This window comes from Morchella sextelata (genome assembly GCF_020137385.1).
Source record: "Morchella sextelata strain SCLS chromosome Unknown scls_24, whole genome shotgun sequence".
Taxonomy (NCBI): domain Eukaryota; kingdom Fungi; phylum Ascomycota; class Pezizomycetes; order Pezizales; family Morchellaceae; genus Morchella; species Morchella sextelata.
The window spans coordinates 736271-1284909 of NW_025408639.1; the positions used below are offsets into that span (position 1 = coordinate 736271).

At 47.9% G+C, this 548639-nt stretch overlaps 153 protein-coding genes across 153 annotated transcripts in view; 80 read left to right on the top strand and 73 right to left on the bottom strand.

The window, feature by feature from the left end:
* Positions 1 to 1469, top strand: part of H6S33_007745 (uncharacterized protein) — a gene marked incomplete at both ends in the record, with an annotated part of 2424 nt that extends 955 nt beyond the window's left edge. Inside the window, 5 exons of the mRNA XM_044839091.1 lie at positions 1 to 339; positions 395 to 568; positions 718 to 943; positions 1049 to 1143; positions 1209 to 1469. The exon at positions 1 to 339 is cut by the window's left edge and continues 330 nt beyond it. Of these exons, the coding sequence (XP_044688618.1) occupies positions 1 to 339; positions 395 to 568; positions 718 to 943; positions 1049 to 1143; positions 1209 to 1469 (1095 nt within the window). The remainder of the gene's footprint in view (positions 340 to 394; positions 569 to 717; positions 944 to 1048; positions 1144 to 1208) is intronic.
* A 494-nt stretch (positions 1470 to 1963) lies between these two features.
* Positions 1964 to 2143, bottom strand: H6S33_007746 (uncharacterized protein; the record flags this gene model as incomplete). The annotated part of the gene is made up of 1 exon (XM_044839092.1): positions 1964 to 2143. The coding sequence occupies one exon, from the start codon at positions 2141 to 2143 to the stop codon at positions 1964 to 1966; it is 180 nt and encodes a 59-aa protein (XP_044688619.1).
* Positions 2144 to 3288: 1145 nt separating this feature from the next.
* Positions 3289 to 5040, top strand: H6S33_007747 (uncharacterized protein; the record flags this gene model as incomplete). The annotated part of the gene is made up of 1 exon (XM_044839094.1): positions 3289 to 5040. The coding sequence occupies one exon, from the start codon at positions 3289 to 3291 to the stop codon at positions 5038 to 5040; it is 1752 nt and encodes a 583-aa protein (XP_044688620.1).
* A 74-nt stretch (positions 5041 to 5114) lies between these two features.
* H6S33_007748 (uncharacterized protein) lies at positions 5115 to 8672 on the top strand (the record flags this gene model as incomplete). Its single annotated transcript, XM_044839095.1, has 1 exon — positions 5115 to 8672. The coding sequence occupies one exon, from the start codon at positions 5115 to 5117 to the stop codon at positions 8670 to 8672; it is 3558 nt and encodes a 1185-aa protein (XP_044688621.1).
* A 12705-nt stretch (positions 8673 to 21377) lies between these two features.
* On the top strand, positions 21378 to 23414 carry H6S33_007749 (uncharacterized protein; the record flags this gene model as incomplete). The annotated part of the gene is made up of 1 exon (XM_044839096.1): positions 21378 to 23414. The coding sequence occupies one exon, from the start codon at positions 21378 to 21380 to the stop codon at positions 23412 to 23414; it is 2037 nt and encodes a 678-aa protein (XP_044688622.1).
* Positions 23415 to 24251: 837 nt separating this feature from the next.
* H6S33_007750 (uncharacterized protein) lies at positions 24252 to 26261 on the top strand (the record flags this gene model as incomplete). Its single annotated transcript, XM_044839097.1, has 1 exon — positions 24252 to 26261. One exon carries the CDS (start codon positions 24252 to 24254, stop codon positions 26259 to 26261), a length of 2010 nt encoding a protein of 669 aa, XP_044688623.1.
* Positions 26262 to 26338: 77 nt separating this feature from the next.
* H6S33_007751 (uncharacterized protein) lies at positions 26339 to 29896 on the top strand (the record flags this gene model as incomplete). The annotated part of the gene is made up of 1 exon (XM_044839098.1): positions 26339 to 29896. The coding sequence occupies one exon, from the start codon at positions 26339 to 26341 to the stop codon at positions 29894 to 29896; it is 3558 nt and encodes a 1185-aa protein (XP_044688624.1).
* Positions 29897 to 32714: 2818 nt separating this feature from the next.
* Positions 32715 to 36272, top strand: H6S33_007752 (uncharacterized protein; the record flags this gene model as incomplete). The annotated part of the gene is made up of 1 exon (XM_044839099.1): positions 32715 to 36272. The coding sequence occupies one exon, from the start codon at positions 32715 to 32717 to the stop codon at positions 36270 to 36272; it is 3558 nt and encodes a 1185-aa protein (XP_044688625.1).
* Positions 36273 to 37461: 1189 nt separating this feature from the next.
* H6S33_007753 (uncharacterized protein) lies at positions 37462 to 39471 on the top strand (the record flags this gene model as incomplete). Its single annotated transcript, XM_044839100.1, has 1 exon — positions 37462 to 39471. The coding sequence occupies one exon, from the start codon at positions 37462 to 37464 to the stop codon at positions 39469 to 39471; it is 2010 nt and encodes a 669-aa protein (XP_044688626.1).
* A 77-nt stretch (positions 39472 to 39548) lies between these two features.
* On the top strand, positions 39549 to 43106 carry H6S33_007754 (uncharacterized protein; the record flags this gene model as incomplete). The annotated part of the gene is made up of 1 exon (XM_044839101.1): positions 39549 to 43106. The coding sequence occupies one exon, from the start codon at positions 39549 to 39551 to the stop codon at positions 43104 to 43106; it is 3558 nt and encodes a 1185-aa protein (XP_044688627.1).
* Positions 43107 to 44914: 1808 nt separating this feature from the next.
* H6S33_007755 (uncharacterized protein) lies at positions 44915 to 45586 on the top strand (the record flags this gene model as incomplete). Its single annotated transcript, XM_044839102.1, has 1 exon — positions 44915 to 45586. The coding sequence occupies one exon, from the start codon at positions 44915 to 44917 to the stop codon at positions 45584 to 45586; it is 672 nt and encodes a 223-aa protein (XP_044688628.1).
* An 850-nt stretch (positions 45587 to 46436) lies between these two features.
* On the top strand, positions 46437 to 49484 carry H6S33_007756 (uncharacterized protein; the record flags this gene model as incomplete). The annotated part of the gene is made up of 1 exon (XM_044839103.1): positions 46437 to 49484. One exon carries the CDS (start codon positions 46437 to 46439, stop codon positions 49482 to 49484), a length of 3048 nt encoding a protein of 1015 aa, XP_044688629.1.
* Positions 49485 to 50423: 939 nt separating this feature from the next.
* Positions 50424 to 51044, top strand: H6S33_007757 (uncharacterized protein; the record flags this gene model as incomplete). Its single annotated transcript, XM_044839105.1, has 1 exon — positions 50424 to 51044. One exon carries the CDS (start codon positions 50424 to 50426, stop codon positions 51042 to 51044), a length of 621 nt encoding a protein of 206 aa, XP_044688630.1.
* Positions 51045 to 51886: 842 nt separating this feature from the next.
* On the top strand, positions 51887 to 53917 carry H6S33_007758 (uncharacterized protein; the record flags this gene model as incomplete). Its single annotated transcript, XM_044839106.1, has 1 exon — positions 51887 to 53917. One exon carries the CDS (start codon positions 51887 to 51889, stop codon positions 53915 to 53917), a length of 2031 nt encoding a protein of 676 aa, XP_044688631.1.
* A 1065-nt stretch (positions 53918 to 54982) lies between these two features.
* Positions 54983 to 58540, top strand: H6S33_007759 (uncharacterized protein; the record flags this gene model as incomplete). Its single annotated transcript, XM_044839107.1, has 1 exon — positions 54983 to 58540. One exon carries the CDS (start codon positions 54983 to 54985, stop codon positions 58538 to 58540), a length of 3558 nt encoding a protein of 1185 aa, XP_044688632.1.
* Positions 58541 to 63162: 4622 nt separating this feature from the next.
* On the bottom strand, positions 63163 to 63405 carry H6S33_007760 (uncharacterized protein; the record flags this gene model as incomplete). The annotated part of the gene is made up of 1 exon (XM_044839108.1): positions 63163 to 63405. One exon carries the CDS (start codon positions 63403 to 63405, stop codon positions 63163 to 63165), a length of 243 nt encoding a protein of 80 aa, XP_044688633.1.
* Positions 63406 to 66279: 2874 nt separating this feature from the next.
* On the bottom strand, positions 66280 to 67525 carry H6S33_007761 (uncharacterized protein; the record flags this gene model as incomplete). The annotated part of the gene is made up of 7 exons (XM_044839109.1): positions 66280 to 66314; positions 66376 to 66528; positions 66587 to 66646; positions 66704 to 66829; positions 66969 to 66984; positions 67080 to 67136; positions 67217 to 67525. The coding sequence occupies 7 exons, from the start codon at positions 67523 to 67525 to the stop codon at positions 66280 to 66282; spliced, it is 756 nt and encodes a 251-aa protein (XP_044688634.1).
* Positions 67526 to 69147: 1622 nt separating this feature from the next.
* H6S33_007762 (uncharacterized protein) lies at positions 69148 to 70501 on the top strand (the record flags this gene model as incomplete). The annotated part of the gene is made up of 4 exons (XM_044839110.1): positions 69148 to 69170; positions 69231 to 69760; positions 69836 to 70161; positions 70223 to 70501. The coding sequence occupies 4 exons, from the start codon at positions 69148 to 69150 to the stop codon at positions 70499 to 70501; spliced, it is 1158 nt and encodes a 385-aa protein (XP_044688635.1).
* A 2290-nt stretch (positions 70502 to 72791) lies between these two features.
* H6S33_007763 (uncharacterized protein) lies at positions 72792 to 75006 on the bottom strand (the record flags this gene model as incomplete). The annotated part of the gene is made up of 5 exons (XM_044839111.1): positions 72792 to 73917; positions 73997 to 74323; positions 74426 to 74583; positions 74649 to 74725; positions 74814 to 75006. 5 exons carry the CDS (start codon positions 75004 to 75006, stop codon positions 72792 to 72794), a joined length of 1881 nt encoding a protein of 626 aa, XP_044688636.1.
* Positions 75007 to 76165: 1159 nt separating this feature from the next.
* On the bottom strand, positions 76166 to 79069 carry H6S33_007764 (uncharacterized protein; the record flags this gene model as incomplete). Its single annotated transcript, XM_044839112.1, has 8 exons — positions 76166 to 76914; positions 76987 to 77154; positions 77320 to 77447; positions 77498 to 77601; positions 77696 to 78238; positions 78294 to 78396; positions 78457 to 78505; positions 78565 to 79069. The coding sequence occupies 8 exons, from the start codon at positions 79067 to 79069 to the stop codon at positions 76166 to 76168; spliced, it is 2349 nt and encodes a 782-aa protein (XP_044688637.1).
* Positions 79070 to 79786: 717 nt separating this feature from the next.
* H6S33_007765 (uncharacterized protein) lies at positions 79787 to 81615 on the top strand (the record flags this gene model as incomplete). Its single annotated transcript, XM_044839113.1, has 5 exons — positions 79787 to 79815; positions 79945 to 79982; positions 80042 to 80954; positions 81010 to 81358; positions 81409 to 81615. The coding sequence occupies 5 exons, from the start codon at positions 79787 to 79789 to the stop codon at positions 81613 to 81615; spliced, it is 1536 nt and encodes a 511-aa protein (XP_044688638.1).
* A 3273-nt stretch (positions 81616 to 84888) lies between these two features.
* On the bottom strand, positions 84889 to 86028 carry H6S33_007766 (uncharacterized protein; the record flags this gene model as incomplete). Its single annotated transcript, XM_044839114.1, has 1 exon — positions 84889 to 86028. One exon carries the CDS (start codon positions 86026 to 86028, stop codon positions 84889 to 84891), a length of 1140 nt encoding a protein of 379 aa, XP_044688639.1.
* A 3214-nt stretch (positions 86029 to 89242) lies between these two features.
* On the top strand, positions 89243 to 90754 carry H6S33_007767 (uncharacterized protein; the record flags this gene model as incomplete). The annotated part of the gene is made up of 4 exons (XM_044839116.1): positions 89243 to 89343; positions 89445 to 89536; positions 89602 to 89802; positions 89853 to 90754. 4 exons carry the CDS (start codon positions 89243 to 89245, stop codon positions 90752 to 90754), a joined length of 1296 nt encoding a protein of 431 aa, XP_044688640.1.
* A 2936-nt stretch (positions 90755 to 93690) lies between these two features.
* Positions 93691 to 94674, top strand: H6S33_007768 (uncharacterized protein; the record flags this gene model as incomplete). Its single annotated transcript, XM_044839117.1, has 3 exons — positions 93691 to 94048; positions 94114 to 94613; positions 94666 to 94674. The coding sequence occupies 3 exons, from the start codon at positions 93691 to 93693 to the stop codon at positions 94672 to 94674; spliced, it is 867 nt and encodes a 288-aa protein (XP_044688641.1).
* A 67-nt stretch (positions 94675 to 94741) lies between these two features.
* Positions 94742 to 95756, top strand: H6S33_007769 (uncharacterized protein; the record flags this gene model as incomplete). The annotated part of the gene is made up of 3 exons (XM_044839118.1): positions 94742 to 94785; positions 94856 to 94878; positions 94930 to 95756. The coding sequence occupies 3 exons, from the start codon at positions 94742 to 94744 to the stop codon at positions 95754 to 95756; spliced, it is 894 nt and encodes a 297-aa protein (XP_044688642.1).
* Positions 95757 to 98798: 3042 nt separating this feature from the next.
* H6S33_007770 (uncharacterized protein) lies at positions 98799 to 100102 on the bottom strand (the record flags this gene model as incomplete). Its single annotated transcript, XM_044839119.1, has 7 exons — positions 98799 to 98882; positions 98937 to 99085; positions 99138 to 99509; positions 99572 to 99812; positions 99875 to 99885; positions 99939 to 99986; positions 100051 to 100102. 7 exons carry the CDS (start codon positions 100100 to 100102, stop codon positions 98799 to 98801), a joined length of 957 nt encoding a protein of 318 aa, XP_044688643.1.
* Positions 100103 to 101593: 1491 nt separating this feature from the next.
* On the top strand, positions 101594 to 103732 carry H6S33_007771 (uncharacterized protein; the record flags this gene model as incomplete). The annotated part of the gene is made up of 7 exons (XM_044839120.1): positions 101594 to 101627; positions 101691 to 101719; positions 101783 to 101802; positions 101879 to 102682; positions 102738 to 102852; positions 102906 to 103006; positions 103063 to 103732. 7 exons carry the CDS (start codon positions 101594 to 101596, stop codon positions 103730 to 103732), a joined length of 1773 nt encoding a protein of 590 aa, XP_044688644.1.
* Positions 103733 to 104430: 698 nt separating this feature from the next.
* On the bottom strand, positions 104431 to 105168 carry H6S33_007772 (uncharacterized protein; the record flags this gene model as incomplete). The annotated part of the gene is made up of 2 exons (XM_044839121.1): positions 104431 to 104911; positions 104975 to 105168. The coding sequence occupies 2 exons, from the start codon at positions 105166 to 105168 to the stop codon at positions 104431 to 104433; spliced, it is 675 nt and encodes a 224-aa protein (XP_044688645.1).
* A 5220-nt stretch (positions 105169 to 110388) lies between these two features.
* H6S33_007773 (uncharacterized protein) lies at positions 110389 to 111923 on the bottom strand (the record flags this gene model as incomplete). The annotated part of the gene is made up of 3 exons (XM_044839122.1): positions 110389 to 111052; positions 111111 to 111368; positions 111424 to 111923. The coding sequence occupies 3 exons, from the start codon at positions 111921 to 111923 to the stop codon at positions 110389 to 110391; spliced, it is 1422 nt and encodes a 473-aa protein (XP_044688646.1).
* Positions 111924 to 114570: 2647 nt separating this feature from the next.
* Positions 114571 to 114792, bottom strand: H6S33_007774 (uncharacterized protein; the record flags this gene model as incomplete). The annotated part of the gene is made up of 1 exon (XM_044839123.1): positions 114571 to 114792. One exon carries the CDS (start codon positions 114790 to 114792, stop codon positions 114571 to 114573), a length of 222 nt encoding a protein of 73 aa, XP_044688647.1.
* A 4617-nt stretch (positions 114793 to 119409) lies between these two features.
* Positions 119410 to 120498, top strand: H6S33_007775 (uncharacterized protein; the record flags this gene model as incomplete). Its single annotated transcript, XM_044839124.1, has 5 exons — positions 119410 to 119434; positions 119545 to 119700; positions 119802 to 120152; positions 120251 to 120273; positions 120352 to 120498. The coding sequence occupies 5 exons, from the start codon at positions 119410 to 119412 to the stop codon at positions 120496 to 120498; spliced, it is 702 nt and encodes a 233-aa protein (XP_044688648.1).
* A 315-nt stretch (positions 120499 to 120813) lies between these two features.
* On the bottom strand, positions 120814 to 123831 carry H6S33_007776 (uncharacterized protein; the record flags this gene model as incomplete). The annotated part of the gene is made up of 8 exons (XM_044839125.1): positions 120814 to 121111; positions 121210 to 121273; positions 121341 to 121849; positions 121910 to 122828; positions 122896 to 123160; positions 123214 to 123539; positions 123614 to 123723; positions 123794 to 123831. The coding sequence occupies 8 exons, from the start codon at positions 123829 to 123831 to the stop codon at positions 120814 to 120816; spliced, it is 2529 nt and encodes an 842-aa protein (XP_044688649.1).
* Positions 123832 to 124650: 819 nt separating this feature from the next.
* Positions 124651 to 125933, top strand: H6S33_007777 (uncharacterized protein; the record flags this gene model as incomplete). The annotated part of the gene is made up of 3 exons (XM_044839127.1): positions 124651 to 124777; positions 124835 to 125091; positions 125151 to 125933. 3 exons carry the CDS (start codon positions 124651 to 124653, stop codon positions 125931 to 125933), a joined length of 1167 nt encoding a protein of 388 aa, XP_044688650.1.
* A 1125-nt stretch (positions 125934 to 127058) lies between these two features.
* H6S33_007778 (uncharacterized protein) lies at positions 127059 to 130435 on the top strand (the record flags this gene model as incomplete). Its single annotated transcript, XM_044839128.1, has 9 exons — positions 127059 to 127135; positions 127211 to 127400; positions 127459 to 127524; positions 127582 to 129459; positions 129520 to 129654; positions 129704 to 129845; positions 129899 to 130063; positions 130129 to 130334; positions 130397 to 130435. 9 exons carry the CDS (start codon positions 127059 to 127061, stop codon positions 130433 to 130435), a joined length of 2898 nt encoding a protein of 965 aa, XP_044688651.1.
* A 2168-nt stretch (positions 130436 to 132603) lies between these two features.
* On the bottom strand, positions 132604 to 132981 carry H6S33_007779 (uncharacterized protein; the record flags this gene model as incomplete). Its single annotated transcript, XM_044839129.1, has 1 exon — positions 132604 to 132981. The coding sequence occupies one exon, from the start codon at positions 132979 to 132981 to the stop codon at positions 132604 to 132606; it is 378 nt and encodes a 125-aa protein (XP_044688652.1).
* Positions 132982 to 134876: 1895 nt separating this feature from the next.
* Positions 134877 to 135837, top strand: H6S33_007780 (uncharacterized protein; the record flags this gene model as incomplete). Its single annotated transcript, XM_044839130.1, has 2 exons — positions 134877 to 134953; positions 135078 to 135837. The coding sequence occupies 2 exons, from the start codon at positions 134877 to 134879 to the stop codon at positions 135835 to 135837; spliced, it is 837 nt and encodes a 278-aa protein (XP_044688653.1).
* Positions 135838 to 138365: 2528 nt separating this feature from the next.
* H6S33_007781 (uncharacterized protein) lies at positions 138366 to 139574 on the bottom strand (the record flags this gene model as incomplete). The annotated part of the gene is made up of 1 exon (XM_044839131.1): positions 138366 to 139574. The coding sequence occupies one exon, from the start codon at positions 139572 to 139574 to the stop codon at positions 138366 to 138368; it is 1209 nt and encodes a 402-aa protein (XP_044688654.1).
* A 3495-nt stretch (positions 139575 to 143069) lies between these two features.
* H6S33_007782 (uncharacterized protein) lies at positions 143070 to 144896 on the top strand (the record flags this gene model as incomplete). Its single annotated transcript, XM_044839132.1, has 3 exons — positions 143070 to 143956; positions 144050 to 144496; positions 144560 to 144896. The coding sequence occupies 3 exons, from the start codon at positions 143070 to 143072 to the stop codon at positions 144894 to 144896; spliced, it is 1671 nt and encodes a 556-aa protein (XP_044688655.1).
* Positions 144897 to 150506: 5610 nt separating this feature from the next.
* H6S33_007783 (uncharacterized protein) lies at positions 150507 to 152121 on the top strand (the record flags this gene model as incomplete). Its single annotated transcript, XM_044839133.1, has 3 exons — positions 150507 to 150576; positions 150663 to 150806; positions 150866 to 152121. The coding sequence occupies 3 exons, from the start codon at positions 150507 to 150509 to the stop codon at positions 152119 to 152121; spliced, it is 1470 nt and encodes a 489-aa protein (XP_044688656.1).
* A 1827-nt stretch (positions 152122 to 153948) lies between these two features.
* Positions 153949 to 155750, bottom strand: H6S33_007784 (uncharacterized protein; the record flags this gene model as incomplete). The annotated part of the gene is made up of 3 exons (XM_044839134.1): positions 153949 to 155356; positions 155409 to 155603; positions 155680 to 155750. The coding sequence occupies 3 exons, from the start codon at positions 155748 to 155750 to the stop codon at positions 153949 to 153951; spliced, it is 1674 nt and encodes a 557-aa protein (XP_044688657.1).
* Positions 155751 to 160877: 5127 nt separating this feature from the next.
* H6S33_007785 (uncharacterized protein) lies at positions 160878 to 162002 on the bottom strand (the record flags this gene model as incomplete). The annotated part of the gene is made up of 2 exons (XM_044839135.1): positions 160878 to 161840; positions 161892 to 162002. 2 exons carry the CDS (start codon positions 162000 to 162002, stop codon positions 160878 to 160880), a joined length of 1074 nt encoding a protein of 357 aa, XP_044688658.1.
* Positions 162003 to 164217: 2215 nt separating this feature from the next.
* Positions 164218 to 166468, bottom strand: H6S33_007786 (uncharacterized protein; the record flags this gene model as incomplete). The annotated part of the gene is made up of 2 exons (XM_044839136.1): positions 164218 to 164795; positions 164863 to 166468. The coding sequence occupies 2 exons, from the start codon at positions 166466 to 166468 to the stop codon at positions 164218 to 164220; spliced, it is 2184 nt and encodes a 727-aa protein (XP_044688659.1).
* A 2788-nt stretch (positions 166469 to 169256) lies between these two features.
* Positions 169257 to 172428, top strand: H6S33_007787 (uncharacterized protein; the record flags this gene model as incomplete). The annotated part of the gene is made up of 7 exons (XM_044839139.1): positions 169257 to 169265; positions 169390 to 169528; positions 169567 to 170060; positions 170157 to 170353; positions 170413 to 170652; positions 170703 to 172287; positions 172357 to 172428. The coding sequence occupies 7 exons, from the start codon at positions 169257 to 169259 to the stop codon at positions 172426 to 172428; spliced, it is 2736 nt and encodes a 911-aa protein (XP_044688660.1).
* Positions 172429 to 173194: 766 nt separating this feature from the next.
* On the bottom strand, positions 173195 to 175150 carry H6S33_007788 (uncharacterized protein; the record flags this gene model as incomplete). The annotated part of the gene is made up of 3 exons (XM_044839140.1): positions 173195 to 173237; positions 173322 to 175007; positions 175071 to 175150. 3 exons carry the CDS (start codon positions 175148 to 175150, stop codon positions 173195 to 173197), a joined length of 1809 nt encoding a protein of 602 aa, XP_044688661.1.
* Positions 175151 to 177012: 1862 nt separating this feature from the next.
* On the top strand, positions 177013 to 177711 carry H6S33_007789 (uncharacterized protein; the record flags this gene model as incomplete). Its single annotated transcript, XM_044839141.1, has 1 exon — positions 177013 to 177711. One exon carries the CDS (start codon positions 177013 to 177015, stop codon positions 177709 to 177711), a length of 699 nt encoding a protein of 232 aa, XP_044688662.1.
* Positions 177712 to 180674: 2963 nt separating this feature from the next.
* Positions 180675 to 183747, bottom strand: H6S33_007790 (uncharacterized protein; the record flags this gene model as incomplete). The annotated part of the gene is made up of 4 exons (XM_044839142.1): positions 180675 to 180848; positions 180912 to 181485; positions 181552 to 183668; positions 183727 to 183747. 4 exons carry the CDS (start codon positions 183745 to 183747, stop codon positions 180675 to 180677), a joined length of 2886 nt encoding a protein of 961 aa, XP_044688663.1.
* A 1831-nt stretch (positions 183748 to 185578) lies between these two features.
* Positions 185579 to 185869, bottom strand: H6S33_007791 (uncharacterized protein; the record flags this gene model as incomplete). The annotated part of the gene is made up of 2 exons (XM_044839143.1): positions 185579 to 185776; positions 185837 to 185869. The coding sequence occupies 2 exons, from the start codon at positions 185867 to 185869 to the stop codon at positions 185579 to 185581; spliced, it is 231 nt and encodes a 76-aa protein (XP_044688664.1).
* Positions 185870 to 187255: 1386 nt separating this feature from the next.
* H6S33_007792 (uncharacterized protein) lies at positions 187256 to 188595 on the top strand (the record flags this gene model as incomplete). Its single annotated transcript, XM_044839144.1, has 4 exons — positions 187256 to 187296; positions 187368 to 187935; positions 188003 to 188267; positions 188324 to 188595. 4 exons carry the CDS (start codon positions 187256 to 187258, stop codon positions 188593 to 188595), a joined length of 1146 nt encoding a protein of 381 aa, XP_044688665.1.
* Positions 188596 to 191352: 2757 nt separating this feature from the next.
* On the top strand, positions 191353 to 192168 carry H6S33_007793 (uncharacterized protein; the record flags this gene model as incomplete). Its single annotated transcript, XM_044839145.1, has 2 exons — positions 191353 to 191706; positions 191836 to 192168. 2 exons carry the CDS (start codon positions 191353 to 191355, stop codon positions 192166 to 192168), a joined length of 687 nt encoding a protein of 228 aa, XP_044688666.1.
* Positions 192169 to 193749: 1581 nt separating this feature from the next.
* H6S33_007794 (uncharacterized protein) lies at positions 193750 to 195119 on the bottom strand (the record flags this gene model as incomplete). The annotated part of the gene is made up of 3 exons (XM_044839146.1): positions 193750 to 194019; positions 194076 to 195030; positions 195100 to 195119. 3 exons carry the CDS (start codon positions 195117 to 195119, stop codon positions 193750 to 193752), a joined length of 1245 nt encoding a protein of 414 aa, XP_044688667.1.
* Positions 195120 to 203497: 8378 nt separating this feature from the next.
* H6S33_007795 (uncharacterized protein) lies at positions 203498 to 204960 on the bottom strand (the record flags this gene model as incomplete). Its single annotated transcript, XM_044839147.1, has 3 exons — positions 203498 to 204278; positions 204346 to 204726; positions 204794 to 204960. 3 exons carry the CDS (start codon positions 204958 to 204960, stop codon positions 203498 to 203500), a joined length of 1329 nt encoding a protein of 442 aa, XP_044688668.1.
* Positions 204961 to 206013: 1053 nt separating this feature from the next.
* On the top strand, positions 206014 to 208397 carry H6S33_007796 (uncharacterized protein; the record flags this gene model as incomplete). The annotated part of the gene is made up of 2 exons (XM_044839148.1): positions 206014 to 207798; positions 207876 to 208397. The coding sequence occupies 2 exons, from the start codon at positions 206014 to 206016 to the stop codon at positions 208395 to 208397; spliced, it is 2307 nt and encodes a 768-aa protein (XP_044688669.1).
* A 976-nt stretch (positions 208398 to 209373) lies between these two features.
* Positions 209374 to 214063, bottom strand: H6S33_007797 (uncharacterized protein; the record flags this gene model as incomplete). Its single annotated transcript, XM_044839150.1, has 5 exons — positions 209374 to 211523; positions 211617 to 212028; positions 212555 to 213402; positions 213479 to 214005; positions 214035 to 214063. The coding sequence occupies 5 exons, from the start codon at positions 214061 to 214063 to the stop codon at positions 209374 to 209376; spliced, it is 3966 nt and encodes a 1321-aa protein (XP_044688670.1).
* Positions 214064 to 215259: 1196 nt separating this feature from the next.
* On the bottom strand, positions 215260 to 218841 carry H6S33_007798 (uncharacterized protein; the record flags this gene model as incomplete). The annotated part of the gene is made up of 1 exon (XM_044839151.1): positions 215260 to 218841. One exon carries the CDS (start codon positions 218839 to 218841, stop codon positions 215260 to 215262), a length of 3582 nt encoding a protein of 1193 aa, XP_044688671.1.
* A 300-nt stretch (positions 218842 to 219141) lies between these two features.
* On the bottom strand, positions 219142 to 221309 carry H6S33_007799 (uncharacterized protein; the record flags this gene model as incomplete). Its single annotated transcript, XM_044839152.1, has 2 exons — positions 219142 to 219375; positions 219432 to 221309. The coding sequence occupies 2 exons, from the start codon at positions 221307 to 221309 to the stop codon at positions 219142 to 219144; spliced, it is 2112 nt and encodes a 703-aa protein (XP_044688672.1).
* A 951-nt stretch (positions 221310 to 222260) lies between these two features.
* On the bottom strand, positions 222261 to 225842 carry H6S33_007800 (uncharacterized protein; the record flags this gene model as incomplete). Its single annotated transcript, XM_044839153.1, has 1 exon — positions 222261 to 225842. The coding sequence occupies one exon, from the start codon at positions 225840 to 225842 to the stop codon at positions 222261 to 222263; it is 3582 nt and encodes a 1193-aa protein (XP_044688673.1).
* A 3381-nt stretch (positions 225843 to 229223) lies between these two features.
* On the bottom strand, positions 229224 to 229822 carry H6S33_007801 (uncharacterized protein; the record flags this gene model as incomplete). Its single annotated transcript, XM_044839154.1, has 2 exons — positions 229224 to 229326; positions 229407 to 229822. 2 exons carry the CDS (start codon positions 229820 to 229822, stop codon positions 229224 to 229226), a joined length of 519 nt encoding a protein of 172 aa, XP_044688674.1.
* Positions 229823 to 231015: 1193 nt separating this feature from the next.
* On the bottom strand, positions 231016 to 232148 carry H6S33_007802 (uncharacterized protein; the record flags this gene model as incomplete). The annotated part of the gene is made up of 2 exons (XM_044839155.1): positions 231016 to 232036; positions 232096 to 232148. The coding sequence occupies 2 exons, from the start codon at positions 232146 to 232148 to the stop codon at positions 231016 to 231018; spliced, it is 1074 nt and encodes a 357-aa protein (XP_044688675.1).
* An 802-nt stretch (positions 232149 to 232950) lies between these two features.
* H6S33_007803 (uncharacterized protein) lies at positions 232951 to 234280 on the top strand (the record flags this gene model as incomplete). Its single annotated transcript, XM_044839156.1, has 2 exons — positions 232951 to 233239; positions 233298 to 234280. The coding sequence occupies 2 exons, from the start codon at positions 232951 to 232953 to the stop codon at positions 234278 to 234280; spliced, it is 1272 nt and encodes a 423-aa protein (XP_044688676.1).
* A 1574-nt stretch (positions 234281 to 235854) lies between these two features.
* On the top strand, positions 235855 to 236333 carry H6S33_007804 (uncharacterized protein; the record flags this gene model as incomplete). The annotated part of the gene is made up of 3 exons (XM_044839157.1): positions 235855 to 235894; positions 235960 to 236024; positions 236094 to 236333. 3 exons carry the CDS (start codon positions 235855 to 235857, stop codon positions 236331 to 236333), a joined length of 345 nt encoding a protein of 114 aa, XP_044688677.1.
* A 941-nt stretch (positions 236334 to 237274) lies between these two features.
* On the top strand, positions 237275 to 237874 carry H6S33_007805 (uncharacterized protein; the record flags this gene model as incomplete). The annotated part of the gene is made up of 1 exon (XM_044839158.1): positions 237275 to 237874. The coding sequence occupies one exon, from the start codon at positions 237275 to 237277 to the stop codon at positions 237872 to 237874; it is 600 nt and encodes a 199-aa protein (XP_044688678.1).
* Positions 237875 to 238366: 492 nt separating this feature from the next.
* On the bottom strand, positions 238367 to 240125 carry H6S33_007806 (uncharacterized protein; the record flags this gene model as incomplete). The annotated part of the gene is made up of 4 exons (XM_044839159.1): positions 238367 to 238755; positions 238809 to 238934; positions 238992 to 239628; positions 239691 to 240125. The coding sequence occupies 4 exons, from the start codon at positions 240123 to 240125 to the stop codon at positions 238367 to 238369; spliced, it is 1587 nt and encodes a 528-aa protein (XP_044688679.1).
* A 3852-nt stretch (positions 240126 to 243977) lies between these two features.
* Positions 243978 to 245038, top strand: H6S33_007807 (uncharacterized protein; the record flags this gene model as incomplete). The annotated part of the gene is made up of 2 exons (XM_044839161.1): positions 243978 to 244769; positions 244853 to 245038. 2 exons carry the CDS (start codon positions 243978 to 243980, stop codon positions 245036 to 245038), a joined length of 978 nt encoding a protein of 325 aa, XP_044688680.1.
* A 229-nt stretch (positions 245039 to 245267) lies between these two features.
* H6S33_007808 (uncharacterized protein) lies at positions 245268 to 248176 on the top strand (the record flags this gene model as incomplete). The annotated part of the gene is made up of 4 exons (XM_044839162.1): positions 245268 to 245416; positions 245466 to 245578; positions 245648 to 247687; positions 247761 to 248176. The coding sequence occupies 4 exons, from the start codon at positions 245268 to 245270 to the stop codon at positions 248174 to 248176; spliced, it is 2718 nt and encodes a 905-aa protein (XP_044688681.1).
* Positions 248177 to 249367: 1191 nt separating this feature from the next.
* On the bottom strand, positions 249368 to 249595 carry H6S33_007809 (uncharacterized protein; the record flags this gene model as incomplete). The annotated part of the gene is made up of 2 exons (XM_044839163.1): positions 249368 to 249512; positions 249579 to 249595. The coding sequence occupies 2 exons, from the start codon at positions 249593 to 249595 to the stop codon at positions 249368 to 249370; spliced, it is 162 nt and encodes a 53-aa protein (XP_044688682.1).
* A 301-nt stretch (positions 249596 to 249896) lies between these two features.
* On the top strand, positions 249897 to 251158 carry H6S33_007810 (uncharacterized protein; the record flags this gene model as incomplete). Its single annotated transcript, XM_044839164.1, has 4 exons — positions 249897 to 249916; positions 250016 to 250559; positions 250626 to 250694; positions 250772 to 251158. 4 exons carry the CDS (start codon positions 249897 to 249899, stop codon positions 251156 to 251158), a joined length of 1020 nt encoding a protein of 339 aa, XP_044688683.1.
* A 1030-nt stretch (positions 251159 to 252188) lies between these two features.
* On the top strand, positions 252189 to 253594 carry H6S33_007811 (uncharacterized protein; the record flags this gene model as incomplete). The annotated part of the gene is made up of 7 exons (XM_044839165.1): positions 252189 to 252267; positions 252330 to 252379; positions 252459 to 252483; positions 252554 to 253089; positions 253152 to 253200; positions 253265 to 253310; positions 253369 to 253594. 7 exons carry the CDS (start codon positions 252189 to 252191, stop codon positions 253592 to 253594), a joined length of 1011 nt encoding a protein of 336 aa, XP_044688684.1.
* A 1688-nt stretch (positions 253595 to 255282) lies between these two features.
* On the top strand, positions 255283 to 256453 carry H6S33_007812 (uncharacterized protein; the record flags this gene model as incomplete). The annotated part of the gene is made up of 4 exons (XM_044839166.1): positions 255283 to 255428; positions 255499 to 255508; positions 255565 to 255672; positions 255743 to 256453. The coding sequence occupies 4 exons, from the start codon at positions 255283 to 255285 to the stop codon at positions 256451 to 256453; spliced, it is 975 nt and encodes a 324-aa protein (XP_044688685.1).
* A 186-nt stretch (positions 256454 to 256639) lies between these two features.
* H6S33_007813 (uncharacterized protein) lies at positions 256640 to 258156 on the bottom strand (the record flags this gene model as incomplete). The annotated part of the gene is made up of 4 exons (XM_044839167.1): positions 256640 to 256982; positions 257035 to 257516; positions 257631 to 257854; positions 257928 to 258156. The coding sequence occupies 4 exons, from the start codon at positions 258154 to 258156 to the stop codon at positions 256640 to 256642; spliced, it is 1278 nt and encodes a 425-aa protein (XP_044688686.1).
* Positions 258157 to 258716: 560 nt separating this feature from the next.
* H6S33_007814 (uncharacterized protein) lies at positions 258717 to 259719 on the top strand (the record flags this gene model as incomplete). The annotated part of the gene is made up of 2 exons (XM_044839168.1): positions 258717 to 259066; positions 259140 to 259719. The coding sequence occupies 2 exons, from the start codon at positions 258717 to 258719 to the stop codon at positions 259717 to 259719; spliced, it is 930 nt and encodes a 309-aa protein (XP_044688687.1).
* Positions 259720 to 260269: 550 nt separating this feature from the next.
* Positions 260270 to 260740, bottom strand: H6S33_007815 (uncharacterized protein; the record flags this gene model as incomplete). The annotated part of the gene is made up of 1 exon (XM_044839169.1): positions 260270 to 260740. The coding sequence occupies one exon, from the start codon at positions 260738 to 260740 to the stop codon at positions 260270 to 260272; it is 471 nt and encodes a 156-aa protein (XP_044688688.1).
* A 32-nt stretch (positions 260741 to 260772) lies between these two features.
* Positions 260773 to 263096, bottom strand: H6S33_007816 (uncharacterized protein; the record flags this gene model as incomplete). Its single annotated transcript, XM_044839170.1, has 8 exons — positions 260773 to 261525; positions 261620 to 261650; positions 261730 to 262194; positions 262275 to 262299; positions 262361 to 262540; positions 262598 to 262618; positions 262767 to 262867; positions 262936 to 263096. The coding sequence occupies 8 exons, from the start codon at positions 263094 to 263096 to the stop codon at positions 260773 to 260775; spliced, it is 1737 nt and encodes a 578-aa protein (XP_044688689.1).
* Positions 263097 to 265228: 2132 nt separating this feature from the next.
* On the bottom strand, positions 265229 to 266157 carry H6S33_007817 (uncharacterized protein; the record flags this gene model as incomplete). Its single annotated transcript, XM_044839172.1, has 4 exons — positions 265229 to 265246; positions 265308 to 265523; positions 265581 to 266067; positions 266141 to 266157. The coding sequence occupies 4 exons, from the start codon at positions 266155 to 266157 to the stop codon at positions 265229 to 265231; spliced, it is 738 nt and encodes a 245-aa protein (XP_044688690.1).
* A 206-nt stretch (positions 266158 to 266363) lies between these two features.
* On the top strand, positions 266364 to 266990 carry H6S33_007818 (uncharacterized protein; the record flags this gene model as incomplete). The annotated part of the gene is made up of 4 exons (XM_044839173.1): positions 266364 to 266527; positions 266598 to 266717; positions 266809 to 266920; positions 266985 to 266990. 4 exons carry the CDS (start codon positions 266364 to 266366, stop codon positions 266988 to 266990), a joined length of 402 nt encoding a protein of 133 aa, XP_044688691.1.
* A 197-nt stretch (positions 266991 to 267187) lies between these two features.
* H6S33_007819 (uncharacterized protein) lies at positions 267188 to 267403 on the top strand (the record flags this gene model as incomplete). The annotated part of the gene is made up of 1 exon (XM_044839174.1): positions 267188 to 267403. The coding sequence occupies one exon, from the start codon at positions 267188 to 267190 to the stop codon at positions 267401 to 267403; it is 216 nt and encodes a 71-aa protein (XP_044688692.1).
* A 1001-nt stretch (positions 267404 to 268404) lies between these two features.
* On the bottom strand, positions 268405 to 270932 carry H6S33_007820 (uncharacterized protein; the record flags this gene model as incomplete). The annotated part of the gene is made up of 13 exons (XM_044839175.1): positions 268405 to 268464; positions 268519 to 268629; positions 268694 to 269080; positions 269130 to 269291; positions 269352 to 269436; positions 269494 to 269566; positions 269621 to 269655; positions 269712 to 270136; positions 270188 to 270236; positions 270301 to 270400; positions 270450 to 270523; positions 270582 to 270667; positions 270732 to 270932. 13 exons carry the CDS (start codon positions 270930 to 270932, stop codon positions 268405 to 268407), a joined length of 1848 nt encoding a protein of 615 aa, XP_044688693.1.
* A 434-nt stretch (positions 270933 to 271366) lies between these two features.
* On the top strand, positions 271367 to 273192 carry H6S33_007821 (uncharacterized protein; the record flags this gene model as incomplete). Its single annotated transcript, XM_044839176.1, has 5 exons — positions 271367 to 271461; positions 271541 to 271596; positions 271672 to 271866; positions 272355 to 272898; positions 272964 to 273192. 5 exons carry the CDS (start codon positions 271367 to 271369, stop codon positions 273190 to 273192), a joined length of 1119 nt encoding a protein of 372 aa, XP_044688694.1.
* Positions 273193 to 273569: 377 nt separating this feature from the next.
* On the bottom strand, positions 273570 to 274610 carry H6S33_007822 (uncharacterized protein; the record flags this gene model as incomplete). The annotated part of the gene is made up of 1 exon (XM_044839177.1): positions 273570 to 274610. The coding sequence occupies one exon, from the start codon at positions 274608 to 274610 to the stop codon at positions 273570 to 273572; it is 1041 nt and encodes a 346-aa protein (XP_044688695.1).
* A 660-nt stretch (positions 274611 to 275270) lies between these two features.
* Positions 275271 to 276793, top strand: H6S33_007823 (uncharacterized protein; the record flags this gene model as incomplete). Its single annotated transcript, XM_044839178.1, has 3 exons — positions 275271 to 275984; positions 276039 to 276403; positions 276454 to 276793. 3 exons carry the CDS (start codon positions 275271 to 275273, stop codon positions 276791 to 276793), a joined length of 1419 nt encoding a protein of 472 aa, XP_044688696.1.
* Positions 276794 to 277349: 556 nt separating this feature from the next.
* Positions 277350 to 278859, bottom strand: H6S33_007824 (uncharacterized protein; the record flags this gene model as incomplete). The annotated part of the gene is made up of 4 exons (XM_044839179.1): positions 277350 to 277356; positions 277422 to 277572; positions 277637 to 278204; positions 278263 to 278859. 4 exons carry the CDS (start codon positions 278857 to 278859, stop codon positions 277350 to 277352), a joined length of 1323 nt encoding a protein of 440 aa, XP_044688697.1.
* A 7584-nt stretch (positions 278860 to 286443) lies between these two features.
* Positions 286444 to 288584, top strand: H6S33_007825 (uncharacterized protein; the record flags this gene model as incomplete). Its single annotated transcript, XM_044839180.1, has 2 exons — positions 286444 to 286666; positions 286765 to 288584. The coding sequence occupies 2 exons, from the start codon at positions 286444 to 286446 to the stop codon at positions 288582 to 288584; spliced, it is 2043 nt and encodes a 680-aa protein (XP_044688698.1).
* Positions 288585 to 289088: 504 nt separating this feature from the next.
* On the bottom strand, positions 289089 to 290080 carry H6S33_007826 (uncharacterized protein; the record flags this gene model as incomplete). Its single annotated transcript, XM_044839181.1, has 7 exons — positions 289089 to 289161; positions 289239 to 289404; positions 289470 to 289688; positions 289758 to 289789; positions 289856 to 289909; positions 289969 to 289984; positions 290059 to 290080. The coding sequence occupies 7 exons, from the start codon at positions 290078 to 290080 to the stop codon at positions 289089 to 289091; spliced, it is 582 nt and encodes a 193-aa protein (XP_044688699.1).
* Positions 290081 to 291174: 1094 nt separating this feature from the next.
* Positions 291175 to 291705, top strand: H6S33_007827 (uncharacterized protein; the record flags this gene model as incomplete). Its single annotated transcript, XM_044839183.1, has 2 exons — positions 291175 to 291365; positions 291423 to 291705. The coding sequence occupies 2 exons, from the start codon at positions 291175 to 291177 to the stop codon at positions 291703 to 291705; spliced, it is 474 nt and encodes a 157-aa protein (XP_044688700.1).
* A 569-nt stretch (positions 291706 to 292274) lies between these two features.
* Positions 292275 to 293664, top strand: H6S33_007828 (uncharacterized protein; the record flags this gene model as incomplete). Its single annotated transcript, XM_044839184.1, has 4 exons — positions 292275 to 292354; positions 292409 to 292629; positions 292681 to 292860; positions 292913 to 293664. 4 exons carry the CDS (start codon positions 292275 to 292277, stop codon positions 293662 to 293664), a joined length of 1233 nt encoding a protein of 410 aa, XP_044688701.1.
* A 503-nt stretch (positions 293665 to 294167) lies between these two features.
* On the top strand, positions 294168 to 295042 carry H6S33_007829 (uncharacterized protein; the record flags this gene model as incomplete). Its single annotated transcript, XM_044839185.1, has 2 exons — positions 294168 to 294486; positions 294570 to 295042. 2 exons carry the CDS (start codon positions 294168 to 294170, stop codon positions 295040 to 295042), a joined length of 792 nt encoding a protein of 263 aa, XP_044688702.1.
* A 1127-nt stretch (positions 295043 to 296169) lies between these two features.
* H6S33_007830 (uncharacterized protein) lies at positions 296170 to 297622 on the bottom strand (the record flags this gene model as incomplete). The annotated part of the gene is made up of 3 exons (XM_044839186.1): positions 296170 to 296871; positions 296958 to 297258; positions 297342 to 297622. 3 exons carry the CDS (start codon positions 297620 to 297622, stop codon positions 296170 to 296172), a joined length of 1284 nt encoding a protein of 427 aa, XP_044688703.1.
* A 1199-nt stretch (positions 297623 to 298821) lies between these two features.
* On the top strand, positions 298822 to 299940 carry H6S33_007831 (uncharacterized protein; the record flags this gene model as incomplete). The annotated part of the gene is made up of 1 exon (XM_044839187.1): positions 298822 to 299940. One exon carries the CDS (start codon positions 298822 to 298824, stop codon positions 299938 to 299940), a length of 1119 nt encoding a protein of 372 aa, XP_044688704.1.
* An 825-nt stretch (positions 299941 to 300765) lies between these two features.
* Positions 300766 to 301872, top strand: H6S33_007832 (uncharacterized protein; the record flags this gene model as incomplete). The annotated part of the gene is made up of 1 exon (XM_044839188.1): positions 300766 to 301872. One exon carries the CDS (start codon positions 300766 to 300768, stop codon positions 301870 to 301872), a length of 1107 nt encoding a protein of 368 aa, XP_044688705.1.
* Positions 301873 to 304112: 2240 nt separating this feature from the next.
* On the top strand, positions 304113 to 304575 carry H6S33_007833 (uncharacterized protein; the record flags this gene model as incomplete). Its single annotated transcript, XM_044839189.1, has 3 exons — positions 304113 to 304175; positions 304265 to 304324; positions 304411 to 304575. The coding sequence occupies 3 exons, from the start codon at positions 304113 to 304115 to the stop codon at positions 304573 to 304575; spliced, it is 288 nt and encodes a 95-aa protein (XP_044688706.1).
* A 3148-nt stretch (positions 304576 to 307723) lies between these two features.
* On the bottom strand, positions 307724 to 308044 carry H6S33_007834 (uncharacterized protein; the record flags this gene model as incomplete). Its single annotated transcript, XM_044839190.1, has 1 exon — positions 307724 to 308044. One exon carries the CDS (start codon positions 308042 to 308044, stop codon positions 307724 to 307726), a length of 321 nt encoding a protein of 106 aa, XP_044688707.1.
* A 1474-nt stretch (positions 308045 to 309518) lies between these two features.
* Positions 309519 to 310650, bottom strand: H6S33_007835 (uncharacterized protein; the record flags this gene model as incomplete). The annotated part of the gene is made up of 3 exons (XM_044839191.1): positions 309519 to 310199; positions 310281 to 310363; positions 310440 to 310650. The coding sequence occupies 3 exons, from the start codon at positions 310648 to 310650 to the stop codon at positions 309519 to 309521; spliced, it is 975 nt and encodes a 324-aa protein (XP_044688708.1).
* A 1151-nt stretch (positions 310651 to 311801) lies between these two features.
* H6S33_007836 (uncharacterized protein) lies at positions 311802 to 313265 on the top strand (the record flags this gene model as incomplete). The annotated part of the gene is made up of 3 exons (XM_044839192.1): positions 311802 to 311862; positions 311948 to 312072; positions 312180 to 313265. 3 exons carry the CDS (start codon positions 311802 to 311804, stop codon positions 313263 to 313265), a joined length of 1272 nt encoding a protein of 423 aa, XP_044688709.1.
* Positions 313266 to 315046: 1781 nt separating this feature from the next.
* On the top strand, positions 315047 to 316498 carry H6S33_007837 (uncharacterized protein; the record flags this gene model as incomplete). The annotated part of the gene is made up of 1 exon (XM_044839194.1): positions 315047 to 316498. The coding sequence occupies one exon, from the start codon at positions 315047 to 315049 to the stop codon at positions 316496 to 316498; it is 1452 nt and encodes a 483-aa protein (XP_044688710.1).
* A 1289-nt stretch (positions 316499 to 317787) lies between these two features.
* Positions 317788 to 321470, bottom strand: H6S33_007838 (uncharacterized protein; the record flags this gene model as incomplete). The annotated part of the gene is made up of 9 exons (XM_044839195.1): positions 317788 to 318306; positions 318372 to 318401; positions 318448 to 319330; positions 319883 to 319894; positions 319955 to 320509; positions 320570 to 320594; positions 320662 to 320841; positions 320895 to 320986; positions 321064 to 321470. The coding sequence occupies 9 exons, from the start codon at positions 321468 to 321470 to the stop codon at positions 317788 to 317790; spliced, it is 2703 nt and encodes a 900-aa protein (XP_044688711.1).
* Positions 321471 to 322907: 1437 nt separating this feature from the next.
* H6S33_007839 (uncharacterized protein) lies at positions 322908 to 324242 on the bottom strand (the record flags this gene model as incomplete). Its single annotated transcript, XM_044839196.1, has 6 exons — positions 322908 to 323140; positions 323204 to 323455; positions 323532 to 323727; positions 323800 to 323881; positions 323955 to 324025; positions 324090 to 324242. The coding sequence occupies 6 exons, from the start codon at positions 324240 to 324242 to the stop codon at positions 322908 to 322910; spliced, it is 987 nt and encodes a 328-aa protein (XP_044688712.1).
* Positions 324243 to 325903: 1661 nt separating this feature from the next.
* Positions 325904 to 327856, bottom strand: H6S33_007840 (uncharacterized protein; the record flags this gene model as incomplete). The annotated part of the gene is made up of 2 exons (XM_044839197.1): positions 325904 to 326434; positions 326486 to 327856. The coding sequence occupies 2 exons, from the start codon at positions 327854 to 327856 to the stop codon at positions 325904 to 325906; spliced, it is 1902 nt and encodes a 633-aa protein (XP_044688713.1).
* Positions 327857 to 327987: 131 nt separating this feature from the next.
* On the bottom strand, positions 327988 to 329405 carry H6S33_007841 (uncharacterized protein; the record flags this gene model as incomplete). Its single annotated transcript, XM_044839198.1, has 2 exons — positions 327988 to 329039; positions 329228 to 329405. 2 exons carry the CDS (start codon positions 329403 to 329405, stop codon positions 327988 to 327990), a joined length of 1230 nt encoding a protein of 409 aa, XP_044688714.1.
* Positions 329406 to 330988: 1583 nt separating this feature from the next.
* Positions 330989 to 333840, top strand: H6S33_007842 (uncharacterized protein; the record flags this gene model as incomplete). The annotated part of the gene is made up of 4 exons (XM_044839199.1): positions 330989 to 331285; positions 331363 to 332308; positions 332368 to 333291; positions 333350 to 333840. 4 exons carry the CDS (start codon positions 330989 to 330991, stop codon positions 333838 to 333840), a joined length of 2658 nt encoding a protein of 885 aa, XP_044688715.1.
* A 1354-nt stretch (positions 333841 to 335194) lies between these two features.
* On the bottom strand, positions 335195 to 335440 carry H6S33_007843 (uncharacterized protein; the record flags this gene model as incomplete). The annotated part of the gene is made up of 1 exon (XM_044839200.1): positions 335195 to 335440. One exon carries the CDS (start codon positions 335438 to 335440, stop codon positions 335195 to 335197), a length of 246 nt encoding a protein of 81 aa, XP_044688716.1.
* Positions 335441 to 337198: 1758 nt separating this feature from the next.
* On the bottom strand, positions 337199 to 338023 carry H6S33_007844 (uncharacterized protein; the record flags this gene model as incomplete). Its single annotated transcript, XM_044839201.1, has 1 exon — positions 337199 to 338023. One exon carries the CDS (start codon positions 338021 to 338023, stop codon positions 337199 to 337201), a length of 825 nt encoding a protein of 274 aa, XP_044688717.1.
* A 3457-nt stretch (positions 338024 to 341480) lies between these two features.
* H6S33_007845 (uncharacterized protein) lies at positions 341481 to 344687 on the bottom strand (the record flags this gene model as incomplete). Its single annotated transcript, XM_044839202.1, has 5 exons — positions 341481 to 341765; positions 341905 to 343028; positions 343080 to 343568; positions 343958 to 344578; positions 344636 to 344687. The coding sequence occupies 5 exons, from the start codon at positions 344685 to 344687 to the stop codon at positions 341481 to 341483; spliced, it is 2571 nt and encodes an 856-aa protein (XP_044688718.1).
* Positions 344688 to 346227: 1540 nt separating this feature from the next.
* On the top strand, positions 346228 to 347685 carry H6S33_007846 (uncharacterized protein; the record flags this gene model as incomplete). The annotated part of the gene is made up of 3 exons (XM_044839203.1): positions 346228 to 346925; positions 346987 to 347502; positions 347574 to 347685. 3 exons carry the CDS (start codon positions 346228 to 346230, stop codon positions 347683 to 347685), a joined length of 1326 nt encoding a protein of 441 aa, XP_044688719.1.
* A 1424-nt stretch (positions 347686 to 349109) lies between these two features.
* On the bottom strand, positions 349110 to 350786 carry H6S33_007847 (uncharacterized protein; the record flags this gene model as incomplete). Its single annotated transcript, XM_044839205.1, has 2 exons — positions 349110 to 350284; positions 350351 to 350786. The coding sequence occupies 2 exons, from the start codon at positions 350784 to 350786 to the stop codon at positions 349110 to 349112; spliced, it is 1611 nt and encodes a 536-aa protein (XP_044688720.1).
* Positions 350787 to 354950: 4164 nt separating this feature from the next.
* On the top strand, positions 354951 to 355843 carry H6S33_007848 (uncharacterized protein; the record flags this gene model as incomplete). Its single annotated transcript, XM_044839206.1, has 2 exons — positions 354951 to 355441; positions 355498 to 355843. The coding sequence occupies 2 exons, from the start codon at positions 354951 to 354953 to the stop codon at positions 355841 to 355843; spliced, it is 837 nt and encodes a 278-aa protein (XP_044688721.1).
* A 1458-nt stretch (positions 355844 to 357301) lies between these two features.
* On the bottom strand, positions 357302 to 359016 carry H6S33_007849 (uncharacterized protein; the record flags this gene model as incomplete). Its single annotated transcript, XM_044839207.1, has 3 exons — positions 357302 to 358149; positions 358329 to 358685; positions 358755 to 359016. The coding sequence occupies 3 exons, from the start codon at positions 359014 to 359016 to the stop codon at positions 357302 to 357304; spliced, it is 1467 nt and encodes a 488-aa protein (XP_044688722.1).
* A 1332-nt stretch (positions 359017 to 360348) lies between these two features.
* On the bottom strand, positions 360349 to 362010 carry H6S33_007850 (uncharacterized protein; the record flags this gene model as incomplete). The annotated part of the gene is made up of 1 exon (XM_044839208.1): positions 360349 to 362010. One exon carries the CDS (start codon positions 362008 to 362010, stop codon positions 360349 to 360351), a length of 1662 nt encoding a protein of 553 aa, XP_044688723.1.
* A 310-nt stretch (positions 362011 to 362320) lies between these two features.
* On the top strand, positions 362321 to 364313 carry H6S33_007851 (uncharacterized protein; the record flags this gene model as incomplete). The annotated part of the gene is made up of 2 exons (XM_044839209.1): positions 362321 to 363034; positions 363096 to 364313. 2 exons carry the CDS (start codon positions 362321 to 362323, stop codon positions 364311 to 364313), a joined length of 1932 nt encoding a protein of 643 aa, XP_044688724.1.
* A 2991-nt stretch (positions 364314 to 367304) lies between these two features.
* H6S33_007852 (uncharacterized protein) lies at positions 367305 to 368418 on the top strand (the record flags this gene model as incomplete). The annotated part of the gene is made up of 2 exons (XM_044839210.1): positions 367305 to 367725; positions 367844 to 368418. The coding sequence occupies 2 exons, from the start codon at positions 367305 to 367307 to the stop codon at positions 368416 to 368418; spliced, it is 996 nt and encodes a 331-aa protein (XP_044688725.1).
* A 2869-nt stretch (positions 368419 to 371287) lies between these two features.
* Positions 371288 to 371704, top strand: H6S33_007853 (uncharacterized protein; the record flags this gene model as incomplete). Its single annotated transcript, XM_044839211.1, has 1 exon — positions 371288 to 371704. The coding sequence occupies one exon, from the start codon at positions 371288 to 371290 to the stop codon at positions 371702 to 371704; it is 417 nt and encodes a 138-aa protein (XP_044688726.1).
* Positions 371705 to 372936: 1232 nt separating this feature from the next.
* On the bottom strand, positions 372937 to 375925 carry H6S33_007854 (uncharacterized protein; the record flags this gene model as incomplete). Its single annotated transcript, XM_044839212.1, has 2 exons — positions 372937 to 375691; positions 375753 to 375925. 2 exons carry the CDS (start codon positions 375923 to 375925, stop codon positions 372937 to 372939), a joined length of 2928 nt encoding a protein of 975 aa, XP_044688727.1.
* Positions 375926 to 377012: 1087 nt separating this feature from the next.
* On the top strand, positions 377013 to 379496 carry H6S33_007855 (uncharacterized protein; the record flags this gene model as incomplete). Its single annotated transcript, XM_044839213.1, has 5 exons — positions 377013 to 377031; positions 377291 to 377414; positions 377516 to 377684; positions 377746 to 379178; positions 379232 to 379496. The coding sequence occupies 5 exons, from the start codon at positions 377013 to 377015 to the stop codon at positions 379494 to 379496; spliced, it is 2010 nt and encodes a 669-aa protein (XP_044688728.1).
* Positions 379497 to 382561: 3065 nt separating this feature from the next.
* H6S33_007856 (uncharacterized protein) lies at positions 382562 to 385309 on the bottom strand (the record flags this gene model as incomplete). Its single annotated transcript, XM_044839214.1, has 5 exons — positions 382562 to 382654; positions 382715 to 384782; positions 384838 to 385026; positions 385095 to 385218; positions 385300 to 385309. The coding sequence occupies 5 exons, from the start codon at positions 385307 to 385309 to the stop codon at positions 382562 to 382564; spliced, it is 2484 nt and encodes an 827-aa protein (XP_044688729.1).
* Positions 385310 to 385868: 559 nt separating this feature from the next.
* Positions 385869 to 387556, top strand: H6S33_007857 (uncharacterized protein; the record flags this gene model as incomplete). Its single annotated transcript, XM_044839216.1, has 2 exons — positions 385869 to 386181; positions 386238 to 387556. The coding sequence occupies 2 exons, from the start codon at positions 385869 to 385871 to the stop codon at positions 387554 to 387556; spliced, it is 1632 nt and encodes a 543-aa protein (XP_044688730.1).
* A 2087-nt stretch (positions 387557 to 389643) lies between these two features.
* Positions 389644 to 390087, top strand: H6S33_007858 (uncharacterized protein; the record flags this gene model as incomplete). The annotated part of the gene is made up of 1 exon (XM_044839217.1): positions 389644 to 390087. One exon carries the CDS (start codon positions 389644 to 389646, stop codon positions 390085 to 390087), a length of 444 nt encoding a protein of 147 aa, XP_044688731.1.
* A 4620-nt stretch (positions 390088 to 394707) lies between these two features.
* Positions 394708 to 397492, top strand: H6S33_007859 (uncharacterized protein; the record flags this gene model as incomplete). Its single annotated transcript, XM_044839218.1, has 4 exons — positions 394708 to 395521; positions 395597 to 395653; positions 395712 to 395783; positions 395844 to 397492. The coding sequence occupies 4 exons, from the start codon at positions 394708 to 394710 to the stop codon at positions 397490 to 397492; spliced, it is 2592 nt and encodes an 863-aa protein (XP_044688732.1).
* Positions 397493 to 401224: 3732 nt separating this feature from the next.
* On the top strand, positions 401225 to 404221 carry H6S33_007860 (uncharacterized protein; the record flags this gene model as incomplete). The annotated part of the gene is made up of 6 exons (XM_044839219.1): positions 401225 to 401443; positions 401504 to 401584; positions 401638 to 401745; positions 401819 to 402086; positions 402152 to 402283; positions 402336 to 404221. 6 exons carry the CDS (start codon positions 401225 to 401227, stop codon positions 404219 to 404221), a joined length of 2694 nt encoding a protein of 897 aa, XP_044688733.1.
* Positions 404222 to 408954: 4733 nt separating this feature from the next.
* Positions 408955 to 409224, bottom strand: H6S33_007861 (uncharacterized protein; the record flags this gene model as incomplete). Its single annotated transcript, XM_044839220.1, has 1 exon — positions 408955 to 409224. One exon carries the CDS (start codon positions 409222 to 409224, stop codon positions 408955 to 408957), a length of 270 nt encoding a protein of 89 aa, XP_044688734.1.
* Positions 409225 to 410196: 972 nt separating this feature from the next.
* Positions 410197 to 411645, bottom strand: H6S33_007862 (uncharacterized protein; the record flags this gene model as incomplete). Its single annotated transcript, XM_044839221.1, has 6 exons — positions 410197 to 410597; positions 410666 to 410739; positions 410805 to 411181; positions 411241 to 411311; positions 411368 to 411430; positions 411486 to 411645. The coding sequence occupies 6 exons, from the start codon at positions 411643 to 411645 to the stop codon at positions 410197 to 410199; spliced, it is 1146 nt and encodes a 381-aa protein (XP_044688735.1).
* A 2588-nt stretch (positions 411646 to 414233) lies between these two features.
* On the top strand, positions 414234 to 416250 carry H6S33_007863 (uncharacterized protein; the record flags this gene model as incomplete). Its single annotated transcript, XM_044839222.1, has 3 exons — positions 414234 to 414679; positions 414744 to 414937; positions 415001 to 416250. 3 exons carry the CDS (start codon positions 414234 to 414236, stop codon positions 416248 to 416250), a joined length of 1890 nt encoding a protein of 629 aa, XP_044688736.1.
* A 3425-nt stretch (positions 416251 to 419675) lies between these two features.
* H6S33_007864 (uncharacterized protein) lies at positions 419676 to 420842 on the bottom strand (the record flags this gene model as incomplete). The annotated part of the gene is made up of 6 exons (XM_044839223.1): positions 419676 to 419828; positions 419888 to 420332; positions 420401 to 420516; positions 420569 to 420626; positions 420693 to 420703; positions 420768 to 420842. The coding sequence occupies 6 exons, from the start codon at positions 420840 to 420842 to the stop codon at positions 419676 to 419678; spliced, it is 858 nt and encodes a 285-aa protein (XP_044688737.1).
* Positions 420843 to 421755: 913 nt separating this feature from the next.
* H6S33_007865 (uncharacterized protein) lies at positions 421756 to 422698 on the top strand (the record flags this gene model as incomplete). The annotated part of the gene is made up of 3 exons (XM_044839224.1): positions 421756 to 422015; positions 422073 to 422359; positions 422448 to 422698. The coding sequence occupies 3 exons, from the start codon at positions 421756 to 421758 to the stop codon at positions 422696 to 422698; spliced, it is 798 nt and encodes a 265-aa protein (XP_044688738.1).
* Positions 422699 to 424353: 1655 nt separating this feature from the next.
* Positions 424354 to 425379, bottom strand: H6S33_007866 (uncharacterized protein; the record flags this gene model as incomplete). The annotated part of the gene is made up of 1 exon (XM_044839225.1): positions 424354 to 425379. One exon carries the CDS (start codon positions 425377 to 425379, stop codon positions 424354 to 424356), a length of 1026 nt encoding a protein of 341 aa, XP_044688739.1.
* A 580-nt stretch (positions 425380 to 425959) lies between these two features.
* Positions 425960 to 427668, bottom strand: H6S33_007867 (uncharacterized protein; the record flags this gene model as incomplete). The annotated part of the gene is made up of 6 exons (XM_044839227.1): positions 425960 to 426342; positions 426399 to 426629; positions 426688 to 427111; positions 427174 to 427315; positions 427380 to 427480; positions 427543 to 427668. 6 exons carry the CDS (start codon positions 427666 to 427668, stop codon positions 425960 to 425962), a joined length of 1407 nt encoding a protein of 468 aa, XP_044688740.1.
* Positions 427669 to 430282: 2614 nt separating this feature from the next.
* H6S33_007868 (uncharacterized protein) lies at positions 430283 to 431632 on the top strand (the record flags this gene model as incomplete). The annotated part of the gene is made up of 2 exons (XM_044839228.1): positions 430283 to 430916; positions 431169 to 431632. The coding sequence occupies 2 exons, from the start codon at positions 430283 to 430285 to the stop codon at positions 431630 to 431632; spliced, it is 1098 nt and encodes a 365-aa protein (XP_044688741.1).
* Positions 431633 to 437974: 6342 nt separating this feature from the next.
* Positions 437975 to 439762, top strand: H6S33_007869 (uncharacterized protein; the record flags this gene model as incomplete). The annotated part of the gene is made up of 5 exons (XM_044839229.1): positions 437975 to 438124; positions 438183 to 438313; positions 438365 to 438530; positions 438586 to 439572; positions 439625 to 439762. 5 exons carry the CDS (start codon positions 437975 to 437977, stop codon positions 439760 to 439762), a joined length of 1572 nt encoding a protein of 523 aa, XP_044688742.1.
* A 1642-nt stretch (positions 439763 to 441404) lies between these two features.
* H6S33_007870 (uncharacterized protein) lies at positions 441405 to 442785 on the bottom strand (the record flags this gene model as incomplete). Its single annotated transcript, XM_044839230.1, has 6 exons — positions 441405 to 441621; positions 441680 to 441797; positions 441853 to 442076; positions 442129 to 442171; positions 442230 to 442266; positions 442324 to 442785. The coding sequence occupies 6 exons, from the start codon at positions 442783 to 442785 to the stop codon at positions 441405 to 441407; spliced, it is 1101 nt and encodes a 366-aa protein (XP_044688743.1).
* A 1991-nt stretch (positions 442786 to 444776) lies between these two features.
* Positions 444777 to 447146, bottom strand: H6S33_007871 (uncharacterized protein; the record flags this gene model as incomplete). The annotated part of the gene is made up of 4 exons (XM_044839231.1): positions 444777 to 445551; positions 445611 to 446369; positions 446448 to 446945; positions 446998 to 447146. 4 exons carry the CDS (start codon positions 447144 to 447146, stop codon positions 444777 to 444779), a joined length of 2181 nt encoding a protein of 726 aa, XP_044688744.1.
* Positions 447147 to 449537: 2391 nt separating this feature from the next.
* Positions 449538 to 450737, top strand: H6S33_007872 (uncharacterized protein; the record flags this gene model as incomplete). The annotated part of the gene is made up of 4 exons (XM_044839232.1): positions 449538 to 449654; positions 449721 to 450298; positions 450356 to 450596; positions 450660 to 450737. The coding sequence occupies 4 exons, from the start codon at positions 449538 to 449540 to the stop codon at positions 450735 to 450737; spliced, it is 1014 nt and encodes a 337-aa protein (XP_044688745.1).
* A 1130-nt stretch (positions 450738 to 451867) lies between these two features.
* Positions 451868 to 452080, bottom strand: H6S33_007873 (uncharacterized protein; the record flags this gene model as incomplete). The annotated part of the gene is made up of 1 exon (XM_044839233.1): positions 451868 to 452080. The coding sequence occupies one exon, from the start codon at positions 452078 to 452080 to the stop codon at positions 451868 to 451870; it is 213 nt and encodes a 70-aa protein (XP_044688746.1).
* Positions 452081 to 454409: 2329 nt separating this feature from the next.
* H6S33_007874 (uncharacterized protein) lies at positions 454410 to 456207 on the bottom strand (the record flags this gene model as incomplete). Its single annotated transcript, XM_044839234.1, has 2 exons — positions 454410 to 455259; positions 455315 to 456207. 2 exons carry the CDS (start codon positions 456205 to 456207, stop codon positions 454410 to 454412), a joined length of 1743 nt encoding a protein of 580 aa, XP_044688747.1.
* A 2433-nt stretch (positions 456208 to 458640) lies between these two features.
* H6S33_007875 (uncharacterized protein) lies at positions 458641 to 459382 on the bottom strand (the record flags this gene model as incomplete). Its single annotated transcript, XM_044839235.1, has 2 exons — positions 458641 to 459189; positions 459254 to 459382. 2 exons carry the CDS (start codon positions 459380 to 459382, stop codon positions 458641 to 458643), a joined length of 678 nt encoding a protein of 225 aa, XP_044688748.1.
* A 1360-nt stretch (positions 459383 to 460742) lies between these two features.
* H6S33_007876 (uncharacterized protein) lies at positions 460743 to 463534 on the bottom strand (the record flags this gene model as incomplete). The annotated part of the gene is made up of 4 exons (XM_044839236.1): positions 460743 to 461994; positions 462127 to 462631; positions 462689 to 463062; positions 463122 to 463534. 4 exons carry the CDS (start codon positions 463532 to 463534, stop codon positions 460743 to 460745), a joined length of 2544 nt encoding a protein of 847 aa, XP_044688749.1.
* A 3985-nt stretch (positions 463535 to 467519) lies between these two features.
* Positions 467520 to 470197, top strand: H6S33_007877 (uncharacterized protein; the record flags this gene model as incomplete). The annotated part of the gene is made up of 3 exons (XM_044839238.1): positions 467520 to 468497; positions 468809 to 468911; positions 468981 to 470197. The coding sequence occupies 3 exons, from the start codon at positions 467520 to 467522 to the stop codon at positions 470195 to 470197; spliced, it is 2298 nt and encodes a 765-aa protein (XP_044688750.1).
* A 1763-nt stretch (positions 470198 to 471960) lies between these two features.
* Positions 471961 to 473418, top strand: H6S33_007878 (uncharacterized protein; the record flags this gene model as incomplete). Its single annotated transcript, XM_044839239.1, has 2 exons — positions 471961 to 472230; positions 472291 to 473418. 2 exons carry the CDS (start codon positions 471961 to 471963, stop codon positions 473416 to 473418), a joined length of 1398 nt encoding a protein of 465 aa, XP_044688751.1.
* A 542-nt stretch (positions 473419 to 473960) lies between these two features.
* Positions 473961 to 475860, bottom strand: H6S33_007879 (uncharacterized protein; the record flags this gene model as incomplete). The annotated part of the gene is made up of 7 exons (XM_044839240.1): positions 473961 to 474267; positions 474329 to 474906; positions 474964 to 475080; positions 475128 to 475200; positions 475252 to 475436; positions 475490 to 475689; positions 475755 to 475860. 7 exons carry the CDS (start codon positions 475858 to 475860, stop codon positions 473961 to 473963), a joined length of 1566 nt encoding a protein of 521 aa, XP_044688752.1.
* Positions 475861 to 477118: 1258 nt separating this feature from the next.
* Positions 477119 to 478201, bottom strand: H6S33_007880 (uncharacterized protein; the record flags this gene model as incomplete). The annotated part of the gene is made up of 3 exons (XM_044839241.1): positions 477119 to 477146; positions 477196 to 478008; positions 478074 to 478201. 3 exons carry the CDS (start codon positions 478199 to 478201, stop codon positions 477119 to 477121), a joined length of 969 nt encoding a protein of 322 aa, XP_044688753.1.
* A 1380-nt stretch (positions 478202 to 479581) lies between these two features.
* On the bottom strand, positions 479582 to 479908 carry H6S33_007881 (uncharacterized protein; the record flags this gene model as incomplete). The annotated part of the gene is made up of 1 exon (XM_044839242.1): positions 479582 to 479908. One exon carries the CDS (start codon positions 479906 to 479908, stop codon positions 479582 to 479584), a length of 327 nt encoding a protein of 108 aa, XP_044688754.1.
* Positions 479909 to 480952: 1044 nt separating this feature from the next.
* H6S33_007882 (uncharacterized protein) lies at positions 480953 to 481384 on the bottom strand (the record flags this gene model as incomplete). The annotated part of the gene is made up of 1 exon (XM_044839243.1): positions 480953 to 481384. The coding sequence occupies one exon, from the start codon at positions 481382 to 481384 to the stop codon at positions 480953 to 480955; it is 432 nt and encodes a 143-aa protein (XP_044688755.1).
* Positions 481385 to 483009: 1625 nt separating this feature from the next.
* On the top strand, positions 483010 to 483739 carry H6S33_007883 (uncharacterized protein; the record flags this gene model as incomplete). The annotated part of the gene is made up of 4 exons (XM_044839244.1): positions 483010 to 483080; positions 483145 to 483280; positions 483338 to 483395; positions 483456 to 483739. 4 exons carry the CDS (start codon positions 483010 to 483012, stop codon positions 483737 to 483739), a joined length of 549 nt encoding a protein of 182 aa, XP_044688756.1.
* Positions 483740 to 484652: 913 nt separating this feature from the next.
* H6S33_007884 (uncharacterized protein) lies at positions 484653 to 485480 on the bottom strand (the record flags this gene model as incomplete). Its single annotated transcript, XM_044839245.1, has 1 exon — positions 484653 to 485480. One exon carries the CDS (start codon positions 485478 to 485480, stop codon positions 484653 to 484655), a length of 828 nt encoding a protein of 275 aa, XP_044688757.1.
* Positions 485481 to 491498: 6018 nt separating this feature from the next.
* On the top strand, positions 491499 to 492717 carry H6S33_007885 (uncharacterized protein; the record flags this gene model as incomplete). Its single annotated transcript, XM_044839246.1, has 2 exons — positions 491499 to 492019; positions 492084 to 492717. The coding sequence occupies 2 exons, from the start codon at positions 491499 to 491501 to the stop codon at positions 492715 to 492717; spliced, it is 1155 nt and encodes a 384-aa protein (XP_044688758.1).
* Positions 492718 to 496171: 3454 nt separating this feature from the next.
* Positions 496172 to 499083, top strand: H6S33_007886 (uncharacterized protein; the record flags this gene model as incomplete). The annotated part of the gene is made up of 3 exons (XM_044839247.1): positions 496172 to 496372; positions 496475 to 497544; positions 497595 to 499083. 3 exons carry the CDS (start codon positions 496172 to 496174, stop codon positions 499081 to 499083), a joined length of 2760 nt encoding a protein of 919 aa, XP_044688759.1.
* A 3298-nt stretch (positions 499084 to 502381) lies between these two features.
* Positions 502382 to 504467, top strand: H6S33_007887 (uncharacterized protein; the record flags this gene model as incomplete). The annotated part of the gene is made up of 3 exons (XM_044839250.1): positions 502382 to 502528; positions 502587 to 502655; positions 502710 to 504467. The coding sequence occupies 3 exons, from the start codon at positions 502382 to 502384 to the stop codon at positions 504465 to 504467; spliced, it is 1974 nt and encodes a 657-aa protein (XP_044688760.1).
* A 1107-nt stretch (positions 504468 to 505574) lies between these two features.
* H6S33_007888 (uncharacterized protein) lies at positions 505575 to 507762 on the top strand (the record flags this gene model as incomplete). Its single annotated transcript, XM_044839251.1, has 5 exons — positions 505575 to 505838; positions 505894 to 505994; positions 506053 to 506392; positions 506466 to 506978; positions 507040 to 507762. The coding sequence occupies 5 exons, from the start codon at positions 505575 to 505577 to the stop codon at positions 507760 to 507762; spliced, it is 1941 nt and encodes a 646-aa protein (XP_044688761.1).
* A 2067-nt stretch (positions 507763 to 509829) lies between these two features.
* On the top strand, positions 509830 to 511059 carry H6S33_007889 (uncharacterized protein; the record flags this gene model as incomplete). Its single annotated transcript, XM_044839252.1, has 1 exon — positions 509830 to 511059. One exon carries the CDS (start codon positions 509830 to 509832, stop codon positions 511057 to 511059), a length of 1230 nt encoding a protein of 409 aa, XP_044688762.1.
* Positions 511060 to 511133: 74 nt separating this feature from the next.
* H6S33_007890 (uncharacterized protein) lies at positions 511134 to 514616 on the top strand (the record flags this gene model as incomplete). Its single annotated transcript, XM_044839253.1, has 1 exon — positions 511134 to 514616. One exon carries the CDS (start codon positions 511134 to 511136, stop codon positions 514614 to 514616), a length of 3483 nt encoding a protein of 1160 aa, XP_044688763.1.
* A 4988-nt stretch (positions 514617 to 519604) lies between these two features.
* Positions 519605 to 520378, bottom strand: H6S33_007891 (uncharacterized protein; the record flags this gene model as incomplete). The annotated part of the gene is made up of 1 exon (XM_044839254.1): positions 519605 to 520378. One exon carries the CDS (start codon positions 520376 to 520378, stop codon positions 519605 to 519607), a length of 774 nt encoding a protein of 257 aa, XP_044688764.1.
* Positions 520379 to 524312: 3934 nt separating this feature from the next.
* Positions 524313 to 525289, top strand: H6S33_007892 (uncharacterized protein; the record flags this gene model as incomplete). The annotated part of the gene is made up of 4 exons (XM_044839255.1): positions 524313 to 524333; positions 524389 to 524644; positions 524728 to 525179; positions 525242 to 525289. The coding sequence occupies 4 exons, from the start codon at positions 524313 to 524315 to the stop codon at positions 525287 to 525289; spliced, it is 777 nt and encodes a 258-aa protein (XP_044688765.1).
* Positions 525290 to 526515: 1226 nt separating this feature from the next.
* Positions 526516 to 527172, bottom strand: H6S33_007893 (uncharacterized protein; the record flags this gene model as incomplete). The annotated part of the gene is made up of 1 exon (XM_044839256.1): positions 526516 to 527172. The coding sequence occupies one exon, from the start codon at positions 527170 to 527172 to the stop codon at positions 526516 to 526518; it is 657 nt and encodes a 218-aa protein (XP_044688766.1).
* Positions 527173 to 530910: 3738 nt separating this feature from the next.
* H6S33_007894 (uncharacterized protein) lies at positions 530911 to 533924 on the top strand (the record flags this gene model as incomplete). Its single annotated transcript, XM_044839257.1, has 5 exons — positions 530911 to 531032; positions 531118 to 531201; positions 531255 to 533333; positions 533400 to 533549; positions 533609 to 533924. The coding sequence occupies 5 exons, from the start codon at positions 530911 to 530913 to the stop codon at positions 533922 to 533924; spliced, it is 2751 nt and encodes a 916-aa protein (XP_044688767.1).
* Positions 533925 to 536336: 2412 nt separating this feature from the next.
* H6S33_007895 (uncharacterized protein) lies at positions 536337 to 538404 on the bottom strand (the record flags this gene model as incomplete). Its single annotated transcript, XM_044839258.1, has 6 exons — positions 536337 to 537442; positions 537505 to 537582; positions 537646 to 537779; positions 537830 to 538035; positions 538096 to 538263; positions 538297 to 538404. 6 exons carry the CDS (start codon positions 538402 to 538404, stop codon positions 536337 to 536339), a joined length of 1800 nt encoding a protein of 599 aa, XP_044688768.1.
* Positions 538405 to 538801: 397 nt separating this feature from the next.
* On the bottom strand, positions 538802 to 539122 carry H6S33_007896 (uncharacterized protein; the record flags this gene model as incomplete). Its single annotated transcript, XM_044839259.1, has 1 exon — positions 538802 to 539122. The coding sequence occupies one exon, from the start codon at positions 539120 to 539122 to the stop codon at positions 538802 to 538804; it is 321 nt and encodes a 106-aa protein (XP_044688769.1).
* Positions 539123 to 541725: 2603 nt separating this feature from the next.
* Positions 541726 to 548639, bottom strand: part of H6S33_007897 (uncharacterized protein) — a gene marked incomplete at both ends in the record, with an annotated part of 8478 nt that continues 1564 nt past the window's right edge. Inside the window, 3 exons of the mRNA XM_044839261.1 lie at positions 541726 to 543608; positions 543665 to 545926; positions 545992 to 548639. The exon at positions 545992 to 548639 is cut by the window's right edge and continues 677 nt beyond it. Coding sequence (XP_044688770.1) covers positions 541726 to 543608; positions 543665 to 545926; positions 545992 to 548639 — 6793 coding nt within the window. The remainder of the gene's footprint in view (positions 543609 to 543664; positions 545927 to 545991) is intronic.

Genomic DNA, 548639 nt, shown 5'->3' on the forward strand with positions numbered 1-548639 from the left:
CTTTCGTCGTCCATTAGGGAAGGAAATGCTCCTATAGCAGAAAGCGAGGTTAGTAGTATTCCCGATAGCACTGACGACCGCTTTGAGAGCACTGTTAACATTCATGCGAGCAACCTATCTCAGAGATCCTTGTTACCTAGCTCGAGGAGTGCAAACGTTCTCTCAATGCAGGCTCAGAGGATTGAGAAGGAGTGCAGCACGCTAATCGGGGACCACACTCTTCTACATGAGCCTTTTCCACCTGCAGCGAGGCTTTCGGTACTGGTAGTGAACATGTGGGCAGCTGCCAGTCGCAGGGTGGGATGTGCGGTAGATCTGGACGAGGTCGTTATCAAACAGGTGAATGCCCTTGAAACGTTGACGAGTGCTCTGGAAGCGTAATTGACAACGATAGGTCAGAAGTCTACACTCCCGAGTCCGTTCGCACTTGATGCACGAGGTTAAAGGGCGCCTGGCGGATTCGACCATCTATGGGCTTGGAAAGCTCTCGAGTCCTGAGGCGAGGGCTGCTCAAGTAGAGTATCTTTTAAAGAATGATCGCTTCTTGAGCGCTGCGCAGCATTACGAGGTATGATCAATCCCTAGAGAGCACCCGGGGGTGCTAAGAGAGCACTCGGGTGTCAATGACCAGAGAGCACTCGGGTGTCAATGCTCGGAGAGCACCCGGACACCCGGAATGCTTGGAGAGCACTCGCGAACGCTGCTAACAGATACTAGACCTACCGTCTACGGTTTCTTGCGCCAGAGATTATCGACATATTGTACTATAAATACTTTGATGGGGTCAGGATGCGAGGGGTAAAAGACCCCGAGTTCCTAGAGCGGATTACCCCTACATATATTTGCCTGATATCCACTGCAATTTGGCATGGCATTCGGGCATGGTCAACGGGAACATATGTGAAGCCTGACCATTTCCAGTCACAGAATGAGAGTGTTGTCAGTAAGCATCCCTGATCCCCTTACAGCTATAGCGAGTGCTTTGAGAGCAGTAACAGATGCTCCCAGAGCTATAGTGGATTCGCGCGCTGACATTGCACACGAGTAGAAACGTTCAACAGGATGAGCAACACATGGAAGGGGAGGAGTAGGCAGAATCGGGAGGCAACGTTGGAGGTGATCAAGGATAACCTCCGGGAGAAGGTATGCTATAGATGGGTGCTACAATGGCGGAGCGCTCTTCTGCATACGGAGGCTAACCTTGATAGATACGAGAGAAGAAGGGTATCACTATTGAGGTGATACCGGAAGATGGATTTAGCGAGGACGACGAAGCGTTAGCGGCGGATCTTGCGGCATTCCGGAATGCTCGGAGAGCACCCCCGAGTGCTCCAGGGGATATCTCCGACAACGGTGGCGGCCAGGAAGAGGTGGTTCAGGCTCAACTTCAGGGCATTGAAGCGGAAGAGGAAGGCGAGGAGGATGAAGATGAGGATCGCGAGGGAGGGGAGGAGGAAAAGGATTTGTAGGGCACCGGCGAGTGCTTTGGAGCGCAATGGCGAGTGCTTTGGAGAGCAGCGGCGAGTGCTTTGGAGAGATACCTATATACCTGTATTATATTCGATTGGCGATTTCAAGACGCTTGTAGTGTTAGTATTTAGTAATAGAATCACGGTTTTGGATGCTCTGCAAAGCAGTGCCTACTAAAGCAAAGAGTAGTATGCCTGGTAAAAACATGGCGCTGAAAGGTAAAATGCGGTGCGTCGGGCGCGGCTGGAGCAGTCGGGAGTGCTCCAGAAGCATTAGTGATATGCCCAGGAGTCGTCAGAGAGGTTCAGGAGCGGACAAAACGCTTCCTGAGGCGTCGCGAGAGCTCCAGGAGCGTCCAGGAGATAGGTAGTAGTCTCAGGCGAGAGAACATTCCGTCGAGAGAGCGTCAGGCGAGAGAGCATTGCGTCGGGGTAAGCGTATCACTGTCGGGGCGCGTTGGGAGGGCTAGTGCGCGCCAGGGCACGCGAGTAGCCTAGTGGGCTCCAGGGCGGAATGCTAAGCGCCAGGGAGCGCCAGGAACCCTCTGCTGCTTCTCTGGAGAGGCAGTTTGTCTACCGAGCGCCCTGGGCGCCTCGAGCGTCCAGAGCGTCTGGCGGAGGTTGCGGGTTTGCTGATGCGGGCCGGTCGCCGAGTGCGCTGGTGTTACGGGCATGCCAAGTATTTATGAGAGAAAGGCTAGTAGATACCCCAATACCCTCTGCACGCTAACGTCAACTCTGGACGACACCCGCGGGGTGTGGTGCTGTTACGGGCATGCCAAGCATTTACGAAAAGGCTAGTAGATACCCCAATACCCTCTGTACGCTAACGTCAACTCTGGACCACACCCGCGGGGTGTGGTGCGACCAATATACGACCAAAACACCGAGTTATAAAAAACACGTTTTCGACCCCAATAATAACCCCCGGAGCGTCAAACCGCCGGAGGGGAGTGCTTTGGTACTGGTGGATATATGAGGGACAGCTGGAAGCAATGGGATCGAAGATCGGATCACTCGGAGCGAATCGGCGCAAGCTACCAGCCGACCGAGTACCTATCGGCGGTACCTATGGGCATGAGAGAACTCTGCTATGTGGGAAAGCGATGTGGGAAGAGGCCTGAGTAGGTAGCTTTGTCGTCCGAGACCTACGACTAGCCCAAGCTGACGATTATCCACCAGACGGCCGATGGAGAGGAAACATCGACAGGGAAACGTGCATTAGAGTGGGTAAATAGGTTGAGGGGTTTTAGCGGGTTTAGGAGTTTGGGTTATGGACTTAGGAGTTAAAAGTTCTTGGTTGTTTTTCAGGGTCTCGGGCAGGCCCCGAGTGTATTCTGTATTATTAGTAGACTGGGTCCTCGAGACATAAGCGAGGGATATAAATACCGTGTCATTCACTGACTAGCCAAACCATTATCGGCGAAATCAGAGTCTTAACAATATAAATCGTTGATACGCGAGTTACAACTTTATTTGACTATACTTTTGGAAATACTTTATTCTATCGTGACTTCGAACTCTACCTGAACTATTACGTTGAAGACGGTCGAATACCATCCGCTAACTCTAGTGAATCTTTGTTGATAACGTAGCTCGCGGGGCCCGTATCGGATCAAGGAGAATCATACTCGACGTTGACTGAAGAGACCTCGGAGACTTCTACCTTTGTAGCTGTTAGCCGAACTCTGAGCTCTGCGTAGTGTACTCTTGTGGTCTGGTACGCATCCCTCACAGTATATTGTTACTCACAAGTTCACTTGGAGTAACGAAGTCACCTCAAAGAAAAAAAAAACTATCATCATTATCCCCTATTACAATGACTACCCGAAGGGATAATTATTTCATAGATAACTCGGCCGTAACTGAGGAGGCCGGGGAAGATTCTATGGTAATATCGAGGGCTGCTAGCCCAGATCCCCTACTTACGGGAGGACCCTCTACACAAACTAGGCAATCGAGCAAACGCTCTGCTCAAGCCCAGTTTACGAGGAATATGCAGGAGTTTTTGGATACCCATGAGGCACAAATGAGGTATCTTGGTACAGCTGGACAGGCCATGTGGCAGCAGCTACAAAACCTCCAGGAACAAGTGAAAGGGGGCGGGCAAGTCCTGGACAAGAAAGTACGGCAAGAAGCCATCGCCCACAAGCAACATCTCGAATCGCTCTTTGAGCTCGTCGAAAATGTTCGGCAAGTACAGGAAGCCGCACGAGCCGCCGACCACGAGGTTCTGGATCGCAACCATCGGATTACCCAGAACCAACTACTGGAGGCGGAACGACAGCTGAGAGTTGCAAGAGAAGAGCGAGAGCAGGAGAAGAGGGAACAGCGGGAACTGTTGGCGCAATTTAAGCAGTCCGATGACATAAGAAACCCACCGAGAGGTAATATTGGGGGAGACCCAGAACCTTCCGACGACGATGACGATGATAATAGCGAATGGTCGCATGGTCGGAAGAATTGGAGAATGAATCGAGGCGGGAACCGGAATTCGGCGCCGTCTGAAGACGAGGATATGGTAGATTCACTCGCCAAAATACCATTCGAGTTCGATAATGCCAGGAAGCATAACCTGCGGCATTGGCTCATGGAATGCGAGATCTACTTCGAGCAGAAGCCCAAGAAGTTCCGAACGGACAGGAACAAGGTACTCTTCGCTGGGACGTATACGTGTGGGTTGGCAAAGGAATGGTTTATGGAATATATCGAGACCAAGATGCTAGGACCGGCAGCCGCGGACTACGCTACTTGGACTCGTTTCCGTCAGGAGATCAGGAAACGCTTCTTAAGCACTCAGGAGGCTATGGAAAACGCGATGAAGATGCAGCAGTTTAAGTACTCTGCTAACATCGGAGACTACCTGACGAGAATGGAGATCATGAACCAGCATGCTCAGATGAAAGGAGCATCCTATCGCGCCGCCCTGCTCCAAGGGCTACCAAACGAAATCCGGGAGCGCCACTCACGCTTCGATCCAACCGATGACGACTCCGAGTACATCCAACAGTTGGAACGAGCCGGCAAGGCTCACGAGGCTTATCAAGAGCAGATGAAGATGTTGGGGAAAGCGGAGTCGAGAGGAAGAGAGTCGAACAATGGTGGAAACTCGCGGCAGAAGGAGAAGGGGTTTAAGATCAAGGGGAGGGCTCAGACTGAGGAGAAAGAAAAGGGGCAAGATAAGAAGAGCACCAGCAAGAACAAGTCGGGGAATAAGCCAATATACCACGACTACGACGAAGCCACCAAAGGAGTTCCACAGCCGGTCCGAGAACAGCGAAAGACCGATGGCGTTTGCGTGCGATGTGGCCGAAAGGGTCATCTTTGGAAATGGTGTCGTTCAGATGTTAATAGCAGTGCATCTATCTCCTCTTTCTCCCGAAAGCGTACCCGCGATGACGATGGTGACCACGATATGGAACCACCGGAACCCCAACCTCAGAAAAAGCGTATGAGGCATCGTGCTAGAAAGCCGGCTGCTACGGCTGCTGCGGAGTACACCACTGGGCAAGCGTTTGTACGAGAACGCGGATCGGAATCGGAAATGGATTTCGATATGGATTTTCAATAGGGGACTCTGATGAGTCAGGTCAGGAGTATCCCCAGATTGCTATGTTATCACTGACGGAAAACAACAAAAAAAATATGAAAAGAAAAAGGCAGGAAGGGAGAGCGTCCCAACCGGAGAAAAAACAGAAAATTTTGGAGGAACCTATTCACGGTCCTCGACCTATCGTTAATCAGTTTCTTTGTTTTGCGGAAAAATGTTTACCTTGTAAGGTGTTGTTGGATACTGGTGCAACTGGTCCTGTTTTGTCTGCTGTTTTTGTTGATAGTTTTGAGGTCCCGAAGGTGAAACGAGACGTCCCGGCCCGGGTATTTGGATTTACGGGAGAAGTTATGAAGGGCACGGGACATGCCTTTACACAACCATTAATTATAATGTCAAGGGGGCATCAAACACAGTTGTCATTCGAAATCGCCCCTCTCCCACTTGGTATCGATGCGATACTACCGAACTGGTGGTTGAAAGAACACAAACCGGTTATAGGGGCAAATGGGGAAGTTTCCTACGATGGTGAGAACTGCAAGAGTCGATGCTTCACTGACAAGGAACCTCAAATAGAAATGGACGAGAGTGTACTGGACGATCCGGAGGCCCAATTCATCGGTAGCATTTGCCTTTTGGAAGATGAATCGGTCAACCTCCGCGAAACTCTTCCCTCTTGGCTCCATGGGTTCCTTAAAGTCTTCCTACCATCGGAAGCAGACAAATTACCACCGCATCGATCTTACGACCATGCGATAGATCTCGAACCAGGGAAGCAGCCACCATGGGGACCCGTTTACTCCCTATCCGAAGTCGAGCTGAAGGTGCTTCGGGAGTACCTGGATAAAATGTTGAGATTGGGAAAGATTAGGCCGAGCATATCCCCGGCAGGAGCCCCAATCCTATTTGTGAAGAAGAAGGACGGTAGCCTCCGACTTTGCGTTGACTACCGTGGACTTAACCGTGTGTCCATCAAGAACAGGTATCCCTTACCGCTTATGGACGAACTGCGAGATCGAGTAGCAGGCGCGGTTATCTTCTCGAAGATTGACCTGAAGGAAGGTTACAACCTCATCAGGATCAAAGACGGCGACGAGTGGAAGACAGCCTTCCGTACGCGGTATGGGCATTTTGAGTACCTCGTCATGCCTTTTGGGCTGGCAAATGCGCCGGCGACCTTCCAGAACATGATGAATGATGCGCTGAGGGAATTCTTGGATCAAGGTGTAGTAGTATACCTTGATGATATCCTGATATATAGCAAATCTCGAGAGGAGCACAGAGACCTGGTCGGCAAAGTACTTAGTAGGTTACAAGAATACAACCTAGTCGCCAACCCGAAGAAATCGTTCTTCGAGCTCACCGAAATCGAGTTCCTTGGATACATCCTTGCCCCAGCAGGCGTCACCATGGCACTGGATAAGGTTATGTCTGTTACGAATTGGCAAGCCCCGCGCAGCGTTAAAGAAGTACAGATCTTCATGGGCTTTGCCAATTTCTACAGAAGGTTTATCCACAATTTCTCCGGGGTCTGTAAACCCATTACCGATTGTCTCAGGGGTGATGCTAAGAACTTTGTCTGGTCTATGACGGCCCAAGCAGCCTTCGAAAAACTCAAAACCCTATTTACGTCTGCGCCGATCTTGGTACATTTCTCTCCAGATCGCCAGACTATCGTGGAAACGGACGCAAGTGATTTTGCTATCGCCGCAATTCTATCCCAGGTTATTGACGGAAAGACTCACCCTGTTGCCTTTTATTCTCGAAAGCTTAACCCAGCGGAACTCAACTACGACGTCTGGGATAAGGAAATGCTAGGAATTGTGTCAGCCTTCAAGCAATGGCGTCACTACCTCGGAGGACCTAGCCGAACGGTCCTCGTCTATACGGATCACAAGAACTTGGAATATTTCTCAACAACCAAGGTTCTTAACCGACGACAGGCAAGGTGGGCTGAGTCTTTGGCGGAATTTGACTTTAAGATTATTTACCGCCCGGGAACCAAAAATGGGAAGGCAGATGCACTATCGCGACGGCCGGAGTACCGTCCTGAAGGGGGAGGTACGCTTGGGAAACAGCCGATAGACAGGTTCTTTAAGCCCGGACAGTTGGCGGAGGAAGAGTTTGTGGTATCAGCGGTGTCGCTTGCCTCCAAGGGGGTGATTGACTGGTCTAAGAACTTTCTGGATCATGTCAGGCAGGCGGCATCGGGAGACCCGATATGGGTAGGATTGAAAGAGAGAGTTGAGCAGGGAGAGAAGCTGGGGGAAATGAAGGATATTGCTGAGAAAGACGGGCTACTCTTCTATAAAAACCGACTCTACATTCCGGCAGACGACCGCATTAAAATCCGAATCGCACAGGCAGAACACGACTCGAAGGTGGCAGGACATTTTGGACAAGATAAAACTTTGGAACTCATCACGCGTAACTTCTATTGGCCAAAAATGAACGAGTGGATTGATGATTACGTTCGGTCATGTGACGAGTGCCAGCGCAACAAACCCAGCCGCCATAAGAAATACGGTGCGCTTCTACCACTGTCCACGCCACATTCTGTCTGGCAATCGATATCAATGGACTTCGTCGTGCAGTTACCGGAATCAAAGGGATATAACCAAATTTGGGTAGTAGTCGATAGGTTCTCGAAGATGTCGCACTTTATTCCCCTAGTAGCAGAAACGACCGCTCAGGATTTAGCGAAGATATTCCTCGGTCAAATCTGGCGACTCCATGGGCTGCCTCTTGATATAGTTTCCGACAGGGACGCCAAGTTTACTTCAAGCTTTTGGGCATCCCTTATGGAATTATTGGACGTGAGGATAAGAATGAGTACGGCTTTCCACCCTCAGACCGATGGGCAAACAGAGCGAGTCAACGAAACCCTCGAGCATTATCTACGAGCATTCTGCAACTACGAGCAAGATGATTGGGCAGAGCTACTCCCATTGGCGGAGTATGCTTACAATAACTCGGTTCCCACCGCCACGGGCCAATCTCCGTTCTATACCAATTACGGTTATAACCCAAGAACCAACTGGCCGACGGAAGCCGAAGTGGTCAACCCAACCAGTGACCTGTATGCCCACTTCATCCGAGGAGTCCACGATTCTGCTCTCGCTCGTTTGACAGACACCAGGGAAAAGATGGGAAAATACTATGATCGGAAAAGGGACGAACCGCCTAACTTCAAGGTGGGAGGTATGGTTATGCTCAACGCGACCAATATTAAGACACGTCGCTCTACCAAGAAACTCGATCATAAGAAACTCGGCCAGTTTAAAATCATCCGACTAGCCGGAAAACGAGCCTGCGAATTGGAACTGCCACCACAAGTTAAAATCTACAACGTCTTCCACATTGAACTCTTGGAACGTTACCGACAGAGCAGTATCCCAGGCCGTGAACAACGTCCCCCAACTCCCGAAGATGTCGATAAGGAAGGAGAGGTCCTGTACGAAGTGGAAAGTATTGTGGGAAGTCGGAAAAGTAGAAGAGGATTAGTGGAATACCTGGTGAAATGGCGGGGCTATTCGATGAGCGACTGTATGTACCAAGTCATGGACGCTATGAATGAGGAGGTACTTGACCTAGTCCGCGACTTTCATCGAAGGAACCCCAAGGCCGTGAAGGACCAACGCCTGAGACTATAGAGGTACCCTACGGGGCTAAGTCCTTCCCCTCCACAGACACCGCGGGTGATATGTGGAGCAGGTTTACTGGAACCATAGTCTGTCAGAAGATGTCCCGAGACGTGACACCCTGGAAGGGGGGTAAGCTGTTACGGGCATGCCAAGCATTTACGAAAAGGCTAGTAGATACCCCAATACCCTCTGTACGCTAACGTCAACTCTGGACCACACCCGCGGGGTGTGGTGCGACCAATATACGACCAAAACACCGAGTTATAAAAAACATGTTTTCGACCCCAATAATAACCCCCGGAGCGTCAAACCGCCGGAGGGGAGTGCTTTGGTACTGGTGGATATGTGAGGGACAGCTGGAAGCAATGGGATCGAAGATCGGATCACTCGGAGCGAATCGGCGCAAGCTACCAGCCGACCGAGTACCTATCGGCGGTACCTATGGGCATGAGAGAACTCTGCTATGTGGGAAAGCGATGTGGGAAGAGGCCTGAGTAGGTAGCCTTGTCGTCCGAGACCTACGAGTAGCCCATGCTGACGATTATCCACCAGACGGCCGATGGAGAGGAAACATCGACAGGGAAACGTGCATTAGAGTGGGTAAATAGGTTGAGGGGTTTTAGCGGGTTTAGGAGTTTGGGTTATGGACTTAGGAGTTAAAAGTTCTTGGTTGTTTTTCAGGGTCTCGGGCAGGCCCCGAGTGTATTCTGTATTATTAGTAGACTGGGTCCTCGAGACATAAGCGAGGGATATAAATACCGTGTCATTCACTGACTAGCCAAACCATTATCGGCGAAATCAGAGTCTTAACAATATAAATCGTTGATACGCGAGTTACAACTTTATTTGACTATACTTTTGGAAATACTTTATTCTATCGTGACTTCGAACTCTACCTGAACTATTACGTCGAAGACGGTCGAATACCATCCGCTAACTCTAGTGAATCTTTGTTGATAACGTAGCTCGCGGGGCCCGTATCGGATCAAGGAGAATCATACTCGACGTTGACTGAAGAGACCTTGGAGACTTCTACCTTTGTAGCTGTTAGCCGAACTCTGAGCTCTGCGTAGTGTACCCTTGTGGTCTGGTACGCATCCCTCACAGGTGCGACCAATATACGACCAAAACACGGAGTCATAAGAAACACGTTTTCGACCCCAATAATAACCCCCGGAGCGTCAAACCGCCGGAGGGGAGTGCTTTGGTACCGGTGGATATATGAGGGACAGCTGGAAGCAATCGGATCGAAGATCGGATCATTCGGAGGGAATCGGCGCAAGCCACCAGCCGACCGAGTACCTATCGGCGGTACCTATGGGCATGAGAGGACTCTGCTATGTGGGAAAGCGATGTGGGAAGAGGCCTGAGTAGGTAGCTTTGCCGTCCGAGACCTACGAGTAGCCGACGCTGACGATTATCCACCAGACGGCCGATGGAGAGGAAACATCGACAGGGAAACGTGCATTAGAGTGGGTAAATAGGTTGAGGGGTTTCAGCGGGTTTAGGAGTTTGGGTTACGGACTTAGGAGTTAAATGTTCTTGGTTGTTTTTCAGGGTCTCGGGTAGGCCCCGAGTGTATTCTGTATTATTAGTAGACTGGGTCCTCGAGACATACGCGAGGGATATAAATACGGTGTCATTCACTGACTAGCCAAACTATCATCGGCGAAATCAGAGTCTTAACAATATAAATCGTTGATACGCGAGTTACAACTTTTATTTAACTATACTTTTGGAAATACTTTACTCTATCGTGACTTCGAACTCTACCTGAACTATTACGTCGAAGACGGTCGAAGCATCCTACGCTAACTCTAGTGAATCTTTGTTGATAACGTAGCTCGCAGGGCCCGTATCGGATCAAGGAGATTCATACTCGACCTTGACTGAAGAGACCTTGGAGACTTCTACCTTTGTAGCTGTTAGCCGAACTCTGAGCTCTTCGTAGCATACTCTTGTGGTCTGGTACGCATCCCTCACAGCTGGACAGGAGTCGATTGCTTTATTAAGTTCTTCGGGGGTGACTATGTCGAAGGTGTTGCTAAGGTCAAAAGAGGGGGGTCTAATGTTTAGGGGGGGATGGTCGGGGGACGTCCGTTTCGAGGGGAAAAGTTGGGCTCTTAGAGCTTGACACTTCCCCGCAAACGTTTCTTCACCTTGTATGGTTGGTATGATTGTATCTCTTCTCCTTCCTACGTTTAGGATTCTCCAGACTTCACTACCTTTCGCCTCGTTCATCGTCTTTTCCCGCTGGTCCGCTTTTGCTTTCCGGATCATAACTGTCCATTCTCTGCAAACCTTCCGGTGTTCTTCCACGTGATTGGGTTTCCTTGTGTTTCTCGCTTTCCTTTCTGCTGCGTTTACCCTTGCCTTCATTTGTTTCATTTCCTCTGACCACCAGGAGTTGGCTCTTACCCCCTCCTTCGAGAGTGGTGTTACTATGCTGACTGTTGACCTGACCAGTTCTAGGAAGAAATCGACAGTTTGTTCCGTATGTTCCTTGGTTTCCCATGCCTCTGCAGGGATGGAAATGTTTGACATGTGGTTTTCCAATAGCTTCCAGTCTGTTTGTCGCCACATTCGTCTAGGTACAAAAGGTGGTTTTTCCAAGTGTAAGTGAACGGAGGTTCTCCCGTGATCTGAGCCTGCTCCATAGGGTTCGGTGCTCCATCGTAGGTTGTGGTCGAGTGTTGGTCCTTTTACAAATGTAAGGTCGATGATTGTGGGCCTTTTCCCTCTGTCTCTGGGGAAATGCGTGAAGACGCCTGGTTCGTTCAGGAGGGTCAGTTTCTGTCGGGTTATCCATCGTTTTAGCCGTACACCATTGACGCGGTCCGCTCGAATATTGTTTCTGTATTCATGTGAATTTACTGTGAGGGATGCGTACCAGATCACAAGAGTACACTACGCAGAGCTCAGAGTTCGGCTAACAGCTACAAAGGTAGAAGTCCCCAAGGTCTCTTCAGTCAACGTCGAGTATAATTCTCCTTGATCCGATACGGGCCCCGCGAGCTACGTTATCAACAAAGATTCACTAGAGTTAGCGTATGATGCTTCGACCGTCTTCGACGTAATAGTTCAGGTAGAGTTCGAAGTCACGATAGAATAAAGTATTTCCCAAAGTATAGTCAAATAAAGTTGTAACTCGCGTATCAACGATTTATATTGTTAAGACTCTGATTTCGCCGATAATGGTTTTGGCTAGTCAGTGAATGACACGGTATTTATATCCCTCGCTTATGTCTCGAGGACCCAGTCTACTAATAATACAGAATACACTCGGGGCCTGCCCGAGACCCTGAAAAACAACCAAGAACATTTAACTCCTAAGTCCGTAACCCAAACTCCTAAACCCGCTAGAACCCCTCAACCTATTTACCCACTCTAATGCACGTTTCCCTGTCGATGTTTCCTCTCCATCGGCCGTCTGGTGGATAATCGTCAGCGCCGGCTACTTGTAGGTCTCGGACGACAAGGCTACCTACTCAGGCCTCTTCCCACATCGCTTTCCCACATAGCAGAGTCCTCTCATGCCCATAGGTACCGCCGATAGGTACTCGGTCGGCTGGTAGCTTGCGCCGATTCGCTCCGAGTGATCCGATCTTCGATCCGATTGCTTCCAGCTGTCCCTCATATATCCACCGGTACCAAAGCACTCCCCTCCGGCGGTTTGACGCTCCGGGGGTTATTATTGGGGTCGAAAACGTGTTTTTTATGACTCCGTGTTTTGGTCGTATTTTGGTCGCACCACACCCCGCGGGTGCGGTCCAGAGTTGACGTTAACATGCAGAGAGTAATGGGGTATCTACTAGCCTTTTCTCGTAAATGCTTGGCATGCCCGTAACATTTACTCCGTACCACATTTGGTGGTGGCAATTGAAGTCTCCCATTACTAGGCAATTGTCAAGGGTTTGGATTGTACTTGCTACTTGGGCGAAGGGGCCGCTTCGGCCTGGGGAGTATATATTTAGAATTTGGGTTTTCTTATTCTGGATTTCTACCGTAATCGATACTATGAAATTATCGTGTGTGTAGTGGTGTTTTGGTTTGAGGTTGGCATGTTTGCGGACATATGTTGCACATTTTGTATTGGTGTTGCTGGCTGTAAAAATATAAAAGAGATTTGATTCTGGTGGGTATCCCTCTGCTGAGGTCCATGGTTCTTGTAATAATAAAAAATAAATACTAGCGTCTGTTTCCGCTTCTTCTACCGCCGCCTTGGTAATAAGTTCGCTCCGTGCACAATTGAGTTGGTGTGCGAGCGCGGTAGTTCGAGGCATAAGCATTATTTGTCATGTGTTGGTCGTCTTCGGGAACGAGTGTGGCTCCAACCGGGGCGGTAGCTGGTACTTGGACTATTGGAAGCAACTCTTGAACGGGTGCGGCCGGTGGGTCTTGAGCGGGTGGGGCATTTTCCTTCCCTTTGTTGAGGAATCGGCGTTTGACTCTTTCGGGGCATGCTGGATCGGAGGCCTTATGGATTCCTTTACAGTTCAGACATCTGATTGGGATGTGGATGCATCTATATCCTCCCTGGCATTGATTGCATGGGTGGAAGCTAGTGAGATGATCTCCGGCACAGTGACCGCATCTTCCATTGTTTTTGCATTTCTCCTGGCGGTGACCGTATTCGAGGCACTTCGCACACTGGGTGTCTGGGAAGGTCGGGAGGAAGGCCTCGATGTGGCAGCTTCGGTTGAAGAGAGATAGAAATTTAACTCCTAGTGTTTCCATTGTAATTTGTCCTGGGAGCGCGATGACCATTGATGAGTGGGTTTTTTCCATTCGAGTTTCTGCCCTGGAGATCCAACGGGGAACCTGGGCAAGTTGGAAGTTCTCTCCATAGTTGCTTCTGATTTCTGATGCTACCAATTGTCCCGCCTCAATGCCCTCCCCGACCGTTGTGGGGATTCCATGGAGGAGAAACTTTGACCATTTAGAGTTAGCGCGGATGACAGCGACTGGTACCTGTAGGGTGAGGAGGGCCTCCTCAATTTCTTTGGCATATTCCATTGCCTTTGTTGCAGGGGTAACGAATTTTGTTTCCAAGATGAAGTTGTCCTTGGGTGTTCTTCTTGCTGAGATGAAGTGGCAGGACTCGTCTTGGATTCTTGCATTGACGAGGGTCCTGATCTCGGAGGGGTTAACATCGGATGGGGCAGTGGTTTCAACAATGATCTCCCTGTTGATTTTGGTGTACTCTGGTTTGAAGAGGGGGTCCGCTTTTGGCTTTGCGGACTTTTTCTTTCTCTCGACAACCTGGAAGTTTCCTTGGGCAGGACCGGGTGCCGAGGCCACGGCGGCCCAGGTGCCTGCCTTCCATCCACGGGGTGGGGCTTGTTGGGGGGGTGCGGGTGGGGGGGCCTGAGGAGCTGCCTGTGGCGCTGCTTGGGGAACTGTTTGTGGGACCGCTGGAGGGGGCATTCTCTGTCCTTGCGGTTGTTGTGGTTTTCGCTGTTGTTGCTGTTGTTGCTGTTGTTGCGGTTGTTGCGGTTGCTGCGGTTGTGGTTGTTTATTGAGGAGCGCGTGGATCGCCGAATGCATATTGGTGATCATGTTTGTCTGCGCCTCGATTTGATGTTTCAGTGTATCCACTGTTCTCCGGAGTGTAGTTGTTTGCTCTTCGAGGATTTCAATCCTGTCGGAGGGCGGGCAGATCCGGCTGGTGGCATGTCTGATGGCCCAGGTAATGTAGTTCAGGTCCGTCTGGGTGTGAGTGTCCTGGGGAACAATGCTCGGGTAGAGGTAGTCAACTCTTGGTTGATAGGGGTCGTTGTAGTCGGATTCTGTTGCAAAGGTCGAGGAGAATTCCTGTTCCTGAGCTCCGGATGGGGTTGGGTCAGGAACCTGAGTATTCCTCTTCTGCGAGGGGGCTGTCCCTTGCTGGGAAGACTGAGTGAAAAAGGACTGGAGCGAAGCTTGCTGCGACATAACTGAGTGTCCAGTTCTTCTGGCGGCGTAAAGTGATGTTTCAGAAAGGTTTCTTTTCCTTCCCTTTGGGAGGTCAAGGCTGGAGAATTCTTCGCTAGAAGCCAGTTTTCGTAGTGTTTCTTTCGCTAGGAACAACAGACGCGACCGTACGATCGGGGACGAAGTGGCTCAGCCTGGTATGGTATACCAGGGTAAACCAAGAGGAATAATAAGATGTTTTTGAAGCGAGGTTTATTGTCAGGAAGTTTTGCGAGCCTTAGCGAGCAAGGAGAATACAGAAGAAGAAGAAGAAACTTATATTGCTTTGAAGTACAAGACTTATCGCACGCCGACCCAACCGCCTAAAACACGAACCGAACCGAACAAAAGAAAGAAAAGAAAGAAAGAAAAAAACAACAAACACAAACGCAAACAAACAAGAACAAAAACAAAACAAGCACAAGCGAGCACGAACAATAACAAGGAAAATCCAGACCGACACTTCGACCAGAAAACCCAACGACAAGGAGAAATAACATATCTCAGCGGACTCGAGCGCTGGATCCATCAAATCAAAGAATAAAAACAATTTTTAAAGAGTAAAAGAAAACTCCCCTTCCTAATCCCGTTCCCGGTCATTTTCTTCCATCCCCTCTTCCAAGTCCGCCTCCGCCTCCGCCGACTCGTACCATTTCGAGAGTTGAGATTGTTTCGCAAATTGTAGGATGAGGTCCGTTCTCAGGTTTGTAAACATCCAGTTTTCCCAGGTCATCGCTCCGGGGATCTTCTCTATCAGAGGGGCGCGGATTCGAGCCCATGCTGGGCATTCCATAAGTATATGTTTCGCTGAGTTTTCCATCCCACACTGGCATGGTTCGGGGTCTGTGTATACTGCGTGTTTGTCGACTCGGGTGGTTTGGCACCGGATCCGAAATACTTTCTTTGCTTCCGTAAGGGTGAGTTTCGCTATCTTGGGAGGGGGGCGGAGTTCCCCCCGATGATGGTAGTTCGGTATTGATTGTGTGTTCCATTCTTCCAACAGGTGGTCGCGTAGTAGTTTGTTTTGGTTCCACTTATCTCTCGCATTTCCGGGGGTCTGGTATGGGAGTAGAAGGGAGGCGATTCGGTGTAGACCTGTCCCTTTGATGTTTGCTTCTCTGTATGGGAGGAGCTCGATCAGGGACTCATTGTTGGGGTGGGTTGCCTCGGTGCAGAGTATTCTGGTTCCGTACTTTCTTGAGCGATATGTTAGGAGGTGTTCTAGGGGGGGTAGTCCTGCTTCTCGAAGGAGTTTAGCTCTCTTGGTCCATCGAGGTAGGCCCGTGATGATCCGGGCGGCTTCGTTGTATAGTGGTTCGAGCGATCTAATGATGTGGTCTGCGCCAGTCCACCACGCCTCAGATCCGTAGAGTAGGCTTGGAAGGAAGCCTTGTGTTATTAGGTGATGAATTGTCTTGACTGTTATCCCTGACAGACGGGCGGTGTTTCGGATTTGGTGAAGGGCTTTTAGGCCTTTTGCAATTGCTGCTTCAACATGGGGCCGGAAGGAGAGGGTCGGATCTATCCAGACTCCTACGTATTTCAGCCTCTCCTTGGGATATATATTGATGTTATTAACTTTGACTGGAAGTCGTGGTTGTTGTGTGGATGATGTAGTGGGCCGGAAGAAGATCAGATCGGATTTATCCGGGTCGTATTTAATTTGGAGTGGCTCAGCTTTAATTAGTCTTTCTCCCATTCGTTCCTCCATTCTCTTAATTGTAAAGCCTGGTGTTTTGGATATTTGCACCAGCGCATCGTCATCAATGTAAGTTGTGTCCATCTCCTTTGGGCTGCTAGTTGGGTCCAGAATTACTCCGGCATAGATCATGAATAGTACCGGAGACATGGGGCTACCTTGCGGCACTCCGGAATCATAGGGCTGTGGTTCCTCTAGTTCATGGTTGAATTGGAACTGTAGTTTTCTGCCGGTATTAAATTCCTTGCACCATTCTGTCAGATAGGTGGGGAATTTTTGTTGATACATGATTTCCGCGAGGAGTAGGTGGTCGACACAATTAAATGCTCCTTGGATGTCGTTGGTTAGGATCGCTGGTCTATCTTGCCGGGCGATTCCGGTGCTGTTTTTCAGTAGTAGGTTTTGTTGTATTGGTGTCAAGGTTCTCAGGAGGGCGTCGATTGCCGAAATGGTTGGTCTTCCTCCGAATTGGTTTGCTGAGAGTGTGCCTAGGATTTCTCCAGCGGTGCAGAGTCTTTGGGCCACTATCTTCTCCAGGATTTTGCTAAAGCATTGTAGAAGGGAAATGGGCCGGTAGGCTTTTGCTTCATGATAATTTGCTTTACCGGGTTTCGGGATCGGGATACACTTAGCTACTTTCCATGCCGCTGGGTGTACGCCGTGCCGGAGCATAGCGGAGAACATGTCTTGGATTAGAGTTGTGTTTGCTTTGACTATTGCTTTAATAAAGGTATAAGGGATGCCATCCGGGCCGGTCGCCGAATGCGCTGGACAGGAGTCGATTGCTTTGTTAAGTTCTTCGGGGGTAACTATGTCGAAGGTGTTGCTGAGGTCAAAAGAGGGGGGTCTAATGTTCAAGGGGGGGTGGTCGGGGGACGTCCGTTTCGAGGGGAAAAGTTGGGCTCTTAGAGCTTGACACTTCCCCGCGAACGTTTCTTCACCTTGTATGGTTGGTATGATTGTGTCTCGTCTCCTTCCCGCGCTTAGGATTCTCCAGACTTCACTACCTTTCGCCTCGTTCATCGTCTTTTCCCTCTGGTCCGCTTTTGCTTTCCGGATCATGACTGTCCATTCTCTGCAAGCCTTCCGGTGTTCCTCCACGTGATTGGGTTTCCCTGTATTTCTCGCCTTTCTTTCTGCTGCATTTACCCTTGCCTTCATTTGTTTCATCTCATCCGACCACCAGGAGTTGGCTCTTATCCCTTCCTTCGAGAGTGGTGTTACTATACTGATTGTAGCCCTGACCAGTTCTAGGAAGAAGTCGACAGTTTGTTCCGTATGTTCCTTGGTTTCCCATGCCTCTGCAGGGAGAGAAATGTTTGACATGTGGTTCTCCAAGAGCTTCCAGTCTGTTTGTCGCCACATCCGTCTTGGTACGAATGGTGGTTTTTCCAGGTGTAAGTGGACGGAGGTTCTCCCGTGGTCTGAGCCCGCTCCGTAGGGTTCAGTGCTCCATCGTAGGTTGTGGTCAAGTATTGGGCCTTTTACAAATGCAAGGTCGATGGTTGTGGGCCTCTTCCCTCTGTCTCTGGGGAAGTGCGTGAAGACGCCTGGTTCGTTCAGGAGGGTCAGTTTCTGTCGGGTTATCCATCGTTTTAACCGTGCGCCGTTGACGCGGTCTGCTCGAATGTTGTTTCTGTATTCATGTGAATTTACTCCGTACCACATTTGATGGTGGCAGTTGAAGTCTCCCATTACTAGACAGTTATCAAGGGTTTGGATTGTACTTGCTATTTGAGCGAAGGGGCCGCTTCGGCCTGGGGAGTATATGTTTAGGATTTGGGTTTTCTTGGTCTGGATTTCTACCGTAATCGATACTATAAAGTTATCATGTGTATAGTGGTGTTTTGGTTTAAGGTTGGCATGTTTGCGGACGTATGTTGCGCATTTCGTGTTGGTATTGCTGGCTGTAAAAAGGTAAAAGAGATTTGATTCTGGTGGATATCCTTCTGTTGAGGTCCATGGTTCTTGTAATAGTAGGAAATAAATGCTCGAGTCTGTTTCTGCTTCTTCCACCGCCGCCTTGGTGATTAGTTCGCTCCGTGCACAATTAAGTTGGTGTGCGAGCGCGGTTGTTCGCAGCCTAGGCATTATTCGTCATGGGTTGGTCGTCTTCGGGAACGGGTGTGGCTCCGACCGGGGCGGTGGCTGGTACTTGGATTATTGAGATTGGCTCCTGGGCGGGTGCGGCAGGTGGGTCTTGGGCGGGTGGGGCGTTTTCCTTTCCTTTGTTAAGGAATCGGCGTTTAACTCTTTCAGGGCATGCTGGGTCGGAGGCCTTATGGATTCCTTTACAGTTCAGACATCTGATTGGGGTGTGGGTGCATCTATATCCTCCCTGGCATTGATTGCATGGGTGGAAACTGGTGAGGTGATCTCCGGCACAGTGGCCGCATTTTCCATTGTTCTTACATTTCTCCTGGCGGTGGCCGTATTCGAGGCACTTCGCACACTGGGTATCCGGGAAGGTTGGGAGGAAGGCCTCGATATGGCAGCTTCGGTTGAAGAGAGATAGGAATTTAACCCCTAATGTTTCCATTGTAATTTGTCCTGGGAGTGCGATGACCATTGATGAGTGGGTTTTCTCCATTCGAGTCTCTGCTCTGGAGATCCAGCGGGGAACCTGGGCAAGTTGGAAGTTCTCTCCATAGTTGCTTCTGATTTCTGATGCTACCAATTGTCCCGCCTCAATGCCTTCCCCGACCGTTGTGGGGATTCCATGGAGGAGAAACTTTGACCATTTAGAGTTTGCGCGGATGACAGCGACCGGTACCTGTAGGGTGAGGAGGGCCTCCTCGATTTCTTTAGCATATTCCATTGCCTTTGTTGCAGGGGTAACGAATTTTGTTTCCAGGATGAAGTTGTCCTTAGGTGTTCTTCTTGCCGAAATGAAATGGCAGGACTCGTCTTGGATTCTTGCATTGACGAGGGTTCTGATCTCGGAGGGGTTAACGTCGGATGGGGCAGTAGTTTCCACGATGATCTCCCTGTTGATCTTGGTGTATTCTGGTTTGAAGAGGGGATCCGCTTTTGGCTTTGCGGACTTCTTTTTCCTCTCGATGACCTGGAAGTTACCTTGGGCAGGACCGGGTGCCGAGGCCACGGCGGCCCAGGTGCCTGCCTTCCATCCACGGGGTGGGGCTTGTTGGGGGGGTGCGGGTGGGGGGGCCTGAGGGGCTGCCTGAGGCGCTGCTTGGGGAATTATTTGAGGGACCGCTGGAGGGGGCATTCTCTGTCCCTGCGGTTGTTGTTTTCGCTGTTGTTGCTGTTGTTGCTGTTGTTGCTGTTGTTGGTTTTGTTGTGGTTGTTGCGGTTGTGGTTGTTTGTTGAGGAGAAGATGGATCGCCGAGTGCATACTGGTGATCATAGTTGTCTGCGCTTCGATTTGGTGCCTCAGTGTATCCACTGTTCTCCGGAGTGTGGACGTTTGCTCTTCGAGGATTTCAATCCTGTCAGTGGGTGGGCAGATTCGGCTGGTGGCATGTCTAATGGCCCAGGTAATATAGTTCAGGTCCGTCTGGGTGTGAGTATCCTGGGGGACAATGCTCGGGTAGAGGTAGTCGACTCTCGGTTGGTAGGGGTCGTTGTAGTCGGATTCTGTTGCAAAGGTCGAGGAGAATTCCTGTTCCTGAGCTCCGGATGGGGTTGGGTCGGGAACCTGAGTGTTCCTGATCTGCGAGGGGGCTGTCCCTTGCTGTAAAGACTGGGTAAAAAAGGACTGGAGCGAAGCTTGCTGCGACATAACTGAGTGTCCAGTTCTTCTGGCGGCGTAGAGTGAAGTTTCGGATAGGTTTCTTTTCCTTCCCTTCGGGAGGTCAAGGCTGGAGAATTCTTCGCTAGAAGCCAGTTTTCGTAGGTTTTCTTTCGCTTGGAACAACAAAACACGACCGTACGATCGGGGACAAAGTGGCTCAGCCTAGTATGGTATACCAGGGTAAACCAAGAGGAGTAAAATAAAGTGTTTTTGAAGCGAGATTGATTATCAGGAAGTTTTGCGAGCCTTAGCGAGCAAGGAGAATACAGAGGTTGCGTAAAGAAAGAAGGAAAGAGAGAAAACAGGTAAAAACACAAGACAACGCCCCCTTATATATCCAACCATAGCCCAATGATGACTAATACCTTCGCGTAATAGAAACTAAAAGAACATAACAGAAATCCCAATTACAAATCCTAATCCCACTGCACAATACCTCCTATTCCGATTCCAACTTATAACATAACCGAAATCCTGTAACGGAGCCATTTCAACTGTCTGGTGTATGAGTACACACAGGGCCCGGTTACATGCTGAGAGTTATTGTTAGAAGCCAGTAGCACGGTGATATGCAAGTACCGGCAGTGTGGTTAGCTACCAGCTGTTAGAGTAACTACATTCCGGGCGCTAGGAAGGGGATCTATTCACGGGAGCAATGACTGACGAGTCTATGCCTCGCCAGTGACTAGAAGACCGGCCAGAGTGAAGCTCTGATTGCCCGGTGATCCTCTGTATCCTCTGAGCATTGTATGTCCGCCAAAGAGGCAGGGGCTATGCTAGGGAAGTCTACAATAAGCGAAAGCTCTACAGCAATCATTAAGCTTACACCTGAGCGGCAGCTCATTCATGCAGGCTCCGGTTGTGTGGCAACCAAGGCTGCAGGTGTTACAAAGGCTTTGACTAAGGGTGGTTGCCTTGGGTATCGGAAAACACCTGCTGACGCTTAGAGAAAAAGCGGGGTAGCGGTGGTATTGTTTCCGGTACTGAGGGAAGGCCCACCGGAACTTAGTAAAGGAGTTAGGAGCAGAGAACAGAGGCCTTTGGAGTATAAGTACTCAGGTTCATTCTCGCCCTTCAGTCCGATTCTCTCCAGTCTTGATCAGGAAGAAAAACCAAGTTCTTATCGGTAGCAGAGCCCTTAAAGATTATTGAGTTCTAGCGATAGTATCTTTGAATAATCTGCAACCTGATTGTCTATCTTGCACGGCCGTCTCTATTCTATCCGATTCTATTTCTCTTAGAAAGGACCCCCGTTACAGATAATCTTTAAGGCTCCAATCACCTTCAGATTATTCTTCCTCTATATAAAATGTCCACCCTATCAGCTCCGGAAGTGCCCCTTCAGATTGAATGGCAGCCGGTGCCCCTCCAGCTTGATGCCAACGGGCAGACACAGCTTGTCAGGAAACCCAGGACCGCTCTACAGACCTACATTCCTGGTTGTGAGCCTGCCTGGCAGGATACCGACGAGGTTTCCATCCAACAGTTTTTCATGGAGCTTCAGACCTACCTCCAGCATAGCCTGCAGAATCAATTGACCCGAGGCGGTCAGGCACTGCTCCTTGTGCAAGAGCGCCAGGCAGCACAGAATGCTCTGATGGCAGAAGCTCTTGAATACATGAGGCATGAAGTCAACTCTGTCCAGGAAGAACTCCGAAAGTATGCGGAGAAAGATGAACTGGAAGCCGATGCCATGGAAATCGAGTGGACAAACCCGGCAACTCCACCAGACTTTGTAGCTGAGATACAGAAAGCCCTTGATGAAGGAAGGCTAGTGGTTGGGAGACCAGCAACACCGGCACCAAATCCAGGCTCCAGGTCCTCGTCCAGAGCAGCCACCAGGACAATGCAGCGGAAGACCAGTCCCTTCGCAGCATTTCCGGTCAGATCTACTAGGAGAGTTGTTCCTATTGTCCAGCCAGCGGTGGGAGCATCTCCCTTACCTCCTAGCCGCTTTGCGGGAGTAAATCCATTCCTCGGATTAGCCGACCGATCCTTCGACTATGAGGGAGAACTTTACCCAGGTGCAGGCCGAGGACCTCCCAGCCCGCTAGCCAGGAACCCAGGAAGGTTCACCATGTCTGGGGCCGCTCAACCAGCAGCAACCTCACCACTGGCCAGCAATCTAGCGCCGGTAGCACCTGTGGCCCCTCCTGCTGCGGCCGCCGTTCCCCCTCCAGCTCAGGCACAGGGTGGAAGTGGTGGGAACCAGGACCCTCCGGCCAATGCACAGGGTGGAAGTGGTGGGAACCAGAACCCTCCACCTCCTGTGGCCCCTGCTCCTGCTCCTGGAGACTCAGACAGTTCTGACAGCTCTGATTCGGAACCAGAAGTTGGTGATAGAAGAGGCTGGCGGAGATATCTTAAGAAGAAGTTGGAGAAGCAGCAGAAGAATCTGTTGGCTATGATGTCTCAGCAGTTCCGACCTCCGGCCGCCTCTCCCTCTTCCTCAACCACCAGGGCCCGAGAACCAAAGGCACCACCACCCTCCAAGTTCCAGGGCAAGGCTGAGCAAGTGGAGACCTTCATCCGGCAATGTGAGAATGTGTTCTCCATTGAGAGCCTGTCATTCACCTCTGAGGAGGTTAAGATCCGATATGCAGGCAACTTGATGGAAGGAGAGGCAGCGATCCGATGGTATGAGGCATACCACAATTCAATTGATCAAACCTCCGCCAACCGCCTTGCTGGAATGACGGTGACTTTGGATCAGAGATGGAAGCGCTGGGATTCCTTTGTGGATGCTTTCAGAGCAGCCTTCGGCGAAGCCATCTCCAGAGATGATGCGGTGGCCCATTGGAATACCCTCACCCACACAGCTCGAGGAGGAATTGATCTCTTCCTGAATACTATTATTCAGCTGATGTGGAAGACTGGCTATGAGGGTCAGTTAGTGGATGATAAGATCAATAATTCCCTCCTTCCGGACCTAGGCATGAGTTGGGCTCTTTTTAATCCCAAGCCAAAGTCTTTGATGGAGCGGATAGCTGCTCTAAGAGAGTTAGGGCACACCCACGAGAGGTACCAAGGGATGGCAGCTGAGAAAGCGCCCCCTCGGACCAAGAAAGATCCTTCCGCTCAAAAGGACCAGCCGCCTAAGAGGAAAAGAGAAGCTGCGAGTGTTACGGGCATGCCAAGCATTTACGGGAGTGAGAGAAAGGCTAGTAGATACCCCAATACCCTCTGTACGCTAATATCAACTCTTGACCACACTCGCGGAGTGTGGTGCGACCAAATTACGACCAAAAAATCCAGAGTCATAAAAAAAAACGTTTTCGACCCCAATAATAACCCCCGGAGCGTCAAACCGCCGGAGGGGAGTGTTTTGGTACCGGTGGATATATGAGGGACAGCTGGAATCAATCGGATCGAAGATCGGACCGCTCGGAGCGAATCGGCGCAAGCTGCCAGCCGACCGAGTACCTATCGGCGGTACCTGTGGGCATGAGAGGACTCTGCTATGTGGGAAAGCGATGTGGGAAGAGGCCTGAGTAGGTAGCCTTGCCGTCCGAGACCTCCGAATAGCCGACGCTGACGATTATCCACCAGACGGCCGATGGAGAAGAAACATCGACAAGGAAACGTGCATTAGAGTGGATAAATAGGTTGAGGGGTTTCAGCGGGTTTAGGAGTTTGGGTTACGGACTTAGGAGTTAAATGTTCTTGGTTGTTTTTCAGGGTCTCGGGCATGCCCCGAGTGTATTCTGTATTATTAGTAGACTGGGTCCTCGAGACATAAGCGAGGGATATAAATACTGTGTCATTCACTGACTAGCCAAACCATCATCGGCGAAATCAGAGTCTTAACAATATAAATCGTTGATACGCGAGTTACAACTTTATTTGACTATACTTTTGGAAACACTTTACTCTATCGTGACTTCGAACTCTACCTGAACTATTACGTCGAAGACGGTCGATCATCATAGGCTAACTCTAGTGAATCTTTGTTGATAACGTAGCTCGCGGGGCCCGTATCGGATCAAGGAGAATCATACTCGACGTTGACTGAAGAGACCTTGGAGACTTCTACCTTTGTAGCTGTTAGCCGAACTCTGAGCTCTGCGTAGTGTACTCTTGTGGTCTGGTACGCATCCCTCACAGTATATTGTTACTCACAAGTTCACTTGGAGTAACGAAGTCACCTCGAAAGGAAGAACTATCATCATTATCCCCTATTACAATGACTGCCCGAAGGGATAATTATTTCATAGATACCTCGGCCGCAACCGAGGAGGCCGGGGGGGAAGATTCTATGGTAATATCGAGGGCTGCTAGCCCAGATCCCCTACTTACGGGAGGACCCTCCACAACAACTAGGCAATCGAGTAAACGCTCTGCTCATGCCCAGTTCGTGAGGAATATGCAGGAGTTTTTGGACACCCATGAGGCACAAATGAGGTATCTTGGCGTAGCTGGACAGGCCGTTTGGCAGCAGCTACAAGATCTCCAGGAGCAAGTCCAAGGGAGTGGACAAATCCTGGATAAGAAGGTACGGCAAGAAGCCATTGCCCAAAAACAACATCTGGAATCGCTCTTTGAGCTCGTCTCCAGTGTCCAACAGGTACACGAAGCTGCACGAGCCGCCGACCACAAGGTTCTGGAGCAAAGTCATCTGCAAACCCAGAACCAGCTACAGGAAGCGGAGCGACAGCTGAGAATGGTACGAGAAGAGCGGGAGCAGGAGAAAGGGGAACAACGGGCCATGTTTGCGCAGTTCAAGCAGTCCGATGAGATAAGAAATCAACGGATAGCCGAGATGGAGGAACTACTGCGACAACATCTGTCAGTAGCACCTTCCGTGGCTAGTGCTCCCTTAGACCCCAACGCGCCCCGGACGGTTCCTGTTGGCAATGGCAAGAACCCCCAAAATGCTGGCCCCCAAACATCAGGGAATGGCAAGCAACCGGAAGACGCAGGCCCAATACAGGGGAACAGTGGCAGGCGTCCAGTAGGAAATGCTCCGGTAGGAGGGAATGGGGGAAATCAACCTCCCCGAATCCCACCAAGAGGGAACGTTGGGGGAGATCCAGAACCTTCCGATGACGATGACGACGATAACAGCGAATGGTCGCACGGTCGGAAGAATTGGAGAATGAACCGAGGCGGGAACCGGAATTCGGCGCCGCCCGAAGACGAGGATATGGTAGATTCGCTCGCCAAAATTCCCTTCGAGTTCGATAATGCCCGGAAGCATAACCTGCGGCATTGGCTCATGGAGTGTGAGATCTACTTTGAGCAGAAGCCAAAGAAGTTCCGAACGGACAGAAACAAAGTACTGTTCGCTGGAACGTATACGTGTGGGTTGGCGAAGGAATGGTTTATGGAGTATATCGAGACCAAGATGCTAGGCCCGGCAGCCGCGGACTATGCTACTTGGACTCGGTTCCGTCAGGAGATTAGAAAACGTTTCCTAAGCACTCAGGAAGCTATGGAAAACGCGATGAAGATGCAGCAGTTCAAGTACTCGGCTAACATCGGGGACTACCTGACGAGGATGGAGATCATGAACCAGCATGCTCAGATGAAAGGAGCATCCTATCGCGCCGCCTTGCTCCAAGGGTTACCAAATGAAATCCGGGAGCGCCACTCACGTTTCGATCCAACCGATGACGACTCCGAGTACATCCAACAGTTGGAACGAGCCGGCAAGGCTCACGAGGCTTATCAAGAGCAGATGAAAATGTTGGGGAAAGCGGAGTCGAGGGGAAGGGAGTCGAGCAACGGTGGGAACTCGCGGCAGAAGGAGAAGGGGTTTAAGATCAAGGGGAGGGCTCAGACGGAGGAGAAAGAAAAGGGGCAAGATAAGAAGAGCACCAGCAAGAACAAGTCGGGAAACAAGCCAATATACCACGACTATGACGAAGCCACCAAAGGAGTTCCACAGCCGGTCCGAGAACAGCGAAAGACCGATGGTGTCTGTGTACGATGTGGCCGAAAGGGTCATCTTTGGAAATGGTGTCGTTCAGATGCTAATAGTAGTGCATCTATCTCCTCTTTCTCCCGAAAGCGTACCCGCGATGATGATGGCGACCACGATATGGAACCACCGGAACCCCAACCTCAGAGAAAGCGTATGAGGCACCGTGCTAGAAAGCCGGCTGCTACGGCTGCTGCGGAGTACACCAGTGGGCAAGCGTTTGTGCGAGAGCGCGGATCGGAATCTGAGATGGATTTCGACGAGGATTTTTAAAAGGGGACTCTGATGAGTCAGGTCAGGAGTATCCCCAGATTGCTATGTTATCACTGACGGAAAACAACAAAAAAAATATGAAAAGAAAAAGGCAGGAAGGGAGAGCGTCCCAACCGGAGAAAAAACAGAAAATTTTGGAGGAACCAATTCACGGTCCTCGACCTATCGTTAATCAGTTCCTTTGTTTTGCGGAAAAATGTTTACCTTGTAAGGTGTTGTTGGATACTGGTGCAACTGGTCCTGTTTTGTCTGCAATTTTTGTTGATAGTTTTGAGGTCCCGAAGGTGAAACGAGACGTCCCGGCCCGGGTATTTGGATTTACGGGAGAAGTTATGAAGGGCACGGGACACGCCTTTACACAACCATTAATTATAATGTCAAGGGGGCATCAAACACAGTTGTCATTCGAGATCGCCCCTCTCCCGGTTGGCATCGATGCCATATTACCGAACTGGTGGTTGAAAGAACATAAGCCGGTTATAGGGTCAAATGGGGAAGTTTCCTACGATGGTGAGAACTGCAAAAGTCGATGCTTCACTGACAAGGAACCTCAAATAGAAATGGACGAGGGAGTATTGGACGATCCGGAGGCCCAATTCATCGGTAGTATTTGTCTTTTGGAAGACGAATCGGTTAACCTCCGCGAAACCCTTCCCTCTTGGCTCCATGGGTTCCTTAAAGTCTTCCTACCGTCGGAAGCAGACAAATTACCACCGCATCGATCTTACGACCATGCGATAGATCTTGAACCAGGTAAACAGCCACCATGGGGACCCGTCTACTCCCTATCCGAAGTCGAGCTGAAGGTGCTTCGGGAGTACCTGGACAAAATGTTGCGATTGGGAAAGATTAGGCCGAGCAAATCCCCGGCAGGAGCCCCAATCCTATTTGTGAAGAAGAAGGACGGTAGTCTACGACTTTGCGTTGACTACCGTGGACTTAACCGCGTGTCCATTAAGAACAGGTATCCGTTACCACTTATGGACGAACTACGAGATCGAGTGGCAGGCGCGGTTATCTTCTCGAAGATTGACCTGAAGGAAGGTTACAACCTCATCAGGATCAAAGACGGCGACGAGTGGAAGACAGCATTCCGTACGCGGTACGGACATTTTGAGTACCTCGTCATGCCTTTTGGGCTGGCAAATGCGCCGGCGACCTTCCAGAACATGATGAATGATGCGCTGAGGGAATTCTTGGATCAAGGGGTAGTAGTATACCTTGATGATATCCTAATATATAGCAAGTCTCGAGAGGAACACAGGGAGCTGGTCGGCAAAGTACTTAGCAGGCTACAAGAATACAACCTGGTCGCCAACCCGAAGAAATCGTTCTTCGAGCTCACCGAAATCGAGTTCCTCGGATACATCCTTGCCCCAGCAGGCGTCACCATGGCACTGGATAAGGTTATGTCTGTTACGAATTGGCAAGCCCCGCGTAGCGTTAAGGAAGTACAGATCTTCATGGGCTTTGCCAACTTCTACAGAAGGTTTATCCACAATTTCTCCGGGGTCTGTAAACCCATTACCGATTGTCTCAGGGGTGATGCTAAGAACTTTGTCTGGTCTATGACGGCCCAAGCAGCCTTCGAAAAACTCAAAACCCTATTTACGTCTGCGCCGATCTTGGTACACTTCTCTCCAGATCGCCAGACTATCGTGGAAACGGACGCAAGCGATTTTGCTATCGCCGCAATTCTATCCCAGGTTATTGACGGAAAGACTCACCCTGTTGCCTTTTATTCTCGAAAGCTTAACCCAGCGGAACTCAACTACGACGTCTGGGATAAGGAAATGCTAGGAATTGTGTCGGCCTTCAAGCAATGGCGTCACTACCTCGAAGGACCTAGCCGAACGGTTCTCGTCTACACAGATCATAAGAACTTGGAATATTTCTCAACAACCAAGGTTCTTAACCGACGACAGGCAAGGTGGGCTGAGTCTTTGGCGGAATTTGATTTTAAGATTATTTACCGCCCGGGAACCAAAAATGGGAAGGCAGATGCACTATCGCGACGGCCGGAGTACCGTCCTGAAGGGGGAGGCACGCTTGGGAAACAGCCGATAGACAGGTTCTTTAAGCCCGGACAGTTGGCGGAGGAAGAGTTTGTGGTATCAGCGGTGTCGCTTGCCTCCAAGGGGGTGATTGACTGGTCTAAGAATTTTCTGGACCATGTCAGGCAGGCGGCATCGGGAGACCCGACATGGGTAGGATTGAAAGAGAGAGTTGAGCAAGGGGAGAAGCTGGGGGAATTAAAGGATATCGCTGAGAAAGACGGGCTACTCTTCTATAAGAACCGACTCTACATCCCGGCAGACGACCGTATCAAGATCCGAATCGCACAGGCAGAACACGACTCGAAAGTGGCAGGACACTTTGGACAAGACAAGACACTGGAACTCATCACGCGTAACTTCTATTGGCCAAAAATGAACGAGTGGATTGATGACTACGTTCGGTCATGTGACGAGTGCCAGCGCAATAAACCCAGCCGCCACAAGAAATACGGCGCGCTTCTACCACTGTCCACGCCACACTCTGTCTGGCAATCGATATCAATGGACTTCGTCGTGCAGTTACCGGAATCAAAGGGATATAACCAAATCTGGGTAGTAGTCGATAGGTTCTCGAAGATGTCGCACTTCATCCCCTTAGTAGCAGAAACGACCGCGCAGGATTTAGCGAAGATATTCCTCGGTCAAATCTGGCGACTCCATGGGCTGCCTCTTGATATAGTTTCCGACAGGGACGCCAAGTTTACTTCGAGTTTTTGGGCATCCCTTATGGAATTATTGGACGTGAGGATAAGAATGAGTACGGCTTTCCACCCTCAGACCGATGGGCAAACAGAGCGGGTCAACCAAACCCTCGAACACTACTTACGAGCGTTCTGCAACTACGAGCAAGATGATTGGGCAGAGCTACTCCCTTTGGCGGAGTATGCTTACAACAACTCGGTTACCACCGCCACGGGTCAATCTCCGTTCTATACCAACTACGGTTACAACCCAAGAACCAACTGGCCGACGGAAGCCGAAGTGGTCAACCCAACCAGTGACCTGTACGCTCACTTCATCCGGGGAGTTCATGATTCTGCTCTCGCTCGCTTAATAGATACCAGGGAGAAGATGGGGAAATACTATGATCGAAAAAGGGACGAACCGCCTAACTTCAAGGTGGGAGATATGGTTATGCTCAATGCGACCAATATTAAGACACGTCGCTCCACCAAGAAACTCGATCACAAGAAACTCGGCCCGTTCAAAATCATCCGACTAGCCGGGAAACGAGCCTGCGAACTGGAACTGCCGCCACAAGTCAAAATCCATAATGTGTTCCATATTGAACTCTTGGAACGGTATCGACAGAGCAGTATCCCAGGCCGAGAACAACGTCCCCCAACTCCCGAAGAGGTCGATAAGGAAGGAGAGGTGCTGTACGAAGTGGAAAGTATCGTGGGGAGCCGGAAAAGTAGAAGAGGATTAGTGGAATACCTGGTGAAATGGCGGGGCTATTCGATGAGTGACTGTACGTATCAAGTCATGGACGCTATGGATGAGGAAGTACTTGACCTTGTCCGCGACTTCCATCGAAGGAACCCCAAGGCCGTGAAGGACCAACGCCTGAGACTATAGAGGTACCCTACGGGGCTAAGTCCTTCCCCTCCACAGACACCGCAGGTGATATGTGGAGCAGGTTTACTGGAACCATAGTCTGTCAGAAGATGTCCCGAGACGTGACACCCTGGAAGGGGGGTAAGCTGTTACGGGCATGCCAAGCATTTACGGGAGTGAGAGAAAGGCTAGTAGATACCCCAATACCCTCTGTACGCTAATATCAACTCTTGACCACACTCGCGGAGTGTGGTGCGACCAAATTACGACCAAAAAATCCAGAGTCATAAAAAAAAACGTTTTCGACCCCAATAATAACCCCCGGAGCGTCAAACCGCCGGAGGGGAGTGTTTTGGTACCGGTGGATATATGAGGGACAGCTGGAATCAATCGGATCGAAGATCGGACCGCTCGGAGCGAATCGGCGCAAGCTGCCAGCCGACCGAGTACCTATCGGCGGTACCTGTGGGCATGAGAGGACTCTGCTATGTGGGAAAGCGATGTGGGAAGAGGCCTGAGTAGGTAGCCTTGCCGTCCGAGACCTCCGAATAGCCGACGCTGACGATTATCCACCAGACGGCCGATGGAGAAGAAACATCGACAGGGAAACGTGCATTAGAGTGGATAAATAGGTTGAGGGGTTTCAGCGGGTTTAGGAGTTTGGGTTACGGACTTAGGAGTTAAATGTTCTTGGTTGTTTTTCAGGGTCTCGGGCATGCCCCGAGTGTATTCTGTATTATTAGTAGACTGGGTCCTCGAGACATAAGCGAGGGATATAAATACTGTGTCATTCACTGACTAGCCAAACCATCATCGGCGAAATCAGAGTCTTAACAATATAAATCGTTGATACGCGAGTTACAACTTTATTTGACTATACTTTTGGAAACACTTTACTCTATCGTGACTTCGAACTCTACCTGAACTATTACGTCGAAGACGGTCGATCATCATAGGCTAACTCTAGTGAATCTTTGTTGATAACGTAGCTCGCGGGGCCCGTATCGGATCAAGGAGAATCATACTCGACGTTGACTGAAGAGACCTTGGAGACTTCTACCTTTGTAGCTGTTAGCCGAACTCTGAGCTCTGCGTAGTGTACTCTTGTGGTCTGGTACGCATCCCTCACAGTATATTGTTACTCACAAGTTCACTTGGAGTAACGAAGTCACCTCGAAAGGAAGAACTATCATCATTATCCCCTATTACAATGACTGCCCGAAGGGATAATTATTTCATAGATACCTCGGCCGCAACCGAGGAGGCCGGGGGGGAAGATTCTATGGTAATATCGAGGGCTGCTAGCCCAGATCCCCTACTTACGGGAGGACCCTCCACAACAACTAGGCAATCGAGTAAACGCTCTGCTCATGCCCAGTTCGTGAGGAATATGCAGGAGTTTTTGGACACCCATGAGGCACAAATGAGGTATCTTGGCGTAGCTGGACAGGCCGTTTGGCAGCAGCTACAAGATCTCCAGGAGCAAGTCCAAGGGAGTGGACAAATCCTGGATAAGAAGGTACGGCAAGAAGCCATTGCCCAAAAACAACATCTGGAATCGCTCTTTGAGCTCGTCTCCAGTGTCCAACAGGTACACGAAGCTGCACGAGCCGCCGACCACAAGGTTCTGGAGCAAAGTCATCTGCAAACCCAGAACCAGCTACAGGAACCGAGGCGGGAACCGGAATTCGGCGCCGCCCGAAGACGAGGATATGGTAGATTCGCTCGCCAAAATTCCCTTCGAGTTCGATAATGCCCGGAAGCATAACCTGCGGCATTGGCTCATGGAGTGTGAGATCTACTTTGAGCAGAAGCCAAAGAAGTTCCGAACGGACAGAAACAAAGTACTGTTCGCTGGAACGTATACGTGTGGGTTGGCGAAGGAATGGTTTATGGAGTATATCGAGACCAAGATGCTAGGCCCGGCAGCCGCGGACTATGCTACTTGGACTCGGTTCCGTCAGGAGATTAGAAAACGTTTCCTAAGCACTCAGGAAGCTATGGAAAACGCGATGAAGATGCAGCAGTTCAAGTACTCGGCTAACATCGGGGACTACCTGACGAGGATGGAGATCATGAACCAGCATGCTCAGATGAAAGGAGCATCCTATCGCGCCGCCTTGCTCCAAGGGTTACCAAATGAAATCCGGGAGCGCCACTCACGTTTCGATCCAACCGATGACGACTCCGAGTACATCCAACAGTTGGAACGAGCCGGCAAGGCTCACGAGGCTTATCAAGAGCAGATGAAAATGTTGGGGAAAGCGGAGTCGAGGGGAAGGGAGTCGAGCAACGGTGGGAACTCGCGGCAGAAGGAGAAGGGGTTTAAGATCAAGGGGAGGGCTCAGACGGAGGAGAAAGAAAAGGGGCAAGATAAGAAGAGCACCAGCAAGAACAAGTCGGGAAACAAGCCAATATACCACGACTATGACGAAGCCACCAAAGGAGTTCCACAGCCGGTCCGAGAACAGCGAAAGACCGATGGTGTCTGTGTACGATGTGGCCGAAAGGGTCATCTTTGGAAATGGTGTCGTTCAGATGCTAATAGTAGTGCATCTATCTCCTCTTTCTCCCGAAAGCGTACCCGCGATGATGATGGCGACCACGATATGGAACCACCGGAACCCCAACCTCAGAGAAAGCGTATGAGGCACCGTGCTAGAAAGCCGGCTGCTACGGCTGCTGCGGAGTACACCAGTGGGCAAGCGTTTGTGCGAGAGCGCGGATCGGAATCTGAGATGGATTTCGACGAGGATTTTTAAAAGGGGACTCTGATGAGTCAGGTCAGGAGTATCCCCAGATTGCTATGTTATCACTGACGGAAAACAACAAAAAAAATATGAAAAGAAAAAGGCAGGAAGGGAGAGCGTCCCAACCGGAGAAAAAACAGAAAATTTTGGAGGAACCAATTCACGGTCCTCGACCTATCGTTAATCAGTTCCTTTGTTTTGCGGAAAAATGTTTACCTTGTAAGGTGTTGTTGGATACTGGTGCAACTGGTCCTGTTTTGTCTGCAATTTTTGTTGATAGTTTTGAGGTCCCGAAGGTGAAACGAGACGTCCCGGCCCGGGTATTTGGATTTACGGGAGAAGTTATGAAGGGCACGGGACACGCCTTTACACAACCATTAATTATAATGTCAAGGGGGCATCAAACACAGTTGTCATTCGAGATCGCCCCTCTCCCGGTTGGCATCGATGCCATATTACCGAACTGGTGGTTGAAAGAACATAAGCCGGTTATAGGGTCAAATGGGGAAGTTTCCTACGATGGTGAGAACTGCAAAAGTCGATGCTTCACTGACAAGGAACCTCAAATAGAAATGGACGAGGGAGTATTGGACGATCCGGAGGCCCAATTCATCGGTAGTATTTGTCTTTTGGAAGACGAATCGGTTAACCTCCGCGAAACCCTTCCCTCTTGGCTCCATGGGTTCCTTAAAGTCTTCCTACCGTCGGAAGCAGACAAATTACCACCGCATCGATCTTACGACCATGCGATAGATCTTGAACCAGGTAAACAGCCACCATGGGGACCCGTCTACTCCCTATCCGAAGTCGAGCTGAAGGTGCTTCGGGAGTACCTGGACAAAATGTTGCGATTGGGAAAGATTAGGCCGAGCAAATCCCCGGCAGGAGCCCCAATCCTATTTGTGAAGAAGAAGGACGGTAGTCTACGACTTTGCGTTGACTACCGTGGACTTAACCGCGTGTCCATTAAGAACAGGTATCCGTTACCACTTATGGACGAACTACGAGATCGAGTGGCAGGCGCGGTTATCTTCTCGAAGATTGACCTGAAGGAAGGTTACAACCTCATCAGGATCAAAGACGGCGACGAGTGGAAGACAGCATTCCGTACGCGGTACGGACATTTTGAGTACCTCGTCATGCCTTTTGGGCTGGCAAATGCGCCGGCGACCTTCCAGAACATGATGAATGATGCGCTGAGGGAATTCTTGGATCAAGGGGTAGTAGTATACCTTGATGATATCCTAATATATAGCAAGTCTCGAGAGGAACACAGGGAGCTGGTCGGCAAAGTACTTAGCAGGCTACAAGAATACAACCTGGTCGCCAACCCGAAGAAATCGTTCTTCGAGCTCACCGAAATCGAGTTCCTCGGATACATCCTTGCCCCAGCAGGCGTCACCATGGCACTGGATAAGGTTATGTCTGTTACGAATTGGCAAGCCCCGCGTAGCGTTAAGGAAGTACAGATCTTCATGGGCTTTGCCAACTTCTACAGAAGGTTTATCCACAATTTCTCCGGGGTCTGTAAACCCATTACCGATTGTCTCAGGGGTGATGCTAAGAACTTTGTCTGGTCTATGACGGCCCAAGCAGCCTTCGAAAAACTCAAAACCCTATTTACGTCTGCGCCGATCTTGGTACACTTCTCTCCAGATCGCCAGACTATCGTGGAAACGGACGCAAGCGATTTTGCTATCGCCGCAATTCTATCCCAGGTTATTGACGGAAAGACTCACCCTGTTGCCTTTTATTCTCGAAAGCTTAACCCAGCGGAACTCAACTACGACGTCTGGGATAAGGAAATGCTAGGAATTGTGTCGGCCTTCAAGCAATGGCGTCACTACCTCGAAGGACCTAGCCGAACGGTTCTCGTCTACACAGATCATAAGAACTTGGAATATTTCTCAACAACCAAGGTTCTTAACCGACGACAGGCAAGGTGGGCTGAGTCTTTGGCGGAATTTGATTTTAAGATTATTTACCGCCCGGGAACCAAAAATGGGAAGGCAGATGCACTATCGCGACGGCCGGAGTACCGTCCTGAAGGGGGAGGCACGCTTGGGAAACAGCCGATAGACAGGTTCTTTAAGCCCGGACAGTTGGCGGAGGAAGAGTTTGTGGTATCAGCGGTGTCGCTTGCCTCCAAGGGGGTGATTGACTGGTCTAAGAATTTTCTGGACCATGTCAGGCAGGCGGCATCGGGAGACCCGACATGGGTAGGATTGAAAGAGAGAGTTGAGCAAGGGGAGAAGCTGGGGGAATTAAAGGATATCGCTGAGAAAGACGGGCTACTCTTCTATAAGAACCGACTCTACATCCCGGCAGACGACCGTATCAAGATCCGAATCGCACAGGCAGAACACGACTCGAAAGTGGCAGGACACTTTGGACAAGACAAGACACTGGAACTCATCACGCGTAACTTCTATTGGCCAAAAATGAACGAGTGGATTGATGACTACGTTCGGTCATGTGACGAGTGCCAGCGCAATAAACCCAGCCGCCACAAGAAATACGGCGCGCTTCTACCACTGTCCACGCCACACTCTGTCTGGCAATCGATATCAATGGACTTCGTCGTGCAGTTACCGGAATCAAAGGGATATAACCAAATCTGGGTAGTAGTCGATAGGTTCTCGAAGATGTCGCACTTCATCCCCTTAGTAGCAGAAACGACCGCGCAGGATTTAGCGAAGATATTCCTCGGTCAAATCTGGCGACTCCATGGGCTGCCTCTTGATATAGTTTCCGACAGGGACGCCAAGTTTACTTCGAGTTTTTGGGCATCCCTTATGGAATTATTGGACGTGAGGATAAGAATGAGTACGGCTTTCCACCCTCAGACCGATGGGCAAACAGAGCGGGTCAACCAAACCCTCGAACACTACTTACGAGCGTTCTGCAACTACGAGCAAGATGATTGGGCAGAGCTACTCCCTTTGGCGGAGTATGCTTACAACAACTCGGTTACCACCGCCACGGGTCAATCTCCGTTCTATACCAACTACGGTTACAACCCAAGAACCAACTGGCCGACGGAAGCCGAAGTGGTCAACCCAACCAGTGACCTGTACGCTCACTTCATCCGGGGAGTTCATGATTCTGCTCTCGCTCGCTTAATAGATACCAGGGAGAAGATGGGGAAATACTATGATCGAAAAAGGGACGAACCGCCTAACTTCAAGGTGGGAGATATGGTTATGCTCAATGCGACCAATATTAAGACACGTCGCTCCACCAAGAAACTCGATCACAAGAAACTCGGCCCGTTCAAAATCATCCGACTAGCCGGGAAACGAGCCTGCGAACTGGAACTGCCGCCACAAGTCAAAATCCATAATGTGTTCCATATTGAACTCTTGGAACGGTATCGACAGAGCAGTATCCCAGGCCGAGAACAACGTCCCCCAACTCCCGAAGAGGTCGATAAGGAAGGAGAGGTGCTGTACGAAGTGGAAAGTATCGTGGGGAGCCGGAAAAGTAGAAGAGGATTAGTGGAATACCTGGTGAAATGGCGGGGCTATTCGATGAGTGACTGTACGTATCAAGTCATGGACGCTATGGATGAGGAAGTACTTGACCTTGTCCGCGACTTCCATCGAAGGAACCCCAAGGCCGTGAAGGACCAACGCCTGAGACTATAGAGGTACCCTACGGGGCTAAGTCCTTCCCCTCCACAGACACCGCAGGTGATATGTGGAGCAGGTTTACTGGAACCATAGTCTGTCAGAAGATGTCCCGAGACGTGACACCCTGGAAGGGGGGTAAGCTGTTACGGGCATGCCAAGCATTTACGGGAGTGAGAGAAAGGCTAGTAGATACCCCAATACCCTCTGTACGCTAATATCAACTCTTGACCACACTCGCGGAGTGTGGTGCGACCAAATTACGACCAAAAAATCCAGAGTCATAAAAAAAAACGTTTTCGACCCCAATAATAACCCCCGGAGCGTCAAACCGCCGGAGGGGAGTGTTTTGGTACCGGTGGATATATGAGGGACAGCTGGAATCAATCGGATCGAAGATCGGACCGCTCGGAGCGAATCGGCGCAAGCTGCCAGCCGACCGAGTACCTATCGGCGGTACCTGTGGGCATGAGAGGACTCTGCTATGTGGGAAAGCGATGTGGGAAGAGGCCTGAGTAGGTAGCCTTGCCGTCCGAGACCTCCGAATAGCCGACGCTGACGATTATCCACCAGACGGCCGATGGAGAAGAAACATCGACAGGGAAACGTGCATTAGAGTGGATAAATAGGTTGAGGGGTTTCAGCGGGTTTAGGAGTTTGGGTTACGGACTTAGGAGTTAAATGTTCTTGGTTGTTTTTCAGGGTCTCGGGCATGCCCCGAGTGTATTCTGTATTATTAGTAGACTGGGTCCTCGAGACATAAGCGAGGGATATAAATACTGTGTCATTCACTGACTAGCCAAACCATCATCGGCGAAATCAGAGTCTTAACAATATAAATCGTTGATACGCGAGTTACAACTTTATTTGACTATACTTTTGGAAACACTTTACTCTATCGTGACTTCGAACTCTACCTGAACTATTACGTCGAAGACGGTCGATCATCATAGGCTAACTCTAGTGAATCTTTGTTGATAACGTAGCTCGCGGGGCCCGTATCGGATCAAGGAGAATCATACTCGACGTTGACTGAAGAGACCTTGGAGACTTCTACCTTTGTAGCTGTTAGCCGAACTCTGAGCTCTGCGTAGTGTACTCTTGTGGTCTGGTACGCATCCCTCACAGTATATTGTTACTCACAAGTTCACTTGGAGTAACGAAGTCACCTCGAAAGGAAGAACTATCATCATTATCCCCTATTACAATGACTGCCCGAAGGGATAATTATTTCATAGATACCTCGGCCGCAACCGAGGAGGCCGGGGGGGAAGATTCTATGGTAATATCGAGGGCTGCTAGCCCAGATCCCCTACTTACGGGAGGACCCTCCACAACAACTAGGCAATCGAGTAAACGCTCTGCTCATGCCCAGTTCGTGAGGAATATGCAGGAGTTTTTGGACACCCATGAGGCACAAATGAGGTATCTTGGCGTAGCTGGACAGGCCGTTTGGCAGCAGCTACAAGATCTCCAGGAGCAAGTCCAAGGGAGTGGACAAATCCTGGATAAGAAGGTACGGCAAGAAGCCATTGCCCAAAAACAACATCTGGAATCGCTCTTTGAGCTCGTCTCCAGTGTCCAACAGGTACACGAAGCTGCACGAGCCGCCGACCACAAGGTTCTGGAGCAAAGTCATCTGCAAACCCAGAACCAGCTACAGGAAGCGGAGCGACAGCTGAGAATGGTACGAGAAGAGCGGGAGCAGGAGAAAGGGGAACAACGGGCCATGTTTGCGCAGTTCAAGCAGTCCGATGAGATAAGAAATCAACGGATAGCCGAGATGGAGGAACTACTGCGACAACATCTGTCAGTAGCACCTTCCGTGGCTAGTGCTCCCTTAGACCCCAACGCGCCCCGGACGGTTCCTGTTGGCAATGGCAAGAACCCCCAAAATGCTGGCCCCCAAACATCAGGGAATGGCAAGCAACCGGAAGACGCAGGCCCAATACAGGGGAACAGTGGCAGGCGTCCAGTAGGAAATGCTCCGGTAGGAGGGAATGGGGGAAATCAACCTCCCCGAATCCCACCAAGAGGGAACGTTGGGGGAGATCCAGAACCTTCCGATGACGATGACGACGATAACAGCGAATGGTCGCACGGTCGGAAGAATTGGAGAATGAACCGAGGCGGGAACCGGAATTCGGCGCCGCCCGAAGACGAGGATATGGTAGATTCGCTCGCCAAAATTCCCTTCGAGTTCGATAATGCCCGGAAGCATAACCTGCGGCATTGGCTCATGGAGTGTGAGATCTACTTTGAGCAGAAGCCAAAGAAGTTCCGAACGGACAGAAACAAAGTACTGTTCGCTGGAACGTATACGTGTGGGTTGGCGAAGGAATGGTTTATGGAGTATATCGAGACCAAGATGCTAGGCCCGGCAGCCGCGGACTATGCTACTTGGACTCGGTTCCGTCAGGAGATTAGAAAACGTTTCCTAAGCACTCAGGAAGCTATGGAAAACGCGATGAAGATGCAGCAGTTCAAGTACTCGGCTAACATCGGGGACTACCTGACGAGGATGGAGATCATGAACCAGCATGCTCAGATGAAAGGAGCATCCTATCGCGCCGCCTTGCTCCAAGGGTTACCAAATGAAATCCGGGAGCGCCACTCACGTTTCGATCCAACCGATGACGACTCCGAGTACATCCAACAGTTGGAACGAGCCGGCAAGGCTCACGAGGCTTATCAAGAGCAGATGAAAATGTTGGGGAAAGCGGAGTCGAGGGGAAGGGAGTCGAGCAACGGTGGGAACTCGCGGCAGAAGGAGAAGGGGTTTAAGATCAAGGGGAGGGCTCAGACGGAGGAGAAAGAAAAGGGGCAAGATAAGAAGAGCACCAGCAAGAACAAGTCGGGAAACAAGCCAATATACCACGACTATGACGAAGCCACCAAAGGAGTTCCACAGCCGGTCCGAGAACAGCGAAAGACCGATGGTGTCTGTGTACGATGTGGCCGAAAGGGTCATCTTTGGAAATGGTGTCGTTCAGATGCTAATAGTAGTGCATCTATCTCCTCTTTCTCCCGAAAGCGTACCCGCGATGATGATGGCGACCACGATATGGAACCACCGGAACCCCAACCTCAGAGAAAGCGTATGAGGCACCGTGCTAGAAAGCCGGCTGCTACGGCTGCTGCGGAGTACACCAGTGGGCAAGCGTTTGTGCGAGAGCGCGGATCGGAATCTGAGATGGATTTCGACGAGGATTTTTAAAAGGGGACTCTGATGAGTCAGGTCAGGAGTATCCCCAGATTGCTATGTTATCACTGACGGAAAACAACAAAAAAAATATGAAAAGAAAAAGGCAGGAAGGGAGAGCGTCCCAACCGGAGAAAAAACAGAAAATTTTGGAGGAACCAATTCACGGTCCTCGACCTATCGTTAATCAGTTCCTTTGTTTTGCGGAAAAATGTTTACCTTGTAAGGTGTTGTTGGATACTGGTGCAACTGGTCCTGTTTTGTCTGCAATTTTTGTTGATAGTTTTGAGGTCCCGAAGGTGAAACGAGACGTCCCGGCCCGGGTATTTGGATTTACGGGAGAAGTTATGAAGGGCACGGGACACGCCTTTACACAACCATTAATTATAATGTCAAGGGGGCATCAAACACAGTTGTCATTCGAGATCGCCCCTCTCCCGGTTGGCATCGATGCCATATTACCGAACTGGTGGTTGAAAGAACATAAGCCGGTTATAGGGTCAAATGGGGAAGTTTCCTACGATGGTGAGAACTGCAAAAGTCGATGCTTCACTGACAAGGAACCTCAAATAGAAATGGACGAGGGAGTATTGGACGATCCGGAGGCCCAATTCATCGGTAGTATTTGTCTTTTGGAAGACGAATCGGTTAACCTCCGCGAAACCCTTCCCTCTTGGCTCCATGGGTTCCTTAAAGTCTTCCTACCGTCGGAAGCAGACAAATTACCACCGCATCGATCTTACGACCATGCGATAGATCTTGAACCAGGTAAACAGCCACCATGGGGACCCGTCTACTCCCTATCCGAAGTCGAGCTGAAGGTGCTTCGGGAGTACCTGGACAAAATGTTGCGATTGGGAAAGATTAGGCCGAGCAAATCCCCGGCAGGAGCCCCAATCCTATTTGTGAAGAAGAAGGACGGTAGTCTACGACTTTGCGTTGACTACCGTGGACTTAACCGCGTGTCCATTAAGAACAGGTATCCGTTACCACTTATGGACGAACTACGAGATCGAGTGGCAGGCGCGGTTATCTTCTCGAAGATTGACCTGAAGGAAGGTTACAACCTCATCAGGATCAAAGACGGCGACGAGTGGAAGACAGCATTCCGTACGCGGTACGGACATTTTGAGTACCTCGTCATGCCTTTTGGGCTGGCAAATGCGCCGGCGACCTTCCAGAACATGATGAATGATGCGCTGAGGGAATTCTTGGATCAAGGGGTAGTAGTATACCTTGATGATATCCTAATATATAGCAAGTCTCGAGAGGAACACAGGGAGCTGGTCGGCAAAGTACTTAGCAGGCTACAAGAATACAACCTGGTCGCCAACCCGAAGAAATCGTTCTTCGAGCTCACCGAAATCGAGTTCCTCGGATACATCCTTGCCCCAGCAGGCGTCACCATGGCACTGGATAAGGTTATGTCTGTTACGAATTGGCAAGCCCCGCGTAGCGTTAAGGAAGTACAGATCTTCATGGGCTTTGCCAACTTCTACAGAAGGTTTATCCACAATTTCTCCGGGGTCTGTAAACCCATTACCGATTGTCTCAGGGGTGATGCTAAGAACTTTGTCTGGTCTATGACGGCCCAAGCAGCCTTCGAAAAACTCAAAACCCTATTTACGTCTGCGCCGATCTTGGTACACTTCTCTCCAGATCGCCAGACTATCGTGGAAACGGACGCAAGCGATTTTGCTATCGCCGCAATTCTATCCCAGGTTATTGACGGAAAGACTCACCCTGTTGCCTTTTATTCTCGAAAGCTTAACCCAGCGGAACTCAACTACGACGTCTGGGATAAGGAAATGCTAGGAATTGTGTCGGCCTTCAAGCAATGGCGTCACTACCTCGAAGGACCTAGCCGAACGGTTCTCGTCTACACAGATCATAAGAACTTGGAATATTTCTCAACAACCAAGGTTCTTAACCGACGACAGGCAAGGTGGGCTGAGTCTTTGGCGGAATTTGATTTTAAGATTATTTACCGCCCGGGAACCAAAAATGGGAAGGCAGATGCACTATCGCGACGGCCGGAGTACCGTCCTGAAGGGGGAGGCACGCTTGGGAAACAGCCGATAGACAGGTTCTTTAAGCCCGGACAGTTGGCGGAGGAAGAGTTTGTGGTATCAGCGGTGTCGCTTGCCTCCAAGGGGGTGATTGACTGGTCTAAGAATTTTCTGGACCATGTCAGGCAGGCGGCATCGGGAGACCCGACATGGGTAGGATTGAAAGAGAGAGTTGAGCAAGGGGAGAAGCTGGGGGAATTAAAGGATATCGCTGAGAAAGACGGGCTACTCTTCTATAAGAACCGACTCTACATCCCGGCAGACGACCGTATCAAGATCCGAATCGCACAGGCAGAACACGACTCGAAAGTGGCAGGACACTTTGGACAAGACAAGACACTGGAACTCATCACGCGTAACTTCTATTGGCCAAAAATGAACGAGTGGATTGATGACTACGTTCGGTCATGTGACGAGTGCCAGCGCAATAAACCCAGCCGCCACAAGAAATACGGCGCGCTTCTACCACTGTCCACGCCACACTCTGTCTGGCAATCGATATCAATGGACTTCGTCGTGCAGTTACCGGAATCAAAGGGATATAACCAAATCTGGGTAGTAGTCGATAGGTTCTCGAAGATGTCGCACTTCATCCCCTTAGTAGCAGAAACGACCGCGCAGGATTTAGCGAAGATATTCCTCGGTCAAATCTGGCGACTCCATGGGCTGCCTCTTGATATAGTTTCCGACAGGGACGCCAAGTTTACTTCGAGTTTTTGGGCATCCCTTATGGAATTATTGGACGTGAGGATAAGAATGAGTACGGCTTTCCACCCTCAGACCGATGGGCAAACAGAGCGGGTCAACCAAACCCTCGAACACTACTTACGAGCGTTCTGCAACTACGAGCAAGATGATTGGGCAGAGCTACTCCCTTTGGCGGAGTATGCTTACAACAACTCGGTTACCACCGCCACGGGTCAATCTCCGTTCTATACCAACTACGGTTACAACCCAAGAACCAACTGGCCGACGGAAGCCGAAGTGGTCAACCCAACCAGTGACCTGTACGCTCACTTCATCCGGGGAGTTCATGATTCTGCTCTCGCTCGCTTAATAGATACCAGGGAGAAGATGGGGAAATACTATGATCGAAAAAGGGACGAACCGCCTAACTTCAAGGTGGGAGATATGGTTATGCTCAATGCGACCAATATTAAGACACGTCGCTCCACCAAGAAACTCGATCACAAGAAACTCGGCCCGTTCAAAATCATCCGACTAGCCGGGAAACGAGCCTGCGAACTGGAACTGCCGCCACAAGTCAAAATCCATAATGTGTTCCATATTGAACTCTTGGAACGGTATCGACAGAGCAGTATCCCAGGCCGAGAACAACGTCCCCCAACTCCCGAAGAGGTCGATAAGGAAGGAGAGGTGCTGTACGAAGTGGAAAGTATCGTGGGGAGCCGGAAAAGTAGAAGAGGATTAGTGGAATACCTGGTGAAATGGCGGGGCTATTCGATGAGTGACTGTACGTATCAAGTCATGGACGCTATGGATGAGGAAGTACTTGACCTTGTCCGCGACTTCCATCGAAGGAACCCCAAGGCCGTGAAGGACCAACGCCTGAGACTATAGAGGTACCCTACGGGGCTAAGTCCTTCCCCTCCACAGACACCGCAGGTGATATGTGGAGCAGGTTTACTGGAACCATAGTCTGTCAGAAGATGTCCCGAGACGTGACACCCTGGAAGGGGGGTAAGCTGTTACGGGCATGCCAAGCATTTACGGGAGTGAGAGAAAGGCTAGTAGATACCCCAATACCCTCTGTACGCTAATATCAACTCTTGACCACACTCGCGGAGTGTGGTGCGACCAAATTACGACCAAAAAATCCAGAGTCATAAAAAAAAACGTTTTCGACCCCAATAATAACCCCCGGAGCGTCAAACCGCCGGAGGGGAGTGTTTTGGTACCGGTGGATATATGAGGGACAGCTGGAATCAATCGGATCGAAGATCGGACCGCTCGGAGCGAATCGGCGCAAGCTGCCAGCCGACCGAGTACCTATCGGCGGTACCTGTGGGCATGAGAGGACTCTGCTATGTGGGAAAGCGATGTGGGAAGAGGCCTGAGTAGGTAGCCTTGCCATCCGAGACCTCCGAATAGCCGACGCTGACGATTATCCACCAGACGGCCGATGGAGAAGAAACATCGACAGGGAAACGTGCATTAGAGTGGATAAATAGGTTGAGGGGTTTCAGCGGGTTTAGGAGTTTGGGTTACGGACTTAGGAGTTAAATGTTCTTGGTTGTTTTTCAGGGTCTCGGGCATGCCCCGAGTGTATTCTGTATTATTAGTAGACTGGGTCCTCGAGACATAAGCGAGGGATATAAATACTGTGTCATTCACTGACTAGCCAAACCATCATCGGCGAAATCAGAGTCTTAACAATATAAATCGTTGATACGCGAGTTACAACTTTATTTGACTATACTTTTGGAAACACTTTACTCTATCGTGACTTCGAACTCTACCTGAACTATTACGTCGAAGACGGTCGATCATCATAGGCTAACTCTAGTGAATCTTTGTTGATAACGTAGCTCGCGGGGCCCGTATCGGATCAAGGAGAATCATACTCGACGTTGACTGAAGAGACCTTGGAGACTTCTACCTTTGTAGCTGTTAGCCGAACTCTGAGCTCTGCGTAGTGTACTCTTGTGGTCTGGTACGCATCCCTCACAGCGAGCTCCTCCAGACCTCAGAAGACCCCTGGACCTAAGGACAAAGCGGTGGAACTAAAGGGTATCCCGGGGGATATTCTAGAAGAAAGAAGGAAAGCAGAAGTATGCTTGAAGGTATGACCTTCCGGTACTCCCTATTGGTAGAGTGCATAGACTGACTTGTGCAATAGTGCGGCAAGTCCAGACACAAATGGACCGATTGTTGGTCGAAGGAACCTACTGTTGTCCGAGTGGCAGCAGTGAGAGTACAAAAGCGGAAAAGAGGGAATGGCAAGTCCAGCTCTCAGAAGAAGGCTAAAGTGGCTGCCGTTGTAGCAGAAGATCCACTTGTTGTACTCCCGGAGGTTACAGAAGATTTTATATTGCAGCCTGAGCAAGACTCGGACAATGAAATCCTCTGGTAGAAAAGTGTCTGTTTTAGTCTATGTTTACTAGTTTTCTTTTATGGGTTTTTTCGGTTTCTATGTTTTTTCGAATAAATTATGATTGTGTTTCCGCCTATTTGATTGCTCCAAGCACTCTGAGGATGGGTTTAAGACCCGAAACAGCTGGTCTGTCAGTGCTCTACCAAAGTTACATTTGCTACGAAGACACTCCCGAAACCACTACTAAGACTACTACACATCATACCTGCTATATTATTGCTTGGGAATAGAACCAAAGGATCTTTGATCTTAGTAGTGCCCGAAGCTATTAGCTATGTTGAAAAGACAGAGAGAAATGAGTGCAGAACCCGCTGTTAAGCAAAGAAAGTTGGAACAGAGGCTTCCTTCTTTACCAGTGCATGGAAAAAGACCTATACTGAAGGCAGGACTGTCATGGACGGTCAAAGGAAAGGATGAAGGCGCCCAAGGGTCATTCCTGTTTGACACCGGTTGTACAGGAGCTATCCTCAACCAGAGTTTTGTCAAGAAACATGGAATTCCCTTAGTGCGGCGGGATCAACCACTGACAATGTTTGATGCTCAAGGAGATGTCATGATGGGAGGAGGCGAGTATTACACTCACCCGGTCCGTATGACTATGGGAGATCATAAGGAGACACTCCGATGGGAGGTGGCTACACTGGAAGAAGGAATGACCGGTTACCTGCCAATTAGTTGGGCTAGGAAGCATAACCCGGACATCAATTGGGAACTCAACACCATGAGCTGGAGGAGTGACTACTGCAAGCAGAATTGTCTCCCAGCGGCCACCAAGATTGAACTGATCTCTCCATACCAAATGTTGGAAGAAGAAGAGACAGTCTATGTGAGGGATGCGTACCAGACCACAAGAGTACCCTACGCAGAGCTCAGAGTTCGGCTAACAGCTACAAAGGTAGAAGTCTCCAAGGTCTCTTCAGTCAACGTCGAGTATAATTCTCCTTGATCCGATACGGGCCCCGCGAGCTACGTTATCAACAAAGATTCACTAGAGTTAGCGTATGATGCTTCGACCGTCTTCGACGTAATAGTTCAGGTAGAGTTCGAAGCCACGATAGAGTAAAGTAATTTCAAAGGTATAGTCAAATAAAGTTATAACTCGCGTATCAACGATTTATATTGTTAAGACTCTGATTTCGCCAATGATGGTTTGGCTAGTCAGTGAATGACACAGTATTTATATCCCTCGCTTATGTCTCGAGGACCCAGTCTACTAATAATACAGAATACACTCGGGGCATGCCCGAGACCCTGAAAAACAACCAAGAACATTTAACTCCTAAGTCCGCAACCCAAACTCCTAAATCCGCTGAAACCCCTCAACCTATTTATCCACTCTAATGCACATTTCCCTGTCGATGTTTCTTCTCCATCGGCCGTCTGGTGGATAATCGTCAGCGTCGCCTATTCGGAGGTCTCGGACGGCAAGGCTACCTACTCAGGCCTCTTCCCACATCGCTTTCCCACATAGCAGAGTCCTCTCATGCCCACAGGTACCGCCGATAGGTACTCGGTCGGCTGGCAGCTTGCGCCGATTCGCTCCGAGCGGTCCGATCTTCAATCCGATTGATTCCAGCTGTCCCTCATATATCCACCGGTACCAAAACACTCCCCTCCGGCGGTTTGACGCTCCGGGGGTTATTATTGGGGTCGAAAACGTGTTTTTTATGACTCTGGGTTTTTTGGTCGTAATTTGGTCGCACCACACTCCGCGAGTGTGGTCAAGAGTTGATATTAGCGTACAGAGGGTATTGGGGTATCTACTAGCCTTTCTCTCACTCCCGTAAATGCTTGGCATGCCCGTAACAGTCTATCAATTGGTCGGTTCAGTATGGCATGATGAGGACGGAGGTGATATTGCTGAGAAAATACACCGCCTATACCGGAATTGGGCTGATGTGTTCAGTCAAGAGAAGATTGAGGAAATGCCGTCGCATTCCCATAATGATTTGAAAATCAAACTCTTGCCTGGCACCGCTCCCCCATTTGGCCCGCTTTACCCATGTTCTGCTCCAGAGTTGAAGGCCCTCCGAGAGTACCTGGACAAAGAGTTGTCTTCAGGAAAGATCTCTAGATCGAATAGCCCTGCTGCGGCACCCATACTGTTCATTCCTAAGAAGGACGGGACTTTGCGGATTTGTGTGGATTATAGAGGTTTGAACAAGGTCACTGTCAAGGACAAGTACCCGCTGCCTATCATGAGTGAGCTCAGAGACAGGTTGTTCAAGGCCAAGATCTTCACAAAGATAGACCTGAAGAATGGCTTCAATTTGATCAGGATAGCCGAAGGTGATGAGTGGAAAACCGCTTTCAGAACCCGCTATGGACTGTATCAGTACAATGTGATGCCATTTGGCCTATGCAATGCTCCCTCCGCTTTCCAGGCAATGATCAATGATGTGCTAAAGGAACTACTGGATGAAGGAGTAGTTGTCTATATCGATGACATCCTCATCTACTCGGAGACTGAGAAAGAGCATGAGCTATTGGTCAAGAAGGTACTACAGAAGCTTAGGGAAGCTAAGCTCTGTGCCTCGATCAATAAGACATCCTTCCATGTCCGAGAAGTAGAATACCTAGGCTATCATATCTCGGAACAAGGAGTATCTATGTCAGAAGACAAGGTGGAGGCAGTTAAGGAATGGCCGGTCCCTGAGAATATCAAGGCAGTACAGGCATTCCTCGGATTTGCAAACTTCTATCGCCGCTTTATTGAAGGCTTCAGTAAGGTTTGCAAACCACTAACTGACCTCCTGCAAAAAGACAAGAAATGGTATTGGACAGCAGCACATGAGCAGGCCTTTGAAGAACTCAAGAGGCTGTTTACAAGCGCTCCAATCCTCCTTCATTTTGACCCTAGTAGGAGAACGGTGGTCGAGACAGATGCCAGTGATTTTGCCAAGGGAGCGGTGCTCTCTCAGTATGGGGATGATGGGAAGCTACATCCGGTGGCATTCTATTCTAAGAAGTTCTCCCCTGCTGAGATCAACTATGACATTCATGATAAGGAAATGGGAGCTATTGTAGCCTCTTTCCGGGAATGGGAACACATGCTCAAATCTTGTGAGCAAGAGATCACGGTTTTTACAGACCACAAGAACTTGGAGTACTTTAATTCTACCAAGGTTCTCACTAGGCGGCAAGCTAGATGGTCTGAGGACCTCGCAGGCTACAATTTTAAAGTTGTCTACAGACCGGGAGAAAAGAATGGCAAGACTGATGTGCTATCTAGGCGCTGGGATCACCGCCTTGGAGAGGGAGGTGAAACTCTGCAGCCGGAGCCACAGATCTTTTTTAGGCCAGGTCAATTGGTTTTGGATCCTGCAAAGCTAGGGGCTGTCAGGGTGAATCAATTGCAGAATACATTCTTAGAGCGCCTATACACGGCTGCTAAAGAGGATAGTTTCTGGCAGGAATTGCACCGCTCCCTGGTTGAAAGGAAACCAAATTTGGACCAGAACTTGTCGGTCAAGAACGGTCTCATCTTCTACAAGAATAGATGGTACATACCCAAGGACAAGAAGCTTCAGATGGAAATACTGTCCGATACCCATGACTCTAAGGTGGCTGGTCATTTTGGCCAATTTAAGACACTAGAGCGGGTGAAAAATAACTTCTTTTGGCCCAACATGGATAAGGATGTTGAGGAATATGTCCGGAGCTGTGACAGCTGCCAGAGGAATAAGACCTCAAGACACAAGAAGTTTGGTATGCTCCAACCGTTGGAGATACCCTATCGGCCATGGACTTCCATCTCTATGGACTTCATTGTGGGACTACCGGAATCTAGTGGGTTTACAAAGATCTGGGTAATAGTGGACCGCTTTTCGAAGATGGCACACTACATCCCTCTTCCTACCCTCAATAAAACGGAAGATTTGGCTAAATTGTTCTTGAAGGAAGTTTGGAGACTCCATGGTTTGCCTGATGACATAGTCTCGGACAGAGATAGCAGGTTCATTTCTCACTTTTGGCAATCTCTCATGAGCCTCCTCAATGTGAAGCTGAAGATGTCCACATCTTTCCACCCCCAGACGGACGGTCAAACAGAAAGAGTTAATCAGACCCTGGAACATTACTTGCGGAGTTATTGTTCATATCAACAGGATGACTGGGCAGAACTCTTGCCTTTGGCAGAGTATGCTTATAACTCGGCGGTCTCTGAGTCTACCAAAGTATCGGCTTTTTATGCCAACTATGGATATGAACCCAGGACCAACTGGCCGGCCCCAAAGGAAGGAGTAGAATGGAACAATCCAGCAAGTGAGGTCATGATTTCTCAATGGGAATCTATCTGGCAGGCTATGAACGCCAGCTTGGGTAAAGCTAGATTAAGGATGGCCCGGTGGTATGATGTTCATGCCCTGGCACCACCTGAAATCAAGCCCGGAGATGAAGTTATGTTGGACCGGCGCAATGTGCAAACAAAGCGGCCTTTGGGAAAATTGGATCAGAAGAAGATGGGACCCTTTAAGGTCTTAGAAGCTATTGGTACCCGTGCCTACAAGCTCTCTCTTCCCCCCCAGATGGGAATCCACCCGGTCTTTCATGTTTCTCTCCTAGAACCCTACAGAGCACCGGTAGATCCTGAGAGAAGAGTTCCCCCACCGGAACCCGAAGAGGTTGAGGGAGAACAGAACTGGGTTGTCCGAGAGGTAGCTGATAGCCGGGTCAATAAGAAGAGAAGACGAGTGGAATATCTAGTGCTGTGGGAAGGTTATGAAAACGAGGATGCTACATGGGAACCTTGGGAGCATCTCAAGAAGAGTGCTGAAGAAGCCCTTCGGGATTTCCATATGAGGTATCCTAAGAAACCCAAGGACAAGCGAATTGTTGGGGTGTAGATTATTTCCTTTGGGTTTTCATTTCCTTGCATATCACGGAGTTTCTTGTCATATAGAATGGTAATAGAATGGTTATAGATCTCGGAGACCAAGATCCTGGAAGAGGGGAGTGGTGTAACGGAGCCATTTCAACTGTCTGGTGTATGAGTACACACAGGGCCCGGTTACATGCTGAGAGCTATTGTTAGAAGCCAGTTGCACGGTGATATGCAAGTACCGGCAGTGTGGTTAGCTACCAGCTGTTAGAGTAACTACATTCCGGGCGCTAGGAAGAGGATCTATTCATGGGAGCAATGACTGACGAGTCTATGCCTCGCCAGTGACTAGAAGACCGGCCAGAGTGAAGCTCTGATTGACCGGTGATCCTCTGTATCCTCGGTGCATTGTAAGTCCGCCGAAGGGCAGGGACTATGCTAGGGAAGTCTACAATAAGCGAAAGCTCTACAGCAATGATTAAGCTTACACCTGAGCGGCAGCTCATTCATGCAGGTCCTCAGTTGTGTGGCAACCAAGGCTGCAGGTGTTACAAAGGCTTTGACTAAGGGTGGTTGCCTTGGGTATCGGAAACACCTGCTGACGCTTAGAGAAAAGCGGGGTAGCGGTGGTATTGTTTCCGGTACTGAGGGAAGGCCCACCGGAACTTAGTAAAGGAGTTAGGAGCAGAGAACAGAGGCCTTCGGAGTATAAGTACTCAGGTTCATTCCCGCCCTTCAGTCCTATTCTCTCCAGTCTTCATCGGAAAGAAAAACCAAGTTCTCATCGGTAGCAGAGCCCTTAAAGATTATTGAGTTCTAGCGATAGTATCTTTGAATAATCTGCAACCTGATTGTCTATCTTGCACGGCCGTCTTTATTCTATACAAATCTATTTCTCTTAGAAAGGACCCCCGTTACAAAAACCGCTTTCAGAACTCGCTATGGACTGTATCAATATAATGTAATGCCGTTTGGACTATGCAACGCTCCCTCCGCTTTTCAGGCAATGATCAATGATGTGCTAAAGGAACTACTGGATGAAGGAGTAGTTGTCTATATTGATGATATCCTCATCTACTCGGAGACTGAGAAAGAGCATGAGCTATTGGTCAAGAAGGTACTACAGAAGCTTAGGGAAGCTAAGCTCTGTGCCTCGATCAGTAAGACATCCTTCCATGTCCGAGAAGTAGAATATCTAGGCTATCATATCTCGGAAGAAGGAGTATCTATGTCAGAAGACAAGGTGGAGGCAGTTAAGGAATGGCCGGTCCCTGAGAATATCAAGGCAGTACAGGCATTCCTCGGATTTGCAAACTTCTATCGCCGCTTCATTGAAGGCTTCAGTAAGGTTTGCAAACCATTAACTGACTGTTACGGGCATGCCAAGCATTTACGAGAAAAGGCTAGTAGATACCCCATTACCCTCTGCACGCTAACGTCAACTCTGGACCGCACCCGCGGGGTGTGGTGCGACCAAAATACGACCAAAACACGGAGTCATAAAAAACACGTTTTCGACCCTAATAATAACCCCTGGAGCGTCAAACCGCCGGAGGGGAGTGCTTTGGTACCGGTGGATATATGAGAGACAGCTGGAAGCAATCGGATCGAAGATCGGATCACTCGGAGCGAATCGGCGCAAGCCACCAGCCGACCGAGTACCTATCGGCGGTACCTATGGGCATGAGAGGACTCTGCTATGTGGGAAAGCGATGTGGGAAGAGGCCTGAGTAGGTAGCCTTGCCGTCCGAGACCTACGAGTAGCCGACGCTGACGATTATCCACCAGACGGCCGATGGAGAAAAAACATCGACAGGGAAACGTGCATTAGAGTGGGTAAATAGGTTGAGGGGTTTTAGCGGGTTTAGGAGTTTGGGTTATGGACTTAGGAGTTAAATGTTCTTGGTTGTTTTTCAGGGTCTCGGGCAGGCCCCGAGTGTATTCTGTATTATTAGTAGACTGGGTCCTCGAGACATAAGCGAGGGATATAAATACTGTGTCATTCACTGACTAGCCAGACCATCATCGGCGAAATCAGAGTCTTAACAATATAAATCGTTGATACGCGAGTTACAACTTTATTTGACTATACTTTTGGAAATACTTTACTCTATCGTGACTTCGAACTCTACCTGAACTATTACGTCGAAGACGGTCGAAGCATCATACGCTAACTCTAGTGAATCTTTGTTGATAACGTAGCTCGCGGGGCCCGTATCGGATCAAGGAGATTTATACTCGACGTTGACTGAAGAGACCTTGGAGACTTCTACCTTTGTAGCTGTTAGCCGAACTCTGAGCTCTGCGTAGTGTACTCTTGTGATCTGGTACGCATCCCTCACAGTATATTGTTACTCACAAGTTCACTTGGAGTAACGAAGTCACCTCAAAAAAAAAAAAGAACTATCATCATTATCCCCTATTACAATGACTACCCGAAGGGATAATTATTTCATAGATACCTCGGCCGTAACCGAGGAGGCCGGGGGGGAAGATTCTATGGTAATATCGAGGGCTGCTAGCCCAGATCCCCTACTTACGGGAGGACCCTCCACACAAACTAGGCAATCGAGTAAACGCTCTGCTCAAGCCCAGTTCGTGAGAAATATGCAGGAGTTTTTGGATACCCATGAGGCACAAATGAGGTATCTTGGTGCAGCTGGACAGGCCGTTTGGCAGCAGCTACAAAACCTCCAGGAGCAAGTCCAAGGGAGTGGACAAATCCTGGATAAGAAAGCACGGCAGGAAGCCATTGCCCAAAAACAACATCTCGAGTCGCTCTTTGAGCTCGTCACTCATGTCCAACAAATGCAAGAAACCGCACGAGCCGCCGACCACGAGGTTCTGGACCGCAACCATCGGATTACCCAGAACCAACTGTTGGAAGCGGAGCGACAACTGAGGATGGTACGAGAAGAGCGGGAGCAGGAGAAAGGGGAACAACGGGCTATGTTTGCGCAATTCAAGCAGTCCGATGAGATAAGAAACCAACGAATAGCCGAGATGGAGGAACTACTGCGACAACACCTGTCAGTAGCACCTTCCGTGGCTAGTGCTCCCTTAGACCCTAATGCGCCCCGAACGGTTCCTGTTGATAATGGCAAGAAACCTGAAAATGCGGGCCCAATAGGAGGAAATGCTGGTCCCGTAGGAGGAAATGGAGGCAGGCGACCGGAGGATGCCGGCCCAGTGCATGGCAATAGTGGCAGAGGACCGGTGGAAGCTGCTCCAGTTGGTGGGAATGGTGGAAATCAACCTCCCCAGAACCCACCAAGAGGAAACGTTGGGGGAGACCCAGAACCTTCCGACGACGATGACGACGATAATAGTGAATGGTCGCATGGTCGGAAGAATTGGAGAAGGAACCGAGGCGGGAACCGGAATTCGGCGCCGCCTGAAGACGACGATATGGTAGATTCGCTCGCCAAAATACCCTTTGAGTTCGATAATGCCAGGAAGCATAACCTGCGGCATTGGCTCATGGAGTGCGAGATCTACTTCGAGCAGAAGCCCAAGAAGTTCCGAACGGACAGGAACAAAGTACTGTTCGCTGGAACATATACGTGTGGGTTGGCGAAGGAATGGTTTATGGAGTATATCGAGACAAAGATGCTAGGACCGGCAGCCGCGGACTATGCTACTTGGACTCGGTTCCGTCAGGAGATTAGGAAGCGTTTCTTAAGCACTCAGGAGGCTATGGAGAACGCGATGAAAATGCAGCAGTTTAAGTACTCTGCTAACATCGGGGACTACCTGACGAGAATGGAGATCATGAACCAGCATGCTCAAATGAAAGGAGCATCCTATCGTGCCGCCTTGCTCCAAGGGCTACCAAATGAAATCCGGGAGCGCCACTCGCGCTTCGATCCAACCGATGACGACTCCGAATACATCCAACAGTTGGAACGAGCCGGCAAGGCTCACGAGGCTTATCAGGAGCAGATGAAAATGTTGGGGAAAGCGGAGTCGAGAGGAAAGGAGTCGAATCATGGTGGGAACTCGCGGCAGAAGGAGAAGGGGTTTAAGATCAAGGGAAGGGCTCAGACAGAGGAGAAAGAAAAAGGGCAAGATAAGAAGAGCACCAGCAAGAACAAGTCGGGGAATAAGCCAATATACCACGACTACGACGAAGCCACCAAGGGAGTTCCACAGCCGGTCCGAGAACAGCGAAAGACCGATGGAGCCTGTGTGCGATGTGGCCGAAAGGGTCATCTTTGGAAGTGGTGTCGTTCGGATGCTAACAGCAGTGCATCTATCTCCTCTTTCTCCCGAAAGCGTACCCGCGATGACGATGGCGACCACGATATGGAACCACCGGAACCCCAACCTCAGAGAAAGCGAATGAGGCACCGTGCTAAGAAGCCGGCTGCAACGGCTGCTGCGGAGTATACCAGTGGGCAAGCGTTTGTGCGAGAACGCGGATCGGAATCTGAGATGGATTTCGACGAGGATTTTTGAAAGGGGACTCTGATGAGTCAGGTCAGGAGTTGTTACGGGCATGCCAAGCATTTACGGGAGTGAGAGAAAAGGCTAGTAGATACCCCAATACCCTCTGTACGCTAATATCAACTCTTGACCACACTCGCGGAGTGTGGTGCGACCAAATTACGACCAAAAAACCCAGAGTCATAAAAAACACGTTTTCGACCCCAATAATAACCCCCGGAGCGTCAAACCGCCGGAGGGGAGTGTTTTGGTACCGGTGGATATATGAGGGACAGCTGGAATCGATCGGATCGAAGATCGGACCGCTCGGAGCGAATCGGCGCAAGCTGCCAGCCGACCGAGTACCTATCGGCGGTACCTGTGGGCATGAGAGGACTCTGCTATGTGGGAAAGCGATGTGGGAAGAGGCCTGAGTAGGTAGCCTTGCCGTCCGAGACCTCCGAATAGCCGACGCTGACGATTATCCACCAGACGGCCGATGGAGAAGAAACATCGACAGGGAAACGTGCATTAGAGTGGATAAATAGGTTAAGGGGTTTTAGTGGATTTAGGAGTTTGGGTTACGGACTTAGGAGTTAAATGTTCTTGGTTGTTTTTCAGGGTCTCGGGCATGCCCCGAGTGTATTCTGTTTTATTAGTAGACTGGGTCCTCGAGACATAAGCGAGGGATATAAATACTGTGTCATTCACTGACTAGCCAAACCATCATCGGCGAAATCAGAGTCTTAACAATATAAATCGTTGATACGCGAGTTACAACTTTATTTGACTATACTTTCGGAATTACTTTACTCTATCGTGACTTCGAACTCTACCTGAACTATTACGTCGAAGACGGTCGAATCCTATAAGCTAACTCTAGTGAATCTTTGTTGATAACGTAGCTCGCGGGGCCCGTATCGGATCAAGGAGAATCATACTCGACGTTGACTGAAGAGACCTTGGAGACTTCTACCTTTGTAGCTGTTAGCCGAACTCTGAGCTCTGCGTAGTGTACTCTTGTGGTCTGGTACGCATCCCTCACAGGAGTATCCCCAGATTGCTATGTTATCACTGACGGAAAACAATAAAAAAAATATGAAAAGAAAAAGGCAGGAAGGGAGAGCGTCCCAACCGGAGAAAAAACAGAAAATTTTGGAGGAACCTATTCATGGTCCTCGACCTATCGTTAATCAGTTCCTTTGTTTTGCGGAAAAATGTTTACCTTGTAAGGTGTTGTTGGATACTGGTGCAACTGGTCCTGTTTTGTCTGCCGTTTTTGTTGATAGTTTTGAGGTCCCGAAGGTGAAACGAGACGTCCCGGCCCGAGTATTTGGATTTACGGGAGAAGTTATGAAGGGCACGGGACACGCCTTTACACAACCATTAATTATAATGTCAAGGGGGCATCAAACACAGTTGTCATTCGAAATCGCCCCTCTCCCACTTGGCATCGATGCGATACTACCGAACTGGTGGTTGAAAGAACACAAACCAGTTATAGGGGCAAATGGGGAAGTTTCCTATGATGGTGAGAACTGCAAGAGTCGATGCTTCACTGACAAGGAACCCCAAATAGAAATGGACGAGGGTGTATTGGACGATCCGGAGGCCCAATTCATCGGTAGCATTTGTCTTTTGGAAGATGAATCGGTCAACCTCCGCGAAACTCTTCCCTCTTGGCTCCATGGGTTCCTTAAAGTCTTCCTACCATCGGAAGCAGACAAATTACCACCGCATCGATCTTACGACCATGCGATAGATCTCGAACCAGGAAAGCAGCCACCATGGGGACCCGTTTACTCCCTATCCGAAGTCGAGCTGAAGGTGCTTCGGGAGTATCTGGAGAAAATGTTGCGATTGGGAAAGATTAGGCCGAGCAAATCCCCGGCAGGAGCCCCAATCCTATTTGTGAAGAAGAAGGACGGTAGTCTCCGACTTTGCGTTGACTACCGTGGACTTAACCGTGTGTCCATTAAGAACAGGTATCCCTTACCGCTTATGGACGAACTACGAGATCGAGTAGCAGGCGCGGTTATCTTCTCAAAGATTGACCTGAAGGAAGGTTATAACCTCATCAGGATCAAAGACGGCGACGAGTGGAAGACAGCCTTCCGTACGCGGTATGGGCATTTTGAGTACCTCGTCATGCCTTTTGGGCTGGCAAATGCGCCGGCGACCTTCCAGAATATGATGAATGATGCGCTGAGGGAATTCTTGGATCAAGGTGTAGTAGTATACCTTGATGATATCCTGATATATAGCAAATCTCGAGAGGAGCACAGAGACCTGGTCGGCAAAGTACTTAGTAGGTTACAAGAATACAACCTAGTCGCCAACCCGAAGAAATCGTTCTTCGAGCTCACCGAAATCGAGTTCCTCGGATACATCCTTGCCCCAGCAGGCGTCACCATGGCACTGGATAAGGTTATGTCTGTTACGAATTGGCAAGCCCCGCGCAGTGTTAAAGAAGTACAGATCTTCATGGGCTTTGCCAATTTCTACAGAAGGTTTATCCACAATTTCTCCGGGGTCTGTAAACCCATTACCGATTGTCTCAGGGGTGATGCTAAGAACTTTGTCTGGTCTGTGACGGCCCAAGCAGCCTTCGAAAAACTCAAAACCCTATTTACGTCTGCGCCGATCTTGGTACATTTCTCTCCAGATCGCCAGACTATCGTGGAAACGGACGCAAGTGATTTTGCTATCGCCGCAATTCTATCCCAGGTTATTGACGGAAAGACTCACCCTGTTGCCTTTTATTCTCGAAAGCTTAACCCAGCGGAACTCAACTACGACGTCTGGGATAAGGAGATGCTAGGAATTGTGTCAGCCTTCAAGCAATGGCGTCACTACCTCGAAGGACCTAGCCGAACGGTCCTCGTCTATACGGATCACAAGAACTTAGAGTACTTCTCTACAACCAAGGTTCTTAACCGACGACAGGCAAGGTGGGCTGAGTCTTTGGCGGAATTTGATTTCAAAATTATTTACCGCCCGGGAACCAAAAATGGGAAGGCAGATGCACTATCGCGACGGCCGGAGTACCGTCCTGAAGGGGGAGGCACGCTTGGGAAACAGCCGATAGACAGGTTCTTTAAGCCCGGACAGTTGGCGGAGGAAGAGTTTGTGGTATCAGCGGTGTCGCTTGCCTCCAAGGGGGTGATTGACTGGTCTAAGAACTTTCTGGATCATGTCAGGCAGGCGGCATCGGGAGACCCGACATGGGTAGGATTGAAAGAGAGAATTGAGCAGGGAGAGAAGCTGGGGGAAATGAAGGATATCGCTGAGAAAGACGGGCTACTCTTCTATAAAAACCGACTCTACATTCCGGCAGATGACCGTATTAAGATCCGAATCGCGCAGGCAGAACACGACTCGAAGGTGGCAGGACACTTTGGACAAGACAAAACTTGGGAACTCATCACGCGAAACTTCTATTGGCCAAAAATGAACGAGTGGATTGATGATTACGTTCGGTCATGTGACGAGTGCCAGCGCAACAAACCCAGCCGCCACAAGAAATACGGTGCGCTTCTACCACTGTCCACGCCACATTCTGTCTGGCAATCGATATCAATGGACTTCGTCGTGCAGTTACCGGAATCAAAGGGTTATAATCAAATTTGGGTAGTAGTCGATAGGTTCTCGAAGATGTCGCATTTCATTCCCCTAGTAGCAGAAACGACCGCGCAGGATTTAGCGAAGATATTCCTCGGTCAAATCTGGCGACTCCATGGGCTGCCTCTTGATATAGTTTCCGACAGGGACGCCAAGTTTACTTCAAGCTTTTGGGCATCCCTTATGGAATTATTGGACGTGAGGATAAGAATGAGTACGGCTTTCCACCCTCAGACCGATGGGCAAACAGAGCGAGTCAACCAAACCCTCGAGCATTATCTACGAGCATTCTGCAACTACGAGCAAGATGATTGGGCAGAGCTACTCCCATTGGCGGAGTATGCTTACAACAACTCGGTTACCACCGCCACGGGTCAATCTCCGTTCTATACCAATTACGGTTACAACCCAAGAACCAACTGGCCGACAGAAGCCGAAGTGGTCAACCCAACCAGTGACCTGTACGCTCACTTCATTCGAGGAGTTCATGATTCTGCTCTCGCTCGCTTAACAGACACCAGGGAGAAGATGGGGAAATACTATGATCGGAAAAGGGACGAACCGCCTAACTTCAAGGTGGGAGATATGGTTATGCTCAACGCGACCAACATCAAGACACGACGTTCTACCAAGAAACTCGATCATAAGAAACTCGGCCCATTTAAAATTGTCCGACTAGCCGGTAAACGAGCCTGCGAATTGGAACTGCCACCGCAAGTCAAAATCCATAACGTTTTCCATATTGAACTCTTGGAACGTTACCGACAGAGCAGTATCCCAGGCCGTGAACAACGTCCCCCAACTCCCGAAGATGTCGATAAGGAAGGAGAGGTCCTGTACGAAGTGGAAAGTATTGTGGGAAGCCGGAAAAGTAGAAGAGGATTAGTGGAATACCTGGTGAAATGGCGGGGCTATTCGATGAGCGACTGCACGTACCAAGTCATGGACGCTATGAATGAGGAGGTACTTGACCTAGTCCGCGATTTTCATCGAAGGAACCCCAAGGCCGTGAAGGACCAACGCCTGAGACTATAGAGGTACCCTACGGGGCTAAGTCCTTCCCCTCCACAGACACCGCGGGTGATATGTGGAGCAGGTTTACTGGAACCATAGTCTGTCAGAAGATGTCCCGAGACGTGACACCCTGGAAGGGGGGTAAGCTGTTACGGGCATGCCAAGCATTTACGAGAAAAGGCTAGTAGATACCCCATTACCCTCTGCACGCTAACGTCAACTCTGGACCGCACCCGCGGGGTGTGGTGCGACCAAAATACGACCAAAACACGGAGTCATAAAAAACACGTTTTCGACCCTAATAATAACCCCTGGAGCGTCAAACCGCCGGAGGGGAGTGCTTTGGTACCGGTGGATATATGAGAGACAGCTGGAAGCAATCGGATCGAAGATCGGATCACTCGGAGCGAATCGGCGCAAGCCACCAGCCGACCGAGTACCTATCGGCGGTACCTATGGGCATGAGAGGACTCTGCTATGTGGGAAAGCGATGTGGGAAGAGGCCTGAGTAGGTAGCCTTGCCGTCCGAGACCTACGAGTAGCCGACGCTGACGATTATCCACCAGACGGCCGATGGAGAAAAAACATCGACAGGGAAACGTGCATTAGAGTGGGTAAATAGGTTGAGGGGTTTTAGCGGGTTTAGGAGTTTGGGTTATGGACTTAGGAGTTAAATGTTCTTGGTTGTTTTTCAGGGTCTCGGGCAGGCCCCGAGTGTATTCTGTATTATTAGTAGACTGGGTCCTCGAGACATAAGCGAGGGATATAAATACTGTGTCATTCACTGACTAGCCAGACCATCATCGGCGAAATCAGAGTCTTAACAATATAAATCGTTGATACGCGAGTTACAACTTTATTTGACTATACTTTTGGAAATACTTTACTCTATCGTGACTTCGAACTCTACCTGAACTATTACGTCGAAGACGGTCGAAGCATCATACGCTAACTCTAGTGAATCTTTGTTGATAACGTAGCTCGCGGGGCCCGTATCGGATCAAGGAGATTTATACTCGACGTTGACTGAAGAGACCTTGGAGACTTCTACCTTTGTAGCTGTTAGCCGAACTCTGAGCTCTGCGTAGTGTACTCTTGTGATCTGGTACGCATCCCTCACACTGACCTCCTGCAAAAAGACAAGAAATGGTATTGGACGGCAGCACATGAGCAGGCCTTTGAAGAACTCAAGAGGCTGTTCACAAGCGCGCCAATTCTTCTTCATTTTGACCCTAGTAGGAGAACAGTGGTCGAGACAGATGCCAGTGATTTTGCCAAGGGAGCGGTGCTCTCTCAGTATGGGGATGATGGAAAGCTACATCCGGTGGCATTCTACTCTAAGAAGTTCTCCCCTGCTGAGATCAACTATGACATTCATGATAAGGAAATGGGAGCTATTGTAGCCTCTTTCCGGGAATGGGAACACATGCTCAAATCTTGCGAGCAGGAAATCACGGTTTTTACAGACCACAAGAACTTGGAGTATTTTAATTCTACCAAGGTTCTCACTAGGCGGCAAGCTAGATGGTCTGAAGACCTCGCAGGCTACAATTTTAAAGTTGTCTACAGACCGGGAGAAAAGAATGGCAAGACTGATGTGCTATCTAGGCGCTGGGATCACCGCCTTGGAGAGGGAGGTGAAACTCTGCAGCCGGAGCCACAGATCTTTTTTAGGCCAGGTCAATTGGTTTTGGATCCTGCAAAGCTAGCGGCTGTCAGGGTGAATCAATTGCAGAATACATTCTTAGAGCGCCTATATGTGGCTGCTAAAGAGGATAGTTTCTGGCAGGAACTGCACCGCTCCCTGGTTGAAAGGAAACCAAATTTGGACCAGAACTTGTCGGTCAAGAACGGTCTCATCTTCTACAAGAATAGATGGTATATACCCAAAGACAAGAAGCTACAGATGGAAATACTGTCCGATACCCATGACTCTAAAGTGGCTGGTCATTTTGGCCAATTTAAGACACTAGAGCGGGTGAAAAATAACTTCTTTTGGCCCAACATGGATAAGGATGTTGAGGAATATGTCCGGAGCTGCGACAGCTGCCAGAGGAATAAGACCTCAAGACACAAGAAGTTTGGTATGCTCCAACCGTTGGAGATACCCTATCGGCCATGGACTTCCATCTCTATGGACTTCATTGTGGGATTACCGGAATCTAGTGGGTTTACAAAGATCTGGGTAATAGTGGACCGTTTTTCGAAGATGGCACACTACATCCCTCTTCCTACCCTCAATAAAACGGAAGATTTGGCTAAGTTGTTCTTGAAGGAAGTTTGGAGACTCCATGGTTTACCTGATGACATAGTCTCGGACAGAGATAGCAGGTTCATCTCTCACTTTTGGCAATCTCTCATGAGCCTCCTCAATGTGAAGCTGAAGATGTCCAATTCTTTCCACCCCCAAACGGACGGTCAAACAGAAAGAGTTAACCAGACCCTGGAACATTACTTGCGGAGTTATTGTTCGTATCAACAGGATGACTGGGCAGAACTCTTGCCTTTGGCAGAGTATGCTTATAACTCGGCGGTTTCTGAGTCTACCAAAGTATCGGCTTTTTATGCCAACTATGGTTATGAACCCAGGACCAACTGGCCGGCCCCAAAGGAAGGAGTAGAATGGAACAACCCAGCGAGCGAGGTCATGATATCTCAATGGGAATCTATCTGGCAGGCTATGAATGCCAGCCTGGGTAAAGCTAGATTAAGGATGGCCCGGTGGTATGATGCTCATGCCCTGGCACCGCCTGAAATCAAGCCCGGAGATGAAGTTATGTTGGACCGGCGCAATGTGCAAACAAAGCGGCCTTTGGGAAAATTGGATCAGAAGAAGATGGGACCTTTTAAGGTCTTAGAAGCTATTGGTACCCGTGCCTACAAGCTCTCTCTTCCCCCTCAAATGGGAATCCACCCGGTCTTCCATGTCTCTCTCCTAGAACCCTATAGAGCACCGATAGATCCTGAGAGGAGAGTTCCACTACCGGAACCCGAAGAGATTGAAGGAGAACAGAACTGGGTTGTCCGAGAGGTAGCTGATAGCCGGGTCAATAAGAAGAGGAGACGAGTGGAATACCTAGTGCTGTGGGAAGGTTATGAGAACGAGGATGCTACATGGGAACCTTGGGAGCATCTTAAGAAGAATGCTGAAGAAGCCCTTCAAGACTTCCATATGAGGTATCCTAAGAAACCCAAGGACAAGCGGATCGTTGGGGTGTAGAATTTTTCCTTTGTGTTTTCATTCCTTGCATATCATGGAGTTTCTTGTCATATAGAATGGATGGTAATAGAATGGTTATAGATCTCGGAGACTAAGATCCTGGAAGAGGGGAGTGGTGTAACGGAGCAATTTCAACTGTCTGGTGTATGAGTACACACAGGGCCCGGTTACATGCTGAGAGTTATTGTTAGAAGCCAGTAGCACGGTGATATGCAAGTACCGGCAGTGTGGTTAGCTACCAGCTGTTAGAGTAACTACATTCCGGGCGCTAGGAAGGGGATCTATTCACGGGAGCAATGACTGACGAGTCTATGCCTCGCCAGTGACTAGAAGACCGGCCAGAGTGAAGCTCTGATTGCCCGGTGATCCTCTGTATCCTCTGAGCATTGTATGTCCGCCAAAGAGGCAGGGGCTATGCTAGGGAAGTCTACAATAAGCGAAAGCTCTACAGCAATCATTAAGCTTACACCTGAGCGGCAGCTCATTCATGCAGGCTCCGGTTGTGTGGCAACCAAGGCTGCAGGTGTTACAAAGGCTTTGACTAAGGGTGGTTGCCTTGGGTATCGGAAAACACCTGCTGACGCTTAGAGAAAAAGCGGGGTAGCGGTGGTATTGTTTCCGGTACTGAGGGAAGGCCCACCGGAACTTAGTAAAGGAGTTAGGAGCAGAGAACAGAGGCCTTTGGAGTATAAGTACTCAGGTTCATTCTCGCCCTTCAGTCCGATTCTCTCCAGTCTTGATCAGGAAGAAAAACCAAGTTCTTATCGGTAGCAGAGCCCTTAAAGATTATTGAGTTCTAGCGATAGTATCTTTGAATAATCTGCAACCTGATTGTCTATCTTGCACGGCCGTCTCTATTCTATCCGATTCTATTTCTCTTAGAAAGGACCCCCGTTACAAATCCATAGTTGCCGTTATAGTTTTTTTCTTTGTATACCATACCCTGGTTTGGGTGCAAGCCTTATGAATTATAAACAAATAAATTAACAAATATATCCCCTGTCACAACTAGTCTGCTTCTAAGAGAATTGAACATCATCATGTCTCTGCTTCGTTTCTAAACCTGGAGAGACGAATCAAAACACAGGAGCAGCCGACAACTTGAGCTCATATTTTCATTTCTTATACACATCACAATATTTATACTAAACTCATTTTGGCCATTTTGTAGTCCTGGTCCTGGTCCTGGATACTACAGAAGGTGGTAAAATTATTGCGAAAATATGGGTAAGCGAGTGCGCTAAAAAAAGCCCAACGAGTATCAAATTCTGAGTGGCGAGTGGTGAATTTTCTACAGTACAGTATCTAACAAGAGTTCTAGCAACGAACACCCAGTTATTCCAACGAACGCCTGCACCAACGATCACTCGGCCTTGTTCTAGCGACGAACACCTGTTCCAGACGATAAACACCTACCTTCAAGTTACCACCTGGTATGACCCCTATTGGCAGCAATGACTGCCTCTATCCGCTCTGGCATATTGTTGATACATCTGATGATGTCCTCCTCAGTAATAAGATCCCATTCGTCAAGTATTGCCTCTCTAATCTCTGCTCTTCCTCTAGGTCTCGGTCTTCTATCATGCAGGCGCATTTTGAGAATACTCCAGATATTCTCAATTGGATTGAGATTAGGAGATGAGGCAGGCCAATTAAGAGACAGCATTCCAAATTGATTTCAGATATTCTGTATATAATTAGTAAATGATCATTAGCAATCCGTTGAAATGTCCAACCTGCATGCCGAAGAGCTTGGATATAACATCTCTTTCTGTAGCTGACATCCTCTGTACGAATAAATACCATAGCGATCAGCTGAGGGAATCAATACAGGCAAGAAGACATAGGTGAACTGATTGCTTTTTAAACCTCTATTATTATTCTATATACTATAACACGACAAAAAAAATTTTCACTCCATAAACCATTGAGGTCCTCTACCCACCAATCACAGCACTCGCCACCTTCCGGCCCCACAGCACTCGTTAAACCCCTGTTTTCGCAATAATTTTACCATCCTCTGTACATACTTAGTCTCGTACTCCGTCCCCTGTTTGGACGGGCTGGCTTGGCAGAGGCATACGGTTGTTGACTGCAGGCGGACTACTGGTGGCCGAAATCTCATTGAGGTACTAGGGTGTTGAGGGTAAGTGATCAGAATCTGATAAGTGAATGCTGCGGTGAATACGTGTATTTGTCTTATCACAGAATCTGATAAGTGAATGCTGCGGTGAATACGTGTATTTGTCTTATCAGATTCTGATCACTTTTCGCTACACCCGGTACATGTAGTGATATTCCTGCGCAGTTAACATACCCAGCGTTTATCTTATGTTCGCTAACCTCGCTCGATTTGGTGTTCTACACTGCTTATGAGAGTTATGGCTTCGCATAATATCAAGGTCGTGAAGAATGCATCCTTCTTTGCCGACCTCTTGCTGATGATGAGCTTTCTAGCTCGATGGCACTGCTACTTACTACTCATACCATATCTTAGAGTAAGCGCGACGCAGGGTCTACGTGATCATTATTTCAACCGACCGAATCGATCTTGACCTGCTGTGTGTGATAAGACTTTTGCGAATATTGAAGTCCAGTAATAGATAAGGCTTATGAGATCCTGGGGTTAATATGCGCCGGAACAAGCACAATACCTGGGCTGCCACGCAGACGGATAGATAGATAATCTCTCTTAACTCATAAGAAACGTGAAAGGCTTTTCCATCCCACCGCTTCTTTTGCCAACGGCCGAATCGGCCTGATCAGGGAGAATCGGTCATTTCGTTCATCGCCGCAATACATTTTGTGGTAAGGCTTGCCAAATAAGTGACAAGTTCACCAGGCACCGATCAATGTGGATATGAAACCAGTCAAATGCACGGTTTCTACTGGATTTATGACCCTACCTCCCCCTCATGGTGCTCTACCTGTATAGATATGTTCATTCTCCTCTGCGGCACCTGGGTGTTTTTACATTATTTGTTAGGTGCTTGCATTGATTGACATGCTAGCACATCAGACCGCTCGGTGATCAAGATCGCGGATCGAAGACACAGTGACAGATGAAACAGAAGGGGGGTTTGGTCATGTCGTCGCTGGTGATCTGATAATTATAAGACTCTTCCTACTATCATCCGTGGCTACTTATTTCAGTTTTTGCCCTGCAAGATTTCGAATTTGTTTTTGATCATTAAAAACTGAGCGTACAACAGCCTCTCTAAATCTACCTCTGGTTTTACTTCCATTGTAAACTTCCAACATACCTAAGTTCTCACCAAAGCGACCGAAATAATTCAACTTTCGTGTTTTGTGTTGCAACGTCGGAGAACTGTCTAAAACTTCTACGTTTCTCACTCTCATCCGAGTAAATTGCATCCACACGCTGAAACCAACGGTCCGATCAATCGACCTATCGGCTGAACAAAAATACTGGGAAAAAGCAAAGGGAAAAAAAATGCCTGCTTCTTGCTCGCGATCTCGGTCGGTACAACCGGTTCCTCGTCATCCTGCTGGAAACGCAACCCACCTCGCCCTCGAAAAAGTGATTCAGGATCATATACCAACGGTCACAAACATATTACGCTGCTTATTATCTTTGCTGACATCCTCGGATCAACCTCCTTCAAATACTCGTCGTTCGCTCCAATCATTTGAAAGTGATCTCCGGAGATTATGTGTTCAAGCTCAGGAGGGAGTTCAGAAGATGGATCTAGAGCTTCGCGTTATCGAGAATACCTGGGATTGCGTAGATAAGCAGCGGTGGGAAATATGTCGAGGTGATTACAAGGTAGTCATGGCCCTGGTGAAGGAGGTGTTTGAGGCAGGGAAGATGAGGATGGAGGAGATTGGAGTTATTGCAGCAGGTATAGGGATAAGAGGAAGAACAATGGCTGGATGGGGTTCTAGGTGAAATCGAGACAAATGGTACCCAAGAGATTCATCTGTATAATATAATTGTATTTTCTTTCTTTAATTTCTTTCTCAGAGACTCTGGTAGACGGACCTCCCATCTAGAGAACTGAAATGATTGCTACAACTTTTGATTATCAAGAACCGGTAATGCCTTTTGGCGCATGGATGGGTCATATATATCATCGGTTTTCATTTAGATTTTTTCTTCACATAGCTTAAGTTTATGCTCCATGGAGATCTTGCTTTATTATGAAAAGTGAGAGTGTAGGTACAACGGACGTTCTGGAAAAATCAATAATGCTAAAAGTGAAGTAAAATCAAGAGCCGATCAATAGACAAAAACAATATGTAACGGGCACAAAGAGAAAATCGAGGCAATAAGTTAAAAAGAAGTAAAAGGAATACTCCATGTTGGAAATAACCCTTCAAAACGGCGTTACGGAGGCACTGATCGGTACTCTAGGGCTCTTTCAAAGTGCATGTTGGGATAAAAGATATGAGAGAAAAATTAAAGACGATTCATTGTACGAGTATTCCAACTCTCAATTTCCTAAATTATTCCTGTGGTTTTAGCCTGGTTGTGCAGCCCAGATGATTACAACTGTTTCCTTCCGCGTGCATGTTCAGTTTATTTCTGCATCATAAGCTGTACAAATTCGTTGTCTGCAATGATTGTATTAGTATCAGTGGGCTGAGCTGGGAGGGAGGAATAGTTTGGACATACAATCGATTCTTCCATCACCGTCTTGATCTGCTTCCCTGATCATCTCATCGACCTCATCGTCGGTGAGCTTCTCCCCAATGGAAGTCATTACGTGTCTTAGTTCGGCGGCAGAAATGAATCCGTTGTTGTCACGGTCAAAGACTTTGAAGGCCTCTTTAAAGAAAGGAACAAGTCAGTTATATCTCTTAGGGTTGGACTGAGAAATTCATACCTCTAATTTCCTCTTCACTGTCTGTGTCCTTCATCTTACGAGCCATCATGGTCAAGAATTCTAGATTCATAATATTAGGACATGTGCCAGCTAGTTGTGGTCAGTGAGACAAATTACCAGGAAAATCGATAGTTCCATTGTTGTCGGCATCAACCTCATTGATCATGTCCTGGAGTTCAGACTCGGAAGGGTTCTGTCCTAAGCTTCTCATGACGGTTCCTAACTCCTTAGTGGTGATTTGGCCTGCCAAGTTGAACCCCCAATTAGCCCTGTTTCTCGGCGGGATATCGATCATCAGAAGCTTTATCGGAGCTATTCGCATCCGTCACAAGCACCGCATGCTTTGCAAAGGTAGACATGTGAGTATCTATAGATTACTAACCATCACCATCTTTGTCCTGCACATTAACAGTTAAGTTAGTAAATTCTCAAGAGTAAAAAGTACTACTGACGTGATACTTAGATTAGGGATAAAATCGGAGATGGAACTTACAAACAAGGAGAACGCTTCCTTGAACTCGGAGACCTGGTCTTCAGAAAGTGAATCGGCCTATTATGATACACCATTATCAGCTTTAATATTTCTTTACTAGAGCAAGTGATGTTGTGAACGAAAGGCGGGGCAGCTACAGCCATGCAGTGCCCAGGCCAAGGAAAGCTGAGGACATACCATATTGGATTATGCTCGTGGTGATGAAATTGTGGGGGTGAAAGATTCGTGAAGGCGTGGATGGTTGATGGAAGTCTCTTTGTGATGAAGAGGGTGCGGGAGGAGAAGAGGAGTTGAAGAAACAGGAGACAAACTAAGAGCTGGCTTGTGGAGGGGAAGAGGGGGAAGGAAGTGCCAAGAACTCTTTCAGGGCTGAAGCATGGTGCCCCGCGCTCCCCTTTCTGGAACCCATGCTGCTGACCTCCATTGGTGAGCATAGAGCTCAGCATACTAAATAGTCTTAGTTTAGTGAGGAACCAGCCCAACTATAGTTACACCAACTTCACATTAGCATGCCAAGACGCAAGGTGATTTTTAGGCAGACGCTTGCAGTATGCCAAGCAAGAGAGGTCCTAGAGCAGATAAACAGAAATACTCTATGTAGTGCTAAAGTGAAGCCTCAATACATGTAGCCACTTAATTTACTATTGAGGACTACACATGCATACCTACTTGCATCGAACACCAGTCTGCCATATTCCTGTGTTTTGTAGTTGACCAAAGATCTAGATACGCAACCTATAGATCCAGAATATGCTACTATCCACGTAAACATGCGACTTCATGTATCGTGGCTCCGCTGTATGTACATGTATAACCGCAAGTAAATGTAAATGCAGTATGTACATGTAGTAGTGGTAATCTTTCCGAAAACTACATGTACCTACATGTAGTATTGACTCCTGACGAAATTTGAGTGGGTGCAGGCTAGTAAACTCATGACTACATAAATATAGCTACTCGCACGGCTTTGCTGGTTTCTGCTGTATTGAAATTACAAGGCTATATTTGTAAATGAGTATATATCTACACAACGTGGATACATGTAGATCCATATGTTAGGCTTCTAGTTTTTGTAGTTGTAGAAAGCGGAATGGAACTGATATGACATTGAGACTAATAGATGCTGGCATGCCAGTACTCTAATACCGGTAAAGACTGTTCTAACTCAGTGGTATATTTAAACTACAAAGGTACGTTATACATGGAAACATATGATTTAACTATATGCGATTTCAGACCCAGGCATTAATAACCTCTCAACCACTACGACAAAAGTTATCTTGATCGGCTCTACATATTGGATGATTCTCCTACTCCTCCTCTCTGCTTTAACAGAACCGGGCTACTTCTAATCATACTACATGTATCTAGTTGTGTACGTATAAGTGTACATGTTTTAAATGCATCTTGATCACTAGGTCAAGATACGTTTAGCCGTTCTATAGCTTTACATTCCAATTGTACCCAATACATGTAGCTGTACATACCACTCTCGATTCAACTAAAACGGGTTACATGGTTACGTACGAGGAGAGTAAATTATGTACGTATTTTTAGTACCTAGCCCTATCATACATGTACCCATATATTTAAGCTCATATTGGTGTACGATGCCGGGAACGATAACTTGAGTGCAAGGCTCTTGACTAATCGAAGATTAAGTCAGGTGCGAATTCTTGGCGAAGACGCATGAGTACATGTATGTAGTAGATACCAAGATACCAACGCCCTAATGGATCCCAGCTGAGCCTCTTTCACTCTTCCCACACTAAGAAGATCCACGAATAGAGTAGACTTCAATTGTTAACCCCCCGCAAACTTCCTGCTAGAACCAAACAACAAATCCCCTAGAGGCAAGCAAGGAAGGACCCTCGCCTACAGCTGTATTCATCGTAACTGCCTTTAAAGAGGTGTTGCACTTTCCATACCTGCAGACCAAAACCCGGCCGTAGATACATAGCATCGTCATCGCAACTTTCCTAAACCCACCACCCTCCTGAAATAGCAGTTGACAGAACCCTCTGTCTTGTGTTAACCTAAATATCACCACTGGCGCACCTACAAGCCAATGTGGCGGGATAGAACCAACCTGTGAGATGAGTTTCGTGTCTTTTTACTCCACTTATTATCTAACTACCTACTCTACCAAAGATACATCTCCTATCGCCAGTCTTACTCCCACCATCCAGCTAAACGTCCTCGTTTCGGCCCCTCTGCGGGTGCATTCTCCCCCAGCTTCCACACGGACGAAGAGCGTCGTGGTCTCATCTCATCTAATGACGCTGAAGACACATTCTCCAATAATGGAGACACAATCATTGAGATGGATTTACTCCCCCCACGGTGGGCCGATGTTTCCGACGACGTCAACGAAATTTTGGTGGATATAGCACGCAAGTCTGCCAAGCTGGACAAGCTGCACCAAAAACACGTTCTTCCTGGATTCGATGACAATCGATCAGCGGAAGAGGGGGAAATTGAAAGGCTGACAACGGAAATCACGAGCGCATTTCACCAGTGTCAAAATAAGATACGCAAAGTGCAAGTCATGGTGAACAGTGCGGCCGGCGAGGTGTCCAGAGCAGAAGAGGCCATGAGTAAGAATATTCAGATAAATCTAGCGACCAAGGTCCAAGAAGCAAGCACGTCATTTAGAAAGAAGCAATCAGCTTATCTTAAAAGTATGTTTCCATTTGCACGCCGGGATGTCGGGAATGTCAGGAAATAGAAGAGGAGTACTAATTTTAAAATCTAAGAACTCCGCGGCCTCTCCGGAATGACGACGCCACTGGATCGCGCTGGTTCACCATCTCAACTTTACCAAGACTCGGATCCTTCCGCAGATATCTCATTCTCGCAGTCAGCGCTGCAGCAGTCAGCTACACTGACCTCGAACGATGCTGCTATCATGCAACGGGAGCGAGAGATCACGGACATAGCAAAAGGGATTATAGAGCTCGCCGATATATTTAAGGAGTTGCAGACCATGGTAATAGATCAAGGTACATTACTTGACAGGATAGACTACAATGTCGAACAGATGAGCGTACATATTAAAGCGGCAGACAAAGAAATGACAGTGGTTTGTTTCCTGTCTACATTTTGGTCATCAGAGATCTGTAGAACTCATAAATGCACAACAGGCCTCTGGTTATCAGCGCAGAACAACTAAACGAAAAGCAATATTGCTTTTACTGCTCTTAGTAGTCGGCATGATTATTCTTCTCGTCATCAAACCGAAAAAGCATACACCTCTCCCCCCTCCTGACCCGAACATGCCTCGTCCGCCTCCAATCCCTGTGAAAGACGAGCCCCCGGCATACCGCCGATTCGTTCCTGCATTGGAGGATAACCTAGCGAAGACGAAGGGTAGACGTCGGGTGCGGGAACGTGCAATGGTGGTAGTGAAAATTGAACGTTAATAGGATGATTTAGACTATCTTTGACAGTAGGTCATGACGCCTCACACCTTGATATGCTTTTTGTAAACTATGGGTTTTCTTCTTTGCTTCTTTTCTTCCTGCCTCACCCACTCCTCCATTCCCTGCCCAAATCTTGAAGACAAGGGAAAATATAATTATAGGCTAGGCGATTATTCTTGCGGGGAGTTCAGTGAAGTAGGTCGTTAGAGTTTGGTTGAATTCAAACCGTAAAACGTCTTTAAAGACGGAGCTACATAAAGTATATAATTTTCACTCATTTTGCCGCAGTGTTATCGTCTCGCAGTGTTACATTTAAGTAAGTAATTAGTATACAGTAGATATAGAAAGGGGCTAAAAAAAAAGGCTAGGCAATCATAGTAACACGAGTGGTCGCCCGCCTGGTATAGGTAAGATCTAAGGTAACCCTCGTATATCATAACTAAGTGCTCGCGTTACTGGTATACCAGCCGGTACCGTATTGGTGGCAGTCATGTATTGATTGCTCAAGCAGAATATCAATATTCTGGAAGAGGAGATTGGTGGTGAATAGAGAAGGCCAGGGAATCTCTTTCTTGTACTTATAATCTTAGTAGGTTAAAAGACAGACATAATCAGTCAACCCAGCTTCTTCTCTTTAAAGCTGTCCCCATAGGCTCTGTTCTTCCCTCTCCTGTTTGTACCAATCAGTACGTAGCCGTTCTTTGCTAACTTCCACTCGTCCTGGCAATTTAAACTATAGTTGACCATGATATATACAGGAGAAATACAGAGTGCCCGATTTCGCTAGCTTACTTCAACCAGGTTTGCGGAGTTTCAGACACATTCCCCACTCAACTCTAATTCGCATGCTCGAAAACTTTGAATTAACCTAGGAAGAATTCATTACTTGAAATGCGCTAGAACCTATTCATACTTGAGGTGTACGCATGAAGGAGAACAAATCAATGCCGCACTTAAAGATTTATGGACGGGCTCTCAAGCTTTATAAATTTGATGATGGCGACGCTCCACCATTAATAGCACACATTGCTCCTTTTTACGCATGAGAAACCGGTGATCATGAACCGAGATCCCTCAGACAGACCGAGTGTGCTGAGTAATGATAGAAAAGGAAACCCTTTTTCGGCGGGGGGTACTTACTTCAGTTCCATGGATCTGGCATTCCCGGCAGAATGGGTATCGAGTGAGAACTGATGATTACATAGTGTTATGAGTTCTAAATTTTCTCATGTAATATATGTTCCGTCCCAGTCACAAATGCTCATTATTGGCCAATGGACCATAATTGGTGAACAAGCTCTTATTTTTCGCTTACAGGCCATTCTGCTATATAGTTCTCAGCTTTTCCCGCGGAAAGCCATTGGCCCTGGTTAATTAGCTATTTGCTAAAGAAATATTTATTTGCATTACTTATGTAGCTATAGCCCCAGGGCAGTGGTATATCAGGGGCAAGGGCATATACGTCATGTAGGTAGAATGTGTCCCTTGAGTTTCTTAGTTGTTAGGCGATGGGGTTTGGGAGTCAATTAGTCGAGTTTGGTCAAATTCTGGTAGGAATTGGCCATCTGGACAGAAGATCAGTGACCGTTTGTCAATCTCAGGAAGCATTGGTCCATAGGCAAGATTTGTCAACAGGACGGCTAGTTGGGCAATGGGCCGGCCTGTTGGCCAATGTGATATACTCGTGACTGGGACGGAACATATATATAAACGAAGTTGGCTGTGAATAAGAAGTATATAAAAGACGCATCCTGTCGGATGAATATAACAGTTAATATATCCTTTTTGTCATTTTCAAGGAACGGCCGTTTTTACCATACGAGGAGGCGTTGCTGCTAAATTAGTATTTCTAGTCCATCAAGCTTCTTCGATCTGGTCGGCTGCAGCTGGCATAAAAACCTGTGAAAACTAGGGAGGAATTGTATGGTACAAATCAATACCAAAAAGCCCTGGATAAAATCAAGCCTCCCACCTACATAATTTGCATACTTGATAGGCAGGGTTTAGTTGGCGAAGAAGAAAATTTATAAAGGCCTACAATACCTCCACCACAAATAGATAACACATAGCTTATCATCTCCGATATCGTATTTAATTCCAACACTACCTTCGCATTCAATCATCAATAACTTCTCAACTCAGCTTTCAGTACTCTGTAATCCATATCCGAAGTTAAGAATTAGGTGGTTTGAAATATGTTGAGAAATTCGATTAAATCGCCTTTGAATTAACTCAACTTTCCTACAGCGACTTCACTAGCTCATGTATACACCCAAGTTACCCACTATCACTACTTTTTCCCACCTCTAAACATTTTTAATGGATCCCTGCCCCCAGCTCCAGCACTTTTCCTTCCGGCCTTGCCTGTTTTCTTCATCCTGGCCTTCCTGATTCTGTTGTCGCTGCTCTTCCTGATACCCACAAATCCTCCTCTACCGGTGGAATCCAAAGATCCAGAAGAGAGAACAGCCTTCCCAGTTGTTGGAAGAAGGTAATCAGGGACGTGCTTCAAGTGTGGCTGAATCCTTGCAGCTCTCAGCTCGCCATCGTGCCTCAAGTGGATTAAATCTTCTGGATTTTCCTCGAAATGACGCTTCAATTTCTCGCTAGCCAAAAGCTCTTGACGAATCTCCCGTGTACGAGCCTCGCGGATAGCAACACGGGTCACGGCACGGAGTGCATCGTCCATACGATACCTGAATGCATCGACTTGCTTCATATCGAAGTGATAAGGTTTCACCTCTTTCCCACGCTTTTTCTGGTGTCTGGTAATCTTTGCAAGTACTTTCTCATCGTTCCCACAGGTTGGGAAGCTGGTAGGTTTGTGTTTTCGGAAAAGCTCCGCAGGGATAGCGAAAGAAAGCGCCATGCCAGTCTTTCCTGCGCGTGCGGTACGGCCAATACGATGTGTATAAGACTTGGAGGTCGTTGGAAGATCGAAATTGAGGACGCAGGCGACGTTTTGAAAGTCGATACCACGGGAAACGCCGTATTCCTTGTCCCGGCGAACCTTCCTTCGTTTTTTCTTCAGAGACATTTTGGATACTGCTACTTCTACTCCCTTTACTTCATCAGGACTGACATTAAGGGCCTTTGAGCTTTTGTGTGGTTTTGTTGCTTCATTCTCATCTACTTCTCTCCCTTCATCTTCCTCATCTTCGTCTCCTAATATTTCGTTTTCGTCCGTGGCGATGATTATCTCGTAAACATTCTTATTGAATTCATCCACGATATGAAGACGAGAATTGACGGGTAGCTCTGAGTTGAGGACGCAACTCCGTATCCCAAACTGTTCCAAGAAGAGCTTGAGACGGTAGCACCGATCTATATCGCCAACAAAGATGATGCATTTCCCCTTTATGAGCTTAAGCTTGAAAATCACGTAGGCCAGCAGAAACTTCTCATCTTCCCCACACCTATTTCCCTCACAATTGGTTGGTTAGTTAGTCAATCATTATATGTCTATAAATCAGAGATTGATGCTGTAGGACGTACTTGACCACAAATTGACTTACGCCTTCTCCGTCTTCTGCTTCATTCTCCTCCAACCGTAGTATTACTGGATTTCGACAAAAAAGCGCTTTTAATGTTTCGACTTCCGCAGTTAATGTAGCACTCATAAGAAACGTCTGAAGGCCCTTTGGCAGTGCTTTTGCCACAGCTTGTAAATCATCCTCGTATCCATAAGATAACACTAAATCAGCCTCGTCAATTACAAGGTGGGTAACCTTTGATGTAAGGACATGCGTTGAAAGATTGCTGTGGACGAGGGCACGGGAAGGTGTAGCAATGACTATATCCGGTCTTTCGGCGAGCAGGGACCTGGATATTTCAAGAAGACGGCCATGTTAGCTCTACTTCTTTGTAGTTCTGTACAACACTCGTGATATCGGAAATCTGGTAATTTTTTAAAAAGGTCCTTACTGTTGAACCTGTTCCGACACATTCTGGGCTATGTTTACAGCTCTGATTTCTTTCGCGCAGTAAGCTGCAAGTTTCTCGGCGGTCCTGTGAACCTGTTGTGCAAGTTCCCTCGTCGGAACGAGGATCAGGGCACTTGTGAACTTTTCGTCCGGAGAACTCTATAGTCCCACAAATTTTAAGTTAGCCTATTATAGAGATAGATTTGTCGCATCGACAAGAATACCTCTTTCCGTTTGAGTATTGTTTGGAGTATTGGTAATAAATATGCTGCTGTCTTCCCGGAACCGGTTTTTGCTCTAGCTAGACACAAATTATTGTCAGTCTTCACTCTAGCTTTCGGAGTACTCTCAAGCCGCTCCTTTTACTGGGGACTTGAAATGACCAGTACCTAAAATATCCTTTCCTTCCAATGCCAGAGGAATAGCTTTCGCCTGTACCAATGTAGGATGCGCAAAGTTCAATTTTGCGATACCTTGTAATAATCTAGCATCTAGGCCTAGACTGGAAAAGGAGGAATTTGAGTCAACTGTTGACTCGTCAGCTATCGCCGTGGTTTCGTCTTCACCATGTTTTCGCTTCATTGTTAAATTGTGGGTTGCATGAATTCTCGAATAAGGTTCAGGGTATATTTTTTTTTGAGGATTAATAGGCAGAAGACTTGGCGAGTCTGTGAAACAGCCTGTTACCCTGCTGCTCAAAAACCGTGTATGCGCTTGGAGAACCAGACCCGTCCGTAGCTGTGTTTGACCTGGTAGCTGAGCCTTGGCGTCCCCAAAGTGAACTCCAATCCCTGACTACATACCATTAACTACTGTACCTACATGTACATGTAGGTACTCTACTCTAGACCGATTCGCCTAGTACAGATGCGCTAGACTGTATGTAGTCTATAACAGTATAGCTACAATATAACTAACCAGAACAAGTATAGCTTGATCCAAAGTTGGCCTCAAGCGCTAGGCTCTCGTGAATTTTGCAGAGGGTTAGGTTTGTTTCCCTTCCATGGCCACACCGGAGGTGTCACCGTGAAGCATACTACATGTAGGTACATAGCAGAATGTATATTTAACAATGTGGATTAAGGAATCTACTCTGGCAATGTTGTTCAGATGGTTATGCATACAATTCTATCAGAACCAATTGTTTTCTACTCTAGAGGAGGCTTTTGAATTTCGTTCTCACAAAAACTGTTTGCTTCCAACGCCGGTGTGGGTTTATGGCTTTTCGGGCCATAGTATATTGCTCTCACTGGACAATTGAAGGCTAGGGGAGTTTCCAATTTTGTCCAATTTCGGTGTGCTTTCATATGTGATGGTGATTTATACAAAAAACTAAACCTAACCCTGGTGGCCGGTATATATTGGATGTTCACTAAACGGTGGGAATATAACCTTGAGCGGAGTATTACTCTATAATACATCGAATAACAAACTTTCCTGTATGTACATATGTACAAACAACCCCCAAAGTATAGGTGATCTTCCCTGGCAAAATTATGTTCGGTATAGTTATAAGTGAAAACGGGGGGAAATTAACACGGCCAGCTACTTGCTACTGATTTTACACTACCCCCCCCCCCCCCCCTTTTCCCAACTCCAAATTCGTTGTAAAATTAACCTTTATAGCCCAACCAGTCTATGTATATATGTGTGTATGTGTGTATGTGCCGGCGTGTATGTGCGTGTGTACGCATACCTCACTCTTAAATTTCACGACCGTCCAAAAATAAAGTCAAGATCATCAACGTTGATGTGAATCCTTATCCGATAAACCCTTGGCCTTCAGAGATTCTTCCTCGTCATCCTCAACTACCGCCTCCTCCTCTGTTTCCTCCGCCTCCTCCATCAATGCCTCAGCTTCAATTGGTAGACCGTGTGGTGGTCTTGGGGAGATTTCCCCTCCGTGAAGTTGCCATTCCATAAGCTTACTAAAAGGGCCATCTCTCGAACTCAATTCCTTGAATGTTCCTTGTTCCGCAACTCGTCCATCAGAACCCAGCACAATGATTCGATCGCTTCTCTTGATGGTCGAAAGCCTATGGGCGATACTAATAGTTGTACAGGACGAACGCATGAGTTTCGTCAGGGCTTCGTTTACAGCGGTTTCAGACTCAGCATCTAGGGCTGAAGTAGCTTCGTCGAGAATGAGGATATCGGGATCTTTAACAAGAGCGCGAGCAATAGCAATGCGCTGCTTCTGTCCCCCGGAAAGCATGGCACCGCGAGCACCTACAGAGGTTTCTAAGCCATCCGGAAAATCAGAGATAAACTGGCAGTTCGCCTTCCTTGCAGCAGCAATGATCTCCGCCTTTGTTGCATTGGGCTTCCCATAAGCGATGTTTTCGGCAATCGTTCCGGAAAAGAGGACGGGTTCCTGGGCAACGACACCAATTCTTCGACGTAGTGACTTAAGGTTGAATGTCGAAATGTCTACGTCATTGATTCTGATTGAACCAGATGCAGGTGCGTAAAATCTGAGAAGTAGAGAGCCTATAAACTGGGGTTAGAATCCACCAACCGAGAAAAAAAAGAAAGAAGAAAAGAAGCAAATTAATCGTTTACTAATTGTAGATTTTCCGCCCCCAGAGGAACCGACGATAGCAACATTTGTGCCGGGAGGAATTTCAAAATTCAATCCATCGAAAATATTGACTGCCGGGCGGGTCGGATAGCTAAAAACAATATCTTCAAATTTTATGGTTCCACGGGCCGATGTGACAGGATTTCCAGCTAGCATAGAAGTCAGTCATGAATGTAACTCCAGCGATATTACCAACGTCCTCCAAAGGTACCTGGGCACCGTGGTTCATCGCTAGAGAGAGATTTTATCTCCTCGATCAGATAAACCACGGGACCCGAAAGCATTCAAATACCGCTAAGACTAAAGGAGCTGACCTGTAGGAGAAATTGATGGCTTTCTGTCTTGCAGCTCAAACAAACGGCTAGCAGCACCCACTCCTTTCATGAGTTCGGAGTAAAAGCTTGACAGCCCAAAAAGACTTGATCCAGCGTATGCGGTGTACCTAATTTTCGCTTAGCAAAATCTCTTGAAGGGGCGTTGATAAGGGTTTACATCAAAAACGAAGACAATTCACCGATGCTAATCGCACCTGACTTCACTTGTTCGCCACCAATGTAAAGGATTGCAAGAATAGTCATATTTCCAATCAATCCTGTCTAAACACCACATCTGTTAGTAGGAAATTAGGGAAGAAAGCACCACGAATAATCATCTGTCCATTTTCTTTCATCCATAGAGAGGCTTGCTTACGCTACTGAAAAAGGTTGCACTGATCAAAGCCTCTCGTTTTCCGAGCTCGAAGATCTTTTTAACTTGGCGATTATACCTCGCAACTTCCAATATCTCCCCAGCAAATGCTTGACTGGTCCTGACGTTGCCGAGACGCTCTTCGGCAATTTTTGTCAAGGTTCCGACATTTCGTTGAATCTTTCTACTCAAATTTCGAATACTCCTTCCGTAAAAGAAAGCGCCGATAGCGATTGGGGGGAACATGATAGTCATAACCGCGGTCAACTTTAAGCTCACGTACGCCATTAATCCTAAGCCAGCACCACCAGTGACAAGGGCTCGGAGACCATCAGAGATATTTTGAGTGATGCTTTTACCAACGACCACAGTATCGGAAGAAAGACGTGAAATCAAATCTCCTACACGATTTGCATCGAAAAATTCGGCGTTCTGGACGTAGGTTCGACGAAATAGTTGAGACCGGAGACGGGCAACAATACGTTCACCAACAATACGGAGGAGAATTATGCGCGCATAGTTGGCCCCAGCACCCATGATTAAAACCTGGAGCAGTATTAACCCGCCGTTCACGCCTAAAAATATGTGGAATGTGGTATACCCCTGCGAGAGCCATGTAAAATTGTGGAAGTGCCAATCCAAACAATGTTCCAGCTTCTCCTTCAGGCTTTGTTGCCATATCCAATATTTTTCCAATAGAGAAGCTTGTTTGAACATTTTTAGTATGACTACATATCCTCATGCGCTTTTCGGTGAGTACTTACGGAATAGACATCGTAATGGTAGAACTAACCAATAGAAAGACAAAGGCAACTGCAATTGGCTTTTAGAATTCAAATGTACTGCCAAACCTAACATAATCAAACACTCACCTCCAAGCCATTTCGCCTCTGGACGGGCAATTTTTAAGAGTCGAACAATTTCCCCCATTCCTGGTTTAGTTGAGTTTGGTGATCCATCTTTATTGAGCCTTGCCGAAAGATTAACTTGAGCTGCGCGAGTTGCTTTCTCGGAGCGCCCAAAACCTTCAACTTCTGCCGGTGTTATATCCTGTTTCTTGACCTTATTATCTGGTTGCTGAGTTGGGTTCGATTTTCGTGATGTGGAGAATGGGTAATGTTGTTCTCTTGGGGCCCAGCTATTCCAAGGGACACGGCTCTGTGTACAGAACCTCGGAAAAGGTTTCAGAGCGCTTTGGGGGCGCAATTGAGCAATATGAAATGAAATAGACTCCTTGGGGCGGGATCTAAGGGCATTAAATTGAGTCGAAGTAGTATATGAATGGCATTGTGAAGCTGGTAGTGGAAGGAGTACTCTTGGGGGCGAGACTAGGGAACCTCGGAGCCCTGAGCGTAGAGGAGGGATCAACGAGCGCATGACATGGAAATTGATCGCAAGAAGCGAACACTCGAGTGCCTTTGAAGCCTCGATAGCTCAACGTTTGAAAAGAGCAATATATCGTCTCGAGAATTTTCGATAGTGATGCTTCTGTTTGTCGGGCAAATGGTAGTGGGTTGAAAGCACCAGTACAGTATTATTGATGGTGGGGGTGGTGAATGCCGAACTGCGCCAAGACCTACGGTTGGATGGAGAACATGCATGGAAGTGCCTAGACGACTCAAGATCTCACGATACACTGTGCCATGGCCTATTTCACATAAATTACCTCCTCTGCATAAAGCTTTGCAGTCGAGCGCTGCAGGTCTTCCTTCAATCCACAGCCTTAGTATTTAAACATTGATCAATATCAGTTACCTCCTCTCACGCACTCCATCCTTATCTCTCTGATCAGTTGATCACTGCCATCCTGTAGTGTGACCAATTGCGTATGTAACTAACTGCACGACCCCTCCTCCTCAAATACCTACTTTATACACTGTCTAAGCACTCCCCACGAACAATCAGCACCATATCGTTTTCAACACGATCACCACCCCTCTTTTGTCCGTTTCTACCACTGTGTCATCCAAGTTCCATCCATCCATCTACGCTTACGTTGTAGCGATCCGTATTCGATAATCGGTAGCTACTATTTAAACACACCGCCTTCACCTCATTGTTATCCATCTCGGTAGTCAGTAACAAAGATCAGCCATGGTTCTTGATTACTCCAAGTGGGATAAGTAGGTGCTCCAACTTGTTCATTCATTTAGTATCTTCCCTTTCTCTTCTGTACTCCTCTCATTTTACAATCTACCCCTCTGTTCGGAAGAACGCAAGTTCCCTAAAGCTAACGAAACCGCAAATAACAGGATCGAATTATCCGATGACTCTGATATTGAGGTCCACCGTAAGCATAAAGGCTTTCCCCTCTTTTCTTTAAATTTTAGCTGACAGGAACGTCCGCAGCTAATGTCGACAAACGTTCTTTTATCAACGCCAAGAGGCGTCAGATACATGAGACGCGCGCTGTACGCAAACAAAACATTACTAACATACGCATGGAACTTTCTATGAATGATGTTCTTCTCAAACGCTTAACGAAACTTATTTCCACTTTGGAATCTAGTTCTACGTCTAAGTCCCCAGAGGATGTGGTACTCCAAGCTCTTGTCGATATTTCGTCTGAGGAAGGAGAGCAAAAGACACCACCTCTCCCTCCAAACACCCCCACATATGCACAAATGATGGCATCACTAGTCGACTCAATAAAGAAAGAAATCGATCAAGAATCCCCGGTAGACCGCGCAAAGGCGTTCTTAGATAAGCTTAAAGGGCATAAGGTGAAACTTACAGAAGTTTATGCCCAGTCTAGTAAAAGATTGGCGGAGTTGGAAAAGGAGGAAAGTTCAAAGATCACAAGTGATCAACTCCATGACGGATTTTCTGCTGGCCATGTCAATAAGTCTGTACAATTTCCAGCTGCTTCGGAAAAGAAGAAGACTTCTCAAAAAGTACACGCCGTGGAACAGTTAAACCCGGGTGCTAAACCCCTAGAATCTCGTAATGATTCTACATCTTCGGGCGCCGAGGCAGATTTAGAGGAATCGGCGGAGGATGATAACGAAGATCATATTGAGCCGACAAGATTGGGTCGAGAATTTGCAAAGATTAAGATTGGCGATTATAGGCAGTGCATGGAATATGTCTCACGAAACCCAGCAGTAGTAGCTGAGAGAGAAACAGATGGGCTCTTGATCGAGGCATTCAATGCTCAGATTGAGGGTAAAGATGAGTATGCAAAGCAATGCGTACACCAGGCGCTATTGTTACAATACTGCCGCCAATTGGGAAGGGACGGTGTCGCATTATTTTTCAAGCGGTATATATTCTACGAGAACCCATGCGTGTATCCTTGCTGATAACCATGCGTCCAGTATAACAACACCAAATCACCAAGCACAGAAGGTCTTTCACGAAGATGTCTCGACAACCTACCTACGAATTCGTGAACGTGCAAGGACCATGGCTGAAGAACGCAATAACCAAGCAGCCGGAGTGGAACAAATCCAGTTGCACGCTGTCGATCCTAACACTCAAATCACCATTGCCGTTCCATCAGCTGACTCGGAAGACCCGGAAATACAAGGCTCACGGAAGATATTTGAGTCCTTTCCGCCAGGCCTACAAAGAGCACTCGAGAGTGGGAGTCTAGACGAAGTCAATAAGGTACTTGGAAAAATGAGCGTTGAGGAAGCGGAAGAAATTGTTGGGCTTCTTGGAGAGGTAAATCCCTACGCCAGTAATAATTGGACGTAATACTCACCAATTTCTAGGGGGGCATGTTATCGCTTGAAAGCCAGATCATTGACGCTACCACGGAAGAAGGCAAAGAGAAGCTAAAGCAAATCGAAGAGGATGAGAGGCAAGCAAGGGCAAATAACTCTGATAGCACTGATGGCACTACCACTGCTACAGAAGCTGATATAAAGGGGAAAGGTAAAGCAAAGGCAGAGTCTTCGTATATCGAAGAGATCGATTGATCGAAAATATGCTCTGATTTTGGTTTAGCTATTGCTGTACATGTATTGCATCCACTCAGTAAATATTGTATTCAGTTACGAGCTTGCGCATGGAAGGAAAGAATACATGTGACCCCTCTGGAATAAACCAGTATATGCTTTTGCTATTTGCTAGTTACGTTTCTTACATCGAGATTTCCAGCCTATGTCTACCTCTCTCTTCTGATCTTCCCCTTCTACTACTGTTCGTATTACAGCAAATTCAATTACCAAGCTGATATCAATGTAAATTCTTACTCACTTAATCACTTAATTAATTAATCGGTAGTATGGTGCGCACACTCTTAAAGGCGATACGGTGGCACCCGGAAGTAGAACAATTGTGGCTGCAATATGAACTCATGGGCCAATTAGAGAGCTCATTTCTAGCCATTTTGCTGCATTACTTCCACAACTCGGTCAGGTTTGCTTTTCGGGGGTATATCTAATAAGTATATAGATATACCGATATGCAATGTGTTATTTAAAGGTTTTGATTGGCCAGGTTTGAGGGGTTTTCTTTTTCTCTATCAAATATGTTTGAGTCAGCCAGTAGATATTGGTTCCAACATACCTTGAGTCAACCAAATAGTATATCAGATATGTGCACAGGGCATCTTGGGGTTTCAGTGATCTTAAGCGTTGGTAAACTGATATTGTTTAAGCCATAACAGTTCCTACTCCGGCCAAAGGCCGGAAAATGCTTGTATGGGATAATACTGTTCCACTTTGTTCAGTCTTGGCGCTTTTTACAAAAACAGCCAATTTCAATCTCTTATAACTTCATGACCATGATAGATATCAAAAATCTGTAAGGTAAAAATCATGTTCATTATTATGGGGCGGTAAATGTGTCAAAAGTAATTTTACCAACGGTAGTAAATTATCTTACCACTGGTGGTGAAAATAATACCAGTATTTATACCCTATAATGCTAATTTTTATGATAAAAGCACAGACCTTTTGACACATTTACCGCTCCATACACTATTACTATACTTCTTACCAATTTTTTCTATCTTTTTTGGTGAGGAAGTTATAAGCGATTGATCTTTCGTCACCCTTGGTTACCTTTAGAGTGGGCGCACCATACATTATCAGAGAACAAGCGAGTGATAGCCTGTGATTGTGGTAACCCACCGAGTGATATTCGGTGATGCATACACTTTCAGATCAGATATATTTTCAATAGCATAAAAATAGCAGATTTAAACTCGCTCTCTTTAAGGGCCAGTGTGGTCCACGATGACGAGTGTCCTTGTGTTCTTGCCTCGAGGATATGTTCTCGATGACAAACGAGGACAGTGGTCCAAAAGGACAAGGGGCCTCGAGGACAATGACTGTCCTTGCCTCGAGGACTTCCAAGGACAATTCTTAGCTATAATACACACATTATATATACTAATAGAATGAGGTCATTAATAAAATATACCTTTCATTTTAAGATTTTTGTTCTACCGGGTCGTTTTTTATCGTTCTCGAGGTTCCTCAAGGATAGACAAGGACAGAGGTTAACGAGGATGAGGTACCTTGAGGACACCCCCAAACCTCGCCTAGAGTATCCTCGTGGGCTCCACTGTTAAGACTTCCTTAAGATAATGCTAAGAAAACGAATTTTCATGGGAAATCGAGGTATTGGCGCACGGCAATATCCCTCAACTTCCAGCGGATACCACAGCACACACAATCAAAATTATCAAGCTTCAAGATATTGTAATATAGACACTACTTCAGTATTATTATAAGTTCCAAGGGTTATCAACTAGCGTTGATTGCTGGCGAGAGCTTTAAAAAGTCAATTTTGGTACGTTTTGGCCAATTGGGCGTTATATCCTAGGGCTTTTAGTTTTAACATAGAAGGGGTATTCAATTTTAGAAATATATAAATATACCTTTATAACGCTGCAATATTACAATGTTGCTTATATGGCACTGAATTTTTCAAACATTTAAATACTTCTGGATGCACATGCCATGTTGTAGGAGGAAATATGTTACTATATTAATTTAAGATTTGTGCTTAGTGTACTCTACTAGTCAATCATCTTTATATGATACACATATATGGTCTATACTTTGGAAAATAAGGTAGGTTGGTGATGCTTATTTTTCTCGTTCATATTTCAGAACACACGACCGCTGACTGTTCTAAGCGGTCAATATGTCGAGCACATGCCAAGTATATAGCTATAAAAGCGCTAGCACGTATTTAAAGAAGTGAATACCCCGAGAGTTATATATATATATATATAATCCACACTATACAATTCTTTCTGAACAGCAGAACTCATTGGATGGGTTGTAACTCAATGGAGATGGAGAAACCACTAAGCCAATATTGGTTAAAATATCACGATCCCGCCTCCATCTCATGAAAAGATGTAGCGAGCATTATAGTACGTAGGGCGCCTAGCTGGTGTACGTCTCAAACCCAATATGATATTACAATAAATGACCAGATACTTTGCACACTCATGATGTCACCTTGTAAATTTAGTCAAACCTCTTAAGATTTTGATTTGGCGCAATCACCATATAGAGCTGCATACCTACTCACTAACGGGGTGACGATAGATAAATAAATCAATGAACTCAGGCACTGGTCACGATGAAATATGCTCTATGGCAATCCAAGACTTGAGGCACATATCCCGTCCAATTAATTGACACCTCTTATTCAGTACAATTATTGCCTGACCTAGAATGTACACATCTCAGATCAGAATATGTGATTGCCAACCATTTTAGGCGGTCAATATACGGAGGTGTTTATGAAAACCTTTGCAGATGGCCTCTACTTATACACCCTAAGCACTTCCGCGGTATCCCTACGAACTTCCAACTTACAAAACTATGAGAAGGTATACGTATGTATTACCCCCAATGCATCATTATAGTGGCAACAAAAAACCCCGCAACAGTAACCTACCGCGTCAATAACTACATAAGCCAGTGAGTGAGCCAAGGGGTAACGAGATCAGACTGCTATAGGCACCCAGACCTAGTGATTTGTTTTGCTATGTAGAGGTCAGGTGGCCCTACCCTATTCCCACGTCGCCTTGTTCATTATTTTCCAGCCCTTTAATGTAAAGTCATCGGTTCTCTGTGTTCTCTGCCTTTTGTTGATATTGACCCATTGAGCCTTTAAAACGTCCAGTGTATTTGTAGACGTGAATACACGATTCTATATTGTAGATCTCATTATCAACCAATACAATCTTTGACAATCACAGGTTTCTCAGGCGATTTGGGTATTCAATATTTCTCAGAACGGATTACTTTGCACAAGCAGTGTTCTAGATCAGAATACCAAAATCCCTGTTCACGAAAGATATTCTCCTGCGTTTTTAAACCTTCTCTGACGCCATGGTAAATCCGCTCCAGATGATCGGTGAGAACATCTTCAGTGACCTCTGGCCAGTGATGCTCTTCTATATCCTTAATCAGTCCATCCCAAGTTCCCGAACCACCCTTCTTCTCCTTCACTGATCGTTCAACCCTCTTAGCCAAATCTCTAGCTGTCGGCGGCGCCACGATCCCGTCAAGCTCTGCAAGATCGCATGCGAGTAACCACTGAAATATTGACCCGGGACTGTGAAAAGGAATGCCCGCCTCCCCGATTAGTTCAATCATCCGCTTGAATAAAATGACACTGCCCCCCATCTTCTTTTCTTCACATATTCTTGCAAACAACTCTGGAACTATGTTGAATATCTTTTCGATGTGCCCTGGGATGTGTTTCGGATTAAATCTCACATTTCCGTAAGCTGGTAATGAGTTGACCCCAAAACCAGTAGATTTTTTGTAGGCTACTCTAGCCTCAAGGACATCTTTGGGGGTCTTTACGGTTCCTAGGGAGATGATTAAGTCCGGGTGCCCAAAGGCGTATAGACGCATGATCACCCAGCGAATTAAAAATACTGCATTGACCTCTGTATCTACAGAAGGCAAAAGAGTATTTCTGATTGCAATGAAGCTAGGTCCTGACGTCCGGAATGCGAGTAGTTTATCGGCGAGGAGGGTAGAACGTGAGATTGCAGAAGCGTAAGCCTGAAAATCAGGGTGGACTCGCCGCAGCAATAACTGGTTTTGACGCAGACGGAGGCCAGAAAGAGATTTGGAGATGACAGTAAGGATATTGATTTTGGTGATTTGTCGAGAAGTTAAAGAGTTTCCAGATGGTTCTACAAGACACTCTGGAGAGGGAGATGATGCTGTGTTTGATGTGTCTAGAACAACTGGAGGTATCTCTGAGATTTTCTTGGGGGTTGACGACTGTTCATCTTTTCTTTTCGAAAGTCCTGCTGACCCCACCCCTCTGGAACGTGGTCGAAGTATCCGGCCGCCTTTATCCTCTTCGTGAGTAGAGTCGGGATACGCTTTTCTTTTCCCCATTACTGAGGTGAGATGTAGATAGGAGAGGAAGATCAGTTCAGCGAGGTTAGCTGGTCAGAAGACTGGAGAAGATGCGGAACAGAGGCACGCACCGCAGCTCAAATAGAAAGTTATCGTGGCCACGTCATATTCCTCAGGAGCAAAGGCCCAAATCACACTCATGTGTACAACTTTCAGAAGTTCTATTATATACATATTACATGTGCTAGGCCTGTTCAAGATTACCTGAACGCAAAATGCGATTTGCCGTACTACATGTAGTTAGCAAAAAACTCTAAAGAATAACATGCATGGGCGTATGCTGTACCGATAAATAATGCACATAGATGTACACCCCCCCCCCAAAAAAAAAAAAACACACATGGACATCTACTTAGTAAATGTATATATCCCCTAGAAGTTGCGTCTTCTCGAGCTCATACCTGACGACATGTGAAAACACCCAGGACACCACGCAACGAGCAATGGAAAGTTAATATTATGAAGGCACTTTTACTGCTTTACGGTCGAGCTCGTGGATTAAAGGGAAAGAATTTCTTTATCCTTATCTAAGATATACACTTGCACACGTACGTAAGGGGTACTCTGATCTAAGAACCCATAAATCCCCTCCAATCTCGACATACATCCCATGCTTCAGGTAACGTTTCTGCAAGGCTAATTATGTACAGCCGCATTCGAAGAGTTTTGGCACCTCCAGGCCAAACTAACGAGGCAGTCCTTTCTGCTTTGCAATTCTCATATTCGAGACCGTTGTCAGAGAGATTTAGAGCTGCAATGTCTCTATTGCGGTCATACCTGTCAATAAGTTGAGTATGCGCGAGTGCCATGGTTGTTGGTGGGCTGCAATTCATGAACGACTCAATATAGCAGGGTGCCAGTACTTTTCGAATGCGGCTGTACATGTAATTATTTGATTACAAGTAGCTGTCCTGGCGTTAAATTATATAGCAGCTCTAAAAGACCGTTCAAGACAAAAAAAGTAAGCCTAGACTCCTCTCACGGTGAGGAGAGGATATGGGAGGGCCAGGCTCGCCCCGTCTCACGTGATTACCGTCCGTGAGGAAAATCGAGTGAGAAGTCGTGAGTCAAGATTTAATACAGATCCTCGGAAAAAGCAATCTTAGGGCCATCTTGGAGAATTAACTGCGTTAAGCAATGGTCCCGCTAGCAACCTGCGAACTGAGAAATCTTTAAATGGAGTTTTGGCGCGCTAGATACAGATACCGTTTGTACAAGTTTTGTTGAAAAGTAGCTCAGAGTTTTACCTGCTAACCTTCGTTTAGGCGTTCCAAACACACCCATAAATACATACATACATATATCTGCACTGAATGGAATACTGTATCATCACAGCACTCTGGCCGTATGTGTAACAGAAGTGCGCGTGATACTGCAGCTGTACCATTGCATCCACTTTCTCGGTTATACTGTAATTATAGTATACGCACCCATATCTAACTTGTAAGTTATATACATGTACTTGTATCTACATATACTACATGTGCTATATGCTTAGTACGTACTTGCAGCGAGAATAAGTTTCCGCTAAATTTGTACGTGAAAATGCGGTTGCAACACAAAAGTGATGGCGGAAACTTATTCTCGAAGCAAGCACATGTACATATATGTACATATGCTCTTTTAGAGCCCTTTTATAATTATCACATCATCATATTTTTATAATATAATAGTACCGGCGGCCGGCCAGATCAATGGCACAGTCATTTGTATGGATGAGGACGAGCGCTAGGCCTAAAGAAGGCAGAAAGATAAAATATCAATTGGCTGTTTCTTGATATATCAAGAATCCGTACAATTCGAATCCGTTATAACACATGTACTCTACACCCGTAGGTGGCTGTAGTGCAGTATTAATTCATATCGCCCAGGCCATATATTGAGCTAGTACGTACTGTAGTACTGCGGTATTGTCATAAATTCGGCAAAATAACGTTATATATAACGCCAATTAGTTCGTTATCGAAATAAGCAGCAGCGCCTGTAGTGATACACTCCCTGTCACGTGCACTGGTCACGTTACTCTCTTTGCTGGCCACCAATCACGGTTACCCGACCCCGTCCCATACATGTTGCTCGTCGGGCTCACCTCCGGCTCGGCCCTGATAATTATCACCATGGTAATAATCATCATGACTACATGTACGGGGGTTAACATTAAATACCGAGAATCTGATAAGATAAACACACCTATTTCACAGCAAGATTCTCTTATCAGATTCTTCGTATTTACCGTCAACGCCCGGTACATGTCCATGTATCGTGATCGTCAGCTTTGAGTAGGGTTAGTACGTACGGGTACATTTCAATAGATTGAATACAAAGAATTTATAGAAGATAAAGATCGAAATTATTCTCCAAATTAAACCTTTATCATATCCCAAACTGACAAGAGATGGAGATGTTGACGGATCCATGTAAAGTTTGATCATGATATTGTTTTACCATGAAATAGAGTCTATACATAAACATTTTTGCGTGCAGGTATGTACATCCCAATTAATACCACATGTACCTACATAAGATGTACGTATTTGTACCTCTACACCTTGAAAGCTGCAATGTAATAGGTGTATAATTGAGATGATGCGTGTACCCCTATATAAGTACATGTATGTACATACATGGTAAACAGGTGTGAGTGATATAAGTACAACATTTCATTCAAGCAATGCCATAGCAATACCGCAAGAGTAATTCGTAACCCCCGAAAAGCGAATGTGGTAGATTTATCCCATTTCCCGGTACTGTACCGGAGTAGGCACATGTATGTCTGTGTATGCAAGCCTGTCAATGGCGAGGTCATGCCAAGGGATAGCTTGGCACATCCATAAATACGCGCAGCAAACACCACAACCTTTGTTCATCATCAACAACCAGTGAAAGAGAGAAGGAAAGGGACTGTTTACATTCTTGTGTACGGAAGACTCATTACAGGGTCTAGGATTGAAAGCCTGTACTTCACTGAGTATCAACCACAAAACTCCCCTTCCCCTTTCTGCCCGCCCTCATTACCATCTTTCAAGTCCCCGCGCTTCACCCACTTCTTCGTAAACTATATTCCATAGCTGGCCCCATCAGTTCAACTTCTTTCCAGCACAACGCGACAAAAATCCAGATCCAGTTACCCAGTCCAATCTTGTAAAAAAAAAACCCCTAAAAAATTCGGAGCTTCCCCGCAACACTAGCAGAAATGGCATCATACAATGATGAACAAGTCCTTTCAAAGCTCAGCGCTTTGAATGAGACGCAGGAAGGTATTATGACAGCGGCACAATGGATCATGTTCCACAGGTATGCGAAAACTTTCAAAGACCGGTTGATGTGTTGAATCATCAACTCCGAGATCGCCGGTTGGGTGGAAATCGAACGTGGCTAACATTGCGTTAATGTAGACGAAGCGCGAAACGCACCGCTGAGCTCTGGTTGCAACGTTTGAAGGAGTCCACGGCTCACAAGAAGCTAAACTTGATTTATCTTGCAAATGGTGAGAACATCCATCCAGTCATTTCCTTGGAGTACTGACAGGTTTTTTTTCTTCTTTCCTCATAGAAGTTGTTCAACAATCGAAGGCTCGACGTAAAACAGACTTTGTCGTTGCTTTCTCTCCGATTATCCCTGAGGCGTGTGAAATCGCGTACAAGGGGGCACCTCCGGAGATCCAAAACAAGATCAAGCGCGTCATACAAGTCTGGCGTGAACGTTCAATTTTTGAGGTTGTTACTCAGGGTACAATCGAGAAGCGTTTAGACGGTACTTTCGACTCTTATTCCTTTAATGCGGATTTAGCTAAACATTCTTAGACGTCGATCATGGCAAGTCCGGTCCTTCTTCTGGCGCAGGAGCTCGTAAGTTTGGTGGCGGCGGACTCTTCGGTGGCTCTCTTGGCGGCGGCAGCCTTGGTGGTAGCGGTACATCAAACGTCCCATTAGAATTTACACCTATAATCAACAGTCACAAGGGCCTCCAGACCAAGCTTTCTTCATCTACAATAGCAGTTGGTATGGCAAACACCGAATACCAAAAACAGTTCGACACCGATACTCTCCCAGTACCCCCGGTATATGCAGCACGTCTTTCTTCCCTACTCAAAACTTTAGACAATGCCCATATAGCTGTGAAAGGGGCTATCGAGGCTCGTGAAGCACATATCCGAAATCTTGAAAAACTCTTACAGGCTAGCAAAAAAGCTTTGGAAATTGAAAAGGACAAATTCAACGATATTACCGAAAAACGACAAAAGACTGAGTCGACCAAGGTGGAGGTTGAAATGATGATTTTACGAGACATGGAAGAATCCAAAAATAATGGCGGCGACGGAATGGATATTAGCCATGGAAATCATACCTCAACTTCACCAGACGACCTTAAATCTCCTGAAATCGAGGCTTTAACACCACCTCATCAAATCAGCTTTGAACCTCCTCCACCACCATCCGCTAGTGAGGCCCACCATCAACATTCGATAGCTCCGGCAGTACCACCCGAACCTCATGTCTTTCACCAGGGTGCCTCTGAATTACTCGCCAGTTTATCTGCCCCTTTAAATGGTGGTGGACTGAAGAGAGAGAAAAGAGAGGATGTGAATATGTTTGAAGGTCTCGATGACGACGTGGCAGACATGTTCAGAAATGATGCGCAGATGAGTGGGCAGTCCACAAACAAGAGGATGAAGATTGAGGACGACGACGAATATCATCCATAAACTTCATGTGGACCTCCTTAAAGACACTGGATATGTTTATCGGGTCTCATTGGATTCTGGTCAGCTATGACCTTTCTTTGTATTCGATTTTTCCACTTTACTTTCAAGCTAGAGACAAATACATCGAGAATTGGATCCGCATTACCTATTGTTTATGACAATTCATGCCGAATATGGCTAGTGTTCGTCATTTTTTTCTTTTATTGACTGGCTTTCTGTATATATTTTGGTATCTAATATCTCTTATCTCTTATGAAATTAATTCATCTTTGTAATAGGGGCTTAAGCTTACTGTGTAAGATAAGTACATGTGTGTATGTAACAAACATACACCGAGTGACTTTTCATGAATTGAAGTAATCCCCAGAAATGCCACGATCATCAGGTTTACATTTATCGCGATTGACAGAATATCTAGTGCTTTGAAACTGTAATCTCTGCTTGCACTGTAGATACTCTTTCAAGGTTTTGATTCGTTTTTTCCGAGGATTTATGCTTCATTTTATATAAATTATAGACTGTTAACACCTTCCTTGCATGCAAAAACTGGCCTCGGTGGCCGGTCGCATAAGACGTTAGAATTCCTCTATTGGGTTATTTGTCTCGAATACGACCCTAACCTCCTCCCCCCATACTGGCCTACAAAGGAAGCTTCGACGTCCTGTGTGACCGGCCACTGAGGCCAGTTTTTGTGGTATGGGGTGGGGGGGGGGGGGGGGGCGCTGCCTGGTATCGTCAGAATTCCGACAGGAGGGGCTAAGCTAGAGGAAATGCTGCGCAGCAACTTCCACCGACCAGGATATTAATTAATATTTTTGAATTAATACATATTACACATGAGATATGTGGTGGGCTTCTCTACCACAAAAGTCTTACGTGCCTCCCTGTGTGGACACTGCTCCGGTAAAACTGATTCTACGCACGTGGCGGGGGATTGTAAGGCCATGGTATATTATACATGTAGTATGTCCATGTGTATATGTAACTACATGTACATTTACACAAGTGGACGCTGGCCTTCGGCCAGGTGTTATACATGTATACATAGTAGGACGTAGATGAAAGCCGCTGCGCTGCGCGGCTTATTCTTCGACTTTGTCCGCCCGTCGGGCTCAGCTTTCGCCCCTCCGGATCCTGCTGGGTAAAGTACTCGATTAAATGAACCCTACGATTATTCCTAAGCATATATATATCATTAATATGATTCAAAAGATCAAATATTAGATATATACGAAGGTATGTCTATCCCATAATTACCTGATTTAGTAATAGAAAAAACCTGTTCTATCAATACCAGCCTTTGCTTTTTTACTCCAGAGCTGACAATACCTAGTACATGACACCTAAGGCTTTCTTCAATTATCAAACAAACCTCTAGAATCAACTAATTAAAAGCGTTAAAGAGTATATATATGCGTATTAGGCACCGACCGTTATAGCTATATACATATGCAGGTGCTTATTAGATATTGAGAGAGAGCTACTATATTTTGATAGATCTAGAGGTGAATAGTACATTATATGAAACTCAAGTAGCTTCACTACTATTTGACGTCCTTAAAATAGAGTATTTATGCGTTATTATCTGGATATATATCAAAAGGCTTAGGTGTAAAAGTTGCGTGACTGTACATACTACAGTACGAAAAACAGGGTGAAATCACTACCATGGTACTGCGGAAACTGGTGAAGAACACAGATTTTTAGCACTGTACATGTAGTTTAAGGTATACGTATGTCCATTGAGAACAACTTGAACTCGCCATTTATTGATTTTTAAACCTCTTAAAAGCTCCAATTGTGGGTAAATACATGTAATTGATCACTACATGCGATGTATGCATGTGTAACTGAACATTAATATTTGTAAGCTAGCCTCAAAGGTTTTCGCACGTTACATGTACACTATTGCAGAATTCCTTAATTCCTAGCTGTCAAAATTTGTCAAATGTATAGAAATATGATGTAGACCTTCATGTCCTTCGAATTCAGGTGTAGGGGAAAGGCTGGAGAACCGCTACGAATACAGATTTTACGGAAACAATTTTACCTCGCCGGAGCAGGAACTCTAGACTAATTTCCAGGAATGGTTCAGTCTGATCTTTAGGGCCTAGGGGCTAATTGATACCTCTACCACGTGCACACCGTAGTAGTATACTCCAAATAGCTCGAATCCCGGCAACCCGATAATCGCGAAAGAGCTTTAAGCTGATCATTTATTTGTAGTACAATAGAGCGTATTTGCCAACCGTCAATTTCAAGAATTTACAAATTGTGGGGCTCCGAAATGGCAACCGGGGCTGTTAATTTTGAATTTCGGTGGGCGGCGTGCTGTGAGATATACCAGGAGGATCACAAGTACCCAGTTTTGTTACTACCGAAGCTAGTATCATGGGTATGAATTTTCAGTTCCAACAGCGTACTTCACAGGTAGTGTGATGGGTTGTCTGGTTTCGGGGTTTATTCTGTCATACCGTTAACCAGATCGATTTTGGCCACTGCGGGGAACTGTCAATTTTGCCTCCCGAAACTGTCAAGTTTGAAGTGTCAATAGTTGAAATTGACGGTTGGCAAATACGCTCTAATGAAGACGTTGGTACAGGGTAGAAGCCGATGGCGAGGGCCGGGGAGGGGGTGCAGCGAAGTCTGTGTCTACCCAAAGACGGACGCGCCGTTCCACACCACTATAATCGCGGAAAATGATCCTCATTGGACAATCAAAACAACCAATAAAGACTTTGCTTGGCATTGAGCTACTTAAAGAGGCGGGCATCCCACCTCCAAATGAAGCTCTTCTTCTTCATGAACTCTCGATAGTTAGATGAAGAACACGTCATCCCTTGTTCGTCGTTATTGCTACCCTATACCCAACAAAGCCTCTACGGCCAGCATTCGCCCTATTGTCCCAGCGACCTGCTGCCTGTCTTGCTGCCAACATGAGCGAGTCCCTTGGGACCTCTCCCCCCAGTCCTGAGCCAGGCCCAAGTACGCCACAACAACATCAGTCGACGCCACACCTCAGGGTACAACATTTGAGTCCCCCCACATCTTATTCCCTGACAGCCACAGATCTACGTCAGGAGTCCGATGATGCTGTGACTTGCATTGTATGCCTCAGCGACCTTCCACAGGACTCTATCCCTGTTACTGGAGAGTACGATCCTGTGGCTAGATTGGTTCCTTGCAATCATGCCATGCATAACAGCTGTCTGGTACCTTGGATGGAGAGGGCCAATAGTTGCCCTATCTGCCGCGCAACTTTTAATGAGGTCTCGGTTTCAGCCACACTTTCTGGTATTTGCTCTTCCCCCTATAAGAATGCGGGGATCATTATACATTTTCTAATATTTTCTCACTAGGTCATATTCTCGAAACTTACCCGGTTGAAGATAGAATACAGGTCACCGAGTACGAGAGTCAGACTTTGAATCACGACGAGGAAGACGAGGAAGTAGAGGGGGCATGTGAAGTTTGCATCCGTGATAACAACGAAGACGTCCTCTTGGTTTGTGATGACTGCAGCAGATCTTATCACACTTACTGCCTCGGGCTCGATGCTATCCCTCAGCAAAACAGCTGGTACTGCTCAAGATGTTCCGAGAGGCACATAGCGGCTCAGCTCGCTGGCTTTCAACGCTCCGGAAGGAGGAGAGGTGTGAGGACTGTCGGTGAAATTCGCCGTGTGCGACGGCAAGACCAGCGTGATATGGCATCGCGTGAAGACCGAGCTTGGCAAAACGCCTGGCAGCGTTTAGACTCAGACCTTGGGGAGCGTGCATTGTCGGCTGCCGTGGCCGCCGAGCAACGCATAACAAATCAGCGCGATGCCCAAGTGGAACGTATGATACGTCGGCGTGAGGTGGCAGCTGCTCAAATTGGCGAGGGACGTAATGGATTTAACGAACAACTAGCGTGGATGATACCAACCTCGCGGCCTAGAACATTCCCGGATCACCAACAGCCGATCAGTGAGGAAGAGCAATCAGCATGGAGAATGTTCGATATAGCGGAAGGAATAGAAAAATCACCCTGTAAGAGAAGCAGAAGAAACAGCCAAGAGATAACTAGGTCACCCGGATCAGATAATGACGAGAAACCTAGGCGGAAAAGACCGAGAACCAGACGTGATTCCCAATTGATTGATGGGAGCACCATGAATACTGAGGCGTCTTCAGGCAGTTCTACAGTTCCAGCAATACCCACAGTCCCGTCCACAGCCCCAGCTACATCCATGGGCGATAGAGAACAGTCAGGCTTTGTTCCTATGGCTTCAGGAAGTTATCTAGGGCATATATTGGAAAGCATTGCAAAATCCGCCGAGACAGCAGCGCCGGATCCCCCTCAGGTAGGACTTTGGGGAATTGATCTCAGTAAAATGCGACCTTTATCCCCAGAACCATCCAATGCTGCTAGTCCCCGTAGTCGACCAACTTCCCCAGTTGCTCAATCCCCATACATAATTCCATCCCTCTTGAGAAGTAGGCCTCATTCACCTATCGAGACAAGTCAAATGCCACTTTCTCCGTCATCCCCTACTCGAAGAATACCAATCACTTCGCACTTACAGCCAGCTCCTACCCGAGCGTGGGAGTCATCGTCATCACCACCCACTAGCCGGGCAAACTCGCCGATACAGCGACAACAGCAACGTACATTCTTAGACGAAGACCCTGGGTCTGATGATGCTCGAGGCGGGGCATCATCTTCTTCTGATACAGATTCAATTAGCAAAAAGCACCGGCATCATCGTAAGCATGGGGGAATACGCTCAGCAATTACACCCCAGGTCAAGGCAGACATAGCAAATATGGTCCGCTCGGTTCTAAGGCCTTACTATCCTGAAAAGCTATCGAAGGACGATTTTACTCAAATTAACAAGAGTGTGTCTCGTAAGCTATATCAGCTTGTGGAAGCCGATGAGGACTCGGATGTAGCAGGTGATAAGGAAAAGTGGATCAAGGTCGCGGAGGAGGAGGTAATGTTGGCTGTTGAATGCCTGTAACCTTTGCATGAATGTTTTTTGCATTCCTTCTATTATCTTCTGAGTGCTATCTAGCTAGTTTTTATCACGTCCTCTATTTTCGTTTGTCTATTCCTTGGTTTCCCTCTTTTGGGGGTCATTTGGCGCGGAGTTTAGAGATTTTTCTGTTTGTTCATAATTTCTACATTTTTTACTCTGGGTAGCTGTTTGGGTGATTTCTCTTGAGAATTTTTTTTTTCTTAAAAGTGTACTGCTTCCATTTTCATGGGAGAGATGGAAATTGGCGTATTGCGAGACAAGGGAAGATATTTGGGATCGATCTGCGAAATCCTACCTTTAACGATAACTAACTCTCCAACGAGCTTTAAGTCAATACCTAATCGATCCAAAAGGTATTTATTCGCACCCACTAGTGCAGTTATTTGTGTTGACCAATTTATCAATATCGCAGATCCCAAATTATAACGGATATACTATTGCTAGAAATACTTTGCGTAGTAAATATCTAGGACAACTAGGAGAATCGGAATACAATTCCGATATCCTCCTCGGTGGAATATCTTGACTCCGTCCCTGAATGCTCAGTAATCATCTAGCTGATTAATGTTTTCAGACTTGTTCACGAGTATATCCAACACCTTGAACAGGAAATACAAATACATGTGGGTACCTGGAATGGGGAATATTCATGAATTATCACTCGCCAGAATACCCAATGTGTGCTAGTCGCATTACTTCGTAACGTGATCCATGATACACAGTCTTAGACATATATTATTACTCCGAGCCCTATAACTTCTTTAACATCGGCTAACTAAAGCAAAGACCTTAGGATAATTTCCCCCCTTAATAATAATCATAATTAACTCTACTAGTCCTTCTTAGGGAAACCCCAACACTCAAAGACCAATGTTTAGCCAATGTTATTAGGTTATCTTAAGGGTGTCTCTGAGTTTTGCTAGTTATTAACACTACGAGTCCACTAGGCGGAGAGGCGATTGTGTGGCCTTAACTTGAATGGTTTCCAGCTTTGTAACCGAAAAGAATACTTTTGGAATCTTTTTACTAGCACGAGGTTGCTCATAATGATTAACCTTAGTAGCTATCAAGCTCGACAACGCTACTTCTATCCCCCCCCCCCTAGCTCCAAACATAGCATACCGCAACTAGTTCTCTTTCGTCCGTCCTACGCTCTGTTTTTCCCTTATCTATTTTTGGATCGACTCTTTTCCGAGGGGTCTCCCCGTCTCCCTCCCACATTGACTTATTGGATGAGATCGAGAGTTTGAAAGTTTGAGAAAGAAACGGTTGAAGTATATGGGGTTTTCTTTCTTTTCTTTTGCTTTTATTATTGATTGGTTTCCAATTAGTCTACATCAGCTTCTTTATCCTCCTTTTGCATTCCTCGAGATTTGGATTTTTAATGAGTGGGGTTCTGTTTTCGAATTAATAATACGAGTGGTCCTTGGGCCTGCTCACGTCGAGCCAAAACTTGTACTTAAGATCGAAATGATGGTTTAACTTTCCTATCCTGATCTCGAAATTTGCGAAGAGGTGGGGTGACTTAATAGTCAGTGGCCTAGTATAAGGCCTTCCTTAGAGGGCTTTGAAGGAGTTCGATAGAGGATTTCGAGAAGTTCCACAATTGTAGAGTTAAGGCATACGATTAATTTCTTCCTCCTCTATATAGCTACGTGAATCCCGAAGCAAATAGATATAAAAGTACTCAAGATTGTTAATCCTTCTTATTTAACTGTGATCAACGAGATACTAACAGCAACTAGGAAAGGTTGGATTTGTCCCAAATAAACCAGAATTTATATGTCACTTAGTACTAGCTACTATCCCCTAATCGATAGATTCTGCGACTGATATTTTGGTGATGAGGGGCATGATTTTGTTAGTACAAAGTACAATCGACTCGCCCTATAGCTGCTTTATATAAGGGGTACAGAATTGTCGCAAACTCGTCTCTTCATAGAGCGGGTGTCTTTATAGACAGGGCGAGCTTGTACCTAGGCCTATGATGCCTAACATAGGCCGAGAACTCGGACCATTATAATGTAGTTACAAGCGTAGTGCAGTGAGGAAACGGGGGTATTGTGATAGTATTTTCGGGCTATTACATAATATCGGGTTGTCGAAACGTATAGGTACTCATCTCTCCTCGAGGGTAATCTGTGATATTAACTCAAGTATGTACGTACTAAGAACTATATGCTAAAGAAATGCAAATGCATTCACTATAAGTTAGTTCTTTCAATGTATATAAGTACATGTAGGTGCCGCTGCGCGGCACACCGACCCCTCCTTGCTCGCCGACCTGTGGTATGTAGTTCATGATAAAAAGCTATCGGGGAAATTCGAAGTTGATATAAGAATATAGCTTATGTAGAGTGGTTCTTTGTCTAATGATATGCATGCAATTGCAATCGATATTAGAAATAATACGCAACCAATAGAAAACGTTCCTGGTGACGATGAGGAAGACTATATAGTTTAGTTTATTATATAATAGTTTATTAAAAAAGATATACTTTTTCACCCCACGAAGAAGGGTCGGCAATATTGAGACAGTAAAAAGGGGCTTCTATCCTTGTCTAGGAATTATATTATAATCAAGTGCGAGCCTACATGTATAGACCTGTCTACCCAGGCTACTATCATAGATCAAAAATGTGGTTTAAATCCCCCGGCCCCGTATGCAATAAAATGAAGGGTAGTTAAGTCCTCTGTTGCCGCCTAACTTTGATCATATACTATCTGTTGCTTTAGTAGGTACTTTATCTGCGTCTTGGAAATATACGCTATGATTCTCCGAGTGACCTTCTATGATGGTACATAAATGCCCAAACACGAAACCTATGCTACAAGCATACAATAACTTCAAGGAGAAATAGGGAAAGCTAAACGCCAATAATTTATGCCACCTCCGATTCTTTTACTGCTTTTCCAGCTACCAATCTTGACATGGACCACCGCCCTACCAATAATAAAAATAAACAAAAAATAAAAAAGCACTCGCCCAATTTACAATGATAATTGTCTACTATGTGCTGTGATTTATTCCGAATACTCATGCTCTTTGGGGGCCTGCCATCTCTCAATATGGCCACGAATGAACTCGTAGACCATAAATGTCACAGCCTAATGATTCAGTTTTAGATACTAGCTTAGAAAAGGATAAAGATCTGGATTTACCTGTCCTGGGGCCACCCGCATGATTCTAGGAGTAATTCCCTGGTAAAACGCCCGGAATCCTTCATGTTTGAACATGTCTTTCGAAATGGCGATAATTCTTGATGCCGCGCTCTCGCCCGGAATGGCTGTCGACCGCTGAAGACGGGTCTCTGCATATGGTATAAGTATCCGCCAGTATACTGCTAGCTTAGGTCCACTCACTAATGGTATCAATTGGCGCATTCGATAGAGGTCCCATAGCTCCGGAAATGAGACCCAATACCAGATGTTGGTAACTGGGCAGCTCTTTCAGGTCTGGTTGAAATTCCTGTGCAAATTTCTTCATGTATGTGTAGGCCGTAAAGTTCACGGCCTGATTAGTTGCCTGCCTAACTGCAGTAAGTGTAACTCCACGGTAAAGTGTGAGAAACCCTTCCTCGCGGACAACAGTGTAAGCGGCATGTGCAGCATTACGATACTTTGGAACATCAAGAGGGTCTGCCATGGAGTGATGTTGCGCTTGTAATCGGATCTTAACAACTTCCATGGGGGTTACGACGGCGACGGCTTCCGTTGCTCCTGCCATGAGACCGGCTATAGGCAGCTTTCGTTAACATATATATCCGATATATCTGAGGTGCAAAGATTTTGCATACAGAGAAACACAGCCTTCGCCGATATAGCGCCAGTATCGGGATTAATCTTGGCCAAACTTTTGTAGAACTCGAAACTCGAGAACCGGATGGCCATTTTAGGCACAATTCCTGTAACAACGGCTCCAAGACCTTTGTAAAGACCTAATGGTGTTTCCTTCTTGACAATATCCTTCCCAACAGCAAAGAATCCTTTCCGTTTTACTCCTGGAGCACGGTTACGCCGAGACAGCTGCATCCGCACCTGTGATTTGATTATATGTTAGTCGGGAACGTCTCCATTTCCATAAATAAGATTTGATGGACCTTGATGGTATCTAGAAAAGATCGTCAGCGATATTTTATCGTAAAATGACTTAGAAATTCTTACCCAGCGGGTGGCATGCGAGCGCCTCACAGAGACCCGCTCCTCCACCAGCTACAAGAACCTCATGTCAGCACATAATGGTAAGGGTCACGGATTTATCATTATGGGTAATAACCAATCAAAGTGACTGCCATCGTAGGTCTTTTTTTCTGTTCTGCAGGAGGCATGACTGTTGATATCTACTAAACAGATTGAAATATCAGGATGTACTGGACTCAAGTTGGCCACTGCTCAAAGAACTTAATGAGGACTAAAAATTGTTGACGGTAAGGTACTGAATTATAGAGGGGACAAGGCAGAGAATAAGAGGTGTGACAGGCTTGTTGGGGGATTATAAGACTTGAGTGAGAACGGGTGAATGTGAGTAACGAACTAGAGGAAGGCTGGAGGAAAGGCTTGCTATTGTAGATTCAGATCCGCCTTCCAGAGCCGAGGATGAACCGAGAGAGATCGTTCACTCTCCCTCTCTTTCCGGGGAATGGAAAGCACGGGCCAATAATTTCACATTGCCCTGCATCAGTTGCAGCAATGATCTTTTCTTTTCCCGCGCACCTCGTGGTTATATTCCTCAATGCGATCCCCTCTTCTCTTTCAGCTCCCCTTCCTCACCTCCGGAATCTGAGACTGAGACGGCTTGACCAAGTTGCTTCGGGCCAGCGGGGTTGGGGGGGGGGGGGGGGGGCGTGATCGTAATAGCAACTAACAATGGTATAAAGCACCCCGAGACGTCACTGTAGTTCTCCAAAAACAAAGTCAAGATATCCAACCCAAAAGAGGTTGTTTCTACGGCCCGAGGTTGGGTCCGGACGGGCGCAATCGGAATTTACCATGTTCATGCACGCGCTATCACATGGTGGGAAGGATTTTCGGCGAAACCAGGAACGAAGAAACGCGAACAAAGAACAAACAAATGCATGTGCCTGTCTACTCTCCTCTACCTAGCGGAAGTGATTTGTGGGGTATTTAGGATATACAAGTATTCGGGAGAGTTCACAAGCGAGATCGGAATATTTATGAAGGTGCCAATCCAATGTCACGCGAGTTCAGACAGGTACTTGGGTTTTTCCCCAGAGGGAGTCTTTTCTTTGAGCCTCATAATAACTTTACATGGAACAGACCGTTTGAGTGATCTCAAGATCCGTAACCCTTACCCTCCACCCTACACCCCGCACTTGTAGCAACATGCCAATAGTGGCTTACGAGAAACAACCTAGCAACAAATAGCTTCTAACGACGTGCTGCACAGCGAACCGTTGTGGTGGTAGCAATAATAGAGTAAGTTCCCCTAACTAGCCTTAATCCATACCACTGGATAATAAACATGACCGACCATACTCCACCATCAAAATGGCCGTTTTGGGTCTGTCTGGACTAGAGAGTTGGGACGAAGCTGAGACAAGTTTACTCAGGGCTCTCCTGGCGGATAACGATGGTGGAGGCTGAGACTCGCGGGGAGGATTCGAATTGTGGCGGTGCTGTTGCCAAGAGCCACAGAACACCCCCCTTCAGTCTCTCGCTCCCCCGTTCATTTCCACCAGCCCGTTTTGACTTCTACCTCCTATTCCAGCTCTCATCAACAATCATCAACTTATTTCAACTCTCACCTCTATCATTATTATTCTTCTTGGAATCATTAAAGCCACTTTTTGTCTGCTATAATGGCTGGCCGTTTTGTAAGGTCTTCGAAGTTCCGTAAGTTAACTTAGTAAATACCACAGGTATCTCCGTGTAAACAAAGCTAACGCACGTGGCCAGGACACGTCTACGGAAAACCAACTCGAAAGGTATGATCCTCCATCTTGATATCTCTATAAAAATTGATATATAACTAACATAATGCTCATCAGGAACAATGCTACGATAACCTGTAATGCACCCTGCTCCTCCCTTGCTTTCACCCAAATCGGCATACTCCTCTGACACCTCTCTTTGTTCTGAAACAGCCACATATCAAAGAATGCTTGGGACTCCAACATAATCAAAGCAAATCCACAGTATCTTTCCGTCAACTGGGAATCCGGTGGTGGTGGGGCCTTCGCAGTCATCCCGCTTTCCCACCGCGGACGACTTCCGGAACAAATCCCTCTCTTCCGTGGCCACACTGCCCCTGTGCTCGACACGGATTGGTCCCCATTTAACGACTCGTTGATCGCCTCTGGTTCCGATGATGGCAAAGTGTTCATATGGGCTGTCCCGGAGAATTTCTCTCTTCTCACGGATGACGAGGATGGTCCGAAGGACGTAGAGCCTATTTCCAAGCTTTCCGGTCATCAAAGGAAGGTTGGGCATGTCCTCTTTCACCCCACTGCTGAGAACGTGCTAGCAACCTCCTCGGGTGATTACACCGTGAAGTTATGGGATATCTCCACAGGAACCCCTCATTACACCCTAAAGCACAGCGAAGTCGTTCAATCTATGTCCTGGTCTACTAATGGCTCTATGCTTGTCACCACGTGCCGTGACAAGAAGCTTCGTATCTGGGATCCACGACAGGAAACTGCCGTCCACGAGGTTACTGGTCATACGGGCGCAAAGAACAGTCGTGCTGTATGGATGACAGGTATTGGGGAAGACAAGATCGCCACCACTGGTTTCAGTAAAATGAGTGATCGCCAGCTAGGACTGTGGGATTTGAGATCCCTTTCGGATGGCCCCTTGAATGGGTTTGAGATGCTGGATACCATTTCGGGGGTGTGCATGCCATTCTGGGATGAGGGTACCAAGTGTATCTACTTAGCCGGGAAAGGGTGAGAAACACGCAAAGAATCATGAGGAGTAAAAAAAATGCTGATTTTGGAGCAGCGACGGAAATATTCGCTACTTCGAGTACTCGAACGACGAGTTCATTTTCTTGTCAGAATACAAGAGTGGAGACCCTCAGCGTGGTGTTGCCTTTCTGCCTAAGCGTGGTGTTGCTGTAAGTTCCGAAAATCTCTGAAAATACCGAGTACTCATGCTAAATTTGAATAGGTCCACGAGAACGAGGTTATGCGAGCATTCAAGACCGTCAACGATAGTTACATTGAACCAATTTCTTTTGTTGTTCCTCGTAGAGCCGAGACATTCCAAAGGTATTATGCCACAGTTTGGGGGCGCACACATTAGACATACTGACAGCTGTTGGTAGCGATATCTATCCTGAAACATATAGTGGGGAATCGGCTCTTACGGCCGAGGCATGGTATGGAGGAGCCGATGCCGAGCCCAAGATGTTTGACATGGAGACGCTTTACACACCTGAAAGTCTTCCCTCCTCGGCTCCTAAAACACCTATCTCCGTTGTTGCAACAACCCCGGCACCGGCCAAAACAGCTGTGGCACCCCCGAAGCCCACTGTTGTCGAATCGGCAAACCCTAAACCTGCGTCGCCTAAGGAAACACCTACTCCTACAGAGAAGCGCGTCCCTAGCCCAATTCTCGTTGAGACCACGGCCAAGGTAGCCGATAAGAACCCTGAGATACCCAATCCGGGTATCTCGCCTACAAAGCCCAGCATTACCCCTGCCCCGGCTCGACAGCAGATTCAGAGCCCTGTGAGTGTGCCCCAATCAGCAACGCTTCAGGCGCCTCCTCCGACGCCTATGGATACAAACATCGTAGAGCAACTTGCACGTATCACAGCATTGTTGGAAACCCAAAATAAGACGCTCGCCAGCCAAGACAGGCACATTTCTGACCTAACCAAAGAACTGGATGCACTGAAGAACAAAGTCGACGCCAGAGGTAGCGAAGAAAGTAGCAGAAAGGACGAAATCATCAGAAAGCTTGAATTGGAACTAGAAGAGGCTAGATCCTAGTATATAGCCATAAGGTGTCTTTTTGCTTGCACTGAGGGGGAAATATCAGGGGGCAAGTGTGGCTGTGAAAGAGGGAAGTCACCGAGTGATGGATTGTGACCGCAATAAACAAAGAAACTCCAATCAAGTATCCGGGGTTACTTGTTGACATGTGAGCGTTGCAATAAGCTAATGATAAAAAAGAAAGCGTAGGCGAGATGATTATATGTTTTCTCTTTTTCTCTTTTTTTTTTCCTTCTGCTCTATATCACGACTGTTCAAGTATGTATCCTCACAAATCCTGTTCGTTTTTATGTTTATGTTTTCATGAGCGCATTGGCGAGCGATGGAGGGAGGTTTGCGTTGTATTTCAGATCGGAAAGATTTTATTTCATTTTATAGTTTAGAAAAAAATATCAAGATCTTATTCACAAGATTTCCTGGGTGTTTCTCTGTGAGATTAGTGAATATATGGCCTTTTTGCCGCTAACAATATCTGTAACATCTGCAAAGGAAATATATGGGTCTAGCGGGCTATAGTTCTGGAAAGAGCAAGGCCTATTATTCCACACGGGCCAGGCACAATGTCATCCGAATAGCAACAAATGCCATTCCTATCCACAAAAAAAAAGCAAGAAAGAAAGAAAGAAGAAAACAAACCTCCCAAACACCCCCAGACAAGAACAACCTACCCACCACCACCACCCCCTAAAACCCCCTCACCTCCACCCCCCAACCCTCCCCTCATCCCACCTCTCCCTCCTCTCCCTCCTCAAATGATACGCCTTCCGCAACGCCCTATACTCCCTCACAAACTCCCCCACATCCCTGCCATCGCCGCCCCCCTCCTCCAAAAACGACTCCGCCATCGCCTCGGCCACCGCCTCGGCGTCCGCCACCGCGTTCACGAGACGGCTGTACAGCGCGGGCGACGAGAACGGCTGCAGCGCCTGGTACATCTCCTTCTCGCGCGCGCGCCACTCGCGCTCCTTCATGCGCGCGTCGAGCAGCGCGCGCTCGGCGCCGTCGCGCGCGGTGTGCAGCCGCGGTTCGAGCGCAGACAGGCGCGCGGCGAGGTCGGCGTTGCGGTGCAGGGCGGCGGTGAGCGTGGATTCGTGCTGGTGCGCGTGCGGGTGCGTGCTGGCGAAGAGGGCGTCGAGGAGGTGCGGGGAGGAGAGCAGGTGGGCGAGGTCGTCGCGGCTGTGCGGCGGTGGTTAGTAAGGTAAGGTGTGCTTGGAGCCCGGGGGGGGGGGGTGGTGTTACGATTTGGTCTGGAGGATGGAAGGGATGAAGGGGTCGGATGAAGGGGGAGGCGGCGGCGGGGGTGCCGGGCTGGAGGACCAGACGGGGGGGAGGGGGGAGGCGGTGCGGGAGTGCGTGGCGGAGGTGGTGGGTTTGGGCGGGGGTGCTGGCGGGAGCTGGTCAGGGGGGTAGGAGCTGGTGGTGGGTGTCGACATGGTGCACGTGAGGTCGTTTCCGGGGAAGTGGGAAGTTGCTGGTGGCTGGCTGGCTGGCTGGTGGTGTTTGAAACCCGGGGTGAGATCAGATGACGAGATGAACGGGTGTGGTGGATGTGTTGGTGGATGAGCTGTGTGGATGAGCTGTGTGGATGAGCTGTGTGCTGTGTGTGGGTGTGGATGTGTGGATGTGTGGATGTGTGGATGTGTGGATGTGTGGGTGTGGATGAATGATGGGGATGGATGGCCGAGGTGTGGTTGTGGTTGTGGTTGTGGCCGAGGTGTGGTTGTGGTTGTGGTTGTGGTGGGGGGTTCGGGGGTGATGATCGCTCGTGCAGGTTTTCGTGCTGCGTGTCGCTCCCGGGCGGGGCGATCGAGTGAGGTCGTGATAAGGTGTGGCTGTAGCTGGGGCCAAGGGTGCGATGACGAGCATTAAGCTTATCGCCTGTTGCCCTGGCAACGTGTCTGGCTGTAGCTCTGCCTGTGTGTCTGTCTGTCTCTCTGTCTGTCTGTCGGGTAGCACAGGGACGGACATGTGCACTAGAGCACATGTGTATGTAGGTCCACTTACCCTCCCACCACGCCCACGACCACCACCGCAACCACCGACCGCTACGTGCTACATCCCACCCACCCTCGCCCTCTACATGTACCACTCACTCACTACACTACCAACCCCCGGTACCTACGCCTACACCCCAGCTCAAACCACCCTTGACATTCTTTTTCCCACCTCCCCACCCTTTCATTTTTCGCCCCCAACAAACGAACGAGCGCTGGTCATTTCTCCCGGTGGAGTACATACACTAACAGCGGTTGTCTGTTTCTTTCTGTCTGCCTCTGTCTGTCTCTCGTTTCTCGTTTTCTCGCGACCCAGGTCAGCGATTCCCTGCTGCCCCCGGCAAATTTAGGTGGACAGCAGCGCTAGAAAGGGTGCTTCCCCGCCTTGTTCATCCGATGCTGTAGCACGCGCTGCCTGTGAGTCTCCGCAATTTGGGGAATGGGCCATGGGACGTGTGAATGTGCGCTTCTTGCAGTATGTATGTAGATCAGGACAACAACAGCAGAAAAGTAAACAAATAATAAAAATAAAAAAAGAGAGAGAACCAACAGGAAAAAACTAAACAAGGAGGTGGACAGATCCAATCCAGCCGCCTTTCCTCTCACCTCCGGATCCCACCTCCCCCCCCCGCCCCCTTGCCTAATAGCTAGAGTAGCTAGAGTATGTAGTTTCTCAACAATCCACCCCCCCACCCCGGTTCATGATAATCCAGCACACTCACTCACTCACCTCTCTCTCTCTCCCGGTAGGTACAATACCATTTGCCCATACTGTATCTACTGTAGCTACATACATACATGCCACACCCGTTACACACAACGCAGCGGCCATATATTACAACCACGAGTAAATACTCACGTCTACTCTATTTTTTCGCGACGTTTCGGGCACCGCCGCTCGCTCGCTCGCTCGCCGGGGTAAATGCCGGGGGCAAGGAGCGCAGCGCGCTAGGTAGTTCCCGGTGCCCCGGAAAATCTGTGGAACGGTACTTGCCATTTCAACATTCATGATTCAAAACTCAGCCTCTACTTCTGAGGCAGGGGTAGTAATGTGGGTTCCGGGTACTGCTGTTGTCAGTTGATGAGGAACCACGAAACACATGTAGCAGACCAACGGTTCGGGGTGAGAATCTTCCGGCGGAGGTCGCGTCGGCGATGTGCACTCGGATTCCGGGTCTGGTTCGTGGAAATCAGATCACGGGATGTGGATGTCTTACCTGCGAGTGAGTGGATGAGTGAGCGAGCGTGGTGAATGGGTAAGGGTTTGTTTCTCCGTTGCTTGGTTGGGTTGACTAAGCGGGGGGTCAAATCGGTCATTGATACTCATGTCCCGGGGGCCAAGCCAAGACGGATTGCAGGATTCCACGATTTTTTGCGCCCGCGGGGATTTGGCGGGAGGTTTGAGTTAAGGGGAGCATAACTAGACTTCTGTGATTGATTTTTTTTCTTTCTTTTCGCTTAGATTTAACGAAACCGGTCAATCAATCAATCAATCTACGACGACGACTGTAAAGTTCGATCCGTGCTTTTGGTCCGGCCGGGCTATTGCGCATCTGGATTCTCCCTACTGACTAACCAGGCATTTTGTCTAGGTATTATTACATATTGCAAGTACCGAAAGCACTATACTTCCTTCAGGAACGAAACAATCAGGAGAAAAAAAACTCCACAGATTGCAAATGCATTATCGACCGTACCTGCCGCGCCGGTGGTCTTTCTTGTTACAAGGCACCACCTGTACAGCCAAAAACCACGGTTCTAGACAAGATCAGCACCGTAAAAGATCTTTATTGACTGTACCTGCCGGTGGTCCTTTTTTTTTTTTTTTATTTTTACAAAAAACTACCGTTCTAGACAAGATCGGCACAGCAGTGGAATCTCTAAGCAGACCGCGGCCGCGCCGGTCAAGCTTTTAATCGACATTGACATTCGCCTGCTGAAACGTCGCAGCTGACAGAAGAAGGGGGGTGTTGTCTCAGGGGATTATCTCTGCAGTTGCGGGGGGGGAGGGGGGGGAATACGGGTTCAGACGAAAGTATTAGGCATTGCATTCCTTTGAGTTTAGGCAACAGGGCCATCTGGTACCTGGAATGTCATCAGTTGCAAAAGCCCTGGCCTAGTGCCACAAAGGCCACGTTGTCCATGCTATCTAAGCTTATTACCACATCTGCCTATCTACAAAACCATCCATCCAGGGATCTGTCTATCGACGCCGAATTCGAAGGGAAGGAAAAAGCGGCGCCTGGTCAATGATCGGAGACCAATAAATGACGTCATCTAGATCCTTATGCCCCCTAACCTCAACCTTAATATTTCCTCAACGGAGTGGAAGGGCTGAGACTATGTAGTTCGGTATTGTGGCAGTGGGCGGTGGTTGTGGTAGTTGTGGTGGTTGTGGTGGTTGTGGTGGTTGTGGTGGTTTAAAGCTTAATTAATTGTTTGACCTTCCTACTTGGTTGGGTAGATGGATTGGATGGAAACCCTTCCCTTCCATGGCAGACGGTGCAAGCATTGCAATGGAAGCTTAAGCCAGCAGCAGCAATAATAGCGGCGGCTCCATATTGGATTTGACATATATTAGTTTTCTTTTTTTAATAAAAAGCTACACGTATACCTACCTACACGTAGGTAAGGTACGGATGGTACCTATCTATACCCACCCGCCGCCTGCTAGCTGTCTGGTTTGGCTGGCTGGGCCGTTTTTTTTATATTATACTCATGGAGCTAAGGATCCGAAACATCCCCAGGGGAAATTTCCTGGGGGAGGGAGGGAGGGAGGGGGGGGGGGGGAATAGAGATAGAGGGAAAGGCAAAGAAGAAAAAAAGAAACTTTAAGCATGTGAATTATAAAAAAGAAAGCAAAAAGGGAAGAAAAAAGAAAAAAGGAGGAGGGAGGAGGGAGAGGGAGAGGGAGAGGAGGAGCCCAGTAAAGTGAAGTGAGTGCTGCTGCTTCCGTCTATACTTACACCGCATCAGGAAAGCTGTCGGAAATAAAGTGCATACATACATACAACTGCTACTCTACTCATACTCTACTATACCTACTCTGCTTCCCCGCAGTCGGCCGGCATTCACAGTACCTACATGTAGGTAGGTAAAAGTACCTAGGCCTACTGTATTCTACCCCTAAACAACCAAACCAACCAAACCAACCAGGCTACAGCAGAGCAGGGCATGACAGGGCAAGGGTAGGGTCATGTTTCCCTTCCTTGCTGCTGATCGTTCGAAAAAACCTACATTGAATATATATCATTTTAGCCGCCGCGCCGGCACCGGGGGGTGGTAGGCCAGGCAAATTATACTCTAAACTACATGTAGCTGTCTACATATTATATATGTGTATGCAGCTACATTTGAAGAAACCTGGGCCGTCCACAAATGCCCGGGGCGGAGCTACCCCAGATATTTGTGTTCACGATCGGATTGGTGGGAGGGGAGTAGCGTGGCTGGCTAGGCTGGGCTGGGCTGGGCTGGGGCCAGTGTATTTTTTTATTTTTTATTTTTTTTTATTTTTTTGCTCACCCCTTCCGCGCGTGTGTGGTGTGAGTGTGTGTGCGTGTAGGTGTGGGTGTGGGTGTGATCTTTACCTGTTTGTAAACAACTATAATGTAGCTTTTGAGGGTTGAGGTTGAGGTCGCCGGCCGCCGGCCGACGTCGCTATCATCTTCACTATCACCACCACCACCACCAACACTACCACCACCCCACTACCTCCTCTAACAAGGCCGGTGTCTAGTTAGCTAGCTGATTGATAGGCAGCAGCTGGCACCGGTACATCTTTGTTCCTCCGGTGAGATAGATGCACGCGCATACATCCATACTGTATACTACTATAGAATACACGCAGTACCGGGGGTTCCTTATATGACACAGATATGGGCCAGCAGTAGTGGCTAGCTAGTAGCAGATCAGAGTAGAGCAGGAGCAGGGGCGACGGCGGCATCAACACAAAACAATAAACAATAACGTACTAAACCTAAAGAATAAGATAAGAAGCAATAAAAGAATCGGAAATGGAAAAAAAGGAAAAAAAGACCCGATAAAAATTTCCCCTGTATTGCTAAAGAAGAAGGAATATGATGGCGATGATGATGTGATGAGGAAGCAAGAGTTACAAGAATGAAGAAGAAAGGGAAAAAATGAAGGAAAAAAAGAAGCCCCAAAAATATACCAGTGTCCTTTCCCCAAGAAAAAGAAAAAGAAAGAAAAATGCATTCGCCCATATGCGCCCATGACCACTGAATAACTAAGTTCTGTAAAACAAAAATAAAAACAAAAAGCATGATACCAATTCGTTTCCCCATCGTCCTCCCTTCCTTCATAGGTTCCGTGAATGTCATCTTCGCAGCAGTGCGGAAAACACAAGTGAGGGCGTAACTATATACGTACAAAAGCGGATGTGTCTTTTCCCCTTCAACCCGGGAATAGGTATCGTTTGCTCAGATATTGCTTTTCTTTTTTTCCTATCTTGTGATTTTTTTTTGTTCCCCTGCCTAATTATCTAGACAGACCAAAAGAAGTAAGAAAGAAAAGAGGAAGAAGATAGGGAAGAGTCTGTACTGCAGAAGGAAAAAGGACTTCAAACAAATGGCACATTTTGTTTGAGATCATAAAAAATACAAATCACTCGCGCTCTCCCGGCGCCTGTCCAAAATAAAATCACATTTTCCTTCTCCGTTTCGGCTTCCCGGCCGCTGTTGAAGGCGAAGCGTCATCATCGCCGCTCCCCTCATCTTTCCCGCTGCCACCTGGCGCCCCAATCGCCTTCTCGTTGCCCTTCTTGACCGATATGGCACACCCCTGTAGTTTGAGAGCCTTGGTCAATTCCGTGCTCGGCCGCATCCCGGGGAATTCCTTCGCCGTGTAAACGGTAAACACCTCGCTCATGGCCTCTGTTATTATTGGTGTATAGCCCTCCGGCCGTAGATCACTAGGCTCCAACCGCATGAGAACAAATCTCAGTCGGTATTTACCGTGCGTTCTACATGACAAATCGGGGAAGCAGAAAAAGCAGCCCTCCTTCCCTTCCTCGTCCTGACCCACGAACGGCGATGAGACCAGTGTACCCATCAGCCGTCGCGTCAGCCGCTTGTCCACGCCTATTAGCGCGGTTTCGTCCTGGTTTCCGTCTGGGCTCCACAGCGTGCAGTGTACAACATTGAATGGATACCGCATCTCGTTGGGGTCTGAGTGGCCTGTAGGGTCGTTTACGATAAGCTGGACGATTGGTGGGGGATCTATGACTCGTCGATCCCGTTCGCCAAAACCACATGCCCGTGCCGCTACGGGCTGCTGCCGTACCTCAATTGAATAACGCCCATGACTGTATATGCGTTAATAAGACAATTAAGGGCGCCACCTACCAGGGCCTAAAGACTGACCTTGACTGTGGGCGACTAGGCCGTCGGCTCACAACTGCATCTTCCACTGAGGTGGGCGTGTACCTCGATGGGTAGTTTTGCTGTTGCTGGTGTTGGTGCTGCTGGTGCTGCTGGTGCTGGTGCTGTTGCTGGTGCTGCTGGTGCTGGTGCTGTTGCTGCTGGTGCTGCTGTTGCTGTTGCTGATCCCCCACAAAATTGTGCTCTACCGACCGTTTCACGTTGTAAGTTGGAGAAGGGACCATAGTGCTTAAACTTGATCTAAAGTCCATGTCAGCCCAGCACCACGAGATATTCAGGTTAGAAATTGGCGTACCTTCGTCGTTCCCGGTCTGAGTCTTGACTATACCTTCTATCATCGTACCTAATGTCGAAGTTGTAGGAAGCCGGCGACGAGAGCCCGGAATTGGCGGGGGAGTTGTATGTCGTCTGCGATGTTATGACGCTCCCATATGGGGCCGTTGAAACTTGTCGAACCTCACGTTTGTGGGGAGTTTGCGAGGAGGTAGATATGTGCTGCTGTTGCGAATGTTGCGGTTGAGGAATGTGTGAGGGCTGCTTGGATTGCTGAACAAGGGGCTGCGGTAATGTAGATCCAACGGGACTTGAAATTGCGAGAGGCGGTAGTATCGGACCAGGGCCTGAAAATCGTGCGGCTTGACCCGAAGTGTCGTTGAATATAGGCGGCGGAAGTTGGTGGTGGTGAGGTTGAAATGCCGCAGAGGGCATGGGTCGAGGCGACTCGGCCATTGTAGAAGATGATGGAGGCAATGTGGACCGTGGATAGATGATGGGAGGGGGTCTAGGCGACATCATTCAGGCTCGAATCTCCGACCTTTCAAGTCGGTGACCGAAAACAGCGTATGTGAGATGCCGTAGCAAGCAGGAGAGGTGTGATTTAGGCAGTGGCTAACGGCAGCGGGGGTAGTGGGTAGGAAGCTGATGTTAGAAATGTCAAGCAGTAAAGCTCAACGGCGCGCGTGTGCGCCTCCTTTGATAGAGGCGATCCTATATCCTATATCCAGAGGATAAGTTCTCACTAAGAGGTAACGGGCAGGCAGGCAAACGTTGCGTCGCGCAAAGGGCAAGAAGTACACTGGTCTATGTGAGCGACCGGGTTCGCCAGACGCGACAAAAATATTTATATAAAAAGACCGTGCTTTTTCTTTCTCATTGGTCTTTTCTCACCAACGCAGCAGCAGCAGACAGACGATTATTGCTGGGGGGACGGCCGAGAGGTTCCGAGATCGTTTTGTAACAATAGTGAGACGGCAAGTATGGAAACCGGGGAGCAATGGAGGCAAGCGAGCGAATCGAATGCGATCGAGATCGAAGTAAAGTTGACCAGGGGGGAAAAAAGGAAATAATAATAAGTGGGAATATAACAAAATGCTTGCAGATGGACTGGTCTGATAAGTCGTGTGCACCGTAATCTTGTGTTGTACTTTTTGTGTTTATGTACGGGGGAAACAAATATTATCCACGAGAGCAGCGAAGCTTAAGGAACGAGATTCGAAGGTACCCGGAGAGGGAACTACTATCCTGCAGAAACAGTGTCGGCGTGACAAGAAGAGAACGAGATTTTGGGAAGGAACGAGAGGAAGGGGGTGGGAGGGGAAGGGAAATGGAAGAGGAGGGGGGGTAGAGAGAACGGAAGTGATACACCTGCACTCCTGCTGGAGGGGTGGGAGGAGATGTGGAAAGAAGAGAGGAGAAGGGGGGGGGAGGGGGAAGAGGGGAGAGAAAGTCGAGAGAGAGAATATGATGAGAGAGGGACAGGATATGCGTATTGAACGAGTGTCACGGTAGTAGATATCCCTTCCTCCTCTTTTTTTTTTTTTTTTTTAATTTTTTTAATTTTTTTAATTTTTTTTTACTACCTTCCCTTCCTAGTCTTATTCCTCAAGGTTGATCTTCTCTTGTTCCTACTCTCCTCCTGCTCCTACCTCTTCTCGTCTTCCACCTTTTTCCCTTTTTTCTAAGCCTTCCCGCAGGGGGGTGGAGAAGACGAGTGAGAGGGTGGGTGACGGAGTGAGAATGAGAGGTTCGTCTGCACTGCACAGCAGCGATGTGACAGGAAACGACGACGAAAGAAAGACTGGTAGAGAAGGCCGCTCTAGCGGAGCTGGCAAAGTGTAGGAAATCGGGTGGCCCCCTCGCTATTTTTGGGCCAATATTTTGACGGGGAAGGGCTATGTGGATTTGAGGCTTGTGATAGAGCGAAGTAATTGATTTGATAGTTGGAACTGCTCAATACGTACCTCGTACCTTGTCGTACCTTAATCCTTTTGTTTTCTTTTGGCTTGACTGACCGACGGGCTGGACCGACTACCTGACTGGTTGACAGATTGATTGTATCGACCGAACGACTGACTGATTGACTGGTTGACTGATTGACTGACCGACTGACCGACTGACCGACTGACCGACTGACCGCCAACTAACTGACTGATTTTGAGTGGGGCTCGACACTGTTTGTCTGAGGAAAGAGAGAAGATCAAGACTCCGAAATCTCCCCACGATCGAAAGGCAATAATATCTCGGGGGGAAATCTCAATGATTCAACTAGCAGGAAAAGAAAAGAAAATAAACACCCCACAACTGGTCCGAAGCTTGTACGTACAGTTACCAAGTTGGCTTAGTTGGAGGGATGTGCGGTGATGTGCTGCAACCAATTCGGTATATGTGTATGTATGTATGTAAGTAGGGTTCGCAAGTTAGTATGCCGCCGCTCCTTCCATCTTTCACCTCCTTTCGTTCTTTCTCTGGCTCGTTCAGCAGATTTCCGGATCAGAATCTGATCCACACTCTTCCACGGGGTCGGGTTACGCCGTAAGACGAAAATGATCAGAAACGGAACCGGCGAAGCTCAAAAATAACGGCTAGGATGAGTGGGAGATATGTACTGTCGAAAAGATCGAAACGAAACCCTTCTCATCACCACAAAGCAAGTACCGAGGAGGTCATATAAAAAGGAAACCCTCAGCATATACTGTTGAGCTCCAGCAAAACAAAACAAATTCAAAAATTAACAACTAAATAAACTAGTTGTTGGAATAAATAAAAATAAGCTGTGATGGTTTGGGGAAATCCAATATATCCGCTCTGTTCCACAGGGTCACTTCTAACGCTTGATCCGCGGTCTTCCTGCACTCCATAACTTCCCATTTGTGGTACCTAATACTGCGGTGCATACCGCTGTGCTCCCTCAAGCCAGGGTATAAAAACCAAGAAATATGTATGTGGACAACTCGTCGGTGCCTTTATTCCAGGGTCTATCTTACATCTTACATCGTGCCTATTCTAATGATGTATTATAGCTACATTTATATCATCCCCCACGCATCCCAAGACAAAAGAACCATGGGGGGAACGTCATGTTTCACTTTCACACGAGCTCTATCTTAGAGAAACGGTGTGGAGACGGGAAATAGACTGTCGAAACCCGGGACGGACAACCACTCTACGCAGATTGCTCACGCTTCATCCCGCTAAGACCCGCCTCAAGATTATTGGCAACTTCGCTTCGGCGGGGATCCTTGATCCAAGGAAATTGATTCCACTGCTGTTCCCCGGACACCTCATCATTGGCAGATGACTCCAATGAATCTCCTCCTCCACCCCCCTCCACCCCCTCCTTCTCACCTCTCCCCTCCACACTATTCAGAAATGTCTTTCTCCTCATAATATCTATGGGATGCAGCTGCAAATGAGACAGACGCTCGTACAAAATGGAACCGAGAACTGGAAAATGTAGACCCTTTCCCCTCATTTCAACTCGTATGTATGTATGCAGTTGTCACTCGCCCAGGACTTCTGTTGCTGCTAGCTGTCGGTTGGCGGCCACTAATAGTATTGTATGTATCAGTGATCAAATAAACAAAACGCACATGGATTTCCCCATAATACAGCAACACAACGAACAATATAATAGCAATAACAAAAACATTATTATTAATAATAACGACAATATCACTATTCTTATTAGCGAAGTTTAGAGTAGGAACGGTATGGGTGTTTTGCAAGGCGGCCTGACGAACTCTAACAGATTGGTCCGGGTCATGCCCAGGATTTCACACGCTTCGGCTCTTGTTCCGCTTACCCTATCCCAACGTTTATTGATAAAACGGATCCTTCCTTTCGATATTTGCAAAGCCCCATAAACAGGGGAGAGAAAGAGGGGGGGGGGGTCTTTGATGGGCACATACTGTAGCTTTAGAAGATGATAGAAAGCTCTCCACGTATAGCGAAACACCGATTTCAAAAAGGACGTCGATGGTAGAGGGTACTTACTACGGACCCTAAAGGCCGATCAACAAAACTTCCCACAGACCAGGATATAGAGACTCTGTTGAGCCTGAAGAATTTGCTTTTTCACGTTGCAAGGACCAGTCCGTGGCTCTTGTTTTAGTTTTGCTTTTTCTACTAAATATCCTCAGTGAGTATTTCTTTCACTTATGGCTAGTGTGACTCGCAAGCCTTTACGTATGCTGTCCCATTTAAATGTTTCATACAGCCAAATCCCCAGCATTGGCATGTACTTCTAGTTAGTTAGCATAGGAAGGGGGCGACTTTTGGGGTCCCCAATGTTTTTACTACAGTAGTGCTGGGGGTGTCTAATGAGGGTAGATCGGTCGACACATAGCACGAGGATCGGAGCAAGCAAGGAAAGCTACATGTACTCTTTCAAAAGACAGAAAGGGTCCTAGTGTCACCACTGCTAGCTACTTTCTTTCGGCTGTCAGATTTCTTTTCTCTATCCCTGAGCTCAGAATTACAGGGCTTTTAACAAGTTCCAGGTATTTAGATCGCTAGGGCCGGGGTTTTTTCCTTCCTCGAAGCTTCCCCCCGTCAAATGACCATATTGGGCCGATGTAATATATGTTAGAGCTTAATAGTGTGACATTATGAGCTTGAGAACAGCGGGGTCGTTGTCCCTCAATAAGTAATTGACGGGGAGGGAGCTGCACATCTATTATTCCATGTAAAAATTGCTTGGTACTGGGGCAGCCAAATAATAGTTCGTGACATGTCTCCTTTGGGGGGCTCAATATTAACCTCGAGACAGTCATTCTGAGAATATAGTCAGCTGCTGATGTCTAGAAGCTCTGCTTACTGACAAAGGCCCCTCCCATAAGATCAAACATGTTCAGTCCTTTTTTTTAACCCGGCTAATAACATGTACTCGTGGAAACACGGACCGGCGGTCCTTGTGCCTAATAGAGGAGGAGGGCCAGTACCAGTGCTACATGTACTGCTGAGGTACATACATGTACTTACATAATTGGTATTCCCCAGATGATGAGAAAGAAGCTAAGCGACTCTCTTGGCGATTGGGGCTTCTCCAGGAAAACACCCATAAACAGTTATACAGGGAGAGTTGAGGGAGCTCACGGACACAGGCCAATGTGGTTGGTGGTGGTGGTGGTGCAGGTTCGTTTTCAGTTACACGAAAGGATCTCAGCCTAATGATGCCGCCCGACTGACGCCATCCTCGTACATATGTATTTCGGATATAGGTTTATGCGGGTCTTAGTCGGTTAGGAACGTTGTACGCAACTCCCGGGTCCGCTATGGATAGATTTTCAAGCCGGTGTCGTAAGATCGCGAGGTCTGTGTGTTTCGCCGTGTTCGGAACGTTCCGAACCGGAAACTACGGGCTTTCACATGGTCTTGGCTTTCTGGGCGCATAGTGGTCTGTACTTTGTAAAGTCCCTTCAGCCTTTCCTTGCATATAATTTGCCTTGTATTATGATCAATATTCAATAAATATCTGATCTTCAGTCCACCATCTATGCGATTTTAAGGGGGAGCAAATAACGAAAGTGAAAGATGGAAAAGTACATGTATGTACTTAGCCTCCATAAGAGCTCATGTTAACTTGGATATATGCAGGTACAACGGCCCGCTCCCCAATAACAGCTGTAATACTCCTTACTGTTGCATATATCCAATTTTAAGAGCCAGGACTTGTGACTTTATCCCGAGTTATTTGTGGCCATGGGCAGCTCAAGATAATAAAGACTCACACTCTAATTCCATGAGGCTTATCTTGACAGGCTCAACTCACTTACGTTACTTCGCACCAACGGTCCGAAATATCGGACTTCAGCTGTGGTGTGGGTGTGGAATGACCTCTTTGGAGCCATAAGACTCAGTAAGGCAGCAGCTCGATTCCCTATCTGAAATAGTAAGCTCGGTTATCGATCGTGAAATTGTGAAATATCGAGTCGATAGGTATAAACCTTCCACAGGGGTTCGCCCATAGTTGTTCGCCCATAGTTGGCTTGAGAAGCACCCTTGGACAAAAAAAAGAAACCTTCCCCCTACCTCAACCTGCATGTGATTCCTTGATTATAACACCTAATCTTAAGGATCTGTCTGAACCCTAAAGATCCAAGGCTTCCACATACTTAGGGAGGAACTTGCAGCTATCTGCCACTCTTCGCTAGTTATAGGGTAACCAGTAATGAACTATGTTCACCTGACCGTGACAGAGTTATCTGGATAGACAGCGATAGCTCTTTCCAAAAGCAGCAAAGAACTCCGCCTTGGCCTAGAAGCTTCGAGTGGTGAGCTTTGCTTCAACTGTGATTCACCTGCAGATAGTAGCAGCATCTGCGGCTCAGATATCATGCTTCACAAGCTTAAGCCCTATACCGGCCAGGCCACATATCAACGCCGCTTCTGGAGGATTTCCAGGTGTAGCAATGACGAATGATGAGGACGAAACCCAGGTTTAGGCGATGGAGGGCTTGTCTTACCCGTGTCTAGCGCTGCAGCAATAAGGGGAAATGGCCTCTTTCCCGGTAATGGGAATGGCAGCGTGCGCATCTAGCCCTGTTCCACGTCGAGTAAAAAGTGCCGTCCGTATCTTTCTGAGAATAATCGGAAAATCCCTCACCTCGCAGCATCGGCAGTTCCCCTGAACTCCGCGAAGGGGGATGATGCCAGGGTGTTGGTGGTTCGTCCTCCACTAGACCCGACTTGAATCTCAATGTTGTTGTCGGCTCTGACCGACGGTATCATTGACCCATAACAGTACCCGCAACGAGCTGGCTAGCCAAGACTGACAGCTCAACATCATTAAGAGTTTCGAACAAAGCCAATTAAACAGCATTGGAGATCTTAGGAGCTTGAAGGGCATCCTCTCAAAAGCGCACGGGTAAGCGAAACTCAAAGATCAGACCACAATTTGGTTTTTTCTTTTGATATATGTGAGAGCCACGTCTGTAATCCCTTTTTTACCTTCGCTTTCAAAATTACGTTCCTGTCGATCACTTCAGGAGTTCACTCCGGATCCGAGCTTCTTTTCTGCAATTCAATTTCTTTTTTCGGTTACAAATGTCCCGCCCCGCCTGTCTCGAATGGAGCCGGGATTCGGCCGACAGCAACAACAAAAGCAGCAACGGAAACCTGCGTCGGAGAAATCCATGACAGGCCGCAGTTTTCCAGTGGGGCAGGTTTTTCCGCTGTCTCTTGTGCCACGTGTGGAGGTGGCGGCGGCAGAGAGAAAGCAGTGCCCGACATGCAACGAACAGAATCATGATCAGTGAACTCTTGTGCACTGAGTCTTTTTTGAAGATTCTGTTGATATTGTAACCGCCTGCTGGGTACATGTATGTCGTTTATTTGAAGGTCCGATTTCCTGTAATTGATTCAGATCTACTTATTAGTATGTGAAGTGATGGACCAGGTTGAGGAGGGGCAGCAAAGACCACATACATATGCATCAGAGACAAGATAAGAATATCGAACGAGTGATCATGCATCCCACAAGCGTTCGAATCGGGGTTTTATTGTTTTGTAGCTATGAACTTAATTAAATGAGTTGTCATAGGTGCGATTCAAGGAACATCCTCGCTTGTGGAATCTGTGCAGGAGAGTCTAAGCTTTCCGTCCAATCACAACATTGTGATGACTTGAATGAAGGGCTCATAATCAAGTACTTTTTTTATTTTGTTTTTTTGTTTCTTCGTTGCGGTGAGTTCGAGTCTATGGCGTTGGATGTCTCACCGTCCCTCACGTCCCACAACGTTTTAGTGTATCATTCTGGATTGGACATGGAGGGTCCTCTAGCGCTCCGGTGGCCGGAGCCGCTCCGTGCCAAGGTTGCGGGGAAGAAGCCGCCAAAAAACAAGCATTTCAGACTGGACCAGCCTGACGCTAGCTATCCGAACCCTAACCCATTCGCTTGTTGCTTCTTCGGACGTCGCTGGACTTTTAGCGTGGAGATAGACAACAACAGAGCTACGATTACTTCAAACAGGTGGGCAGCAGCAGCAGAAGCAGAAACGAAACAATGGCTCAGTATGGGAACTACAAAGGTATGCCATTATCATCGCCACAAGAGCATTGCCCTCATGTGAACCCTTAATTCTCCACATGCGCCATACCCTGACCTAGACGCTGACAAATATTTACTTTACACTGCTAGGCTACCAAGGTGCCAGTCGACACGATGGTCTCAATCGTGCCCCGCACGTTATCGATTACCGCCTGCAAGCCCTCGCCAACTCTTCTCCAGATCTGTTTACTGGCAAGGACATCCTGGATATAGGGTGCAACAATGGGGCGATAGCTGTGCATCTGGGTACCACAACCTCCCCCCAAACCCAAGCCCTCCATGCTAGCCAGCGGCAAAGCTAAAAGTCATGGGAACTGACGATTATGCATGGGAGTGAAAACGAAAAGGCATTTCGTTCTCTCCGGCAAGTGTAACCGGTGTCGATATCGATCCAGAACTGGTTCAAAAGGCGATATCGCATCTATCATTGCGATATTCCAGGACTGCCCCAGTAGATGGAGAGTCTGCCCCAGCCGAACCTAGCCAGGTCGAGCGGAATAATTATTTTCCGATCTCGTCGGTACTGCAGCATGGGCACCGGAATTACCATCAGGATCTCGACCCCGCAAAGTTCCCCCTTAACGTGGCCTTCCGCTGTGAAAACTGGGCTACGAGCCCTCCTTTGGAACCGGGGTTTTACGATGTGATCCTCGCTCTAAGCATGGTTAAATGGGTTCACCTGCAGGGCTTGGATGAAGGTAAGCGATAAAGGAACATTGCCCCCCCCCCCCCCCCCCCGGATTTTCCCTGCGTAACTCTTCCGGGCTGTACCTACTAATTATGCTCACGATTAAAGGATTACGAGCATTCTTTGCCAAGGTATACTTGTCTCTGCGTCCATCTGGATACTTTATCCTTGAACCCCAGGAGTGGGAGTCTTACAAGCGGGCGGTAAAGAAGAATAAGATCCTCGAAGGGAACTATAAAAAACTCGAAATTCGCCCAGATGACTTTCAATCGATCTTGGAAGCAATCGGGTTTAGTCTTTTGCAAAAATTAGATACCAGTCTCAAACGGGTCATTTTTATTTATCAGAAGAACTAAGTACTAGATGCATGCATGCGTTTCCTTCTGTTCTATTCCTACAAACCAGCCCTTTCTCCTACCGGGGTTTGTTTACGCGCTGGTTACCGCCAAAAATAGGAAAATATGAATCTAACCACCCATCTAAAGAGAATATCTTGACTTGGAAAGCAATTTAATTCCAAGTTTGTATGAAAAGGGGACGAGAATACAATAAAGCGATTGAGTGGAGACAACCGCAGTGTATGAGAGGAAAGGATGGAGAGATATTAATGTTCAACCAAAAGGTTAGAGAAAGATGGTGAAAACATTGAAAACACATGAATACTTTTTTTTTTACTTTTTGACCCCTCCCCATCTTTCTGCCTCGCGGTCTCTCTCCGCTCTCCGCTCGAGGTCTTCCTCGTCCTCGTATTTGTATGATGGCTTTCTTCTAGACCGTGAATCTTTCGTTGTCTTTCGGTCCGCATCTTTTTCTGAGTGTCGTTCTTTCTCAACCTTTTTCTCCGTGGCAGCCTCCGGTTCAGTCTTTTCGTGCTTTTCTCTTCGGTCATATTTCTCGTCTTTATCGTATTTCTCATCTCGGTCATATTTATCATCTTTGTTGTCGTATTTATCGTAGCGATCGTGTTTGCTAGACTTGTGACGATGAGAACGATGCCGACTATCTTCTCTCTTACTCCTTCGCTTGTGCCTTCTTTCTCGGGAGTCTCTCCTGCTCCTGCTGTCTACTCCATCGGCATCCCGTGAAGCGGTAGTTTTTTCATCAATTGGGTAGTCGTCCTTCTTTGGAGATCTGGAACGTGAGCGGGAACGATGTTTTCTACTGCCCCTATGCTTATGGCTTCGGCGGTGGTGCCTACTACTGTCCTTATCCCTACCATCTCTATCTCGGGGCTCTTTGTCCCTGTTATCTCTGTCTCTCTCTGTGACGGGGCTAGATCTTCTGTGTCTGCGGCTGCGCTTGTGATGCCCGCTTGGCGACTTGCTCCGAGACCTTGAGGTAGATCGTAATCTTTCTCTGCTAGCAGACTCTTCGCGTGACCTCTTTACCCTGCCAGTGGAGCTTTGTTGAGTACTATCTATATTGTCCTGTTCAGCGGTAGAAACATCGGTGAGCGTCTTAACTAGAATAGGCGAGATTGGTTCTTCAGTGTCAGGGTTTAACGTTCGTCCGCGGCGGTCACATTCAGATTCAACACTTTGAGATTGGCGCTTCCGGTGTCGACTACGGTCCCGGTTCCGGGATCTGGATCTTCTACGACGATCGCGACTAGGGTCTCTACTTCTATCACGGCCTGTAGCACTCGATCGACGCCTCCCTTCTCTAGATCTAGATCTAGAAAATGGTCCCGCACGCCCTGGTGACATACTGTTTCACACCCCATATTATCAGAACGTTTCCGGAATATTGGTGGGAAATGATACAAACCTTCTATTCCATGATGATCCAGCGTAAGCACCTCTTCCGCGACCGAATGCTCCTCCCCTAATAGGTATTCCGGCCCGAACTGGGGGGATACCTTCTCGGAGGGCTTTGGGGCCAGTAGGCGCACCTTCAACACCTAATCCTACACCAGGTATTTTATCGGGTTCTGCATCTCCAATAACCGGTGGGGACGGTGCAACGCTATAAAATCCACCTCTGCCTGTCGGATATGATCCTCTAAAATTTCCCCTAGGGCCCCCACGAGGACCCACGGGGAAATGCGGTTGAAAGCCTGGTGGACCTCTAAATTCATTTGGGGTAAAATACTGAGCCATATCAGGATTCACAGGGACTGCTAAATTTTGTGAGTCTGCAAGTTCCTCAGGAGCAAGATCCGCCCCGGCCAAAACAGTAGAAGCAGTATCAGTAGGCACATCGTTGGGATCAGTTATATTCTCAGGATCTCCAGACACAACAGGAATCTTTTCTCCTTTTTTCTCATCAACGGACGTGCCAACAACAGCAGCGCGAACTTCATCAATACCTTGTAACTGTTGTTGAAATTGATCCTGAAAATCCTGCTGTTGCTGGCGTTCAAGAAAAGGGCGTGACCCATTACCAAAACCACCACGACCCCGTTGATAAGGCTGTTGCCGCTGGAAATGAGGATTTTGATATTGCTGTGTGGGCATCTGAAGATTCCCGTGAGATTGGTGATTATATCCACCAGCAGTTGCAGCAGAATAATATCCACCATTACGAGTACCATCCATTCCGGGATTGTATCCCACATTATTTTGTCCATTCCAGCCCCATCCCATTCCATCATGCCCGTTATGAAACCCTCCTCCATTCATTCCCATGCCCCCAAAGTTTCCTCCACCATATCCTCCTCCCTGTGCGACCGAATTCATACCATAACCTTAAAAGAAAGGAAAAGAAAATATTAGTGCCCGTTAACGATTACGGGAGTAAGTAGCTTGACGTACCCATCATGGAATTCCCATATCCGTTCATCCAACCTTCATGATGCATTCCTTGCATCATTTGGTTATACATGTTCCATCCATTGGGACCTGAAAAGTCCTGCCCGGGGAACATCTGTTGCATCTGTTGCTCCATCTGATTGGGGTCCTGTTGACCGAACCAAGCGTTCTGCTGGCCAACAAAGCCATTTGCTGCTTGGACTTCAGGTGGATTTGTCTCGGTAAGACTCTTCACCACCCCCGTCTCATTCACTGCCTCCGTGGATTCCTGGAAGCGGTTAGTCATATCGGACATTTTGGTAAGAAACAGTTTTAACCAACCTGCGAAACATGCGGAAGCACTGGTGTACCTTCTGCCCGAGCAGTCTCCTCAGCCTCTTGCGGAGGTGTTAATGGATTCTGCATGGGAGACACGTGCGCCTGTACAGCCTTTGCTGGCTCTGGCTCTGCATCCTTAATCTCGACCTTGGGCTCTACGGGTTTAGTCTTCTCTTTTTGTTCTTTCTGTAACATCAGATTATGCTTCTTCTCCTGAGTCCGTAGGAAAACTGCCACCGTCGTTCGCAGGGCAATATTTGCTTTGCAGTCGTCTGGGCTAAGCGGAGTGTGGTCACAAACGGGACACTCAGTCGGGAGATTCGCATGGCCTATGTACGTAAAGCGAAAAACGTCAGCGATGAAAATTTCTTCTAAAACAATTCCGAGAAAAAAGATTACCCACAGTTTTCACAAATCGGCTGTTCACAGCATGGTAGACGAGAGGCGCCACGTGCAAGCTCGCTGCAAATAGTGCACCGGAGTTTGACAGGTATCTCAGGCAGCGGAATCGAGCTAGTCACAGTCAGAGAGAAAGTCTCAGCCAGAGACACCGATATTACACGTCTATGTAGTGAGTTCTTACCTTAACCCGTTCGCTGACTGCTCTTGTGTCGTTGCCATGTCTATGTGAGCCGCACGTGCGCTTGGGGGTGAATGTAGAGGAGGATGACGTGAAAGAGGCGCTCAGGGGAGAGCAAATAGTGCTTTTTGAGATCCTGAAGCACTCGAAGAAAAATTGACTGTGTGCTGGTGATGTGCTGGGTAGGTTGGTGAATTTTGATAAAGTTGTCGTGGTGGTGAGGTGCGGAGCATGGAGGCTGGGGGAAAACGGATGAGCTTGCACCGAATCGGAGTAAACCACTAGATGCACGAACAGCAAGTCCCCAAAGTATGAAGCCGGCAGTTCTTCAAGGTGGTGGCTTCTCTTCTCTTCACCTACTCCTAATATTTGAATCTACCCGCCGTAAACAGTAGTGCCATATATGATTCAATTACTTCAATTGTTACTCACACGTCCTCGGCTAGGGCTCAGGGTTCGTGGCTAGGGCCACATTGTAGAAATGATAGAAACTACCAGGTTCCGTGGCTCAACTTTCTTACCATCAGGTAGTAAGGTTCCTGTAGGTTCATATTTCACGACATGCCTATGCGAGGGGGTTCTTGTTGATATTGCAATTCACACTGCCCAATCCCTTACATACAGCCAATGGCTCTATGGATGAAGTATCACCCTCGTTCAATAAAGGTACACTGACTCTGCGTGCTATATGGGCTCATTCACCCAGGTAGCTATTCTTAAAAGAAACTTAGGTCAATAATTTTTCGGTCTGTAGCACCTACACACTGTTGAAGATATCAAAATTTGGCTGGGCGGCAATCATCGCCAGATCGTATGTCGTCGGCATCCACAACCCCAGTGCCACAGAATTACGTACCAACATGCTCCTAGGATCCGTTTCGTGGTTAGATATCATTGTTTTTTTAGGCTTCGCAGCTATATATCTACTGCGAGACATCGGGCTTCTGGATACACTTATTTGTGCAATCCAAGCACTTCCGTTCCTTGGTGAGTTGCGGCCGCGGATCTTCGTGAACACCGCAGAACGAAGCTAACGTCTACCAGTACTTCAACTACCGGTGGATATTGTACGGGAACGGTACCTGACCGCTAAAAAACATCAGTTGCCATTCACACAGCGAACGACACTATTCCAGGACCTAGTTGTCCGTTGCATGCGCTATGCTTTCTCCAACATACCAAGCAGAATCACCCGGGTTTTCTTCACGAGGGGTGTTACACTACCGTTCCTAAGATTCAGGATGTTTCGCCATGGATACTTTAAGCAACTTGCGCGTCCAATATGGAGCGAGGTTCATCGCGTAAGCCGAGACCATCTGTAGACATAATTCGAATAATTAGTGCTGACGTCTGATATCAGGCTGAAGATGGGTTGAAGGGACTATGGATTGTTGAAGACCGAGACAAGAAACCTGATCTCTTTATCTATTATTCTCATGGCGGAGGTTTTGCGATGGGTTCGTCTTACTTTTACCTCGAATTCTTGATTACTTGGATATCAATCCTTAAGGAATCCGGATTCGTGAATCCCGCAATATTTGCCCTGGAATATACGCTTGTTCCAGAGCAAACATATCCGCACCAGCTTGGGGAAATGCTTGTTGGCTATAATTACGTTCTTTCAATCGCCGGCGATCCTAGTCAAATAGTTGTAAGTGGGGACAGTGCTGGAGGAACTCTTACTCTCAGTCTCTTGCTCAGTCTGGCAAGTCAACATCCAAACAAAAAGCCAGCTTTGGCTACACTTATATCGCCATGGACTAATTTGGTTTCTGAACTAAATCGTAACACTTCTACGGATTATCTTAACGTTGAAAAGCTCCATGATCTCGCAAGGCAATATGCTGGTCTTCACAGAGTGTATGATCCACTTATATCTCCCGGGTGCTGTATGGATACGCTGTGGTGGGAGAGGGCCATGCCTACCAAAGGGATGCATTACTATTACGGTTCCGAAGAAGTTTTCTGTGAGAGTATTCGAACAATGGCCAAAAGGTTGGAGAGAATAGGGCCAGTAACCTGTCATGAGGATGAAAGTCTTCATGCATGGCCTTTTGCTGTTTTGTTTCTCGGAGGACACAAGGAGGAGAGGGCCGCAGGATTGTGGACAGTTTCCAGAGACATTGCGCAAGCTTTATTGTGATTACAACGGATATCAATTTGAAAAAGGTAGCACTTATATAGAGAAGTACCTACTTGAGTGCATGCACTTTATGCATGCACTTGCAGCCAGGACTTCAGTGTCGTAGAAGTACGCGGCTAGGGGAGGCCTATAAAGTAGCTATTAATTTATTAAATTAATTGCAATCTTGTTTCTAGAATCAAACCAATTCATAAAGTACTTAAGCTGTTACCATGGACGGACCCTAATCATTATTCTTCCTCCAAAAGTTTACTACTGGCACCATCCATGTTGCTTAAAAATGCACCCTTCCTTCTTTTACTCCAAATGTCCCAAAATACGGCCATAAATCAACGCCAAGGATGGGTGGAGCCTCATACATATCACCACGGCCATGGGTCAAGTTTAGAGTTCGAGGGAACACCTAGGATCGGTTCTCGGCTCAAGGAAATTCAGAAAAAAGGAAAGAGCAGTATAACACAACAACCCTTTAGGCGCCGCGGCCGAGGCATCAGCTTCTGAGCAGGCGATAGGTACTTACATGCTGTGAAATGCCACCTTCATTCTTTCCCTGTTAACAAGGCCAGGGTTCTATTAGTAAAGGTTCTTCATGATGATCTTCTCTAGGAGGAAAATTCCACTCGTAGAAGGATGAGTTGATGGAAATTTAGATTTCGGAAGAAGCCTATTTCAGTAACCCATGCCTTGTGGAAACACAATATGACTTCAGACATACAATGCAGCCAGCCAAGTACTAGTTGGCGTTCGGATGTGGTTGCAACTCTCCATAGCATCAACTTCAACTCCAGCCTCGAGCCAGAGTAGGCTTCTCCAACGTTCAACGTTCAACGCTGCTCAACGCTCGTTCCCAAGAGACCCTGGAGGTTGACACATAGCCACCACCCCTCTCTATCTTACAACTCCAATTGACGACCCCCTCACCCCCGTCATCCGTCGGCCTCTACAAATAAGAAACCTTTCGCCTTCTGAGGCTCTTTGCTCCGTCCACTCCCCCGGTTCCTGCATCTTCTGTGCTCTCAGCCGACAATCTTCTCGATCTTCTCAGACGGTCTTCCCCGTTTATTTTGAATCGTTATTTACAAACAAATTCAAAAAGAACGGTTGTAGATACTACTCTCGTTGAAGATGTCGCAATTGCTGTACCGACTGATCACCTCTGATCACTTTAGCGATAACCCCTTTCTCGCTGTGGCATATCTGGCGTACGGATGCACCCCTCCTTCACCGAGCGAATCATATTCGCATCACTTAGCTGACTCCACTACGTCCTGAGATAGTCGATATTCTGGTCACATAGGAATACACCATTTTCTCTGTACAAAGCTTCGGGAGTTCAGCTATGAAGAGATCGAGTTCTTCCTTCCGCAACTGTGCCATCTGCTTGTTAGCATAGAGAATACGGAATCTGTGGCGCTGGAGGAGTTTATTTTTGAGCTATGCGAGAAATCAGCGCATGGGGCTCTTCTGGTATTGACCTTCCAAAGAGAAGATAAATGCACGTCATAGCTCTAACCGCGGCACATAGACATTTTGGCTGTTTCAGACGCATCTACACGATCTATCGGGGGATCCGACGTCGAGTGCGTTTAAGGTATATTTCCAGTATGAATGTCTTTGGGACATAGTATTCTGACGTAAAACTTTACAGACATGTAGAAGAATCTATAATAAGGTGCAGCATATAGTGTTTGGTGCAGAAGAAAGTAAGAAAAAAGAAAGATTAAAGGAGAATGTTCTGCCAGTTACCTTGCTGGCAAGTTTGGTTATAGGAAGCGTTGCAGCTCCATTTTTACCGAAGTTCGCGGGACCTTTAGCTGTTGCGCAGGCACGGAAACCGCATGTTTATCAATCAATAACAGATCTCCCTGGAAAACTCACTCGAAGCAAAACCATTGCGACCGGGCAGCCAAGTCGACCAAAGAAAGAGCGGCCACGAGTCAAGACCTCAGACTCCACCTCAGCCGTCTCTACTAATCAGCCTTCACATACCAAATCGCCAAGATCCCCCCACAGCACACCAACTTCGCCAGCCACCAGACCTGAGAGAAGGTCATTTTCACTAACACGGCGGTCATCCTTCAAATCGGATTCTCTCAATGTCCCACTTATGTCACCCACCGCTTCCTCTTCTTTGCCGGATCTTCGAATGCAACGAAGTGTTACACTCGGTTCATCATCTGGGACCAATAACATTCGTCGCCGAAAGGAAAGGCCTTTAGCTCCAGCACAGCTATCTACTTCTAAGAAAATTCATATGCTAAGAGCAAATTACTTCCGCAACCAAACTCAGTTTCTATCGGCATTGGAAGATATATCAAACAAGATGGTTTTGGTGCCAAAGCCGATCCGGCTCAGTGCTCTACGAACAGAATTGGCTTTACTCAACAACTATTTGCCCGCTGAAGTTGATATTCCAGTGATTTGCCCTGCCACTGCTGGTCAAGATAGTTGGCAACCTGGCCACCATCGAGTTGTTCGCATAAATCCAGCTGAGGCCACTGTTCTAAATAGTGCTGAAAGAGTACCTTATCTGCTCATGGTAGAGGTTTTGAGAGACGATTTTGATTTCGACCCAGAGAAGCCGGATAACCAACAGCTACTTTCCACACTGCTTTCAGAAGAAGGTGCTGAAGGTTCGCGGCGGAGGATGTTTGATTTGTCGGAAGTTCCGCCAGCTGCGTACCGTAATGATAATGGTGAAACTGAGGTAGATAGCGTCTTCGAGCCCTCCACAGGGGATATCGGAACAACCCCGGTAGCCAACGGGAATTTAGTTGAGGACGTGGATCAAAATTGTGATCCGGAAGTACCTGTGGCAAAGGCTGTGGTACCAATACCACGGCTTTCTAGCGGGGCATCATCCAGAACATCTGAGCGTTCCGTCACTAGATCTGGTAGTCCAGGGCCAAGGAAGCCCTACGGTTCTTCGAGACCAATTAGTGAAGCGCCTGATCTATCGGCTCTTGCGACTCATATGAGGATGGCATCTGCTATGCTAGCCCAGTTAGACGCTAGCAGCTCAAAGCGACCAAAGAACGAAGTCGCAGCCATAAAAGAGAAAATTATTGCTAGTATGCAGACTTTAGAGGAACAAAACTTCTTTGAAACTGCCCCCCTACAATCGTTTGACACAATTATAGCAAGTGCGGCAGTGGCAGCTCCGTTATCGTCAACAGGAACAGAAGGCAGTGAAACGACAGCTCCATCTAACTTGAATGCTGAAGCTGGAGCGGCTCGCATGGAAAATGATCAAAAAACCTCAGGTGTGGAGCGGAAAGCAGACCGGGATGACCCCAGTGCAGCGACATTTGGGGAAGAATGGACCGTCAAGAGAGAACGCATAAGGAAGTCTTCGCCCTATGGCTGGTGCAAAAATTGGGATCTTCTAAGTGTAATTGTCAAGACTGGTGCGGATTTGAGGCAAGAAGCCTTTGCATGTCAGCTCATACACGTTTGTGACAAGATATGGAAGAAGGCTGGCATACCAGTATGGGTCAAGAGGATGCAGATCCTTGTTACTGGAGAGGTAGGTGTAAAATCTCTTCGTAGCTACGTTGTGCATCTCATTTTGTTGACACAAAGTTAGTCAGCGGGGTTGATTGAGACTATCACGAATGGCACATCTCTGCACTCTCTGAAACGAAGTCTCACAATTGCGTCAATAGCTTCAGGAAAGAACCCTAAGGGTCGAATCGCCTCGCTCAAGGAGCATTTTGTCAAGGTATTCCCTGATATCCACCCTGTATGCATCAAAACTGATGGCAGAGTAGACTTTTGGAGAACCCGATTCGGAGACGTACAAAGCTGCTGTAGATGCGTTTACCAGATCCTTAGCAGCATATAGCGTGATCTGTTACATACTACAGCTAAAAGATCGACACAACGGTAACGTGTTGATCGATAACCAAGGGCGTAAGTCAATTTATACTCTTCCAGCGCATTGCCTCACGCTAAGAATTTCAAAGATATCATACACATTGACTTCGGCTTTATGCTTTCAAACTCTCCCGGTTCTGTAGGGTTTGAATCTGCACCCTTTAAACTCACACAAGAATATGTGGACGTGCTTGGGGGTGCTCTATCACCGGAATTCGAAAAGTTCCGAGCATTGTTTAAGCAAGCATTTCAAGGTAAATATTTAAAGACTTTCCCGGGTATTCTGGTATCAAATCTTAATTTAACAATTCTTTATTAGCATTACGAAAGTCGGCAGACAACTTGGTGGACCTGGTAGAATTAATGGGCAAGGAATCTCGAATGCCGTGTTTCTCGTCTGGGGTTGCGTATGCCACCACTCAGTTACGGCAACGTTTCCAACTACACCTCAGTGAGGCAGAAGCGGGGACATTTGTGGACGATGTTTTAATCCGGGGATCCCTGGGAAGTTATTCCACGAGAATGGTAGGATATCTTTTTTCCGATATTAAGTTAGTTTCGGATACTGACCAATTTTCCCCTAATAGTACGACCAATTTCAGTACTTATCACAGGGAATTTATTAAAGTAGCAAGTTATTGGTATTTCTTTGTTTATTGTAACGCGTTTCTGCGTCCATTTTTCATTTTGGTTTAATACGGAATTTTGGACGTATTATCAGCGAGCAAGATATCAGCTATTTTCTCGGTATCCCCAGCGTTTTTAATATTTTGCGATGTGCATATGAACAGACACCTTTATTTATCCTTCCGTCTCTTGTGTCGTTTTTCTTTTTCACTCCTCTTTATGGTGTCTTCGCTCGTTAGTTTGGAATTGTGTGTACAAGGCTCTCCGTCTTGGGATGTAGGGTTTTTGGGAGGGTTAGAAAGATCTCGTTTCGGTTTTCGTGAGAAAGCATTAATGTCTAGATATTGGCGTTGTCGGTTGATTTGATGCTTCTTTGGTTCATCATGCATAGCATTCTCTATTTCTATTTTCTGTCCTCTCGGGTAGATTTATCTCCTCGCTTACCAAGTGGGTATCTGAGCGAGGCAGTCCTGTATACCCCGGATTTTCGAGAAGGTTTCTAGTCAATCAAGTTCATGAACCACATAGTTGAATTGACTAAACCGTGTGATTCATAAATACAATGCCCGCGCTCTATCTTGTCAACACCATCCCGACAGACAATCAAGAATGCTAGCTAAGGAGACCCTTTTATAGCACTAGTATGCGAGTACATTGCATGCTCTCTTACTACAATACCAATTTGAGCTATCTTCACAAACAATCACTCGGTCTGCATGTTACCCGGGATGCAGCTTTATGTGCTTAACCCCTTTTACTCGTAAACCAAGAGGTAAAAATTGTAAGTGCTCTGATATATTAATTAATACTAGCCTTTATGATCTACCAGTTCTTCTACTAGCTAGGTATGATCAAGCCCACTGTAACCATTCAGGAACGAACGCGTGAATATACAAATCCAGGTGCATCAAGTGATTATATAATCATGAACGGTCACTCGTTCAAGTTGATTTGCGGCTATGAATATTCTAACTACATGTACCGTGTTAGACACTAGAATTTGACAGGATTAATAGACAAAGGGATCAATTACGTGAGTAAATATATTCCTACACTCATCTTCCCTCCTCACGATCATTACCCGCCGACGATCCTCGTGTACATAAAAGAACCGAGGCCATTGAACATTTTAGGCTGAACATCTACTGGAGATCTTGGCATCTATCTTAAGTTACGTTAAGTACGTACCAGAAGTTTTTTCCGTTCATTGCGGGCTTTATCTGAGGCTGCTGGGGGTAGGGTCGCGCGCCAGGTGGACTGCACGTTTGTGAGTTTCTTGCTTCCTCCCTTGCAGAGTAAAATCGTTCTTCCATCGTATTCTCTAAACCTGCATAAACAAAGGAGTCCAAGATACGGACAGTAGTGTTTTTTTTATCTGAATATAAGCCGATATATGAGGTCCAATAAACTCTGTAGTACCAATATCACTTGCGAGAATAAAGGTTTTACAAGCTCTTAATGATGCAGTCAATGCGTGGAACAGCAACAACAGGGAACAGTACACACTTGCGGGGTGGGCATGGTTCCGGCACAGCGAAAAGGAGGTATTTGTATTTCTGGATAGACAAGGAAGGCGCGAGTACAATTTGGGAACTATGAGAGACAGGCCAGGCACCATTGAGCTTCCAGTCGCATCCAATACGTTAGACAGATACCCAGGGTACGAAGGGTTTATTTTTGGTTACAGGAGGAAAAACGGAAGGAGAGACAGGACCAAAATTGTTCACAAGTAGTTATTTTCTTTCTTTATTGTTGAGATGGTGGATGGAGGGGCGTTCTGGGGGGAAAACATTGTATTGATTTAGGCTGGGGCGGAGACCAGCGAGTGTCATAGCCTCCGCGCTGCATACACGAATGAATTCTCAATCAATCAATCAATCAATCAATCAATCAATCAATTTTACAAGCTCTCGCAAAGTTTCCCGAAGGTCCATGGAAGTAAAGACATAGGACAATGTGTCATGATCTATGGGTCGTGAGCATAGAACACACCACAATGGAATTGATTCAGCAGAATGAACACAGACTGCCATTGCGGGCTGAAACTTTTGTTGTATGGGCACCTACGGCAGTGATAGACAGTAGCAACAAACATTTTAAGTCTCGCCACAAAGCTTAAGGGAAATTCCACACAGTTTTTATCTTCTTATTTTATGCATGAGAACATCTATGTATCCTTCTCCCACGTTCCATCTGCCAGCTTCCCTTCCCTCATGCCCATCCCTTGAAGCCTATATGTTTCTACCTTACCGGCACCTTCGTCCTCCTCGAGAAATCCAACTCTTCTCCTCAGTTTTGCAACCTCCTCTCTTACCCTTCCCGTCGTCTCGATTCTTAACTCTACAACCTTTTCCCCAGTCTTTAGGTATTCTTCGTCATCGCGGTATTGGTGTTTAAGGTCATGCCACTTGCTTCTCAAGTCTAAGAATCTAGAATCCGGGACAACCTCACCAATATGTAGAGTTACATTTTTCCCCACACGCGGAAGAAAACGCGGAAAGCTACGAGACTCGTGCATTATGTCGGAAAAGCCGGTAATGAACATGGGAACCAGCGAAGGTTGGATAGCGGGTTCCAGAAGCAGACGAGAAACACCCCACCTAAAATATCGCATTTCATATTTTGGGTTTTGGTGGACCTGTGGGAGATATCAATACTTGGGGGCAAAGACAGCTGGAGGACTAAGAACTGACGCGGCCTTCGGGGAATATGTGCATCCAATGATGTTGAGGAGCGTTGAGCAGAGAAATCGCCTCTGATATACTAGGCTGAAAGAGGCCTCCCCGAGGGTCTTTATGGAGACGAAAGGTGGGAAGTACTTGGCCAGCTGCAAAGAAGCTGCCCAGTGCTCTGGGTATTTGAGTCATGATCAGTCACTCGATGTTATTACAATGGAATTTTTGATGAGATGAAAGCACAATTTGCATTAGAAGAAAGACAGATGGATATCAAAAACAAAATTAAAAGGAATTAGAGACCATAAGTTCTGCTAATACTAGTCCAATTATCTCTACCATTTGCGAGCCGCGATCATGTAGATACCCATATCCAAATGCGAAAGACATACGCAGAATACAGAACAATATTAAGAACTATAGGACTTACTTGTTCTTGAAGCAGATATCATGACTGCCTAGCCCATATCTCAAATCCCGTGGCGAGAACATATATGAACAGGGTAAAAGCCCCCATATTAATGGATCATCCAGCCTGTGAAACGCGCACAGCCAAATGGCCTCATACAATCGTGACGTAAGTCCTCATATCGAATCGTTTTAGAGAGATCCGCAGTAAGCACGGATACCTACACACTTAAATGGTTCGAGACTTGCAATGAAGCTGTCAGCACTAAAGACCACTTTTTCCCGGTGAGACCATTCTGTGGTTTAGAGAGCGAACCTGTCAGCAGCCCCGCATTCCGCTCATTTCGCCTTGCTTTGAGTAACTCCAAAAATTTATCCATTCCATCCACTTTAACGCGCTGTGTTCCGTAAAGAAATAAACGACTAAGAATTCCTGTGGTCGCCATTGCGGCAGTCGATGCAGCAGTACGCCATAACGAAACCGGAGATGCTTTGACTGACATGTTTATATGTGTGTAGGTATTCTTGGTTGTTCTTTTCTTTGCCTTCCAGTTTGGAGATTTCTGTGTAACGCTAGAGGAGCCAATCTTGGAGCTACAAAGAATTCCAGGACTCTGGAGCATCGAAAGCCGGGTAATGCGACGTACCGGGTCAATGGCGAACCTGGGAAGATCATGCTGTCTCACCCGGATAGAATGACTCATCTCTGCATTTCTGTTCTCTCAAGCAGAACGGCTAGACATTTTCCTTATTTAGTATTTAACTATTTATTTTCTTTATCCTGTATTGATCAAAGGCTCTAGGAGTTTATGATTCTCCTGGTTTATTTTTCTACATTTATACTTGCAAATTCAATGGGCCAGTGAGGTCTTGTGCGTATTCGTCATTGAACCAGGTTCGTCATTGACTCAGAAAAGACTGTAGGTACATGTACCTACATGATATCATACTGTAACATACCCTACATACAGTACTTTACGCGCATGGAATTTGAATTGCACATGCCACATATGAGAACTGCCAAGCACCCAAAAGTTCCTGAACCACACGTCAACCCAGCCCTCCCTCAGACCATGCTCTTGTAACTCCATAGCACACCCTCGTATCACCCCTTTATCATCGCTACTTTGAGTCCCTGAGCCATCTACCTCGCCTTTTCAAGAATGGAGAAATTCTCAAAATTTCGTGATCGGGGTGAGTTGCCTTCCCCTTGTCAAGCTGTGAACGGGCGAGAGGTCGCTAAATTCCCATGAATAGGCACTCAAATTGCGCCCTTTCTGCCTATCAATAACACCAACTCCATCTTTCAGAGCGCCATAGGCTTGTTTTTATTCGCTTTCCGACTATCGTTCTTTCTATGTCTGAGCATATCGTACTTCCTGGTATTCCAGTGGTTACCGATAGGGAGCTTTATCCGGAAGGCGTGGCTATGGAGTATACTGCTCTCCTCGGGGGTGTGGTGGATTGATTTGCAAGTTGAAGGAGTCAGGAAAGGGTATTGTGTCCTCTTTCTCCCTCGCACCTCAAAGGCAAGATGTCTAATCAACAACCAAACTAGATCATTATTTAAAAAATCCAACAAGCTTCCCAGACCAAACACTGTAATTCTCTCATCTTTTAACTCCCCACTTGACGCGATCTACCTTGCCGCCATTTTCGACCCAGTATTTACGGCCTCTTACCCCACCACTCGCAAAGTCGAACATATTTCACTTTTCACGGCCATACTACGGGCTTTCTCTAAACCTTGCCTCTCTCCTCCGAAAGGCGCGACACTTCATACCGTCGCATCCCTTCTGAAGTCCAATCCCACTCGAACGGTAATTGTTTTCCCCGAAACGACAACTACCAATGGCCGCGGTATCCTACGTTTCGCCCCATCACTTGACACGACTCCAGCGCAAATCGCCATATTCCCAATTTCACTCCGTTATACCCCCGCCGATGTGACTACGCCAATTCCAGAGACGTATTTCGCAACCATGTACAATCTCTTGAGCAGACCAACTCACTGTATACGTGTACGCATTGCAGAAGCAATTTATAACAGATTAGAGAAGGAAACACCCGACTATGGCCAGCTCGAAGATTATCACTCGGAAGGCTCTGAAACCGACGAGGAAACAAGACTTTTGTCAAGTTCCTCTAGCGATACAGTGACGGATGAGAAATCACCCCTCGATGGCGGAGAACAGCAAAGCAGGCTTTCCGAGAAGGGCGGCGAGGCGCTGGCAAGGATAAGCAGGAGTAAAAGGTTGAACTTGGGTGTAAAGGAAAAGATTGCATTCGTGGAGGCCTGGGGAAAAAATAAAAGGTGATTTTGAGAAGTATATCTTTAATGCGTATTTGTTGTTAGGCCTTTAGTTGTTTTAGGTTGAATATGGTTTCTTATGAATAATAATGCGATCCCCTCCTCAAACTTTGTGTATAACTACATGTACTTTTGAGACCAAACGCGCAAAACTGGTCTTTCGGTTTAATGTAACCCTATCATAACCCTTACCCACAATTTCAGGACACTTCAACGGGTCTGCAACAAGGATTGATTATATATCATGTGAACCCCAAAGGGATCATCCTCGGCAATCGGTGAAAACCGGGCATCGTCTAAGGCTCCTGACAACCCTTATGAGGTACCACCACTCTAAGTAGGTTCTTCAAGAGATATGTATGTAAGCAGAGTGTGCCTATATAGACCCATCATCAATTCACAAACAATCTGACTTCTCCTGCCCTCTTTGAAGCCTTCAATGCTCCTTTTCTGAGCTCCTTCAATTATAAAGCCATGTAGTATATTTCGCCCGACTCAATCCCCCCCCCCCATGGCGGCATCAAGCTAATGGAGTTTTTCGAGGTGAAGACCAACCGGAAAGTAGGAAAGGATGATCTCAACGCTTGGATGGAGATAATGATAGCCGCGATTGTAGCTATGAACATTACCATACATACATTACTCTCGATTATCTACTCCGTCTGTTGTGAACGTACTCATGAGGATAGTGGAATCGCGATCGGTGCGTGCCCACTCGGTAGTGAGAAGCGCCGCTGTATGCCCTGAAGGGCCATATATGCAAGAATAGAAACAGTCCCCCACTGCTGCCACTCGCGTTTACACGTAAAGCTCAAGATGTGCAAGATGTCAAGCACAGCGAGAGCTAACAGCTGTTAGAAGATCAAACACCTAAAGTTACAATAGTTAGACCAAGATTCGGTATAAGCACCCCAGCGAGAGAAGGTGAGACTACATGTAGTAGCTCTGGGTAAGATGGTGGATACATATTGTGTATCGAGTAGGCTTGGGGTTATACTTGATTACATGTGGCCTTATATCATCATGTAGGACATATCTACAACAATGGAGCTTGGCTATAACTAAGAGCCGGCCACGTCTCGTTCGCTGGGAAGCAAAAAATGGACCAACGGAGGACCATGGCAATTGTATGTTCTCTTCTGTTCTCCCCTTCTCGGGATTCTTGACTGGTGGGGCTCTCAATGTTTTTTTCGTACACGCGCGGTCCGTAGAGCTAGAGTGCCGCCCCAATCTGCTCAAATCAATGAATTATCAATCGATCAATTCCGGCCCGTGTCGGTTCATGAATTATCACTCGCACGCGACGCCGATGCTGATAAAGTTAGCTAGCTAGATAACTGCACATGTACATGTAGTGTTGCCGGCAATAGAGCTTGGACACGTGTAGACAATCTGCGGTATATTTCTCAGGCCTTCAGGTAGTGTGGCACAGCGCAAAGAGGTAGGATAGGACTTGTAAGAAAAGATGGGTACTAAAGACGGGCTAGGGAAACCCCGGGGGTAAGCTCTCCTTAAAATTGGGCCATGCGTTCTATGGACTGAGCCATAGCCTGGCATCAACAAAGACCTCCGCACCCCCATCTAGGCTACCAAGATCGTAAGCACATACTGCAATTTGGAGAATAGATCTGGATAACACTCTCAGATATGTATTTCTTGGACACTTCAATATACTGATGCATGACGTTTCTACTAGCCAGCCCCCATATCCAGAATTGACGAGACGGTAGTTCAACTATAATATGTACGAGCAAAAGAGTAAGTTAGGTTGGCCCTTAATTAGGATGGGCTAACAGTTCATGATTCGAAGGGAATTGTGGTGAAGGTGAATGAGTGACCCGAGATTGCGTGGCAAGAGGAGGGCAGGTGGTAGGCGAGACAAGGACAGGTCACAGCTGAGACACAATGGCCTTAGTTAGCTTAGTAGTTTTTATCTTCATCTATTTCTTTCTGTCTCTCTGTTCCATCCTTTCTTTCATCGTCATCATTATCATCATCACCACCATCACCTTCATCATCATCATCATCATCATCATCATCATCTTCTTCATCATCATCATCTTCTTCATCATCATCTTCTTCATCATCATCTTCTTCATTATCTTCTTCATCCTCATAATCTTCAATCAAGACACTAGATTTTAGCTCCTATCGTGACCGAGCCTGAGCCCTCTCACCTAACTTACGTAGGGCCAAATCTACACTGAAATCCTGCTTCGCTACAAAGCATGGATGTTACGTTAAGAGTCTGTTCATGCTATATAAGGCTGTTTATGGATAATATTCGCTTATGAATAGGTTAGAACACTAATTTCGAAACGGGCTAATTTACTATCCGGAATTGTCATAGGTAGCAAAGAGTCCCCATATACACTAAGATGTATGTACAGCGACCCAACAATATCTAGCTTCTTACCGGTCACCTCATATTGCGAAAAACGGACTGCTAAATAACTCTCCGGCCATGCCATGAAGGAATCTTACTATAAACTACTAAAATACAGTCAATTTAGATCATACAATCTCACTCGGCACTCACTCGACAATCCTACACCACCTCCCGCCCACCTCCGCCCTCACCCCTCTGATATGCTCCCGCAATGCCGCTACCGCACGTCCCCTCTCCTCCCTGATTCCCTGCGGCGTGCCCTCCCCCGCTTGCACACACACCACCGTCTCCACACCTCTCCACGCCCGGTCCCACTCAACCTCCTCCCGTAGGGAATCATAGATCCCCGCCGGACAATCCGACACATCCAACCACTTTAGACACAGCAGCGACCTCGCAAACCGCCGCAGCACTCCCGCAGCACCGGGATGCGCCCACCCCGCAAGAGACAGATGCGTGATCGTCGGCACACACTGCCCCACAAACGTCATCAGCCGTGCCCACGACGCCTCCGACGCCGCCGGCCACGCAAGTGATATATGCGTCACTGCTGCAAACCGCGCGCGGCCCACCACCGCCGTATCTGCCGCCGCATCCCAGTCGTCGCTAACCGACGACGCCTCCACCGCCGTGACCCCTGGTTTCCCGCCATGGAAGAGGCTGCGTAGGTCCTTAAATGCCAGGCTAGGCCCAACCGCCCGCGAAAGATCAAGATGCGTAAAGTCCTCGTCATCGCCGTCACGGAACAGCAGGCGGAGATCATCGGCCTGAAGGGCGCCAGCGTTATGGGCGGCAATATACGACAGCAGCAGCGCCTTCAGCCCCGGGCGGAGCGTATACAGGTAGTGCTGATCATACACTGTATGAAAGCGCCAGTTCCTTGCGACCGCGACCAGCGCAGAATGTGCCAGGCGGTGGCGCGCAATCTGCGGTAGGTCCGGGAGGCGGTTTATGTCGCCGCCGACGCCGGCGCCCGCGCGGAATGCTGCCTCCTCTTCGTTCGATGTCTCTTCGGGTGCGGCGAGCCACGAGGCGGGTGGCGGGGGGCCGGGAATTCGATTCCGGCGGCCTCGGAGGACGCCAATTTGTGGGCGGGGGCGCGGGGGCGGCGGAGGTTCGGCGTTTGCGAGGATGAGTTGGAGGGAGGGGGGGACGGAAGGGATTGTGCTGATTTGGCGTCTGGGGGCGTCTGGGTTTGGTTGGGAGGTACGGAGGTGTGCGAGTAGGTCGTTCACGCTTTGGTCTCGGGCGGCGGGGGTGGTGGAGACATTTTGGGAGGATGAGGAGGAGGATGTGTGAGGGGTGTGGAGACTGGGTTGCGACTTTAGGAACTTTGGAAGATGTTTCTTGGGCATAGAGTGAGGGAGGGGGGGATAAGAGGGGAGTTGAGAGGGGGAAGGGGAGTTGGTGATGTTGTGGAGTGAGGTCGATATCGATAGCTACTGTACTAAGGTAAGCTCTTCGCGATATCTCTGACTCGCTGACTCGATTCACGGGGCTCATCCGTGGCTGAGAGATCACACCGCAGCCACAGCAGACAGACACCGCCCAATCACTGAGCATCACTCGATCTTGGCGGACATTAAATCAGCACTGGACGGCAGCTGAGTACTTGTATGATGCAAATGGTACAAGTCATTTTGTACAAGTCAGTTTGTGACCGTAAGTTCACGATCCACAAATCTTATGTCTATGTAAGTTTTGGCGCTCTTTATCACCTGTCACGTTTCGTTCCAGGGAAAGAAAAAAAGTGGGAGCGTTTTTCTGCTGAGCTGTGTATCGGCCCATTATGTTATGGTGCCTGTTGCGCTTTACCTCACGCCGCAATGGCTCATCTCCTTTTCCCCCAACACTCTCCCAACTTACATATCCCAACCACTAGAGTAAATACTTAGCTACCCACAAAAGCACCTATCCTACCCTACCTCCTAATACTTACCTGAGTAGCTATGCAAGTTGTGTGAATAACTGCGCACCTCACTCGACTGTGCACGGCCTCCAATGGCCCGAGAAATCGTTCCAGCCGGCGCTCTCACCTCCTTTTTCCGACGCCGTGGCCCTGCCTGCCCTCTTGTACTCCAAAAGTGGAGGTGGAGTGAGTATCCTTACCTACTACCGGGTACCCGGGGACATCCCAACAAGAAGTTGTGGTGCATTGCAGTGCATCACAGCATATGTACTCTACTCTATTATGAGTACAGGATGGATATTGGCAATTTACATGCATAAAGATTTCCGTCTGGTTCTTGCTCCTGATTGACATTAGGGATACGTATGTTCCCGCATACCCTATATACCGCGGAGTAGGGTAGGGCAGGGTAGGTAGGAGGGTATCTGGTCACTCCACAAGTAGATGCACCTCCGATTGAGTTGACTTCAAAGTACCTCGGATCAATGGAGGTCCTGGGTATAGTGCGTGTAGGCATGATATCTAGCTGGATACATGTCTGATCTCTAGAGTAGGTAGAGCACCAAGACGCGTACACTTTTGCTTGGCGGCTGTATATCTGATGCGAACCCTTCGATATCGACAATACTGGCCCAGCAAGGGGAAGAATTGAGTGATGTATACAAAGTATACTCCACTCTGCTCTACTCTATCATATATTATGGTGGGGAAAATCAAGGCACAGCATTGAAATGTTTCGGTATAGTACCATGGTTGTTGTTTCTGCTCTAAGCGAATAAGTTGTGACCTTTTTGCATCGGTCCGGACCCCAGTGAAGGTACGTACCCTGTCCGCGTCACCCACGTGAGAGAGTTAGAGATCAGAAGAAGAAACAGATTGAAACAAATGAGTGGATGGATGCTGCCGCTGTCCGATATCGCGGTCGGCCGGTCGATTGGTGTTGCAGATACAGTAGGTAGAGTATTGCTTATTCTCCAGAGGAGGGGTTTTGCACAATGCACACAGCAGAATAGAGTTTGCCCATATGAACAGCACCCCACCACCACCTTCCCCCTCCTCTCATCGCTCCTCCCTCTGGCTGGCTGGATGGATGGAAAGAAACAGAACCAGTGTGAAGTCTGAACCGCACATGCCATGCAAGGAACCGAGCGACCTGCCTGCGTTGCCTTGCCGTAGCCGGTGCAAGTAAGGTTTTTCTCACCTCGGGAAAAATAGGAAGTCCGGGACGATACAAATAAAGTTATCAGATCATGCTGGCAGGTCTTGGCCCCTTGGCGGGGGGTGTTTTTCGTTGGCAATTCCCCGCGGAAAGCCGGAGAATGGGATGTGGATGGGGACTAGTGGGACTAGTGGGGGGTGGGTTGGATCTGATAGGCAGGAAGGCAGATTATCTTTAAAAGGGTTTGCTATGTAAAGATGTAAAGATGTAGGGACGCCTTCTTTTTTTTTTTTTTTCGTGGTGGGGGGATCCGGAGGCTGACGGTTGGATATTAGATCAGGTGAGATCATACTTACATGATGATTTGCTTCTACTGCTGTTGTTTTACCGGTTCGATACGGATCCGGGTTTGTGGTGGATGGGATGAGCGTTCATGTTCAGGAAGGAAACGATATTCAAGCGTCCATTTCTAAGCCATTGATCATTCCGCCGTAATCTCGCACATTCTTGAATGCAGGTCAGAGTCAGACTACCTACTGTACTTCTCGATAAGGATAAGAAAGCACTGGTGAGTGAGCCGAGACGAGACGAGCCGAGAGGAGATGGAGAGAGTTATAAGCATGAATAATGGAGCGAATAATTGCCAACCGAGTGTCCACAACAACTGAGTGACCTGGAGGAAGAAAAAAAAAGAAAAAAAGGGGGGGGGGGGGGGGGGGGGGGAGAAGGAAAAAAAGGGACAAAGAAATGATGCGATATGTATACGATGAGGAAGTTTGTTTTTTCTACATCTTGGGATTTTGGGATTTGGCATGTAATATAGACATGGTAATTATGTAGCTAGAATCTCGAATCTACATACATATCTAGAGTGGTTTCGGGAGAGACTTTCTTGCTTGTCCTTGCAGGAGTGCTAGTAGAGAGATATCGAAACAAAAAGGGGAGGGGTGGTGGTGTTTCTCCGTCAGTTGAGGGTTTCGGTTTCTGATAAGCTCGGTAGGCTATTATTTTTTCCCTTCCCTTACCTGATTGTGGAGGTGGCAACAACAAGAGGGAGCAGGAGGGAGGTGGAGGAGAGGATCAGCGCTAGAATAAAGAGACGCATCCATCCAATCCATGACCCTCGACCAAGAGTTCCTGTCCTGAATTTCTCTCCCCTTACTTCCTTTCCGGCTTCTCTTTTTTCCTTCTCTGTCTTCCATACATATACATACGATTTTTTCACAACTTGCATATATACTATTGTACCCCCCGTGTGGTCGAGCACCAATTTCAAAGTCACTCAGATATCATCCATACATACACAGTGTCGACAAAAATCAACACACAACTACTCTGTTCACTCAGTCGTGTCGCAGCCATGGGTAAGTGGTCTAATTAACTCCTTATGAGCCCTTTCCAAGATCCTGCCCGCCTGTCTGCCCAGAAGGAGAAGAAGCCCTTAATCTCCAATTAGTGTCGTTGACGTTGAAATTCGCTCTACCACCGTTCATACCGTTCCCGCTTGCTTGAACGTGACTAATTCTTTTTTCCCTCTTCCCCTACCAACCTACAGCCGATGTACTTTCTCCCCAAGTTTCCCACCATCACGTCCACCTCCCATCCTCACCCTCGCTTGCCCGACCTTCAATGGCGAATTCAAAATATTCCAGCGGCACCGTAACGGCCGTTCAAAAATCAATCCCAGAGGAGCCCCACAACCTCCCGACAACGTCCGTCGACGCCCCCTCGGTAAATGGCAAAGACGAAACGGACCTACAGGTCGACAACCTCATCAAGAAGATGAAGAGTCCTATCCTAGGAATTGACTTTACACGCTCGTCGAAGCCCCGCCGCCCGTCGTTTACGCTCGTCTCGGCGAAGGAGTCGCATGATCTGCTCAGTGATTCCTCTGCAACGAACCTTGCGAATGGTGGGTGCTGTGGTGGCGGGTGTTGCAGATTGCCTGGGAATCAGGTCGTAGCCAAATCTGTACCGCTCTTACGTCCAACGATTGCTGCACCAGATAATAGGGCGTTCAAGAGCCTCAATCTCAATCTTGCACCCCTCACCTCGCGGGCCCGTTTGACTGGTACTACCGCACTCCCCCCACAGACGATCTCACTGGCCCCCATTGAGGCTCCGAAGAACGGTGCCACTGCCAGTGCCGCTACTTCTGTTCACGAATCCACCGCGTACACCCATCCGCCCAAATTCGTCTCTCCGCATCCCCCGTACAGCGTTTTCTCGGCTAAGATTGATGGGACGCGCGAGTTGACTAAGCCTGGTGCCGAGAAGAGGACATACCACTTTGATCTTGACGTTACCGACTACCCGGAAGAGGCTCCAGGAGTTGATTTCCGTGTGGGTGGCGCAATCGGGATCTGTGCGCCCAACAACTTCGACACCGTTGATGAGATCTTTGACATGCTCGGTATCGACGCCGCGGAGCGAGATGCACCCGTCACCCTGCATACGCAAGGCGGGCGTTGGCCGACGATCTGGGGCCAGGAGGAAGAGAGATCCCTGGTGACAACCAGACGTGAGCTCTTGACCTGGACGGTCGATATCCAGTCGTACCCGCCGACGAAGAACATCCTCCGCCTGATGGCTGAGTATGCGACTGACGAGAACGAGAAGACAATTCTCCTCTACCTGTGCTCCAAGCAGGGGCAAGCCGCGTTTTGCGAGTGAGTTCCCCCTGATTGGCCCACACCCCTTTTTTTTTTTTGTTGCCATTGATCTTTCTTATCAGATCCTTTGATTAACACTTTTTCGCTTAGGCTCCGGACCGGGCCCTATGTATCATTGATCCAATTACTCAACGCCTTCCCGTCCTCGAAGCCTAACTTGGAGCACCTGCTATGCAATCTCAAGACGCTGATGCCGCGCTTCTACTCGCTCTCAAATGACCCGCATGAATCGCGCTTCGAGCACCGCCGCATCGTCGAGATCGCCGTCTCCGTGCACGAGTCCCCCGAGAACTGGCGCGACGGTAACCGCACCGGTGTCGGCTCAGGCTTCTTTGAGCGCTGTGCACGCCGCATGCTTGACGGCGGCGAGACCGAGGTCCGCATCCCGATGTTCCGTGGACTCATGGCGAACCCGCTGGCGAAGGAGTTTGTCACCGATGGACCGATGCTCTTGATTGGTGCTGGTGTGGGCATTGCGCCGTTTAGAGGCTTCGTGCAGAGGAGACTTCAGAGCGCCAACTGCGCGAATAAAGTCTGGTGAGTAGCCATGATGGTTGTTGTATATGGTGTATGGATCTGGTCTAATGCGCTCGGTATCAGGGTCCTGCAAGGCGTCCGCGACTCGCTCCTGGACGAGCTGTACTCGGGTGAATGGGGCGCCCACGAAGACAAGATTCGCAAGGTTGTCGAGTCTCGCGTCGGCACTGGGCGTTACGTTCAAGAGGAAGTAATCGCGCAGGCGGACCTGGTATGGTCCATCGTCAACGCACTCGATGGGCGTGTATTCGTGTGCGGCTCCTCCAAGGGTATGGGTGAGGGCGTTGAAGACGCGCTCGTCAAGATTGCGATGGAGAAGGGCCGTCTGTCAAATGAGGGGGCCAAGGAGTTCTGGAAGAAGAAGAAGGAGGGGGGGCAGTACATTGCGGAGACTTGGTAGAGGGTGGGGCAGCGGAGAAGTGCAGACTTGATAGATGGATGGGTTTATTCTTACTATTTCAGTTATGGTTCTTTTGTTCGCATCTTGTGAGAGTTTGTGGTATGGGAAGGTTTATACCTTACTTTTACTTTTTTCTTTCCCAGTTTCTTGTTACTCTTTTTTTCTAACACTCTTCATCATTGGCCCCCCCTTGAAATGGGACGTTAATTCGGGACCCCCCCCCCTCGGTCCCTTCACTTACACTTACACTAACAGTTACTTACTGGCTTCTTTCTTTTCTTCTTGTCGACAACCATACAGAGGGAAACCGCAAGGTTCTTTTTTAGATTAGAGATCTACTTTTCTTTTCATCGTTTCCTTTTTGTTGAGAGCTTTCGTTTCTGGCTGTTTATACTTACCCTTCTTTTCTTTTTTACAATATGCTAGCTTCTTCTTCCTTTTGGGTTGGTTGGTTGGTTGGGATACTTTTTTTTGCATGCATGTTTTTAGAAAAAACAAAAAGGTGTATGGGTGTGTGGGGGTGGTGTGGATGTCTATAACTATTTTTTTTTTCTTTCACTACCGTTTCATTTACAGAGATAGTACTCTACACTGTGGCCGGAGGAGTTGGTCTATCGCGCGCGAGTATCTAGAGGCTTGGGAGGAAGCTGTGAAGCATGTGTATGTATGTACATGTATCTATCTACAGATCTACAAAGCTGTTGTGTTGGTGTTTTGGCTATTTTGTGAGTTTGTGATCATGGGGTTGTGTGGCGGGTGCGTAATATCGGTAGCAAGACACTGTAATTACCATCTAGTGAGGTTTGATACATACGAAGCCAGCTCACTGCGCCGGAAATCCCATTTGAGGGTATTCTATCCAGTAAAAGTGTCAGCATCGTAAGGACAATCATTGACCTCCAACAGTACTGTACCAAAAGGGCGTGGCAGTGAACCATTGTACCAAACACGTACCCGGGGGTGCCGGAAATTGATGCAACGATCAAATAGTCCATGTTCCTCAACAACCAAACTAGCTAACAGAATTTGGAGAGAATCTATGGTACTTTAGAAGCTGGAGGTTGTAGTTATGGTAAGAGGTAATATGAATAGCTATTGCTTCGCCTTTTATTATTGTCTCTTGTCATAAGTTTTCCTTTTGTAGGCTAAAAACCCTAAATTAATCAATTGAAAGAATGCAGACTCTATTCTAGAAACTCGTGTATCATGGGTATGACTAAAACATCCATCCTGTTCAAGCATTGTGTTCTGCTAAAAATTGAAATTCTGAGTGTCTTTCCGCGTTGCTAAGTCAAACGTTGCATCACTTTCCGGCACCCCTGGGTACACAGTATTGGTCGGAATTGATCTGTACTAATACAAAAGTGTCCGAGGATGCAAGTTGATAACCTCGACGGTATACATGGCCGCCTTGTTTTACTGGTGTTTTGTTGACGCCGTACTTCTTGGCGTTATATATATCACGGGCATGAATCACGGTTACTACTACCACTGTATTTTCTAGATACGCATGGTATACTAGATAAAATTAGGTTTTTCAAGGCCGACCCCCTGAATGGTGCGATTTATTTGGATGAGGTTACTTGGGTTGGGGTAATGATCGGTATGAGGCTGGGTGTCTCGAGATACACGAGTGATAGTACATGATGGCAAATCTTTCAAAAACAATTTTGACAACGCCCTTCAATTTGGCCAAAACATTTATTCTGGTCAGAAAGTAAGAGCGTCGGATAAATACTTTATCAGGTTATGTCTAGCCTACTACGTGCCCAAGTCTCGAGACTTTCCAGACGATGGACACGACAGACAAGACAAGCTGACGAGATCCAGGTCCAAGCCAGCCCCATCTTGTCTCACGCCCACCATTAACCTGTCCCCTGGGGCATAAAGTGTCTCCCTCAGGTCCTCACTCACAGATCTCTAATCCTACCCCACTTCTACTATCTCGGATGAGCGTCATGAGCGCTCACTCGAGCCTTGGCACTGGCTCGCGGAGCTGGAACTACAGCGAAAACCTACGCTCGGGACCGGAATTTGGTACACCAGCAACATGCCTTTACCTATCGATTAACTACCAGCTATATACATTGATATAGTTCCTCTGCTCGTGTCAGACTCTCGGTATTACCCAGAGTCCCACAGCGGCGAGAAGAACCATACGCGAGAAAGCCCCCTCCCTTCATGATCGTGGAGAGATAACCTAACGTAAAAGAGCCCCATCCCTCTCCATATCAGGAGAGTGGAGGGCCAAAAGGGAAAAAAGAAAACAAATGGTCGGCTACCATCCCCTTCGTATGAAGAAAAGGGGGCCGACCCCAAAAACGCCACTGGGCCGAAGCCCCACCCAAACCGCCGCCTCCCGGAGGCGGGTGTTAATGTGACCCGGGCGGCCCACTGGCCATGGTGGTGTTCCCGCCCGGGGGTGTTCCGGCCAACAACACCCACCCCGGGCCGAAGCGCCTACCTAGCCGCTAGATCTACAAACCCTCCCCCTTCGGGGAGGGCCGGAAGTACGCTGGCAACCGTCTCTGCTCCAAGAGAGAGCAGAGAGATCCTATGATGCTGGAGAAGGTACGAGGATTGATGGTTTTACAAGTGCCGGTGCCAAAGATAAGTTTTCCCCTTTGGCCGCTGTTTGCCCTAAGTGGTTGGGCAGCCTTGGCGGTTAAAAAAGTAGGTGCTTGGCGCAATTGCGTTAGAGAGGAGGATAATGGGAAAGGTCAATGATAATTTTTACCATAATAAGATTACTCAACACGGCCATATCAGATCAGTATACGGCGAGGGACTTGTGGGTTTTTCTGGGCTGATAGAGAATTTTGGACTTGTGGGCAAAATCGGCGTTTGAAACATAAGAGTGTAGAGAAAATTTTAATTCCACCACACCAGCGTACGTCGTATTCATCCCTCCTATGCATAATCTATGTACTCAAGCCTAATGGAAGGCTCAATCAATCAACGACGATATTGTAATTTAAAAACTGCTAGCTAATAAAGATTAAAGACATCTATCTCGATCCCGCTTGATTGACGCTGTACCCTAATTGTGGTCGATCGATCGTGGGACTAAATTATAAACCGAGTCTGACGTCCCAACCCCATTGATACTTACAGAATGGATAATCGCACCGGGGATATCATTTTGTCTTATCAGATTCTGATCACTTTTCGCTACATCCTAGTACATGTAGTCCTCAGTTTACTAAATCACCTTATTTCCAGGACGGCCAGCAGAGAAAGATATTTAATTCTCTCAATGTAATCATATATGGAGAGAAGCTCTACACACTGACATTGCCAGACATCTTTCCATCTATTTGTTCACTTTTTTTGTAGGGTTGTTCCTACTGTAAGAATATCATTACCATTATCATGATTATTATATATAGCTCGCTCTAGGTATGGCTCAAGAAGCGGTTAAGGGTAGGTGTGTATCCTGTGGCGTATAGAATTCATTGGCCAGAATACACAAAAGTTCCTCATTAGAGTCGTCTTTAGAGTAGAATTGGTAGAGATCCACCCAATATTTTGCTACAGGATACACAGCCACCCACCCAGGATCGAGTCTCGAACCATATTTTTTTTTTATTGATTCTTATTATCCCATAGTCCGTTGAAGCTGCCTATTGATTCGGGTGACGTATTTTCAGCTTGGCTTGTGTCTGGATCACACACCTATTCGGCTGCCACCCTTCCTCTTTTAGTAATTATTCTGTCAAAATAGGCAGCATCTAATTCCCGGATTATGGGATAACGCGCCATTAGTCGCTGTTCACCGCTGTACACATAGCTCATCCGCCGCTTTCAATTGAACTCATCTACATGCTGGTCGCGTCGTCACGGAACGCGTCACAATAGACCCTTTGCGCTGAGGGATCCGGAGTCTTTTTTGACAAACTTGGCATTAAGATAGATGCCAAGAAACAAGAGATCTGGCTTCCCAGATCTGAGAGGCTAATCGCGAAATTAGACCTCCACTACTTCTAACATTTGTAGAATCACCAAATGGAGATCATTTTTTCATGGGAACTAAAATTCAGATGCAACTACACCTTACATCAAACCCTTAGGAATTTAGCAACAGTGTTAATGATAAATATAATCGATTTACTTTGGGGTTGAGTTTCTTCTCTCACCAAAAACTGGGTAATACCGATCAGTGGCAATTAGCAGCTACATGCATCCAGCGCAAAGTGTCTGGCCCTTTACCAAATACAGTCGTTCACCGTCGCTTGACGAACACTGCCAGTTGACGAACAGGGGACTTTGGGCCAATAGGAAGGAGATCTCGCAGCTTGGCTGTTGCTTGCCATACTTGGAACCCCTGTTCGTCAATTGGCAGTATTCGTCAATAGACGGCGAACGACTGTAGTTATACGGGTTAAAAGGCTCTCTTATCAACCCCAATCCCTCTACACTCCTGTCTCACAGCTCTTAGCCAATTAAAGTTTCATTCTAACCTAACCCGAGAGCTCCCAACACACGGATAGTTTGCCTGACTATCAAGGCATGCGCTACCCCGAGTAGAGTTTCCTTCTAAAGACATCTGAATCCGCGATCTGTTGGAGAGCATGCTGTTCAATATGTTGATCTATGAGCCGAGCCCTATCTATATATCCGTTCAGCTGAATCGCTTCCAAGATCAACCTTCGATCTCGATACGATACAAGATCAAATGTCTTCAAAGCCACCCTTGGGCTCAATTGAACGGGCCTGAAGATAACAGTGGCCAACATACATGTATATTTACAACCCTTCCTAGAGGGACACTTCAAGACCAGAGGGGCTAGACGAGGATGGCATCAAGCGATTGTAACAATGTCTAAGGCAGCAATCCCGTGCGGGCCGTGCCGCTACATTGTACGTTTATTCTCTGATCGAGTTGACTAGATATCACACGTTAAGGAGCTGTACGACTGAATGAACAATACCAGAGTTCAGTACCAATTAAAGTTAATTTTGTGCTTGTGAGTTGGACTGATCGTCTAAGGGATTGCTACCTAGAAAAAGAAAACAAGACAGGAAGCGGCGGGGCTGGCGAAGCCAAGGCGTTCAATGCGGTTTAGCTTATTTTGATTCGCCCGGAAAAAGCACTCGCGGGCGTTCACAACCTGTCACTCGCACCTGGAACCAGCGCCTTCCAGACCAATCGTCTTAGTACAGCTCAATAAATTTATCTTCTCTATCCCCCATTATAGCGATTAATGCTGATTATCTACATGGATTGCTTCTTGGAGCGTCTTCGGCGGTATGTACACGCATGCATGCAGTTTTCCGCAAAGTGCGCTTTCGATCATTATCACTTTTTCAGGCAACCAGCAAACGGACTTATGCGGTTGGAACTTAGGTGTTTTTACCCCCCCCACGGACCACTCTCCGTTTTGGGAAATGAATATTGGGTGCCTTACCAGCACAATTATTTCAGCCTCATATATGTAGATCATGAGCTGTCGTATCTGAATATAAGAGGGGCCGGGTCCGTGGTGTACAGTACTCCCAACAACAACATCATCTTCAGACATTCCTATTACTCTAGAGAACTACTCTAAAGCTCTATACATCACCTATCTCTTTTTTTTTACCAGCTTAACATCCTCCACCGAGCTCGAAATGAAGGGAGACAGAAACGGTACCGGTGAATCTCAGGACGCAGGGATCGGATCCCGTTATGCAGCACAACGTAAGATGGCTCTATCACTATTGAATACATATATTATCGCGTGCAAAAGCTCCGTGTGCTTTCAGGTGCTAACCCATCAGGCTTAGGCTCAATGATTTTCTCGTCAGGCCCCATAGCCGCCATCATGCTCGCCGGAAAGACCGGCGCCGGCAAGAGCAGCCTCATCAAGCTGCTTGGTGGCCGCGACGCCGAGGGAAACGAGCCAGTTTCCGATGGCGGGCTCGAATCCTGTACCTACTGCCCCCTCCAGTCATAGTCAGGATGGAGCTTTCCGCTAACGCATGTATAGGCACGAAGAAAACCACAACCTACATAACCAAGCACAACGGCCGCACCGTGCTGCTCCTCGACACGCCGGGCTTTGACGACTCGGCCGTCGACAATCTCGTGATTCTCAACGACATCGTGTCGAACCTCTACATGTGGGCGCTGCAGGACAAGGATGTACACACGCATGGCGTGCTCTTCCTTCACGACATCAGCGAGACGCGCTTCGGCGGCAGCCAGCAGAAGACGCTGCAGCTACTCAAAAGTATGTGCGGGCCGGAGGCGATGGGGAATGTCATCATCGGGACGACAATGTGGTTCGATAAGGGGGCGAAGTACGAGAGCCAGGTGAAAAGGGAGAGCGAATTCCTAATGAAATATTGGGAGGGCATCCACAAGACGGTCAGAGTGCCAGAGGGTGATGAGGAGGTGGCGAACGCGATTATAGGGGACTTGTTGGCGAGGCCACCGACAAAGTTGTTGGTGCAGACAGAGCTGCTGAGGCCGCCACATACGTGTGAGGCGACGACGGTGGGGAGGATTGCGATACCCGAGGGGAAGCGGGAGGCTGAGAGGTTGGCGAAGGAGATGGAGGAGCAGAAGGAGGAGTTTGTGAGAATTGAGAAGGAAAAGGAGAGGGAGAGGGAGAAGGAGAGACAAGAGGAACACAGGAGGTATTTGGAGGAACAAGAGAGAAATAGGAAGGAAATGGTGGAGGAGCAGGAGAGAAATAGGAGGGAAATTGAGGAGCGTCTTATGGAAGAGCAAAAAAAAAACGCTAAAGAGCAAAAAGAGAGAGAGGAGGCGCAACAGAAACACCTTAAGGAGCTCGAACAGAAACAAAAGAAGGAAATGGAGGACCGCCTTAAGGAAGAGCAAAAAAAAAACGCTAAAGAGCAAAAAGAGAGAGAGGAGGCGCAACAGAAACACCTTAAGGAGCTCGAACAGAAACAAAAGAAGGAAATGGAGGACCGCCTTAAGGAAGAGCAAAAAAAAAACGCTAAAGAGCAGAAAGAGAGAGAGGAGGCGCAACGGAAAAAACTTGAGGAGCTCGCAGAGAAGCAAAGGAAGGAAATGGAGGAGTACGCAGAGAAGCAAAGGAAGAAAATGGAGGATTTCGAAAGGGAGCAGGAGAAAGAAAGAAAAAGGGTGGAGAAAGAAAGAGCTGATGCGATAAGGAGAAAAGAGGAGGAGATTGCAGAGATACAAAGAAAGGCCGATGAAGCGGTAAAGAATGCCCAGAATGAGAGCTCAGGGTGGTGGTGCTCAATTATGTAAGCCTTTCAATTACAGACCTTTCAATTACAGTCCTTTATATATTCGTAAGGCCGAAAGCAACGTTATTCACTGTGAAATTGCCATTAGTATCCCCTTCGTGATGCAGATTATAGGGAAGACGTTTGGGATACGTTGAGCCCTGATCCTCACATGGTAACACTCCTGCGCCCTGATCATATATGTGATGTAATATGCGATCTGGATAACAGATGGTATTTGAATATAGGCGCTGGCGCTTGAACCCATACGATAGCCCTAATAACGGAAGGGAACTGATGGTTTGGACGAAATGGATCCGGGGCGAGGCTAGCTTATATAGTTGTGTGGTAATAACCTCAAGGACATGTTTTAGCAGCGAATGCTTTTCAATTTGATATTCTATCTATAAATTTTACCCTCTGTAGCTGTCCTATCCGTGATGTACAGTAACCTGCATGATGTTTATGGGTGCTTAGCTTATTAAGCCCTTACACGCTAAACTTTAAACTTTAACTTTAGCTTGCACCTGCATGCATGTGGTGGAACCTTATTTGCAGTCCCGCTCCCGTCCCGGCTTCCCGCTAGCTGTAGGCGTTTGCTACATGTAGTCTCGTTCCCAGACTGTTTTGTTGTCGCACTGCGTGCAGACACAAATCAGAGCAAACACAGGCTGGACACGAGACTAGTACACCCGCAGGAAAAAAGTGAGGAAACAACGAGTAGCGTGACAACGAGTGCGTCTAACTTGACATCCCCGCACCCGCAATACAGCCCCGCGAGTATTCCCTAGCCATGCCTTTTGACAAGTCCGGAAAGCGAAGGGAGGCTACTCTGAATGAAAACATAAAAGTTATTGAAGCCCAAGCTAGGGAAGAGTGGGAAAGGCTAGATTGGGAAAATGTATATAAAATCATTGACAGCATACCAAAGAGAATTGCAGCAGTAGTAAAGAACAAGGGAAGTCATAAAAAGTGGTAAATATAGTTCAGAGGCCATAGTATCTATTCTGTATCTCATTGTGTAGTCATATTACTTCTATTAATTTCCATTTTCACTTTTTCATTGGGTTCGGATTGGTTGCACTCGTTGTTTCCTCACTTTTTTCCTGCGGGTGTACATGTATATACAAGTGCATATAGTAGAGACGTCCCTCCTCCATCCTCCCCTCCGCTGCTTTCCCAAAATCATTACATCTCTACTATCAATAATCCTCTAGATTCGGTGCTCGAGATATTAGCATATACCGCTAATCCGTCAATATCGATTGGAGCCCCTACTTCCTGAACCCGCATCGGGGATTTGGTGCCTAGCTTTCTTACTCGGGGTAACAGCAACAGCGAGACAGCGCAGCCTCTAACTGCCTGGAACCTGATAAGACAATACTCTACGACATAACTATTGCCCACCCTAATATGGAGGTTGGATCTAGATCTCTGGATATGGACGCTCTAGAGCTGTATAGTAGTACTGGCGGGAAATATATACGAGAATTCAACACCAACCTTGCTGCTGGAAAAGACGGGATGCTGCGGTGGTATGAGATCTTTGTTCTCTGCTGCTGCTACTGCTATTCGGTATACTCGAGGCTTGAAGCTGGAAGTAGTGTCTGGCTGGGGTAGTTGCGAGTACCTTATTATGCCTTGCGATTGGACCTAGCATTTCAACAGCATCCCAGCAAGTTATCCCAATCAGCGGTCCATCACCGCACAGCCTCGACCTCATAGTGGACACAAAAACCTACATACATCGAGACCCAATATACCTGAGCTCAATTGATCAAGCTAAACACACACCACCAGATACGCAGCCGGCAGAATAAACATTATATAACTACGACTAACTACCCATCTACACAATAGTCTCTACACCCTCCCAGTCGCTCTCTGGCACAACTAATTCCGCTTTCGACTTCCTCACCCTCTTGACCTTCGCCGCACCCGGCTCGTCGGGCGGTTGTGCGGTCATCCGTGGCCGCCCTCTGGGCTTCTTGATCGCTGCCACGTCCTCTACAAGCTCAGGCACGGGATCAGCAACTTTCTTCGGCCTTCCCCTGGCCTTCTTTGCCACTCCCCCGTTCTCTACAGCAGGAACTACAGGCTCAGTCTCGGACTCGGGATCAGCGACCTTCTTCGGCCTGCCTTTGGCCTTCTTAACCGGCTTACTCTCCTCCACCTCTTCCACCTTCACCTCTACCTCTTCTTCGACTACAGCCTGAAGCGCCTTCTTCGTCGCCCGTTTCTTCTTGGCGCCTTTCGCTCCATCACTTCTCTCTGCTGCTACTACCTTTTTAGTGCGCGCGGTTTTACGCCCCTTGCTGGCCTTCTCGCTCTCGGCCTCGCTGACGAGGTCGCTGCCGGGGTCGCCGTCGCTGTCTTCGATTACGCTGGGAAGCCGCTGCGTCCGGGGCGGTTTGGCGGGCTTTTTCGTGATTCGCTTCTTCTTCGCTGCTGGTTCTGGATCGTCGCTCATGATGGAGTCTGTGTCGGTGTCGAGGTCGAGGTCAGCTATTTCCTCGTCTGTGAGGTCTTGCTCCTCTTCTTCCTCGTCTTGGTCGTCTTCTCCTGCTGCGGCGCCTTTTTTCGTTTTTTTAGGCTTCGCCTTGGTCCGTGTCCGGACGCTGAGCTCCTTCACTAGGTCCACCCACGGCGTCATGCCTCCGCACCCCGGACACGCCCCCTCCACCGGTAGCACCTCCGCCTTCATCTCAGCCCCCACCTCGCGGTCCAAAAACACCCCCGCCAAACACCCCACATGCGCCACATGCGCGCACTCCCCATGCGGGCACACGACCGCCGTCTCCTGCCTGGCCTCCCCCTTACACACCGCACACACCACCGCTGCCCCCTCGCCCCCCAGAACCTCCCGCGCCTTCACCAAATGCGCGCCCAACCCCCCCTCGAAATCCAGCCCCTGCAGCCCCCCCACCCCGCCCGCGCCCCACTGCCGCTTCACGGGCCCATCCCCCTCCCGCACGCGCACGTCCAGCGCAACGCCAATGCCCCGCCGCAGTGGCGTGCTCTCGCGCGAGCACCACAGCTCCCAGGAGCGGTGCACGTCGGCCGCGAAGAAGCGCACGGAGAGGGGCCAGCGCGCGAAGGCGCGCACGCGGAGGAGGAGGTGCAGGCTCTGTAGGCGCGAGGTGAGGCTCTTTGGGGCGCAGAGCTTTGGGCGGCTGCTGGAGGTGCGGCGCTTGGTTGTTGCGAGGCGGAGGGGCGCGGGGATCTTCTTGCTGATGTGCGGGTGCTGCCAGGCCCACCTGTCGTGCGTTAGCGGGGGTCGGGGGTTTGTGGGGGAGGGGGGGGGGTTACTCGAACTGCAGTGCGGCAAGACTGGACGGGAAGCCGGCGACAATGCATACCATCTCCCAGGGCTGGTAGTTTCCGTAGCTTGTGCGCTTTGCGCCGCCGCGGTTCTCGCCGTTGTGTTGGGCGAGGCGGCGGCGCGGGTGGGGGGTGGAGCCGATGTAGAGGGCCTTCGTGGAGACGGTGGAGCGCAGGAGGTAGCTGTTGGTGGGAGGGGGTTGGGGTGGTGAGTATTGATTGCCCCGTGGAGAAGGAAGGGGGAGGGAGAAGTGCTTACGCGCAGTAGAAGGTCTGGATGGGCTTTAGGTCTTTCTGCGGCATTGTGGACGGTGTATGTGGGGGTGGCATGAGGGGGTGGTGGTGGTGGTGGTGGGTATGAGTTGGGTGAGGTTTGGGGTGTTGTGGTCGAGGTTGTCAGGGGATCTGCACAGGGCTGTGTGGCGTGGCGGGATCTGATCTGATCTGATTTGATCTGGTCAGATCTTGGTTTGGTCTTGGGTCTTGGGTCTTGGGTCTTGGGTCTTGGGTCTTGGTCTTGGGTCTTGGCCGCTGTCCGGCCTGTACCTGCACAGCCGAGCACGAGGAATCGAGTAATCGTGGGACGGTAGCTTTTTTGGCACACACCCTATAGCAGCGTCGGCAAATTAGAAACTCCGATTCTGCAGGTCTGGGGTGATTCGCGCATCACATATATCTAACATATATCTAACCATATATGTATACAACTACTGGTGATATAAACCAAGTATATATGGCTATGGCGCCATAATAATATTGAGCGCACTGTGGGGTTGGTTGTCTGAATTAAAGGATGGTCGGTAATCAACCTACCGGCCGGCCCAGTTGTAACAATTTTTGCGGTCGCTGAGGATATTTGTCTGGCCAGCTGGTAACCCGGACGGGTTGGGTAATCATGTTAGGGAGTTACTTGGCCGAGTGATAGTTCATGACCGGAAGACTAAGTATCCAAGCCTCTCCTTTTGGCTTGGCCGCCCCGATTAGGGACGCAATGATAGAGATTATTTCACCTACTAGGAGAACACTGATAAGCGGGAATAAGACTGTCAGAAATTTAGCAAGCTCATATGGCAGCGCTGATTTGCCAGGGGTATGTATGATTCACAGTGTCTGCCTGCGGCGGTATCCATAGCAATGGGGTTAGTAGCGTCGGATGCTTTTAATCATTAAATATCACTCGACACATTTGTCCTGGCTGCATGCTTTTTTTTTTTTTTTTTTCTTTTGGTTTAATTCATTAATTACATACAACCTTACAGCTATGGCAATTCCTGGCTGCATACTCGTGGGCGGGCTATTTGCCAGGTAAGGTCTGTGGGCGCGGTATGATGTGTGGATATGGGCTTGGTGGCATGCTTTTGGGCGTGGGGGGTTGCTGGCAGTGCGGATCTCCGCTTTGGCGTCTCATCTAGCTAGCCTCGTGTTTTCTGTGGGGAGGAAATTTTCCGGGTGGTACTTGGCATGTGCCTATGGGCACTCAGCAGCGAGGGAGTGGAGATTTCTGTAAGAGACTATGTGCATAACTTATGCCTCATCCTCGCCGAGATCCAGGGCTTGATCTTACAGCCCGCCCAGAATTAAGGTTATTGTTGCATTCGTTGCGCAACTCTAGGAGAAGCACCCCCGAAGAGTGTGCCACCACACCCCACGTTCTTGATATAGAGTAGGAGAGTGGTGGTGGAAGACCAAGCGAGACGATCTACATATGTAGGTGGCCTGCTACCCTAAACTACATATGCATGTGTCTTCCCTCCGCCTGTCACACGTACTCTATTCTCCCCTCCCGTTGGCTTCTGTGCTTGGTGCATATTGCACCGTGCGCACATGCACCGTGCTGCACATAAACCTCCGAATATTTCCCGAGCATCGCAAAGATTTCGGAGACAAATAAAGTCTCCGATAGCGTGTTCTGGTCCCTCTGTGAATTCGGTCCATGTAGTAACGAGAGGACCAGTCCATTCACTACCAGTTCGTTTTCAAATGGACTTGTAAGTCAACGAGTTACGAGTAGTCACGTCAGTGCTCACGGCTCTCCCGTTCTTTGGTGATTGGGCTGCACATATGTGGTACGGGTGCTTATCCATCACCAAAGCCACTTCGAATAAATATATCATACGAAGAACAAAAAAATACAACACATATTGCGGAAGCTATGATAGAATGCTGAAAGCGAGACTATAAAGAAGTGAATTCTTGTCATAGTTAATATGCAAAGTTGGTTACTCGGGTAAGGCATATTTATTTCTTCTTTCACAGGAGAAAAGAACAAAAAGTACTGCAAATTCGCCGGACCGATATCTGCTACTCCCACCCCTGGATTGAACCTGCGACATTAGGAAGACCAGGCACAACCTCTCGGTGTCCAGTAGGCAAGTGGTGCAGAGAACCGCTAGACCACTCGCCTATGAGTGCTCTTGGCTAGAAATGATACTTGGACGCCAAGACCGGTTACAGGCGCTAGTGCCTCGGGGGTCTCCGTCCAGCACCACCGCCGTTTCGGCTGGCCTGAGTTCGCGATGTCTCGGAAAAACTCATAGTCAGACTTCACCCGTCTATATACAAAGTAGTAGAATTCGATTTAAAGAACACAGCTGAAACTCGATTGTGCTGTGAGCAGTACAGTGAGTTAATTGGGCGGATTGAATTCGAATAGAAGCAGAACTCAATTGATCAATCAATCAACAGAAGCAGAAGGCTTCGGTGAACACATGGTGTGTTTAGTTAGGGTGCAGATTGTGTCTGTTCCGATTAACTTCATGAAGAATCTCGTATCCCCATATACCAACATGTGATCACTCTACTCCGCCTGGAGGTATGAATACGACAAGAGCGAGTGAGGAGAATAATAGTAGTTGGTAGTCAAAACTATCATGTTTATGTGAAGTGGATATACTGTGAGGCCTAGGGTTAATCATCCGTCTAGCCATTAGTAGAGCGGACGGGCGAAGCACAAACATAAATTACGGCTCAACTACAAACCCATAAGTTAATTTGAAAATGGACTACTGCACTCAAGACCTTCAAAGATGGACAACGTTCCTGACAGGACCAGAACAGCGTGCTCTAGCCCGGAGTGTTTTCGCAGTGATTTCGTAGAGTTTTCGCGGTATTTCTGGGGTATTTTCCTGGTGTTCTGCATGAAATACCCTCCGAAAACCCTCCGTTTCAAGCAAAATACTCCCCGTAAAGCCTCCATTCTAAACAAAATACACTCCGGAAACTCTCCGTTCCAATCAAAACTCTCCGTTATCTAGTCTCCGTTCGACGATAATTAATTTATGTCTCCGAATAATAAGTCGCCGACCCTTTCTCCAAGATCCCAATTGAGTGGGGCCACGCTCCTAGACTCACTAAACCCCAGCACTGGTGCCGTATTCTGCCAGGTAAGTGGTAGCCCCACCAGTGTTGAGACCAGCTAGAACGAAAGGCGGGGGTTATAATACCAGCCTTTTTGCCCTTATTTCAGCGCCATTGCAAGCTGGCAGTATCAACGGCTCATTAAATGTGGCGCTAGAATAAACACTCTAAAGCCACTGTTGCTACATAGTGCGGTAGGACGAGGCGGGGCGGGTGCTGAGTCGACACATCAGCATCGAGGAGAGAATATCCTCGGACTTGACACAAAGCGCTTCGACTTCATATACCATACTGAAAATGCCTCAATGGGTGCATGTATTCCGAGAGATGGGGTACTTTTATCTGGAGGTCTCGAGGTATGAAGATAAACTTCGTTAATTGATTGTTAAGTAAAGGAAGATAGAGATATAAGGCCTGTATTTATAAAGAAAGATAGTTGTTCCGTCAATAGTAATATGGTCTAAACAAGAAAGTAAGAAAGTAAGAAAGATAGAAATAAGTCATTAGAACGAATGAAAATTGCACCGGCCCCGTCGGGCCAACAGTTCCTCCGCAGGATAGAAAGTAGTACCACGCCGGGTGTGAATAAGACGACAATCGCATTGTGGCGACTGCCACTGCAAGTGTACTGACACCCAGTTTGTTTCATTCACAAGGTATCACTCGCTTTTATTTCCCTTTATTTCTAGGTCCCTATGCTTCTCTTAGTCTTCGTCATGCATGCATGGCCTTGGTGCAGAAATACACCTCGGTGACATTAGCACATGGCTGGTTGGGATGAGGCTAGCGGCTTTGAGCTTACAGAAAGAAATAAGCTTAATATATAATTAAGACCAACCGCAGGGGTATTCAGGGCCGAGGAATGTTGAGATGAATACTGCCTAATAAGACCGCGATGGGTTTGTTTGAGTAGAGTTACTAGAGTAGAGTGGGGCACATGTAGATGCGAAGCAGATGGAGGTTAGAATAAATTTTATAGGCTGGAGAAGATGTACGTTATTGTCCGGCGCGCGCCGGCGGGCTCAAAACCAGGGAAACTTCTACGCCACATTACCGCAGTCAAGCACTAGTTCAACCCCACTCCTGTCTCATCCCATCCCATCCCACACATCCACCTTTATCCCACCTTCATCCCACCTTCATCCCACCTCTCAACACCATAACATACCCCATCTCCCGTCTACATAATTCATATCGACTACAACACATAGGAATAGAATCTAACACCGGAGAAGGAACCGACACATCCCGCGCACGACAGGAAAGCGACCTCGCCGAACCGTCTAGATTTATTTATTATAGAGAATAAGTCACAACAGCGTAGCTGTCAAGATAGAAGGATCGATCATACTTGAGTCGGGTTGAGATGCATGCCCACCTGGGCTGCTGTGTGGAGATTCTGGTTTTTGCGTGCTCGCTACAACGCGAGTGATATTTTATGCACGAAATACCAACCCATAAACACCGAGCAGCAAAAAACGCTGCGCCTTGTCTAACAGCAGCCTCTCTTCATAAGACAAGAAACAAAAGCATAAACAGCAACTGTAAAGAAATACTCAGCAGCGGGGGACCTGTGATGAGTATCATCCTCATCAGTGCACTGTTAAACCGGCGATGTCAGACAGCCGGCGACATGTGTGCTGCATGTTACAATTATCTTACTAAAATCATTACCAACCACCTCTAATGATTAAAATTCAAAGGTAACCTTTCTTCCATACAAAGGCAAACTCTACGGCGTATTAAGGATATCTCGAGAATCGTGACAAGATACGAGAACTCGGTGGCACTTAAGCGCAGATTCTTATGGTGTTAATGAGAAGGGGCCTGATTCACGTTTGACACCTCCACTAACCCGTCGCTCTGAGCATTTTCTATCTTAAAACGAGAAGCTCCCCGAGAGCTCCTTATCTCGTCGCTCACACTACAAGCAACCATATCTACCACTTTTAACTCCCGCAGATGCCAATCCTACGAAGAATTTGTCATCGATTAATTCGTTTACTGTATATTAATTACAAGCGCACAGATCTTATAAAGAAAAACATCACCCTCTGAGTATATACAGCTCTCCCACCAATTAAACCTAGCTCTACATCTCTAAACTACCATTGCACCATTTTTGAAATCGATAACTTCAGTCGAGCCAAACGCCTCCACTACCTCCCCTTCAAATTTGCCCTTCACAGTAATATACCCCGTGTAAGTAGATACCAGTCCGACAGACCCAACCATCTCCTGGTCCTTTCTAACACTCTCGATCCTCAATGCCTCTTCACCAAACTTCACCGTCCATGCAGTAGCATAAACCACATTATTGAGCCTTGTCGACTTATAACCGCCATTGCTATAATCCGGCTCAAACTCAATCCCCCTCACATCCAGCGCCCCATCCTCCCTCCTAATCGTCGCGAACCTAGTCCTCTGATACGGGATCTCGCTATCCGCCGCCCAAATACTCAACTTGACCCCTCCATCGAGGTGAACATGGAACCACGTGAAGTTACCCGTGAGAGGAAGGCCGGCTCCCCATTGGCGGTCGAACCAAGTGAAAGAGTTGTCCTCGTCAATCGTGAGCTCCTCGCCATCACCAATCTGGAGAGTTCCCGTTGTGAACGCGGAGGGCACACTGTACTGGTATGTAGCGGCGAGGCCGAGCACGAAACCTCCCGCGCCGGCATTATAAATGATTGGAGAGGTGGGGTGGAAGGTGATGTTGTACGAGAATTGAGGGTCCTTGGCCCACGTGTGGAAAGCGGGGAGGCCGTCGGACCCAATGGCTTTGAAGCCGTACTGCGTTGGGATGTCGATATTTAGGAGCCCGCCAACACTGATGGCGGGGACATTCCCGATGGGGATGTAGAATTGTTTGTAGAGTGATAGTGTGTCTAGGTCGAGAAGGGAGGCTCGGATTAGACCTGGGGCAGTCATGAGGTGGGAGATTAGGAGGTAGTTTGTGTTGTTGGAGGATTTGAGATAGGTAGCAGCCCACCAAGAGCCAGTTCCAGTATCAGTGGATGAAGCGAGAGGCTGGCGGAGGTCATAAAGCGCCGGGAAGCTGATCTATTGGGACGTCAGTATATTTTTCAAGGCTCATTGTTTGGAAATACGTACTCCGAGTGGTGTATCGAGAGAACTAGTTCTTTCCGGGATGAAGGCAGGAACTGACTCCCCATAGGCAATGGCTAGGGAGGTGAGGAGTATCGAGCTGGGGAGAAACTTCATCTTTTCTTGATGTCTTTCTTGATTATATCTCCCACGGTGATATCGTTCTAGAGATAATATATCTGGATGGAACCACGGTCAAGTTGGGAGGGGGCACTACACGCTATTTATAGTCAAATCCTAATACGGGTCGATGTCCTTGCCATGCCGGAAGCTTTCTGGCCCGTGGGTAGTTCCAGCCACGAAAGAACTCAATTGGCCAGGTCTTTGAAAGATGAGATAGCGCAAACTCTCACACACATAGACAGGAGAACCCTTACAGAACAGTTTGACCAATTGGCTAAGCATGACAGCAACCGTCCTAAATACTTAGGCAGATAGTTGGATATGCACCTCGAGTCAGGCAGTTGTTCTTTCAGTCGAGGATCGAGCTCGAGACATATATGGGCTTCCTCTAATAAAGTAAACACCTTCTAAACTTGAGCATTCGGGGGGACTATAATTGAGTTAGGTAGTAGCCAACCCCTGATCGATCTGCTGATAGATCCTAAAAGACTCGAATCAATTGGTGCGGCCATGCACAATCAATGCTGACCATGGCGTGATATGGATCAATATGCTACATATAGAGTATGTAGATGTACTCTACATGTAGAGTAGGCCACAGAAGTAGCTTTTGGGTAATGTATGTACATGTAGTTTAAACGGCAGCGCTGCTAAGCTTAATCAGGAACCCACAAGACATGTCAACACCTGCCAACTGCGGTATGTAATCACCAGGTTGTAGTTAGTAAGTCATAATCAAAACCTCCGGTTGTAATAAGATCCCAGGTGCACTTTTTGGGTGGCCGGTGCCATCCCGATAGGCTGCCCCAGATATTCGTGATTTAAGCCTTTCTTGAGCTTGGCAAAAAGAAGATCACCCCACCAGCTGCTGTACTCGCAATTTCACAGCGTTTCCGGACGCAACTGCTATTGCATACACAGAAAAAACCCGCCAAGGCTATCTTTTGTATGGCATGCAATAGTGGTCGCGTCCGGAAACGTCAAAAAACTACGAGTAGTTGGCGTAGAAAATGGGGGCCAGCGTAATTAAGGTTTCCTTGGTAATTTATTTGCCCCTTGGCGTGCTTATTATTCACTTGAAATCTACAATCCACGCTACAACCTTCTGACACGAAAAGATCCCCTCTCAGGTCGGTCGGTATTTGGGGTGTCTTAGTGGACGGATGTGGTTCAATGTCCTCCTGGTTTCTGATCGGCTACAGACCCTACTACAAATGTAGAAGAGTAATCCCAGTAGGTACATATACTGATGCACACCCCAGCATCCAGCTTGAAACCGGTACTTCTCGGATGTACCGTGACGTGACGTCCAAATCCACTTTAAGGTGTCAATTATTCCAATCGGGCTCACGGCGGCCGGTATTCTACCAGCACTACAAATCATACGGCATATGTCTTTCCGGTCAATCAAAGTTCTTCTTCTCGTCCAATCCATAAAATTTATTTTTTTGGTTCGTACTCGAGGAGGTGGTATGTAGTTAGACAGAAGAAGAAAAGAAAAAAACAAAAAGAAACGCACGGCGAGGACCAACTGGCTAGATAGATAAATTGAGGAATCACAGAAGTGGCTCCCCGCCGCTCGTAGGTATGCTTATTTTCTCGGAAAGGAAAAGGGTAAATGAAAAGAGAAAGCTAGGGAAAAACAGATATGAAACAAAAAAATAGCGGGAAAGGAAGAAAGTAAGGAGGAGGAGATACTGAAGCCAGAGTCAGAGCCAGTTAAATAACTAACCAGATTCCTGCCCAGCCTACCTAGCTACTACATACTTGCCTACTTACCTGCCTGTCATTGACATCCCAAACCCGCACACGACCCAAACGAATGTACTCCTCTACCCGTGTTAACCCAATGCACGTTAGCAGAACCAGAAAATGAAAGAAAGGGAAAAACCTGAACAGATGAAAAGGAAAAGAATAGGAAAAGAAAAGGAGATCGAAAAGCTACTACGGCCATGAATAAGAATAACTCTGGAAAGAAATAAAAAGGAGTTGAAAAATGAAGAGATTCCCTTGAAGTTTATCCCAGTTGACCCGTATCCCCGCCCAACCGCCCCGCCATCGTTAACACCGCCCCGCAGCCATAGAACCAATGGCCTGCCACATAAAAGAGATAAAAGAAAAAGAGAAAAGAGAAAAGAAAAAGAAATACCCTCAGCCCTCACAATGACATACATGTGGAAAACGTAGGAAAGGTCCTTCGGTCCGATAATTATAACTCCTCTTCCTCCCAGGAGTCCTTCAGATCCACGGTTATTGCTCCCTTGATCCAGTCTTCGTTCTCTACAGCATCCAACTTCCATCTCTTGGACACCCGCTTCAATAAGCCTTCAACGATCCTCTTGCCCCCTTCCATTCTTTCGTCGTATCCAGGACCATGGCCGTCTAGAACAATCCCCGAGTCACCAGAGTCGTGCAATTCCATCGTTTTTGGTGCCAGCTTAACCCACTTCCACTCGCACCTAGCGATTCTATGCGCCGTCTTACTTCTCATCTTCTGCTCCGAAGACCCTGGAAGCGGGTCGAAAGGAAGTCGACCTTCCATCAAGGCAAACAATAAGACACCCAATGCCCATGCGTCTGTCATTCGCCCATCATACGGCTGCGCCATAATCAACTCCGGGCTGGCATAGTCGTCGCTGCCACAGCGGGTGGTCAGTAAGTCATCATTTTCGAAGTCAACCCTACGGGATAGTCCGACGTCTGTGAGTGTAGTAATCGGGTACCGTTCTCCGTAAGGGTCGTCGGCAATTTCACGTAACCGTGATCTCGAAAAGTTGATGAGGACGTCTAGCGCGAGTATGTCAACAATCAAAGTAGGGAAAGATCAGATGAAAGGTCAACTACGAAAACATACTTTCTAACTTGACATCGCGATGAACGATGTTGTTTTTATGGAGATATCGGATGGCGCTGACAATCTCAGCGGCCATCCGTCTGATCAATGGGGCCTCCATAGTGAACGAAGTGTCTGAGGCCAGATCAAACAAATCCCCCCCGGGGCAGTATGGGAGTATCAACAAAGCTCTGGTAGGCTCTATGCTATAAGCTCTGAGCCTTACCAGGGCTGGGTGGTTGACACTGTTGAGGATATCCAGCTCCCGTTTTAATGAGCTTTCAACTCTTTCCTTGGAAGCTCCCCCAGCAGCTCCATGCTCAACAATCTTGACAGCTACAAGCTTTTTCGGATCCAGCGAAACAGGCTCTCTTTCTATCGTAATCCCGTCTTCATCCTCGTTGACCTCATCCACCTCCTCGGGCAATTCTTCGGAGGTTGCCAGAATGACCCTGCTGAAAGTGCCGTGCCCCAACAACCTTATTCCGCGCCATCGCTGTACTTTTTTGTCCGGCACCGTCTTTGCCTCAAAACTTTCCAGCTTTTGCTTCTTAATAAGTCGGGCATTGGCTTCTGCGGGGTCTGTCGCAGTATCTACACTGGAGATGGACGATAATGATGTCGCACTTCCGCTCAGTGCAGGGCTCGATTCAGCCGATGAAATGGTCCACCTTCGCTGCGCCAAGAAGTCCTCGCGTCGCAGACGCGTTCCACCAGTTGCGTCTGCGTCAAGATTTGCTACTGCTCCCTCGTCACCTGCATTCGCACCGCTCAATGCAGTCCTAAAGAGGTCTCGGTTGCGCCCATGCGGAACTGCCAAAGACGACGAAGTTGGGTCGTACTCGCCGCCGTTGCGGGACACATTGTTGCTATATGTGAACTCGGCACCAGGCGGGGTAGGGCCTAAGCCTTGGTATATCTTCCTCTGGTTCTGCGCTGCGAGCGCTGTCGAGAGCGACTCGCCTGTCGAGGTGACAAGAGCTGACTCTCCGCTTCCATTGATGCTCCTGGGCATTGATCGCGACGTCTGCGAGGGGTGTCGCGAGAGAGAACGGCTCCTGTATTTATTCCATGGACCTGGCGAGTCGCTTGTAATTATGGGAGAGGGGAGAGGAGTCATTCTAGCCAGGCAGTCGAGGCCACCTGGTGAGTAAGCGGATGTCGCGGAGGCGGGGGACAACGAATCGACGAATGACGTCGACCGCGATCTCCCGGTGTGACTAGATCGTGTGGACGCCACGATTAAGTTTGATGTTTCTAAGCGGAGACCCGGCAATGGAGTAGAAGATGTAGGCGATTTGTGGGGTTGAAAAGAGTTGCGGGGAAGTGGGGTTTGTGCGGGGAAGTGTAAAGATATGTGCTGTTGGAGCAAGGCAGCATCCTGCTGCTGGTGGTTACTGTCTGGCGCAGACAAGGTGGTCGACGGAATGGAGGCAGGCAGCCAGGAGTTGGGAATGTGAGAAGCAGGGGAGGAAGAGGAAGAGGAAGGGGGTGTAGCAGGAGAGGTAGGAGGTGGCAGAGAAGTCTTAGGAGGCGTAGCAGAATGGGAAGAGCGACTAGAGAGGTGATTATGCCCCGAGGAGCTCTTCTTCTGGTAGTTGTAGTTTTGGGGTTGTTGTGAGGACATAATTACTGTACGTTAACTGATTGATTGAGTGACTGATTGATATGACCCGAGTCCACCGTCAGAGGCAGCAAAAGTGGAAGGCAAATGTATACGTATGTACCGCTGCAATACTGACTGGCCTTGTGTACAAAGTCAGGAATTATCGATATAGATAGATCTGAAGAATGTTGCACAACAATGTGCAGATTGCTAAGTATGGAAATGTGGGCAGTGAGGAGGATAGTTTTTGATTCGCTTCGTAAGAGTGACTGATTGTGAGATCCGTTTTGCAATGAACTCGGGGTTTTGTTCCTCTGGTAGACAACGTTCGTATAATGCAAACTCGTAATTAGAGCGTTTCAAGTATTCCTTGCTTTGGCTAGAAACGAGGAGCAGCGACGGGTGGTGGCAGTGGGCGTCCAACGTATGCAGCAAGAATTACATGTAGGTGAGGGCATACAACCTATCTACTACATACATTTTACATTTGCCTACCTCTGGTGGGCTGTACACTCATACCCTCTGATATGAACTGCGTACAATTCGCCCAGTAGTCTATTCATCTGTGTCTAACAGCTGTGTGTGTAGGGATAGATACATGTATCTATGATCGATGGCTTGATTAACTTACTCCCTCTCTCTCAACGAACGGCAAAGCCGTCCACAATCAACCCATGTGGTTCGTCGTGCGGCGTGCGTGGGCCCTCGATGTGGTTGGCTACGGAGATAAACATGGAGGGAATACTGCTTTGTCAAATTGGTGATCTCTCTTGGGGAAATTACTTGATGGACCGGTCTCTCTCTAAATACAGGGTGTGAGTGAGGATCAGGGTTCTCCAGGATACTGCAGATTACCCGTGATGGTGATAGCTGCTCGTGATGGTGTCCGAAACACTGGAACGACCGCGGTTCATCGGGTCACAACGTGGAATGCCTATTCTACCCTATCTACGCTGCATAAGAGGAAGGCATTTGTGTAACTTTTTAAGAAGCAGAGCAGAGTACCGACTCCACAATAGAGTACTCTAGACGATGCCCACACGCATGTAACCATATGGCCATGCATTCAATCGGTTCACTGCGCTTTCCTGCGTTAATATTACCATCAAATTCACCGGTTTTTTTGGACGTCTTGGCCTCAAGAACTTAAGACAATAACCGCTGGCCCTCGACCAATTAAACTGATGAGCTACTTGTTAAGCAGGGGGAAGGCAAATCATCTTACCTGCTCTGGAATATGTACTGATTGCTTAACTGCTTACTTGCATCTGCATTGAATGTCTGCGCCTAATATTGGCACAGTACCTACAGTACGGAGATGAAGGCCCCACGTAAGTACTTTAACTCTTGTTCCTGCCTCGAACCCACCACGCTTACTGTAGTAGCAGTAGGCACATACGTTATATCACCACCTGATCAGTCCCTCAGGGTAAACTTCACGAGACTGGGACATTAAAATTTGTAATAACTGTTGGGCGAGGCTTATGGTTGAATTGAATATCCCCTCAAATGTTGAAAATCGAATTACAGTTTCACTACCCGATCCCCTTCAGGTTTCCACCCCCGGCTCTGTTGTCAGTGCTCCCGTCACGTTGACCTTTCAAGCCCGTGTGACTGACGGAAAAAATAAAGGAAACGCCATCTGGTGCCCCGAGTGTTTCGCCTCATTCGGACGCGTTTCCCCGTAGCCGCGCGCGCGGCTCTTGGCACGTGACCACTGTTTTTTCCATAAATCATTCCATTTACGACAATCCCCGGGGCGCACGTGGTGGATGATCGATATGTGGGCGCAGTAGCCATCGTCCCGATCGAAGGCATTGATTTTGTGCGCAACCAGCGCTGAGAGGATTATATTGCCGATATCACAACGAGAAATGAGGGTGACCACCTCAAAAAGAATGCGAGTTTTTTATCCACTGCGCTAGTAAGATTAGAGATTGTAATTTCATGCCTTTGCCTGTTCAAAATTGGTTATCTGGTAGCTCCAGGGGTTGCCAATTGAACGACTTACCGGGATCTGGTTTGCGGAAATTGAGCTCAAGGATCACTGCCGAACAGAAACAGCTGTCTCTCTTTCTCTCTCTCTCGATGTCACGCTAGCAAAGTACCGACCTCAAGCCATCACCTTTCCATCAAGTTCGGATAAACCTTAAGATTCGTTTCGCCGAGTGACGTATTGTGAAAGAAAAAAGAAACCCTCTTTATCATGGGCGTCGATTATATAATACCTTGTGCAGCTTAGTACTTATGCCGGGGATTAGAGGAGCATATGTCAGTCAGTCGATTCTCTATTCTATCTCACCACTCTCAATATTCACACTAGATACATGTATTCATTAATTCTACAATCCTGTTTTTGGGTTCCTCCTTGAATAATACATACATATGGCCTTAAATGATTCACTGTCGGAAGAAGCACGTCTATCCATGAGAGACATATCGTACTGATTTACATGAAACCAACGAAATTACGATCAGATCATCGGATATCACTCGACGCCACAATGAATATCTGCAAATCATTAATTTCCCCAACATTCCGGAACCTTTCTCGAACTCGGCTGGTCGCTACGAATCTCATAGCCCTTGGATGACACCCGACTTGTAGCCGGTGGCCCTGGGAGCGGGATAAATCTACATAGATCTAACTACTCACGTGACATCAATGAGGCTCTGTTTCGAGTCCTTACTAAGCCGAGACAAAGCTTGGCAGGACGTCGAGCTTTGGCCCGCACGCCAAACACAGGAATGGCCAGCATCACAAACACGTACACCAGCAGCTTCACTGTGTCCATAGAGTACCTCGAATATGGATTTCGTATGTAACCCTTACTTTTCATACGGATTTCCTTACCCATAACACGGGCTGAGACACTTCGTACAAGAGGACGATCCTGGAGCTAGCCACATAGTAGTGTACAGCTAACAGTTGACAATTGTAGTGGAACCGTCTCATCGGAGGATCTGGCTCCTCAAGCGTGGCCAGCAAGCAGCCCCTTCCTGCTACACCTCAGCAGCGACTAGCAAAGTTCAAGAAAGTTTGGCAATCGTTAATGGCATGGAATCCAATTGTTCCTATTGGTACTTTTCATGAGAAAGGGTACCAGCTGACCGTGTAGCTTCCACGATCCAGCATACATGGCGCAACTCGCGTGAAAACGACCCAAACTCGCAGGAACAGCTTCGGGGCTACGTAAAACGCCTGACGGACCTCCTGATCGAGGAGGAAAAACGGTCCGCGAGGCTGTGTATGAACTTCTGCTATGAGAACCAGGTTTTCATATTCCTGTCACAAATTGGACAGTCGGGTACTGCGCCAGTGATAAGGGAGTGCATCACAGCCTTTGCAACGTTGATTGATAACGAGGAGGAAGACTTTTTGGCCCAGGAGAGTTTCGCCCAGAGCTTAATTGCGTTTCTGAGGAGGACAAGTCAGCATAGTGAAACAATATTTGAGGGCGAGTTTGTGGAGCTGCTATTCAGTATCTCGGCGAAGATTCGGCTGAGCCCGGGAATCCTACAAGCTTGGTTTATCACGAGAGGAGACGAGGAAGGTGGTCGGGAGTTTGAAAATTTGGGACCTCAGCAGAAGTTTGCGGGTATTACAAACAAGGTGCGGCAAGACTTTTTTCATATATAGCACGTCATTAATGGGGAATGGGTTTGAGGTTACGGGAGGCGTTTTGGGTCTAACAGGCATCTTTCACAGGATGATTTCCCGCTTTTTTATCTATTGATAGATTATGTCCACCACGAAGGAAGAGTTGGTGATTTTGCGAGAACTGGGCTGCTCTATATCATTGAGGCAGCGTCAACGTCTGGTGATCTAGAGAAATGGATTGTCGAGAGCGATCTTGCAACTTTGATGGCTTCTGGACTAGGGGCGCTTTACAGCCAGCTTAGCAGGTTGTTCTCTCTGCAACCCATAATTTTGCTGGGCGAACCTGGTTGACGAAAGTTTCCAGAAAACTAGTCGTGACGTATCCCACAGATGATCCACCGACAATTCTTGTGCTTTCCGACTACTCCTCCGCCCCACCAACCTTTGGCGCAGAGAGTTCTAATTCACCAGAATTTCAGACACATCTCGAAACCTTCCTTTCTTATCTGATATTCTGGCAGGATGTGTTGGAGCATTGCAGGTCTGCCGATGTTAAGCAGACTCTTCTCGACCACTTTCAAGTTCTGTTCTTACAACAGCTATTGTGCGTTAATCTTGCCGGCCCAACTGTGTTCAAATTGCTGAATTGCGTAGATATCCATCTCTTCTCGAGTCCTCGGACATAGACGGTGGCTCGTCTGTGGCCGTCTTAACATATGTCCGTGTTGTTCTCGATACTCTTGAGCATCCTGATCTCATACACCTTATACTATCCTATCTAATGGCTCTCCCCGACAAGCCAAAATCCGAGACCGAGTCAATTCAATCACCGTCAATGGAAAGGCGTCGAAGATCACTCGATCTTTTGTCCAAAGTTGCAGCCATGGATGACACACCAACTCCAGACTTGTTTAACCTTGTAGACTTAGTATTAACCAGTCTGAAATCCAAATCTCAGCAAACAGTTTCAGCCACTCTGCGTTTGGTGTCCACGATATTAAGAAAACACCACCCATATTCAGTATCTACCCTTTTAAAGGTTATCCCATATCCCGAGGGAGCACATATGCGAACTATTGGTGCCCACAACAAAGAGATGGAACTGCTGTTTACCCTTGTAGGCGATATATCCGAGGACAGAGATGTTTCAGAGAGTTATAGCCAACATCTCAAGGATAACCTCGTCCTGCTTGAATCTCACCCTTGTTCTGCAAAGCACCTTAACCTGAAGAACGGGCCTAGCCGGGGAGTACAGGATGATGCAAACCCTCGATGGGCCAAGCTGAATGAAATGTACACCCACACCATTCATCCAAACGACCCACTGCTCAAGAATGTAATCGAGCTGCTAAACACGTTCTTTGCAAACACCGTCGAGACAAACTTGATACTCACCGCGGTCATTGTAGACCTCGCAACATGCTCATGGATGCGGCCCGAAGGATGGCTCCTATTCGACCCCACCAGCTACGAATTCGACAACAGCGACGAGTCCGACGGCGAAGAAGCCTGGGACGAGCTCGACGACGTCGAAAACGAGCTCGCCGAAATCATGGGCGAAAACACCACCACCAACCAAGACATCTCCCTGCGCAAAGAGCGCAAACGCATCATCGAGCTCAAAAAAGCAAACAGGACCCCAAGGTTCACCAGCACGCCCCCCATCCTAGCAGCCCTCCAGGGCCTCGTCTGCCAGATCAGAACATACCGCCGCGAGATCCCAGACCTCAACGACAAGCTCGCAGAGCGGAAACGCGCATTCCAGTTCACCGACGAACTCAACGAGGCTCTCCTCTCCAGCCCCCTCGTCTCACCACCCATGTCCTCCCCCGTCCGCAACTCAAAGCTCGAGGCCATCACGCCCCGCAACCTCGTGCGGCCATCGTCGTCGAATACAGGACGCCAGCGGAAATACTCGGGCGGCTCCCAGCAAATGCAGCCCTCCCGTTCATCGCGGGGGCTGGCAATCACGCCCTCGCAGGTACGCGCGCTGTCGCCCGCCGCGGCAGTCATAACGGGCGGGAGCCCCAGCAGCCCGTTTAACTCGCACGTGACGGACACGACGATGCGGCGGATTAAGGTGCTGCAGCCGGGGCAGGCGGGGCTGCATCTGCCGCCGCCGCCGGAGGGCGAGAGTAGGGAGGGGAGTGTGTGGAGTGATGCGGGGACCGCGCCGTTTGAGGAGGGGGCGGCGGATTTTACGCTGAGCCATTTGTTGACTAATATTATGATTCTTCAGGTATTTCTTTCCCCTTTCTGTGATGTGTGGGTTGGTGGTTGGTGCGGGGCTAATACGTGGGTGGTGTAGGAGTTTGTGCTGGAGTTGGCGGCGCTCGTGCAGGTGAGGGCGTCGTTGTTTGGGGATCTGAAGTTTGCATAGCGGAAGGGGGGCGGTTTCATACGGGTGGTTCTTTTCCTTCTTTTTCCTTCTTGTTTTTCCTACTAGCTGCCAACGATATTGTTCTCCATGTCCGTCCCATTGGCTCCTTCTTGTCAGTCAAACTCTCGTTTTTTATTTTATGTTTCTTTGCGATATATCCTTGTTTTTGCGGAAGGTTGGGAGGAGGAAGAGGCCCGCGGGGGGTTGGATGTGGGGGCCTCAGCTAGCACAGCAGATTCAGGAATTTATATTGGAATTAAAGGGCGTAGGGAACATTTGGGGCCGGGGGGGGGGGGGGGGTGTTTTTTATGGTCACTTTTTTTTTTTTAACTACGTTTTGCGTATGCTGCTGCTGCTATATTTGGCTGTCTGTCGATTTTCGTTATTGCATAGTAACTAGGTTGGAAACAAAAAGTTGATTATACTGGTGTTGTCTTGACAAGTGGTAGAGGAAGCTTTGCTGATATTGAGTGTGTAACTGTGTGAAGGTTAGGGCTCTTTACACAAGAAATACTACATGTAGTACTGACTGGCCGGATAGATAGATGCTTTGTATTGTATTTACTCTTTTTTATATATTTATTTTATTCCCCGTACAAAATATGGTACATACTCCCAAAAACTGCTTTTGTGAACGACGACGACGACAAAGGAAACAGAGAAACACCCCCGCCCCTAGCCCTAGCTGGTTGGGATGGGATGGCAGGACATGCAGAACTATCATTGATAGTCATCTACCGATCTAACTACAAACTGAACCACCGCTCTAAGCGTCTGTGATGCATCCGTGGCTGGCGTCCGAGACTTGTCTACACAACTGTCAGTCCTCCTGCTACTAGAAATACTAAAGCAGGGATAGAAGGTGGAAGGGGGGGGGGGGGGGGAGGTCTTACTTAGTATACTTGTACAAAGTCCCCTTCGTATACTTCAACGGCTTCGGCACAAACTCCTTCCTCCTCTCGACCAGCACCTCCTCACCCACCAACAGATCCAGCTTCCTGTCGACCGCATCAATGACAATCGTGTCGCCATCCCTCACCAGCCCAATCGGCCCGCCCTCCTGCGCCTCCGGCACAATATGGCCAATCAGGAACCCGTGCGACCCGCCCGAGAAGCGGCCGTCGGTGATGAGCGCCACGTCCTGGCCCAGACCAGCGCCCATGATGGCCGACGAGGGCTTCAGCATCTCCACCATCCCTGGCGCGCCCTTGGGGCCCTCGTAGCGGATCACGACGACGGTCTTCTCGCCCTTCTTGATGGCGCCCTGCTCGAGCGCTGTGATGAAGTCGTCTTCGCAGTCGTAGACCTTTGCCTTGCCTTCGAAGCGGAGGCCCTCCTTGCCGGTGATCTTGCCGACGGAGCCGCCGGGGGCGAGGGAGCCGCGGAGGATCTGGATGTGGCCCGTGGGCTTGATGGGGTTGGAGAGCGGGCGGATGATCTTTTGGTCGGCGGGGAAGCCGGGGACCTTTGCGAGGTTCTCGGCCATGGTCTGGCCGGTGACGGTCATGATGGAGCCGTCGATGAGGCCCTGCGAAAGCAGGTATTTGAGCAGGGCGGGGGTGCCGCCGATGGTGTGGATGTCGGCCATGACGTACTTGCCCGAGGGCTTGAGGTCGGCGAGGAGGGGGATGCGGTCCGACACGGACTGGAAGTCGTCGATTGTGAGCTTGACGTCGACGGAGTGGGCGATGGCGATGAGGTGCAGGACGGCGTTAGTGGACCCGCCGGTGATGTTGACGACCACCATGGCGTTCTCGAAGGCGGCGCGGGTGAGGATGTCGCGCGGCTTGATGTCCTTCTCGAGCAGGTTCTTGATGGCGAGGCCGGCCTCGAGGCACTCCTGCGCCTTTGCGGGCGACTCGGCGGGGTTGGAGGAGGAACCCGGGAGCGTCATGCCCATGGACTCGATGGCCGTGGCCATGGTGTTGGCGGTGTACATGCCGCCGCATGCGCCGGACCCGGGGCACGCGTGGCGGATGATGTCGAAGCGGGTCTCCTCGTTGATCTCGCCGGTGATGAACTGGCCGTACGACTGGAAGGCGTTGACGATGTCGATCTCGGCGTTGCCCATGCACTTTGACCTTCCGGGCTGGATGGTGCCGCCGTAGACCATGAGCGACGGGCGGTTGACACGGCCCATGGCCATGATCACGCCGGGCATGTTCTTGTCGCAGCCGGGGATGGAGATGTTGGCGTCGTACCACTGCCCGCCCATGACGGTCTCGATGGAGTCGGCGATGAGGTCGCGCGACTGCAGCGAGTAGCGCATGCCGCTGGTGCCCATGCTGATGCCGTCGCTGACGCCGACGGTGTTGAACTGGTAGCCGACGAGGCCGGCGGCGCGCACGCCGTCACGCACGCGGTTGTTGAGGTCCAGGAGGTGCATGTTGCAGGGGTTGCCCGAGTACCAGACGGACGAGATCCCGACTTGCGCCTTGGACATGTCGGTCTCTGTCAGGCCGGTGGCGTAGAGCATGGCCTGCGAGGCGCCCTGCGACTTTGGCTGTGTGATGGTCGCGGAGGTGCGGTTGAGGGACGAGTCGGAGCTGCGAGGGATGGCGGTGGCGGAGAGGGGGCGCCTGGTGCGGGGGTTCTGTCAGTGGGTGGGTTGTGCGGGCGGGGCGGGGGTGGAGAGGGCTTACAGGGCAGACTTGAGCGGGCCATTGCGCTTTGTGAGGGCCGAGGGGAGACTCGAGGGTCTCAGACGGAGGCGGGAGAGCATCGTGATGGCGGTTTCCTACTGCTGGTGGTGAGCTCTTTGTTCCAATTTTTTCTCTCCGTTTCCTTTCCTTTCGTCTGAAGAAGAAAAAAAAAAAGGAAAAGCCTGTGAGGTGCGTACCTTCCTTTGTTCCTTTCAGAACAGTTCCTGCACTGCTTTATACCCTGGATCGCAACTGTGGTAGGTGGGAGGTACCCAATTGCAGACTGTTGACCAGAGGGGGGAGGTGGGGTGCAGGTGCGGTGGGGAACGAAAATTAGTTTCTCACGGAGTTTTGAGGTGGTGGAGAGAAAGAGGCTTGACGCTTAGAAACCTCTCGCCCTGATTGGGCGGTAGCCGCTCACGTGATGCGCCGGCCCGCTAAACGAGGATTCATAAGTGACAGGGCCTGGATCGGGGTCGAGAGGTGTCCGCTGTAGGGAGACTTCTAAGGTTCAAGGTGGGAGAAGGAAATCTCTGAAGGGGCTGTGTCGGTAGAGAACGAAGAGCCGTGAGCCTCTCTGCTGGGTCTTTGCGGGTGAGTCATGGATGGTCACTCGGTGTACCTAGCCTCACGAACTGGGGATCGAGGCCGTCAGGGGCGGTGCACTGACTACTCGAAATCGACAACTTACAATTGTCTTTTGCTGGAGATTCTATCTGGCAGCGATACTGATATTGACTGATAGCTTAGGTAATAGCTTATGCGAGAAGATGTGTAGCGAATAAGACTTGTATCAGTGATGGTGATGATGGTGATGATGGTGATGGTGATGATGATGATGATGATGAGAAGAAGAGGGGGAGTAACGTTCTCGGGACTAACAACCACACTACAACCCAAGCCACCTATCATAAAGACAACATGCGGTAGTCCTATAACTACAGTCTAGCCTCTTCTATCACGACAAGTACTAACCAGGGTTAGGGGTAAGTTCCCCAGCCCGAGCAAGACCGGATGCCACCCCCCGCCACAGCCAAGATATCACGACCAAGAAATCACGAAATACTTAACCCCCAGACCAAGATATACGCATCCCATCCCAACCTAACGCGCCGCCCACAACCCCAGCCCAATACTACAGGCGCCACGACCTCCCAAGCCCGGAAGTCGGTACGAGTGATATCCCATGATTCAGGTAAGTCTCCAAGGACATGGTCACCTGGACCGACGCCCGCGGGCGGAAAGACGACAAAGCCCAGGGTCTTGGTACTGGTCCCAAGGGCACCCTCGACAATCTCCGGATCAGCCCAGCTCTTGCCGGCGAACCAGCACTACGGCCTTTCTAGACTGAACTTTACTAGCGGGCCCCCAGACAAGACCATCATCATGGCTGTCTTCTACACCTCCGTACGTCACTGCCGCTAGTCCTCGGCATGCCGGCCACCGTCGTACAAGCCGCATTAGTGGCGCCTCACGCATCCGGAGAGCACAAAGAGAAGAGAAGGGAAGTCTCATTCAACCCCTCGGACAGCGCCCAGAGATTGAGTGAGACCCTCTCTTCCCCGAGGGCCGAACTTAACGTAACTCGGCCCCTCCTGATCCCGAAGGACCAAGAGGGGCCGAGGCGGGGAGAGTGCTCCTAACGTAATTTAGGCCCCTCCCATTCCCGGAGGAACAGGAGGGGCCGAACCGAACGTAAAATAGGCCCCTCCCGACCCCCTAAGGGACCGAGAGAGGCCAACCAACCGAACGTAAAATAGGCCCCTCCCGACCCCCCGCAGGGACCGAGAGAGGCCAACCAACCGAACGCAAAAAAGGCCCCTCCCGACCCCCTAAGGGACCGAGAGAGGCCAACGTGACCCGCGCCCCTCCTGGTCCGCTGGTGCGGCAGCACCCAGCGGGACCGGGAGGGGGCGGCGCTGCATGTTCCCCGTGGGGAGACATGCAGCTTATGGAGATTTACCCTCCTGTTCCTGGCGAAGGCCAGGAACAGGAGGGAGGGGGGGAGGGCCAGGAGGGCCAGGAGGGGGAGGGCCAGGAGGGGGAGGGCCAGGAGGGCCAGGAGGGGGAGGGCCAGGAGGGCCGGGAGGGCCAGGAGGGGGAGGGCCGGGAGGGCCAGGAGGGGGAGGGCCAGGAGGGCCAGGAGGGGGAGGGCCAGGAGGGCCAGGAGGGGGAGGGCCAGGAGGGCCAGGAGGGGGAGGGCCAGGAGGGCCAGGAGGGGGAGGGCCAGGAGGGCCAGGAGGGGGAGGGCCAGGAGGGCCAGGAGGGGGAGGGCCAGGAGGGAGAGGGCCAGGAGGGAGAGGGCCACAGGGGCCAGGGGCCAAGGGCCAAGGGGGCCAGGAGGGGCGAGGAGACAGGGGCTCCTACTGGCCACTCAAGGCCAGAGGGAGCCGCTTCCCTGGGGAGAAACGAAGAAGTGGGGGAAGAGGGGTGCTTATATAGTGGTGGGAATTTGTGCCAAGCCTGGATTTTGGCCGACGGAGAGGAGGGTCTGGAGGGGATCCAAGACCTGATTTTGGCCGGCGGGGTGGTGAGGTGGGTGCGTGGGTGGCCATGGATGGATGCTACTTTCGCGGCTATGGTGGGATTTGGAGTGTATTGCTGCGGGCTCTGTTGGCTATTATTGGCGGTAAGGAAATAAATGTAACGGAATGTTTAGAATGTACTTAGAACCCACGCCAAATCGAATGCCCCAAGACTGTACTTTCGCAGGACAAGGCCCCATCTCCAGCAGTGCGTAAAAACGAGGAAACACACGTTTCACCCCTCTCGAGAACCCTTTAAGCTAGAAGACTGACGGATGGTGCCAGTACTTTTTTCTCCTTATAGAAACTTAACTATAAGTGGGGGTTTACATGTAGCCTTTAGCCCTTTCCTTCGTGTTTTTTTTAGTTTCTTTCCAGATCACCTCTAAGTATCTATATTTACGGTAAAATGTGTTGTCCTCTTGGTTTTGCTTGAGCGGACCTCAATCTATGCCCGATGGAGAGGGAGAGGAAGAAGAGGAGAGGGTACATCCTCATCGGGTGTCAAAGGATGGTTTTTTATTCAGTAAAGGTATGCCACCAATCATGACTTTTCTTCCACGCGGTCTTTTGCCGAGACAGCATGATTAGTGAGCTAATGGAGCGAACTCTGCAGATAAACAGAGTGGCCTTCCTGTTGGTCGTCCATCACGTCGAAGGTTGGATAACGATATGGGCTAGCTATCAGGACTAGGATCGACCAGCTAGAATGGCTGTACGCGGTGGGTGCTTATCGAGTGATAATCCATGACGCATACGGCCAATGTGGTTACCTTTACCCCAGCGCACCATCCACGCCTAGTCCCTGTAAACGTCACTCCCATCCTCTCCCCCACTATATCTTCCCCACCTCTCTCTCTCTCTCTCTCTTATCCCCCACCTTCCATCCACTCCTCTCCCCCAACTCTCTTCCACCCACTGACAGATGGCGTATAATCGCTACCAATTGACAACGTCGCGGATATCTTAGCGGGCATGTTCTATCGTTTCGGCCCTACTTAGGAAGCCGTTACAGAGATATATTCTCTTCATAGTGGCCCCGGCTTGATGTCTTTTGATATCTGGTGCTCTCTGTAGTAAGCACCCTCTATGCCAATGCCAAGCCTAGGTGGTCCAGCTTGATCCATGGATCAAGCTGGACCACAATCTCTCATAAAGTCTGAACCTCTGAAACTAATCTTTGCAATTTTTTATATAGGAAAAAAAACTCAACTTTTGTCCGAAAAACCTTGGTAGGTTCCACCCTGTCCCCCCCCCCCAACCTGAACCACATGGATTCCACACTCCCTTGTGGTCCAGCTTGATCCATGGATCGGGCTGGGTCGGTCGGTCGGTCGGTCGGAGGATTAAGGCTACAGGAATCTATAACACCATCGCTATCGATCCGCTGGGAGATTGGTGTATAGAATCTATAGTAGAACCTCCTGATGGCCGGGAGATGGAAAATATAGACCAGACCAGTCTGCCGTCGCAAGTGCAGCGGCCACCCAACGGACGGACGACCCTAAACCCCACAACCCAAGAAACCCGCCATGAACACCGCACTTCAACCGCTACTATATGAGAAATAGCGGTAAACAAAAACAACCAAGGATAAACTAAAATCCACCCGTTGGAGAAAAACATGCGAAAATATCATTGCCCCTTGACACAGTGGGCGGGGATCTAACTATGCCCGGAAAAGACTTGAGATCTTTGTTTGCCACATACATGCAAGCTCCAAACCTGTCTCAGCGCTGGATAGAAGAGCAGCTCTAGATGTTGGCGCTTAAGTTCGTGTTGAATAGGGCTGAGTTGGGGCTAACACCGAACTATGGGTAAAGCTGGACGGACTCAAGGAGCCACGGCTGTGAAAAAACATAAGCCCAAAGGCGTCTTCCTTCATGGGACGCAAGCATACCCACAATTGGATCGAAAACTAGATGGCTACCGGTCTGCTGGGCAATCACTGAGGGCAGTTAACATACCCCAGCGACCGCCAGTAGTTAATACCACGCCAGCGAATTGGCGGTCCGGCATAAACCACCAGCACCGCTCGTTCGTTAATCGCCGTCATGTTCTGTTCAATCGACTAACTATAGAACACTCATGACTATCTCCAAACAAATCAATATCTATTGCCACTTCCCCATCCACCATCTATAAAACACAGCCTCCCCCCTCCCATGGCCTCAACACATCACATTTTCAGGCGCCAGACAAATTTTCCCACAGTCTCCAGGTTCAAAGCAGAGACTCCTTTATCACAGACATTACAGGTAAAAGAAAGCGAGACCCCCTAGGAAAAATGAAAAATAAAAAAGATATGATAGGACAGGAGGTAAAAAGATAAAATAGATGAAGAGATGAACATGAGGAAGATGCATTAACTACCGGACAACACATACTACTACGGGGGGCAGGAGAATCTCCGCTCCGCTATGAAATGTTAGCTGGAACTCCCCGGTGCACCCCCGGAGTTTGAACTAGAAACTTACAATACCCTACACCAGACCAGACCGTACCGAAAGAAAAGAGAAAAGCGAGAATAAAGGAAAAACTAATAATAAGACTAACCAAAAAAGCAGGTGGTTTTGTCAAAAAAAAAAAAAAAGGAAAAAAGGAAAAAAGAAAAAAAGAAAGAGAAAAACAGAAAAACATAATCCGGATAACCCCTATAAACAACCCTATAGCCAGTTCCCCCCTACATGCATTCCTTTAATTTAAAAACCTATGATGACCGGCCCTCTAACTAGTGTTCGTTCCCGATCTTTTCCTTCTTTCTCTTCCTCGTTCCCCGTTCCCCCTTCACCGTTTGATAGATGCTAAGGAATTATTAACTCCATTTATGAAAGCATACCGCAACATGAACACCCAAGCACCACAAAAGTCCCCCATCCCTTGTCTTTTTTGCTTTTCGCCATTTAAAGTGTAGCCTGTATTGTTCTAAAACCCCCCGTTGATGGTTTTTGATGTTATTACTGTCACGGCTACTAACCCAAACAGAAAGTGGACAAAAATAAAAAAAAACGCCCAGCAGCTGCTATACAACTTTCCTGATTCTCTTCCGGCGCTGCAGGAGCTAGCTGTCTGTCTACATCTATACCGACACCTTCGACTGCTTCTTTGCGGTGCCGATGGAAGTGTTGTTGACCTTTGTTGCAAACTTGAGGGACGTAAGGGTCTCTGCCAAATGGGCCTGCATTGGCGAAACCATCACGAACATGAGACATTTGCTGTTGCCGCCAAGCGAGTATTGGAGCAAGTATGTAAGCTGTATTTATATGTCAGTAAGCCGCTCTCCAATAGAACAATTTACTTCCGGGGCAAACCCTACCTTGGAGTTCCTGTATGGAATATGGGCTCCTTCCTTTCCATTCCCGAGCGCTGCAATGACATCGCCGAGACAACTCAGACTCTTGTTGATGCTCTGTGTCTCCTTCAGCCTGTCACCGGTGGCCTGACTGTGTGCCAGCCTTTCACTTCCGGCCAGATCTACCAAGTTCAATGTTCCCTCACTTCTCTCACCCGTGACCGAGTTGACGCCCCGGAGCTTCAGAATGAACACGCTGTGTGATCGCGAGGAACGCTCGTTCGCCTGGGTTGCTGCCACTGACCGGGTCTTTGAAGCGCGGTTGAGAATCTGCTCCACTTTGGCCGGGTTGTCCAACACTACGGTATTGATATCTGTGATGGTCGTCTTGCACTCCTTCGGGTCGTGCCGGATTTCGTGCTTCTTTTTGTCGAAGTCGTCGGCCTGTCCGAGAAGATCGTTGATGTTCTCATTGTAAACTTCCACAAATTGACCCTCCATGGTGTACGTCCAACCCTTTTCCTCGAGCTGCTTGGCGGTTTCGTAGATCTGGTGAACTGCTTTGGGGATCATACCGTCCGAAGAGGACATGGTATATCTGCATGTATGTAAGCATATTTGACCCAAAAAGAGCCATCCGGAAGGGGGGGTAGGAGTTACTCACGTCTTTCCGGAACCAGTTTGACCATAACAGAAAATGCACACATTATATCCATCCAAAGCACTCTGTACCAACTGTGAAATTTCCTCAAAAACCTCGGGGTTCTGTGCAGTGGGTCCAAATACTTTGTCGAAAGAGAATGGATACGCCTTTGTAACAACGTTTCCCAGAGCGCTCTTCTCCGCTGCACCGATGATCTGGATCTCTTTGCCCTCCTTATCCGTGTCCGGGAACTGCATTTCGGCACCACCGCCAGCCTCTGCTGGGAGCGTTGGTCGCACACGGCAGAACACCCTGATGTTTCCCTTGAGCTCCTGAACCTGGTTGTGCAGCTTTCTCCGCAAAGTTTCCTCAGCCCTAAGCTTCTCCTTCGCTATCGCGGTCTCCTCTAGGGCCTGTCTAAGCCTCTGTTCCAATTCCGCAAAACTCTGGGCCTGCGACTGTCCAGCGCTCTCAAGCATTTCAATCCGGGTCCGAAGAGCACGTGCCGATGATTCCAGCTGGAGCGTGGTTGAAGACGACTCTGACAGAGTGGACTTCAAATTGGCCGTCATGGCCTTTTCCCTCTCAAGCTCGGTGATTGTTGCCTCAAGCTCTGCCTTTAGTCCCCGGATTTCCCGTGCGCTCCCGCCCATTTCCATTTCCAGCTTCTGCCTTTCCATTGCTGCCCTTGTCGAGATCTCCTGCACCTCCCTCTGCCTTGCAGCGCGCTCATCCTCAATTTCCATTCGAGCCCTTCGCTCCAAATTCTCCATTGCCTCCCTGTTTGATTTGATTAGCGCTTCGACCTCGTCACGTAACTTTCGTCGAATGTCGTCAGTTTCATCGCGTAGTCTCCTTGTTGCATCGTCCCGTTCCTGCCGGCGGTCTCTTCGCTCGTCGTCGAGGAGTCTCTCGAGCTCCGAGGCCTTCTTCATGGTGTTTTCGAGTTCGAGCTGCATCTGCGTGTTCTTCGTTTCGAGGGTTACCCGCATCGTCTCGAGTTGGTAGGCTAAAAAGTCGCTGTGTGAGGATACAGAACTTTCCACATCGCCCACAGGGGGGTTGGCTTTACCTTTCAACTTGTGATCCTCAAGTTGCTCCTTAATATTGTTTGACTCTGTACGTTCCTGCATCATCATGCTCCTCATCATCTCGATCGCACTCTCGGTGTCCTCGAGTCTTCCCTTTAGGTCCCATGCTAGAAAGTTGCTATTGTCAACGCATTGAAACCTAGGAGAAAACGAAGGGGGTGCCCTATGCTTCTTACCCTTCCGCCTCGGTATAGCAGCAGTGGGATCAATCCCGCCGCTGCCGCCGCTCTCCGGACGATCACTCAACGAACTTGTCGGCCTTGGTCCGGGGGCCGTAATTCCAGTCCTGGGAGCGGGGGCGGGCACCCCCCCTCGTATTCCGAGCGACGAATTGGGCCTGCTGCCGACGCTCTTTGAGAAGCCCGACGACGAGGTTGACCTCCCCATCTGGCCGCTCGCGCTCCGTCCATGGGATGCCGTGCTGCTGCCGCCCGCAGCGCGGGTGGTGCCGGAGGAAAATTTTGCGCTGGCGGGCTGCCCGGCGCGGTCCGTGAGGGTGGTGCGTTTCTGGCCAAAACCGCCGGATCCTGAGACTGTGGTTACCTTCCTTTTAGTACTTTTCCATGAGAGATCTCGCTTATTAGGATTATTATTATTATTATTATTATTGAAAACGGGGATTGAACTGGGGGAGGTGGGAGCAACGCTGTTGTCCCGGGAGGAGGAGGATGTGGAGGAGGATGAGGATGAGGTAGGAGACCGACTTGAAGATTTTTGTTTGAGGGATGCTGTGACGGCTTGGGAGGGTGGAGGCATCATTGCAGAGTCGTTGTTCATGCTGGAGATACTATTACTACGGCTATTGGGCTGGCGGATTGCAGAAGTGTTAGTGAAAGTAGAGTTAGGGATTCCCGTAGAGAAGGCGTTGTTGATTGTAGCAGGAGGGTTGTTGTGGTTTGTTGTTGTGTTGTGGGTTGTGTTGTAGGACGGTAGCCGTGTAGTGGTATTTGGAGGCGGCATTTCATATAAGACTTTTGTCGAGGGCGTTGGCGGGGGGATCCTACTACTGCCTGGTCGGGGAAGAGATGAGGAGGGCTGGTACATGAACTATGTGAGGGGTCAGCTCCTGATTGGTGGGGCACAGAGAAACGACGGCACGGCCTACACTTCTCTCGGAGTGATCCATTATGGGCGTGCGAGTGGTGTGTGTGTGAACCACTTTGTGGCAAAGCGGGAAGGCGAAAGGTAGAAGCGCAGTCCGGAGAAGGATGGAGCGGGGGACAGCAGCAGCAGCGAACGGACAAGCAGGCGCGGGGGTGTGGGTTGGGTTGGGTTGGGTGTGATTGACTGGACGGGCGAGAGGTGAAATGAAGAGAGGAAGGATATAAAGATATATCTTTTGTAGTTACGTGGGCGGTGAAGAAGAGATGAACTTAAGCTCCAGCAATAAGAACTCTCCCCTGTTATGTAGGTACTTTTGATAGGTAGGGCAGGTTTCTAAGAATACAATGGAGGGGGTGGAGGGGATCGAGGGGAAGGGTTCAAGTTTCAGAGATTCAGTTGGGCGTTGTCGTTGTCCTGATCGAGTGGTAGATTCAAGTCAAGAGAGGTCGCGGGGGCGGGGGAGACAGGCAGACAGGCAGACAGGCTTCAGAACAGTATATCACTTTTTTAAAGTCACAGGCGGGCAGCCGACGTACGTAGAGCAGAGTACGGAGATGGTGCAAGTGTAAACACAGGAACAGCAGTGGGGAGACGTGTGTAAACAAAGCACCCTCGAGGTGGGTACCTCACTAAGCCTAAACAAGGCTGGAATCACGGGTTCTCTGGACTCTTTCAGAACAGATCGAAGTGGGTTTTTCTAAAGTGGGAAGTTGTGGATGTGGATACAGTACTTTTAGGCAGAGCACGTGTCAACAACCACAGCTTTTGAATTTTCTTCTTCTCCTCTCCACAACCAGCATCATCAGCATCATCAGCTAAAACTCAAGGATTCACAGGATGGAGAGAAACCCTGGTTTAGAGTAAGGAGGGAGGGGCATGGCATGTTCTGGAAATATGTCAAGGCGTACGCTTTGGGGGCGCCTTTTTTTTTTTTTTCGGGTTACCGTTACTAGCTCAGGTACTCTACTGCGGTAGCTTTCATGCCCTACATTAGTCTATCCGTGCGGTGCGCTGCGCTGTTTAGTACATGTAGTTAGACTCGACTCATGGACTCGCACTGTCCAGGACAGAGCAAACGTGCCCGTTCCAAATTACGATGATTCGAAATTTTCTACTGTTAACAACTTCTTCTTCTTGCCCGCGCCTATTTACCGATACATTCTACTGCATGTCCTACCTAAATGTAGTATGACTGTTTTACTATTTATGTTTACCAGATGCCCGGTTCGTTCATTGGCGAACTTAGCGCTCAACCTCCTCGACGATCAACCATAAAACAGCAACCTAGGGCAAAAGTACCATGTAGGAACAAAAGCTTCATCCTATCCCCAACGATCAATCTTCGCTCACCTATCCTCTGACGTCACCGGTATCAATGAGGCTCAGCGGAATTTCCCGTAACTAGTATGCATTTTCTACCGGCATGAAGGAGTGAAAAAGTGGCACAAGGTTTAAGCTTATAATCATTCTCTTCCAAGAATTGTATCTAACAACTCATACATACGCGTTTTCTAATCTAATCAGTTAGTATCGATGAAACGTCCTTTTGTCAAACACATAATTGACTTTGAAGATATATGCGTTTCAATTAACTTTTGTGGGGAAAAAAAAAATCCTTATATTGACGCCTTAATTTGTAGTTATAAACAAGTGCTCTAAATTTTGAACCTAATAATACAACGCTACAGCAAGCTGTCTTGTCGTTATTTCACTTTTCCTATTATAACACCGAAAGCACGTACTCCATCTGAAGTGACACGTAGTAGGTGACTTGATGGTTACTTCTATTGATGATTCTCTAGAGGGGATGGAGAAGCCTTCCCTTATTATTCTACTATGATGACATCGTGGCCTCACACCATCGCGAAAAACGGAACCCCAATCAGCGTGTCGCCGCCATCAAAGGCATACACCTGTGGAACCGGAATACTCGGTACATTCTTGCGAATATACACGAGGGTAGCAACCTCATTCACAGGACTAACCTTGATTCCCGGGCATTCACTTGGCCTGTCTATCGGGACACGAAAAACCATGTGTCTTGGCTGGGCCTGTGGAGGAGGAGGTTAGCTTATCCAACATTAAATGTATATATAAAGCTCTATACTTACGTCCGCCCCATTTATGGTCAGAAGCCATACCATATTGAATCCACCTTTGTCCAGGAATTCTAGGCTGGGATACAACTCTACGCCAGTATACCCCGGCCAACCATAGGACCCATTGGTATCACCCAGTATGGCAGAAATCACTCCATGACGTCGCCGATTACACGTTCGTAATCAACTTTACAACAACTCATATCCTCCCCAAGTAGAGTAAAGCGAGGCCAAAATCTATGTATATCTTGGGAGATCTGCAAATTTGAGGTTCGCTGCACAGAACCTATTCATTCGGTGACGCAAAACTATAATTTCGCATCCATATCCTCGAGATCAGTACAGTCGCCCTAGAAGAGAGTATAGCAGATGATACACCCCAACTCCAGTACGGTACCTGTCGTCGGGATGGATCATGCGCTGGTAGAAGGCTGACGTAATGTCAAGCGCGCTGATGAATTTCATGCCGCTGATATTGGCGAGTATGTCCTCTTGGCTAGGTAATGAATAGGCATCTCCAGGTACGAGCTCATTCAGCATTCGCATGTCGATGACAGGTCTCTCTTTGCCTTTGTGCCGTACCACAAATACTTGCATACTATAAGGTGATGGTCTGACACTCAGAGTTCTTGATTGAGTTGATCGTTCGTCTAGACTGAGTATTATATTGCCATGGAGTGAAGTTTCAACCTGATTCAAAACCAGCATTAGTTTCCGGTCTTTCGTTGGGGTTTGGGGAATGAACACCTACTTCCTCTGGAAATCCTTTGCCTTCACCCCCCTGGCAAAACTATATCATAAATTATCACGGATCAATCAAACTGAGAGCAACCAGAATTGATAATTATGTAGCTCCCCCACTTTGAATAAGCCAATCACCGGCGGAGGCAAGATCCGGATATTGAGGAACCAAACTCATGAGTATGAAGAAGATGAGGAGGAGAAGGAAGAGGGCAGAAACTCTCGTTTTATACTCTAGCTACGTCTTGGCAGATCATCGCTGGCCTCATGAATTAGAAACGTAGCAACTGCTACTGTATGTAGCTGTGAACTGTCAGTCATCATCTATGAGCAAATGCCGTGTTGGCGTCAACTGGGGCCGCCGTGGCCGCAGTACGTAATTGACGACAAATAATATGAATTTATAAACACGAGTTACGCAGGATACGCATCAAAACGCTACGTGTATATTCTCGACATTATTGGTGTTTTCACAGCGAGTCACTCGAGCGAGTTTCATCCGACAAGTGATATCTCATGATCCATGTCTGTCCCCACTCTCACGTCCACCTGAAACAACGCGAGAAACGTGCTCACGTGACCTGCCAAGTCCCACCGAGTCCTCAACTCCATGCACCATCCATACCCACACGATACCTGCTATCACCAAACGCCGATAGAAACCCTCAAAGCCACCCCAATTCCCCCAGGATGTCGCACTCAAAACGGAATACCTCGCTCGCATTCTTCACGTAGCTCTCTCTCTCTCTCCGCCCCTATTGAATACCCCAAGGCCATAAACTAACACACCCTCGCCCTGCAGCTCCTACGAACGCTCCCTGCTCAAAGGCGACTACGGCAAGCAGCGAACCCGCCTCACCCGCGACTCCTTCAAGCCCCTCGACGCCTGCAACCTATGTCTGCAGCGCTGCCGCGACCCCGTCTCCTGCGACCACGGCGATCTCTTCTGCCGCGAATGCGCCGTCGAGAACCTGCTCAGCCAGCACAAGGAGATCAAGCGCATGCAGGCCGAGCTCGACCGCCGCATCAAGGAGGAGGAGGAGGAGCGGGAGCGCGGCGAGGAGGAGGCAAAGGAGCGCGCGGTGAAGGACTTTGAGCTGCTGCAGATGGGGCTTGAGATTCGGACACGCAGTGAGCGGGAGCTGAATCCGAGGGCTATCTTTGGGATGGGGCCGCCGAAGGTCGTGGGCAGAGAGGGGGGGAAGATCATTCTTGAGGAGCATGAAGGTGATGAGGGTACCACTGAGGAGGGGGCGGAGAAGGAGGGTAAAAGGGGGAAGAAGAGGAAGTTTGAGCTCGATGAAGAGGAGCTCATGCGGCTTGCGAGGGAAGAAAGGCAGAAGGCCAAGATCCATATCAATAATGAGAAGGTACCTTCCGATTCCGTTCTCTACATCACAACTTTCTTTATATACATCTATACTAACATCCACCCAGTCAGTAGCCTCAATCCAAAAACTCCCCTCATTCTGGGTCCCCAGTCTCACGCCCTCCGTCGCCGCCTCCGACGTGCCCAAAAAGCCACTAAAGCTCAACCCCGTCTGCCCCGCCTCTGAAAAGAACAAGATCCACAACTACAACCTCAAAACGTTGATCGCTGTCCAATTCGCCGAAGAGAAGGACGAGCGGACCAAGCACGGAGACCCCCAACGAGTCTGTCCCAGCTGTAAGAAGGGTCTCAACAACGCTACAAAAGCCATGCGTAAGTTTCATCATCCTTGCCCTTCTAATACCAATGATATTGACGACATATAACAGTTGCCAAACCCTGCGGTCACGTCCTCTGCAAACCCTGCGCCGACAAGTTCCTCTGCTCGCAGAATGACGACCCACACGACACCTCCGCAAAGGTTGTGACCTGCTATGTCTGTGACGAAGTCCTGTCAGAGGTGGTGGAGAAGAAGGCGAAAAAATCAAAGAAGAGCGGGGTGAAGCCTGGGCTGGTGCTCATACAGAGCGACGGGACAGGCTTCTCGGCGGGTGGAGGTAATGTCACGACGGAGAAGGAGGGCATTGCGTTTCAATGTTAGCGTGTTTTTCTGTTTTTTCTTTTTTTCTTTTCTGTAAAGTAATTTCTCTTTATATAGCGGCGAACGGACAATGCTGGATTTGGCTTTAGCGTAGTGTTTTGTTAAGTGGTGTTGCGTCTACGTAGTAGAGTCACAACTTGGCTCGAGTGAGTGCGTATGTTTCTACGGGGGTCACCCAATATGTTCCGCCTGGATAACTGATATATCAAAGCATTCCCACCAAACTCTCTGTTATGACGCAAGCCCTAACCCTTGCGTGCACTATCGAGGACCGCATACTGCAAGGAGATATCTATCCACCACACACCACACCAGACCAAGCTGGCTTTTGTGGTTTTCACAACAGCCTCGTTGAAGCCGAGCGGGCCTCATAGCCATACCATTATCATATCACCTGTACCTGGCCCATCCTACCCTAGGCTACAGTCACAGATGTGTCCAGTGTTGGTCACATATGTGTCCTATTGCTCAGCGCACCAACCTTTCCGCACCCCCGGTTGCAATTGTCGAACGTTACCGCTACGAGTCTAATAGGCCACCAGTAGAGTACTGTAGTGGGAATGGAAACGAATTATCCCTGGATGTTTTTTGATTTGACGAGAAATCCTACCGCCTGCCCTACCAATCACGAGCAGCTAGAGCAGAGGGCCTCGACGTCTGTAGATCCTTCTGGCCTGGTCACCACGATATCGACATCATAGAACTACAAGGGTGGCTTAAGCTCTAATAATCTCGCCACACCCGCTCATGCTAGTTTTTTTTTTTTCCCTCTTCTTTCAGTTATTCGTTTTTTCTATAGTATCTCCCATGGTATATATCGATAGGTGTTCTCTAACTTTGTTGCAAAGCTTAAGGGATATTCCTTTTTTTTCTTTCACTCAACAATACTGTCTTGAGAACAACTCACTTCTTTACCATATGTGTTCGATCTACGGGATCGATATCATAGATCGAGGTTTGTGACCTCGGCTGAAGAGGCTGAATCCTCATTTCTTGTCTTGTACATACATGAAAGACTAGATGGCAATTACACTTGTCCTCCATCGAGCCTGAAGTGTGATTTGAGCTACCACCTTCCTACTCCCAATGCACAACTACATGTACACCATGCATGACGCGTAAAAAACAAGTGCTTCCAGAACAGAACAGAAGATGAACACCACGCGAAGACTCATTATTACCGCGCAAAAACACTTATTTAAAGATCAACAGAATTATTATTTATTTATTTTATGTCAGATTAGATCAAGTAATTTTTAAAGTCCGTCACCAGACAGACCATCCAGAGGCTCCCCCCCCTTCCTTCGTCCCTTCCACGCTCGTAGCCTAGCTTCAACCACGAGGGTTAAACACAGGGGGCACAAGCATGGAGGACTACGAGAAATCGTGAAGAGCCTCCAGGACAGTCCATCCTCGGGGCTCTTGCTATCATCATCCAAAACTGTTGTTGGAAGGAGAAGAAGAGGAAGAGAAGAGGAGGAAGAGGAGAAGATCAAGAGGAGAGGTCGGTCATAGTGGGATTATATGGGGTATGCACGGCCGACCCATCAAAGCTCGCATGATGCAAGGATCGCTTTCTTTGCTAGGGCTAGGGGAAGGAAACAAACGAGCGCCCATGACTGGGCGGGCACCAATTTTTTTTTTTTTTTGTACTTTTTTCTCTTTGGTTCCCCCCAGTAGCGATTTAATAGGTCTTGGCAGCTGGTTGGGGACACTCCCGTGGCAGGCCCACCAGGGAAAATAATATAAGGACGCAACAGTTGCCCCCTCAGCCAGCAGCTCGTCCATCAGAAAGGGAGAGACGCACTGCTTCGGCATTTTTTTTGATCTCGCTTGCTTACTTGCTTACTACCTACTGCTTTTTGACTACCATTCTCCTTGGGGTGTCATCCGCATTACGCCTTCTTTTCCTCATTTTCCGGCCAATCACAAAAATATAAACGACCCCCCAAACCAGCAAATTAAAAATCGCCCTTTTTTTATTTTTATTTATTTATCACGATTTACATAACCCTCCCCCCATTTATTTTCTCGCCCGGCAAATTCCGCTCCACAGAAATATTTCTGTTCAGACCGCCCCGTACTGTACCGTACATTGCCGCTAAATTCGGTTTTCCACATCCCCAAAAACCAACAAACGTCCCCTGCAGCTATCCAGCCACTCTTTCTCTCTCCTGTCCTGTCCTGTCCTGAGGCTACTACCTAGCACCAGCCAGCTATCAATCAAAGTGTGCGCAGAGTCTACAAGGTGTCCCGCCACCACCGGGCTGACTATCACTGCTACTCTTGCTGCTCTTTCTTCTTCCCCCATCCATTCCATCCTCCCCCAGTAACGTGGAATCTTTAATAGTTGGATCTCTCATAAAGAGTGCCTCCCATTAAGTAAATTGCCTAGGCTTTAGAAAAGAGCCAAGTACCCTGCAAAGTACCTACACGCACAAGCACAATTACTCTACCCCTACCATCCATACTACGCTACTACTGTTACCTCTGCCTGCCTCTTTTACCGTGGATCCACAAACACCATCTTACCTGAGATCTTCTTTCACACATCCACACACACGCACACTCACACACGCTATACCCGAACAACGCAGTTTAGTTGCCTATTCACACACACCGCAACCACTCACAACAAAGCCCTCCCTCCACCCCCCCACCAGCCAATCCAAATATCACCACACCGCCAAGCCACTCTCTCACATCCATCCCCAAATAAATAAATAAATAAATAACCCAACCCTTACGTCATCCATCATGGACTTCCTCCCCTACGACCCCGTCCACGGCGCCATGCAGCAGCACCACAACTCAGCGCCACCCCCACCCCCGCCCCCACCGCAGCCCATGGATCTCGCCTCGTCGCCGATCCAAGAGAAGGCCAAACCCGGCCGCCCCCGCCGCAGCCGCACCAACAACGTCAACGTCAACAACATCAACAACGGGCCACCCCCACCAGCCACCGCCGAGTCCAGCACCATTTCCACAACAACAACAAGCACCGGCTTCAGCACAGCCGACGGCCGCGTCGTCGAGATCAAGACAAAGTTCCCCGTCGCGCGGATCAAGCGCATCATGCAGGCCGACGAGGACGTCGGCAAAGTCGCCCAAGTAAGCAAGCTCTCTCCCCCGCCCCCCCCACCCAACTCCCCATCCCATCCCATTCCTTGTCCCCATCACACCCCATCACTCGGCCCCCCCCACCACAGAACACCCTACTAACACCCCGCCCCCGCCTAGGTCACACCCGTCGTCGTCTCCAAGGCACTCGAGCTATTCATGATCGCTCTCTGCGAAAAGGCCTCCGCCCAGGCGCGCCAGCGCAACTCCAAGCGCATCACCGCCGGCCACCTCAAGCAGGCGGTCCTGCACGAGGAGCAATTCGACTTCCTGGCCGAGATCATCGCCAAGGTGCCCGACATCCCGCTGCCGACCGTCGACAGCAGCAACAACAACGGGGGCAACTGCTCGTCGGGCGGCGGCGGGCCCGAGTCGGAGGATGCGCAGGCGCCGCCGAGCGTGAAGAAGCCGAGGAAGCCGAGGACGAGGAAGGTTAAGAATGAGGATTGTTGAATTGGGGGGGTTGCTTTGCTTTGATTTGGGGTGTTGGGGGCGTGGTGGATATCTTTTTTTCTTTTTCTTTTTCTTTCTTTCTGTTTTTGCAGGTGCTCCGGGCTTTTTTTTATTTTTTTGCTTGCTCTTAGAGACGGGAGATGTGGAGGGGATTATTAACAACAAGAAATGAAGCTGAAACGACTACCTATATTCTCTCATTCCGAGGAATCCGGAATCGAACTCTTTCTGTCTTTCTTTTCTCTCACTCCCTCCATACCCCATCCATCCACGGCAAATGTCAAAATCTCGCCCATGGAGCACCCGGGAAACCACGCACCCCACTTCTTGTATTATTACTTTTATTCCCTTTTTTTTTCTTCTACTACTAGTTTACTCTGGGTTGGTTGGTTGGTTGGTTGGCTGGTTGGTTTGGTTGGTTTTGCATTTATCTTTTTCTCTCTCTTCTCTCCATTCCACTTCACGTCTCCACACTACCACACTACTCTCCCCACTACCGGGCCATCAAAAATTCAATCGAAAGCCTCTCTCTCTCTCTCTCTCTCTCTCTCTTTCTTTTTCTGTTCTTCTAGGGCCTCGGGGGGACACACAAACACGATCACGATTCAAAAAAAAAAATTCTCACTGGCGTTGCTGGGGCTGTTAGGGTTAGTTAGGCTTTTTTTTTTAATCCGGGTTCGGGAGTTTGGGGCGGGGGGGGGGTGTTTTTTGTCTTTGTTTTTTTTATCTAGGGTTCTCGTTCTTGCAATGCTTGTACGTGGAAGTGTCAATGATTGCGAGTTGGTTAGTTTACTTGTAGCTACTTAGGGCCGGGAAAAGAAACTGTCTTCTTGTAGATTTTTTGCCGCGTTAAATTGAAATTGATGGGGTTCGATTCTGTAATATTAATTTCTCCCGGCCCTCTACCTAATCTCCATATTACTGTTGGATAACTTGGACGCATTAAACAGCCCGCTTGTCCGATATCTGAACTTGAACTGTGCATTTTTATCCCGCTCTCAACTACGTGTACCTATTAACACTCCCCCCGCTGTCCTTCCCTGCCTCCACTTGCTTCCCATATAACACGAACAACTTTTTCTTCCCACTACCCGCACCCGCACCCCATCCCAACCGTTCACCATACAATCCCAATAGTAGTACCACCGACAAAAGAAAGAACAAAGAAAAAAATGAACGAAATATGATGTATGTATGTATCCCAGATCAATTGTAGCGTAGCCGGGTAAGAAGGGATGGGTATGAATTGCAGCAGCAAGAACTAACTATAAACCAAAAAAAAAAAAGAAAGAAAAAAAAAAAACGCAGCGACAGCTATGAGAATAATATCAGTAATAAGTATACCAACAAATAACAAGGAAGCAATACCCATCCATTCATCCATCCAGTATATATATACCCATCCCCACTCCATCACGCCCACACCCAACACCCCCGGATCCGGAGGAGGATGTATAAAAAAAAAAGAGAACCCCAAAACCCCCCATCCCAAGCTATCCCAGAGTGGATAGCGATAAAAAAAAAAAGATCCATTAACAGAAGACAAAAGGAAAACGAGAATACCAGTGCGCCGATATGTGATTATGGTGCAGCAGCATCAGTGCTCAACTCCGGTTCCTGTCTCGTGGGCTCCTTAACCTCCAGCTTCTCCGGTAGGGCCTCCTTCATTGCCGAGTACTGTTCCCATCGCATACTACACTGGTCCTCGACCCAGCACCCCGCGAGATGCACAACGAGGTCTCCTTTCTGCCATCCCATTCCGGGGGTGCCGACCGCGTATGCGTTCAGCGTAGTTTGTGGGACAAGGGCGAAATGTTCCAGTACCGTACGGTGGTGTAGGGCGAGGTGGAGCTATTTCATACCATCGTTAGTTTTCTGGGACTTGTGGCGGTGGGATGAAAACTCACCACTGCGCTCTGCTCCTGCCCAAGCCAGGGCTTCATAATAAAGACAGGGTCCGCCCATATATCCATAAACATCCTAGTCCAGTGGCTTCTTCTAATAAAGAAGCTCCCTGCGTTAATGCCATTATGGTCCTGACTGAAGATCAAGTCAATGTTTTTGACATCAAACTTCTCCGGAGTCGCGACTTCGGTCTCTCCCCCGCCAGGGCGGTTAAATGTCTGGCCAGTAAGGATCTTCTTCTCGAGCGCCGCATGGGAAAGCAACAACTCGTTCAAGTCCACGCTGGGCGTCATGATGAGCGCATCAAGGTCCAACCACCAGATCCACTGCGCATCCGGGAAGGTGTTGAATGTCTCTGCGATAGCTGGAAGTTTCGCCCATACAGGGTGGGAGCCGCCTATGTCGTATTTTGAGATGTTGATAAAGTGGTAAGTGTATCCATGGAAGTCGGCGTATGCTTGTCTGTTTACCTGCGTCTGCTCAAACAGGTTCTCGATACCGCCGTTGTGGCCCTTTCCGTCGGATGCGCAGAGGAGGATGATCTGGTCTGGTCTCGGGCCAGCAGGGTCGTATTTGATGTCGTCGGGAATGGTAAAGTCGACTTGTTTAGCGACTTTGGCGGCTTGTATTTGCTTCTTGCGCATTTCTTCGATTCGTTTCTTGTCTTCTGCTTTTTTCCGCTCCTCCTCTGTCTGTTCTTTCTCGGGTGTTGTTTCTGGCTCAAGCGTCGGTGCTGGGGCGGTAGCTCTAGTAGAGGTTGTGGTGGTGAAGGCATGATGCATACTGGTCGATTGCTCCTGCGCTGGGGCCTGCCCAGCGGCGTCTTGGAGCTGAGAGTCCTGATTTGGATTTAGTAGTGATGAGGCAGCACCATAGTAAGGGTTCTTCGGCAGCGAGTCGAAGAAGGCTGCGAAAGTGACGAAAAGAAAAACTATAATTAGAGCGAGAAAACAGCTCCTGATGGGCGCACACAACCCGTTAGAGAGCCGACCGACTGGATCGAGTTTGGGGGAAGTGGATAGTTACTTTGAATATAATCGGGCCATGATTTCTAGAAACCGAGAGGTTGTTTTTCTGGAGGTATGTGCGCTCAGCGGCTCTGTTATGTATGTCTTTCCTGTCCGTGCCTTGCCTGTTCGGATGTACTCGTGGGTTAAGTAGGAGTAATGAGATAAAAAGCTCTTCCGCACCTCTTACACCTCTCTGGAGGTAGGGAGATGTATAAAGCAGGTAAAAGTAGGAGTTACTAACACTACCCGTTGGTTGAACGTGGGAGGAGGGAGTGTGTGTGGGGTGTGTGGACGGAGGGGTAGAAAGAGGAGGAGAGAAGGAGAAGGAAGAGGAAGAGGAAGAGGAAGAGGAAGAGGAAGAAGAGGTAGGCTTCCTTAGATCTCTCGATTTCGGAAAGGGGCAAGTGGTGACGACGCGTGAACCTTGTACGGAGCTTTACTCTTGCTTCCTTCCCGTCCAAGAATGCTAAGGATAAAATGAAATAGAATAGAGGGTAAACTCCGGGGTGGAGGAATAGAAGAAGACAAGACAACTTTGTGAATGACGGTCAAGAGTAGGTACGAAAGAAATTAGGCGCGTTTAGGGTTGAATGCAGGACTTTCAGTTGAGTGAAATTGGATCCGGCACATCAAGAGCATAACATCTCCCAATACCCCCGTCCGCATGCAAATTAAATTCTCCGGTTCCAAAGAATATCACTCTCCCAGCTTTTCGATTTTCACGATTATGGATAAGGCTAGGCTAAAGACCGAACTGGACCAAAGAGATCCTGGCCAGTGTGCTCTACCCCGCCCGGTCCCGCCGCGCGCTAGGCACACGATATCGAGTTGAGTAATAACATGTTTCATGATCACCGGTAAGCAATCAGAACGTCAAAAAAACAAAAAGATAAATAAAGTGTGGGAAAGTTTTATTTACATTTAATTTGAAAAGGAAGCAAGGACACTCCCATAGAGGTGTCTAAAAGGGGCCAAATGGGGGTGGTCTTGGGACATTGTTTTAGTACCCGCGCGGCTGGTTTGAAGCCGCTCAAAGAACTGCACGCATGTGGTGAGTGATCTGGCAGCCAATAAGAGCTCACGTTTTTGCAGTATTCGGATCAGTTACCTTTTTTGTCTGAGCGGCTTTAATCCGGCAGCGCGAGTAGGTATTATGGCAATTATTTCATTTGTAGTCAATGATTCTGATAAGGTTGGTAAATCAAAGATACATAGGTAGCTAGAGATTGAATATTTAAGTCCTAGGGCTGTGGACCTTATGGTTGTTGTGCTACCGCTGTCAATTGGTGGGAAAGATTTGTTTTTCGGTATTTTTGCCCATTGACAGTCATAATCCAAGTTTAAATATGACCTTTCCCGGTGAAGCACGTTAACGATAACATTTCTCTTCACATTAGGAAGCTTACCCCCCCCCCCCCCCCCCCCGGTTTGAGCCTCAGTCGTTATCATTTTCTGTCGCACACGATCTCCCCGGTTTTTCGCCTGACAATCTGCATAATGAGTGAAATGAGATGGCGTTTGATCGCCAGAGTTAGGGATCCTCTTTAGGAAATCTGTTGCCCCCCCTACCTTCCCAGTTGTACCTATGATCTGTCAACTGCAAAGCATATACCATATTCAGAGTAAAAAACTATATAAACCCTCAGTACCTCTGTCACAGCTGTTGTATGTAAAGTTCAGTCAGGTTAAGATAGTTGGTTCTTCCGCCGTCAGCAATATCACCAAGCCCTCCCCATCCCTGATGCTTTTAGGGGTATCTCGCTCAATAGCTGTTTGCAGGGATAGATACGCATGTGAGGCGTGAGTGCGGCTCAGCTGAGCCCCCTATGCTAATATTTTTCTTGTGAGTACATAGCAGCGCAGGACACTGAAAGCAGTAACTGTTTCACAACTACCGCTGCTGGGTATAAGAAAATTTCACAACACAGCCTGTTTATCGGCTATTGGGTAGGCCGAATAGTATCGTATGTTTGTGCATGATATAGTAGTGTGGCGGCGCATGAAGAAAAAGCCGGATGAAGAATTGCGAACCACTCGATAAGCAATCGTAATACGGGGGCCACTATGTAACTATCCTTCGGTGGACACTCAGCAACAAACGGGATAGAGAAGCTTAGGGTAAGAGACAGCTCCAAAAAGAATATTGCCGTTTTCTGAACTATGGAAGCTACGACGGATCCGGTTCCGGAAGTCTTTGTAGCCGAGACAGACAAACGATGAAGCGGCTTGCTTGAAGTCAAAAGCTCATGGAGTGGTGTTCTCCGTTATAGACTTGATGCAGTCCCAAAATTACATAAACCTTACCACACCATCACAAACCATGTATAATCGTCTTAAGGCAGGTTGATAGCGGGAGTACAGAAACGAGGACGTGTGCTCCAACTGCCCGTTCAAGAGGCTGATATTCGAACCCTAGAAAACCTAAGCCGCACTAGTAAACCTTATTTCTATCGAGGGCTTCGCTCTAGTACTCGCACTACAATAGCCCGGCGCCCAACTCACGAGATCACCTGTCATACTCTCATGAACACTTTCTTCTGTTTTAGAGACAAGCAGATATACTCAGGGAATATCTGGCCTCTTTCACTCTACACCCTCTTCTTCTTCCTTCCTAGTTCTTCTCCCCCCACCAGCCAGAAAAATGCGGTCTTTCCACAAATCGTCATCACCATTCCACACACCCGTTCCCCCTTGCGTCCATCAAGCTAGAACTGGAAATACAAGACTGCGTTTTGTCCCCAGATTCTCAGACCACCCTGCATTCACTTACACACCATACGCGAAATACACCTATTAGAGTTATTCCGGGTTACGTTTGACCCCTGCAGCTGCTGTTGGGAACCAGTTTTGCTTCAAGACAGATCACTCGATCGCCAAGCCAGACGTTGTTGGCCGCTTTCTTCGACGACGATACGAATACGAGATAGATCAAATTTCGACTGACAGGAAACATGTATTGATGATGATGATCTGACAAGACGTGACAAAGGAACTATCACACCTGTACATAATACTGCTTAAGCGCTACGTTTCCCTTGGCGTCTACTTCGGCTACCATAAGCGTCCCCTCACAAATCGTTTATAATTACCTCTAGCCGCCCGACAACGTGCATTTCCGAGGGCCAAGGAACCTATTTTGGTTCTTGCTCAACTACACCTACGCGCGCGGTCAAACATGAATCCCAGGTACTCTCCGCCCTATTTGCCAGTCTACCGAGAAAACACTGATATTTGTAACTACATAACCCCATCCACGCATAAGACCCTTCTCCCAACAGCCGGCCTTTTTTGTCATTGGTAGTTGGCGCCCGCCTAACAATAGACCGATATAAGCCATGAGACATTACCAGAGAACGTTTGTTACAGCACAGGAACTGTTGTTCATGGCTCACAACAATAACCCAAAATTCAAATCCTACTTCATTTTTCTCTTACTCACGCGGCCCATGGGTGACCTGACTGATCAACTAACCCAGCTCAATGTTGTCCGGAGAAAGTATGCCTCCAGCAAGTGAAGCCCTGAGGTAGTAGCTATGCAAGTATAGACCCGGCCATATGTAACAGTACTTCTCCCCGCCGTATACGGGCACCCACAACCTCCGTTCCACAACCCCCATTCCACAACCCCCATTCCACAACCCAGAGACGCATCTCATGTTTAAGACTTCCCAGTAATGCTTGAGGGGCAGGATGACGGTTTCCTGAACCTCGCTCAGCAAAAAATTACTTTGTTGCCAAACCAGCAACTTCCGGCAGCTGTCCTTACGGTCTAGTCTGTTTGTGGACTATTGCATAAGGAAACTCTAATGAAAACCGTCCCACAGAAATGTGAATGGGGCACCCGTGGTAGTACATATGCGCCTCACGCCGTCAAGTGTGTTAGTGGGCCCGCCCGCCGCTGTGCCCGGTGGCGTTGTCTTTAGACAAATAAGAGAAAAAAGAGCTCGGCAGTAGGATGCTCCTCAGGTTCTTGGTTTTGCATGACGCCTCTATACGCCATGTCTTAGAAATCTTGGTCGTCGAGGTTTAGTAGGTTGGCCGCAGCGAACAGGCCAGGAACAGCTGAAGAGAGCCTAGGGCCTAGGCTCCTTCTCTCTTACTTTATCATGAGTGATTAATTCACTGTCGAGTTGCACCTATGAGCGTGGAGATTCCGAGTACCGGAGTTTGCATCTGGTTGAACATGCGCACGAAATTTTCGGGGCTTACTCGCTCTCCTAGTTTTCTTCCAACAACCGACCTCGCCCTAAGGTCTAAAATAATAGGGAATGATGAAATGATAGAGTGGAGCACGCTGTATTGCTTGGAGTGAAGTCGCTCGTGTTCGTCATTTTAGACCCAAACTCAGGAGGGCATATTGGGCACCGAGGGATATGATCGGACACCAACTCAAAATTAGGAGACAAAATATTTCTCTTGTAGAGAGACACCCAACATGACACGATATTGAAAGTGATGATCTTGTTGGCTTTCTTGTAAGTATGCGCAAGTCAACCTATTATAATGGATGGCCTCAACGTTGCCGATAGTGTGGCCCACAATCCGGAACAGCTCCATTCATAGAGTTTTCACTATCCAATGAGCACGGTACCACGACGAGTCAAACTTCAATCCCGCTTTAAATACGTATACGCCTTTTATTTGTACGCCTCTATAGTTGTTACGCCATACACCAAATATGTTGTATTATCGATCATTGACCCCCTATGGGCCGAGCGAGCATAAATGATATCGAGTCTCTATCTAAGGACCACGTTTCGCGGGTTTTTTTTTATAATACCGAACCTGCTCTCTGGTTTGACTTAAGCTCGACAGATCCATAATCAATTATCTGTACACTCACCCTCTGCTGACCGAATTTCTCTTTGGGCCGATTATCTAATTTGCAGGGATGTTTTGCCAACTTTTTACATACTTGTGCACACAACCCCTGTAACCAGAACTTACCTGCGAAAATTTGTCGGTAGGGGCTTACTTTCATAGAAGTGGGCGGTCGTACCCTTTAATACCCACACCACTCTCCTATCCATCCCCTAACCTATACCTTTGGTTGCCGCGCCCAATCGAGCGCTCGCGCGCCCGTAGCACCCCAACGCTCCCAGCAAAGCACCCGACACCTAGTTTCTCTTTGAAAATAATTAATAATGCATCCGCCTCTGAGTTCCAAGAGAGCAAAACAGTAATCCTTTCTTTCTTTCTTTCCTTCCGTCTCCTTCCCCAGTCATTAATTCTATCCGCTCTTTTCTTCTAGCCCTTCGTCGCTTCATCGGAAACCGAGGTTCAAGATACATGTATGTACGCTCTAGGTTGGTGGGGTCAATGATCGAAGATACAATATTTTGGTGATGACGGGGATCTCCGTAATTACCACGCCGAAAATAAAGTGGGGCTCAGGATATCCTATGGGAAACGTTATTTATGATCATTTGGGTTTTGGGTTCTAAAGGGGGCAGTGAGATGGGTTTTTACGCTTGGATAAGGGGGCGTACGGCTACCGTTGTTGCTCTGTACATTACTTGATTTCCAGGAATATAGAGATACACTTACAGATGATTCATTATAATCTCTCTCTCTATCCGGACCACAAAACCCGCCACCTACAATCTTGCTCTAACTCCTAGGCTCTGTTAACAGGTGTAGATGGCATGAAGTGAATGTGATGTCAGAGCGGGAGTCACGCAATACGAATTAATACACATCATCGACGCAAGAGCACAATAAGTCCCTAGGCTACTGTTTACTATGGCTTATATATGTTGGGCTGTAGCTTCCACCAAAGCGTTGTCTGCAGATGGTGTAATATATTGAAATCCCAGAAACTGGAAGGGAAAGGGGCGAAACTTGCGTGAAAACGGAAGCCTAATTCCGCCGATCAATATATAGGTCCCAATAGTCTCTCGTCCCGTCAGCTGTGCGTACACACCACGAGGCCGAGTAATACCACCAAGTGATATCCCATGATCAAGATTTCAAACTAACGTCCTGCTGGAAGATAGTAATGATAATTCATAAATGACTGGTTTACGTAACTCTAGCGGCGTCATAAGTAGATTCTGAAGCTTTTGACCACCGTGTAGTGAAAAATTCGAATATTGCGATGCTTTTTGCCTGATACGACACAAAGAGGAAACCTAGGAGTGAAAGAATAGAGCGTAAGCAAAGGTCAGCCGGAGTTATATAATAGACGAGTGAGTTAGTTGATAGATGAAGGGGAAACGATAAAATGATGAAGACGAAGCAGACGCAAGTGTTAGTAGGGTGGGGGAAAACGAAGGCAAAAAGTTCCCACCCCTCATCCCCTGCGGCGGGGTTTCAGGCTGGTAATCTTTGTCCTCGGACATGGGTTGAACGCGCGCAATTAAGACTCAATGAGGATCAAGACAATGACCCGATACCACTTGGCTATCCTACCCAGTGCTTACTGTGGTTATTTTAGTAAATTTCAGGGCATACGATAGACTTTCTGGCGTAAAGTTTAAATACGCGGCCCCAGGCTGACGTCGACAAAAGAGAACCAAGCTAAAGACCGGATGGGTTACAATCCATAGCAGGTCCACACACGTACGCAGCCTCAACGAACCCTCGCCCTACATACATGTATCAGGCACACACTAAAGCGGAATAAACGGCTCAAACCTCCTGGCTGCACGACCGCCGATACACAGACCCCCCAGCCCCCTAAATACCACCCATACCAACAAACCTTAACTACTAATCTAGTGACCGCCCTGCAGTATATGTATTGATATCGCACTCACCTAGTTTATAGACTCTGCGTTATCTCTGCATCGACTAGCTAGCCCAATAACAAAACAAAACCAGTTAATCAAAAATGTTTATTTTTCTATATACAAAAACCCCAAAAAGCCTACGAAACCAAAGAAACCCCCCCCCCCCCCCCCAAACCGTCAACCGCCTCAACCATAGCTTCGCCAACCCAAAAAGAAAGTAAAACAAGAAAATCAGCGAATGAGCCCATGTACCCAATTCAATCCTTTTTAAATTGGAGTGTCTGGAAAGACGAGGTAGTATTGCTCCCAACCGGGTATTCCCGCACGGAAACAGCCCGACGGTGTTTCGAAAAATAGGTAAGTGGAAATATCCAACTTTGTAGCAATCAGAACCTGTGCCAAGATGAGTTTTAAATTTTAGATGTAACTTTGATCGCAACGTTGTAGTAGATAGACACCAAGGCTAGGGGTTGGCAATCCATGTTTGTGTCCGGATATACATGTATGTACTAGCCAGTCAAGTAGCCACCCCCACCCCCCCCCCCCCGGGGCGGGGTTCTCCACGCAAAAACAACACCGAGTGACATCCCATGACTCATCGCACCCACTCATCACGCGAGTGACACCCTATGACGCCCTACTCCCGGATCCCGCAAACCACAACCAGCCCCTCACAGCCCCCATAGTGGCCCCGCCACAGTAAGAACATGCTATGGAGTGGCGAGACACATACATACATGTACATACACACGGACATCGCGAGACATGTGAGTGTTAAAACACGTTGCGGGGGTTTCAAGTAGACACGTGAAGGTCGGTTAAGGACATATACATAGCCAGCTATCTGTAAACAATGGGGCTCTAATAACAGGTCAAGAGGCAATAGGGCATACGTGACTATTCGCTGCATATACTATAACTGGACTTATGGCAAGAAATAGGTGGCGTGGCAATCTGTCCTCAATGATGTTATATAAAGGCAGGAAATCTAGATCTCCCTTTTCATCCAATAACTATTCCCGCCATAGCTATTGAACACACGGCCTGCACTACATGGCTGTAAACAGCTACATATGCAGGGATGCCTAGGTGTTCGTTTTATGGCCTATAAGTTGAGCTGCGGTATCTCTCTTTCGCTGGTGCGTACTAGATCTTAGTTTAATTGAGCCTGTGTACATCACATAAGCTATTGCTGACTTTGAAACCGGTATTTCATGCCTATGCTTGTGCTTGATGCGAGTGGGTCGACGGATCTATCTACTGATATGGTGACTACTGTGATAGCTAGGGCGCTGATGGTCGGCGGATGAGGTGCCGAGGAGCCGAGTGATGGTGTGTGAATAGGTAGAGGTTCACCACAAGCGAATATCATCGAAGAAAGTAGGTAAGGTTTCCACTTCTCTCAAAGTCTACAAAGAACCCAGAAGGGCCAATAAAATAGCTATGCATACGTTTCCCATTTCTATCTATGCTAACTAGCTAGCTAGGCTATAAAAAAAGGATTGGATCTAAGAATAAGAATACTAACACAGTAATGCTACCAGAAACAAAAAGTACAGACAAAAGAAAAAAGAAATACACAGACACAAAACACACAGACAAAAGAAAAGTACCCATACAAAAGCAAACCCACAGGCCAAACCCACAATCTAAAACCCGCCCCCGCACTATTACACTGCTACACTACGCCCCCAGCCAAAAACTCGCCGCACTCCCCGCCGCCAACCCCACCACCAAACACAGCCCCATAAAGCCACCCACCGCCTCTCTCTCCTCCTTCTCCACCACCTCCGGCGCCCTGATCATCGCACAGCTCCCTATCCACCCACTCGACACGCCAAACGCAAACTGGACCAACCAGTACCACAAATCACTGTCCACCAATGCGCCCTCGCCCCTCACATTACACGCCGCCAGCGCGGGCACAAACACGATTCTCGCCAGCGCCAACAGGGCCAGCCCTTCGGCGCGCCCGCGCCACTGGTATACGCCGCACAGGATGCGGCCGGACAGGTCGCCTAGGTTCCAGATCAGGAAGGAGAGCGGGATGAACACGTCTGGCGTAAACAGGCGCGGGGTATCTGGGGTGAGGGGGCGGACGGAGACGATGACTTGTGTGTAGACCGGGAAAGCCATAGTGACAAAGAAGGTTAGCCACAGAGCGGTCGCGAGATATCTGAGTTTCTTGAAGAGGGTCCAGAGGCCGACTTCTTTTCTGTGCGGGGGTGTCGGGGCTTCGAGGGGTGCTGTGGCGGGGGTGTCGGTGGGGAGCTTGGCGGGGGTGTCGGAGTGGCGGGCGAGGAGGGCGAAAAAGAGGAGGAGGGAGAGGGCGGAGATGAAGGTGGCGGTGAGGAAGTAGAGGAATGCGGACTTGGGGGAGGCGGCTTGGGAGTCGTTGGTGGGGACTAAGACGACGGTGACGATTTGCGCGATTGCGGGGAGGACCCCGGCGATGGCTTGTCCGCTGTCATATCATCCAGTCAGCACCGATCTTCAAACCACCTTCAAACTAGAGAGGAGGAAACACGCACGTCATAACAGCCTGCATATACACGCCCCCAAACGTATTCACAAACGCAAACACGCCGTTCTGCGACAAGGCCGTGCTCCACGCCGCCACCACCACGCAAAGCAGCACGACAACGATATAGCTTGCGGGACCCACCACCCACATCACCGTGCTCGCGGCCAGAACCGCCGTGAGCCCGCAGTTGAACACAAGCGATAGCCAGATGCGGCGCGGGTAGTCGGCCGTCGCCTGGCGCTTGGACAGCCAGTAGGACCCTATCAGGTTGGTCATCGTCGAGAAGACGAGGATCAGCGACTGGAAGTTGGTCAGAAGGAAGTCGCTGCCGTCGAAGCGCCGTTGGAAGTACGTTGCGCAGGCCATGAACATGTTCCAGCTCCACAGCCTGGGGGTGTTAGTTTTTGGTCTTCGTTTTGGGGGTGGGGGGGGAGTGAAGGGGAAGAGGGGCTTACATGGCGCATCCGAGGAGGCAGAAGACAAAGTACTGGAACTTTGAGACGGGGCCGGGGAGGCTGTCGTCGGTGTCGGCGGGGGTGAGCGTGGAGGCGTCAGGGTCCGAGGGCAAGGCCGTGTAGGCCTGTGTTTCTCTCTGCGAAAACCATTTTCTGATGCGGTCCATGGCGGAGTTGAGTAATATCGGGGGTATGTAGCCAAGTAGTAGCTATGCGGGGAAGGGGCTCGCAGCGGTGGTGGTTGTGGGGGGGGGGGGGGGTTATCTAGTATATATACTCTACACCTCCATGTGCTTGTGTGTGTGGATGGAGAGCTGGCTGGGGATCGATCCTGCGCCACGGGGAAGGGCTCGGATGGGGTTTGGCCGTGGGCTTGTCTCGGGTACGGTGTGTAGCACGAGACCTGCCTGGCTGTTTCCCTGCAGCGGGAGCAAGGGGGGAATATAGTAGTTGTTGTAGACAGAGAGATACATAGATAGACAGAATATACGTAGCTACAGCAATAGAGCAGATAGGCAGTCACACAGTCTACTCGTAGTTTTTTGACGTTTCCGGACGCGACCACTATTGCATGCCATACAAAAGATAGCCTTGGCGGGTTTTTTCTGTGTATGCAATAGCAGTTGCGTCCGGAAACGCTGTGAAATTGCGAGTACATAGAGATCCAGAAAGGAAGGCTTCTGGAAAACAGCAGCGGTGGTGCGGCGGTGCCGTCGGGAACGCTTGGGGGGGGGGGGGTGCATGCCAAGTGGGCACCCTTCTGGCTACTGCTATTACCGCTACTATTACCGTTACCATTGCTGTATTACCGTTACTATTGCTGTATTACTGTTACTGTTACTATTAGTTACTTCCAGTTAGCCACGCTCTAATCATTGCCCCTATCTGTCTATCGCCACTCCCGTCCTCGCCCCTATCCCGCACCCTTCTTTCCCGCACCCTTCTTTCCCGCACCCTTCTTCTCCACACACAGCAACCCTAACCCGCCGTCGCCCCGGCAACCACCACCACCACCAACCCCTGTCCTGTGCAGCAAACAAACCCCTGTCTGTCTGGCTGTCTGTTTACCCCACGGTTCCCACCCATCCATCCATCCCTGGAGCAGAACTGCACACAACCCCGATCCTCACCCCACCACCACAACACTGCTGCAATTATTCACACATCCACAATCAACAGAAACAATAAAGATAGCATACACACACAGCAAGCAGAAAGCAATGTCGGGCAAGCCAAAGAAAACATACGGCAAGAAGGTCACGGCGCACGTCTCGGGGTGGTTCGCGAGGGACCTGTGGAACGCTGCTGTGCCTGCTGCGACTGCTGCTTCTACAGCTCCTACTGCTGCTAATACTACTGCTACTGCCGGGGCTGCGGGAGGGAGCGGTAGTGGTAGTGCTAGTGCTAGTAGTGGGAACGGTGGGAGAAGTGGTAGTGTGAATGGGGGCAGTGGTGGAAAGGGAAGGCCGGCGGTGTTGGATTTGGATTCAGATTCAGATTCAGATGATGACGAGGACCAAGTGGGTGGTAGAGGGAAGGATGAGGATGAGGAAGACGATGAAGAGGAGAAACACAGCGGGCGTGGGAGTAGTGGGAAGAATGGCAATCTCAATGGCAACGGCAATGGAAAAGCCACTGCTCCCGCCGTCAGAAACCGAACAAACACCGCCACCAACGGCACCACCACCGCCGCCGCATCCCCCGACTCCGACTCCGAGTCCGAGTCCGACACCTACAGCGACACCTACTCCGCCCCCGGCATCGCCGTCACCGTAACCTCCCCGCACAGCACCCGGCGGCGTCCCAAGCCCAGCCTCGCCCGCTCCGACTCCGACTCCGACTCCGAAGACGACGACTCCGAAGACGACCTCGTCGACATCCCCGGCACGCCCGAGTACGAAGAGCTCGAAGCCAACATCCTCGCCTTGCTCACGCCCACGCCCACCCTGACGCCCGCCACGACGCCCAGCGCGCCAGAGACATCCGATAAAGAGAACGACCTCCCCGCCTCCACCGCCTCCTCCCCCGGCTCCCATCCACCTGCCCGCCGTACACGCACGCCGACCGGTGTGCCGGGGTCGCCGCGGGAGGCGCTGAAAGAGCGGGCTATAACGCCGATCGAGTCGCCGGCAAGAAAGAACGGGGTGCGGAAGAAGCGGGCGTCGGTTGTGAGCCCGCTTGTGCGCGAGCGGCCCGGCTCGGGGGTGGGGGTGGACATCAAGGTGTGGGAGGATGGCAAGGAGCGGGGAGACGAGAGGGAGATGCTGGAGAAGATGCGGCGGGTTACGATTGGGCTGGAGGAGGTTTTGGAGCTCGGGGGGATGAAGGGCGGGGTGCAGGTGGAGGAGGTGGAGAGGGGGTGTGCGGGGAGCGATACGTCGGAGCTGACGGAGCTCGATGCGGAGGAGGAGGAGCAGGAGGGGGAAAGGGAGTATGAAGAGGATGAGGTCGAGTACTACGTTGACGATGCGGCGATCGAAGAGCTGTTGAGCCTCTGCACGACGCCCACGGTCCTGGACTTCACGGACTACATCACCGCCCTGCAGACAACCCACACAATCACCAAGCTCGGCGAAGCCTCCTACAGCGAAGTCTTCCTCTCCACGCCCCTCACCCCCTCCTCCCCCTCCTCCCGCACCACCGTCCTAAAAATCATCCCCTTCGCCGCCGCCGACCAATGCACGCTCACATCCATCCTGCAAGAAGTCAGCATCACGCGCACCATGGCCTCGCACAGGGGCTTCATCGGCTTCCACGGCGCGCACGTGTGCCGCGGGTACTTCCCCGAGGCGCTGATGCGCTGCTGGGACGAGTATGAGGAGCTGCGCGGCAGCGAGAATGAGCGGCCCGAGTTCTACGGCGAGGGCCAGTGGTGGGCCGTGGTGGGGCTGGAGATGGGGGGCGTGGATCTGGAGCATTTTGAGTTGAAGGGGTGGCGGGAGGCGCTGGATGTGTTTTGGCAGGTGGCGGAGGCGCTGGCGGGGGGGGAGGGGTGCGAGTTTGAGGTATGTTGTTTTGTCCCGCCTACTGATATATGCTGTCTGTTGTCTGCTGTTATGGATGGGGAACTAATGTGGGATAGCATCGTGATCTTCACTACGGCAACATCGTGATCCAGCGCCGCCCCACGGGGCTCAAAGTCTCCCTAATCGACTACACCCTCTCGCGGGCCCTCTGCCCCCCGCTCCCCAGCACCTCCACCACCACACCACGAGCCCACTTCGCCCCGCTCGACGACCCCGCCCTCTTCAGCGGCAAAGGCGACTACCAATTCGACATCTACCGCTTCATGCGGACGCACCTCTCGTCGGGGCTCGTCCCGCCGGACGAGGAGGACATCAACTGGGACGTGTACGCGCCGCGCACCAACGTGTTCTGGCTGCACTATCTTGCGTGCGTGCTGCTGCGGCGCAAGGGGCTGCCGCGCGGGCGCAGGATCGCCGGGGACGGGGAGAAGGGGGCGTTTGAGGCGGTCGAGAGGATCGTGGCGGGGATTGACCCGCGGAAGAGGAGGTTTGGGGGTGGGGAGGTGGGGAGTGCGGGGGAGGTGCTGGCGTGGGCGGGGGCGGAGGGATTGTGGGTGGGGAGGGAGGAGGGGGTGTAGTGGGTGTTTCGCTTTTGTTGTTTGTTTGGCTGGTTGGTTAGTTAGTTAGTTGGTGAGGGAGGGTTTTTAGTATTTTTTTTTTTAGTACTATTTTTTTTTTTTTTTTTTTTACTATTATTATCCTTTACTAGTACTATTCTTTCACTATTTCGTTTTATATCCTTCTTCTTCTTCCTCTTGTTTTTTTTCCTTTATTTCTTTCTTTCTTTAGACAGGGAGGGGCAAGGCATTGTTACTCTTATTGTATGAATATCCTTATCCATAATGATAACTAGACTCAATCAACACTTATCCAACGTACGTAGTGCAGTGTACCTGTGCCGAGAACGCACCTAGCTAGAGCTCGCCAACAAGGAGTGATAATCATGAATGATCACTCGGTCTTGGCATCCGCGGGCGAGCAACACCGGTACCACGCACTAGCTACTACTACGTACATGTGTCTACATAGCTACAGATCCCATTGCAATGGGCGTTACGCTAGAGGCGGATACGTGTAGGAACTACATGTACATCTTGATCCGTTGCCTGCTGGTTAGCTTTATGCATATGTTACGAAGTAGTTTCAGTATAGATAAACTGGTAAGACATAATTCATTGCAAAGAACAGAGCATTCTAGTTAACTATGTAAGAAATCCATAACAAACACCGATATCGCCCCACTACATGCTACAACAGACCACATGCCCTCTCCCTCGACTACATGTACCCAAGTACCCGCTCCTTCAATCCACCGACTGTCATTGTTGTCCTTCATCGACCGCTACATGTTGTTACCAGCCTACAAATAAGCCCCCCCCCCCCTCGAAGAGAAGATCGTAAATCCGACACACAGCCGTAACCGACTTCGAAATCAACGCGCATATGTGTCTAAGCTCCAGTATTTCTACAAGAGGTAAACCGTCAGCGAGGGACGATTCAACTGAGTAGCAGGGCTAGATATATAGAGGCCCACTGTTTATTACTCACCAGACCCTATGATGTATGCGTGATATCCTTCGCCGCTATTGCCTCGCCCGTTCCCCTCGCATTTTTTTCGCGCAGTAGCTGAGCTATTGATTCAAACCCATTCGACGCTGCAAGTTTGTCTGCCTTGGATCCTCTGTGAGTTACAGGGGAGATATCGGCGCCTTTCTCGAGCAGGAGCCGGACCACTGGCTCATGTCCATATTCTGCTGCAAGGTGGAGTGCATTCCATCCGTCCTTATTTGAAGAGGAGATATCAGCACCTTTCTCGAGCAGGAGCCGGACCACTGGCTCATGTCTATATTCTGCTGCAAGGTGGAGTGCATTCCATCCGTCCTTATTTGAAGAGGAGATATCAGCACCTTTCTCGAGTAGGAGCCGGACCACTTGTTCATGTCCAAGTTCTGCTGCAAGGTGGAGTGCATTCCATCCGTCACTATTTGAAGAGGAGATATCGGCACCTTTCTCGAGCAGTAGCCGGACCACTTTTTCATCTCCAAGTTCTACTGCACGGTGGAGTGCATTCCATCCGTCCTTATTTGAAGAGGAGATATCAGCACCTTTCTCGAGCAGTAGCCGGACCACTTGTTCATGTCCAAGTTCTACTGCACGGTGGAGTGCATTCCATCCCTCACTATTTGAAGAGGAGATATCGGCACCTTTCTCGAGCAGGAGCCGGATCACTGGCTCATTTCCATTTGATACTGCAAGGTGGAGTGCATTCCGTCCATCATTACCTGTAGAGATATCAGCACCTTTCTCGAGCAGTAGCCGGACCACTAGTTCATGTCCTCTTGATGCTGAAATGTGGAGTGCATTCCATCCAGTATTATCTGTAGAGGAGATATCGGCACCTCCCCCGAGCAGTAGCCGGACCACTAGTTCATGTCCATACCCTGCTGCAAGGTGGAGTGCATTCCATCCGTCCTTATTTGAAGAGGAGATATCGGCACCTTTCTCGAGCAGTAGCCGGACCACTTTTTCATGTCCAAGTTCTGCTGCACGGTGGAGTGCATTCAATCCGTCCTTATTTGAAGAGGAGATATCAGCACCTTTCTCGAGCAGTTGCCGGACCACTGGTTCATTTCCATTTGATACTGCAAGGTGGAGTGCATTCCGTCCATCATTACCTGTAGAGATATCAGCACCTTTCTCGAGCAGTAGCCGGACCACTAGTTCATGTCCTCTTGATGCTGAAATGTGGAGTGCATTCCATCCAGTATTATCTGTAGAGGAGATATCGGCACCTCCCCCGAGCAGTAGCCGGACCACTAGTTCATGTCCATACCCTGCTGCAAGGTGGAGTGCATTCCATCCGTCCTTATTTGAAGAGGAGATATCGGCACCTTTCTCGAGCAGTAGCCGGACCACTTTTTCATGTCCAAGTTCTGCTGCACGGTGGAGTGCATTCAATCCGTCCTTATTTGAAGAGGAGATATCAGCACCTTTCTCGAGCAGTTGCCGGACCACTGGTTCATGTCCTCTTGATGCTGAAATGTGGAGTGCATTCCGTCCAGTATTATCTGTAGAGGAGATATCGGCGCCTTTCTCGAGCAGTAGCCGGACCACTGGTTCATGTCCAAATTCTGCCGCAATGTGGAGCATCTTGCGCATGCACCATCTGTCGATGCCTCCTTCAGCTTCAAGGAGTAATTCTACCTCTTCTAAACACCCTAACTCCACAGTCTTCCTTAAGCGCTCCATCAGGCCCGGAGGTTTCTTTGGATTTTCTAGCAGCCTAGTCACTGATCTATGCCCTTTCCTTTCTGCCCTTTCAAATGCCGTGATTCCAACTTTGTCTCTGGTAGAGACGTCTGCACCTTTCTCAATCAACAATTTAATAATTTGTTCGTGTCCCCCGAAGGCTGCCCAGGGCAGTGGTGTCCGTCCGAAATCGTCTGTTGCCGAGACATTGGCACCGCTCTCAAGAAGCATTCGAGTAGCTGAGTTATGCCCAAGAGCTGCAGCTACATGTAACGCCTCCTGTCCTTTGGGATAAATACCATAGGCTCCCTCCCTCCCGGGCCCTCTTTGAACAGAAAGTGCTTGAACATAAGATGCTATATTGCCTTTCTCGCTGAGAAACCGCGAAATAGGCCCAGTTGATAATGCCTCATTACATCCTCCGAGGTGGGAAGATAACTGTTTTGCGGCGTAGTCTAAAAACGGGTATAAGTTCCATCGATCCTGCAGAGACTTATCTGAGGTACACGGGCCCTGAAGAAATATGTCAAGTGAGAGGAACGTAATACAGGCAGTCGTGATCATGGAGTTTGAGTCTATGTCATTGGATATTATGGCGTTTCTGAGAAGATATTCTTGAACAGTGTAATGGACAAGCCGAATGGTATCCTCCTTTTCATCAACCATTACCAAGCTGGCACAAACATCAAGTAATATATTTCTATCCGGTAAAGCGGAATTGTCAAAGGTGGTACAATCCCCGCTCATTGATACAGACACGGCCAATTGGAGTTCGCGGACTGTGAGAATCCGTCGAGCCCGGACAAGCCATGTGAGGACCTTGAAGGCCAGTTCTCTACAGCCCTTGGGTTGCGCCCGAAGAGCATCAAGTGCGTTGTTATACGTGGGGTCCATGGGGTGATCTTCTCTAGCAGAGTTTTCAAGCCTGTAAAGCTCTTCTAATATCTGTTTGACGGTGGTCTGCCGGCATAAATATTCGATGTGAAAATGCACAAGTAAAAACCTAGACTCATGGATCAGTTATGTAGTTTATAATAATAATAAATCAGACAACTTGAATGCGGCGGATATGTTCGGCCATGCCGGCCTTCATATCATGTATGTATGTATAGTTGTAGGCCAGCCGTGACGGTCAGGGGCGGCATCGCAACGGCTTCGACCCGCCCGAACCATCACCCGCGCCATCACGACTACCACCACAGCAACCCCAATTGATCCCTTGGAGAGCCGGTTTTTTTTATAGTTGTTAAATAGTAGATAAATAAAAATAATTTGACATTTAATATCTTGTGTACCAACCCTTTGCCTTTATAACAGCCTCAATTCTCCTAGGCATACTTTCAACCAGCCTACCAAATAACTCATCAGGTAACAGTTCCCAGCAATGAATAAGAGCTTCCTCCATGAGGGGCTTAATTACTTGAGGTGATCTAGTATCATATACTAAATGGGGGTAATGCTGATGGTAGAGTCTCTTGAGGTGTACCCAAACATGCTCAATGAGGTTCAAATCAGGTGAATAGGCAGGCCAGTCCTCAAGAACTTCAACCCCATGCTGCTCCAACCATTGAGTTGTAAGGTCGGCGGTATGTACCCTAGCGTTGTCATGCATGAAGATTGGTCTGATACCCTTCTCCTGTAGCTCTGCCAAAAAATCCAGGAGACAGAACTCAAGAGTCCTGACATATGCCTCTGCATTTGTCCTCCCCCCTTCACCCACCATACCCCCATTACAGGTCCCCTTCAATTCCCCGGCAAAGCATGCCCACATCATCTTTGACACCCCTCCTGACTTCCTAACACCTTTAACACACTCGGGAAGCCATTTTTCCTTTGCAGTTCTGAATGCCCAAGAGACATATGGATCTGCATATTTCTCAACACTGCACTCATCACTCCACACCACCCTCCTCCACCTTCTGATATCCCAATGTCTGTATGCAATGCACCACCGTAGCCTTCTTCTTGCATCATATGGGGTCAGCTTGGGTCTCTCAGCCATGATGTGCTTGTGGACACCAAATGTAGCTAGCCTCCTCTTGATTGTGCTAGCTGAAATTTGCACTGCGAATTCCTGGCGGAGTTGCTCATATGTGATTGTCCTCTCACGTCTACTGCAGATGAGAAGCTGTCTATCATCTCTAACAGTAGTGATTTTGGGTCTCTCATGCCTGTGTGTGGATTTAACCTGACCAGTCTTCTCATACCTTGCCATGGCATTGGCAAGGGTTGACTTGGGCAGTTTGAGGATTTTGGTAATTGTGGAATAGGGGGCCCCAAGACGCTTCATTCCAATTCCCTGCCATAGCACCCCCTCTGGCCACTCCCTCCTAGCTGTTTTGCGGGGTTTGTACTTACATCCCATTGGCACACTTCTGTAGCTGCAAGATGATTTCATCTTGGCAGTTACCTTGTTCAACAAGACGTTTAGCTCTAGGGCTATCTTCTATCTTTTGTTTGATATAGAAGGTGATGTCTTCTTCCTTTGCCCAGAGCCTGATCCTTGCGCTAGCAGAACTTTGGAGTGATACCTGGATATCTTCAGGGTATTCTCGACTGGTAAGAAAGACATATATATCATTCTTTGCCATTTGGTGGAATAATGGCAAGAGTCTTTTGCGTTGCTTCTCCGGATCGCATTCGTCCAAGGCGTCGCATATAATAAAGGTCCGCGTAAAGGATTTTGATAACTTAAAGAGAATTGCGGATAAATCTTCGATGGTTGGTCTTCCGTGCCTCTTTTCCAGTCTTTCGTACAATTCTTCGATTTCCTTGGGTAGACTCTCCAACCGGCAGGCGAGCTGCTTTACAAGGCTTGCAAGGAAAGCTCTTGGTTCTTGCTGGTCTTGTTCCTGATAATTGAAATAAATATAGGCTACCCCATGGTTAACGTTTACCTTTGCTGCCTGGTCTTGAAGATAATCAATCAAAAGAGAGCTGGAAGCGTGCAGAAGTTAGCTGGATACTTTAGGATAAAGTCATGGCCAGAGGGCATAATTAAACTATGTATATATATACACATTAATCAACTGTGGCAGATAAACGCACCTGATAAATGTTTTTCCAGCGCCAGCTAAGCAAATAGAATTCGTCTCATTAGTATTTAGATTATATATATGGAATTGATAGGTAATCTAATACGTACGAATACCGTAGGCCCAAAGGAGTCGATTTTGCGGATTCCCCCCGTACCATTCCTGAACCACTGGTTCCCTCAACACCCACTGTCCAGTATCCTTCTGTCTTCTGCTGCTGATTTCAATGTGCCTCTTGTCAAAAGAACTAGAGTACTGTAACGGGGGTCCTTTCTAAGAGAAATAGATTTGTATAGAATAGGGACGGCCGTGCAAGATAGACAATCAGGTTGCAGATTATTCAAAGATACTATCGCTAGAACTCAATAATCTTTAAGGGCTCTGCTACCGATAAGAACTTGGTTTTTCTTTTCGATGAAGACTGGAGAGAACAGGACTGAAGGGCGAGAATGAGCCTGAGTACTTATACTCCAAAGGCCTCTGTCCTCTGCTCCTAACTCCTTTACTAAGTTCCGGTGGGCCTTCCCTCAGTACCGGAAAACAATACCACCGCTACCCCGCTTTTCTCTAAGCGTCAGCAGGTGTTTCCGATACCCAAGGCAACCACCCTTAGTCAAAGCCTTTATGACACCTGCAGCCTTGGTTGCCACACAACCGAGGACCTGCATGGATGAGCTGCCGCTCAGGTGTAAGCTTAATCATTGCTGTAGAGTTTCCGCTTATTGTAGACTTCCCTAGCATAGTCCCTGCCCTTCGGCGGACTTACAATGCTCCGAGGATACAGTGGATCACCGGACAATCAGAGCTTCACTCTGGCCGATCTTCTAGACACTGGCGAGGCATAGACTCGTCAGTCATTGCTCCCATGAATAGATCCCCTTCCTAGCGCCCGGAATGTAGTTACTCTAACAGCTGGTAGCTAACCACACTGCCGGTACTTGCATATCACCGTGCAACTGGCTTCTAACAATAACTCTCAGCATGTAACCGGGCCCTGTGTGTACTCATACACCAGACAGTTGAAATGGCTCCGTTACACCACTCCCCTCTTCCAGGATCTTGGTCTCCGAGATCTATAACCATTCTATTACCATTCATTCTATATGACAAGAAACTCCATGATATGCAAGGAAATGAAAACCCAAGAGGGAATAATCTACACCCCAACAATCCGCTTGTCCTTGGGTTTCTTAGGATACCTCATATGGAAATCCCGAAGGGCTTTTTCAGCACTCTTCTTGAGATGCTCCCAAGGTTCCCATGTAGCATCCTCGTTTTCATAACCTTCCCACAGCACTAGGTATTCCACTCGTCTCCTTTTCTTATTGACCCGGCTATCAGCTACCTCTCGGACAACCCAGTTCTGTTCTCCTTCAATCTCCTCGGGTTCCGGTGGTGGAACTCTTCTCTCAGGATCTACCGGTGCTCGGTAAGGTTCCAGAAGAGAGACATGAAAGACCGGGTGGATTCCCATTTGAGGGGGAAGAGAGAGCTTGTAGGCACGGGTACCAATAGCTTCTAAGACCTTAAAAGGTCCCATCTTCTTCTGATCCAATTTTCCCAAAGGCCGCTTTGTTTGCACATTGCGCCGGTCCAACATTACTTCATCTCCGGGCTTGATTTCAGGCGGTGCCAGGGCATGAGCATCATACCACCGGGCCATCCTTAATCTAGCTTTACCCAAGCTGGCGTTCATAGCCTGCCAGATAGATTCCCATTGAGATATCATGACCTCGCTCGCTGGATTGTTCCATTCTACTCCTTCCTTTGGGGCCGGCCAGTTGGTCCTGGGTTCATATCCATAGTTGGCATAGAAAGCCGATACTTTGGTAGACTCAGAGACCGCCGAGTTATATGCATACTCTGCCAAAGGCAAGAGTTCTGCCCAGTCATCCTGTTGATATGAACAATAACTCCGCAAGTAATGTTCCAGGGTCTGGTTAACTCTTTCTGTTTGACCGTCCGTTTGGGGGTGGAAAGATGTGGACATCTTCAGCTTCACATTGAGGAGATTCATGAGAGATTGCCAAAAGTGAGAGATGAACCTGCTATCTCTGTCCGAGACTATGTCATCAGGTAAACCATGGAGTCTCCAAACTTCCTTCAAGAACAACTTAGCCAAATCTTCCGTCTTATTGAGGGTAGGAAGAGGGATGTAGTGTGCCATCTTCGAAAAACGGTCCACTATTACCCAGATCTTTGTAAACCCACTAGATTCCGGTAATCCCACAATGAAGTCCATAGAGATGGAAGTCCATGGCCGATAGGGTATCTCCAACGGTTGGAGCATACCAAACTTCTTGTGTCTTGAGGTCTTATTCCTCTGGCAGCTGTCACAGCTCCGGACATATTCCTCAACATCCTTATCCATGTTGGGCCAAAAGAAGTTGTTTTTCACCCGCTCTAGTGTCTTAAATTGGCCAAAATGACCAGCCACCTTAGAGTCATGGGTATCGGACAGTATTTCCATCTGAAGCTTCTTATCCTTGGGTATATACCATCTATTTTTGTAGAAGATGAGACCGTTCTTGACCGACAAGTTCTGGTCCAAATTTGGTTTCCTTTCAACCAGAGAGCGGTGCAATTCCTGCCAGAAACTATCCTCTTTAGCAGCCGTGTATAGGTGCTCTAAGAATGTATTCTGCAATTGATTCACCCTGACAGCCGCTAGCTTTGCAGGATCCAAAACCAATTGACCTGGCCTAAAAAAGATCTGTGGCTCCGGCTGCAGAGTTTCACCTCCCTCTCCAAGGCGGTGATCCCAGCGCCTAGATAGCACATCAGTCTTGCCATTCTTTTCTCCCGGTCTGTAGACAACTTTAAAATTGTAGCCTGCGAGATCTTCAGACCATCTAGCTTGCCGCCTAGTGAGAACTTTGGTAGAGTTAAAGTACTCCAAATTCTTGTGGTCTGTAAAAACCGTGATCTCTTGCTCACAAGATTTGAGCATGTGTTCCCATTCCCGGAAAGAGGCTACAATAGCTCCCATTTCCTTATCATGAATGTCATAGTTGATCTCAGCAGGGGAGAACTTCTTAGAATAGAATGCCACCGGATGTAGCTTTCCATCGTCCCCATACTGAGAGAGCACTGCTCCCTTGGCAAAATCACTGGCATCTGTCTCGACCACCGTTCTCCTACTAGGGTCAAAGTGAAGAAGGATTGGAGCGCTTGTGAACAGCCTCTTGAGTTCTTCAAAGGCCTGCTCATGTGCTGCTGTCCAATACCATTTCTTGTCTTTTTGCAGGAGGTCAGTTAGTGGTTTGCAAACCTTACTGAAGCCTTCAATAAAGCGGCGATAGAAGTTTGCAAATCCGAGGAATGCCTGTACTGCCTTGATATTCTCAGGGACCGGCCATTCCTTAACTGCCTCCACCTTGTCTTCTGACATAGATACTCCTTGTTCCGAGATATGATAGCCTAGGTATTCTACTTCTCGGACATGGAAGGATGTCTTATTGATCGAGGCACAGAGCTTAGCTTCCCTAAGCTTCTGTAGTACCTTCTTGACCAATAGCTCATGCTCTTTCTCAGTCTCCGAGTAGATGAGGATGTCATCGATATAGACAACTACTCCTTCATCCAGTAGTTCCTTTAGCACATCATTGATCATTGCCTGGAAAGCGGAGGGAGCATTGCATAGGCCAAATGGCATCACATTATACTGATACAGTCCATAGCGGGTTCTGAAAGCGGTTTTCCACTCATCACCTTCGGCTATCCTGATCAAATTGAAGCCATTCTTCAGGTCTATCTTTGTGAAGATCTTGGCATTGAACAACCTGTCTCTGAGCTCACTCATGATAGGCAGCGGGTACTTGTCCTTGACAGTGACCTTGTTCAATCCTCTGTAGTCCACACAAATCCGCAATGTCCCATCCTTCTTAGGAATGAACAGTATGGGCGCCGCAGCAGGGCTATTCGATCTAGAGATCTTTCCTGAAGACAACTCTTTGTCCAGGTACTCTCGGAGGGCCTTCAACTCTGGAGCGGAGCATGGGTATAGCGGGCCAAATGGGGGAGCGGTCCCAGGCAAGAGTTTGATCTTCAGATCATTATGGGAATGCGGCGGCATTTCCTCAATCTTCTCTTGACTGAACACATCAGCCCAATCCCGGTATAGGTGGTGTATTTTCTCAGCAATATCACCTCCGTCCTCATCGTGCCATACTGAACCAACCAATTGATAGACTGTCTCTTCTTCTTCCAACATTTGGTATGGAGAGATCAGTTCAATCTTGGTGGCCGCTGGGAGACAATTCTGCTTGCAGTAGTCACTCCTCCAGCTCATGGTGTTGAGTTCCCAATTGATGTCCGGGTTATGCTTCCTAGCCCAACTAATTGGCAGGTAACCGGTCATTCCTTCTTCCAGTGTAGCCACCTCCCATCGGAGTGTCTCTTTATGATCTCCCATAGTCATGCGGACCGGGTGAGTGTAATACTCGCCTCCTCCCATCATGACATCTCCTTGAGCATCAAACATTGTCAGAGGTTGATCCCGCCGCACTAAGGGAATTCCATGTTTCCTGACAAAACTCTGGTTGAGGATAGCTCCTGTACAACCGGTGTCAAACAGAAAAGACCCTTGGGCGCCTTCATCCTTTCCTTTGACCGTCCATGACAGTCCTGCCTTTAATATAGGTCTTTTTCCATGTACTGGTAAGGAGGGAAGCCTCTGTTCCAACCTTCTTTGCTTAACAGCGGGTTCTGAACTTGTTTCTCTTTGTCTTTTCAACATAGCTAATAGCTTCGGGCACTACTAAGATCAGAGATCCTTTGGTTCTATTCCCAAGCGGTCATATAGCAGATATATTGTGTAGTAGTCTTTTCTAGCAGCGGTTCGGAAGTGTCTTGGTAGCAAAATGTAACTTTGGTAGAGCACTGACAGACCAGCTGTTTCGGGTCTTAAACCCATCCTCAGAGTGCTTTGAGCAATCAAATAGGCGGAAACACAATCATAATTTATTCAAGAGAAACATAGAAACCCAAAACCCATATAAAAGAAAACTAGTAAACATAGACCCAAACAGACACTTTTCTACCAGAGGATTTCATTGTCCGAGTCTTGCTCAGGCTGCAAAACAAAATCTTCTGTAACCTCCGGGAGTACAACAAGTGGATCTTCTGCTACCACAGCAGCCACTTTAGCTTTCTTCTGAGAGTTGGAACTACCCTTCCCTCTTTTCCGCTTTTGTACTCTCACTGCTGCCACTCGGACAACAGTAGGTTCTCTTGACCAACAATCGGTCCATTTGTGTCTGGACTTGCCGCACTATTGCACAAGTCAGTCTATGCACTCTACCAATAGGGAGTACCGAAAGGTCATACCTTCAAGCATACTTCTGCTTTCCTTCTTTCTTCTAGAATATCCCCCGGGATACCCTTTAGTTCCACCGCTTTGTCTTTAGGTCCAGGAGTCTTCTGAGGTCCGGAGGAGCTCGCAGCTTCTCTTTTCCTCTTAGGCTGCTGGTCCTTCTGAGCAGGAGGATCTTTCTTGGTCCGAGGGGGCGCTTTCTCAGCTGCCATCCCTTGGTACCTCTCATGGGTGTGCCCTAACTCTCTTAGAGCAGCTATCCGCTCCATCAAGGACTTTGGCTTGGGATTGAAAAGAGCCCAACTCATGCCTAGGTCCGCAAGGAGGGAATTGTTGATCTTATCATCCACCAACTGACCCTCATAGCCAGTCTTCCACATCAGCTGAATAATAGTATTCAGGAAGAGATCAATTCCTCCTCGAACTGTGTGGGTAAGGGTATTCCATTGGGCTACAGCATCGTCTCGAGAGATGGCTTCACCGAAGGCTGCTCTAAAAGCATCCACAAAGGAATCCCAGCGCTTCCATCTCAGATCCAAAGTTACCGGTATTCCAGCAAGGCGGTTGGCGGAGGCTTGATCAATTGAATTGTGGTATGCTTCATACCATCGGATCGCTGCCTCTCCTTCCATCAAGTTGCCCGCATATCGGATCTTAACCTCCTCAGAGGTAAATGACAGGCTTTCAATGGAGAACACATTCTCACATTGCCGGATGAAGGTCTCCACTTGCTCCGCTTTGCCCTGGAATTTGGAGGGTGGTGGTGCCTTTGGTTCTCGAGCTCTGGTAGAGGTAGAAGGGTGAGAGGTGGCCGGAGGTTGGTACTGCTGAGACATCATAGCAAACAGATCCTTCTGTTGCTTTGCCAATTTCTTCTTAAGATATCTCCGCCACCTTCTTCTATCACCACCTTCTGGTTCCGAGTCTGAACTGTCAGAACTGTCTGAGTCTCCAGGAGCAGGAGCACGGCCCGCAGGAGGTGGAGGGTTCTGGTTTCCACCGCTTCCACCCTGCACATCAGCTGGCGGGGGAGCGGCGGACTGAGCAGAAGGGGCCACAGGTGCCACTGGTGCCGGATTGCTGGCCAATGGTGAGGTTGCTGCTGGTTGAGCGGCCCCAGACATGGTGAACCTTCCCGGGTTTCTGGCTAGCGGACTGGGAGGTCCTCGGCCTGCACCTGAGAAGAATTCTCCTTCATAATCAAAGGATCGGTCAGCTCCTCCAAGGAGTGGGTGTGTTCCACCGAAGCGGCTAGGTGGTAAGGGCGAAGCCCCCACCGCTGGCTGCACAATAGGGATGACTCTCCTGGTGGATCGGACCGGAAATGCTGCGAAGGGGCTGGCCCTCCGCTGCATTGTCCTGGTGGCTGCCCTAGAAGAGGACCTGGAGACGGGATTTGGTGCCGGAGTTGCTGGTCTAGCCACCACCAGTCTTCCTTCATCAAGAGCTTTCTGTATCTCAGCAACAAAGTCTGGTGGAGTGGCCGGGTTTGTCCACTCAATCTCCATGGCATCGGCATTCAGTTCATCTTTCTCCACATACTTCCGGAGTTCTTCCTGAACAGAGTTGACCTCCATCCTCATGTACTCAAGAGCTTCTGCCATCAGAGCATTCTGTGCTGCCTGGCGCTCTTGTACAAGGAGTAGGGCCTGACTGCCCCGGGTCAACTGATTCTGCAGGCTGTGCTGGAGGTAGGTCTGGAGCTCTGTGAAGAACTGTTGGGCGGAAATCTCGTCGGTATCTTGCCAGGCAGGCTCACAACCGGGGATGTAGGCCTGTAGAGCGGTCCTGGGCTTCTTAACAAGCTGTGTCTGCCCGGTGGCATCAAGCTGTAGGGGCACCGGCTGCCATTCAATCTGAAGGGGTGCATCGGGAGCCGAGAGGGCGGACATTTTGTATAGAGGAAGAATAATCTGAAGGTGATTTGAGCCTTAAAGATTATCTGTAACGGGGGTCCTTTCTAAGAGAAATAGATTTGTATAGAATAGGGACGGCCGTGCAAGATAGACAATCAGGTTGCAGATTATTCAAAGATACTATCGCTAGAACTCAATAATCTTTAAGGGCTCTGCTACCGATAAGAACTTGGTTTTTCTTTTCGATGAAGACTGGAGAGAACAGGACTGAAGGGCGAGAATGAGCCTGAGTACTTATACTCCAAAGGCCTCTGTCCTCTGCTCCTAACTCCTTTACTAAGTTCCGGTGGGCCTTCCCTCAGTACCGGAAAACAATACCACCGCTACCCCGCTTTTCTCTAAGCGTCAGCAGGTGTTTCCGATACCCAAGGCAACCACCCTTAGTCAAAGCCTTTATGACACCTGCAGCCTTGGTTGCCACACAACCGAGGACCTGCATGGATGAGCTGCCGCTCAGGTGTAAGCTTAATCATTGCTGTAGAGTTTCCGCTTATTGTAGACTTCCCTAGCATAGTCCCTGCCCTTCGGCGGACTTACAATGCTCCGAGGATACAGTGGATCACCGGACAATCAGAGCTTCACTCTGGCCGATCTTCTAGACACTGGCGAGGCATAGACTCGTCAGTCATTGCTCCCATGAATAGATCCCCTTCCTAGCGCCCGGAATGTAGTTACTCTAACAGCTGGTAGCTAACCACACTGCCGGTACTTGCATATCACCGTGCAACTGGCTTCTAACAATAACTCTCAGCATGTAACCGGGCCCTGTGTGTACTCATACACCAGACAGTTGAAATGGCTCCGTTACACCACTCCCCTCTTCCAGGATCTTGGTCTCCGAGATCTATAACCATTCTATTACCATTCATTCTATATGACAAGAAACTCCATGATATGCAAGGAAATGAAAACCCAAGAGGGAATAATCTACACCCCAACAATCCGCTTGTCCTTGGGTTTCTTAGGATACCTCATATGGAAATCCCGAAGGGCTTTTTCAGCACTCTTCTTGAGATGCTCCCAAGGTTCCCATGTAGCATCCTCGTTTTCATAACCTTCCCACAGCACTAGGTATTCCACTCGTCTCCTTTTCTTATTGACCCGGCTATCAGCTACCTCTCGGACAACCCAGTTCTGTTCTCCTTCAATCTCCTCGGGTTCCGGTGGTGGAACTCTTCTCTCAGGATCTACCGGTGCTCGGTAAGGTTCCAGAAGAGAGACATGAAAGACCGGGTGGATTCCCATTTGAGGGGGAAGAGAGAGCTTGTAGGCACGGGTACCAATAGCTTCTAAGACCTTAAAAGGTCCCATCTTCTTCTGATCCAATTTTCCCAAAGGCCGCTTTGTTTGCACATTGCGCCGGTCCAACATTACTTCATCTCCGGGCTTGATTTCAGGCGGTGCCAGGGCATGAGCATCATACCACCGGGCCATCCTTAATCTAGCTTTACCCAAGCTGGCGTTCATAGCCTGCCAGATAGATTCCCATTGAGATATCATGACCTCGCTCGCTGGATTGTTCCATTCTACTCCTTCCTTTGGGGCCGGCCAGTTGGTCCTGGGTTCATATCCATAGTTGGCATAGAAAGCCGATACTTTGGTAGACTCAGAGACCGCCGAGTTATATGCATACTCTGCCAAAGGCAAGAGTTCTGCCCAGTCATCCTGTTGATATGAACAATAACTCCGCAAGTAATGTTCCAGGGTCTGGTTAACTCTTTCTGTTTGACCGTCCGTTTGGGGGTGGAAAGATGTGGACATCTTCAGCTTCACATTGAGGAGATTCATGAGAGATTGCCAAAAGTGAGAGATGAACCTGCTATCTCTGTCCGAGACTATGTCATCAGGTAAACCATGGAGTCTCCAAACTTCCTTCAAGAACAACTTAGCCAAATCTTCCGTCTTATTGAGGGTAGGAAGAGGGATGTAGTGTGCCATCTTCGAAAAACGGTCCACTATTACCCAGATCTTTGTAAACCCACTAGATTCCAGTAATCCCACAATGAAGTCCATAGAGATGGAAGTCCATGGCCGATAGGGTATCTCCAACGGTTGGAGCATACCAAACTTCTTGTGTCTTGAGGTCTTATTCCTCTGGCAGCTGTCACAGCTCCGGACATATTCCTCAACATCCTTATCCATGTTGGGCCAAAAGAAGTTGTTTTTCACCCGCTCTAGTGTCTTAAATTGGCCAAAATGACCAGCCACCTTAGAGTCATGGGTATCGGACAGTATTTCCATCTGAAGCTTCTTATCCTTGGGTATATACCATCTATTTTTGTAGAAGATGAGACCGTTCTTGACCGACAAGTTCTGGTCCAAATTTGGTTTCCTTTCAACCAGAGAGCGGTGCAATTCCTGCCAGAAACTATCCTCTTTAGCAGCCGTGTATAGGTGCTCTAAGAATGTATTCTGCAATTGATTCACCCTGACAGCCGCTAGCTTTGCAGGATCCAAAACCAATTGACCTGGCCTAAAAAAGATCTGTGGCTCCGGCTGCAGAGTTTCACCTCCCTCTCCAAGGCGGTGATCCCAGCGCCTAGATAGCACATCAGTCTTGCCATTCTTTTCTCCCGGTCTGTAGACAACTTTAAAATTGTAGCCTGCGAGATCTTCAGACCATCTAGCTTGCCGCCTAGTGAGAACTTTGGTAGAGTTAAAGTACTCCAAATTCTTGTGGTCTGTAAAAACCGTGATCTCTTGCTCACAAGATTTGAGCATGTGTTCCCATTCCCGGAAAGAGGCTACAATAGCTCCCATTTCCTTATCATGAATGTCATAGTTGATCTCAGCAGGGGAGAACTTCTTAGAATAGAATGCCACCGGATGTAGCTTTCCATCGTCCCCATACTGAGAGAGCACTGCTCCCTTGGCAAAATCACTGGCATCTGTCTCGACCACCGTTCTCCTACTAGGGTCAAAGTGAAGAAGGATTGGAGCGCTTGTGAACAGCCTCTTGAGTTCTTCAAAGGCCTGCTCATGTGCTGCTGTCCAATACCATTTCTTGTCTTTTTGCAGGAGGTCAGTTAGTGGTTTGCAAACCTTACTGAAGCCTTCAATAAAGCGGCGATAGAAGTTTGCAAATCCGAGGAATGCCTGTACTGCCTTGATATTCTCAGGGACCGGCCATTCCTTAACTGCCTCCACCTTGTCTTCTGACATAGATACTCCTTGTTCCGAGATATGATAGCCTAGGTATTCTACTTCTCGGACATGGAAGGATGTCTTATTGATCGAGGCACAGAGCTTAGCTTCCCTAAGCTTCTGTAGTACCTTCTTGACCAATAGCTCATGCTCTTTCTCAGTCTCCGAGTAGATGAGGATGTCATCGATATAGACAACTACTCCTTCATCCAGTAGTTCCTTTAGCACATCATTGATCATTGCCTGGAAAGCGGAGGGAGCATTGCATAGGCCAAATGGCATCACATTATACTGATACAGTCCATAGCGGGTTCTGAAAGCGGTTTTCCACTCATCACCTTCGGCTATCCTGATCAAATTGAAGCCATTCTTCAGGTCTATCTTTGTGAAGATCTTGGCATTGAACAACCTGTCTCTGAGCTCACTCATGATAGGCAGCGGGTACTTGTCCTTGACAGTGACCTTGTTCAATCCTCTGTAGTCCACACAAATCCGCAATGTCCCATCCTTCTTAGGAATGAACAGTATGGGCGCCGCAGCAGGGCTATTCGATCTAGAGATCTTTCCTGAAGACAACTCTTTGTCCAGGTACTCTCGGAGGGCCTTCAACTCTGGAGCGGAGCATGGGTATAGCGGGCCAAATGGGGGAGCGGTCCCAGGCAAGAGTTTGATCTTCAGATCATTATGGGAATGCGGCGGCATTTCCTCAATCTTCTCTTGACTGAACACATCAGCCCAATCCCGGTATAGGTGGTGTATTTTCTCAGCAATATCACCTCCGTCCTCATCGTGCCATACTGAACCAACCAATTGATAGACTGTCTCTTCTTCTTCCAATATTTGGTATGGAGAGATCAGTTCAATCTTGGTGGCCGCTGGGAGACAATTCTGCTTGCAGTAGTCACTCCTCCAGCTCATGGTGTTGAGTTCCCAATTGATGTCCGGGTTATGCTTCCTAGCCCAACTAATTGGCAGGTAACCGGTCATTCCTTCTTCCAGTGTAGCCACCTCCCATCGGAGTGTCTCTTTATGATCTCCCATAGTCATGCGGACCGGGTGAGTGTAATACTCGCCTCCTCCCATCATGACATCTCCTTGAGCATCAAACATTGTCAGAGGTTGATCCCGCCGCACTAAGGGAATTCCATGTTTCCTGACAAAACTCTGGTTGAGGATAGCTCCTGTACAACCGGTGTCAAACAGAAAAGACCCTTGGGCGCCTTCATCCTTTCCTTTGACCGTCCATGACAGTCCTGCCTTTAATATAGGTCTTTTTCCATGTACTGGTAAGGAGGGAAGCCTCTGTTCCAACCTTCTTTGCTTAACAGCGGGTTCTGAACTTGTTTCTCTTTGTCTTTTCAACATAGCTAATAGCTTCGGGCACTACTAAGATCAGAGATCCTTTGGTTCTATTCCCAAGCGGTCATATAGCAGATATATTGTGTAGTAGTCTTTTCTAGCAGCGGTTCGGAAGTGTCTTGGTAGCAAAATGTAACTTTGGTAGAGCACTGACAGACCAGCTGTTTCGGGTCTTAAACCCATCCTCAGAGTGCTTTGAGCAATCAAATAGGCGGAAACACAATCATAATTTATTCAAGAGAAACATAGAAACCCAAAACCCATATAAAAGAAAACTAGTAAACATAGACCCAAACAGACACTTTTCTACCAGAGGATTTCATTGTCCGAGTCTTGCTCAGGCTGCAAAACAAAATCTTCTGTAACCTCCGGGAGTACAACAAGTGGATCTTCTGCTACCACAGCAGCCACTTTAGCTTTCTTCTGAGAGTTGGAACTACCCTTCCCTCTTTTCCGCTTTTGTACTCTCACTGCTGCCACTCGGACAACAGTAGGTTCTCTTGACCAACAATCGGTCCATTTGTGTCTGGACTTGCCGCACTATTGCACAAGTCAGTCTATGCACTCTACCAATAGGGAGTACCGAAAGGTCATACCTTCAAGCATACTTCTGCTTTCCTTCTTTCTTCTAGAATATCCCCCGGGATACCCTTTAGTTCCACCGCTTTGTCTTTAGGTCCAGGAGTCTTCTGAGGTCCGGAGGAGCTCGCAGCTTCTCTTTTCCTCTTAGGCTGCTGGTCCTTCTGAGCAGGAGGATCTTTCTTGGTCCGAGGGGGCGCTTTCTCAGCTGCCATCCCTTGGTACCTCTCATGGGTGTGCCCTAACTCTCTTAGAGCAGCTATCCGCTCCATCAAGGACTTTGGCTTGGGATTGAAAAGAGCCCAACTCATGCCTAGGTCCGCAAGGAGGGAATTGTTGATCTTATCATCCACCAACTGACCCTCATAGCCAGTCTTCCACATCAGCTGAATAATAGTATTCAGGAAGAGATCAATTCCTCCTCGAACTGTGTGGGTAAGGGTATTCCATTGGGCTACAGCATCGTCTCGAGAGATGGCTTCACCGAAGGCTGCTCTAAAAGCATCCACAAAGGAATCCCAGCGCTTCCATCTCAGATCCAAAGTTACCGGTATTCCAGCAAGGCGGTTGGCGGAGGCTTGATCAATTGAATTGTGGTATGCTTCATACCATCGGATCGCTGCCTCTCCTTCCATCAAGTTGCCCGCATATCGGATCTTAACCTCCTCAGAGGTAAATGACAGGCTTTCAATGGAGAACACATTCTCACATTGCCGGATGAAGGTCTCCACTTGCTCCGCTTTGCCCTGGAATTTGGAGGGTGGTGGTGCCTTTGGTTCTCGAGCTCTGGTAGAGGTAGAAGGGTGAGAGGTGGCCGGAGGTTGGTACTGCTGAGACATCATAGCAAACAGATCCTTCTGTTGCTTTGCCAATTTCTTCTTAAGATATCTCCGCCACCTTCTTCTATCACCACCTTCTGGTTCCGAGTCTGAACTGTCAGAACTGTCTGAGTCTCCAGGAGCAGGAGCACGGCCCGCAGGAGGTGGAGGGTTCTGGTTTCCACCGCTTCCACCCTGCACATCAGCTGGCGGGGGAGCGGCGGACTGAGCAGAAGGGGCCACAGGTGCCACTGGTGCCGGATTGCTGGCCAATGGTGAGGTTGCTGCTGGTTGAGCGGCCCCAGACATGGTGAACCTTCCCGGGTTTCTGGCTAGCGGACTGGGAGGTCCTCGGCCTGCACCTGAGAAGAATTCTCCTTCATAATCAAAGGATCGGTCAGCTCCTCCAAGGAGTGGGTGTGTTCCACCGAAGCGGCTAGGTGGTAAGGGCGAAGCCCCCACCGCTGGCTGCACAATAGGGATGACTCTCCTGGTGGATCGGACCGGAAATGCTGCGAAGGGGCTGGCCCTCCGCTGCATTGTCCTGGTGGCTGCCCTAGAAGAGGACCTGGAGACGGGATTTGGTGCCGGAGTTGCTGGTCTAGCCACCACCAGTCTTCCTTCATCAAGAGCTTTCTGTATCTCAGCAACAAAGTCTGGTGGAGTGGCCGGGTTTGTCCACTCAATCTCCATGGCATCGGCATTCAGTTCATCTTTCTCCACATACTTCCGGAGTTCTTCCTGAACAGAGTTGACCTCCATCCTCATGTACTCAAGAGCTTCTGCCATCAGAGCATTCTGTGCTGCCTGGCGCTCTTGTACAAGGAGTAGGGCCTGACTGCCCCGGGTCAACTGATTCTGCAGGCTGTGCTGGAGGTAGGTCTGGAGCTCTGTGAAGAACTGTTGGGCGGAAATCTCGTCGGTATCTTGCCAGGCAGGCTCACAACCGGGGATGTAGGCCTGTAGAGCGGTCCTGGGCTTCTTAACAAGCTGTGTCTGCCCGGTGGCATCAAGCTGTAGGGGCACCGGCTGCCATTCAATCTGAAGGGGTGCATCGGGAGCCGAGAGGGCGGACATTTTGTATAGAGGAAGAATAATCTGAAGGTGATTTGAGCCTTAAAGATTATCTGTAACGGGGGTCCTTTCTAAGAGAAATAGATTTGTATAGAATAGGGACGGCCGTGCAAGATAGACAATCAGGTTGCAGATTATTCAAAGATACTATCGCTAGAACTCAATAATCTTTAAGGGCTCTGCTACCGATAAGAACTTGGTTTTTCTTTTCGATGAAGACTGGAGAGAACAGGACTGAAGGGCGAGAATGAGCCTGAGTACTTATACTCCAAAGGCCTCTGTCCTCTGCTCCTAACTCCTTTACTAAGTTCCGGTGGGCCTTCCCTCAGTACCGGAAAACAATACCACCGCTACCCCGCTTTTCTCTAAGCGTCAGCAGGTGTTTCCGATACCCAAGGCAACCACCCTTAGTCAAAGCCTTTATGACACCTGCAGCCTTGGTTGCCACACAACCGAGGACCTGCATGGATGAGCTGCCGCTCAGGTGTAAGCTTAATCATTGCTGTAGAGTTTCCGCTTATTGTAGACTTCCCTAGCATAGTCCCTGCCCTTCGGCGGACTTACAATGCTCCGAGGATACAGTGGATCACCGGACAATCAGAGCTTCACTCTGGCCGATCTTCTAGACACTGGCGAGGCATAGACTCGTCAGTCATTGCTCCCATGAATAGATCCCCTTCCTAGCGCCCGGAATGTAGTTACTCTAACAGCTGGTAGCTAACCACACTGCCGGTACTTGCATATCACCGTGCAACTGGCTTCTAACAATAACTCTCAGCATGTAACCGGGCCCTGTGTGTACTCATACACCAGACAGTTGAAATGGCTCCGTTACAAGTACAACCAGTTCAGTACCTCCATACGTTGCTTTTCTGGGATAAAGATATCTTATGTGAGCTTGATTACCAAGCGAACATTAAAAACTTTGGAAGATGGCCCTACTGATCCGGAGTGCTTCATCCTTTGATTTCATTGCATTTATTTCTTTTACACCTGTCTCGATGACTTTCGATCGAATTCTTTTACAAATTTTAGCAATGACACTTCTATATCTTTCTTAATTTCTTAAAAAAAAAAAAAAAAAAAAAAATCCACATACACTTGATCCGCATTCATGGCAAGTGTAACAAGGTTCTTGAATCTCTCGATCTTCGAGACATAGTTCAAAGTTTCCTGCTCTTCGCAAGGCCATTGTAGCCTTGAAAAGCTCATATCCCACCAGCGCCCTTTTGCTTTGATACTGCTATTCTCTAATTTGATCTGGATGCTAAGCAGCTCAGAAACACAGCTTTGTAAAGGGCCTTGGATTTGTAGTAGCGCTGGGCCATGGTCGTTCGCGCAGATGCTCAAAGTCGTGAGGACTGTGGTTAATGACTTGAGCTCATCCGCAAGCTTTCGAATTTCGTCTGGTGCCCGCTTTACACCACTAATATACGAATAGCTAAGAGAAGCTACCTTTGTTGTGATGTGGATAATCCCGAGAATACTCGCTGCCAGTCCTACTGCTTCAGCCATTTGGTCAGCTCGAAGTGTGAAATCAGCTCGTTATCGACGTGCGCATGGAGAATTGAGTTAATCCAACCCCGCAGTTGATTTAGGACGTGGACTGCTACTTGGTCTTGTGTAACATTTGTTACTAAACTGCAGCTGTGCGGTGGGAGAAGCCACTGTACAGTGAGTGGTAGAAATATGGGAGGAGTCCTATTGGCCCAATCAGCCATACAAACCCTGCTCTCAGACCGGCCTTTTTCTACAATAATTCCACCTCTCGCTATATGCAGTACTACTAGTAAGAAGCGGCCTCCGGCCGCATATAAAAAATCAAATACCAGTTCGCGGATATCTGAAGAAAAGTATATAAAAACCCAGAAAACTCGAGACTCTGTTTAAGCCTGAGCTTCATGGTAATTACGCGAAAATTGGCACGGTGATACTCAATAACATAACTTCAAGGGGTAGTGGATACATAGTCCCCAAAAGAGGGGTGATTTGTTGAAAAAGAGCTCGCAAACTGTGGCTCGAAGCCTAAATTTATAACATTTGGAAGAGAAGAATTAACTACATGTATCTAGTATCGAAAGTGTGAACTATGTAGATCAAAAGTCAATAATATTAGTCAGGGGAGCGATTATAATAGCAATACAGATTTACATCGCATCTCCCTTAATGCACTCGATACGTACATGATGTAGTTCTCGTCTTTCAACTCAACTACATGTATAGAGGGCCCGGACATGAATGCTTACAAGACGGGTGATTTTAATGTTAGAGATCATCATTCCCTACAAACTCAAATAAAGACATAAAGTCGTACGTAAGCACTCTGGAAGCTTGTACAGAAGCCTACCAGGCTGCTTCGGGTTGACTGTAATTACCTATCGATAACTTTAATCATAATATCTCACTCGATTCTAGGATTCTACCACGCGTTTTGCCCGACCAGCAACTACATATAATCACCCCAATCAAAGAAACCCCCCTCTAGTACCAAATAGAAAGCGGTATTTACATCGACATCCCATGCCGTCAAATAACTAGATGGAGAAAGTAACGAAAAACAAGAAAGGCACGTAAAAGAGCCAGGACTAGGGAATCATATTGCATCATACCACAGTACAATCATCAAAACACATACCTCTTAAGCGGTACAAAAAGGGAAATTGATATAAATATAAACATACAAAAATGTCACCCGCGTCACCAACGAACTAATGGTGATGGTGCCCGACCTGCGTCAATAGCGGCAACAGCATCCCAAACACAGCCGCGCACGTATCCTTAACACCCGGCTTCTCTACCATCGCCGCCTGTTCCATCATTGTATGCATGGCTACATATAGAAATGTCCCTCCACTAAACAGCAGCAGCACACCTGTCCACCACTGCATACCCGCGCCGCCCACCTCCTCTCCACCCAGCATGTTGACCAGCACCCATGTCACCAACGCTCCCAGAGGCGCCGCCATACTAAACACAACTAGGTGCATCTTCGCCTGGCGCTTTCCCAAGCCAGCTCTCAGCAAGACCGCTGATAATCCGAATGCTGCTGGCGCCTTATGCAGCATGATAGCGACGAAGATGATGGCCTCCAGCGCAACATTGGAGGAAGTCGAGGAAGCACCCAAGGCAATGCCGTCTGCAGCGGCGTGTATCACAAGGCCGAGTGTTGTAGAGGCCGGGCGTGAGGAGTGCGGGTGGAGAGGGGTATCTGGCGGACTGCTGAGTGAGTGAAGAGAGTCCAACGCAATATGATATGGAGCGGTAGTAGTGTGCGCGTGCGTTGGGATGACATCGATAAGGTACATTAGGATGAACCCGGATATTAGGGAGAGACCGACCCATTTGTGGGCTCCCGCGTCTGACTCGTGGTCATGGCCGTGGTCGTGGTCTTCCCCTTCCTCTGCTGGCGGCGCATCGATGACGCCGCCGGTGTTAGGGTCGGTGTGTGTGTGTCCATGCTCTTCGGCATCATCGCCGCGGGGGTACAAAATTGGTATTTCCCTCCTTGTGATCTGGTGATCAGGGACCCAGATGCTTCTCGCGGCGGGCTCGGATGAGGTTCGGACGGCTGGGACGGAGGGCTTTGCGCTATAGATTGTGTCGATTCCTTCGGGGATGATGACGATCATACTAGTGCCGACTAGAACGCCCATTCCGATAGTCGATATTAGGCGAATCTGAGACGGCGAAAGGGATACTACAAGAGGCAGGAAACCGGCGCCCAGGGAGCTAGATAGGGGTGTGAGTTTTGGACGAATAGACCATTGGGGTGCATGAAAGAAACGTACGCCAATGCCATAGCGATGCTGAAAAGAAGCAGCGTTCCTAAACCATCTGCCATGTTGGAAGAGGTGAGAGTGGTGGTAGTCGGGAGTGATTAGCTTTGCGGTATCTGTTGCGCAACGTTGATGGGGGAGACTTTTCGGCGTTTGAGTTGAACAAGTATTGACCGATTCGCACAATGGAATAGAATATAAGGGTAGTTAGGGTTAGGCGGATGTCATTAATTCGTGAAAGAAGGCGTTATTGCGGAGACTCGGCACAGAGTTAGAGGGGGGTACCTTGGTGGAACAGGTAGGTATGGAGTTGGAAAGAACGGTGACGACCGTTTTTGTTGTAGCTTTGTTGTTGAGATGATCACTCACTCCTCCTCTTCGAGTATGTATCAATGCGCTAGAATAATCTAACACAGGATATCCAAGGGCCATGCATATTCAAATGGACATACACTCCGTACAAGTGATAATTTATCTTGTGATAGCTGGAAACAATCCTGCTCAACCTTAATTCTATTTCTGAATACTTCAAGTTTTTATGGCACTGAAAAGTAATGGTAATTGTTAATAATAATAACTAGCTAAATCAAAGAACTGCGGGATAGTTTGCATTACCACGTGGGATTCATATAGATTTGTGTTAAGACAAATCTTCTGATATCAAACACACATCTGCATAACTCCGATTTAGTTGGTTGCTGTAGTATCCGATCGTGATCTGCGCGCGCGACGCGACTTCCTCGAATAATAATCCTCGCGACGTCCTTTAGCCCAACGACTATCATCAAACACAAATACCAACACTCTGTCACATATCTCACAATCAGCACCAGATCACCCGAAAGAACGTACCCAACTGACCTCAGAATGGAACCAATCGACGAATGGTCTGTTGACGCCAATGAGGCCCTAACACTCTCCCTCCACTCCCCGTCCTCCGGGGAAGAGCTCTCGACTTTTCACCCAAAGTTCACATACCCCATTTTTGGCGAATCGGAGACCATCTTTGGATATCGCAACCTCAATGTCCGTCTTGCGTTTGCAGCGGACAGCATGTCTCCCTGCCTCGACGTGAGCTGGGACAAAAAGAAGAAACCCGTTGGCGAAGTCGTCGCAGAGGATGTAGAGGCCATACTGCAGGAGTACCTTCCTGAAGGTTTGCGCGCCCATCTATAGTTTGTTAAACAAAAAGATACCTCCTAACAATTTTATAGAAGCCTTCAAAAGTGACCTCAAAACCTTCCAAAACACCCTCGCAAACAAGACCGCCCCCTTCACCCCCCCAGGATCCCTCCTCCATACCTCCACGCATCTCGATACCACTTATGAAATCTGGCATGCCAATCTGTCAGATCCCCTCTGTCAAGACCTTCTCTCTCGGATCCAGATCCTTATCCTCCTCTTCATTGAAGGCGGCACCTTTATTACCCTAGACGACGATGAGTGGTCTCAGAAGCGCTGGGATATCTTCTTCCTATATGCCAAGTCTCCCTCAAACGAATACTCCTTCATCGGCTACTCTACCGTCTATCGGTACTACTACTTCTCGCCTTCAGTCGAGAACCTCGCCCGCGCACGCCTCTCTCAGTTCCTGATCCTTCCACCCTACCAGCGCCAGGGTCACGGCTCGCGCTTTTATGATGCTCTTATAGCGCACTATCTTGAAGACCCCGCAACACTCGAAATCACCGTCGAGGACCCATCCGAGTCATTCGCCGATCTGCGAGACTTACGGGATCTAGGCAGGTTACAAACGGGAGGGGCATTCAAGGGGCTGACGCTCACAGCGGTGTCGAAGAAGGACTTCCCGCTTGAGGCGGTAAGGAAGGCGGCAAAGATGCCGGAGAGACAATTCGCGAGGTGTGTAGAGATGGCGCTACTACAGGATTTACAGGAGAAGGATGGCAAAAAGAGTGACGAGCGGAAGAGGAAGGACCGAAACTGGAAGATGTTCAGGTTAGTGGTCAAGGGCAGGATCTATAAGCAGAATAGAGATACCTTGGCGCAGCTTGATCGGTTGGAGAGGATTGATAAGCTGGAAGAAACATATTTCCATGTCGAGGATGAATATAAGAGGTTGTTGGAAAGTGTGAAAAACGGGAGGGCTATCGAAGATAAGGAAGGCATCGAGAAACGGGCAAATGAAGAGGAGGAGGAAATGGATATGGGCAGGCCAAAAAAGAAAGCTAGGGTTTAGTAGATATATGTAGTCAGAAACCTGGATTGATAGGCGTTTTGCAGCTTTTTTCTCTCTTTTTTTCCCCCGGATCTTTCCCACACTCTATATCATCACTTTTTATTTACTCCAAATGTAGTGTGGAGAGAGAGATGTCTTTACTGGTTCAATTGCGTAGGATTTCCTCTACCCTTTTCTGTTCTTTTTTATTTCTATGACTATGCCTTAATGCCATCGTGCCCATATTACTCTATCCTATAATGAGCTTTATTTTTGCCTCTCAACCTTGGTTTCCGTCGTAGAGCTACATATACGTAATGTAACACCCAGAAAACTCATTACATTTATCCCCCACTCTCTCTCTCTTATGGAGTTAGTTTGGGTGAATGGTCTTTACTCATGGCCTGTCACTCGATGATCAAAGCATTGTACACTGAGTGATTGCGTACATTGTTAACTACGTATACAGTCTTGAGATCCTGGTCGCAAAGTGCATAGCTAAGTACATGTACTCCGGTGGGTAAATGGCCAGGGCTACTACTTTACTGTACTGTGTGGGAATATCACTATTAGGAGTTGAGTGTTTCTCTCAGTATGATTGACACATCCTCGTTAACCCCGGGTCCCGGATACATATATACCGAGTATGGAGCTGAGATTAATTAATGAGACTAGGCTAACCACTAGAGCTACTATTCCTACATATATTCCTACATGGCATGTCACTCGATACCCATACATAACCTTCAAGAGTACGTATCGTATGTAGCTGCGTGTTTACCCAGAGTGAGCGCCTAATTAAAACAGCTTGGCCAAGACTGATAATGCATTCGATCGCGTAAAAATCACGAGCAGGTAGTTCCGTACCGTAGACATGCGGGACCTTCTATTTACCAGAACAATTTAGAATAGTTAATGAAGACCCCTATCTTGGGGGCGGGAGAGGGTTAGTATTTATGCCCGTATTGCCAACTAGTGGGTTGGGGACTCTCCTACTCATACATGTATATTATCGTTTGGAGCCTAGTTGAGACCAGATAGTGGAGCTCCTTGGATATAGTGTGGGCTATGTGCATGTGCGGGGTATGCTGCAGGTCTGGCCTCGGTGTTGCGTGTGGTGGGGGAGGGGTGAGAATGAGATCTAGAGTTTATTCCTTTTCTCCCGGTCCTACTATCGACTCTGCACCACGTCGTACACTACATACATGTAGATAATTATAATTATTATTGAAATGCATGTGTTTTTATTCCGGTTTTAAAAGCATTAATTTCCGATCCACCAACAACCAATTACTCATGGTGATAGTCTCTTATTGAATAGAGGATTGATGCCTACATGTTAGAAGATGGTACATATTAAAGATTTAAGCCAATCCTCGGTGGTGTCTGGAGCTAGTGCTTTCGGTTAGTCTAGGGTAATGGTAAATTGCTTTCTCGAGTGAGATGTGGTGAAGATAAGAAATTGATAAGACTGACCTCTGTATGCTTGGCGGCCCCACACACCTCAAGCTCAGCAACCACAAGTCGGGCTAAATCAACATAGCTACAGAACACCACCAACCTCCTTCATCTATAATCGGTCTGAATCCGTAATCATGAGTGATCCTTCACTAGGTGTTCGCTCAGGTCTTCAAGGTATGGTCCTTGGGACCAAACACAAGGCCGATGTACGTACAAAGAGCTGACAGGAGAGATCGCAGGTCGAGTTAACCACAACCTAGACATTCTCCTCAAGCGGTTTGAGAACATATCACAACTAGCGCCTGTAAGCACTCCCACTCCCCCTACTAACCACTACCCCCACGCCACGAGTCTGATCCATCCGTCAAACTAGGTCGAGGGGAAGGGTCGCGAAATCACCGCGGCGGAAACGTATCAAATCGAATGTCACGCCTCAGCTATGATTCGGGCAGCAGAGGACTTGTTGTCTTTGACGAGATCGTTAAAAGAGGCGTGGCTGTTTGGACAGTTGGGCTCGGAACTCGGTGTGGTCGATCCGGCGACTGATGAGAACGCGAAACAGGTGGGAGAGGCACTGCAGAAGCTTGCTAGTAAGCCGAGATCGAGTACATAGCTGTACCCACAAGTGAAGTATCATTACAGATGATAAGAGGGTTTTTTTATAACTCTGTGGAGTGTTCAAATGGCTTGAGGTGTATTATATGCATGCTGGAGTTGATCCTTTGGGAAGTATTATTTTAGTGATAATTTTTAAACGTACATTTTTTATTGTGATCTTTGATAGGGCCGTTCAACGAGACAAATGGAACAATACATTTGGTTCTTGACCGGGGAAACATACTCTAGTAGGGTCGATCCTTTATCTTCGCTCCAATAAGATTCGACTAGTCTCAAATCGTATTACCTCAAATTACATGCCCATTGGATATCAACTCAATAAATGTGAAGATCGATTTCAACCCCATTCAAACCAAAGATAGGACAGTATCATCCAATGAAGCCACAGTATGTGGATTTCCTATCAATAGAAAGAGGCCAAGGCCCACAGTTGTTAAAGTAGATCTCCATGTCAAGGATCGTCAGTACACACAGCTGAGCCTCACCTTAATTCAACGTCACCTTCCCCTCTCAATTAATCACCTTCCCTTCTCAATTGATTGGTTCATTAATTGTATACCTTCCCCTCTCAAGCTCATAGAGAGAAAACGAACTTTGTAAATTCCGAGAATTGCTTATGTTCTCATAGAGTAACTCATAAGTATCTTTTTTTTTAGTTAAATATATCATGTGACCGGTAACTATGAGGCGAATTAGGATGATAGATATTCGTTTGACCTACTGAATATCTTGGCCACATTTTAATCCCTGTCCGCCAACAAACGAGTGGGAGATAAACAATATGTAGGTACATGTATTTTTCAGGGCTGGCCGAGCTCTTGCTAGCGGATACTTGAGACATCACGATTGGAGTCACTAAAATCTAACAACGTCCGATCCTCACCGCAACGCATTGCACCCATCATGACTTCACACCCCGCAACCACGACCACGACAATGCCTCCCACACCGCTCACCATAGTCGTCGCTGCCACAAGCGCTACCCTCGGCATCGGAAAGTCTGGGGGTCTCCCGTGGCGTCTCCGGAAAGAGCTGTCCTATTTTGCTCGCGTCACCAAACGGCTCGTGCCTGAAGCCCCAAACAAGAAGAATGCAGTCATCATGGGACGCAAAACCTGGGACTCAATTCCAGCGAAATTTAGGCCATTACCGGACAGGATCAATGTTGTTGTGTCTCGGACCACAAACAATTCTGTGGGAGAGGATGCGGTGGTGTGGGCGAGATCGTTAAATGATGCGTTGGTGGCATTGAAGTCTGAGGGTAGCGGGGAGGTGGGGAGGATCTTTGTCATTGGGGGCGCACAGCTTTATGATGTAGCTATGAGGTACCCCGGTACCACGAGTATCCTCATAACTATCATCGATAAGGAATTTGATGTGGATACCTTTTTCCCGGTGGACATCAGGGATCCGGCGAATGGGTGGAAGAAGAGGACGCATGGAGAGCTTTCAACGTTTGTTAATGAGGATGTTCCGGAGCATATGCAGGAGGATGGGGTGCCATATGGGTTTGAACTCTATGAGAAGGACCAATAAGAGCGTACGCAATGGGAATCCTAAAATATTTTGCGTAATAAATATTTTTTTTTTCATCAGGTGAATTGAAACTTGAACCTTATTCCACACAAACAAACACCTAGATATTCCCGTACATACTACCGTACCGAGTACCACTAACAATCTTGTTCCAACCCATTATTGCGTAGAAGCGTCACAGCCCCAATTCCCACACCAAAACACCAAAGGAAAAAGAACAATATTCAAACCCCATCATAGTTACCCTTGTTAAGGACCGCACTATCCACTCATCCGATATCGTACTCGATGCCACGATCAAAAAGAAAATAAAAAACACTAGGCCTTGCAAGAAGAATAAAAAAGAGATAAAAAGTCGAGACTTATAACCTTTTTACCAACAAATAATCATTGGCCATAAACAGTAATCAAAACAAAGCGGGCCATGAAGAAAATAAAGTAAAAGGAATTGGAGTGGGTGAGGGGAAATGTACGACGTATCATATGTCAGTCTCATTTGAGTTCCTTCTCCTGCCTCACTTCCTGCCTTTCGACCGGAGATCCATCGTCAAGAATAAATTGACCAAAATGTTTCAAAGCAGCCAGACTCTCCTCTCCCGCAGGAATAATATTTTCCTTTGGAAGCAAGAACCCATAACTACCAGTATCCCTAAGTTTGATCTGGTAGGCATATGGAACACGATAATCCGCATAAAAGAAGTCCATCATACTTCCACCAGCCCCTTGAAACCCCACAAACCCAGTGCCTTCACATGCAGATGTCACTTCATAGTGTTCACCAGACTGTTGGCGGATGGCTTTGGCAAGGCCGAAACCAAGCTCTTCAAGGTTCTCAAGGTCGGGCGGCATGTTATCACAAGAGTAAGAGTATGGGTAGAGGACTAGAGACAGGATTAGTAAAGTTGACCATAAAGACGGGCTGTAGAAAGCTTACTCTGTTGCGAATAAGAATGAAAGTCAAGAAGACCAACTACTGGGGTACCCTCTGCAGATAAATTGCGCGCAAAATCAGCAAAGGTCTTCGCTTCGGTGGCTTCAAATGGGTTGGTCCCAGGGAACACTGAGAAAATGTATTAGCGCGTTGAAATATTTCTGGGTAGAGATAAAGGTTTCATACTATCACTGCAAGGGTTTCCTTGCGATGAAGGTGATCCGTCGAAATGGAAGTTGTAAGCTCTGTCAAGATCAATGCCCTTGCAAAACGACAGCCCAGTCGGCTGTCGGTTCTTCCTCCATAAACGATCGGCATCCCAGGTGTATGCGTAACCATCAACATTGAGAGTCGGAATGAAAACCCAATTAAAGTGATCAACAATTGTATTGATATCCATATCTTCCTTTCCGTATCCGGAAATAAGCGAATATGCCAGGTAGCATACGGTTGAAACACTTATCCATTCACGGGCATGGGCGGCTCCGGTGACGATGATTGTCAGTTTTTTGTTGCCACCGATGTCTTTGGTTCCTACTCTAAGTGCCTGGATTTCACGACCTTCATAGCTCTTTCCGATGGAAAACACTTCAACAAAGCTAGGGAAAAGAGATTCGAGGAGTTTCATCCATGGGAGGATCACTGATGGTGGTTGGTAATTTTGGAAAAAAAGATTCTCAGTTTCCAACCTCGCCATGTCTTCTTTGGAGTAGACATTAGAGGCGCCAGTGTAGGTATCCTGCGCTGTCCGGGCAAGGTCATGCATCAGACGGAAATGGGAGTGTTGCATAGATTTTGGTAGTAGGCCAAGTAAAGAGGGCACCTAGCCGTTCCGGTGGCATCAGTACCAATTATTGTTTAAAGAAAGCACCGGTGAGGGCATACCATATCTTCAGCCATCCTAATATCGGCGTGGCTCCTGGTGGTAGACCAAACATCTAGATATAGAATATGAGAAGCCTCGGCGAGAGCTTTCGCCTCTTCCGGCGACGACAGGTTAAACCGAAGCACTACGTCGCCATCATATTGAGATATAATCTTAGAAGTCTGGCTCAAGCGTTTCTGCTGTTCTCGCCTCGTTCCATGCCGAGTGGACTTTCCGAACAAGCTTCCAACGACGGTATCACGGATCTTGGTAGTCCACAGACGGTCATCATGATCTTCGGCCACAGCGGATTGCGGGATCAAGGTATTCGGTGTAGGCTCGGCAACCGTAGAGCGGCGTACCACTGAGTCAGGAATTATGGCGGCATTGGCAGTGGACAGCAGCAAGCTTGCGGCTGTCACTGCCAACGTGAGCACGTTTGTGTTGAAGTGCATGGAACACTAGCTTGTGGGGATCGAAGAGAGCGAGCGAGGCACGAGGACACGATGGGATGGGACAGTTGTGAGTGTCGAATGAGTATGAGATGAATGATTCTAGGTGGCAGTTTGAGGAGTGGATAACCTGATCCTCACTGAAACTCACTTCGCAGTGGGTGGAACAGTCAGATAGTAAGTTCTACAAGGCGCAGCGGCTGGCGATGTCCTTGAACGTTAGGGGGTATGGTCATTGGTCCTTGCTAGCTTGCACAAAGGGATTGTTGCGTTTAATGGCGCATGCTATATAAAATCGCTAAAATAATACTTTTGCGTTGTTTGGAGTGTGCTGCGTGCTCTACAGATCGCAAGCAGTGATCTAACATCCTTGGAACGAAATAGATCTTTGACTTGAGACTCGATACTATTCGCTATTTCGATAGGCACTTGATTATGACAACGAAGAGTAGGTAATCGTGACAAGGTAGTACATACAGTGGAGTCGACAGAAAAAACTCACGTAAAAATAAAGGCAATTGTACTTATAAATTATGGTGTGACACGAATGTTCACGTAATTTGAAAGGTGTACATATTTCTGGGGGTACTGTATGAATCAACCGCATGTAACTCTTTCTCTCGGTCATCTGGAAAATCCCCACCAAACATACAACTTGAGAGGGCGGGCCTTGACCTTTAGCTTTGGGCCCCCGCATGTCCTAGCTTCCGGAGCTCGATCGCCGACGGTCTTGGCAACGGTAGAGCGGATGAACAGCGAAAGTCGGTCTTGTTGCGAACCCCGCAATGGCGCCCACATCCCTTTCCTATGAGCTCCGGATTCGAGTTTACCCTGCCAATCAGCTTTACTTTAAAAGCCAGCGTAAAATACCTTAATTAAGTACATGCCTACAAGTACTATTTTAGGAACAGAACGACTTGTGAACGACTTGCTAGTTGGTATCTACTTTCATGAATTCATGCTGACTGGTTCAAATAGATTTTCACTATCATTCACACTGTTATGACTACACGTACCTATTATCGCCACAATCCTCACAGTTTTGGTCGATAGTCAATGACAAGACGACATATCTAATAAGTATATAGATATACCGATATGCAATGTGTTATTTAAAGGTTTTGATTGGCCAGGTTTGAGGGGTTTTCTTTTTCTCTATCAAATATGTTTGTCAGTAAGTAGATATTCTATCAAATATGTTGGAGTTAGTAGATATTCTATCAAATATGTTTGTCAGCCAGTAGATATTGGTTCCAACATACCTTGAGTCAACCAAATAGTATATCAGATATGTGCACAGGGCATCTTGGGGTTTCAGTGATCTTAGGCGTTGGTAAACTGATATTGTTTAAGCCATAACAGTTCCTACTCCGGCCAAAGGCCGGAAAATGCTTGTATCCAGATACATGTATTAGTTCTTCAGGAAGCACATGTGTATACATGCTGCAATGACTTTAGCTAACTGTCCAAAGTCTTGTTCTTTACCAGGCCTATTTCTTAGATCAGCCGCTGATTCTTAGAAACAACAAACAATGATTTAATATTTTCCGTGCCATCGTGGATCGTATTCCTCAAATTAACTATGTCCGTGCATCGCGGCGTGGCTGGTCAAAGCATTCATTTGGGTTTTCAGACCGAAAATATCAGTTCTATGATATTCATCTGGGATCATATATGCTGTCCTTAATTTGGGTTACCGTAATGTGCGATGAGTTTCGCATGGCCAAATTCACCGGTCTAGGCCTCTAATCGCGCCGTACCTATGTGCACCAAAAATACAATTAATACCATTTTCGTGCCAGCGCAAGGTAGCTTGTAATTTAGTTTTAGTGTCTAAGAGCCCGTCAGTGCAAAAGTATATCCGGCCAAATCCCACTTCAACGATCCACTAGGCGGGGTGAATTATGTGTTGAATCATCACTAATCACTCACTCGATTTTGGATTTCTCGAATGATCGCCAAATATATATTGCAGCAATTAACAAGTACTTGTATGCATCTACATGTATGTACATACATGTAGTACTCTAGATCTAATAGCAATACTTCTAGTTAAGGATCAAGCTAAGCGAGTGAGGCTTAAAATTAAAAGCCAGTTGATAGGATTGATCAGTTTCGCAAGGGGTTCTACCGGATACATATATGTGTATATACATAGATGTAATCCGTCATGATTTATATTCTTTTTGGAGTTGAGAATTCTAGGCATGGGGAGAATGTTATCAACATGCTTTATACGTCATCAAAGACGGCGAAGAAGGTAACAAGGATCTGAGTACATGTGGAGTACTAAATTTTGGAGTATGAGGAATGTGATGGAGCCGGGTTCACACCCAAATATATTACATATGTACATACCAGCCAGAGATTGTCCTGCACCCATGGTTCAAAGTAAAGCTTAGATACATATTTACTGTAGTATATAGGTTAAGCTAATTGAAGATAGTGCTCTAAATTCTGGATATAGGTATTGCAATAGGTATGATCTCTGTTAGGGATCCAGTGATAGGTTGCTGGTTAATACCATTCTGCGTAGGTAGTAGGTACTCTATGTAGTGAATCTCATAACGCGCTCTACGAAGGCTTTGACACCTATGCATGCCAGAAATTCCGAAGACAATGTCCGAGACCCGTTTCGGGGCCGGTACATAGCGCGCTACTGGGTTTAGGAGTGAGACTACAGCACTCCAGGATCTGCCTGCACGACAGAAACGCAAGATTCGATATACGCAATCGGGTCTTGAGTATTCGTGCTCTATCGCCTCAAAGCCGATATGAATTCTTTTTAGGAGGGACGGGCAGAATCAGTCAATGGCGGACAGGAGGAATTATTTATTACTTGCAGTGAGTGACAGGAGATGTAATGTTTCAAGGTTCCGGTGGACTGGGACGACGTCGTCGGTCTGTGCGGTGGACAATAGGTATGTTTGTCTGGCCGCGTGGCTCAGGAGGCACCAACCGGGTTACACGAGCCTGCAAGTATGAGAATTCGGGAAGGAGCCAAGGCACCTCTACAGCAGCTTCGTGCAGGTAGCTAGTGTAGCAGTGTGTGCTGCCCCATGCTTGCCATGCACATAGCGGGCTTTCTTTTCTGGTTTCCGACTTCCCTCATCTCACAGGAGATATCACTTTGTGGTAGTGTGTCTGACAGAAGCTGACCACCAATTACAAGCATTCCGTAGACCACACACTGGCATCCCCATACCCGCTGCTGCTCAAATCACATAACCTCTCCACACATCGAAATCCAGTCAATTAGCCCTCCCCCGGAGCCATACATTTGCATACTCACTTACTCACATACTTACGTTCACATTCACGTTCAGCTCTTGTTTTCAGAAACACAGTTCCTAACACACGTACATACATACACACACGGTACATGCTTCTCACGTAGTTATTTCCCCTCTATCACGCACGCCCATCGTACATACATACACCACATCACCCATCCGCATGGTAGTAGAGATTGCTGCCGTTGTTATTACTCCCTAGAAGCCGGTCTTTTCGAGGTCCTGCTACACCAAGTTACTCAGCAGCCAACAGCAGCGGCCCCCCCTCCCCCCAAGACGGTTCTCAGCCCTCGCAGTCTTGTCTTTCCACCCCTCATCCTTGATTCGAGTTTTTTTCCCTCAGCTTCTCCGTCCTTTCTACGTTTTTCTCAGCGCAAAAAACAATGTTGCATTCCTCCAACACCGGTTAACATCCCACTATCGTTTTTTTTAGGCTCTATACCTATTTCCTCTCTTTTTTCTTTTTCAGCGAGCGAGCAGTTTTCTTCCAGTACATATTCCGCACACCAGATACCAGGCTTTGCGTTGACCTTGCCACGCGATTCTGCATAAATCATAAATTATGTTCAAACGGAATAATGGTAGACGCAGTGAAACGGACCTCCGACTGCGACGGAGCTTGGAGCAATCGAGAAATCTAGAGGCTACAAGAGGTCTTGCATTCGCCCGCTCAAGTGAGCAGATCTCTCGGAGACCATCTTCACCAACTCCAGATATACCACAGATTACCACTTCATACACAGAAAGCCATGCTGCAAAACCAAATCCTCGCTTTAGTCTAATGCGGTTCCGGCATGCCTCGGACTCGGCGATAGGGCAGAAGGCTAGAGATTCAAATCCACCTCCCGTCCCAACCACACCCGATGCTCTAACACTTACCCCTTCGATCATTACTACAGCTCCCACGAACGATTTTGCCCCCCCGAGAAGACAAAGCACGATGAGGCTGTGGCGGCAAAAAACTTTGGATAGCAAGCCTTCCAGCAGTCCGGCTGCCCTATCATCCGAAGAGTCATCGCAACGAAGCTCATTCTCGAAAAACAGACGGCGGGATGGAAGCACGTCACGGACAAATTCCAGCATGCGAACTAGTCGAGTCACGTTCGATGAACCGGAACGTCCACGAACCAACCCTACAGGGTCTACAATACACGAGCCACCAGCTTATGACGACCAGATGTCATCTTTACCATTGCCCCCGCCTCGCTTATCAGAGTCTTCCCGCTCAACTGCCAGCTCCACGGATCACTACATCACAACTACTACTACGCAGACCACCACCACCACAACCACGTTCTTTAGGCTTCCCCGCCGTAAAAAGAAGGAGACTAGTTTATTCCCACTCCCATCAAAGGTAGGACATGGGGGCCCGAGACCATCAGTATCTGATACAGATCTTACTCCTATGGGACGTCCAGTGTCCATGATGTCAAATAGCCATCCCTCTCCTACGAGGAGCGGCTCACGCGACCATCAATTCGCATCTCATATGCTGGCAGCATCTGGCCTCAATTTTGCAGGTCCCGGCGGACCGCGTGTCCTACGCTCAAATTCGACTGCTTCGACCCGCTCAGTTCAATCGAGCCCCACGTCGCTCACACCGACAAAGATCACCAAACGTGACCGCAGTTCAACAATGTCATCGTTGGATCGAGTAGAGGGGCGTGGGAGCATTGGGAGGAAAAGCTTCAGTGGAATGTTTGGGCGGATACGAAGGGATAGCGAACCAATATTTGGGAATGCAATCAGCAGGAATGTGTCACCTCAACCATACAGCTCTGGTCCAACATCGTTGGCCGTTTCGCAGGAAATTGTTACTATTCCGGAGAGGAATGACGAGGATACTCCGCAGATGTATCTTTCTAAGCTATTTGAAGCGCTTAGTAAGAGTGTGGTAGCGTCTTTGCTTGCAAGGAATGGTGATGTGTTTCATTCCGCAGTGTTAAAAAGTTACATGGGAACATTTGATTTTTCATCTACCCCTATGGATATGGCGTTGAGGTAAGCTAGAAGTATGAAATCGAAGGAAACATGAGCTGATTGAAGACAGGAAATTACTCATGGAAGTTGAACTTCCCTCAGAAACCCAACAAATAGATCGTGTTCTTCAAGCTTTTGCGGATAGATATCATGAATGCAACCCTTTTATATATCAAGATTCTGGTGAGACTTAGAAGCCAATCCCCCCCCTGCAACCTTTTATACGTCAAACTGGGTTCTCACAATATATAGACCAAGCGTATTATGTTGCGTTCTCGTTGATAATGTTGCACACCGATTTCTTCAACAAAAATAACAAACGAAAAATGCAGAAGCAAGATTACATCAAGAACACCTCTCAGGCAATATCAAATGAGGGCATCTCTAGTGACATTCTAGAATGTTTTTATCACAACATCACTTATACACCATTTATCAGAATGGAGGATGAGTTTGATATCAACGGGGAGAAAATTGTGCCACATAGACCAAAGCGGGGGATATTCAACAGGGGAAATCAGGATGGAAAGCGACTCAAGGAACCTGTCGATCCTTACACTTTAATTATTGACAATCAACTGGATATTCTGCGACCGAGTCTGAAAGATGTAGTGCAGATTGAAGATCCGTATAGTTACACTGGGACAGCATCGCGCCTGGAGATGAGTTCCTTACACAGGGCATTCTTTCGCTCGGGGGTTCTACAGATCATGTCTGTACGCTCAAGGCCCGATGCATTCTTATCGCCATCAACTACAGAGAACCCGGAAGGTGCTGATCCTGGAGTAGTGGAAATCAAAGTGACGAAGGTTGGAGTTTTGTGGAGGAAAGAGATGAAAAAGAAGAAAACAAGGAGTCCATGGCATGAGTGGGGTGTTATTCTGACAGGCTCACAGCTTTACTTTTTCCGGAATGTTAGTTGGGTCAAGAATTTAATGACACAATATGAATCGCACCATAAGCACAACACTGGGACCCCGGTAATTTTCAAGCCACCACTTGAACAGTTTAAACCTGATGCGCAGATATCAACGGATGATGCAGTGGCTTTGTTGGATAAAACTTACAAAAAACATAAGCACGCATTTGCTTTTATTAGGCATGGTGGTATGCAGGAGTATTTTATTGCGGATTCTGAGGCAGAGATGAATGATTGGTTGGCAAAGCTGAATTATGCAGCGACGTTCCGAACGGCAGGAATCAGGATGAGGGGCGTCATTGGTGGAAATTACGAGGGGCAGAGGACAAGAGCGATTAGGAGGGCTGATGGGGTTCCTGATACGCCAACATCCACGCATTTTGTTCAAACACCCTCTGGAGAAGTTTCTATTCTCAGAGGAGGGATAGACACCAAGCTGGCGGCGGAAATCTCAGCTGCCCGACGAGAGGTAATTGAGCATAAGATCACTGATTCAGAGGAAAAATTGGCGACTACAAACCGTCAGTTACAAACACTCCTAAGAAACGCTAGGCATCTCTCTATCCTCACCCCGATTCAGCCAAAAACAAGAGAGCAAGCAGTATTAGCTGCAGGATCGTTGGCCGCAAAGTTGCAATGGGTTAGAATGGAAATGTGGAAGTTAAGGTGTCATCGTGATATTCTGGCAATGGATATGGACGAGGAGCGGAAATCGGCGAAAGAACAGAAGAAAAGGAATCTTGAGATTAATACGCCCAGTGCCAGTGCTCAGAACTCACCTGCCGGATCAATACGCGAAGCTACACCGCCAACTTCTGGTGCGCCAACCCCTACTCAAGCAATGTTTACACCACCCAAAGCCGCGGCTTCAATTGGGGAGGACATTACTCATGTTATCTCCAACACATCTAGCACTAAAAATACATCTACAGCGTGGGAATTTCCCCGGAGAGACCCTGAACAGAATGAAAGAACGTCATTCTCTTCGAACTTACCTCGCACACCGTCGGTCTCATCGCTAGGAAACTCGAGGGCGGATATTGCGACCACTAGTAATGATCATGCTAGCATCGATACTGGACGTAGCTATCGTTCACCTTCGGTATCCAGCTTTGGCGGGGATGCAGATGCAGACAAAGATGAGGAGAAAGATGAGAAGAAAAAGAAGGAGAAGAGCAAAGGAAAAGACAAGGAGTCAGGCAGACCAAAGATCCGGAAAAGTCTCCACAGAACTCTCAGAGAAACCCAAGGTCTTGGACATCGTAGAGGTAAATCAAAGGATGTCTCTAGTGAGGATGGTAATCAGTCCGGAGAGAAGTATCCCGGTGACACCGAAGGGCTGGCTCGTGGATCTGGAAGTTTTACAGTTCACGGTATGTAGAAATTTATCCCGAGACATATCTTTTATAATTTATGGTAACTCACCTCGTTCATTTTGAACTATAGGGAAGAAAGCTAGCGTTATTACTTTCGGTTCGGAATGGCAGAATATGACTGCAGAGGATAGACTGAGAAGAAAAATACCTGGGACAGAATCAGATACAGAATCCGGGCTAGTACCTAACACGGGCTTTATTAGCCGAAGAAGTTCGCAACAAGTCCAGCCTACTACAGCTCTGAGAGAAGATGGAGAGGATACTTTGATACCGCAACTGCCCGCAACTTTGCCAGCAAGTAGGCGTGGTTCTCACATTGGTCATATAATGCCAATGAAAGGGGAGGATGATCTTCCAGATATGCCAGATGACCTGAGTGCACCTGGTGCAAAGGAGAAGTTGATTGCAGCGCTGAACGGGGTGAAAGCTAGTGAGAATGCACCTGTGGCATCAGAGACAGACACCCCTGGTGCCTCTACAGAGTAACAAAATTATTAGTGGCGGAGTGGGGGGGAGCTGCCTTTATTTGCGTATATCCATTCATCTTTAAAAATTCTATCTTATTATCATTACGCTGTGGGACGCATTCACTTGATTTGCTTTCGTTTGTTATTTTCTTGGAGTTTATTATTTCTTATTCCCTTACTAGAGGCGAACTAGGTTTCTTCTTTTCTTTATATCTATTTATGGTTTGTAAGCAATTGGTTTGGTTTTTTCAGCGGGTTTTGTTTATGTTGCGTTGCTAGTTTGGGGATCTTTTTTTTTATTTTTTTTATCATTATCCTTTTCGTGTTTTATATCGTCTATTTACTTGCCTCTCAGCAATTGCGAAAGGGGGCTGTGTTTCATATGTTTCTGTCTTGTAATCATTCATTATTTTGGGATCAATCCAATTTTTTCTTTCCTTCGTCTGGAGAAGTTAGTAGGGCGGAGGCTTTGTTTTTTTATCTTGCATTCTCTGTATGTTAGATTGGAGGAAACGGGAAAGAAATGGGAAGAATGGGAGGCAGGGCTCTTCTGAGTATGAAGCGCATCATAGATCAAAACTACTTGTGGCATCAAGCATACCTTCTGATACTTCACGTGTTTTGCGTGTTAGAGGATAAATAAGGATGGGTGTATGTATTGAGCAGAGTAAATATTTTACCAAAAATAAAAAGTGTGTACAGATATTGCCATCCCTGTGACCAACCTACCGCTTACATTTTGGGTAAACCTGTGAACCGAATGCGCCGAAAGCGAAGTATAGTAATAATACAAGTACAGAAACCGTCATCCCATCTACCTCTCATAGCCCCATAGCCTATTCGTTATATCCTCGTTTAAGCTCCGGCCTCCGCGTAGGCACATTGCGAGTGAGTATTCGGATGTCTTAGTAATATTAATGAGTACCATATGCAGACACAAAACATAGAGGCGGTCGCTCCCACACGCAGCTTTCGTGCTGCGCTCAGTGATTGCGAAAATTCTTCTTTTGGTCTATGTCATGGATCCGCCGTCAATACAATGTAATATCTCAACATAAAGGGGAAGAAGGTGAGAGCCTTACAAAATAGATCTGTCCTCGATGAACCCAAGTTGATAATCTTAGGGCACCCGTCACGATCCTTCTCGAGTCGCGTGCACTCAAAGCAGTAGAAAGCATCCGAGATACCCTCTCCTCCGCAGACAACACATTTATTCTGGTAGTTTCCGAATGAACACTCGTCGCATATCCGAACGAGGGTTGTGGGCCTGACGTAGGAATCGCAGACCGGGCATTTGCCGTCGCATTTGTCGCAGAGGCGGCCGATGGCTATGCCGGATTGCTTGCGGCACATTACTAAGTCGCTGTTTTCCTTCAGTTAGTTTTCTGTGAATCGGAAATAAATAAAAAGGAGTGACTTACGGATGATGACGCGACATGACTGGCTGGAGGGTATCTTAGGGAGGATCGTAGGTTGAGGTTGAGGTTCGGAGGAGCTTAAATATGAACTAGTTAGCTTGGTTGTTATTTGAGGTGACAGCTTTTATCAGATCCTCCTGTTACTAAGCAACCACAGAGATGTCACATAGTGTGGCTTTGCCGGGCCAGGGTTTGATTCCCCGAGACTAGTATGATACTACAGCTGTTTGATTGCTTTTCCTTCTGCTGTTGCTGTTCAGCGCTGATACCTCTCCACCCCACCTCGACCTCCACCGCTACCTTAATAGCGCGATATCGGTCATGTCGGAAGAAGAACAAGTGTAAGATTAATTCCCCATATATTTCGCGCACCCGTTATTCGATTCCCCCCTAGACTTTCAGAGTCTTTAAGAAAGCAATGCTAAAATATAACTCTACAGAACTATTGTCGCATCGGCGGTCGTTGTTCCCCACAACGATGATATGGACAGATCACCTCCCCCAAAACTCCTTGCCAAACGCAGGCAATCCACCGCGTCCCCAGAGTCCTCCAAAAGGGCACGTTTTAACCACAAAGACCACAGCAGTAACGGAAGGGAGTTACACTACCCCTCAGTGGATGACGGTGAAGATGTGGCGGAGAGAGGGGGGAGGAATAGCAGATTAAAAGCTGAAGAATCAGAAGATGAGAGCTCACGGCCCAGCAGACGACCATCAGCCGGAAAGGCTGCAGCCGGGAACGAGGAGGAGCGCCGACGTGGGAAACGGCTTTTCGGAGCCCTCCTAGGGACCATTGGCAAGTTCAAGCAGGATTCCTCATCGGCTAGAGCCCGTAACAGCGCGGTGAAGCGTCGCGAGGTTGAAGCGAAACTGCAGGAGAAACTGAAGCAGCAAACCAACGAGATTGACGAGCGCCGGAAGAAAGAGGACCAGAATGTCAATCTACGCAGGCGCATGGAACAGAGGGGGTTTGACGAACGTGCTGTGAGTACCTTTCTTTCAATTCTAAATTCCATGGTTCAGGAAGACAGGAGGCTGATTTCTGAACAGATGCAAATACGTCACAACAATGAACTTGCCCAGGCCCACATTCTACAAACAAGCGCGCAACCAAAACTAGTATGTTACATGGAGCTTCTGTAGAGGAGCGAGAAATATGTGAATTCTGAAAAGATTGAGACTGATGGAATATCTAGTTCTACCTTCCATGGAAATTGCTACCCGAAGAAGAGGAACGTATCAAAGTCCAGATAGAAGAGGCAGAAGACTCGATTGCACAAGAGCAGCGTAAATTCCAGCTGCGTCGCGAGCGAGAGGAGGAGGAAGAGCAACTTAATGGCGGGGCTAATAACCTTAACGAGCCCGGCTTAGCCATTGACCCCCACCATGAAGATGATGATTCACCAATGATAGACGATAATGATCATGCAACGGAAGTAAATATCAGGCGTCACGATGATGGCGATCATACTAACCTTGACCATGCGCCTGTACACGATGAGATTGACAACACTAGAAGACAATCCGATATCGGGGATGTGGGGGAAATCGTCGAAGCTGGGGAGGACACGGTGATATATTAAAACTCTCACCAATGGTCATCATTAATATTCACTTTACGTGATTCATTGATAATTATTGTCATCACTGGGTTTCTTCTACCTGCTGGCACTTCTTGAATGGAATTTTCTTTTCTCTTTTCTTTAACAACCACTACTACTTATACTTACCACTGGGTTCTAAAAGAGTGGTATTTCTCCATTCATTTGTCTGGTTACATAAACCCTTTTAATTGGCCACTTAGTGGCGAAGTGAAGGTGTGAATAGCGTGGTTTTGTTTAGCGTTCGGGGGTCTAGCATGGAAACAATACCTCTAAAAAAGGTAAACCCCGGAGAGGTGAGCGGATTTTCAAATATTGTTTTTCCCAGCACTCTTCCGGTTTGTTCTCTTTTGAATGTACGCGAGTAGAGTATGGCTGTAACTATGTATGGTAGTCGGTCAGTTTGAGGGGTACTCTACTGCATGTATTTGTGTAGCTACATATTTAAAGTAGGTACCTACTTCTTGGATGAACGACTTATTATTAGTGGATGTTCTCCCACTGTCAAAGAAACCCTGTTCCTGGTTGGTTGGCCGACCTGTGGGTACTACTAGTATGAAAATCACTTACTTAGTAATACTGTTTCTAAATCAACGGCTACTAAATGGATATATCTACTACATAAGTGGTTACATAGTGTGACCTACAGAGGGCAAGAGACCGAGGAAGTTCGTATTCTTCCACGCGCCGAGCCAAGTGGTGACTTGTATTATATTCGTAATCCCTTATATTATACCCAATTACGAAATTCATCTACGCCGAGGTGCAGAAATTGGGACGGGGATGGATGAATAGACCCCCGACCCGAAAGTGGCTAGTTTTAGTTATCAATTATCACGGCGCCTCGGTCAATAATCAATTGACTAATATGTAGCTGCCGCCAGGAATGTACTTGCTAAAGCGGCGTTTTTCGAGGATCCCTGAGGAGGAGGGGTTATAAATACCTAAAGCCGTTCGTTGAGAAAAGAGTAAGACTCGAACTTCAGAGCTAATACAATTACATACTTTCATCATGCGTTTGAACCCAATCGACCCATACGACGACCCCCGTGTCACTCATGAGTTTGCAACATTGAATGGGAGGAATTACCGTAAGTCGCTCGCATGATAACAGTATGATTGAGCCTTCGAGGCTGATATGATGGACATTTAGACTACGTTCAAGGACTTCCACAAGGCACCCCGAAGGGGACTATTGTCTGTGTAAGTACTCAGTACAGTTAACTGTTGGTAGAATAAAGGTCCGGACTATATACGTATATACTAATAGCTTCTTGAATAGATCCATGGCTTTCCCGATTTCTGGTGTTCGTCCCCAATCCTATTATCCACCCAGACTGTAAGTAGAAAATCAGGAATTAATCAAGGGACGTATAGATGGCTGGAAGAATATTATTCCCTACCTACTGCAAAAAGGCTTCCGCGTCGTGGTCCCCGACATGATTGGTTATGGAAAAACAGACATGCCCCGAGTGCCACCCTCTTCCATCTCGGCATACAGCTGGAAATCTACAGCCTCGGACATGTACGCTCTCACCGAGCACCTCAAACTTTCAAACGTGATTCTTCTCGGTCATGACTGGGGTGCTTTCGTCTCCTACCGCATCCACCTCTACCACCCACAGAGGTTCACCCATATTATAACCGTTTGCGGCTTCTTCTTACCAATCATGCCGGTATTCTTCCCACTGGATGTTATGGTCCAGAAGTACCCGAGCCTTACGTATCAAATTGCGTTTTCGGACCCGCAGACGGACAAGGATTTGGAGAACGAAGATAATAGGAGGAAATTTATCAAGTTCTTGTACAGGAACAGTAAGGATGCGAAGCCGGTGGGGAAACTACAGGTCGAGAAGGATTTGATCAGCGGGATCGGGGAGGATAATACGTTAAGTGCATTGTTTACAGAGAAGGTATGTAAAATCTAGTGAGAGGGGAGGTAAGATAATCGGTACTGACGTTTGTGGGGGAATAGGATTTGGAAGTATATATGGATGCGTTCTCGAGGGGATTTCACGGTCCTTGTATAAGCCCCTCACTACCCATACTGGTCAGAAACGATCATGAACTAACCAGCGTATTCTCTAGTGAACTGGTACAAAATCCGCGAAGTTAACCACGAGGATGAGCAGAAGTACATCCATCCCATCTTTAATTCCCCGTTAATATTCGCTAATATTAATGCTATGTAGACTAGAGGTCACACGCATTGAATGTCCGACTCTTATTATCCGCGCCATGAAAGATATGGCAATTAGGCCGGAAATGATGGATGGTCAGGATAAACTCATCACCGACTTGACGGTTCGAGATGTGGAGGCATCGCACTGGGCGCTATTGGAAGCACCAGAAGAGCTATACAAGCATATTGATGAGTGGCTTAGCAATGTCGTTTTGGGGGGTAAATTGAAGTTGTAAGAAGACCTAGATTTATTATTACCTATGTACATCCTGGCATGCCAAAGGCATTGCTTGTAGCGAATTGAAGAACTAGGATCTTGCAGTACGTTGTGAGTCTAGGTGCATGTATCCAAAGGCTGGCCAGATGTAAACCTAACGGGCAGTAGTACATAGAATAATTACCTATCTTGGGCCCGGTCCCATCAACTTCTGGCGCTAGTACTCGAGTACTCATAAGTGGAGCACTAATGGAATTCTACTTAACGATAGTAAAATATGCCTAGGTAGAATGGCCCACGACTACCAAAAACCATATAAAATAGTAACTACATGTATCTATTTACATGTATGTATATGAGTATAACAATACTCGGTGCTTACTACATGTATGTATGCGGTTAGAACAAAGTGCTGGGCCGCTGCCGGAGAATGTTACATGTACTGTATAACCAGTATTTTTTTGGCGCTAGTATTAGAGCGTATTTGCCAACCGTCAATTTCAAGAATTTACAAATTGTGGGGCTCCGAAATGGCAACCGGGGCTGTTAATTTTGAATTTCGGTGGGGCGGCATGCTGTGAGATATACCAGGAGGATCACAAGTACCCAGTTTTGTTACTACCGAAGTTAGTATCATGGGTATGAATTTTCAGTTCCAACAGCGTACTTCATAGGTAGCGTGATGGGTTGTCTGGTTTTCGGGGTTTATTCTGTCATACCGTTAACCAGATCGATTTTGGCCACTGCGGGGAACTGTCAATTTTGCCTCCCGAAACTGTCAAGTTTGAAGTGTCAATAGTTGAAATTGACGGTTGGCAAATACGCTCTATTCCATTCATAATAACACTCATAAGTACATGTAGTTACATGTAGCTACTAGTAATAAGTACTTACTATATACCCATTTTACTGGACTGAAACCCACGCACTCCAATCCAGTAAGTAAATAACCTAACCCTAGATCAGTAGCGTTCCCATAATACATACATGAACCGCCCATGGTAACCAAAAGCAGCCAATAAATTTTGGCCTTGGCCTCAAAATTTATATGGTGGAAAAAAATACCGAGACGTTTTATCTATTTTCACTTAAAAATTCAAATATTTTCCTAAAAATACAAAAAAATAACCACTGAATAGCCCTTGCTCACAGGTTCACCTGAGTACTGATTCGAAGTTATCAAAGAAGTTTTGGTGAAGTTCGAAAAGAACAGGAGTAGAAAAGAGGTTGAGGAGGTTGCGTTGCAAAAGCTGCGGGGCAGACTGTCCAAATACCTGCTTGGCTGCCAAGTGTCATTTTAGTTATATCAGCCCAATCAGATTCCTTTACAAGCCCTCACTTTTTAAAATTCCCCAAAAAGGGGTTCTCAGTACTTACCCTCAACCCCCGGTACATACATGTACTCGTAGTTTTTTGACGTTTCCGGACGCGACCACTATTGCATGCCATACAAAAGATAGCCTTGGCGGCTTTTTTCTGTGTATGCAATAGCAGTTGCGTCCGGAAACGCTGTGAAATTGCGAGTATATAGAAAGCACCTATTTTACAAGGGTTCGAAAATACTCACCTTACCCCACGGGGAATTATATCCGCACATCACATCGCTTTAAACCTTGTGCTTCCCCACTTTTTTTCGTGAGATAAAAGGCACTGTAGATAGCTAGACCTACACACCCAGCTGCTTCACGAGATATCACTCACAACACAATGTCCAAACAAGAGGAGGTCATCGTCCTGGGCGCCGGCGTGGTAGGGCTCCAGACTGCGCTCACCCTCCTCGAGGCCGGCTTCGGCGTTACTGTTGTCGCAAAACATTGGCCCGGCGAGGACAGCATCGAGTATTGCTCCACAAAGTATGAACCCTCCATTTAATCTACAGCATACATATGTGTGGATAGAGGTGGGAGTGCTGACGTTCCATAGAGCCGGCGCAGTAAGTACCATATAGACATTCGGAAATGCATCATGGAGAGACACTGATGTCCTCAGCATTGGCGCTCCCACGCATCCCCCACCGACACCAGGCTCCAGGGCTTTGAAGCAGAGACCTACAAGTACTGGCAGACGCTGTGCCAGAATCCAGATGCCGGTCTCAGAGTACCCCCCCCCCCCCCCACCTTGCTACCGTCGAACACTTTACCTCTACCCCACTAACTCCCTCTCACAGCTAACCACCTCGCACCACCGCCTTACCACCACGCCCTGGTGGTCCACACTCGTGACCTCCTACACCCCGCACACATACGACTCCTTCTGCATCGACCCCAACACCTACCTCGACCACCTCTACGGCCGCCTCGGCGACCTCGGCGTCAAAACCCACACCGCAGAAGTCGACGCCATCAGCGAAGTGTTTGACCTCCCCTCGCTCGAGGAGGCAGTGGCGGTGATCAACTGCACCGGCCTGGCGGCCGGAGTGCTGTGCGCAGACGCAGACGTGTATCCGACAAAAGGACAGACGGTGCTCGTAAAGGACGAGGCGGCGGGGATAACGTTCACGGAAGGAGAGGGATGGACGGCATATGTGATACCGCGCCCAGGGAGCGGGACGAGCATTCTTGGGGGTAGTAAGGACGACGGGGATTGGAGTGTGGAGGTGGATGTGGGGTTGTCGGCGCGCATACGGGAGCGGTGTAGGGAGCTGGCGCCAGAGTTGTTGGAGGAGGGGGAATTTGTGGTGGTGAGTGAGCAGGTAGGGAGACGGCCAAGTAGAAAAGGAGGGGTTAGAGTGGAGGTGGAGTGGGTGAAGGTGGATGGAATGTGGAGAATTGTAGGCCATAACTACGGGCACGGCGGAACGGGTTACCAGGCTTCTGTGGGAACAGCTAGGGAGTTATGTAGGCTGCTAAAAGAGGCATTAGTGAGTGGACATCAGTAAAGAATGGGTCAATGATTGTAGGGACGAGCAGTAGGTCAATGATAATAATGCATGGGTTGATTGGTATTGAACATGTATGTAAAGTGCAAATAAAAACTCCTCTCATCCCTTTCCGGCCAACCCCATTCTAGCCCTAGTCCAGTATAATAGTATACCTCCCTTCTCTGCCCTTCTCTTATCTTTTATCTAAAACTCTTCCATCATTTTCGTCTCTACATGAAACCCGCACCTATCTAGCGCCATGAAGAACGCTGGACTTGCCGCCGCCGATGGTGTCAGTACACCACCCCCAGTTTTCTTTGCGAATGTCTCCTCGTCTGACAGCAAGCTCATTGCCGTTTGCACAAGTAGGATTCCTGTCGTGGTGTAGGTGTCTTTCTCGCACAATATTGAAATGGTAGCTTTTGCAGCCTCCTCATTATCGTCGTCCGCCTCAGCTATACCACGCCATTCAATGCGGTACTTGTTAGTCGACTCCAAGATCGGACCCTCGCCCAATGGGGGTGCATAGTAGCGGCGAATTATCCATCTGTTCTTATTAGCTCATACCTTCAAACTAATGTCAATGGTATTGCACTTACCTAACAGGCGTGACATAAGGCAAAATTTGGATCATGCTCATCCATATATACATCCACACCGCCATGAACATGGTCTCCACACTCCTATACTCCCTAAACATAAAATTCCTGCCATACCACTCCCCTCCTTGGTTTAGGCCCCAACTGCGCATCACGACCTTCTCGTCATGACTCGCCTGGACGTTCTTGGTTAGGATTCCAAGGTCTTCATGCTGCTGGATGGGCGGGATGAAGGGGAGATCGAGCCCCTTGATGGGGGAGAGAGAGTAAGTTCTGCGCGCGTGGAACATTTCCTGGAGTGTTGCGATCTCCCATACTGAGAGGAGTGTTTCGACTGTTCCCCCGGAGACACCTGAAACGTGATCGAGGAGTGTGAAAGTTATGTTATCGGTGGGGCAGGAGAGGCGATTACGGATCAATGTTACGAGGGAGTGGGCAGCAAGGTCGGCAGGCGCGGATTGCACGCCGCATTGCGGGATGATCTGAATGGTTGTTAGTGATGTTTATATTAGGGGTAATGATAGAGGTGCGGCTAATGAAGACTGGAGTAGCAATGATTCAAATGACAGGAAAGGGGGCAGATAACAGGAACATACCACGGCACCATTAACTGTCGCTGTCTTGTGATACTTTTTGATCATCTCCCTCACCCATGTCGTCTCTACCGTCGCATCTACATAATGAGTTCCGTTTAACGCACACGCTTCCAGCACCGGTGTCCCATACTTCAGGTATGGGCCCACAGTAGTTATGAGCACTCTCGTTACCCGAGCCATGGTCTCCAATGTATCTTCATTTTCCACATTCGCGATAAAGATCCCTATCCCCACGCAGTACTGCCATCAGAATACAACTCAAAACCTGCCTTGGGAGCTAGAAAGGGGGCAGCGTACCAACGGGAACACGATCGGGAAAGCGCTTGTTATATTCCAGCGCAAGAAGCTCAAGCTTATTGGGGGAGCGACCGGCAATGGCCCATTTCAGAGTTGAGGGTGTGTTGGCGAGGACTTGTTCGCAGGTCAGACGGCCTGTGTATCCGGACGCACCGAAGACGACGAGGTCGTATTTTCGGCCTTCTTTGGGAGGAGGGGGCGGGGGAGTAACAAGTCCTTCGATATCCATGGCTATCTGCAGTTAACCGTCGAGTTGGGAGCAAAGTATGGAAGGGACGCGACAGCAGCTGGAGGAACGTAGTGGATGATCTCGAGCTTTATAAGGATTGTGGTGAAGATAAGAGGTGTTACTTGGACAGACACAGCCCCTGGAGATGCGATGCGGGAGAGAGCTATCCCGGGATTCTAATTGGGTTTCTAGCCTTTGTCGAGTCTGTTTGGCTGGATGGCTTTTGTATCCTCTATCTTCTTGAGTTATGTATACATGTAGAGGAGGTGCTATCTAGATATTTCAGGGTTTAATTGCAGAGCATTCTAGAATAATACCCCTTGCATACCCTGCCGTATCCGTTTGATCCCGCCCAGAGGTCTCTCTCTACATAAGGAGGATAGATACCTGCCAGAGTATGACATCTACAACCTCGAGATTCTATTCCGGGAATATCCCTGAGAGCCTCACTCTTGGCACCCATAAAAATTTCCCGTCATGGACCGACCCACCAGCGCCAGCGACAGTGGCATTCACCACCACCACAAAAAACACTCGTAACTACCACTCCCCCAGACCCAATGGCCCCTCTTACCCGTGCACACCGCGCCAAAGCGTCCCGCAATGGCGAGCCTATCGAACCTCTCTCACCAGCCCTCCCTCTAACGTCCACACCTACGCCCCGCCGAAATCACACCCGCTTCGATGAGGACGATACCCCCACCGCCGCCGCCGCCACCACCACCAGCAAACCCGAGGAAATCGCGAACCTCCAAAGCTCTGCGGAACCAGATTCTAGGGAGATTGCAGACTCCCAAGAGAACTCGGACGCTTCGGAGTCGGATGACGAAGCGCCCGAAGAGACTTCGCTAGGTGCCGGGAAAGAGGAAGCTCTTAAGCGGGACGAAGAGGCGCGCAAGGCAGCAGAAGCGTATATGCCCCTCCCTATCATTCTAGAGCCAATGCGAATTAAACTGGTAGCTAACTTGCAATTGACACTATAGGCAGAAAGACGCCGCGCGCAAGAAGCGAAAAGAGCGCGACACCCAATTGAAGACCCAGAAAGCCGGCGCTGACGCCCGGAAGCGTCAACGTCTCGACGAAGCCGCATCTCAGCTCACTCTCGAGGCATCAAACGCTACCGTCGAGGCCGAAGCCGAATCAGAAACAAGAAACGAAGCTGCAAGCGAAGATAAAGAACAAACCCCAGAGGATACCTCCGCCCTTGCCCCAATCGAAAAAACCAAACTTCCCAAGCTCCTCCCAGAATCGCTTCTTGCGGCCGTTGCATCGCGCCCAGAAGACTCCGATTCAGAAGATTCCGAAGATGAAACCCCGGCGCCGGCAGGCCAACCGTCAAAACATCTTGAAAAGAATCGGCGCAGACGGGAACAAAAGCGCCGGAACAAGGTTCTTAAGAAAGGGGTTGTGAGTGTGAAGGTCCTCTGCGATGACGCTGCGACGCGGAAGAATCTGGCACCGCCGGTTGTAAGGAACGTAGGGAATATAAAGGAGGCCTGGCTTTATAATCGCCGCGGAGGTGTAGAGAGGAGAGCTGTGGGCAGAGGATTTGTTAGAAATTGAGATAATGGTTGAGGAAGTAATAAATTTGCCTTGATTAGACCTAGATATAAAAGAAACATGCGGATTCATGAAATATCACTCGTGGCCAAATGGATGGCTTGGCATGCTTTTAATATTGAACACTATCAAATCCAACAAATTTAAGATTCCTGGGGGGTTTGCTAAATTTTATTATACGCATGTATAACCTTATCTTAACTGATACTCTCGATGGTTTCTAGTACTAAGACGTTCCAGAACATCCTTAAATAGTGCAAATAGTTATTGTTTATAGTACGTATATATCCTATAATGACCCCCAAAAAATCTCCGGGCACATCATTATATGCAACTTGAAGGCCAAACAAAAAAGACAGAAGAAAATAAAGAGAAAGTACCCCTCCCACTTCTAGGTCGTTACTCTTGTACCTAAAATTCCCACCCCTTCACCCAACTCGAAGCACGCCCTAATATCAAAATGTCAGCCTTATCGAACGGCTCTTTAGAAGCTTTCTCAAGCACTTACGCAGTAACAACGTTCGTCTGTCACTGCTTTATGGCTATGATTCTTTTACTCTTCTTGAGAAACACCCCCACCCCCCTCATTTTCGTCAGTCTCTACCACTGCAGTGCCGGTTACCATATATTTCTCGAGTAATTGGACTATTTTCTCATGCCCTTGATCTTTTGCTAAAACCATGGCTGTCCGTCCGACATAGTTCACGGCTTCAATATCAGCGCCCATTTCGAGGAGTAGCTTGACTAGTGGCTCATGCCCCGAGCCAGCTGCAAAATGCAGTGCTGTCCATTGGTCATTGTCCACGGCTTCGATATCAGCGCCCATTTCGAGGAGTAGCTTGACCGTTAACTCATGTCCATTGTAAGCTGCAAAATGCAGTGCTGTCAATTCGCCATCGCCCCCGGCTTTGACGTCGGCGCCCGTTTCGAGGAGTAGCTTGACTATTGACTCATGTCCCCTTTCAGCTACAAGATGCAGTGCTGTATATCTTCTAACGTCTACGGCTGTGATATCGGCGCCCATTTCGAGGAGAGATTTTGTTACTCTCATGTGTTTTAACCGGCAGCAAAGTGTAATGGAGTAGCCAGTTCACAATAGGGATCATCTAACAATAAATGACCTTCTACATAAACCAAAAACACTTGGGGATTTTCAAGAAATTGAAGGACCAGTTGTGTTGTTAAGGTTTCATCGCATTCTCCGAGATGGATAGTCAGGTACACAACGACGTATTTGAGGAAAGTATGAAGGTATGACCGATATTCGTCAGATTTGTCAGGTTCGTCGGATCCGTTAGATCCGTCGGGTCCGTTAGATTCATCGGATTTGTGGGGAGTACAGGCGCCTTGGGTGAAGTGATCATAAGAGATAAAAGTGATACACGCTGTGGCTATCTGCATGTCTCCATCGTTCGGTGTTATCGATTTTCTGAGCAAATACTCTTGGATCGTATAATGAGCTAATCTGACAGTATCCTTGAGATCATTTTCTTCCTCGTTATTCTCTTGATCTATTGTCATGAGGCCGGCGCAAACATCAAGTAGTGTATTTCTGTCTGCTAAAGCGGTCTTCTCAAAAGTGGGGCAGTCGTTTTCAATGGAGACTGTTACTTGAAGCTCGCGAACCGTGAGTACACGTCGGGCATTGGCCAGCCAGAATAGTATCTTCAAGGCTAGCTCAGTGCAATTTCCTTCTTGCAATCTAATACTCTCCATGACTCTGTCATATGTAGGATCCATAGTAGGTTCGTCCTTGCTGGAAGAATCGTTGAGCTTTTTGAGGGCTGCAAGCAGCTGTTTGACATTGACCTGTTAAAGATATTTCACATGGAAAGAAACCATTAAGAACCTACAAACAGGTCATTAGGATGCCTCTGTTATATCTTACTATATGCACACTTACATCCCATTGGCGCACTCTTTCAGCTGAGACACTATCTCATTTGACATTTTGCACTCTCAACAAGCCGATGTGCACGCGAATGCTCAGCTATCTTCTGTTCTATGTAGAACTTGATATCCTCGTTCTTGGCCCAGAGCCTAATCTTTGACGAGTTTTTGAAAGAGGTTTGAATATCGTCAGGAAATTCGCGACTCGTTATGAATAAATTCATGCCATCGTTTGTCATTCGGTGGAACAATGGCAAGAGGATTTTTCGTTGGGTATCCTGTTTGCATTCATCCAGAGCATCACAAACAAGAAAGACATTGCCCGGGGCAAATGCTTTTGCAATTATGAGGAATATGTTATAACGTTCCTCCAAACTGGGGTTTTTTTGCTTATCGATTATATTTTTGTATGGCTTGTTGATCTCCGTGGGTAATTCTTGTAGCTGGCACGCAAGTTGTTTCGTCAAGCTGGCAAGAACTGATAATGGGTTTTGCTGTGCTTGCTCGCTATAATTGAAGTAGATATAGGCTACGCCGCACTTCGATGATGTCGATGCTCGGTTTTTAAGATGGTCGATCATGAATGAGCTATATATGGATCAGAACGAGTACATATATATAATCAAGTCTACTTTAGAAATCATAAGATTAGTTTGAAAGGTATCTACCTCAAAAAGGTCTTTCCCGCTCCAGCTAAAAGTGTGTTCCGGGTGAGCAATATCCGTATAACACGGCAGAGGACGTATACACATACGTATACCGTAACCCCAAAGTAGTCGAGATTTCGATTTCCCGTTCTCCCAGTCTTGGACTTCTGGCTCTTTCAATATCCATTCCCCAGTGTTCGGTTGTCTTCTTCCACTAATCTCGGTATGGCGCTTGTCAAATGCTTCCGAGTACAGCCAATTGATTATTACTTCCCTATTGGGTTTGTCTAAAATAGGGCTTCGTTAGATGGGTAACCCATGATTTGAAGGATATGTATTCATACTTGTACGTGCACATAGTAGAGCTTGCTATAAAGGTACGTACGCTTGGGGCGCCAAGGGAAAGGAGCTAAAAGTGCGCACTACCCTTATAGAGATCGCCCTTAGAGAAGGTACCATCATAGCAAGCTTTCACTGTATATACATACATTATATCTACAGCCACGTACGTACCACATTGGATGATCTGGTCTTCGGTATTCTTAGACCCATGTGAACCCTGAGCTGCTTGCACGAGATGTTGTACGTTATTTTCGATCTTTTTTAGTTGAGACCTTACATGGGTTAGGCTAGAACTTGAAATTCGGTGAAAGTAAGAGAAGATCTAATTAAGATAACCCACTGCTGTAATTCACCCGTAGCAAGATCGAAGAGAGATTTCAATCTTTCGATCCGCTCAATAAACTCCAAAGTTTCCTTTTCTTTAAAAGGCCACTGACACCAGAGAAGCTGCACGCCCCATTTTTTCTTCTTAGGTACCAACCCGAGCTTGATCCTGGCCATATCGGTTCTGCATTTCTCGAGTGGTGCAGTTAAACACCAAGACTCTGCTATTCCGGGATTCTCCTCCGCAAACGTTCGCAGTTTTAAAAGAATAGACTTCAAGGACTTGAGTTCTCTTTCGAAATCCTTGAGACTTTTTGAGGCCCCTTTGACCTCATTAATATATCTGTAGCTCGAGAAAGCTACCTCTCCCACAAGATGAACGACAGCGATGATGTTTACTGCAAGGCTCAAACCGTCAGCCATTATATCTTGGAAGCTTTAGTCCAAGAAGCAAGGGTGGGCGCGCATATCAAATTGTAGTGACTATATGTAGGTATCAGTCATCGAATTTGCGGTTGAGTTGAATAGAGCAGTGAGGTTAACCTAAAGGAACGACGCGGGATTGCTGAATCGTTCTTGTGTAACAAGCTTATGCAGGCAGTAGGTATACCTGGCCTAGCCCAAGCCTCCCCTACCGAGCCGGACTTGGACGTAGTAGAGCCTCCGGTAGAATTATTGCGGAAATGTGGCGTTGGAGAATCGCTCTGTTCTCGGCGTGATCGTTGTCCCTGTTTTCCACAATAATTCTACCGGAGGCTGTAGTCAATAATGGGCCGGGCTTGATCCTGACAGAAATGAGGCTCGGGCTTTTATGCGGGCCGAAATAGATGTGTATCCCCGCATATCGCGGATCGGAGCCCGGTTTATCTATATCAAAAAAATATCATACACTCTAGCACCGATGAATAGCAAAATACCAGTTTCCTCGGACCGTACTCGAGTACTATAAATCAACATAAAAGCCCGGGCTCAAGACCGTATTAATGGGCCAGGCCGGTCTCGGGTTGTGCTTGGTGGGCCGGTCTGAGCCAGTCCAGGTTGCTTTTATACTCAGGCCGGCCTATCAAGACCTCTGGAACTTGTGTTCGGAAACGTTACTCTAGAGATCAGTCAGACATATATATATGCATCGTTTTATTGGTTTTGGTCGACCACGACTGGCGTATCTGAATATTAATCCTTAAGCGTAAACTACGTGTAGTCAATGTACTCTATACGTAACAACGATAAGAAATTCTATAAGAACTTCCGGGTATATAACATCGGGGCATGGACTTGCTCGGGGAACACCTTAAAATGCTGTAATGGTCAAAGGCTCTGTAAATCGTAAATACTCCGTTTTTGATCAAACCTTTTCAAATTTGGGAATTCGACAGTCACAAATGCCGGTGTATCGTTGAGATAACGGGGTCCGGATCCCCCCCCCCCCCCCCCCAAAGAACTCTGTACGTGTTATCTCGAAAACTATGTAGATTTGATCTGCTTTCGTTTAATTTTCCTAGCCTATATATGTACTACCTCGAATATGTATCTTAATTGAGAAATAATTACATATGTAGGACATCGTCCTTAACAGGAAAAGTCAAGATTGAGACTCGAGTTATAGGAGGAGGAGGAGGAGGAGATGAGAAGGAGGCACAAAGGAACCAGACAGATGTCAGGCAGCTGCAGCTGATCTTAGAAAATAGTAGGGTTTACGGTCATGGGTTGGTACAGTACTCTGTATGAGATATTACCCTCTGGACTGGAATTTTGTGTTCTTATGGAGAGTTATGGATAGAAGGTTCAGGATTAAGTGTTAAAAAAAGTTGACGAGACCGGGCGATCTTATCCTTTAGGATATACATCATGTGTGTACATATCTTTATCAACAATATCCTTATAGTGAGAGACTGTTGTACTCTAGATGGGATTATCACAGTTACAGCAGGAAAAGCAGGCCCAAGTTACTCATTTGAAAACCGTGTTTTCATGCTTTTCTGGACTCTCAAATGGCCTGCCAGATATAACTCATTTTCTTAAAACTGAGTAGTATACAGAGCAAAGTTTAAGCCACCATACCCCTATTTCAAACAGCCTCCAAATGGGCCCTTAATGAGGATCGATACTCCATAGGTATCATGTCTCTGCCCTGTCGGTTTAAACCTATTCGCAATGGCTTTCCCTAGTAAATTCATGGCTCAATCCACCATTCCGTTGTATCTAAGCCACTCGACAAGAAATGAATGAGGAATACCAGGTTCAAATCCGCAAGTTTCGTTTAAAAATACAATTATTTAAGAAAACTGCCCAACACCTAGAAAACATCTCTATCGCACATACTTATTCTAAATAATACTAGCAATCAGTCTTCTACCCGAATCGATATGGTGGGTTGAAATGACTTACCATAAATCGCTTGTGGAAGTCCGAACGCAGAAGATCATTGACAAATTCTTTCCTTTTATTCTTGTCGCTCGTGCCGCGTGCTTGATTTTTGAAGATAACATCATCATCCCACCTACGTTTCACTTGAAAATCACCAGATCCTCTATTAAGAAGAGGATTTCCGCGAGCGACGTCGTATTCGTTCTTTTCTTGCTCTTGGGCGGCTTTTTCAGCTTCCTGTGGGGTTGAAAATGTCAGATGACAGTTTAGAGATTGAACTAGTGAGTTAATTACCTCGCGCTCACGAGCTTCAGCCCTTTCTTTCTTTATCTTTTCCAATTCTCGCAGTAGCTCGGCAGTCTCATCTTCTTCGTCGTCACTTTCTTCATCACTGCTCTCGCTGGCACTCCCTCCGTCCGAGTCTGCGTCTATGTCCCGGGTCTCTTCCAGTACTCTCCGTCTCTTGGCCTCAGCATTCTCTTCCTCGCCATCCTCGCCCCCACCAATTCCACCATCCTCAATAGCTCTCTTTGTGCCCACAGAAGGAGACGTAGGATCCCTTCCAGGGCCTTCTAATTGTGCCCCCTTTCCGCCGTTGATTTTCGCATAATGGGCAGCCTCTGCCTTGAGCAGCTCAGCGCGGAGATCACGGACTTCTGAATCGGCTTCACCTCCTTGGCCGGGTTGGCGGACCTTGAGTTTGGTATGTGCTGGGAGGAGACGTTGGTGGTAGGCAGGGCCCTTGGGAGCTTCTTTACCACGGGCTGGATCGAAGGTTGGTCTGTGGCCACGGTCATCATTGATTAGCAAAAATAAGTCTTCGTATAAAGCTTTGATCGGGTTTAGTGGATCACCTGTGAGCTGTAGTCATTGTTGCTACTAGGAAGAATAATTTGAAGGTTCTGGCCTGGAAGAAATGAAAACTACAAGTAGCTGTTCAAGAGGCGTGGCTATGTAATTCGGGTGCGCTAGCCATATTCAGCCGCATGCAGCTTTTCGCGCGAAAAGTTCACGTCTTCCCCAGAACCCCACCAGTGCTCTTCATAACTCCAATCCACTTACTGATTCTTTCAAAAAATGCCTAAGGAATTAGAACCTTCAACATGCGAAAAGACCTTCGTCCTCGAAGCCCTCAAAGAGAATCTCCGTATCGATGGCCGGAACTTTGAGTCTTTCCGAGAGCTCGAAATTTCATTCGGTGAAGATTATGGCCTTGCCGATGTCCAGTTGGGGAAAACAAGGTAAATCTATCTCTGCAAACAGTTGCGATAGTCTTTAACTTAAAACTGACGGTAAAACCGAGTTTCTTAGGGTCCTCGCTCGTGTCTCTGCCGAGGTTTCAAAGCCGTTCTCTGACCGTCCCTTTGATGGTGTTTTCCAAATTACAACTGAACTAGGGCCTATGGCCTCTCCCGCATTTGAAACCGGCCGGTTCGTCCTCAACAATTCGTCCTCCTTCTCGGTTGACTGTCCACTATTTATATGCATCCTTAAAGGCTAAAATCGAGAACCACAAATACAGACAGACGGAACAAGAGGTCCTCCTCGCACGTCTTATCGAGAAAGCCATCCGCCGCTCGAATGCCATCGATACCGAATCTCTTTGTATAGTTGCCGGTCAAAAGTGCTGGGCAGTACGTGTCGACGTGCATTTCCTCCATCACGATGGCGGGCTGATCGATGCATCTTGCATAGCAGTTGTAGCTGCTCTACAGCACTATCGCAGACCTGACGTTTCGGTTGACGGCGAGAAAGTTATAATTCACACACTCACTGAACGTGTACCTGTCCCGCTTTCAATTCTCCATGTCCCTATCTGTGTCACCTATTCATTCTATCATGGCGGGGAGGTATCTTTGGTCGATGCTACACTACAGGAAGAGCAGTTAAGAGACGGAGATATGACTATCACACTAAACAAGTTTGGTGAGGTATGCCAGATTGCGAAAGCAGGTGGTTTGCCTATTAGAGCATTGGCTCTGTTGCAATGTGCGAGGATTGCATTGGTCAAAGTGCAGGAAATTACGGCGTTTCTCCAGAAGAGGCTTGAGGAAGACTCAGCAGCGAGGACGAGAAGAGAGAACTTGTTGGAAAGCACGGCGCAGAACGCAAGATAAGAAAAAGAAAATTGTAATCGTTCGTCCAGATTGCTATAATGCACACTCGTACACATGAAATATAGAAATAATTATGTGGAGGTGTGGGATCCCACGCTTGATCGACCTAACACTTTTTCAAGGCTCTCTTTCCATCGAGTGATAAACCATGTCTAGGACAAATTTATTTTTATTTTATTTTATCTGAACCTTCAAACCCTGATAGTCCTATAATTCACCGTAAACTTGTAACTAAACCAGGGTATTTAGACTAGGCACATGTACTCTATATATATGTATTACGGTTCTGTCTACATTTCTAGACCGGATATATACAGAGGGTGGTAAAATTATTGCGAAAACAAGGGTAGGTGAGTGCTGTGGGCCCGCACAGGTGGGCGAGTGCTGTGATTGGGTGAGGAGGAACCTCAGGCGGGCTTTAGGTAGGCTTTAGGCGGGCTTCAGCGGTTCACGGCTTCAACATCGGACCAAAATCTCTGAAGTGGGAGGTTTTGTATACTCGCTAGGGTTTTTAGCACGCTCGCCAACCCCTGTTTTCGCAATAATGTTACCACCCTCTGTATAAGCCTATAGGAGGGTCGATCCGGTAGCTTGTATCTCGGCGCGATGCGTCAAAACACCAAGTAGTATACAAGACACCAGGCGTAAGGATAATGCACCGTTAATTTCGCTATGAGTACAACCTCTTGTACTAAATAAATGCCATCAGACGAGTCACAAACTTCTAGAGCTATTGACAAGAGTCATAGTTACACAAAAAAAGCAAACAAATGGTATCAGTGATGAGATATCATCGGAAAAAACAGGTGAAAGTGCAAGTACATAGCAACATAAGTAACTATGTACGTCATGCAATGTTAATACGAAAAACTAACAAACACTACAGTGCAATAAGGAATAGAAATAACAAAGTGTCTTCTACAGAATATAAATTACTGGCGATATTTTCTGGCCATGGGTATTTGAATATCATCGCTATAAGGTATAAACCTACGTCTAGATTAATGAGCCTTCCCCTCGTGTACCTCCATTAAATACTTCACAAAGGCCTTCTTGTGCACCTATCCGGGCAATAGTTAGTTATGTATTAGAAGTTCAGGGCGTCTTCAACTTACAACTCCTGCAAATTGTCCATCTCGCAACACGCACATATATCGGAGACCCAACTTTGCGAAGCATTCATAGACTAATTCCATAGGCGAATGTCTCTCAAGTGCAACAGGTGCCTATAACAAAAAAATAAGTAACTGTTAAGGGAAAATTGTCAAGCACAAAGGACGCAACACTTACCGGATCAATATAGGGCGAGAAGTCAGTCGGATCTTTTACCGAAACACCATCCGAACTATTATCAGATGAATCCTCCCTTGGCGCCATGAGACAAAATTCATCCTCTTCTGAATGAAGATTATCGAGAGCAAATTCCAAATCCGGTGCTGGAATGAGCCCCACAAGGATGCCACCCCTGACAATCGGAAGACCACCATCTAATTCTCCGGCGTTTTGCAGCATCCGCAACTTATCACGAAGCTCCTCCGCTGGAACAAGAACAGAATCTGTAATATCTATCAAACGTTCGGGCCTTAATCGGGGTGTAATATCAACAAGTTGAGAAGAGAAAACAGGTCGCATTTTGGTATCGAGGTAGGGATATGAGTTTAGAGCAGTTAGAAGATCCTATTTTTGTTTAGTCATACGTATCATGTAATAGTAGTTAGAAACTAACATAGATGCTCAATGGCTCAATGGCATCGGCCGTCCATTTAGACACAAGTACTGCAAGAGAGAACGGCAGGACATGGTCGAGACTACCGGTCATTTCAAATAGAATGACTGCAAGTGTTACTGAAAGCCGAGTGACACCACACATTACAGCGCCGGCGCAAACCTAAGGGAACATTAATTACATGTAATCATGGCAATATAAGCACCCATCGGGGCCACATACCAATGCGTATACTCCTGGAACTACGCATGCCGATGGGGCGCCTCCAATAGGGCATGATTCGAATAAGGCTGAGTTCGGAAACTTGCTAGATAGGATATCAAAACTTGTCCGGAGTAAATATTGAGGGGGGGTTGGCACTTACTAGACGGCATATTCAACGGCTAAACCAACAGTGTGTCCCATGATACCACCAATAACCATAGTAGGTACGTAAACTATATTTTATAAGCAGAAATACTAAGTACGTTTTCGAGGGACAATAAACTAACCTCCGGCAGGGACTTTGGTTCCAAAGGTTATAACGCTTTGACACTTGTTACTACATGTATATACAAACCCAAGATGCAATGGTAAACTTACGTGAGAACACTTTTGATGGCAAGAGCGACCAGTAAATACAGTATGGTCTCTGGAATCTCATCTGGCTCAGGACACAGCCCAGAATGTTGAGATTCGCTTCCTGTGCAGGGACTTGCGAGCTCAAAAAGTAACTCGCTGACAGCCAACCGAACATATCGATTCCAGTACGAGATCAAACCAGTAGCGAGGGCAACAAAACTGAGTTCGAGAACTGGATAGTTCTTGATAATCTTATTCTTTCGGAAAGTTGTAGCCCAAAACTTGCTGGCTTTGATGAAGAGAGCGCCGTACACACCGCCACAAACACCGAGAAATACGAAGGCAACGAGCTCAAAAATATGCCAATCAGTAACATAGCGAACCTCGAATAGCACAATCTTGTTTGTTCCATATGGATTTAAGAATTTCAAGGATAACGCGGCCACCTGTGACAGTCAGAATAACTCTCATTGCGGTATATGGCGGTAACAACTTACAATGCAACAGAAGAATGTTCTGAATAATGTTTTTGGTGGGAAGTAGTAGCTACTAGGGATTAGATTTTGTGAAATACGACGGACTGGAAACAAAACGGTCTATGAGAACGCACCTGACTTCCTCAAGACTGAACAAAACACCGCCGATGGGGGCGCCAAACGCAACCGCGACACCAGCCGCTGCACTTGCACTGAGCATTTCCCTACGTTTCCCTATGGAAAATGAGCATCGCACAGGCAATCAAACAAGGGTATAATTTACCATCGTTGTGGTTATATTTTGGAAATAAACGGCAGGCAATGTTTCCGACGCATGTAGCAATATGGACGTATGGGCTAGTATATATATGTTAATATAAGTAATCGCGTGGAAAATAGTCATCAGTTTTCGCACCCTTCCTTTCCCAAACTCAGGCCTGATGAAACACTTAAAATCAGGGCAAATGTTTTGACCACAAGCGTTTTCAACCCAAGATATCCCTTATAAAGTGTCAGCAATATTACTATCAACAACAATAGACACTACCTAAACGGGGACACGTACGTGCAGAACAAATCCAGATAGGATAACCTTCACTTCTGCGACACCACTACCTGCAGCAGAATAATAAACGGTGGGTGCAGCGTTCACGGCCTTTGATTCTGAATTGCTCTGCCCTTCACCATCTACTCTGGATATTTGTGTCAAGTCCTCGTCTACATTCTGGATTTGTAGGGCACCTGGGTATATCGTTCGAGTGGTCATTGTCAATAACGAAGATGCTGTGGCTAACACCACTGTGAAAGCGACATAGAATATATAGTCAATATACTCAGTCTTCTTTTCTGAACCCGTGACTAATTGTGACCAATGCCTCCACATGGGACAAAATGATGTTGCTTTTAAAAACGTTAGCATAGCAATTACAAGAGGCAATCACGATAGTGAAGTGTTTGCAAATACTGACCGCTGTCACCTAAACAACATTTTTTCTTACTAAAGTACCACCCATCTTCCAACCAGAATGTCAGCCCTGTCTATATTGATTCTCGAGTGGATCATGAGAACTCACTCGTGCAATAGCCTTCCTTGTAATCAAACAGGACATTCTCCGTGACATCAACAAAAAATGCCAAGCAGGCCACGATGAAGCCTATTATAGCAACTAACACCCACCCTTGAGCGCCATCAAACCAAGCATGCAATCTGCCGCGAAAGTCCTTACGAGCTCTGAGAGCTTTAACCCTATTTGCATCTTTTATGGAATCATTTATCCAATCTGCAAGACTCCAATGTAAGCAAAGCTTTTAGCCCATTTAAACTATTTTTCAAAAGCGCTATTATGCCGTACCAGTGGATGTAAACTATTTTAGTGAAGAAAATCAGTTTACAAGCCTTATTGATTGCATAACAGGATACCTACCTGATCGTACCACACCCTCTCCTCCAACAGCGACTCGGTTGTTTTGTTCTTGAGATCATGATTTGATAGTGCGCTTGTCAGTCGCTGCGCAAAAGAAGGAATCCGACTTTGAGTGTCCTGTGGAGAAGCAGTCGAGTGATGTCGGGAAATTCGCGGGCGAGGCGTCGAAGGGACTGTTGAGTAGTCTCGTCGACGTCCGTGAGGCTCCTGAACCCCAAGTAAACTCGATCGCTCATTCCAATCGGTATTGCGGGATGAAGCCGATAACCTCCGACGGTGACTTCTGGATCTTCGGCCTCCCATAAGGTCCTCCTCAGAGGCCCGACGCCTTGAGTCGTTCGTACTTTCCCCTTCCATCGCGCGGGAGTGCGTTGCAATGTATATCCAGAGTGCACCGAACAGAGATGGACTCAAAAGAAAGGGTGCGACAGTGTATGACTCCGGGAGAAAGATAAGACGAAAGACAAAGGGTAGTAGGGTTTTTTTTCTCTAATATCACCGTGATCTATCTCGTGGGGGCGGTCTTAAGCGCACGCGTGATTGAGTGTCACCTGGGATGCAGGGATGTGTCGGGACCAGGACGCGGATCCATCGTCATATAATATACAAGTGGTTTCCGGCCTTCGGCCGGTTAGGACAATGAAATCAGCTAGTCTCGTCCAAATGTGACAGGTCGTCTTGGAAATGTGATATATTGACAGAAAGTGATATATTACATGTACGCTAGGCTGACTCAGGACTAGCGCGCAGCATTGCTGGGTGAGGATCCCCAACTCCACCGCCACCTCCACCTCCACCTCTACCTCTACCTCTACCTCTACCTCTACCTCTACCTCTACCTCTACCTCTACCTCTACCTCTACCTCTACTCTACCTCTACCTCTACCTCTACCTCTACCTCTACCTCTACCTCTACCTCTACCTCTACCTCTACCTCTACCTCTACCTCTACCTCTACCTCTACCTCTACCTCTACCTCTACCTCTACCTCTACCTCTACCTCTACCTCTACCTCTACCTCTACCTCTACCTCTACCTCTACCTCTACCTCTACCTCTACCTCTACCTCTACCTCTACCTCTACCTCTACCTCTACCTCTACCTCTACCTCTACCTCTACCTCTACCTCTACCTCTACCTCTACCTCTACCTCTACCTCTACCTCTACCTCTACCTCTACCTCTACCTCTACCTCTACCTCTACCTCTACCTCTACCTCTACCTCTACCTCTACCTCTACCTCCGCCCCTCCTACCTGCCTCCACCTCCGCCCCTCCTACCTGCCTCCATATTGACACCTATGCTAACGTCTATATAGACTCCTAATTCGACACCTAATTCACGCCTAAATCGACGCCCAAATCGACGCCTAGGAGGCATCAAACCGAGCACCGCACCGAGCACCGCACCGAGCACCGCCTCGAGCACCGCACCGAGCACCGCCTCGAGCACCGCACCGAGCACCTTTTCGAGCACCGTTTCGAGCACCTTTTCGAGCACCGTTTCGAGCACCGTTTCGAGCACGTTTTCGAGCACCGTTTCGAGCACCGTTTCGAGCACCGTTTCGAGCACCGTATCGACCACTGGCGCAGGCGTAAGTAGGGGTACAGGCGCAGGCAGGAACCAGGCGCTGGGTGGTAGGCGCGGGTGCGGGCGCGGGCGCAGACATATGTACATAGCATTATATTACTATTATTACTCCGCATGGTTCTTATTCAGTGCTGTCATTGGTGATATTGGGTGAGAATCCTAGGAGGGTAGCGATTGACATTGAAAGATTCTTAGGAGGACAACGATGGATATTGGGAGGACAACGATGGACATTGGGAGGCCTCTGAGAGGGCAGCGAAGAGTGCTTAAAGGATAGTGAGAGGTATTGTTAGGGCTCTGATAGGCAATAAGAGAATTCTATGAGGGTAGCGATGGACATTCGGGGATTCATGGGAGGGTAGCGATGGACATTGGGGTGTTCCAGGGTTCTAGTGCTGGGAGCAGGTGTTGGGTGCTGGTATTGGAAGCGGGTACTGGAGTGACGCGGGAATTGGGAGTGGGTGTTGGTGCTGGTGCTGGGAGCGGGTACTGGAGTGACGCGGGCATTGGGCATTAGGAGCGGGTGTTGGGTGCTGGTATTGGAAGCGGGTACTGGAGTGACGCGGGCATTGGGCATTAGGAGCGGGTGTTGGGTGCTGGTATTGGAAGCGGGTACTGGAGTGACGCGGGCATTGGGCATTAGGAGCGGGTGTTGGGTGCTGGTATTGGAAGCGGGTACTGGAGTGACGCGGGCATTGGGCATTGGGAGCGGGTGTTGGGTGCTGGTACTGGAAGCGGGTACTGGAGTGATGCGGGCATTGGGCATTGGGAGCGGGTGTTGGGTGCTGGTACTGGAAGCGGGTACTGGAGTGACGCGGGAATTGGGAGTGGGTGTTGGTGCTGGTGCTGGGAGCGGGTACTGGAGTGACGCGGGCATTGGGCATTAGGAGCGGGTGTTGGGTGCTGGTATTGGAAGCGGGTACTGGAGTGACGCGGGTATTAGGCATTGGGAGCGGGTGTTGGGTGCTGGTATTGGGAGCGGGTACTGGAGTGATGCGGGCATTGGGCATTGGGAGCGGGTGTTTGGTGCTGGTGCTGGGAGCGGGTACTGGAGTGACGCGGGCATTGGGCATTAGGAGCGGGTGTTGGGTGCTGGTATTGGAAGCGGGTACTGGAGTGACGCGGGCATTGGGCATTGGGAGCGGGTGTTGGGTGCTGGTACTGGAAGCGGGTACTGGAGTGATGCGGGCATTGGGCATTGGGAGCGGGTGTTTGGTGCTGGTACTGGAAGCGGGTACTGGAGTGATGCGGGTATTGGGAGCGGGTGTTTGGTGCTGGTACTGGAAGCGGGTACTGGAGTGATGCGGGTATTGGGAGCGGGTGTTGGGTGCTGGTATTGGGAGCGGGTACTGGAGTGATGCGGGCATTGGGCATTGGGAGCGGGTGTTTGGTGCTGGTGCTGGGAGCGGGTACTGGAGTGACGCGGGCATTGGGCATTAGGAGCGGGTGTTGGGTGCTGGTATTGGAAGCGGGTACTGGAGTGACGCGGGCATTGGGCATTGGGAGCGGGTGTTTGGTGCTGGTACTGGAAGCGGGTACTGGAGTGATGCGGGTATTGGGAGCGGGTGTTTGGTGCTGGTACTGGAAGCGGGTACTGGAGTGATGCGGGTATTGGGAGCGGGTGTTAGGTGCTGGTGCTGGGAGCGGGTGCTGGTTCAGGTAGGGTAAGGCTTCTAATATTCGGGCGCGTCGCTGTCGTTGGGTTTCCCCTCTTCCCCTTTTTCCCTTAACACCCATTCACAACACCCATTCACAACGCCCTTCGCTTGCGAGTTCAAACACACAACACCCTTCGCTTGCGAGTTCAAACACATAACACATGAGAGAGAGTTCAAATAAGATAGAAAGCCAAATATTTAGGTGCTTTGCCCTTGATATCCTTCTATACTTAGGAGTACAATCGCTTGTTGTTGTTGTTGTTGTTGATTCCCCTTTCACAACACCCTTCGCTTGCGAGTTCAAATAAGATAGAAAGCCAAATATTTAGGTGCTTTGCCCTTGATATCCTTCTATACTTATGAGTACAAACACTTGTTGTTGTTATTGATTACCTGACTCACCTACAGCTTCTACAAACCCGATCCACAAAAATGCCTCCTATCCGATCCAAAAGAATACCACCCCCCAAAGCATACAAAAAGGCCATCAATGAAATTGCTATATATATAGCTAGCAAACCCTCTCTTCTGCAGAAAATCAGAGATAATAAAATTGATTCTCTTGTTTCTTCTATTAAGAGAGAGTTCTGTAATGTTGCCGATGGAGTTAACGATGGCATTTTCAATGATCTTGCTGCCTTCCTCAACCACCCCAAACAAATGAAAGAGCCGAATAGCTATACAGAACTAAGAGAAGCGATGAAGCAGAGGAAGGAGGAGAAGGAAAGAATTAAAAGAATTAAAGCTTTATTTGTTGAGGAGTGTAATCTCAAGGAGGACGATGCAAGGAGAGACAAATATTTGGAACAGTTTACGATTGTGGAGGTAACCCGATATCAAACACCTTACCCTCCAGCCAGTAATTGGGTGTATGAGTCCGAGCAAATTCATGACATTTGGCATGACCATCTCCAGCTTGGTAAGCCGAAGGATAAAAGGCTAAAAGTACCACCGATGCTACTTTTGGAACAACAATATCTCCAACTAGATGTTGCCGAGGATCAAAACTGCATTTTTGTCGATTCCAAAACTAAAGAGATTGTTGGGTTGGTTGCTAGGAATTGGATGGCCGAGGACAGAAAAGAAACTCTGGATTGGGTCAATGAGATTATTATCAAGGAATGTCAGATCAGGAAATCAGTCCGAGTAAGTATTATTTCTCTCCAAATTTTACTTTTGCGAGTGCTAATTATTTCTTAGCTTGAAGATACTGGCAAACTTTGTCAAATGGGATATTCAGCTGGTTCCAGAAGCAAAGCCAGTTTCGATTGGGTTAGAAATATCACTTCCAAGAAAAACCGAATGGAAGACTTTGAGCACTTTGGCAGCTATATTTTTGCTCTTCTTTGGAACATGAGTAAGGGTAGATTGCCGAAGCCGATTATTGAGGATATAACTGGGTTTTGCAATTCTACCTTAATTCCGAGAATGAATTATGCTGCTAAAGACAGGGCTACTTCTCAAATCTGGGGGAACTATACTGTGAGGGTGCAGGATGATGACATTGAGTTTGACTGTGTTCCGATGGCACCTCCTTCTGGATTTATGGCATATAATTATGCAAGGTAATATTCACTCCGAGTACTTATTTATCATTATTGCTAATTAATAATAGGGGTACTCATAATGAAAAGTGCCCTCATAAGTATGCATTGTTCTGGACTACAGCTAGGACATATGGGTCCGAGGAGGGGGGACACTTCTTCATTGCCGATTATGGAATCAGAATCAAACAATCAGCCAACTCAGTAGTAGTTTGGAAGCCGACTGACTTTCATGGGACTACTTTATCAGTAAAGGGTCCCACCGATGAGTCTGATTCCCATCAAATTGGTATGAGTATTGTCACTCCTGTCCGATTGGTAAAGTTGTGGGAAAAATATCAACAGGATCAAATTACTGCCGATAATATTGAAGCTATTTTGGTTGAGTCCGATGAATCCGAGGAGGAATAAATTGTTATTTCCTATATTATGTAGTATTATTATTGATGTTACTGAAAATCTCCACTCCTGTATTAAGTACCGATAGTTATTTCAGCTGCCAGTTAGCAATAATAACTATCAATTATTGTGTACTGATTGTTTTAAAAAATAGCTTTAAAATTAAAAAAAAAATAAGAAAAAATTTTTTTATAATAAAAGGCTTCTATATACAATATTTTTAACTTTGTTTTTATCCCCAATATCACTAATTGAAATATCATGATCCAATAAACACCTAATATTGTCTCTATTTCTGACTCGGGAAATACTCGTATACAGTTGACCATGTGCAAATACAGGAGTTCTGAGATCGATGACAGCTCTATCGAGTGTTAAGCCTTGACAACTATTAAAGGTTGTCGAGTATGCTAGTCGTAAAGGGAATTGTCTTCTCTGTACTGTCCAAGAGCAATATTTCGGTTGAAATTCAAATACGATTCGGGGGAGACAAAAGACAGTTGTATCTCGTCGAATATTATCTGCAGTAGATATCAATTCAACTTTGACAAATCTTTCATGTAGCTCTTTAATAACTACTCGGGAATTCTTAACCAAGCCATTCTCCAGTGATAGATTTCGCATAATCGAACAAACACACCCGACTTTCAAAATCAATTTGTGTGTAGGCACACCAGGCTCCTTCAACATAGATAGAAAATCTAGAATCTCCCCTGATGGTAGAATGTTGATAGCCGAGGATGTGAAGTTAGGGTCCTCTTTGATACAATCGTGGCTGTAGTATGTTCTTTCTGTAATAAATAATTATATCAGTATATTGTAAATTTTAATTGGAAGGAAAATAAATATACATACCCTCCATTGTCGGGAATCTTTCAAGAATCGCAAGGTTAAATTGATCCACATTGATATTCAAAGGACTAAGGAAAGCATGATGGGAAACAATCGCTGGATTTTGCAATACTTCTGTGGGAAATAGAAAGTCAATTGCCTCTTCGATTGAGTCTAAAGACTCAATTAAATCCAGATTGACAAACGATTCATTTGATTCTTGACAGCCATCTCCAATTTGATCTACCCACTCGGCATATTCCAAATCAGATGCATTTCTTATAGGTGTATCCAATCGTAAAATTTTGAATTGTTCCCAAAGATAGGATGATCGTATAGATGCTTCGAGTGTAGCTGTTGGTCCTGCAGATTTAACCACTGATGCTACCTGTCGAAAGTCCCCTAAGCCAAGAAATACTTTGCCACCAAATGGTTTGCCATTTGCAAGCACGAGTTCCAAGAACTCATCTGCACATTCAATTGCTGCTTTGTTGGCCATAGGCATCTCCTCCCATATAATTAAGCTTGACTTCGATAGTAATTTGGCCCGATCTGATCTGATACTCAAAGTCGATTGTAGCTCCATATTATTCTAATATCGTAATGTCAGTAGCTGTCTTCACTAAAACCCCCTCATAGGATAGCTTTACTTCAACGACAGGAATACCAAATGCAGAATGTGCAGTACGACCTCTCTCATATAGTGTAACACTCAAAGCTGTCGAACCAGTAATAACAACAATGTCTCCTTGCCCTCTTAGATAATTTACGATCGTATTTACAACATATGTTTTGCCCCGACCAGCTTTTCCATCCAGAAAGAAACATGTATGTTCAGGAATCTCTCCGATAGCTATTTTATCGATATTATTCATGATAGTATCAAAAGCATCTAGCTGTTGGGGTAATAACTGTTCCTGAGATGCTATTGCCATCTCAGTAAGTTCGGTTCTACGATGATCAAATGCAAGAGCCTCCATAGATATTTCATCTATGAGGTTTTGAGGTTGAGGTAATCCAAAATCAGTCAACCTACTGCCTTGAGCAGCAAGGTGTTTTGCAATCCCCTCCAAACATTTATTCATAACCATTATCGGAGAATCGTATTGGTCAAGATAATCTGCCGAAAGAGCCTCCTGATATTCCTCGAACAACTCAATGGCTGTAACTGGAATATTCATCAGGAGATGTGCAAACAGGAATCGTAGCTGATTAGGACTGCAAAAGCTTTGGACTGCTTCTGCCATAATTTCTTTACCTTCCGACTGGTTTTCGAAGAGACCTAATGCTGCTGCTGCCTCTTGAAATGTCGAGTATGTAATTCGATTGACAGTTTTTAGGTCCCCGAAACTATAAGCTGATCGATGCAGTAGGAGAGCTCGTAGGTAGAATAATTCTCCAGTTCTAGGGGAGACTGTATCGATCCGGGCTATTGCTTCATTTCTTCTCCTAGCTCTTACAATAAACTGTGGATAACTATTGCATATCTCTTCAAGGAAATCGGTATCTTTGAAAATGGTTGACGACTTCGAGTAGGGAATCCACTTCTCGTAGTATTGAATATATGTCAAATCTTGGAATACTGTATTTCGGGGCCTAGAGAAATATCTAAGCAAAGTCGATGCTGTAGATTCCCCACCATCCTTTCGGTACATTTGATGCATGTTTCTTCCAGGTAGATGAACTGTAAGCGATTTGACTGCAGGCGATCGTTCTGTTATATGGTATTGCAGGATCCTCCATGCTGCCTCCGAGGCAGACAGATACCTCGCATTGATATAGTCATTGATCTCGTCAACCTCCTGCTGTCCTTCAACATTGAAAGAAAATAATGTTCGATCGGGTCCTTTAAACAAATACTTATACAGATACATGAAAATATTAACTGTAAAACATATATCGACATTAACATGACATTCTAGTAGCTTAGTAAGAAATGGCATATATGATGCTATCCATCGATCTTCTTCCTTTCTTCTTCTATACTGTACTCGACCATATTGATTAAGCTCTGTAGTTTCCTGAATCGCTTGTGGGTATCCCCAAATACAGGATCCATTTTTGTTACACCGACTGTTGAGAGAATTTAAATGTGTTTGGGGGTGTTGATTGAATCGTAGAACCAATTCTCGCAGGACAGGATCTTCCTCTTCTGTAGGTACTTCGGCAGAGACGATGGAATCAATACCTGAGAAAGGTAACTCGGGATTCACCTAATAATTTTTAGCATCAACCTCAATTGGGTTTTCGATTATCTTACTTTAATAACAATATGTGCATGTGGTAACCCCCTCTTTTGGAATTCTATAACCCGAACAATGTAAACCATCGTTACTAAATGGCTCCGAATTTTGGCAATAGCATTCTCTAGCTTTGCTTTAAATACCCGACAAACAATAATTGGTATATCTGAAGCATTCTGTCCTGGATTCAACCGTACTTTAATTTCTGGCCAGTTAGGATTTGTTGTAATCGTGATAAAAAATGAGGGTTTGCCTCTTGACCGACAGATAGCAAGAGAGTCGGCAACCTCATTTGATGCCCATGCTCGGGAACCTAGGAAAGAGTTGGGTAGTGTCGTGCCTTTCTCGATAGGTAAATCTCCTTCTGCCTCTGCATTTGCAAATTGCTGAATGTATTGTCTCTCTCGCCCTTTTCGTATATAGTCCAATCTTTCATCTTCCACTCTCGAGTACATATCCACCAAGTATTCTCCACACAATCTACCAAACCTCATAAATCGGTTCTCTGTTGTGAGTCTGGCTCTATACCATCGAATTTGACTGATATCGGATTTGCAGTCCCAACCAGGTGTACCATGAGGAAAGAAAACAGGATATTGTAATGGCTCGTAAAGAGGACTTAATATACTGATAGCTTTTGGACGATCGAGGATATTGTTGTAAACTAATACACTCCGAGGATAGACTTTCTGTATATTATTGGCATGTATAATCGCAGCAATTTCCCCACCACTTATTGGTGTATATAACTCTAGTGCAAGTGGGGTATCTGTTGCAGTGGTAAATGCTGCTCGGAGATGGTAAACAAAAGGATTGATATCTTCTAGTAGGTTTCGAAAGCTGTTAACTAGGGAGGAGGGTACACCAAGCTCAAAAGCTAGTGAGTCTCTTGAATCCTCATCGTGAAGGAACCATCGAATTGAATGTTGACCTCGATTGGCATCCAATAACTGATGGTATACTCGTCCTGTTATAGCAACATTTGAAGGTGTCGGTAACTGTCGAAATCCACCTGTAACTCCCAAAATTGAAAATGAAAAAATGTTATTGAGCTTTCGGCTGATCCTACTCAACTGAGAGTCATATTGCTCAAATTCAGTTTCAGTATCGGGTGGATATACTGGTAGGGAGGGTAATCGATATTTTCCATTAGTACAACACCAACCATTATTTTCACTAGTTAATAAGGCTGCACCACAATAAGTGCATTGTTTTGACCAACTAATAATATATGGGCGGAGATGGGTTGTTTTTGTAGGTAAAATATCCCACCAATTGTTAGATGGTGAATTTGTTTCTATATTGCTTTGGTTTTGTGTAGTTTGTCGGCGATTTATGATTTGATGTTCAGCTCGGGAATTTAATCGCATCTCAATTCGGTCTAATTGTGAGCTGGAGGCTTGGGAGTTTCTATTTCTTCTTGCTCGGTTCCGATTCGAAATCCTGAAATCGTCGGTTGATTGTCTGGAATTGGTTCTTGGCATTTTTGCAATAAAAATTATATTTAATATAGAAATCTGTTCGATAAATTTCTAAAGAGAACATCCGATAGTTATATATATCCTTGATAATAATACACTCTCCCGACTAAAATAAAATAGCTAACAATGAGTCAGAAACCCATATATCCAATACCAAACTTATTCTACTCAGAACCAACATCCCCAATAATGTCATCCCCAATCTCTTCAAACTCGTCATCGACAGAACAGTCATTAGATACACTCAAAGCTTTCTTTTTGGCTGGTGTAGTAGGTTTGGAAATAGAAGATAAGCTAACAGTAATTTTTGGAGGGAGGGGAGAACTTGAATAGAAACTTGAATCATCCATCGCAGATCTTTTCTGAGCCCGAGCACCCCAAGATCTTCCAACATTTTTAGTCTCCGATCTACTTGAGGTTTCTCCAACAGACCCACCCCCCAATCCCGATTGCATTACTGAAATATAATTTAATGACGACACTATACAACCAAGAAAAGAATGTGACGATGCATTATCAACGATGACTCTACCAACTAATTTCCCAGTGATTTGGATTACACTATCGATTTGGGGTAATTTTGTGCTCTCCCACCTCTTTCCTGCTGGTATGTACCACCTAATAACAAAATACTTTCGGGAAGCTGATTTGGAGGCAGCCTCTAAATCGTAATAGGAGGATCGTAAATCAAAAGATCTCCAGCCAATAGGGAGAGACTTGATAGTACCCTTAGGTTGTCCTACAACCTTTCCGACTGAGTATATAGTGGCACAGGAGGGTGCAGGGGCTATCTCATCAAATCGTGGATGTGTCGGGTCACCAGCAAATCTAAGTGGAAAATTATTAGTTCTAATATATTACACAGTAAATCAATTACTTACTCGCTCTTATTCAGTAAAGAAATAACAACTGGTTTGTCTTTACCCATATCGCAGAATCTGCCTGAACATATTCCAACAGAGTTTTCGGTGGATTCTGTAAGAGAATCGCTGACAAAACAAATGATTCGGCATGGTATATCTTCCTCGTCGATTACTGAATTTGGTAGATCTTCGCTCCAGCAAAATAAAGTAGAATCGTAAATTTTGAGATAGCCAGTTTTGTCTGACTTGTTAGTGAATTCAAGCATGCAGTGAATTTCGGTAGAGGCATTCTCGTTGAATATTTGAGGCATCGTATGATAAAATATTGTAGGCAGAGAGTTTTGGAATTGATTGATTAAGCTAAAAAATAATGTGCGATCAAGAGTAACTTTAAACTAAAAGTCTAAGAATCAAAACTTTGACTAACCCTAATATCAATAGCAACATTTAATAATATTTTGATTTGTTATCAATACCAATTCACGCACAAAGTAAATTTGCAGGAATCATTAAAAGAAAAAAGCAAAGTTCCCGATTTCAATAGAAAGAATAGGCAAAATACCCGAATCGCCACTAACATAATTAGAGGGAAGAAGCAATCGCCACTAACATCAATAGGGGGAAGAAGCAATATCTCCGAATTCAATAGAAGGAAAAAGTAAGGTCCTTGAATCGCCACTAACAATAATAGAGGGAAAAGCAAGATTCCCGAATCGCCACTAACATCAATAGGGGGAAGAAGCAATATCTCCGAATTCAATAGAAGGAAAAAGTAAGGTCCTTGAATCGCCACTAACAATAATAGAGGGAAAAGCAAGATTCCCGAATCGCCACTAACATCAATAGGGGGAAGAAGCAATATCTCCGAATTCAATAGAAGGAAAAAGTAAGGTCCTTGAATCGCCACTAACAATAATAGAGGGAAAAGCAAGATTCCCGAATCGCCACTAACATCAATAGGGGGAAGAAGCAATGTCTCCGAATTCAATAGAAGGAAAAAGTAAGGTCCTTGAATCGCCACTAACAATAATAGAGGGAAAAGCAAGATTCCCGAATCGCCACTAACATCAATAGGGGGAAGAAGCAATGTCTCCGAATTCAATAGAAGGAAAAAGTAAGTCCTTGAATCGCCACTAACAATAATAGAGGGAAAAGCAAGATTCCCGAATCGCCACTAACATCAATAAGGGGAAGAAGCAATGTCTCCGAATTTAATAGAAGGAAAAAGTAAGGTCCCCGAATCGCTAATTACATCAATACAGAAAAAAAAAATCTGGTCCCCGATTTGTTGCTTATATCAACAAAAAATATTATCAAAATATTACTAACAAAATATTACTAATCAAACTACCAAGAAAAAGCAATCTAATACCTGGCCAATCAAAACCTTTAAATAACACATTGCATATCGGTATATCTATATACTTATTAGATTTACATTTTTACATACATGTGTTTATTATAAATCGCAAGATTTTTTCTTCGTAATATCATATTGGACTGTAACTAGATGTGCCTACATGTACATACAAGTACGTTAACATGCTTACTCTAAAGTAGAAAAGGGCAGAGCGGTGCAGGATCCTTGGGATAGGTACAATGTACAATAACATGTAGTAAACCGTTTGAGCCTCCCGGGCCGAAAGCGCTGCATTACACCCGGTACCCTCGATCACCCACCCTTCAAACGCCGCTGCCGGTATGTAACTTCTCCACTTCATATTACAACCCTATTGGTCAAGGAACAAATGAAACCCTGAACAATCGGAGGATATGATATACCCACGCGCTAGAAATTGGGATAGTTACTACTCACCGACAGCTGGTACTTTACTGATAAGATGTACCTACTCTACAGCCGGCATACTAGGATGTATAATATATTACCTCCTCGGTACGGTGGGTCCATAACAAGTTTGCTTTCGCAGTAGCTGTGCGTACCCCCAAATCGACCCCTCACCTTAGTAAAATCTATTTAACGCTAGAGTGTATGTACATGTACCTACATGTACTTAGATCAGGCTGTACCTTTGAGGTTGCAACTTGTTTACTATTACGTACGGGTGAACCACACTCTAGACAAGCTTTAAATACACCTGCCGCCTCACACATAATCTGGCTACTACATAGTAACTACATGTACTGTACCGTACATGTAGTGGTCGCTCAAGATGGCATTCGCAGACTACGATAAGATTCTTTTGTTTGGGGACTCAATAACAGAGCAGTCGTATGAACAGACCAGGTAAATATAAATACACGCATTATCTTTCTTTTTACACAAGAAACTTGTCATGTGCTAAAAAGTGGCGTTCTGTCTCACAAGAGGTTTTGGGTTCGGTGCAGCATTGGCAGATGGTGAGCTATTGCTTGACAGTGAGATTCTATATGTTTATATATAATTTAACTAACTTTTTTCCAGCATATAAACGCAGGTTAGAAGTAGTAAATAGAGGATTTAGGTTTGATATGAATAACTGTAGCCGGGAAAAAAATTCAGTCTTGCTGATGCACCTCCAGTGGATATAATACTCTTCACGCGCTTGATGTTCTTCCAAAGATCATCCCGCCACCCAGTCCTAGCTCCCGGATTAAACTTACAGTCAGCAATTTGTTTCTTTTACCCCAACTTATCAAAAGCTTTCCTGATCTCGTTCTGACCTTTGTTGTGGTAGGTCGTTTTTTTGGGCGCCAATGATGCCGTCCTTCCTGGCCTACCACAGCATGTACCCTTGAACCAGTATTCTAAGAACCTATACAGGATACTCAACCACTCAAGCTTGAAAGCACACGATACAAAGTTTATTCTGGTTGGCCCTGCTCCAATTTGTGAATACGATACGCAGGAACACGATGCTTCCAATAAAATTAATTATGTGCAGCGACTAGCTGCTGTTACAAAACAATATTCAGATGCAGCCCTAGTAGTCGGAAGAGAGCTCGGTCTACCAACCGTTGACTTGTGGAACGCGTTTATTAACCATGCTGGCGGATATGAAGTTAATAAGCATTTGCCAGGATCAAAAGAGATTCCGAAAAATCAAAAGCTCTCAGACTTATTTCGAGATGGTGGGTCTACTTCTATGAAAGCGTCCATTCAAGGAAAGGAAGTGCTAATAAATATCAATACATATAGGCCTTCACTTTTCCCCTCAAGGGTAATTTTTGAAATCATATTCCATCCCTACGATTACAGGTACAAAGTGCAACGTATTTGGATACATGCTAACCTCTATTCACTAAAGGTACAAAATTTTGTATGAGTGCCTGATGGATGTTATCAAAACCGACTTCCCCCAACTACACCCAACAGAACTGGATTACGTATTCCCTTTCTGGCATGTGGCTCCAAAAGCTGCGCTTGAGTAAACACCGCGGCTTATCAGGGTGAAGAAAAGAGCTGGAAAAGTCTTGTTCACTTTGCATAATTATGTACCTACATGTAGTTACTGGAATCTAGATCATTGTTGCGGATTTTCCATGCATCTATATAGAGTACACTTCTATACATATCGATACTCTAAGGCTTTTATATTAATGATTCTCTAAAAATCAACCAAACTTCGGTATTTGGTTTATATGCAAGGCACGTGTGAGGTTGTACTCTAGAGTTAAGTGCATGTACATACTGTATCTATTGATCTAGAGTACGTGCGGAATAGATACCTATGTAAATGCAGCAGCAGCAGTCTGTGCATGTCTTTGCTAAATTTTATGTACTTATTAAGCTTCCCCTGTCCCATCGGTTGCACATACCTCATCTCATACATGTAGTTACCTCTGAGCTGTTGCAAGAATTCCAGGAAAACAAAGACATTTCCGAAAAAAATGCTGGACGCCGAATTAGTAGTGGAAGGTATCATATCTGGCGCTTTTGGATTTCGTTGCTGTAGTCACCCTGCAACGTCCCTCTCAACCGTGAACTTCACGAAATCCCCACTTCTACGGCAGCTCCCATCGAATTTGGTCTCTGCAAGTTCTCTCTAAATCACTCTCCCATCTCGCATCCCGGGTTACTTATTAAGTACACTATCATTTAACTACATACTCGACAGCTCTTCTTGATTGCATCTACTCGTTATTCGTTATTACCTAGTGTCGCCGCCTCCCACTTATTCGTTCGCCATAGTGGAATTTGCAAAACCGAGGCATACAGCACTAAAGGCTAGGGAGGTATCGCGAGGAGACCCTCATTAAAGAGTGAGGCTTGCCTCCAGGAGGAGTTGTGCATGTGCTCCTAGGTGATGGAGACGTTCAATGCACCTCAGCAATTCTGGGGGGTGCACGATTTAACTGAAGAAATTCGAATGTTAAAAGCTGCCTACTTTGAGCACGCTGAGCGTCTCACCCAACATTCTGAGAGAATTGGCCGGCTTGAGCAGCAACAGGATGACTCAAAAATTCGTTCCTTATGGAGCACACCTTCACCGTTTCCTCCTATGCTGAGTTCCGGCTCGTTTTCCCAACGTAGGCTTTCTTCTCAGGGTTCTCGCTTGCCCCCCCTCTCTTTTCTTCAAAGTCACTTTTGGTCCTCGATTAATCTGACACTGTAGTTGTTTTGGCAGAACCCGTCAATTCCGAACCTACTGACGACTTTAACGGCTTCGACGAAGAGAATTTGTTGGCAGATTTGCGATTGGATGACGTTGATGTACCGAGGAGAGGTGCCTCGCGAGCAAACAGCGTGCGCTTTGATAGTGCTATACAGAGTCACTGGATTCATGATTCTCAGAGCTCAAACGATTATTTCGGGCCTCGAAACAACAGCGGGATAGGAGGAGGTGGATATCCCATGACCGAGAGATCGTCATCCCACAAGTCCGACTACAAATCAGACGGAAGACAGAGCTCCATGCGTTCTTATGGTGACAACAGCTCCTTTTTTGAAGGTGATACTGGTGTGCATTTCCACCCACCTCCCCAAAACTTCGATATCTTAGACTGCGACGCACACCGACCTTCTGCACCTACCACTGGCCCAGCACCAGCAATTGTTCGCTGCTGGCTTGACACTGCCTCCTCATTTGACTCCTTACTATATGCCGTAGTTTGCACGGGTTCGGTTAAATCTTTGGTTGATGCTTCTCTGGTCACCAGGTTTGGATTACAGGACCAGATGGTCAAGGGGACGAATGGTGAATACAAAATCAGTCTGGCGATATATCTTCCTGATGCGACGATTCAGCAACCAACAAGGGGAAATGGCCAAACACAGCTACCAAAGCTAACAGTCCAATTTACTGTAGCTCCAAGTCGAAAGTCCAATCAGATGGAAAATGAGGTTGGAATCTTTCTAGGGAGTGATGTTCTGTCAGACCATATGGGGGACGTGTTGTTTTCACAAAGCCAGTTACTTTTATATGTAGATGATGGCCGGAAAATGTTTGTACCTTTTGCTCGCCCCGGTGCCCAAGCAGGAGTTTCGGATGTTTGCACAATACACATTGGCGACCAACTTTCAGAACATCAATTGGAAGAACAGCTTTCAATCGAAAGCCAAAAACAAGGATCTACTACCAGAGTTGGTTGTATGAATGAGTCTTCCAAAGGTGAAAGTTCTGAACTAGCTATGGAAGAACCTACAGTGGGAGGTCATATTCCAGTTTCATCGCCGAAGCCAGTTCGGGGCCGGAAAGCAGCAGTCATCAGCAGTGTTTCGCCACCCGAGTCATCTGAAACTCTTGAAGAACCGTCAAAGAGGGATAACCATAGAAGAAATAGTATACATCATTCTGGAGGAAATGTGTTCGAAAAGAAACGTGCCATGGGACATAAGGAGGAACTCACGGTGGAATTCGGATTTTCAAATGAGGCTGGAGCTTCTTCGAACGAAGAAGAGACCACAAAAGAGTCTCGATATACCGACCGTAGAGCTAAGAGCGATGGGGAGGGTAGCTTTTGGAATGCTGACAGTATCAAATCTGGCGGGGCCGGGTCAGGAAACGGGAATGCAAAGGGTGCTGTGGGGGTCTGGGAATCATGGAGGAAGGGCCAGATGACGCAAAAAAAGGATTCTCAGGCACCCTCACGTGGGATGAAAGTTCTCCGTACATCAAAATCTTCGTCCCTGTCCGATGCAAGAGCAAGTCACCAATCAGAGGGTAGTGGTGTTGTGGCGGACGAACCTGATCCCGCAAATCCAACTACAGCACATACCCCCCAAGGGTTTGCCAGAATCGACTCCTCACTTAGTGCCAATGGTACCAGCACGGGAGAGAAGACACATGTTCGATCCCAACGCCGAACAAGCTCGGCAGAGGTTCAATCATCGTTCTCTATGGGAAACCCTGCCTTAATTCCAAAGCCCAAGTCAACGAACGTAATTGGAGGTGCTTCAGCGTTTCACTGGATGGCATCAAAAAGCTCGACATCGGCTGTTGAGTAGATGATAGAGGGAAAGACGAATCAAGCATACATTAGAAGTACTGGAGTAAATCCCTTTACAGCCATTTAAGGAGTGGTGGATTCGAATGTTTTATTGGGGGATGCAGCGCGCTCTGACTTCAGATTGCTTAAGCTTTTATGGATTTCATCGAGGCACTGCCCGCATGACCTTGAGGATTATTGAAATAAACTTATGTTTTACTATTTTTAATTCCTTGACCTGTTTCTCTACCGGATTATCTAGGTAAACAGATGGCTAAGGGGTTCGTCTGAGAAGGGCTCTGGCAGCGAGATCAACTTTTCAATTGGGGAAATAACGGTAATGTGTTACAGCAATTCTTACTAGCTGTCTTTGTCGTGGAACCAAAGATAAAACAAGCCGAGTCCTACCAACAATAGATATCGATGATTCCATTTCAGGCAATGTAAGGTATAACAAAATAGATAGAGAAACAAGCTATACTAATTACCAAAGCTACCTTCATACTTGTCACTGGTCAAACCGTTACAAGAGAGATTGAAGAGACATTGAGGTTGACTGTTTTGTATCTTTGACCACAGAAGCAATCTTTCGAAACCTAAATAGAGGGAAATTAGTCACAGCCATCGAAGCTTAAAGCGGTTTATTATCTGCTTTTGGCAATATAAAACTTACTCTTCAATGCTGGCATCACCCATAACTTCATATATCCAACTTTCACTACTCGTGATGATGGCGCCCTCCGCGCGCAATCTGGCTAGTGCCAGAGGCACTTCTTGTTTGTTACAGGAAGATACCCCATCGGCTAGTACGTAGACCTTATGCCCCAGCTTTAAGAGATCTGATTTGCAGGAGTTTCAATTTGTTGGTCCAGTAAGCGGGATTATCTTATTAGAAAGAACGCACCTAGAGTTGTTTGGGTCACACAGATATGACTTTCGATACCAACAATGGCTATGGAGTGAGGAGCATGTGACAATGCCGATTTAAGCTCTGGAATAGCCATAGAGAATAGGGTCTTATCCCAGTCGCCTTTTGCATGCTCGATGGAAAGCTCAGAGACAGTCTCTCCAAGGCGAGCTCTGTTCTGTGTAGTTACGTAGACAGGAATATCAAGGATTTTGGCTTTAGGGACATGCGCATGTTAGACAATCACTTTTTATGATGCTTTGCTTTGATTTTGGGTAGAATTACTCGCTTCAAGGAGCTTCTTAGCTGTAGCGACGCTGTAAGGTTGTCAGAACTACAGCAGCATTTAAGAATATATGAGCTCTCTTGATAGGATGCAGTACCAATGTTCAAACCCATAGATTGGCTGGCGAAATTTCTCTTGCATATCGCAAATGCTCCAGGTGAGACAGATGTTAACCTTTGCCCTATTGTTGGCGCATGGAATAATACTCACAGAACTGCTGGATTCTCTATAATACTCGGAGCTTGGTCAGTACATTCAATCCTGCGCCGGTATTACATGACTTGTATGGTAACTGCTTACGAAGTTTTCCTGCAACCACCATCGTGTCTGTATTTATGAAAGATATGTTTGTGGTGGGGGAAGAGGTTATTGATAGTACGTAGCCAAACTGAATCTAGGGAATGTGGGGTGGGCCCTGAGGAGGTGTTCGCTAATTTATCAAGCAAGTTATGCGGGGATACATCGGCTGCCGGACGTCCGGTTACTACTAGTCTTGTTGTGCCCAGCCTATTCTTCACACCGAGAGCGAAATATCATGAGTGGTATGTAAGGAATAAGTCCCCGGCTTTTATTCTCTGATCTGTACGAGTGTTTCTGAATGACTGCCATCCAAAAGTAGGTACAAGGCGAGGATGCTCAACGATATTGATATTACACATTAATTCTAATACCCACCACATGCTGGTCTACAAGCCGCCCTGGAGAGAAAAGGATGATATCAGAAGGACCATTACGTTAATGATGGACCACACAAATGGAATCCAAGTGCTCATGCGGAAAAATCCTTTTGACAGTTAGCATTGCACTGTGATGATTTCGTTTTCTGTGGATTTATACCTGCATTATAAACAGCCGCCAGTCTACAAGTTACCTTGGTGTCAGCATCTTTGTGGCATAAACACGGCAGTCTAGAGACCTTGAAACTTACATAAAACCCACTATTGTTCCTGACATTGCAGCTTCAATGCCTCCAAGTATGGCGTATAGGAATGGCACTCCAAAAGACAGTTTAGTCGGGTGCATCGCAAATGCCCAAATACCGGCTGCAAGGTGGAACGCGGCATAAACAATCAATGTCCAGAAAATCGTGAACCTCCATATATCTGTACTGTAGAAGAGATATGCTGTAGCCCCGGGTTTTGGGTTTATGGGCCAATATAGAGACGGGAATGGAGGCGTGTCGTAGCCCGGGGGAGCTATAGAACTCAGATGATAACTACATTAGAGCTTGTTAGTAGGGGGGAGGGGTAGCACTGCAAAAAGATTCAACTGTAGGAGACGTACTTCCAGGAGACCATCGCGATCTCTATCTTTCTAGCTTCTTGTGCGTTTTCAGCCTCATCTGGGCAGGAAGCTCTTCATCTAGAGCACATCCGAGGTTCGATGAGGGTGCCTATGGAGCTTGTGTCACGGAACATGGTTCAATTCGTAATCCTTGGCAGAGGACGTCAACACGACACCTCCGACACCCCCGAGCTCTATTCTGCTACGCTTCAAACCCCCCAGACACGATTTATCACCATGGTAGTTGACAGGCGCCTCGATAATATTCTCCGGATCCTGCTACAGCCAGGCCAAGCAGATCCAAACAGCGCAGATGCTTCACGGTTCGTTGAACACCCCCCCCCCTTGCTTTCAGAACGCGAGCTAACTTCTTTGTCTAGTGTTTACGCCTCGGCAGCAACAGTACTCGCAACCTTAACCAATCCACTCAATGTTTCTTTACTCTCGACCCAGATATTGATTTCGCCTGCTATATGGGAGAATTTTGACGGGCTTAAGGCAGGCCTGCGGGTATTTGGGGTGTTTCAATCAGCGACTCTAGGAAAAATTGAGAATCAAGACTCCATATCTATATTGAGTGTCGAGGAATGGATTAATGCTATAGTTCGGGGGGCAAATAACAATGGTATTCTCAATTTCTTCTTGGAAATTGTCCTGCGCTAATAGTGGATAGTTCCCAGGTGGAAGCATCTGTTATTGCTGGGGGGTATTCTTTCAGCAGATCAGGAGAGATCCCATTTGCCTCGGGTAACTCGGCGAAGCTTAGAGGAAGCTTTTTGTAGAGCTGTAAATCTTTCGGTAGAAACAAACGAAACAAATGGTATTTGCCGTAATTCAAAACATTTGGATTTTACTAATTTCGGTTAGAGCTTGAGGCAGACACTTTAAGTCTTATATTATCACATGCGATGCAAAGCCTCTCGAGAAAGGCGAAAGAGGTCATTAATTACGATGTAAGTTTTCTTAGTCCTATATAAAACATTATATCTAATTATTCAAAGGCTCTTCTCCCGGTGGTTATTAAATCAATATACTATTCTCGGGAAGGCTTTCAATCGGGCTATTTTCTTTCGACCATTGACCATGATATCATGAATTTTGAAGGCAAACTTGCTTGGCCGGTACGTTGCAATAAGGTTTGCTAATCTTACTACTTGCTAAAAGTTATCTAGAGTAAATCCAACTCCTTTCTCGAACTCCAAAACCGGTCTGGTAGACCCATGTTTGCAGCCATGAGCGGCCTAGCTCGATTGGCAGCAGCTTCGATAAGGCACGCCCAAGAACCTGCCGTCTTACACGCTTTCTTGGAAAGGTAGATTGGTCTGGACATTATATAATACTGAAACGCAGACTAATAGCTCTCCAGTCTCCTCAATTTCTCCCATATTTTGACTGCGCAATGGAAAGTGAATGGGCTCAGCGAAATTCCAATGTCAGAAGAAGCAAACCTGGTTGACGAGGATTCACTAAAAGCAACAATTCCTGTTGTCTGGCAAATCTTGAAGTCTATACTTTTTGCATCAACCTTGATACTCCAAGAGTTGATGTCGCGGGTTGCCGAGTCACCGGCGTTGTGCGACTCCGAGAGTAGGTCTGACCTTGACTGCCCTCCAAAGCTGAATTTACTAATTTCAATAGATGGCCCTATGATAGCTTCTAAGGTATTGCACGTGTTGCGTGGATTTTACTTTATCACCTCAAGATTAGGCCCCAATGCCTTTTCTTCGTACAATTTTGTCTATTTTGCTGCTATCGACATCTTATCTTCTTACCCCGCTCAAGCAGAGGAGTTTGTCAAGGGGATTGTTCCTACAGAAGGTAAATACTACACATTGTTATGACACGCTTAACTAGCACTAACGTAACCTAGCCGGAAGTATTCCTAAGAAGCTACCAGACCGTATATTGGACCTTTTCTTTTTGAATACTGTTGAGCACTTTTCACTATCCATATCGCAATCGGTCAATGAAGAAATTGTCATACCTGCCACATCACCATACCTTGCAGGTGGGCTAGAAGCCAGCTTACATGCACACTTTGAAGCTGCCCACTCTGTCATGCTTTCCATTATTAGCTCACCATCTTCGGCAGAGCTGGGCTCTCGCATCCTGCCTTTCTACATCGAATCAGCGTTCGAGGCATTCCCGACATCTCTCTCGGCCCGACAGTTCCGTCTGGCGTTCGGTACAATCATTCGGGAATGCAGTCCACCGCAACCAATTTCGAAACTTCAACCGCATTTGACAGACGTAATTCTCGAGATTTTGTGCGATCGTGCAGCACGGGCTTCGACCGAACCTTTGCCAAACCTGGTCGATGAAGGTGCGGTAGGATTGAGTGAAAAGGATGTGTGCATACTTGCACTGATTGACGGACTTCCATCAATGCAAGTTAATGCCATGGAACGATGGCTTGAACCTACAGCAGAGCTTCTGGATATGGTGGAGAACCCAGGAAGTAAGCTAAGGATTCGGGAGAGATTTTGGGACGTCTTGAGCAGCGAGCTTGATGTGGAGAGGGCAGAGGTTGCAGTCAAGTGGTGGACGATGGGAGGAAGGGAGAAGGTCCTTTTCGGAAAGGAGAAGCCAGAGGGCGTTGAAGGCATCAGGAGTATGCTGTAGAACATACACATGGGCAGCACTGGTGTTGGATTCCTTAAATCATATGTACGGTTTATGTATCAATATATATAGAAATTTCATTTGTGTTCCCGGGATATGCCATGCGGCTGCAATGCTGGCTCTGCGTACCCGTCCTGGTGTAGTACATGTAGTTATTAGTCAACTTTGTTATAATCTAGTTTTTTTTTTTTTTTTTTTTTTGAAAGAACGAAACGATACATATATACTTTTTACATTTCTATTTCCGTAACTACTGCGAAGGAGACAAAACCGTTGGTATCGTCCGCAGTCCGCTCTGCCCAGCCAATATCAGCTGGGCTGGAAATGATAAATACGCAGACCCACCTGCCAAGAACATTGTGTAACCCTGAACAAGCAACAAAAGCACACCCCTGTCACCTGTGACCTCCGTTCTCGAAGCACAAGGAGCAACCAGATACATAACTGCCACTTCCCACAACTCACCACCACCACCATCACCACCACCATTACAATCAACCACCATGTCCGAGCCCGACCGGTCCCCTTTCCCGCCTCGCTCCTCCTCCCGCGCCTACAACCCCCCCACACGCAGCAGCTACCCAGGCTCCCCCAACTTCGAGCCACCCTCCTACCTCTACCCCGGGCACCCCTTCGCCCTCGACGGCATCGCCCTCCGCGCCGGCGCCCTCGGCGCCGTCGCAGCAGGCAGCATCGCAGTCGCATGGCAGCTCCGCGCGTCATACTGGCAGCTCCCAATGTTCGCCGCGGCACTCGCCGTCTTCCACTTCTTTGAGTTCTGGACCACCGCGCGCTTCAACACAAGGAAGGCCGAAGTCAAATGTAACCCCCTCTTCCCCCCCCCCCCCCCCCCAAAACCCACCCCTTCTAGCAGCAACGCTAACGCCCCGCCCGCCCAACAACAGCATTCCTACTCACCAGCAACGGCGCCGCCTGGAACACCGCCCACGCCTCCGCGTTCGCCGAGGCCCTCCTCGAGGCCGTCTTCTTCCCGCAGCTCAAGATGCACCGGCTCCCCACGCTGCTCGGCGTGCTCTTCATGGTCGTCGGCCAGCTCGCGCGCTCGTACGCGATGGCCCACGCGGGGACAAACTTCACGCATCTGGTCGCGCTGAACCATGAGCAGGGGCATGTGCTCGTCACGGACGGCATCTACGCGTGGCTGCGCCACCCGTCGTATTTTGGCTTCTTCTGGTGGGGCATTGGCACGCAGTTGATGCTCGGCAACCCGCTGTGTGGGCTCGCGTATTGCGCGGTGTTGTGGAGGTTCTTTAGCTGCAGGATTGAGGCGGAGGAGAGGCTGTTGGTGGGCTTCTTTGGGGATGAGTATGTGAGGTATAAGCAGAGGACCAGGACGTGGATCCCGTTTATAGGGTAGAGGAGGGGCGTTTTTTTCTCGTTTCTTGTCTTTTGGGCGTGCGGGGGACTGTACCCCCATCTAGATGCTTGTCACGGAGTGGGTGGGTGGGGGATGGTTAGAGTATGTAGTGCAAACTATTTATTAATATATAGTACTAGTTTCTATGCTTTTTAGAACCAATTGCCTCTACGTAGAATGATTTCTTATAGCAACCACGAGACATAACCCATTCCCTTATCCCCACAAACTAGCACTGATATTCAATGAGTGACACGCCATGACCTCCCTACCCACCCCCACGAACCAAAACACCCCCAAACAGCAAAAAGACCACCCACAGACGTACGCCCTTACCCAAAGCCCGACCAAGCCCTCACCAACCCTCCCGAAACACATCCCCTCACAGCATCCCCGCCATCCCGCCCCACGCCGCAAACGAGTGACACACCATGACTCCCCCGTTCCACCCAACCCCCCCCCCCCGCCGGGTTCCCACCCACCCAGCCCACCCCGTCCGCCCTAAACCACATCACACGAGATCTAACCAGAAGCAGGCAAAACACAGCAGCAAACAAATATAAATAAAAAAACGCCACCAATCTTATCTTTTTTTTTTTTTCATCTGACTAACAGACCACGCATATATAGGCTACATAGAAACTGAGAGGTCTGTTCCTATAACTTTAACTTTTTTTTTTTTTGTATGTGTGTATGTTTGGTGTGTGGGGGGGGGGAATCATTACCGGCTGCAATTGAAAAAAAGGAAACGGGGAAAGAGATAATAGAGAGAAACCCTGAACACCGGACCGACCTGACTAACGCGGACTAACCGACTAACGCGGACTAACTGCTCTCTCTGGTGGGAGGAGCGGGGGGGGGGGAGAGGAGAGGGGAGGGGGGAGTCGATGTGAAACGCGGATGGAAAGTGAAAAAAATCAAAAACTAGAAATCAAAAACGGCCACGCGGGGGATACTTAACGAGACGGTTGAAAAACAGAGAAAAACAGAGAGAAGAATAGAAAAACAGAAAAAAACAGCAAGACTCGATATCGACCTATCGAACTCCCGAAAACTTTTGAAACTCCCCCCTCCCCCTCCCCGCCCCCGGCCCCCACACCCACCCACCACCCACCACCCACTGCCTCCTACCTCCTAACCTTCTTACTCGCCTCGCCCCTGTCCAGATCCGCCACGACCGCCGCACGCGCCTTCCACGCCTTCCTCACCTCCGCCTGCACCGCCACCAGCTCCTCGCGGCTCACCGCATCCCTCACGCTCTCCATCACGCTGTCCACCGTCGATATATGGTTCCCATGCTTCTTATCCTTTCTGAAGCGCATGTACCGCCAGCGGCCCTCCTTGTCCATCGCGCACTCGACAATCGCGTCGTCCAGCGGCACGCCCATGCCCTTGAGCCCCTCCCACTCCTCCTCGGTGACATGCATCTGCGCCCACTTCTTGTACACGTCCTCGCCCATGAACACGCTCAGGTGGAATGTCGGCATTGCGTGGTAGTCGTGCTCGGGCGTGCTCTCGCGCGAGGAGGACGGCGACGACGGGAGCAGCGGGAACTCGAGGTTGAGGCGGAAGTCGATGCTGTTTTCGAGCGCGGGCTTCCACTTGATGATGTGCGGGTCGGTGCCGAATTTGTAGGGCGTGGTGCGGCAGGTGAAGATCAGCCCGTCGTTGCCGTGCGGCAGCTTGGGCAGCACGGACTCGAACATCCATTGGATGCTGTAGCTGAACTCCATCTTTTTGAACTCGATCTGGAAGGGGAAGAATTGCACTTCGTCGCGGAAGGCTTTGCAGAGGTTCTTGTACGGCTTGTAGATGCGCTCCATGACGTACTGCACACAGACACACATAGTTCAATTAGCACCTCCTCACACCCCCACTAGCCCACGGGAAAGCAACGAAAAAGTGTCCAACTCACGCCCAACCGCTTATCCAGCATGCGGTGCATCATGCGCTGATTATCCAGCATGAGGCAATCAAACACCAAGAAGCGCAGGAGCTTCTTTCCCTCGCCCACGTCGTCCAGCACCAGCTCCCCGTCGATCAAGGTCTCCGTGTGGAAGCCGCGGAACGTGTCGTCGCCCGGCAGCGGGAAGTGCAGGTTGCGCACCCAGTAGTAGTCGTTCTTGCGGTCAATCAGGTAGTGCACCTCCTGGTCGCCGTCGCGCGTAAAGTACAGCAGGCAGCGGATGCCGTCGCTCTTCTCGCACAGGTAGTAGCTGTTCCCCCCCCTGTTAGCTGCCGTAGTGGGGGTAGGGTAGGGTAGGGAGGGAGGGAATGTGGTTGGGGGGGGGGGAGTTACTCGGTGCGCTTGAGCTCCTCGAGGTGCTTGGCGGCGAAGGAGACGGGCTGCGCGCCGGGGAAGCCGCTGCTGGTGCGGCCGAGCATCTCGGCGACTTCTTTGCGCAGCATCTGCGCGAGCTTGTGGTCCGCTTTGATGCCCGGTATGTCGGGGACGGAGGACTCTGGGGCGGCGGTGGGCGGGGGCGCGCTGGATTCGGGCGCGGGGGGGGACGGGGGGGAGGGCGAGGATGAGTCGGTGGCGGCGTGGGGGGTGTTGATGCTCTCGGTGGGGCAGGACATGGTGGGCGTGGGAGGTGGAGGTGGGCGTGGGAGGTGGAGGTGGGCGTGGGAGGTGGAGGTGGAGGTGGAGGTGGAGGTGAGGGTAAGGCGCGAGATGGAGGTTATGGGCGGTGTGGTGGGTGGTGGGTGGTGGGTGGTGGTGGGTTGGAGTGGTGGGTTGGAGGTAGAGCTTCGGCGTCGGCGGGCTGTCTGTCGCGGGGTGGGAGTTGTGAGGTTGGACACGTGCGGGCTGGTGGGTTGGGTTGTGAGTGTTGAGAGTTGGGAGTTGAGTGTCGAGTGTCTCGTCTCGTCTCGAGTTTGGTTGCAGTGCTTGTATTGTGTGTAGTTTTAGTTTGTGCCTGAGCTGAGCACTGCTAAGTAAGAGAGTAAAACTAACAACTGCCTTGCCAGTGAACGGCGGCAAGGCCCCCAATAAATACCACATCCTTCCGCTCTCTCTCCAGTCGATCAGTTCAATGCGCAGCAGTGTTGCATTCCAATTCCAAAGTGCAATTCTCTCCAAGATGCAGTTAATTCATCATCGGACCTAGGCCCTCCCCCCACACGACGGGATTGGCTGCGGGTAAATTGAATACATACTCTATCTCCCTGCTGGATTTCATACCTAGGTCTCAATAGCTACTTACATGTATATGAGCATTAATACTGCATCATGAAAATATATGGAAAGCCCATGTGAAATCAGCCTTCCTGCTGTACACCCACGACTCATCATCATCATCATCATGAAAGCTAGCTGAATCCTGCCCACCAACTACTGACTCGCCTTACGCACCCTATCTACGAGGGCAAAACATACCGAATTCTCATTGGCCAATGTCAACACCTGAATTGAATTGCGCAATGGCCGGCGCCGTGACAAGATCTGCGCGTGTGGACCTGTGGCTACGCTGCCCGAGCGATAAGGCTGCACTGTAGGTAGGGCTGCCCGTCTACGCTACGTAAATAGCTCATCCTCTCACATCATCCACGCTCGCCATCGAGACTCACCACCGATAGCTGGGATAGTTATAACCACCATTGACTGACTCACAGAACCAAGAACCACGGACGGAATCACGAAACTCACGACTCACTGCCCCATACATACATACTATACCAAACCATACCACGGACTTTAATTAGACCCCCCCCCAATTGCACTCCCAATTGCACCTCAACTACACTCACAATCCCCACCCACAACCACACCCAGTACAATGCCGCCCAAAATCACCCTCCCCAAGCCCCCCAAACCCACCGGCCCCCCCAAGCCAAAACGCCCTCTGCAGAACTTCGCCGCCGACTCCTCGTCCGACTCCGACTCCGACACCCCCACCGCCTCCAGCGCCTTCTCCAAATCCAAACCCAAACCCAAATCCGCCGCCTCAAAAGACAAAGCCCGCGTCAACGCCCAACTCGCCGCCACCCCCTCCTCCACCACCACCGCCCCCCCGGCAGACCTCGACCCCACCATCTACGACTACGACACCGCCTGGGACTCCATGTCCACGCTACGCACGCAGGCCGCCGCGCCGTCGGCCGCCGACGCCGCGCGGCAGCCAAAATACATGGCGTCACTGCTGTCGGCGGCCGAGGTGCGCAAGCGCGACGCGCTGGTCGCGAAGGAGCGCGCGCTGGCGAAGGAGCGCGAGGCCGAGGGCGCCGAGTATGATGGCAAGGAGACGTTCGTTACGGACGCGTATCGGCGGCAGCGGGCGGAGGTGGCGGAGGAGGCGGCGCGGGAGCGGGAGCGGGAGGAGCGGGAGGAGAGGAGGCGGAAGGAGGGTGCGGGGGGAGGTGCGGGGTTTTGGAGGGGCGTGTTGGAGAGGGGGGAGGAGCGGCATGGGGCGCTGGTGGAGGCTGCGGTGAAGGGGGTGGTGGGGGGGAAGAAGGGGGGGGAGAAGGAGGGGGAGGGGGAGAAGGAGAAGGTGAAGGAGAAAGGCGAGGCGGAGCTGGCGAGGGAGAGGGGGGTCGAGGTGAATGAGGAGGGGGTGGTGGTGGATAAGACACAGCTGCTGGAGGGGGGGCTGAACGTGAGTGCGAAGCCGCGGGGTGTTGCGGCGGTGGTTGCGGCGGCGCGCGGGGGGGAGAGGAAGCAGGCGTGGCAGGGGGTTGGCGGGAGGAGGGAGGACGCGAGGGCGAGGCAGAGCAGGATGGTGGAGGAGCAGCTGGCAGCCGCGCAGAAGAGGGCGTTGGAGGCGGGAGAGGAGGAGAGGAAGAATCTGGAGAGGGCTGCGAAGAGTCGTAAGACGGAGGGGGAGGTCATGGGTGCCAGGGAGAGGTACCTGCAGAGGAAGAGGGAGGCGGAGGAGAAGAAGAAGGCGGGGGCCACGTAGAGGTGGGGTTGTAGATAGGTAGATACATGTAGGTAGATAGTTTGGCTTAGCTTTTCCTTTTTAATAATGCATTGGGTCTGGGGTTCTTCTTCTGCTGGTGCTTGATAGAAAGAATCAACATAAACAATTATATGAATCTAAATACATCTTGCATACAATAGATGCCATCCAGCTGTGTATAAGAGAACTCATATTTTTATTCCCACTTTCTCTAACTGATAAAAGTGCGGACACAAAAAGATAAATTTGTCTAAAAAAAAGTTCCAAAAAACTATTTACAGCACAAGTTCGACACAAAATAACTTTTGGCCCCCCCAAAACGTGTTTCAGCTTCGAGTGTGATCCCCTGTTGCGCAGTGACTGTTACGCATCTCGAGTACCCCACGAATGCCTCAAGAGCGGGCATAGGCTACACAGCTTCTCTCCAGCTGCCACGAAGATAACAGAATACTCGGGGGGAAATAATCAAAATAGTAAATCAGCATCATAGAACATATTGTATGTGGCTTATGAGCTACTAGGGCGGGCATAGGCGCTCATAGAATATCACTCGACCGCCTGCGCACTCCCCCCAGCCTGTCCGCATCCCCGCCGAGAAAGGCAAGTGACCGTAACACCCTCGAGGCCACTTCCTCTCTTCCCCCTCGTCTTCTTCCTCTCTTCCCCCTCTTCTTCTTCCTCTCTTCCCCCTCTTCTTCTTCCTCTCTTCTTCTTCCTTCATCCTTCATCCTTCATCAGTGAGAATAATCATCTTCATTCCGCTTCCTTCATCAAATATCAAGTCATCTCTATAACGATCTTCCCCTCTCGCATTTATCTCTCGTCATGGCCTACACCCGCTCCAAGAAAGCCCCCAAGAAGGCCAAAACCCGTGCTCGCAAACTTGCACTCGCCGGCTCAGCTAAACCCAGAGCCAGGCCGTCTGCTGCAAAGCGTTCTACCCCCACCACGAACACCACTCCCACTCCTACCCCCACCCCCGCTGAAGTCCACAGCGATACCGACGAGGATCTTCTCGGTGCAGCAAATAGTATCGTCAGCGAGCTGGGTAAAATCACTCGAAGCCTCGAAAAACCTAAAGCGAGCTTCTGGAAAAAGCACGGAAGTAACCTCGCTGTGGTCATCAGAAGGGTTCCCAGCTTCGATCCCTCCAGATACCAGCGTGTCGAAGACGAGGACGAAGACGTCTCGATGGATAACACCGCTACTACCCCTCCTTCCTCGTACAAGAAGGTTCGCTTCGACAGGCAGGTCGAAGAGATTGGTAGCTCTGGTGGTATGAGCGGCATTCTCACTGCGGCCAAGTTCGGTGATTCGGAGGACGAGGAGTCTAGTTCCAGCGACGAGACCGACGAAGCCGAGCTCAGTGAGGATGAGCTCTCCGAGTCGGTCCGTCGGATTACTAGAAGTCGGGGGCCTATTAAACCCAAAAACCACGGCTTTGCAGTGGTCATCAAGAAGTCCCCGGCTTTGACAGCGCCCGTCACCCCGACTCCTGCTGCTTCTGGAGTTCCGAGGGTTACGAGACATGCTACGACCACTCGTCATCAGTTCCGCCTTGCTGTCACTGGGAACCCTGCTGCTGTTCCGTCGTCGACGACTACAAGCGAGGCCGTCAGTGTCAGGTCTTTGATTCATTCCCGCATCGACGATAAGTATGCTGCGTCTAGAACTCGTGCTACTGCTGCTACCATTGCTGCAAACCGTCCTGCGTCCAAGGCCTCGAATGCAAAGAATGTTTCGACTTTCGCTACTGGTGTCGTTCAGAAGAACACTCGTGGAGCCACCATCAAGAGGACCAGCGGCCGCATCGCTGTTAAGGCTTCTAAGGCTAAAATCGTCGACGTGGATGATGACGACGAGGAGGAAGACGACGAGAAGGAGTCTGAGGGGGAGTCTGAGGAGGAGGAGGAGTCTGACGAAGACGAGTAGTGGTTTCACTTTCGGTTTCTTTTCCCTTCTTTCTTTCTTTCGTACTTTGTTGCGGACCTGTCGTGTGTCTTGTCTTGTTGTCCGTACCTACGGAGACACCGGGTGATAAAAGTTGCTGCCGTTGGCGGAAACTCGCTGGATATCATTTCATTTTTTTGCTTTCTTTTTCCCTTCTATCAAATGTTGGCTCGCACGCAGCCAGTTAGTTGATACGCTATCTGTCTCTGTCTTACGGTTTACCATGGTCGGTCTGGGTGTTGTGGTCGGTTCTTTTACTTACTTTTACTTCTCTTGTCTCATTCCTCTTTCATACTATCTTTCTTTACTTTCTTTTTCTTCGTCGTTTCAGTCATGTCGATCATCAACTATGTACCGGCAAGTCGTGTCCTATCTACTAGATCTTAGAGGATTAGATTAGGAGAGTTAGTCAGTCAGTTAGGTCGTTTGGTTTGAATCAAGAGAAGTTTCGCTGTCTATCTATCGTATGGTGTTGTCGTGACTGTGATGTTTGTGCCGCCCACTCACGCCCATGGATGGTTTGGCCGTTTGTTCGTAGGTAGGTAGGAGGAGGTGTCGAGTGATGTCGTGTGTCGCCGATGTGGATGCCCGCGGAGACATGCCCGCGGAACTGATGCCCGCAGATGGCAGGCCTTGGCATGGTAGTGGTTATGGACCCACTACACACATATATCCATAACCGCCATGCTACTAACCTTCGAAATGCGATATATTCGATTATATAGTGGTTTATATGGAAAAGTGCTATCTACGCCTAGGTGGTCCCATCTACAATCACATGCACTTGCAGAATCTACGATAACACAAATAGCCTCCCCCCCCCACTTTCCCCACCACTTTCTCACCCCGCATTATACCCTTATTTCCAGTCTCCATATCGTAATTACACTAAGTAGGCTTGAAGCAGCCAGCTACAGTAAAATAGCTAAATTACACAACCCATAGAAGGAATTATAGTACTGGTTTTACTAAGCCTACCAGCCCTGTCCGGTAAAGCTAACCCCCCTATAATAGAGGAATTAAATTCGTATGGGAGATTTATTATTTGATAAGAGAGATAACAAGATCCCTTTATAGTAAAGCCACGCAAAATTTGCTTTTTTTTTTTTGGGGGGGGGGGGGGGGGTCAGCATTTCACTGACGCACGGTGGGATATAATGGCTTTTCTCTTCTGCTTTTTGAAGGTTTAGATAGCTATGGACTTACAGATTGTGAGTACCTACTCCAGGCCTACACCCCAAAACCATGAAAGGCGATTTATTGGTACCTGAAGCCCGAACAAATGGTTTTCCCGTCAAGCCATTGACCGCCAGGGGACCGGCACCATAATAACCCTATCACATTCCCGGAAATAGAATGACATCGTGGTTATATCTCATCGTGGTTGCATCGCCGCGCGTGCGGGCGGATACGTGCGGGCATGCATGCGGTCAAGCAACGGGAACGAATGGCCGCGTCATGGTGTATCACTCGCTACAATTATGAGCGGGGAAGGGCGTTTTGTTGATATATAGTGCTGGCTTCTTGGTAATAGCCCTCTACCGGAAGCTATACGCACCAGATCTGTCTTGTAACTTCTTGGGAGCGGGGGGTAGGAGGGTGTCTTGATGCTGTGTTCCAGGGTTGCGATGGTGGGGGCCGGCAGGCAGAGGGATCTTACTAGAAGGGCCGAAAACCATACCGCTAAATCTCGAGTCATTCGAAGGCACAGAATCGAAGACCTATCCTAGCAATGGGTCATTTCACGGGACGATGCGTTTTTAAGGCAACCTATCGAGTCGCATCTCGAAAGATACCTCGTCTTGGCGCTATAGGGTTAGGTATATACTAAGCAGACCCAAAGTCGAAAAATAGCCAACAAAGCCACTGCACAGCGTGCCGTGAAGAAAAATATCCGTAACTACATGTATGTAGGTACATAGCAGAAATGATCTTAGGTATCTCCATCTCCCGAAGAGCTGTGAATCCGGAGATTCCCATCCTCATTGAAATTACCCCACCATCCCACCGGCAACACCCCACCGCGTATCCCTCATCACGGCACATCCCACCCAGCCAGTTGCGTCACACGCAACAATAATTTTTCCCCCAACCCAACTACATAACTCTATCTCAACGTCACCGTCCCACCTGCGCAATTGATTAAACCAACCAATTAATTGCACTCTCAGCAACCCGGCCCCTGGATTAATTCACGTATCCTACACAAACAGAAAGAAACAATGGCTGGCCTCGGCGGTGCTTTCGGCCTCGGCCCGGGCGCGAGTAAGGATGAGCGCAAGCATGTATGCACCTCCTAGCCTCCAGACCCAACCGGCCCAGCTTGGGGAGATAGAGGGAGAGACTGATTTGGATGATTTGGGCGCGGCGGTAGGCATTGATGCAGACGATCCAGCACGAGACAAATGTCGAGAACGCCCGCATGCTCATCGAGGTACACCCCCCCCCCCCACACACACACACACACACAAGAGAGAGAGAGAGTGAGGGAGAAGGGGCTAACGGGGATGTGCAATGCAGAAAATCAACGAAAAGTGCTTCGAGAAGTGCATTCCCAAGCCGGGAAGCAGCCTGTCGTCGGGCGAGAGCCTGTGCCTGACGAACTGCATGCAGAAGTACATGGCGGCGTGGAACGCGGTGTCGGCGGCGTATATTACGAGGATCAAGTCGGATCCGGCGCTATAGAAAAATGCTTTCTACTACTATTTACTAGACTGGGCGCGGCGGCGGGAAAAAGTTAGAAATGGGGGGTCATTTGTATAGTATTTTGGGCGGCAATTGAGGGCATGGAGGTTTGAAGGTTGTGTGGACTGGGTGAGAGTGATGGATCGTGAAACTACGACTGGGACTATACGGGCGTTGGACACCCCTGTTTAATGATGCCTACCGCCGGTGACACCGGCCCTGGCTGGGCCCGTTATTGAAAGCGCATCTACTCGCGAATCTCAGTTTCAAAAAAAGCAGCTTGATGCCCGTCCATCCATTGGCCCATCCACAGAGGTGCTCATGTCCGAGAATTCACAGCAATACACCAGCTCTATATTATTAGAATGGCATAGTAACAAGAGCCCATACTGGGCCCGCGATAGTGAATACCGGAACGTAAACCCCGGGGATCACTCCCATTGAAAGCAAAAGACACCTACATAGTAAAAGCAAGGACGCCCAGCACGTGCACACCCCACCCCCAAACTAACCGCAAAACAAAAAACACCGTGTTCTGTCCCATTCGCAGGCGCTACCCTTTCACCGGACATTTTACTATAACGTACGCATAGAAGAAAAATGGAACAGTGACAGGGGTTGCCGAATTGTTAAAGTTGTAAGGTGTTAATACCCCGTCCCCCATATGCTCACATAGATTCATGATTCTGAGAGAATAAAAATAGGCCTATTGAGCAAATTTAAGTGGAATGATGTCGCGGGTTACCCTGTTCGGTAGATAGTACTTTCAAGAAGTTAGAAATCACGTTCTCAATCGACAGAAAAACTAAGAAAAATCTTTATATTTAACCTCTGATTGTACCTTATCCTCATATTCTTCTTTATTGATAATCGCGGTCACGGAGCAATTTCAGATTTTAATCCGAATTACTGATAACCATGGATCCTTCCACCAGCTGCATAATTCTTTCTTCTTTCTAATTCCAGTCATCTTATTTTGAAGCCGTGTGCATGTGTGCCTTTGTTTCATTAGGCACGGTAGTAGTACGGTTCCAGAATTGTAGGTACAAATGTCCGATGAATGGGATGCCTATATGGCAGACGTCTAGAATATCTAAAGTGTCCATCAGATAGGATACCCAATCGATGGACGTCCGGTGAATGGGTAGCATCCACAAATGGGACAGAACACACGCATAGAGAAAATTTAGCCAGCACGTACATACCCGTGGATACGAACACGATAATGTAACCAATAGGCTTAACGGATATGATATAATACAGTGTTATGTGTACGGGAGTTGGAGCAAAGCTGCATTTTGCTCTCTGTAGCAGACAATTTGCACCAAAATAACCCCTTACCCTAATTTCTCTATAAGGGTATAGCACCAAAAACCATCTCAAAGTCATAAGGGTATTCTTATAGCAAGAATACAGCACTTTGCCCTTAATTTACTATACAAAAAAAATGGGCCCCTACACCGCACTCCTTATAGGGCGATTATTCTTATAGGGGGTAACCTTATAGGGAGACCCGACTGTACTCGGGGCAGGCATGAAGAACCTGAACATCGTTTTTCTGGTAGCAACCACTTTGGCCCTGCTAGCGCGTTTTTATGTTCAGGTTCTTGTTACCTGCCCCGAGTACCGTTATTTCTGGGAAATAAGCCCATGGGCTTAAAGCAAAGTACTAGTAGAAAATTAAATTGATTGGCTTAAGTCACGGGAATATGCATGCATGATGCACCACGGTAACTAAACTTGCAGTACAACCGCCAGTGTCCATGCCCATTATCCAGAAACCGCTAACTCCTTGTAGAGTATATAAATAGTTTTATGTAGTCGTTCTATCTACTATCTATGAAAATACAGCTGATCGACTGCATGTCTGGCTACGATCACAACGAACCACTCGCCCACTCGCTCCCACGCCAAGCTCGGCTTTCAGACTCTCGGGGGCTGACGAGCTGTTTACTTATGAGGACTCGGGGGTTGAGAATGGACTGGAACTTAAGGCTGGCTCGCTGCCTGCCTGGTCAGCTGAATAATGGGCTGGAAGGTTGACTCACTGTATATACACGGATACCGACATAATAATAGTACCTTTCATCTTACCATAATCCCTGGAAAAAAGAGTTGAAACTAGAAAACCTGTTTGAAGATCATCGGTACGTGCCTACACACCAGGGTACAAACCCGCCTGTGTTAGTAACACAATTCGTATGTGTCGTGTTATCGTGCTAGTAACACAATCAAAATGTGCTATATAATGCATTAAAACATCGAAGTTTTGTGCAATTGCGTGCTGTGTCGAAATGTGCCAATAATGTGTCGAAAATGTGCTGGAACTGTGTCTATAGCACTGTTTCGATGTGTCAAAAATGTGTCCTTGACACATGTAAACCATTGTTATATTGTGTTTTTGACACTATATACTTATGTTTTTAACACTATAGACTTGTGTTACTAGCATAAAAATCGAAAAATGACTTTAGACAGAATTGAACATACAGCTAAAATGTGTTACTGAAGGACGAAAGGGAGGAAGAAAGAGCTTTTTTATAGCCTTGTGGCCAGCCCGTGCGTGTGGTCAGTCTGCAGACCTACCGTTATTCCTCTTAATTACGGTCGAGGAAAAAGCGTGTATCTGCACGAACCCGCAGTACAGCTTTGCAAAATTTTCAGCCGGCGGCATCAATCAGGAATTAGCAGCCTTTTGGGTATAAAACTTCACGGTACGTGCAGATACACGGGTTCGTTCGTGCAGATACACGCTTTTTCCTCGGCCGTAATTAAGAGGAATAACGGTAGGTCTGCAGACTGACCACACGCACGGGCTGGCCACAAGGCTATAAAAAAGCTCTTTCTTCCTCCCTTTCGTCCTTCAGGAACTGCAAAGTCCCTCAACATTTCCGAAGTCCTTAACAATTATAAGCCCCTCAACGATTTCCTCTAGCGATTATCAAGTCCTTCAATGATTTCCTTCAGCTATCACAAAATACCAAAGCTACTTAAATCAGCTACGCCTCAAGTAGAGCGTCCTTTCAAAAGTTTCTTGATCAAAGCTAGTTACAATTCGTAAGTAGTATCTCTCAAGCTCTCCCCGCCCCCCCCCCCCCCCCCCGCTCTGTTGACTGTACTGACATTTCTCAGCCCCTGGCAGTACTCTTCACCCACCCGCGAGCTGAGCGATTCTCCTTCTCATTACCTCCGTTGCCTCCTCTACCTCCGATGGGCCCCCCACCCGTACCCCCGCAGCCTCGACTACCTTCGCCGCATCCCCTACCTTCGCCGCATCCCCTACCTCCGCTGGATCACCCGCCGGCCTCTGCTGCCGCATCCCCACCGCCCTTGCTGCTACCTCACCGCGACCACAAACACCGCGGGCCTCAAAAAAGGGTTGCGAAGGTGGCAGCACGCGAATGTCCACTTCCAGCACACCAAACAAACGCCCCAGATCCAGCGCAGCTACCAGCGTATATAATCTCATGTAGTCTTGAAATATTGCTACCGTGCATGATGAGTTGGCGGTGGGGGATGTGTTCTGTGCGTGCTGAGTTAAGAGTTGAGAACTAGGAATCAGGAATTAGGAATCAGGAATTAGGAATCAGGAATTAGGAATCAGGAATTAGGAATCAGGAATTAGGAATTAGGAATTAGGAACTAGGAATTAGGAATTAGGAATTATATGCTGAATTGAACTATAGTGCTATGTGCTTGCCCGCCTGAGTCTTTATGAGCAATTAAGCAGATCGTCAACCTCCTCGCCCATCCCATCACCCAGCCCAAGCAAGCAAGCAAGCAAGCAAGCAAGCAAGCAAGCAAGCAAGCAAGCAAGCAAGCAAGCAGCGGCCCAACCCCCTCAATCGAAATTGTTGATATTACTGTGCGAGCCTAGGAGCAATGTCCTACTACTCATAGTAAGTGGTGTCAGTATATGTCAATATGTAGTCATATATAGAACTATTCTAGGCACAACATTTGTGTATAAATAGGGCCTTGATCTGCCCTCTGTATTATCGTTATATGCAAGTCAATTAAGAAAGCCAAGATCTTCCGCATTTATTATTATTTATTATTTATTTATTACAACAGAAAATGCCAGAGGTCGTGCCGAGTGATATTTCATGATTACGCTGGCTTGATTGATTGATTGGATTGATTGATAATTGGTCGAGGTCTGTGGTTTAGAGCTGGAGGGTCGTGGTGAAACTAACTGGAGCCTTCACCTCTGGTCGATCTGTGGTGTGTTGGCTCAGGTACGCGGCGCACTACAGGGCGCATCATGAGCTGTCACTCAGAACATCAGTGACTAGATGTGGGTGTGTGTTTCTGGTATTTTGGAGGTATTTGGCAACCGGGCGTTTGTTGTCAACCGTTGTTGTCGAGGAAAACCCCCATCAAGGCTCAAAATCAACAAAAGGGAACTTTTATAACCGCCCCCCCAAACAACCACGCCCAAAGTCATCCCACGGAAAGTGTGATTTAGTTAATTCCATATAGTTCAGAAGTAGATCTATCTTTCTATACAATAATCGTATCTTCCATGCTTTTAGAATCTTCACATTTTCCTGGCCCCAGGTCCCGCCCACATCACAGCTTAGAGACATGCTGAATTAATTCCGAGTACTTGAATGCCTTCTTTAGATACCTTACTACTCGTTGGCAATTTTGTCCATTTGGTGGTGGTTGACCAAACACCCCCGAATACAAGAAACACACCCATGCAACTTATTCGTTGGTGGCCGGATTAGTACCGCGTGAAAGTGTTTGTGTAATGGTAGGTTTCTGTGGGTCTGCTCTACATATGCCCTAGCTAGGGCCTGTGGCAGCAGGCCACTCGGTGGGGCCAACTGCTGAGAGCTCAATCACCTACAGTTTACAGAAAAGTCTATAAAAGCTACTTGTTATTGGTCATCTAGTTTATGTACCTCCCGAAAGCCCGTCAGCCCACCCACCCCCGCCTACTTCCTCGGCTTCCTCTCGCCCTTGCTCGCATTATTAAACTCCCTCATCACCAGCGAGCACTCAACCTCCTTACACAGCGCCCTCCTCCTGCCCTCCTCCAGCTTCTCCAAAAACGTCAGCCCACTCGCCCGCTCCACCACCTCCACGGGCACCTCAAACTCCGTCAACTTGACGCTATTCCCAATCACCGCATTCGGGAGCACAAACGCGCCCACCGCCACACTCCCGCCCGCCTTCCCATCCTCCGCCACAATCACCTTATAGAAGTGCGTGGGGACCGCCACATTCGGCGGGTCGCCCACGACCTCATACGACACGCGCCACTTGCCATCCGGGTGCTGGCGCGGCAGGTACAGCGGCCCCGTGACGATGCGCACGCTGGGGTAGTGCCCCGTGAGGCGGCGGCAGAAGTCCTCAAAGTGCGCCCAGTAGTCGCGGTTGAAGCCCTGGCCGACCTGCGGGCACATGTTGGTCAGGTAGAAGGTCTCGTCCATGGCGGCCTGGGAGAACTTTGCGTCGGCGGCGGGCGCCTGGTGGCCGCGGTCGTAGCCGGAGCGGAAGTAGTCTTTGAGGAGGGCGCGGAACTTTGGTGGGATGGACTCGTCTTCGAGGAATTTGCTGTTGCCGCGGTCGCCGTCGCGCGAGGAGAGGGATTCGGGGGTGATGTGTTCGGCGACCTGGAGGCGGGGTTAGTGTGTGGGTGGGGAGAAGGGGGGGGGGGGGGGGAGGGGGGAGGGGAGGGGGGAGGGGAGGGGTACCCAGTGCGGGTTCCGGGTGCGGCGGTCGTAGGAGGAGACGTAGAGCTTCCGTGTGGCTAGGTCTGCGACGGGGCCGGGGAAGCCTGGGATATCGCGTTAGCCACCAACGAGGCCTACAATACACGTGTGCACTGCATGCAGAAGAAGAAGCTCACTCACCATACTGGAACAGCCCGGTCGGGTCCACAAGGCTCGGGCCGCCCTCCTCAGGCTTCCGCCGCACCGGGTGCTTCGACGCAATACCGGCGGGCACTGCTGCGGGCACTGCTGCTGCTGCCTTAGGCTTCGTCCCCGAGAGGTAGAGGGCCGTGGCGGCAGCGCCGGTGGCGGCCGAGGCGGCGGCAATGATTCCGAGCGTGATTTTGGACATTGCGGCGTGGGTTGGTGAGGTTGTGGATGGTGGAGGGGATTTTGTGGGGGGGGGGGGGTGAGGGAAGGGGACTGTTGTGTTGCCCTTGCGGTATTGCCCCGCGCTTGGAAGGGGCTAGCCTGGCGCGTGACTGCATGTGTTCGTTATCGGTGTGGAGAGCACAGACAGACACATGTAAATGTGATCACCGTCGGGTATGACCCAGAAGCCAAACCACCCATGTACTCTCCATATTCGAAGATGGAGTGCATAGATCAAATCGATACAGCAGGTGAGATGGCAGAATCTAGAACCGAGAACTCAAGGCTGTTTGAGGAACACAGCGTTTCTGTTCTGTTCGGCTCTGGCTACTTGCCAGACATCGGATGCAGTAGCTTCATGCTCTTATCTGCTGTCTCAGCTGTCGACAGGACGGTAGAGCACATGTACTCTATCTGCCCTGCTCTAAGCGTTGTCGATTCCACCCGGGCCGCAGTCAGTCAGGGTGCGTGCAGCCCCACGATTGCCTGCCTACACACTTCTATGTAGACTGCAAATCTACCCATCCAGGTACCCACTCACTCAGTCAGTCAGTCACTGCGGCCCCCCTTCCTTCCTTCCCTCACGCTCACTCACTCACTCACTCACTCACTCAAGTCCGAGCACAACGTAAGGTACATGGACCCTACCTAGGTATCCAGAAGGGTGTCCACTGTCCATGCCAGGAAATTCAATGAAATGTAGTAGTACCTATGCAGTCATGCCGGCGTACTAGAGTATTCTACCTGCTTGCACATCTCCCTCCCCTTTATATAACCTGCTGGGTATCTATTTGTAAAGCTCCTACTCCTTCTCCTCCTCACCCTAGCTTTTTCCTCTTTCTCCCCACACACACGCCCACACACACACTTGTTCCCCCTGTACTCTATCTGGGTGGTTAGTTGAGCAGCGATCCGATCTGCGATAAACATCCTTGCGAAAACTTGTAATACTTGCTTGTTTGCGGGCAAAAGGAAAAGAAAGCAACACCACTTCTCGACACTCTGCTACACTACTCCACTACTACTCACCCCTTGATTGCTTTGTCCATTCCATCCTCAGAAAGCAGGCAAACCTCCGCTCCGGCCCATCCACCACCCAATCCCACCTCGAACCGTTCCTTTTTCCCACTCATGGCCTCCTCCGACGACAAAACCGGGTGGATTCTCGCCTGCGCGAGCGGGCTAGCCTGTGGTATGCTACTCCCCCTCCCCTCCCCTCCCGCTCCCGCGCAAACATGTGCAGCCGATCACTGACAGGGCCGTTGTGCATCATGTAGTTGTTGGCTCGTCGATAATCTGCCTGGACCTTATCACGCGGCAAGTTCCGCGCTGGAAGCACTTCAGTATCAGGGAGTCGACGACGTTCCTGTCGGCGTCGCTGTCGCTGTCGTTTGGTGTTATGGTGAGTGTGTTGCTTCATTCCTAGCTTTTCCTGGCTTCCTGGCTGTTACTTTTTTTCTTTGAACATTGGTGGAAGTGGAATACTAACAACTACATATCTACATGCAGTTCTACAGCGCCCTCTACGGCATGCTGCCCAAAGCCCACAGCTACTTCCTCGCCACCACATCCAGCACGACAGCCGCCTACGCCACAATCGGCTCCTTCCTCGCCGGCGTCGCCGGCCTCCAGATCGTCTCCGACACACTGCACCACCTGCTGCCCAGCAGCATCGTCAACTGCGAGGAACACGCCTCCGAGGCCAAGCCCAAACCGCTGCCGCTGCCGCTGCCGCCGCACGATCTCGAGTCGGGTGATGCCGCCGAAACGACGCCGCTGCTCACAGGGCCGCCAACGCTGGTGAGGAAGCCCAGTATCAAGCAGAAGCTGAGCGGCTTCGTCAAGTGCAGGGGCGACGGAACGTGCTACGGCTTTACAGACCACGTGTGTCAGCAGCGCTGCGACCCCGTGATGCTGCTCGCCTCCGACGGCGACGACCTGCTGCCCCCCCCGCCCGCACCTGCGCCGGCCCCCCCCGCTTCCAGCAGCACCCCCGCCCTCGCCACACCGCACCAGCACGCACACCTGCCGCCCCTCCCGCAGGGCACGCACTCGCACGCCCACATCTCGCCGGAAACGGACAAGCGCGGGCACCACCACGTCGCGAAAAACAAGTTCCTGAGCATCGGCGTGCAGACGTCGCTCGCCATCGCGCTGCACAAGATCCCCGAGGGCTTCATCACGTACGCCACCAACCATGCCAGCCCGGCGCTGGGCTTCAGCGTGTTCCTCGCCCTGTTCATCCATAACATCGCGGAGGGGTTCATTATGTCGCTGCCGCTGTTCCTGGCGCTGCGCAGCCGCGGGAAGGCGGTGCTGTGGGCGTCGGTGCTGGGGGGGCTGGCGCAGCCGCTGGGGGCCGGGTTGGCGGCCGTGGTGATGCGGGGGGGTAGGGGGGAGGGGGACGGGGAGGTGGGCGGCGTGGGGTATGGCGTGCTGTTTGCGAGTACGGCGGGGATTATGGCGAGTGTGGGCGTGACGCTGTTTAGTCAGGCGGTGGCGCTGAAGCATGGGAGTCGTGTGCCGTTTGTGTTTGGGTTTGTGGGCATGGGGCTGTTGGGCGTGAGCTTTGCGCTGACGGCGGAGCGTGAGTGAGGGGTGTGTGTGCGCGCGGGATGTGGGTGTACGATACGATACGATACCTTGTGGTGCAGGAATGTAGGCTAGGTTATTACATATCATTACGCATTTTTTTTTTTTACTATTTCGAGTATTTCGAATACTGTTAGTAAAGTGCATGCATAAAGCTCTGATGGTCGGGTCGGACGGACGGGGCGCCGTGGGGTCATGGTTTTTCTCTCTCTTTTTGTGTTTTTTTTTTTTTTTTTTTTCTTGTAACGTGTGTGTGGGTTACGGGTCTTCTGGTGTGGTTTGGTAAAAAGGGAGGGATGGAATATACATGTAGCTCTATCTATATTTACATAGTGCTTGCGGCGTTCAATACATGCTACAGCGTTGCTTGGAAGTCGAAAGTGGGCATGTATGCGTGTCCGTGTGTGTGTGCGAGTGATACCCTATGACCAACCGTAACACACCACCCAGTCCAACCCACCCATGGTCAGTCCAATCCGCCCGGCTGGCTTAAACTACATACAATGCTGAACTCGCAACCGCATTAATCACCCCCCCCCCCCCCCAAAAAAAAGCCCTCATACCGCGGGCGCGCATGTAGAGCACGAGTACTTTACCAGTATGCGTGGTAATAATCCGGGGTGGGCTTGGGCCCCCGGGGGGGGGGGGGGGGGGGGAGCAGCAGTGGTTGTGCGGTCGGCGGGTCGGTAGTGATATTGTAGTGCCAGGTAATGCTGCCATGAAAGCAAGTACATGTATCCGACATAGCCCGGATTGTGAGGTTCGAGTGATAACTCGTGATTGAAGTTACATGTGGTGGAATGGTGTGTGCCTTGCGGTCCGCTGGGGGTGAGAGTGCATGTAGTGGTCTATGGGGCGCGTTGGTGGTATGAGTGCGTGGGGTCGAGGTAGGAGGGGGGGGGGGGGACGTTGGCTTGAGATGGTGGGTGCCTTTGCGTGAGGGTGGAGGGCCGGGGATAGGGATCGTGCATCGGTTCTATGGACGTGGGTCTTGGTTTGGGGTCTTGAGGAGAGTCGGGGTGGGATCTATCTTATGCTTAGGGCTGGAGTATTGATGCGGTGATCTGTCCTTGGGGTTGGTTTGGAGCTGGGGGTTGATTGCTGACGCTCTGGCTTGGAGTCGCCCGGTGGATGAGGGAATCCACCCCGACCCTAGTTTATTGTTGTTATAAGAAGAGGGCGTGTTGTCATTATGATAGGTGGCTTGGATTGTATTTACTTAGAACGGAGAAGAGCGAGGCTTCTCCTGTTCTCATCATCATCTACACTTCGTCTTCATTGATTGCCATATGGGCCATAGCAACATTACTATGCCATCAACTACATGTACATGCATGTGCATACACTCTGTCGCTCGAGGCCTTGTTGTCTGGTCTCGCATTCTGAAACAAAGAGATCGTGGATGTTCTGATGCATAGAATAGCTACGAGTAAGCATACATGTAAATACCCTCGACTCTCGAAGACTGACCGACTGACTGATTACTAAATCACGGCTAGAGGTTTTCGGATCCACTTTCTTTGTGCATTGCCATATTATATAATAAGGATTGTCTGGCAACTGGACGGACTCTTTGTTGGCAAACACCCACGCACGACCCGGCACATATATCTCTTTGTTCCCCCGAGTCCCACCCCCCGACGCCAGATCCTATCTCGACATTGACATTTAAGCAGCCTGCCCTCCTGCATGGCGCGATGCCTCTCTCTCGAGTGGTAAAGATTTATGGCCCCCCCGCCTGCAACCCATAAATTTTAGACTACACACACTTTGACACCTCCATCATGCCGCCCGCCCCTGTCCCGCCCGCCCCTGTCCCGCCCGCCCTGGTCCCGCCTGCGCCTGCGCCAGTGCCGCCGCCGCCCCCACCGCCCCCACCGCCGCCACCGGTCTATCCAGCCATAGAAATGCCCTTCCCGTTGATGGTTCTCGGAGTACCACCGCCCCCGCCGCTCACAACGGGTATAATCCCGCCCTTGGTCGGCGGTCTACCCCCGCCCGCACCCATGCTCCCCGGCCCGATCCTGGCCCTTGCACTCGCAGCTGGCCAAACCAGCGCAACCGTGCACCTGCTCGACGCCCCCACCCGACTGGCGCTCCTCCAGGCCTGCAGAACCTTCGAGGAGCTCCTCGCCGTGCGCACGCATTGCCGCGAGCTCTTCGAAGTGTACGAGCTCAACTCCAGCGCGCTGCTCACGCTTATGACCGCACGCTACTTCGCCGCCCTCAGCGGTGTCCCCTCGACCGCCGCACTCGTCGAGCCCGCAAAGGAGATCCTGATCTACCAGCGCTACATCGTGCAGGGCGAGCTCTCGCGGGAGGGCCAGCGCGCGCTCACAGGCCTACTATATGACCGCCTCGTCACCAAGGACAGGAACAACGTCTGGATGCGCGCCATCGATGTCCGCCAGCTGAAGGAGAATAACTACTTCTATGAGCGCTTCAGCGTGTTCTACCACGACCAGCTGGCGCACGCCACGTACCCGTATGATGGCGACCCGCGGCACTGGGCCATACTGCAGGACGAGCGGCATCTCGATATTACCATGGTCCCGACCGTCGTCAGTGAAAGTCCGGGGCTGCAGTCGGTCGAGTTTGAGGTTGATGATGTGCTCACCATGACGGACTTTTATGCGGCGTGGCTGCTGACGTACCGCTTCAAGTATGAGAGCATCGCGACGTTTGCGAGGCGGACGCAGCCGATGACGCCCGCGAACTTGGGGAAGATCCACTTCATTGCGTTCCTGATGGACCAGTTCTATCTCTCGCAGATCCCGTTCAACAGGAAGTCGAGTGGCCGCTCCGGACCGCTGAATGCGAACCTGGGGGTGCAGCGGGCGGTTGTGAAGACGTCGGTGCTGACGGGGTGGCGGAATAGGTGTTTTATGGGTGTGTGGTACCCGCTGAAGATTGCGGAGGAGGGGTTCTTCAGCCTGGACTTTTCGAAGGGCGTCTGGGAGAAGATTATGGTGAACCGTCGGATGGTGGGGTGGGCGTTCTTCCAGCGGAATAATTGGGGCATCTTTACGGAGGTGAGGGGCGGGGGCCATCTGATGTACTGGAAGATGTTGGCGCATTTGGCAGATACGATGTGGCAGACGGCGGCGGTGGAGGAGCGCGAGGATAGGACGTGGGAGGAGGTGTTTTTAGATATAAAGATGGACTTTGATGAGGATTTTGGCGTGTTGGGGACGTTGGAGCTGGCGGCGAAGTATAACTTGGTGGATACTAATTAAAATGGCCGGCTGTATATATGTATTTAGAGAGGTTTCTGTTTTGTTAGCACTTGTGTGATCGTGTATTATCTTTGGTTTGAGCTCGATCTTTAGCGCTTGGTTTGCGTTATGGAATGTTATTGTAGTTTTCACTGCTTCATGCCAAAGCCAAAGAGTAAAGTATTGATTAGCACACCTCACCCACAAATAACTTGAGCAGAGAACGAGGAACAGGCCGACAAGAGCCCGGGAATGAGACTAGGAGTTCCGGCGCAGTATCGAAACCGCTTCCCCCCCCCCCCCCCCCCCCGTGCTTACAATTATATTAGTTCTCTAAAGGTGTTCGTACATCAGAATACATTCATTACACACATCTCTTTACTAGTATGATCTACGCTATCCACCTTAGTAGCTGTCAATTGACCGCTTTAATGTTTCCCGCGCAATATGCGTTGCGTCATGTGCTATCACTCGTCATCACAAAGTGCCTTCCCTTTTTGGCAACGAGGTATGATGCACGAAGCCACGGTAGGTGTTACTTATGCTCTTGCGCGGCGTTCCCATCATCATCATCGGCATGCCCACCTAGGAAGATGGGATTTTTTTTTTTTTTTTTTTTTTTTTTGGGGGGGGGGGGGGGGGTTCTTTCGATATTATATCGTGAATACATGCCACTAACCGCACCACCTCCACTTGATCATGAAACTCAAAGTATATATAGTACCGATATATTTCTCTCCCAACGCTCGTACAGATGCGTCCGCCCGTCCGTCCGTAGCTTAGCTCAGACCGTTTTTGGCGCAGTTGTGAGCATGCGGATGTGTTCTCCTCTGTGCTCACAACTGGCGGTTTTCTGCGGTTGGGTCATGGGCTATCATCACTCGAAAGGCCCGTGTGGCTTTCAAGGCCCTTTTTTGCGGCGAGATGTGGTACACGAGGCCATGGTGGGTGTTGCTTGTGCGTTTATATGCTTTCTTCGAGGCCGGGTTTCTGGTTCCATCGTCGGCATGCCGGGAAGATGGGTTTTTTTTTGTGGGGGGAGGGTCTTTCAGCGTCGGCGCTCTGGATCTGCTTGAGAACTATAACTCTTTCAAGCCCATGCAGCCCATTGTATGGGATCTGGAAAGTCTACTTTGTCTAGTGGTGAGAACGGAGTTCTACCGCTCTACTTTGAGTCTTGCAGCCAGGAAAGTACTGTTATCGTTCTGCTCTCTCGCTATATATAAGGTCGTAATTAAATCATAAATACATACACTAACCAAACAGACTGAATAGGTCTTAGCACCACCTCCAACCATCCTTCCACTTAATTATGAAACTACAAGTACCGGTATTTCTCTCCCAACGCTCATACAGATGCGTTCGAAACCCTCCACACCATCATCCCGTGATTTCACGGCCACAGTTCCCAACAGACTTGCTAGCTCGGGATTATGATGACAAGTCGTAAGCTCAAGTGGAGTCCTTCCTTCACCGTCCGTAGCTGTAACATCGACTCCTCGCTCAAGCATCAACGAGACTATTTCTAGAATTCTACCATTATTTATGTGGCGATCCAGAGATTGACGGCTACACGCCACATGGAGTGGTGTGTTTCCATTGTGATCGACTATTGACATGTCTGCGCCGTTGTCGAGGAGGAGTCGAGTAATCGCTAAATTGTAGCCCTCGGCGGAAAGATGGAGTGGGGTCTGTCCGTCGTCGTCGGCTGCGGACGTGTCGGCGCCTTTCTCGAGAAGTATTTTGGTTATCGCTTCTTTCCCTCTTCTCACAGCGATATGGAGAGGTGTTCGTCTGAATAGTCCGGCTTCTGAGGCATTGGCGCCTCGCTTGAGCAGTAATTCAGTGATTGCTACATTCCCTTTCCATACTGCCTCGTGAAGCGGTGGTATACCTCGATCTCCGAATTTTGACGTCTTGGCCCCTTTATCGAGAAGTAATCGGGTTGCTATTTCGTTCCCTTGCCTCACGGGTATCACAAGATCTACAGTCGCCTCGGCTCCTTTCTCAAGAAGGAGTCGGGTTATTGAATTCTCGTCTGCTCCCGATGACACGCAAAGAGGTGTTCGACCTAGATTATCGGCCACTTCCGGGTTTGCGCCTTTCTCGAGCAGTAGTTTGGTTATCGGTCTGTTGCCCAGTTCTACTGAGATATGGAGTGGCGTCTTTCCTTGTGGCCCGACTGTTAACACCCCTACTATGGTTTTCTTGATGGGCGTTGTTGATTCTCTCTGTGGATTCCTCGAGATGTGGGGTGTCTTGCCCCCCTCTCCACATATTGCTGATGCATCGGCGCCTCCCTTGAGGAGTATCTGTGTTATTGATTCGTTTTCTAGGGTTACGGAGAGATATAAAGGTGTCCGACCAAGATTGTCGGCTGCTGATATGCTGGCGCCCCTTTCAATGAGTAGTGATGTAATAGGCTCTTGTTTCCCAAGGACCGCTAAACTAAGGGGTGACAGCCCTTGTATACAAGCGGTAAACAGAGCACAGTCTCTTCTTGAGTACCAGAGATCGAAATCTGTAAATTCAAATGGGGTTTTTACAGTAGTGTTCCCGGAGCATCCCACAAGTACTGAATAATGAAGACAAGTTCTCCCCGAGGAATCTCTGTGCTCGATATCAGCTCCTCCATCGAGTAGCATTTGGACCACGAGCTTTGATCCCAATATAGTCGCAAGCTGCAACGGGCCGGTGCTGGTGGATTTCTGCGCGGGGCCGCGGGCTCGATGGATTACCCCCGAGGTATCTAGATACGACTGGACTACCTCCAAGGTATCTAGATACGACTGGATATTTCCGGGACTGGAAAGAAACCGAAAGAGGGTGTCTGCCAGCAGTGTCTCGTCGCAGCTGTAGACATGGGAATAGAATCGTGTTGCGGCATATTTTATGAAAGGATATGATTTTTCTCGAGCCAACCTCAATTGGGAAGAGTCGCAGGGCTTTGAGAATATATCGTAGGAAAGAAAGGTGGTGCACGCCATGGCAAGTCGGAATTCTGCATCCTCGGGGATGATCGATTTCCGGAGGAGGTATTCGTAAACTGTGAGGTGGACAAGGACAACTCTGTCCTCTTCGATTGCTGTAAACCCGCCACATACGTCGAGAAGCGTCTTCCGGTCCGGCAAAGAAAATTCTTCGAAAACAGTGCATTTCTCCTCAACAGATACAGCCAGTTGAAGCTCACGGACGCTTAACGTGGATCGAGACTTGACTATCCAGGTAAGAACTCTCATGGCCAATTCCACGCAATTTGGGGTTTGGGACCGGATGATATCGATAACCCTATCGTAGGTAGGGTCCATGGGGCTTTCCTTGTTGGAGGATTTGGAAAGGTTGTCGAGTTCCACCAGTATCTGCTTCACGGTGGCCTGTTGACACAGATATTTGATATGAAAAGACACTAATAAAAACCTAAACTCCCAGATTGTTAGCACCGGAACTAACGAGCTCTGCGCCTGCACTTCGACTCACATTCCATTGGCGCACTGTTGCAATTGTTCGATAATCTGGTCCTTACAGTTGCCTTGTGAGATCAGACGCCGTGCCCGTGGGTTTTCTTCTATCTTTTGCTCTATGTAGATCTTGATATCCTCATTTCTTGCCGAAAGCTCGACCTTTGGTGAGCTTTGGAAGGAGTCCTGAATATCCTCCGGATGTTCTCGACTAGTCAAGAACAATCTTATGCCGTCATTTTCCATTCTATGGAATAGAGGAAGTAAATCCTTTCGTTGAGTCTCGAAATCACACTCATCCAGCGCATCGCAGACGACGAAAGTCTGAGAAAAAGAGCTTGCGACGCGAATGAAAGCAGTATAGAGGTCATCGAGAGTGGGCCTTTCCTGCTTGCTATCCATTACATTGTGCAAGTCCCTGACTGCCTTTGGCAAGCTGGGACTTTGGCATGACAGCTGTTTCAGAAAACTAGAGAGGACATCGATAGGTTTTTGCTGGTCTTGTTCTTTGTGGTTGAAGTAGATATAAACCGAGGCCTGGTTTTGTGCCCGGAGGTGATCGATTATGAAAGAACTACAATATATATTTAGTTAGTACTGGTCCAGGGGCCTTTAAGTATGGTCGTTTTATGACCTTAGAAACGTCTTTCCAGCACCGGCTAAAACGGTGTGCACCATCAGTTTTTCCATATGAAAAAGAGTGGGGTTTCTGATAATAATACTTACGTATCCCGTACGCCCAAAGAAGCCGAGAGCCTGTGTTATCCGGGTCGAGCCAATCCTGCACCTTCTGTAATTCTAAGATCCATTTCCCAGTGTTCTTTTGTCTTCTCCCACTAATCTCTCTGTGTTTTTCATCATATGGACGAGGATATAGCCAGTTCAACACGTTTGTCCGATTTGAATCTATATTTATGTCAGATACCATGTAATTACCTTGCAGAGAGTTCTCGGCAAACTACTAATCTGCTGGGTTTTCATTTCGGAAGTATGCGAGTAGAGATCTCGTTTTATATCCTGCACGTTCTTATCAATCACTTTTGAGCATGCCCTTAACCCAGGTCAGCACATTTCTAAAAACCTTTGGTCCACACATGAAGCCCCTCCCAACAATACATCCAAACTCACCTATTCTCGACCGTCATAGCCAGCGTAAAATGGCTCTTCAGCCTCTCCATCTTCCAAACATAATCCAGAGTCTCCCTCTCCCCCAGCGGCCACTGCAACCTTCCCAAGGCCGCCCCCCACCAACCCCTCTTCGGCTCCAGCCTCTCCCTGACATCCTTCAACTCCTCCACGCATCTGCGCAGCTCCGTGCCAAGCCCCCACGAGTCTTCGATATCCGGGTTATCCAGCGCGAACATCTGCAGCCTCGACAGCACCGCAGTGAACGCTTTCAGCTCGTTCATGAAGCGCTGGAGCTCTGAGGGCGCGCGCGCGACGCCGCTAATGTACTTGTAACTCAGCTCGGCCACGGCCGCGGTGAGCTGGATGACCGCGATCACGCTGGCGGCGGTTCCTAGGAGTTCGGCCATTGATTGAGGTTTTGTTTGGTGATTCGACGAAGCAGCGGGAGGTAACGAGAACGATCGAGGCCGCTCTTAAGTACTTGCGGACATTTTGCGGAATTGATAATGGGGCTGGTGGGCGCGTGAGTTTATCCCCATGTTCTTCTGCTAAGTACTTTTTTTTTCTTCGTGTAGGACAAAGGCCGCAGCAGGTGCAGCCTGCGGGGTTGATTCAGATGCGTTAATACGAAGATGGGTTGCCGATTCTCTCATACCAGCTATAGCTTGCGGAGCTTCTACCGTAGCAATCCGTTCGGTAAAAGGCTCAAATTAACAAGCAGACTCCAATCACTGGGCTCATATATTGAAGAAATCGCACTAATAAACTGCCTCAACACCAGGTTAATCAGTAGGGGTTTCAATACTCATTGTTAGGTGTTTATGAAGAAGTGAACAATATCCCACACACCTGCGTGGTCGCCACAAGCCTACTTCCAGTGCATGCATGCACTCGAAGCATAGCCCTGCCCCCAGATCTGCTCGACACGCTGGTGTGTGCAAGGCTCTCCCTGCTCAGATAACTCGGCAGGGCTAAGTCAACTTGCCGGCTGTTTTTCTCCTACTGTGCCTATCTACCCCACCTACTCGTAATTTCCTAACATTTGTGGAACTGCTAATATCTACCGCAGTAATTCGTCTCAGCGGACGGTTACACAGACGTCGAAGTTGCCTTTTACAGCGCGTTTTCAAGACAAATGCCCAGATCAAGGAATTTCAACGTCAATCTGAGCGGTATTGTAATCCGTACAAAAACGCGTCAAGTCCATGGCAGTTCCTTTTACAAACGTCAGGAAAGTACAAATAAAGTAGAGCTACAGTGAGAGCTATACCTACTCAGTTGTATGCCTAACCCTTCACTCTAAATTTCAAGGTTTGGGATCGATCACTCGACGCAGGTGCCAACATGTAGCTATGTAGAGCTAGCCAATGATTCAGTCGAGGCAAAACACACTGCAACGAGCGTGCCATAGAACGGCCCGAGCTTCACTTTTAGCTGCATCTCGAGCCATCACTCGCAAGAAATTTTCACTTCATTCGCACACCGACCGACTACATACTTGCCGCCAGCTCTCAAAGCGCCAATCAAGTACCAAGTGCGCCAATACACACGCAAGACAAACATAGAAACGAACGGAACAGAGGTATCGGTAGATAAAAAAAGGGGCCCAAGTTATTGATTGAGGAATTGCGCTTTTTGTTCCCTTTTTTTCTTTTCTCCAAATCCAGAGATAAATCATTTCATAAAATCTGACAAACATACCAACACACCCGGGAGGAGGAAACAATACATAAGACAGAAAAAGAAAGATATAGTGCGGAAGAAGCAGGAAAAGAAAGAAAGAAAGAAAAAGCATATTTTAAACAAGCGGTTTTGGGGGGGGGGGGGGGGGGGGGGGTGGAATATTAAAAGCGGGAGCTTCTCTTTTGTGCCCTATAGGCGGTGTATCCAACGTATCCTCCAATAAGGACGACGACAAAGACAACGAACTTAAGGAAGAACCAGCCCCATCCTCCAGACTCTGTGGCCGGCTTCTCTGTAATCTTGTTGGGCCTGGTCGTTTGCGAGTTGGAAGCGGGACGGTTGGGGTTGATCGAGTAGAGGTTCTTGGACGCAATGGTAATGATGTCATGGTTATCTGTGCCGAATACCATTAGGCATGCTGAGCCATTAAAAAAAGACATGTAGAAAGTTAACTCACCACTAAGCTCTCCGCAGTGTGCTGTGAATCCAAGATATGCGATCTGCGGCAGAGTGACATTGTGGACGTTGAAGCAAGTAACCCACTGGTCCTCATTCTTGTACTGCAATTCGAGCTGGAGGTAGTTCTCCTGGAAATAGGTAAGTTTCCCCTTCGTGGGAATGACCGCGCCGCGCAGACCCCTAGCTGAGCATCCAGCCAACTCATTATCCTTGCCGTCGTTTTCATGGTTATACGAAGTTTCGCCGTCACCTAGAATTCGAAATGCCAATTAGAACCCGTAGCCACCCCACCCCCAACCCCAGTCAATGTATGAGGAGCTGCATACCAAGCATTGCCATGACGTAGGGGAAAATGATTCCTGGACGGTTGTTCTTGTAGGTATCAAAGAAGATACCCAATCCTTCAAACTTGTCAACTGAGCCAAATACAGGACCAGTCTGTGCGCGCTGCTTGGTTATCCACATGGCCATTCCATCGCCATAGAGGTTCCCGGCTCCGTGGATCTTGAATTCAAACTCAATCTACCCCAAAACAAAAACTCCCCGTCAGTCTCATCTCGCCGTCTTTGAAAGCCCTTCAAAAGATTGCCGTACCTCCCAGTTTGTAGCTGTCAAGGGAAGGCGCGACCACAGCCACCCGGACTGTGCCTGTCTGTCTGACGTCAAGCGAATATACCTACAGCAGCAAATCAGCATAACCACTCATCGCCCACAACCCCCACAGCAAAAACATATTTCGATTAACTTACTGGTCCGCACGAATGATTGTGTCCCCGCCCCAATCGAACCACCGACTCTGGAGTTCCGAGTCCAGGTACGGCTGTTACCCAGCGTCAATTTTCTAGAATCTTTCATTCTCTTTCTCACTCCGAGGCGAAACAAACCTGGTACAAGCTGTGTGTGCGCAGGGGAACGGTCTTGATGTCTTCGTCGTTTGAAGACTGTGCGGAAACCGACTGTACCTGCAGCGCTAGTAGACCGAGCAGGCCAGACACAACGCCCCTCGCCATGGTCGAGCTCCAGCTCGAGAGATGCATTGTCGCTTTTGCGGGGTCGGTAAATTATGTGCTGCTTATTACAGTCGAATGAGAGCGGTGAATGGAAAAAAGCCACGAAACGTTTACTATGGGCAAAGTGCTTAGGAGAAATAGAGAGAGCTGCAGTCGTCAGAGGGCGTGAGCAACAGATCCGCGAACTGTGGCCTCAAAATCGCCAAGCATATTGAACCCTTGCCCAGGGGCAAATTCCGGAGTATTATTACTAAGCATACGAAATATCACTCGACACCAGTCTTTGTCCGAAAGATAAACCTGCTAAGTGTACGCCAGAGATTTGGAACAAGCCTCTGTCACTCCATGACAGAATGAGAAATTTAAAGCACCTATCTTTACAAGCCCAAACTAGCAAGACTAGGAAAGTCTGACGCTTAATCCCGTTGCCGTGGCAAGCTCCATATTCTGTAAAAGAAGACGATAAAGCTGGCTTCCCCCAAATGCTAACACCACCACTACTACCATCACATCGCGACGCCGAATAACGTTAATGATAACAATAACCTCATATTAACTACATCATGAGGCTGGGGGCTAGATTGGTTGACAAGAACAGGGCTAGGTGTTCCCGTTTCGTCTTGGCACTGATTGTCTTATCTATCACTTGCAGGGAATATACCGCAAGGGCGAGTGGTCTACCGGTTAGACTGCTCGTCAGGTTAGACACCGAGTGTTTGTGCTCAGGACGACGGAAGGTTCTGGGTTCAAGCCAGGGGTGGGAGTAGTAGCTGGATTTAATCACCGGCTGCAGTACTTTTTGTTCATTTTATATACACACCCCCAAAAAAACAATGTATTAATTAAAAAATGATTTAAATAAAGGTATAGGCAAACTCAAACCATCATAAAAGCCACTCCCATCTAGGGTGATGCTAAGTTTGGGAGCCACTCGAAAGAGGTCGATACCACCAGCCCCCAAAACTACAAAACCTCCATCAAGGGGGTGAGTGTGGGGGCTAACCTGACCCCCCGTCCTCTATACCTCAGAAATTGGGTAGACAGATCCATACACTATCATAGTCACAGTGGTGGGCTTGGCGGTCACGGGCGGGCGTAAAACGCGAGTGATACGCTATGAATCAAAATTTCTATTGTCTTCTTTTTTTTATATATTAACCCGGCCTTACATCGTAACTACCCACCCACCAGCTGCAGCCCATTAGATTCCACCACGACTTTGACCTCTACACCCCATCCGCGCCAGACAGAAAAGAGAGACCGAGGAGATGATGGGAGAATACATGGGGACGGACATCAGGAGGTGGATAAAGAAAGGAGAGAATAAAAAAGAAGAGAATGAAACAGAAGAAAGGGGGAAGAAAGAAGAAGAAATCGAAGCAATTTCATTATCAGTAAACGTTATCCCTTCCACATAGCATGACCATTACTCATCGCGACGCACAATAAGCAAGAAAAAAGAAAAAAGAAGAAGCAGAAGACAGAAACCACAGCCAACAAACAGCAGAAACTATTTAAACTACATTGTATAAAAAAGAACAAAGCCGAGAGTAAAAAAAAAAAAAAAAAGAGGGAAGAGAAAATAAAAAGACAAATACTGACACATATGACCAACTCCTCCAAACCCAGGCAAAAAAAAAAAAAACCAAACTCCAAACAAACCCCACTCATTACCCATCAATCACCGATCACGCACTCCCACCACCGCCCAACAACAACTCCAACAAATCCACCCCACCAACATCCGGCCCCATCTGGCTCTGCGTAACGCCATTGAACCCCGCACCAACAATCGGATCAATCGGCAGCGCCAGCCAGTCCTCATACCCGCAGAAGAAGTTCGGATCATCCTGGACCTCCCCTCCCGCATATCCCTCATGCGTATAGTTAACACCTGGCTCATACACCATCCCCGTTGGCGTTGGAGGCGGTGGCATCCCCATACTCGGGTCCGCGTCCGGTGTGCGCGGAATCGTCATGTCAAGCTGGCTGGCCTTCAATGGCATGGTTGAGTAGGGCGGCACCGGGGTGCCAGCGCGGCTACGAGACATGCGCACGAAGCGGAGCTTAATCCGCTTTGTGAGCGTTTCGAGGAGGTCGGCGAAGCGCAGGCCGAGGTGGACGTCGTCGACGGAAGCATTGCGGAGGGCCAGCACCGTCTGGTCGATCAGCGTGATGGAGATGGCGACTTCTTCTTCGGGGGCGCCAAGGGCGAAGGTCTGCTGGTTGTCAGTAATGGGGCGGACGCGAGACGGGGGGTGAAGTCTTACTTTGAGTAGAAACATGCTTGCGCTGAGGATCCGGAGGTAGATCCGGACGGGTGCGTGTTTAAGGTACCCGCCGGGCAGCATCTTTTCTACTACGCAACGGAGCAGTGCCCGGCTTGCATCCACGACTTCATTGATGAACTCCATATCTTGGCTGCTCAGCTGCATCAATGCCGCAAAATTGTTGGACCCATTGCTATTGCCGTTCATTGCTGCTCCGTTCATATTGGCGGTACCATTCATGCCCTTGGTGTTGTAGTACGTGCACCGATCCACAACCGCCTGCAAGGCAAGAGAATTGATATAGAAGCGGACATGTTCATACTCCATTGTTAGAATATGCTGAATCGGCTCCGGGAGTCCCAACGCCTCAAATTCCCTCTTCCAATCCCTCAGCAGCGGCTGGAAGTGTTCTAGCAACGATACGTACTTGCCGCTACGCATGATACTCTTCGTTGCACTTCTGCTGGGGAACAACTTCTCGCCGGACGATTTCATCAGCATGGTCAAATCAACCCAGGTGTGAAATACGACATCCTGGAGCTCGTCTTCGTTCTCCCACCTCATCCGGGAACCACGAGGGTCCCATGAGCTATTGGGGGCAGAATTGACGGAAGCTGACGCAGGAGATGGTGCCTGGGAGTTCAACTTGTGGCGGACTAGGTGTGTGATGTGGCGCGGAATCATGGACGTCCATCCAAGGCGAGACGCAAGTTGCAGAACATACACCAAAAGGAGCTTCTGAATACGTTGGAAGCGTAGACGAGATGCGTCGAGCTCAGCATGCAGGGGTGTTTGCGATGCTGGTTCGTCAATCTCGTCAAAAACACCTAGTTCATACGCCAGGGCAAGGGCATTCCCGAGCAGCATCCAACTCATGCGATCACTCCGATAAGCGGGCTCCAAGATATTCTCAATCCTGTCACCGAGGCCTTCGACCACTCCGCCCTTTGGCCTGGCCCTCTTGGCTCGCCCAGGGTGCACATACTCGTCTTCGTCATCGCTGACATCGACCATCCAGTATCCCTCTTCAACATCCATAGGGAAATGAAGCCCCCGGACATGCCATTCTGTGAGAATGAGTAGCCCTTCCACCGTGCCCAAAGTTCTGAGGCCTTTGGTTGCACTTGTACCACCTGGTCCACCCGGTCCCATGCCGCCAAAACCGCCCATACTGCCACCAGCGTGGGTGGTACCAAGGCCGCCCCACCCACCACCCCACATCAGGCCTTCACAACCACCGCGAACCTCCCGCCAGAGCATATCATGAATTGCATATGATCGAGACGTGCCGCCCGGAGCAGGTAAGATCATATAGCGGGAGGTGATCAAAAGAATGATAGTTGTCAAAAACGGCTCATGCTTCAACAGCATCGGGTGATGAATTGGATGCGTTATATGCTGTAAGTTCGGCGAAGTAAGTGTTGGCGACAAAGGGTGAAGATGGTGATAAAAACTACACGAAATCAGCGATGCCTAACCTCTGAGATTCAAAAGAGGAATTACTATTCTACGTATCCAATTGCCTCTCGGGCAGTGAACCACCCGGCCTTTACAAATCTGAATTTATTCCATGCTCTAATACTCTTCTCCATACCCTCCTTCTCCTTAGGATCCTGAATCGCCGAGGTTGACATGCTCCGCCCGTGCGATCTCATCCCCGGCGACACAGTACTCGTACTCGCGGCCCTCCGCCTGGCATGCGAGCTCGTGAAGCTGCTCCCCGCCGCCTCCGACGGCGAAGCCATCTCCGAGAACCGCACACCCGCGCCAGTGCCTCTCGCCACAGGCGATTGGTGGTTGTGGTGATAGTGGTCACCGTTACTCTGGTGATGTCGGTCTTCGCCGGATCCCTTGCCAATGATTGCGTCGTCACCTTCCCCTTCCGAATCGCTATCGCCCGAGTTGGACTTTGCCCCTGCCGACAAGGGCGTATCTTTCCCGGCGGCCTCGATGAGCGTGAGCAGCGCTTCGTGCGAGTTGTAGACGGGCGTCTGCAATAGTGTCACATCGGTATTGATCGATTGTGCCGACTCGCGTTCGTGCCGTGGCTCCACAGCGGTCTGGATCTGCAGCCTGGGGTCAATCCTATCATGGTACCCTTGCGTCGAGTACGGCGAGCCGTGGTGCCCGCCCCTAGAATTATACTCAGACGGCGGGTACGCCCCCGCCGGGTCCTCGAGTGGCGAGCCGTGGCCAATTGATCTCGGTCTCTTTAGCGCCCCCCCAGCCTCACTGCTCTCCTCGTCCTCACGCTTCCGCACCACGCCCACGCCGACGCCCGCCCTGATGCCGCGGCCGCGGCCAATACCGATTACGGAGCTTGCGTCATCGGCCGTGACGGACGGCGTGCGTGTCTTGCGGCGGGTGGCGGAGAAGTAGCATTCCTTTGACTCGCGGCGGCAGCGGACGCAGGGCGGGTCGTGGGGGGCCTCAACGGAACCGAGGTCGCAGCGGACCTTGCGCTGCCGGCACGGAATGCACGCCTGGTATGTTCGTTTGTGAATTGTTGGAGGTGGGGGAGGAGGAGCTGGCGTTGGGGTGGTGCTGGGGGTAACTGGTGGGTGAGTAGGTATGATGTCAGCCTTGCGAGGACAATGGATGGGAATGGGTGGGAGAAGAGCACTAGAGTGGAAGCCCGAGATAGGAGCGGGCGGATAGTGACATGTGGCAGGTAGGTATTTAGGAACTCCTAGGTATCTAATAGAGGACGGAAGTAAAAAAAGGTAGAGGTAAGTCCCATACCTCCCAGAGCACCTGAAGAAGCTGTTAGGGCAGCAGCTGTTGTAGCAGTAGCAGCAGCTGTAGACGCCGAGGGAGAACTCGCCGACGCAAACCCTACAGAGCCGTTCTGCGTGGCGGCGACCGGAGAGGAGCTATTGTTTGCTGGGCGAGATGGTGGGTGCGTAGAATCGTAAGACATCGAACGAGGCAAGGAACTAGAAAAAGAGATAATTCGAAACTGGGGGGGGGGGGGGGGGGAGTGGAAGCAAAGATCAGAGGGAGTGTGAGTGAGTACTGGGAAAAAAATAAAAAAGTGATGTATGTATTAATGTATGAGGCTCAATGTGGCCTGCTCTTTCTCTTTCTCTCTTCCCTGGGTATCTCGAACTCTTGGGACTCTTCTCGCTGCTCTCAACTCTCTCTCAGTGGCTCAATCGCTGTAAGTGTATGGATTCTGCGAGGGACGGCGGCGGGAGATGACGGTTTAAACCGGGCCAGGCCAGATGTTGTAATAAGAAGAGGGATCGATGAGTTAGTTACAGAGAAAGGTTAGGGCCCCAGCAGTGCAAAGTAAAAGTACAGTAGGTACCGTACATAAAGTCCCACCCAGGCCCGGCCAGGCCTGCCTACACCTACCATGCCCTCCCTCCCTCTCCCTCCTCCTCCTTCCTTCCTTTTCCACCCCAACGTTGCGCGTGCCCTCCCACTGCCAGCAACCCAACACAAAAAAGCAACCCTTACTGTACTCTGCATTACATTACATACGATAGATACTCTTTCTCCGCTGCCTGCCTGCCTGCCCTCACGTGCGGGTTCAGTCACAAAGCTCCGATACGTGTGTGGGGAGGGAGGGAGTTGCCCTCCTCCAAATCCAAATCCAGAAGCAGCATCACACACACTCCCCCACGCGCAACGTGACCTCACGCCCAGGGCTTGTACCTTCCTGGCTGGGGGTGGAGGTTGTTCCGGTGTCCTGGGTGCTGGAACCGGGGCTAGCTGTTTCGGGGAATGGCGTTGGGGTTTATCCGAGCGAGTGACACGGCGTGGAGGTGATGTGTGTTTTGTCTTTGCTTTGAACTCCATTCTTATTCTATGGGGGGGGGTTTCTTTTCTTGCAAGGTGCTACTATTGCTTTTGGGAAGGCAATTAGTAGCAATTAGTAGCAGCAAGTTACATGTAGTTAGTAGCGACCCGCGTTTAGTAGTAATGGCCGAATCGCGGCTAGGGGCAAACGTGCAGGCTAGTATTCTATTCTGTAAATCCTCAAAAAAGATACTCAGTCAGGCAGGCAAAGCAGTGCAAAGCAAGGCGCGATACCGACATTTGAGCAAAACACCAACCAAGGCCAACCCGTGCGGAGGTGTAACAAACTAGTAGGAGGAGCCAACAACGGTCCAATTATACAACAGCCAAGCCGCTCGTTCCCCAATTCGAAGAAGCTTGTTGAGAACCCCAGTGTCAGCCTAGCCTAGCGACCTAGCTAACAACCTCAGATTTCTTCTGATCGATGATGTCAACGTTCACGACACCACGACTCAGCGAACATCACCAAAAGTTGAGTTGCGACGAGTCAGCGAAACGAGACGAGTCGCATAGAAGTGAAGCTTTGCGATTAGTTGGATGTTTGTGATAAGCAACCTTCTGCAAACCCCCGCCTAGGCCTGATCCTCATTCATCACCATCTTCATCACTACGCATCACCACTACCACTTCTTCTATCAAACATCTACAAATTCATCTCCAGACACTATCCAGGTCCTCCTTCTACATCCAAGGCTCACCATGGATAACCTGGGTGGCCCCAGTAGCAAACGCAAGATTGAAGTTATTGATATCACCGACGCCGACGACGACGCCTACAATCCGAGCCCCACAAGGCTCCGCAAAGCCGCGGCTACCATCACGCCCGAATCACAAGTTGAGTACGACAATGAAGCCGAACAAGCGTCCGGCCAAGAGGCAGACGACGAGGTGGAGCAATATGGAATCATAGACGTTAAAATCGTGGGTACCAGATACTATGATGGTATTGCGACTATGGGAGAACAGGTTCTCTTGAAGCGGGAGCCTGGTAATCCGGTATGTTCTTTTCTTCTCTACCTATCGTGCAGTACATGTATTTATGAGAATTATATGCTGATTCACTTGCTATGTAGTTCGATAGGAACGCAATCCAGGTTGATAATGTCTCCGGCGCTACGATTGGCCACCTCCCCAGCTGGATGGCTGCGCACCTGGTCCCGCTGGTCGACAAAAACATAATCCAGATTGAAGGAATTATCGTCGGAAAGAAGACCAAGTATAACATGCCCATTCGCATGGGAGTCTACATCAGCTCCGACCCAACTCGCCGAGAAGAAAATATCCGGCAAATCGAAATGGCCGCGATTCCCAACATTCTTGTTACCCATGCTGGAATGGGCAACATGACACGTGACTCAGTAGGACAGGCAGGGCCCTCGAACCCAACTGGTATCGTTGGTGCGGGCAGAGCACCGCCAATGTTGGGGTTGCCGGACCATAATCTGCCAGTAATCATTGGCCTCGGAGATATGTTCCAGGCCGCCGAAACACAAGCCATGTCCGAGCAGACGCTCTCCGAACTTCCTTCTGCGTCGCAGCCTCGAAGACTTGAAACCTTCCTGCTGCCGTACCAGCTGCAAGGCCTTGCATGGCTGCTGAAGAAGGAGCACCCAGTGCTCCCCACCTCACCCAAGGAAATCGTCCAGATGTGGTCCGTCTCGGGCCGGTCAAAGAAGCTGTACCAGAACGTTGCTACGATGTTTACAACCGAGGCGCCGCCGTTCCTGGCGAGCGGCGGTGTGCTGGCGGACGATATGGGGCTCGGCAAAACACTGCAGATGATCTCACTCATCGTAACTAATCCCACAGATGAGCGAAAGCTGGTGCCGGCTCCGCTGGAGATGGTCGGGTGCACGGGTGGGACACTGATTGTGGCCCCGCTCAGCGTCATGAGCAACTGGGCGAACCAGATTACGCAGCATGTCTCGAAGTGGTCGCCGTTAAAGGTTTATGTCTACCACGGGCAGGGGAGATCGAGGCCTAGTTTGAAGGATTATGATGTCGTGATTACTAGTTACGGTATGTTTCACCCTCTGTTTGTTGTACTTTTCATGTTCTGACGATCATTACCCCTCCAGGCACCATCACGTCCGAGTTCAACGCCAGGAACGGCAACCTCAACTCATTAGTGTGGCGACGCATCATCCTCGACGAAGCCCACTACATACGAAACCCGAAATCCAAGTCGAGTCTCGCCGTCTCCGCCCTTGACGCCAAAAGCCGCTGGTGCCTCACTGGCACCCCGATCATCAACAACCTCAAGGACCTCTACTCCCTCGTCCGCTTCCTGCGCTACTCCGGCGGCCTCTCCGACCTCAGCGTCTACAACAGCGTCATCACCCGCGCCATGAAGCGCAACCTCGCCGGCGACAAGGAGCGCCTCCAGGCACTCGTCACCGCGCTCTGCCTCCGCCGCACAAAGGCAATGGCCTTCATCGACCTGCGCCTGCCCAGTCTGACCAAGCACGTCTACGCCGTCACCTTCTCGCCCGAGGAGAAGGCGAAATACGAGCTCCTCTCCAAGGAGGCCTCCGGCCTCCTCCGCAGATACAGCGTCGACGACTCCGGCCAGGAGGTCTACCGCTTCATCCTGGAGCTGCTGCTCCGCATGCGCCAGGTGTGCAACCACTGGATGCTGTGTAGCGAGAGAATCAAGAGCCTGATGCACCTATCGGGGAAGAGGCTGGTGGATCTAACGCCGGAGAATAGAGCGGCGCTGCAGGATATATTGCAGATTGCAATCGACTCGCAGGAAGACTGTGCGGTCTGTTTGGACGCCCTGCATGAGCCGAGAATCACCATATGCAAGCATGTCTTTGGACTGGAGTGTATCACGAAGGTCATTGAGGTGCAGCAGAAATGCCCGCTGTGTAGAGCGGTCCTATTGACGCCTGAGTCGTCGCTCGTTGAGCCGGCGGCCGAAGACGCGATCAAGGAGGCCCCGGTTGAAGAGACCGAGCATATCGGCTCTAAACTCGAGGCCCTGTTGACCATCCTAAACAGTATATTTCCCTTATCATTCTTCACTATACGTCCTCTAGAAACTAACCCAGAGTATAGACACCCGCAACGCCGACCCATCCGTCAAGACCGTCGTCTTCTCACAGTGGACCAGCTATCTGACCCTCCTCGAGCCGCAGCTGCGCGCCCACAAGTTCCACTTCGCCCGCATCGACGGGTCCATGAGGCCTCGCTCCCGCGACGACGCTATCGACGCCCTCAACAACGACCCCAAATGCACGATCCTCCTCGCCTCGCTCGCCGTCGCCTCCGTCGGGCTCAACCTCACCGCCGCGAGCCAGGTCGTGCTGTGCGATAGCTGGTGGGCCCCGGCCATCGAGGACCAGGCCGTTGATAGAGTGTATAGGCTTGGCCAGAAGAGGGAGTGTGTGGTGTGGCGCTTGATTGTGGAGGGCACGATCGAGGAGAGGGTGCTGGACATTCAGGAGAGGAAGAGGAATTTGGTGAAGACGGCGTTTGCGGAGAGGAAGAGGGATGCGAGGGAGACGAGGGAGGCGCGGATTGCGGAGTTGAAGGTGCTGCTGGCGTAGATGCGGCGGGGTGGGGGGGGGGGGGGGTGGGTTTGGGTTGGTTGGACTGTTTGGGTTGGGGGTTCTCATGGTCGGTATTAGGTTTTCTTGGAGGGTGGGTGGGATTTGTCTGCGTAGTTACCATTTTACCATTGCATCGTTATGAGATGAATACATTACTATTATTTTTTTGAACCTGGTTAAAAGTTGTTCGTATGGACCTGCCTGTACTTGTGTCGAGTAGCTCATCTAGTATCTAATTAAAGATTAACGGGCAGTCTTGAAAGTTCTGCTGGGCAAGATGCTCGCCGTATGTGTGCACCGTCTATATAGTAACTGCAATATTCCCGGCCAGATCATGTATTAGTTAGCGTTATCTTTATCTCGCATATTGTATATTCGCCCTTACTCATACATTCTTCTCTCGACTTCAACAACTCCATCTCTCTATTCCCTAGCAATCACAACCTCTCACTCGCCGCATCCCACCCCGCCAGATTTGTACAAACACACCCCGAGCTTATTGGAAGTGATTATATCTGGGCGCGGGGCACTTTGCACCATGGCGTTATGGTCTACTGTAGTCACATAGCTCTTGAATAGGTAGGGTGGAGTCATGAGGGATCACTCGTTGATGTAGTTCTCGTTCTTTTTTAGGGCGTGGAGCTGGTTGTAGATAGGAAACAGGGCTGTAAGGAATGGACATGTCAACTCTATGTGGAGATAGGGAGCCTAGACTGTCGATTCTAGGTAATGCAATTTGGATGAACTACTCTGCCGAGATGTAGACAGAGCACGCTCGGACGCTATATATTACAATTGCGCCTATAGTTTACAGGATACTAAGGCCCAATTAATCTAAGACATCTTCTCCGCCCTGATATCTTTTGTATATAGCAGTAGTGATATATCCCCGGAAAAACACTGCATCCACAATGGCTGCTTCATATATGGACTCACTGCCCCATTGTGACTCCAGGTCACCGACCTCCCCTCCCTCCACCCCACAAAACTACCCCCATCTCCCTCCACCCCACCTTCCCAACTCAACCCTATCCCTTTCTCGTTCCTGATACCTGATATCTACAACCAGTCACTGCAACACAGTAGATCTGTACGTAAGTCGCCATCCCCACGCTACCCCAACCGACGCAAAGCGGCACCCGAAACAGGAAGGAGGGTGGTAAATATAATATAAATGGCTCAATTACATGTATCTATGTGCGACCTTCCTCTACCCGTGGATATATGTGAACCTAGCCTCGTACCCATTGCATTCCCTACGAGCAGCTCTCTATATCGCGTGTAGTAGATGGTAGTGAGGGACGTGGATGTGTAGCCGAAGCTTGGGCTTGGGGCGCTGGGTAGGTGGGGGCTAGAATAACGGTTTGGATTTTGCGATATTGGCGTGGGTGGCGCTATCAGGGGGGGAAAGAGGAGGTTTGGTGAGGATGAAGTTGGCGGGGTGGGGCGGGGCGGGGCGGAGTGGAGGTTGGGGATTATCACGGGCGGTATTGATGAATGGAGCGGCGAGGTAAGGGCAGGCGGCGGCGATATCAATGAGCTCACCGTCTGCGCAATTGTACATCCCGCTAAAGTTATCCTGTCTCCGGAATCCCATGACGGCCGGTCAAGCAGGAATACGCGTAACGGGTTCGGTCGGCGGTGGGGGAAAAAAAGCAAGAAGCGAATGCGGGCCGCGACGGGCGGGTAGCGGTGGTGGTTGACATAGGCGCAACCCGGCCTGCCCGGTGCTATTATAGCTTATTTTATGCTTTTATTACTTGTCGTTTTCGACACGATACGTGTACCACATTTTGTCTCGATTCCTTCTCTTCTCCGATATTTTTTTTTTGTCTCAATCTCTGTCCGAATAAGCCCGTTTGTGCAATCGGCGGTTTACCTCCACAATGAATGACTTCGCATCCCTAGCATTCTACGCACGGCCGTAGAAAACATCTGGTATCTGGGTTCATGCAGCTAGGCGGTTTACTTCTCAGACATCCCACCCTGTACGTTCGGCCCGGCCGGGGGGTACATTCCCGCTGTTCCACCGCCTCGCCGTCTCTCACGCCCACGAAAAAGACAAAGACAGACACTCAACGAAAGACAACATCACGAATTTCACGAAACCCACAATTCATCGTCCGAGTTTCCACCCTCCAGTCTCGAACACTCACCCCCGCAGCCACACCCACCCCCACCCCCTCCGCCTCCCCCTCGTTTCAACTTAAAGCCAACCTCCACCAACCACCCACCAACGCATCCTTCATCGCATCCCTTCCCAAATCTCAGTCCACCCCGCATGAGCGATCCTCTGCGACTTTCATACAGCCTCCCTGCATGCATGCGCCCTCGAGTCCCCCAACCTCCACCCCAGCCACACAATAAGCCGAGTGACACCCCGTGACGTGAGCCGCCCAGCAACAACACCTCGGCTCGGCCTAATCTGACAGCCGTTTAGTTTACTAAAGCCTAAGCCAAAGCCTCGTAAGCTTAACTTGACTTACCGCCCGAAACACACTAATTGTCTTTTCCCGCCTGCTAGAGTGCTGCGGTATAGAGTAAGTACTAATTTCTCCGGCCGACGACGACCCCGGCTGCGGTGGTCTAAGCGCCATCTGCACTAGCCATTGGCGCTATCTGCTACTCTAAAGTACATGTACTAACAAAGTGCCTCGGCGCGCATTTCACTTCACTCACAACTACATGCCTTGTAGTTACTCGGCCCAACAACAGCACCTCGTCGTTCAACCTGAAACCGCGGGCTACATTAGAGTTTAACCGGGAGCTCGTTAGTTAGGCAGGAACCAATTAGACAACTAGATAGAGTTTGCCCGCCAGAGCAGAGTAGAGTGAATTGTCTTGGCAGAGGTATCGGATAGATTGGGGAGGGTCTTTGGCCCTTGGTTAATCTGCATGGGTGTTTGTTTATTAAACAGGAGTTTCAGGGCATGCCTACAGGCGATGTCCGATCACGCGGTGAGAGGAGAATGGCCTTCCGTTTGGTTTGGTTTGGTTTGGTTTATGGTTATATACAGTAAACGTGGACATGGATGGGAGGTATAGTACTGTGGTGTATGTAGGGTGAGCAGGCAGGAGAAGAGACGGGAAGAGGAGAGGGAGGTATGAGATAGATGGACTGATAGAGAGGGAGGACGATGGATGATAGCCATTACTCGTGCTCAACACGCCAGGAAATTTACACTCCCACCACTGGCGAGACACAACCAAGCCGATAAGTAAAAGAAAAAAAAAGGGATTAATGAAACAAAACCAAAAAGAAGAATAAAAAGAAGAAGTAATTTAGTAGTAGAATAAGAAGAATTCGCAACAACAAAATCCACCACAGCGAAATATACAACTACCCTATCCTCCCTTACACCAAACCCGCACCCAAAGCCACAACAGCCAACACAACAGCCCCCCACCCGGCCTTTACACCCCCGGCCGCAGCCCCCGTTTGCGCCGTCGAATCAGAGCTCGACTCAAATGGCGACCCATTCCCCGCAGCGGCAGCAGACGACTGCACCGCCTCCGCCGACACAACACCACTCCCCGAGACAACAGCATACGCGGCATATCCGCCATAGGCACTAGAAACAGTTGGCTCAGCGCTGTCGTCGAGCGTGAGCTCGGCCGGGATGCTGGCGGTCGAGGCGGCGGAGGAGGCCGTGATGGTCATGAAGCCGGAGAAGGCGACGGTCGTGGGCGTGACGGTTGAGACTGCGCTTTCGGTCTTGGTCTTTGCAGGTGATTGGGTTGAGGTTGGTTGGGTTTCGGCTTCGGCGGAGGTTGAAGCTGGGGTTGAGTGGGAAGCTGAAGAGGACTTTGATGGTGCTGGAGCTGAAGTTGTCGTCGGTGCGGCCGTGGAAGAGGAGGAGGAAGCGGCAGGGCAGAGTACCTTGACGAGGCCGCCGTCGAGGAGGCGGCGGAGAAGGCTGTCGGGTGAGACGAAGGCCTGGCGGCACACGAGGATTGTGTCATCTGAGAATGTGTTCAGGGCGGAGATGCACTCGTCGGAGCAGGTCTTCTTGGCCTTGAAGTCGGCGGCGGCGGGGCAGGCGGTGATTTCCTGGTTGTAGGCGGAGAGGCAGCCGGGGGTCACGGTGTCGGACGGGATGGACTCCAGGTCGCCGAGGGAGAGGGAGGAGACGGAGGCGGCGAGAGCGAGGAGGAGGGTGCTGATGAGGGGGGCGTGCATCGTTGCGGTTTGTGAAATTGTTTGTTTGATGGTTTTTTTTGTTTTATTTGAGATTTGTTTAATTTGATATACCGCCTGGGTATGAGAGAGAGTTTGAGCTTTTTGAAAGAGGGTTTTTCAAAAAAAAAAATTGGGTTTGATATTGGAAATGATTGTGATGATTCCCCAGGGAATTGTCAATCGAAAGGACAGTAAAAACAAAAAAAGGAAGAGGCTGGGAAAAAAAAGGCGACAGCCTGTGTATGTGAAGAATTCTGAAGGAGAGAAAAATCTGTCAAAGATTGGGTTTTCGGTCGTCGAGACTCGAGAATATGTAGTAGGTGAGGAAAGGAAGGGAAGGGATGGGGCAGGAGAGGGGATGTAGGCACTAGCCTCCGGGTACTAACAAACATATTCCCACCCCCCAGGCCCTGCAGATCTCGCAAGATGGGACTACGCCCTTTCCGGATCAGGGGCGCAAAGGTTCAGGCTGCCAAGCGAGTAATGACGTTGAAACGTTTCGAAAATTCTCCTTTGCTCGGGGATCGCTGTTTATTCTACCGTATGTACAGTACATGCTCGAGTTGCCTCTCCCCCTTTCGTTCTTTTGTGGCAACTGAAGCCCCCCCGGGGCAAGTGGTAACTTCTGTCCTGCCCGGTCGGTTCAAGATCTTGCAGGTATAATATTCTAAGTTTGTATTTAGCAGTCAGTCGTTCTTGAAGATCTCGCAGTCTCTCACTCAGCCCAATCCTCCTCTCAGCCGTTCCCTTAAGGTTAAGGTAGACGATAGTCAAAAACAAAAGTTAACCTATCCCGTGCACTACCGCAGGGAAGTGCCGGTTGTTTCGTGTGTTGGGTTCGGTTCCGCCGGCACTGGAAATCTGCTTCGAGGACCAATGACGGCGGAAAGCTACAGCCTGCCCAGAACCAGGTTACTCCACTAGCGGGCCAGGGGTCAATGGTGGCGTGTAACAAAGTGAGCCCTAACTGGCCCTAACTGGGAAGAGGGAAAAAAAGCGGAGCAGCGATGCTCTTCTCTTCTCGAATAACTTGTGGAAGGCGCTAATAGTAGAAAAAACGGTGTTTAGCCGCTCAAGGTTAGGATGAAGGTTGAATTATTACGACTGTACCGACAGGGAATAGTTGACCGGCTGTTACTTGTCTGGTACCGCCAACCAGGCTTCTCGACTGCACAGCATCAGGTCGGTAACCTCAACTGCGATGAATGTGTCTGCCCAGTTAACGGCGCGGGATCTGGACGGACATTGCTCGTACAAATTACAGGATCTTATTTCTGTCGCTCCCAACGTCACCGCAGGAAATGCACGGAGCTTCATAAGGTCATCAGCTCAAAGCTCAACGTACGCATGTAGATCTGCCTCGTTTGCGTTGTCTTGACCCGAAAATCCTGCAATCAACTGGTTGGCCTCTATCGAGGGCCGTTTGCGCAGCGAAAGGGAAATTAGGGAAACGTTGCAATCAATGACCGAAGGACCCTCATCGCGCCTTTTGTGTGAGCTGATGTGATATAGATCTGGGGTTACCGTAATTGTGATGTCCTGATTCGTTGACTGGATCTCCCCTTACTGATTAAAACGGGCAGTTTATCAAGGTAGCACCATGTATACCCCCTCGCATGATGATCCCCGCTGACTGTAAACACACAAGTACCGGTAGTTGGGTCTTGACTGGCTGAGAATATCTAGCACCACATATAGCCAAACATTCACGTGTGGACTGAAACAAGGTGTCCCACTAGATTGTGGGGTCTGCGTAGACGTGCGGGGGGTATTGAATCGAGTGATTATTTATGATCCATACTGGGGTGGCAGCTGTAACAAATATCAACGGGACCGGTCATGTTTGCGTATGTTCTTGGCCCTCGGGATCGGTCACTTCGGCGGTCTGTCACATACAGCTTAGTAGATTTGGTCCTTTGTTAGTATGCGAATATGCATCACATGCAGTATGTACTGGGAGGGAGTCTGCATACCTAGCAAGTACTTGATTGTACAGTAATCTTAGACACGTCAATGGCATCGATAGCTTTTGATAATGCATCTAACCGGAAGGATTTAATATGTCGTGTGTGTTCTCAGAGATGATCTTTGAAAAGCAAAGTAAAGAACCGAGGACGTAGAAAATGTTTTGTATGAACTGATGAGTAGAAACAAAGGAGAGAGAGCGAAAGCTCTCGCTTTTTAAAAGTACAGACAGTTTGGAACTACGTCTAAACTAAAATTGTTAACAACATCCACCATAGGGTGTCCCGGAAGAGATTATAGTCACAGAGTATCACTCGAGAGGACCATGCTCAAGCAATTTCGAGATTTGAGAGCGCTATGGGCGCTTTAGTTTTTAGGACGGATTTCAGTAGCGTTGAAGCGGGATTTGATCAACAAGAAGAGCAAATGGATGCCTGATCTAGCAGCCCTATGACTTATGATACATGCGCCTTGCCGAGGTCTTCCTGGTATCTATTGTCGTTCCGTTTTTTGTCGGCACCTTCATAGTATTTCCGGAAAATTCCAGAGATTATTTCAGTCATCGACATCACCTGGTCTGTAGAGCATCTCGTGTCCTTTTTTCCGACGGATCCTGTTATAACAAAACATCAAGTGTTGGCCTCTTTGGGAATTTAGTCGATCGTATCTTCTTCGGCTTTTTCATCCGAGTTAAGATTTGATATAACTAAACCGCTGATGCCTTTAGGTACTGCAAATAATCTAATGATCTGATAAAAGACTTAGTGGCATGTGTTCTCTAGATCGAGGGACGTGTTTAAACAGGTCGATTTGTGTGTAAAGCACTTTCCAATTTGTGGTTTGCGCTAACAATGAACTGACTGTACTGCATTTACTTTCTCTCATCTTCCACATTAGCTCTACCCCACTTCTCATAGGCTTCAATTCTCACCTATCCGTGTGTCTGAGGATTAATAGTAGTTCTATCCATCAATTTTTGAATGCTCCTCTGTCCTTTCAGTTTAAAGTTGCACACAACAACACCTCAACACACTTCGGATTGCCAGGCACGAAACCCATGAAGTTAAGCAAGTCAGGTTGATAAATCAGGATATTCTGACGTCTGAGGACCTACCCAATTTAATGGCCTCTGACCCCCGACGATGACTATTGCTTAATTGACTAATTATAACTAGGTGAAGGTTTATGGAAGTGAACGAAGCCCACGAACCCAGAGAGCAACAAAAACCACAAGAGATCTTTCCATCCAATGAAAAAGTGACTATCTACCTTTTCTAATATATACTTTGAAACACATAATGTTTTTTTTCTAAGTCCTGTGATTAGTGTTTGATGTTTGTGCGTTTTGGGAGATAGTTACAGTACCTTCACTAATATAACAACAGTTTTGGGGATTAGTTTCTTATCTTCACTAAAATAATGATTTTGCATAGTTTCTTCGCCTTGATGCTTTTTCGTGTGCTGACCAGCTTGATGTGGAGTGCAGTCAATTTCAAGTTCTCTTGCGTTTGTCACATTTTTTGGGTTGCTGATCAATAGCGGCCGGCTCGGGATCTTTACTGAGGTAACTACGGAGATTGAGAAAGAGGGCCTTAGGCATCTTGCGATGGTCGACAAGAAGACGATCTTCATTCCCTTCTCCACTCTCTTCAATAACATAATCCATCACCATAGAAAGCAAATGTCCGGGGATCCGATGGTAGTCAAAGAAAACGCCTTCCGATGCGGTGGTACACTTTTTAGTAGGCAAGACTTCCTGTGGAAAATCCCGCTGTTGCTGATTTGTTAGTTGGACCATCTTTTTATTTTCCTGGTAACCTGTGTTTTGAACAGGAAAACTCTGGGGACTCGGATGACTCCTTTAAAGGTACCGGCTGGGGGACAAAGGGTGGGAATTCGAGAGTGTCATAACTAACCTGCACAGGCACATTTTGGGTAATATATTGATTTGCATAATCCATATGCATAGGTTTAGCTGAGGTGACATGCAGTTGATCCTTATAATTTATCTGCATAGGTACGGGTGAGGCAATCTGTTGGCCCTTATACCCCATTCGCACAAGTGAAGGACTGTTTGGAACTTGCTCTTTGCGAAATTGGGATTTTGCAGGCTGATTCTCAAGAATAGCCGATCTGCAGCGACGTTTGCGTACCGGATTATCCACCGCTGTTTCAAACATTTCGCTTTTCGATTGCTTTACCGCTACCTCCCACCTATGAACCAAGCTTTGGATACTCTTATAATCACCCTGAATATCTTTTGGAATACTCTTTTGCCATTCGATTGCAGATCTTAGATCTTCGACGCTCGACGCTGTACTCGAGACATCATCCCCCGCAAGAATAGATCGGAGGACTAGTTGTGCAGGACAAGCATAGCTGCTGCGATCATGACCATAATGCAGGCAGCTTTTACAAAGATTATCTCCGCGGACGCCGATAGTTCTCAGTGTGCACTTTTGACGCCATAAAATATCAGGAGGAAGTTCATCTTGAGAACTCTCCTCCCATTCTTCCGCAGGGGCGGGAGTTGAATCGACTAACATTTGACTCGTTGATGTGTTTGACGACGATATTCTTCTATAGGCTTGTGGGGTGGAAATAATCTTTTGAGTTTCTTCCTGAAATCTGGGCTGATTATCCACCGCAGCTAATAATGACGCCGAAGTGTCATGGCTAGATGCACCAAAATCTTGATCACAAAAGTCTGATATTCCCTCCCGATCGTCGAAGGTACCGTACAATTGATTCAAATTTTCTGGATAGGTAATGCCATTGTTAGAGTTTTGAGAAGTAAAAGATGATGGCTCGGCGTTATTTTCGAGTGAGACATAAGAGCTTTGACGGGGCTCTGGGGCACGATGTGTGTAAGTTGACCCATCGACCACCTCGGGAGAAAAATTCCTAGGGAGGTTTGTTGCCACATGTGAGTTACTGGAATCTCCTTCCTGGAGGATAGCTGCAAAGGTATCTGCTATTTTATAGTCGACGAATCCTATTGGAACAGACGGAGATGTTGCTGGAGCCTTTGATTTTCCCCCTAAAAGATTATCAACAACTATAAAAATAGCTTTTGAAAAGAACTACTTACACGCTACGTTCTTTTCGATAGTTTCATGCCATTCATCCAGAAGATTCATGATGTTTCTTATACCCTTTACACCAGGACCAACATCATCTACCAGCTTTTGCAATCGCCCAACCTCTTTGGTAACATCATCAATCCTTTTTTTGCGACCTCGAGTTTTCATCTTGCTTATGGCCACCGATATCATCTTGAATGGACAGAGTTTTGTTGAGTTTTGTGTGTGTCCGCGATGCAAACAGGTGGCACAAATTGTGTTAGGGCGAGCACCCAATACTTCAAGCCTCAAATTGTCTGCTGGAGCTGGTCCGAAAGGCTCTATCTCTATTTCCTTAGCTGAAAGTTTAAGAAGAGCATCCTTTCGAGAAATGCCAATCTCTGGTGGGATATAGTCCTGAATCCCGCCGCTGATCTCATCAGGTTGACAGAATTCTTGCTGGTAGACAGTGCCTTTGGTCTCAATCATTGGAATATCGACTGGCTCCGCACTCTTCACTAAAGGTTAGGTCTTAGATCAATGTTTTAGAAAGTTGGGGTTGAATTTACTAAAATCTCAACATTCAGTGTGCCGAACTTTCCAAATTCGAATGCTTCTTTACTGAGTATTGACTTCCAAGCATGAAGCAGAGCTTGAATATCGGTGAGTGCGGTATAAAATATCCCAACTTGTTCGAGATATCCTGTGTCCTTATACGTGATTGCCCATGAAAGAGATTGGCAAATGTAGCCCAGATCTTGCTTTATCAATCCAATGGCTGGTGCTAGGCCAGGAAAGCTGTCATAGCAAGAGTTGCCCGAGAAAAATGATCTGAGGCGGGCAACGGGACAGAAAGAAAAATTGGATTGATAATGCCCCATATGAAAGCATACCGTGCACAATTCACCTGAGTCTTCCCCGAGCACCTGCTCTAACGGCTTTATGGCGGTCATAACAGCAAGAAACTGCTTTTCCTGTGATTTTTCAAACTCTCCAACATCTTGAGGGCTGTCTACTCCAAACATGGTCTCCATAACATCGCTAAAATTGTCACTAGGAATATCCGATACTGGTGTAATATTGTCTGATGAGATTTCAATTGGCATGATCTCGTCTGGTGTGATTTCGGCCGCTGAGATCTCAATTGGCATAATTTTAGCTGGCGCGATTCCAGCTGATGACATCTCCCTTGACATGGTTTCGGCTGGTATCGTTTCTGATGATTTATCTACTGGTGATCCCCAAGTATTATCAATAGTGCCATCAGGATCATCAGGGTCATCAACTAAGAATTCCCTGAAAAAACTATCTTCATCGGTTGCACTACTTGCTGGCCCCAGGGGAGGCGCATCTATGACTGTAACCATAGCATTTGAGTTCATTATTTTTGGTGAGTTCACTGCATGACTTAACAGGCTTCCTAATTGTTCCTCGCTGTAACCCCCCGGAAGGAAAAGCATCGTAGGGTGCTGCTCCATAGTAGCACTGGGCATAATCGTTGGTGGTGTATCTTGGGAGGGTTCACCGCCTTAGATCTTTATTAGACTCCATTGGCGATTATGAGATAAAACTAACAAACACATACCTTTTGAGAAATTTCTACGCCGAACATTCCTCTTACCCCATTGGCTTTCCATGCAGCCAGCGGAGCTAGTTCAATGGCACCAGTAGAGATGTGGAAGGTTTTTGAGGAAGATGATAGGGCCTGACGTTCGAAAGATGGGATGGGATGTCGTGGGTTATCTCTAAAAGGAATGGAGGGAATATTTCAATACCCTTGAAGAGTTCGATAATTTGGGTAGAAGGGATGGGGTTGCGAGGATGGGATAAAGGGGGGATTGTGGTATACTATCAATAGAATGGGAGATCGACTGGACAACCCTGTAAAGAAGTAGGGCCTCCAGCACCTACACTAGCATATTATAAACGAGAAATTTGTATCTATTATTCCCGCTGGTTACTTTGAGCAACATCTTTGATGACTATTGAGAGCGTTGAGACAACTAGAAATCATACATGTAAATTCCTAGCACAGCTGATTACTGGTAAGGTGCATAATCACAGCTAAAGATGAGAATGTTTCACACATATCAAGGAAGCGTACGATTGTATCTATACATGACTAAATGTCTTTTTCAACTTTATATGTAATTTTCTCTTAGATCACGTCAAAGGTTAGCTCCTTCTCACAAAAGTGTGAGAAGAGGAAACATTTATTCTAGACTAGCCTGCCACTCAGTGAGCGTTGCTTGATACATTTATCCTGAGTGTTTCAATAATTCCTGCCCACCAAATCTGGGTGGAGGTTCGCCGAGGAGTCATACTCGCTGTCATGGGGGCGGGCTATTTTATTACCATCAGATTTTGGGTTGGTAAAGACTCCAAATTAATAGTGCCTCTTAATACCGAAGCCATCATCCATTCCACGGATACTTTGTTCAGTCAAGTACGTTGACCTACTTCCTCTTTTGAGTTTTGTCTTCCTTGTTTACATACCACATGTATACATGTAATTTCGGATAGAAATTACAAGTAGGTCAATCATGCCAAGCTACATGTCATATAATTACAAGTGCATGTATGTCCGAGTGATATTCTATGCAAACGAGGAAACAAACTAATCGAGGCGACATACATGTATATATTCCAGTATAGTAGGATATGGAGCATGAAAATACATGTATGCTATATTGACTGGAATTTATATACATGTAGTCAATTACATGTACCCTTTGCTTCTTGCATAGAATATCAAGTTCGTGAGGTTATGGGCACAAGACTAGGCTTAACTTGGAAATTATTTTAAGATATTATGACGTGTTTGGGGGTTTCCTAAGTATGTCGTTGTCGTAGTATGGGTGGCTGACCTCCACGCTACTTGGCCATCCATTACAACGTGCACCTCCTTCTCACCTACCCCCCCCCCCAAAAAAAAAAAAAACCTACATACATCAACCTGCATGCACGTATCCTTCACACCAATTAACAGATTCGATATCAACTACATTCAAGTAGGATATTTTAGACACCACCTGCTCTATTATGCCGAGGTTTAGGTAATTGTCTGTTACGAAATCCGAGAGAAGTACAGCCGCTGAATATTGAGAAACCATATAGAAACTGTACTGTGCCAGACGCACAAAATCCGATCAGTCTGTAAGTAAATCTCTCTCCTCCATGTCTCGATTAACAGTGCTTACTTTTTATATCTATAGGGTATCTTCTAAGACCTCTGATGACACTGTAGAGGGGAATCGAACCGAGGAGAATCGGATCAGCCAGACTGCCAATAGCTTGAAAACCGCAGCTACTCTCACCAACTCAGTGAAAAAAGAAGGCCCTCAAGGTCCCACCAGTGTGCCCATCAGAGCTTCTTTTTTTACCGCACCTTCACCGGAGCCATATGTATCTGTCGGTTGCCTTAAATGTGGTGCCCTAGACCACTCGGCATCAAACCGAAACTGTCCCCGTCCTCGAAAGGCATCCACAGCGACCAATGCAGCAGCCGTAGCCACTCAAATTCCCAAGAAGCCTGTTGCTAGAACCCCCAAGAAAGCAATAGCCGACAATCACCAAATTAAGAAAGCTAAACTTGGGGATAATACAAAGTTCTGGTATTATAAATCCGACGACAGCCAAAGTGAAGAGGAAATTGGTACTAAGAACTCGGATCAAAGGAACCCCATCAAAGAGGAATACCAGGAGCGTCTTTACGATGATTTCAATTCTATAATGGACGGATTATTCAAGCCGACTGGTCAGTTTACCAAAGAACGGGCAGATTTGAGTCCATTGACTGTCACCTATAGGAGTATGGGGGAATATGGGGCCAGTACAACTGAGCAGAACACCACTGATTTGTCCCATGCAGTCATGTATGTCGCCCTAACACCCAAACAATCCAAATTATGCGTCACAAAGCTTACAGAGAAATAGTCAAAGAGTAACTGCGGGCAAAGGACAACTGGACTTGATGGAGTTAAATGACAAGAATGGGTTTGGCTCTTGTCCCTCTATTCAAGAGACAGTTCAAACTGCCTCGGTGTTCTCATCACAGAAGCAAACGGGTATCGGCCCAGATAGGTATTTGAAGGCGAACAAGTCTGCTAGAAATAGGAAGCGGATTTTTCAATCGGTTGTGACCGAGGAAGATGATGATGAGATTCCAATTTTTAAGCACCCCCAGCCAATGTCGGGTTATAAGACAAAACAGCCATTGTTTCCAACTGCCTCTACCATGAAGGCCAAAAAGCATCACGACGGCCACCAAAGTAGGGATTTAAATACTGAGATACTCGATTTGGGCTATTCTCCACAGACCCCCATTCAACCTGCAACGAACCAATCCTTCCTCTCTCATCGTGCCACTAAGGGCCTTCAAAACGATGTAGACGTCAACCATTCTTCTACTCAACCTGATGTTGAGGAGAAAGAGCCCTCCAGGGTATTTAGGTATAACTACATGGGTGCTCGAAATCATATACAGCAACCTAGAGTTCGTTACGCTCCTGACCGAGTGCAAGGTTGGAGGGAGTGCAGGAGCATGGGAACAGGGTTGGAGTAAGATATCGGGATTCTATTGATTTAACAGAGACAGAAGGAGTTGATGATACTACTGCTAAAGGCAGCTTATAGGAAGAACTTGCATGAATTAGTGGTCCTGTAAGCCCAGGTACAATGGTCTTTGTCTCTTGTTGTTCGCTCAGATTGAGTCAGGATCCAAGTATTGTTTAGAGAATGTTAGGATCAAATCCTTTTTTCTTTTCTCTTTCCTTCTTTTTTTCCTTCTTTTTTCTAATCAATTTTCTCGCAACCCAAATTATTTGCTTGCGCATGGTGGAGAAAAGTGCGTTCTTGGGGTCATTATCTTGATAGGTTCCTGGTCTCTTGCAATAATGGCGAGAAGGTCGTTCTCAGGGCCAATTCCAGGTTTCTGGATTGGTTTTACACCGTTGGATTCGTAGTACTACATACGGCATTGATCGGCCCCGGTGTAGGCGTATAGAGTCGAGATTTCCCCCCGCTCGGGACTATCTCAAGTCTCCAGCAATTTCCGGTTTTTTTTTGGGGGCCCCCCGCCCACATCTATACTCTTGAGCACTGAAGGCCATCTCGAGGGCATGGTGGCAGCAGCTATCGGGCCGATGAGAGGCTAGGTTACAATTTGTTTTTTTGCACATGGGCTCTGGTATGGCTTTACTCGGAGTTGGACAGATTGGAGAGGTTAGACAGGTTAGATAGGTTGCTTTTCTTCGTTTGGTTTTCTTTCTTATCATGTCTTTACTCGTCAATCTGGTGTGAACAGGATCATCGTGATTTGGACATTATGAGAATACAGTAGTCAATACCTCTCAAAACTGTTACACCTAGTTTCTCGATTTCTTGAGATCGTATGGCTCTCGTGGCGTTCTGACACTCTGGTGTAGCTACATATTATGTATCTATTAGGGGAACCGACAGGTAGAATGCAGTTGAGATTTTAAATAGGTGAATATGACCGCATAAAATTAGATACTCATGAGAAATAAATCAGTCTCGTGAGTTGAAAGGAGCGCCTTGCATGGATTAGCAGGCTTGTCACAAGACCTGTTGAGGGGAAGGCTGCATAGGGACAGCAATGATACCTATTGTTTTTTCTGATGGTAAAGCGATGGCGCGAACGACGAGATCTCCGAGCACTAAGAAGAGTGGAAGGTGCATAGATGTGGGGAAGGCTAGGGTGCATCATGACCTAACGAAAACATAGGGAACTTGAAAAGGTTTCAGGTCGACCATTCTTGAGTTTTCAGCATGAAAAGTACAGTATACAAGTCTGCTGAGTTGATCCGGGTTTGACCTGGAGCGCGGGTTCACGTTTCATGCATCGTCATGGTCAATCAGACACAGAGTTCATAGTATATGACTATATCAATCCTCAATTTCAATAATTAATTAGGTGCGTACAAACAAAGGAATAAGTCCCAAGAATTTGGGCAAACAATAACGAAGTCCAAAAGAAAACCATAAAATACATGATATGTTACACACGTTAACCATTACCGTTATACAACTAGTCGTCCTTATCTGGATCCCATTTCTGCTTTTAACATTCCGACATTAATGCGAAATCCATCAGTGCCATTCTCGTCAAGGTCATCGATAAAGTGTTTCGTATAAGCAATCCAGTCTTCTCGTCCCAATTCTCTATCATAAAACGTAGGTCCAAAAAGATCACTTAAAATTTCCCTCTTGATCGCTTCTATCGTTTTCTGCTCCGCATCTACGCAGCCGTTGCCAGCGCGCGACGAATGGAAAACAGTTATTTCTTCCAGTCTTTCACTACCTCTCAACAGCGATTCTACGGCCTTGGGGTGAGGCTTCATAGCACCGATATGGAAGCGGAGTGTTTTTAGCCGTGAGCATGCCGATAGAGCGGTAATTCCTGCGGCGGTATAAGGGACTTCGATATCACCCGAGTGCGGAAAGTATATCGTCAATGCCTCCAGATTGGAGGCTCGGGTTGGATTAGCAAGGACGCGTAAGGTTTCGTCCGAAATGCAAGGACAACTAATTTCGCGTAGACGAGGATTCGCAACGACTACTGAGTGGAGATAGCCACGGGGAAGCAATTGGACTCCCTCAACATCGAAGCCTTGCCATTCAGTGTTTCTAGGGTCACACAATTCGAGGACTGTGAGATTGTGAAATTTGATATTGGCTGGGATGTAGTTCTTGGTAAATTCTTCTTGGGGATACTGAAATGTACTTTGTATTTTGAGCCTTTGAAGGGTTGTTCTGCTGGCAAGATCCTCGAATTCCTGGGGTGGTGGGGAGGAATCGATGTGAGTGTAGTTAATGATATTCGAAGGCACGAAGAAGAGGCCTCCAGTAAGTTCGATAGATCTTAGGCCCTCCAAAGAGAGTCTATGATCATCAAGGCGATTGGGTGGGTATTCGTCAAGAATGTCGGTGTATTCATCGGCAATTTTGAGGGTGCGAAGATTTCTTCCATTTCTCTCAAGCACATCATAGAAGGCCTCGATTGAATCAGGATTACTCCTGCTCCAGGCCGTTTCAACGGAAATCGAGGAAATGATTCCCTGCCTCATCTCCTCTAAATTACACATCGCCGTGAGAAACTCCAAGCTTTTTGAGGACACCTCCACGGAGCGAAGTGATGGCAACTTTGAAATAACAAAGCGCACATCTTCCACGAGTGCAGAGCTATTGATTCTGAATTCTTCGACCCAGTTTCCTATGGGGCCAATAAGCATATGTGAACAATATTACAGTCATATGCAAAGTAGAATGGGTTGAATACTAATTGATACTCTCAGGGTCTGAACACCTGACATATACGGCAACGCCCGCTGGAATGCAACAAGCTGCTGGTTGTTGGGATCATCAATGCAGGTTCTAAACAAGAGTTCATCGGTGATCCCGAGCACTCTGACCCATCTGAACTCCGAAAACCCATCCCGAAGGCAGGCGCTTTGGAAGATATTGTTGATATGTGGAGTGCGATATGATCCATTATCACCAGACCAAGTAACCTTGCGGCTAGTAGTATTGGTAGTATCAATCGTGTGATACAGGGATTGCTGGAGTGTATTACAAAGAGTTCTACACGTGTTGATAAGAGCATATAGGGAGCTCGGCTGTAGATATGGTATGATTTCGAGAAGAAGTTCAACTGGTAGACTCTCCAAAGGAGAGGCTTTGTGTGATGGGCAAGGAGCAATAACGTCTGTTGACATCTTGAAATCTGTTTTTCTAAAGTTCCGAAGTTGAGTTAAGGTCTTTCTGTATTGAGCGAGAGTAGAAGATACTAGAGGTGAAAGGCACCTTTAAATACAAGATGTCCATAGCCAGGCCAAGAGTATAAGGGGTAAATCTTACCCATCCCTTCGTGGCTCACCACACAAACTGCAGCAGGGGTATTCTCTACCAAAACTTGCATATTAACGTTCTAGTTAGCTTATACCCCTGCTGAGGCGCAACGAATATTCTCAAATACTTCGGTAGCTGGAAGCGGCTTCCGGCGGTGCAGAACTGCCCGCTTGTCATACCACTTATCGTTAAATTCCTGTCTATCACCACGCCGTTTCTTCGGCAAAAAGTTCTGAATCACGGGAACAGACGAAGGGATCTTCAAGCTCCTAGTGCTGCCAAGCCCATCACATTGCAATTGCCACTCCGGCTCTACAGAAAGAATTACCTCGCTTCGTTAGTCCGATCGATCTTTCGGAGTATTATGACAATAATTCTGGCTTAGAACGCTTATAGACGGTTCTAGTTGCTGGTCTAGAAGCAGCGCTCACAACATCTCCAGGCTGAACCAGGGTTTGGCAAAGCAGGATTTAGGTTGCTACGTGCACTCTACCTTAACCGTAGGAAGGGCCAGGAAATATCGGCCAGCCAATAAAGACACTTACCCGCTTATCAGGTTTTAGAGTACCTTAGTCTTAGACAGGGTATCTATTGGTTAAATTGTTTATTAAACTTGATTCAATATATATATCGTAATAGCTTCATATTCACCAGCTACCATAAGCTTATCATTTACCTGAAAAGAGAAGAACACCTACTCACATAAGCTCAAGATAAACACGCAGTCACTGGTCATCACTCGGCGAGCCTGATATTATGAGAAGGACGTTCCAGCGTGTCTCGACTTATCAGCCATATTTAGTTTCTTTTTGATAGCTCATAGGCTGTAATCTTTATTTTTATTTATTTATATTTTGATATAGTGGGGTACCAGTGTAGAGACATGCTCTCAGGCCATGTAGATTGCCGCAAGCTGCTGGCAAGATATGCGTTTGATTCCCTCTGAAGTGAGTGACATCTCATGATCAAGAGGTCTTGGCGGGCTTCTGTCTTCATCTGTTTTCTGCTTGTTTCGAATCTGTCGCGTTCTGTTGGAATTATTATCCGTCACTCACTCTCGATCCTTCTTTTGCTATTAAATATTTTCTTCTGAACTGAGCGGTCCGACCCTTTCAAGGGAAGCCCATCCTATTGGGATTTTGATCGGCATTGCATGGCGTATTAACCGGCAGTCCCATTTGGAACGCAAATGTACTCGTAGAAGGTAACAAGTACCCGAAAATGCACGTCCTAATCTTCAATTTCCATTGGAGTAGAAGTCAAAAATATACCAAAAACCTGCAGCTGCATATTTGGGTACTTCATGCCTGTCGCGAGTATATTTCTATATATATCCGGACGGAGAATGGTCTCTGCCGTGTTCTCGGACTTCGAAATGCAGTTTCCTAACTTCTTCCCCGGTACCAAGATAGGCGTTGCTAATTTTTATTTATCGGTTAATGCATGCGCGCACCGATAACAACTTGTATCCGTGATAAACACGTTCACTCCATGAAAGCTATTCCAACGCGATATGGGGGGTTGCACGTCTTCTCAGGGCCGGCTCTTTCTCTATGGGTAGCAGCCCAAGAGTGTCAAGAGATGTTGAAAAAACTTATCAGGTCGGTCAATAATATCCTTCTTCGGAGTAATTCAATACTCCGGGTGTTTATAAATCGAATTGTTTTTGTACTTTTGGGTGTTCTTTTTTTTGTTTAGCAAAAATCTGTTCGGTAAAGCGTCCTTTTTGGCTGTTCTAATGAATAGAGCATCGATCACAATAAGGCTCAAGAGCCATGAGGGAATTACTGATAGTTTTAGAATAAGCCCGCACTGAAAAGTGAGTGCAATTGAGCGTTGGGAGATCGAGGCCCATGTAACAAAAACAGAAACATAGAATCCACAGAGCATTGCCGCCCATGAGTTGATATCTGGGGAAGACTCACGGAAGCACGTGCAAGTGCATTTTCTGCCTGAACCTGTCACCAGCAGCAGGGGCACAGATCTTGATAGCTGCATATTTCCTCTCAAATTTTTTATTTCAATTGGTAGCATGCATCCGTGGCAAAATCTTAAATACCTCTCTGTATTGTGATATGCCCTTACATCCACGAATCACCCGGACCGTTATTTGATGACTGATTTTGAGGATCCGTGAGATCCGGGGATTATCGTTCTGGGTAATAGCTATATCTTACTTTCTCACTGCTGTCGATCTAAACAGGCCTTGACATGATAAGAAAGATTAGCTTGTGCCTTCACGTATATGGCCAATTACTCATACTTATCCGGCTTGTCATAAAAACGACAGAATCTACTGCGAATTCGGAACGCTATAGGTACCGATCATGTAAAAGTTGGCGGGGAAAATTGATACTCCACGCTCGAATCAGGCAAATGTGGATTCTGTTCTAGTCCCTTAATTCTGGGAAGTCGCTCGCCGTAGGGTTCGTAGCGGGATCCGTGTATCGGTAATCTGTTCCGAACTTAAGTAGCCGATTCAAAACTTCCAGTCGTGGCAAGATTGTATTGACGCATTAGTACCTGAGTATCGGGTGTTTTGATGCAGAGAGATTTGTTTCTAGATCTAAGATTCCTGGATTTGTCATTGGCTAAGCTGTCAACGTTGTGAGGGATGCTGGATTGGTGACCAATCAGCCGGGTAAGTAACACGTCTGTCAAAGCTAGATTTAGCTAATAAGCCAGTCGGATCCTAGCTAGACCGACCTGTAATGAGCCTACTAGACTGTCGCTAGCCCTGTAAGGGAATCGGGATCTACTCTAGCTCTCCTCTACCAGTCGGTGACAGCTGTACTGGTGATCCGATTAGCTGCACCTCGGATCCATACCAACGATAAGATGAGGTTAGGATTTTACTGAGTGTCCGGAGTGCACCGTCGATTCAGTGAATATTGATTTGGTTTAATACTACATGTACATACATGTAGATGCCCATAGCGCCTACTCTAGCTGTTGCGGGAATTTGGTGATTCACCGAGATCTAGACTTGGTCATTCGTAAAGACGTATACACGTGGAGCTAGTTGTCTACACATTAACGTACCTGCGACTTTGGTCTTAAGAAAGGTTCTAGAATTTGTGTCGTGGATGTTGTAATCATATATTATCACTCGACATTCTGGGATTCTATTTTAGGCTGCTTCTCAGATCTAGAAGACAGTGTAACTTCATAAAATACCAAATATGGTCGACTCATCCTTCAAATGTAAAGAAGTATGCCAATCCAAAGTACCTTTAGAGGGAAAGTACACTCATATCCATGTACCTAAACATATTCTCCTCGCCGAGATAAAAAAACGAAGTCGAGGTATGCGGTAAATGCTATCAACGGTTTAAGTTATTATAAGACAAATTACAGCCACCTACATATAAAATTCCCGACCTTTAAGCCCGCAATTTTGCCTCGTAAGGATTTCTTTTGGCTATATTTCAAAAGCTCGTCTAGTCCTAGTGAGAGCTTATAAAACTATTCTCTTCATATTAGAAACTAGATTCTTCGAACCTTCTTTAGGCCATACGAAATATTTGGGAAGCGCTTGATCTTTGTTCTATTTTAAACTAATTCGGTGGTCTCGGTGGGTTTGGGCATGAAGAATATGTACCTTCGAGCAAGGACCTCAACGCCTAGTGATGAAGCGGAAAGTTTCAGTTAGGATCATGGGAGGTCCGCTGAAGAAATATCAAATTTGATTTAGTTTTGAGCGGGACACAAAGTAGAATCTCAGAAAATCAAGGGTTTACAGGCTACTGGATTCGAACTATAGAATGTGCCTTTGGAAAAGATGACTTATTTCTTAAAGTCTAAAGTTATCTATAGCTAGTAATTTTAGGTACATGGGGCGTTTCATTAGCATCTTGATAAGAACTCTTCATCTTGCCACATATACAAAGTGGTCGAGAGACTTTATGCTGCATTGGCACCCAGCTTAGAGAACACAACTGCTACATCTGCTAAATCAGTAGACAAAAGCCATAAGTCCCAACCTCATCATCCATTCTCATCTCTTTGAACTTACCCAACATGAACTACCCATGGCACCACCGAGTTTCTTCATCAGAATATTCCGCATAGCCCTTATAACAGTTGTCCATGCAATTCCAGCACCATACTGGTCGCCCGAACCCAGCGAACAGCCCCCCACCACTGCAAAGCTCGAAGTCTGCCCTTACCCCCACCCGTCGTCGGGCGTCGTTGAAAAGCCTATTACGCCAAACCCCCATGTTCTTGATCTCAACACCGCAGATGACCTTATCAACAACCTTTGCGCCGAGATAATCCTTATCTTTGCTCGCGGGACCGGCAATCCGGGAAACATTGGTGTCTCCCTCGGATATCCGCTGTTTGAAGCCATGAGAGATGGTCTCAACCAGACTGTCATTGCTCAAGGTGTCCTCCCGTATCCTGCAAAGGCAATTGGCTACCTAAAGGGTGGATCAACGGAGGGCGTGGACAGCATGGTGACGCTGACATACAAGGCACGATGCCAATGCCCAAATTCAGGGCTTGTGCTGGCTGGATTTAGGTTTGTTGTAAATCTCCTATCTTGGAGGGGATATGGCATGCTGACATTGGAAACAGCCAAGGAGCACAGGTGCTACGCAGAACAATAAGCTATCTCCCCGCACCGCTGGCAGACAGGGTTGTGGCGGTGCTGAGCTTCTCGGACAGTAAGTTTCCGCGGCCATTGCCGAAGCCGTGGGATACGAAGCATATATCGTTGTGCCAGAAGATGGATTGGATCTGTGATGAGGAGTATACGGCGCTGAATGGAAGGCATTATTCAGCGCTTTATATTCCGTTCCTGGGTGTGGTTGTGGAGCAGTTGAGGGAGAGGATACGACTGATGCAGGAGGGGAGGAGAAAGAAGAGTGACGAGAGAGAGGGAGAGGACTTTTGTAATTTTAGAGTGTCCCATGCTTCGTGAATGATAATTAAATGGGAGTTTTGATGCACGCCAGTGGGCTTTTGCACGATCAGGTGATTTGGTATAGTCGAGGGATAGCACCCCAGAGCAGTCTCGTTGGATGGTTCAGTGGGAGAAGTCAGTGTGGTTGGTTCGTATAAAGTTTTGTTGCTAATCGCCTCTTCTATTAGCACGCACAAAATCCCAGTCATTCCTTGTAGATCTTATCCGCCCTGTTCGGCCAAATTCGATACACACACATAGAGCCTGCCCTCCTACAAATCGGCCATGACTACATGTAGTTAGTCCCAACCGCTGAGAGAGCGCAAAGTCGCTATTTCCCAGTGATCTGCAGCTTGGGTACTGAAAAACAGGTAAATATGTACGTATAACGCTCTGCCCACCTTTCACCAGCCATTCTTCTGAGAGGTGCTGCCGTTGGTTAAGTAGTCCCTAAATCCTAGTGTTAAGGTTCCTCGAGAGAGACCGTGGTTTCCATATCTTCTCCGTGACGGGGAAGCCCGGGGTTTCGGCTTTTCCACCATTTTGTTTGAGTGGGGTAAGTAGCACGGATGTGCGACCCAAAGCTATGGTTGCTAGCTGACTATCCAGGAAGAAAATGGAAAGAAAAGCGATGTTTGACTTCCATAGCCCACGCACTCGCGAGTGATGGGCTGTGATTAGAGCAGTCATTCATGTATGGGTTGATTCATGTCCGTTTACTCGTTCCCTATGCTGGTATGTTGGCGAAGGTACTGTTACTGAAAGACCGGTGCCGGCACTGCGTTTTGGCGCTGCGCAGTGTTGGTGGTTCTGGTGCTGCGGGGTTGGTGCTGGTGCTGGCACTGCTGTAGCAGGGTTTGTAGAGCGTGATGATTCTTATGAGATTATTGTCTACCAAATTAAGCGCTCCTCTCTTGGCTGGATATCATACGCACGTTAAGACCCCACCCTCGTATCGCCCCACCATCCCGCTGCACACAAAACCATGCAAAGAGGCCGAGCACCAACCCCACTCCCCGCGGAAGGTCCCGAGCAGATATGATCAGCACCGCTCTAGATGTGGCATTGCCCACAATCCTGATTTCTCAGAAGCATAGTTAAGACGTGCGGTTGTGCGGTGATGGTGGTTGTGGTTGTGCGGTTGGTTGTGTATGTAGTTGGTTGCGAGAAGAAAGAGTGGACGGCACAATGTCGCATAGTGTGCGGTGAAAGAGGCGAGTGATGGCTCGTGACCACAACTACAATCAACCTCAATTCTTAATTCTTGTTTGTAGCTCTACCACTTCCACTCCCGCCCACCTTCATTCACAGCGGCCGCACCATGAAAGAAACACAAATACAGAGATGAAAGTAGATGTATTTCTATAAAAAAAAAAGCGCCAACAATCGGCAAGTCCACTAACTACACTCACTCCCCACCACTCCCCGTATAAAAAAAAACACAGAAACCACCAACAAAAAGACAAAAAACACCCCTCAACTCTTCCCAAACTTCGCCTGCCACGTAAAATAGTACAACAACGCCGCAAACGGCTGCCCCACCAAACAAAAGCTGACCCAAAAGATGACATTCCCCACCACGCTCCCCTTGCCCCTGATCTTCTCCAGCGGCTGCGTAATCGCCACCAACGGGATCTGGAACATCATCCCCGCAAACGCCACGCCAATGATATTATGCGTCGGCACGCCGACCAGCAGCTCATGCAGCACCGCCGAGAACGTAAACACGACGATGCTGGCGTTCTGCGGGCTCCACCCGCGCCCCAGCAGCGGCGCATAGATGTGGCGGCGCATAAAGTGGTTGACGGGCTTGTTCCACGTCTTCCAGTATGTGCCGACGCTGCCGCTGTTCCACCAGTCGGTGTAGAACTCGCGGTCGCCGAAGCAGAGGAGCTCGGCGAGCGCGTTAAGGCCCGACTGGAAGAGCGCGAAGAAGCCGGCGAGCCAGATGACGAGGCTGATGGTCGAGAGCTTCATGAGGCGTTCGATAACATGGACGATTTGGAGTTGGCCCATGGCTGGGAGCGAGTTTTGGAGCACTGGGACGGCGTATTGCGCGGAGAGGAACCAGATGGTGATGGAGAGGGCGAGCACTTCGAAGAGACGCTTGAAGAAGAAGCTGGGGCGGAAGGAGGGCGAGCGCGGGTAGACAGGCTGGTAGACGAGGGTTGGGGCGAACCAGAAGTAGGTTAGGTTTGTGAGGGTGATGTTGGAGGGGTAGGGCGCCGAGGCATAGATGGCTGGCGTCGGCGCGGAGAGGAGGTATGCGGTGCGGAGGTCGCGGTTGGTCAGTGCGTAAGAAAGCTGCTTAAGCCAGACGATCACTGTGGTTGTCAGTATGCTAGTTGATGGAGTAGGTAGTGGGGTGGGGCCGGTGGTTGATTCCGGAGGTGGAGCTTCCGGAGAGCTCAATCTCGGGGATTGAGGCACTCGGACACCCAGCACACTACCTCCGGAACACCCCAACTCAGACCTTCGGGCAAAAAGCACTCAAAAGACTCACCAGCATGAAATTCGCAAAAGGTCCCAATCAGAGGATGGTGTATCTTGTAATACACGACCCAATTGGCCACTCCCAGACTCAGCGTCGCATTCACCACATGCGCGCCCGCAATGATCCCCCACGCTGCCCGCAGCCGCAGCTCCTGGTTGTCGTTCTTCTTGTTCTGTGCGTGCGCGCCCCGCGCATGGATCGAGGCCACGAGCTCAATGAGGAAGCCCACAAACAGGTGTGCCGGGATCAGCAGATACAGGAGCACAAACATCTTGAGGTCCTCCCCCCGGAACTCTGATCCCGAGATCTGGACGAGCACGCCGTACTTCATGTAGTTCTCGATCACCAGCCGAAGGTTCCCGACGACTGTGGTAGCAGATATGCGGTGTTAGCGGCTGCCTGCTGCACAAGAGGGGGTTATAGGGGACGACGTACTGAGCACTATCACCATGAGGTTTCTGAAGCCAATAAAGGAGGGGCTGTCGATGCTGTCGTGACTCAGGGTTGAGGTCCGCGGCTGCGAGTGGATTGCATAGATGTGTTTGTAAATGTCGCCGCCGCCGCCGCCATTTTTGCTGCTTGTCTGTGGTGGCGCGACATCGGGGATTGCTTCGGCCGGGGAGGCGAGTAGGATAGCTGTGCCTGCTGATGGGAGAGAGATTGAAGTGGACGTGGCCGAAGTCGACCGGGCGGCCATTCTTACGGAGGAGCCCTGCTATTGACTGACGATCGGAGAGGGGGTGTGGTGTGTGGTGTAGGAAGAATGAATGAATATAGACCAAGGAGAGGAGTAGCAGAGAAGAGAAAGAGAGAGAGAGAGAGAGATAGAGAGAGAGAGAGGTAAAGTGGGCAGAGGTATGGAGAGGAGGGAGGCGTGGAGGTGAATAGGATGGACCGATGGCAAGACTCGGCAATGACGACTCTGCTGCTCTGCACTGATGTTCTTCCTCCCTTTCTCTTTCTCCTCTTCTCCGTCGCCCTCTCCTTGGTTCTCCTCTCCGCACGCACCCAATGGCTTGTCTCGATGTCTCCCCATACCATACCATCCATCCACTCATACCGACCATGCAATCCATCCATCCATACATGCCCTCCTTCATCCCTACTGCTTTACCCCTACCACAACCCACCGCCAACCACGCACCATACCCTTGCGGCTAATGGAATGCATGTGAAAGTTGAAAAATTGATAAAACATTCACACGCGGTAAAGCCCGGCCGATAAGCGCTCCCTTGCGCCCTCGGAGCAGCTGGCCAACCCCCCCCTTGCTGGCAATCTCTCGTCTAACTACTCCAGTCCAGCTAGCTACATGTAGGCAGCAGCTAATACTTCGCTTAGCTAAACCTAGGTGCTCTCTCTCTCTCTCTCTTCTTTCTCTCTCCGGGAATCAACAATTGTAGGTACAATTATCGCGAGTTGGAGAGAGCGAGAGGGGTTTTACATAAGATTATATTAGGCGGTTGATGCAAGCATTTCTACCGGCAGAGCAGCGCAGAGCATCATGTAGGTATATGCAGTAGGTAAAACGTCGTAACGAAAGGGGCTCTTTGCAGACCAAGACTTTCTTTTCTGTCAGTGAGTGAGAGTGAGACCTTTGGATCTTGATCCGATCTGTTTGTGGAACCTTTGTGAACCCGAGGAAGGAGACGGCTGAGCGTGGGGTGGGGGGGTTGTGGGATTAGTCACGCGGTGGGTGGTGCGTGACTGGGACAGGTGCGTGATATATGTGATCTGAAATTACGTGACATGGACACAGTACATACAGTGTTAATATGTGATGAATACGCCTCTTGATCAATACATCTTGAACTTCAAGAGTCTGATCGCTTGGTACTACATGTACTTTACTAGCTATTCGATCCTAAAACAATAGTTACTCAAGCAGATATCAGCACGCGTCAATTTATAGGCAGATCATTCATACTTGATCCACAAGTAAGCCAGCAAGCTAAGTACAGAAAGAAGATATTAATACAAAAGCTTTTCCCAACCATCCCAACTCCACTATCTACATGCAGCACGTATAGCCTACTCTTCACCTCTGTCCATATCATCCCTCCTCCTCTTCCCACCAACAGCCCCACCCCTTCCGCCCCTCCCTCCTGATCTCCCTTCTCCTCGTCCATTACCCTTCTTTTCCTTCTCCTCCCTCATTACCTTGGCAGCTTCTCGCTGCGCCTCTCCAACCCGCTCGCTGAACACCAGTACGTTTTCCTCCTCGCACTCGTACTGGTCAATCTTCTTCCCGAGCGCAGCCTCAATCCTCAGGAAGAGCTCGACGTCGTACTGCGTCACCAAGGAAATACTCCTCCCGCTGCGTCCTGCTCTTGCCGTGCGCCCAACACGATGGATGTACGTCTTCGAGTCCTGCGCCAGATCATGGTTAATGACCGCATCCACGCTCGGGATATCAAGACCTCTCGCCGCGACATCAGTGGCCACGAGGATGTTTCTCGATCCACTCTTGAACTTGTTCAGCGCCCCCAATCGCGCGCTCTGGCTCATCTGCCCGTTCAGCGGGACGGCCTTGAAGCCCAGGAAGCGCAGCAGGATAGCGATACGGTTCGTCTCGAGCACGGTGCGCGCAAAGATGATGATTGTCTGCCCGGCAAGCTCGTTCATCAGGTAGACAAGGTACGTATCCTTGTGCTTGAACGGGATGAACAGGAAGCGCTGGATCAGCGTCGACACTGTCGAGTACTTTGACCCGACCTCGACCCTGACGGGGGCATTGAGCGAGGCGCGCTGCAGCTTCTCGACCTTTGAGGTCATGGTTGCGGAGAAGAGGTAGGTGTTTCGCGTTTTCGGGATGACCTTCAAGATCTTGTCGAGGATCGGGCCAAAGTCCATATCCAGCAGCCTGTCGGCCTCGTCCATAACCAAGTACTTTAGCGTGCGCAGACTGAATCCCTTTGTGTTCTCGAGGTGATCGAGCAGTCTTCCAGGCGTTGCGACAACAATATGCGGCTTCTTCCCCAGCGCTACGGACTGCGTCATCATGTCCATGCCACCAACGATCACGGCGCAGCGGACGCCGATGCCGCCGCCGAGAGCCTCGAATTGGTCGCTGATCTGGTATGCGAGTTCTCTGGTGGGCGCGAGCACGCAGGCGAAGAGGCCGATGGGGTTGTTCCATAGGGACTGCAGGATGGGGAGGGCGAAGGCGGCAGTCTTACCGGACCCGGTTTCGGCGAGCGCGATGAGGTCCTTGCCGGAGAGGGCGGCCGGGATGGAGAGCGCCTGGATGGGTGTTGGGGCCTTGTAGTTGAGGGTTTCGCAGGCGGTGCAGAGCGATTCCATTACGCCTAGGTCGGCGAAGGTCTTTGGCTCTTCGGGTTCAGCCTTTTCGGCGGGTTTTTCCGCGCTGGCTTCGTCTTCATTGGCAGGCTCTGGGTCTGAGTCTTCGGGGTCTGGAGATTGCTCTGTGGAGTCCTGGGGGGCTGTTTCCTTGGATTCTTCTTCCTCTTCCTCTTCGTCGGATTCGGACTCCACTACTGGTGCGGGCTCGGGGATGGCTGCAAGTGCCTTTTTTGACTTTTTGCTTAGTCGCGGGACCTCTTCTTTGGCCTTCTTGACCTCCTTGACGTCCCTCTTGTCTCTGCTCTCTTTCTTTGCGCTCCTCTGTCTCTTCTCCACACCGCCGACCACACTGGCGTGGGAGACCTTTAGCTTCTTTGCCGGGCCTTCCATAGCGCTGTTTTTTTTTCTCGTTTTGGTAGCTATGGCCTATTTGCAAATTCTTGGGAATTGAGGCGGGCGTTGTTTATGGGGCTGTCGTTTGGCAATTGTACTGAGCAGGAAGTATGTGGATCTCCAGAGAGAAGGAAAAGCGCTGTGAAAAGCAGAAGTAGAAAAGATAATTTTAAGCCTCAGGTTACCCTGCCACGGCGGTTACACACACGGCGGGGCAGCCAACGTCACTCAGGGCTAGGGTCCGCGGGTTGTATGAATTGGTGAGAGACAATACGCAGTGATAGAGATAACTATCTGCATACCCGCAATGGCTACCACGAGCGAGTCTCCAATTCTTCCCCCCTCCGCCCCAGACAAAGCAACCCCAGGGCATTCCAATCCACCACCGCCTGAAACCGTCCAGCAATGCCTCACGCTTCTCTCCCGCCGCGACGACACCAGCCGCTTCGTCGGCCTCGCTCTCCTCTCCTCACTCCTCTCCCACATCACTGACCGCACCCTGCTGCTCCAATGCTGGGCTGCCCTACCACCAACATTCCTCGACCGCCTCCTCCGCGCCGGAAAGAGTGGGAAAAAGACCCCCGAGGAAGCCCGCGATATGGTCGAGCTCGCTGTCAGCGTAATTGGCGCTTTTGCGACTGTCATGAATACCGATGAGTACGACGATGCGCTGCTAGGGAGGGCGCTGGGACTGATAAAGGCACTGGAAGGGAGCGCGGCTGTTACGAAGGCTTCAATTCTTAAGACCCTGCTGGCGTTTGCGGGGGTGGGCCGCGGCGCGGATGTGCTACTGGGCATTGAGACCGGGGAGCTCATGAAGCTTGTGGATACGGCGGCGGAGATGGAGATGGCAACGCAGGTGCTGGTGTATGCGTTTGTGAATGCGGATCAAGAAGTAGCGAGAGCTGCGCTCGCCCGTTTTCTGCCGGAGCTGTGTGGGAGGATTAAGGGCATGCAGGGGGAGCTGCAGGCACGGGTGTTGAAGTTCCTGGCAGAGCTGCTGACGAGAATGCCGTCGGAGGTGAGTGCGAGTGATAGCGTGTGAAGGAGTGTGTGTGCTAACGGGGGTGAGCGGTCTACAGCAATTACCGGACGAGACAGCGTGGGTGTCGACTCTCTACGACACGCTCCTGAGTCTGCTAGGCGCCAGACACACTTCTGCGATCCGGCATTCGGGGATCATCATTGCCGCCGCGCTCCTACACCGATACCCGCCCGCACTGCTGTTCAACCCCGCGAACCCCACCGCACCCAAAGACCCCGACGCAAAGCCACCGCTCCACCACTTCCTTCAGCTCACCCTCATCACTCTCCGCGCCTCATTCCCCTCCCTCCTCGAGTCACTAAACACACCGACCTACGCCGCCACCTCCCAGACCCTCGCCGCCGCATACGACATCACCGCCGCCCTCCTCAACCACCTCATCACCACCCCCGACGACGACGATGACGACTCTGCCGCCATCACAAGCACAGCCCTCTCCCCCACAACCCTCCTCCAACTCCGCACCGATCTCTCCGAGACCTTCTCCCTCACGCTCGAGCACCTCCGCGACCGCTGGGACGCCGCCTTCGCCGGCGCCTCCGGCCTCGAACTCGACCTCGAGCCCGGCCACGGCGAGCCCGGCGTGCCCCTAACACTAACCTGGGACCACGCCACCCCCGGCGGTCTCCTCCGCGACCCCATCATCATGGCGTCCGTGCGCGCGCTCGCGCTGTGGCTCCGCGAGGACGAGAGCCTGCGCGTCGAGGCCGGAGGCCTCATGGATTTCTGGCTGGGGCTGTGGGCGCGCGGCGCGGAGGCGGGCGTCGACTACCGCGTGTGGGTCGTGGCCGCGCTGGAGGGCGTGCTGGAGGAGGAGCATGGGCGCGCGCAGTTCGAGCAGTATGGCGGGTGGGGGACGGTCTTTGGGGATCTGAAGAGGATCTATAACGCCCCTGGCGGGGCGGATGAGGATGAGTTGCGGCTGGGCATTGCGGAGGCACGGTTGCTGGCGGAGGTGGTGGCGCTGAGGGGGGAGGCGGGGGAGGGGATGGTGAAGGATGCGGTGGGGCTGGCGGGGATTAAGGGGACGAGGGGGCTGCGGTTGGAGCTGGATGCGGAGGTGTTGAGGCTCGCCAGTGCGTGTGTGGTGAATGTGCACCGGGGCGTGAGGAAGCGGTTGGCGGGCGAGGTGGCAAAGGTGAAGGAGGTGGCGAGGAGGTTGGTGCTGGATTTGTATGAGAGGGGGGCGGCGGAGGAGGAGAGTGAGGTGATGGGGTTGGTAGCGGAGGTGGCGGGGGAGATGGAGGGGTTGTAGGGAGGTGGGTTTTCTCTTTCCTTCTTTTCTTTGGCTTGTGGTGGCTTGAGGTGGTGATGGTTGATTTTGTACAGTAGTAATAGTGGGGAATGGGCAGTGGGTAGTAGCAGTGGGCAATGGGCAGACCGTGTTATGGCAGGCTCAGATGCATCGGTGTGTAGAAGCACTTTCTAGTACTCTACGCGCCGATTAATCTTTTCCTGCCGCAAGAAACGGGATGTTATATGCATATCTTTGGCTCTTATCTTGGGTCTGTGGGTTTGTGTAGTTTGAAGGTGTTTAAAATTGCTGTGGGGTCTCGGGATGCTAAAAATGGGGGTAAAGTAGTGTAATATATCACATTATAATCATGCAGCAAAGGTTATATACCACAGACATTACATGTAGTTCTTAGCTAGGAGTTGGGTATTGCAGCGCTTTAATTTTAATGGATTTTTTTTTTATGGGCTTTCGACTACAAAGGACTCTAATACCAATAACGTTTGTTGTTGTAATGTGGTATTAGTCATTATTATATATACACCCAAAATATTCAAAACAGAGTCTGTTTTAATTTGTGGTGTTTTTATATGACCTTTGCTGGTGGTGGTGGTTGGTGGGCGGGGTAGGCCGCGGGAGGAGCGGTCGAGTGATGATTTGTGATTGGAGCCGGGGTGATTTGAGTTGAAGGCAAAACTGGGCTTGGACGTCTCTCTTTTGGCTTGTCCGTCAACAGGCAGTGTCCGTCAATACCCCGTGAACGAAGGTGTATATAATACTCGCGCGGCCACTCAAAGAACTGTGGCGAGTTATCAGATCAATTACGTTTTTTGTATGTATGAGCGGTTTCAATCCGGCAGCGTGAGTAGGTATCGGGTGTCTTTTCTGGGAGCGTTGGGGTGCGAACACTTTTTGCTATGTAACTACATGTATGTGGGCATCGGGTGCTTTGCTGGGAGCGCGCGCTGTATCGCAAGGGTGCGGGCTCGGGTGCGGGCGCGGGTGGCAACGGAATGTAGAGGGTGCCAGGAGGGATGGGTTAGGGGACAAATTCCACAGCAACCGTAAGAACAGGTACATGTAGGTACTGTGTGTGTGCAGGGATGTTGTGCACAGCAGGGGTTGTGTGCACAAAAGCCGCCAGTTTTTGTGCACAAGATCCCTGCCGATTACATAATCCTACACCAAAACCGTAAAAAACTACATTTCGGAGGGAGACTGTAGTTTGCTTACGTAGGTTGTGGTTTTCTAAACATAAACTGTAGTTTAGATATAACTACCCTACCACATTATTAAATGGGAACCATCGAACTCACCATTTCCTTACGCCCACCAACCACCACCATAACTATGATAATTAAAGCAGGAGATAATTACTTTTGAGCATAAAAATGACCATGACTTTAATACACTTGGTTTTAGCTATTGGTTGTAGCTTTATAGGGTCTCAAGTTTGGTGGGGTTGAATTGCCAGCGCACCGCAAGTACGGTTCCCGATAAATACATATATTTCACCCTTCGAAATGAGAAAGCCAAAGTTTGGACAATTAATAAGTAATCACCAGGACTGAATGCATGTACAACTGTAAGAAGCTAGGACCTTCCAGCCTAATGTCCATCGTTTAAACATACTCAAGCAACCTGGTTTAAGGCCCGGCCAAATTATTTATTGAGACTCGAAACCACAATATGTGTACTAATAGATCACTGTTTTCTGCCTTGGTCGGAATGTTGATTTACTGTGACCGGCGTCATATATATACATGTAGGGTACTCACATGCTAGTTGAAGCTTTTGATAACCTGACGGTACTTCTGCTTTGACTACTATGGTGCACTAGTTCTAGATTCATATTTACAAAAAAAAAGCTGGTCGGGGGGGGAGGTCCAAGGGAACGACATTTGGCCAAACCATACTTGCGAGTCCGTCCTTAGAACGCCATATCAATATACATCGTCCCCCTTTACCAAAATGTCATACCAAGCCCTCGAGACTCAAATTGGGAGTCGAGCGTTGTGGGGCAGAACATGTGTTCAAACACGTTTCAACGGCTAAGCATAGGTGTTAGTTTCAATTAAAGAGCCTATGAAGCTACGCTGCGGTAATCCGCTTAACCTACTCATTATCACTCTCACATTGTAATTTGAGCAATGGAGCCTCGGATCCAGACCCTCGATAGGTAGCGAGACATCGAACACCAACGGCCTGAAAGCGTGCGGTTTGTACTTATATCTATGCCCACTATGAATTGGTATATAAGGCTGTGGATGTCTTGTTCGGTCCCCGGGCTGGAAACGAGATATCCATTACTATCCTCCCTCTGCATTTTAGTCTCTGAAGTCAAGGTTGATATTGCTGCTGCTGCCGTTGTAGGTTCGCGCGGGATCTTGGCAGCGCGATACTACATGTATTTTACTAGTACATAGCTTCAAACTACATCTAGTTAGTAGCAGTCATCGAAATAATAGCAGTAGCAGCAGCAGTGGTTACTCTACACCTAGTGCTAAATACTCTCCTCCGCCATTTATTTACTCAGAGACACAACTTGCTCTCAGACACAAAAATAGAAACGTTACACCGGCGCGGCTGTTACTGAATACCCTTGCCCTTGCCAGAGCAGTCAGAGCTTGCCCCATTCCAGCTCGCACACCCCGGCCCAGCACCGCAACCTCACCGCATAGCTCCCCCCAGTAGGCATTTCCCACCACCGACAGAGCAGCACCACAGTGGCGGGGAGCGGCGGCAAAGTCCTGCTGGATAGACGCCACACACCCGCGCCCAAGGGAGCAGCAAGGGGTTTGTTTATCTAGCTGAGTACATGTATGTATATAAAGGCGCACCATCTCCCAGTATCTATACAAACGTTAACCTCCACCGCATCAAGTCCTCAGTAGCTCTCCATACCATCACCACACTCAGTACAACCCCCCCCCCCCCCACCATCTCAACAAAACACCCCCCCCCCCCCAATCTCACTACATCTACATCTACACCTACATCTACACCCACAGCATGGATTGCATCTTCGAGCAAAACCACCAGCGCATGAGAGACATCATCGCCAGCGTCGCCGCCGGCACCACCACAGCCTCCGCCGCCGCCGCAACACTCTTCCACTGGCTCGACGACATCGTCAACGAGCGGTGCCCGCCCTACGAAAACTTCGGCTACAAAACGTCCACGGGCGACACGCCGCGCGTGAACGAGTTTAGTACGTGCGTAGGCGTCAATATCGTGGACTATGCGTGCCTGCGGGAGGCGCGCGGCATGACCTTCGACGAGCGGGAGACCCACGAGCGGCTGGCGGACCTGGCGCGCGAGTGGTGGAAGCTGCTGGGCACGAGGAAGTGGATTTCGCGGGGGTACCCGATGGCGACGAGCGATAATTGGATGCTGGATAATCTGTGTAATATATTCCCGGATCGGGACTGTTGTAAGCCACCCTCCCCTCCCCCCCCCCCCCCCCCGGGGGGGCCCCCAAATCATCTTTCCCTTCTCGGCGCCATTTCGATGTTGTGCCGTGCTGTGGTTAACAGTGGGCGTGATGACAGACACAAAGTTTCCAAAGGCGGAACGGGATGCCAGGAAGAACAAAGACATCATCAGCTACTACCGCATCATCGCCACGCTGGACGAACGTGGCGGGCTCGACTGGCTGCGGGGTGGATCGGCAGCGGTAATTCGCCCGATCCAGAACGGTGACCCTAGCGACATAAGCATCCACTGTTTCGCACATGTCATGGAGATCATGGGCAAAACGCTCTACAATACGCGCGAGGACTTCTGGGTGCCGGCCACGGGGTACGTCGCGGCTAACCATTGCTTAGAGACTGTGGTCCGCGAGAAGGGGTATTGCGAGGTGAACTGGCAGCCCGTGTTGGCGGTGGTGACGAGGATCGCCGAGGACCAGGACCGTACGGAGGAGATACGAGATGTGGCGAGGAAGACGGCGGAGAGGATGGTGAGGATTGAGGAGGAGGTGAAGCAGGAGCGGGAGGCAAAAAGGCTGGAGGAGGAGGCGAAGAATCCAAAGAAAGAAGAAGAAGAAAAACCTCGAAATGAGGAAGGGGAGGTGGGGTTTAGGACCTACGTTAAAAACTGGAGCGTAGATGCCCCGGCCTCTTAGATATTCATCTTCCCCCCATTGTTTAGAAAATTCGTGGTGGCTACATGTACGTGGTTATCTACACGATTTGTATCATAGAAAAAATTACATTGTGCGTAGACACAGCTTCCTCTAGTTTAACAAGTCAGATCTCCATATTATATTACCCAACCCCCTGTACCATGAGTAACACATACGTGCAGGAGCCATAAATGTTGTGACTCAAATCCTTATAAAGTCTTGGTTCCTGATAGTGCTTGTATAACGATGGGCACGAGTCGACTCAATGTCCCAAGACATGAAGAGACGACCCTGGGGCAAGACGAGATATATATCTCGTCTTGAGACCTCCAAGTGATGCTAAACAATCTAAAACGAGGCATGATTGATTGATAATTCATTAGTTGTGTTCCAAAATGAGGCAAACCAGGTGTCCACTTTGAACTTTGGAGGTTCAATTCATCAATTTTTCGCCAAGGATTTTTCACTTCTGGAAGTCACTAATGATGGAAAGCTAGATTTAACCATGTAATGCTGGGTGACAAACGTTCCTATGATTATGGATGAGGATGCGTCGTGGAACGTAACGGCTAGGAGGACTCCATAACTACAAAAGATCGATGGTTATGTGATTAGAGAGCTGGGGGATTTCTAGAAACATATATGGCTCCTAGATAGTATGAATGCTTTATGAACCACATGTAGCCCTTTTTGAAATGTTGCTGTGCGAAAATCACGGTCACCGTGCAATACAAGTTCTTATGTATGTACACCCCAAATCTAAATTACGTTTAGCTTATATCAGTCTCAAGACTTCCAAGAGACGGAACAAGACGAGCCTTACTCTCGTCCAAAATGGTCTCGCCCATCATTATGCAGGCTGTATACTTGTTGATCTATATTAGCACGAGTCGAGGAGAGAATAAGTATCGGCGTCGAATCAGTCACTGTTCCGCCGCAGGACCTTATCCACCCCGAGGACAACTACTCGAGGGGCCGAAATATGGCAGAGACGCTTTTATAAGACTATGTACATCTTGGCCAGTAGGATTGAGTCGACTGGGTCACCAGGATCATTGGCCTTCAAGCTTGCATAAAGTAAGCCGAGCATCTTTCTTGGCAACTCAACCCACATAGATGACAAAGAATATATGTATTTAGGTGGTGCGGTTTCGAGATCATGATCAACGGAGGGCCGGCCGGGAAACGTTCGAGACGCAAGGTGTTTGAGACTCCAAGGCCATTTGTGGGGGTTGCAGTATTCTTGGATGTTTGTCTCTACTCTGGTCATGCATATCGCAGCAGGGTTGAGACCTTGATTGTGGTGAATCATGGCAGGCATCAAGTACATATGGCTACTAAGCTTAAGTTCATGTGCGTATGAGGCGCTGGTACTGGAGATCAATAGGTTGCGTTATTTCATTCGAACTGTTACCTACATAGTATTTTTTTTTCTTTCTTTCTTATTCTTTCTGCGATCTATTCAGTCTGTTATTTGGATATCCTTTTATTTATAGTATTGTGATATCATTCAGGTTGTCCTAGACTCAGAGCTAGGTTGTAGTTTCCGTTTTACGCACTCCGGCCAGAGCATCCATATCCACCCGCTGCAGGTCTAAGGCACGGTCCACAGATCGGGGTGGAGCCTCAAGCCTAAATAGAGCCTCAAGATTGGCCATGATACCCAGTACATATCCGTTTTAGCAGCTGTACGTATCATGGTAACCAGTTATCAGACAGCTTGAGCCGCATCAGCTACTGCAGAAAAGAAAGACCTGCGTGGTAGATAAAGACCTGAGATAAAACGCCTTCCGGTCAAGGCTTGTACTATGTACGCCTTGATTTTTGAGCACAATGGTAGCTACATAGCAGCTGTCTAGCTATTGGACATTTGCCCTGATCAAGGGTTCGTATGTAGAAAGGATGGGATAAAGCCCGAGCCTGGTGAGGTGGATTCGTAGCCGGTATTAGGAAGCTGTGATGGAGAGAATCCATGGTTGTTTGCCGTATTGTATCAAAGTTACCTTGCGGCGAGGATGATATAATGGGAGCTGGGTATATCGGTAAGCTTTGTCCAGTACGATTGATTGATATTCATTGAGCATGATTATCCCTAACCCAAAAGCGACGCATAAATACCTCCATGCAAGGAACTGATGTTATGGATCGTGTTCCATTTATGTAATTGTGTGTAGCTGGATTCATGATCATTTGCCTTGCAGAGCTCCGGTATAACTAGGTAGGAGCCCCGAGAGTAGCGTTATCCACAAGGGTTGAAATTCTGTGTAGTGTGCTGTTCAGAACATGATCCACGGTCATTCACCTTCCTTCTGTATCAGAAATGGCCCACATATCAAGGGTATCAAAAGCCTAAGTCCTGAAGATGAGGGGTTGCTCTATGTCAATTGATACACATGGAGTCCTTGCGTATCTCCTACTATCAATGCTTCGTAGTATTATCGTGAATTATGCCTCGCCATTTAGCCTTAGTCAATCAGGTAGCTCGAGAAAACACCAATGATCGCTTCAAATAGTACCACATTGGATATTCGAATACAAGGATAAGTTTTAGTAATTAAATATCAACTAGTGATCATGTTAGTAGAGTAGTAATCTCGGCTTTACCGCATGCTACTGTTAACCCCACCTCAACAAGGGGAGTAGACATATTGAAGCGGAAAGATAGGCGTTTGGTACTAGCTTAATTGGATACCTTTACAAATCATTCACTGTGGATCATCAGTGGTCAGAATTATGAGAGTCTATGGCAACTTCTCAAGTGTATAAATACGACCTTCTTCCACTCTATTCACCGCTTCTTTCCCCGCCATCCACCAGCCATTTCGCGCTTCTCTTCATATATTTACTCCTCACTATCCAAGTCAGCAAAATGAAGGTCTCAACCGTCATCCTCAGCGCTCTCTTCTCGTTCTCTTTTATCACTGCTCTTCCTCTCCCAGCGGATACCCCCTCGCTCGCCTATCTGGCCAAAAAGGACATCACAAGTCTAGTCCCACAGTACATAAAACGCCAGGACGAAGATTTCCCAGATGAAAGCGGTCCAGGCGTCGATATCCCCGATGACGAAGATTTCCCCGATGAGAAATTCAAACGCCAGACCGGTGAGGACATCTCATCCGGATCCGATGATGATAGCAGTGGAGATGGCTCGAGTGGCAGCGATGATGAATCCTCCGGCTCCGGTGATGAGGGGTTTGATTTCCTTATGAAAACCAGACGCCAATCCGGCGACAGCGGCGGTGATGACTCCTGGAAGGGGGACGGCGGAGAGAAGCATAGGCGTTAGGGTGGCGCTTCTGTCAATGATCCTGGCAAGGATAATTGATCCGATGTGTCCTCGGTGGGTCGAATATATATGTGGATAGTAGTGGTGGAAATATATGGGTTTATGGGTTCTGTTTTTCGGGTAGCAGAGAATTCATCATGTTTCTCGTTCGTTCGCCTATGTACTTGATCCCGATGTGACTACACGACTCTTTATGAATTTCGGCTATGTAGTGAAGAGTCCCTCCTTAAGAGATAGAAGAAATGCTTTCCCTGCTTGAATCAAGAGCTCATTCGTCCCATATTATCTACGCAGCGTGGCCACATGCTCGATGATCAATCAACATGCCCACCCACACAGCAGAGATTAGATAAATCCATGTATAGAAGAAAAGAGATCAAATATATATCTGCTTTATATATGAACCTAGATCTCTCTCTGAATGTTCTTTCACCCATCTTCAACAAATCTACCTCGTGCGGTGCTGCTTTGCTCGAAAGCATTATCGTGCTCGGCAGGTGCGCTCAAGGCTACTGTAACTATCGCTTGACAATCACTCCGGCTGCATATAGCCTTTCAGAGTGGAGTCAGCGTTCATAGCACCCCCAGCAGGTGGAATATTATCTATGGCCATTCTGGTCGTAAAATACATGCACTGTTCCTATATGATAACGGTTATCACGCTTTTCAAGAACGTTACGCCCCTAAACCGCGCGTAGTTTCGAATTGAACATGACGTTAATTGACTGTTGTGGTATCAAGAAACAAACTTATGTCCTAGTTATGATTATCCGGAATCCTCGAGTTATACGTTTGTCCTTCCTTTTGACTGAGAATTGACGTTTTTGGATTATTATAGCTTTCCTTATAGTAAGCTGGAGTCTAGGAGCGCATAATATTGCAGTCAATCCCTATCCGAGGAATTATATTCACAGTATATCACTCGATCACATATCATCACTCGCCTCTTTGGAATTTTCTTGGAGATAAGAATCTATATTAAGGGCCAAGATAACCGAGAGACGATAGAGCAAAACAGAACTTGACGCCCTCAGGAAGTTCATTATAACCACTGCTTTATATAATTTCGAATAATTATATAACCGTACTGGATTATTTGGCCCCCACAAGGGACCCTGACTTATTTTTACATATACATCTACATATACACATGCATTTATACAAAAACTCCCCTTTCCTGTTAAAAACAACACCAAAAGTCTACACGCACACACCCCGAGATATATAGCTATTTACTCTAAAAACCCTGTCCATCTATCCTTCTGCAGCCAGACCCTAACAGTCCTCTCCACGTCCTTAATACCCATACCGCTCCTTCTCGTTTCTCTCCAGCACCAGTCAAGAACAAGCTCGATGCTTCTCCTCTTGATTTGCCTCCTTTTCCGCCTCTCCGCCTTCTCCGCCTTGTCCTTCAGTTTGTCCTTCTTGCTCAGGTTCTGCTTCGGCATCTTGCCCCACATGGGATCCCACCACTTGCCCGGCACCCAATCATCCTTCTCGTGCTCCGAATCCAGCGCAATCATCTCCTTTACCGCACAATGCATCACTGTCCTAAAGCTGACGCTATCACCAATAACCGCCCCATCCGGCCGCTTCTCACCCCTTGTATGATGGTTATGACACATTTCCATGGCCTTGACACACCCCTGACCCACCGCTACACCCCTCAACAGCACATTGAAAGCCAGCGTGTCCAGCCCCGCACCAGTCTCCAGATCGATCCCCATATTCGCCATAGCCCATTTCGTCCGCGGCACATCCCTCGTCGCGACCGCCTCCCGCAGCACTGAGATCCATGCGTCTCGCGAGATCTGCATCTTCCCGGCGGTTGCCTGCTTACGGTTGCGGGTCTTAGGGCGGCGGCCGGGGTTCTTGGGGTCGAAGGGGATGACGCCGGCGCCCGACTCAACGAAGGCGTAGCCGGCGGCGCGGTCGCGCTCGAGTTCGTGGGTGACGAGGACACCAACGAGAACGCTATCAATGGTGTGGCCGTAGGTGGAGAGCGTGCTAAGAACCTCTTTGGCGGCGGTGAAGTCGCCGAATGCAAGGTTTGCTTTGAGGAGGGAGGTGTAGGTTGACTTCGTGATCCTGCGGGGATCGGTGAGTGCTAGTGCTGTGCGGACACGATCAAACAGCGGTTGGCTCTTTGAAGCCACCGCGAGAGCGAGAAGGGGGGGTGCAAGGTAGGGAGAGTTGTAGGCACTGTCTTGGATAACTGGTGGGAAAGTTTCGCCATCGACTGTGGTGGCATTGACGAGTTCAAATGCATAACCCAGATTTCGGCGGCTCACGAGGAACATGAGGTAGCGGGCGAGCAGTGGGTCGGGAATCTGCTGGATGTTCATTGTGCGGTTGCGCAGAATCGCCCACACTCTTTGAGCTCCGGGAAGGTTTTGCTTGGACATGTGCAGGTCGAGGGCCGTGTAAAACATATTACAGGCCTTAACTCCATTCTCGAACTCGAGGAGGATGGTGGCGCCGGCTTCCATTACTTCTGCATTTTTGGACCAGAGGAGAGCGGGGTGGCGCAGGAGTCTCAGGAGCGTCGTGCGCTTCATGGGTAATGATTTGGCGTATGAGAGGATCGTTATGAACATAGATTCAAGGCCACGGCCCTCGGCGGTCGAGTCCACAGCTGCGTCGACAACGCCAGGGAGAAGAGTGTCAGGCAGTGACAGAGGATGCGTAGTGACCGGCGGTCGATCCAACGAGTGGCCTTCAAGTTGCCAGGGCCCGGCTTTAGGCTCGGGTGTCGTGTAAAGTAGTGCTTTTGATGTGTATTCGTTTGGGTATAATTTACGGTAATTGACGAAAGACCAACCCTGGGAGGCAGCGTGGCGTACAACATCGACTCCAACGTTTCCATACCCTGTTTCGACAACAATGGTGAGTATGAGCTCCAGCCAGACCTCACGTTCAGAATAACTACCCCATTGCGGGGTATCTTTTTGGTGTATGCGAGCCGGCGGTGAGGCTGGTGGTGGGGGTATATCTTTAGTACCGCCGCCCCAAACTTCAAAACGGTGTCTGGCGCGGGGGACTTCGAAACCTCGGTATTCTCCTACAATACCCAGACGTTCAGCTTCCTCTGCAGCCATTGCCTCTTGAGCTCGCCACATTGCGTCGGCCAGTGACGCAAGGATGCGGGATCGGAGCAAATATAACCTTGGGTGGCGCCCCACATCATATAGCGAATCTGGCATGAACCCCGCCGTGTGCAGATACGCCAGGACCTGTCTCACTGTCGCCATCAGATCCTTGTACCCCCGGTCCCCACTTTCAGTCCCAGCCCTTATGACCATCCCAGCGAGTGAGTATAGCACCACGCCATATCCTCTTCTCCGCCTCTCGATATCGCATTTGACCTTTTTATCCCCCAATACCCACAATCCTGAGCGCCCTGCAATTGCGGGCGACGGAATCCCACCACTGTATTGTTTTTCTGCCCTACCAACGTCGTAGTCGCCATCCATCATCGTAGATCCCCGTGTTTCGTCGAATACAGAATGCATCTCCACTACCTCCGGGTACTCGAACCCCGGTTGAATCAACTGCCTCACAATCCATACTGCGATTGCCCACTCGCCTCTCACCACTAGCTCCGCAATCAGGTCATGTTTATGGCCTTTCGCGCGCTCTAGGAAGAGCAGTAGTTTCTCATTATCTGGTGGCGGGACTATATCTGCTTCGCGCCGCCATTCTGGAGGTAAGTATGGGCCTGTAAGGAGATGCGATATCCAGGCGTCTTCGTAGCGTGGGTTCTTGATTGGAGGCTTGGGGGGAATGGTAATGCCATATAGGTCTGGAAAACGGCCGTCGTGAATTAGATCTCCGTGTAAGTGAAATCGCTTCTGACGTGGGTCGAGGGGAGGTTCTCGGGTTTCGTTGGGAGTAGCATTAGTATTGTGGCGGGGTGGGAGTGGGGGTGGGGGGAACGAGAAGTTGATATTCGTGAGCCATTCGGCCGTGCTCTGGTGGCGTGTGAAACTGTGGAGATATGATCAGCCAGCTGCACTGTGTGGAATTGAGGAGGTGGCGGTAGGTGTACTTAAGGGTTGGAGAGGTAGATGTTACGGGTATCGACGTTGTTCTCTTGGTTCTCAAGGCGGTAGTGAGTCTTCGGCGGCCGCCACGACGTATTGGAAAGAAGGATCGTAGTAAAAAAGTACAGGTGAACGAGGAGTTGAGAATTGATCGGGGGGACCGGTGTACGGAGAGCATGACATCTGGGCAGTGGTGTCGTGGATTTGTGTGGAGGTGGGGTTGATTTTTTTCGTTCGTTTTGGTGGGGTTGGCGGCCGTTGGTTGTTTCCCGCTTAACTGGAACCCTGGTACAGGCCATGGATGTGTGGTAGGATCAATTGTTTTTCCGGGATCTGGGATGTTTGTAATGTGGGTTATGGACTTTTGTAGATATTGCATTTAGTATCTGCGTTTCTTTTCGCCCGTTTTGCCTTAACGCATAACTGTATGGCATGTATCGACGTCGTATACGTATCACGTGCTGTGGTGTTTTGCCTTTCCTCTTTTGTTTATGCCCTCTTTTCTTTATTGTTATTTCTTATTATAAGGTTGAGACTTGGTTTAGATACTGTATTGATTTTATCTGCAGTATATGAGCGGAGACACACAATGGGATGCCCATGCCCAATAAACAGATGCCTGCCATGTTGTATCATTTCATTATTTATCCCCAGATAGTGTGGTACCCTCTCTGGCTGCGTTGATTTATTTATTATTATTATTGCACTCTACGTGACAAAACAAACGGTACGCGCATCATATCAGCAGCAAGCAGCTGGAGGTAACATAGGATGTAGGATGTAGAATCCTCCAGGCGCGTCACTCGGTGTGCAATGAATTATCATTTCCGTAGTAGCATCAACGCCCCCATCAAATTCCCATCAATCGCTCCTCTTCATCTTCCTCTGCATCTTCCTCTTCGCCTTTAATTCCCTCTCCCTTCCCTCTTCATCTATTTTGCTTTCTCTCAACTCCCACCCGAGTTGATAAGCTCTTTCTCCCCTATTCTCGGCAAGAATATCTAGATAGCATCAGACGTCATTTCACTCACACCCAACACATACATATACTCACATACATCGTTCTGCCATCTATCCTTCCCATCCATCCATCCACATCCACCACCACCACCACCCCATTCATCCCCCCCCAACCTCCCTCTTTCCTGATTGCTCCCTTTGCCCTTCTCTCCCCTCACCTGCAGGAAAAGAAAAGAAAAATTCTTCTCCCCTATTAGCAAATTAATCAAAAGCAGCACTTTTTTTTTTGCCGCGACTTGGTTATCATGTCCACCTACAGAGCTGGTACGTATCCTCTTCCCTTGCTCCCTCTCTCTCTGCCACATTCCCTTCCCCATCCCAATCCCGACAAAACAAAGAAAGAGAGGGAAAAAAAACGCAAAAAAAAACAAGGCGTCGAAATTGAAAATTATCACGCGCCGTATTTGAAAGAATTTCTCTTCCCATCCCCAAACACATACATCCAAAAATCCATAAACCAATAACTCAAAAATTAGAAGAAATAAAAATAAAATAAAAACCAACTAATCACTACCAAAAACAGAAATCTCAAACGGCCGCGCTGCCTGCAAAGTTGTCGGTTGCGCTAGAGCCAAGATCCCCAAGGGTGAGCTCCGCTTCGGTTCCTGGGTCGACGGAGGCTTCCCAGGTTGGAACTGGCGGCACTGGTTTGCTCCCCTTTCTATTTCTACCCACCTCTCCCCCTGCCTCTTCCTTCCTCACTTCTCCTCCTTCCCCTCCCTTCACACTAGCACTAACACACCACAAGGGGTTGCGTAACACCTAAACAGTTTATCAACATCCGCCAAAAGCTCACGACCGACAAAGGCCTTGACATCACAGCGCTAGACGGATACGACGAACTAACGCCCGAATTTCAAATGAAAATCAAGGTAGCTGTTGAGGCTGGCCACGTTGCCGATGAGGAGTGGAAAGGAGTTTGTTTTCCCTTGGTTGCTCAATTGACGCGATAGACTATGTAGCTAACACGTCCTAAAGGATGTCGCAGAGAACAGACCTGGCGCGCCTGTAAAGCGTAAGAAGGCTGCGAAGAAAGATGACACCGAGGAGGAAGAGGTCGAGGCTGCCACGTTGGAACCCCCTCCCCCTTTCGCTGCGTTTTTCGTGACTTTAGAGGCTATTCCACGTGCTGACGCGATGACCAGTGAACCCGAGAAGCCAAAACGCGGCCGCAAGAAGAAGAAGGAAGTCGAGGTAGAGATCAAGGAGAAGCCCGCCGACGTTCCTGCCGGCGAGTCAGAGGCCGAGGCTGAGACCAAGGCCGCGCCTAAGAAAACTGGCGGCCGACCTAAGAAGGTTCTCGCTGAACCTGTCGCCGAGCCCTCCGAACAAGAAGAGCCCAAGCCGGCGCCTAAGAAGGGCGGTCGCCCCAAGAAGGTGGCCGCCCCAGCAGCTGAACCCGAGGCTGAGGCTGAGGCTGAAGAGGCTGAGGCTGAGGTGGAGGCGGAGAAGCCAGCACCTAAGAAACGTGGCCGCCAGCCAGCGGCTGGAAGTGAGCCAAAGGCGAAGCGCGAGAAGAAGCCGCCATCGGAGCCGACACGTGCACGTTCTGCCAGGACCGCTGCGGTGGCTAAGAAGAGCATGAAGGAGGTCGAGGAGGACCACGAAGACGAGGAGCCGAGTGAGGAAGAGAAGCCTGTTCCCAAGGAAAAGAAAAAGGCAGCACCAAAGGAGAAGGCCACTTCCAAGGAAAAAGCTACCTCCAAGGAGAAGGCTACGCCCAAGGAGAAGACTACACCAAAGGGGAAGGCTGTGACTAAGGAGAAGACTGCGCCGAAGGAGAAGGCTGTTTCCAAAGAAAAGGCCGCCTCTAAGGAAAAGGCTACTACCAAAGAAAAGGCCAAAGAGGAGTCTGCAGCTAAGGAGGAGGCTGCCCCTAAAGAGGACCCTGCCCCACAAGAGGAAGAGGCCGCGCCGAAGGAGAAGGCGACATCTAAAGAGAAGTCAGCGCCAAAGGAGAAGAAAGCTCCTGCCCCCAAGAAGCCCACCAAGGCTCAACTCGCCAAAGAAGCCAAGGAGGCTGCCGCTAAGGAAGCGGTGCCCGAAGCTGCATCTACCGCCACTGAAGCTGCCGGCAAGTCCGCTGAGACCAAGGATGCTGACGTTGAGATGAGTGATGCCGACGCTATCCCAGCCGCCGAGAAGGAAGCCGAGGCAGAGGCAGCCCCCGAAGCCGAGGCCGCCAAACCTAAGAACCGTGGTGGCCGTCCCAAGAAGGTCGTCCCACCCGTCGTTTCTGCCCCAGCTCCCAAGGAAAAGGAAGAGCCTAAACCCAAGGCTACTGCTGGCAGGAAACGCAAAGCTCCTGTTGCCCCCGAGGAGACCACTGAAAAGACAGTTGAGGAAGAGCCTAAGGAGGATGTCCCTATGGTCGGCGACGAAAGCATCGTTACCGATGCCACCACTTCCGAGTAACTGCCCCGTCCCCGCCGTTAAATTTGAAATATGCTAACAAAACCGACAGAGAGCCAAAGAAGAAGCGTGGCCGCCCATCAAAGGCCAAGGAAATCACCGCAACAGCAAAGGCGCCTGCAGCCAAGAAGGGTCGCGCGACTAAGAAGGAGCCCACTCCTGCCCCGGCATCCGCATCTGAGGAGCCGGCAGCGAGCACAGAACGCAAGAGCATCTTTGGCGGCGACGCCGCGGAGCCAACTCCTGCTGCTGCCCCCACGGCCGACGCCGCTGCTACTGAGGCTGCTGCAACAGCCACCGCTACTACCACTGCGTAAACCAATCGCATTGACTCGAGAGGATATACTAAACGTTTAGTTAGGGTAGGATACGGTGACAGAAGATTGGAGTTAGGTGGGAGGAGCGTGATCCGGATTGGAAAACAATTTTTTTTTTTCTTTTCTATTTCTTTCTGTTCTGTTCTATCTGTATTTCTGTCTGTTGTGCGATAGTTTTATATTACCTTCTCGTTCTCCTTTTCGTCCTTTTTTCTTGTTCTGTGTTGATTGTTAGTTTGTCAGTCTGTTATCCTCTCTTGGTGTTGTCCATTATTATTGATTGATTGATTGATGGGATTGATTGATTCATTGGCCTCCCTCCCTCTCTCCTCATTTTAACTCACGCCTTATCACTCACTGCCAGCAAAGGAAAAGAAGAACATATTGTACTATTAACTCTCTCTCTCCACTTTACTCTTCACCTCGTCCAATTGCAATCTAAGTAGTAATGTTTCTTTATTTTCTTTGTTTCGTTGAGAGTGTGCAGTGGAGTGGGTACGGTTGGCGGCAGGCGGGCCGGTATGCGTTTATGAATAAGGATGAGATTTTGTTTTCTATCTTGGAGAGTGCATGAGTGGGAGAGTATTCGAGCGAGGGCGTGGGACGTATGGGGTGGTGTGGTGAGGTGAGGTAAAACTGAGGGAAATGTAGCAGTGGTGATTATGTACGGAACGGTATTATTAGTCAAAGAGGTATCTGAGAGCAGTACGGAGAGGCGGTGGAGTATCTAATAATCGAAGCTAAATTATCTAAACACCATCGGGGCTCAAGGCCCATACCAAGACCAAGACCGAGTGATAGACCATGCGCGAGTGATCAACTGTGATTAGCTGTGATTAAGCTTTCTTCCTAGGGTGCCGCCTGTTCATAAAAAAAAAAAATAGGGTCCCTTTAGTCGGGGTCGGTAAGTTTCTCTAGGCCTGTAGCTGGCCGCCTTCTCTCCCTATATAGTAAACATCGTTGTCACTCTCTCCTTTGTTGTGAGGCCTGGGGGTGTACACTACCACCTCAACGATGGCTCGGTGGGAACTAAGGGTGGGAGACGTAGTGAGGAATAAAACCAACTGTATTCTGGACCGTGAGCGCTCTACTCATATGGTGCACTCCACAAAGGTATCCAAACACCCGCCCTGGGGTAGTCTAACATTATGCACGAGGGCCTATTGCGCCAAATACCTTAGGCCAGAAACACTATCATACCTCTAGTATATGCTCTTGATGGTCATGCTGCTTTCACAGCCAACTAAGGGTCCCACCGGGGGTTCCAATAGCGAGCATCGTGTACTGGATTAGATTCTATCCTCATCTCAGCAGTCTCCCGATATAAAGGTAAAAGTTACTAATGATGATCTCCGTAGGAAGGGGACAATATGATGATACATAATGACCACTTAGGTTTGCTCAATTCAACGGTGTAGAGAGTGTTGTGTCTTCGCCCATCCAGGTTCTGGGCGGCTGATATGGGGCGCTTGTTCGATTTGTGGGAATGCGCGCTGTGTTCTATTTCGAGCGGATTGGGGGGGCAAGTTGTAAAAAGTATTTACATCTGGAGTGACGGCTACAAGTAATAGATAGTGAGCGTGCGCCAAAGAAAGGTGGAACCCAACCCTCACCGAGACATGTCGCTGGTAGATGCGTATAATGGCACTCTAGCTCCCTCTCCTGTCGCCCACACCCGCGAGAGTCATGTGTCACGTTTCAGCTATGTATTGTGGATCACGGAGGATCACTCGAGGCCCCTAGAAAAGGAGGGTTGTTGTTAATTCATTTATTGTATGCAGAAAAAGAGGATGATGCTATTAATTAAGCGCTAGATCGAGCTGGCGATGGCTTATAGTAACGAATAGGGGAATGTTTGCGAGATTTATTGCGTGATGATGGAACGCAGACGGCGGTGCGTTGATTGGGAGACTGGCAAACGCACACACGGGAGAATAAGATGCAGGCCTATCCACTAGAATGCCATGGCCAGTAGCAACCCACACCACAGACATCCAACCACACCGACAGGAAACACGCTCGCCCTACAAAGCGCCCCTCTCAGTATACATGTAACCAGCGACCACTCCCCTCCCTATCACTCAACCACCCAACCCGAAAACCCCGTTTGCATACACCAAACCTACGGGTCACAGTAGATACAACGGCGCCGCGCCTACCATCATCATCACTTTCTTCCTGCTGCTTTGGTACCGAGGATGGGGGACCGGCTATACTATCTTCAGTTTCATAGAACTCTTCACTCATGCGAAGAGGAGCTGTGATATCGTCTTTCAATTTTTCTTAATAGATTGATAACACGACCGACCTAATCTACAGATTCCCTCCTCGTGAATAGAAATAGCCCTACAACATCTACGACCGAATTCTTTTCTTTGCACCGCCCCATCCTCCTTATTCTCTCTTCAAGGGCCAACTCGAAGCTCCCCAGGGTGTATAAAACTCCCTCTATCCGTAAAACTTGAAGAAAGATTTAATACCACCATGGTTCAAAGAGACCATATATGATACCCCGCTAACCTGAGTTATCGGAATGATTTGAGACATGTACTCATCTGGCCCAACGCACTGAGACAGGCCCTTCCTCGCATCGAGCTTACTCCGACACACACTACGCGGCCGCGACGTGAAACCCCAGCCTCAGATTCTAGCCTCGGCGGGAGAGGAGCCCAAGCACGCGGATAAAGACAGATATACCACCATGTAACGTACATGTAGCTATCCCACCACAATCCCTGCCCAATTGCGCTTTTATTCTCGAGAATCGAGTGATATCTCATGCTGCGTGTCATTATCGTTGGGAAGAAGTATCATGCCCCCCAAAATATACCAAAACATAAAAAAAAAGCTTGCTAGCTAGCGATAACTATACACAAAACAACAGCTTTTTTCCGACGAAATAACAGGAGTAAGCCAAGTAAGCAAAGGGCTAATTAAACTAAGTTTCGAGTTGGTAAACGCCGCATTTTATCAATTCCATTTCGTCAAATAAATAAAGAAAAAAAGAAGAAAAAGATGGGAAGCTTGTATGCCTTCCCTCTAAAAATAGATATGTTCAAAACCGTTCATGCCACCGGTTCAGTCCAGTTCACCAGGTCCACAACCTCCCCTGCCCCTTCCTTCGTGTACGAAATCTTCAACCTTAATTTGAGTGGGGGCTATCGCATTGTAAACAGTTAGTGATCATTCATCATCTCATTGTAATTAGGATAACTCACCCCTTTGCTCCCTTGGACCCTCATCGCTTGCGTTGCTTCAGCATCTGGGCTTAGCTCAGCTGTGCTTATTGGCTGCAGCTTTAGAATCTGACTCTTGGGAACAGCGGCTTGCAATGTCACCCCACTTATATTATGTGTGAAGCCGTTGTTTTTGAATCTCGCAACAATGTTCACCGTACCGTCCGCCGTACGCTGGAGTTGCAATGTAATGGCAAGATTGTTCTTGTCATAGACTGGAAGTTGTGCTGGACCTGAAGGTGCCGCGGGCTGTGCCATTGAACCTAACTGGCTTGAAAAGCTCATGGCAGCTGAAGGCATTGCGGATGCAGGATCCTGCTGTTGTACGGGTGCAGGTGAGGGAGTATTGAACAAATCCATGATACTGCTCAAGTTCGACTGCGGAGTTGGAGAAGAAGATGTAGGTGCTTCATCACTTCCACCGAACATGCCTTTCAATAAGTCCTGCGAGCCTCCGTTTGATGGAGTGGGTCCCGGAACCGCGTCACCTCCCATTAACTCAATGAGTGCATCTTCATCGATTTGTTTCTTGGCGCCGCGTTTCCCAGCACCCTTCGGCTTTGCAACCTGTTCTTGTTCAAACTGCCGCGATACTTCCTTAAATACTGGCGGTGGCATTTTTTCCAACACACCCGTTCGAATGTCGTCGTAGCCAAACATGTTACCATACTCGACAGACCGCTGTTGAATCTCGACATCGAGACTATCGGTATAGGATTGTAGAATGCGACGGACTCGTTCGATCTGAGCTGGGTTTGAAATGCGAGTGGTGAGTTTCATAAGTGCTGTGATGATATATTCATTTATTGTCTGCGAAGAATAAGCGCTCGAAAGAATTGTCGCGAGGATATCGACCACGTCTGATTCCTGAACCTTGACGACCAACTCCTCCTCCTCATAATTACCACCCTTCAGGAGCAGGTCTCCATATTCGCCGATGGTCCAAGCTCCTGCTAAAGTTAAGGCCTCTTGTGTAATATCCGCTTTCAACGCCGAAAAAAGCTTCTGTACACAGTAGGTCTGTAGCTCTGCGGAATTGGCGATGAGGCGAATAAAACTCGACAATATGTGCTCTTTAACGTAGTTCCCAGCAAGCTTCAAAACTCGCAACACCGTATCGATATGCCACCTTTTTGTAGGCGCAAAACGCTCAGCAGCAATGCAAATCTGAGTAGTCAAGACTGGCTTAAACTCGTTATTGGAGACCTCAAGGAATGCCAATAATTCCCTGATTAGAACGCGAATGTTGTTTTCGTTAATGAGGGTAAACGATAGATCAAGAGCACGACGACGGATCGAGATATCCGGATCCCGGAGACAATCAAGGATGGTATTACGGTGTCTCTGTACTGCGTTTGGTTCTACGGCGACAACTTTGATGAGAGTATTTAGGGCTACATAACGGATATTGTTGTCCTTATTGGTTAGGAACTTCCCAAGGATGTTGACACCGAGCACGCGAAGACCACTATCTGCCTCAATATCAAGGATAGTGAGTACAGATTCGTAAAGAATCGAATTTCCGACATTCTTCGTCGAGTCTGTGTTGGTTGCCACCTGAGCTAAAATATCGTTAATTTTCTCGCTAACCTCGGCATCTCCTTTGCCCAACACTCGTAATAGCCTTAGAATTTTAACCTGCAGAAACGGATCTGTAATCCCTGTCACGTCGTGCTCTGGTGCGTATCCAGAGCTAGTTAAGCTCTTCAAGTGGCGAACCAGCGCATTTGTAAAGGGCCTGAACTCGTGTACCATGTCGGGGTCATGCAAGCACAGGTCCGTAACCAAAGTAATACCGCAGAGCAATACTCCGTGGTTCCGGTCCTGAAGTAGCAGCTTGGTCTTGTCTATGAAGTGTTCCTGGAGGTCAGGAACTTTCCGGATAATTCGCATGGCACAGATAGCTGCCTTTCGACGGATATAAGGATTCGCGGTTGAGAGTAGATTTTCTACTTCCTGGAAAAGATCACGGGCCATTTCTGTTGATGCAATGTTTCCTAGGGTACATAAAGCTAGCCCCACGACGTACTGATTTGAGTGCTCCAGGTCACTATAAAACATCAGCTCTGAAATAAGCCGAGCAATGTGAATTGAGATAGGCTTACTTTTTCAAAGAGTTGGTAACCAAAGTCAATACTTCCTGGTTCTCGTCTAGAAGAAGCATGGTACCCAGGTACCCTAATCTTTTATCGGCAAATCTAGGAGAAGCTAGTAACTTCAAACACTCGATCTGTCCAAAGTGTGTACGCTCGCCGAGAGTGAAGAGATAAAGCAGCTTGGCAACATTATTCCTCCTATAACAGAACCGGAGGTGTCAGATACAGCTCCAAGTTGGGATTGAAGGAGCTAAGTTAGTACGAACCTAACGTTCGAATCACCTGATTCTTCCCTAAATGAAGCCCGAATTGCAGCGCTCTCTTTCTGTATAACTCCGCGCTCATCGTTCAACGTCTTCGCGCTTCGAACGGCCCGGATGAATTGCTTCACTGCAGCGTGTCAGCTCTTGATTCGATACCCAGAGCCTTCTTTAATCGCTAAGAGGATGAGGAACAGTAGATAAAACGTACAAGAGCTCATGGCAGCTGATATAAAGAGAGGAACGGTTTTGATAGTTGTCGAGGGGTTAGAGGGGTGCTGCGGTGATAGGTGAGGTTGACTAGGTGGGAGAGGGTGGAGGGGGGGTGAGACATGCCAGAGCAGCATGCCCGGGTAACCCTCAGGGCTAGGTGTGTCACACTCATTTCGTAACGTGACATCTGCCAAGAGGTCTTAGCGTCGACGCGACGTGCATCAAAACCTGCCGGGGGGATGCCTCTTGCCTCCTCCCACCAGGCCCCACAAACACCATAACTCAGATTGCGCCCGTACATACCACCCAGCAGCTCTATCGGAATTATACCATTCCCTTAATTCTGAAGTTTGAGTAGAGGCAATCAATTGTTTGACAGGTTAGAGCATATTCGGTCTCCGACGTCATGAGTTGATAGTAGTACTGACGATATCTAGACGAAGGTGGGCAAATAACCCGAAGATTACAAGGATAACCAATCCGAGATACGCCTTTGGGGGTTTGTGTATTCTTCTTTGAATAGAAACAAGAAAAGAGAGGGAAAGCAGTTAAACTTGTTTGGTCATCATGTCGATGAATACCTTACCCCCCGAGATCATGCTCATGATCCTTCACCCATCAAACTTCATAAAGCGCCCCGGATTGTATCCGATAATACCGCAACGCGAAGCCATCAAGGGATACTCGAGCCTCCGTCTAGTCAACAAAGAATTTTCTGCCCATATCACTCCTCACCTCTTCAAGAACATCACTATTGGAAGCAGGGAGTGTAGTTTGAAACGTTTAGAGCGTATCACCGAAAGCAAGGAGATTCAAACTTGGGTTAAGCGGTATTCTTATGTTCTTGCCCCTAACAATCCCTTGGAGAGATCAACTTCCAGTATGTTCTACAAAAAGATATCCGTATATGTTCTACAAATTGACATTGTGCTACAGGAAACATCTATGAAGACTACCTTCGTCTTTTGGCTGACCCTGAATATGCCGAGAAGCTTGAGACAATCAGCTCCAGCACCGACCCCCAAATGATTAAAATTGCGCGTTGGCTTGACCAGCGTGAATTTGATCTTTCAAACGATCTCCATGACGTACATGTCAAATGTTTGTCCTCTTTACCAGTTCTGAGATCGATTCACTTGACCTCTCCTGCATGGTACGGGTTATCGGATCAATCTCACGCATTGTCCATGCCGGGGGGCAGTGGTAACAAGTCCTGGGGCCCCACGGTGTTCCGCGCTATTTTATTGGCGATGTACAATCGTATTCAAACAAATACATCACCTATAGAGGAGTTTGTGTTGAAGGGAGTAACAGAAGAATGCATGCTTCTGCCACCCAACTTTTTTCAAAAAGCGATTTTAGGATTTCAAAATATTAAAACCCTTGTTATCAGCATCCAAAATTGCCAGGACCACGCGGAAATTTTTTCCCCATGTTGGATCCCGTTACTCGGCCGTCTTATGCAATCCGCTATTTCTCTTGAATCTCTAGAAATAGAAATCCCGGACAGTATAGGAAGCATCCAGTTCAGCACTCTTGCATCTCCCTTTAAGTACAAATCTACCGACCAAAAGGAATCAATATCGACAGAGCAGTGCTGGCCACAATTGAAATCCCTCAAGCTCCGCGACGTCTTATTTTTAGAGACACACATTCTTCAATTTCTCTCTGCTCATAGAAAAACCCTTCGCACCATTCACTTCGACAACTGCGAAATTCGAACGCCTACTTCGTCCGATAATAACCAAACTGAGATTGCGTACGAGTCACCTCCTGCCAGTGACAACGGGGTTATTGCGCCAAGACCTTGGTCAATTGTTCTCCGTCAAATCGCTAGATACTTCCCCCCTAAAACTTCCTCGGCTCTGGACTCCTTTAAGATCGAACAACTTCATCACCAAAAGGCCAGAAGCATGCGCAGCTGTACCATCCAATTATGGCAGGACTACCTTAGTGGCCTCTCCGACACGGAACCTTCTGAAGACCAGCGTCACGACGAGTGCTGTTGCGTATCTGAAGAAATTTATATGGATGATGATTCTAGCAGTGAGGTGGGACTTTGGGCAATGAATGGAATGCATCCATTCGGTTTTGGGGACAGTGACGAAGATGAGGAGTTGGATGACACAGATGGGGAGGAGGAGTTTGACGAAGATGAGGAAGATATGGAACTTGGTGAGGGCTTTTTTATACACCCACCCGGCCTGCACCCATATCCGTGGGAGTGGCCTCACGCAGGGTATCAAGAATATTGATTTAGACCTAGGCCATGCCTGGGTTGTTCTCCTCTATAGTATCTTATCTTGGGCGGACGCAGGTTTCTAAGTCCTAGAGATCTCTTATCATGAAACATGTGTCTAAGGTTTCTCATCAGTGATAAGAACGCATGTATGTATTACTTGTACGGTTTTAATGATCGAACCCTCAACTTTCGAAGTTGCCGGCTATGGTTGCTGACTTACTGGTGGATTTGCTTTCAATGGATTTAGTACTAGACTAATGTCATCACGTCACTTATCATGTACATTTTCAGCATCAAAAAACCTTGTAATTCAGTGGGCATACTTTATTCTACAGCGGTGCTAATAAATACCCCCCGGACCACGGGAAAATAAATTAAATGGGTTTAGATTTACACTTCACTTTGTTTGTCACATATAAGACAGTTATTGGCTTTCATATCAGTTATATGCTTAACCTGCATTGTCATAATCAAGACGAACAAAGATCGCAGAGTATCTAGCACGAGCACTTATAGCTTCGTTGTTGAGAGCGGTTACTTGAATTCCAATAATATTTGTTCTACATTTAACCATCTTCGATCCTATCATATATAATATACAAAGGTTATTGCACGAGGCCTGCATACTGTACTTAACCTACATAGCTCCTCCGTTACTTGATCCTTGTCCCTGTCGGAATAGGATACTATGTACCATAGTAATGTGGTATCTTTCCTTACTTCCCTGTATGTCAGTCTGTGCTCTCTTTGGATCATCCTGTGTTCCAAGCCTAGGATCAGATGTGTGTTTATCACTATAAATCACCATACATGTCACTATGGTGATAATGTCAACAACTATATAGTCTGGTATATACATATAAAGTGTGGTCCACGAGGCCGAGCGGGCTTTGATTTGAGACCGTGACCCCGAGATCGGAACCATACCGAGAGCTTGCGAGGCCAAAGAAGCTCGAAACCACCAATCTGATAGGCTTTGAAGTGCCTCGAGTCCACCAAGCTTGAGCGTATAATATAGACTCGATCAGGTTGGCATCGCACTAATTTTAGATATCAACTCGGAATTATCGCCTAAACTTCCAGTACTTGGCGGTCTCCAGGCCACATCCCCAGAACCTTGAAACCATGAAAGGCCAATTTTGAGCAAAACCGAGCGGCCTCGGTACCACTCTCCATCCTCGCCTCGAGCGGTCTCGTAGACCACACCAGCCCGGCATACCGAGAGTTATATCGGTTCACGTATATGAGGACACCTATTTGTACTATAGTCGAATATACAAAGCGACATACATATATCTTTTGTCCAGCCCACCCGTCCGTATTTCTAACAAATCACGAATGAATTACCAATTAATATTTCTAACAAACGGCCCCGGTTACTTAACGAGTGATAATGCATGATCCTTCCCATCACGTCCTTGTAGTAACAATTACATGGATACTACTCTAATACTTTCCAACTGTCGGGACGACCAACGAGTACTGCTTAATAGATCAGGCGACACATGGTATTCTTGAATCACCAGTGTTCATCTTCAGTGTTCTTAAATCGGCAAAATCACCCGGGTTCTAGGCTCCCAAGTGCCCATACTATATTACGATATAAATTCAAACAATAGCTGATAGATCTAGATATTCCCGTCTTCTATTTTATATTTCAGAGGGGTTTTGCCTATTCCTAGTACCCCAAGGTATAAAATGGAGAAATTGAATTCGCCGAGTTAAAGCAGGACACGTCCGAAGCCACAGTAAATATATAATTATGTTCCCAACAAAGTGCAGCTAGATAATTAATGCCGAGTGGAAAGCTATTCTTTGCAGAATGAGTTTTGGAGCACCTCGAGATAGCGCAAAGAATACATGTAGACATCTACCATGCGTTTTCCTTAATATTCTTCATTCGTCATCACTCGACAGAAGCACCTACCACCGCCTGTTCGCAGCCCCCCATCCCTGTCAGGGCGTTTCTCTACGACCCGAAACACTGACACCTACATCCATACCTTCATCCACGTCAATTGATTCTCCTTGTTTCATCCACATCCCCAATCCCTCATCCACTTTACACATCCTATCACCTCATCAATTCTATCATCTATGATGGCCACGCTTTCTCCCACCCCAGAAATCGACGGGAACTACAAATACGGCTTCATCCCCACTGAGGGAAATACCACCGAACAACTGAACCGAGCTCGCGTCCACTTCATCCTCAATAAACCGCCGCCGCTCAACGATATCCGCAAAACGTGCACCCATAAGAACAGAATCGTCTGCATTGAAGAAGGCAGCGATACAAACATCATGGCTGCCGATAAGACACTTGGCATCGGCCCTTCAGCTGCCTGTGACAATGGCTGCGATACGGTAACATGCACGGGGCTTAGGCAGCTTAGGCTAGTGAATAAGCTGAATGGTAACAAGAGGGCTGAAACAAAGCATTTGTGCAATTGCCGTGGCCTGAGGACTCTGATATTAGTGGACCGATTCAAGGAGGCCAATAGTGGATGCGGAGCAAGTAAAGAGGGGTGCAGGAAATTTTAGTTTCCTCCCCTCTGTGGGGTATGTGTGATTCAAAATCAACTGTTAAGTGAGTGTAAAGCCTGTAGGGTTGAGCTTTGTGGTGATATAGTGCTGATTGACTGAGAGGAAGCTAAACGTACAGAAGCTCATCTAACGGGTTTCAATATATGCGCCTAGCCGCAGGTTAGTGAAAGGAAACAATAAGTACTGTAATCCATACCCAGAGCTTACCTCGCCGATTTTCTAACAAAAGCTTTCAGGCATTAAAACACAACTTATAGAACGGCACATCAAGATACGCAGGATGAGAAAAATATACTTAAACCATCGGGTGTTTCGGAAGATGTCCGTAGCCGCAATTTCTACACATCAAGCAATATTCACAGAAAACCTTATACTTATCACCGATTTTATGTCAATGATTGTCTCCTTGGGTTTTCTCTCCATCTGAAGACGAAGCCAGCGAACCGCGCATATAAACCGCAAACCACCCCTCATCTCTAAACAAACCGCCTTACAACTATGGCTACCCCTCTGCCCGGATGTGCGTTTCTCGATATGATTAAAACCGCCTTACTTATCCTCTTTGGCATTATTTCGTTTTTACTTGGAGTTTCACTCTACATTCGACGACACCTGCGCATGCGTTATAAAGAATCAACCAACGAAAAAGAGGGCAATTGCATTTACAGTAATACTGTGTATGAATGGAATATATATCATCCGAAAAGAGGGAACTATATCTTAAGGAAAACACGGGAGACTAGGATGCCGGATAATAATGCGGCGGGGGGAGGGTTTTATAGTTCCGCCGATGGGAGTAGGAGCGAGTCAGGGTATATCAATAGATAAGAGATAAAATGTTTTTTCGGAAGAATTGTTATTTGTAATCTCTTGATATGGTGTTGAATCATGGGAACTGAAATATGCGTTTAAAACAATGCAAAGAAATGAAAGTTGTCATTGGATTCTTACATATCGAGTGATATTCTATGCTTCGCTCGCCATTTGGTTTATTGGTATCATGGTTTATTGTGAAGTATAGAGGAAAGGCTTTTAAAAAAAGATTTAGTCACAGTGTATGCCTCGTATACACAATTACATGGAGTTGCTACACGGTTGATACAAAGAGGGTATGAGAGTACACGCAAGGTTATGGGTTTGACTCTTGAGGCAATTGAACACTTTGACCTGAAAACCCCTAACACAACACTCTACTAAATTAACTTCCCACGCCAAAATAACCGTAAGAAAGCAGAAATTCATGAAAACGTATCTAAACGAGCAGCAATGATCAATCCTTTTGGGGTTTCATACCATGGGAGGATGTACACACTAATGTGCGGTTATGCGGTGATGGAGCAGCTCTCGCGCCCATCCCTGCTAACTGGGGGTACATTGAGGCTCCGTAAAGAGCTACTCTAGAGGATTATATTTCTAGAATAATGTTTATGAGATGTTTCTATATATATACCTACGTAGCTTTGTAACCTAGAACATGTTTGTTTACCCCATCCACACCCACATGCTCCTCCTGCTCGACAAACCATACCTAACCTACACTGTGTGCATTAATTTTATTTGGCCTTCGTCCTCTGTTTATTTCCAGGTCCCCAGATCCCCAGCGTGGGAAACCGAGAAAAACTTCGGGGCACGACATTTTTCTTTCCTTTTTTTTTTTTTTTTTTTTTTTTTTTTTTTTTACGGCGATGACCAGTTTTTTGATTCCAAGATGCATGTTACTGCCTGACCGTTCCCCCGCGAAAATAACGTATTGGAGACAAACCGTTGTACACTGCGTCGTTACACAAATAAGCTGCAAGTCAACCATAACCTACATGTATATAGCCAACGAACCAGGCAAGTCAGCCACGCATACGGCACAACCACTCGCATCATTCAGTCGTTCATGCACTAAATAACCTCTTAGGGGGAGCTATTTAGAGTATGTAGAGAAGGTACCAGACCCCTACATGTAAAGTCATAGGACGAACTTGTATCTACAAGTGGTACCAGCTTACAGCCGCCCGAGAACGGAACTAACCGCTGACATTGCAGAGATGTGCTTTTACTCTCTATTCTAGGCAGTCGTGTCAGATCGTCCATATGCCGCGACGACCAGTTTCTCAACAACGACACAAAAATGCCGTTACAGAATTTATCTTGATTTCGAAACAAACTCTCTGATCTAGGCTTTCCCCCTTCCGAATAATCTCGTTTTTATTTATCATCGACTTTTTTGATTGGAGTGTCCACCGTGGCATGCAGCTCTAAATACCTAATCCAATTAAAGACTTCTTGATTAGTGCCAAGTAATCTAAGTTCCCGTGTTTCTTTTAAGAATTTATAGGTGTTCTACGTAGACGTACCCGACTACATAATATGTCTGGTCTGATTGTGATGGTGCAGTTGCTGGTCAAGAGAAATACACTGTCACCACAATATCGGTGGAGAGGAATTTTCTAGCCCCATCTAAGTACTGCATCATAAATCACGATCATAAAATCGTCCAGATGCGTGTACCTACTGGCCTCACCGCCAGCAAGATTTCGCTCCGCCATCGATCATCCAATCAAGAGGCTGTGTCCAATCCAAGGTCGAGCCAAGCCCGCTGGCTTATGTCGAGTGATTCAGTGTGAACTTGGCGAAATGCGATGACATGTAACGTCACACATGATATCTGTCACACGTTGACACACATAAACAAGAATCTCTCCATAGGCGTACATGTGGGTGCCCCCATCATAGCCTTTTTTGGTCCAGTGATAACTTCATACATTACTTAGTGCATACTAGTGTACCCTCTCGTTCGGGTCGTTATTATCAGCCCTAGGGCGCTTGTACCGGGGGTTAACATTAAATACCGAGAATCTGATAAGATAAACACACCTATTTCACAGCAAGATTCTCTTATCAGATTCTTCGTATTTACCGTCAACACCCGGTACATTATCGGGTCCGCTTCATGTGGAAAAAATTAGCGAGGTGCTTCATGATTCGTGAAGATGTGCGTTCAGAAGCTCAACTCAACATCAACGTCGTTCCTCTCTAGCTTCGATCCTCGACGAGATCTTGGTTGGTGGGCGGCTTAAATTCCCCGAACACAGGATCGGGAGGGGTTTTGGTCCTTTATCCACGTGGATTTGATACCTATCATTGTTACACATACTCACGAACGAGTTTGTGCTGCGGGAATTAGAGTAGGTACACTTGCACGCATGTCCATGAGGGCAGATGAGAGTGGAGGTGAGGATGGTTTCCGGGGAGTACTCCAGGGACAAGATGGGTTTTACATACATACATACATAGAAGTATGTATCGGTACTTACTCTGTTCTACCATCGATTAGTGAACAGAGAAGAATCAACATTCCGTTCAGCCACCAAACGTTAATAGATAGATTAAAGACTGAGGCTGAATCAACTGGACTTGGCGGTCGCGGACTGAAAATAGCAACATTCAGGGGTGGTTGCAAGCAGGGTTCAGAGACGTGATGTGTGGTTCCTGGAAACGCGGAAAAACATGGACATTTGACTGGATTCCGCGGGAACGCTAGGTACTCGAATGCATGATCTGGTGCTCTGGCGAGCGTTTGTAGACCAGAGTGCTATCGTGAGAGATGGAGAATCCGTAGAGTTGAGCGAAGTCGACACGGCAAAATCCGTTGGGATGGCAGCATGATTGCCGCTGTTCTTGTGCGGCTGAGTCCCCAAGAGGAAAAGAAGCAGGAAAGAACGGCAGCTACAGCCAAAACATTATTCATGTAGCTACAATCTAATGTGAAAGGAAGGGGGTAGGAGGGAGGGGGATGTCAGTAACTGGGTTCCTATCGTCTACTTGGTACATCCATCCATCTTTGGAACACCTGCCTACCAATTTCTCCTGCTACCAATCTTTCGTTCCCTCCCTCCCGCCCTCCATCTCTCCATCTCTCTCCTCCCTCCTACCTCTTCCCTTTCTCCTCTTCTCCATCTTCTGCTAACCTGCAATCATACTGGCGCTTATCACGAATTTAAGCATTCAGCCCGGACCCCCACCACCAAGGCAACCACTTGTCCCGCCGCCGCTAGTAGTGGGATTGTTATCGGTTAACGTTGTCACTCTCAACCTTTCGCTTTACGAGCAGCAGCAGTAGTAGTAGCAGCAGCAGCAGTAGTAGCAGCAGCAGTAGTAGTAGCAGCAGCAGTGTGTCGTGCTTGGTGCTGCATTGCGGATCAACCTCCGCGAATCTCAGATATATCTCGACGGACCTCTCGCCCGCACTCAACGGTGTGGGGGTATGTGTATCGCATAATTGACACATTGAGACACTGTTAAAACATATTACTATCCTCAACTTCGTTTGCGATACCGATAGAAATAAATTCGCCAAGTTGAGGCATAAACAAAAATCTCTTTGGTTTTGCTGTGGTGTACGGGGATCTTTAACTCGACTGCGCCGGCGGCTGGGTACAGTTCGGTTCGAACCACCATCGTTGTAGCTCATCGGGGGCACTGCAAATAAACAATATCTACAACATACCTACCCTGCTTGCGTCATAGAAGCAAAAAGAGGAATATAGCAGGAAAGAAGGAAGCGATCAATAAGAAATCTCAAAGAAAAGAGCAACAACCTAATAATAATAAGCCTCCATAAACATAATGTCAAAGGCCCGCATTTCACGGTTCAACGAAGACGACGACGAGGCCTACCCAGTCGACCTGTCCAGTCATACCGGCTACGTCGGCTCACCCTACTCCTCGGGCCCGTACCAAGACCCCTCATCGCTCTCTCCATACTCCCCTTACCAGACAGAGTATACCCGCTCCGAAGGATATGATGTTGTCAGCCCCGATGTCCCACAATCGCAGAGATGGCAGAGCGGCAGCGCCCAAACTCCAGAGTTTACATTCACGAGGACAGCAACCAGTGGCCCACTTGGATATTCGCCTATTGCCCCCACGGGACCAAGGTTAAGCCAGCTTATCAGCGCGTCGTTGCCCGCAACACTGAACCCTGGTATGCCCGCGGCATACAGTAACCGTAGCTCGACGGCGACAGCGGAGGGTGGAATCGAAATCGAGGAGATTGACCCGAGCTATGATGGGTTCAAGGCCAGGCGCGGGTTGGCAGTGGAATATGATAATACGCGGAGTAATCGTGGGAGCACCTTAACTGTTCCTGGAGGTAGTGGAGGATTGGGAAGGGAGAAAAGTATAGTGCGGAGAATTAGCACGAGAATCATGTCGACTGTCAGGGGAAGGCCGAAGAGTGGGTGGTCTTATCAGGGGAACGGGGGCGATATTGATGAGGAAGCGAGGCTGGCAGAGACGACCGCCGACGGTTATAGTAAGGTTGAGGGAGGAGAGGATGCGATAAACTATGATCTAGGCTTCTTTTCAGCAGACCATGTACCGGCTGCGGCTGTACAGGCATACCAGGAACATAACAAGAACCCGGACTTTGCGTATACTGGTAAGCTTTTTTTTTCGAATATAATATTGGATACTGGCTTAGTGCTTGGGGACTGACTGGAGTTCGGTTTTATAGGGACTGGAGAGGCTGTTGATTTGTCGAGCTTTTCGGGGCTCGATGCAGATAAAGACTGTATGTTTTGGAACCCCGTTTTGTGAAGTTGGAGCGATATATTGACTAGAACCGCCAGCGGATAATTTCTCGCTTCACCGTGCCGGAAACCTGGAGAGTAGAGCGCAGACAGCGTACTATTTCCCGCCAAGTATGATTTCCAACATCCTGTTTCATAATGGTGGATCATACCACTAACAAATCTGTGTAGATCGTGACATTCCAAACTGGAAGCCCTTCTCCATGCGAACAGGGTTTCTTCTATTCCTACTATTACTTTCACTGCTGCTATTGGTTGGCGCCGAAGTACTTTTTCAACTTTCAGATCGGGGTCTCCTCCGTGCCGACAAAAAACCTGGAATCCTCTCCTTTTTCATGGTAGATGATCTCGATATTGTCCAGTTTGCAATGTGGAAATATATGCCCACCGTCGTCGGTGTTATCTACGGTATCCTGTGGAAAATCACTGACACCGAAGTTAAACGTGCTGAGCCCTACTATCAACTCAGTTATGGTGCCCGTGGTGCTATGGCCGCAAGTACCCTTAATATTGAATACCAGACCTTTTGGAGTCTTCTCGTTCCTATTGCTGCTCTAAAACACAGGCAGTGGGTTGTCGTAGCTTCTTCGGTTGCGTCCCTCATTGCATTCGCAATCGTCCCAATGTTTCTGTCCGTGTTCGTCAAGATCTCGCCATCCCAGAAATCTAGACAGCAGTCCGGAAAGCCTGACCGTGATATCGAGAAGACTATCGTCGTCGATATTGTCTTCACGCGAATTTTGGAGACCACCCTCGTCATCATCCTTGTACTCAATGCGTATATAATCGTCGCCTTGAAAAGGCGCAGATCCGGCCTCCTCGGCGACCCCAGCGGTATTGCAGGCGTCGCAGCGATGGCAAACAAATCGCACATTTTAATGGACTTCCAGGGTCTTGACTCCGCTTCCGAAGAAAAGATTCACAAACAGCTTAACAAGCGCACTTACCTACTCCACAAAGGTTCGCTTTGGCAAGCCGATTTCCTCAAAGAATCCGACCGCGACAACCAAGCCCCTAAAGCCATGAACGCCCATCCTCTATTACTACGTATGAAAGGTGGAATACCATTCCTGGTTTTCCTGGTTGTTTTGGCAGGACTGCTGCCACCAATGGCGCACCCTACACCACTCAATGTCGTTATCGACAAGACGCCATGGGTGCTGACAGCACTATCAGTCACTATCAAGTCCCTCTGGGAAATTGTCGAAAAGGACATGCGCATGTTGGAGCCTTTTTGGATTTTGTACAATCGTCACGCGCCATCCAGCATACTTACACTCGACTACTCTGCTACGGTCCCTGGCTGGATTGTCGTCAAAGCACTATTCAAAGGCCACTACCTCCTTGCCTGGGTAGGCTTCGTGTCTGTGCTTATTGAAATTCTCACAGTCGCGATGGGCTCCCTCGACTACAATGGCGGTGAAGAAAGTGGTCTCTCCTTCCGTATCTCGTTCGCATTCTCTATGGGGATCCTGCTCATTCTCATCTCAACAATGGCCCTGGTGCTGCATCAGCGCAGACATACATTCCTGCCCAGACAGCCCGGTACGATTAGTTCTGTATTGGCATTCATTCATCAAAGCAAAATGTTAGTAGATTTCGAGGGCACAGAGGAGGCCTCGACGGCGGAGAGGCGTGAGAAGCTGAAGAAGTTGGGCATGACGTATGCATTTGGGTGGTTTTGGGGGAGGGATGGAAAGCGCCATTTGGGCATTGACCATGAGGAGCTCATTGCAAGCTATAAGTTTGGCGATGATTCGCATATTGGAGGTGTGTTGGAGGAGGTGGGCGGGTGGGACAGGTTGGATTACAGTACGTAGCTAGGTCTGTAGTGAGCACTAACGTGGATGCGGCATGTGTAGTGATTTCTTCCTTTTTAAACTCACCTTTCTTTTGTCTGGGGTATGGCATCTTTCTTAGGAACAAATAAATATTTCTTTTCTTTCTTCCTTCTTTCTCCTTTACCTGAGCATTCGATTTCTCTTTATACTATATATGTATATACCCTTGAATTTCTTTTGTTTTCCTCACTTTATCGGTGATGGGTTTCGGGCTGGGGAAGATTAGGGAAGTTATGGATGGAAACTGGAGGACTGGGCTAGGGACGGGCTAGAGACGGGCTAGGAACGGAACGAAGCGATACTGAATTGTATGTATGTTTCATGATAGTGCATCTATATATTGCATGTACATGTATTTATCTAATTAGATTAGAGATGGGTGTAAATACATGTAATTCTCTATGCCAAGACTTTAGGAGTGAGACAATCGATCTAGAGTGATATTCTATGATGGTAAATGCTTGGAACGGGCGACCTCGGACAGAAACCGTTGATTACATATGATGGCCGCATTTATAGTAAATTCTGCACATAAAATGTTATGAAGTCTCCCCACGAAGGGGGCGGAGGACAAAATTTTGGTTGGGGACGGTGAGGGTAAATCTGATTGTGTTCACGGTTTCATAAGTGGTCACTCTTCCAACCAAGATACTTACCATGTTTATAAATTTAGTTAGACTCCACATTAACAAAGAATTCCAAATATTTGGAGTCATCCCGAGATCAGACAAGCTTAGAGAACACTAGAACTTTTAATTCGTTTTGGTAGGTTTGGTTTGCAAAGCTGCAAACTTTTGCAGAGACTGTTTTGTATCTATACAAAATGTCTACATATAACCTAACAAACATATGTAAACTTTGTCCTAGCACTATACAGGATGTCAATAAACATTTTTTTTTCGGCAAAGGAAAGGAAAAGATTATTACCTCGGATTTTGTTATCACGAGAGACCGACCGCACCCACGTCTTTAGCAGCTTCAGTAGAAATGGGAGGGGGCCGGATTGGGTTCTAGCGGCTGCCAGAGCTGAAGACCAGGCAGCCCACCAGATAGCTCGTTGTGGTAGACTTGGTCTATCAGGGTTTTGGTATATGTCAAGAGAAGATGTAGAAGAATAAATTGTAAAACATACCGGCGCCTAATCTTTTTAAGCTCAGGTCCCCCAGCTTTGAAGGAAGGACATAAGCTCTCAAGCCTATGAAGTATTACCCTAGACCTTACTCCAGCCTACAATATCTCCTATTCGTGCCTAGGGTTGGTACTGGGAATGAAGTGAAACCTTGTAAGAGAATTAGCTTCATGTATACCGATGGTTGAGGAGTAAATCATACCTGTAGAGGAGTCAACAGCTGGAGAAATAATCTAAGCATAGCCCCCGACGACCATGATCTTTGCGAAGTTCTGAAGTCCCTTCCCGGCAATTGAAAGGGCAGCTGTAGAGGGCTACCGATCTATGCTCAACAAATCTCTCGCTACAAAAGCAGTGTATGGGGCATGTGATATAGCTGGTATCGCCACTGCTATTCCTGTTTAAAATTAGCTATTGCCTCTAATTATTATTATCAAGTCTTCTTTGTACCTCGAAACACCAACAATAAGTTGGATGTCTGGGAATCATCTATTGGGCCAGGTCCCAGGAAAACAAAAGGTGTTTGCTACACCACACGAAGGCCAGCGGAGTATTATTTTCACCTCTCCGGTGGCACGAGCAAGACTGTTTAAAATAAAGAAGCTCTCGTGAACCCCACCCGAATCGTAGTGCCCGCCAACCCCAAGGAATGAAAATCGGGTTGGAAAAGAATTCGATTGTGTTGACTCGCTCGATGGACTTTATGGTGTCTTCGGGAGATGGAAACTCGATAAAAAATAGTTGATTCGACGATGTTGATTCGCTCGATAGACCTCGTGGTATCCTCGAATAGAAAACTCCCTATTAAAAATACTGTATTCGCTCGATGGACTTCGTGGCATCCTTGAATGGAAAACTCCCTATTAAAAATACTGTATTCGATTGTATTGACTCGCTTGATGAACTTTGTGCTTTCCTCGTTATAAGAAACTCCAGTTCAGAGTGGTGCATTCGACGATGTTGATTTGTTCGATGACTCCTGTCCTGCTTCAAAGATGAAATTTTGGGACGTGGATAAGGGAATGCGGAGTTAGGTATGGTTGATAGGAATACATATGTACATATTTATGTATGGGATTTTATACGGTCCTTGGCATAACGTTTGTCTTGGATCTCACGGCTCGGCTGAACGCTAAATTCTAAGTGCTATGTAGAACTATCTAGGAGTAATTCATTTAATACATGAGGTAGATTGAGTCCCGAAAATGGTGACCGCCAGATATGGCAAATGTGCTCTTCTGAACGCTGTTACTGTTCATTCTCTCCTTGAGACGGTAGAGCTCTCCAGTGTATGATAAGAACTCGGTGGGCGAGGAGCAGTGACAGCATCCGTAAGATCGAGCACATGTACCATAGCTAGTTTAGTCCCTGATAGCAATTTAGAGGCCGACGGTCCAAATAGTTCATTCCTCTATAAAACACCTGAGTCTAGCATCCATGGTTAATTCGAGACATGATGCTTTGTGCTGGAGTAACTTATAGCCGGTGTGACGGTTTAACTTTTCCGTCGTGACTTGAATTTACAGACTCTGATTCACTAGGTACATTTATCTCTCTGTCATTTTATGCATGTATCAAGCAACGATTTTATAGGCCATCAGAGCCATCAAATCTAAATATCAGAATCCTCCAGGAGAGCTAATAACCGGGAGTTACCTACATGCTACTGTATGATTTTGGGACCGTTAATGGGGGTACTACTGGAGCTCTTGCGCAGTACTTCAAGTCTGTACAATATCTGGTATTATCATTGGCTCTTGTTATTTGAGCCCCGCTAGTCGAGTTGCATCCACATGTGTAAGAAGTTATTCAACTCAGTTCTCTCGATGTACTTGTGTTCTTCATTACATTTAGGTATCTCAAATACAACAATAAGAAAATTGAATTGCCCTCAGCTGAAAGTTCTGTTTCTTCCAGATTTTGCGTTCCCGTATCGGGATCCAGTAACAAGTGGTAATGAAATTTCAGGTTAGCGTCTCGAGTACTAACGATTCGGGTTAACATCTCGAGTACTACTGGCAATTATGGTTAGTATCAAGTAGCGTGACACCCTAAGTGTGACCCTGCAGCAAGCCAGTGGCAAATCTTGGCATCTTAGCATTCCAAATATCTGTGGCGTACATCTTGGAACGCTACTTTTAGAACACCCCACTTAAGTTCCTCTTGGACCACATCTGCAACCCTTGCGACATCGGAGCAGCTGGACTTTTGATCTTGAACCGTGCTCTTAACAGAAACTCGCGCATGTTGCATGCTGTGAACAGATCGATGATAGGTGTAAGATCCATGGATATGGTAAGGAGCTAACGTCATGCGCCTATCATGATGCAACGTGCCCCGCGATTTCTTGCTTTCCTCAGAGCATGTTGCTTGCGCGTTTCCGTCGGGGCTAGCTAGGTGAAAACCAAGGCCCGAGCACTCGGGAGAAAGATTGCAGTGGAGGAGAGTAAATAAAGAGGTGTAAATAAAACACCCCGCTTCTCCTTCCTTCCCGTAGGCCGTCATTCTCCCCTTTCATCCCCCACCAAAAACCCATCCGAATTCTTTATTTTGTTACGAGTGAGCTTGCTTTCTCCATCGCAATGCCATCTCTAGCCTTACAGCTATTACTCTGTGCGGGGTTGGTATTATGCTTTACTACCCCTGTCGCTGCTTTCGGAGCTGGAAACATTATCAATGTTTCACAAATTGCCGGGAAGAACTGGCGTCATGGTGATATTGAGGATATCCTGTTAGAGCTCATGATCAGTGCAAGTGGAGGCACAAGATTTGACAAATTGGCTGTCAAGAGAGTTTACTTTGTATGCTGGCTCCCGAGCTCGAGTTCTTCAGATGGAGAGGCTGCTAACAAAAGGGTTTAGGGCAATTGGCTCAGAGATTATTCGCAAGCTATCGATGTTGGTGGTTTGAAGCAGCTACCAAAGGACACTATCAGGATTTTGGTATAATCATAACTTCTGGAGATAGATTGGTGATTTTTTCTAATGATTACTAGTTGTGGGTCTTGTCATTCGTCACCTTCGGATTCGCAACTGCCGAGTTTGAGGTTACGGAGGAGCGTCTTGGATGCTACCGCCCTGAAGAGCACATTGACAACCCCAAGGTAGCTAAGACTGGGCCTTATTCTCTAGAATTGATGGATTTTGAAAAGCTTACCATTGTGACCTTTTATGCAGGATTATGCTGATAACGAGGATGCGCGCAAATACGACTCACGTCTACGTGGCCCTGTTGACGAGGGAAAAGAGCTTGCGATTGATGACCGTACTGGTTTGAAAGTCTACATTGCCTCTGAAGACAGAGGTTGTGACACCAGTGCTGGGTTGGTCAGGAAGAAGTTCGTTGAGGCCATCGAGAAAGGGCGGGCTTATGGCCGAGACGGAAACAACAACGATCTTTACGAGGCATTGAGGCTTCTTGGAACAGGACTCCACTGCCTGGAAGGTAAAATCTGAAATTATACCCCACCGACTTATAAGGATGATAAGCCAATTGATTCTCCTCGATAGATTACGCCGCTCACTCCAACTACATCGAATTGGCACTCCGTGAAATGGGTATTGACGCTTTCCCTCACGTTGGTGAAAACACCGAGATTGAAGTCAATGGAAAGAGAATCTTCCCCCTCGTCACTGGAACCTGTAAGTTTGATCACCAATAACCTTAAGAGACCAAACAACTAACAAACCCAAGTTGGAATGACTGATTTCCTCCACAGTGTCGTCGGAGAGGTCTCTGACAAAGTGGCTCAGTCAGAAGTTCAAGAGCTGGACGCCAAACTTGCTGCCGCCGAACAGCAGTCTCAAGACGGTGGTGCCACCTCCACTCTGAAGGGGATCCTTGACAACATTCCATTTGGCCTCCTCGGCCTTGGTGACAGCAATTTCGGCGACCAAGCCAGCAAGATCCAGGATGATGCCAATAACAAGCAATCCGACCAGGGAGAGCAGAGCACGAGAATTGCTGGAATGGATGTCAACGAGTTAAAGACTCAAGCTGCACAGACCATGAAGGAGATCTATCCCATCATGGAGTTCCACGATAAGGTCATGAAGGCCATGTCGCAAGCAATCGATAAGATTCCTGGCGCTTCCGAGCTCCTTGAAAACCTTACCGGTGCCATGCAGATCTTCATCTTCTCCATGCTAGCCCCCTACGTAAAGCCCATCTTGAACCGTGTCAAGACTGAGCTTGCTGCAGGATCCGGCGGTGTTCTCCAAGCCTCAGAAAACGCCCAGTTTAACGTCTTCGAGGACGGAAACTCTAGCGACCCCACCCACTCTGTCTTGTCAAAGGATCATTTTACAAACATTCTCAACGAGGTCGCTGGAAGAGTTGCCACTGAATCTGTCAAATTCGCCGTCCCATTGATCGTAGCGGGCTGGGAAGACAGCAACAGAGACGCAAACCAGATCTGTGATGAGATTCTCCAGATTTTCCACCACCCAGCTCTTAGAGATGAGAACAAGCAGGGTCAAAGAGCGATGTTCGAGGTTGTGCAGAACTGGTGGAACGAAAAAGATGATGGCATGAAGCAGCATTTCACTGAAGCGCTGAGTAAGCAGGGTGTCAGAGAGGGCAAGAACCACGAGGGTGACGACCCCAACCCAGGCCCCGGAGGGTGCGGTCACAGCCATGGAGGCATGGGTGGTCGACAGAACCATGGCCAGAGCAGTGGCGGCTACAACGCTCCCAGCCGGTCTCTCGAGACGAACGAGGACTCCTACGGTGGAAGTGGAGGATATGGTTCTTCGAATCGTAACCGCTCCAATCAGGAGGAGTCTTCTTACGGTAGCGGAGGAGGAGGAGGTTATGGATCTTCAAACCGCAACCGCAATGAGGATCAATCTTACGGCGGTGGATACGGGTCATCAAACCGTGAGAATACCGAGGAAACATACGGTGGTAGTGGGGGATACGGCTCTTCAAACCGCAACCATGAGGAAACTTCTTCATATGGCGGAGGAGGAGGGTACGGATCTTCAAACCGCAATCGCGGAAATGATGAGGAGACCACTTCCTACGGCGGCGGTGGTGGAGGATACGGGTCTTCAAACCGCAATCGTGGAAACGATGAGACCACTTCCTACGGTGGCAGCGGCGGCGGATACGGCGGTAACAATGAAGACGTCTCCGGCTCTTCTGCCAGGCACTGGGGTGGCGAGGATACCTCAACATCCTACAGCGCCAGCCGCGAGGAATCTTCATACTCGACCCGCAACGAAGAAAGCTCCAGCTACGGCCGCGACAACCAAGCATCCTACGAAACATCATCGCGCAACCGCGGAAACGACGACGCTTACGGCTCAGGAAACACTGGAGGCTATGGCTCTTCTTCTTACGGAGGAAACCGCGACAACGAGACTTCATCCTACAACCGTGGTGGCGGTGAGGAAACCGGCTATGGACGCCAGACCTCTTCCTACAACCAGGAAGACTCTTACGGTAGCCGCGGCGGGAACAACGAGGGCGAAGAAGACTCGTATGGCCGCCGTGGGGGCGGTGGCTATGGCCAGGACGAGCAGTCTAGCGGCTATAGTGGCAGCAGGGGAGGGTATGGGAGAAGCTCGGAGTATTAGAATTAGCGTATCGTAGTTTTAACTGGGTGTGCTTGTTAACGGTGTTGAGGCGGGTTGTGTTTTATGCGAGGGTTTTGGGCTGGGCTGGCGGAGATATCACTTGTAGTCGTTAGTTTTTTTGTGGGCCAATGAATCGTCTTTTGGTTTAATTCGTTTGCGAAGTGACGTGAATAGTGTCCATTATAAACCCCGTCTACGAGTATCTTGAATTTCGTCTCGGTCTTTGATATGGGCAGCAGCCCAGGCAGGTCCTCGATTAGCCCTATGCTCGACTCATAATCGTAATGCCCTGGACGATATGACCTTAAGGCGCCAGCCCACGTAAAGATAGCTCCCAGTTGCTCGCCTAGGTAAGAAAAAGAGAAAGAACAAAAACGTGATCTCGCAGAGACAAAAACACCCCGCCCTCGCCCTCGCCCTAATACGTGCCTGAGGCCGACCATCCATAGTCGAGTACGCATGTGAGAAACTCACACTCCATCGTGATCATGAACTATCGTTCGGCCAGAATCACAAGAGATCATTCGGTTAGTATAGAATCACAGCTAGTCGTTCGATCCCATCACAGAAAGTCGTTCGGTTGGGGCCGCGTCATGAATTCTCGTTCGACCCATGGAACCCTGCTCAGAAGGAAACCTTTGAAGGGCGGTAGGACTCACAGAGTGGAGGGGACTTGCCTGGTGTGTGTTTATGGACACTTTAATGGGGGGGAAGGTGCCTACATGTATCTACTTACTTATTTTATTTAATTAACTACCTGCCTAAGTAGTTACTTACTTCACTTATCCGTCTACTGGTACAAGGGGAGCCGATATGCTACATAATTAATTGGGACACGAAGAAGGCACTGGAGACACCACCTGACGAAATCTTGTACATTACAATGAACAGCAGCTATCAAGCTACGGTTCATTATAATGAACAAAAGAGCGACACGTCTGTCTATATGGGACGGGGAAGGCACTGGCGACACAACCTGACGAAATCTTGTTCATTACAATGGACAGCAGCTATCAAGCTACGGTTCATTATAATGAACAGGAGAGCGCCACGTTTGTCTATATGGGACAGGGACAGGAAAGGGAAAGCACCACCTATCTAGCTACTTGTTTCTAACTCGCCTATAGCTACCTCATGAAGGAAGCTGAGGAGACGGAAACAAGTGGTAGACACGTGTGCTGTGTGAGGAGGAGGAGGAGGGGAAAACACCACCTATCAGGCCACTTGTTCCAAAGCTGTCGACTCTTTTTCATTAAGAAGCAGAGAAGACTTCCAAGGAACAAGTGGCCGACACGTGTGTAGTGGGCAAGAGGGCAAAGAGGGAAAGGAAGGAAGGGAAAGGGAAAAAAAGGAATCAGAAACACAACACGCCTGTCAAGCCACTTGTTCATTCCCACCTGTTCGGCGATTAAGCCGAAGGAGAAGATGAACAAGCGACCGACACGCGGTGCGTTCCGAAAAGCCAAAGCCCACCGAAAAAAAAAGAAGAAAAAAAAGGGAAAAAGGGAAACTCACCGCCTATCAAGTCCTCGTGTTGGTATTACACCTCTCCCTAAGGGGAAAGATGAGATACTTAACATGAGGACAAGACACGCGGTGAGGGGATGTAGGCTCGAAGGGAGATAAAGAAGGAGGAAAAGGAGGGGCGAGGGCTTCCCTTTTATAACGAGGGGGTCTGCCGCCAAGATCTGATCAATACCTTGGGAGCTGAGAAAATTGCGATAGAGTACGGGCAAGAAGGGAGGAGGAGCAAGGCTCGAAATCGTTAAGCGTGATTTATCTGAAAGTTTTTCGTCCTGATCCCTCTTGGGAGGAGAGGGACGGTGGGAGTTGAGCGCGCCGGGCCTCGGCCACTCCACCATCTACCAAGGTCCACATACCATTTTTTTCTTCTCTCTTCGAAGATGTTTGATGCATGTAGGACTCTGTAGTATCTTCTCTTGTCCCCCTTCTTAGAATAATTAGAAAAAACCAGTCCTCTACAATTCCCAACTGGCCCCTCCCCTGGGCGAAAAACCCTAACCCACAAGCTGCAAATCTCCCGAGTGACTTACTGTGTCGTAACGAAACAAACCCTAGACCCTGCCAAGAAGGGACGTCACGACCATGGCCCACAAGAAACACTGACACTGGTGGGCGAATGATCTAGAAAAAATCGCGGGATCTGTTTTTTTTTTTGATGCTCGTCGCCGTCACAGACTTGGGGACACGGGACGAGTAGCTACCCTCACGAATTGCGTTTTCTCGAACTTCTTCCACTACTAGACTTGAAAGGCTTGAAATTGAGTTATGAATTTTTGGGCGTTATTTCCCTGTATATTCCCACCCTTTAGGTTTTTCGTTCTGGGGTAAGAATGTATCCCACCTAGATCCGAAGTGAGCACGATCCTCGGTAGAAACACGCATATACCCGAACACCCCCCGTCATCCAGCAATCATCACTCCCGCTTGCCACTGTGCCCAGCCTGTGTTGATTTATGTCTGCACGAGGCACGACAAAAAAATAGGCTTGAACGAGGCTAGTTTGGCACTCATTTTTTTCTCCAATCCAATACCATAGAAAGCTCATGTAACACATGACTAAAGCCTCGTAAACCACGTTAGCCTTGGGATTATTACGGTCGATACGAAGGTCCTCAAGAAGCGTTAGGGGTAGCTCACTCATGGACAATCACTCGATTCTTGGATTAATTCGGTAGGGTTAGGGTTTGTGTTGAGCACATTTGAACACCAGATATGTCTACTAGAGTACTGCATAAGGAAGGATGATTTTGGAAGTATTTACTGTTACTGTTTCCTGAGTAGCTCTACCGGTCTGGGAAGATGTAACCTATTAAGAGTGGAGATAAAAACGTATTCCTAATTAGATCAGTTAAATACATTACGAAGAAACTAAAAAGCGCCAAAATTTGCCTAAACTTGACTCTTGCGCCCCGCAACGCAATGACACACCTAAATGCGCAGAGTTATTGACAAGCACATTTAGGTATACCTATTAGCAGCCTATTATGAACTTCATTCTTGTGAGATAATTAAAGGAGTTACATAGCCCGTGTATATACTTGTGGCGAGCATGTACCTGTGGTGAGCATCTTATCTAATCTACATAATAAAGGTCGTAATTTTAAGTAGGTCTTTAGAGATCAGATAAGATGCTTGCCATAGGTGCATACATGCTCACCACAGGTACACACTGCCTCATGGCTCGGTCTTGGCGGGGTTTTCAGGATTGCGCTCACAAAAGCTTTTTTTTTTTTTTTGTTTAATTCATTAATTGTCACAAAAGCTCTTACAGCCCAGGCAAAAAAAATTTCCTCTATCCCGTCACAAACAGAAGAAGAAAGAAGGGAGGGAAAAAAGTAAGAAACCTAACCCTAGCCTTTGTGAAGACCTTAGCAACAGAACACATTTCTGAAACACGCCGGTGTCATGGCCGGGCTACAACTACATACATGTAACCAGCCTTTCTCCTGAGTTTCTAATCTAGAATCACCGTCCTGTCGGTGACTCAAGTGAATGTTCATCCCCAGAATCTGCTTTCAGTCTCTCCACGGCCTCGGATAAATAATCTTCGAGTCTTGGAGGCTCACCTTGGAGGTCTCGCTCGAGAGCCGAGGCTAATATCTATAATTATGATAGGTATGAGGCATCCTCCAATTTCTATATCTCTATCTAACGTATAACTGACTGATCTATTACAGCCCGAGTATTCTTTCCTCCTCTTCATGAGCCACTAATAGAGCCCCTTAAAAGTCGACCCGCTAAAGAACCCCACCGTGCCATAGTCAACACATTTCCTCCCCCTCCTCTCATTACCACCAACTCACTTACAAAAGCTAGAAAGTAGTCCGAGCACATGCTAGGTCACCCTGGTGGCTAGGTGAATTACAGACACGAGAAATCACTCGAAGGGTTGTGGTTTTGACAGACAGGAGCAGGTATGTACCTAGTAGTATCTGCGGGTTACTGGCCTAACTCGTAAGATCCGGGTTATATATACACACAATTCCTCTCAAGACTTTGGGGTCTTGAAGTACTAAAAGCCGGCATCGGCGCGCACCGATACGGCACCGGTAAAGGTGCCGGGCCGGACCGGACCCGCAAGCGCACTCCGTAGCGGCCGGCCGGCGTATCATATAGCTACTGTGCGACGGCCCTAACCCTTATCTAGTCAGTGTTTTACAGAGCTACTGTATCCATATATTCAGGCCCGAGGGACTTTGAGTGGTATAAGCTTTCTCCCTCAGGTCACGATGGGAGAATTGCACACGCGGCTTCAGTCGGCGGGCAGACCGAGTGAGGGGGCGCTGGGAGACGTTGAGGCCTAACTTCAAGTGTTACAGTGACAGATTGCTATAAGGGCACCTTCTATAAGGGTACTCCCTAAGGGTAGTACTTTTCGGTCCCTTTTCTTTAGTTCTCAGTACTAGCACTCTCTCTATAATTATAACGGCACCAAATTCCGTTCCCAAGCGTACGTACCCTTATAGCAAGCTTTTGCTGTATTCTGCTTTTTCTTCTGCTTACCACTGACCTTTTTTGACAGGAACAATCTGAAGTACATGCTTGCAGAGGGAATAAGTCTACCTATTCGTTAATCGAGTTCAAAAAAAGTAGAATAAAAAGTACCTTGCAGAGGGGACGTCAGCAGGAAGCGGGTTAGGTTGATAATTTCTATTCAAAATCAAAATACTGGAACCTGCCACGCCTGGTAATCCTGTCAGTATGTAAGACTAGTAGATCCGGGTGGTGGTGGTGGGTATTGATATTGGGTATGAGGGGCTGGAACGATTCTGGCACATGCTATCATTGGTGCCGCATCTGCTGTCCCCGATTTCAACCACACCGCGCAGCATGGCGGCGGACTTGGTTTCTTTGAACCTGGTATTTGGAGTCGACTGGGTTAATTCTTGTCTTTTTGAAGAGTTCTTCTCTGCCGCTGTCATTACTGGCCGCGGCACCGCTGCGCGGAGAGTCTCCTCGTCCTCACAATCATTCCCCATTACAATTCGACTCCCAATACCTTCCCACAATTATTACCCTTCACATTATCCTAACCACCAGTCACTTTCCACCCCATCCCACATAAACTCGCCAGACCAAAAGCGTCCCCACTTGCCCGCCAAGCCCAATTAATTTATATTAAGTACCGCCTCGGCTGAATGGACCGAAGATCCCCCCCCTCTCTCTCCGGTTCTCGAATATGTACCTACATGTAAGTACATATAGCGGCAGATGAATACCGTACCATACCACGCCACACATATGACGTGCCTGCATACTCACGTGGTTGGGGTAATTTGTGGGGTACGTAGGAGGCGGGGAAGGTTACAGGTAAATATTTTAGGTATTAGAGCTGGATGAGAGGAGGTTGGGATATAGTATCCTTGTGCTTAACGTTATATTAAAGCGCTTTATAATTATATATTAAAGGTACTGTTAGAGTTTTGGAAGCGAACATATATGAGGGTCGTTATTTGTTGAGTGTGTTGTGAGTGGGTGGATTATTAATGTTTAGGAATATAGGGATATCGATCATTGAAGTATATACAGAATGCTGGTGATGTTTACTCCGGAATGCAAGAAACGAACCATTCGAGGGATTAGGAGCGTGTGTGTATCAATTGAGAGAGAGAGAAGTAATATACAATATTCATTATCTATCTATATATCTGTATACCTTGTGCATCTAAATATATGTGCATATATGATCGTGATATATGGGCCGTTTTTGATATGTCGACCTTGACCAATTGGCCAACCAATCAACCACCAACTAACAAAGCTCTTGAACAAAAGAAATCCCACCCAAAAACCCTACAATATGTACAACCGAAAACAAATGAAACTAGACAAATGAAACTGGACAAATGAAAAATCGACAAATGAAAAAAATCACAAACAATATATAACCAAAAACAACTACCCACAGCCAGTAGCGCGGTCGATCGCCGAGTATCGTGGGCTGGGCAAAACTACGGAACGACCCTACCATCATTACTATTCAGACTCTCCACTTCCACCCGTACATCCCTCGTCCTCAAGATGCCGTCTCCATGTATGATACTCTCCTCGCTCTCGTTATCCCTCTTTGGGCCCTTGGCGATCGTCGTCTGTAGGACATTATCCTTGCCCGGGTGATATACCGTATTCTTATCGTTCTGCATGGACCCGAGCGCGTAGGCCTGTCCGCGTGAGCGTGACGACTGCCCGCCGTTGTACATCTTTCCCTGCGAGTTTGCTCCGTAGCGGGAGCCCAGGGAGGAGCCCAGTAGCTTGGGGAAGTTGACTGCGAAGAAGGGCTTGAGGGAGGGGACGGAGGCGCAGACAATGGCGAGACTGCACTCAATGCCGGACCAGAAGAAGCCGGCTTGGACTGTGGCTTTGTTAGGAGGAATTTTTCTCTCTTTGTTTTACGGACTGACAGGGACGGGGATGACTTACAGGTGGGGTCGGCTTGGTTGGGGTTGAACATGTTGATGATGGACTGCAGGCGCACGATACTTACGGCACAGACGCTATCGAACCATTAGTACCTCTTCCGCAGATCGAATACATAAAGCCCCCAGCGTGGATAACTTACAAGCCACCCAAGCTAAACAATAATATCAACACTACCTTCTTCTTCGTATTAATCTTCAATTTCCACACCATGGGGATCGGTAACAGTAGAACCGCAAAATCAGAGACGATGTTCAGCGCCGCTGAGGAGATAAAGAATGCCTCTGTGTTGATGCATTTCCCTCCCTCGATCGACTTATCCCAGATGTAATTTATGGGTGAGCATTGGAAGAAGTCGGCAAAGAAGATTGACACAGTGAGTGCCACGTTGATGACAATGAGCGCCATGACGACCTGGCGGAAGGTACCGGAGACCGAGAGGCGATAGTAGAAGACGAGGATGGAGATCTTTGTGAGTGCGAGGATGGGATGATAGACTAGTTGGTTTGCAAAGTCCATCTGTGAAGCGTAAGTTACTGCTTGGAGTTGATAGTACAAATGGTGGCGAATTCTATTACCTTTGTTGCGAGAGTGCCATAATCGGCGACAATGTCCCATACGTGCATCCCAAAGCTGTAATATTTGACCACTAAGGAAGTTTATTAGTGTCTGGTAAAAAAAAAAAAAAGACATGCGATGACTTACCAAGGCAATTCGTCACTGTCGAAGCCAACAAGTTGATTGTCGCCGCGAGGATAAACCAGTCATCTACCATCTAGTCATTAAAAACCCACTCCAACTTGCTCGGAATATTACAACTCACCCATCCCAATATTCCTAATGATATACAATCTCGTCCAGAACCTCAAGCCAACTACCATGACTGCAAATATCGTAAATCCGATAAAGACCCCGACGATCATGGGCCCTTTGTTATCGGGATTCACCGTATTTGGCGGTGGCCAATGTGCTGGTCTTGACATTTTCTTATTACTCGATGTTTGTTAATTATCGATAGGTCGATATAGTGAGTATTATGCTATGCCGTTATTATTCTGCGCAAGTTCATATGCAAGGGAAGTCGAGATGTAAGGCAAGTACAGTTGGCAAGGCAAGCAAGTAGGACGAATTAGAGAGAGAAGAGATACTGGTGTCCAATTAAGAATCCTAAAGAAAGCCGAGATGGACCGAAGGGGGAAAAATGTGAATGACAAGCAATAACCAGATTCCGAGTTCCAGGTACGTTTGATAATTGGCAAGTCGCCTCTATTTCCCCGCGTGGAAGATGAACACCTCGATCCCTGGAGAGTGCTTCTTTCCTCTATCCTTATATCAAGGAAGCTTTTTCTCCTAAGTACTTTATTCCATTGCTGGAATGGAAAAGTTTAGCGAAAGCCTTAGTTTGTGTACTCTATCCCCGCATGGCTTTTTTCTTTCTTTCTAGTCTGTTTCCTTGGTCTGGTCTGGGCTAGGGCTAGATTTTACCCGTGAGGTCACAGTATGCCATCACTGCTATTCGCTCGCTGGTGGGATAGGGCTGGTTGGGCTCGTATTTTCTGTTCCTCCTGACGTGGTGGATGGTTTCACGGGGCTAGATAAGCTCCTCTTATTTCACCACCGAAGTGCTTCCTAGGCGTATCTAGATCATAAAGAGTGTCATATTAATGATTGGACAGTTAACTAGTTGGACCGAGGAAGTCTCATCATGTGTGATTATTCGTGACGCGGGGAGCATGAGTGTTGCTCCGACAGAACGTGAACGCCGTAAGCTGCGCATGGGCCGAAATTCATGTTCCGCTAGTTCGAGGACTAGCGTACCTGGAGGCTTGCCGACATGATTCTAAAGTTGCACTTGGAGATCGAAAGAAGCTACAGAAGGATTGGCATGTTCCGTTCAGGGTAATCCATGTTTCACATCTTGGCGGGGAAATTTTCTGCAATCGCAACGACCATATTTGATCAATTGAACGACAACACCCAACCGGAACTGTAGAGTAGATATCTACGATTATTTATATTGATTTTGATTTCCTTCTTGGCGTAGATAGAGGACCTGCATTAACCGGTTGATACTCCGAGAGGCCTACATCGCGATCGTACATGTGGGAGAGTTGTAGAGATGTGGTCTGCATGCGCGCAGGGCATGCATATGGCTGGATATTAGGCCGTCTGGCCAAGACTCTCCAAGGCCTACATACTCTAAACTCGTAGAGGCGTAAAGCACTCTTAGGCGGGGAAACTTTAGAGTGAAAGCCATACACAAATGGATAATCGGTAGAGTGCATACGCAGTATGCATAACGGAATCCGCCCCTGGCAGGAACGCAAGATGATCGTTCCAGTTTCAGGGGCATTCCCAGCCGTTCAGTGAACATCCTGTCTAAGAATTGCAGAGTATTTAAAGAGTCCTCGCAGAGAATACCGATGCAGTCATTTAACTATTTGGCCCTACTATTTTACTGATAGGAATAGCTTGGTAACGAATTGTGGCGTTGTAAGACATGCCATTCCTAGCGCTAGACGTACGTAATATCGTGAGGTATATAATATATAGTTGAAGCATAAGTTGCGACGGTATTATTATTGATTATGCAGAGTACCTTGGTGGACTGGGGTAGCATTAGGTAAATAATAGGAGTGAGAAGAGTAAAGTAAAAGGGGTATCCCTTGATGTAATTAAGGAAGTAAGGCTCGATAGTGGTGCATAATATATTATCGATCTTATGCTGGAGAAACAACATTGCAAGACAGTTGTAAGCCGAAGGGATCATATGCCAGAAATGACTCGATATTTAGACTTATCATAATCCTCTCGTTGGATGATTTTCTCATGCAGAGTCCTCGTTGATTGCAGGGTCTCCGAGGTCGAGACTGCTGCTGGTATTTAGATATCCCAGTAGACTCAATATCGGTCTACACTCCCTGACACAATATTCTCTCGATCCCGTCTCTAAGACTCGAGTTCAGTGCGTAAGCTGTACAACAATAACAGTAGATTACTTTATTAAGTTGCGAGAGCGCGGCTGTCGCTTATCCGACTACTGATCCACGAACCGTGCTGCATAAATATTCCCTTGTGGTTGTTAGCTGGTAATCGGGTCCAATCAGAGGCCCAGTGATCCAAGCGATATTTGGTTACCTTGTATATGTGCTAAACTGCTAAACCCAGCTAAAGTATTTGTAACTTCATCTCCAAGTACTTCTATCTGCATACAAACACAGACTTGGTAACCAATAGTTTGGAGATTTGTCTCCACTATTCTCCCATTTATCCATATGCTCCCAGGTTCTTCTCTAAGCCACCCTTTCCTTCCACGTGGGCACCCGTCATCCGCATTTCTCCATAGGGAATAGGGAGGGGCTCTGCTCAACGGTCTATCTGAAAATGTCGACCTTTGTATTTGCATAAATTCCCGCCTTCCTCCCTGAGTGAAGTCTACAACGTGGCACACTCGTTCTTTACTTCATTTTCCACGTGTTTATTTCACTCACTCACCCTCAGTCAGCTCGTTATTTTTTTTTCCCGTATCAAAAGAACCCAACAGAAACAAAGAAAAAGAAAAAACACGGAGATGCCGAACATTGTATCTACCCAACGTACCGGAAACTGGAAGTTGGCCGCATTGGCACTTTTCCTTTCTGGAGCACTCGCAATTCCAGCACCCGATGCCTCAAGCACTGATGCCGCAGCCAGCAGTACTGCCACAACTGAACCGTTCCCGTACGAGGTCTCGACATTGACTGATGCCGATGTTGAGGAATACCCTGAGATCTCGTTCGACGATATAATCTACACTGAACATACCTCTTCAAAGCGCTCAGTATCCGATCTTGTGTGCAAAGTCATATCCGCTGACTCAAAATGGCCCTCTTCAAAGCTCTGGGGCATTGTTAACTTCCTGACGGGCAAGAAGCTCATCCCCACTGTGCCTTTGGCGGCGCCTTGCTATAATGGAGAATATTACAATGCCACTAGATGTGCAGAGATTACTGCTAGCTGGCACGACTCGGACTTGCAGTATGTTTTTTCCCCCTAAACTAGCTTAATTGATGTTAAAATTCTAAACTTTATGTGATTGCAGCGATCAAGATCCTACCTCAATCATGTCTCCCTTCTACCAGGGTGCTACTTGCATGCCCACCACTGATCCCACTGGGTCTTGCACTCTTGGAGGATACCCTAATTACGTTATCAAAGCTAAGACCGTTTTCGACATCCAAGTTGCTGTCAACTTTGCTAGAAACTTCGGTGTCAGGCTCGTTGTTAAGAACACTGGTAACCTTCTCGCTGGATTTTATATTTTCAGCTTGGGTCTATTATACTAACCTCTGTCCATAGGTCACGATTTCTCTGGAAAGTCATCTGGTGCAAACTCCATTAGTGTTTGGACCCACTTCTTCAATGACATCAAAAATATCCCTAAGTTCAACCGTCTCGGCTGGTCTGGCCCCGCTTTCAAAGTCGGAGCCGGTGTCCAGGGCCGTGACGTCTATGCCGCGGCCAAAGCCCAAGGCCTCGTCGTTGTCGGTGGAGAGGGTATGACTGTCGGATATGCTGGAGGCTACCTCGCCGGAGGTGGTCACTCACCCCTCTCCAGTATCTACGGAATGGGAGCCGACCACGTCCTTGAGTACGAAGTTGTAACCGGAGATGGTCGCTTCGTAACCGCTAATGCAGAGCGAAACTCGGATCTCTTCTGGGCTCTCCGTGGTGGTGGTGGATCTACCTTTGGAATTGTCACTTCAGTCATTGTCAAGGCTTACCCCGACCTCCCGGTTACTACCGCTACATTCAGCTTCTCTTCCACCGACCTAGAGGCATACTGGGATGCTGTCAAGGTCTACTTCAACACTTTCATCACCAACGCTGACGCAGGCACCTATGCGTACTTCAGCATCTTTACCGGAACTTTCAACATGGCACCCTTCTTTGCTCCCAATCTCAGTGCGGCAGATGTCACAGCCCTCCTCCAGCCCCTCTTTGATAAACTCGACTCATTGAACATTGAATACACACCCGTTATCACCGAGCACGAGTCTTTCTTCGACGCATGGCAGGCGACCTTCCCTAAGGAACTCGTTGGATACACTACAGTGCAGACTGCATCCCGTCTTTTCCCCCGTGCAAACTGGGTAGATGAGGCGACCTTTGATAAAACTTTTGCAGTTATCAGGTCAGTTGTCGAGGAACAGGGAATGCTTCTTGGATTTAACATGAAGAATGAGTTCCCTGGTGGTGGCGAGCCTGATAACTCTGTCAACCCTGCATGGAGACAATCTGTCTTGCATGCTATTGGTGCGGCTTCCTGGGACGCAAGTGCCACACCGGAGGAAATCCAAGCAAAGAGGGATTACCTCACCAATGTGCAAATGCAGAAGTGGAGAGATGTCACCCCCGGCTCTGGTGCTTACCTCGGGGAGTCTGATATCCAGGAGCCAAACTTCCAACAGGCTTTCTACGGCGAGAACTACGCTCGTTTGTACCAGTTGAAGCAGAGGTTTGACCCGAAGAGTGTGTTTTATGCCAGCACTGCAGTCGGTAGTGAGGATTGGACTTTGGACTTGGAGGGCCGTCTGTGCCCCAACTAAGGGTGTTCGATGATTATTTTCTTTGTATAAATTTTGTATTATATTCTTAATTATTCTCAAATGGGTGTGATTAGCGATTGGGACTACTTATCCCATCACATTATCCATGATAATATATATATTTGTTCTCCAAATCGTAATGGTTATGACTCCCGAGTGTGACAACAGGAAATAATAAATTAAGATCTCCTAGAAATTAGGAGCGATGCTCAGAGTATAATATGCCGTCAACGCCCCTTAGAAAAAGAAAATTTGTTGGATCAACAGCGTTGACTATTACTCGAGGTTGTAAACAGTTAGGACTATAATCCACAGCTTTCATTCCCCAAACGGAGCTTAAGACCATATATTTCGGAGATTTCTAGAATAGTTCGAGAATTCTGGCTGATATTTTTTCCATGAATCTGGGGCGCCACGCCCATACATCAAGACGTCTAAAAGGCGTCATTGAGCGAAATATGGTTATGTATCTTCAATCTGGACAGATAGGGATAATTTTATCCGTGGCCGTAGATCGTGATTGATAACAGTTTTCCTCAAATATCAAGACCAACTATCCAGGTTGCTCCATGTAGACGCCAATAGGCCTTTCCTGAGTTTCATGAGTCGGGATGAGCTTATACTCTAGTGTGGTAGGTCCAGATTAGTAGCCAAATACTGGTAAGTTATGGTTCGTACGAGAGATATAAAGTTCTACCGAGTAGGGAGGTAATGGCCCTTTCCCACGGGGTACTCCTAGCAGTGGAACCATGCATTCCATATTCCACATTCCAAACATGCGTCTATAGCTATGAGCACAATAGACTCGGGGGATATGGCGCCTACATGTAGTTAGCCGAGAGCAGGCAATACCTGTATTATGAAGCATTCTCGCCGCATGCAATATGTAGAGCAGAAATCACCATGTTTCTTAACTACATGTATGTAACGAGAGTGATCCGATATCCGGCGCGGTGAAGTAAACGGTACCTGAACCACCTATGTATATCTTCACTGTGTTGGGGCTTTGATCGCTTTGAGGGTCAAACTTGAGTAAGGTAATTTTTACCAAGAGTATAAGTATAGAGACTCGCCCGGATATAGAAGCTAGGAGAGTGCCGTTCTAATCTCCAAGATATCCGGTTTGTGGATGTCTGTAGTTTTCCTATCTATCCGCGTCTGGGAACTGAAGTCTGGGAGAGATACATATATGGCGGCATAGTTATCTAACCTGGTACCCATCCTGTTGACGCCGGCCCAGAACCTGGTGGGGATAAGCCTTTGAAAGGCACATTTGATTTCTCCAGTTCAGTATTTGCAGTGGGTTCATGATTGTAGTTAAATCCTTACTAAGATCCAAATGTCGATCATACTCCGCAGTAGTAATAAGTTCATAAGAGTGAGAATATTGCTGTGAGACATTACGTTTTGATTGACGGCACAACCACCACCCGGTGCAGCACCGGAATCCGGCAATGCTTTTCTCCTTTTTTATGTATGATCCTCATGCAAAAAGAATTGCGCATCTCTTTTAGAGTGTGTATTGGGAATAGTTAAAGATAAAAAACGGCCCAAGCGCAATTTTCTGCATCGATAACCGACTCTCCCCATGGAAAGCGGAGATCGGAGCTAAACTCACGTTTCCTTTCTTGTATTTTGTTTCTTCTAGAAATCAAAATTCGGTAAATAAATAAATTAATATCCCTGGATCAATGATGTTGAACTTAGCCCGACGAGGTAAAAGAGTCAGCACGAACAATGAGGTGTTGTGAGTCGTGACTCGTGACTCGTGAGCCGTATGTACAGATTCCGGTAGAATTATTGCGAAAGTGGGTTCTCCGTGACCCGACAGTCCTATTGGCCCTTAAAAGATTTTTGCTACGAGCACAGACCAACAGGATCCACTCTTTTAGCTCTGGCTTTCGCAATAATTCTACCGGAAACTGTAAGTTATGAAAAAGGAGAAGCGTTGGGAGCGGATGCTAAGCCCGCTGACGCTGAGCTCCTTCCTAAGACTCGACTTCAGGCAATCCAAATCAGCCTTAATGAGTGCCACCGCCCAGTTTACCGGAATTCTACAGCTCACATGGAGGCAAGCAAGCGCACAAAATTTTCGCCTGGTGAAATTAGAGGATGAGTAACGAGGGGTGAAGGAACGCCATACATACAGTTATTTGGCTTGGCAGGCGCTATTGACAGCGCCCCAGGCTTCTAGCTAGAAAAAGCTGGCCGTTAATTCTAGTCTAGTCTAGTCCAGACTTACTATTCTAGAATAGGTTCCGTCCCCGAGAACGTCCGCGGATTTGGGGCGGAAGCCATGGGAAGCCATGAAAAACATCGTGAAACGGCGACGTTCGATGATGCCTCGCTCGTGGGACATCGATTGGTGGAAACCACCACTTGAAGCCACCCGGACGTACCAAACTCCTGGCGCCGTGGCTGCTAAGCGACCTTGGCGAGGCGTTTGATGTAATCATAAACTAACCATTTATAGCTAGTATCGAGAGTTGATTAGATTCATGTCTCATCACTCGCGTAATTAAGACATCGCGAGAGTCAGCTATGCGCCATTGATCAGCAGTGGAGGGGAGGAAAGGAAGTAAATTGACTGGTAATTGTACATAGCTAGCGGAGAGACGTGGATGATTGGCCTATCATCATGTGAAGTGTTTCATCTTTCAAAGAGGAGTGAGAATGTATGACTCAAACTCTGGGCAGGAAGTCCAATTGCGGAAAGTGGTATTTTTGAGAGGATCACGTTGTTCGTGATAGCTGTTGATGGTCAATGATGGATGATAAAAGGTTGGCAGTTTGATGAAGTACGATGCTTCGCTTGGGGCGGAACCAAATAATTTGTTGTGTACATGCATATGTCGATAGCAACAACGACAAGATTACTGGGATATGTAGCAATAGGGGGAGAAGAGGAGAGGAAAAAGAGATAGAGAAAGCAGATGGATGGGCGTGACCCATAAGTTCATGTGTGGGTGTTGATATGTGGTCTTACGACGTCACTGCATTGTTTGACAAGAATTTATACTTTTCATGTCACGCCACGTTTCCCAGAACACCAACCCATCTTTGAAGACAAAATGTTTGGGTGTTTTCGCTGCAGATGTGCCTGAATTTACGATTGTCAAACGACAATGAGCCATGGTGCATTTATAGAGAAAAACATATGGCCGGGGCAAGTATGGTGGAATACAGGGAAAAGATGATATTGGTTCTCCTTCCAGCAACGTTCTGCCCTTCAAAGCTTACTATGGTCTTTACCAATGATGTACTTATAGATAATCATTTACTCTCGTAGGTACTCACGCATTAATTAAAAGGCTGGAATTCCGTGTGAGGATTTGGTTGCAACGACTTCCGACCTTTAATTAACGAGTGAGTAATACCAATAACATATTATTTTTCGATGCTTTGTTGCACACCATGGCAAATATTTACAAAGGCTCCTTCGTAGGATCCCAGGAACATGGGCTATACTCATCGGTCTCCAACTCTTCCATATCCTCTTTTGAAATTTCGAACCCATAAACGTCCGCATTCTCCGAGATCCTCTCAGGATGAACTGACTTCGGGAGCGGTACAAGCCCCTGTTGTCAATTAGAATCACCTAAATGGAGACCGGCAGACAGGAGGAATTCGAACATACCATCTGCAAACTCCATCTCACTAATACCTGCGCAGGCATTACCCCATACTTCTCGGCCAGATTCCTCACCACCGGCTCACCAAATCTCGTAGCCCTTACCAACGGCGAATAAGCCTGCACTACCACCCCCCTCTCTTCGCACCACTTTCTGATGTCCCTCCTCCCCAGCCACGGCGTGACCTCCCATTGCCCCACGCTCAGAATACCTCCGCCACCCTCTTCATCAATGTATTTCCACAATTCGTTTAGATGATCCACGGAGTAATTTGACACGCCCAGAGAGCGGATCTTCCCCTCTTTGTGTGCTTCGACCATGGCTTTCCATTCGCCAAGGCGCGCGGTGCGCCCGCCGTACGGAGCATGGATAAGGTACAGATCGATGTAACCCTCGAGCTCCGGGTTGGACGTGATGACATTATTGAGGGACTTCTTAGTTTCTTCGTATCTAGACAATATATGTTAGCCTATCTTCCTGCAGATACAGAAAGGCGGGCGGGCGGGCGGTGGACATACCCGCGAAGTCGAGGAGGTAGCTTTGTTGTGAAGAAGACTTCGGAGCGGGAGAGAGGGGATGCGGCAATTGCAGCGGCACAAGGCCGCTCATTGCGATAGGCGGTGGCGGAGTCTATCTGAGGCGTTTGTTAGCGTGCTCTACTGGGATAGGCTCGGAGGAAGTGTTACGTGTCGGTAGCCCTTCGAGAAGGCGTGAAGTACAAGGGCCTCGCATTTGTCTGCTGGGCTGGGTCATGGAACAGTATTAATTCGGGTACTATGATTTATATAGCGATGCAATTATGCTTCTTACGTTTGGTAGACCTATGAGATGTCAGTACTGATCCGGTAACTGAGTATGCCACCTCCTCCGGGGTAGAGCACATACGCCGAGACCTAGGCGCGGCATCTCATATCCTGAAGCCAGGCGCACGGTGGTCGAAATCGTGAGTTTAGAAGCCATGTTTCCAGTTCTGAGATGTGGCGTTTTCTGTCCTGTCATTTCCTGGAGAGCGCTCTCTGCACAGATCTAGAAGTCAGCAAACGAGGTGAGTTTCAGTGCCAAGAGAAATATGACATCATGATCTAGCTCGCTAGACTTATTGGGGAAGAATGGTCTCAGTGCTTTTTAGGGTTGGCGAGGCTGCAATGATCGATACCACACGAATTTATGTAATCGATGTCAATGATCGAGATGACTGCCGTACACTGAGGATGTGAGTAAGGTTCGGTCGATCAATGCGCAGCTATATTCAGTTCACCACTGTAGTATCTTACAGACCGTGGTATAAATGTTATTTGCTCCTCAGGATCTACATAATAAATCCACATTCGAAGGAGGCATTTCTTTTTGCTGTGGGCGTTTCACCACGAAATCTCAAATTATCACTCGGAATTTGTGTAAGATGAAAAGAATATTTCCCCGAGTGCAGAAAGACCAAGCTCTCGGATTTTTGTAGATATGAGATGCCCTTTAGCAGATGCTTCAATTTCTCAAGCCCTTCATCGTTTCTAGAATATTGCTGATATTGATCAGAATAGAGGAGCGATGGGTCGAGAAACGATCCCATCTAAAAAGCATTTAGCTACATGTAATGTACATACATGTACTACGCCCTTACTCAAATACATGTCTTGGGGTCCTCGAGGAGTCCCCGAGTTTTAGCCACGCATATGCATTGCGCACATGCCACTAACCGCACCAAACACACCCCGCCAGCCCACAAAGGACTGCCCCTCCACTACATCTTCTCCCTCAAACCTATCAACACTGTGACTGCTACCTCCTTCTCCTACCTCCGCCATCTACTCCATCCTTCTTCCACTACTTCTTCTCTCTTACAATAAAAACAATCTCTTCATCCCCAAGTACAAAAATGGTAAAATACAGGTTCAACATGTGTAATCAAAGGGCTGTAGTTGTCAGCTTCAAGCATTCCCCCAAGAAAAACACACTTAATCCGCCTTCTCCAGCCAAAGCCGCTGCCTCTCGACGTGTTGCTTCTCGCATGAAAGGCAGCCCACTCTGGCGTTTTGAACAGCTCTTGGAGAACCGTCACAAGCTCACCATCCTTGGTATCCTCCACGAGTGTGCTGGAGTTATCGAAGACTACATCTACAAGAACGACACTCCTAGGTGCAATTACAAGCCCTCTGAAAAAACTGTTGTCGAGCTAACTCTTGGTGCTATTAGAGGGAAACGAAAAAGGGAGGAGTCTTGGCCACCCTTTGGGCGCACAACGAAAATTGTCGAGTCTGCCGAGGAATTTCGGAGAATATTGTTCAAAGGAGTGTTGATTATCTATGTTCAGATGATCATCGCTGAGTGGAAGCAAAAGGTCTCACCCGCGATCGCTGAAATGACAGATTCCAGCATTGTTCTGGCATTCGTTTTCTATGCCGCCGGGGATGTGCTCATGATGTGCCTAGGACGCTGGGTTAGGTTTTACTTTGTTAAATTGTTGAAGCAGACGGTTGACGGTAAGTCTCTTCTCATTTTCGAAATTTTCCTATACTCTGCTTTATAGAGAGAAGAAAAAAAAGCAAGAAAAAAGCTAACTCAACCAAGACTTTGCCAAAGGTTTTAACAACCCCAGTGCACCATTTTTCAACACCTTCATCTTCCGCGCCACGGTAACGGTTCTCGCGATCCATATGTTCCATGGGAAATTCGAGCCCGTCGACTGGTGCTACTTCTTATACAATCAGGGACCTGACTACATCTACTGGTACTACAGAAACACAATCTTCGCTGTTGGGTGGTTGTTTGGTAAAAAGCTGATGGGCCACGTTTTGGGGGCCCTTGATGCATTTCTTTAAGGGATAAGAATTTGTGGATCCTGAAGTAAGGATAGCGATTATATATCGTGCTTGCTTCCGCGGTCGTTCTTGCGGGTTTCTTTGTCGTCAGAGTTGGTGGGTATGAGCATGGGACTAGTGAGGGTGGTTGGCGAAGGAATCCCCCGGTACTACACTGCTTGTTGTCAAAGACAAGGTTGCCCGCGGAACTTACATTTCATTTTCATTTCTCTCAATTCTTGTATTTCGTTCATTTCCTCAAAAAATATTTTTGTCGCTAGAGTACATCATGTCAAAAAACAAAACAAAAGTACAATCTGCTTACCTAACCATACGATATCGAGTGATTAGTTATGTTTATTATCGTATCCACAACCATATCGTGATTCCAACACCGCAAAGAGGGTTCGGGACTTATCATAATCCATACAGAAAACTAAAACACGAGGAAGAACCAATCAATGTTTCCTTTCCGCCGACCCAGCCACGAACGTGCCCCATGATCCATGAGTAAAGCCGTATATGCTGGAGTGAGGACTCGAGATATATAGGATCCGGACCATATGGACAAGGGATATCCGTATTCGTCGTTGGAGGCTGTTTAATTGTAAAGTATAACAAGATTCCTACCTGGAATTTCTCGACCTCAATTGCTCAGGGCTAACTTCGCCCCCCCCACGAGGGTACGTAAGAAAGCCATGAAATCAGCTGCAACTGTGCATGATTAATTGTGTCCCAAATATGTTTTTTTTGGAACAAAAACGCCATCTATCTGCCATCGCTGATGGTTGGGCCGAGTCCTTTCATTGAGATAAAATGACTGACCAGTAATGCAGTAAAGCACACTCCTAAACGGACGAGCACAAGATTGCCTAATCCTTCCTTATATAAACCCCCTATAAACAATTAATGAATTATCAATGTTTCAATCATATAAAACCCTCAACGCTGTAGGACGTGATGCTAACATAGCAGAAGGGACACGAAGTTTGTTAAGTAGTATATCGGAGTGGGACCTCCACCATCTTTTGTTCGATCCCGAGTCTGTAGAATCGGATTCATGTAAAGTATGCCTATGGAATACTTTTAGTTTGCCAGTTATTATACAAAAAAGACAGAGGCCAACTCACCTTCGACTGAAGCTAAAAGAAATTAAAGCGGGGGGTAAAAAATGTTTAAATATTGCTTCGTACCGGGAATCGAACCCGGGTCCTCGCCGTCGTACTTGTCTCCATACAATGCATTACCACTATGCTAATGAAGCTGGAAGAAATATGTTCCGGGGGAGATGGTAAGGTGGCTCTCCCTTCAGGTGCAATACCACACCCACTCCCATCACTACCACTATCACCACCACCATCACCATCACACCACAACGCCGAATAACGCGAAGGATAGCGCCAACCTCATCTCAACTACATATCACTGGGATTCTTCTCGAAACAGGGTCTGTTGATCGAATCATCCAATGCCAACTAGGAAGGATGGGAGGCGGTAGGAGGAGGTACGGTACTTCCATTAAGCTCGGAAAACATGACGATACTCATGGGCAGCAAAGGGCGCAAAGGTATAAAGTGGAAAAGGACAAATTTGTACCCCACTACGGCCAGGTCTCTGTCTAGTTTTACTAATATATAAGTTCTATGTAGGAAAACAATTACTCCAACTCTGAAAAACTACAGCCTACTCTGGGCCACCTTCTCTCCCCATTTAACGTAACCCTCCGGCGGACTACTCCAACTCCAATCCACATACTCGCCTAATATATCCCTCACCCCACTCCACAACTCTTCCAACCTCTTCAACCTCTCCGCGCTCACCTGTACGCCACCTAATTCCCCCCGCACTTCCCTAAACGCCTCTAAATTACTCTCCAACTCCTCTACATAGCTCGCACCCGTAATCACGCTCCCCTCCCAATTCTTAAACACCCAGCGCATCGCAACCCCCGCCAGCGACTCCCCCCTCTCCCGACACCACTTCTCAGCCTTCACACACCTCTCCTGCAGCTCCTTCGGCGCCGGATGGAAGTCTCCCGGATAGCTCCCCGACAGCAACTTCATACTCAGCGGCGACGCATTCAGCACAACATCCACACCGCCCTCTCCCTTCAGCTTCGGCACATATTCCTCCAACTTCCCATTCTGCAGATTATAGTGGCAGTAGCTCTGCACCGCATCAACCGGCCTTCCCAGTCGCTGCCGTATCAGCACCGCGAGCTCCGCAAGCACCTCCGGCGGATACCCGGAGATACCGACATACCGGATCTTTCCCTCGTCGGCGAGAGTAAACAGCGTTCGTACGGCCTCAACAACGGCCTCAGGAGTGACGAACTCAGTGTCGTGGCAGAACACGACGTCGAGGTATGTGGTGTTTAAGCGTTGCAGTGAGCGCAATACACTAGATCGGATCCACGAGGGAGAGTAGTCGAATGTTTGCTCCGCAATGCGCCCGGCTTTGGTCATGATGAGGTAGGAGTCGCGGGGCGCGGCGCTATGCTTGAGGGCGTCGCCGATGAGGATTTCGGACGGGCCGTAGTACGGGGAGGTGTCGATTGCGGTTATGCCGACGGCGAAGGCGCGGGCAATGAGTGCGCGGACGGGAAGGAGGGAAGGGTCCGGGTTCATTTGGGTGTTGTAGACGCCGCCGCCGAGGATCACCGGTGGGAGGAGGGTCGAGAGCTTGGGGCGGGGGTTGGCCATTGTTTCTTGGTGTATTGATGGCAATTGGGGGAGCAATTGAGCTTGAGGTGCGAAACAATTGAGGAATTGAAGCTATGAGGTAGGTGGATCTACTCCAGTGAAGTTGAGGAAGTTGAGGAGGCTACGTAGCTACATCTATAGCGCTTGGGTTTTTCATATCGGCATTTTCTATTTTTCTGGTTATCTGCGGTAGTAGCTGTTGCTGCAGGATTTACCTGTGCATGTATCATTGGCAGGGGTAAGGATCAGGCTGAATATATAGCAGTAGTACCGGTGCTTGGCGGCGGGGCTGCCTGCAGCTCACGATCATTGGCCTAATAACCGCAATGCAGCGGACGGCCCCAACGGTTTCCCCGGTTCCAGGAAGAACCTACTCTACTCTATCATAGCTGTAGCAGGATACAGAGACGGCTTGTAAAGTCTCAAGTCTATGTCTTTCACAAAAGAACCCCCATGCACATAGATGGGGTCGAGTTTGATAGGTGAGTACCTATACTATGATTCATATGTCTCATAATCTAGTTAAGGCTCGTTGAGTAATGCTGCTAAAACAAAACAAAACAAACTAAGAAAAAGTGCCCTATTTCTTCGTCTTATCCATCTCAATATCCTCAACTCCCTCTATATTCGCCTTCTCGATATCATCTTCCTTGGAAGTCTCCATTCCAACCTTACTGTCCAAGAAGCCATCCATCAGGCGCCTGGTTGGACCGTGGAAGTTGACTCCTATCGGGAAAGAATACGCAGCAACGAAGAATATCAACGGCACAAACATGGCAGTGCCAGTGTTGTTGAATCTGTCTGCTGTGACGGCTAGTAGCGGGGGCACAATGGCACCGCCAATGATGGAGGCGACAACGACCGTTGATCCCGTCTTTGTGTGTTTTCCGAGACCACGGATAGCAAGAGTGAAGATTGTAGGGAAACAGATGGACTCGAAGAAGAGCACGAGCATGAGGCAGGCTAGCAGGGAAAATTAGCTACGGTTTGACCTAGGAATAGATTTCATGGCGACATACCCATTCCAGCATTCCCAGTAGCCCCGACAGCTGCCGACTGAAACGCGATAACGCAGGTAAAGTAGACAAAGAAGACTTTACGCGGGTTGATGAATTTCATCAAAAACACACCCAAGAATCTTCCAACTGCGAAGCAGCCCTGTGCACCAGCCAGAAAATTGGCTCCATCTGCTGAGCTGGTGCCTTTTCTTACTTCAACCACGTAGTTTACAAAGTATCCCGCAATACCGACTAAACATCTCAGAATTAGCAACAGAGACCAGCAGATGGTATAGAGAAGGATAACTACCTTGAGCGCCTACATAACAGAACTGGGAGAAAGCTCCCCACCATAGCTGATAATGCTTTGTTATCGGCTTTGCATCGTCTTCTGTAAACACACCTCCAGTGGCCTCCATCTGGCGCTCCATATCTGCATCCGTGATCTCTGGGATTGTCGATATATAGAAAACACCGGCAAGGACAAATACGAATATCGCGATACCAAGATAAACCCACTGCACGCTTTCCAGGGAGTTCTCATTCACATTCTTGAAGAACACCTGCGACGCCAAAACGGGGCCGACGACTGTACCGACTGCCTGAACGGCCTGTGCTAGATTGAGACGCATCTCAGAGTACTTTGGGGGACCGCAGACCGCGAGGTACGGGTTGGCGGCGGATTCAAGAGTACCCAAGCCGGAACCAATGATAAATGTGGCACCACAAAATCCCTAGATTTTTGTCAACATTGGCCCTCCTGCTATCAAAGGGGGAATTATTGAGGATTTCTTACACCAAAGGACCGTTTTAGCGCTGCAGGCCAAAACAATAGTGCGCCGACTCCATACAATGTCAATCCAAGCATGAAAGTAGCCTTGTAGCCAAATTTCCGCAGGCAGTAGCCTCCATATGTCAATGAAGCAATTGGATACGCGCTACAAACGGATTAGTATCAGATAAACACGTCCAAATCCTAGGAAAGATAGTAATATTACGAACCCAAAATAAGCAGCCTGGAGACCTGAAGACCGAGACCTAGTAATCCCTAATGTGGTTTGGAAATGCTTATTGAGCACATCTAACAAGCCATACGCAAAGCCCTAATCAAAATTTCTGGTTAATACAAACAATTCCTCTAAAGAGCGGTAGGCGATAAACATACCCAGAGGAAAAAGAGAATCGTCACTAGACATAGCGGGAGTATTGACTGTCGAAGCGTGAGATTCGACGCGTTGGTGACCTGATCATCTCGTGCTCTGAGACTGCGTTTTCGAAAGAATTTCGCCATTGTATGAAGGAAAAGAAGAATGATTACTACGACCTAAACTTTGGGATCGGTCTAACAGGCAAGGTAGCTGACGAGGGGAAAAGAAATCCGGGGAAGAGCGTGAACTTATCAAACCTACGCGGTAATATTTACCAACACGGGAACCTTTGGGTCCGAGAGATCTAGGTGCCTAATTCCCAGCTTTTGTTTAAGGATAACAAAAAAAGTAATATATCTAGATATAGATACCATACCCGCAACCGGTAGGCGAGACGCAATCCTAGGGAATACACATGGAGTTGCGATCAGGTATCAAAAGCCGTGCACATGTAACATAACGCCGTTCAGATCAGTGTATCTGCATCATACCGCACCTACAACTCAAACACCCGCCACCCGCGCGTATCACTTACTGAGTGCAAATAAAGTAGCACTCTAACTAATTCTCCCCACTCTTCGCCAATCGTGTCTGTCTTTCCTGCACGCTCTTTGCCTAAACATTCCCCGATTGTGAGACACTCGCACCGCCCCTACTGGCAGGTAGAAGCACACAAGGTACTCCAGGATATACCCCGGACGTTCCCCCGCCTCTTCGCCTAGTAAACGGCCCGGTGACCGGCTTCCCCACAGTCTCGATGCGGGGAGAAGTGTTCGGTGGTCATTAGCCCGGTGTGCGAAGGTCATTGCACATACGTAACTAGGGAAGATGACTTGGAAGATGGCCAGTCACGAGTGGGCAAAGCTTGCTCAACCTATTACACTGAACATTCCAATTTCAAGGAGTATCCTAATACTTTTTTAGCTCGTCGAGGAGTGGTGGGTAGTAAGCGAGCGGTTGGGGTCCATAATATTTATTTGCTCATCGGAGTTTGAAAATGAGGAGGGGTGCCAGCAATTGATAAAGCGATAGCGGGGAAGCTGCGTAGATTATCTAGTATGAGGACGTCCGAGATATTAAAGGAATGAAAATCTGGTAGATGTGAAGTTAATCATAATGTTATCAGCGGAGTATCAATTTTGGCCGCCATAAAGTACCTACATATGTGTACTTTAAATTACCTCGCAAACATAAAGGCACTTAGTACGTACATATGTCAAAACCCAAAAGACGGGTTCAAAATTCCAGTAGAGGTCGGCCAACTAAAGAAAACTAAGGATGGGTCTTATCTGGGACTATCTTTGTAGTCTTTTGTTTGTTTCCTCTAGGCCGGAGAGTAATCTCAAATTCCCCACAATCTACGTAGGCCTAGAATCTTGTTTTGACTGCGATTAGTTTCGGCTCACAAATCGATTCGGTTATGTTAGTTGGTCCCAATATGGCCTGTAATTCAGAAATATCGGATCAAACCATAGATATAGCTGATCGAAAGATATCGATATTAAGGGTGTTCGGTCCATTAATTAGATTCGGGATATCTCCTGTGATCTCAAGTTTTCTTTAGGATTTGCCTCTGGTCACATAGCAAGAGGTTGAAAGGACGTTGGCTCAGAGGTTAACAAGACTACGCAAATTTATACATCTTGTAAGTTATGACATGTGTTGTCTTAATGACTCAGTATCAAAACCATTAACACTACATGTAGGGCATACATGTAGTACAGCACTGCAGTGGACGTATACATGTAGTTATCAGAGGAACCGCACGTTCCCATGCATTGCAATGTGGAAAAAGACAAGTACGAGGAGGCTTCTTATTGCCAGAATTATACATATATGTGACAAGCTGTAGTCAAACCATTGAACGACTGTCGAATCTACGTGTCTGCAAGACACATATGGACATGTCAATAAAAAGCCAGAGACTCCTAATTCTGGATTAAGAGAGACTGCTGAAACCTTTCCTTTCTTGTTCATATGTTATTATCGTTAGCTCATTATCAAACAATCCTTCAAAAATCCTCGTTAAACATCTCTCCTGATATGATCTTATACATAATTAATGGCTTTAAGCCACATTATACCACCACGTTTTGGTCGTTATGTTCCACCGACCTATCACGCATCTTTCTGGTGTGCTTCTCGAACAAATATGATTATCGCATGTCCTGAATTCTCAGCCAATCGGTTGGGTGGATATCACGCTAATTTTCAGCCCTCTGCACCGCTCGAGTGGATGTAACAATTGATACCTAGAGTAGAGTACTTGTATCCCGGTATTTGTTGTTCTTGGCAACCTACTAATCGCAGTAGACAGAGGTCTCAGGTAGGTACCGATTGAGATTGAATATTAAGGATTAGTGATAACAAGACTTGGAGCCCTGAGATGAGAATTTCGAATCTTCGGCCTGGACATATATACGGCAAATACAAGACATCAAAGAAATCTGCTATCAAGAGCTTTGGACTCTCGGCAAACCAAGCTTCCAAATTAACCGCCTGTCCAATCACGAAGCACGTCCACCCGTCAAACCGCGGAGATCTTGGACAACCCCAGGGATAAAGCCAGCCCTAAATACCCTGCGGGAGAAAGGTGGGGGGTTGAAATACTCTAAATATATGACGGAATAGAGCCGATTAGAGGGAGAAACACACCTGTCCTTGAACAACCTGATCAATTGAGGCCTCCTGGAGAAGCTATACCACGTAAAACCACCAGTCCACAAAGTCTAAACCAGTATACCAGCAATTGCAGCAATGTCTTCACAGAAATACCTCCTCGACTCACACATCCACCTCTTCCGCACGGAAGACCTCTCAAATCTCGCATGGATGACCCCCGAAAACCCTCTCAATAGCCAGCACTCAATCCACGAGTACCTCTCCACACATGTCCACAACCCGACAGCGCGCAAGCCCCTCGGATTCATATTCCTCGAGACCGACCGCAAAACAAATGTTTCCGCCACAACCTCCCCCGGGTGGGACGGGCCCCTCGCTGAATTTGCCTTTGTCTACAACGCCGGAGCAGGGCGAGATCCAGCATACAAAGCCGTGGCAGATAAGGTCCTGGGGATTGTACCCTGGGGACCAGTCCCGGGGGGGAGCACAGCAATGTATAATTACATAAGGCGGTTGCGAGAGATTGCGGGTACAGAGAGGATAGATTTGTTAAAGGGGTTTAGGTACTTGGTTCAATTCTGCCCGCAGGGGGTTATTCTAGATGATGCATTTGTGGATTCGCTGAGGTGGATGGGGCAGCAGTCTTATGTGTTTGAGTTAACGGTGGACTGCCGGAGTGTTGGGTTGTGGCAGCTCGAGGAGGCGGCGGAGATGATTAAAAAGGCACACAAAGATGTGCCGGAGGAGAAGAGAGTTAGAATAATCATTGGTAAGCTCTTTTCTACACGATCCCTTAGTCAGTACCGAGTTCCACTCATTAGTAGTGCGAACACTACTCAGAGAGGGGTTTGCCGAATTACTTGTGAGGGCCGGGTGCTCGCCACAGGGCCCGGAAAAAGTTCTGAATGGCCAGAGGTGCTATTTGCCACCAAGAGCCGCAATCGTCCTTTAAGCCCCACTGTCTGTAAACGAAGGAAGAGATATATCTTTTAGTTATAGCGCGCTAACAAAGTGCTTCAAGATCACTTAGCCAAACCCGACCTCAGAGTGGCCCCGAAGGATATTCCCACCAACCAATTCTTCCTCACATGGAAATCCCACCTCCTATCGATCCATAATGACCAAACCTACATCAAGCTCTCCGGATGCTTCTCAGAGCTCCCTCCAGAGGTGCTGATACAGCAAGCCGGCCAAGACAGGGAGCAATACTTGCTCTCCATCCAGGAATACGTGCAACCGTGGATCCAAGCCGCATTGGAGATTTTCAGCACAAAGCTGGTACTTTGGGGCAGCGATTGGCCAGTGTGTACCATCAATGGGGGCAAGGAAAGAGCGTGGGCTTTGTGGGTTGAGATCACGGAGAGGGTGTTTATGTCGCTGAAGATGAGCGAGGAGGAGAGAGAGGATGTGTGGTGGAGAAACTCGGCCAAGGTCTATGGAGTGAGCCAGGCGGAGGTGAAGAAAGACGTAGCGAGTAAGATTTAAGCAATTGTAAATGTAGTTATAGAGCACCTACCGATCCTAGGTCCAATGGTCCGCCGGTACATAGCAAACATTATCAAGCTTAGAAGCCTCCTTGATACGCTTTCCAAGGATTCTAGTGTCTTTTATTGGGAGCTCCCCGAGTAAGAAATGGTCTCATTATTGAAGTAATGGACAGTGGTTTTCGGAGGCAGTAAAGCAATTAGAACGTTAAGTAGTGAAAAGGAAGTTTTGGAGTCGACTGATAATACTTCATGTAACGCGGGCGAAAGAATGCCTTCTTCCAACATTCATTATCTCTAAAACCGTACTTGCGGTAACGCTTCAAAAGTATCAACATCAAAAGTTTATCATGCAACCCCGGCAGTAAAGGTCCGGCTTTTGCGATAGGCAATCCGTTCATACGTCGCGCACCACTCGCGGAAACCAGAAAGTACCACTGGATCTTTAACATTATACCCGCTCTCACGCACGCAGCAAAGTAATACCAAACCACCCGGTACGGGCCTCAAGCTCCTTGGACAAATTATTAGGGATTACTTCTCCTTCCGATCACGATTCACCGCCGCTCACTCGGTTTTTAAACTCCAAACCTAACCCTGCCGACGCCGGCAGAACCGGACGTGTCACTATCACGAGTTTTGCGCCCGAGATGTAATAGGGTATGTATGCCTCCCCAGTTGCAGCGGAATGTCCTCCGGCATCTGAGTCTAGCTCCGCCGTCCGGCGATCCGTGGCCTGGTAAAGCGAAATAGAAAAAGAAGGTGTTCACTATTCTGCATCTAGCCATTCGGCGCAAAAATACAAAAGCATATCAGAATAGCGAGCCTATCTAGGCTGAGAAGTTTTTTGGATCTTATCTTTGACTTATTGATACGTTTACATAATTTAGTAGTAGGTAAGAAACTAAACATGTGTTGCGGACAGATAAACACCGGCACGTGCACAGTGAGTGACATTTCATGCTCCAGAACTCCCGAATTTCGAATAGCTAGGGGCAGCACACACACCTGTTCCGGATGGCGTCCAGTCGGTTAAGCTTGGCAGGGCCCCAACTTGAAGGTGACACTTGTGGCTTTGCAGATCCGGCGCCGGAGTCAGTGGCGGAGGGCCCCGACGGCGAGATCTGGTCAGAGTTTATCAAGCAGAGCACGTGAAACATCATGGAGAGCCGGGGCAAGAAGTGTAAGTTTCTGTAATTTTAAGCACCGGTCCTCTCTACGCGACTTGCGCCGCACCGGTATTTCCATTTATACAGTAGTTAGCTCCTTTTGGAAAGAAAAGACTCTCAAACCACTTAATCCCATCCTCCAGGTAATAGCCAGAATCATCAAGAAAGACCCTTGGAGGCGTAGCTTTTATTGAGCCATTCTATAACTAATCTAAAGGCATCCATCATCGCCACCCCCAAAGCTTAAACCCACAGAATCATGTCTAGTGCGGGGTTCCCTCGACTTTATGATTAGACAACATGAGCCCAGAGATCTGGCTAAGAAAACAAGTTTCTGTGGAGTGAGTAAGGTAAGGTAGTTGTTCCCCAAACTCTACTCACTGGTACTATCCCCCTGCCATGCCTAATCTGACAGGCAAAACCCCGCATGCGGCACAAGCAAGCATTTATTTTTGTTTAGACACGACCTGTATCCCTTCCCGTCAGTTCCTACTAGGATGCGGGCCTGGCACCATTATACATAATCACGCGTGGATGAGAATATTACGTTAGTAATCGTGCCACTATAGTCGTGGCAACTCATGCTAGCTGTGATTGGGGTGGGGGCCTTTTGATAAGGCTATAGCTTTCATCCTTGTTTGTTAATATTAGAGTAGCTACTTGTAAAGTAGAGAGGTAGATTAAAGCAAATTTTTCTCCAAGTGCGTAGATCAACTTAGAAGAAAGTAGGAGTCGGTCGAAATAGGCACTGGTGCAAAGTACGTAGCAGGCCTATATATCCCTATACCCAACGCATCCGTGGCAAAATTAAAGGTCCTGATATCCAGCGCCTGAAGTAGAATTTAGCAGTAATAAGCCAATCTTAAGGTCGACCGCAAGTAGCCCATAGATTTCCATTACGCAGTTAAACCGAGCCAGCTATGTAGTAGTTAGAGCACCTACCTAGCTAGGAGGTTGCCTGCGTCTACCTCGCGGTCATAACCGATCACCAGTCTTAATAGATATTATGTACGTTGAAACGGCCCCCAACTGGCCCCCAACTGGCCCCCAAATATTTAGCGCTAATCTCCAGGTTTTCCCAAAGAGGCCTAGCGCATGCGCCCCGGATATAATCCCCACTTCCCCAGACGAAGGCCCTTGTGATAGATCGTAAAGATATAGTCTTTAAACCGAAAGAGGGAACGAAGAGGATGATCTTGCTATGGCTACGGCGGTGGTTGGGACAAAGGTCAACTGTGGTTGATGTTAGTCAACGAGCGCTAAACTGGAAGCGACGGAAGGTATCAATGATCGTTTTATTCTTAATCTCTTGCGTAAAGTTAATTAGCGAAATTGACTCTGCAAATGATGCTTGTTCGAAGGACTGACGCGTCTAAGGGGAACTTGAATGTTGATTCGAAGCGAGATCTCCATCTCAAATGGTAATGCATCGGCGGTTCTCCCAGACTCCATGACTGAATAGTAAAAAAAGAATGGCGTGGTGCTGGATTGGCCATCAGTTAAACAAAGATAGTCATTGATCTTGTCGTTGCTCGAATTGAGATGTAACAAAATACCAGCCGGCCGGTCAGTCCCCGCGTCTTTATAAAACACCGCGCAGAATCAAATCCTCGAGTTGAGGCACGGGCACATACGTGTGTGTTTTAATCTTTGCCCCCTGAGATTCGCTTGGTGTGAATGCTTTCCGAGCTTGTATTATAGGATCCTTATTATGCATTTGCCGAGTTTTCCTGGCATCGAGCGTGCGTCCACGTACTTCGATCCCTGTAGACCAGTTGAAGTCATTATTGTATTTTCTGGGCCCATGCTATGCGAGAGTTTGCCTCACTATATAGTAATAGTTTTATATTCTTATGCTATTAATCCAGCATTGTGTGGTGTGGATATGGCGCGGTCTCACTAATTAGTCTCATCTTCCAGTGATTTCCCCACAGATACGTTCTGGCAGAGGTCTTGTCCCGATATTAGAATGTAGAAATATTTGCATCACAAAGGATACAGAGGACTAGTATCCAGGCTTTCCCGTATAGTATAATGGCTAGTCTCCTGGTTGACTGGAGTCGCCGGAAATCACCGGAAATCACTCGCTCTCACAAGGAAATGTAGAAAGGAAATCCCACATGCATATAGAACTTTCATCCCATCCCTTCGTAATCACAACATATTAGGCCCACGACGGCGCCGTGATAGACACAATTTTAAAGAAAAACAGTCTACTCACCTACCTTTTAGAGCAATTTTGCGTGACAAGTGGGTCAATCTTGCACCGCCAGCCGACGTTTGCAGTTAGCCTCTACGATTTGTATGGTGAGCCACCAATCGCCACATGTCGTGAAAACGCACGAAGGGATGTAATCACTACTTCCAAGTCGTTCCTGCAGTCATTGTCTCGGCGCCAACAAAATCCACAAATGCATCCTTCTCATCACAACTTGGCGATTCGGAAAAGCCGCAACTTGGCGAACCCAACGATGAATAGAGAACGTGCGCAAGGTGTCGGATGTCGGATAATCGTGACACAAATCTGCCAACCAGCAAGTGATCAGTAAACCAGGTTTGGGGATCACATCTATTGGCATAACAGTAATGCTCAGTGCGAGCAAGCCGGCCGGCTAACCGAAGATGACTTGCGACAGGAGCAACATCTGGGTATGTCATTGACTTCTATCGAACTTGTTGCTGCCATAGTATTTACTATCATAGTAGCTTAGTTAGTGGTTAACTGTCATATACGTATATATAGGTCAACCCGCTACATAAACGTTCAAACCGTTTCAATTAGTTGCTGAAGGAAGACGCATGCCTACATACCACATAGGGTACTGTTGTTATCATCTGACTCTGTTTTCCTATGGCCGAAACTCCCCTAAATTTCGAGTGTGACTTTAGTAATTGTTGGCTAGCCAGCCCCCACTCTGCACAGCACCACCACAGCTGCGGTGCCTTCCACAACAGTAAAGCAGATAAAGGCTAATCATCGCGTTCTGTGTCACCCGCTAACCATCTTCCGGCAAGCGAAAGCCTCTATTGACTCGCGTCTGAGGTTTGTATGAGATCTCACACACACCCTCCTCAGGCAGGATACCTATGCAGTCTGTGCGTGCGCGACCGTTTTTCTTTCTTGCTTTTTTCTCTTCTTAGCTGCGGCTACCGGCGCTGTAGACATAGCGTACCAAGACTTAATATTTCACTGCGACAGCTCTTTCATCATAGTTGTAGGTGATGTCTGAAGTCTCTCTGCAACAGTCCTCGCTTATATTCTCCATTTCTTCTCCCGCATCCCTGCTCATCCCTGTAACCTGTACGCGAGTGACAGGATCGATGGGACTACCTATATTTCAAAGTTTAGAGTTATCAGTAATACTTATCCGGCATGAGCAGGGTTGGGATTAACCAAACCCAACCAAACTAATGCTGGTTACCGCCATAAATTAGAGTAGAGCCATCCATACCTTATACGTTGAAGTAAAGTTATAGTGGTGCATGCAGCTTGATCGATATCAGCCTGTGTCCTCATTTCACCCGATATCACGGCTGTTGCCCTCTTACTCTAGCACTTGATGAAAGAATCAGGACTCGATCTCGCCGCGGCTACTCGCAGGAATTGTGGTTCGACTGGCCAGACCGGAATTGTATCTCTCGTGAGATGGATGAGAGACTCGTTGAGCCAAGCATTTCAATCTGTATGGCTTTCCTTAGCTTCCGTCAGTCATTACCCCTGGCTACCCTTTGGTTTCTGGCCAGTAAATCCTGCGAGTACCCAGCCCAGTACCTCATTAAAATTCTAGAGTAGGTGAAGAAAAAGAAAGGGTATCCTATGCTTTAGATCGGTCTTAATCGAGTCAAAGCCTGTGAGTGGCGCTCACCTGCAGGAAGTCAAGTGAAAAGTCACTCATGGGGCAGGGAACGTAGAGCTTCTTTGGCGCCTAGAGCAAGGCACTTAATTGATCTGATTGGTATTGACGAATCAACCAGGTCGTTATGCTCCCAGTTACCAAAACTTTGCTGGTGCTAGGTATAGTACGCTTGAATACCTTTCTCACGTGTTGGCTGATTGGGGCGCTAACCTGACTGGTCGACCTTGAGCTGTGCTGGTTGGGCATGAAACTATTCGCATCAGCTCAGTCACAATTACAATGGATGGAATACGAGCAGATATTCAATGATTGCTAACAATACCTGAATCTGATCATCGGGGATACAAAACCTCTGAAACCCAATCACACAATGCCTTCAACATGTAGAAAGTAATAAATAGAGTACCTAGTACCAAATCAAATTCGTGATTATCTTCCCACACCGCCAGGGATGGATGCTGGGCTTTAAGATTATTTGTGCTGGGACAGTCGCATGGTGAAGCTTTCCCCGTTCCAGTACGCTCCTCCGAGCAAACACCAATGTACCGGCCCGCATTGCCGTTTTGGTAACGCGGCTCTAGAAGCTTGTTGTAACGTACTTGCTAAAGAGTCGAATAGCGTAGGTAGTTCGATGTATTGGAATAAAATTCAAGAGCTAATACGCATTTTGAATTAGTCTATTGGAAATTACTGTAATCTTTGCTATTTGAGATATCTAGTGATTGATTAGCTATAAAAGTGACTTTTATAGCTGAGCACAGCGGATATGTATCCGTTCCTTTGGGAAGGTGACAAAAGGGAGGTCACCAGGCAATAGGCCACTCATTCCCAAGCCATCTTTCAATTTTAAACACCATAACCACCCCGCTTTCTCGTTTGTGGTTTGTGGTAAGATGCGGCTAAAAACCTTGATAGTTTTAAAATGCCCCAGATAATACATGATCCTATATGTAGAGTGCGGTATAATACACACCGGCTTCGTTGGAGGGATAGCAAGCATGGGTATGGGGACGTCAATCACACTACCTATCCTGCGGTGTGCCGTTATTTTAGACCATGTTACGTGGGTGTATCGACTGCCTGTCTCTCCGCATGTAGCTCTGGTAGAAACGGGGGCGAATCCAATGTGCTGTGATTATTGGACGGTTTCATGCGTGTGAGTATCCTGGGTAGATGTGAGCGATATTTTCAGAGAGTTTCCACACCCATTCTCTGGGTCCAAAGCAGAGCTGGGTATCCAACCATGTGGTATAAAAGCTTGACCCCCCAAGCAAAATAGCAGGACGTTTTTGCTCGGCCAGAGAGGCAACATTCACCATGGTTTCTGCAAAGGTGAACAACGTTTACGCCATTTGCGCCTTCGCGGCCATTGGTGGTGGACTTTTCGGTTTCGATATCAGTAGTATGTCCGGTGTGCTCGGAACAAATGCATACAAAAACTACTTTGACAATCCTCAGGATACTAGGGTACGTTATCAATATTCCACGAGGAAAAGGTCGAACATGATATTAATATCAATCATAGCAAGGTGGAATTACCTGTGCTATGCCAGCTGGGTCTCTAGTTGGGGCTCTTGCATCGGGTTTCCTAGGTGACAAAGTTGGCCGCAAATGGGCCATCCAGATTGGCGGTATCATCTGGATCATTGGATCAATGTAGGTGATATCGTGGAATTATCTTTGGGAAGGATATTAACGATCGTTTAGTATCCAGGCTGCTTCTCAGAATATTGGCATGCTCGTCGTCGGGCGTGTCATCGCTGGTCTTTGCGTCGGTATCACTTCTTCTCTTGTCCCGGTCTATCAAGCCGAAATCGCTCCCAAGGAGATTCGTGGTCGCATGGTTTCTCTCCAGCAATGGGCTATCACATGGGTGGGTTGATGCTATTGATAACTTATCTTTGGCCGGCATTCTAACAATGATTTAGGGTATCTTAATTCAATATTTTATCCAGTACGGTGCTTCCTTCTATGGTGGCGGCCCCGAGGACCCTCATCAACCTAGCGCGGCTTTCCGTATCCCATGGGGTATCCAGGCTATCCCAGGAGCGCTCCTTGTTGCCGGCCTATTCTTCTTCCCAGAATCTCCGCGTTGGTTGGCCGACAAGGATAGGTGGGAGGATTCACTTCGCGTTCTCGCCGACGTTCACGGAGGTGGTGATCTTAACCATCCAAAGGTGCTCGCTGAATACCAGGAGATTGAAGAAGTCATCCGCTTCGAGCGCGAAGAAGCAATCTCATCATATGCGGAGCTCACCAAGCCCCGTATTCTAAAGCGTGTTGTTCTCGGTATGTCGATTCAGATGTGGTCCCAGCTTTGCGGAATGAACATCATGATGTACTACATCGTATACGTTATGGAGGGAGCCGGTATCAAAGACCCCCTCCTCACGTCATCAATTCAGTACATCATCAACGTCGTCATGACCATTCCTGCAATCATGTGGATGGACCGCTGGGGTCGTCGTCCCACACTTCTCCTTGGATCTTTCGGTATGATGACCTGGTTGTTCATCTCTGGCTCAATCCAGGGTGCCTTCGGGGAGCCCGAGAATGACCCTTCAAAGGCCGTTACCTGGAAAATGGTTGATAAAGAAACTCAGTCTCGTGCTGTTGTTGCATGCTCTTATCTCTTCGTTGCGACATTCGCAATTACGTGGGGTCCTGTCTCATGGACAATGCCTGCAGAAATCTTCCCGAATAAGGTCCGTTCAAAGGCTGTATCTTTGTCAACTGCGTCAAATTGGGCATGGAACTGTGGTCTTGCCTTTGCTGTCCCTCCACTACTTAGGGCTATTAACTGGAAGATGTACATGATCTTTGGCGCCTTCAATGGGTGTGCACTTGTACACATGTTCCTTAGCGCACCAGAGACTAAGGGTAAGACATTGGAAGAGATGGATGATGTCTTTGATGTAAGTTGTAACACTCTTGGCCTTGATAAGCAGAAACTAATGTATTTCGTAGTCCGGTATTCCAGTTTGGCGTCAACAACCCAAAAAAGGCTCTCGACTCGATGCTATCCAGAAGGATATTGAGCAAGGAAACCTTAAGGTCAACATCGGTCACAAAACCGAGGAGGTCACACCTGAGAAGGAGACTTAATTTGGAGGATTTGTGCATGCCATCGTTGCTCCCATTTGTCTGCAGGCCTGTTTCTTTTTGTAATTACCGCGGTGAACTGTAATGAACGGAAATGAATATGAGATATATCACCCTGATCGATCAGCTTAACGATAAACATATATTCACTCAAAATTAAAATCTTGAGTTATAAAGAGAGATAACTGCGCTTCTTGGACCTTGATTGATGATATATATATGGCGCCAAGAAATTCCTAGATTTTATCCGCAAAAATTACAGCATGATAGTGATACTGGTTAAGTAATAAGTAGATTCACAAAGGAAAATATATCCGAGCGCAACTTTAAAGGTGATGAGGTCCAGATGTTGACACTATCTTGAAACGGAAATTTTAGCGGTATTCTTAAGGACAAATTAGCCTCCCAATCAAGCTTTTCAATACCTATACTTAATTATGAGTACTGCACATGTATATAATACGTAGAGTACACTACGCATACCTGGGCACGCGCTGTGTTCAGCGCGCTGTACTGAGGAACTATTACCTAGCGTTCTGATAAGTTATTATGTACATACATATACCTAACAAGGCTAGTGCCGATACACAGCGTCTTACTAATATCATATTAAATCACTCGATTTGCAATCTCTAAATTTCCCCTTGTTGTTGTTGTTGGTAATTCATTTATTTTATGTAAATTTCCCCTCAATGCCGTTGGATCATATGAGCTTGAGCTGTTTGCGGGGATTTTATTGATTGAACAGGCGGGTGTTAAAATCAGGCAATTCCCAGGCAGCAGGAATTAAACAAAAAAAGAAAAGAAAAAGGTACGACAGCATAAACCTTAACAGAACCAGATAGTACAATACCATGCATCTCGGAAAGATTCATCTCTTTCATTTGCTACAATATGAACATAAGTTAGTGGGTCACACTTATTACGTCCTACCAAATGTCACACAAATTCATTTAGTATGTTGCCGAATCATATGTCCATCCTACGTGTCTTCCATTATTCTCAACCTGCTATCGAGGATTCCCTTGAATCAATGATCTCATTCACGTATCATGACCCCCCGTACAGATAGGAGGTGTTGATATTAGTTGTCTGTGTGCTAGACACTCGCCTAAAGTTTCCTTGAGTCGTTGCCTGAATCGTCACCCAGAAAGCTTGGTTCGTTTCTCTTACTCTATTTTACAGAATAAGCTCATTTTTTTCTTACGGGGACTAGACTGTGATGTGGTTGGCTGTGGGTAACCAATATGATAGGCCGCCATCTTGGTATGTAGCTTAGACAAAGCCCCTCTTGACAGGTCACCTGCACCTGGATATCATGCTTAGAGAACTGTACGTACTCATTTATTCAATAACAAGTACAGACCCTGAACCTCTCATTCACCATTGATTGAATAAGAACTCATACTCGAAGACACCTATCTGTTTCAGGTACCGTTATTTCTGGGAATAAGCCCATGGGCTTAAAGCAAAGTGGTGGGAGGAAAGTCAAGGAAAACTGGTGGTGTATGCATATTCCCGTGACTTAAGCCAATCAGCAAGCATTTTTCTACCGCTACTTTGCTTTAAGCCCATGGGCTTATTTCCCAGAAATAACGGTACACATTAAAACCCGAGAATATACCAGATATACCCCAATCTATTATCAGAACTTCTGTCCACCAAATCTCGGCAGCCCCAACGCCTCCCTTCTACTTTTCGACCCCGGTACCAAAGTCGGCTTCTCCCCCAAGCTAACGACTCTATCCCCCGCTCTAATCCCACCCAACTCAAGATAATCGTCAGTAGCAGTGTGAAAAACACTTCTATTATCCCAGATTGCTACGTCGGCAGCGCCATCTTGATAATGGCCCCATTTGAATCTTGAAACCTCAGTAATTTGGTCGCAAGAAGGGGCAGTAGAATAAATTATAAACTCACCGAACCTGCAGATCATGATTCTCACTGATATGTCCGAAAATATAATCCAATACGTTGTCCGACTCGTCTTTAGTAAGTTCATTGATCCTTTTAGTGAAGCCCTTATTGACAAATAAACCTGACATCCGTTAGTGCTCCTATCGCCCTACACTCTTGATTTAAAAGATACACACCTTTCCACCCAGTAACAGGATTAGTCCTTATAACCGGGTGCACAGCTGTTAGGTCTGTCCCCTGGTTCTCTGGAGCACCACGGCTCTCGCGGATCTTATATCCGGTACGAGCTGCTGCTTCGTTGAATCGAGTGGCGTTGTGAGTTGCGGTCAGGCCCTCGAGGAATCGTTGATAGGCAGGGGAGAGACGATCATAGGCTTCATATGCGGAAGCCCAAAGTGTGCTAAGGGGAAAATTCAGTAATTGGCCACGTTTGAAGAAGTGTCGAAACTCACTCTCCGCCCGTTTCAGGCAGTGTGTGGACCTTCAAAATTGCATCTACCCATCCATTAACTTCCGTTAATCTGCAGTACTAAAATTGAAACCGGGGACTTACAATCACTAGGGATCTTCTCAAAAGTGATATCCGCATGCTACACAATGCCACTCATCAGCAATTTTCGCAAGCCAATGTTAATGGAAATACATACCCATCCATTACTCGCTCTCGCACTCCTTTCCTCGCTTTCTCCACTCGCAACTACCTTCTTACCCTCAGAGCTAATAACCGACACTCTGTCGCCCAACTCCGAGAATTCTTTGGTAAGCGGGTGTACATGCAGCCCACTTGTATCTGGCTTCCCACTCAACTCGCCAAGGCGCACTGCAAGCTCTGTTTGCTGCTCAATTGTGATCACTTGCGAGCGGAAGAACACAACGCCGCGTTGGGATATCAAGATCGCGAGATCACGGATGAAAGCATCGGAGGCAAGTAAGGATGTCAGTTGTACTGAGGAGGGAAACTCGGTCCCGATTACTGGTGTGGACGATATGTGCGGGAAGGAGTCAAGAGAGTTTGTAGAGAGTGGGGGCGTAAGGTTCTTGTTCTGGAGATGTGGGGTGAGGTGAAGGGTAGAGGGCGGAAGAGTGGTAGTAGTGGTAGTCGCTGACATTTTATAGCTTTACTTGGAAGATCGCAGTGAATTGGGGTTGCCATATAGCTTTGGTAAAAAGGTCCTTTATATATGATGGAAATATATAGGTAGCGGTCTTGTAGTGAGTCTTCGAGTGATATTGAGCGCTTCTTGCGTGATTGGACCAGGAATCAAGCAAGCAAGTATCGATATCGGAGTTCGGTAGTGTCTATTAATTGCATGTGCAGGTGGTGTCAATGGCATATCTGCAAGGGACTGCTGTCTACGTCGAACATATTGGTTCTGGTTGAATTTTGACCATGAGATGCTCCCGGCCAATCGGGGAGGCTTAAAACTGAGAAAACCACGTTTATTCCAACCCAAACGCTTAAACAGTTACTATTTTTCTGTGAACAATTGATGTTCATGAAGTGTTTAGTTTGAGATTACTGACGCAATCTAATAAATCGATCACGAAATCTATAAACCTATGATGTGATTATATCCCGGTCCTTAATATACTCGTCTACAGATAAGAACGACCGAGGACCCTGGGTGTATTGATCTTCAATCAGCGTGCTCGGTACTAGGAAGCATGAATGGATACCTTGCTGCTTAGGTAACATTTTTAGGTTACTACATGTAGTCTATAATTGCTCACAGGTGAAGTCAGCAACACTTCAGTTCTTTCATACTACAACGACTCATAATCTACGGCGCTTATATTGTAAGTAGAGGAACTTTTCAACGGATCAGGTTAACCCGTGATAAGCTCAGGTTCTTCAATCATGGAACATCACTCGTTTATCATCAGAGAATCGAGAGATATAGTGTAGTTCAACCCACGATATACGGTCCCGGCCTTTTACACAAAAAAAAAATCCATTATCATGACGACATGAAGATTATCTAATCGAAAGCGTCCGACTGGAATCCATAGCCACCTTAACTAAACTTTTAGTGGATAACTATGAGAGCACATGGCCCGAGTCGGGAAGAGATTGTCAAAAATCGATTTATCGCCCAGACACAAAATCGAAAATTGATAAAGACCTCAAATGGAATAATGCCTCATGACAAAAAGAAACACCATGGTCGGTCAAGCTGAAGGATCAGAACCATTCTGTATGTTGTCACACCTATACTCAGAAAACGAAATATACCGATGGCGACAACCCCAGCTGCAGCCGTACATGGATACTCGTTTTTAGGACCCATGAATGTATTCCGGAGCCTAGATTGCACCGGGGAACTCCACAGTAACTAATCTTGGGACATTCCGCCCCTTCCTATGTATATAAAAGGCTGGTGAGCACTCAATGATCACCCGTGTTACACATGTCCCTTTCATTTGAACTTCTTTTGCCATGCAGAAAGCCGAGTAGTATCATCTTCGGCTGGTAGGAATCTTATCGTGTTAAGGCAACCGACCTTGTGAATTATCCAGATCGACTTAATTAAGGCCCTCTCAATATAGAACACAACGGTTCGTAGCCACCAACACATTGGTGGAACGTACTTTCCTTTTCTATGACAATATTTTGCCAATTTTCAAAGACCTCCTCACTCTATCCTCATAATAAGTGCATGCGTGTATTAAGGTTAATCATGGATCATCACTCGTCTCCATCAAGAACAGGGTTTGTTTCAACCACCAAGCGATATACTTATGCGGGCCGGTTTTCTTTATACAAATCTTTCTAACTATACGTAATTTTAGTTGCTTTTCCTCATTTCTCAAAGGCTACCACAAGAAGCCGTGGGAACCCCATGTGGTAGGGTTGTAGATATCTCACCTTTTTCCCTACCTATTTATTTGCTCTTTCATTAGTTACAAGACATCTATGTATGTACTACATGTATATAGGTATTGAAACAAAGGGCTGTGACCCAATATGCACCTCAGAGCCCAAAATCCAACACGTTAGTAATTTCATAAATTCGATACAGGAATGGGTATAAAAAACCAAGCAAACCAACTCCATTTCCCAAAACATGTAAATAATATCATCTTCAAGCCAACTGCGCTCTCACTTCTCCCCCGCATACCACGCCCCCGCAACCGGCTTCCCAACCTCCGCCCCACTGAACGCACAATGCCCCACTCCGCCATTAATCTCAGTGACACCCCACATCACCGGCATCTCCGCCACAGCCCATTCCTGCGTATGACACGCCGCACTGATTGCCGCACTGCAACTCCCCGCTAGCGGCATATGTCCCGAATACCGCCGCAACCCCATCGCCGACACTGTCAGCAGCATTAGAAGCCCCAGGATCACTGCGAAGAGAATCGCAATCGGAGAGTATCCGGTAGTTGTTATCGAGTAATTTGTCAACGTCCCACCTTTGAACTCGAGGATCCGCGCAAGGAAGATGCTCTGCGAGATGAACCAGTGCATCACAAGAGACCCAATCATGAGTGGGATGCTATACCGGTAGGGCAGATGCAGGAAGTAGGTGCTCCTCTGCTCCCCCTTGGGGGTAGTTGTGCGGAGTGGGCGCCGGTCTGTAGCGAAACGCTCCCACTCAGAGGCTAGGAGCATGCAGGTGAAGAGTGAGTTGTAGAGGAGATACAGGAATGAGAAGATAACCTGGGGCAAGTTGGAAAGAAGAACAGCTGAGACGAGAGCACGGTAGCTGGTGCTAGAGGCATTGGTGGGAGTTGCGGCTAGAGCGAGGGTGTTGACAGCGCCAAAACCCAGTTTCCACATGGAGGCGGGAGTACGGGAGACACCATACTCGTTCCAGTTGGCGATACCGATAAAGAGGAAGCCGAGTACGGTGACGATACCAACTAAGGCACTGGGAATAATATTAGAGGTTGTGAAGATTAGATATTGAGAACCCTTAGAAAAACTTACAGTCCTAAACATAGAACCCACTGCCAAATACTGGCAGCCCGAAACCAAGCCTTCCTTTGAGGCGTCCAAATACGTGCCTGCATCGGCCTACTCAAACCTTGAGCCATTACTGGTCCCCAAACACCATCTTTGATATCCTTTTTACTTGCTGTACACATGCCAGATGTCGTTGAATCTTTCTTATTCAAAAACGATTCTATAGCATCCCCAATTGTAACCAATGTATCATCCAAATTCCTCGAGAGAAACACTGCCAACAGCATGCAGATGCATTTGATAGCATTACACACAATAACTATAGTCATTATCTGGAGACTATAACCCAGGCTACAGTTTTCTTCCATGTATTCACTCAGACAATACTGAACATTACCCCCATTCATTTTCCAGTTATCGATTCGAGCGATCGCGTCGTCAATATTGCAGCTGAGTGTTGTAACGCCGGTGCTGTCACATAGCCAATCGAAGGGCTGGCGTCCGGTATTTGTGCCAGCTTCCTGAAAGCCATGACTGCCGGTGAATTTTGCACCTGCACTTCCGTCGGTCACGATGATGACGTCTCGGCGATCCGAGATTATTTGTTTCCCGTAGGCTTTCATGCAGACTAGTTTGTCGGTGTGGTTAAAAGTGCGGGGGTCGGTGAAATAATAGAGATCGCTGTTTGTAGTGTTTGAGAGATATTTGTCCAGGGCACCCTCGGAGACGGTCGTGGTGCTGTAGGAATTCGTTTCCAGCGTTGTAAAGACGGCAGAATTGTAACTATTGTTTAGGGATATCATGTTAGCACCATTCCGGCAAGCACCGGGAATCGCCGAACGAAACAAGATATCCACTCACAGGAAATGCAATGGCACAGAACTAAACATCAGAAATAACCAGAGCAGAAATCTAGTCCAGCTAATCTTTCCCAAGTTCCTTAAGCTTGAAACCCCAATATCTAACCACCTCCGTCTCGCGTGAGCTCTATCCACCTCCTTCCTCGTGGGTGCGCTCAAGGTCTGCGACGTATAATTACTTGCACTCAGCAACGCCGTACTCAAGGCGTTGATAGCCAAATGGATCCACAAACTCGACCTCTTAATTTTCGCACATCCACCTTGCTGCAATACTCCCAAACCGCCCACATTTCTATACTTATTATTCGCCCACAACGTCACCGAGAGGTTAATGAGAAACACCACGAATGTTGCGATTGCGGCATATGTCACCCCACTTCTCCAGCCCCCGGAAAAGAAACCATGAGACTTGGCCTCTGGTTCTGGGGGTGGTGTAGGTGGCGGTGGAGGAATCGAATTGCGGTGATGGGGCGGCGGCGGGTTGTAGTAGCCTGGTGGGCTGCGCGATGTTAGTATACGATGTTACTGACCAATTTCTGGATTCTGCTCACCCTAAATGCGGATCATATTTTTCGCCTTGCCCCGGTGGTAGTTGCTGTAATGGTATGGGCTGATACGCTATATTCTGAGAGTTTGATAATCCCAAGCCCCATAGAGGGGGGGGCCTATGCTGCTCGCTGGAGTATTGCATAGTATGCATTGTGGAGGTTAGTTTTTCGCCAGATGGAATGGAAAATATCCAGAGGAATCCTGTTCCTTAAGAAGGGCTGTGTCTCTACTCGGTTTAATATCCGAGAAGGCTCAGCGGTTGCGGTGGGGCACAGCTACATACATGGAATTTGTGGCTGGGTGTCATTCGTGATGCTGTCCATTGTAGTACAAGCGGTTTGTCGGCATCCGAAAGGTGGTACAGGTGTGCCGATTAGGTTGCGGACCATGGGACTATGTGTCATGACCAGTTATGAATTGTATTTTCCTCAATATTTCCATCTCCGTTCTGAATTCCCCATAATTCGGCCATATTCCTAATACAGAGGTCAACTTTCATACGGCAGAATTATGGCAGAATTATGAACCTCGGAACCAGATTCATGCTACTCGTGCCACATCCGACAATTTGGTGAGCACGCTGGTGAAGTACTAGTACATACTTTTTTTTTTATATGTAGGTACTTGTACATGTATGTACCTCTGGTCGTCTCTGTGACATGAGGTGTAGATTCGAGATCTCGAGAAAGACGTTTTTTACTCCTTGCCAAGGACCCTGAACTAGTGTAGTGCTAGTGATCTTAACAGCCGAGATTCTGGTTGACACGCAACCCCAACTGAAGAACAGCATATTTTTATCTGAGATCCTATTAGTATTGGTACTTTAATGAAATCGAGTGATAAGGGAAAACCCAGAGCTACGGTAGCCGGAAGAAGAATGAAGCGAATTTTATACATTACCATATTAGTCCGCATGGCCTCCAACGTCAACCCGACTACACTAGCCAGACTCCAAGACCGCAAGGAAGCTCGACGATACTATAGTGCTCACAAAGCCTTTTTGGGGGCTCATTGAACCAGAAGGGTAAGAACATCTATTTAGAAGAAGAGCTCTGAAAATAGGAGTATCATAGACAAAAGTGTCAGTATTAGAAGGTAGTCCGTATGGTTTGGGGGTACATACGTACATACTGTATTAACATGGTATTGTTGAACATCATCGGTAATATTAGCGGCTATACCAATTCATCCTTAGTATGCCGGCTGTTGATGTTGATTCTCCTAAAGATATGATAGCGACGCCGAGCCTTTAGAAAGAAACACGAGGGAACTGTATTTCGTCCGAACCATCACTCAGAGTATGTAGTCTATGGATCGACTCAAAGAAGCTTTTGCCCCATCATATTTATCAGTCCCCGAGTGGACCATAAGTCAATACATAATAGTAATATTTGACGATCACAGGTCCTCAAATACCTGTCTTGTCCAGATTTCCCACTCTTTCTAGAATCAAGATTACCATCATCGAATGCCACGGGCAGATAAGCAGTCGCGTGCTAAAACACTCGCAGCCTTAACGCTGAAATCCAATCATCATCATGTAGCGACGGGTCCGGGTGTATGACTACAATACCTATCTAACCAAACCCGTTATCGCCCAGACATGCATCATACACTATCGTTTTTGCTTTTCTTATTTTGTTATCTAAATCACAAACGACTTGTTTGTGTCCTATGATGAGGCTGCTGAATGTGATCCGGTATAAAACCTTGGTCAGAACCTGATGAAGAGAATCCCGAATATTAGATAGATATATATCTCTATTCAGTATCCCAGACCCGGTGCAAATCCTTCCCTCGGCGCCACGGAATTAAGCGAATGAAACCCTGCTGCTGATTAAACCCCCAAAACCTCCCCCGATCTTGATGTGTTAAGACAACCAGGTTTTCTTCAGTGGGGAGTTGAACTCACGATTGTCTCAGCCCAGTTTATGCCAACTATGATTCCGTCCGTCTATAGTCTACATACTTTCCTTATGACAAATGCTCCGGGAATAAGATTGTAAGATGCAATCTACAACTGAAACCAATCGTATAAAAGTGCATATAATCTCGCGTGTTACGGGAAAAAGAATGCACAACAGCCCGCGGGGATTATCTTGATATCCCTGAATACGCACCAGTAGCGGCGGGCAGTGTGTCATCAGAGGTTATTCCGAGTGCGTTTTCATGAATCTCGGTCGTTAGACATTTATCAAGGTAGGAAAGGACTGAGTAATCTGAGTAAAGCGAAGATCAGTAATCGAGATCAACCATATCTCACCTGTTCTCGAGCAATTGATTGTCCCGATTGTTAAGAATCGGTGCTCTCGCATACCGAGTGACACCCCGTGAAACACCCATCCAATCCCACCCACCGGATTGCATCAGTCCGCATGTGCAGATCGGGGAAACGGCAAGTCCCGCGGCTCAAACAGCTTTTCCCCGCAAGATGTGCCCCGCTCTATATTATATCTATTCTCCCAAATCCCATTTCTTTTTCTCTATCATCGCTTGATAATTTTTCTTCTTATTATTCTTAAGTGTTAATTTTTGGACAGTCATGGCGACTCAAACCCTCTTGGATTATCTTCGCACAAGATCCTTTGTAGATTGCGACACTCTCGATATATCGATAGGGAAAGACCTTGGCCCATTCGTAGACTGCACGTCTAACCAGGTAAACTAATTTCACAGCTCCCATTTAATTCCACCGCTCAATGGCAAGAGCTAAGGGAAACCATAGGCAATCTCATATTTTGAGATTCAGAAGCCTGAAAATGCCCACATAATTACCGAATCCGCCCAACTCGCTTCAACCCTCATCAAGCAATCTCCCTACGTGGGTGCTCTCACCGCCCCCGAACTGACCGCCGAAATCATCGGTACCAAGCTCTCTCTCCGGTACCTCGCCTACACTACCTCCCGCGTTCATATTCAGGCAAACCCGAAGTACGCCTACTCAACCACTGACACCATTGCAAACGCCCGTCGGTATATAGCGCTGGTGCAGCATCTTGCCCCGGGAACTCCTCAGGATCGGATCTGCATTAAGATTCCAACTACATATGCCGGATTGAAAGCATGTGAGGTGCTGGAAAAGGAAGGAATTAGGACTTTGGCGACAACCTTGTTCACCATGGTACAGGCGGCTGCTTCGGGTGCAGTGGGATGCTCCTATATAGCGCCATATGTGAATGCATTAAAAGTGCATTTCACGCCCGGATTCGAAGACCATACAAAGGCCAAGGGATTGAAGCTGTGTGTAGTCTCACAGAAGTTTTTCCAACAACAGGGATATTCGACACAGGTCTTACCTGCTAGGTCTTTCCTCCTTTAATTAAGGGCAGTGTTAGTCGTGTGCTGATAAATGATGGCTAGTTTGACATCTGTCTCGGAAATATTGCAGTTGGCTGGAGCACATCATATCACGGTACCGCCGACGCTTCTGAAGGCCCTGGCAGCCGAACCGTATAATGCAGCGAGCTTTATAAACACTAGTTTATATGATGTTTTGACCGATGTATCAGTACCCGATGTAAAGGATTATGCGAATGCGCTAGACGACGAGGAGAAGTTTACCAGATTAGTTGAGGCCGATGATGATGGAAAATTGAAGCAGGTTTGTGAATCGATTGACTTTAGAATCAATAGGGTGTTTTATGTTAATTACCTGGTTGTGCAGGCAATTGATATCTTTTCGCAGATGCAGCAAGGATTGCTTGAGTTGTCCGAAGCAGCATTGAAGGATGTAGCCGCCTAGTTCGATACCGATTTGTGGAGTTGGCGTTTTCGGGAATGCTCGTCGTCGTTGAAATTTTGATTATTTATTTTACCTGAAAGTAGTATTCATATTAAGGACGGTAAATACTGTCCTCATTTCGTCTACTTTTTTCTGGTGGTGTATTGGATCTATTAGACCATTTATAGATATACCAGTATTGCTGTACATGTGCTTCCTATCTTTCGTACATCAGAAAATTTTGTTCTGTTCAATGAAAGTGAAGCTCTTCCCTTCTAGATAGCCATTGTCGTTTGGCACTTTAATGTGATTTAAATATTGCATTTAACCATGACATTTTCTAGCGCACCACTCAGCTAAAGGCCATCTTAATTTAAGTAATGTTGTAGTTCGCGTTCATAGATATCCCAATCACAGAAGCGTAGAGCCGAATATGAAGTTGATTCGAATCCGGTAGACTCCGGATAGAGTGGGTTGGTGACCAGCCGAATCCTGAAAGTAGATGGTTGTGGTGAATCGATCGAGGAGGCGGGTGCTGGACGCGGGGAATTTGAGCTTGGGAGTTAGGAAAGTGGTTATGTAAGTTACTGTGCTGACGCGTGGACGGTTTGGCTGTGCGGAGCTACATATGTAACTTTGAGAGAGTTGATAACACGGAGCGCGACATGTATGGATTTTGACCTAGGTATGTGAACTCCATTCACACGCGATGCGGATCACTCGGATATCGAGCCTCAGATAAAAGTTTCATTTTCTTGCTTAACTGTTTAATAAAGTAACGAGTGATAAGCCATGATCGTCAACCCAAATTCAGTCTCCACGCACATTAATTCCACTTAAGCCACCAACAAATCATAAAATCCCATACAAAGAAGATCACAAAGAGCTCCACCCTAAAAACCATCAGTCTCATAAGGTCATATAGAAGAAAGAGAGTTCCTCCACCTATCCCTCATCGAGCAATGGCCATTCGGCAGTCAAGCCCGGGTGTCCCCGGCCTAACCGGCGACACCGTGCCACAATTCCCAGCGCACACTCTTTTCTCAGGAGCGTAACGCTGGTTTCTTCGGGGTTGCCATACTTTGGTTGGTGTAAGTGGTTTTTGCCCGCTTTAACTAGATTATCTTATCGGTTTGGGTCCTTTTGCGCCTCTATTGGATTCTGAATTCCCCGCCAAAGTTGCCCTGGGTGGTGCTCTTGGGAGCTGACTTTTGCTTCTGCTCGGCGGTGCTACCAGATTTCTTGAAGAGAGATTTGAGAACCGAGGAGATAGATGAGCTGGACGAGGAGGTTGACGGTTCGGAGATGAGAGGTTTGGAGGTGGAAGAGGTGTCAGTGGATGGGCGAGGGCTAGTAGAAGACATTTTTGATGTTCTTTTGAGCGTATCGGCTTGAATTGATTTGAGTTTGTGAGTGGACTTGAATGTTTTGCGGTTTGGTAATTGTGGTGAGATGTGGTTTGATTTGAGTATTTTGTTTGCTGGGGTCTACGTAACGTCTAGCTAGAGGTATACTCAAGAGTATTTTATACTACAGGTGACGAGTTACTGTGAGTCATAAGTCATAAAAAAATATTGTCGATCTCAAATACGAGATGCACAACCCTCTTCAACCTTCAAAGTTTGGTCGGACGAATTGAACAATCAACTCCCATACCTCTGGCCCGTTATGGCAGGTGTCAAATCTTGAGTCACAATCCCGGAACTCGTCACCAGCCAACTACGGTCATCTCCGCCCTCGTACCGCGTCTATGGTGCCAAGACAGATATATTTAACGCTCTGTGGGGAAGGTAAGATCCCTGCAGCGATATTACAGCATTCTGAGAGGAAGCTTTGAAGGTGCTGATAGGACTCTAGGATCGAGCTTCTCCATCTAAAGAGGCTTTTGAAGTTAGAAGCATTGATAGAGAATTTCATGTATACGTAGGTATTTTGCATTCGACTGGAGGGATACAGAGAATAGATACTCTATGGGGCTGTGAATTCTTAGTCGGGAAGGTGGTTTGGAGTTATTCTGCACCTTTAGTGCTAGGATCAATCTTTGAGTCATGGGAGAAACATGCATATGTATCTCAGGATGCTACACATAACAAATGCTTTTTTCTTACGACGAGTGATACTTCATGAATCACATTGCCTTCCTCGAATTGAGGTGAGTCCTCGTGTGACGAATGCGCATCCGGGTAGATAGATAAAGATTTAAAAACGAAGAAAAATGCTATTTAATAATTATGATACCTCTGTCGCCAATTACTAGGAAATATATAGGTCTTGCTTCGATTGACTGATACTACATTAACGCCCGATTTGGTAAAAAAAAAATAAGCCTCCAGTAACGATTTACTGCCAATCAAGCGTTAAATAAGGCCTTATTGACGAAAAACGGTGGTATTAGCCTTAATTTGGGATAAGGCTCTTTCTTGGGTAAGAATTCTTCAAAATAAGGCATATATACGGCTTATTTTATATATAAGTATTAGATTTAGATAATTATTATCAAATGGCTTAAGTCTTTATACCAGATACCCCTTATCCATCAAATAAGGCTTTTTTAAGGCTTTTCGGTGGATAAGGTTTATATAAGGCTTAAAAATTTACATTATATTAGCCATATATTACTTCAAGCACCGGAATTTCAGTTCTCCTATGGCTCAGTGGGTAGCATGAGGTATATGCTACCTACAGGGCTCTGGGTTCAACCCCCCCGCCCTTTTCTTTTTGTCACCAACAAGTACATGTCCTTATTTAAAAGTAAGCCTTAAAATTCAATAAGCCTTATATAACTATAATCCGAAATAAGCCTTATAATTCGAAATAATCCTTACTTGAAATAATGATTATTGGTCTGAGTTCCTTACTGGAGATGTAAAAACGGAATAAGTAATATGCGAGCAAAAACGGTTAAATAAGCCTTTTTTAAGCCTTATATAACGCTTATTTTTTTTTACCAAATCGGGCGTTAAAGTAGTGGAGAGCGATGAAACTGGGATCTACTTATAAATCGGGGTTTGCAAAAATATTAACCCCGAGTGAAGAAGACCACAAAAAAAATCAAAAGATAAAGTCGTTCGATCGTGGGCCTGAACTAAGTTTAATGAAGCTCTTTGTGAAGGCTGTGAAGATTTTTGTTTAATTCATTAATTGTATGTAGCCCTTAAGCTATGACAATTGTGTGGAACTGGGTGGCTAGTGCGCTAGGTTTTCCTTTTTTGAGATGCGATAGTGAGTTTGTTTTTCCTAAACGGTCAAGGTGAGCTTAGTTTCTGACGGGAAGTACTGATCAAAAATAGTGAGTTGAGAAAAGTACTGATAGATGCCCAAATATAACACGCAGTGCATACAAAACATACATGTATCTGCATATATATTGCTAGCTCTGGCTGTGCAAGCTCGACTTGCCACAACTCCTAAAACATAGACACAAAGAATAAAACCCCTTGACCACCTGGGCCCATACGCTATCTAGCTATATTCACATGAAGAAAAAATATGATCCGTAGAGGTGTCGTTCAAAAGAAGGAAAAGAAAGAATCCCCCAAACACCGTATAACCCATTTGTAGTAAAAATAAAACGCCAACCGGTTTATCCCAACCTGTATAAGAACAAAAGAAATTCATGGAGTCAAAAGAAAGAAAGAGAAGTGAGGAAAGGAAAGATAGGAGAACAGAAGGGTTTTTGGAAGGTATATTCCTTCAGAAGCAGAGTTTTCTAAGAAAGTTTGAGAAGCCACGTTGCTTGCGGCTTCGTTTTTCGCTGTATTGGTTGCTAATGTGTCGCGATGATGATGATGCAGACACAGTATTTGAGTAATATGATTGACTCTGGCGTACCATCCTCATGCGTCTACCCTCGACCGTTGCGACAGTGAGGACGGTAGACACGGCCACATCAACAATATGGTCCGAGGGGATCTTGTTGGTCGCATTGGTATCAATGAACAGCATCTTGCGTGTAAAGTCCAATTCCACAAGAGTTTCATTTGTATCAACGTTAATTAACTTGATGCAGCCCTTGGCGCCCAAGTTGTCGAATCCAACTTCGCCTTCAATCTGAACGAGATAAGCATCCCCACCATTGCCAATACCAGGGTGATATAAGTAATATCTTCTTCGTGCTGCATTCCAGCTAAGTCTACAGCACTCAGTTGCGTAGGCCTTCTGAATGGCTTCCCTGGCTCTTTCTTCATCGCCTCTCTTCCTACGAGGGCCGAGGAGCTGGTCGGCTTTAGCCGGAACTGTTGGGGTTTTAGGGGACATGGCAGAGAGAACTGCTTCCTTGGGGTAGATGAGAGTGATCAATCCATCCCCTGCCGGAGAAATACGGCGGGAAGGAGGCTCAAGTCCCAGAGTTATAACTGAGGTATCCAGGCCAGTCACTGGATCTCGGCGAAGAAGACTCAGTTCGCTAAAGGTATCATCACTCTGATTCTCACGCATTGCATGAATGCTGTAGAAAGGTGTATAGGCATTTTCACCAAAAGTGAAATGCTCTGGGAATGCGAGAGGGTGTTCTGCCTGGTGCGGATCGGGGAGTGATGCTTGACTGATTATCGTGTTAGTAGGCGTCGATATGCACAAGGGACTTGGAAGAAACTAACCGGTACATATTCAAGATGTAGTTTTTGCCGGTTGGCTTTACTGCACCTCTTCTAATACCTTGAGCTGACTTCCACAATCCTACAAGCTCTTCTTGTGTTGAAGCCATTCCGCACCTTTGGTAAGGAGTTGGAAAGCGCGGTCGCGCATCGTTATCCTCCACTTCTGGTTCTACTGGCAAAAATGGTGACTTAATTGTGGGCGAATCTAGTGACTCGGGTGGTGTAGGATATGCCGCAAATTGCGCGACACGATCCGATATCGAGCGTTCCCGCTGAAGAGCGAAGTAATCCTCATCGCGCTCAAGCGCAAGAGACCCTACACTACTCACTGTATCCCCCACTCCGGGCATATAGACCGTAGGCTCTAGTGGGATTATTATGGATTCATCTGATTTTCGGTGACGGCTTTTTTGGGAGTTGGTATCCTTTACAGACTCGGGTGGTGTGGGGAGAATGAGAGGCTTTTGGTATTTGCGACTGTCTGCACGTCCAAATGTTCCCTGCTCTCCACCAAGTTGGATAGGAGGAGGAATTGCAATCTCAATTGGCTCGGGTGTAAATCGTCTACTTCCAAAAGAGTTCTCCCTTTGCATCGGTGATGGTGCCCTAGAAAACCTTGATCCGGAATTTGTTCTAGATCTCCGCATGTTGTGATGTGATGGGGTTGGTGAACCACCTCTCACAGATGGGAGAGGTGAATGATTCCGGCTCTGAGGGTTCGGAGAAATTGCACGTAATGATGGGGAGTTCTCACGACTCTGCGGAGGAGTGAAATATCCATTGACTAATGGAGGGGTATTATTCCGTCCCAACTTGTGATAATATAACTTGGACAAGTCTGATGTCGTAGCGGGAGTGCCCAATGGGCTTTGATGATATCCGTCAGCGTACATGTTGCTTGATGTTCTTGCGAAATATCCAAAACGATCGTATGGATTCCGGTCTTTGTCTGCTTTCACAGAGGCTTTAGTATGTGGAGATTGGCATATATATCTTATAGCTATCAGTATATTGTGAGCATTTTCCTATGATTAATGGTGTGTTTCAATATCAGTGAATGTACGTACCAGCTTAAAGGAGCCAATGTGGTATATGAACATGTGCTAGCCAGCTAGAGAATCAAAAGGGCTTCTCTTTGAAATATCCAAACCTGGGATGGATGTCTTGTCGGTAGAGAGGAATCATGGGATTTATGAAGCCAATGCGGGTAGCTAAGAAGGATGGGTTGGGTGAAGAAAAGAATATTCTATGCTCCCCGCAATTGATGTAATTCCTCTGCGCCGTAAGGCTTAGGCCGTAACAAGCCATTCTAAAGAGCTCGGTAACCGAAAGCTACAATAAACATGGTCACACCATCGCGAAACAGCTTCTCGGAGAGCGACATAGTTCATCGGTCGGTGGGACAGAATCTACAGCTGACCAGATCAATTGACCACATACCTGCACCTATATTACCGGGCGGCCTAATTAGGCGATACTATTTCCTCTTTTGACAAGTGCCTGAAGGTCATGGCTGCGTGATTGGCCAACGCCATTCTGTGATCTATTTTTGGTGTATGTACGGCTGCGCTCAGGCAGCCATAAATACAAAAATTTCGATAAGTGTAGGAATTTATTCTAGTATGATAAGCAGATACCTACATGTATTGACCCACTATCAAGTCACCCGAAAGGCTTATTAGTCTCCCCCGCAGACCGTTATTTACCGTTTGGTCGGACCTATGGTACCTTAGCCCACACTGCTCACAAATAATATGGTACATATTGTACTTTGTTTCCTATTAGCTGCGAGTCATAGTTATATTAGTAGTGTTAGGAAGTCTGTATCTACTTTCCGTGGGCCCTATTCTTGCCTCGACTATTTTAGGCCTTTGAACCACCTCAAAATTCTCATAAACAAGAAACATATCCACCTTCCTTATTTATATGGGAAGTGTATCGGATCCGGAATCACCTTGCTGGGTTAATCTTTTCTTTAGACATTCTGTATCGCGCTGGACCTGGTGAGCTCAAGGGGAAAATCAAAGATATAACGCTGCCCTGTGGTAAGAATAATGACGATAGTAATGATAATTATAAGCACGAGCCGGTAAACGTTGCGGCCCGAAAATGTACGTCCCAGCCTCGTGGTGACCGACTCAGCCGTACTGGGCCGTATAATCACAGATTATACATAGGGTTAGGGTTTGTATGAACCAAGTATAGTAACCACATGGGCCATAATCGCTGCATATCCGGTAGCGAGATCACAATTATTTTTGCCATAGAAGCCATGGAGCCATAGCTCTTCGGCATATAGAACATATTCTCGATATTTCCCGCGTATTGTAGAAGCTTTCGACAGAGTGTTTTGTTAGTTATAGCGTACCTAAGTGATTTTTCGATTCTGGGGATCCTACAGCTCGCGATCGGTCTTGAGGTTCTATTGCTTATGATATTTATTCAGTTGGGTTCAATTATCATTAAATCCTCTCTCTAGAGCGCCTAAGATTGTTAAGCGCAATATTTACGCCTCACACGTGCTCTCCCGAGGAGGAGGAGGAGGAGGGAGAGGAGCTGGTATAAGCGTTATTATAAGTGAGGCTATGATGAATTAGTAGGTGGCTCTAGATATTTGTTTTAGTTATTTTCTGAAGCCGAATGTTTCACCCGTCACCCCAACACTCCCGCTCTAGCCTAGTCCAAAATCGTTTCAACTAAAGTTTGATTCCCCTGGTAATCAATTAGTTTAGACGAGAAATCGCTTTTTAGCTCAGCTAACTAGCATCCATTTAGACTAAGAACTTTCCTTTTCATCAACAAATAACCACGGTGGAGTTCTACCGTGCTGATGCGGAGAACAGGGATTTAGGCTGGGGCTATCTCACCCAGTTTCGTGCGAGTTAGTAACACGGTCATGTATACCGTGTTTACCTTTGGTTTCTTCACGGAGTGTCTTGTCTCAGCCTTATGGGTCCTGCTGTACCGAATCTCGAGTTATATGAGTTGAACTTAGTGTAACCTTGGAAAGTTCATACTGATATCACTTCAATTTTTCAAGAACTAACGCTTTGAAAAAGCCTTGATTTGATATACATAAATTCCCCTGAATGCTTGTTTATTGCCAAAAGAAATATTATTCGATTGTAACAAGTGTTGTTTCTAGCCGCCTGATATCAAATTACTGCCCCCATCCTAATGTGCTGACGACGGTCAGCCCAAATCAAACAATCAAAGCAGCGCATTTCCATTTCACTCAGTAATTCACCTCGCTTCATTCCAGTCATAATAACTTCCGTGGCTTTCATTTCTCCATGTTGTTATCAGCTCAAAGTAGATAATGTTGATCAAGGTTCTGGAGATGACGATTCGGTTTCAGCCAGATCAGCTGGAGAAGGATCCCCTAGTCTACAGTGGACCAATTGTCCATGAGAGAGTCCGCACTCTGCAATAGTGCGTTCAGGGCTAAGATGTTTGCCTGCTGCATTTTCAAAAAGAATCGAGAAGTCGGTGGTCGGAGCGAAATCTCGAAAGAGTGAAAACTTCATATTTTGAGCCAGTTTTTCAAAACATAGATATGGCGATATAGGTTCGACTATTAAATCGTCAGGAGGTTTAGAAAATAGGCCTGCCGGATATTCGAGAAGAATTACAAGGTTTATTTCTTCTGGAGGGGGAGTTTTTCCGGACGAAGGATTTCTCTTTGCGGCGGGTGGCTGTCTTTTGCATCCAGTGTATCGCTCCGGATGAATTTCAAGATAAAAACATTGGCCAGATCGACCAGCTCCAAGAAGTATGTCAGCCCAGAAACCGGGTGGTACAGGACAGTTATCTCCGGTAAATACTCTTGGTGGACTATCAATGTCGAAGATCCTTTTTGAAAATTTGAGAAGTTTCTACCAGAATGCGTTAATTTTGAGGTATATGGCTCTCTGGTTGGTGGGGCAAAGTATAAAGTACCTCCCAAGTATTGACTTCAGTTACAGGAAGGACATACGGATCACTGCTCCCATTCTGCGTCCGTTTATACAATCTGATGTAGGCACGACCTGGCAGAAATCCTGCCAAAAGCTCATCACTATTAGACATCAGCCTGGAGGATTGCGAGGTCTCGGGAGGTTTGATAAGTTAGGCTGGAGGTTGTGGCGAGCCGAAGAAGAGTGATGGTAGCTAGCGGATACTTGGTGTAATTTCTTGTCCGTAATATGAGCAATGGACAAACAAAGATGTGTGCCTCGACTTATTTGCTTGATGACAGACCTCCTATAGACGAGAATTGCGATGATGAAACGATGATGAAGATAATGACAGTGATAATTCTGGGAATTATGGTGGGATTGATGAAATTTGGGAGAAAAGGTTGAAAGGTGGGAGAAAAGACTAAAGTGTTGCCGAAGTTAAAGTTTACGAACACCACTCCATGTGGCCCCGTCCCATTGTATGCACAACCCAGCCAGGTGCATTTACTGAGCTACTACAAACGTTCAAGATGAAAACACAACTACCTCCGTATGCCCATGTAAAAATTATTGTACTCTCATAACATGTCAATAGAGACTACAAGTAGTAGCCGGTGTTGATTACCACCAGGGACAGATACATCTAGTTAGTGGCATCTCTGCGATATAAGTGCGATAGAGTGCTATCAATATCGTATAGGACAGACATAATTAAACTATTCTAAAAATCCTTTCGAAGATTAACTTGAACTAAGGTAACTACACGTACAGTCGCATGCAACAAGTTCCCGCCGTTTTTTGACGGTGAGTCAAACCATAACCACTCCACCATGAACTCTGCAAAATTTTCAAGATATGACAAGTGGCAAGCTGTTGTTATTCTCCATAAAATGGGCTGAAATACTGTACAAATAAATAAAGATACAAACTGTCCAGTTAGGAGGAGGATTGGCCTACTGGATCACCAGATTTCAACGCCATAGAGAATTCATGGGAAATGCTCAAGAGTGCACTAAAAAGGCAATGAAGTTATAGACAGAGAAGACCTCATCGTGATGATCAACCTTTTATCGCTGCACAAGAGGAGTGGGGGGGGGCATTGTCTCAATCAAAGCTAGATAAATTGCCATTAAGGGTTGAGGCATGTCTCAAAGCCAATGGAGGCCATACTAGATGGTAGTCTCAAAATCGTTTTCTTTATATTCTATTTAACTCTACTATGTATTCTCTATTAAATATCTTCACTTGTAGTTGAGTAACGAGTATTGAGGTTGGGTGTTGCATCGTGAACGGCGAGAACTTGATGCATGCGACTGTACATCTACATATAATTGTACATGTAATTGAAAGACTATAATTAAAAGTCTAAGTTAACATGTGCAGGGAGTAAGGATTAGCTTCGAGCGCAGATTGTATTGATTACGTCGCAACTGGGAGTGAGACTAAGTCAGGACCTGTCATCCACTAGCACTATTTCCTCCTTACTTGAGCTACAGACTCTCCAGAATCCTCCTAGTTCTCTCCTCCCCTACCCATTCCTCCATCCTCGCTGCAACATCCCCAACCAGTCTTTCGTAAGCTTCCCCGACAAAGAACAAGCCACAATGGGCTCCCACTTCATCGACACCTCTCATCTCTACTTTTACCCAACATTTATCGTTTTTATCGCTAGGCAAACAGCAGAATCTGCGATCCCTTTTCTTCTTATCCTTTCCCTTAGGCTTCGGGGATGCAGAATTACTCTTGGGCGTTTCGGGACGTAAAGCCGGGGACGATATCGGCAGATTCGAACGTGAAGAAGAGGCCGATATTGTGGCTGTCGATGGAGGTGCGGATCTTGGCGAAAGTGGCTGTACAGGAGGCTCTGGAATGCCGTTCATACGTCGATGCTCGGCATCCATACGTTCTTGTTCCTTGCGAAGACGCTCAAGTTCTTGTTTTTCATGTGTGTTTTCTTCGATTCCTTGTGATGTTAATTGAGGTTCCTCCTTTTCATTTCCTTCTCTTCCCATCGCGATCTCTTGCTTCTCTCTCTCGTTCTCAATTTCACCTTGCTTTTTCTCCCTTCTCAATTGTACCTCTTTCTCCATTCTTTCTAGCTCCCTCACAATCTCACGTTCCTTCTTTTCCAGCTCCCTCTGGATCTCTCTTTCTTCTCTTTCCTTCTCCCGCTCCCATCCTCGCATTAACTTCAATCTATCCCTATCCGTAACCTCTCTTTCTTTATCCTCTTCCTTTAACTTCTTTTGGATTTCTTTCTCTTCTCGGTCCTTCTCCTTATCCCATTCTTTAAGTTCTCTTCTCCGCTCACGTTCCCGGCGTTCTATCTCCTTTGCCTTATCCTTCAGCTGACGCTCCTTTTTTCTATCTTCGTCTTTTATACCACGATCAACCCCTTTACCCTTATTCTTTCTCAACTTTTCTAGTTCTTTTTCACGGTTATTGACAGCTTTCTCGTAGTCTTTTACTGCCTTCTCCCAAGCTTTCCGTACCCTTGCTGCTTCTTTTTCAGCCACTTTACGAACCATGGCGTCGGGTATTTGAGAGTAATCGAATGAGGGTGGCTCCTCTGGAGGTGGCGGTATAGGTGGTAATTGAAAGTCCGAGAGAGTGAGATCTATGGATATTTGCTTTTCCAGAGTTTCCATGGTGTCTGTGGTGATCTGGCGGGATATTGGATACATGGGCGAGGGCTCTCCACTATCATTGTATCCGGATTTCTCGTTATACTCCCCATTCCCACTGTAACATTCTTTGTCATCTTTTGAATACTGAATATTCTCGTGGACGAACAGCTCAGTTGGCGGTCTCCCATCTACAACCGAGAACTTATCTGCGTCCACAATATGGAGTGCAACCGGTTCACCTCCAAACTCATCGTCCGTTATTGGGTCAGCAGGAATATGCTTCATGTCGTCCGTTGAACTTGCAGTATTATAAGAGCTCGCACTGGCATTTCTTTGATGTTTCATAGAGCTGCTACTAGGCTCACCCACTTCCACAACACCATACTCGATGTATTGACTTGATCTTTCGTGCCCAATGAGATCGTGATCCAGCTCCACTCCCGGAACGCCATGTTCGCCATCAAAAGCCCTCACTTTGCCAGAATCAGGTGAAACTGTGGTCTCGGTGGTTTCTTTGATTCTCCCTGTTGAAGAGGTATAATAGTTAACAAATCTCACGCGCTCAGTATTGCCGCTGACACCTATAACACCATCCTCGAGAGCGCGAACGGCACTATATCGATTCTTGAGTCCTATGATGTCTGCGAGACACCCACCAAACTCAAGATGAGACATGAGATATTGACCTGTCGCCTTTGTAAGGCGCGAGTGGTACTTGTTTATAAAATGAAGTGTAGAATCCCAAGTTCCCTCTGTTTCCGTTAGTGGTGGCCGACAACAATCGAATCATCAGAATGGGTTTAACTGACCTATTTTTGGTAAAACAACGGTGTAGTTTCTCGCTGGCGGTTTGGAGTAAAACTCGTCTACCTGGGAGCCACCAGAGTTCATGGTGTGAAGGGACATATTGCTCTGGCTCGAGCCTTCTGCGCTATTGGCATATAGCCCCTGTGCATCCTCTCCTGGACTCTTGGGGGCAGGACGAAAAATGCTACCGAGACCAGCTGAGATGACACCCGGGTGCATACCGAGGAACGGGGTGTCGAAAGCAATGATCCCCAGAATTCGATGACGCTTCTTTCCCGTGTAATCTTTAAGTAAGGCAACATCGGCAGCAAGCAGACCTCCCATCGAATGTCCCAATAGAATCACATCTGTGTTTTCATTCTCGAATTTCGATAGCCTGTTGAAAGCTGTCAGGATAATATTGGATTTTTGATGAATCAATAGTAGGGAAAATACCATTTGGAGAAGTTCTCTGTAGCAACAAGAATATTATATCGTGTCTTGAACTTTGGATAAACTTTTGTATGCACTAGATACCCCAACGGATCCAGCGTTACACAAAGAAGGTTATGCAAATGCGCAGGAAAGCTCTGAAAGCTTGTCTCATTTCCCATAAAGCCATGGATGTAAATCACCAGTAACGTCCGTTTGCTTTCATCACTCACTGGCACAAGCGATACCTGTGACGCCGACCGACCATGACCAGTCTTACTGTCTTGTGCCCATGCTGACAACTGATTTGATGGCGGCCTAGGTGGTAACTGTGGGGGCACCGGCCGGAGAGATGCGGGAGGGGGTGGCGGCGGGTATTGTAGATGCTGTGGGTCAGCGTCCCCAAGAAGCGGTGTGTACGGTGGGGGAGGATCCATTCTTCACGGCGATTTACAAACTGGCTGACTGGCACAAGAGGTATGAAGAACAGACACCGGCAGATAGATATATAATCTGCAGCATGGGAATGTTCCTCCTGCGTAAATTATAAGCTTTGAGTATCCTCTGTCCTGGTTAAACCGAATTGATGCCTGTCTCGATGACGTTAATGCACGGACTTGGCAACCGTCTTGGCACTCGAGGCTATGGGTTCGGGGCTTAGCCAGGGCTAGGGTTTCATCCACAGTGAATAGAGAGATCATAAGATTTGATTCTTGGCTATGCGGTACGAGAGCCGCGTAATGCTCTTGAATATAAATGGATGTTTAGTTTGAGGGATGGCTTGTTGAGCTGCCAACGGAGGCTTTTAGTGGAACGAGTGATTAGTCGTGATCAATAGTATACACGCGTTGCGATGTTCGTCCCTCGACCATCCAGTGCTGTTGCCTGTCGATATATTTTCTGCCTAGAGGGGTGTTACGTATCCTTAGTGCTGCGCCGCCCGACTGCTCAAACGTTTGCGATCTCACTCACACACATCACTATTACTATCCCTGACCTTAACGTCCCGTATGGCGATATGGGTCTAGGAGCGAAACTACAAAAGCACCTACCAAGGCTGATACATCACGGCAAATCTATAGTGCTGTTCTTGACGAACAAATCCCTCACCTAACTACCAGAAGCTCAGCAGATTTCCCCAGATGATACGTATATGACAATTTCCGTGCTCTTACCTGGCCAGCTGCTGGTGTCCTTAATCCTTTCCCGCTTAGCAGACCCGAATCTTCCAATGGTTGATCTTATGGCTAATTAAGACAGTATATATCTACATGTATTTAGCTATATGTTCAAGTCAGGTTTTAACACGCTGGTATGTGTAAGCTTCAGCCATTTCTACCCCCCCCCCCCTCCTCCAATCAAGACTTCGATTATCTTCGATGATGCGAGTGTACCTTATATTCCTCGAGCTTCTATCACATCGCCCATACAAAGGTATCCATCATTACTTACAAACATACCTAAAAATATGGCATCATCAGTTAAAAAATACCTGGAAGGTTGCCAAATTATCCTCCAGTACCAGTAAGCTCCATGTTAAGCTGCAAGCTAATATTTCTATCTCGCACTTAGAGACAAGGTTGACATTAAATTCCTCTAAAAACACAAGCGACCGCGACCTAACATCGAAGCGTTATAAGTATGAATTCTTATACTAGAAAACTGCAAAATACGAAGCGGATGGTTGTTTCTGCGCTCGACGTGATCTTCACGTTGCCTACGCCTTATACAAAGATGAGCCTTCAATCAATGCGGTTGCCATCATGGTGACATACCAGATCCACTCTCGCGCATTCACCTTCAGTCGTTTTCTGTGTTTTCTTGATCGAGAGACCAGATCGTTAAAATCGTTTCTACGGATTACAATCGGAAAGAAGGACATGGCTAACATATTAAAAGATGTGGGTATCGGGACCGTAAGTGGGTGCGAGCCTATCATGGGTGGGTCTCTCAATCTGTCCTACAAGATCAGAGTAGAGGATCATGTCGATGCAAAACACGTGGTGAAAATCAGAAGTCACGGCTACATCGAATCAACGGCCCCTTTATGAAATTCCTTACGGCTAAATATTCGGATGTCCTTCCAGTCCTTGAAACGTATACTAGTGCCCGGGGGGGGGGGGGGGGGGGGGGTCCAAGCAGGATCAATGCATTCAGATATACAAAATGGTCCCCGGCGTATTAGGGACCTTACATTATCCTAAACTCACTTTTAAAGAAAAGGTTCGGGTCCTCAAAGCACTTGGAAGAGCCTACGGCGCTATATGGGACATGGAACCCCGACTCAGTGTTTCTGTGCAGTTTCCGAAAAATGATTTCACCGCTGATTTACCCAGGTATTTATTCTAACTATCCTTATAGTCATTTTGGAATGGGTGGTAATTTTTCATCGGTGGTTGAGTATTTGCGAGAATGGATAGAAATGAATTTGAGAAGCTTAGAAGCTTCAAATTTACGTACGCTCAAGAAATATAAGGCGGCATATCTCCCTCGAATAAAAGACTTTATTGAATGTGGGATGAAGATTCCACATACTATCGAAGCCGTACCACAAGTTACAATGCATTATAGTTTGGGGCCACAAAACATCCTTTTATCCAAAGACACACCAACCAGGATTGTTGCAATTTTGGATTGGGAAATCTTTTATCGCCATCCCTTCATGGTTTCGGTCTCAAAGATTACCGAATCATTTTTCCGGATATCCAGACCGAATGGTACGCAGGGTCCTTGTTATGATAGGACCGAGGAACCTCGAAAAGCCTTCTGGGGGTGCAATACCGTTCTGGAAAGCTCTGTATCAAAGCAAGCCAGCAAGGGACTTTATGAACTGGTACACATTCGGATTATTAATAAATCCTGTCAATCATATGGCTTTTTTAACCATGGACGGCTATACATCGGACGATCCTATGAAAAGCGCAAATGCCGAGTTTATAGTGGCTTTTATGGAAGTATGGGGGGTAGTCTGAGGGGTATGGGCCTGAGTTATTCAAATAGGCTAGCAATAAGCATGATAGTATACATTTGAACCTAGCTCCTATCGTTTTGAGGCGCAGCGAGAGGAATGTTATTATTACTCTTGTACAATATCTACAGTGTTGAGCCTGCCATTGAGTACAATTGATTTCTTCAATATTAGTTTGCCTGTGCCCAGCCTCACCCAGCTATCCTTAGCGCTCTGATGAAACGATCGACTTTGCCAAATGGTGCTGAAAATAGAACCAAAGTCGACCAGTGGCAGTGCGAGTGAACCTTTAACCCAACAGCGTACCACAACACTGGCCTGTGCTACAACCATTCAATCCAGCCTTGGCGCATGTGTCACCCAAGAACACCGGCTGTGTGCTTGCTGCATGCCATTTATGCACGGCGAGAAGGCTTAACAGTTTTAGCGAGGTGCGAAAACTCGGGAATAGGGATTGCCGATTTTGTAGAGTACAGGGGTTGCTACTTTATGTATGCAGCGTAGGTTCGAAGAGTTACAGAGGGGATATGTGTAGAAATTGGTTTTGAGGGTTGAAGTGTGACTTTTCCAGATGGTGCTCTACTGTATGAACGTATAACAGAAGAAGCAATTATGGACCGGATGTCACGGGTTAAGATGCAGATATGGGGGGAAACAGCTTGAGTTCGCTAGAGTACCTACACTAGAGAAATCGACTCCAAATACATGTCAACCACGCAACCCGGCACGCTCAAAGATTTGAAACTCCAACTTGTATTGTAGCATGGTTGCTTAAGCCCACAGGCAGGCACAGCCAGTCGACTGGCCCCGAGTAGGATGGGCTAGAGCAGGGTTAGGGTTTGTGAGGTGCGACATGGCTTGGAAGTTAGTCAAGGTTGGATGTCTAGGATTATTAACAGGATCCAGGATCGTTGCTGTTGTAGGACGATGTAAAAACTTGAGGCTTTCCACGGAGAATAGCGCGGAGCGGAGACAAGTGTGAACTTTTCCTTGTTAAGGTGTTAAGGGGATAGGTATTTGGAGGGTTCCTGAGCACCGCAGCTAGGTGAACAACATCATAGGGCATCACTCGCCCCTCTAGACCATCCGATCTTGACATACATATGTACATGTACGCATGCATGCATGTTCGCCAGCGAAGTTATTGAGTATCCCCACTTGAGCGTCCCCTGCCCAGAGAGCATGTAACATCCCCAGACTGATAGTTTATTTTGGACCCATCTGCGGCTGAGTTGAGCGACGTCGCACAAGCGAAAAAAGCTGTGTAACAGCAACAACAATGAAATGCATGAAAGGGAAAAAAAAAAAAAAAAAGGGCTTCTAAAAGGGCAACTCACGCCCCCCCCCCCTTCTTTCTCTCTTGTTGTTCTCGTTCTTGTTCCTATATGTCACCAAGACCCGAGTGAAAAGGGGAAAGATCAAATACTCAACTCAAAAACTCATTCCTCCACGAGATGGCATACACCTACCCACATGCCGGTGCCCCTCCCACCTGGGGTGCAAACACGCAGATCCCACCCACCCCACCATTCTCTCCGCCCATCGCTCATCCGACGCCGGCCGTCGACGCAGCGGCCCTAACCGCCCAGAACCAGCCCGCATACCAGGCACCACAGTTTGCGCCGCCTCCACCCCCGCCGCCGAAGCAGAGCGGAGGGGTCTTAAAGACGTTGAACTTCTTTAGCAGCAAGCCGAGCTATCAGCAGTCCATTAATACAGGCGAGGGATGTCTGTCGAATCCAACCAGCCCCACGTTTTATCCGCCTGTGCAGGGACAGACTACAGGGACAACTTATGGTGTTACTGGGGGGCAGAACTATGCGGGTGGTGCAACGGTGGTACCACAGCAACAGGTTTATAATCCACCGCAACCGCAACCGCAACCGCAAACTAAACCTCAACCACAGCCGCAGCCGCAGCCGCAGCCGCAGATAGTCGGGACCTATCATAGCGGACAAGGAACAGTGCCTGTGTCGCCGGTATATAGTCAGCCTGCAACGTCGTTCCCGCAGCAGCAGCAAAACCAAGTGCCCCTGTATCAACCCCAATCTCAGCAACAGCAGCCTCAGCAGCAATACCATGATCAACAAAGTAACAACAATGGGGTGATGTCCCCGCCGGCCTATTCACCCGCCTGGGCTGAGAAACCGCAGCAACCGCAGCAACCGCAGCAACCGCATATGGTTGGAGGAAAGATCTACAACCCGGGAGCCAGTAGTGGGACGGGCCCTGAAAAAGTACTATTGCAACATCCGCAGACATGGCCATCGGAGAAGCCACAAAGTCAGGGGAATAACTATAATCAGGTCAATAATAATAATAATAATAATCCGAATCTGGGGCAGACTCAGAGTCCCCATAATCAGAATCCAAGCAATCCGGGTCAGCATCCCGCATATGCAAACGCAGCTTCGCCCTCAAATCAGCAAACCGTATATAATCACAGTGCAAGCCCAGTCCACGGTGCAAATAACACAAATTCGTGTCCCCCGCATACTAACCCACCGCCTGCCACTGCCACAAAACCTAGCCAAGCGTACCCCCATCTTGCGCACCAAAATGCACCAGATAGTAGCGCCTACTGGGCTACATTAGTATCGCAGGGTAAGGTGCCACTTGCGCCAAAGCCGGAACTACGTGGTCTGTTCAGAGGCATTGCGCGTTGCATAGTTAGTATATCCCTTTGTATGAGATGATAAACCTCCCAGCAATGTGAGAACTCATGATTGAAAACCGCCCACAGAACAAAGAATGCAGTATAGACTCCACACCCACATGCGTCCTCTCCCCCGCAAAGATGAGCATGTACTACGGCCTCAGCCCCTCTTACAGCTCCCGCGAGTCCCGTGAGTATCCGCCTGCCAGTTGACCCCTACGAACCCGAGGCTTGCAGTTATTGATATAAAGTCTACTAGAGTTCTTTGCCCGCTCCCAACGCGCCCCCAAGGCACTCGTAGCTCTTTATAACGCCCTCTCAACAGAGCACCTCCTTATCCCTGCGCCGCCTGGCGACGGGCGCCTGAAACCCCACACGCCCGCACTGACCATTGCCGGCTTCGAGCATTGGCTGCTCCTTAATGCGCTGATTAACCCGGATGCGGAGCACGCGCGCATTTCTACCTTTCTTTCAAAGCCTGGTAGGGTCGTCGTTGATGATGAAGGAAGGAACATACCTGCGAGTGGGTTTCCGCGGCAGGCACTGCCGGGGGGCCCCGATGCGTGGGTTGTAGGAAGGTACAGAGGTCCTTTGGAGACGGCGCTTGGCAGCAGTAGCGCCGGGGATGAAGTATCAGAGGAGGAAGGATGGAAGTCTGAGGTGGAGGCATGGAAGAAGAAGGTGTGGGAGGGTAAAGGGGAATTAGAAGAAAACCAGAAGGAGCTCGAGGAGAAGGATGAGGAGTTAGAGGAGTGTAAAGAGGAGTTGGAAGGCGCCCAGGAGGAATTGAGGGGATGTCGTAGCGAGCTGGAGAAGAACCAGGAGGAGCTGAGAAAACGTAGTGCAGAGCTAGAAAGCATGAAGACAGCGCTAGCAGAGAGCATAAAGAGGGCCGATGATGCAGTGTCCAAGCTGGCGGACTTTATGAGCGCACAACAACTGCAGCAGCAGCACCAGCAGCACCAGCAACAACTGCAGCAGCAGCAACAACAGCAGCAACAGCGGCAGCAGCAGCAACAGCAGCGATCACACCCAGGTATGCCACCATACGCACCATACCAGGGACCTCCGTCCCAAGCGCCCCAACACCCCCAAAACCCACAGAACCCTCCATACCCGCCAAACACCCAAGCGCCCCAGTTCTCTCATAACCCTCTAGCTCAACAGCCACCACGCTCCACACCGACCCCGCAAAGTCCACAGAACCCCCAGCAACAGCACTACCCACAGCCCGGATACCCGAGACACAGCAATACTTGGTCGACACAATCCTCGGGTACTACATCGCCCCAAGAAGACCCGGCGCGGAGGATGTCCGCATCATCGTCGTGGGGGCAGCAGGGGGGCCCGCCTCCTCAAGGCCAGAACCAAGCTCAGGGACAGGGACAGGGCCAGGGACAGGGCCAGGGACAGGGCCAAAATCGGAGAATTTCGCAGACATACGTCAAGGCGCAGTACCAGCCTGTGAGAAAGTGAGTGAGCGGTGCGTGAGCTGAAAATTGGAGAAAAAAAGGAAAGGCATACAATTGGGTTGTTTTGTTTGTTCTTTTGGTGGTTTTTTGTTTTTATAACTAGTCGGTCCGTTTATTTATAATATGTGGTTGAAATTGAGCATGGAATATCACTCGGTTTTTTTTGAAGATGCAAGTGTCTAGAGTGCTTGGGTGTTTGAAACGGCTGCCAAGATGCCTCTGTAACCGCTCCCGGGTCAATTGCAGGCAGCATCGGGGAGTGCCCGGGGGGCAAGGTGGAAACTTCGGCGCGTGCTGGTAAATCTGTGGGAGCTGCATTGATCCCCCGGTCCGTGGAGTGGTGGAACAATTCCCTGCTATATCCAGATAGAGTCGAGGTTGTTTGATGCTTGAAGCTATGGTAATGAAGTAGTATGGCGCGTTTGATAGTACCCGCTAACCCCCCCCATTAAAGGGTTCTGAGAAACTGAGGAGGGTGGATGTGCAATGCATATATTCGGATACGTCGTCTGTTGGGTATTACATCACTCTCAATGCTATACTCCTCCGGGTTCATTGTATGTGCATAGCAACATTCCGCTCGTTGGTGTCTCTTGAAACACATCACAAACAGCGCGGGCTCCAGGTCCCTACTCTTTCGACTATATGTATCGTTTGAAATTCCCTTGGAATATTGATTCCATGTTCTACCTAGGTAAAAAAAAAAAAAAAAGAAAAAAAAAAAAAAAAGAAAAGACAAAAGGCCGCCCGCTGGATACAACCTTTAATTTGAGATAATTTGTCCAACAGAGGGAGTCGACACCCTCCGAGCAATCCAAACCGACCCTGTCCAACGCCCAGCATCCAAAACGCCACACGTCTTCGACGGAAAAACCAACTCTCTCCCAAGATGGAATAATCGTCTAAGCCTTCATGACCTTGCACAATGTTAAATCCACAAGACATCACTCGGCCCAGTCGCCCAATGACGTAAGACGGGTATCGGCACAACAAGCTTAAGCCCTGAGCACGCTAGCTAGTCAGGGGTTCGTTCTGCGCGCACCAGCCACACACCGAAATAGGAATACCAGAGCGAGCTACTCTACTTCTTACCAACCGGGCCTGGATTTCTGATCGATTGCTTATCGAATATTACATAGAAAATCTCTTCGCTGCACAGCAGCTGGCTGTCTACAAATTTTTTCTCTTTCAGCTCTAATGATAGCTCTCTCGCGGAAATAGAGGGGGCCGTGCATGCCTGGCCTGGCCTGGCCTTCGGGTAATTATAGCTGGTTATTAGTATATATATACGAGACCTGAGTAGGTTGGGCGGGACAAGCTAGTTATCTGAGTCCCTGAATCTCATGTCATGGCCCGTAAACTTGTAATAGGAATGGATACATGTATTTATGTCTATACTCGAAATCAGATGTGGTCGATGGTATCCAGCATCATAATCACTTTATACTCACCTGCCTAGAGGCACCCACGGATAAATCCCTAGCGGCCCCCCACACGCATACGCCACAGCTGTCGCCAGGGTTGTCTCGGCCGACGGCCGTAACGGGCGGGTTCGAGAAGAAGCTCAACCACCACCAAGCACACACACAACCCGACATGGATGGATGGGTGGATGGATGGGTTGTCAAACACCACGGTACCGGAAATTACCCAGCACCGCAGCTGTCGGCCGACAACAGGCGACCCTACAAATAGCAGCGTTGCCCCCCCCCCCCTCACCAAGCCTCACCAATATCAAAACTAAAGCCCATTAATCCAGCAGCAGCAATGGCCGAAACAATCTCCCTCCAAAGCATGAGATCCACGCAAGACCTCACCAGCCGCCGCCGGCCCGGCGGACACACGAGCAGCGACATCACACTCACGCCGCCGCAGAAGCAGGACCTGGACCTGGACGGGATCGCCGCCGGCGCCCAGTCCGCCGGCGCAGCACCGGCCGTGCTGCCAAAGTCGCTGGCGCTGAAACAGCTCGTTGGCGCTGCGGTCACGCTGCTCGTTCTGTTCTGGGCAAACACTTCGTGGATCATGGGGAAGATGGTATGTATGCATCCCACGAAATAATGGAAATGATCCAATCAGCTAACTCGTAGCTCACAGTACAAACAAGCCGACCACGCCCACCGCCTCCACATCCTCGCCATCGACCTCGACGGCGGCCCCATCGGCTCCTCCCTCCTCTCCACCACCGCCCTCCTCAGCGGCACCCACGGCCAACCCACCTACGTCAACACCCCCTTCTCCTCCTCCTCCGCCTCCTCCGAGTCCTACTCCTCCATCTACACCCGCGTCCGCACCGGCGGCCCCATCTGGGGCGCCATCATCGCGAACCCCTCCGCCTCCACCAACCTCAGCGCCGCCCTCACCTCCAACACAACCACCCCCTACGACGCCACCACCGCGCTCACAATAATCTACAACGAGGCGCGCTTCCGCACCGTCGAGATCTCACTAATCTACTCCAACCTGCTCGCCGCCGCCGCCGCCACCGCCGCAACCTACCAGCGGTCGCACGGCGCCGCCACCATCGCCTCCCTGAGCAACGCCAGCGCGTCCAGCATCGCCGCGGCCCTGCAGCCCGTCGCCTACACCGTCGACAACATCACCCCCTTCGGCTTCTCCAGCAGCGTCCTGCTCAACACCGTCATGTTCGTCTTCCCGCCGCTGAGCCAGTTCTTCGTCGTCATGGCCGCAAACGGCATCCTCGCCGGCGGCGCCGGCGCGTATGCGCGCTGGTCGCTCAGGTCGAACCTGCTCGTCCGCGCGGTCCTGGGGACGGCGTATCCGTGCTTGATTGGCCTGTCGTGGGCCGGCTGGGTGTATACGTGGAAGGACGGCGCGGACTTGGGCGCCGGGCAGTACTTTTTGAGCTGGTTGACGGTCTGGCTGTATGCGTCCATCAACTTCTGGGTTATTGATGGGACGTGCGCGGTGCTGGAGATGCGCTGGATGCCGTTCTTTGTTATCACGGCTATCATCACGCAGGTTTCGGCTGTGCTGTCGCCTATGGAGCTGGCGAGCAACTTTTACAGGATTGAGTATTTGCTGCCGAGTCACCACATCTGGGGAATCCTCATGACAATCTTTGGGAATGGCGCCGCGAATGAGTTGAAGGTGAACCTGACCGTCGCAGTGCTGATGCTCCCAGTTGCGGCTTCGTGGGGCCTGTGGGGTAACTGGAGGAGGTGGACAAAGGCGTCTGCGGCGGTGGCGGCAGGGAGGGCGTAGGGTAATGATTGATTTGCGGGTTTTCTATTGTTTTGTTTTTGGGAGTTTGGTCGCATATGTTCTTTGCTTTATACCACAGTTTGGTCTTTTTAGGGCGTTTACATAATTTGCATCTTTTTCACATCGCTATCAATCTTCATTTTACATACATCTGTTCGAACCTGCATGTACATACCCAAATCTGTTTTAATAGTTGAATTGTTTCGTTTTATACATGCGACTGTTTTGCGTTAATACGTATTGCCCGGAGATAAATAGAAACAGCAATGGATATTTATTTATCGCTGTACGTTTCCCTTAGTACATTGATTTCATTTTTAGCCTACATTACAAGAGCTAGAGGCCAATTGAAACAACACCTGAAAATGAATACTGCAACGTAGTAGAGCATGACATTGGCCCAGCTTTAATGAGAGCTGATCTGTCTTGACCCGTTTAGCCTCTACTTAGCCGTATGCCAATCCTATTTTTCTAAAATCATTGGTGCCTCATATCAATCAATCTCTTGCTCTAGCCCCGTTCTCGCATGAACCTCGCAAGCTTTATTCGTTTGTGGAATTCGAAGCCAATGAATCAATTGAGCCCATAGATCCCATAGATCCCATAGAGGCCATAGAGGCCATAGAGGCCATAGAGGCCATAGAGTCCAGAGAGGCCATAGAGCCTAGAGAGCCTAGAGAGGCCACAGTAGCCGCAGCTGTCGGGGACGCAGAGAACATAGACGTAGTGACCACAGATGCAGAGGTCCCAGAATCAGAGCCCAATGTAAGCGCTTTCAATAGTGATGATACTTGTAACTCGTCCCGCCTGCACTGGATCTTATGGTATGGCCAACGCCTATTTTGGCATCTATCGGAAGATGTTAGCTCCATTTTTTTATCACAGAAGTCAGCCCTGCATGTATACATACTTTGTTGAACAATACCACGCGCCGCTACATTTCTTGCAACGCTTTAGATTATTTGGCCTCCCACATTCTTCACAGATAGCGCTGTGCTTTGGCTCTGGTCCGTCACGGATAACCTCCATAATATACCCTACATACCCGTGGAGTGTATGTTCGGTATAGATAGGCCTTGTTTTTCGTGGATAGTTTCCGCGACAATCTCCAGTTCCTCTGAAATGTCCTTCTGTAGTTGTTGGTAGGAGAACATTAATCTTGGCACCAGATGGTATCGATGTGCGTGAGGATATTGAGTCTCGAACGCGTAATGTAGCTTCGTCGATATCAAACCTATGCGGGTCAAAGAACCAGTCAGGACTCTTCATACTTTCGGCATCTCGATAGTTCAGAGCACCGCCAATCTGGCGGTTGAGAAAGCGGTCTTCGGGGTTTCGTTCTATAGCCTCGAGGGTGTGCTTCCAATCCCCGCCGCCCATATCCTCGGCCGGACAAGCACCTTTACCGTCGAGGAAAACAAAAGAACCGTCAGAGTCAGCTTCCTCGAAAATTGCCTCAACGGCAATATGGTGCACCCAGTCATCACCCTACAAGTTTCTTTCAGCAAGTCTCTAAACCTATATAGCAACATCGTTTTCACTTACCAAATCGTACAGATAGCCGAGAGTCGATTTTTCATTTTCCAAGATATCTCCAAGGGTAAACAAATCGTCTGCAATATACTCATGACCATATTTATACATGTTTACCATATCGACATGCTAAGGAATCAGTCATATAATATAGAACATTGGGAATGAAGACTCACGTTAGAATCCCTAGGTCCAAACAGAGAACCATCTTTGTGGTCGGTAAACAGATATCCGTGATAATTACGAGACCTTCCTTAAAATTTAGCTTGGAATATTCTTAAACGGGGGTGCCTTAAATACCATCCCATAGCCGCTTGTAAGATTCGGTCCTGAAACAAATTTAACTTTAAACCCCCGGAAACCTTGATACTACGCGTGATATAATGATTCCCCAGACCATCCTTGATTCCCGGCATAGTAATTTCCAACATGTAATCACATCGGTTTCGCTGATGGCTTATCCTTGCCTCTTTAAGTTCCTTCATCTATACGGGGTTAGCTTCCTCTAGAAGTGCACAACATGTACTTCTGGCACTACCTTTTTCATGATGAGATGAGTAATAAATTGAGTTTGTGGTGTTTCCTTATCTTTATAGAGATGGCCAAATTTGGCCTCCCTCTTGAGATACCGGGGAAGATCATCCTTATTCTCCGCCTCTCCCGCTTTTAAATCATTGATACCCCACGTTTCGAATCGTCCTGTCCGTTTATTCACCTCTGGCTTAAAGAATAAAGGATCTAAAATGATATTGCCAAGTCAGTTTTTAGGGATGAAGACGCATTCACGCGGACTAGGGCCTTACCTGACAGATAAGCCTGGTGAAGCCCAGATAGGTCATCCTTTCTATCGATTTCTACCCAGTATCGTTTCCCGGATAATTCATGTGGATAGGGCGGTGGATTAAACATGGCCTTAGTAGTTCTATGAAGCCGGTTGTCGATTATATTTAGTTGATAGTCAAATCCCAGATGATTCCAAATATAGGAGGTTGAACGATTTGATGTCGAAGGCGAAAAGAAAGGCGGCAGTAATGACAAGAAGAAAATAAATAACTATTGATGACGTGTAATGAATTTTGTATAAGTGACCATTTCAGCTTAGAACACGTATGTATTAAACGGAAGGTACACTCTACATAGATGTAACTGAAGTTACCATGTCCTTCAGATGGGACCTGTGGTAACTTCGAGCTTGGGATATTTTTAAGGTCAGGGTTATACTACACGTATCCAATGCCATGTTAGGAAGTAGTATTCCAACCGCCAGTAATGAATTATCAATTAATCAATCATGCCATAGAAATAGAGCATCCCTGTGAGTGATATCCTGTGATGCAATCTCGTACATGACCAAGACCGTCGAGTGATAACCTATGATTCATACCCCTCTTTCCTTCCTCATTGATTAATTGATTTATTACGTGCTTGTGATTACTTACCTACTGCGATCATTGCTGCGCTGGGCCATTAGCGTAGAAGAATGGATAAGTGAATAAATCTATTCCCTAATCGGCAATTCCAAAGTTTAAAGCTGACCTCCACTTTAAATTCTAATCTCGATACTCCAATAAGTTTCACTGGCTCTGATGATAATGAGGAATAAACCACACCGAAGTCTCCAAAATTGACGATATATCTACCTGATAGTGAGCTAATTTAAACGAATACCATCTAGCCTGACCTCTGGGATGGGACACGTACCGCACGAGTACCGAATATCTCTATCCTCTTCCCTCAAAGCCTTCGGTTATACCGACTTAGCTAAATTTAATGAGATGGATATTGGATTTGATATGATTCAGCCATAAGTGTCCACAAAGGTAAGATCTTGCTATCTCAAGAAATTAGATGGGAACTCATCTAACTCATTGATTATATTATCCAGCCAACAAAGAAAAGTTCTTCGAATCCCGGCTACAGCAAGAGACGAGAGAATGATACAATAGCAAGATTGAATCAGGTGCATTTGCTTGTACACAGCTGTCCATTCTCCGCTGAGGGATATACTCAAAATCATATACTTCACATGCTTCTAGAATTCAAACAAAATGGACGGAGAAAACACTTAATATGTGTATATATATATACGGCACACAGCACCTCTAAGATTACAAATAATATTACAAATGAAGCCAACTAACTTTTCAACCAACCGACAACAATACTCTCACCCCTCAACCCCACGCTCACAGACACTGCGAGTAGTAAGTATTCGAAAAAGTGCAAGTAGATCCCGCCACGCACGTAGTTGATCCAGAATAGTTGGCACCGCCGCATTGTCCATATTTAGCTACAGCAGTTCCCGTAGATTCAGCAGGTGTCACAGAAGTAGTAGAAGTGGCCCTCGTGGTAGTGGAAGGTGAGGAAGCAACAGTGCTCGTGCTAGAAGAGGACACCAACCTGCAAACCTTCGGAACCGCGGTTCCTGCAGCCGTCAAATAATTTGCCAACGCGTGCCCAGTGCACTTCAACCCATTGACAAACGCCTTCGCAACCACATCCGCTCCCGCAGGGCTGGTGTGTGTGTGGTCATTGGGGAACAATGCCGGGTATACATTATCGTAACCCAAATCCTCATACGCAACCGCCACCCAGCCATAGTGGTCGATCCAAGTAGCGCCCTGGCTCGTATAGTTGCCTGCGGCATACTTCGAGTACGGCACGAACCTGTTCCCCTCACTGACCTCCGTGTGTGCATCGTTCCACGCGTCACCGTTTGGCGTGGTCGAGCTGACAACGGGAATACCACCCGCCGCAAGAACATCCTGCACCATCCACTTCTCGTAGGTGACGAAGGTCTGCACGACCTCAACGGTGCCGTCGGAGAGGGTGACGGTGGTGGTTGAAGTGTCGTCTCCGAAGAGGGAGGCACGGTCAGAGGTTGCTACGCTGCCGCCGTCGTTGTGGCCGAACTCAATGATCACGTAGTCGCCGGGCTCGATCTGGGAGACGAGAGTGTCCCAGAGGCCTTCACGGGTGTAGGAACGTGCGGAACGGCCGCCACGGGCGAGGTTGACGACGGTGAGAGACATGTAGTTTGCGAATGGAGTACCCCATCTAGACGGGCAAGTCAGTCATACAATTCAGGCAATGAGATGGAATAATGGGGGGATATATCGTACCCCTGAATGGTAGTAGAGGACTGTGCCATTGTCGAGTCACCAGCCATGAGAATCTTTGCTGCTGCTGGTGCTGCCGCGATGGCCGCAACAGCGGCGGACATTTTTAGGACGACGGAGGAGACCTTCATTTTCGATATATCGGGATGGGCTTGGAGATGTGCAGATGTGCTGGTTGCAAAGAGAATGCTTAGGACTCTTGTGAGGTGGGTTCAAGGGTTCTTATATAAAAAAAGGATCTTCCCTGGACCCCTGATGTAGAGTAATATTTCTGCTGAGTCGGACTTTTGGCACAATTCATCGCGAGTCTCCCATTCTTCTTCAGCGGAATTTTAGGGCGTCAATCCTACTCTGAATGGCCAGGAACATGTATGGTGCTGGCCACGGTCCGGAAAGTGCAGGAGGATCTTCCGCGACGTTGGTGCTGGCAAGGGTGGGAAAACTGTAAACATTTCTGCATGTGGACGTTTCCCCAATATACACATGTAGGTGCTCAATGTAACTCTATATACCCGACATGGATTCCCCAGGGCTGTACCGGAGGAACTGTGTGGGGCTGAATGCTGCCAGATTAAAGGAACAAGGGGGTTGACAGGCTGCCAGATGTGCACTTAGTTGTTCTATGTAGATGGAAAGGCTTCTCGGACTTCTCCCGGGCTAGTGTTTGGCGGACGAACCCAGCAGAGCAGTCCCAGCGACAAATCAATAAGGTACAATAGACGGCGGTGGTGTAAAGACGCGCACCAAAGACCCCACTCAAATCTATTAGATATTAGTGTCGGTGTTTCAATAGATCATATTTTCGAAGTCAGACAAGACACATCAGATCTATCGTGTCGCCCAATAGTGGAGTGCCTTAGCAAGGAGCCAGTTAATCGTTACTATTAATAGTACGAACCTCTAGAGAACTCGAGCTCTCGTCTTGCCAATGCAACCTTACCCATAATGCCATCCACTATACATGAAAGGCCAAGAACACGCCAGAACCGAGCCATGGTTTCGTCTGTAGCTTGAATCTTCAAGTATATTATCACCCTCCCCGCGATACCACGTTCGGTCGATATTCGAAACAACCGAACCTTCGGCCGGCGGGGTAACTCCTGACGGCTGCAGGGTTAGGGTTGAAACGGTACTGCGGGCCGCCCAAGGAGCCGGAACAACGGAAATGAAGGACCTCGGACGGTCAGTGCCCGACTATAACAACTGTTTCCTGAACTTGTACTTGCTTGGGATATATACGATTTTATATGCATAATACTACTCAGGGATAGCACCCTTACTGGGTAGAGTACAGATCAACTGATTCCGGAACCTGCCTAAAAGAGACCAAGAAATATTATCCTAATAAACCAGAAGTCTTTCCTCGCTAAACTCGCCCCTATAGCCAAAGAGAGAACGTTTTTGGCCTTCGAAGGTTAAAGTGAGCCACCGAAAAGGGATGTCCTCTTGGCTCGCTAGCATGAAGTATCCAAAGCTCAAGTTCCCTGAACATCCTTCCTATCCCGATTGGTTCAACAAGGATTGTCGAAAAGGTGCGCTAGGTCGACTGAAGGCTTGTGAGAGAGTCTATTCCTCCTATACTGTATGCCAGATTCAGTTCCCGGCGCTCTTGGTGGTATTCTTTTAAAAACAACGCCCAGCTCTTTGCATGGGACGGCACTCTCATCCATCAATTCAGGTGGTGCTTCCCAAGTTATTCCAGAGGCTACGGGGGCTCCAAGCTCTACTCCATCGTTATGCGCTAACTCTTCGGCCAACTTCTGCGTCATCATATACTCTTTATATCTATCGTGTGCCTCGTTTCTCATCCAAACGAACGACTTGACCGGTGGAGACATCCTGACATTTGTTGATATCGAGAGAATTGTCTTAATATATTTATCCAATTGCAGTCGTAAATGATCAGGGCAGTCCTCCGATGCTTGAATGGATGAAGAAGCTTCTTCTGGCCTCACTGACCAGAGTGTTGGATAAGGTAACCACGGAATTGACCGGCCAACCTCAGTTGGAAATAAGTTGAGTAGTCCCAGATGGAGTTGGTAAAATTCTTGATAAAGACGGCAGAGGCGTAAATTGGTACTATTCTCCGTAATCACGTTTAGCCAGTAGTAAATTAGTTCGTTGCTGACCGAGAAGGATTCAACACAGGCAGATATTGGTTTTGCCTTTTCATGAATATGTTAGCCTAGAAATGATACTAACACCGGTTCACTTTTTCAAAGGTACTTACGGAAGTTGTATTTTCCTTGCATTTAATTTTTAAGCAAGGCGGACAACTGCTTATAATCCCCCATTTCCGCCAACCTAAAACTAAGCCTCCAGGTCCAAAATCATACCATTGACTATTTGATATCTCTGATGCAAACAACGGCAAACTTAGAAACGATGGATTTGTTATATCTGCCAGGCTCAGTTGTGCGGATGAAGGCCTGTTAAGCTGGCTTGTCGCAGAGCGCAAGGATCCAGATCGATCATTACCCTGGTCCGCCGAGCTTTTATAAACCCCAGAGACCTCCAAATCCGAATCGAAGGCGCATTTCTTACTTGAAAATGATGTGAAAGACCGACGATTTAAATAGCCGGATAATGAAAGATGTGTCGAATATCTTAACTTCCGTATTATCTGGCTTCCCCTTGATATTTTGGTATGTTCATTGTTCAGTGTGCTAATAGAAACTGCCAATGTGCTTGCCGTTGATAATGAAGGGGAAGTTATCTCTTCTGTTCTTTGCATCAACTCTAGTGAAGTCCTCTGGCTCTCCATCAACTTCGAAACAAGGCCAGATAGCATTTGCATGCTTCTTTCGGCCTCTTTAGCCGATTTACTATTTTGGTCGTTAGAAAACTCCAAAGAATGACGAATGACGATTTAGGTAAATTATTTACCAGCCAAGTATACCGAGCATCAACACAATCGACGATTTATGATCCTTCAATCTTTCAAGAAGCAGCTTGATTGTATTCTCTCGCGACATCCATTTCGATCGGTCTAAGGTTTTCAAATCAGGACCAGATCGTAGTCCGTTGACCTCAGCCTCCAGTTCCGAGAACGTACACACACATCCCGTTAGAATAACAACCAAATCTTCAACAAGTATCATTGACTCCTGTGACTTTGTCGCCCGTCTGTCACCAACAAGAAACATTTGAAGGTTACACATAGCTGGGTTGATTAAAGCTATCTCGGCGATTATGTGGCCGACGAGACTCGGGGAATCCTCCAAATCCATAGTCAAGTGACAGAGGGTAGTGGTAATATGAGCGGCTGTTGTCGCCAGCCCGACAATTGAAGCTGAGACTGAAAGCGGATCCATAGGATTAACTGCCCTTTTTTCGCTTGTTTTGCACTTGGGAACAGTTAGAGAAGAAAGGTGTCGAGAAAGATTAATAGGAGAAAAAGCTTTCCTATTATGTATGACTGAGGAACCCGTGCCCCTCAACAAACGGAAGTGGCTCATCGTTCCTGTGTTGCAAGGAGGAGAAAAAGAAACGACGACCCATGGCGCGTATACACGCGTGTCACGAAGATCGAAGCGTAATTTCCCATTTCTTGGGAATGGAAATCTGGTAGTTCATCTGATAGGTATACGCACCTACATGAGACCATTGGTTCATGCTTTCCCGATCGGCGCTTCCGCTATGAGTATTCATCCCCCGCCTTCCTGTGGCATAGTACATGAAGAAGTATTCCGTCCAAGTACTATTGAGTAATGACTTTTCCACATGTGATGCAGGTTTATAGGTCATTCTATTGTGGAAAAGTCGAAATTATATTTTCCAAGAGGTTACTATATACCTATGTAGAGCCGAACGGGACTAGGTAGTCTCCTCGATCATAAATTAGGTGCACCCAGAGATCGATGACTCTTTGGTAATAGGCTAGACCTACATGTATGCTGATCTGTATCATGCTGTAACCGCCAAGGTAATCATTAGCATCCTGTGATATATCGATAGTCTAATCTTATCTAATGAGCCTCCCACGATATCGATGAAGCTAGGTGTTTAAGTTCTTCCACAGGAAGTGGCCATAATCATCGCTTCGTGTACTCGAGAGATATTCAAGGTAACCGAGCGGTTGATATGCTATAAGTTCCACCACCGGGAGAGGTTGTGGTGCTGACGCCTTGCGATGCACTATAGCTAGCTAATCGCAATAGCGGCCTTGCAATCGCTATAAATTCAGTTCTCAGTTCTTCCCGCCCAACTTCCCTAGAACCACTTTAATTACATCAAGCCCCTTGTCCCCGAATTGTAGAATTGGAGCAGCTTTGAACTCAGTTTCCCCGTTCAAATTTCTTTTTGGACGGGAGGGCCGCGCTATGGTTGGGCTGTTCTTTGTAGGGTTAGGGTTTCTTAACTAGTTTTTTTTTCTCCAAACGGTAAACTATCTTTATTTTTTGTAAAGAATAGATTCTTCGTAAGACAAATTCCGGGTTGCATATAATCAATAAATTATCAATCATAAAATAAATCATTTCCCCCTATAGTCCTCGATTTCAGCACCTGCCAAGACAGCCGAACCCGAGTGACACCGCATGACTCACTCGCTACCAACACCTCATCTCGGAAGTCCTTCTTCGAACAGGTCTGTAGATCTTATTGCTATGCTGATCAGGCCTTTTATCTAAGCTGCCTCAGTGCCTGCAGAATCCCAGACACCTCTGAAGCCTTACAAACAGAAGTCTCACTCGCTTATCAACCCAGCCGGCAATCTCCGCCCATTATTACGCTACCATTGCTAATAACCCAGCACCAATGACGTGACTTTGTAAGCAAGCAACAACTCCATGAAGCTAACTCACCTCCGAGCTCAAAGCCTACAGCTCTAAAGATATATCGGCCGAATGAATCCACACGGTATATAAATACAAATGCGCAGCCCACGCCCGTAACAATCTAGAAACCCAAATCACAGCTCTGCAATTAAACAATCACAATGGCCGACCCCGAACTCTACACCTTCCCCTCTCCTCTCGCCGGCTACGAGAACCTACCTCCACTCCCCACGTACGTGCCCTCATCAACCCAGCTACTCACACACATATCATAGCTAACAAGCCCACTCTACCAGAACCATCAATGCCGACGGAAAGTCCTTCTATAACCCTCCGGCCGAAAAGCTAAGCGACGCCTATGAGAAGTTTGCCGCTCCCATCGACAACACCGTCTCCCCCGGCGGCTTCGACGCCCACATCTACTTCTACCAAGTATGCCCACTCCCCCCCCACACCCCTCCTCCCAACCTACTAACCACCACCCTTTAGAACAACCCCGCGCAAGTCACCTATGCCACCGAGCTCTGGACGCGCATTCGGCGCGAATGTACGTCTCTCCTCCACCTCCTCTCCCCACAAACACTCCATACTAACCGCCATCTCCCAGTCCCCGAACTTCGCATCTACAAGATCTGGGACAAGCCCATCGGACCACACACACTCGCCATGTTCGAAGTCAACATCTTTACCCCCGCGCAATTCGGCGCGTTCGTGCCCTGGCTCGTGATCCACCGGGGGCCTCTATCGGTGCTACTGCACCCCAACACGAACAACCCGCTGCGCGACCATACGCAACGTGCGACGTGGCTGGGGCGGGAGGTGCCAATCGATACGGCGCTGTTTCGGAGGATGCTGGAGGAGAAGGGGAAGGAGTATCCGTCGAGGGAGTAGCACGGTTTGTGGGGGTAGGGGAGGCTGGAGGTTGTATTATTGTTGTTAATAGGTAGCTGGAATTGAATTCAAGTTATTTCTGGATTATTTGGGTATCTCCGAGATTGCTGGTTGCTTGGGCGGGCCATTATTATCATTAGCTGTACAGCTATCCGAATCGAGCCATCTCTGATATTTAGTGGCCAGGGTTAGGGTTGTGCCTATATGGAGTTGCCACAAAATATCACCGCAGCTATTCCCTGGATGTATGAGACATTGGTAAAATCTCTCTCATGCATTAGCGTGGCCTATCCAGGAAATGATTGACTGAGGTAAGGCAGCGAACTGCGAACTTTATGGCACCGTTAAGTATTCCAAAGACCGACAAAGGCAGCAAGCTGCTTACCTGGACGTTTTCTCACCCAAATTCAAGGTCACATGACGTTCATGCATGAGAGAGATTTTACCAATGTCTCATACATCCAGGGGATAATATGCACTTAGAATATACATGGGTGCGGTCCGTGGGTACATGTATGGGGTGCTTCCGAATTCAGAATAAATTGCTTTTTACGTGTGGGGTAAGAAGGATATATATATGCTAGTGCTTGCCGGTTTGGGGGCAATGAGATAAAGCTCAAGTAGAGGATTGAAGACTGAAGTGAAACTGGTTTTATCAGAGATAGGAGGGAATAGATAAATTCTAAAACTACAAGAAGAGACCATAGCTAGAACTCATGTATCCAGCCTGTTCATATGGCGCGTTATGTGGTATGACTTAAAAAAAGTATGACGATCATTTTAACAGGACTCACCGTATTCATTTCCTCCTTCTCTTCTATATCATGTTCACTGTATCCTCATTTTCCCTATTCGTCGTACTCGCTATCTATCTCTTCCTCCTCCTTCTCCCCTCCTTCTCTTATTCGCCCTATTATGTCTCCTCTTCAGCATAACTATGTTGACTATATGCTTCATTCCCCTCTCCCTCTCCATCAGAGTCGTATTCACCGGATCCTTCCACTTCTTTCTCTCCCTCATCCCTTCCCTCTTCCTCTCCCTCCTCCTCTCCCTCCTCCTCATCGTTCCCTTCATCTTCCTCTTCATCGTCTTCGGCGTCTTTGTTACCCTCTGCTTCAAATTCCATTTCCCCACCACCCTCGTCGTCCCTGCCGTCTCCGTCGATCGTGTATCTCATGTAATTCATATACCCGGAAGATTCCAGAAATTCTTCACGTGTGCAACGGTCCTGATGTGCGCAATGCATCTGATATTCGGATATTACTCGATATTGGGAACAAGTCTGAGGGTCTGGGGAGTTGGGCGGATCCTCATCCTCATCGCCATCGTCGCTGTCGCTGTCGCTGTCGCTATCGCTATCTTTAGATACTTCTTCCACATATTCCCCATCGCCATCACCATCATCATCATGTGGTTCTTGCTCCTCTTCCGCCTGAATTTCCCCTTCTAAATCCTCTAGTTCGTTTTCGAATTCCTCATCATAATTCTCTTCCTCTTCCTCGTGTTCATCTTCTACGTCGTATGAACCTTGACTTTGCTCGTTGTGCCGTGTACTTCTATTCAGCTGGAGGCTTGTCTCACTTGATCGCTTTGTGCTGTTCTTAGCTACTTTCTTTCTCTTTTCGGATCCGTCGAATGGCTTTGGTATGTTGCCTTGAGTTACTGGCTCTCCTTCGATAGGGTTATTAAGTTGTCCCAGCATAAACATGGGATTCATGTTGGGTTGAGTTGAGATGTTCATGCTTTGTTTCTGGTGTTGAGGTTATGAGGTGTTGAGTAGTTAATTCAGATATATTAGGGGACATATATAGTGAAAAGTTTGTGCTTAAGGAACACAAAGTGGAGAGTATAAGGTGCTGAAAGAATATCTCTAGAACGATCTCAAAGATTATGATACAACGCCCTGGTCTGGAAAACGGAACAAGGCTAGAAGAAAGCAGAGGATTCAAACTTTTAGTTCTCCAATACACATATCTTGGCGCTTGTAGTACATAGAAATTTAATTCTCCATGGAACTACATGTTTCCGGATGGTTTCTGACGTTTTCAAATAAGTTGCTATTACAGGGCACGCAAAATCATTGACTTGGCGCGTTTTCATAGGAGAGTAATCTTCAAAAAGGTCAACGGTCAGGACTTACGAATGTACTAGATATCGATCCCCGCCGAACTTAGAGTATAATAAGATATCGATGAGGAAATGTGTTCTTAAGAGAAGGTTTCTTTTGCTTATTGTGTTACGGAATAACATTTGTAGATGTTTGTGCACGCATACACCCAGTGTGGCCGCAATCTGCATAACTGCATGTAATCCTTACGCTGTCGAGAAATGCATATGGCTGGCCCTTTGTTATGGGGACTTTTGTACGTATTATTCGTACTGTTATTGTTTTAAGAAGTGGGTGAGCCCGTGGTCCAATATACATGAGATCCAGAGAGCCCTCTTCCTTTCCACTAGCTTCTAACGGCGCCTGTGCTTATAACACACACCAACGTTAACAGGGGCCACAAGCAGCTACAGTCAATCTAAGTGGATTATTGGTGAGAGATTTATTCAGATCCAATAGATGTTTGATAAAGAAGTTAAGGAATCTTTTAAGAAAGCCATACTTTTGGTCCCCATAAAAATGTTCGCATTCTTATACTTTACCTAGAACATTCTTATCTGCAAATACCCGCGGTGATAATTTCACGATATGAGAGGGTGCTGAGACTTCGTTAGGTTAGTAGTGATACCGTGCCAAACTCTGTAAAGCCTGGGCACGAGACAGCCCTTGAATAATTTAAATATGATCGATATTCTGGCACAAGGCTGATCAGTACTAATATGGTACGGTATTTTTAGGATTTTCTTAACCTACTAGTAGCTATTCGGCGGTTGCTAAATATCTAGGTCGATACTCATTTTTCTAGATGCAAAGAATAACGGCGTTCAAACAGCGTTACTATCTGGTTCGGTCGACGTCACTAATTACGATGTGGACTGAATTCTCAAGGATAGTTAATACCAAACTACAAGATCCCAGGTTCCTTTGATATGATTTCAATCAGCCCAAGATCTCCTGTTCGTCAACCGGCAGTAATCGTGCAGCCAACGACTATCAATCACTGAAAACTGTCAAGATTTGGTGGCATTTTAGAACGTTTGGTTAACGCGCGAGTAAAGTGCATGTGTTAAATTGATTGATGGTTATTTAGGCGACCAGTATTGCTTGTATTTTCACTTTTAGTACGGTATGTGCATAGAATGTGTGACTATAGGTGCTCTAAATGAGAAGTTTGTAGTACTACTCTGGCCGCGCGAGCCGAACAGCTAGCAAACTGTTAGTATCAGGCACTTGGCAATAAATCAGGGTTAGGGGTATTGGCATATATAGCCAACCAGAAACGCAGGGCGGAGCGTTTCGTCCTTGCTCCAACTTCTGCGGCCAAATTTGAAAGACTATAATAATGAAATTTTTGACTTCATAATAAAAAGGGAATATTCGTACCTGCACATTGTATACCGGGCGAACAATATCCGCGACGCAACGTGTTTCGATACCCGCCATGGGTTATGCAAGTTCTGTAGGTACAGAACAAATGAGCCCCAAGGTGTCTATATAAATATAGCCCATTGGTTGTGTAGGCACCAAATAGTTGTCATGGTGTGGAGGCCGTGCAGCTGCAGGGGCTTCATTCTTGAGTACTCTAAAGCATCAAGTGGCCGGTCATGCAGCGGTACGTACATGTAGTACAACCACACATGAATAAAGTATATATCTCACTGGTCCAGACGATGCTTCGATGTGTGTTTGTGGTACTCAAAAGCTGCAAGAAACAATATACAATTTTTTTACTGGATGATTGCCAGACATCGAGGGAGGCTTAGTCTTTCTCTCAGGCCATTCGATTCCACGAGTGAGTCAAAAGAAAATGCGAATGCGTATTTAACCAAGTATTTCCCTCTCTCAAAGTAGCCCTTTTAAAAAAGGTCCACCACGGGCCGCGCTTGAATCAAGTCTCGCGAGCCATATATCATTAGAGTATCTGAAACCTTTTGATTATTGGTATAGTCAGTGAGTTGAGATCTAAGATGTTATTCGGTCTTGAGATGAGGGGAGGGCTAGATGATGGTAGAGCTCAATGATAGGGGTAGGTATTACATGGATTCAGGCATGTTGCCGTAGTGAAAGAGATGTGGTAAAGATTTCTGATAGGTGAAATAATTTCAAAATGGATCGGGAGTACCAAACCGGAGCCCTTCATCCACCTGTAATAATCATATAAACAAATTGTTTAACTACCTGTGCGTATTACCCCCTCCTCGACGCACCTTGTGCGTAGTATTTCGTCCATTACTGTGCGCACTCTGGCGAAACCTAGGCTCCCCAAAACCCTGTATATATTGCACGATATATGCATGTGTGGAGAGCGTAGATGCTGAGACAAAGTAATGCCTTCAACATAACTAGGAACTCGAACATATGAGAATTGCGTGAATAAAATTCGATTGCCAGATCGATCTTGATTATTGTGGGCCCAGCCCCCTGCCTAAGTATTCTCGACCTATGGACTACTGTTGATAGACAGGGGTTCGGGCCAATGAAAAAGATGTATTTCTCTTTTTGGCATTATCCGTTACTGTATTTGGGTCCTATCCCTGTTTGCGGGGTAGCAATGATCAAAAACTAATCTTGGGCGATGAGGTGATGAGATCTGAAGATTATTATCCAAACCACACTTTCTAGCCCCTGCGAAGAGGCAGGTCAGCACACATGATAGTTACACTCAGGAAGTTGACCAAACAGATTCCATGGATCCATGCCAAGTCTCCCATCTGATCTGTAACGCCTCAGTTTCCGATCCACACAAGGCTTCGGCCGTGGGTTTCTCTTGCTGCATAAAATTAATAGACACTTAGGTAGACTGTAGTACCTGAGAGAAGGATAAAGACTCACACTCGGTTCATCCCCGCAAGGCTTACATATATGGTGACCTATATCTAGACGACCAAACCTCTCCACAAGCACCCACACTATCATGATCTTTCTCCCGGTGTTTCTTCCGCCTACTTGGAAAACGCAGATCCGCTCAGGCCCGTTAGCGCTCTCATCTCGGATCCCTCCTCCCCCGACTTCCTCGTCTGTTCCTGAATGGGGTCTTTAAATGCAGTTGGGATCCATGATGATGTCTCTCGGCTGTGCGAGCTGGTCAGAGGTAATTGATAGAGGCTGATATGTCTCCTGTCGGCTGCGTTAAATCCCGGATCCCACCCCCATCTCCCATTGCTCGGCTTTCTAGCTCAACGGCCTTATGACGAGGAGGTATGGGTAAAAAATCCATTAATTATAGTTCAAGAGAGATAGCGACAAATCAGATTGGCGGAGGTGGGGGTATTTTACGGACGGTATTACTAGTGGGCTCGTGAGGAACGAGAAAGCTGCGGGATTTTAAATGGGTGCGCACCGAAGCCATGACGGCGGGTGTGGCAAAGAGGACGGTAGTGAGAAGAGGATACAGAAGGGCGTGGTTTACCTTTATATTGCCATACGGGTAATTAGGATTGAAGGTAAGATGATTGTGGATCGGAAGAGTTTATGGGTGGATTTTAACGAGACTACATCCATGTAGATGACCGGGAACGACCTCTATTGGCTGGTTACATGCGCGTGAACTGGTCCCGACAGTGTGGTGCCGAAAAATGAAAGCAAATCATAAACAATCACTCAGTCTTCCGACCCGGTACTCATACATGTCCTTATCCCGGACTGAGCACGCTACAATGTGTTACCTAGCCGTTTCTGGACGAGCGACTTTATGTACGTTTAACACTTTCATATTCCATAGATCGTGAGTGTACACAATCGGCTCACATGGATTATCCTAGCTACAAAAACCTATCGGACAAGAGAGATACAATAATTCGAATTCGACATCATCACAGTCCATTGAAATCAGCCATAGACTTGTAATTGCTGATTGTTGGGATTCAATGTCTCAGACGATGTATATTGTGGGAATGTTTCTCGAGATCTCGCTGCTGGTGCTCTCGCGCATGTTTGGCACCATCACACTCATCTCGAGTAAAACCAAACAACAGTTTATGATACAAACTCCATCCATTGAGATTACCCCTTCGATCAACGGCCGGCAATTGCGCGGAGATTATCAAGGCAGAAACTACCACCTGAGTAAGTACACATCCTCTCCGTTGTTACTATAGAGTGGGTGGTTTTGATATTAGTGATCTCCTATTAAGTTAGTCGAGATATGATGAGCATCTACTCTCACGCTTATATGCGCAGGAACAAAATGCGCAGTTACTGACCCCTGCGCTCTGTGTGTACAACATTCATACTTCAGAGGACCATGCTTAAGATCCACCCAACATCAACACGTCAGTAGAGCATGTACATCATATCTCGACACTCATAAATGTCCGAAGCTTGCACTTTTCTGCACTGCGAAAGTGTCTTCAAAGCTCTAGCTCAGTCAGTGTGGCTTGTTTTGTACACACCAGTATGCATAGTGGCCTGCGCACCTCCTTATCCAATCACCTCCTAGCCGAGCCTCAAACACTACTCTAATCGGTTTAGAAAGAAATAAGCGAATCTCGCATCGACGGTGCACCTTGGGCTACAACTATGATTTATGGAAGATTTTGGGTCATGATTGCTTTTTCTTGCATTGCTGGCACGTTGAATCTACTTCGTATGGTTGACCCTGCAGAATATAAACCCAATTGAGCTGAGGCTGTGCAAACAATTCCAAACAAAATATCCTGGCCATACTTTATCTCCGATTTACTCCCCAATATTTGGTACTGGGTTCCGGGCCAGCAATGTCAAGATCATCGATCGTCACTCGGCTTCCCAGCTGCGTGGTCCGCCATGCATACATATTTTTTTTATTTGTTTCACTCCTGGTCGGAGAAATTCCAACCGCCACGTGTAGGAGAAATGGGGGATGAACAAACAAAATACCGACGGTTTTTGCTCTGGTTTTCTAGGCAGCAGCCATCTTCTCTTCTCGACTTCCCGTTTCATCTGCTCTATTGGGATGAGCTTCCAGAAGCATTCTTCGCTGTCCGTGTTTTACTTGGGAAGTAGGCAATTTTATTGCGACGGTCCATTGTTCGCAATGTTCACATACAGGCCTGTTCTCAGCGGCCATGCACTGCGCACCAGTTCGCACCTATGCATATATCCAATCGTTCTAAACCGGACTGCAAGCGGCTGAGAAAATATTTTTTCATTGGCTGTTGCACCCACCTTTCCCGGTTGACGAGAAATCTCGCAACGACAATAAAACGTTCCCCAAGGCGTCCTCTAAGCCCCAAGGCTGTTTTTGGGCTATGTTCTCTAATCCATCATACACATTGACTTTTTTTACCTACATAGAGAGTCCTAAGCTTGGACACTCCAACTGCAGATGTCATAATGTCATGCAATGCAATATGCAATGCGAGATTCGCCACCGTCAAGCCCCAATCTCGTGGTACGCTTGAGTACTCAGGTAAAGAAACACTAACCTGGAAAAACTCTTCTTACTAGCTGGGAGTAGTTCATATATATGGCTTTTGCGCACCTTGGGAATTCACGCTCAACGCGCACTACACAGGGGGTGCTGTGGATTTGATATATATCACGGGCAGCTACTGACAGTCTGGTGGAACATCAACAACTGCAAACACAAACACAGACACAATTTACACGATAAAGAGACTCAACAGGATCAACTCAGCATAAGCTTGATACTCGTTTACGTATAGTTAGATCATGGCTAAATCAACCTCAGAGGTTCCGGTCAACGTGCTTTGCATCGAGCCAGACTCCGGTTTCCGCTGCCTTCTCTCCCTCCTTCTCGTGGATGACCTTATGACTCGAGTCACCCAGCATATGGAAACCTCCCGACGAACTCCAATCCGGCATGTTTTCGATCTGGTTGGCGGTGAAGGTAGTGGTGGAATCGTGGCACTTCTCGTGGGCCGCCTCGGTCGAAGCATAGCATCGGGACCGGGTATACTTCGGGATATGATGTCTAAGTTTTGTCCATGGGGTGGAACTAAACGAAATGCCTTGGGGATTCACCGGAACAAGCCATTTGTATCGAATTGTGTTCAGCCAGCTTTTGAGAGGTTGGATGAGGAGGACGAGTCGAAGGTTTACTACAACAAGGATAGTGTGCGGACTTGCATTCTTGCGTCGTTGGAGCAAGCTCCGCAGGGAAAAAGATTTTCGAGGAAAATCAAGGATTGGGCTGAGAGAGTAAGGGTAGCTATCAAAGTTATACCCATGAAGTACGATATAACCTCCTTCGTTCCTAATACAGTTTTTGGTAACAACTAACACGGAGGTATCTAGACTTTATTCACGTCTGAAAGCAGGAAAATTCTACTCCACCATGCTCTTCTCCACCGAGAAGATCACCGACCCCACCATAACCACGGGCCCCAGCACCTACACCCTCAAAGAGCGCTTTCGTACCTACGACCAGACCCTCTCACGCGCCAACGTCTACATCTCCGATGTCGCACAAGCAACCTTCACACACGACAACCTTGTCGCCCCCAAAATCATTAACGGACGCAGCTACGGTTCCGCCTACCCTAGCACCAACGCTATCCTCGACATCATCGACGAATCTAACGTCCTCTTCCCCGACCGCCCGCTCGGTGTCGTTGTCCGCATTGGCGGCGAGTTTATGCATTCTCTCGATACGCCGAGCCTGGGTAGGACGGGGGAGAAGGAGCATGATGGATTCTTGGAGAAGATGCCTAATATGGAGATAGTCTTCCAGATCCCGCTCCCGGAGGTCCAATATGAGGCCGAGCTCATGGATGAGCCGGAGAGGGTATTGGGGGTGTTTGACAAGTGGATTAAGAACCCGCAGGTAGTGGATAGGTTGGAGAGGTGCGCCGAGGCGTTGTGTAATGCCGGTATCAAGGAGAGGTCGGAGTGGTATCCCCGTGATGCGGTGAAGGATATTAGGACGTAAGGCGGTGAAGGATGTTACGACGCAAGGCGATGTGCTTTTTCGTGCTTTGTGGGGGAATTACTTTTTTTTTTTTTTTTATTTTTGTTGCCTCGGAGGACTTTCACTACTATTGCTTCTTCTCATTCTGTCTGTTTTGTTTTGGGCTTTTTCGCGAGATTAAGGTGTTCAAGGGATGGATTGTTTCTATACAGCCTGACGGCTATTTCATAGCTCATTTGTTTCCCAAGTTATTTCCTTACAATAGCTTTCCTTTATTTTCTGGAGTCTAGTTTTCAAAAAATGATACCCATGCTATAATGTCCTGAGTCCACACAACCACCTGATCAGCTGTGCGACCTTCGCGAATTCAAGACACTTTCAGGTTTAAGATCAAAGTATGGGCCAGATTGAATGTCTGAAACCGAATCTACATCCGGTTCAATTGAAGGCCCAAGCTTCCCATTTCTTTTTGTGGCGTAGGCAAGAACCATGGCTCACGCCTAATTGATCCGCACAAATCTCTCGGACATTTCCCCTTCGAGCGATTGCTGTGTCTCAGAATGTATATGTTCTCAATTATGGACAACATAAGGAGAAACATCCAAACCGAGTGATAACTCATGATCCCGCGGAGCACAATCTCTACAGTTGACAACCCTCACCGACCTCCAACACACAACACAGCGCCCGCACTCATGTTACTCCTCGGGTACCTACCTCAAGCACAGTCCTCGAGCTCCCGGTTTAAAGTTTTTTTCGTCAGAACTCAGCTTTGCTTCGCAACCCCCACATCAGCCTTGCGAAAAACCGGGCCTGATTGATATGCAAAGTCAATATTTCGTTTTTTCTCGTTAAAAAGAGTCTTGCGCTCAATCTTCGAAACTGATCGTCCGTTCTAACCTACGTGCCTTAGTGTCATTTGCCGGCAGTTCCAATTGGCCTTGTGAGGGTGTGGGGTGGCCATGGGGGGGGTGTTGTTGTTGTTGAGCTGAGCTGTGTAGCTTAGTCCGAAACCTTAACTGGAACCAACCCTAACCCTGACTTATATGTCCGGCCAGCTAGGTGGCCAGCCCTGTTACTGTCAAGGCAGTATTTTGGACAGCAGTGCAAGTCTGGAGACGGGAGTTCCCTACCCTATTAGCGGGAAGCTGAGTGCTCGCGTGCAATAAGGTATAAGGTAAAAAAAGGAGCGCGGTCATTCAACGGATAATATCAGCTGTACTGTGCCAAGAATGTTTAAGCCTCAGTGAGCCACTCAACAGAAAGTATGCCTTCGTTTCGACAAGGGTTTGTGGCCCTCATAATAATTCACTTATGGCCCTTTTGGCTGAGTGAGGTTGCCGTGTGGGCTAGCGGAGAGTAACGACGACGGATTGGATTTTGAGGTTGGAATTGCTTTTGAGCCGCTATTTCCGTCCTTTGTTCAAGTCATTCCGGAGCTGGCGTTGCGCCGATGTTTGACTGATACTGTGTGTCTCTCGTCCTCTTGTTATCACGGTGAGACACTGCTACATGGTTTGTATAGAGTAGAGTACTGCCGTTCACGGGGTATTGGCGGATACTGGGTGTTGACGGATTGCAGGCAAAACTTGGCTTGGCTGTCTCTTTTTTGGCTTATCCGTCAACACCCAGTGTCCGTCAATACCCCGTGAATGACAGTACAATACCAGGGCTTATCTGTAGCTATTCCATTACCGGCAGATGCGGGGAGGGATGGCTGATAGATGTGCACCTGTCCTATCCCACTACTGCGATATCTGCTACTCCTCTGATATTCGAAACCCATCGAGATAAGCCCCACCTTAATATCCGTGCCCTCCAACAAACTAACCGGGTCGTTTCCAATTATAAGTACCAGCTAGTAACCGGGTTATTCCAGGATTTGCTTAATTGTTATACAGCGATGGGGAAAATTATTGTAGAAGTATGGTAAGAGTCCTATTGGCCAGGGCAGCCACCTAAACCCTGTTTTTAGACCCCTGTTTCTACAATAATTTTCCCCATCGCTGTATAGTTATACCCCACACAATTGAAGGCGCCCGAGTCTGCTTCTTTTTTTTATTTTTATGTTTGTGGAGGATCGGTACTTTAGATGCCGGCCGCGGAGGCTCTTTGTCTTGTGTCGCCAGGCAGGCAGGCAGGCAGGCAGGCATTGAGCAATCGGCTGATAAGCAGGGGCCCAAGATGGTGCAACAAAGATATTGTTTTGCGATGACGACGGCGCTGACCCCCACTTTGTATGCTGGCCGTGATTGGGCGAATAGACGACCGATGAGTTTGAGGGACGAACCGTGGTCTGGGGGTTACCGCATGGGGGTGCAAAGCTTGGAAGTTGGAATATTTGCATGTGGATTTGGGTAGGAATGGAATATGGGGGGAGGAGGGGGTTGATGATGATGATGGTGGTGCTCTGCTCTAGATGCTGTCCGGCCTTGCAATGCCAGCCTCATGCTCACGTGTGTACGAGCAGTGAAGAGTTTGTAAACCGCTGTGCAGAGGGCCAATCCTGGTGTTAGGGGCCTTTTCTTTTTCTGCTGCAGGAGATCTGGTGAGAGGTGAGGAGGTGAGAGGTTTGAGCTGTGAGAGTAACGGGGATGGCAAAGAAAGAGGAGGACAAGGTCGAGAGGCGACGAAATTTGTAATATTCCCATTTTCCTTTCTGGTTGACGAAGATCAAAAGAAAAGCAAAGCAAGGAAAAAAAAAAAAAAAAAAAAAAGAACTATGTATCATCATCCATCCAGCTGGGAGGGAGACTTGACGGACCATCCATCCAGTCGTCTCTCTTTTTTATTTTTTTCTTCTCTCTTCCCTTTTTTCTTTTCTAGCTCTGTCGTTCGCTCCCCTCTTCGTGATCCTTATATTCTTCTTCATCTCCACCTGTATTTATTTTTCTTGCCGGGCGATTCCATGTCGACTTCTCCGGGGAATTATTCTCCCTGAATCTTAAGGCGGGCCGATCTAGATATTTTCACCAATCTGACTTTCTGCCTGTGCTGTACGTCGTGCTCCGTTGCATCCTTAATTCTTTTCCAAGGGGTGTGCTAGGGCAGAAAAAAAAGAGAGTGAGAGAGTGAGCGAGTGAGGGTGAGAGAGTGAGAGAAAGAGAGAAAGAGAGAGAGAAATATCACAGTGATAGAGAGAGACAAAGGAAGAGAAAAAGAGAGAGGTGCAGATCAGAGAGCAGCAGGGCCACGCGATAACCACGCGAGTGAGATCAACAAAACGTCTCAGAATCCCGCGATAACACAAACATCCCTTCCCTCCAAAATCCGCCGCCGCCGTCGCCCCACCACCACAACAACCACCAACCACAAACCACGAAAAAAACTCCCCGGAGTATCCGGAGATCCTCGTTAGGCCCCCCGTCCCCTGCTGATAGCGCAGATATCAGGAATAGGAAAGAGAGAAAGAGAAGTGAAAGGGTCAACGACAGATAGAGCCAGAGAGAGAGATAGAGAGCGAGACCGTTAAAGAATGGTTCATGGGGCCGGAAATGCGACGGGAACGGGCAGCACGGGTACGAGCACTGGCACTGGAACCGTCACCGTCACTGGCACTGGGGCCACCAATGCCCGCCGCGATAAGAAGCTTGCAGGTGATAGCAGCTCGACACGGCCGCTGAAACGCCGCTGCGTCAGTAACGCCTGCATCGCGTGTCGGAGAAGGAAGTCCAAGGTACGCCCCTTGCTTTGTCACTATAATAAGCTGCAACTCCCCTCTCTACTCCCCTCTCCTCTCTTCTTCTCGCCCTTCCAGCCCTAACAAGTGGATATACAGTGCGATGGGAACACCCCGGCCTGCGCCGCGTGCGCCTCCGTCTACCATACCGAGTGCGTGTACGATCCCAATTCAGACCACCGCCGCAAGGGCGTCTACAAGGCCGACATCGATAATCTCAAGAACCAGAACAGCACTCTACAAACGCTGATTGAGGCAATACTAAACTACCCCGAGGACCGCGTGTACGAGCTTGTGCGGCAGATTCGGACCTGTGACTCACTCGAGGACCTCGCCGAGGCGATAGTCGCGGATGCTGCAAACGATGCGGAAGGGGAGTCACCGGAAAGCGGGAGCTTTGATGCCGCGGGTGCGAGTGGTGAAGGGGAAAACCCGGCGAGTCTGGAGGCAGAGCTGAGTGGCAAGCTGGGGCAATTGCGCATCGAGGATGGTCAGGTTAGGTTCATTGGGGCTACGAGCAACTTGATGTTCGTGCCGACAGGGCGCAATGAGGATGAAGACGAAGAGGAGGATCGAAAGAAGAACGGCCTGGACATATACGAGAAGAACCCCATCACGACATGGACAAAAGTTACGGACGATCCGGAGCTTATCAATCATCTGGTCACCATGTATTTTGCTTGGCATTATCCATACTTCACGACACTCAGCAAGGACTTGTTTTACAAAGAGTTTGTGCACGGGATGCGGGGGTCTTCGCAGTCGGGGACGGTATATTGTACACCGTTGCTCGTCAATGCTATGCTAACCCTTGGATGTCACTTTACTTCCGTACCAGGTTCGCGGGCAAATCCGAATGATTCATCAACAGCCGGCGACCATTTCTTTAAGGAGGCAAAACGACTAATTCTCGAGAACGACGAGCATGAAAATCCGCGATTGACAACGGTACAAGCACTCGCGTTGATGAGTGTTCGGGAAGCTGGCTGTGGACGAGAGTCAAAGGGATGGGTGTATTCCGGCATGAGCTTCAGGATGGCCATGGACCTAGGACTGCATCTAGATCCTAACTCTCTGAAAGAAGGTGTGGGCACCGGCTCCAGCAGAATTACCGATGAGGAAGTGGACGCTCGGCGGGTGACATTCTGGGGGTGCTATCTATTCGACAAGTAAGGGGGACCTTTCATCCGAACATTTACCAATTCACTAATAATCACAGGTGTTGGAGCAATTACATGGGCCGGATGCCACAACTGCCTTCCTCGATGGTGACGGTCCCCAAACCTGATGTTTTCCCCAGCGAAGATTCAGACAATTGGCATCCGTACACCGACACTGGGCTCTCTATGGCCAACCCGCAGCCCTCCCGCATACGCGCTGTCGCACTCCGCATTACTATGCTCTGTGAAATCAGCAATGATATCCTCCTCTCCTTCTACAACCCCACCCCCGGCAGCACAAGCGCCGGTGGTGCAACCTCCATCGATGCATCTGCCACTATCGCCAAGGTCTTACAGCAAGGCAAACACAGCGCTCTTGGAGAATTCAAAAAGCTCGGCGAACTGTTCACACGTCTTGAAGAATGGCGCAAAAAGCTGCCCCCAGAGTTGGAAGCAAAAGAAGGCAGTCTTCCCAGTGTGCTGCTGATGCACATGTTCCACCAGACGCTCTACATCCACCTCTTCCGGCCATTCCTGAAGTTCTCTGCCGCCACAACGTCCACACTCTCCCATCTCGACCCCCGGAAAGCGTGCCTAGGCGCAGCCACTACAATGTCGAAATACCTCCGCTTCTACAAACGCCGTTACGGCCTACGACAAATCTGCAACGTCGCCGGCTACTTCATCCACTCCGCATGTACCATCCACCTCCTCAACCTCGGCCAGAAGACCGCAAAGCGGGACATAGTCCAAGGCCTCAAGTCCCTCGAAGAGATCGGCGAATTCTGGCTCGTCGCCAAACGCGCCCTCATCATCGTCGGCATCCTCGTAAAGCGATGGCGAATCGAGCTCCCCGAGGAAGCCGAAGGCGTCCTCCGCCGCTGCTGGGTCGAGGGGCGCCGCTTCGGCCTCGGTGCAGAGGTCGAGCGCGTACTCGGCCGCAAACTCGAGAGGACCAAGAAGAGCTCCCCGAACCCGGCTATGTCGCCGGCGAGCGCGAGCGCGAGCAGCCCGCCGCCGAGTATGATCAACATCTATAACACGTCGTCCACGTCCGCCGGCTCGCCCTCCGCATCCTCCCCCGCACACCCGCAGCAGACGCAGTTCCAACCATACTTCCCGCAGCAGCAGCAACAACAAGCGCCGCAGACCACCACCGCTGCAACCGCTGTCCCAACAAGCGCATCATCACCGTCCTCGTTCCTCAGCCCCCCGCAACAGCAGCAACAGCAGCAGCAGCAGCCGTTCTTTGCGCCCCTCCAGCAGCCATACATGACCTTCAACGCGCCCTCACCCAGCTCGGCCAGCGCAAGTACACCGGAGAATGCAGAAGGCTTCAGCCAAGACTGGTGGTACCGCGACCAGACGGAGCTCGCGAGCGAACTGGGTGTCGGAATGGGCATCGACTGGGGCCTTGCTAGTGCCGCCGTGGGCACGGGCGCGACGCCGCGGTCGGATGTGTCGCAGGGGGAGGGCGCGGGGAATGTCCAGGCGGCTAGCGGGCCGGGGCCGTTTGGCGGGCTGGATGGGTTTGGGAATTGGGCGTGAGGCGGGGCGAGGCGGAAGGCGCGGGGAAGGCGTGGGGAAGGGGAAGAAAAAAAAGAGTCAAAAATTAAAAGTCGTGATGCATGGGTTGGGATGTATGAGTGTTTTTGTTTTTTTAACTGGAGAGGGTGGGGGGCTAGTCTAGTACTTTTGGGTTTGGATTTTTGTGTTTAGTTTCCGGAGTACCTCGTTTTTGTTATTTTTTGTTTTTTTGTTTTTTATCTATTTATTTATTCTTTCCTTTTTCTATGTTTATGTCTTTTCCCCCTTCGTTCCATCATCCATCACTGCTGCTTGTTGTATGTGCGGTGTGTGCTGTGCTGTGCTGTAGTGCTGTGAGTACTCTAGTGCTCTTCTCAAGTGCGATGACGTGCATGTAGCTTATGATCCATGATATCAAATATGGGGTCTCCTTCCACTGACTGGTTCACTTGTCGTTGTGCCTGTAGCATTTGGTCATTTACGTGCGGGCTTGCTTTTTATTCTTTCCCTTCTCTCTTCTCTTCTCTTCTCTTTACTTTTTAAGGCTTCATGATCCATTACTTCTTAGCTCTCCATATACTCTACAGTACAGGTATTAGTCTTGTGCGCTCTCTCGCTACTCCCCAAATCTGGCATTTCCATTCAGGCCGCCGCCGCCGCCGCCGACGTCCCGGTTTTCAAGAGTAGCTCAGAACATTCCGGTGCGCCGGTTGGCCCGTAGACTCGCAGTGTACTCTAGAGCAGGTAGGTAGGTACCGTAGACCGGTAACGTTCATGTGGTATCACTCGACACGTCGCATTCTTGGCGGGGGACCCGCGTCGCCGCGCAGAAGAGGGCCGCGGAAATCTGTGTGTAGGGCGGAAGGGGAGAAGTAGAAAAAGAAAAAGAAAAGGCACATTTTCTAGAGTCAGAGTGCAACGGCTTTGCATGACGTGACGTCCTACGTTTGTGAATGTAGAATCGAGTAGAGTATGTTTGCTTTTCTCTAGTACTCGAGAGTAGAAAGACAGGGAGTATGTAGCCGGAGTAAAGTATAGTAAGGGCTCCCGCGACAGCATCAATAAAGGCATATGCTGCCAGCCGCCTGAGCCGCAACCCTTCATCGAGGAGGTACCGAGCCTCGATAGTTATTTAGCATGAAGCCCAGCCCAGCCGAGCCGGTACGTACTCCTCTCCCCCACTGTCTTCCCCATTCACATTCCCCCAGGTTTGGTCCACCCGTACTTCACTTTTGCTGTCCCGCCAGGGTAGGGAGGTGCAGCCCGGCACGACATTATCGTGTGATGCTCTTGGAAATGGGTATGACCAACTTGATCCCCCATCTATGGGGTTCCAGATGGCTGCAGGGAGAGATATATGGCCGCTTGCTATACCAGTTGTCCAATGGGAGAAAAAAGAAAGCTCCATTATGCAGGGTCGTCCAGGCTAGAGTAGGTGTGTTCCTCATGGTGTCGATGGCGCGTTATCAGATCGGGGATCTGGTGGCTTTTGTCTCCCAATGTGAATATTGTGGCGCTGCGTTTATTGGGATATGTGAATCCCATGACTGCGGTGTCGGGGGTCTAGACAGACGTTTCTGGGCTGTGCGTTCTCACGCTTGATGGACAGGTATGTGTGCAGTTGTTTACACTGGCTGTTGGTGCTAGTAGGTAATGCGGCGTTCCGGCGTTCAGAAGTGTTGTCGTGATAATACTACATACATGTATGTATGTAGCTAGGAGTCGGTGGTTCAGACTGGCGCTCGGAATATCCGCCTGTAGGCCTTGAACCGTCGCAGAGTGTGGCCGGGACGTTTATATGACCACAACCAAGAAACAAAGACCTCAATTGACACACGCAAGTCAGTCTCAATTCACTATTTCTTAATTGCGATATTGGTACTTACATGTAGCTTGCTACAGTTCCACACCGCACCTACACGTGATTCCACCCAGTTTTTCCGAGAAACGCCAAGCCGTGCCAGGTTCCCCAGGCTAGTTATCCCGAAGTGACCCCAATCAGAATAGTCCAGCTGGGCGGACTCGTCACTTCAAGCCACTTCAAAGGGCCACAAGAACATGCTCCCCGATAACCCCATACCCATATCCAGGACTGGGTATGGGTCTCTAGAGACGCGAAATATCTATTATCAATTAGCTGAAGTAAATACTCAGCCTCATGGTGCATATAAGGGAGATTCTCCAGAAAGCGCAGACTGGATGCCGCTATGGTGTAGTTCGGTTTATTTAAGCTCCCTTGATCCTCAATTTCTGGAGATATGTAGCAGACCAAACGGAAGCTGGCTCGTAAGAAGCTGTTACTCTGCAGAAGAGCACACTCACCGATAACTGTCATGTCGCCTTCCTCCCGTCCCTGAGACATGCGATGGAAGCTCTAGAAGATAGATATATAGCTCAATTGCTCAATTGCATCGTCGCAGTCCTCACCCAGAGAGCCCAGAAAGCACTACAACAGGATAGGAGTATCATAGCCCCGGCCGGCCGGAAATTTGATCAAGGCCAAGATGCATCGATTTTTCCCTTTTTCCCTCTCCCGCCCCCCCTCAATACTTTTTTTCGCTCTCAAAAGTCGGCCTTCACGCCGTTTGGTGTTTTTAGTGTCCCCGCAATTTTCCTCCACACTCACTAGCTGGGATAGTACGTCACACCCAACCACCCACCACCACCCCACAAAAATGATGCCTGGCTGAACTGGTTAATTAACCCACCTCCCCGACCCACTTTGGCGGGGTTTTGCTATTGATTTATCCGATAAGCTACTATCATAAGTGCATTAGTCAGGGGAACAATTGCTGTTCCTGAATTGCCTTACCGAACCCTGGGGCGAGTGTTGCAACGGTGGTGGTTCTTCCCTTTCTGTTCCACCTTTTCTAGCTGGAGAGACCAGGTTAGTTATTCAGAAAACTAACCTTCCACTCCAAAATTAGGCAGAGAGCATCCAGAGCAGTGCACAAGTAGAGAATCCTAGAGTAATGAGACATCGCCACCGCAGAATCATGCCATGATCCTGCTGCTTGGGGCACTTGGCACGCCAACCTTTCCCGGTTTTCCATGCACCGGAAAAACTGACAAGGAGCCCAAGCACGGATTTTTCCGCGACTACCAGGTTTAGCTTGTATGTACAGAGCTACCTCACCAGCAAACCTCCGCAATGATCACCGGCGTAAAAAGCCTCTCCCCAGAGTTCACCCCGCCATGCTCCACAATTCCCTCATAGGGTACAGGATGGGGGCGAAGGGGGTATAAAGGCACTTGGTTCTGCCCTCGAGATGCTCGGCAGTGGTCAGTAGCATCGCCTTGATCTGGAGAACTCAACAAGATGAAATACTCCTTCGCCCTAGCTTCCTTGCTCGCCGGAGCGGCGAGTGCCCAAAACTTGTCCACCGCGAATCTGGCGGATGTGGATATCACGACGGCGGGAAACAACACTTTGTTTACGAGATGGAGGCCAACTTCGCATTTCATGGTAATCTTTACTGGCGATACGGAATTTTTACGTTCAATATTAACCGAATAACTCATAGGGACCTCACTCATGGATGAACGATCCTTGTGCGCCATCCTATGATCCCGCGACCGGATTGTACCACTTGGTAATTGATCTCCCCGTAGATGGTCGAGAGAGCAACTAGCTAACAGTTCCCAAGATGTATCAATGGAACCCTCACCACATCAACTGGGGTAACATCTCCTGGGGTCACGCCGTCTCCAAGGACATGGTCACCTGGACTGATGTTCGCGGTTGGGAAGACGACAAAGCCCAGAGTCTTGGTACTGGTCCCAAAGGCACCCTCGACCATCTTGGTGTCTTCTCTGGATCAGCCCAGTTCTTGCCGGCGAACCAGTCCTACGGCCTTCCTGGACTGAACTTTACCAGCGGACCTACAGACAAGACCATCATGGCTATTTTCTACACCTCCGTACAGCACCTTCCCACCAACTGGAGGCTTCCGTACATCTACCCCACCGAGACCCAGACTTTGGCTGTCTCCGTTGATGGTGCTATGACATTCACAAAGTTCGAAGGAAAGGGCGTCAACCCCGTTATTCCTCAGCCCCCTCCAAATTTGGACATCACCGGGTTCCGCGACCCCATCTACGAGAAGTGGCCCGAGATGGATGATATACTTTTCGGGAACGCATCGCTCGGTAACTTCTACACTGTTCTCGGCTCAGGAATCAAGGGCGCCGGAGGACGACTGCCACTCTACTATGCCCCAGCCGACGATTTGACAGACTGGCGCTACCTTGGCCCTATCTTTGCCCGTAGTGGAAACGAGAGCTGGAGCGAGGTTTACTCTGGCTCCTTCGGGTACAACCTCGAGGTCGCCGGTGCCTTTTCTCTTACCGAGTCTGGCAAGCACGGAGGTGATAGCGAGACTACTCACCACTTTGTCATTATGGGAACTGAGGGTGGTGAAACCACAAAGCACCCCTCTTCCCAGTGGGCTCTCTGGTCAGAGGTAGCCCTCACCCGCTCTAACAACGGATCTGCACACAGCGAGGTCCTTTCCTCAGGTGTTCTTGACTGGGGTCTATCGTACGCCTGGAACTCGTTCTGGGATGCTCCTAACAAGAGACGTATTGCGTGGGGTTGGGCAAAGGAAGAGGATCTGACAGTCGCAAAGACTGCACAGGGCTGGCAGGGAGTAATGACCTTGCCCCGTCAATTGTACGTCAAGGTCTACAGCGGTCTCAAGAACACTGCCGGCGTCCTCACCACAAAGGGGTCCTGGACCTCAGAGCGCAAGGCCGATGGCACCTGGCAGATCAAGACGATGGGAATGCAGCCCGCCCCCGAGGTCGTTGAGTCGCTCCGTGAAGGTGCTACCAAAGCGTCTGTCAATGCCACAAGCGTAGCTCCCAACACCTACAAGGCCATTACAAGCAACCTCTCTGCCAACATCCATGCCGAGATCACTATCCCACAAAACACCACAACTCCCGTTGGCTTTTCAGTTCTCCGCTCTCCCGATGGCGAGGAGGAGACCCTTATTGTCTACGATCCCGCTGCGAAAGAGATCAGGGTTATCCGTGAGGGATCATCAACTCTCAACTCGTCATATGTGAACACCTACGCCAATGTTGCACCTCTTTTCCTCCTTGACTACTCTAATGGGAAGAGGGAGAAGCTTGTCTTGGACATCTTTGTTGACAACTCCATGATCGAGGTCTTTGCCAACGAGCGTGTCGGCATCACTTCACGCGTGTACCCCGCTAGAGTGGATTCCACTGGCTTGGGAATGTGGACTGGTGAAGGAAAGGGAGAGGTTACCTTCTCCAAGGTGAAGGTATGGACTGGGTTGAAGAATGCCTTCCCCGAGAGGCCAGCCAACAGCAGTAATGCGCTCGTATGGGATTCGCCGGAGGAGACTGGAAACTACACTTGGTGGCCTGGTAATTAGAGGGGAGGTGTACGATAAATGATGGAGATGAGATGATACCTGATGAGAGATGTACTTCTGTATGTAGAATGCGGGGCATGAGTACCCATGAATAGTTTTAATGTCAAGTCAAATTTTGAACCCTTATCTATGGAGAACCACTTTCCCCCCCTTTTTCTGCATTATCCTCTCGTTGTAGCACTCCTGTGGGCTCTTTTAGCAGTTTGAGATGGGCACACAAAAAAAATTCTATAAAGGGAGCTTATACCGGGGATACGGTAGAAAGCAGGTCCCATTTTAGGCACATTGACCGATGAGGATCCGGACATTATTGCTATAGGTATATGAAAGGTAATGTGCCAGTGAAGTGGGATACCCAGGAAATGCATTATCAAGTTGAATAAGTAATTTGAGCTTCGATAGATGGCAAAACGTTTGTTACTCATGTTATGCGTGAATATCGTCACCAGACAGCACTCGACCTGTTGCGCTTATGTAAGTAGACATACATACATGTACCTCACGGGGTGACCACGCAGGTGTGGCAATTTTCCAATTGCAACACCGGAGAATGCTCAAACCGGTTTAATACATGTAGACATAATTCAAGACGATGAATTGTTCGAGGTTCCATGCGATATTTCGAATTTACCTATTATAAATTTAGCTGTCGATCCTGTGGATTTATCATGGATGGAAACAAACCAAATATCCCCCGCCCCTGTGGTCGCCATACCCCCGTGAGCCCGTACGTCTGCATGTGGGTGTCGATCTAGGAAAACCGTCCGTACAGCTGTACAGCTAAAAACTGTCTACAGAGCTAAATCCTTATTCCGAAGAACCACACAACCGATAAACTCTAGATCTTCCTAAATTAAAGAGAACATTGGTGAGGGCCTAGAATTAGTTTTTCGGCATTCATCCATCAATTAGAGGCTGTATAGTGCGTTGCCACATTGGTACCTTTTACTAGTTCGACACCCATGTAGTACGCATAGTATGCCCATGCAACTCGCCAGTCCTTACCTACTCACTCCAACCATAACTTTGGGTCTACAATCCATTCCGTTCAGACGATCGTTCAGGGCAACTAGTCAGCCAGCGTTAAGCACAGATCGTGATAACATCATGACTTCCAGTCCGGAGTCGCAAGAGCCCAGGGAGCTGCCGGAAAGCCAATTTCTTGCCTCAACATCTGATGGTCTTCTACCTTCAGCCTCTGCGAAGATTCCAGGACAAAGGTCACTACCGAAAAGGATTGCTGTTATCTCGTTCGAGGCCATCGTAACTCTTGTCCCGCTTCTTTTTATCATTTTGGCATTTTGTGCGAATAGTCTAGATGGTAAGCAATTGTCTAAGTGGGGTGAAAAGCTACAACAATTGGCAAAATATGTAAGTACTCGCTCCTTCATCAACTTTAGAGTATACCGCAGCTGATAGAGAATAGGGGAGTACTATATTTCCTATCCTTTTTGCTTCTGTGCTTGGGATGGCTATAAGATCAATCGCGAGATGGAGAGCGGAACGGGGAACAACGCTTCGTGAACTGTGAGTTGGTCAAGAATTGAGTTAACAGATAGCAAGAAATACTAATTAGAAATATCAGAGAGCTCTTGATGGGAAGCCAGACTTTGGGTAGTACAATAAGCACTCAGATTTCCACCCTTGGCTTTTCTAACGACTTCCTTCTCGGCTTTGGGCTCCTTGTGTTTTGGTTGCTTTCTCCTATCGCAGCACAGGCTTGTTTGAGACTGGTCGACATAAACCAAGTGACTACTGAGAGTCCTGGTAATATCACCTATTTGGATATGGAAAATAGCACGATTTTCATGACAGGAGATGATAAAACTGGAGTACGTGATATATATAACACTCTCTATGATTTTAGTCTGCTCTCACCACCAGTATATCGCACTGAAAGCAGAGATCTATGGGGAAATATAAAGGTACGATATTAGAACTTTGTTTTCTCATTCTTTAAATATGTAGTTCTACATGATCCTATACTAATTAACATAGGTTCCGATGTTAGAATCATTCAACTCTTCTAGGATCGAAGAGGACGGGTGGATATCCGTGGATGCATACGGCATTGATAACAATATCTCATATGTATCACTTATCGGCATTCCAGTTATTGGCCTCCCAAAGTTGAACTTGAGCGATGAATGGACAAACAAATCATTATCGGTACTGATGACCATTTTCAGCTTGGAGACAAATTATTTTGTTTTTGATTGTTCAAATATTTCGATAGTAGACCCTGAACATAGCCAGCAAGAAAATAGTTCTGGTTATCTTTACAACAGGACTTCGCCTTCTCCCAATACAACCTTTGTTTTGGACACCTCCACTCCGCTCGATAGAGTCTCGACACCGGGTCTACAACCAAGATACATAACGTTTGTCTCGAATTATGGTGTGCCAGAAGACGAGGACGATACAGTTGTATACAAAAGTGCGATGACGAATTGTTCTGTGACTCAATCATACGTTGAATTGTGGGTTGAATGCTATTATGATCTCTGCGAGGTTAGTATATTCTTTCAAGGTCCTTAAACCCCCGAACATAAAGATTCTAAACTATTCTTAGACCACAGGAATCCGGAAATCCACATTACTTCACAAACCTCCGGAATATACCGCTCTGGATAATCAGGGTCATATGAGCTTTATTGCGAAAGAATTAACTCACAGAGGAATCGATATTACAACTATCAATACCGACGCACTCTGGAGTGGAACGTTGACCGAATATTTTCTCAACGATCCATCGAAAGTGGGGTCCTTCTTCGAGTATAGCCGGGATATATCTCAGCTACCCAGAGATGTTTTCGCCTCTAGGTTCGGGTTATTGTTCAACACCTATTGGAACGCCGTACTTTCGCCAAACATCTTGGTTGATTCCAAGACCAAGGATGATATAGCCCACATTGTCGTCACTGATCCTAATTTTGACTACTCAGACTTATTCAAAACCACAAACACAAACACAACTATCGAGCTGACCGTGGACAGGTACGTTCGAAAGGTCTGGGCGATGGCAACACTCATGGCAACAAGCTGTTTGCTTCTCACCACAGCCATTATCGGCACGGTCCTCAGGTGGAAGTGTGTAGGCCCCAATGTTCTGGGCTACGTTTCGACACTCTTAATGGAGCCTGGAGGTTGCACACTCGATGGACCGGAGAGAACTAGGGCATTTGCAGATACGAAGGTGGGCCTTGTGGCTGTCAGAGACGACAAGGAAGGACGTGTTGTATTCTCACTCTTGCCGAAGCTCCCCGCTACAACGGAAGAAGCAGTCGACAAGTAATTCAGTCATTGTTATTCTTCATTTTCGTTTTCTTGATTGTGCCAGCTCAGAGTTACCATCATGCTGGTCTTTTTACAGTACGTGGTTCTCTCTTTGAGGCGAGTATTTCATTCGTTAGTCTGCACGAGTTTTCCAGCCTTTACTACTGGTAGATGTGTACGTAATTATCAATCTTCACATTTTCGCATGATAAAAAGCGAGGAATTATAACGAGATGGCCCACCTTCTGGTTCTCAACTCTCTGATATAAATAAGAATGCTGCATACATTTAGGTTACTTGTTGTATTCATTGCTATGAATGGGATTGGCTTCCTTTAAATGTTGGCGCGGATTGGTGTATGGGATTATGGGTGAGAACGAGGGAAGACGATCGACCAAGCATTGATTATTTCTTTTCCACTAATCCTACCGAGCATATCGATATCTCTCTTCCATGCTTCTATGCCATCAAATATGAACTTTGTAGGAGCAGTTACATACATACAGTCAGGGTACAGAAGTTTTGGTAACTTTGGGTTGCCGTTGCAACTATGTACAGCTCGAGCTCAAAAATCACGGGACAAGCCTCATGGCAACGGCCCCGAACCAGGACTAGAGCACCATGAACCCACATAGAACTCCATCAAATGAAGCTATTAAGAAGCGGCCTTTTGTAATTACATTGTCTAGTATATAATAATGAAATCTGTTATGTCTAATACTTTGTATACCACCCTCTTGCCTGGATTACAGCTTCAATCCTTCTTGGCATCCCTTCTACCAAGGCCTCAAACAATCTCTCAGGCATTAACTCCCAACAGTGAATTAAAGCATCTTCCATTAGAGGTCTTAGAACCTCTGGGCCTCAGGTATCATCTGCTAGGTGTTGGTAGTGTTTGTGATAGAGTGTCTTTAGCTGTACCCATACATGCTCGATAGGGTTGAGATCTGGTGAGTATGGGGGCCAGCCTTCTAGAATTTCAACATTTTTCTCCAACAACCAGTCCTTAGTAATTCCGGCCTTATGAACTCTAGCATTATCTTGCATAAATATTGGATCTATGCCTCTTTCCCGCAGTTCCTGTACAAAATCTAATAGGTAGAAGTCAAATGTTCTGATATAGACTTCTGCCGTCACACTCTCCCCCATGTCCACCCTCATACCTCCACACGTGCCTTTGAGACCACCTGCAAAACACCCCCATATCATCTTTTTCACTGTTCCAGACTTTGCCACCCCCTTGACACATTCCCATAGCCATCTTTCCTTTGCACTTCGGAACACCCACTCAACTAACGGATTTGACTGTCTCTCAACACTGCATTCGTCGCTCCAAATTACGCGTCGCCAATGCGCGACCGTCCAATCTCGATGGCGAATACACCATAGCAGTCGTACCCGAGCCTGTAATGGTGTTAAGAGGGGACTTTTGGCTTTAATATACTTGTGAATTCCGAATTTGTTGAGTCTCCGCTTGATGGTGCTAACCGAGATATTGAGGCCAAATTGTTGACGAAGCTCCTTATAGGAGAGACTGCAATCCCGCCGGGTAGATAGATAAAGACGTCTATCATCACGCTCAGTAGTCTTCCTGGGCCTCCCTACATGTTGGGGTTAGACACTGCCTGTAACGGCAGCTATGTATTTCTGGCTAAGTGATGAACTGGAACGAGGGAAGGAGGTATTGTGCAGTGGAATTAGGATTTGTAATGGCGATTTCTGTTATGTTCTTTTGGTTTCTGTTACGTGAAGGTATTAGTCATCGTTGGATTATGGATGGATATATAAGGGGGTGTTGTCTCGTGCTTTTGTCTGTTTTCCTTCTTCTTTTCTTTCCTTACGTAACCTCTGTATTTATTCCACGAATACTATTCTTTGTCCACACTACGTCATAGGGCTCCAACAGGTTTATCATACCAGGTAGAGCCACCTCATAGTCCATAGTCAAAGTATACCTTTACGTCTACGTCCACGTCTACGTCAATACCTCGGTTGTATTCCTTGGCACCACAGTCTATCGCCTATATTCCCCGTGATACGTAGGTTGCGTCCTCTATCGCCAACCAATACAACACTATAGTCTACAATGTCGGAACATGTCCATGTCGATTATCAACAACTCAACGATAACCTCCAAAGATTTTTTCAAGCGCATCCACAGGTCGATAACGTTGTCGGAGCCGAAGCCTATGCGCTTCTTCAACAGTGTCAAAATGGTCTTACTCAATATGCAATGGATTTACAAGAGGTAGAAGCGGAGGCTGAGAGGGCAAGAAGAATGTTTGAACGAGATCTTACTGCTGCCCGAGCTCAACACACTGCTGTTGAGGTTGTGACCCCTGACGAAGAACCTATTGGAAACAATGCTCCACCTGTACCCCCAGCACCACCAGTTACAGGTACCACCCATCGGTCGGAGAAACTCCCAGACCCCGACGTGTTCAGGGGGGATCGTGACCGAGAAAGGCTACATTTATTCAAGCAACAAATGAAACTCAAGCTATTAGGAAATGCCGATCGCTATCCTACACTACAGTCTAAGTTATCGTATGCGTTCAGCAGATTGGAAGGCGCTGCTGTCAATCAGTTCTTACAGTACATGGGAGAAGAAGGCATTGCTTTACCTTCTATGACACGTTTTTATGAAGTCCTGGATACAGCTTTTGGGGACCCCGATCGAATGAGTACAGCTAGGAGAAATCTCCGGAATATCAGACAACGCACTCAAACTTTCGCTGACTACTTCGCTGAATTTCAACGGTATACTGCTGAGTCGGGTATGGATGAAGTCTCTCGAATTGAGGCTTTGATGGAAGGTATTAACGGGGAACTCGATGAATCAATGATACACCATGACACTCCTGCGACGGTAGATGCCTGTGCGACACTTTTGCAACGATTGGATAATCGTCGTCGAGCGGCAGAAGCTAAACGAGGGAATAAAAAACCTTGGGCTACTGCTACTACTCCGGCCCCTCGTCCCCCACCAGCGAATCCTGTTCCTACTCCCCGCCCCGCTGCCCCTGTTGCCAACCCACCTGCCACTGAGAATCACCCCTCGTTCCGTCCTGGAGGTGATGTACCCATGGATCTGTCTGGAGGACGTCGTCGCCCTACCCCTGCCGAAAGAAACGCCCGCTTAGCTGAGGGCCGATGTTTCTATTGCGGAGGTGTCGGGCATATGGTTAGGGATTGCCCCCAAGCGAGGGCAACTGGAAATCAACCAAGGAGGCCTGTGATGAGAGGAGCGGCGTTGACAGTGGAAGAAAATGGTGGAAGTGATAACGAGTCGGCAAAAGATTTGTCCCTGCACTAAGTGGCTTAGCCCAGGGACCATTTAAGGATTTTTCTAGGATGTGTATTTCTGGTTTTTCGGTATCAGAGGAGGAAATGGATGGAAATCAACTTGTAGTAACTTGTTCGATTTCACAGTATAAAAAGTCTTTCATACCTACCTACGCCCTTATTGATACCGGAGCATCAGGATATGCTTTCATTGATGAATCTTTTGCACGCCACAACAGTCTTACAATGACCCCCCTTAAAATACCTCGCCATGTAGACGTTATAGATGGAAGGCCTATCAAATCAGGAAAAATTACCCATATTGTCGATGTCTCGCTAGACATTCATGGTCATCGGGAAGTTGTGCCATGTTTTGTAACGAAGTTAGGACACTATCCGATTGTGATGGGGATACCTTGGATGCGACGACATGATATTACGATCCGACCGAAAGAAAATCTACTTGTTTTTGACTCTCGAAGTTGTTGTCAATACTGTTCAATCACTGGTACTGCAGTTATTGTTCATGGCATTTCGATTCCCTTACCGGAACATCATACAGTCATTGTTTCAGCCACTGAAAAATCTACTGTCGATATTAAACAATTGCTACCGAAAGAATTTCACCATCGCCTCCATATGTTTAAAGAATACGAAGCTTCAATTCTCCCACCACATCGACCATCCCATGACATCGAGATAGTATTGGAAGAAGGCAAACGACCACCCTATGGACCCATATATGGGCTATCTCAGATTGAGTTAAAAGCACTACGGGAATATCTTGATGAAAATCTACCCAAAGGATTTATTCGAGCCAGTGAATCACCAGCAGGAGCACCCATACTATTCGTAAAGAAAAACGATGGAACCCTTCGACTCTGTGTTGACTATCGAAGCTTAAATGCGATTACAATCAAAAATCGATATCCATTACTATTGTTGAAAGAAACCCTAGCTAAGCTGTCAAGAGCACGATACTATACTAAGTTGGATTTACGATGGGGATATAATCAAATCAGGATAGCGGAGGGAGATGAATGGAAAACAGCATTCCGGACTCGATATGGACATTTCGAATATACAGTAATGCCGTTTGGATTAGCTAATGCCCCTGCTACATTTCAACATTGGATCAATGATATTCTACGACCCTACCTCGATCAATTCGTAACGGCATACTTAGACGATATCCTTATCTATTCCGAGACTCTATCAGAACATAAAGAACACATTCAAAAGGTTCTAAGGGTACTTGATGAAAACCATGTTCACCTTAGACCTGAAAAATGTGAATTTATGGTTCAGGAAACGAAATATCTTGGTTTAATCCTTACTCCGAATGGAAATAGAATGGACCCAAAGAAAGTTGTCGATGTTTTAGAATGGACTACACCGACAAACCTTCGTGATGTTCAAGTATTCCTAGGATTTGCAAATTTCTATCGACGGTTTATTTTGGGATATTCGAAAATTGTTGCTCCGCTTACAGCCTTAACAAAGAAAAATGTTAAATTTGAATGGACAGATGAAAGGGAGGAAGCATTTCAAACTTTAAAAAAGATGTTTACAACAGCACCAATACTAGCTCATTTCAATCCGGATCGAAAAATTGTAATAGAAACCGATGCATCCGACTATGTTTCGGCAGGAATCCTATCTCAACGTGACAACGAAGGAATCCTACATCCAGTTGCTTTCTTTTCCAAGAAACATTCTCCTGCAGAATGCAACTACGAAATCTATGATAAAGAACTTTTAGCAATTATACGATGTTTCGAAGAATGGCAACATCATCTGGAGGGAGCTCAATTTCCAATTGAAGTTCTTAGCGACCATCGGAATCTTGAATATTTTATGACAACAAAATTGTTAAATCGTCGACAAGCCCGTTGGTCTGAATTTCTTTCACGCTTCGATTTCGTTATACAATTTCGACCAGGAAAACAAGGAACAAAACCAGATGCATTGACTAGGAGGTCAGGTGACCTACCTAAAGAGGGGGATGAACGGTTGACGCATCAGAGTCAAGTGATTCTGAAGCGAAAAAATATGGATACCAAGCTAAATTTGTTCGCGGGTTCTTTGTCAAATAAATCCGCTGAAGGAGCATCCACTATAGAGGAGTTATTCTCAAAAGCTTACCAAATCGATAGTTTTCCAAATAAGATTCTTACTATGCTTCGGAATGGCGTTCGCCACTCAAACAAAATCTCGCTTGCCGAATGTACGGAAGATAACAATGGTCGGCTACTTTATCGAGCCATGCTATATGTACCAGACGACGATGACCTTCGACTAAGGCTTTTAAAAGAATACCATGACAAACCATCCGCAGGATATCCAGGTAGAGCAAAGACATTGGAACTTCTAAACCGAGAATATTATTGGCCACAAATGCGAAAATATGTCGATCAGTACGTTAGGAATTGCAATGTGTGTATCCGTAGCAAGGCACCACGCAATGCACCCTATGGAGTACTTCGCCCTTTGTCGATACCTGAGGGACCATGGATGGATATATTAATGGATTTTGTTACTGATCTCCCTGAGAGCGATGGATACAATGCAATCTTGGTTGTGGTGGATAGATTAACCAAGATGCGATATTTAATACCGACGACTAAAGAGGCAGATTCAAAGGAAGTAGCGAGGCTATACATCGATAATGTTTGGAAGTTACATGGATTACCAGATACTATTGTATCCGATCGAGGAACACAGTTCGTTGCAGAATTCTGGAGGTCGCTTTGTGATCGATTGGAAATATCACCAAAATTCTCTACCGCATTCCACCCTCAAACAGATGGACAAACGGAAAGAATTAATGCCGTAATGGAACAGTACCTCCGAAGCTATGTTTCCTACCAACAGGATGATTGGGCTCGAATGTTACCAATGGCTGAATTTGCGACAAACAATCATGCCTCCGAAACAACAAAGGTCTCCCCATTCTATGCCAATTCAGGAAGAAATCCAAGAATGACTTTTGGCCCTTTGGAACATGGTCGAACAACGGCGGAGGATCAAGCGAACCGTATTGCAAGAGAGATGAAGGATGTAGTGGATTTTCTAAGAGAAGAGATGTTTCGGGCACAAAGGATACAAGAAGAATCAGCCAATAGAAATCGAACTCCAGCTCCTCGATACCATTTAGGGGATAAGGTTTTCCTATCGACCCGTTATATTCTAACCAAGCGACCTTCCAAGAAATTCGACTGGAAACGTATTGGACCTTATAGTGTTAAGCGCATTGTCAATCCCTACACTTACGAATTGGAACTTCCCCGGTCAATGAAAATCCATCCAGTATTTCATGTTTCGTTATTGTCACCCGAAGCGAACGATCCTTTACCGGGACAACAACAATTACCACCACCTCCGGTTGAAATCGAAGGAGAGGAAGAATGGGAAGTCGAAGATATTTTGGATTCGAGGAAACGAAGAGGAAGATTTGAGTATTTGGTACGATATATGGGATATGATGAAGCCTCCTGGCAACCACTATCCGACCTTAAGCATTCACCTGATATCGTCAAACGATTCCATGAGCGTTATCCAGGGAAACCTAAGCCTACCAGGAAGTAGGCCTTAGAGGGGGGCGTGGTCTGTAACGGCAGCTATGTATTTCTGGCTAGGTGATGAACTGGAACGAGGGAAGGAGGTATTGTGCAGTGGAATTAGGATTTGTAATGGCGATTTCTGTTATGTTCTTTTGGTTTCTGTTACGTGAAGGTATTAGTCATCGTTGGATTATGGATGGATATATAAGGGGGTATTGTCTCGTGCTTTTGTCTGTTTTCCTTCTTCTTTTCTTTCCTTAAGTAACCTCTGTATTTATTCCACGAATACTATTCTTTGTCCACACTACGTCATAGGGCTCCAACCGGTTTATCATACCAGGTAGAGCCACCTCATAGTCCATAGTCAAAGTATACCTTTACGTCTACGTCCACGTCTACGTCAATACCTCGGTTGTATTCCTTGGCACCACAGTCTATCGCCTATATTCCCCGTGATACTGCCGATGCAGTTGAACCTAGTCCAAATGTTGTGAACAGTGCTTTTTGGAACACCAAAAACTTCGGAAATATGTCGGACTGTGACACCACACTGTCTGGCACCAATGATCATCCAACGGGTAGCCTCTGACAGTTCTCGCCTACTTGCATTGAGTTGTTTGGAGGAAGGATTGTGGGGAGGTGCCATGGTTGATGAATCACGGATGCCACGGTTGATGAGGAGCGGAAGCGTTGTCCCATAATTTCTGAATAAGAACTATACAAAATCAAAAATATGACTCAAATCATGACTTTAAAAGTTAGATCGCACACACCTGAAGGATGGACTTAAAATTCTGGAATTCTTTGGGCTCCGTCTTGAGATAATTTCCAACTGTCCTTAAAACTTTGAAATTTTTTGGATGAGCTTGGGTGGTTGCTTTGGGTAGCTAAACATGGCTACTTTGGCTGTAAAAAGGGTATATTACCAAAACTTCTGTTCTAGTACTATCCCCTGCGTCGTAGTTGGTTGATTTGACTGACTCGAGTCAGTGAATTATAATTCACAGTACTTATGCACTACTGCTAACTACATTAACACAATATCTGAGAAGAGCCCTACGAGTCTGAGAACAGGATATAGAAATCAAACCCTTCTGTATGTAATTGGCTTGTAGGCGCAGCCTAATTCACTATGTTTCACTAATTACAGTATTTTGAGACTTGCCAGATTTCACTGACTCTAGTCAGGCAAAATCTACGATCCAGGGGATATGAGGTATGTATACACGTACTTTTACACGATAACCCAGTATGCCTGGAGATCTACTATAGATCTAGAGAGCTCTTACACCTTGCGTTAAAGCATATATAGATATGTACATGTACATGTAGTAGAAAATACTCACAGCCCTGCTTATATATATCGCAGCTGATACGACATCACATGCTTACCGCGCGTGGCCAGTAAGCATGCTTCTTAAAACCTATATACTTGAAGGTTAAGTACATGTATACTTAAGTGATCAGTCCAAAAGACAGAGTGAAAGTAATTAGCCCGAGGAATCTCAATGTTGGTAATAGTAGTCTACGTCTACTTAAAGTACAATGTAGTTCTGAGAATTGATTATATCTTCAGGGAGTAATGTGGATACATGTAGGTAGGATAAATACTTTTATAATGAGGTACACTTGTATTTATGCGTTATTTTAGGTACATGTCTAGAGTGAGTATACATGTAGTGATTGAAGGGATCTCAGTATTGAGGTGTTCTTAAGCCGGTGCGGGATGCGTTGCGTGCATCTACTTGGCTTCCATTACATATATGTTTTGACCTTGCAATAGTAAAGTGAAAACCAATAGAGTAGGTGGGCAGGTCTCCGGTATAAAATTCTAATTACGCTGCAGCACCCAGTCAATGTTGTTTTTGCAGTCTTTGCTATCTGTTATCAGTACTGTGTCAAAATAATGAGTTTATGTAGTTATCTTGATGATACGACCTAACCAACACTTAAAGCCCGTTCAGCAAAAGTCCAAAATGGCGTTTACAGGGTTAAAAACTCCGTTTCAATGACCTTTTGTTAGGTATATGTATTGATCTTGAAAACTCTGTTTTGTCTTGTTGCCGAATGGGCCCTAATACATGCATATATGTAATCACTCCTACATCCCTGTATCCGAGCAAAGCCTCGAAGATCTCAAAAACCGATAACTCGAAACCGCTGCTCATTATGCATGGACGACTTGGGACTGGCGTTAGGCTAGTCTCAAGAGATCTAGATATCTGTGCATAAATTGCATGTACAGTAGCACTCGCAAATTTCCCCCAATCCTTTCAAATATCGATCACCCAAGTACATGTAACTCCTCCACATCTCCTATATATATACATGTAGTTAGCATCAGCTTGGCTATATCGATATGTGGGGGCTAGGGAGAGAACCTGATCATGATCGTTTTTTACTTTGGTACAGCAACAAACATTTATCTTTTAATTTCTCCCACTGATACCGAAAGTAGTGTTAGCAACAATTCGAATCTTGATTAAACACTCGGACTTTGAAAACAGAGGAAGGGAAAGTTACCCAAGCATGGCGAAAGATCTGATAAAATCTTCATTGCCGAACTTATGACCCCAGGAAGGGATTCTCCCTCTGCATGCATCCTCATCTATACCAACTACTTCCTCCTCGTCCCCAAGTTCTTTACCACCATCTCCCCCTAAAGCTTCCGTACACTGCTCAAATCCCTCAACGTACTCTTCCACTTTTTGGAGGTCCTCGCGCATCTCTTTTTGTATTCTTAATGAATTAGCAAAGGCCTTGTCTGCCTCCTCAATTTTATTCAGTAAAGACGCAAGCCTGCTTCGAGTGTTATCTGAGGGGGATAGCACCTCTCCCTTCCGGAGGGATAGTTTTTTCAGAGGTAGGGGTGCTAGAGGAGGCACCCCCAGCTCCGTATTTGTTAGGGTTGTGGATTGTGTTAACGATGTTAATTATCTGCACAAGGTGTTCAATTTTTAGTTGAACTTCACCAGAAACCCTCCTGACTCTTCCAATTTTCGACTCAAATGCTTTGGTGTAAAACCGGCGGGCCTTTGACTTCTCTGCTAGCCCTCTGTCGAAACCTCTGAATTGGTCGAACAACTTCCCTAGATGGTCTACCTCTGTCTTCAATTGCACGAAGGAGCATGCAACAACGGTTTATTTCTTTTCAATATGCTCAGGCACCATATACTCTACATTTTTTTATCGAAGTTGCCATCTCCATTCGAGACTCGATAGCATATTTCAACAAAGTTCAGATGCATAAAGCGTGTGCGGTTAGTTGAGTCCTTTTTGGGATAAACTATCCACCAGAAATTAATTATCGTTAATTGCATCGAAACAAGGACTGCCCGGATTACTCACGCGCCACTTTCACTGGTGCCAGTTGGTTCTTTGATTACCGAATCTCCAAGGGGAGACCTGGGAGCGAGAGAGAGAAAGAGAAAAAGCGAGGCGAGTAATGTCCCGTAGTCAAAGTCTATATGAACTTGACGCTCCATGTTTGCGACGAACTATCCACTCAAAGTTACTATCGTTTATTACATTAAAATAAAGACTGCTCGGATTACTCATGCGCCACTCTCACTGGTGCCTGTTGGTTTTTGATAACTTTATTTGCGATGGATTTGGCCATCAAATCTCCTAGAGCTATGGAGACCTAGGAGCGAGAGAGAAAGAAAGAGGAAGGGGAATCCGGTAGCTAGAAGGCTGCATGAAGTTAATGAATGAATGAACGTAATATCAACGAGTTAGTCCACTAATTAATCAATCAGCGAACTAACCTGGTCTATACTTCAATATTTAGCAGTGCGTGATCCAAACGATAACTCTAGGGGACAACTGCAGATGACTTCGTCATTTAACACCACTCTCTAAAACGACCACTGTTCAACTAAATAACTATTTACCTAAATGACTCTGGCCTGCTATAAAAGTACCACCACGAGCGGTCTTCTTCTCCTTCAACACCAACACCTCAACACCACCAACACCTCCACGAGAATCACCACCAATGTCTTTACCATCGCCCTCTTCACCCCCATTTGTATCAAGTGAATCACATTAGATCGGTACCCCCTCTGCTCCCCTCTGTTCCCCACATGTCCCACTCTGTTGCCCATTCCCCTATGTTCTCCCTTCTGCTAACTTAGTTTCATCAGTGCTTGCTTGGGGTTACCATCACCATCATTAGTATCAAGGTAGTTCATATCTAGCCCGCTAGTTGGTATGGCCATTACTAATAGGTAGCAACAGGAGTGATGGCAGCAGCAGCAATGGTAACACGAGTAGTAACAGTAGCAGCAGTAGCGTTAGAAATAATAAAATATACATTCACTTATCTCTAAACGACAAAGTCATTTATTAACTGTGGTCATACACACGACGTTGTCATTTAGTCTAAATGACAAAATCATTTTGTCTAATTGATTTTGGCACTTATACTAAATGATTTTACTAAATGTTAAAGTTATTTATATAGTAGCAGAAACCAAGGTGTTTTCGATACCGTAGTGCTACGGCAGTAGTGCGGTATTTGTTAGAATGCCGCATTGCTGGGCCAATACGGAGATAATTCGGCATTCATTGAGGTTAGGATATTTGTAAACTGCCGTAGAACTGCTGCGGCACTACCATAGGAATATTAGACACGCAACTGGCTGCCAGGTTACGGTTAACTGGTTAATTATCGCCTCAGTAATCTTGTCTTGTAGCAGTTCAACACCATGGTTATAGGTACATTTCGACCATCACCACCACATATGTACAGTCGTCACCATCATGATGGCCATAACCAGCTCCGAACTACTGGCAGAACCGTAAATGTGATAGATTGAAATCCCAGAAAGAAAAAAAAATATTTTTAAAAACTAACCCTAACTGGCTCCGAACTACTGGCAGAACCGTACATGTGATGGGTTGGAATCCCAGAAAGAAAGAAAAAAACACTTTTAAAAACTAACCCTAACTGTGGGCCTCTGTATCCTATAGTTTGTTACTAGTGGCATGGTGATAAACCCGACGACACCTTCATCGCTGAGTCGATAACCCCAAGAAGGCCATCCTCCGCATCCCCCGCACCAGCTCCCTCCTTGTCTCCAGGTCCCTCCGCATCCACCGCACCAGCTCCCTCCTCGTCTCCGAGTCCCTCCGCCACCTCCCCTCCAGCTCCCCGAGGGATTCTTCCAATTGCTGGAAGGTTTTGGAAATTTCTTTTTGTATTTTTATTGCATTCTCTAAGGCTTTATTGCCTTCCTCGATCAGATTCCCAAGGGAATCAAGCCTACTTCTAGTACTGCTAGGTCCAGAAAGAGGGGCACCAGCCTCAGCTGCAGAGGAGGTGCCCCCTCCATACTCCAGGGAGTTATTAATGGTATTAACCATAGTTGTCAACTGGATAAGATTATCAATCTTCAGTTGGACTGAGATTGAGGACTTCTTTACTCTCAAAAGTTTTGATTTGAAGGTTTTTGTGTATATTTGATGTGCCTTGGACTTTTCGTTTAGGCCTTTATCAAAACGTTCAAATTGGGTAAATAGTTCCCGTAAACGTTTAATTTCCTTTTCCAATTGTAGGAAAGAGTACGGAATAAGCGTATATCTTTCTGCGATATGTTTAGGCACCATAAAATTTGCCTCTCCTATCGATGCCACCATTATCATTTGAGAATCGATTGTGTGTTTTAGTAGCCTTGTCTCTTCGTCATATGCTTCGTATTCCCTGCACATTTTTCTAACCTCGTCGACTATAAGCATAATCCCTCGGATAGTCAATACAATTCCCGTGACTGAAAGGGGATCCATGTTTGTATTTTGGGTGAGAATTAAGGCCCGTTTGGCTGCCCTTAATGACAGTGGATGAGGTTGGCTAGATGGTTATTGGCAAAAGGCCTACCTACAAAGAGGAGTTAGTGCTGCCATGAAAAGGAAGGGCGGAGTCACAAGCTATGGCTTACCTGCGAAGGGATGAAGATTAATGGTGGGGGCTACTTTGAGGTATTTCGGAGTGATGATTGAGGTGAAGGTGGCGGTACTTTGAAGGATTTCTGAGTGATGATTGAGGTGAAGGTGGCGGTACTTTGAAGGATTTCGGAGTGATGATTGAGGTGAAGGTGGCGGTACTTTGAAGGATTTCGGAGTGACGATTGAGGTAATGGTGGGGGCTACTTTGAAGGATTTCGGAGTGATGATTGAGGTGAAGGTGAGAGCTACTTTAAAAGATTTCAGAGTGATGATTGAGGTGAATTAACCTGTTCCCGGAGCTCGAGCTAGGTCTAATGTTTAATGCATGCACCGTTGCTGTTCGTATACTAACTATTAAGAGGAAAGGTGGTAGGTCGATAGAAAGGTACGTACCAATCAGTTCTCTGAGTCTAGCTTAGGGCGTGTGTGTGATAACTACATGTACATGTATGTATGGACTGTTTTTTTCATTTAACCCTACTTAGTTGGCTGTGGCCTACCTTGCTTTTGATACATACATACAAGTACTTGTACTTTACCGTCCGAACGGGATTTTTTAAACCTTATTTTAGGTTAGTGTGGTCCACGAGGCTGCTCGAGGCGAGTAGAGGCCGCCAAGTGCCTCGAGGTGCCTCTGCCTTGTATGGTTTATGCCTTTGCTTGCTCGTGCAAGGAGGGGTGTTGCCTCGAGGCAGATAATTACTATATTTCGATCTGTCAAAACTGCGTTTTATTGTAATACTGGTATGCAAATGTAGGGATTATACTTATACTTCCAATGTTCCTATCGGAAATATCAACCTCTAGTAGGAGTGGAAATGCATCAATTTTGACGTTTCCCATACAAAAGGTTGCGAGATACACATTATTTGATGCAATAACCGACCTACTCTGTGTTAAAGGCATTCCTGTCCCATTACCGACGAGTTTACTGATGCATTTACAGATGCTTTTACTTGTTAAAGGCATGTTAAATGCAAAATATACGACTTCACTGATGCATTTACCTGTTAAAAAACGACTTTACTCACTGTTTCCGGGGTTTCCTGTTTTCCGCCGGAAAATCAATGTTTTTCTATGAAGCCTCCTCCTCTAGATCTCGAGATAGTTGGTCCCCAAGTAGAATATTTCAATGGGGTCATCAAATGGTATCTGGCATCAATGGGCTTGTAACATTTGGGGAATACAATTTCATTTTGGTGGATGCATTGTTTGGCATATACATGCAGGTAATTCTGGCTTGATCCTCCTGGTATAATAGTAGGATGCTCTGTGATGATTCATTTCATTGGCGGTGGCCTTGGTCAATCATGTGAAGTATCACCGGTGGCCAAAACCTATCCCCCCTTGTGTATACGCCCAAAATGTGTGACAGAAGCGTGACCGGTAAATGCATCAGTGAAGTCGTTGGTAAAGTCATTTTTATTATTTAAAAACGACATTTTATTGTCAGTAAAGTCGTCCGATTTCCCTTAAAACGACTTTCTCTCTGCTAAAATATTGACATTTCCCAGCGAAGATTGGGACCCCAGAAACGACTTTCCCGACGACTTTACTTAATATTCGAGGTACACATTTCCACTCCCCCTAGAGAACCCTACTGAATATATACCACTAATACTATAATTACCTAAACCTCGAGCAGTTAGAGGCGAGCAAGAGGGTTTACCTCGAGTATACTCGCCTTATCGACCCCCATATAGCAATATCTTGAGCTCTCTCGAGGCAGAGACCTCGAGGCGAGGCCTAGAGCGTCAATTCCTCGTAGATCACACTATTTTAGGCTTATAGAAGCATGATATTCGCCTATGTTGACGATATCGTCTTATTTCTTTTTAAAGTCCTTATAAAACTATGGTTTTGATAATAATTAAATATTTTCAGGCTTAACGGGCTTGATCAGTCTTAATTAAGGTATTTTTGAAAAACAAAACTTAATAATGGTTATTCGTTGGATCAGCATGTCGATGGCCTGATAGGTATGCTTTTACACTTATTCGCCATAGTGAATTTCGGAAATGAAGTTTTTATTAATACTGAATTTGGTGTGTGCATCCGTTTAAGACAATCTATTTAACCTGCCTGTACCGCCTACCTGCCTACCTGTCTAGCTTTCTACCTGTCTACCTGCCTATTGACCTAATTCGCTGAATTAGGTGGATTTGGTGCTGTATTCGGTGCTGTATTCGGTCCTGGATTCGGTGCTGGATTTGGTGCTACTAGATTTGCTGCTGCTGCTGTACTCGCTGCTACTGTTGTATTCGCTGATTTGAATATGTTTTAATGATGATGATAATTGAGAAGACGTAGGGGTGATAGAGGAAATATATATATAGGGGTAATATCCCTTCTTGTGTTTTCACGACTGTGAGCTATTAGGCAACTTTTACTCGGTAATGAACCTAACCCATCCCTTCGTCTGTTCCCGGTTGTCACAACTTGCCGGACTGTAGACGGCGTGGTGATATTCGGTATTCTAGCTGTGATTGGATTGTAACGCTGGCAAAAGAGCACAAACGCACTCAAAAAGCGAAAGATCTGCTGAAGCAATGGTGGCGAGCGTTACATTCATACTTCGTAAAGAGGTTCACGGAGTGAGGGTTAGGTCTATTGGTAGAGGATTTACAAGAGATTTTGCTTGACCGGTTTAGCCTCCCCACATAGCGCCCGGTCCTGAATACATAGTAGTAGATGAAAGTCGCCGGAACAGGTTAAACCCCCCCCCCCCCCCAAATAGCGTTTCTCGTGAAAACGAACGAAGGGATATTGTCACGCCAAGGCTTGACAGAGGTAACGGTGCCAGTATTAACTTGTATTTAACTGCCGTCACGTTGCTACTCCTTAACACGACAATCATTATGTACATGCACATCTCACAGATGTATCCCTTCGTTCGTCAGAGTAAAAGCGGAGACATATTAGGCCCACGGCGGCGTGATGATATTCAGAAAATCTAGCTACGTACAGGCTGTGGAGGCACCAGAAAAAGGGATAGGAGGGGTCACAGAAGGTGACTTTACAGCAAAAGGTTCACGGAATATCCCTTCGTCTGTACAGTTTCCGGTAGAATTATTGCGAAAGTCAGAGCTGGAAGAGTGGATTTGTTGGTCTGTGTCCGTAGCAAAAAACCTTTTATGTAAGGGCCAATAGGACCATCGGGTCACGGAGAACCCACTTTCGCAATAATTTTACCGGAAACTGTACATAGGTAGGAGAGGGAGGAGACCTCGCGGTCGCGAGGTGGGCCACTACTAGTCTCTAGCACGCCTAACCCATACTCCGCGAACCACTTTAGGCTCGAAGTCACAGTTTATGACCTCTTTTTCAACAGATCTTTCCACTCCTAAAAGATATCCACTTCCGGTCGCAGTCAGTTATTTTGAAAATCCACTCGGCTTTTTCTTGCGAAAACCTGGTACGAACGAAGGGATAACTCGAAGAGGCGTTTTACTGGCTAGCACTTAAACCTAAATCTCACCCCGGGAACCTGTTTCGCCCTGAAGTCGCCGTTTGTGACTCCTTCTTTACTTGTTCTGGTGAGTCCAATCAAGTCTGTAGAGAGTTAGATTTAATGACTACATAATGATTACGTAGTAATGTGGAAAATTGACACCGCGGGATTTTATCACCGTGGAAAATAATTCAATATTCATGTATCTTTCTTCACCATGTCATCTATTCATCACGAATCACACCCTAATATAATTCTATTTAATAAGGTGATGAGACCCCATCTTCTAATGCCACCAGACTCATTTCAAACCACCTTAACCCAATGGACGAATTCACAACGCCGGTATGCCCTTCTGATATATGTACGCTCACTCCACGCTGACCAAGATGATGAGAAGGATGAGCATTGGCCTATCGAGAATCTTCGCCGTGGCATCAGCATCGCGGACCTGCATGGAAGAATATGTGATGTGCTTATTGAGATCACCGAAAAAGCGTCCTTTAAGTTTGATGATAACTGGCAAGAGTATGTCGAAGCCTTTGTCGAGTTCAAAGAGATACTGGGAAAACGAATCGATAACTATGGCTCGATGAATCCACTTCACAGGGATCTCGTCTGGTACATGCTCTATAACTGGCCGGGGTTCCACGTCTGTAGGTAGATCAAAAATATGGCCGGAGATATACGCCGTGAAGGCACAAAGGCATCTACGCTAACCAACCCTTTTTACTTTTAGTACGACTTTCCCGGATTCTCCGCGTTGAATCACAATCCGCCGTGGACAAGCTAAACTCTGCACTATCGGATCGTCAGTCACTCGAGTCTTTCGATCTCCCCCGATACGGGCTGAAAACAGCCAACAAACACATCCAAAAGGAGGCCGTCAAGGAGGTATATTCGCTAGTCAAAGCCTTCGTTGACGCCTTTGATGAGCAATATGATTTCTTTTGTCATGAGTTCCGCCGAGTCGAGCTTAACGACGGCTTGAGGAGATTGGTCAAAGAGGCTCAGCAAACCGGAACCAGACCTGGAGAAGACTTGAAGAGGCTTGAAGATGAGGCTTGCAAGACAAGAGTCGAAATTAGCAAGCATGCGAAACTAATCGTGACGCCCGGCTACAAATCACCTTTCTCCAAGACTGAAGTGACGGATATACCCTCCGAGGCAAATGATATGCGCTGCCGCAACGTGAATAATCTTTCACGAACCTGTGAATCCTTGAGAAAATCGCTTGCTGAATTCTCGGAAAGGCAGGAGAGAAGGGAGGAGCTCCAGAGGCGCAAGAAAGAGTTGGCTGAGAAAGAGTTGAAAAGGGCGAATGAGGAGCTTTCAGACTCAGTGGAGCTTTTGAGAGACGCGTTTCGAGAAAAGGTTAGCTACTGGTTTAGCACAAAATCCAAGGCACAGAAAATGGAGGAGAGAGAGCGTATTAAGGAAAGAACCCTCATGCATAAAAGGAAATACGCGAAGGGGAAATGAAGGAGGATTGCTTTTCTTGTATATGTTCTATCAATTTCAATTACTTCCCAGTCAGTTTAGATTGGATTGCCGCTGTAAATAATACTCGAGATTTAATTGCATGTACTTTATGGTGCGCCTAGTCTTAAAGGTGATACGGCGTATTTGGAAGTGGAACAATCGTGACTACTGAGCCAATATTCAGTGGGCCTATATCCCCCCTATATGGCATTTCTGCCACAAGTGACACTTTTGGTAGGTATAAATGGGGATAATCCTGTTCCACTCTGTTCATTCTTGGCGCCTTTTACATACAAAAACCCAATTTTTCAATTCCCTAAGGCTTTACAACCATAATAGGTATCAAATATCTGTCAGGCCATCCCGCTCTTCATCATTGCCTCTTGATATCTTTTGTGGTGGTAAAGTTATAAGCGATTGAATTTCTGTCACCTTTAAGATTGGGCGCACCATATGTATCAATTGGGCTGCAATCAATAAGGGAATTTGGAGTCTGGTCGCGGTGGATAGGATAACAGAAGCCTGGTATATATGTATGCATGTATGTACTGCATTGGAACTTTCTCTTAAAATTAATTAGAGAAAATCTTGAATAGAGATGCGTAGCACGATCTGAGTGCATTTTACTAGTTTCAAAATACGGTTACAACTAGTCATAACCGGATCCAAGCAGTTGAATCAAGACATTACATTCAGAATTTTAAAACCAACGTGTATGTAATGGCTAGAGTCTAGGCTGACAAGCCGAAACAAATATCGGATTATACATGATACCGTCTGTGATAGCGCAATATGCGTATAAAGGTACAGTTCAACTCTCCTTAAATGAGCTTAATGCAACCCGAATTCTGCTAGATAGATTCAACTATCCTTGTCTGATACTATATGTAGCTACAATTAATGTAATGAATTTTAAAAACTAGTAATCATCAACGTGTATCGGTCTCTAGGATTCACTACTAGACGGTGCCGAAGGTATTTCCTCACACCCCGGCATCCTACCTGCCGACCCAACCTCACGCACGCTTCCACTTTTCTCTCGGGCTTAATCTACTCCGGGCCACTTCAGATCCATATTCTCATTCTCCCACTCATCGCCCAGTGCAATTTTAGCCGTAGGTATGATGCCGAGCGATATCTTATGACGTAGATCCCATAGCTTCTTCAGTCCGTTCATCAGGTGTTTGCCCTTGACCTCTCCCGACCGACCTTTCACTATCCGCTTCGCTCTTTTGTGGACCCGTTTCCATAGCTGAGCCAAAGCCACGTCATACCACCCGTTATCGCCTGTCTTTATTGAACCGGAGAATCCAAACCAGCGCTCAATTGCCGACCACTCTGCCCACATGTCCAGTTTCTGGTGCCACCTCACCTTGTTATACGGGGGGGTAGTACTTTTGAACATCGCAAAGTCTTTCTTGACAAACTGGATGAGCATGATGATGTAATGCTCGACTACAGTGAGGTGCACGATGTCGTGAGGGTCAAAGACCGGTGAGGCGAGAACGGTGTTCCTGATGTTGATGCAGGTGAAGTGGACAGGGGGGAGCATAGGCGGATGGATCAGTGACGATACATGGCGTCTGAGTTTGCCGAGTTGCCGTATTGAAGTGAGAGTATTGCGGATAGCGACCGCACGATGCGTTCCTTCTCTGAGAAGTTTGAGATGAGTGAAGCATGGGGCATATGCGTGGTGGTCCATTGTGATGCTGGAGGCCTAGGTGAGGGGTAGATGTGGATTAGAATCTTGTATCAATATGAACGGGGAAGATGTATGATTCTTGCTAGATATGCGTACGCTGGGTCATATGATGATGTGTCTATATCGGCCTAGCTGAGGGTGATGATGATGATCATCGACATAAAATGACCATGAGTGTGATGTTTAAGAGTTGTGGGAGAAGGCTCAGTCAGGTTGTCGTAGGCACCAGAGATCGAGATGCATACTTGGTGAATACATCATGTACGTACACACGTATTTTTGGAAACGGTTACCTGGCCTGATTAGCTGTCGTGGCATAACGTTTACTAGTGGCTGAGGAAGTACACACAGACGCGCGCGTGCACGTGGGCTCCGGACAGATACAGCCATGGGAGCAACGGAGGTTCGAGGGAGCCTCATTATTACGTCACCTACAACGGGAACGATAAGACGCTCAACGTGAATTGCAACCATGCAACAGAATTCAACCATTCATCGAATATCACCCGGGCATGATATGTCACTCGTCGCCAAGACTCGCAATGGTGGTATATAAGCATACTAGTGCCGGAAAGGTTTGTGAATTTGTAGCGGGATTCATTAGCAGGATGCTTGATTGCGGTAGAGATTACATGTAGTATACTACATACATGTATTCAAGTCGTGGTAGAGCTTAGTCGGGAAATTGCATGTAGGTATTATACGAGATGGTGAACGATAGTACTTACCTCTTTTTAATTCGTGTAGCTAGATATCTCGGTATACGTAGCCATTATAAACTCCAATTAACTACGACAAACGAAAGATCCTGCTTGTGCCAGGCGATAGACAACCCTTGAGAGCTTTCTCAAAGACCCGAGCCTCAAGGCTACAGGTGTAATCTATTGCCGACAGCCCATGTATATGACTCGATAGATCTAACCTCCAATACAGATAGTTACAGTACGAAAAAACGGGGTGAAATCAGTACTGTATGACTACGGGAGGTCTCAAAAGGGTCCTAGCATGAGTCGATAATCATGCGTCAAAACGAAAAGTCTTTCTGTGGCATGATGAGGCACAGGTAGCTCACCGGCGAAAGGGACTCAAAAAGTACTCGTGGGTTAATTTAACGCGCGAGTAATGTGAAAATTGCGCAGTTGCGAAGAGAAGTATGATTTAGGATCTCTGGAAGACTGCTCATTACTCCAAGTCTTGTTACTTACCTCATCTTCACCCCAGCACACACACCCTTAAACCGAACAATCAGACCTACAATGATAACTATCTTTGAAAAATACCCGAGAAACTCCATCCAAACTCTCACTGTGTGTACCCGCTTTGAAGGTTGTAACGCTTCGCTCATGCCAATACCTTATACCTGGTTCTAGAAGCTAGTATCATGGTTGATGGACAAAATGCGATCCCTCAGCATGCCTGGATCGGAGGATCTCCGGGAGACGATACGGAAGCCCTACAAATCAACATTTGAGTGGGTGGAGGATGACCCCATCATCCATAAATGGATGCGAGATGATTCACAAGTGATTTGGGTATTTGGGGAGCTAGGTTCCGGAAAATTCGTGATTTCTAAGCACCTACTAAGCCGCATATACGAGCTGCACGAGTCAAACCACCCACAAGGTGCCGAAGCTATATTGAGCTTTTTCTTCGATGGCCGTGGAAGCGCTCTGTTGGGATCCGAGGAATTAAGCTTTCCTTCGAGCACTTCTTTACCAGACAATTATATAACCAATGCCAAAACTATGTTCTCTTATGCCGAAAGTTTGATTACGGTTCGAGAAGCTGGGTGCCACTTTTCCTAGATACCTTACGCCAATGCTTCCTTTCGATGCTTGAAAATCCTCGCATCCGGTCGACAAAGCTCATAATTGACGGCTTCGATGAAAGCGCTGAGGACTGTAGAGAGATCAACGCATTCCCGATGCAAAATACAATGGAACACAATTCAAATTCATTACCGAACACAATACCATCAGCACATTACCGATACATTGCCCTAACAGAATCTGGGATGCATTTACGGATTCATTCCTATGGGGTGGTAGAGTGAAATATAAAGATTAAAGCACACAAAGTTCTTCCAGGTGCGGAAAACCTGCATATAACCACCATCCCTTCTCTTTTTTTTTTTTTAAAAAAAATGACATGTTGGGCTGAAAGATTCCAGTCTTTGGTACGTTACATGCTACTTCCTCTTAGAACATTCGCATTTTTTCTCCCCGCTACATGCATCCACCCTCATCCACAATTGTTCCTGATATCCCACGCCCTCCCCGTTTTTGCCTCAAATTGTTTCACCCGCTCTCCATCCGGAATCTACCACACATCCGTTCCCGATCTGCATCCCGAGTGATGCACCATGATTCACTCGTGCCTCGTGGCAAGGGTTAGGGTTTTTCTTACTTTTGCGTTGACTTGGGCTTCGGTGTTTGATGGATGGCGTGAATCCTTAATCATTGATAGAGGGTGCGGTTGCAGGTTTATATGTTGTGGGTTCAAGATAAATCGTCTCCTTGGGGGAAGTGATTCCATTGGTGGTGTTGGTTTATATCATGATGGCGAGTAGTGGGCGGGCAAAAGAAGGGTAAATACATGTGTCTTTGATTCCCACCTAAACTACATGTACATGTATTCTCACCATCCGACGTTGCGCGCCAGTGGCGCTACCCCCCGCTCCGGAGCCGCCGAACCAGACGTTGTCTTAACCTTTGCTTGCCTGGTTACACAAGGACCGTGTATCCCTTCCTGTTCCGGCGCGGCGGGCCCTCGCTTAGGTCTTCCGCTTTGGCGGGTTCGGCGAAGTGCGGTTAAGCTTATCTGGGGACTGAGACATGTTCCTGCGTGGGCCGTGGGGGGGGCGGTGAGTGGCGACTGGGTCGGTTGAAAGATCCGCGTGAGGGGTGGATCTATCTATGGGTGTGGAGTAGGCCTCGGTGGAATCACAGCCGGAGAGATGGGGGGGTGGGGGGGTGGACGTTGTCAATGTAGAAATGGGGCCAGTAGGTATGTAGGGCTTCTCTGGTGTTTCGCCGATAATCTTTCCACTCGATGTAAGAGATTTTTTGTTTGTTACACGGTAACTTCATAGGCACGAGACGAGACGAGACGAATCTTTTGTTTATCATTAACATTGACATCTCGTTTACACAGTACAGTTGTTTGTGTTTGTGTGTTTCTGCCCCTGACTGACATCACCAACTCTCTCCCGTAGGAGCATGTTACATCAGAGCTAGAGGCCAAGGAATCCGAACAACTCAACTCTCCCCAAAAACAACACAGACAACACGCCTAGAGACTAGAGTAAGTAGAGGATGCACATATTCCCTGTTTCTCGCCCTCGTTCCCTGTCCCGCTGGATACTTTAACCCCTTCCGCGCACCCAAGCCGCGCCACACAGCACACCAATCTCCACCGCCCCACCCCCCCACCCAGCCTAACCGCATACCGCACAGCATCCCAGCAAGCCACACCGCCGAGTGGCCACTCATGCGCGATCGTGCACTTTTCCAGCCCGCATCACGGTGGGGAGAATCTGCACCTTTATCAATCAACACACCTCTAGGTAGAGTACGGCAGCGATATCAATGTTAGGGGGTGCACTTATTCCAACATAGAGAGAGAGAGAGAGAGAGAGAGATGTATATATAAACACACACACCTGGCCCCTCCTCGGCCTCCTCAGCTTGCTTGTTGAGTGCGCTAGTAGGTACCGCAGTCGCTCGTTAGCATCTCGCCATGAAGTTCCCGCTCCTCTCGGCCCTCCTCCTGTCGGGAGGCTTCGTCTACGCCCACAATAACGACCACAACAGCCGGTGCGCTAACACCGTCACTCGCACGGTCTGGAACATCCGCACCCGGTATGTATCCTCAATTGATACTCCCGCCATGGCCACCCTGATACCTACCAATGTCAATTGACTAACCAACCCATTCGGCACACAGAAAATTCACCGAGACCTTCACGAAATCAGTCCCCTACACCACAACATCGACTAAATACGTCTCCGGCGACGTCCAGAAGAAAACGTAAGTCCTCCCCCCCGGTGCGCAGCTTCAACTACTGACACGGACAACCCCAGCGTCACGCTCTTCACAAGCACAAAGACGCATGTCGTCTCCACCATCACCAAAGACGGCATCGTCACCACCACGACGCTGACGATGCCCGGCGGGTACTCGACCGTCACAGTGCCCGGTGCCGGCGAGGTTACCACCGTCACTATCCCCGGTGCGGGAGAAATGACCACTGTCACTGTTCCGACGACGGTTGTTGTGCCCGGTGCGGGGGAGGTTACGACTGTTACTGTTCCGACAACGGTGCAGGGCCCAACGTCGACGTCGATAGTAACGGTGCCGGGGGCGGGTGAGGTGACGACGGTGACGGCGCCGACGACTGTCACGATCCCGGGTGCGGGAGAGGTCACCACTGTTACTGTTCCGACGACGTTGACGATTCCTGGGGCGGGTGAAGTTACGACTGTCACTGTTCCGACTACTATGACGGTCCCTGGTGCTGGTGAGGTTACGACTGTCACGATTCCGGGTGCGGGAGAGGTTACGACTGTCACTGTACCCACTACCCTTACTATTCCTGGTGCTGGCGAGGTTACGACTGTCACTGTGCCTACCACCTTGACTATTCCAGGAGCTGGAGAAGTTACGACGGTGACTGGAACTACTACATTGACTATCCCTGGAGCTGGCGAAGTTACTACTGTTACTGTCCCCGGTGCCGGGGAGGTTACGACGGTGACGGGGACTACTACGTTGACTGTTCCTGGTGCTGGTGAGGTTACTACAGTTACTGTGCCCACTACTTTGACTATCCCTGGCGCGGGAGAGGTTACTACTGTTACCGTCCCTGGTGCGGGACAGGTTACAACAGTGACTGGAACTACTACCTTGACCATTTCTGGAGCTGGCGAAGTTACTACTGTAACTGTTCCGACAACAGTTGAGCTGCCGGGTACTACCACCACTGTCCCAACTACTATCACCGTTCCTGGTTCTGGAGAGCTTACCACTGTGACTGTTCCTACTACCCTAACTATTCCGGGAGCTGGTGAGGTCACCACGGTGACTGGAACTACTACGTTGACTGTTCCCGGAGCTGGCGAGGTTATAACTGTAACTGTGCCTACCACCTTGACTATTCCAGGAGCTGGAGAAGTTACGACGGTGACTGGAACTACTACGTTGACTGTTCCTGGGGCCGGAGAGGTTACAACAGTTACTGTACCCACTACTTTAACCATTCCGGGAGCTGGCGAGGTTACTACTGTGACGGTGCCCACTACCCTAACCGTTCCAGGCGCTGGGGAGGTTACTACTACCACCCTGACTATTCATGGAGCTGGGGAGGTTATTACTGTAACTGTTCCTACGACTGTTGAGCTGCCAGGCACTACAACCACTGTCCCCACCACTATTACTATTCCTGGTGCTGGTGAGATTACAACGGTGACTGGAACAACTACCTTAACTATCCCTGGGGCCGGAGAAGTTACAGCCGTTACTGTACCCACCACCTTGACTATCCCAGGTGCTGGTGAAGTTACCACTGTGACTGTTCCTACTACAGTGGAACTCCCGGGAACTACTCTTACTGTCCCGACCACTGTCACTCTTCCCCCTGCTGCTGGAGAGCTTACTACTGTGACCGTTCCCACAACCTTGACTATTCCGGGAGCTGGTGAAGTTACTACGGTCACTGTTCCTACGACTGTGGAACTCCCGGGCACTACCACTACTGTCCCGACCACTATCACTATTCCGGGTGCTGGAGAGGTCACTACTGTGACGGTTCCTACGACTGTTGAGCTGCCGGGAACTACCGTGACTGTGCCTACTACCGTTGAGCTGCCAGGTACCACTGTGACGGTGCCTACCACAGTTGAGCTTCCAGGCACTACTGTGACTGTGCCCACGACCGTCACCGCTTCCACAACCGTCACTTCGTCCACGACCGTCACTGCTCCCACCACTGTGACTGTTCCCACCACTGTCACTTCGTCCACGACCGTGACTTCCACCACCACGCGGACCACCGGCACAACGGTGACCGTACCCACCACCGTGACATCCACCACCACCCGGTCTGCCACGGTGACAGTCTCCACCACGTCGACTGTCACACAAACCATAAGCTTCACCGCAACGTAGACCCCCCCGCCCCGCCCCACCACCTACCTGTCTCTCCACTAAGCCACTCTGATACATCACAGTCCATCGCCCTCCTGTTCCGCACCACCAAGCCCCGTCCTCAACCCTAGCTTCGAAGAATCCAACGCCGCCTGGACCTGGAGCGGCTTCTTGCTCAGCCAGGCCAACACCGGTCTCTTCTCCGGAAACGCGAGAACTGGCATCCGCGCCTTGTAAGTTACCCCCTTCTACCAACCATCTTCGACCAACAAGCAAGCTAACCATCCCACAGCCAAGCACAAGGCAGCGGCCAAGGCTGGAGCTTCACCCTCTCGCAGACCGTGAGCGGCCTCTGCCCTGGCAGCCGCTACACCCTAAGCGCCTACGGGCGCTCTGGCACCACATGCACGGCCTCCTGGACCATCGGCGCGCAGACAGTCATTCCCTCTGCTCCCCTTAGCATAGGAATCTATACACGCGTGGCGGGTGAGTGGGTGGTGCCGGAGGGGGTCACGAGCGCGGCGTTGAAGGCCGTGGTGACGTGTAATAATTCGGGGGCGGCTGCGAGGGCGCATTTTGATGATGTGACGATGGCGCTGGTGCAGTAGAGGGGTGGGTGAGTGGGAGGGGCGGGAAGTGGAGGGAAGGGGGGAGGGGGGTTTGTAATGGTAGAATTTTTTTTTGAATTTAACTCATTAATTATATGCAGACCGTAGTCTATGACAATATCGCACTACCCCCAGAGATTCCCAAACACTTCCTCCACCTCTCACACAGTAAGGAAAATAAGTAAAATAAGTAAAGAAAAGGAAGAGGTAATCGTGAAAACAGTAGGCCAGTAGCCTGTAACAAATGAAAACATCGTGCAGCTTATGAGTGTAATAGATAGTGACTTATTTGTAATGGTAGATGCATGTAGGGGTTTATATATAATTTTTTTTTATACGCAGGGGAGGTTATATTGTCGTTGCGGTACTTACTCGTGGCCGAGTTCTGGAATACATGTCCCACAAGTCTAGCCTAACCTTGAAAATAATGGAATCATGAATCATCACTCGGAGTGGATTCGGAATACTGTCTTTTATTGTGAACGCGTTGATTGTATGCAGACCTAGGTCTATGATAGTCTGAAGACTTCCTTTGTTCGTGATCTAGGGGATGCGGGATGAGAAATAATATTGCTTGCTTTACAGCCGTTTTCATAATATTAGGCCCAGCCGAGCGTCGTAACACATAGTGAGAATCCACAGTCGATTGCCTCTCTAGGTAATTCCTATAGCTTCATCAGGCAATCCGGCCGACAGTTTAAATTCAGATACTTAAATGGGTATCTCGAGTTTCCTAATGAAGTAATCGTGCTTAACTTTGCAAGACTTGCTCTATGTGCTACGACGCTCGGTTGGGCCTAATATTATGAAAACGGCTGTAATTTGGCTTTGGAGTGTGGCCGATATTGCACTGTGGCTCCGCCGGGGCATAGACGTATGTACAGCGGGCTGGTAGCTATAATTATGGAACATATTGGCCTGCTGGGGGCTATAGACCATGGGGACTCAGTAATTTAATGGTGTGGGAGAGCCCGCTAGTGAGTTATCATGAGGAATCCGGACCTGTCCAGCGCGCTCAGGACAGATCCATGAACCCGTAGGGAAGGCTTCAACACAGTCCAGTGTGCAGTTCGAATATAGTGTCTATTGTCGGTTTTATGTGGTTATGAGCTCCTCCATACGTACTATCCAGCAGCCTCTATAACGCCCCCCCCCCCCCAAACCAGCGCCACATCCAACCCACCAACACCAACAGCCCCAAGCAAAAAACCAGCAAAGCACCGCAACACGTAAACAGCCAGCCAACAGCAACCCACTACACCCAGTCGCCCCCCCCCCCCCCACCCCAATTCCCTTCCTTGCCCGCTACTCCACAGCACCAGCAACATATTACCAGCCAGTGCTACCATGCATACAAAATCGTCGAAGCTGCAGCTCCCAGTGCTGTGACAGGCGCCGGACACATACATGTCCATACATGTATTGCACCCGGGACCATTCCGTCTGCCTATTTTCCTGCCTGAACTGTGAGAGGTGACTGGGAGGGGTATGATTCGAGGCGCTCTACTTTCTGGGCTTGCGTGTGGTGTTGGTTGGGGTGGAGGGAGTGGTGTGGTGTGTTGGTTGTGGGCTCTGCTGCCATGGTCGGGGTGGTGGTAGAACCCTAACCCTGACGAGTGATGCATGGTGTAGCACTCGCTTTGGGGGCTTGTACTAAAGAGCTGTGGGATTTTTGGGTGGGGTTTGGGGGGTTGAGAGAGGTTGTGGGGAAGGTGTGGTTTTGATTAGAAGGCATTTTGTGGTTATTTGAGCGGAGTTATGGGGAGTAAGGGGGTTGGAGGCGGTGAGAGCGGTGTTCTGTGATATGGGCTGTTCCTGTTATGCTATCACTAACTATAGCGCGACGGTGTTTGGGTTGAGGTTTCATAATGAAAGGTCTTTTTGCAGTGAACGGGGTTCCTGATGTTGCTGGAAGATATAAGCTGGATAGGTGGTGGAAGTCTTGAGGGGTAGGGGTTTTGACATGCTAAAAAAAGATTTGTTCCCCATATGCGTTTTTTTTTATGCGTTTGGCCTTTTGGACCCGAAGACTAAACTGGAGAATCGCCAAGACGGCCTGACAGAAGCCATATCTTCCTTTTGTACTCTCAAACCCAATCGACTCCACCCCCATCGTTATGAAAATATTTAGTCAAAAGAAACTAAGAACATAAAATCCTGTTCCACCGCTAGCTGCCAAATGCTTACAAAATGTTTCTGCGACAGTAAAAAGATAGGACTACATGTAATCCCATGGATAGAAAGCAATGATCACTAGGTCTAGGGAATATTTGGCCCGCGTTTATCTGGTATTTAACCACAGGTGCTCCTAAGATACCTCCAAGCGTAGAAACAAATTCCTTATAGACTACATTCTTTACCACTTCCGATCTAGTAAGCTTGGGAATATCCGCTGGTGCATACGGGTTGATATCAACGTATAACCCTAGACTGATGCAGCTTTTCGACTATCGCCTCGTGTCCTCCTCCAGCTGCCGCCTCTAACGCTGTGAGTCCACCACAGCAAGTGGAGGATGGTCCGTTGACATTAGACCTAGCCTGAAGAAACTTGTCTACCACCGCCGCGTGCCCTCCTCTAGCTGCCGCCTGTAATGCTGTGCGTCCATAAAAATCGGCAGGTGGTGCGTTGACATCAGCCCCAGCCTGAAGAAGTTTGTCTACTACCGCCTCGTGCCCTCCTCCAACTGCCGCCTGCAATGTTGTGCGCCCATCATTACGGGCAGGTGGTGCGTTGACATCAGCCCCAGCCTGAAGAAGCTTGCCGACCACCGCCTCGTGTCCTCCTTCAGCTGCCGCCTGTAATGCTGTGCGTCCATAAAAATCGGCAGGTGGTGCGTTGACATCAGCCCCAGCCTGAAGGAGTTTGTCTACCACCGCCGCGTGCCCTCCTCTAGCTACCGCCTGTAATGCTGTGCGCCCATCCTTATCGGCAGGTTGTGCGTTGACATCAGCCCCAGCAACGATAAGAAGGTCGAGCATTTTAGCATTTCCAATCCTTGCCACAATTTGCAGTGCTGTAAATCCACCTTCATCCCGTATATCAACACTAAAACCACGCTCCGACAGATGAACTGCCATCATCTCCATCCAGCCTTGATGACAAAATTCAAAGAGTGAAGGTAGGTGGGAGAATGGTTGTTCAATATTCGATATCAACTTTCGTTGGAGTAAATATTTCGCTATTTCGTTATACCCCATTTCATCGGCCCAGTATAGCAGCGATTGCTGACTGTTGGGTACACGGGGAACCCGCGCAGCCCGTTCACCTGAAAGACTGGACGACGCTAACTCCATGACTGAACCTCTGAACCCAATCTTCGAGGTGGCCGCAGAGAAACCCGTTTCCTTGTCCACCCGTCGCATGTCTTTGAGGAGCGACGCTACAATCTTATCATAACCTCTTTTGATGGCACAAAGAAGCACCATTGACTTTACGACGTCGCGACCGTGATCCACTCTGATGCAGTGGAGGACGTATTCGTCGGTTGCTTCCCACAATACACTCAGATATTGCGCATCTATAACTGATTGAGCATCACCGGTATTTATGAAGGGCCGGGAAAAAAGCCTCTCATCATACCTTCGTGGGTGGCAGATAAAATCTCCTGATCTCCGATTTTAATGATTTTCCCACAAGGTTCCGGGATATCACCTCCCACTGATGCCGCCCAGTAAACAAGTCTCATGTTACTGAAGATTGATCAAGAAGCATGGGCCCTACCCTGGAATTTTGCCAGAGTGGTCCAGCTCTGGTCTCTTATAATAACACTCGCTCGCTTGCTATTTTTCTTAGCAACGAACAGAATGACGGAGGACGTTGACACCGAGGCCTTGCTAGCCTGGTAGTATGCAAAACTAAAATTAGATTTAGTTACAATCTACACTCAAATATGTGCGTAAATTACCGTTGAAACAACACCTGCTCCTCTTCAGTTTCCCAACTGTGGTGTCCTTTTTCAGAAGGATTCGATTTCTCGTTCCGCTTAGAAGGTTGTAATGAAGCACCCTTCGCTTGCGTCTCCCAAATATTAAGATCACAAACTTGAATATCCTCAAATGTGGGTTTTTGAGGCTCTGAGCTATCCATATCCTCAAGTTGGTCTCTGATAGCCTAATCGAATCTTTTAGAGGAGAACTACCAGATCTATTACTTACTATGAAAGCGACTAACCTCTGCAAGCACCTCTGCATCGTATTGTATACTCGGATCGAGAAGGTTGAACTGTGGATGCTTTGCAATGACATCTATCAAAATCCACGATGCCTTAACAAGGTTTGTATAAGCTTGGTGAGAGACGTGCCCGTCGGACGAAAGGTCTGCGGCGAGGTCACTTTGAGACTGTTTAATAGTTAGTCCAGGCTTCGGACCAACCCACGGAGATACAATAATTGTGAGTTTACTTTCAGAAGCCACCACCTTCCCGCCTGAATCCATTCGTCTACCCAATAGCTGACCACCGTCGCTTTCCAACTTCAGCATTTTTCATCAGCTTCATACTGAGAAGGGTTTTCTTTAAAGCTTTATCGTTGACGGCCGATATTGACGGAGTTTCTGGGGATCCTTGAGTCTCAAATTTTTGGACAAGTTCATCAATGCGACTGAACCTTCTTTCAAGTTTCTGGGTTGATGATTCGATACTCTGCAATGAAGAACTTTTCAGGATTACTTAGCTATCATGCCTAGATACATAGGACGGGAGTCTTTACGACTTACTTTCCGCAGGAGGTTAAAAGTAAGTTTATAATACCGTTATGATAGACCAACTACAAGAAATAAGCAAGGTTACCAGGGGAATAATCTCTTGAATTACCTTGTTTCTTAATGCATCCAAATCCGAAGCATCAATAGACCATTTAAACTTTGCCCATAGCTGTTTTCAGACTTTTGAACGTGAAGACTCTCCCAACTTCTCATACTTCTTCGCATGTTTCTCAAGCTCCTTGAGTGTCACCTCCACCCGGCTCATCATTTCCTTCACCATAAGAATACGGTCTTCACCGGAGCGGGCTAGAGTCGAATTTGGATCTTGGGCTTCAAGCTCTAGGAGCTTGATCGATTGAGATAGTGTAGTAATCTCCTGAAGAAGTAACTGGAACTCCTGAGGAGCTCCCCTTGCGACGACATAGCAGTAACGATAGAGATTCCAGGCGAGCTGAGAAACGGCAAGAAAGTCGCCGACGCCGAAGCCGAAGGACATAGCTTCGATGATAAGCTTGCAAACAAGTTGTAAAGGGTAGATTTTTGTGTTGTGTTTGCTCAGAAAGGTTAGCGAAAGGCTGCGAGGCATACATAAATACTCAAGACAAGATACCTAGTAGAAGCGGGGTAGTTTTGCTGGTCCTGCATGCGACCAATAGGAAGCATGCCTTGATCAACTAATAGAAGCTGTCCGATTATCTGTGACCCGGTTAAATAATGAAGCAATACAGGATGTTTATGAAACAAAACACTTTCCCGATCTTTATAATTGATGAGAGATGCATCCATTCCCGGGTTGTTCATTCGGGTCTACGACCGAGTGACCTGCTGGTCCAGGAGGAGCTAAAGAAACGGGGAATTTTTTCAAATTAATCTTAATATAGACTGGTGAAAAAGACTGTTGCAGGGGTTTGATGCGCGCTTGAAAGACTATAAACAGCTTGTTTTGGTCTAAGGATTAGCTTTGTCTCGCTTTATGGCCCGGCGTTGGGTGCTAAACGAGTGACGACCTATGCGCCAAAACTATCGGTTCGTCCTACCACCCAGAGTGAAAACACAAATCTTGCCGGATAGAACTTTGTCGAGCAACATAGGGATGTTGCCTCAATTCTAGATGTTGGACAAAATAAAAAGTATATATCTACTATTATTCTAAGATCGGATTGGTCTGGCTCTGCATTTGGCTCGGCTCCAGATAATCGAAGGCTAATCACGAAAATAAACCCGTATTTTTGACCACCTTTAGAAGCGGCTGCGCCTTCTGTCAAGGCCCTGGAAATTTGGCAAGAACGATATGGTGCCGGTCTCGATAAACCTACAACCCGCGCCAATAGGAAAGAACCCCTAACCCTGGGTTTTAATGGTCACTTCCTCTTTCTAAATTCTCTGAATAGAGAGTTTAAGCCATCCGAGTTTTTGGCAACAACAAAAAAGATCGTCGGACAAAAAAGATCAGCGATCCAGGGTCAAAGGAGAAACTAACACAAGACTGGTAATTTTTTGCTGTTTGTATTGCTATATTAAGCAGTAGTAAGAGCCTCAAAACTACCAGTTTGGAAGTGAGCGACGAGGGTCGATCTTTTTTGCGCTGATCTTTTTTGTTCTTGCTAGAAATCTTTGGTGGCTTAAAAGTCTCTAGTGGTGGTAGTCCCAATGGTGGATGAGTGCAAAAGGCTTGAGCCTAACCCTGACTGTTACTACCCTAACCCTGATTTTAACCTCCCTAACCCCTTCTCTTGCTGTCTATGCTGGCCCCCTTATAACAGAGGAATTAGATCTGTATGAGAGATGTATTATTTGATAAGAGAGATAACGAGATCTGTTAGTAAAGCCACACCAAATTTGCTTTTTTTTGGTGGGTCAGCATTTTCGCGACAGCTTAAGGGATACAGCCTATTTCCTCAATTTTTTATTACTTGGTTGTTGGTACACTAGATAGATCTGGCGTGGGTGGCTTTTTCGTCCGCCAAAAGTGTAGGTTTATCGAGACTGGCACCATAGATACATATATTAGAATCCGAAAGTCCGGAGTCAAGAACGCAGTGTCTCGCCCCTTGAGCCTCATCTCGTGCTTATGCAAGTGGAACAGAATGTTCTCGCTTACGCAGGAACATCCCCCGCTTATCTGGGCCGAGAGCCTTGGCGATACTAGTGCGGGGTAATATGGCTTACAAGTACTGTCGTACACGGGGTATTGGCGGATACTGGGTCTTGGCGAATTGCAGGTAAAAGTTGGCTTGGCTGTTTCTTTTTTGCCCTGTCCGCCATCACCCAGTATCCGCCAATACCCCGTGAACGAGAGTACGAAAGAGGTAGGTGGGGTAGAAAGGACAACCTCATGATTGTAAGAGGGCACATCATTGCATCAGACAACACCTGACTCATGGTCATACCTACTCTCGTTTCTAGGTCGTTTATCACGTTCGGCACGCATAATGAATCCACCGTCAGAGATACCAGCTTCGATAGCCCTGAATGGCGAAGAGGGATGGAAATCTTAAATCTTAATTCTTGGAGAGTTGTTGCTCGTGCATCAGTATACTGTTGGTATGTAGGAATGTGCAGCATGATAACCGATTAACAATGTCACGACAGGTCTCACAGACATACTCAGATATATCCTCATATAGCTCGGATTCTCGAATACCAGCTCGATGGCGTGAACATCAATTTACAGGAAGAACTATTTGTACAATGAAGGGTTGAGATCTTGAGAGCTCAACGTGTTAAATTCTACAACTCGTGCGTTTAAATTCTTTGAATAAGCTGGGAGCATAAAAAGTGCTCACATAGATACATTCAAGGCCAAGAATAAACGACTTCCGAAAAAACGATGTAAGGAAAAGATAGGATGCAATCCAAGAGTTTGTAACAGTAAGAAAGACGGCGAGTGCCAGTGTTAATATTCAAGCCAAAAACCAAAGTTAGGAGGAAAACAGTGCAACGTTACTTCTACAACAATCAAGAACATGTGAAGAATAAAGACACCAAGTCATCCGTGTAAGAAACTATCTGTGAGGTTTGATTCAGCAAGTGAAGTAAAGGGCGGTGCGTCGGGTGTAACTTACAAAAACGAAACAACAGCATAGCGATCTTTTTGCTTTATCTTTTCACCAAAGTATAGTGCACTACAACCCAGATATCGCGAATACCATCACTCTTTTCAGGTTTGGTAAGGCTCAGGGTCCAGTTACCGAACGTACAATCGATCTCTCCTGAGCTGAAGCACTTCAGGCCCCTACCGGTTGGTCCTGTGAATGTAACATCTTTGTTGGTGGCTCCTGCAGTAACATTGATTTTCCACCTCGCAGCGTCGGTGATGTTTGAAGCTGTGAAAATGTGAATCTCCTTGACAGTGACTTTGTTCGAATATCTGTTTGCAAAGAACGGGAGGCTATTTTCTAGGTTTGCCATAGACATAGAAGATGTATCTAGGAAGGTCTTCCATTCAGCTGCAAAGTCCGCTCTGATATCAAAGAGAGCGAAAGCTCCTCCTTTAGTGGCCCTGATTCCCCCTAGGTACCAATCGACGTATTCACCAGCGATTTTCTTTAATGTGTTTCCTCCGTAGACAGAGGTGTAGCGAACATGTACAATCGCGTCTGGCACTTTGCGGTAGTCAAAGGCGCGGAAGTGCGGCGGGAGCTCAAGTCTCCATCTGCTAATTGCTCCAGCACCCTCAAATGGCAAGTATCGATCATCAAGAGAGGAGGCAGATTTAGCTACTCCGCCGTCGTTTAAGCCGCTACTAGTAGCGATATGGTCGATGGGGATGTCGTCGGTATAGAAGCTCTCCTTGTCTCCACCAGCAATTCCCTTCGCGTAGGAATCTCTATCTGTAGGAATCTTGGCACGATAACTATGCTTGATGAGCCGCATTGTGCAATTCACACTCAACATCGATGCCCCTGGTGGTTGCTTTGGCTGAGGATGAAATGTCAGAGAAACGGTCTTAATCCTTCGTTTGTAATGCCCAGGGAAGTCAATATCGAAGAGGGCCTCAGGAATATCGAACTCGCAGTTCCCAAGTTCTCTCAATTCAAGGAATGCTCTTGGGTAAAGTTGCTTCAAGGAGATATGCTTTGTTATTTCATAATCATAGCCACGATTCTCGTTGTAGGCCATCTCAAGTCGCTTTAAGCCTAGGTAGAGTTGTTCACCTGAGAATAGCCCGTCTTTGTTGGTATCCCACGTTCCTTGGATGAAGTTTGTAATCGAAGGACCGCGGCCGTGTTCAAAGTCAAAGGAGTTTGCAGGGCCGCGCTCGAACTGAAATAAACTTTCAGCCTTCTTGGCCAAATCGTATGTGAGGACATAGGTTTGATGGTACAGATCACGGAGTTGTTTCTCTCGCCATATGCATAGATCCTGATTCGTATACTTCGTTCTGAGAAATTGTTCCGAGCGTGCCATAAATTCAAGCTGTTTTTGCTGCATTTCAATGTCTCGATTCGTGATTTTAATGCGGATCTTCTGTTCTTCGATCTGACTGTCGATATGCTTGATTTCATAGCCCAATGAGTTTGCTTGTTGGATCCGATCTTGATATTGACGCAGTAAAGAGGATTTTCTAGCAGCGCCCATGGATTGCGATTGAACTAGTTCCATTTGTGCTGCCATCGCGCGTGCATATGCAGATGCGGCCTCGCCTAAGTTGAGAGAATCAAGTCTAACTTGTTGGCCCATTCCCTGTGGTATTTGCATAGCTGAAGTCGATATGACCGGGTGTCCAAGTAGTAGCGCAGAGGCTGTTTCGGTGATATTGCGCTTTTCGATGTACTCAGTCGCCTCTTCTGCCTTTCCCATCTCTGCTGCCTCGAAGGGGGTCAGTTTGTAAGCACTCTGTTGATTAATCCCCACGATAGGCGCAGTAAACTCCAGGAATTGCTCCTCCTCCTTCGGACAGCGTTTCTCGTTCTCTCCCAGAAGACGACAAAGATGTTCAAGCTGGGACACTGGACCTTTCCGAGCCTCTTGGAGTGAAACTGTAAGATACCTAGTCAGGTCGATTCCATCCAAAAAGGAAATATTGATAACGTACCCAAGGCCTTATTCGCCTCTTCGAGATTCAATTTCTTCATATCAAGTATCATAGCATTTATGCTGGTGGCATGCCCGGCCCTGATGAGGTTGTATGTCTCGGAGTCCTTTCTCGTCATTGCCTCGAGGAACGCGTTTCCCAGTGATTTGAGCTCTTGAACCATCTCAAAAGCCTTTTCAAGAATGTATCTGAATCGGTAATTGGGCATTGGAGTATTCAGACCTTGTAAGATGCTTTGAATACTGAGCCCTTGAGTGGTTGCTTGTAACAAAGCCAAAGTATCGACCTGTGGTTCGAGAAGATCAAACCTGCACATGGAAAGGCCTCTGATATTCTGGCAATGCCGAATCTTATATAGTCGGTCATCGATTTTGGAACGAAGGCTTCTGAGCTTGTCATTCTCTGGTACGGAAAAGTATAAAGAAACGTCGGCGTCAGGCAAAGTGGGGGCGGTAATGCTGTCGATAGTTTGAATGGTGGAGGTGTGGTGGGCGAACGGAAATGTGGTTTGGCAGTTCACGACGTCCGCATCTCTTTCTATACTTGATTTTCTGACAAGGGAGTTATATGTGCCCGGAGTCTTGCCTCTCTTTTGGGGCTTCTTTGGTTGAGGTCCAGATAGATGTGCTGCCAAAGTATAGTACTGGAAAGCCTGCGATATAGACTCGGACGTATTTTGGCGGAAGTATTGATCACCACAGTCGAGAAGAATATTGATATAGCTCATTACAAACCACTTCATATACGCCACTGGCCTGGATCGTGCGATCACATGAGGATGGAGCGGAGCATCTCTCAAGCCATTAATTTGCCCCTGCCCACCAGCTTTGCCAGGTGAGTTAGCCGTAAGACTATTTAAGAGTCTTCCGAGGACATTCTGTGCGGATATCTCTTTGAAAGGGGTCCACTTCCAGACGCAGCTTCTTTTCGGGTAATCGATCTCGGTGTGCCCCCCATCATCCTTTGTGCAATAGTCATTGCCATATTCTTCCAAATGGTGGCTCATAGGATCAAAGACATAGTGGGCAATCTTAAGCGCCTGCTCGTATTGGTGACAGCTCCTCAACTTGTCCATTAGGAGCATTGGTATGTGTAAGCCAAGCTCCCAGTTATATAGGGCATAAGGGGATTTAAGCTCGTGGTAATTAGGGTAGGTCATGCAGATGTCAAGACCGGGAGGCGTTCCAGAGTGCCCGAGTGCACTGTTCTTGAACCTAGCAACCTCCGAAGTAAAGCCACCGTAAAGATCGTCGAGCGTATTGGAAGTATTTGTATAACGGAGGATCTGACCAGAAAACTCATGGTAAAATGGTGTTTGGTAATCTGGTGCAGCTGAAAAGACGGCAGATGTGGGATTACGGCGGTCGTATTGGATGGTGGTAGGGGGCCTATCAACGAGATGAATGCAAGGTTGGGCACTCTTGGGGCATTGATGCATATTGTTAGGACATAAGTGCACATTGCTGATTGACGGATCTTCAGTGGAAACGCAGACAATGTCCTTGTCCACTATCGTACCGAACTCACGATGGATGCCGGGCTTGGAAGAGGTAAGAAGAGGCGAAGCTGTGGCAAATTCTTGCGAGAGGAGGTCTGTTGCCTCAACGGAATCGAATTGTCCTTTGCTCAAGCGGAACCAGGCAGTACGGCGCTTTTCAATCTGAGCAGTGAGATAAAGATCATCGTTGCAGAATGTGGTGATGAATACACATTCCCTCAGTGTTCCTACACCCCCGGGGCCAGATTGCGTGCGAAAGGCTTTAGAGGTTGTTTGCTTGGCTGTCCACCTGCCGTTTTGGTACTCAGTCCATCCAACCCTCAGCTCCCAGTACTCGTAATTCGTAGGTTCTTGCGAAGCATTCTCCATAGGTTGATCACCCATATACCTACCCAAGCCGGGAAGAGTCCCTCCCCCAATCTGTTTGACAAAGCGAGGAATAAATACGATCAGGCGTCCCATCCAGATGACCGGCTTAAGAAATGTTCCTCCATGATTTGCGGAGTTCATGTCGTTGTCCTCGTAATGAGGGATGTCAAGTTGCATCTTTTCCCACGGCTTCCAGATCCCCTCCATTGCGTTATAGGACCGATAATAATAGAAATAAGGTGCCCCGCGCGTTCTAGCAAAGATATGTACGATATTTGTTTCTGTATCAGAGCAAACAGACACAACGTGAAGGTTTGCCACCTCATCAAGTCTCGAAAGATATCGTTTCACTGCGTCTTGAATACTTCGTGGGTCCATATCACTTTGAATGATGTCTATCGATTTAGATACACATGATCAGCCTAGAAACTAAGCAACAACGGATAAAAGGGTGGCTCACCAGTTTCGAATTCCTGAAATATGGATGATTTATCATCCCGAAGTGAAGGTTCAATCCAGTTCTCTGGATACACGAATAGCTTCCGATTTGTCTCCCACGTATGATAAGATTTCATCCACTCCCATCTCTTTCTGTCCAACGTTCGAACCGGGACGCCAAATCCCTCCTCCTGTCCATACAAGCACCGCTGAACGAATAATTGCGCTGTGGAAATCGCTTGCTTAATCCTTGAAGTATCCAGACATGGTCCCATTTGGGGATCTATCAGAAAAAATGCGAAGAGAGAGTTGACATCGAAGATCCGCCATTTGATAATCTCCGGTTGGTTGAGGAGATATTCGATCAATGCATCCCGCTGATTAGAACGGAGCTGGTGTCGTAAGGGCTTGACTACTTCCTCCCAATCCTTCGCCGTGTAGCGCGCCTTGATGACCCATTGAACATTATGAGCGAGCTTACGAACTTGTTCGAAATCTCCTAATGGCTCGGCCCATGAAAACAGGCTATCCACATCGATTTTAACCTTCTGCGAAAGATCACAGGCTTTCTTCAACTTTATAAAACTCGACCAGCTTTTGAACGATCTCCGGTTATTCAATGAAAAATGGTCAAGGAGCTTTGTGACCGTGCTTTGTTTAACCCGCATCAGGCCTGATAATCTCTCCGTAAGTGTTCTATCTCCCGGCTGCGCTTCCTCATCATCGGGGTTCGATGCCCATCTAAAAAGGTGGATCAACTCTTGGCTAGGTGCATTAGGTAGCCCATTACGAAGTTCAAGGTAATTCGAAAGCTGCCTCCAGCTCTCGGACGTCAAACAGCCGTGCCGGAGGATAGGGGTATCGTGAGGATAATGTGCCATGAATTTGACCTCGTCCGTGGAAAGCCTGCACTTCTTGACAATCAAAGCAATCTTAGATAACTGAACGAAAATCGGAGTCAACCGCTCGTCGGCATATCGAGGGAGCAGAACGACACTCGGTAGTGGATGAAGCGGCGAGGGATCCGTCTTCCAGTGGAGTTTATAATCAGCATCATTAGTCACCCTAAGTGGATATGAGCGTCCGCCTTCAAGATATATCCGGTCAGCTAAAGGTAGTTCTGGATTGGTAAAGGATATCCTAATTTCGTCGACCTGGACAGCGCAATCCTTTTGAGCAGAGTTATCAAACGTGTACAACTCATCAGACCTTGGAACCAGATGTCCTTCGAAACCAGTTTGTTCTTGCGTCTCGCCAAATAACCGGATACTGCTGATGGCCGTGAGAGCGGAAACCTTCTCAGCACCTTCTCCATCTCCGGCGCCAGGCTCAACGCGTAAAACGTCGGTCAGCAGCATTCTCACCATTTCAGGCGGTAAATCAAGCTGTATTGAGATAGTAGAGATCACTAAACGCTCAATGAGTTTTTGCCTTAAATACGGGACGAATGATCTCAAGAAGTAGAAGTGTTTCGTCTTTAACATTGATTCTTTGGCATAGAAAGTATTTTTTTCCTCTTCATTGATAAAGCTCAGTGTGAGCCCCAACCAACTAGGCAATCTTCTCTCGACCCATTCGGCTGTTTTTCCACAAAGGAATTGATGGATTTCTTCGACTTGGGGGCTGTCGTAGAGCAGGGAGAGTTTTGCTGTGATATATTCCTTGGTAAACGAATCATGTTCTTCTTCTTTTATGTTCGGATGCATGGTTTGAATGACATCAATTCCTTCGAGAAGTAACTTTATTGCCCCTAGTATCTTCGGCTTTGACAGTCCAACTGGATCGATTGGGTCTTGGATATCTTTGATCACATAGATGAGATGCTCGAAAGAGATTCCCACACTGGCCATTCGTTTCCATTGTACTAAGAAGTGTAAAGTCTCGGAAGGGCTGTTAAGGAAGAATTTGTTCCCAAAGAGAGAAGATGTCTGCGCTTGCCATAAAGTATCTTGGTTAACGTGTAGGATCTGGGCCATCAGCTTCCAGCGGTAGAGATAACAAAAACTGTTAATCGAGACGATATCCTCCTGAGCGAATGTGGCTCCGGTGGGGAGCGTTTGGGAAATCAAGGAATCAAAATCGTCCTTCGAAAAACCCATTGACGACATGATGGTGGCTGCATGCGCCGAGAACTTTTCTGGCTTTGTAAAATAATTTCCTTGCTCATCGGGTTTGAACACTGGGTCGGTAAAGATAAAATTATGTGTGAGGAACAATTGAGTGTACAGGCTGGTCTCTCCCCTTGTTATTATGCAACCCCAGAAGAGTAGAAGCTTCGGGAGATCCAGCCCCGTCATAACAATGAGTTTTGAAACACAGACCAATTGATCTAACAGGTTTGTGGTAATCATCGGACTATTTATGGAGCCATCAGACTGCAGGTTTTGATTCCCACGTTCCTGCCGCGATAGCACAGAAATTGCCATATCTAGCTCCTCAATTTTCCACCCAAGCTTTGTTCGCAGCCGCACAAATTGTTGAATTCGCATAAGCTCCGTTGGATTCAATCGATCCCCGTTGAGGTGAGTGAGACGGGCGTGGCCTACATGCCACCCATCTGACATATGTGGATTGTCGAGTACAATAATCTTGTCGAATGCAGTATGGTTGGCTTTGACCCAGTCCTCGATTTGCGTCCGACTAAACTCGCCAGGTCTGCTAATCGAAGTA